The 576716-nt window shown below is 35.2% G+C and overlaps 17 protein-coding genes and 7 long non-coding RNA genes across 40 annotated transcripts; 12 read left to right on the top strand and 12 right to left on the bottom strand.

Moving 5' to 3' along the window:
* The first annotated feature begins 9247 nt into the window (after positions 1-9247).
* LOC119082673 (cystathionine gamma-lyase-like) lies at positions 9248-13876 on the top strand. 2 transcript variants are annotated; one of them, XM_037192251.1, is made up of 6 exons: positions 9248-9345; positions 12292-12532; positions 12616-12721; positions 12782-12966; positions 13031-13626; positions 13710-13876. In XM_037192251.1, exons 2-6 carry the CDS (start codon positions 12353-12355, stop codon positions 13849-13851), a joined length of 1209 nt encoding a protein of 402 aa, XP_037048146.1. In that variant the 5' UTR covers positions 9248-9345; positions 12292-12352; the 3' UTR covers positions 13852-13876. The 2 variants fall into 2 exon arrangements, with proteins under 2 accessions (XP_037048146.1, XP_037048144.1); XM_037192249.1 differs by lacking the exon at positions 9248-9345 and adding an exon at positions 11388-12236.
* A 42145-nt stretch (positions 13877-56021) lies between these two features.
* On the bottom strand, positions 56022-57859 carry LOC119082672. The gene is made up of 2 exons (XM_037192248.1): positions 57626-57859; positions 56022-57547 (listed from the first exon to the last, which is right to left on the bottom strand). Exon 2 carries the CDS (start codon positions 57522-57524, stop codon positions 56178-56180), a length of 1347 nt encoding a protein of 448 aa, XP_037048143.1. The 5' UTR covers positions 57525-57547; positions 57626-57859; the 3' UTR covers positions 56022-56177.
* Positions 57860-61049: 3190 nt separating this feature from the next.
* LOC119082671 lies at positions 61050-61752 on the bottom strand. Its single transcript, XM_037192247.1, has 3 exons — positions 61443-61752; positions 61242-61372; positions 61050-61177 (listed from the first exon to the last, which is right to left on the bottom strand). The coding sequence occupies exons 1-3, from the start codon at positions 61735-61737 to the stop codon at positions 61055-61057; spliced, it is 549 nt and encodes a 182-aa protein (XP_037048142.1). The 5' UTR covers positions 61738-61752; the 3' UTR covers positions 61050-61054.
* A 41490-nt stretch (positions 61753-103242) lies between these two features.
* Positions 103243-116988, top strand: LOC119082664. The gene is made up of 3 exons (XR_005088677.1): positions 103243-103357; positions 108807-108811; positions 116975-116988. It is a non-coding gene; the product is annotated as an uncharacterized LOC119082664 (long non-coding RNA).
* On the bottom strand, positions 111002-124673 carry LOC119082666. The gene is made up of 3 exons (XR_005088679.1): positions 124662-124673; positions 122652-122654; positions 111002-111035 (listed from the first exon to the last, which is right to left on the bottom strand). It is a non-coding gene; the product is annotated as an uncharacterized LOC119082666 (long non-coding RNA).
* Positions 124674-155211: 30538 nt separating this feature from the next.
* Positions 155212-159097, top strand: LOC119082651 (glutactin-like). The gene is made up of 10 exons (XM_037192233.1): positions 155212-155273; positions 156630-156779; positions 156849-157004; positions 157066-157587; positions 157648-157819; positions 157887-157988; positions 158047-158156; positions 158211-158326; positions 158621-158853; positions 158913-159097. Exons 3-10 carry the CDS (start codon positions 156936-156938, stop codon positions 159044-159046), a joined length of 1458 nt encoding a protein of 485 aa, XP_037048128.1. The 5' UTR covers positions 155212-155273; positions 156630-156779; positions 156849-156935; the 3' UTR covers positions 159047-159097.
* An 11868-nt stretch (positions 159098-170965) lies between these two features.
* LOC119082642 (chromatin modification-related protein eaf-1-like) lies at positions 170966-440954 on the top strand. Of its 12 annotated transcripts, none has more exons than XM_037192214.1 (10): positions 170966-171751; positions 221783-221815; positions 268822-269969; positions 406675-406845; positions 409222-409293; positions 412107-412292; positions 423252-423467; positions 434276-434452; positions 437709-437750; positions 438379-440954. In XM_037192214.1, the coding sequence occupies exons 3-10, from the start codon at positions 269781-269783 to the stop codon at positions 439684-439686; spliced, it is 2361 nt and encodes a 786-aa protein (XP_037048109.1). In that variant the 5' UTR covers positions 170966-171751; positions 221783-221815; positions 268822-269780; the 3' UTR covers positions 439687-440954. The 12 variants fall into 12 exon arrangements, with proteins under 12 accessions (XP_037048109.1, XP_037048108.1, XP_037048110.1 ...); XM_037192212.1 differs by lacking the exons at positions 170966-171751; positions 221783-221815 and adding exons at positions 223005-224557; positions 246250-246281; XM_037192213.1 differs by lacking the exon at positions 221783-221815.
* LOC119082660 (phospholipase A1 member A-like) lies at positions 182445-184149 on the bottom strand. The gene is made up of 7 exons (XM_037192245.1): positions 184066-184149; positions 183951-184011; positions 183655-183892; positions 183442-183599; positions 183193-183389; positions 182654-182786; positions 182445-182593 (listed from the first exon to the last, which is right to left on the bottom strand). Exons 1-7 carry the CDS (start codon positions 184091-184093, stop codon positions 182533-182535), a joined length of 876 nt encoding a protein of 291 aa, XP_037048140.1. The 5' UTR covers positions 184094-184149; the 3' UTR covers positions 182445-182532.
* LOC119082537 (endothelial lipase-like) lies at positions 188478-192435 on the bottom strand. Its single transcript, XM_037192048.1, has 10 exons — positions 192194-192435; positions 191985-192142; positions 191723-191928; positions 191524-191658; positions 190502-191041; positions 189797-189857; positions 189503-189740; positions 189290-189447; positions 188679-189239; positions 188478-188615 (listed from the first exon to the last, which is right to left on the bottom strand). Exons 1-9 carry the CDS (start codon positions 192329-192331, stop codon positions 189026-189028), a joined length of 1848 nt encoding a protein of 615 aa, XP_037047943.1. The 5' UTR covers positions 192332-192435; the 3' UTR covers positions 188478-188615; positions 188679-189025.
* Positions 330098-333155, top strand: LOC119082641. Its single transcript, XM_037192210.1, has 2 exons — positions 330098-330111; positions 330177-333155. Exon 2 carries the CDS (start codon positions 330399-330401, stop codon positions 333090-333092), a length of 2694 nt encoding a protein of 897 aa, XP_037048105.1. The 5' UTR covers positions 330098-330111; positions 330177-330398; the 3' UTR covers positions 333093-333155.
* On the top strand, positions 341144-350825 carry LOC119082667. The gene is made up of 3 exons (XR_005088680.1): positions 341144-341482; positions 346915-346919; positions 350814-350825. It is a non-coding gene; the product is annotated as an uncharacterized LOC119082667 (long non-coding RNA).
* Positions 440955-458237: 17283 nt separating the features above from the next.
* On the top strand, positions 458238-459367 carry LOC119082669. The gene is made up of 2 exons (XR_005088682.1): positions 458238-458348; positions 458439-459367. It is a non-coding gene; the product is annotated as an uncharacterized LOC119082669 (long non-coding RNA).
* Positions 459368-465840: 6473 nt separating this feature from the next.
* LOC119082665 lies at positions 465841-466040 on the bottom strand. Its single transcript, XR_005088678.1, has 2 exons — positions 466011-466040; positions 465841-465932 (listed from the first exon to the last, which is right to left on the bottom strand). It is a non-coding gene; the product is annotated as an uncharacterized LOC119082665 (long non-coding RNA).
* Positions 466041-473031: 6991 nt separating this feature from the next.
* On the top strand, positions 473032-474790 carry LOC119082652 (leucine-rich repeat-containing protein 15-like). The gene has a single exon (XM_037192234.1). The coding sequence runs from the start codon at positions 473253-473255 to the stop codon at positions 474690-474692; it is 1440 nt and encodes a 479-aa protein (XP_037048129.1). The 5' UTR covers positions 473032-473252; the 3' UTR covers positions 474693-474790.
* A 7362-nt stretch (positions 474791-482152) lies between these two features.
* LOC119082653 (toll-like receptor 7) lies at positions 482153-483835 on the top strand. The gene has a single exon (XM_037192235.1). The coding sequence runs from the start codon at positions 482331-482333 to the stop codon at positions 483765-483767; it is 1437 nt and encodes a 478-aa protein (XP_037048130.1). The 5' UTR covers positions 482153-482330; the 3' UTR covers positions 483768-483835.
* A 10016-nt stretch (positions 483836-493851) lies between these two features.
* LOC119082648 (6-phosphofructo-2-kinase/fructose-2,6-bisphosphatase) lies at positions 493852-514107 on the bottom strand. 3 transcript variants are annotated; one of them, XM_037192229.1, is made up of 10 exons: positions 497790-498230; positions 496604-496639; positions 496175-496300; positions 495945-496105; positions 495752-495886; positions 495421-495678; positions 495124-495342; positions 494599-494833; positions 494397-494524; positions 493852-494328 (listed from the first exon to the last, which is right to left on the bottom strand). In XM_037192229.1, exons 1-10 carry the CDS (start codon positions 497842-497844, stop codon positions 494278-494280), a joined length of 1404 nt encoding a protein of 467 aa, XP_037048124.1. In that variant the 5' UTR covers positions 497845-498230; the 3' UTR covers positions 493852-494277. The 3 variants fall into 3 exon arrangements, with proteins under 3 accessions (XP_037048124.1, XP_037048123.1, XP_037048125.1); XM_037192228.1 differs by lacking the exons at positions 496604-496639; positions 497790-498230 and adding an exon at positions 513401-514107; XM_037192230.1 differs by lacking the exon at positions 496604-496639 and having other exon boundaries at positions 497790-498232.
* A 3818-nt stretch (positions 514108-517925) lies between these two features.
* Positions 517926-530019, top strand: LOC119082659 (myeloid leukemia factor). Of its 2 annotated transcripts, XM_037192242.1 has the most exons (6): positions 517927-518094; positions 518909-519143; positions 519204-519420; positions 519492-519669; positions 526787-526960; positions 529510-529924. In XM_037192242.1, the coding sequence occupies exons 1-6, from the start codon at positions 518039-518041 to the stop codon at positions 529616-529618; spliced, it is 969 nt and encodes a 322-aa protein (XP_037048137.1). In that variant the 5' UTR covers positions 517927-518038; the 3' UTR covers positions 529619-529924. The 2 variants fall into 2 exon arrangements, with proteins under 2 accessions (XP_037048138.1, XP_037048137.1); XM_037192243.1 differs by lacking the exon at positions 526787-526960 and having other exon boundaries at positions 517926-518094; positions 529510-530019.
* Positions 519671-520444, bottom strand: LOC119082661. The gene is made up of 3 exons (XM_037192246.1): positions 520234-520444; positions 520036-520158; positions 519671-519924 (listed from the first exon to the last, which is right to left on the bottom strand). The coding sequence occupies exons 1-3, from the start codon at positions 520308-520310 to the stop codon at positions 519789-519791; spliced, it is 336 nt and encodes a 111-aa protein (XP_037048141.1). The 5' UTR covers positions 520311-520444; the 3' UTR covers positions 519671-519788.
* A 4900-nt stretch (positions 530020-534919) lies between the features above and the next one.
* On the bottom strand, positions 534920-536728 carry LOC119082662. The gene is made up of 3 exons (XR_005088675.1): positions 536591-536728; positions 536019-536086; positions 534920-535954 (listed from the first exon to the last, which is right to left on the bottom strand). It is a non-coding gene; the product is annotated as an uncharacterized LOC119082662 (long non-coding RNA).
* Positions 536729-541154: 4426 nt separating this feature from the next.
* On the top strand, positions 541155-545075 carry LOC119082646 (SET and MYND domain-containing protein 4-like). The gene is made up of 2 exons (XM_037192226.1): positions 541155-541842; positions 542440-545075. Exons 1-2 carry the CDS (start codon positions 541266-541268, stop codon positions 543414-543416), a joined length of 1554 nt encoding a protein of 517 aa, XP_037048121.1. The 5' UTR covers positions 541155-541265; the 3' UTR covers positions 543417-545075.
* Positions 545076-556718: 11643 nt separating this feature from the next.
* On the bottom strand, positions 556719-558128 carry LOC119082658 (mitochondrial amidoxime-reducing component 1-like). The gene is made up of 6 exons (XM_037192241.1): positions 558074-558128; positions 557749-558011; positions 557432-557674; positions 557246-557369; positions 556985-557190; positions 556719-556935 (listed from the first exon to the last, which is right to left on the bottom strand). The coding sequence occupies exons 1-6, from the start codon at positions 558086-558088 to the stop codon at positions 556737-556739; spliced, it is 1050 nt and encodes a 349-aa protein (XP_037048136.1). The 5' UTR covers positions 558089-558128; the 3' UTR covers positions 556719-556736.
* Positions 558129-558964: 836 nt separating this feature from the next.
* LOC119082663 lies at positions 558965-566918 on the bottom strand. The gene is made up of 3 exons (XR_005088676.1): positions 566834-566918; positions 566348-566560; positions 558965-558975 (listed from the first exon to the last, which is right to left on the bottom strand). It is a non-coding gene; the product is annotated as an uncharacterized LOC119082663 (long non-coding RNA).
* LOC119082645 lies at positions 560726-566472 on the bottom strand. The gene is made up of 5 exons (XM_037192225.1): positions 566059-566472; positions 562309-562488; positions 561707-562242; positions 561100-561490; positions 560726-561039 (listed from the first exon to the last, which is right to left on the bottom strand). Exons 1-5 carry the CDS (start codon positions 566315-566317, stop codon positions 560744-560746), a joined length of 1662 nt encoding a protein of 553 aa, XP_037048120.1. The 5' UTR covers positions 566318-566472; the 3' UTR covers positions 560726-560743.
* LOC119082656 (E3 ubiquitin-protein ligase RNF14-like) lies at positions 566918-569440 on the top strand. Of its 2 annotated transcripts, XM_037192240.1 has the most exons (6): positions 566919-567347; positions 567405-567616; positions 567780-568084; positions 568138-568704; positions 569264-569366; positions 569419-569440. In XM_037192240.1, exons 1-6 carry the CDS (start codon positions 567343-567345, stop codon positions 569421-569423), a joined length of 1197 nt encoding a protein of 398 aa, XP_037048135.1. In that variant the 5' UTR covers positions 566919-567342; the 3' UTR covers positions 569424-569440. The 2 variants fall into 2 exon arrangements, with proteins under 2 accessions (XP_037048134.1, XP_037048135.1); XM_037192239.1 differs by lacking the exons at positions 569264-569366; positions 569419-569440 and adding an exon at positions 568986-569226 and having other exon boundaries at positions 566918-567347.
* The last annotated feature ends 7276 nt before the right edge of the window (positions 569441-576716 follow it).

The following is a 576716-nucleotide window of genomic DNA, read 5'->3' as shown; positions in this document are numbered from 1 at the left end:
GTAAGCGTCACCTACACCGATATCAGTTCTTTTGTAAGTGGATAACAGGACTTGCGTCACACCTCCACTGTAAGTGGTTTTGGGCGATACCAAGAATCCCCGACCAAACACAGATGAACAAAAAAAAGACTCCTCTCATTTCTCTCCACAACTCCACAATAAAGTAAATTACGCTGAATGAAAATCTGGACAATAAATTAATGTCAAAAGAAATTACAGTTAAAATAACCAGCACGATATTATTTCATGTTATTTCCGTAAGTTACTTAAGTTGTTTGTACGCTGCACAGCTGGATATATTCGCTGCAGGAAGTTAAATCTTGAGGATTAAATTTACGTGGAAAACATTAATCGCTGTGCCGGTTCTCGTGCTAATATCGTATATAATATTTTAAATGTGATGCTGATGCTGTTGCAAAATGATAGCCATTTTTTCACAAGTTTGCTGCAATTTTCCGTTAGGTTTATTTAATTATGGCAGAATTAAATAGTTTTGACTTGGTAAGCGTACGATAGAGCGTATATACTCGACAATATCGTCTAATGCCACAAATTAATGCGTTGAATTGTGATAAATGACAAACTGTTGAATTCTGAACGAGCGGAAATGGATCACGTACTTGTGTATAAAATAATGATTATGAAAGAGGAGTAGGAAAAACGATCAGTGTGCCATAATATAACATTAAAATGTTGATGGCATTTTCGTTATTTTGCTTTCGGTTTTTTTTTTGTGCTGCTACTGCTGCCTCTTCTTCTTTTCATGTTGTATTAACCATCCCTTCACATCGCTCAATTCCAGGTATAATATAATCTAATGGTTTTTAAATATTGTTTGATAAATGGCATCCTATTAAAGTGAATATTTTTATATGATACCGGCCCCCCCTTACGCTTCGTATACATATTTCGTATACGTGAGCTTTTAGGCAACGAACATGTTTTTTTTTGTTCATTGACGACGGAGATTAGGGATTTAAGTTAAATAAATGAGATTCGGCAATTTACCTTCTTTGCATGAAAATTGACAAAGAAAATGGATGGAAACTAAAATTGACTCAGTCATTTATGAACGGATCCGGCAGTAAGTGCACTGCAATGTACGTGTGAATTTTGAGGAAGAAGTTGCCGCGATATCTTTCAAATGAAAGTGCCACAATAGTATTGTAACCAAGTTTTGAAATTAATTTTGTAATTTTTCAGCACTAGCTTAAATTTTCCTTACGAGCGGAGCGAGTGGTAATAGAATTCATATAAATTTCATACAGTCATGACTGCAAAGGCAGTGAAATTTCAGCATGAGTTCGCTTCAGCTGTTTTTCAGCTGATGCACACATATAATAAAAAAACTTTTTATACTTGTTTTACGGAGCTGCTACATGCACGAGCGGGATAGTGGTAAAACCGTATGAATATTGTAATTGAAATACGACTCTTTTCAGCACTCATTTTAGTGTTGTAAAGTGACTTATTTCAGCACCCGTTTGATGTGATATTACAACACTCGAAGCAGTGTTGATATGGAATTTGTATGAGTTGTTACAGCATTCGTTTGAGAAAATGCAAAGCAATGTGATCGATCAAATTTGAAGAGTGATTGTTTACAATGAAAATTATGATTTTTTGTGCTCTTGTCTACGAATGCTGTAACAACTCATACAAATTTCATATCAACACTGCTTCGAGTGTTGTAATATCACATCAAACGGGTGCTGAAATAAGTCACTTTACAACACTAAAATGAGTGCTGAAAAGAGTCGTATTTCAATTCTCGGTGGCACAAACACATCTTTTGAAAGTTTGAATATTTCAATCTAGAATCGATGTGAAAATGTGTCGCAGTTATATTTTCGGTGGGATAAACGAATTTTTCATGTTTGCGGTGTGATTTACCTTGTTTTCTGCCCTCAATAGGTAATGATGATGATTGGAGAAATGCGTCTCGAGCGAGAATATTTTTTTATATTTTTCGTTTAAAGATTAAGGATCAAGCTATCGAATGCGTCATCTTTCGTGAAAATCCGGTACCATTTCGATTTTTGGCGCCCTCTCAAAGTTTGTCAAAAACACTCAATGTTCGAATACTTTTGAATGGTAGGGTAGAGGTGTTCAAACAGAATACAAATAACCAACCTTTCACAGACCGTGTGCCTATCGTTTGTCTTCAAATACAACAGACGCATGTATATGCAGGTGGCACGAAACGTGTGTAAATGCTAGAAACAAGTATAATATCTGTGCACAATAGCCCATATTACTGGCATAAAATACACACGGTTTGGCTACATATACAAGCTTCAGTAATGTAACAACGGTTCGAAATTAGATCTGAAATTAAAATGTCCACGGTAGCTCAATTGGTTAGAGCAACACCCCGGCAAGGTGGAGATTCTGGGTTCGGGTCCCAGTCGTGGCACCAAAATTTTATTTCAGATTTAATTTCATTGATTCAACTTCTCTCATAATTTCCCTTCAAAGTACGTTTGGAATGCCATCTATGTTATAGAAAAGTCATTCAGAGCATCATACTTCGATCTGTTTAATTTTGTTACATTGTTGCTAGTAGATCTGTGTGAATAGGTAAATTTATAAAGGAAATTTGTCAAATTAGCGAAACATAAGAAAAATGTTTTTTTTTTACATTTAGCTTCGTTTCGAAAGGCTTACGACATTTCTTTTCTTTTTAACAATCATCCATTTTTCTTATAATTCACTAATGGGAAATGTCTACATTAAATTAGTCATATGTAATTAACGAATCTGTAACTTCCACATAAAGTATTTTCAACAGATTGATACAAAATCTTTTACTTCATTTGTTAAATATATATTTTGCTATATACGAGAACACTAGCTAGAGCTATTTTGTTTATTTTTTTGACGTCACTGCCGATAACAGAAGATTTTCTTAGTGTGATCCATAGAATTAAATAGTTGTTTGTCCCATCAATTTTCTTAAAAAAGCTAGCGAATAAACTGCATACTTCGTACGAGCTTGAAAACCGAAAAAAACCTTCAGATACAACTAAATTATGTATTCATATCACCACTACAGGTAATCTTTGATAAATGTTATTTAGTTTCAGCCGGTAAATCCAACGAATTCGCTATACACCGTTGTTATAAAAGGTACCATCCAACAACCAACCATCAATTGCTTCACAAAAATAAACTTTTTCTGCCTATCCGTCTACTTGGCGACAGTCATCGTAAAAGCTTTATTTTTCATTTCTTTTTTAATTTAATGATTCGACATCACGCTCAAATTATTCATTGAAAATAATATATTTTTTTTGTGTGTTCGTTATATTCCGGAACAAAACCTTCTCGTATATCCATACAATACATGCTAATAATCATACCCTTAAAAATGTATGTTAACATTAACATTTATTATGAAAAGTTGTAATATCACAAAGTTATTTTAATAATTGCGGGTAATTTGCTTTCGTTACCGTATTTAAATGTTACGCCGCAATATGCCAACTGGAATAACACTCGCATTTTACGACATTTTCATGAGATATTATTCAATCGAAGGGCATAAAACAGTTTTTGGTTTAGCTCCGCTACCATTACACCAAATAATAGAAAAGTTGTAAAGTTTCAGTCGTAAAACGATGGAAATTATTTTTAAATCGTTCGAATGTAATCGTGTCATGTTCACATTTATGCTGTTCAGGCTTCCATTTACATTGTTACATTGGATAACAACAGTATTCCCATAAAATGTCCTAATCAATTTATTGAACCTTGTGCAATATATGTGCAGTTGATGGCACTTCAGCGAAATTTAATCAATTTGTACAAATTGAAGTATTAGATTTCGTAATATCAGTACGAAATGCTTTAATAGAGCTCCAGGCCTATTTTAAAGGAATAAAATTCCATCAAATTCCTTAGGGCTCTTCCCTTCATTATTGATGATGATTCATTGCTGTTGATTTACGACTTGTGACTTATGTTACACATTGCGGTTGATTCACGACTTGTGACTTACGTCATTGCTGTTGATTCACGACTTGTGACTTACGTTAATCTAGCGAACTCATGATGTTTCTTAAGATTTGAATTAATCGTATTACGTAACCCAAATACGATGAGTTTGTGTGCATAACTTACATTTAGGCGTAATATCAATTTTATGCATGTCCCCTCCGGAAAATTAATATTACATGTATGTGTGCCCCCTCGGAAATCGTTTATTACCTATGGACACATTTTGTGTCTGTTCGGAAAAGTTTATTACCTCACTAGAGAGGTAATAGTACATTACTGCTATAAGGCTGTATATAAGAGACGTGTACGTATACGAGCGCTTGCGCGAGTCAAACTAAGAGTCAAACCACATCGAAATATTCTGTCGTGAAGTGACAGTTTTGACATTGACATTTTTGACGTTGTCATTTTTGACATCTCAATTTCAGGATGACTTTTCAAAAAATTGTCATCTGACATGCAGAAGGTCATCTGCATTGCAAATCGATATTTTGAAGTTACAGTTTTAACATTGACATTTCTGACGTTATCATTTTTGACATCTGAAAAATTTCGTCATAACCTCAATTTAAAACGTGAACTAAACACAAAACTTGTCTTAAAACAATTAATTTTGAATAATATTACAGTATTATCGTAAATATTACAATAAGGATACGATAACACTGTAATATTATTGAAAATTAATTGTTTAAAGACAAGTTTTGTGTACAGTTCACATTTTCAATTGAGGTTACGACAAAAAATTTCAGATGTCAATAATGATAACGTCAAAAATGTCAATGTCAAAACTGTCACTTCAAAATTATCGATTTGCAATGCAGATGACCTTCTGCATGTCAGATGACAATTTTTTGAAAAGTCATCCTGAAATTGGTCGTCTATTCATTAAATACAATACTATTAAGCGCAGTAGTGTCCCTTCTGAAAGACTTTTCAGTTTTTCGAAATTCGTTTATGCTGAAAACAAACGAGGCATTCAAAACATGTTTTGGTCCTTGTTTTCATGACGAAATTGTCGCAACTGTCAAATAAAATTAGAAATTTCTCTATCGAAAATTACGATTGCTGCATTTGTCAATGAAAACTAGGACCAAAGCACGTTTTCAATGTCTCGTTTGTTTTCAGCATTAGTGAGTCGATATCTGTCAAATGAGGAATGGGAGCTTTGCAGCTATGTAATCATAAAATCTAATAAATTTTCCTCAATCAAAGTTCATCAAAAACAATATTTAAAATTTTTTACATTTCGTCATGTTCAGCATGATTAAAAGTGTTAAAAAATTTATAAATTAAAAAATCGTTTTATTCACTAGATTTTTTAGCGAAACATTAGCGATCGCGAAACATTAGCGATCGCATTATCGCGCTAACTTTTTTTCTGTTAGCGAATAAGTTTAGGGACGCTAATATTTTTCGAAATTAGCGTTAGCGTTAGCGTCGCTAATAAAAATCGTTGAACGATCGCAACCTTGGTAATACTATTTTTTGAAAGGTAAATAAGAAACAGGCCTTAGTTTTCGACATTCGATACAGTTGGGATTCGTTTTATTTACTCATATCAAACCCATCGCTCGGTGTCTGAAAATACTAATCCATTTGGAAATTTACTTTTTAGTCAAGGTGTGATTTACGATCATGATTCATCTAATACACATGCAATTATATTTTAGCTTTCAAAAATGAATGTGTCTATGATTAGAAAAATGAAATGACTAAATTAACTTTGGAAAGAGTCTACTGTTGAACACAAAAGTTCAACTGATTTTTGACAGTGTGTTTAAAATAAACAAACAATAAATCACTTTTGATCCTCAATCAAAAGTGACAGCTTGTCAATTTAATTTATTTAACAATTTAATTATTCTTGGAATTATCCTTTAAAGTAAACAAACCATAAATCATCCTAAATCAAAAATGACAGCTTGATATTTGAACGATCGACGAAAATCGTTTTTCATTTATTTTAGAAACAAATATTTATTTCAATTGAACACCCGTCATTTAATCTTCAATTGAACACCCGTCATTTAACCTCATTTAACCTTTAACGTGGTCCTTTTGAATCCTTATAAATACAGTGTTACACAGAGGGCTCGTGATCAGTAAAGTGCTATACATCAGAGCTGTCTCACCCGACCCGCAACTCAAAGAAATATAAAATTAAAATAACTTAGAAATAATTTCTGAAATTATTTTATAATAAAGTGTTTGAAATAATAGTAGATTACAGCAGAGCCTATGTAAATGAGTAATACATGTGTGCGATGTTTGCGGCGTGTGAGCCGAAGGCGAAACAATTTTGCATAAAACAGCATTTCGGAACCTTTCCACTTCTAACCATTTTGAACTAAAATTTTATTTTCATTTAGTAGGCATCGGTTGTGCACGCCATTTCGGCTATAGATCTCTTCGTTTGGCGAAACTGATGACGGAAACGTGAGGAATGGTGGGGAAAAGTGTGCAAACTAATCGAAACCAACTTCACAATTTTACATAGTAATGAATAAGTGAGTGCGTCCAATTCTTTGAAATGAATGTAAATGAACTAAATACGGGGAATTCCCTTAGAAGTAAAGTTGGTTGTCATTAGTTTGCACACAAAACCGAACCGTCGATCGTCACGCCAGCGGTCATTTTAGTGATCTCTATTTAATTGACTTCTTTGTTGTTGTCATTCTCAGTTTCAGTGCAAAATTTTTGATTTTGTTGTTTTAAACTATAAATTCAGTGTGATTTTAGTGTTTTCTTAAGGTTATCGATGGCAGGTGTACCAAAAAATAGTTCTGCCTGTGTAGATTCTAATTTATGTCGTGGTTTGTGTGAAGTGAAAACAAAATCATCGAAAAATTTCCGACCAGCGCATATAAATGATCGCTCATAGCATGTAAATCATCGAAAAACCTAACATGTAAGTTTCATTTACATTCTCATCGCAGTCAATGTAAATACAACGTACAGGATGCCTACACATTAAAATAAACAAAACTAAAGACATTAAAAGCAGGGCCTATTTTTAAATTTTAAATTTCTTTAAGCTTCATTAAAATTCGTTTCCGTTTCAAATTTGTTGGAAAAACATAGCTAACGCCGACCCGTACGAAACACCTATTCGTGTCAAAAGCCTTTAAAATCACTTACATTATCCACTCTTTGCCTTGTTATCATATACAAAACATAGCTAACGCCGACCCGTCCGTACGAAACACCTATTCGTATCAAAAGCCTTTAATGTGAAACTCTTCATTTCTCTTACTTCATTTTCTTCTCTGCTGAAAAACTATTCTCCCTTTAAAATCACTTACATTATCCACTCTTTGCCTTGTTATCATATACAACTAAATTGCCGGAGGCAATATAGACAGCCCCGTACGAAGTCAACTTTCATAAATTCCTATTTAAACAGCTATATACCGCTATATTTACCTATATTTCACTGTAAATAAACATTTCACAGAGGAATATGCTATTATATAGCTCTATATGCCTGTATATAGCTCAATATAGCTGTATATAGGTATATATAGATGTCCATATATGGAATCCCTGAAACCCCTCACACTTAACAAATTATTTCCATGTTAACAGAAACTCTCTAAGTATCATTTTTCCCAAGATATTTCTATTTTACTAAAATCCAATATGGCCGCCGGCAGCCATTTTGTTAGGAGACCGGAAATAGTACCGACGCTTTACATTCGTTAATACCTTTCAAACAAAAAAAAAATTCATGAAATTCGGTCAAAATTTACTCGAGATATGGTCAAAATACACCACGTTCACTGTACTTCCGAGTAGCCAGATAAGAGCTCACTCCAAGAGACCTAGCTCACGCTCCGGAGAACATAATTTCATAAATTTTTTTTTCCCTGATTGGTACGGTCAATACCTATCTAATAAAGCTAAAACAGACGAAATATGTTCAAATGTGGCCGACCTACAAGCAAAAACTGCTTGCCGCCCTGTGCCTGTTCCACACCAAGGGGTCTAACTCACGAGTCGGTCATCCGATTTCCATAAACTTTTTTTTTGTCGATCGGTATTGTAAATACCTTTTATTTGACGTATCACTTACAAGTTTAACGTTTAAATGTCCTGAGATATCTTCGAAAAACCGTAAAGCACTTATTGGGCCACAGCTCGGGAGGGGTTGATCCAAAATCACTCATCTTCGAACTTAGCCTGTCTTTTGACATTACCAAACGGGGAAAAAAAGAATTTTCAAAATCGGATGCGTTTTACTCAAGTTATCGTGCAGACAGACAGACGGACAGACGGACGGAAAGACGGACGGACAGACGGACAGACAGACGGACATTTTTTTTCGCGGATTTGGCATCTCTATACAACCACAATAGGTTTCCCCTTACTCAGGGAGTCCAATTCGACGTGTTACAAACGTATGCGTAAACCTATAAGACCCCAGTACTTCGTACGGGTCTAATAAAAAGTTTAGCAAAAAATTATCCACGCAGGGATGAGCTTTGCTCGGCCTGGAAACACTAGACTTAATTTTTTTGAATGTACTTCGTTTACAATGTATCGATTTTAATTATTTATAGGTTTATCAGAATCAATGTTTTTCAAATTCAAGCTTTTCAAGTAGTTAGAGCTGTACTCTAAAAATATAGGCTTACACGTTCATCTTTCTTATATGATTAAGAATAGCAACGGTGTTTTCCGCAATGATAGAGATACTATTCGCAAGCGACGTGGAACACAATTTTTCCTTACAGTTCACATGTGAAGTTGCGTAACGTAAAATCGTATAACTTATTATAGCTTATAATTTCTACTTTTTACGTCAAAGTATAATGAGGAATTATGAAAAATTCGATGCAGAACATTATTCTTACCAAAAAATTGTTCTACGGAACGCCTCCAAAATGAACAGTTTTTATATTTTCCCCTTCGGGTCGGGCTGTAACACCCCACTTATCGAATAAACAACTTGGAACCTCGGAAGTAATATACTATTATTTTGTAATTAATTCTTGAAAATTCATTAAAATTCATCGAAACTCATTAAATTCATTAAAATTCATTAAAATTCATTAAAATTCATCAAATTCATCAAAATTCTTTAAAATTCATTAGAAAATCTGAAAAATAGGCCCTGAAAAAGACATTAATTATTTTTCAAAGGTACCCGACTCACCTTTAAGGTTGAACTTAGTATAAACTGAAAATATGAACGAATGAATGATTAGACTAGTGAAATAGTAAGGTATACAGTGTTTACACTCAGTATACTATACACCAAATTGTGTTCATCAGCAACTAGAATGCATCATGCATTCTTGGAACACAACTGATAATCGAAAAGTTCGAAGAAATGTTTATCGTGTACGCGCTTTGTTTTGTCTCTAATTTAATTCAACTAGAACAATAATTTCAACATTATTATGCTTCTGTGATGTGATCGATAAAACATGATATTGTCTCGCTCTAAATTTAAGAGACTCGTAATAACACTCGTGTACGTAATGTCTTTCAAATTTTGAGCGAGGCAGTAAGTTCTATATAATTTCTATGGAACACCTACAATTGCTAAAAGTTTCTTATGTGCAGAATGAGCACCAGCTGAATATCACCAGCTGGTGTACAAACACAAAAATTTTGTATTTTTCGCAATTCCGGTCCATAATCATCACCTTTCCATGCATCCATTTAATGTCGTTTTGAAGGTATTTATTTCACTGTATTTCTGGACACAGTGCGATATTAACTTTTTTTCGCACGCAGTGCGATATCAACTTTTTTTCGCACGCTAAAGAACCTATTACTTTCAACGAAGGCTAAATTTTTATCAATAAAAATCTTGCATTGACCAGAAATCGAACCCCCGACACCAAAAGGTTTTTGAACACAGACCAGCGACTATAGCCATTCGGCTATAGAGTCACACAATTATACCGAACGTATTGTTGAAGCGTATATACTAAGCATTGACTACTCGATTTCATTCAACGCGTCTCTTTACATCACATTGCAATGTGTATTATAATGCAGCCTTCTTGATCGTTCAAATGAATTTCTGTATACACAAGAATTTTGGAACAAAATGTAGGACATGTTTTGCATTGGAAAGGTGATTATGGCCCGAAATTGCGAAAAACGTTGTATCTACCACGGTAGGTATGCCGGTATTTTTTCGCACACGACGTCTTGTCGACCTCGGCTTCGCCTCGGGTCGACAATCGACATCTAGTGCGAAAAAATACCTTCATACCTACCTTGGTAGATAAATAACTAGTATACAATTCAAAGACAACCTATACAGTGCATTTCTACGTTAACGTCATCTACGCGCACATAACACGTATGAATGAAGTAAACACATTGTTAAGAATGTGTTTTGATTGTTTATCATACAATAAGTGTGTGTTAGCCGATCCAGCTGGTGATATTCAGCTGGTGCTCATTCTGCATATGAAAAATATTTACAGGCTGTATGGTCAACTTACGCAGGTTTTTCGATATTACGTGGATTTCAAGTTTTTTATTTAAAAAAATTTAAAAAACAACAATGCCGTTTGGGGGAATAATACGTCTTCATCAGCAAACTAGACTATGATAAATCAATAATAACGAGGGGGAAACTACTTGACAAAATCGTGTCCCACGCATTTCCATTTCCTTCCATTTACCTTAAAGTCAAATGCATTTGCCCGAAGGAAATGGCATTTGACTTTCTGATTTGGTTTGCATTTACCCTTCATTGAACCGTATTTACTCTTCATTGGACCATATTTACCCTTCATTGGACTGCATTTATACCCTTCATTGGACTGCATTTACTCCTTCATTGGACCGTATTTTCATGTCATTCACTGAGCGAAATTTCTTACATACCATGCGTATATCATTCGTGCCCCCTGTTAAAAAGTGTGGTAAGGTTATACAGCGGGCTCGAATATAACACGTGCGAGACGTATTTCGCTTTGACAGAGATTTAAAAATATGAATTTTATTGAATTCACCTACGATTTACACCATATTAACCAGTTTATAGTAGTTATTATACATTTTAGTAGTCATTGGTAACAAATACTTTAAATTAAAAATTGACTTCTTTGGGAATTGAACCGGTGACCTCTCGATCATGAGCCAACGATCTTTCTAATGCTGCAGTGCAGTAGTGTTGGTTGACATTTCTTATTGTTGAAGCGTATTTTGAAAGCCATAAACGTGTGTGGCGTATAAGTTACACAGAGCACGTTATAACGTAACGCACAATAGGTTTGTTCCAAGGCCATATGAATTGTCAAATTTCATCCATATAACCATAACCTCAATAATACCTCTGTGTAAATCGCGTAGGTTGGTCGATTTGTATGAAATATCACGTAAGCGACGTTGCTATGGATGAAATTGTCGTTGTTCGGGTTGTCAAAGTTCGTGTTTACAGTTACTTGGAACAAACCTATAATAGTGATATGTCGTTTTTTAACATAACTGAATTTAAGTTCATAAAGCACGCGTAATTAGCTTCGACTTGATGGCAATATAGTTGTGGACTTGGATTATCAAAATACTGGATAATCAATTATTGGTACATTCAACTTAAACAACTGTCTGATATGATTACGAAATGAAATTACTTAATAAAAAATGAAAGTATTTTGACGAGAATTTTTCTCATTTACTATAACTACTACGTGTTAAGAAATATAAATGTGATACAAATTCAATGTCTAAGACCAACATCCACTATATACGTTTAATATACGTGATGTGCGTTTAACTTCCGTCCCACTCGTAAGTTATTCATATTCCACGTATATCACCACAATACGTAACGCATGAATATTCAAATCTGACAATCGAAATACGTAACTACGCTTTCAACGTGTTCCACGTATAGAAAATATTGCCCATGTATCACATACGTTAATGAAGTATATTCCACCTTCCCGACGAATTTTACACATACATGGTGTATTGACTGAATTTTCTTTTTCTGGGTGTTGGTATTTCCATTTGACCATGAATTGGATCCAATGGAAATAGAGGCTGTCCCACCATTTCTTCTAGTTGTTTCCCCCTCGAATAATAAGCATCGCACTACCTTGGGTGTGAATAAAAATTATTATAAAAGACATGCCTTCATTATAGTTAAGACAGTTATAATTGTTGTAACGAGTGAGACAATAAAATTAATAAAAACACGAGCTCAGGAGAAATAAGTAAATTGTCTACGTAGCCAGGAGAGCAAAAATAAGGGCGAAACGAATGTATTATATCTGAATGGTATCTTTTTTGTATCTTCAATTGTCTCTACTTTCTTAGACTGTTTTTCTGACGTTTTTTGGAAGCCAAAGTTACACGTAAAAATTAATTTGCTCTAAATATGGCACAAGATGCTGACTCATCAGGAGATGAAATGAATAGTTACCAAGACCTGAGCTTCGAAACGAAAGCAATACATGCAGGACAAGAGTTTGAGAAATGGAGTCATTCCGAAGTGGTTCCTCCGATTGTAACGACCATGACTTTTGCACAAGAAGATCCGACAATAATCTCATTGTTGGTGCGGATAATTTTCTCAAAACAGAACAGAAATCTTTGTTCGTTTTTATGATCATCTTTCGCAGTTGATACGTTGAATTTCAGAGCACAGCCCACACGTATGGTCGTTTCGGCAATCCTACTCGGAGTACGTTAGAAAAATGCATAGCCGCACTGGATAACACCAATTATGCCCTAACATTCACATCCGGTAAATTAAGAACTTAAAAAGGATTGAACGGTCCACATATTACAACCTCCTTTCCATTAGGTTGTGCTGCAATTCACGCACTTTTGCATCTTTTAAAATCGGGCGATCACATTGTATCAAGCAATGAGCAATTCGGACCTGATGCAGTCCTTGAAGATTTCTGTAAAGCTACCGGTGTTGAAGTGGACTTTGTCGATTCAACCGTTTTAAAGCAAATTGAAGATGCTATCAAACCGAATACAAAAGTAATGATCACGAAGACAATACGTTGTCCCCATTTTCCTTTCAAATTGGATTCACATATTCCAGATGATTTGGATTATGACACCATCGAATCCTCGATTAAGATATTCGGATGTTGCTAGCATTGCAAAAATTGCTCATTCACATCCCAACATAATTTTGGCAGTCGACAATACGTTTTTAACGCCGTACTTTTTGCGTGCGTTGGATTTGGGTGCTGATATTGTAATGTATTCGCTCACTAAATATCTGAATGGTCATAATGATGTGATGGGTGGTGCTTTAACGTTTCTATCCGAAGAATTGTATAAGAAGGTGAAGTATTACCAGGCCGCATTTGGAATAGCTCTTTCGCCATTTGATTGCTATTTGACCAATCGTGGACTCAAAACATTGGCACTTCGAATGCAAAAGCATAGCGATAATGGTATTGCAATCGCTCGTTATTTGCAATCACATCCGATGGTATCGAAGGTTATGCATCCAGTGTTGCCATCTCATCCTGACCATGAATTGGCGATGACTCAATGCTCAGGCTACAGCAGTATTGTTTCTTTTGAAATCAAGGGGACATTGAAGGAGGCAAAAAAATTCGTGCAAAGTCTTCAAATCATCCAATCGTGTGGAAGTCTTGGTAGTTATGCTTCATTTGCGATGCTACCGTAAGTTATAACTTTTTCCAAGCAATCCGTTCAAGTTTAGGGATTTGTGCTTTTAGTTTGTGAAAAATGTTTTTCTATTTCAGCATTGCCCAACTGTTCTCCGGAAAAGAAGCATGGTATAAATTGGGAGTTCACGAGAATTTAATCCGATTTTCTGCCGGCCTTGAGAATGCTGATGATCTTATCAAAGATATGGAACAATCTTTTGACAAAACTTATCAATAATCTCACAAAAATAAATTTTTTGGAATACTCTAATGGACCACATTTTATTTTTCGTCAGTTTTGTGGGCTATTTACGAATTAAATAACTCCCACATGTATAACCCAGACGCAATACATACGAATTCTTGCTGAACTGGCTGTAATCATGGGCGCGCGTTAGTCCTATTACTAGAAAAAATTAAAAAAAAAAAAATTGTCGTAGACTGCGGAACCATATATACAGCAAATATTGAAGTTCTACAATTCAAATTCAAATCCAAATAACTCCAAATTAGCTTTAAATTAAATTAAAAACGATTAGGCGTCCGTACGAGTTCAACGAGCTATTGTTCTATTGTTCGTATGACTAACTATTCATATTTCTAATGTTCGTATGTCTATCTGTTCGTATGTCTATTGTTCGTATGTCTATTGTTCGTATGTCTATTGTTCGCATGTCTCTTGTTCGTATGTCTATTGTTCGCATGTCTCTTGTTCGTATGTCTATTGTACTATTTTTTTTTCTAATGCCAATGTATTTCGAATATAAAGGTTGGTGTGGATTATATATAATGTTAATAATATTTCGGTTATTGGCGATCACGAACGTACCAATATACATTTGAGAAATATTCTTCTTGTGTACATCCCGTCTGAGTTTTACGAAAATCAGCTAATTCTATGCTTCGACATTCCAAGAGATGGTTTGATGTTTGTTCTTCCGAACGACAAAAAACACAGATCGGCGAGTTTACAATCCCAAATCTGTTTAAATGTTTGTACAACAAGTCGTGTCCAGTTATTTTACGGAAGTTTGCAACATAGATTTGACGAATGTTGGATAGAATGGTTGATTCTGTTAGATTGCTCCATGACTTGTCCGTCGATAATTCATTGTGATGATACTTTAGGTCTAATTTGAATTTTATTTCGATTCGATGTTTAGCTTGACCGTATTTTTTCTTTGAACTGTTTTTCTTCTTCTTTGAAGTAAATCGTCGAAATTTCATCGGAATTTCTATTTCATGATCTTGGTAGATTAGTTTGACTCTTCGAACAAAGCTCATTTTTGATGGTAATCGATTTTCTGCTTCATGTAAATGATTCCATAGACTATTCGGACTCTTTGGATTCGTTCATACATTTTCAATGCTCCTTCTTCGCAGAGAAATTTAATAGGCTTAATGTTCGTAAATAATTGCATAGCTTCGATCGGAGTAAATTTTGTTCCACCAGATATGATTCTTAAGGCCTTGTTTTGGACTATATCTAGTTTTTTCTTTGTTGATTTGCTTGCACAAATCAATAATTCGTGTCCAAATGTTAAAACGGGGAGTATGTATGACTTATAAGTTGTTGTTAACGTGTCTTTCGAGGGGCCCCATTTTGTTCCTGCAAGCCGTTTTAGAATTTTCAATCTGTTTTCTGCTTGTTCTACCCTTTCATTCACGTGTTGGTTAAATGTTAATCTTTGATCTAATACGACGCCCAAATATTTTTGATTTTTGGTTTCTTTTACTTCTGTGTTGTTGAAATAAATATTTGGCATTGGGATATTATTCCTCATCGAGAATACTTGAAAGAAAGTTTTGTTTAAGTTGACAATCATCTCGTTTGTTTGTACCCAATCGTGTAGAACAGCTAGAGCGCAGTTCATTATTGACTCCATGATTATCATGTCATCACCGGAGACGAATATGGCCAGGTCGTCGGCAAACATGACTATTTCTACACCTGGTATTTGGCGAAGGTTTGAGCATAAATCGTTGACCATACAATTAAACAGTGTTGTACTTGATACTGCTCCCTGTGGTAATCCTCTTCGAACTTGTTTGAACGATGATGTTTATGTTTATTTATGTTTATTTATTTAACGATCAGGAACGTACAGGCTATCGCCCAATTATACAATGATCGAGAGAGCATAATTAAAAAAAAATAAATTAACATCAGAAAAAAGTTCAAATAAATACAAAGGAGAAAATACAAAGAAAAAATTTCAAAAATACAGGATAAAAATCCCATCACTAGAGGCATCAGTCACTCTCTAGAACTGATACGCACTCTTTACAGCCGCCTTGAATTGATTAAACGGCAAATTGAAAATATCCAGACTCTTGAAATAGACATTGTGATGGTTCTGCATACGGTGGAGTGGAGAGTTAAGTTGAATATTCGACGCGGGTGTTGGTAGGTAGAATAGGTAATGAGCATTCTGACGGGTGAATCGTTGCGGTTGAGATACACACAGCCGTGACGATAGATTAGTTTCGATTTTACCATGAACGATCTTATACAAAACCATTTCATCCAACTCCAGTCTCCGAGTTTCAAGTGATTTCATTTTTAACCGTTTGAGTCTTGTCGGATAGTCTTGTTTAGGCCAGTTGAACTTATAATATAGCATTCGTGTAAATTTCCGTTGGACTCTTTCTATTTGCTCACAGTATTTATGATAATATGGATTCCAGACAGTGCTGCAGTACTCCAGCCTACTGCGTACATAAGCATAGTAGAGCTTGATGAGACTCTCTGGTCGCTTAAATTGTTGCGTAGACCGGAACAAAAACCCAGTTAGTTGATAGCATTTCTTTGTGGTCTCATATATATGATCGTTGAAACTGTGCTTGCTGTTGAGTCTGACACCCAGATCCATTTTGGATGATTTCTTTTCAATCTTGTTGTCATCGACGTAGTAGTGATAATCAATTGGTTGAGGTTTGCAGGTTACCGACAGCACGGAACATTTTTTCGGGTTAAGGCTCAACTCATTTTCGACACACCACAATGAGAAGGACGATATGTCAGATTGTAAGCAAACACCGTCAGCTGCATTTTCGATCTTACGGAATAATTTGTTATCATCGGCAAATAACGAACAGGTGGAAGTGAAGACATCTGGTAAGTCATTGATGAATAACAGAAACAGTAGTGGACCAAGAATTGAGCCTTGTGGAACTCCTGATGATGGCGTGAATCCATTGGATTTACCTCCTCCGATCAAAACGAATTGCGTTCTTCCTGATAGATAGGACCGGAACCAGCGCAGGACATTTGATTTGATACCAAAATTCTGAATTTTTAGCAGCAGCAACGTGTGTGGGACTTGATCGAATGCTTTGGAGAAGTCCGTGAAGATTACATCCAGCTGACCACCATTAAGTATAGAGTCGGTGATTTGTACGGCGAATTCCAGTAAATTTGTTAGGGTTGACTTGCCAGTGACGAAACCGTGTTGAACAGGAGTAATATATCCTTTTACATGGTAGTAGACTCTGTTGAAAACAATTCTTTCGAAGACTTTGGATGCAGCTGCAAGTATACTTATCGGTCGATAATTACATACATCAGATTTCTTACCTGACTTATACACCGGTGTAACGCTGCTGACTTTCCAAGTGGATGGGAACACACCTTCATGAAGCGATTTGTTAAAAAGGATAGCCAGCGGAACACTGACTGTTGCAGACAGTCTTTTGTAAAAAATCGACGGGACGTTGTCAGGGCTCGAAACCTTATACTGGTCCAACTTGTCCAGAATGACTTTCACTTCATCGATGGTAACGTCGCAAATGTGAAGGTCCGGAGCTAACTGACTCACAACAAAGTCACGATAGTTATTATGCTTAAAGACACTTGCGAAATATTTCGCGAACAGATTACACACAGAATCGGGATCCGCAGCAGATTCTGAGTTATAATGGACTTGACTAGGCACGAAATTGGTTTTCCTCAGAGACTTAGTGTAGGAAAAGAAAGCTTTGGTATTCACGGTCACCTTCTGTTCTATATCGTCAATATAAGCCTCTTCACACAGCCTCTTACGAGACTTAAACTCCTTTCTCAAGAGAGAAAACATCGAGTAATCAACTGGGTCTCTCGTGCGTAGGAACTTGACTCTCGCTCTAACCTTCAACTTCAACAACTTTACCAGATCACCCGTGAACCAACAAGGGTAGGTCTTCACCGCGCTCTTAACTAAGGGAACCGAGTCAATCAGACCTGACACTAAACTATAAAATCTCTGAACGGACTGATCGACGTTAAGCCCATCAAACTCTCTATTCCACTCGATACGACTCATCCGTTCACTCATCACATCGAAATCGGCTCGAAAAAAATTTCTCGATACGAATTAGACTTATCACTCTTCTTCTTCTTCTTTCCCAACTTCTTTCCCAATGATGTACGATCATTGCATCGAACAGAGACGAAACGTTGACAAAGGAAATCATGAATCGCATAGATTACATATGATGGCGTGTTCATAAGTGAGAGTTTCTCCATTACGATATTTCGCGAGACTAAGTCATAAGCTGCCTTAAAATCAACAAATGTAACGAGGGTTGTCAATTTATCATTGAAGTTATCTTGAATGCGTTGGGTTAGAAATGCAACTTGATCCATTGACGATTTGTTGCATTGAAAAGCTCCTTGTGCGGAGTCTAATACTCTTTCGGATCGTAGGTGTTTTTTTAGTCTCGCCATTATCATGTGTTCGTATAATTTACACAGAATGGATGTTAGTGCAATTGGTCGATAGCTCTGTATTTCATTTGCAGGTTTCTCATTTTTTAAAATTGGAACTATAATCGCTTTACGCCAGATCGCAGGAATTCCATGGCATAGTATAAAGTTAAAGAATGCTAACAATATGACAGCTGCCTTTATGTCTAGGTGGACAATAAATTCTGCTAAGATACCGTCAATTCCAGGTGCTTTTTCCAATTTGATTGATTCTAGTGCATCTTCGAGTTCATCAAATGTAAATTTTTCGATGTATTCAGGTTTTTTAGCTCTTTTCATCTTTGACGAACCAGATGAGACTTTGACATAATGTTTCAGAAAAGCTTTTGCTTTCGTTGAATTCGACGTCAGTAGTTTGCCATTGTGATTTATTGCTTCATTTGAACGTTCATTGATATTGTCATTAAATGTAGATATTTTTTGATGAGTATAAGTTGCATTTTTTCGATAATCAAGAGTGGACATGCATTTATCAAATTTGTTTTTCTTGCTCTTGATAAGTTCTTTTTCTAGGTCCCTCTGACATTCCTGTAGTTTGTGATATTGTTCAACTGTCCAATTCATTTCTAGTATCTTACTTTCTTTGTATCGTTTTCGTAATAATTTCTCTATGGTATTATTCCAATACGGTTTATAATCAGAAACTTTTCCGCGTGGAATAGATTCTTCTGCGCAAGAAATTATCATTGACCGAATATTCCTTTCCGATATATCACTGTTCGTATTGATTAAATGTCGATGAAATTTTTGATTGGATAATGTTGTGTAGAGTTCCCAATTAGCTTTCTGTAGGTTCCATGACATAAATGATTCATTTGCAATTTTACACGGCTGTTGTTTCGTTATTTCTATTTCGATCACTTTATGTCCATGAGCGCCTAGTAATGTTATAGATTTCTGTTTTACATGATCATTTATGCTGGAATGAGCAAGCACCAGGTCAGGATTGGTCTTTGCACCAGTTGGGGATAGGAAAGTGAAATCATTTGCGATTGTACTTCCAACGTACTGTAATGGTGAGGTGTCTATGAAATCTTCGAGATGTTCTCCGATAGACGTTGTCTTATTATAATTCCATCGCGTAGACGGACTATTGAAGTCACCGAAGAATATTGAGTCTTCTTCGATTGGCACTATGTCATAAATACCTTTATTGTTCGGTGGATTGTAAACTGCGCAAAAAGGGAATTTGATGTTGTTTTTCCAAACTGATATCGATACAACTTCTAATGTATCTGCGTTTGTCATTCGTTTCACTATCCTAAATGCACAGGTCAGTTTCGTTTTTACTCCAACTATCATCCCACTAGATATTTTACGATCGCGTTTTTTCGTTTTGATTTGGTAGTTTTTGAAATGCATGGATAGTTCTTCTTCTTTCTCGCATATACTGGCTGCATCAATCACGACGAATAAATCAGGATTGTATAATGATACTTGGTGTTCGATTTCTAACAGTTTCGTTGACGTTAGACCGCCAGCATTCCAGAAAAGTACGTTAAATTTTGAATTTTGTTGTGTGTTTTGGTTGGCAATTAACCGGCATTTGTTATGCACCATCTTTCCAACTGGATTGATGGAACCGGTCGTACATATTTTGTTGAAATTATTGATTTTAATAAAGATTTTTGCGGAGCAAAAATTTTTTCGACTTTTCTAATCAACGCCTTCTCTATTGTACTATTGTTTGTATGTTCGAAAACTTTTATTTTCGGCATCTTTGTAGATGAATTTACTTTCGTAAGACTATCTGACTGCCTCAAGGGAACAAGTTTTTGAGAAGAAAAATAGTTTCGCCTATGCATAGGCTATGGGAAGAAACTGCAAAACCATAGCAAAACAATCTACCAATGTCAAAATATGTTCCACTCCTTTTCACGCACATATCACTTTACTTTCCGTTCATTAGTAACATTACTTCGTCTTTCAAAAACATTTATTTGATTTCCGACTATCTTCCCAGTGATCACATAAGAATGTGTGCCATTGTTTAATTCAATATTGTACTTGTGGTTATAATACTCAGCTAAACGTAACAGAGTAAAGAAAACATATTAATTTTCCTTTCTATATAAGATAATCAAATTAGGCACTACACATCTATCTATATATAGATCTCTATCGTATATTTGAAGTGCGTAGTGTAAGTGTACATATATTCGAATATATTCGAATTGAGTGGTAGAAAGCATGAGGTATTAGAAATATTCAAGTAAAATATTCACAACTTTGAGAATTACGATGAGATTTCAGATTTAGCAATTAAAGGCCGTTCCTCCTAATGAACCAAGCGACCATCATGTATAGCATCTTTTACGTTCACGGATTGATTCACTAGAATGTAATGTTCGTTCTGGCAATTCTGTTTTTGAACACTTGTGCCCTTGTGTGTCATTATAAGTAAACAAGGCATCAGAACAGTCGGAGCGTTTGCTGCGACTTAGCCCCGTACGACCCGTAATCCTATTTCGTCCGTAACCATAATACGTCCGTAGCCGTAATACGCCCGGAACCCTCTAATGCGTCTGTTACCAAAATGCAAGTCAAGTTGGGCATTGTCAAATTTACTGAAACTGTTCATTTTTAAAATTGCGCATAGCGCAATTACGAAAGCCCTTACGAAGTACCTCTCAAATAAAACCAACAATTTACGACATTATTTTAGAAACCCAAAATTTTTTGCCAACTTTCCATTGGGTATTCAATTACCTCTCAAATGAAACAAAAACTAGCAAAATCGGTTGAGATTTACTCGATTTATGTGCAAAAAAGACTTAGGGCCGAGTAACGACCTTTGAGCCCTCCCAACAAGCCCACGTTGCATCTTACCCAAAAACAATGTTCAGCAATTTTGTTCTACTCGTCAATACCTTTCATTTGATATATCACAAGCAGCTATTGCGTGCGTATTTCGGTAGATATCGTCGAAAGACTGAAAAACACCTATAGGGCCCTAGCTATGGAAGGGCCGACCCTACCATGCCCATTTTAGAACTTGACCTTACTTTTGTCGATACCAATCGGGGAAAAAAAGAATTTTGAAAAAAGGTTGTGAATTGCTCAAGCTAGAGGGGTCACAGACGGACGGACGGACGGACATTTTTTTTATTGCGGATTCGTCATCTATTAACATAACCAAATGCTTTGCCCTTACTGTCTGCTTCCAATTCGACGTGTTACAAACGGCATATTAATCTTATAGGCCCCCAGTACTTCGTACGGGGCTAAAAATTGGACAATTGGACTTGTCACTCACGGCAGGTCTTTGAACAATAATTTTAAATTCCATTCTTTATGGGATACGATTACCATAATTTTTTCATGAGTTTAGTTTCTCTACGAAGTAAGTTGCCGTCATCAAGGCACTTCTGTCTTTTATCGTTTGATATAAAATCATTTTCAGGGCCACCCTAAGACCTCGGGCACAAAGGGCGCCAATTACAGTTGAGTAGAGATAGAAAATTTCTTATTTGGGAAATATCTTTTTGTGACGGTTAGTGCACTCTCCTCAATTATCAATCTTTCAAAAATCTTAGAAAACAGAAAACGTCAAATTAAATGATTGTACCCAGTAAACCACGAGCGAAGCGAGGAATTTTTTTTGTATCTAATTACAAAGTGTTCTTGCACCTTCGATACTGTCTTATCTGTTACAGTCGGCTACGTCAGCAATGAATTGTTCTGGATAATCAGGTCTAATTTCCATACCGAAATGTATGTTAAAGTATATGAAGTAAAAGATTTCGTTGATAATTCTAGATCTATTAAAGGCTCGATGTGCTCTTGAAGTCTGAAAATTCTCTACATCCCTCAACCCACTTTATTGTTCTCCACCCAACGTTCGGATTTGCTGTTATCATTTATCACAAGCAATTATTGTGTTACTGTCTACATTTAAAACTAATAATTTTACGATCAATTCCAATCAAATACGGTTGAAGGAGGATTTGTATAAAAAAAAAAATTTCACTCGAAAATGGAAAAAATAAATAAATCCCAAATGAATGCACCTTTGCGGAGCAATAAAAAACTGAAGTTTTCTCGCCCTTCCTATGTACTCATTCGTTTAAATTTTTCATTTTCATCGCTTTTATGGATGTTATTTGAACCGAGAGAAATTGAATTTTAAAAATGCATATATACGACGGTGTAGTTTGAATTGAGAAAGATAGGCAGCGTCTACAATTGAACAAGTGCTTCTCGTTTATAGGTATATGGAAATGCTACAGGCAAATACATTCTAAAACCAATTGTTTTATACCGAGTGTTTTAAAGCTTTACGACACAGAGTTTTTTTTTTACTGTTAAGCCACAGCAATTTCTTCTTACTGGGTGTAAGAATTATTCGGTTTATTGTTTACAATTGTTTTTTTGCTATAATCACAAAGGTTAGAACAACAAATGCTCGGTGTGCACAAACAGAAAAATATGGAGAGAACGAATTGTATCACGATGACAATGTCATGTTACGCTTGAAGCTTTCGGGACTACACCACGACAAAGAATGGTTGAACTGAATATTTTAGTGATACAGCTAACGAAACTACGTTAGGTACTTCTTCGCTTTTTTTTTATTAATTCCACTTCTAGCACACACATTAACTCATCTTTGTAATTTCTTAATGGTTCACCACATTTATCTACGTCTAGTACTTTTAGGCCAATGCATTGCAAGTGAATTTTTGTGGGTTAAAGGAAGAACTTGGGGAAAAATCACTAGTCAGAACTTTTACCAGAAATTCCATCTGCCACGAATTTATTTGTATTTCAGGGAGCTGCGGCAAATTAATGGACATGATAGGGAATTTGGCTTAATCTCTCGAAAAACCACACAGAATCTAAATTTCCTATTATATGTAATCAATTCAGTGCCTATTTTAAGGGAATAAAATTCGCTAATATTCCTAAATTTAATCTCGTAAAGCTCGTAAATCTTGAGAAATATAATTTAAAATGAATTCGCTGGATCACCGCTGATCAGAAAAACATCCACAGGTTTAAAAGTAGATTTAAGTCCCTTAAAATAGATCCTAGTTCATTTCCCGCAGCTTCCTGAAATCAATTTGGAATCCAACTTCAAATGGAGAAAAGTGAAATTCGACATATTTTCTGTTTTGGTGTTACAGTCGATAACGAATTAAAAATGTGTGATTTCAGTATATTTAGCTTATCCACCTCTTTTGACAGCTTTTAACGTATTTCACCAAATGTTCGTTTTTAGACCCGTACGAAGTACTGGGGTCTTATAGGTTTACGCATACGTTTGTAACACGTCGAATTGGACTCCCTGAGTAAGGGGAAACCTATTGTGGTTGTCTAGAGATGCCAAATCCACGAAAAAAAAAATGTCCGTCTGTCTGTCCGTCTGTATGTCTGTCTGTCTGTCTGCACGATAACTTGAGTAAAACGCATCCGATTTTGAAAATTCTTTTTTTTTCCCGTTTGGTAATGTCAAAAGACAGGCTAAGTTCGAAGATGAGTGAGCTGTGGCCCAATAAGTGCTTTACGGTTTTTCGAAGATATCTCCGGACATTTAAACGTTAAACTTGTAAGTGATACGTCAAATAAAAGGTATTTACAATACCGATCGACAAAAAAAAAAGTTTATGGAAATCGGATGTCCGACTCGTGAGTTAGACCCCTTGGTGTGGAACAGGCACAGGGCGGCAAGCAGTTTTTGCTTGTAGGTCGGCCACATTTGAACATATTTCGTCTGTTTTAGCCTTATTAGATAGGTATTGACCGTACCAATCAGGGAATTTTTTTTTAATGAAATTATGTTCTCCGGAGCGTGAGCTAGGTCTCTTGGAGTGAGCTCTTATCTGGCTACTCGGCCGTACAGTGAACGTGGTGTATTTTGACAATATCTCGAGTAAATTTTGACCGAATTTCATGAATTTTTTTTGTTTGAAAGGTATTAACGAATGTAAAGCGTCGGTACTATTTCCGGTCTCCTAACAAAATGGCTGCCGGCGGCCATATTGGATTTTAGTAAAACGATATAAAGTGGGAAAATTTGTACTTAGATAGTTTCTGTTAACATGGAAATAATTTATTATGTGATGTGTGTGGGGTTTCAGGGATTCCATATATGGACATCTATATATATCTATATTCACCTATATTGAGCTATATACAGGCATATAGAGCTATATAATAGCATATTCCTCTGTGAAATGTTTATTTATATGTAAATATAGCGGTATATAGCTGTTTAAATAGGAATTTATTAAAGTTGACTTCGTACGGGGCTGTCTATATTGCCTCCGGCAATTTATTTGTGTATGATAACAAGGCAAAGAGTGGATAATGTAAGTAAAAGAAATGAAGAGTTTCACATTAAAGGCTTTTGATACGAATAGGTGTTTCGTACGGTTCGGCGTTAGCTATGTTTAAAATACATTTGCGGTATTCGATTTGGTTTTTTTTTTGCTGGGACTGGGTTTTTTCTGCTAGGAGAGAAAACGTACTAAAACGTTAAAAGCTGTCAATAGAGGTGACAGAAGGATAAGTTAAATATACTGAAATCACACATTCTTAATTAGTTATCGACTGTATTGTGGCTTCTAAATAAAATTGAATTTCGTTGAACAAATCAAAATCTAGATTTTTATTTTCTGAATTTTTGTTGCACGCGCTCGTAACAAGAACGAAATACTAAATTTTCATTTGCTGAACAAATTTCGTGTGGAATCATTTACAAACTATAACAACTCCCACATCACAAAAAAATGTCGAATTTCACTTTTCTCTAGTAGTATCAGATCAGCAAAAAGTTTCTTATGCAATTTTGTTGGCTGTGGACGACATAATACTTTGATATGATGTGAAGTTAAGTAATTTTGTGAAAGTCGGTTTAGAGTTCTTTAACTTTGGACCTGAAAAAAATCTTTTAGAAGCGGATCATCTACTATCTGTCGAACAGTTTCGATAAAAGTCTGAGATTAACTTTGACTTTGACTAGCGTTCTTTTGCAAAGCGAAACCCATGTTAAAACTGTAGAAGTAATAGATTTTGTCTCAAACTACAAGCGAAATTTTAACGAAGTAAGAAATAGATCTTCCATATCTTCCATTAAAGTTATCGTTTTACACACGACAAGCATATTTTTCGCTGGCATAATTATCAAAAGCGATATGTTCAACAGATTTTGGATTAACAATAGGGATTGTTCATGAATTACGCAACGTTTTTTCAGTGCTGTCATCAAAATTGAATCTTAAACATCTCAAGAAAAACTCTGTTTGCCAAGTTAAAACTATATCCCATACATATATTGAGGGTTTTTGAGGACTAGAACAAATTCCTAACTTCACAGAGCGAGCATTTCTTGAGATATTTAAGATTTAATTTTGATGAGAGCACTGAATAAAACGTTACGTAAAAATAACTCTGTAGCCACAGTTGTGCGACTGACATTTAACAACTATTTCCACTACTATGTGGAATATGTTAGATTATGTTAGTAAATCCAGCCGGGTTATGAAATTTACCGGTAAACATTACATCCGGTTGGACTCACTAATAATGACGATGCAAACGAAACTTCAACAAAGTCCTTCAAATTCATTGTTCAGAAATAACTTCGAATAATTTTGTTTACACTAAAACGTAATCGACAATGGCAAAAACTTCAACAACTCCAACTCATTAGATTAATTGTTTCAAACCAATTTCTTTCGGGGGGCCACACAACTCTCTCTCTCTATATGTCGTGCTCCAGTTATTACGTCTATACGTAACGACCATACACCAACTAATTCCATTTGAAAAGCATTACTAAAACAATAATTGAAAAGTTTCTAATGAGTTTCCCGTTGGAAATGTGGATGAACGAAAAAATTATTAAATTAAATTGGAAAATTGTATACACTTGCCAGCAAATATGGATGCATTTAGCAGATGCATTAAAAATTCCCTATTATCTTTTACAATAAAATCAACCGAACCACTCATTAAGTGTTCATCATTTCACCCTTTTCTGTAAGTATCTTTGTGTGCATATAAAATGCTTCCTTCCATTTCAAACCAATCGTGGGGTAACTTTTAACCATATAATAACAAGCGAAGCAAGGATTCATTGTATATATATACGTAAACGTATACAAAACACTCAAAGGTAGCACCTCCATTATGATGCGAACAACAATAAACAAAATTGGCAAAATTATTCTGGAAATTTCATTTAGAAATTAAAACAATTCCATTTTGCTAAAAGTGTTAAAGTTCTCGACAAAACAAATGTGTGCATTGTGTTATGTCCTTTCATCAGTGGTGTTGTTTTCTCTTTATTTACTTGTAGGTGGTGTATCCTACAATCGGAACGGGATATTATTCGTTTAAATGTACTATGTGTGTGTGTGTGGGGGGGAGGTGGGGAGCCGCACCAGCTATATGACAAAAGGGTTCGGTGGAAAAAAGCTTCATTATATGTGCATAGTTTAAAAATAACAAAACTTTCGAAATGGTTTTTTGTGCTAATGTATAGTAGTTTATGAGTGCTACCACCCGAACAATTTATTGTCGTCCATTTACCACACTCGAAAAAAAAAATTGTGTTTTCCTTCGGTTATATTGGAGTCAAGTTTGGTGTATGTTTGGACAAAAGTTTGCGAGGTTTTTGCAATTTCAATAAATTATGGCTTGTTATCTTACACTACATTGCTGTTTTCATTGAAAATTTTTGGGTTGCTAAACATTTATTTATTGAACAGTTTAAGGTAAGATGCAGACCATATTCGAATTGAATGTTTTCAGGAATTTTCCGATTTGACTCTTTTTCGTATTTGATACAAATCTGAGAAAATCAATTCAATAAGGTAGCTATAGATTCGATAAGTCAAGTCGTTTTTTATAGTTTATGCACCCGCAATACTCTGTGCACCTCACTTAGAGTTATAGACCGAGATACGTATCAACACCTCATAACGCCAAGGTATGAAACTAATGTTCATATTTACCGCTGCTTAAGGAAGGCGGAGGAGCAGGAAAACAGTAAAAGTAGCTGCTGTTGTACAATTATTATGTGGACTCGCGCGGACTCAACGGGAAGTGCTTCAAAACAGCGACGGGCGCTTGTAGTCACGTTCCCGAAACAGTGTTTTTGTTTTCCTGGTTGTCACTGGTTTTTCCAGAATATCTCTTGAAATTTTCACTCAAAAATGATGTGTGACATGTCAAAACTGCATATTTTCCTACTTTTCCTGTTTTCCCGCACCTCCCATCACTTTTGCTGTTGAGCGCATTAATCTAGCTTTTAGCATTCGGTCATTGTGCAACCGTTGCACAAACGTTTTGCAACCGTAGTTGCGACGATGTCATAGTAGCTGCTATTGTTTTAATGATTAAAATCGGAGCATTATATCGTTATTTGGAACTGTTTATTTTGCCAAGTGTTAGGGTTGCATTACGAGTCACTGGAAATACGTTTTAACGTGAGGCAACCAAAAATTTCGTTTATATGAAAGAAATATTTGGACGATTACAAGTTTATTGCTGTTATTTTCAACGACCGGTTGCCTATATCATGTTAAATCACAATACAGAAGTGTTCATGTAAACTCCAACAAGATGGGGTGCCTTCGGCTCGGATACCGCAATAATTCGCATTTATACGCCGTTTACGTAAGCACTGATGTAATCTACTATTACCGCTGATATCAATGAAGTAATAACTCATTTCCGGTGATGCAGTGAGAAAATGATGTTTACTTATCGCGCCTGACAAGCGTAATTCAGCACTTTTCCTATCGGATCTACAACTGCATCTTATCAATACTTTCAAAAGATTGATTGCAAATCTTGTACTTCATTTTTTCTAACATGATTTTTGCTATATTAGACAGCATTAGTTGCAGCCACTGTCGGCCTGGCTGTAGTAGAAAGCATCTTTATATGATAGTTAGTCCGGCAGTTTGATTTAGTTCTGCTTTATTTCGGAAGTTGTTATCCATCACAGATGATAGCCGTTCTTCACAGGTTAACATACTGAACTCTGGCCAGACGGATTTTAAAATAAAAACTTCGAACAGTGATTGGGTCGCATTAGCGTTTTTCAGCCAACACATAATTTATCATGATTTCTGGCTAAATCGCACACCTCTACTCGGATTAGAGATAAAGTTCGACGTCCGAGTCGTAACCAAAATAAATTACAAATTATTCAAATGAACTTTTAGTGCGGCGCGTTGAGGTTGCATTAGTAAAACAAATAAATGAAAACTTTTTAAAATTCGTTCTTTTCACCGTTATTTTGTTTTCATTTTGTTCTTTCTGTTCCGTTTCTAGTGAGAAGAGAGGTAATAAAATACCAAAAAGATTTCAACTGTAGTCTGAAATCACCATAAAATTTATATGAGATATTGAATAGCATTTTCACATAAATCAAAGGATTTGCATGCCAAAGGATGTGAGAAAGAACAAAATAAAAGTTTTTGATTTGGATGTAAGATGAAGAAAATTTCCACATTCAAAAATGGTTGGAATAAAGTTTTCTTTTTTATGCAGAGTCGAGCGAAAAAAAAGGAACTCAAACTCCACCAGAAAGAAGAAAAAAAAGTATTTTTTTCCCCCACACAGTCAATTAACATAATCGCTAATTTAATAGTGGAATGCAGAATAAACATGAAATGCGGTACGGTACAGTCATAAAATTCAAAATGTTATTGCACCAATACCAATCTACATGCACAATACACACAATACAATAAATAAATTGGCAGGTAGACCGGAAGGAATTTTCTGTACCAAGCGAAACGTACAAAAAGAAACTTCTAATACTTTTGCTAACGCCTTGAATCAAAAATACTTTCGAAAATAATGTTTCACCTAGAGAACAGATACGAACAAAAAAAGAAGTACGAAGGAAGAAAAGTGAACATCCGCATGAGGGAACATAGAGAAAAATAAAATCGATAAAAATCCAATAATCGTATTTCTTTTTGGAACGAGTCTCTTGAGAAATTGATCGGTATAAGGTTTTGTGGTTGTTCGAACATACATCCGATGGGTACATATTCCTCTACATTATACAGATTAAAAAGATGGAGTAGGTATGATTATAGAACTATTTACGTTTGGGACTTTGCAGAAAGATACCTAGACCCAATTAAGGATTTTTTTTTTTATTATTATATGCATGGTATAGCATTCTATGGAATTAAAGCTTCGCTCTCTTTGAATGCTTTTTTTTCGCTTTATAGAAGCATTTTAATAGAACTATTTGAATCTCCCTGTGTGTTTGTGTGTGTGTGTAGGAACTTAGTGCTTCCTATTTTACTAAAATATTTTGTATAAAATATTGCGGCTTGGGTATAAAGTCTTTAAGGATTTATTTGGCTAACGTTACAATAATGTACAATGTTTCGGATACTTTTTTTATATCTCACTATGGAACAAGTTTCTATAAAAAAGTAGATGATTTGAAGGCAGCAGGGGAGATCTGTGCGATGCATTTTTACTTGTACGTATCGAGCATATATATGTGGTACTTTATCTGAAAACCATTTTAACTGAGAGATGATTTTCAATTGCTGAATTATAAATATCCCAAACCCTGTCAAAGAACAAGTTCTACAATTAGGCTTTCACTCGCGAACAGCAAATGTATCGCGGTAAAATCTACTACTTCTGCTGCGCTAAATATTTTCCAAAGATTGGTGAAATCTTTTACTTCATTAGTTTTAGTATTCACTGTGACATATAAACGAACACCTGCCATAGCTCAGCGCTTATTGTTCACATATGTAGTTGTCGATTTCAAATGATTAGGCGGCTGTTAAGAAGTGAAAATTCACCATTGTATGTAGTATTCGTTTTAGTACCAATTTTAAGGGAATTCAATTCGAGAAATATCCTCGAACTATCGAACATTCCTGAATTTTATTTGCTTGTAAATTTTGTTCGTTCGCTCAGAGACCTTACTAACAGCCATTTACGCGCATTCTTGACCACCGGCCGAACCACGCCTCGAAGTATGCAAATACTCTCCGAAGAAATTTAGGTGCTTAAATAGTATGTTACATTGGGTGCTGCGGAGACAGGTCATTACATGAGCTATCAATTTGTGATACGAGCGGAGCTCACAAGTGTGTGTTTAAGCACCAAGGTTTGAAAACTGTAATTTTGACAAGGGTATTTTGACAACTACCCAAGTCAAAATAACAGTTTTCAAACCGAGGTGCTTACAACACACACTTGTGAGTTCGCGAGTTCACAAATTGATTCCGAATGTAATGACCTACCTCCGCAGCACCCAATGTATATAGTTTTAATGCATGCCCCTCCGGAAAATAACATTACATGTTATTAATGCGCCCCGAGGAACAACTACGAAAAAAAAAATTAGGCAAATACTTTTCCTTCTCACAAAAAAAGTGAAAAAACAAACAATCTGTCAGCTGTCAATTCATCCCTCCAGACCATCTAGTCTTTTTATCAACTTAAAAGGTCTATTGGCGAAATTGGCTCACACACACCCACACCTCTTTAATAATATTGATCCCAAAAACATCAGTTGTTACTACTGTAGCAGTAGTATGTTCTACTGTAACGTCACTGTTGTCTTGGTGACATTTTGAATTGTTTCTGAAAGATGCTACATATGGAAATTCGTATTTTTGTTGCTTTTGTTGATATTAAAATAAATTTTGCTGTGAAGTGAAGTGAAGAACTAATAACGTAAGCAATAAAATGGGTAGTGTTCGAAAAAATAAGTGAATAGCCCAATTGAATGTGGCTTGGCCACAAGTGTTCGTTGACAACATTGAAATTATTTCTAAAGCAATGGTGGCCAGTCCATACAGGTCGGAGCACATACGAATTTGCATGGCGCCACCTCAAACGAACTCATTTCTAGTGGAAATTTGCACTAGAAATGAGTTCGTTTGAGGTGGCGCCATGCAAATTCGTATGTGCTCCGGCTAGAACAAATTTGAACGTTTGGCCATACCTATCTATTTACTTTCATTGATGGCCGACACATTCATTTCTGCGTCTCTTGAATATTTTTTTGAAAGTTACAAAGGTTTTGCTTACGTTATTGTGCATTCAATTCAAATTACGACTGTAGCAAAATTTATTAGGATCATAACGAAGATCATAAGACTGCTCCTAGTTAGTGTTTTTAATCCTTCTTATTTGCTAAATTCGTAAATATAAGTAAACTTGTTTAGTATGAATGTATGTTAACCTCCCGTGCGCTTGGAATCGTTACCAGGTTCGGAGAATGTTATCCCAAAATTTAGGAACCAACCTTGAAACACCTCACTTATATCGAAAATAACCAAAATCCACCGAAAAATCAGATGGAAGTTAGGAAGTGCCAGAGGAATCATCTCTCATCCCAAAAGTTAGAAACCAACGTTGGAACACATCACTTATGTCGAAAATAACCCAAATCCATCGAAAAATCCGATGGAAGTTAGGAAGTGCCAAAAAAATCATCTCTCATCCCAAAAGTTAGGAACCAACGTTGGAACACATCACTTATGTCGAAAATAACCCAATTCCATCGAAAAATCCGATGGAAGTTAGGAAGTGCCAGAGGAATCATCTCTCATCCCAAAAGTTAGGAACCAATGTTGGAACACCTCACTTATGTCGAAAATAGCCCAAATCCATCGAAAAATCCGATGGAAGTTAGGAAGTGCCAGAGGAATCATCTCTCATCCCAAAAGTTAGGAACCAATGTTGGAACACCTCACTTATGTCGAAAATAGCCCAAATCCATCGAAAAATCCGATGGAAGTTAGGAAGTGCCAGAGGAATCATCTCTCATCCCAAAAGTTAGGAACCAATGTTGGAACACCTCACTTATGTCGAAAATAGCCCAAATCCATCGAAAAATCCGATGGAAGTTAGGAAGTGCCAGAGGAATCATCTCTCATCCCAAAAGTTAGGAACCAATGTTGGAACACCTCACTTATGTCGAAAATAGCCCAAATCCATCGAAAAATCCGATGGAAGTTAGGAAGTGCCAGAGGAATCATCTCTCATCCCAAAAGTTAGGAACCAACGTTGGAACACATCACTTATGTCGAAAATAACCCAATTCCATCGAAAAATCCGATGGAAGTTAGGAAGTGCCAGAGGAATCATCTCTCATCCCAAAAGTTAGGAACCAATGTTGGAACACCTCACTTATGTCGAAAATAGCCCAAATCCATCGAAAAATCCGATGGAAGTTAGGAAGTGCCAGAGGAATCATCTCTCATCCCAAAATTTAGGAACCAACCTTGGAACACCTCACTCATATCGAAAATAACCCAAATTCATCAAAACACTTTTTCCGACATTGGACAGTGTCTTACAATGCCGACAAATACGAACACATAGCCATACGAACAATAGACATTCGAACAGTCACATTTCACATTTGTGCGGGAAAACGTGTCAAAAAAGGCTGTGCCTAACACTATTATTGCAAAAGGCTGTCCAGTTTTAAGTTAAGTATTCCAAAAATTGAATTAAGTCCTTAGCCAGGGGCATTATTTGATAAGCTTTTGCAATTTCGCTATGGAATTGCGTAAACTTGAACTCGCAAATTTCAAACGAATTCCTCTTATCCGCGTTATTATCTGGTTAAAACAGAATAAAATTCATTGGACAAAACACACATCTATGACATCACATCTATAAATGGTACATGTACAATGCATTGCGTTGTTAAAATTAATCCACCTTTCTCATCTACGCAATCATTGCCATCATGATTCACAACTACTTTTTTATAACAATTTTCTGGCTGTTATGCGGAAAAATTATGAAATGAAAAAAAAAATCCGGAAAATTGATGAAATTTCGTAGTGTGAGTTATAAAAGTTTGATGTGGTGGCTGCACATCAAAGTGAAAATGTTTTGATAAAAAATTTAATCCGCAAATCGATGGCATTTTTGGATTATAATATTTTTTCCACCGCCGTATATATACATGAACATGTGACGGTGCAAATGGAATTGATGTGTTCATGTTAGCTGAAGAATGACTTTGGATTTAATTAAATTAAATGGGAAAATAAATTTTCATCGATGAACGGATGGATAAATGTATTGTGACCGTTTCAAGTGTGATGATAGTTTTATTTGTGCAAATTAGTTAAATGGATTGCATTCAATGTATGATATGTATGATAGGGCATAACTACAACGTAGATAAAATGTTGAATGTGGTGAGTCAATCAAAATTGAACACAATTCACGGACCTACGAATTTGAATGTACATTCACGGAATTCAAAGTCTCATAAGATACCAACAGACTCGGTAAGTATAACGAAAATACTATCCCAACAAAAATCTCTTCGAGAAAAGTGTGACGCAGTCTTTGAAATACAATTTCTAAAATGAATGATATCGCTAGAGTTGACGCTTTCAGCTTCGTTACGCAAAAATTAAATTTTACACCCAATTAGTTCAAACAAGCTGGCTTAGGTTTTCTCATCATCTGCCAAATAATTTTTACCAAAAAAAAATTTGACTGGAAACAACCAAAATTTTACCAAAAAAATCTGCGTCGCAAAGTGGCAGATGTTCAGGAACAGACCTGCAAGAAAATTTATCTGCCACATGCGACGCAGATTTTTTTGGTAAAATTTTGGTTGTTTCCAGTCAAATTTTTTTTGTAAAAATTATTCGGCAGATGATGAGAAAAACTAAGCCAGCTTGTTTGAACTAAAATTGGGTGTAAAATTTAATTTTTGCGTAACGAAGCTGAAAGCGTCAACTCTAGCGATATCATTCATTTTAGAAATTGTATTTCAAAGACTGCGTCACACTTTTCTCGAAGAGATTTTTGTTGGGATATCAGTCGTTTTAGAAGTGTAGTCAACACTGCTTTTTATAACAGTTTACAGTTTTAATTCAAAATTTTGACGAAATTCGAAAATTTGACGAAATTCGAAAATTTGACGAATTTTGAAAATTTGACGAATTTCGAAAATTTGACGAAATTTGAAAATTTGACGAAATTCAGAAAATTTGACGAACAAAGTAATTCTCTATCTGTCACCATTTAAGAAATATCTCCAAAACCCCAATTGACCCACCCATTTCCAACTTTCGACATTTTTCACATATGCCCCTCTGTTCTACTCGCAAAACTCTGAGACTTTGCTGAAGAAAGTAACTCTCTATCTCTCATAACCAAAAAAAATATTAGTCCTTTCATCCTACGCTCGAGTAGCTCAAAATTTGGTCACTTTAATCACTCTAGCTCAAGCGTGTTACGAATACCTTTCATTTGATGGGTCGCACGCCTCTGTAGGTTTCAATACAGCTAAGCTACAGCCGAAAACGCGTTCCCGACCCTCGAAAACCACACTCAGAAACCACTTCGGGCCAATAAAACAAAATTCTGGTTTTTCCTGGGGTAAGGGCGTATCACAATTTCATTTTTATGCCCACCATGAGGTTCCTGCAAAATTTCATGGAGATTGGCTGACTAGTTTCCGAGATCGACCGTCGATAGATAGATAGAAACATACAGAGTAAGTTGAAAGATTTTGATTGTTTGGAAAAAGTCAATTTGGTGAATTTTCTATGAAAAGTGCCAATTTCAAAACGATGTATCTCCGGTAATTTTAAAGCTACATAGTCGAGTGATAGCTCATTTTGCTCTTATTTGAAGTGAGAATAAGATGGAATAGGATTTGTGGTGATACAGGCCAAAGGAAAGAAACTTAAATTCTCGCCTATATATAGTTGCCGCGTCTCAAAAAATTTTCTTCGTTCTTTTTTTGGAAGTTAGACTGCGTCAAGTCCTCCGCTATCGCTCCGGACATGATTCACACATTGTGCGAATAGTTTCTTAATCACTATTCGCACACTATACGAGGATGAGCAGAGGATGGTTGTAAAGAATTATGTGTGAAAGGTGTTCGGCTTGATCCTATTAATTAAATTCATCCTTTGACGACATCAACTTTTTCAGTGCCACCAGTTGGTACATTTAAATCATCAATAACTCGAAAAATATATATTAAGGCCCGTCATAGGGAAATTATAGGACAGTTTCCCGAAAATGTATGGAAAACTTTATCACAAAAATTCACCGAAAAAATTCAAAGACCTCTTATGCTTTCCATTGTATTCGGGCACAGTCTCTTTAGGTCGCCAAGGCATACTTGAACACTAAACACTTTTTACTTGATGCAAAAACAAAAAGTTTTTTTTGTTTTGTCGCGACAAAAACACAGAAAATACTTCGATACAACTGTGACACTTCGCTATTATAAGGACTAGAATGAATGTTTGCTGTGTTCACTTCGTCGGTAAAATATTTTCATTCAAAAAAGTGCCGGACATTTCAACGATGACAGGCCTTACGTCAACTATGCGTTTTACCACCATATTAGGGGTCTATTGGAGAGTTCACACATTTCAATTCACAAAAATGCGTTGCTCTCGAGTTTATCGAAGATTTAAAGCTGCTTAACCACTGAAAAAATGGGCTTTATGGACACTTCCTAAGCGTTGTGCGAATAGTCACTTTATAATACTTTGCCTATTTACAGAAGGTTCGAATAGCCGAAGTATTGTAAAGTATTTGCTATTTGCGAATAGCACTTAACTTAATTATAATTGAAACGCCGCGATTTCGTCAATGCCAAGTTCGAGGTCAAAGAATTCTCGATGAATTTTTCAATACGCGACCCCACACGCCCACCATTGTTCGATATATGTCTGAGGAACATATACACAGACGGGCTTCATACCGAATAACATCTCACTTTGGCACTAATTCAGTTCTAATGAGTATTTCATCAAGAGCTGATTGTAAGACTCAACACTCGCCGCAATCATACATTCGTACAATATCTCTGAAAATAACCGAAAAATGAATATAATTCAAGCAGAGATTTTATGTTGTATATTCTCGTCATGTTCGCAATTAAATTTCTGTTTCCCTGCACATTAATTTCGAAGCGCCTAACTCCGACTTGTACAAAGTAAAGTGTTATGTTCGTTGGTTGGTTCTCGAAAATTTTGCAACAGAGAGTCCTTCGTGGATTATATAATAAGCACCCGTTACTACACACAGTATATCGGTGTGCATCATCATTTCATTAATTTTGAATTGTTGAAAGAGAAAATCGTTTTTCACATTCAACTCACGTAAGTCACGTACCTCAATTTCTTCTCTTCCAATTTTTTTTTTCTCGTCCAGCAGACTCTGCAGTCTGCAAGTTATAAGTTTCGGGTTTAGAATTTCATGGTGAACAATTAAAATTAAAAAGTTCATCATTATTTGTAGTTCCCGTTGAGGTGCATCTTTTATACGATGCGGAATCGGTGTGGCACGATATGGTGGCGCGGCGGTGAAGCTTGAGGTTTTTTTTAGTGTGAATACATTCATTCTCATTGCACTTGCTCGTGTAAAAATTTACGAACGAGGTATGAATGAAACGTTTTGCAAAGCTAATGGAAAATCATGAGATTGAAAATGTTCGACGACGATTTGTTGAAGATGTCGCAATAGCACATTGTCAAGTCATGACCCATGAGTCGTGTTCGCCGTGCGTAGATTCCTAAATTATGCTAGAGGACCTTTTCTAACGAATTCGATTCCAGAACTCGCCTCCGGCTCGTACTATTTTTGTTTATGAAAATATTTAGTGTTAGGAATCTGACAATGATCAAGAAGGCTTTTAGAATGAATTGAATCTAAGGAGACTGTTGTAAGACGATAGAAGAAGAAGAAAAGATTAATAAAAAGATGGTTGAACAAGAAGTTCAGGGGACAACATCCCTAAGTGAATTGTTTCCATTTTGTGTAGTGAATAGTTGTGACATTTAGGCTGATATTTTGACTACTGTTGGCTGACAAAGTGCTTCAAAGTGCTGACAGATTCCGCAAAATTAACTGATCCCGATGTGTTGCCAAAGGACAGTGACATTCAGATTTGTCAAAACATCATCGAAACGGACGGCTTTCATCTGTTATCGACAACAACAGCAATAATAAACGACAAGCTCTGACTAATGAGGTCTTTTATAGCAAAAGGCATGTTACAAACAAATGAAGTAAAAGATTTCTGAAATCAATCTATGAAAATCTTCGATCAAATGAAGTAAAAGATCAGATAGTAAAACTGTTAATATGCTTGCCGTCTGTGACAGGTTATACAGAACCATTTTTTCACATTAGCCAGTAATTCGCAGTAATATTGAACATTTAATGCCATTTAATTGTCAATTTAATTGACGGAAACAATTTAGGATTCGTACTGGAGCCAAATTTTAATTTTATTTCGATTAGAAGTGAATCGTAATGATTTTGTTGTCGCATTGAGAGTGAAGAACGTGAATCTTAGCAATAAATGTACGTACATACCAGTCAGGGCGGCATGTGACTTACTTTTCTCACTAATTCTGATTTTTTTTTTGTTTTTTTACCTTTCTAACTATTTCTAACTATTTCGGAAAAAGTATTGAAAATCGGAACCATTTCTTGTTCCAACTAAATATTTATTACACAAAGACATCACAAAATTTAAGGTAAGGTAACTGACTGAAAGTTGACCTAGTGGAAAAGTGATCTTAAGTTTTCCGTGTAAATTTGTATGAAGAAAAAATTATCGGTCAACTCAACATTCCAGGGCCTATTTTTTAGAAAACGATTTCTAAAATTTTCTAGAAATTCTAAAATTTTCTGAAAATTTCTAAAAATTCTAAAGTTTTCTTGAATTTTCATGGACTTCTAATTAGTCTTAAATTACTCCCAAAAATATTATATTCAGCTCAGCTGAACTTTTTTTGAGGCGGGACAAGTACAAATGTGTACTTACAACTAAAATGCATTAACATTCAGCTGAGCAAAGCATCATTCTCTTCTATCTTCTACATAGTATAGCACAACAGACAATAATACTGTTCAAAAGTACATACAATAGTACTGTTCAACTACCACGAAAAATATACCGCTATACTGTACAAATTCGGGACAAGTATGTACAATTGTTAGCGTAGCAGTACAATGTACATCTTAGATGCACTTAGTGAGGTCAGTATGTAAAATGTACATTTATGCGGAACATAATATTCAGCTGTCTTGTAAAATAGTTGTTTTCCGTAGGGTCAAAAGTGGCTTATTACACAACTAGGTAAAACAAGAAATTTGCTTTAGGTTTCAAAAGCATGTAACATCCATTACATAGCTCGGGATAAAAGTTTTATCTTGTTATATAAATAACAATTTTTTTGTTTTAACGTTCAAAATTTATTTAAATAGTCAGAAGCAGTCTTGATATGATTTTACCACTATCACGCTCGTGCGTGAAGCCGTTAGCTTCAACCGTGTAAACAAGTATTAACAGTTTCGATTGTATCAGCTAAAAAACAGCTGAAGCAAATTTCTGCTGAAATTTCTCTGATTCTCACTGTATTTTTAATAATTTTCTTTTTTCGCAACAAGTGACGAAAAGTAGGACCATCCGTTGCCTCTTTTGCGAAAAACGTTTTATACAACCGAGGGATAAATGCTTTTTTTAGGCACACGATGTGTATTGTCACACTCGCCTGCGGATAATCTACACATCTAGTTCCTAGAAAAGGATTTATCCCTCGGTTGTATAAATAACTATTTCGCATCTGTTTTACATCGGAACATCATCACTAGGATCGAATAATAAAGTTAATTAAAGAAAGTATCGGGTGATCTTTGAATAGATTGTAACGTAACGCGCATTATCCCCCAGTCCAATAACATCCACAGCGTCCATTAACTTCCCATCTAATAGCGTCCAGTCCAATAATATCCACTGTCCATTTTCATCCAGTCCAATAATATCCAGCCATCTCAGGGATATTTTCCTTATACAAAATGCGTGGATGTTATTGGACTCGATGAAAGTGGACAGTGGATATTGTTGGACTGGATGAAATTGAACTGGATGATGTTAGACTGGATGATATTGAAATGGAAAATATTAGATTGGAAGTTAACGGACACGCAGTGGATGCTCTTGGACTGGGGGATTATTCATGGCACCCTAGCCTTGATAGGTAGCATGCAATCTCTGTTAGGTTGGAAGTTTTTGCCTTCTCCAATTTTATTTATTTCAGTTTTTAGGCATTTCAATGGCTGGAAACGACATGAAAGTTAAATTCAAGACTATGACCGTCGTTACCATTGCGTAGCACCCTTTCTATTCTGTTCGAGAATATGAAAGTGATTTTTAAGAATATTTCATTTAAGTACATAAGAAAAAGTCGTCCAAATTACAATAAATATAACGAGCAAAATATAATCCACGCTATTATCCATTTATTTTCAGACGTTTTCTCGAAGTTTTCTTCAATATTCTAGAAATTTCTAGATATTTCTAAAACTTTCTACAGTGAACGACATCTCAAATGTCTCACTGTCAAATTTTTCTGAGAATTTTATTGTGTCATTGCAAATTCACAATGACATTCTCTGAAAAAAATGACAGTGAGACATTTGAGATGTCGTTCACTGTAGAATTTTCTAAAATTTTCTAAAAATTCTAAAACTTTCTAGAATTTTCTAAAATTTTCTAAAAATTCTAAAATTTTCTACAATATTCTTAAAATTCTAGAAATTCTTTAAAATATTCTAAAAAATAGGCCCTGCAACATTCAATAAACCGTGATATGTCATATGACTTTTGTATAGATAGGACAACTCACGATTCAATGTGTTTGAGATTTGTCAAATTAGGTCAACTTTCAGTCAGTTACCTTATATGAAAATTTTCCGATTTTCCTACGTATTAGGGCAACTCAAATTTTCTGTTTTTTAGTCGTAGAGTAGTTTACGGTAGCCCACTTATCCCATGTGAAAATAAAATTCGCTGAGATTTTTTTTTAGTCGAACAGAAAGTAGCCTAAGGTAGCTGTATTCTGGGACTGGTAAGACGACCAGTATCCTACAGATGCTTCTGCAAAGGTTTTATTGTGAACGCAATCTAGATGTCCCCATCCCCATACGACATTCAAACAAAAATATATTAAGAAGCAGAAATTTAAAACATTTTAAGTTTTTGTGTTGACAAGGTTCAAAAATAGGGTGACTATACATGAATGGAGAAAATCATCTCCTGGAAAACCTCCAGCTGATGCGATTTTTTGACATAAATTCAATTGTATTTAACAAAAAACACATTCAAAATAGAGGAACAGTGAAAATCAGCTTTTGAGAGGGATTTTTTTATCCTTAAAAATGCTCAAAGGTTCGCCCTATTTTTGGACCTTGACAATACAAAACTTAGTTTCTGCTTCCAATGCTTCTATTACTTTATAATGAATTGAAATACCTCTCAAATGAGCTATGTTCTGCTGTGCCAGCTACGGCTCTACTCGTACGTTTTCGGAATAAAATTAAAGCAAAATAAAATGATCGAGTCTAGTTTTTGACAATTGAATTTCAACTGTCAAAAACCAGATTTTATTTTGCTTTTACCCGCACAAGCTTCGACCTCGGCTTCGACTAAAAAAGTGTATCTACGGATAACTAAACTAAATGTGGAAAACCGATGTACGTATAACAATTGAAAAACCAAATCTATCGAGGAATCATGTTCAAAAAAGGAACGTGAGGTAAAATTATATTTAAATTTTAAATCACGTTTTTGAGTAAAATACCTTACTTGGCATTGCCAAGTTGGCAATGGAATAAATGGTGTAAATGGCAATTCTTGTGTGTTTACACAAGCAGTGCCATTTCCAGCATTTGTTCCATTGGTAAGTAACGTACTATTTGAATCAAGCGAAGGTAAACAATTTTAAAGAACTAGTCACTCTTATTTTTAGCAATCTTTCAGTTTGATGAGGTAAGCGAGAAATAACTTCGATATTTTATTTTTCCCATAAACAATTCTAAATTTTTGATCACCTTCCTTTACTGTCCTTTATGGTACATTCAGATATTATCGATTTAATAAAAGTGTCTGTTTAAACATGTGCCGTTGAGTTTTAAGTATTATGGAGTTATTTTGATAACTCATCGTCTCGTAGATATATTTGCTCTAAAAAAACGTTTGTAAAAATAAAGTTGCATTTTGTGAGTCATGTCAGTTTAAGGGACAAATACAAGTAATCAGATAACAATAAGTTCTTAGTCAAATCGTCAAAACTAAGTTTATTATTATTTTCTGATCTCCCAATCACACTTTGTGATAAAGAAAAAAGGCTTTGTCTCAATAAAGTAACCAATAAATCATAATCGAATTTCGTGCTTCTTTTTCAAGATTTTTAAACCTCCCGCCTGCTGCTAACAAGCGCTAAAGTGTACTTTACTCTTTCTTAGTAGAAAGCAAAAGTGTGTGCTTGAAATTCACGTTTTAGAGCTGGTTTTCGTTCACTATTCGGTCACTTTTTATAAATCAATCGATAGTGAGAATACCAACTATTTTCGGAAAATTTGATCACTTTTTCACTATTTTCTGAAGAAAAATCACATGCCGCCCTGTACCAGGTATGGTCGATTCTTCAAAATCTGTCGATTTATATTGAACGCACTCATTATTTTTGTCAAAAGAATGAGAAAATGGGTGCATTAGAATCCGTTTTTAAAATCGTTATTTCCTCCGAGATGACATTAGAGCATCAATCATTTTACTGAAGAAATTGGAGTCCATCGGTATTTCACATAAGATGGTCCAATGGTTCTCAACATATCTTCGAAATCGGTCTCAGTTTGTTGTAATTGGTCAATCTAAGTCTACAAGAATCGCTCCGACATCAGGGGTTCCGCAAGGTTCCATACTTGGACCACTCCTTTTTATTATTTTCATAAATGATTTGCTAACATCTCTCTCTTCATGCTCAGGATTCGCAGACGATCTGAAACTATACAAGTCTATAAGCAGCGTCTACGATTGCCAGTTGCTCCAAGATGATATATCGAAGGTGATTGACTGGTGTAGCAAAAACAATATGCATCTGAACGCGGACAAATGCGCAGTGATGTCAACTACTCACAGCCCGAACAAGATAATCTTTTATTACGTAATTGATGACCATATCCTGAAAAGAGTTGAAACGAAGAAGGATCTGGGAGTAATCTTTGATGACAAGCTTTCATTTATAGAACACATTAACGATATGACGAGAAAGTCGTATAGGCTGCTTGGGTTCATCTTTCGCTGCGGAAAGTATTTCGTGCATCAATCAAGCATGCGCCTGCTGTTTTGCTCGCTAGTCAGAAACCGTCTTGAATACTGTTCGACAGTCTGGAATCCTCATTACTTAAATGCCAACGACCAGATTGAAAGGGTACAGGGGAAATTTAGTAGGCTAATGTATTTTAAATTTCAGATTGCTAATCCGCGGGCTGAGTATCCTATACGATTGAAGTATCTGAAGATGCACTCACTTGAATCGAGGCGTTTGGAGAACGATGAGATTATGCTCTACAAGATCGTCCACAATCATGTTGACACATCGCTAAGACTCTCGTATCGTGAACCAGTGAGAACGACAAGACAAAACGCGATCTTTTACCTGCCGAAAATGACTACGAATTATCAAAGAAACTCGCCACTCAACAGAATACAATTAAATCACTATCTTTATTTTGGCAGTCTAAATGTTGTTGGGTCCACCATAAATAACTATAAAGAGTTGGTGAGAAACTATTTCGACTGGTGAGCACCTGGATGATTTGGTTTACTCGAATGGACACGGACTTGACTAGATGGTTTTTTCTGTTTGATTTTCTGATTTTATGTTTGATTTTCTATTCTAAACTTATTGTGATTTTCCCTTTGTTATCATTATTTTCATTTGTATGGACTGACTTGTCATTGGGCCTCGGCCTGTTAGTTGGTCGGTAAACGATAAAAAATAAAATAAAAAATAAAAATAAAAATCACTGGATGGTTTACATTCATTGAATCTTAGAGGTTTGCTTTTGTTATAGGATTTGTTGGCAGCACGCCTTCTTCATCCGGTTACGCATCTGAATGTTCATTTGTTAGGATATTTCTAGGTTCTTTGAAGCCGTTCTTGAACAATAAATTACAATCAAGATTGAATCTGGTGGTTTATCTTACGAAGTGACTATTCGCAGTCATCTGCGAATAGTCAATATTGATGCTATTCGCAGTTACTTATTTGAAAAATTGTAAATAACTAAAAATATCTTCTAAAATAAAAGTAGAGTGAGTTCGGAAGATTGTTGGTTTGTTACTTATATTAAACCAAAAAAAATTCGTTCAGTCAAAAAATTAGAATTGTTCGATAATTTGTAAAGTATTATTTATTGCAAAATGCAACAAAAGAAACTGATTATCCATTGAATAAGCTTTGGAGACTGTTGGTCACATGTACAAACTTTAAAACTAGGGATTGATCATCCCTTTTACCAACTGTATCATTACGGATTGTTGATCCATTTGACAAACTGTGACATTACAAAGTGCTGCTCCCTATAACAAACGGTAACATTACAGATTGTCGTTCTCTTTTACAAACTGTAACATTAGAGACTGTCGCTCCACTTTATAAACTGTAACACAGAGTGTTGATCCCTTTTACAAACTGTGACATGACAAAGCGTTGCTCCGTATAATAAACGGTAGCATTACAGAGTATATATCCCTTTAACCAACTGTAAAATTACAGACTGTTACTACCTTTTACAAACTGATACTACCTTTTACAAACTGTGACATTACAGACTGTCGCTCCCTTTTACAAACTGTAACATTACAGAGTGCAGATACCTTTTACAAACTTTGACATAACAGAGTGTTGCTCCTATTTACAAACTGTAACATTGCAGACTGTTGATCCCTTTTACAAACTGTGACAGTACAGACTGTCACTCTTCTTTATGAACTGTATTATTACAGAGTGTTGATCCCTTTAACATACTGTAACTTTACACACTGTTGATCCCTTTTACAAACTGTGACATTGCAGACTATTTCTCCCTTTTACAAATTGTGACATTACAGATTTTTGCTGCCTATTACAAACTGCGATTTTACAGACTTTTGCGCCCCTTTACAAAACTTTAATCACAAATTCTAGCCAGTTGACTGCGAATAGTATTAATATTGACTATTGGCAGTCAACTGCGAATAGTATCAATATTGACTATAGATCATTGTCAATGTCGTTTGAGCTGTCAAATAAGTTGTCGTTTTCACAAAGCTAACCTCAAATCGAACAAAAAAAGTATTGGATGGTGAGACGCCGCACAAATTTTCATACATTTCAAGGGGAGGCTCTGTGAACGAAACATCTTTTGAGGTTAGCTTTGTGAAATTGACAACTCATTTGACACTTTTTGAGAGAAGAAACCGCTATTTGACACTGATCTATTGGCAGTTGACTGCGAATAGCATGTGCCTTTATCTTACGAACGCACTGTATTAACTTTGACCTGGATCTCAGATCCCATGCGCAACTGCACCAGCTCTACTACGGACGATAGCGACTGCGACTGTTATCGATAGCGACTGCAGTAACAAGCGACAATTCGATCTAATGTAACAAAAAGCATGTTCAAAATAATGAAGTAAAGGATTTGACATGAATCTCTTGAAAATGATAGATCATAATGAAGTAATAGATCCGATAGTAAAATAAAAAGTAAAAATAAAATAACAAATTTAGAGTAGCCGATTTTCTCCATACTCGGCGAAACGTAATGTCTGTTAAAGCTCTGGTACATTACATTTGTTAAAATGCCATTATAGCTCACCGGTAGACCAGTAGTTGCTGGTCCTTTGGATCCCTTATAGATTTTGAATGAAACAAATTTCGCTTCTAAAATTTGAATATCAGGTTTCTCGTGCTCGCTCGCCATCTCTAACTGACCTAGGTTTACCTTCCAATGCTACTACATACTCCCACTGACAAACATATGAATTTTCAAATTTTTACCATCCTTCCATTATTACCAGGAATGACAATTTAAAATGTACAAGTCAGTCAGCTCTGCATGCACCGTTATATACGTCCCAAATTTATAATTATGTGTGAACATCGCAGTCTCTCTATATCATCTAAAATGTAATTATCGACGAATCGAAATACTTATCTTGTTAAAACGGTTGTAAATTCACCTTAAAATGCGCTCAATCAATATACTCGAACTCATTCATTACATTTCATTGATCTCATTCGAATTGCTTAATTGAAAACACTAATACGATTAATTAAAATACAAAGAGAATAATCTGTTCGTTGAACGTAATCTATTGATGTAGTCAGGCTGCGGAAAGGCGAATATATAAGATAGGTTTAGAGATCGGATATTTGTTTGGGAAATTTCACCCGTTCAAAAACACGCCATTTCAGCCTTTTCATAAAGTTATATCGAGATTGGGCGTTGCTTGTTTGGAACGACAATGACAGCATTATGATAGTTATATGGTTTACTTCTTATGTTCAATGATGTAGCATAGGTCCAAGTTTGGTAACACCATCCTCTATTCTAATATGAATTGTAATATGATGACGGTTGTGTTATACATATTGCCACAACAATCCTACTAATAATAATAACATTATCTTATAATACTTTCAACTCGGATACGCGTGTAACGACCCAACTTTTATGCATTCACACGATTCACATATAAAGACTCAGACAGAAAGAGAGTGTGGGACCAACCGAAAAAAGAAGAACTTCTTATATCGACAAAATCATTTTTATTTTTGTTTATTCCGAGCATTCATTTCAAATATTTTATTTTGTTGAGTAACAAGATTTCGAATAATCCAATTTGGTTGAAATTGGATAACAGAACAATCATTTTGTTGAAAATAAAGAAAAACGCACTTTGCGTGAAACGTGGAATACTTACAAGTAAAATCAAAAAGGAAAAAACCAAATTGTGTTTATTAGCCCAGTAGTGACTCAATGTATGCTATGGAATACGGGATGATGTCTTCAAATTTCCGGCGTTTAAATTTTATGTTTTTTTGGTTTTGGTTTCGGCTTAGCCGCAAAGTATCACAAGCTAAACGACCGGCAAAAGCTGTTTAGTTCTTCTTTAGATTTATCATGATGGAATGGCCTGTTTACCATGATAATCTCGTGATGTTTAGATCTCGTGATGTTTAGTTTCTTAGAAACTATCTAGGGCGAATTCTGTTACGTAGAAAACCTAACCTAGAAAATGAGAACAAAAACAAAATTTTATATTCGAAAATGTTTGGTTCATTCAACGGTTTAATAGGCAAGTATCAACTCACTCTAATCGTTTCGAAGTTTACATTTTTTCGAATAAAACCTTAAAATTGGTGTCGGTTTCACGGTGGCTAAAAAAAGAGGTTTTCGAATTTTATATCATCGAGTCGGTCTCAAAAAAATTTGTAAAAAATTTCTCAGTTGTTTTGAGTCAAAAAAATATTTTGTGTAGAGGGTTAAGGCACTCGATTACATTTTTTAAAAATTCCTGGCTACCCTAAGTCATTTACATTTTAAACGATCTGTGTATTAAGTATGGTTTCCACTCAACAAAAAGTAGTCCGTGAGAGAGCCGTGAGAGGTGTCAAGCTGTCAAGTAAACCAAGCGAAAATTGAAAAAATCAATTTTGTCTTTCGCACGGAGTACTTTTTTGGTAAGTGGAAACCTTTTGGTTTGATTGAGGGTTTGACAGTTCTTTTCTTAATTAAGCTGTCAATGTTACGTATATGATTTCATGATATATTTGAGTTGTGTTCCATGCTAGACTCATTTCTAACTATTCAGCATTGTTTTTGGGAGTCGAAGGTACACTCATATCGTAAGATAGATAAGTAAAGGGTCCAAAATTTCCAAAAAAATGCCAAAAATTTCCAAAAATTGCGAATGTCCAAAAACCGAATTTTTCCACAATTTCGAACTGTTTTGGCAACTCCGGACCTCAGCCTTATGTTTTAGCCGGCTCTCAATGATTTATGATTGATTATTGACTCTCTCATCTTTCAAATTAATCATGCTCGTCTTCATTTGAAACCTGATAGTGTCAAGAAATAATCGAGAGTCAGTTAAAACGCAAGGTGGTAGCATTTAGGGGTTTAAAAATCTAGTTTCTGTTCGTCTTCAAGTTGCTGTGAGGGATTCTTTTGAAAAACAGCCTACCGAAATCGGACGCATTTTCCAGTGGACTTTTTTCTATGTGCCTAGAAAGGACTTCGACCCTAGAACCCAAAACCACTTTCAAAAAAATTCTTCGAAGCTTTTGTGACTGGTGAAAGGTGATCAAAAACCGAAAACTTGCACTTTTCTTACCAAAATTTCTCCGGGTACACGAGCCGTACATGGTCGTGTGGGGTGTCATTTGAAAGGTAATCACATGTACTATTGAGCCGAATAGAGACTCATTGGTTTTAAAATTCATCGACGCTGAAATATGTGCAGTTGAAGTTTTCAACCGAAGACTTACACTGTTCTTACCAATATTTCTCCAGTTACACGAGCCGTACATGGTGGTGTGGGGTATCATTTGAAAGGTAATTTTATGTGATTTTGGGCCAAATAGGGTCTTATGTGGTTTGGATGCATCTACGATGAAATATGAGAAGTTGAAATGTTTAAGTGCCCATATTTCATCGCATATGCATCCAAACCCCATAAGACCCTATTTGGCCCAAAAGCACATAAAATTACCTTTCAAATGATACCCCACACCACCATGTACGGCTCGTGTAACTAGAGAAATATTGGTAAGAAAAGTGCAAGTTTTCTGTTGAAAACTTCAACTGCACATATTTCAGTGCGGATTAATTTTAAAACTAATTAGTCTCTATTCGGCTCAATAGTACATGTGATTACCTTTCTAATGACACCCCACACGACCCTGTACGGCTCGTGTACCTGGAGAAATGTTGGTAAGAAAAGGGCAAATTTTCGGCTTTCGATCACCTTTCACCAGCCATAAAAGCTTCGAAGAATTTTTTTGAGAGTGGTTTTCGCTTCTATGGTCGAAGTCCTTTCTAGGTACCTATAAAAAGTTCTACTAGAAAACACGCCCGATTTCGGTAGGCTGTTTTTCAAAAGAATCCCTCTGTACTTTCAGACGCAACCTCTCTTAAATTTCGTTAAATGTTTCGTTCATTCATTCATTCATATGAATCTTCTTTAACGTGGATGGCATTTCATATCGTGTATGGAATTTCAAACGTCCTTAAAGATGAGTTGCAGATATTATAGCGTAAGAAATCTAATACAGGTTGTGTATGCATGCAGGTTTCGCGTTGAGGCCCTTAACAATCTGTGTAAGCTCTTAAATATAAAAATCTAGAATCTAGATTGTGTCAACATGTAGGTATGGGGGTCAAACGAACAGAACTAATTTATATCAATGCTTGAAATCAAAACTTAAATTCAATTGATTTCAGTCAACGTAGTGCTCGTCTACATAGATAAATATATGACGCTACTTCATTATGCATTTATACCTTTCTTTGGCTTGGGTTACCGCCCTCCACCTTGCAGATGCGTAATGTAATATTTTTGTGAATAATTCTATGACAGTTCCTCATAAAATTGTCGGGGTTCCATATTTTTGTGAATTACATTCAATTATTTCATAGAAAATCTTCTACTTCACTGTTTTAACATACATTTTGGTACATATTTACATACATATTACATTAAGGATAACTCACCAGACCTTTATTTCGGTTGTCGATAACAGTGATGATGTTGTGGAGACAGTTATTGACTTCTACTACTTCAACGTATGATTAACATTTACTAAAAGTTGAGGAACCCTCAACTAGGAGTTAATAAACTTTACTAAAGACATCAAACGAAAATAAAAACCCGATTCGATCTCACATCTAAACGCGAATAATAATTGAAAGTTAAATGGTCACGTCCTTAAACCTCTTGAAACATTGCTGTACTAAAATAAGTAACGTATCATGAAAAATATCCGTCACTTTTTTACTATCCCCCATTATCTGCGAGCATAAAAAAGTGCATTTTATTGGCATATCGAACGAAAAAAAAAATCGATTCCGAAAAGCGAGAGAACGAACTTTTTGATATAAAATGTTTAAACTTTGTCACGTTCAGGAAAAATTGATTCCATTTTCTTCAATATATTATAAAATATATTCTCTAAAAGCCAGAAAATGTCGAAAATATATAATGCAATCGATTTGTCAATAATACTCTCGTATCTTACCCAACAATACCCGGGTTGTACCTAAAAAAAAAACAGAAGCCAGCAATAGTAAAACATCACCACGCCACGAAAAAGAAATGAAAATGCAACGTTGGCATCCACACAGCATCGACTTGCAATTTTTATTGATTTAGTATTCCATGTGCGTTTTAACGAAAAATTTATTTTTGGTACAACATTGGGAAATTATCCTCAATATCTGCAATATTATTTGTTGTATCTAGACGAACAGCTCCGAGGAAAATATTTTGCTTCACAGTGGCGAGAAATCGACATTCGACAGTTTCTATGGATTATGAAAGCTATGTGTGGATTATGTGTTACACACAGGTAAATCCGCAAGCAGCACTAAATTTGTTGAATTTTATAAGCTTTTGTTTGACGCAATCAGCTTCTTTGTTTTGGGAAATAATTCCCTTGACTGAAAGTCATGGGTCTTACGGATGATAAACACCCTAAAATGTTTGTCACACAATGATCACTACTATGATTGAAAATGCATGGGTGTATGACCAAAAACCTTAAATACAGAAAATGTTTGTCACACTTTGATGATTCGTTGATAACACGATAACTTGAGTAATTTTCAACGGATTTTCAAAAACTTTTTTTTAATCGACGGGGAATTAAATTGCTGAGGCTAAGTTTGAAGATGGGTCGTAACGGGCTGGTGATCTTAGAGATATTCCAAAAACAATTTTTGTCGCGTTCCTTAATAACACGATAGCTTGACGTAATCCTCAACGGATTTCAAAAACTTTTTTTATGCGACGGGGAATTCCATTCCCGATGATAAGTTCAAAGTTGGGCTATGACGGTCGGGGGATCTCAGAGATATTCCCAAAAGAATTTTTGTATCGTCCCGTGATATTATCGTGTTATTAGTTGAGTAATTCTTAATGGTCCACAAAAGACAATTATCCCACTAAGAAAGACATTTTTGGGTTAAGCTCGTTAATGGAATATACTGGAAAAATATTCTAGGATTCACTCTAAAATTTTGTGTGTGTAATATCTTTATATCGATGATAAGAAAAAAATTAAAGTTTGGACGAGTGTGAACTTTGCGGCCAGAGCGAAGCGAGGGCCGTAATCACACAAGTTCCATTTTTATTCAATATGTAAGCAAGAAATTCGCCTCTTTCCAGGGTCTGTATCTCGTGCTGCCTTTTTGATGGTATCTTTTCATCAGAATCCTTTTTTCAAAACACACGACCACGAATGTATTAGCTTTCAACAGAAAGTAGATTTGGTTGTAGTCACTTGACCAGTTCTGAAAAAAGTGACCAGTGTATCGAAATTTTCATAAACTGCTCAGTTTTCTCAGGGTTGGTCAAACTGCTACAACCAAATCTATTTTATGTTGAAAGCTAACACATTCGTGGTCGTTATTGCGGTTGTACATACTTGAAAAATGATAATTTTGGTGGAAATATATCACCAAAAGACAGTATTTAAAAATCACCCAAATGTATACTTTTCAGCAAATCATCGATGCCTCTTAAGTACTGAAAATACGTATGAGCCAGTATATCAAGTGCTGGAATTTCTCATATACGTGTTTTGTATCGAAAGTAGGGTACGCATACCCTGGTATACTTTTATATACTTTTAGAGTGATTTTTTTTTGCTCGGATTACAAAAATTTTCTTGAGAAAAGTAGTCAGTCAGTCAAGGGATCTGACCCATCCAAAAGATGGGGCCTAGTAATTTAGAATCCTCGTACACACTCACTTTCTATTTCATAATTTCACAAATCTACAAAAGAGACTTTGTATGTTTCTTCCAAGCTTCAGGACTTGAAGAAGTCAAAGAAGTGCATTTAGTGACGACAACTTTCAGTTTTTAAATACATTTAACCAAAAATAGAATCCACAAATACAATCCACAAATACAATCCACAAATACAATCCACAAATACAATCCACAAATACAATCCACAAATACAATCCACAAATACAATCCACAAATACAATCCACAAATACAATCCACAAATACAATCCACAAATACAATCCACAAATAAAATCCATCTAATTTTCAATCGAAACAGTAATGGCGCGGCACCATCTGGTACGTCTCGTCTGTTACACGAGTCAATGCATGTCATGTACAAAAAATGTCATCCTTTACAATATTTATATGAATATTTATATGTGGCAGTGGATTTTGTGGGTGACAATATGTGGCATCTAAGTAAAGGGAAGCAGAGTTTATAAGCTGATTTCGTTTACTGTAATTTTCCATGAGCCGTGCTTAGACAAATTGTATATAGACTGGAAATTACGAACAAAATTACGTAAAAATGTGTCCCCAGTGAGTATTAGTGGGCAAATTAGCGCGAAGATTTCGAAATTTTTTGCTACACAAATCTTCTGAATTAAAAAAAGAAATTCAAATGTTGGAACTATTACCTTGGTAATGTACATGCAAACTTTCAGAGACCGGAGTGTACTCCAAGAAGAGTGATTTATTCCAATGGATTAATAAATACGCAAAAGGTTTCCGTGAAAAAATATTTTCGAATTCACACAATCTTGACACAATTCATAAATAAAAACACTTAAAAGATGAGACCTTTTCTCTTAATGATAAATTGTCCCGAATATTAAATAAAAACCAAACTTTACATTTGCGTCGCGATACTGAATTTTCTAAATACTAAACAGAAAACTACCAAAAATGTCATCACCTACATGTGTTGGTGTAAAATTCTAAGTAAAATCGTCCGAAATATGTATCTTATACAAACTGATGTTGTGGACACATTTCACCGTACGAAATACCTGTCTAGGATTAATTCGTGTAAGGAGCCGTGTTTGTGTACTGTACATCTTTTGCAGCAGGTGACTAACATTGAAAATTAATATCGAAAGGATGTGTCAAGGAGGACGAAAATGATAGCATTTTGTCACTAGTGCAATGACATGAAAATATCAATTCACGCCGTAAGTGCGGTCGAAATTCAAAATGGAAAGTGCGGATGTCTTTCTAACGTAGCGTTATTTACATACCAAGGAAGCGTTGAAAAGCACTTTTCGGTTCACTTTTTCATCGAATCGTTCACTTAAAATTCAAATTTTAGGCACACTTACGGCGTGAATTGATGAGTAAGACTACACTACCATTCATTCATTGAAGTATTGTGTAAATAAAGCAAAAATTTTTGTGCGGCGTCGACTTATGTCAGATCAGAGGCAAAAGTGATTCGAGTGACAGCTGCCAAATAGAGTACCATTTTGTATGAAAAATGTTTCCAGAATTTTTTAGAATTCACGCCATTAGTGCGCTTCAGAATTTGAATTTTGGGTGAATCAGTGGATGAACCAATGAAAAATAAATTTCAACGCACTCTGATATGAGAATATCGCGAATCTCCCATATACGACGCTGCATTTTGACTACTATTGCTTTTTTAGATCGTCATTGATCATACCTATCAGCAACGCACTTCAAGCAACAGCGCGTCGAGTGACAGCTGCCAAATAGAGTACTATTTGGTATGAAAAATGTTTAGTTGTAGAAATTGTTTTAATTGAGGTTTGTGTTATGTTGTGTCAAAATGGTAAGAGAAGAAACCCAACGCGTTTTTTTAATTTTTTACCAAAGTGAAAGAGTCCTCTCATCGTTCCACATTCGTAAAACTTCGCATCTGCTCTGATTAAATTTTACAAAAGGGCAATCAAACAGAATAATAGATAGCTCATACGAGTGCGAAGTTTGCGGCCAGAGCGGAGCGAGGGCCGTAATTCACACGAGTCACATTTAATTTACGATTTATGGTTGATTGAAAATCTTGCTGCAAATTTATAAGAAAACGAGCCATCAGAACAGTCGGAGCGTTTGCTGCGACTTAGCCCCGTACGACCCGTAATCCTATTTCGTCCGTAACCATAATACGTCCGTAGCCGTAATACGCCCGGAACCCTAATACCAAGTTGGGCATGGTCAAATTTACTGAAAGTGTTCTTTTTTAAAATTGCGCATAGCGCAATTACGAAAGCCCGTACGAAGTACCTCTCAAATAAAACCAACAATTTACGACATTATTTTAGAAACCCAACTTTCTATTGGGTATTCAATTATCTCTCAAATGAAACAAAAACTAGCAAAATCGGATGAGATTTACTCGATTTATGTGCAAAAAACACTTAGGGCCGAGTAGCGGCCTTAGTCCAAGGGCCCAAATTTGAAACTTTTTTCGCCATCATTCTATTCGGCATTCAATTATCTCTCAAATGGAACAAAATCTAGCAAAATCGGATGAGATTTACTCGATTTATGTGCAAGAAACACTTAGGGCCGAGTAGCGGCCTTAGTCCAAGGGCCCAAATTTGAAACTTTTTTCGCCACGTTATTTTCTGTATTCAATTCCCTTCCATAAAAAACTAAATCTCGCAAAATCGGATGAGATTTACTCGATTTACGTGTAAAAAGCACTTAGGGCCGAGTAGCGGCCTTAGTCCAAGGGCCCAAATTTGAAACTTTTTTCGCCACGTTATTTTCGGTATTCAATTATCTCTCAAATGAAACAAAATCTAGCAAAATCGGATGAGATTTACTCGATTTATGTGCGAAAAACACTTAGGGCCGAGTAGTGGCCTTAGTCCAAGGGCCCAAATTTGAAACTTTTTTTGCCATCATTCTATTCGGCATTCAATTATCTCTCAAATGGAACAAAATCTAGCAAAATTGGATGAGATTTACTCGATTTATGTGCAAAAAACACTTAGGGCCGAGTAGCGGCCTTAGTCCAAGGGCCCAAATTTGAAACTTTTTTCGCCACGTTATTTTCGGCATTCAATTATCTCTCAAATGGAACTAAATCTAGCAAAATCGGATGAGATTTACTCGATTTATGTGCAAAAAACACTTAGGGCCGAGTAGCGGCCTTAGTCCAACGGCCCAAATTTGAAACTTTTTTCGCCACGTTCTTTTCGGTATTCAATTACCTTCCATAAAAAGCTAAATATAGCAAAATCGGATGAGATTTACTCGATTTATGTGCAAAAAACACTTAGGGCCGAGTAACGACCTTTGAGCCCTCCCAACAAGCCCGCGTTGCATCTTACCCTAAAACATCCGTCCGTCCGTCCGTCCGTGACCCCTCTAGCTTGAGCAAATCACAACCTTTTTTCAAAATTCTTTTTTTCCCCGATTGGTATCGACAAAAGTAAGGTCAAGTTCGAAAATGGGCATGGTCGGGTCGGCCCTTCCAGAGCTAGGGCCCTATAGGTGTTTTTCAGTCTTTCGACGATATCTACCGAAATACGCACGCAATAGCTGCTTGTGATATATCAAATGAAAGGTATTGACGAGTAGAACAAAGTTGCTGAACATTGTTTTTGTGTAGGATGCAACGCGAGCTTGTTGGGAGGGCTCAAAGGTCGTTACTCGGCCCTAAGTGTTTTTTCCACATAAATCGAGTAAATCTCATCCGATTTTGCCAGATTTAGTTTTTTATGGAAGGTAATTGAATACCGAAAAGAACGTGGCGAAAAAAGTTTCAAATTTGGGCCCTTGGACTAAGGCCGCTACTCGGCCCTAAGTGTTTTTTGCACATAAATCGAGTAAATCTCATCCGATTTTGCTAGATTTTGTTTTATTTGAGAGATAATTGAATACCGAATAGAATGATGGCAAAAAATGTTTCAAATTTGGGCCCTTGGACTAAGGCCGCTACTCGGCCCTAAGTGTTTTTTGCACATAAATCGAGTAAATCTCATCCGATTTTGCTAGATTTTGTTTCATTTGAGAGATAGTTGAATGCCGAATAGAATGATGGCAAAAAAAGTTTCAAATTTGGGCCCTTGGACTAAGGCCGCTACTCGGCCCTAAGTGTTTTTTGCACATAAATCGAGTAAATCTCATCCGATTTTGCTAGATTTAGTTTTTTATGGAAGGTAATTGAATACCGAAAAGAACGTGGCGAAAATTTTTTCAAATTTGCGCCCTTGGACTAAGGCCGCTACTCGGCCCTAAGTGCTTTTTGCACATAAATCGAGTAAATCTCAACCGATTTTGCTAGATTTTGTTTTATTTGAGAGGTAATTGAATACCCAATGGAAAGTTGGCAAAAAAATTTGGGTTTCTAAAATAATATCGTAAATTGTTGGTTTTATTTGAGAGGTACTTCGTACGGGCTTTCGTAATTGCGCTATGCGCAATTTTAAAAATGAACACTTTCAGTAAATTTGACCATGCCCAACTTGACTTGCATTTTGGTAACAGACGCATTAGAGGGTGGTAGACGTATTAGGGTTCCGGGCGTATTACGGCTACGGACGTATTATGGTTACGGACGAAATAGGATTACGGATCGTACGGGGCTAAGTCGCAGCAAACGCTCCGACTGTTCTGATGCCTTGTTTTTATTGCGGATTCGTCATCTATGAACACAACCAAATGCTTTGCCCTTACTGTCTGCTTCCAATTCGACGTGTTACAAACGGCATATTAATCTTATAAGCCCCCAGTACTTCGTACGGGGCTAAAAATAACTCAAAGATCATTCGGTCTTACGTTCAAAGGTTTATTTGAAGAACTTTTTCTGTCAAATCTCGTTGTCATGTATTGAGTAATCGATTTATTAATGGTCTAAATTTGACAATTCTTTAGGAATACAGCATTTATGTAAAAACAAATTGGGATCAAATGTAGGTATTTGTATCAGTGATGCTTCGGAAGTTCAACAATGAAATAGATCAAAAATATATTTAAAAAGTTGTCAGTCATCATTATTGGTTGCTTTCCACAACAACCATTCTGCGTTCAAATCGAGGATGTTTTGATGAACATCAAGTTGGCCATTGGTCCTTACCGTAATTTTTACTCGATTTTTAACAAGATTCAAAATCGAATTGTAACGATTCACATCGACGTTTACTTCGTTTACAACAATAAAATCGATAACCGTCAGCTGTTTGGATGTTCTCAATATTTCAATTACATCCCATAGATGTTCAACTCGAATTTTGTCAATTTCTTTCAGAGCAGGCATATTGTTAATCAAATAATATGCTGTTTCCTTATCACAAAAACGGACGAACAATGAGCGGAGCTTAGTCAAACTGGACATAGCTTTGACGGCATCGGAAAAAGAAATTTTCAAATGCTCAATTGGTACTTCTCGATCAGCGAGCAGGTTAATAAGATTATAAATTGGATGAAAGCCTTGCACAGTCAGACTCTTTAAATTTGCCAATTTAGTCAAATGCAAAACATTGTCTTCAATACCGACGTCTCCTGGGGTCGTTGAATAGACTAAGTGCTGGAGGTTCGGTTGTAGATTTTCGATGTTTTGAAGAATGCGACTAGACAGCGATTGACAACCAGAAATACGAATATTTTGAATTTGTGGATTTGCCGTTAGAAAATCGATAAACAAGGACTCGTCCAGGACTCGTATTAAATGGAATTGAATGGCCGTTAATTTCGGAAATTGGTAATCGACACAATCGAAATTTACGGAATCGTTTGCAATTAACTTCAAACATTTCAGTTCTTTGAATGCAGCTAATCTAACATTTTTGGTATATATTATGAGTAGTCTCTGCAGAACTTGGAATTGAGAACTTCTTGATATATTGAAGACCACATCAGTTCCTTCTGAAATTTGCAACTCGACCAAATTATCTCCACAGTAATCAGAAATCAATTTGAGCAGATCGATTTTTCGAAACTTAGAAGGTTCTATGAAGTTGTATTCTTTTCGGTTATCATCATCTCTTTCGAAATCAAAGTTGTTGCAAATCAAGTCGATTGACTTGATCAAATGACCGAATATCCGTAAGCAACTTGATATACTGTGTGGATGAACAGAAGACTTGCGATTATCGTTTGAAATATTGATACGTCTGAAGCGCAATGGATAACAGTGCATCGCATTTTGTCGGAATCTTTGACACACTGCGGCCACGTTCACGAAATCTGTTAATGTATCCAAATGTCCGAAAATTTCCTGCAAGCAATCGTCGTTGAGCCCAGTTTGGATATTTACTGGTGAGTGTAGAGACGATGATGATTTTGCCAAGTGGTTACTCGCTTCGACCATAACACATCGTTCTGCGTCCATTGTTGTGTAGAAATTAATTGTCTCTGTAGAACGGCGAAAATTCTTGTCACTGACAAAATGCATACATGGAACGGATGTAATGGAAATACTAGGGAACTTACGATTTTCTAACAATAAAAATCCAAACGCAAGCGCGAGCACAAACAGGAAAGGTAAGTTTGATAAGTCAACTGATAAATAGTTGAATTTTGACTCGACTAACAAATATCGTTTACGAATTTCACGTTCTAATTTCTTAGTATTTTCCGTTTACTATAAAAGAAAAAACTTTGTTGGACTCAGATGTTTCGAAAATTTTATTCTGACCTACAAACTGTCCACGCGTCTATAATTATGGTCGACGTGTTTTATTGATGAGTAAGACTACACCATTCATTTATTGAAGAAGTGTGTGAATAAGGCAACATTTTTTGTGCGGCGTCGACTTATGTCAGATCAGAGGCAAAAGTGCTTCGAGTGACAGCTGCCAAATAGAGTACTATTTTGTATCGCCCAAAACCACTTACAGTGGAGGTGTGACACAAGTCCTCTTATCCGCTTACAAAAGAACTGATATCGGTGTAGGTGACGCTTACAGATTCGACACGCAAAAAGATATGCGTCACAAATGGCAGCTGATGAGGAAAGTAAGCGAAAGTTTTATCAAGAGAAATTTTACCCGAAAAATTAGTTTCAGTACTCTATTAACCTGCATACAGTGCATTTCTACGTAAAAGTCATCTTTGCGCGCACATAACACGTATGAATGAAGTAAACACATTGATTGTTAAGAATGTGTTTTGATTGTTTATCATACCATATGTGTGTGTTAGTAGATCCAGTTGCTCATTCTGCACATAGGAAACTTTTCACAATTGTACTTTTAAGTTTGAAAATAAAAAGTTAAAAGTTTCTTGTTGACTAGTGTAATAATAGTTGGCGTATAATTTTCCCAAAAACAGACTTTAGATTTGAGTAAAATCCTGTCTGATTTTTAATGAAATTCTATGTCCAGACATTAGGCTTTGAAATACAGATCCATTTTTATTTGAAGATTTCAATTTGGTAAAATTTACGATGTCGTGGAATTTGTTGTTTAGACCCGTACGAAGTACTGGGGTCTTATAGATTTACACATACGTTTGTAACCTATTGTGGTTGTCTATAGATGCCAAATCAGCGAAACAAGCCATCAGAACAGTCGGAGCGTTTGCTGCGACTACGCCCCGTACAACCCGTAATCCTATTTCGTCCGTAGCTATAATACGTCCCGTAGCCCTATTACGCCCGTAACCCTAATACGTCTACAACCCTCTTATGCGTCCGCTATCAAAATACTTCTGTAACCCTATTGCGTACTTGCAAATTTACTGAATTTCACGCCGTAAGTGCGCTCTAAATTCAAACATAATCATTACGCAGAAACTTGAATATTCAGAATTGTACTTGATCAGTCTGAATGGTACGACTTCGGACCCGAGGTGCAAAACAATGAACTAGAAAGCGATCTTGATCAGTCTCAATCTGGCTGGTATGACTTTGGACCGGACGAACTAGATTTGCCGGAACCATTAAAGAAAAACAATGACTTTTTGATTCCCATTGAGCAAAGCGATATTGTCAATTTCGAACTAGATGCGGGACCCTCTGACCATAAACAGAGCATGCAAGTCTCAACTTCATATTCATCAGACAGGCGTATCTAAGAAATAAGTTAGCTTAAGGAAGCTATGTCTATAGTAAAAAGGAGCAATCATATGTACCTCAACGGCATATGTACGTTGTTTCATTGAAGCATTTACTTTTCCTCTGATTATTTTGAGATTTCCGTCGAATGCAACCTCTTTCACATTTTTCGATTTGAAAGAATTTTCTCCTCTTTTAAAAAGATTGTGATTATATAGTTAAAATACAATATTATCGATGAAAGGGATATTAACTAGTCCATTATTCCCAATATCATTTGATCAATACATTCCAAATTGAATGAAATTGAATGTAAACAATGGATCACGTCAACAAAAGAATTTGGAATTTATTTTTTTTTACATTGGCAGTCATGAAATTTTCCTGAACGTTAAATCGCACCCGATCCGTTGCAAAATTTCAAATATTGAGCGGACTGACGGCGTGAATTCACAAGTTCACTGACAATTCATAGTTAAGAAAGCGTTGATTTTTCCGTTCATTTTTCATTAAATTTTTTTCTGAAGCGCACTTAGAGCGACAATGAGAAACTAATTTAGTCCATAGGTATATAAATATCCCTATAGGACATGGGCTTGGACATAAACAAGGGGAATAAAATACGGGAAGAAATAAAAGCGATAAATCTAAAATAAGAATTGATCACTTGAAAATAAAAATGATTGCAGGAAAATAAGAATGTGATCACAACCAGTTTTTCAAATATAACACTACGAAATAAGATTCTATCAACCTAAAATAAGAAGTGATCACAAGTAGTACCTACCACCCGCTAAATCAAATGTGATCACTAAAAATAAAGAATTTGATCACTAAAAATAAAGAATTTGATCACTAAAAGTAAAGAATTTGATCACTAAAAGTCCGAACGAATACACATAAAAAGCGTTTTAACACGCCGAGCGATCCGGCCCATTGCCCCGGAGCGAAGCGGAGGGCCGCAATGCGAGCCGGGCGCCGGAACGGTGTTGGTAACTTAGGAGTTAATTTTTTTTCTCTCGCATCGTCTAATAATTAGTCTGTGTAATTCATTGCACATAAAAAGCGTTTTAACACGCCGAGCGATCCGGCCCATTGCCCCGGAGCGAAGCGGAGGGCCGCAATGCGAGCCGGGCGCCGGAACGGTGTTGGTAACTTAGGAGTTAATTTTTTTTCTCTCGCATCGTCTAATAATTAGTCTGTGTAATTCATTGCACATAAAAAGCGTTTTAACACGCCGAGCGATCCGGCCCATTGCCCCGTAGCGAAGCGGAGGGCCGCAATGCGAGCCGGGCGCCGGAACGGTGTTGGTAACTTAGGTGTTAATTTTTTTTTCTCTTGCATCGTCTAATAATCAAACAGAATAATAGATAGCATATCCTTATTTCTTGCAATCAAATTTTTTATTTTGCACGATCATTTCTTTATTTTTTGTAATCAAATTCGTATAATTGTAGATCATTTCTTATTTCGAGACGATCATATGTTAGTGGTAAAATTGCATATATTTAGTGATCAAATTCTTATTTTTTGGTGATCAAATTCTATTTTTATTGCTATCATAAAAAAATTGTGATCATTTCTCTTTTTCTAGTGATCATTTCCTATTTTCTTGTGATCATTTCTTATTAAATAGCTATCACTTTAATTACATGCCATAAAATACTCCTCCCTCATTGCTGGGGAGAAAATTTGTATTTTTTTACCTTATTGATAGAAGCCATCTATTTCACAACTTTATAATCCCTGTTTTAAAACCTCCTATGTTTGATGGACATGACTTTGTCAAGAGTCATTTAAATCGAAAAAAAACGCCAAAATAAAAATGGTAAACTGGTGGATGTTGTGTAATATGAAAATCGTATTCAAACGCCATAAATCTGTGCATCGTAATTTAGGTAGTAAGTTGTAAATGCTTCAACAACTATGGCGATACTACGTTGATGTAAACCACCTCTGACCACATATGCTTGACCCAAGTTCGATGACTGAAAGAGATAAAACCGATGAACATTGTTCTGGAGCACCCATAACACCACCACCATATATTACCTGATCCATTTGTATTCTAACGAACGTTATTTGCTTTCCCACGCCCGAGGTGGGATAGTTCAATGTGACAGAAACATGTTGCTGGGTGGGCCAGGTTTGATTTTTCGCGCTATGACCCACTAAGTTGTCGCCTAGTGAATTTCGATTTTAGATTCTCATTCGCATCGCAATTGTAATTCTAATCACTATGATGTTACTTACCAGCGATTCGAGCGCCCAGCGTATATAGCATTGTGTTATTAACATTTGTTTTTGATAGTCGTTTCAGATTCAAATGGGGATTCAATCGAACGAAATCAGGAATGCTAGCCGTTGATGGCGATGCAATTTCCGCATCTGAACTATTTGATTGAGCCAATAAAACCAAAAGTGTAGCAGCTAAAGCAACACCGAACAAATTATTAAAATTTGCCATTGTGCGACGATGTATGATGATATCACTCAATTTGTTGAATTTCAGATCAACGAACACTCGACGACTGTTGCACTTTCTCATATGATCCGAGATTATATTTTATAATGTATAGTCAGTGTCCATGTACATATACATGGATCATTATCAGTGCTAAGAACTAGTCTGAACTGATAAGTTGAAACGATGACGAGGCGAGAAATTTCGTATTTTGTTAATCGTTGGCACATTCAAAGTGTACAATTTACAATATAGCTTCCTTCAAACTAAAGGCAGTAAGTTTACAATTTCGTTTCTCATTTGGTGCCAGCCCACACGAGGAAGCATTTCTCCTACTGCCTAGTAAATCAATTAATAGTACATTACTTAACAATGGGACAAATGATGGAAATGGTACTTCTTGTGTGAAATTTTCGGTCGAGGCGCAGCGAAGTAAGGTATTTTATTCAAAAACTTGAGGCAAAGTTTTGGCTCCGTGAAGTAAAGTTAACTTTACCTCACGTTTCTTAGTAAAATCCATATAAGCTCAAGTAAACAATGAGTTTGTATGAGTGGACCAGCTGGTGAAACAGCTGATACAGCTTAGAATGAAATTCTGTTAATATTCAGTTGTATTCTACGGTTTTGAGTGAGACGGCAAGCAAACAAAATAGCAACATGAGTGATACCTCACACACCCTTCTGTCTTATTGTGAAGTGAAGGATTTTCGAGGAAAATAAATTTGCGAATGAACTGCTTCAAAAAACACAGAAAACCGACCGGAACCCGACTACTCATTGTAAATTCAGGAAAACAAATATTAACTTGAGCAAATATTCAGTCAATACGAATAGAGAAGCGGTGGTCTTGCGGATTTTGTTTCAATTTATTTAAAAAAAAAAAATTGTTTTCGTGAAACTGTATTTGTCGTTCGGAAACGTAATCCAAACGTAAAATTACAGTTTTGATGTTGTTAACAGAAAAGAGATGTAACAATCATTCTTAGACGACTGTGGCTTGCTCAAATGTATGTTCTTTCAGTCGTAACGTTTACGACTTATCAACAAAATATTTTCTTTTCCGTTCGGTAAATAACATAGTGTCAAACACCAAAGATAAATAAGTAAATTAATTTTAGTTATTGTTATCGAACGCAAACATTTCTCTCATTCTCTTTGTCCCTGTTGCATTAAATTAGTGTTGACTGTCTCCAGTCATATACGGTAATGTTGTATGGTCGTTCTTTTCAAATGGGTTTTCCGTTATCTACTGAGAATATACTATGTGCACCACCTTAAGAATTGTCAACAAAATGTTGTCCTATGCATTTAAAATTGTAAATTCGACTCTAAGCAGAACGTACTGATTCTACTTGATAACGTTCACAAAACGAATAGATGATCAGAATGAGTTGTGATGATTCATTGGTTACAAAATTTGAGAACCCGATGTTATGGGAATGTTAAATTAATCTCAAGGCCACAAATAAGAAATGTTTTCAATGTCGAAAGACTTGCCATATTTAATGGCTACTAAAAACTTTGAATTGAAAGCGAATTTATCGCAAGAGTAGAAAATAAGCAGAAACGAGCCGTCAGAACAGTCGGAGCGTTTGCTGCGACTGAGCCCCGTAGGAACCCGTACATCTATTGCGCACGTGACCCTAGTGCGTCTGTCACCCTAGTTGAAGTCAAATTATTATGAAATGTGTACATCTTACAAATTGCGCATAGCGCAATTACGAAGCCCCGTACGACGTTCCTTTCAAATGTAACACAAATTTCAAGTTGACCTAAAATTTTAATTTTTTGAGAGGCCTAAGGCCTAGTTACGGCCTTAGTCCAACGACCCAAATTTAATATTTTTTCAACATCATTATATTCGGCCTTCGATTACCTTCCAAATGAAACAAAAATTAGGAAAATCGGACGAAATTTACTCGAGATATATGCAAAATACACTTAGGGCCGTGTAGCGGGCTTAGTCCAAGGACCCAAATTTTTTTTTCCAACAACATTCTATTTGGTGTTCGATTACCTTTAAAATGAAACAAAATTTAGGAAAATCGGATCAAATTTACTCGAGTTATATGCAAAACACACTTAGGGCCGTGGATAGGCCTTAGTCCAAGGACCCAAATTTTAAATTTTTTTTCAACAACATTCTATTCGATGTTCAATTACCTTTTAAATGAAACAAAAATTAGGAAAAACGGATGAAATTTACTCGAGTTATATGCAAATTACACTTAGGGCCGAGTAGCGGCCTTAGTCCAAGGACCCAAATTTAATTTTTTTTCTCAACAACATTCTATTCCTCGTTCGATTACTTTTCAAATGAAACAAAAATTAGGAAAAACGGATCAAATTTACTCGAGTTATATGCAAAATACACTTAGGGCCGAGGAGCGGCCTCAGTCCAAGGACCTAATTTTCAAACATTTTTCTCACCACATTCTATTCGGTATTCAATTACCTTTCATATTAGACAAAAACTAGCAAAATTGGATGAGATTTACTCGATTTATATGCAAAATACACTTAGGGCCGAGGAGCGGCCTCAGTCCAAGGACCCAAATTTAAAACGTTCTTCGCCACATTATATTCGGGCTTCGATTACCTTTCAAATGAAACAAAAATCACGAAAAAAGGATGAAATTTACTCGAGTTATATGCAAAATACACTTAGGGCCGAGTAGCCTTTCACTTCTAAGGCCCTAACTCACGGTCTACTCACCCGATTTTAAAAAACTTTTTTTTCCTGGATCGGTATCAACATTACCTATCTTTTGCCGTTTCATTTACATTTCCAACGTTTTTTTTGCCGTAAATATCCCCAAAAGACCTTAAAGCACTTAGGCGGCCCTAACTCACGAAGGGCCGACCTAAATATGCCCATCTTCAAACTTAACCTCACTATTTTGACTATCTTTCAGGGAAAAAAAATTTTTGAAATCGGATTTGATTTACTCAAGATATCGACGTGACGGACAGACGGACAGACGGACAGACAAAATTTTTATTGAGGATTCGTCATCTATGAACATAGGCAAACACTTTGCCCTTACCGTCTGCTTCGAATTCCATCAATTACACACGGCATCGTAATCCTATAAGCCCCTTTGTACTTCGTACGGGGCTAAAAACTTTATTAAAAAACACGAAAAATGGAATAAATTTGCCCCACAATTTACACTTTGCTCTATTTCACGCACTTCAATATTTTAAATAATAACAATACAGCTGATTTCGTTGTTATACAACTCATCAGTGCACCTTTATCATCGATAATCATGTGCATATCAGCTGCCGTACTGTTTAAGACTGAACACAGATCTAAACATGTACGATCACTCTTCGCAAAAAAGTACCGTAGAAACAGAACAAAGCGCGTCCATGTAGGCAAACTCATTCTAGACTTTTCGAAATTATTTTCAATATTTTTGATCGCAAACCAATGCCGATTTTGGCAAAAAATCTTTCAATTGAACTAAGATGGAATAGTTCGATGTTAAATTGACCTAAATTTACAAAATTTGAGAATTTGAGAAATTTGAGAATTTGTGGCCTTGAGATTAATTTAACATTCCCATAACATCGGGTTCTCAAATTTTGTAAATTTAGGTCAATTTAACATCGAACTATTCCATCTTAGTTCAATTGAAAGATTGGTTACAAAATATGTTTCATCTGTTAACAACAACGACAACAAAAAATAAGCGATCGGCACAACATTCCATCGTCTTATAGTAAAATCTATGTAAAACCGAATGAAGTACTAGATTTGGTGGTTAAATGTTGAGTGTTAAAAATGATTCGATCAGTTGATCAGTTGAAGATTCAGTTATTATAATGATGATACTCCAACAGCCTGTGATCAAGGTTCTGAACGAACAGGTTAAGGGACATCTGAGTCTATCACAAAGGCGGGAGCAGACAAGTTTTACTGTAATTCCATCTAGGTTTGTGAAAGTTTATGTGACAATTTCAACTTCGGTATCGTTTAGTGTTGTCATCAAAACAATCTTAAATAACTCGAGAAATACGCTCTCGACTCTGCAAAATTAAAACTGTGTTCTACACCCCCAATTAAGGTGAGTATATTGGGTTGTGGTAGAACATAGACTTATCTTCGCAGAGTGCGCGGGTCCCGAATACTTAAGAAGATTTAGCATTGATGACAGCACTGAAATAACGTTACGTAATTCATGAATGATCCCTTAACAAAACGAAATCAAGTTGACTTTGCATAGTGTGAAATTCGTACAATCCTGTAAAACATGCGCTTAACCAATTTTACTGCCAACCGCTTTCGTGGATGTGTTAACCTGTTCTTTCCAAGGTTTTGAAAGACAGGTTCTGTGATAGGTTGAAGTAAATACGAAAAGCTAATTACTAAATCAAATTACGACAACGAAATGCATTCCATCCCCCATCAATGTGCAAAATTATATCCAATTACAAAAACATCGTCAGCCTTTGACATTTTCTCTTGCAACGGCAAAGATTTTACGGAGCAAATGTGCACCAATCATTTTTGTTTTGTTCTAGCATCTTGTCCTGCGGCATTATTGCAAATTGGTTTTTCTTTATTCCAATGTTATTTTAACTGTGGTGCTGTGTATACGTTATCCCATATTTGCAAGCATACATACAGGAGCTCACTGCTATACATAATAATATTTAACGAACTACCCATAGCTTTTTTGAATGAATATTCTGCTCCAACCGCATCATACCCGACATACTCGTACATTGAAAAATACCACATAACAACCAAAATCAAAGGCTAAGCCACATGCACGAGTTATACCATAAAATTCAATTCCCATTTTCTATTTCAAAATTTTTTTTTTCTCTTTCTGTGCACTCGCTGTACATATATTATCATGCTATGCCTAATGCCTATGGCGAATTTCTATTTTGTCATGAATTAAATGAAAATTGTAAATTGTAGATATTAATTGGAATATATAATCCATTAAAAACTCATGTAAATAAATGGAGGTAGCTAACTGATATGGTGTACAGTACATATAGGAGGAGGTATATATATGATGATGGCGTACAACGGCATTGGTATGTTTATCTAAAAATATAGTTAATTTGAGGAAATTCTATTTTGGTGTTCATTTTATTCCCTTCAAATACAGAAACTAAATGAAAGACTTCCGTTTGAGGTCTTTTTTCCATTCGACATTATATATGTACGAGTGGAAAAAATCATAGTAAATGACTGGAATTTGGGTGAGCGCGGCTGGTACAATAAATTTTATTCTTTGAACTAGATTGTCCTCATGTGCTTACGTGCTTTTAATAAAATAAAGTTAAAGGATGCTGGAGAGCATTGGCGACACTTGAAACTTTTCAATTGGGAACGAGGGCACGTTTTCATTACAATGCAATGTTATTAATGAGGCGCCAGTGAGCAGTGAAATGGTGAGTTATAAATATGATTTTTATCATGTAATTTCGGAATATTCCACACGCTTTGGAGATAGAATTAATGTCGTAATATAGGCAACCACAATTTTACGAGACTTTGTTAATTGTCTCAGCCTCTTATGTTTTAGCTGGACAAAATCTTTCGGTTTGAGAAAATGCGGTGTATTAAGAGAGGCGTTACCATACCATATCACGCATTATTTTTGTTGTTAATAAGTCTAAAAATATTTCCAACGCATTTAATCCCAACGCAAATTAGTGCAGAAAAAGCCAATTTCTGGATAAACGAGCCATCAGAACAGTCGGAGCGTTTGCTGCGACTGAGCCCCGTACGAACCCGTATATCTATTGCGTACGTGACCCTAGTGCGTCTGTCACCCTACTTTGACCGTAGACCTATTGCACCCGTAAACGTAGTTGAAGTCAAATTATTATGAAATGTGTACATCTTAGAAATCGCGCATAGCGCAATTACGAAGCCCCGTACGACGTTCCTTTCAAATGTAACACAAATTTCAAGTTGACCTAAAATTTTAATTTATTGAGAGGCCTAAGGCCAAGTTACGGCCTTAGTCCAACGACCCAAATTTATTTTTCCAACAGTATTCTATTCGGCCTTCGATTACCTTCCAAATGAAACTAAAATTAGGAAAATCGGATGAAATTTACTCGAGTTATATGCAAAATACACTTAGGGCCGAGGAGCTGCCTCAGTCCAAGAACCCAAATTTCAAACATTTTTCTCATCACATTCTATTCGGTGTTCAATTACCTTTCATATAAGACAAAAACTAGCAAAATTGGATGATATTTACTCGATCTATACGCAAAATACACTTAGGGCCGAGGAGCGGCCTCAGTCCAAGGACCCAAATTTAAAACGTTTTTCGCCACATTATATCCGGGCTTCGATTACCTTTCAAATGAAACAAAAATTACGAAAAACGGATGAAATTTACTCGAGTTATATGCAAAATACACTTAGGGCCGAGTAGCCTTTCACTTATAGGGCCCTAACTCACGGTCCATTCACCCAGACGGACAGACAAAATTTTTATTGCGGATTCGTTATCTATGAACATAGGCAAACACTTTGCCCTTACCGTCTGCTTCGAATTCCATCAATTACACACGGCATCGTAATCCTATAAGCCCCTTCGTACTTCGTACGGGACTAAAAATAGAAAATTTCGTTCAACAAAATTAGTTGTTACAAGAACCACGAAATACAAAAAGACAGCCTGTTGCGCATTTGTCTTATGTTTTCTCGTAACACAAATTGCACAACAAAAATACAGTGTGATAAGGTATGTTAACATAGGCGTAGGAGTTTCTCATAGGAAAACTATCGACATTCAGAAAGCTTAGTATAGTTTCCGAGCAATGCCTCGAAGTATGCAAAGTAGGAAAGTTAGGCGCGTTACTAATAGTAGGGCTCACTAGCTGAACAAAATAAATTTTAATAAAATTAGGAAAAACTGCAGGAAAAACGGGAAATTTTGGAAATTTTTTTTGCACTAAAAAAACTTTGAACCTTTAGCTTTCGGTTGAGCCCAATATCACCTGTGTAGCTTCGATAGCCGCTACACAGAAATTCATCAAAGTTACCTCTGCATCTAAAACTTCAACCGGATGTAGATTAGGGCGTATCGAATTTTTAGAATTTTAAGTGCCGCGATAGCCTGTGTGCGGAAATGTGCGGAAAACGTAGATCATTGAAAACTAATTCCAGGCATATGGTTGATGGATCCGAAGGTGCCCGGGAAGAAGTCCCACCGGACGACTTTAGCTTTCAAATGGTCATAACTCGGAAAGTTGAGAGTATTTCTGAAAACAATGTTCTAGCAGGATATAGAGCGTTAAAAACTCTACAAAACTGCCAAAGAAACCGATGGTCCAAAAGGTGTGTCTGTCGAGGTTTTCTAACATCGAAAGTTCGACATTTTCGTTTTTGACTTTTATTTCCTGAGAGACAAATTATTAAGTTTAGCTTTTGGCATGAGGTTGTAGAGGAGGTCGAGTACTACCAGTACACTAGGCATTGTCCCGGTCGGCGATCCATCCGAAACCACTTTTTCAACATTAATGAATGAACTTTTTAAGTGTACCCACGTCGCCCACGAAGCCAGTGCAGACACTGTAGGCTAGTAGTAATTTTGCGCCGTATGGGCGCGAAATTACACTATTAAAATAGGAATCTCGCGCCACGCGAAATTCCTACTTTATTAGTGTAATTTCGCGCCCATAAGGAATTTCTTGCTGGTAGGAATCTCGCAACGTCTCAGTTGCGATGCAGGCATCCTAACATTTTGTAAAAGGAAAATCCACACTTTCTAAGGATACCGGTATCCCTGATACAAAGCTCTAGGGTGTTAGAATAAAATTCGCATCTCCAAAATTTATGTGCCTGATACTCAACTGAATCTACCGCCAATTTATCGCCAGGTACTCGTAAAAATTCTCTAAATCAAGTTAGCCATTGAAAAATGTATGGGCGCGAAATTCCACTATAATATGTGTAATCTCGCGCGGCGCGAAATTACTCGTTACCACACTGTAACCGGTGTTGCTGAGTCGAGGTAACCTTGGCCAGTAAGTGCACATAATATTCCATAACAGTAGCTGAACTCTTTTACAAAATATTTGGGATCTCGATGTAGCACATTATATTGACACGGTATACCACGAAGTTCAACCTTTTGTAAAAATATCGAAAAATGTGTATTTGCAACGAAATCGACTTCTTACTACTGTTCGTGGGTCAAATAACTAATTAAAACGATTATTTGTTGTTTTTCTCACAAATTTCACTTTCTCAGATTTTGTAGTACAAAATGTGCTACACCGAATTCTTAAATATTTTGTGAAAGAGTTCAGCTACTGTTATGGAATATTATGTGCACTTACTGGCCAAGGTTACCTCGACTCAGCAACACCGGTTACAGTGTCTGCACTGGCTTCGTGGGCGACGTGGGTACACTTAAAAAGTTCATTCATTAATGTTGAAAAAGTGGTTTCGGATGGATCGCCGACCGGGACAATGCCTAGTGTACTGGTAGTACTCGACCTCCTCTACATCCTCATGCCAAAAGCTAAACTTAATAATTTGTCTCTCAGGAAATAAAAGTCAAAAACGAAAATGTCGAACTTTCGATGTTAGAAAACCTCGACAGACACACCTTTTGGACCATCGGTTTCTTTGGCAGTTTTGTAGAGTTTTTAACGCTCTACATCCTGCTAGAACATTGTTTTCAGAAATACTCTTAACTTTCCGAGTTATGACCATTTGAAAGTTAAAGTCGTCCGGGGGGACTTCTTCCCGGGCACCTTCGGATCCATCAACCATATGCCTGGACTTAGTTTTCAATGATCTACGTTTTCCGCACACAGGCTATCGCGACCCTTAAAATTCTCAAAATTCGATACGCCCTAATGTATATGGCGCTAGAGGTCACTTTTTCAAAGTCTCCTGATCATTTTGGAATCTCCAAATGCATATTTATCAATGGTAAAAAATTCACGCTTTTATACCAAAATGCACCAAAATAGTGAGCCCTACTATAATATTTCGCCTAATTGTAAGCTAGATATATGCACACAAATTTTCGCATTTGGTATATGTCATACGGGGTCAATCAGAGGGGGAGACTGCTCCGGAAACTCAAGGATTCAGAAAAATTATTTTACATATCACGTAAAGTGAAAATCATTGGCTCAATTTGACACTCAGTTCTATACAAAGTCATGGTACGGCGTTTTTCGAAGTAGTTCCCGCCTCGAGTCAGTCACCAAACGCATCACGACTACCCAAGAAGCTTGGGAGAACTTTGAGACGTTATTAATGCAATTAACTGCTAGAAAAATTATTTGAGGAATTTCTCTGACAAGTGAGTCAAGCCCGAACCATGATACTTAGTTGAAGCTACCCACTGAAAACAAAAGTTTTTCGTCGTTATGTAGTGTCAAAAATGGAATATAATAGGTTTTAACACTTTAGCTTAAGAGTGACCACGAGTTCACAGGTCGTTCTGCACAACAAAGTTCTACTAAGAAAATATTTGTTCTGTCTATGAGCCCGCATATAATCATATCATTAGTTTAAGACAGTGTGTAACAGTCATCACGACCACCTACATGAATGACGAGCACTGTGTCGTGTTCTTTTATTTAAGAAAATTTTCTGTAAAACAAATGAAGTACAAGATTTTCCATCTGATACTGGAAAATACTTGAGTCAAATAAATGAATATTTTTAATGATAACATCGCATTGTATGTCTTATAGCATTAACGAACTGGGCATTATATATAAATCAAGTCTTCAGTTAGTCAAGCATCAATAATTAAAAGCACATTCTCACGAATAAGAATAGCTTTCAGTTCATTCGAATTTTATTTTCTAAAAATGACAGTAAAGTGGGATTAAGCAAAGTGATTTTTCAATTAAATTCGCTCCGATCAGATATGAAACGGAAAATCTGCATTTTTCTTTTAATTTTATTTTTCATCCCAGTAAAAATGTAATTTCATTCCCAACATTCGTAGTGAAAAGATTTTCGTCCAAACCGACACAAAAAATGCAAAGTCACGATCTAATTTTATTCCCTCGAAATTTGTGGGACAAAATATTTTCCTGGGAAAGAATATGAAGGACGACAAAAAAAAATTATTCATTGATATTGATTTCGGGTTGAGGTTAAGTATCACCCCGCCACATACAATATATGTATTTCCTTTTATTTTTGTCTTTTTTTTATTATTCTAGTGGAAAGTTCAAAACTTCTTGTATGCACACCATTTCCACCGGAACAGAAATTCATCTTGACAAACAACAAATTTTTTTTCATCATATTTTTATATAGGATCATAAAAATTCAATGGGACGGTCCTTATCCGAGAGCAAGAGTATGCAATTTTCAAGATGGATTCACATTTTATTCCCTTGACTGAAAGTCAGGGTCTTACACCAGAAAATACCGAAATATGTGGGTGACAAAAAAGTTCACTATGATTGAAAATGTATGAAATGGTATGAAAAACGTTAAATGTGGGTGACAAAAAATCGTTGAAGGCACGATAACTTGAGTAATTCTCAAGCTATTTGGATGAATCTTTTTTTTAAATATGTGGAATTAAAATCTCGAGGCTAAGTTCGAAGATGGGCAATGTGGGACGAAGGATCTGGAAGCTATCCAGGAAAAACAGGATTTTACACTGTTGATTATAGCCTCTATCGAAAAAGATTACTTTGATGAAATTTGATTTGGTTGCGTAGTGTGTGTAAATCGTATAAGTATGTTTTCGATAATGTGCATGAAACAAGTAAAAAGAAAAATTTCGTCAGTACATGCCCAGCCTCTAACCGGTAAACATCTCTTGTTAGTGAACTGCTAACAAATCTGATGTTGACTATCAAATTTGATAGTTGACTAACAACTTGATAGTTGAGTAACAATTTGATAGTTGACTATCAAATTTGATAGTTGACTATCAAATTTGATAGTTGACTAACAACTTGATAGTTGACTATCAAATTTGATAGTTGACTAACAACTTGATAGTTGACTATCAAATTTGATAGTTGACTAACAACTTGATAGTTGACTATCAAATTTGATAGTTGACTAACAACTTGATAGTTGACTAACAACTTGATAGTTGACTATCAAATTTGATAGTTGACTAACAACTTGATAGTTGACTATCAAATTTGATAGTTGACTAACAACTTGATAGTTGACTATCAAATTTGATAGTTGACTAACAACTTGATAGTTGACTATCAAATTTGATAGTTGACTATCAAAATTGATAGTTGACTATCAAATTTGATAGTTGACTATCAAAATTGATAGTTGATTGTTGACTATCAAATTTGATAGTTGACTAACAACTTGATAGTTGAGTAACAATTTGATAGTTGACTATCAAATTTGATAGTTGACTAACAACTTGATAGTTGACTATCAAATTTGATAGTTGACTAACAACTTGATAGTTGACTATCAAATTTGATAGTTGACTAACAACTTGATAGTTGACTATCAAATTTGATAGTTGACTAACAACTTGATAGTTGACTAACAACTTGATAGTTGACTATCAAATTTTGATAGTTGACTATCAAATTTTGATAGTTGACTATCAAATTTGATAGTTGACTATCAAATTTGATAGTTGACTATCAAAATTGATAGTTGACTATCAAAATTGATAGTTGACTATCAAATTTGATAGTTGACTATCAAAATTGATAGTTGACTATCAAAATTGATAGTTGACTATCAAAATTGATAGTTGACTATCAAAATTGATAGTTGACTATCAAATTTGATAGTTGACTAACAAATTTAATGCGTCTACTATACCAAAGAAAGATGTTTTTTACTCAATGTCTTACGGCAGAAAAATGCCTGCTATCAAATGAGCACACTATGATTGAAAAGTGTAGGAAATTTTTATGTTAAATGTAACCATCTTTCTTTGTAGGCAATGTAACTTAAGTCATTCTCAACTAATTTCTAAAAATTATTTTTTTTAAATTCATTATTCCAACAATCAAACAAAATATTTTACAACTCATTCAATTTTACCGATAAAAAATAATAAATTACCGATAGAAATGTGGTACATGTCGCTGGCACCTCTTCAGTAAATCAGTAAAAAAAGGCTTTCCTTCACACTTTGTCGATTTTGGAAATATAAAGCAATGGCGGTTCGTTCCTAGGGACTCCATCCTTCAACGAAATGTAATGAGAAGGCGTTCTGTTCGCTCCTAGGGAATTCATCCTTCTACGAAATGTAATGCAAAGGCGTTCTGTTCGTTCCTAGGGACTCCATCCTTCAACGAAATGTAATGAGAAGGCGTTTTGTTCGTTCCTAGGGAATTCATCCTTCTACGAAATGTAACTTAGAGACGTTTCGTCAATTCTTCACTTTTGTCGCTTTCTGAATCGACGAAAAAAATCGACAAAAGTGAAGAAACGACAAAAAAAAAATAAATTAATTTATCGGTCGTTTATTACCATCCAAATTTTATTCACGATTGAAGGTTTTGTAAATTTAGTAAGTACCGGGGGACTTCCTTTTTTGTACAAAACTGTAAGAGAAGAACATCTATCGCGTTTTTTATTTTTTACCAAAGTGAAAGAGTCCTCTCATCGTTCCACATTCGTAAAACTTCGCATCTACTCTGATTAAATTTGACAAAATGGCAATCAAACAGAATAATAGATAGCTCATACGAGTGGGAAGTTTGCGGCCAGAGCGGAGCGAGGGCCGTAATTCACACGAGTCTCATTTTTTTTACGATTTGTGGTTGATTGAAAATCTTGCTGCAAATTTATAAGAAAAATGAGAACTCAAAGATCATTCGGTCTTACGTTCGAAGGTTTATTTGAAGAACTTTTTCTGTCAAATTTTGTTGTCATGTATAGAGTAATCGATACATTAAATGTAGGTATTTGTATCAGTGATGTTTCGGAAGTTCAACAATGAAATTGATCAAAAATATATTGAAAAAATGGTCAGTCAAGGGACCTGACCCGCCCAAAAGGTGGGACCTAGTATTTATAAGAGATAATAAATTTTTATTAAGGTTTTGTGTGTTTTCTCTTTTTTCGTGTGTAATATGGTGCACAAATTTACGTAAATGTTGGTGCAGGGAAAAAGGATATTTTTATGGAGATGGGACATACATTTTGAGGGTTTTTTCGTGTGAGTAAAATTGTATTTTTATATTTTTAGTTTAGAGACTAACACCGAGCAAAAAAAAAAAAAAACTCCGATGCTGTTTTATGCAACATTTATATTTTATCGCAAATTGAATTACGTGGTGATAGAAAAAAAATAAAAATAAAATTTGGATCGGTTGTCATTCCGATCATAGGTTAAAATTTGATGAATTTCGTAAATAATAACATAATTTACAGGGATGGGCTGCAGTTGTTGCTTCAGTTGGCTGATCTATATTGGGGCGCAAAATTGTGGTACAATTTGAAGTACTTCTGAGTACTTCACCTGGTCCCCACAAAGTAAATAATTCATTTGGTCTATGTAAATTTGAATATTTAAGTTTGAATCGCCGGGATTTGTCGAATCTTCACTAATAACTGGGAGTTGTTGAACCTTCACTAGTCACCGAGATTCGTAAAACCTTCAATAATAATCACCGGATTTGCATCAGTCACACCATCTGAGGGTTTGAAACTAGGACCTTTTAAATTTTACAAGTCTAAGAACACTTAAAACAGGCGGATGTCATTTACGAATGCTCCCTTTGATTTTTCTGAGAAAATGCTAAGAAGAGTTCCCAAGCACATTTTCGTAGTAATTGATTAACCAAAATTCATAACGAGTCACCTTCGAACATAAGATCATGGGCGCGCGTTAGCATAGCGCCCGTGACGCAAGTCCTATTACTAGAAAAAATTTAAAAAAAAAATTTTGTCGTAGACTGCAGAACCATATATACAGCAAATATTGAAGTTCTACAATTCAAATACAAATGACTCCAAATTACCATTAAAAAAAACTAGGCGTCCGTACGAGTTCAACGAGCTATCACACGTGCTTGCAGCTTAAAATTTAGCCACGTAAAAAATCTTCCAAGAAGCCTCATTTCCATACATTTTGGTCAATTTCAGTACTTTAAACGAAATGAAAAAATCCTACGTTACTTTGTTAGTCCGTCCGTCCGTCCGTGTTTCCTATCTTCTAAAGTCTTCTTTAGATTTTCTTGAAATTTTGGGAGTAGATTCTAGTCGTCATTCTAAGACATTCCAGAAAAAAAAAATTTGGGGGAACCGGCCTCGTTTCGGAGCTAGGGCTCCTCGAAGTTCCCATATAGGCCCCATATAAGAACACCTTTAAGTGTGTGTGTGTGTGGATGGGAACAAATTTGTTCGCTTTTGGTATTTGGTAAGCTCTGCTCGCCTCAATTTTTTTTCCTAAATTTAGTATTTTTAAAATTTTTCAAACTTTTTCAATTTTTTTTAATTTTTAAATTTTTTAAATTTTTCAAATTTTTCAAATTTTTCAAAATTTTTCAAAATTTTTAAATTTTTCAAATTTTTTAAATTTTTTAAATTTTTCAAATTTTTCAAATTTTTCAACTTTTTCAATTTTTTCAATCTTCTAATTCTTCCAAAAGAACTGATATCAGTCAAAAACACTCAAAAGAGTAGAAGTGACGCAAGTCCCTGTGCATACTTCCAAAACAACTGATATCGCTGGAGGTGACGCATTCTGCGCTTGTACGCAAAAACTGTAACAGCAAAAATTTGACCAAAGAAATTCTAGAAACAAAATTTTACCAAAAAAATTTTGCGTCACAAGTGGCAGATGTTGAGGAAAGTACTTTAAAGAAATTTTTTAAAATAGGCAAGAATATGTCCTAATACGTCCGAACCATCGGCCACTTTGGTCAAATTTTTGCTGTTACAGTTTTTGCGTACAAGCGCAGAATGCGTCACCTCCAGCGATATCAGTTGTTTTGGAAGTATGCACAGGGACTTGCGTCACTTTTACTCTTTTGAGTGTTTTTGACTGATTTTACTTTCGTTTTATTTTCATTATCACCTCGCATTAATAAAGCAGCGCCATCTGTTATTATTATTATTAATCGTATGGAACCCCATCTGTTATCATTTCTCTTAATTCATATTAATGTCTGCACTACTGCAGTAACACTAGACTACGACCAGTCCCACTATACTGAGTTGGGATAGTAATGACGATAAAAATTAGAAAACTAAAATCATTTCTCTGTCGCGAAACTTCTAATAAAAATCTCGCTTGGATAAGGCCCTCACATAAAATGCAACTAAAATCCTTGTGGCGTAGAACTTCACCCACTAGTAGCTTAAAATTCATATCTCCAACAATATTTGTATCGTGTTCACAGCGTAACCGAATTTATTTAATAAAAATCTCATGAGTAATAAATACGTGTCGTAATAAGGTATTCACCATAAAAATGTAAAACCTCATACAACCGTGTAGCAGTAATATTTTCATACCGTCTCACCGACACCCATTAATAACAGCTAAAAGTCAAGCCGCATCTTTTTCATGTGGAAAATATATACGTTGTACTTGAGCTCGGTCATAAAAACAAGGGAAAAATAATTTTTCCACCTTTTATAGGCTGAATGGGTCGAATAATAAATATTTGATAAAGTCTCTTTTAGTCGCTTTGTGTATATAAAAAAACATATGGCAAAAGATATATTTGTTTTATAGCATACCAAATTCGTCAGTTACTCGCATATCCACTTTCTCGTAAATTTATTATTCATTTTGGAGCTTAAACTTGGTATAAAATCTTATATGGTTACAACGAAGCACAACACTGTCGCTGGTAGAAAATGAATGACCCAATAGTTTACGATCGTGATAGCTGATCATTTGTTTAACTTGGAAGATTATTTGGATAAATGAGAGAGCACCTAGGGAAAATCGACGTTAATTGGAACCAACTTCATTGGATTTGCACTTGCATTACTGTTTGTATATGTGAATTCGTTTTGCTTACGAATATTTGCTTGAACGAACCAACCACCCAACAATGCAGTTTAATAACAAAAAAATGTCGACCGCATAAATTCACGGTTCTATAACAGATTTCCTGGAAATGTTTGCTTCAATCGCTTCAATTCTACCAATTAGCATTCGGTAAGCATAGAAAATACAATTTTAATGACATTAGTCTGAAAAGTCATCTGTTAGATAAGTGGCTGCGTCTATTCTCAGGAACTGAAATTCTTGAAGTTTCTTACTCATTTCGAAAATTGTATGTGTTACGACAATGCAAATGGCATTTATCTTATTTGCATCGTTCGGGTCGGTCTATAATGTGTCCACTTATCAAAATAAAAAATTTGGAACCATCAACGCACTGCAAGCAAAATTGCTTCTATTGACACCTGCCAAATAGAGTACTATTTTGTATGAAATTTTATCCCCACTCTTTTTACGGTGTAAAATTTTGTATGGAGCACTATCAAGTTTCAGTACCCTATTTAGAGTACCACTTTTGCTTGAAGTGCGTTGGAACCATGGAAATAAGGTACTGTTAATGAAACGTGAGGAAAAAACTAATGATGAGCTCTGGCTGTTGTGGTTGTAAATAGAACGATAGGTCATGTTAAAAACTTATGAAGTAAAAGATTTTCTTTTAAAATATATTTTGAACAAGCAACAGAAGTAATAAACCTGATAATTGTATTGGTGACATGCTTGTCGTGTGTAGTTTGCAATCGTACACAAACCACATACAGTAGACGTGTATGTGTATAAAATGACTTGCGTCGCAGTTCCGCTGTAAGTGGTTTTTAGGCGATATCAGCTCTTTTGTAAGTCATCCTTTCTGTCAGAAATAGTTGCAAGGGCAATTGGAGGAGTGATTTCACTGTCGAATAAGTCACTCAATAAAATAATCAAAGTATTCCATTAAATTAAAATTGGTCGAGTTGCCTTAGAACTGGCCTTAAATACGATGGAATTGTACGGAAACAGTTCAGAATACACAGTATCGTTCAATGGGCAAGATGCCCAAAGTAATGTGTTTTTCTCAAAAGTAGATGGTAGTGTAGTGTCTTGGCGCTTGCGAGCTGGGGATAATGTCCTACCAAGACGAATGTAGTGCAGACATCGGTAATTGGAAATCTAATCTAATCTAATTTTCATTACCCACCTCTTAGGCCGAAAGACACAGCTAGACAATTATAACATTCATAGCTCTCAAATGAGGGTCGACTAGACTTCAAAAGTCCGTATCTTTGTCTTTGAAACGAATTTCTATCTGCCATATTTTTGGAGATAAAAGCGGCTCATATCTGAATAGATCCGAAGTTATTTATTGACTTGTGCGCCTGTGTTCTTTTTGACTGTAACGGTCAGTCTGCGGATAATACATTGTCATAAAAACAAGCAAATTTTAATTGCAGTTTGTTCAAAAATGAAATGCACAGTTTTTAGTATTTCGAGACAGTTGAAAATTTCAATCTGTCAGATAGTAAAGGATGCGTTTAATTAACCGGCGCATTAACAGATTTGAAATTTGAATGGTTTTTTCCACAGCTACAGATTTAAGTTTCTTACATTTTTTGCAAATAGCATTTTAATAGTAGGAAACTTAGATTTCGTCAGAAGAATTTGCGAACGGAAAAATGTAAATTTATTTTTAGTCTGAGTATTGTTCTACATCTATAATTTGTCTTAGATCGTGTCTTTATTCAAAGAAATCGATGGTGTTGTACAGCGGCTAACTGTTCAACTTCAATTAGCAGCAAAAAATCATCACGGAAAAAAATTCAATTATTCGAAGCAAATTTAATGTTGAAAATTTGGTTCGAATATTTAAATATTTGTCACAAATATTTCAAATATTTATGAGAAATAAATTCAATATTATTTGTGACAAATATTTTAAATTATTTGTCACAATTTTTTTTAAATATTTATGACAAATAATTTTGAATTTATTTCTAATAAATAATTTAAATATTTGTCACAATAAATTTGGAATTTATTTGTCACAAATATTTAAAATATTTTTAACAAATAATTTAAAATTATTTTATATTTTATATAAGGTAAAAGTATATAAGAAATTCAATTGTCAAAAACCAGACTCGATCATTTTATTTTGCTTTCATTTTATTTGTCACAAATAAATTGCGAATTTATTTGTTACAAATATTTACATATTTGTGCCAAATATTTATATATTTGTAGAAAATAATTGTTGACAATTTTTTTTTCCTGATGCTTATTCGTGTTTCCAATATCGTCACTTCAAGTGCCGATAAAACTTCTTGTAAAAAATTTGCTAAATGTGCCGGGTAATTAAACGCATCCTTTACTATCTGACAGATTGCAATTTTGAAATGTCTCGAAATACTAAAAACTGTGCATTTCATTTTTGAACAAACTGTAATTAAATTTTGTCAAAGTACCTGCTAGAGTAACAGTCAAATAGAGTAATAGTTACACTAACGACATGACCTTGAAACAGCGTAAAAATGCTAAGTGGTACACAGGTAAAAATATGGATTTGTAAAACAAATCTGGGTGAGTGAGCAAATTCTCCTGCTGGTACGCATTATATTCTACGTGTTACGGCAATGTAAATGGCGCTTTTCTCATATGAAATATGCATTTACATTGCCTAATCACGTAAAGCACTGTACGTACGTCAGTCCAAATGAGTTGGAATACGAGTGTAAAATAAAAATGTGGACCCACGGACGTAATGTGCTATTACATGCTACAGTCCCGTAAGCACAGTCACAAACAGTGATGTAAAATGCACTTTCCCGAGCGCTGGCATGTAAAGTTGTTTTACTCGCTACACCCTGCGGAAAGTCGTTTTCGGTCACGGATGCTTGCAGGAACACTTATTTTCTTAGGGCTTAACGAGTAAAATACCGTACATGCTGTACTATTACTTGTGCTATTACTTAAATCTATGAAACGCTGAGACAAAGATGTATGAAAAGTGTTAAATTTAATTATTCCGTCATTGTCGGAAGGTTTACTGTGTAATATCTGAATATGTCGACGATTTGAACGAAAGAACGGAGAAAATGTTTTTTTTTTGCTGTTCGATTACCATCAGATCAGCCCCAATCGCCTGTTACACTTTTGGAAATGGATAAATCATCTTTTTTTGTGTAGCCATTTTCGAACAATAAAATGTTGTAAAATGACAATGCGCCTTTTTGTTCTTGAAGAGCTATAAACAATGTGTTAGAATGCCATTTTTTTTATTAAGTTTAAGTATTTTGTTTTGTATTTTCATATTTTTTTTTTTGTTTAACGAAAAAGAAAAACAAAAAGTTGCGAAAATATAATTTCAAAGTTTCCGCACGTTCAGCACAAATTTTCTAATTTGACATATTTATTGAATTCCGCGCGTTAGGTTGAGAATGTAAGAAAGCTGGGGATATGTATAACAACACACATACTGAAGATGGAATAAAGTATGTAAAAAAAAAATCGAAACTTAACTTAAACACATTTGTTTGTTAAAACGTGACTTGCTGCAAGATGGTGTTTAGAACAAGTAGAAAGAACTCAAAAGTTTTTAAATTCAATAAAGTTTTCGCTAAACTTATTGTACCGTCAATGGTAGGGAGTTTGGTCTTAAGTCCTTTTCTTGCTATTGTATTTCGTCTGTACGTTACGACATACTTACTCCATTCGGAGTGACAAAAAGGTTTTCTTTGTTGATGGCGTGGAAATATTTCCCTCTAAGTGATAACTCCCATTTAATTAACTCGATTCTACCTTTACTTACTGCTTTCACACTCAATACATTTACATGTGCTCTTGGAAAGAACTCGCCTCATTATCAATGCAAATATTGATCTCCAAAACAAAACGACTATCCATCCGGTTGATTTAAAAATTTGTGCTCAATTTGTAGGTACTAGAGCGATGATTCTCATGAATATATAAAACGAATATGCTATCGGCACCGGGTGTCATTAGCCACAGTATTAATAAAGAGACTGTTGGCAACGGGTGCCATTAGCCAGATAATAATAAAGAGACTATCGACACCTGGAAAAATTAAAATTTGAAGAAAAAATCTGGATATTTCGAAAATTAAACTTGTTTTGTACACAATACTGCCGTAATTTGTATGAGAAACAAGTATTTCTTATGCAAATTATTTGTACAAAAAGTTTCTTTCTCAAATTATTTATTTGTATTTTCGATCAAGTCGTTTCTTATGAAATTAAAAATTGATAAAAAATAAATAGTAAAGTACCGTTAAGTGTTTCTTATGCAAATTACGGCAAAATACTAGGGAATCCATCTTTTTACGAAATGTAACGTAAAGGTAGTTTGTTTGATCTTAGGGAATTCGTCCTATTGAGGTATGTAACGTAAAGGCGGATTGTTCGATACCTTTACGTTACATTTCGTAAAGTTTTATTTTCAAAAAATCTAAATTTTTAATTCAAATTTTAATTTTTCCGGGCAGTGCCGCCTTTTACCTTTTGGGCGCCACGGGCACTTTAAAAAATAAATAAATTTTTGTTCTTGACGTTTTTTTTCGGGCGCCAGTTTTTTCAGTTTTTTTTGGGCGCCAATCTTTTTTTCCGGGCGCCACGGGCATTTGCCCAATTTGTCCATATGGAAAAGGAGGCACTGTTTCCGGGTGTCTTTTTGTAATACTGTGGCTAATGACACCGGCGGGTGCGATTAGCATTAGTATAATATAGAGACTATTGGCACTTGGTGCCAACTGCTGCAGTATAATAAAGAGACTATTGGCAGTGCCATTAGCCACAGTATTATAAAGATACTATTGACACCCGGTGCCAATAGTCTCTTCCTATATAAAAGTTCGTAACTTCAGTGCGGGCACCTTAAAAATTATGAAAAGTACATACAGAACGGAACGGAACCACCTATATCGTACACTCAACTGCCCATATAACAAGCTTCACGTTACATTCAACCTATTCACATTAATAGTATATTACTTCCGAGGTTCCAAGTTGTACATTTGATAAATGGAGTGTCACAGCCCGACTGCCCGACCCGAAGGGTTTAAACCAATAAATTTGAAAGATTTTTCTTTTTCTTTTATTAAAGTCTTGACAAAATTCTAAACAAATGAAGGAGCAGATTTTATGATTGTATCTAGTTATAAACTCAGTGTTTATAAATGAGGTCAATCTCAAAACTGAGATTTTCACTTTTTATTGTTAATGATGATGATGATGTTAGATGATAGAGAAACGATAAGGGAGAGGTTAAAAAAAATTATTAGTGATTGGTTGAATATTAGATGCAAGAGGAACAATTCAGGGCCTATTATTTGGGAATTGATTTTGGGAATGTTGGGAATATTTGGGAATATTTGGGAATTTTTGGGAATTAATTCCCAAATAATTGGTCCTTTTGAATATATTCTGCCAAAATGTTAGGTTACTTTTTTCGTATTGTTATCAACCCGGCTTTATGAATCGTGTCTAAATACCACTGACATTTAATGTCATCCATCAGAAGTTTATTTTAGCTATTCACTAGTGACTTAGGAATATCTAGCGGCATTACAGCAGGTATTTTCTATCGTCTATACTTCTCCAATCTTCTACTTCCAAAATATTCCCAAAATTCCCAAATATTCCCAAAATTCCCAAATATTCCCAAAAATTCCCAAAAATTCCCAAATATTCCCAAATATTCCCAAAATTCACAAATATTACCAAATATTCCCAAAAATTCCCAAAATTCCCAAATATTCCCAAAATTCCCAAATATTCCCAAAATTCCCAAATATTCTCAAAAATTCCCAAATATTCCCAAAAATTCCCAAAAATTCCCAAATATTCCCAAATATTCCCAAAATTCACAAATATTACCAAATATTCCCAAAAATTCCCAAAATTCCCAAATATTCCCAAAATTCCCAAATATTCCCAAAATTCCCAAATATTCTCAAAAATTCCCAAATATTCCCAAATATTCCCAAAAATTCCCAAATATTCCCAAATATTCCCAAAATTCACAAATATTACCAAATATTCCCAAAAATTCCCAAAATTCCCAAATATTCCCAAAATTCCCAAAATTCCCAAATATTCCCAAAAATTCCCAATATTCCCAAATATTCCCAAAATTCCCAAAATTTCCAAATATTCCCAAAAATTCCCAAATATTCCCAAAATTCACAAATATTACCAAATATTCCCAAAAATTCCCAAAATTCCCAAATATTCCCAAAATTCCCAAAATTCCCAAATATTCCCAAATATTCCCAATTATTTCTAAATATTCCCAAAATTCTCAAATACTTCCAAAATCGGCAGACTTGAAGAAGAGAAGACAATAGAAAATCATTGCCATTCTACCGCTCCAGGGTGGATTAAGGAATAAATTCTACTGGATCATCTCTTTTCTAGAATCACGGCCGACTAAGAATCCAGATTAATTTATCAGAAATCAATTTTAAGACTTAGATGACAAGGTTTTTGAAGCCAAAGTAAAAATTTGGAACCTCGGACGTAAATGTGCTTGACGTGATTAGTCAATGTCAATGAATATTACTTATGAGCGATGTGTCATTCTAGATTCCATTGCAGTAACACATTTTTTGGGGTTCCTCCATCGGCTTAAAACAGGTCATTTTGTGTATTAAAATTTTTATAATGATAATATCCACTGATCGTTCAAATATTCAAAGCGTAGTTGCTGAGTGAAAAGACGTTCTTCAATTCAGTTCAATATTTGAGAATTTTTGGAAATATTTGAGAATATTTGTGAATTTGGGAATTTTGGGAATTAATTGCCAAATGATAGGCCCTGGAACAATTACAAATATTTTTCTATATAATTTAAAAATTAATATTTCTGTCGAAGTTATAAAGGAAAGAATCTAGAATCTCTAGAATCTTACACAACTTATGATCCAATTCGCTCAAATTATGGACATCATACTGTGTCAAATGGCGATCATTATAATGTAATGACAGTGTTCTTTGAATTAATAGCTGAACGACTAATCTAATGGACTATCCCTCATTTAAACAAATCAAAGCTTATTCACGAATTATACCTGACAAATATTTGCGGCATGAATTTCAACCTAATCAAACTTTTGAGAACATTCAATGAAGAGGAAATAAAATGCTACCTGACGTTGCTTTTCCTTAAAAGCAACCTCTTCCTCACAACCATATTTGCAAAAGTACGATTTCACATTCAACATGTCCGATAAACTTTGCCTCTGCAAAAAAAAAGTTTCGGTTTTTCCTTATGGAATTGAATAATTAAGAAAGCTATTCCTGAATCAAATGTAAATTCAATCCACTGGAATAGCAGACACGTTATCTCTGGTTTTTAATAAAACGAAAAAGTTCAAATCCTTTTCTAATTAACTTCCAACCTCGTAGATGTATAATTAAACGTCAAAGATGACAAAATAATAAATCCTTTCATTCGGAAATTATGTATCTCCTGCACGATTTTATTCAGAAGTTTAATGATTTAGTTAATTCGATTTTCCTTCCGATATACTTTCCTCTTCTTCTTCTTCTTTTTTTTTCTCATCAGTCCAGGGGTGGTATTGATGGGATATGATAATGAGAAAAACATCAAGAAAAACAACTCTCCATCAAATTATAAGTTTGCATCTCGGTGTTATACCGTACAGATAATTCTAAACGACAAAGAAAACAGCAACGACATCAAAAATACATCATGTCATGTTAAACACCCTCACCCCAAAGTGGTGTGAAATCCGAAAACTGCACCCATCACATCAACTCATTTATTTCGACAGGCAACGGCAAGCACACATAACCATTGACAAAAACACCGCGTGCTGATTGAGAATTCAAGTCAAGAAACCAATAAGGATTTGCAGAAATAGGATCAAAAAAGGATGTGTTAATTTACGAATCGGAATTTACTTTCCAATATAAATGCAAAAGCGCAAAATTATTTATCAACACACCATCCAACTCCACAATGTTCACACTTCTCGTCTCTCAGTCCAAATAATTCGTTTTTTTCTTCTTCTTCTTCGTCTTCTTCTTTTAATATTAGTTGTTTGGTTGTAGTTGATGGCTTCTGGTGATGGGCTTAATACGAAATACGGACGGGCCAGTTCGAGAAAACTTAGTGATGACATTCTCGTTTTTTTTTTCCTTCTCCGCCTTTTCTCTGAATGTTCCCGGGCAAAATGTAATGACAAAAAATGCTAATTTAATCCCTTTTTGACTATTGTATAGAATACGAGCCTATTGACGAGAGAATTTATTACGAGGCACGTGCTGTTATTCGTTGATGGAAAAATTTCGCAGAAAAAAAAGCAGAAATTTGTACTAATGTTTTCAACTTTTCCTTATTTTCTTTTCTTGCCGCCGTTTCTCGCCTTGTATATTAATCAGTCGACACCGGGGTGTTGAATTAATTAGTTTTCCATTACAGTGGATGCCTATACCATTAAATAATTATCACGATTATTAATTGAATATTATTCCAGCTGAATGGAATGCGGAAAAAGTGTCCAATGATGTAAAGTAGATGTAAAGTTTACACACTGAACACTTATATGACTGGTTCTCTCCTGGTTTCTCCTTATGCTATTACGTTAACCATCGAGAGAATTCAGACAGGAACAAGAAAAATCGTCAGAATTCCCGGCAGTTCTATCGACCTTGGAGACGTTACTTATTTTTAGGAACGGCGTGGGGGTAATCTGGCACCGAGGGAGTAAGTACTTTCTCATATAATCCTATATAATCACCAAATAATCCCTTATTCTCCTTGTCATAAAATCAGTGATTTACCCCTCGTCTGGCACACCATACAAATTGATGGTGTGCTAGATTCACCTCTAAGGTGCGAATCTGGCACAGTCATGACTTTTTGTTACATGTAGTAAAAGGACACATACCGTTGGGAATTCTACCATAAATCAAAGACTTTATTTTGGGACCTCTGTCCCGTGCAACGTACTTTTGTTGAATGACCCTGTTCGTCAGAGTAATACCGTATTTATAGGACCAAACCAGGCTACGTTGATATGATTCAATTCAAATGGCGACCTGATCGAATTGCTAGAGTTGTTTCACTTGGGTGTCTCGTATAATTCCTAACACATACTATGATCGCGTGTGCCAGATTCCCCGATGCCACAAGAAAAATCTTCAGAATTTCCTGCAGTTCTATAGTTCTAGGATTGGGAAGACGGTGGACCTTGAAGACATTACTTATTTTTAGGAACTGACCTCTGGTGACATCAAACTTGTTAAAAGTCCAAATAATAGCCGAAAAAATGGCTAAAAGCGTATGAAATGTCTAGTGTCTAGAACAAGGAAGTGCTAGAAACGTCGGGATTCGACATTATTTTGGATGGCTTACTCCACAAACAGTCACAAAAATTATTTCATCCTGGAACGGAATTAATAAGTAAAGTGATAGTAATAGTTGTGTCACACGAGAATGCTTTCGTAAAAGTAAATTAAAATTTTCATAGGGAAAATCGTCAATAACATCTTAAATATGGAACTTCCCATAATCCTTGAACTGAAATCATGAAGTATTGACGAATTATATGTGCAATAAACACTGGAATTAGTATCCCAAATAAAAGCCCTGTATCTTTTCATGATCAAGAACAAACTTGAAAAATCTTTAAATGTACACACATGAATTTCTCAGGTCATATCTCAGGCTTCTGAACATGGATCATGCTCGGCCGGCTGATATCAAAAGTACTTGAATGTAGTTTTCGAATGACATCCCTTTTATGAAAAGTAAATTGAAAATGGCTAGGAACATGGCTTCAAAGTTGATGAATTTTCCGGGACACGTTTTGGGAGAACCCTAATAGCGACTCCATTCCGACTTCTGAAAAAAAAAGTTCTTCCATGAAATAACGGTCATGATCCATACTCACCAGAATAGAAGAAATTTTAAGAAAAAATATTGTATTTTCGAAGATATTCGACTTTAAAGGTTTTCATATGATCCGGCCGGAAAAACGATTTTCCATTTTCCGGAAAAAAGATTTTGTTTCACAACTTTTCATGGCAAACACCATATGGCGACCTGGACTAGGTATGAAAGACGTTCAAAATTATCGATAATATCAATCGAAAGAAATTATCGATAATCGATTAATAATATCATTATCGATAATTATCAAAATATCGATATTTTGATATTTATCTGAAAATTCATGATAATATACCGATATATCGGAATATATCGATAAATATCGGAATTTCGGACCGAAATATCGATATATCGAATTATCGGTATCTTGATAATTATCGATTATCGATATTTTTTTTTGATAATTTTCGATAAAAAAAGTCGATAATTATCGATTATCGATAATCGATATTTTAGTAGGCTGGGTGAAAAGTGAGAGGCTGTGCGGTTTTTTGCTCCTTCTAATTTTAGTTTTTTCTGCTGGTTTTCGCGTTAATTATTGTTCTTTGGGTTAGGATTGCGTGTTGGGTGCTTCTGAGTGCGTGAACTGTGTTTTTTCTGTGTTTGTGCGGGAGAGAGGTTGCTGATTTTGCGTTTTTTCCTTCGCTTGCGGCCGGTCGCCATTTTGATTGAAAAGTTTACGTGAAAAATGGACGTCAAGTGCAAACGATAAGAATGCGCTATAGGAGCATCGCAGCCCAAGCATCAGTGGAGCGACCGTTGGAGGTCCATTGACGATATGAGACCGTTGGAGGTCCCCGTGGTGATCAAAAAATGGTCTGGATTATTGAATTATGTGCAACTGTTTCCCGTGGCGTGGACCCTGGATTTTCCAGCGTTTGCATTTTGGTTGTCCTTTTGTGACTTAAGAGCAGCTAAGTGGCAGCTAATTGGAGGTTTCGTCTTTCGTCATTTGCTGGCTCACCGTCAATGTCTGTAGCTTGTGGTGCAATTTTGTGAATGTATTTTTGGTACGAAGGGCTGCTGTATTATGGCAGTTTTTGGTGTGTGGTAGGTCAATTTAAGTGACGTTCCAGCACAGGAAAGTGGCAGGATGGAAAGTGTCACGTTGAAGTTGCGCTGGACTGAATGAATGGTATGGTTTGTATGAATGGTGTTGCGTGAAAGCCGGAAGCAGGTAAACTGTAAGGACAGGTACTTGAATGTATTGAAGTTTTTTGAATGAAAAGATTTAGTAGAGTAAAGTAGAATGAGCTGCGTACGTTTGAATGAGGGCAGATGCTGAGTGCTTGTTGGAATATGCAAAGGTTGAATGGAAATGCAGGAAGAACCAAACCGCGCAGATTGGAACAGACGAGCAGACAGCGACAAGGAAGGAACGCGAGGATGGCGGGTAGCTAAGTGTGTAGTAAGTGCACTGGCCAGAGAGGTGATTCGACTGACTATATTGACTAAATGAAAGATAACGTTTGTAGCTAGTCCGACTGTTAGACCGAGCGGCGGCAGTTGTTGTTAGTTACCTCTGTAACATACAGAGGTATATAAGTTCTAGCAACTTGAGTGGCGGCCCAGCGCTGCAGACCTCAGACTGGCCTGGGGAATTCTCGCGAGACAACCAGGACAGTCTCTGGACAGCTTGAATGGCCGAAACGTAACAGGAAAACCCGACGTGCTTTTCCCTTACTGTTCTAAGAGGGCCTGACTGGGACCGGGGCTGGTCCCCAGCTCAAGATGTGAAGTCTGAGTCTGAGTCTGATTATCGATAATCGATATTTATCGATAATCATTATCATTATCGCCCATGCCTAACCTGGACTATTCGTGAAAGTTCGCAAGATTCTTGAAAATTTTCAACATTATTGAAAATTCTCGAATCAAGAAAAAATTCTTGAAATTTCCCTAAATTCTAGAAAATATGTGCTGTTTGCACGTAAAAGGCGAATCATATGTCCAAAGCTTCGACAATCGGTCTCTGAAATATGTTTCGCATAGATTTGTGCGAAAATGACGAATGACGGTCTGTCATTGACGGACGAGTAAAATAAAAATCAGCATGAGAGTGGGTGTTGACTGTTGACAGTGACACAGTACGATATAAAAAATGAATCTAAGTCACAAATTGCTCGCAACTTAACAAGCTAAAGACCAAAGACGAGAATCCGAAAATTATCTGAAACAAAATTATTGCCGATAAGCACAAAAATGCTACATTACTGTAATTTACTGCCGCACAGATGTTTCGGTACTCGAAGAAATAAAATTTGATATTCAAATGACATGCAATTGCGCCAAAAAAAAAAGGAATCATCAGATCCCACAACCAATTACGTACAAGATTCATAATAACTAACGTGGCATAACCTGACAAAATGACACATTATTTATCTGAAAGTGGCCCATTTATGTTCACAGAATCGCTGAATCCTGAATCCTATTACGAGATTCGTTCAATTACAATTACACCCCCCTCGAAAAAGTATTCAATTTTGAGTCGTTTAATGTTACATTTTCACTCATAAATATCTATTTTCTCGTTTTCCATTTTATAATACCAACTCATAAGCTTTTATGCGTGAAAAATATGAATCGTTCCGAAAGCATAATATGTGAACATTATGCCTAGGCATTACATATTTAAAAGGCACATTTTATGAACATGTGAGCAGCAGATGATGAGGGGCGGCAGTCTTTATAAATATTGACATTTTAGGTGTTTAAGAATGTGTATTACTTTACGTTTATTCCTCCTACGTTAATGTTTATGAATGGGTTAGCAAACAACCCGGCTTTGTTTAAAGTCATCCGAGACAACATAAAGGCATTCAATTAACTTTAAATAGAAGTAAAATTCATTTCATTGAAATCTTAATTATACGCAGAAGGGATTCTTTTCATTCGCAAATTGATTGAGCTAAATGAGCTGCAAAATGACTGAGTACAATTAAGATTAAGATTTTTCTATCGGACTGGTCACAATACATTTTCCAATAATTCCGATTGATTTTTTTATGGGAATTACAGAGGTCGTCCATAAAATTTAGACATGGATGTGCTTCAGCTGGTCCATAAACAAATTGTCTAATATGACTGAAAGGTAACGAGTAATTTCGCGCCCCGCGAGATTACACATATTATAGTGGAATTTCGCGCCCATACATTTTTCAATGGCTAACTTGACTTAGAAAATTTTTACGAGTACCTGGCGATAAATTGGCGGTAGAGTCAGTTGAGTATCAGGCACATAAATTTTGGAGATGCGAATTTTATTCTAACACCCTAGAGCTTTGTAACAAGGATACCGGTATTCCGACATAGAATGTGTGGATTTTCCTTTTACAAAACGTTAGGATACCGGTATCTCAACTGAGATACACGTATTTTGTATCAAGGATACCGGTATACCGACATAGAAAGTGTGGATTTCCTTTTACAAAACGTTAGGATACCGGTGTCCCAACTGAGATACACGTATTTTGTATCAAGGATACCGGTATCCCGACATAGAATGTGTGGATTTTCCTTTTACAAAACGTTAGGATACCGGTATCCCAACTGAGATACACATATTATGTATCAAGGATACCGGTATCCCGACATAGAATGTGTGGATTTTCCTTTTACAAAACGTTAGGATACCGGTATCCCAACTGAGATACACGTATGTTGTATCAAGGATACCGGTATCCCGACATAGAAAGTGTGGATTTTCCTTTTACAAAACGTTAGGATACCGGTATCCCAACTGAGATACACGTATTTTGTATCAAGGATACCGGTATACCGACATAGAAAGTGTGGATTTCCTTTTACAAAACGTTAGGATACCGGTATCCCAACTGAGATACACATATTATGTATCAAGGATACCGGTATTCCGACATAGAATGTGTGGATTTTCCTTTTACAAAACGTTAGGATACCGGTATCCCAACTGAGATACACGTATTTTGTATCAAGGATACCGGTATCCCAACTGAGATACACATATTTTGCATCAAGGATACCGGTATCCTTACTCAGAAAAAGTGGATTTTCCTTTTACAAAATGTTAGGATGCCTGCATCGCAACTGAGACGTTGCGAGATTCCTACCAGCAAGAAATTCCTTATGGGCGCGAAATTACACTAATAAAGTAGGAATTTCGCGTGGCGCGAGATTCCTACTTAAATAATGTAATTTCGCGCCCATACGGCGCGAAATTACTACTAGCCGACTGAAACATAACTGGCGTGTTAGTGCTAGAACCATATAAGCAATTTCGTTTACGTGAGTGGACCAGCTAAAGAACAGCTTTAGCAAATTTATGTTTTATATTCGCTGCCCTCCCCTGTAGACAAATAACAAACGCAAAAAGTGTTGACAAAAATGCACTCACGATTTTACCATTCATCAATTAGCAAAAGTTCACAATACTCCCAACAGTCAACTATTCGATCAACACGAACAGTTGGAAGGTGTTGAATGGATTGTTCAGATAGAGTGTGTTTAATCGACACCATTCGTATCGTCCAGTTCAATTGAACATTGAAAACAAGTAAAAATAGGGAACGTTAAATGGGGTACTGTTGATGACTAAATAATAGGGTGAGGTAGCTGTTGAAGGCTGTTGAGCTATTAGTAAACTCGAGCATATCCGTAGGACGATAGTCTTATGCTTGAAGTTGATGATGAAGAGCTATAAGTCTCCGCTGCACAATTCGAAGATCTGTAATCCTATTCGTAGACATCACTTGGAAAACGTTGGTGAAATAACAAACAAACCTCGAAGTGTGGATATAACTACACAATGTGCAATATTCATTACACTAACAACCTTTACCCGATCACAAACTGTATATTCAATCATTGGCATAATTTTTTTTTAAATGAATCAATGCCACAATTTACCACCTAACAATCACCCATCATTCGTTGACATGGTGAACGTACGCCATTTTTTTTAACAGTTTTGAAATCGAAACGTTTAAAGCAATCATCCATTTGGTGACCGGTCGGCTAGTCAATCTGGCTCTTTTATAATTATTTTCTCATAATTGAATTATTAAAAACTCTTTTGCAAATAGAACATTTTTTAATTAATTACTTGTCGCATCACGGATTTTATTTCTGCCGACAATATGTCTCTCCCATTTACAAAATATTTATTTTAATTTTCAATTTTCCTCCATTTACGCTCCTTGATAAAACAGGCGTCACAGATAGTTAATTTTTAATTAAAATGCGATGTAGTTTCCCTGCATTGTCATTTTTAGTCGAGCATTTAGTTGTGAAATAATTATGAGAGATAATTTAGGTTGAAAGTGTACACTCGTAAATCTACTTTTTATTTTGTTCTCCTCTCGCAAACGATACAAGACGACAGTCGACAAAAATATTTTGCAAGGTTTTTCGTTTTTTTTTTTAATTCGAATAATGGACTTCTCTTATTACTTCCAAAACGTTGACAATGACAATATAGATCATACAATTTAAGATCCTTTTGGAAAAGAAGTAAAGGGCAACAACAGTGAATCATCTAGAAATTTAGAGATAGAAACTGATGATTAGCCATTTACTGTCGCCAATGTCATCAGTCATTGAGAGAGACGACATAATAGAACATTCATACCTGGCTAATGTAATTTTATATAGGAAAATGTGCATTAAATCTGATGAAGTAATAGATTCTGCAGGTGTCATGTTACGAAATCAAGCTTCGGAAGCTCTGCGAAACCATTAGTTTTTAGTTAGGTGTTAGTAGTGTCAATGTAATGCGATGTTCATAGTAAGTGCAAACAGTGCAAGGTCCAAAAACTATGTTTTGCACGCAAACGACTTGCTTCTAAAAGAATCTACATAATTACTTAGGTGATATGAGTCTATTGGGATCAAAAGTAGGTCTATTCCATCTGTCAAAGTGACGTTTTAAACGTCAAACACAAAATAATTTTGGTCGTCATTTTGCTGTTTTTTTAATGGTTTTTGACTAACAATTAAATTAAGAAAAATCAAAGATTTCGCGACCACTTAACATATTATTTTATGTCTGACGTTTAAAACGTCACTTTGACAGAAGGAATAGACCTACTTTTGATATCAATAGACCCATATGTTAACTGCGAATGGCAATCACGGGACTAGGAATGAAATGGTTAAAATTAGAGTTTTTGTGCAAATTTTTCAATTTTTTTATCCCGAGTTTTGTAATGGATTTTACATGCTGAGGGCGTCAAAAGCAGTGCTCCAAACGTGAAAAGTATGGATGTAGCACGTAATAAATATTATGCTTCTGTGTCCAAATGTTAGTTTTGAAGAACTGGTGATTGTCATCCTAAATCGATCGTGATTCAGCTTCTCAAAATCAACATTTTGACATGCATATCATTTTTTATGTCTAAATGCAAAGATAAACCCAAACTACCTCTCCGAGCTAATGCATAATGTTAGTCTTACCACACAGAGACATATAAGATCCATTACAAAACTTGAGATAATAAATAAAACGTCACGTTTTTGTGTGATTACAGTTGTTTACATGTCAAGTGATAAAAATTAAAAAGTCCAGTTTTCGTGTAAAGTTTGTTGATCCGAGGAAGCTGAGATCAGCAATCACACGAAAACGTCACTCTTCAATTTTTTATCTCGCTCCGCTCGTATGGAAAAAATCAACATTACAACATTTGTATCACAACATACGGCGAAAACCGTACTTTTCATCTTTCGACGTCATCAGCATGTAAATAACTATTAAATTCGTATAACTCTGGGCTTCGTTTTGCGATACCTACCATTCCGTGGAGCAATTCTGAATTACCCTCAATGGTTTTAGTTGTACTCACGCTGGAAAATAATTTCTTTTTCGCTTTTTGGTATTGATTAATATTTTAAGAGTGAAGCACCTTGCTTCCATACACAATTCCACGGAATAGTGAGCATCAGGTGGTGAGAAAATTATGCAAATTTAATCAAATATGTACAACCAATAAGCTCAGTTAAATTTTATTTTATTACCCTTCCAAACATTCAGTATGCGTAGCTTATTTCTTTCCTTCGACGAACATTTTTTTTTTCTTTTTGGAATAATACCACGCAACATTCATAAACATTCTTGTTTGAATATTTTTTTCTTCTCTCGTCTTTTTTTATGGCTTTTCCATATATAGAAGAAACGTAAATACATATTTACGGACAAATATTTCTCATGTATGATGGTGTTCCCACAACGCTTTCTCGAATTATATTTTGTGTAAGCAAATTTTATTTACGATAAATGTTAGGCTCTGCATAAAATGTTGAGTGTGCGAACCACCACCACCCCTCGTACATACACACAAAAACACACACATTGGAAAATGGTTGAAAATTTGCCGGTACCTTTCGCAATGTTCGCCCGGAGGCAAGATATTATTGTTTTAAGATACATAAGTTACGGTTAAAGAGAAAAAGGAAACAGCATCGAAAACAAAGTTATATGAAGTGCTCTTATTGGGTATACCTAATAAATTAGACACGTCTTTAGCCAATTTACAATTTTGACATATTTATTGAATTTCGGAAGTACCCCGAAAAAAATAAAATAAAAAAAAAATAAAATGAAAATATCTTGCGATGAAACAAAACAGAAAGACCGTAACGACGAAGGAAAAAAAAACATGTAAAACTAAGACAAATTTATTTAAGACATTCGTGACTTGTTGCAAACGAGGGAGCTTATGAAGGGTTTCTTTTTTTTCTACCCTGAATATGATAGTGCCTCTTGTTCTAGTTTGTTTCATTTTATTTTCTTTTATTTTTTCGGAAATCGAGGTGTAAGTATGTTATGTGTGTGCTTCAAAGAAGAAACGAGCCATCAGAACAGTCGGAGCGTTTGCTGCGACTGAGCCCCGTACAAACCCGTATATCTATTGCGTACGTGACCCTAGTGCGTCTGTCACCCTACTTTGACCGTAAGCCTATTGCGCCGGTTAATGTAGTTAAAGTAAAATTATTATGGAATGTGTACATCTTACAAATTGCGCATAGCGCAATTACGAAGCCCCGTACGACGTTCCTTTCAAATAAAACAAAAATTTCAAATCGCCCTAAAATTTTATTTTTTGAAGGGCCTAGTATCGGTCTCAGTCCGAGGACCCAAATTTAAAAAAATTTTCAACTACATTCTATTCGGCCTTTGATTACCTTCCAAATGAAACAAAAATTACGAAAAACGGATGAAATTTGCTCGAGTTATATGTAAAATACACATAGGGCCCTAGTATCGGCCTCAGTCCGAGGACCCAAATTAAAAATTTTTTTCAACTACATTCTATTCGGCCTTTGATTACCTCCCAAATGAAACAAAAATTACGAAAAACGGATGAAATTTGCTCGAGTTATATGTAAAATACACATAGGGCCCTAGTAGTGGCCTTAGTCCAAGGACCCAAATTTAAAATTTTTTTCAACTACATTCTATTCGGTTTTTGATTACCTTCCAAATGAAACAAAAATTACGAAAAACGGATGAAATTTGCTCGAGTTATATGTAAAATACACATAGGGCCCTAGTATCGGCCTCAGTCCGAGGACCCAAATTTAAATTTTTTTTCAACTACATTCTATTCGGCCTTTGATTACCTTCCAAATGAAACAAAAATTACGAAAAACGGATGAAATTTGCTCGAGTTATATGTAAAATACACATAGGGCCCTAGTATCGGCCTCAGTCCGAGGACCCAAATTTAAATTTTTTTTTCAACTACATTCTATTCGGCCTTTGATTACCTTCCAAATGAAACAAAAATTACGAAAAACGGATGAAATTTGCTCGAGTTATATGTAAAATACACATAGGGCCCTAGTATCGGCCTCAGTCCGAGGACCCAAATTTAAAATTTTTTTCAACTACATTCTATTCGGCCTTTGATTACCTTCCAAATGAAACAAAAATTACGAAAAACGGATGAAATTTGCTCGAGTTATATGTAAAATACACATAGGGCCCTAGTATCGGCCTCAGTCCGAGGACCCAAATTTAAAATTTTTTTCAACTACATTCTATTCGGCCTTTGATTACCTTCCAAATGAAACAAAAATTACGAAAAACGGATGAAATTTGCTCGAGTTATATGTAAAATACACATAGGGCCCTAGTATCGGCCTCAGTCCGAGGACCCAAATTTAAAATTTTTTTCAACTACATTCTATTCGGCCTTTGATTACCTTCCAAATGAAACAAAAATTACGAAAAACGGATGAAATTTGCTCGAGTTATATGTAAAATACACATAGTGCCCTAGTATCGGCCTTAGTCCAAGGACCCAAATTTAATTTTTTTTCAACAACATTCTATTCGGCCTTTGATTACCTTCCAAATGAAACAAAAATTACCAAAAACGGATGAAATTTACTCGAGTTATATGTGAAATACACATAGTGCCCTAGTAGCGGCCTTAGGCCAAGGACCCAAATTTTTTTTTTCAACAACATTCTATTCGGCATTCGATTACCTTCCAAATCAAACAAAAATTACGAAAAACGAATGAAATTTACTCGAGTTCTATGTAAAATATACATAGGGCCCTAGTAGCATTTCACTTCTAAGGCCCTAAATCGAAGGGCCGACCCGAATATGCCCATCTTCGAACTTAGCCTCACTATTTCGACTATCTTTCAGGGAAAAAAAAAATTTGAAATCGGATTTGATTTACTCAAGATATCGACGGACAGACGGAAAATTTTTATTGCAGATTCGTCATCTATGAACATAGGCAAACACTTTGCCCTTACCGTCTGCTTCGAATTCCATCAACTACACACGGCATCGTAATCCTATAAGCCCCTTTGTACTTCGTACGGGGCTAAAAAAATCGAAATTTTATTTGCTTTCGTCTTAAACTATGTGCCTTTCTTCTTATTGTAGAATATTGGTAATGGTAGGGTGTTATACACAAGTAAGATAATGTTCCGCATTTTATTGTTGTTTAGCAAATTTGGGAATATGTCAGTTTTTTATGGACATATACTATACTGTTCGAGTAACGTAATATGAAAGGAAACGAAAGGTTTTCCTCCATAACTGAATTTTCGCATGCCCAATTCATTTATCTCCGTAAAATGTTTCTAAACGGAAAATAATTCTGTTTGCTCAGTTGAGTGATCCATTTACATAATGTAAATGTTGGTATATGTGCGTGACGTATGGACTAGCTGAAGTTCTTAAACGTAACCGTTAAAATTGAAATTTAAACAAAACGAAAACCATTCGAAATTGACATCGATAGGTTTGAATGGAGTCTTTACGTCGGCTTATGTAAGGTGTTGCAATGAAGAGGTTACGCATCACACTGGGGCAATGCTCGAAACAGGGCCTATTTTTGGAAATTTATTTGGAAATTTTTACCAAAATTTCCAAAAAATTTCTAAAAAATTTCCAAAAATTGCATAAGTTCAAAAGTCGAATATTTTTATAATTTTGAACGGTTTTGGCATTTGCTGAGTTTAGTCTTGCATTTTAGCCGGTTCTCAAAGTTTTTATTTGATTCTTGCTCAAATTAATCATGCTCGATGTCATTATATTTCGAAGAGTGTGTCAAGAACCAAACAAAAACACTAAAAACCGGCTAAAACGCAAGGTTGAGCTCAGAAAATACCAAAACCGTTCAAAATTATGAAAATATTCGACTTTTGAACTTTCGCAATTTTTGGAAATTTTTTGGAAATTTTGGTAAAAATTTCCAAAAATAGGCCCTGGCTCGTAAACAGATTAACTTCGTAAGTGAGCAACATATTGAGACACACACACAAATATTTGAGACTTTTCCCCACTGAAGCGCTTGACCTTCCTCGATTTTTGACAGTGTTACAAGCTGAAATATTCAGTTCGTGTCGTACACGAAGAATCACTTGCCCTGAATAATATGGAAAACTGAAAGAATTAATTTTAAGTGGGACGATGTCGAAATTCTTGAGTTTGAATACAACCAGGAAAAGCGTGTTGGGTTTTGGAGACGATCCATATCAGGAAGAATTTGCCTTGCATTAACAAACAGAAACGTAGGGTGTAACTCTATGAACAGAAAAATTCAGCCTTTCTAATCGCACTTCCAGCAAGTCACACTAAGATTTTCTTCGGTATTTATTCGATTTTCTTCATTGAATAAAACGTTGTATGCAACACGAATCGTATGCTGATATTATCGCATTGCCAATCCGAGGCGAACCCTCCATACGATTCTTGTTACATAAATAACTATTTTGTTGTAGCTCCTTAGAATTGTAACACATACTGGAGCTACGCGGTGTACTTAGTTTAAGAAACTAGGTTTAAAAATAAATTAAATTGAAATTGAAATTCGCAGTTCCGGGCATCCATTTAGTGTCGTTTTGAAGGTATTTATTTCACTGTATTTACCAGACACAGTGAAATACGAACTTTTTCTCACACGCAGTGAAATAAGAACTTTCTATTGTTTTCCCTAGGGTAGAAAGTGGCCTTTTACACACCTAGGGAAAACAAGAAAATAGGTTTAGGCTTCAAAATCATGTAAAATCCACTACATAGCTCGGGATAAAAGTGAAAAATCTCGTTTTCGAGTGAATTTTGTTGGTTAAAAAATGTACTGAAAGAATTTAAACGGAAGAAAACCGAATCATCTGCCGCTTGTGACGCAAATTTCTTTTTGGAAAATTCTTTTGCAATTTTTTTGGGTCAATTTTTAGTTGATAAAACTTTTGCGAACTATGCGTCACCCTCAGCGATATCAGTTATTTTGTAATAATGATAAAGTACTTGCGTCACTTTTACCCTTTAAAGGTTTTTTGACTGATTTCTGTATACACGTGAAATTGCGAAAAACGTTGTATCTACCACCGGTAATACCGGTCCGGTATGCCGATATTTTTTCGCACACAACGTCTTGTCGATCTCGGCTTGGTAGATAAATAACTATTTTGTCATTATTAAGATACTCCGACAACTCTAATATTTCATAGACCAGAAAATTAAAGAAGCAATTTTGAATAATGGCTAGTCATCTGCTATCGACGAAGAAGACAAAAATAAACGATTCGATCCTCAACAGGGAACTCTTATATGGCAAATGTAACGATATGTAATACGAAACAAATGAAGTACACAATTCTGTATCAAAAGTTAGATGGTGTGAACAAAAGAATTAATAGATTATACAACGCCACATTTGAGGTTACTAAAAGGCCGGTACTTGTTAGAACCGTCAAAATAAAAATTATTTTCGTAGATTTTCGTACCGCATTTTAAGTTCTCATTCGTTTCGCATTATTCCGTCGTTCCACTCGTTCCATATGCATTTCTATGTGTTAAATATGTGGACCAAACAAATAGTTACAAATATGTTGAACTTAAAAAGTTATAATGCGGTGCGTTTAGGAATCGTCACAGAGGTAGACTACGGGAATCGTAGGAACGATTTTTTTTCGCCTGCCCAGGTTTCCAGGAATAAATTTTTAAAGCTAACAAAATGATCTGAAGGCCGAGTAATGGATAAATTTGGTTATTTAAATTAGTTGTTATTTTGACATCCAAAACAATCAAAAGAAGTATCAGCTCGACAATTATGCTTGATTTAAAGTCTCGTTTAATTGTTAACTGTTTAATTTTTACAGCAGGCGAATACGCCATCTGTTATCGACTGGTATCGACATTCTTTTACAGTAAAATGTAAGTTAAAGTTAATGAAGTAAAAGATTCGGATTCAATCTATCTAACGTATTTCCGTCAAAAAAAATTAAAAGATTCGATAATAATGCGTGCTTGAATGGTTAAAAAACGCCGTCTGTGTCACTGACACAGTGTGTCAGGTTGATATTTAAATTGGTTAGTCTTACCTCCCTAATTGAGGTCCCGCATAAATCAGCGATGTCACTGCCGGTGAGTCGACTTTTGAGCTACAAAATTTGAAAAATGCAATCATTTGTTAACAAATTGATATTTTTGATCAATTTTTATATGAAAATTTGTGTTCTTGTGAAATGACAAAATTCCGACTTGCTGACAACATCAATCAGTATCAGTACTGAGAAATATTGCTCAAATCCACGCCCTGTATACGAATCACACATATTCTCCACAAAATAATTTTTTTTTAAACTTTTTAATACGATTATGACGATTAATAAATTGGTTGGTTCCATGCCGTGGCAACAACAATGATAATGGGTAATAATTACATGGTACAATGTATACGTAGCGTACGTATGCATACATTGATGTATGTAAAACAAATCAAATACACCAATTCCCTGAGTGAAAATCAACTGTTCTGAAAATTGGTAGCTAAATTTAGCTCGGGGTTTTTTTTTTCCTGTTTTGTTTCAAAAGAATTTACCGCAAAACAAACTATTATTATTTTGTTGCATGCATGTTAAACACGATTTGCAAGAAGGTTTCAATGTTGATCGTTTCCCTTTTTCATTTATACAAAACATTTTATCCAACTTATATCAAAGTAAAACCCACTTATGTTACAAATACACACATAAACACACACAATCTGAACCACATTTCAAACCGACCGAACCATATGGTTATACCTACACCAAGTATAAATAATAAGCCTTTTTAGATGGCATATTCTGTAATGCAGTGGGGAAGGCGCCAAGGCTCCGCGTCGCCCAACTGGTAGTGCTCGTGTATATTGGATGGAATATAACGAAATGATTATTGTATGTGTTGCATATAATATGTAGACTTAAATGTGGCGCCGGAAAAATAAATCGAAACGAATGAGGCAAAATTCGGTGGAAATTTGTAACTTTTCTCTGTTTTATATAATAGTCTGGTCTGCTGACGGCCATTTGCTCAAATTTACACAGCATTGGTAACATCTCAATAAATTCAAAATGTAATTTCAAGACTGCGATAATGACGAAGTTTTGGGGGGAGTCGAAAGATGAGACAGGCTATCGTTGTTGTTCAAGAACCGGGGAAAGTAGATGGACGTGTCAACGTTACACGACCCCTATATGAACATTTTGTGTCCTCGATAGTGTAAACTCGTCATATCTGTACCTTCCAAAATTTCGCTTCGACTTTCGACTAGTGAATAGATATTTACATCACAAGGAACGAAAATTCATCATATTCGCAACTTTCACGTTCAACAGATGACACTACGATCTATCTGAAAAAATTTGAATGTCAGACTTACGTCATATGCTCGATTTATTTCATTACAATTTTATACGAAAGACGAAAAACAAAACAAGAGAGAGAGAGAGAGAGAGAGTTAGCTCCACGTTAGTATCCATTCAAAAGAAAAATGTCGTTTTCCAGCCTTGGTAGTTAACTATGGTTCTATGAACATAAATTGCGACACAGTAATTCTGTGTGGTTTCGTATCGTGACGTGTGGAAAGGTCATTTCTCTTCTTTCACTCTTAGACACAGAAAATACACTGATCAACACTGATTTGCTTGGACCTGCATTCTTTCACTGACAATGTAAAATATCCATTTTTTCCGCGATTCCACTTATTCGTCCACCCCCTCGTAAAAAAAGAGTTACTCGATTTAATGAATCCCTTCGATGTTCCGCTTGCCAACGGTATCGCACACAATTTCTCTGCATTCAATTTCCATTCAACAAAAGCATTGACATCCCCTTATAGTCGCAATATAAATCAAATCGAATTTTTCGAACTAGACAGGCCAGACTAATATTTCTGGTTGTGAAATTGCTTTAGCTATCTCTGTGTCACATCGAGAAAAAAAAGAGTATACTTTTGTGTAATGCGTGTGTATACGGCGCGCGGCAAACCACTTAGTCAACTGGCAGCATTGTATCATTTCATTTTATTGAGTCATCTTTCGGTGAATTTATACCAAATGTGTCACAAAAATAGTATTTCCTAATTGGATCATTCTAATTAGAGAAAAATAAAAGATGAAATCACAGCTGCTTATAAGTTTTTCACGTTATATCCTTCCATTCAGCCAGTCGTGTGTATGTCCTTTCACAATGTATATACTCGTATAGTATACGCACTGAAGCAATGGTGAATCTTAAATTTTGTTCATGCAATTTCAACTATAAGCTGGGAATTACGAATGGAGAGAAAAAAAAATGTTCTACAGTTTATGATACCATTACAAAACATGGCAACAACTCGGAAATTATTTTAGTTTATGATTTTGCTCATAACATAAGATAAGAATCCAAGCGAGTGCAAATAAGACATCAACCCCTTTTTCAAGGCAATCAACATTTGAAGGAATTGGGGATTATATTTCTTAATTATAATTATTGTTATTGTAGTACATTTTTCAGTGGTGGCAACATCTGGCAGATGAAGATATTTTAATTATTATTAATCCAAAAAGCTTAATCGAAACGAGACAAAAAAAAGACATTGCAGGATATCCGGGAACAAGGCACAAGTTGGGCTTTCGGTCGCTCGGACTAGCATAGACCAAACATTGAGTCAGTTATGTTGCTTCAAATTCAAATTTTTCTTTTAAAAAAATACAAGGACTTGGCAGTGCTGCATTTGTTCTCCAATGTTGCTCCACTCGAATGTCAACCTTCATTTCTCGTGACGAGCTTTCAGAATGACTAGGTGGACCCAAAATGTTTAGTGAAAATTTTTTGTGTTTTTTGGGCTTCCCTATTCCTTTGCAATAAGAAACTAGATTCAGAAAAAAGGCAAAATACAGCTAGGCAGTAGCGATAACTACTGATACCGGCTATATGGTTCATGACTACTTTGAAATACCTAAAATACCATTACAGTGGCTATCACCGAAATGCCAGCCCATATTAGGATTTTTAAATCAGCACACATTCCACCTATTCCACACACATTCCACTAATTTTTGACAGTTGTCAAAAAGTAGCAGATTAATTCCTGGATGGTACAGTCTTGATATTGAATGGTTTTTGTCGCAGTAAATTGGTCGTTATAGTTTTGTTTCGATCAACTGTAAACCCGAACTTTGACAACACGAACGACAACGATTTCATCCACAGATATAGACATAACCTAAACGGCAACCAATTTCTTTGTAAATTTGTCGTTCAAATTTGTGTCAAACTGAAAGTTGAGGTTAAGTTGCCTTCTGTGGATGAAATTTGACATTTCAAAATGACATTGGAACAAACCTATATGTTTGCGACGAAAATTTCGACAGTAAAAAAATTTCGTTCAGCTGTCAAAATCTGTGGGTCTAGAAGTATCAGATCCTACATAAAACGAAAATGCGATAATTTCTTGTAATTGTATATACGGAAATATTGTGATATTGTGATAGGTTAAAATTGGTAGAATTATCATAATATACTCTTGTGGCATCAATCGGTCTGTTGTACATATGTCAATATAAATTAGAGGCTACAACAACTTTAATTATAATACTTTTGTCTGTCTAGAACGATTATCTCGATCTTATCTCTCTAGGGAGTTTTTACTTACAGTTTGTTCATGTCATTTTTATACAGTTTTAGATATGTCAGAGTTTTAAATGTACCCAGTCAATTAAGTTCTTCCCAAATTATGAATTTTTGGCGCTAAATTTAAAATTTCTATTGCGAATTCAAATATTGCGCTATTTGGGAAGAACTTAATTGACTGGGTACATTTAAAACTCTGACATATCGACAATCTTTAGAAACTGTGTAAAAATGAAATGAACAAACTGTATCTCGATATATCAGTTCTTGACAGATAAAATGTGGTATGCACCTATTGCCAAGATTGTTATTTTGACGTGTGTGCATTATTGCCCTATTGTCATACACGTCAAAATAACAATCTTGGCAACAGGTCAACGCACTGATAGTGCATTACAATAGGTACATAATATATATTAAGGGCAGCTGTCATTTGTTAACATCAACGACAGATGATAGATTCGATATGCGGTGAGCTCATGTTTAATGTGTCCTTTATATAGTATAATAAATGGTCAACTGTTTAAGTAATAGATTTTGTTGTGAATCGTAAAAATTCTCAAATGAAAAGAAGTAATAGATTTTGTACCACGTATCAGCACTTTTTCCAAGGTAAATATAGTGGGGAGGTAATGCCATATACAACCGAATCAGATGTGCAGTGGCACGAAAGTTTGCTATAAACGCCATCTCTCTCTGTCTTTAAAATAACAAAATTGCTTAGAAACCTGTGCCATCTGTTTTGTGATAGGCACAACATTTTGTGAAACACAAATAAATCTTAGTCAACCATTTTAAAAGAAGATGTCAGTGGCAACGAACTATTGTGCTAGGCTGCGCGTCTGAATGGCATTACCTGGCATTACATCCGCCCATATATTTACCTTGACTTTTTCTACAACTAAGGCCATGGATGCCTTTTTGATCGACTTATGTGGTGTGTAAATGTGGCATCCCAATCGTAGACCACCGTGTACTCGATTACGCAAATTTTGTTAAGGAAAGTTTACCGAGCGAGTTCCGGCAAACGAGTGATTGGACGTTGTTGTGGACATCGAAAAAATAGTTTTCTGAAGAAGAGACAAAAAATTCCACCTCACCCTTTACTTCCCCACCCTTTCAAAGTTTAAGTGCAAAGGTGTCTTTGTCGAATTATTGACAGGGCTGTGCGAAACGGAAAGATACGCGTGATAGCTCATTTTAAAGGTAAAAGTTCAATTTTTTTTTGTCGTAGTTAGATTTTCCGAATGAAATACGGAATATATTGGTATCAAGCAGAAAACCGATGTGTTTAGCCGGTAAAATGGTTATATAGCCACGCATTTGATTCTTTAATCGTTGACGCTTTATGTCGATCTTTTACTTCCTCAGTTTATAATGATTGAACGGTTTTCTTCACCAATATTAGGTCCCATTCTGAAAGTTCCTTCTGTCTGGCATTTCATTTTTATTCTTCGTTAAGGCTTCCGAATAATTGGCAATAACTAACTCATCTGAAACTTTGTGTAACATCATGTTGACAAGTTCAGATAGTTTTGTTTCGTATTATTACATCAGTTCACACCCAGAACCATGGAGAAAAATGCGTTAAATTTTTTGCACCAATAAAGAGTTTCTCAGAAAAGAACAGAAAAGAAAGCTTAGACGACCAAGCATATTGCTCATACTAAATTCTCAACAAATGCAATGCATGAGTGAAAGATGTCATCTATAAATTTTATCAAGTCGCTTAATCGTCTATTAAAAAGTTTTCTCCTGCGCTCTCATTTTGTCGTTTCGTATCCCAAACATAAAGTTTTGTACACATTTTATTGCTTTGATCCGTCGAATGACTTAGTCCTTTCAGCATAACATAGTCTCCATCACACATCTCACATCTTTGCCATTCATTATACTTGCATTAGGCGTCATCATTTACCAAGTACATAATTCCGGAAACGTATAACATTTCCTTTATTTCTTTCTGAGTTCAGAATGTTGTTGCTGAAATTTTATTGCTAAAAACCACGTAAGAGGGTTTTTTCTGTATTTTTTTTTCTTCCTTCTTGTCCTTGTTACATGTTCTTCTGTTACTCATAGTATTTAGTTATATACGTTTGTTGTGTTACTCGTAGGATAATATGTGACACATAGCAATATCCCGACAGTATACTGCATCGTAAAATGATGTCCCATGGGATTCAAACGCGAACTTTCTTAAATTTATGTTTATGCGATAAACAGCACACAGAGGCCATATACTTTTGCTCGTCTTCGGTATGGCTGTATTATGGTAAGTTGTATTTTTGCGTTATGTATTATTGATGGTATTCGTTACGATTGTGGCGGGGACGAACGGTTCGGTTTTCTTCTTTTTTTTTCTTACTTTCTTTCCTAATTTTTATTTTATTTGAAAAACCCAAGAAAACACTTTGGATGGTACATTATTCAAATTTAATAGCATCCCATAAAATTGGGAGACAAATTGGTTGATCATTTGAAAATGGGTATTAATAATGCTTGTGTGGGTTGTAAATTGTAATGTTAATGCATCTGAGCATTGCGTTTTAAGTTTAATAATAAAATGAATAAAAAACAACGACAAGGGGGTTTTGAGCGGAATTTCATTAATCATAAAATTGGAGTGTGTCTGAGTATGTCCCTCTCTGTATCGCATCTGACATAAATTTTTTATGTTTGGGATTTTATTTGTAAGCCAACAATTCAGAAACAATTAAATTAAATAGTCTCGATATCTCGATTCGTTATTAAATCTAGCCACCACCACATCCTCATTAAATATTTAAAAATGATTGATTGATTGATTTCCTTCGGTTTTATCTACTCTGAAGAGTAATTTGATTGTTACTTTCTACAAAAGTCTAGAACTCATTCCTGCGTACCCAAACTTATTCATTAGACAATAGAAAAATTCTCACGAGAATATTAAGCAAAAATTTTTGCTGTACAAAGTCAGAAATATGATAACCTGTATACACCTGTCATTTACTCCGGGCTTTTCGTACATACCAATTTTGCATAGCCTGAGACGAAAAGCTCAGGGGCGCAAATTGCAACAACCGAATTTCCGTACACAGAAAACCAAAACAAGACTCCTTTTCACATTTATTAAACTTCAAGGAAACATCCTTCGAAGAAACATCCTTTGGAACGACAAATAGAGCTATAGAGCTCTTCCCTTTCCCACACATCACGTAAAGTGGCGAAAAAGAAAAGCTGTTTCGACCTCGAGACAGGGGCGCCGACTTCTAAGGACAAGCGAGGCTCGGGCACCACTACTCGAATGATGAGCACCACTACATCTTTCCAGTTTTACTTAAAAGAGCACCACTACTCCCAGATTCGCTTGTTGTATGAGCACCACTACTCCCAAACACAAGTCGGCGTCTCTGCCTCGAGAACTAGCGGCGGTCACAGGTCAGAGTGGACTGACCATCTTCAGTTGCTTCCGCTAGCCTCTTACACAAGACAGCAGCAAAACTTGCCATGAACAACTGTAGCATAGTTTGCATTGAGACATTGCCATCTGCTGATGGAAAATTTGGAAAATTGTGGATAGCTGCTAAGAAATCACCCAAAAAAATGCAGCAAAAAAAGAAAGAAAAGAATTGAGCCTGAGCTCCATAAGCAAAAGTAAAAAATAATAAAAAGCAATAAGAAACGTTCACGTGCCGTACTCACGATTTCCACGCAATTCATTCAATCACCAACCGTCCGTTCCACTCATTCACATTACCAGCCAGCGAAACAACGAAACTGCTCTTAAACTCCTTCGTCTGGATTTTTTGACAAATGTCTGGAACTCATTCCGGCATGTCTGGGCCTTTGCTAGGCGATATCTTTGAGCAGACATATTGAGCATATTTTGTATACCCAAAGGGGCATAGTTAAAAATATGGAATTCTCAATAGGCGATAAAATATTTTTAGCAAATGTTTGCTTTACAAAGAAGCACAGCTATTTGGTATTGCCTGTCATTTACTGCCGTTTTTCCCACTCTTAATATCTCCTTAATTATTACTTTTAAAAAGAATTCCCATGAACGTCTGTTCAGCAAGTTTGAGCAAGTTTTTGATGTACAAAGGTACACAGTCGAAAGTATGGATTTTTGGTACTTTTCCTGTCAGTTATTTAGGTTTTGTCTACTGTTTTCCACACTTAAATACAGCCACTTTAGTATCCTAGCCTTTCATGCGGCTATTCTCTGTTTTATTGGATTCTCTCATTTCATAAGTTATTTCAAATCGTTAATCAGACAAATCAAAGTGGCGGTATTTATGTGCGTGAAACAGTACTCTAAAACTCTTTCACTATCTCGTTTTACCAACGTCTCAAATCACAGCTCTGCTCCTAGAATGGAAATACGACCTATTTTGCCATGATTTTTCGTTAAGAAATGTCAGTTTTTCCCGAACTATATATCGTGCGGGAAAAAACTTCATTTCTTTACGATTTATAGTGCGGGAAAAGAATTACATGAATTTTGCTACAGTCAAAGGCAGTCAATTTTCAGCATAAATTTGCTTCAGCTGTTTTTCAGCTGATCCACACCACACATACAACAAAAATTGGTTTTCCTTGTTCATACGGTTGAAGCTGCTACACGCACACGCATGATAGTGGTAAAACCGTATAAAGACGTATAAACGGTTGTGATTGTTTGTATGGATCAGCTGAAAAACAGCTGAAGCTAATTTATGCTGAAAATTGACTGCCTTTGACTGTATGACTATACGATTGATTTTTAATATGGTGAATGTGAAGTGTGTATGTTTTCAAGTAAATTGATGTGTTTTGTCTATTTCAGTTGTCCGATGCACAAAACGTTGTTCATACCTCGACAGGAAATGGATTTTTTCAGCACACGTCCTAATTTTCCTTACTCGCTTCGCTCGTGCTGAAAAAATCGTCATTTCCAGTCTTGGTACGAAAAATACTATTACAAGGCACCTTTTGAAGAAAGTCGATTTGAGTTGTTGCACTGTACCTGAAGTGTAGGGTTTTGCAAAAACTTTTTTTTTAATTTTTATGGCCTGGTGGTATGTTCTATCGAGAATTGAACCCTGATTAGTAATCAGTGATTACAAAACTGCTAAAAATTAATTATTCTTCTAAAGTTTTTATCGACATTTTGATCGAGTTTTTGCTGCTAGGTTTTAATTTGCCCCAAGGCGCCCAGAAACTAAAGACTGCACTGCACGCTCATGTTATGTGATATTCCCAATATATATTTAAATGGACAAGAAAACACAACCATGGAAAGTCGAGTCTCACAAATCCTACGAAAAACGTTAACCTGTCATCAATCTTAAAAATCGGGGAAACGTAGAAAAATGTAAGAAAATAATTTTTCGAAATTAGTCTCAGCAATAAAGTGCAACATCGTATGTGCTGACAATATTTTAAAGGTACCCGCCCTTACCGTAGTGGAGAAATCAGTGAGTTTTTCAATCAATTTTAAACATATGCTTTGGATAAGAAAAAGCTTTCTGAACAATGTTGGATAAAGTTTTACAAATTTAATGCAAAGTGCCATTTCGTACAGCAAATATTGAAATGTTTTGTCTGAAGAAAAACTGGTCGCATAAACCACAACCACCAATCACACCAGCCAGTGTAAGAGAAAGAAAAATATCAAATCAAATTAATTCAAGGGAAAATCCAATATTCCCTCATGAATTCAATATTTTCTCAACAAAGTTGATTATTTTGAAAATAATACTGCAAAGCTTTGACTGCACTTTTTTCCAGCACGTAAAAGGATAATAAAAGCGCATTAAATTGTTATAAACATTTTTATGTGTTTCGTCTGTGTCTGATTTTTTATTTTTTCTATTTTTTTTTTGTTCCACCACCGCACCGTTTCGTTTATTCGTTCTATGCGCTTTACTCTTAGTATTGGAAAAAAATAGTATTGCGGATACGAAAGACATAAACTTAATGACACCGCATACACATAAACAAAATAACCAAACAAATTACACTTTCTCCTTAATGCCACAAGAGATTTTGTTTATGGGGATGCGGGATGAGAATACCATATAAAAATGCTTGTGCCGTGTGTTTTCGGAATGGTGGAGATGTGTCACAAGACATGCAACCAGTCAATAAACAAGAAAATAAAAATTTTCTCTTTACGATGTCCATAATTCTGTTACAAATATAATAAAGTCTTTGGGATCTCTGGAAAATGATAAGACAAGAGGGGTGTACCAGCGCATTACTTATACGAAACGGGAGTTTTGAACCCGGAGCAAGGGATATTGTCTTAGTGTAATATAAATTAAATAGTAAACATCTTATGCTGTACCGGGTAATCAATTGAATTAGCTTAGAAAATTACGTTATTTGTGTTATGTGCTGTGAAAGCGGCATGTTGCTTAAGTTGCAATATAATTTTGAAGGGAAAAGGAACATAAAAATCCTATAAAATTGTGTATAGCATTTAATTTGATGAATTGAAGAACATTGTTAATGGGTAGCTGGGTTCACCTTCGTTTGTTTTTGATAGAAAATCTTTTACTTCATAAGTTAAGCAAGACCTTTGACAGTTGTTTCGATTTATGAGAAAGTTAAACACGTCTTTTGACGGTTTGCATTAATATGCAATTCAAAAATACAATTTCTCATCAGACCATGGCAACAGTAGTACTTCATACTATAACAACACTATACCAATTTGCTCATGAGCAAGTCTAGCGAAAGATAGTTGAAATAGAATTTTAACTCAACACAACTCAACTTGCTAACTCGTGTCAGCTACCACAAAGCGAACAAGTAAGTTGGGGTAACGTTTTAACGTATTATACATACTATCGAACAAGGGAACACAGCTCATCGCTTATTTCTGTCATTGTTGTCGATAACATAGAGTTTTTACTCATATTTTCCGTGAAACCTCTTTTTTCTACTATTTGTAACAATGACTATGGTGTTTCTGTGAATATAAACCATAATTTTTTCTAGATACAACCGAGATTACATCACTGTCTACTTTTACTGAGACAAGCTCTGCATAGAGTGTATGTTTCTAATGTTTCCGATGGACAATCGGAAAAGTTTTGAGAAGATTCCGAGTGCAGGGAAATGATAACAGATGCTGTTGCTCGGGTGAGGCAGCAGCAACGCCATCTGGTATCATTTCTCTTCTTCGACGATACATGAGATGGAAGTTTTGGACACTCCTGTTGGATAAAATTGATTTGCATACGGATCAGCGGATTGTGCACCAAAAAAGCCGCCCTGACTGCAACATCATGTTTTTCCAATTGACTTATTTTTGAACATAAGTTCCAACCACAAGTGATAGTACTGAGACAAATCGAGTAGACCTCTTACTACAGGCGCTTGTGTCATAAAAAACAGGTTCGCTCGCGTAAAATGTATGGAAAAAGTCGATTTTCGAAGTAACGAAATGCATACACAGATTTTCGTTTGCAATCGAATGGGCTAACTGAAAAACTCAAACCAAGCAAAGTGAGCGGATTGACACAACCACCTGGACTATCTACAATTAATACCGCTTCGTTCGTGGCTAATTAACCAAAATCATGTTTGTGGGCGTGAGGTTATTTCGGTGCGTATAAAAAGTCGACTCAACTTCACAATCTGTCTAATAAAGTAAATTAGTTCCGTTCACAGTTACACCACATACAGCTAATATAAATACCAAACTGTGAAATATATCTAACTCGAGACATCTGTACGCTATACCGTGCATGTTGTACAGCATTTACATTGTTCCATCATAATATATTATCGGCATGAGCATAAATTTTTCACATTTTTTCTTCTTCTGCCAAATGACGTATGTAAGCCAAACTTTGTCCTGAACTTTTTCATTTTCAATTCTAGCATCATTTAGAGTAACAAATAACTCAACTTTTCAATATTTACAAAAAGAATCATGTTTTTTCTTACAATGTTCACTCGTTTAACTTCGTTAGAGCTTAAATTTTTTTTCTTTCTTCCTTTTTCTCTTACATCATTTTAGTTCATTTACCAACTTACAAAATATAAAAAAAAAAACGAAAACAAAAAAAAAAGCTTTCCATTATTCCATTTTGTTATAAATGAACGAAAGCGGTGAATATCTAGAGGTGTGTATACGATGATACTCCAGAATAATGTGTATAAGCGGGCGATGAAGCAGTATGAGGTGAGCTTCATTTTCTATTATTATGCTTGGTTGAAAATGGAGTGGATTACAAAATAAAAATTTATGTTTGTTTTTCACCTGTATGAAACATGAAAATTGTATAATAGATTTGATAGAAAGAAGGAATGGTGGTTTGTTTGTTGAATTAGCTTTGCCATGTTGTTGATGTTGCAGGAGAGCAAAAAAAAAACTCACGAGTTTTTATACGTGCTAGCACCGTGTGGTTTTGCTAACACGAGAAAACAAGTCATAATTTTTATTAGTTTTTGAGCAATTAATTTTCCTTGGTGTTATTGATGTTTGCACTCTTATTTTCATGTATTTCGTTTTACCAATTTTATGCACTGTGAATCAACGAACTTTCTCCAGTAAGAAGTCAATTAGATTCAACGATTATTTGCTTTAATAATTTTAGTAATACGTTGAAAATGTGCATTATGAATGAAAAATGGTAGGAGAAACACCTTGGCTTACGAAGGCGTTGGCTATACTGGACAAACAAGCGGAGTAGTATTTTTCACAAATGTAAAGGATTTTGCCAACACAAGTTTTCGGTTGTGGTAATCGATCCTTTTTGTTGATATTAACATGAATCGAAAAAAAATCGCTCGCTACGCTCGTGCACACATGTTATTCCACACAAAACTTTTATGAGATTTTCTTAATCTTCTGGATGATATACAATTGAAGAACTAGCCTTTTCTTGAATGGCCAGATTCATAAGGCTCCAAAAAAATGCAATAGAAAAATTCGTCTGTTTCAATGCCTAAACTGCCCAGCTTGACTATACCAAACAAACAAAATAGTTAACCTTTTAGAAACGGCAAGCGTATCGCGGTATAGTCATTAAATATTTTTACTCATGTTGTTCAAATACTGGCCACCCTTTGTAATAAGATCTTGTACTTCATATGTTTGCTGTTAAAAACAGATGATTAGCCGTATCTGAAAGGTTAGATCAAATAGTGGTGAATCTTTCTTACATTTAATTGAAGTTTCATTGCATTTGCACTTGGAGCGCAATCCACTTAAAAATTTCAAGAAAAAGTCAATCGAGCCAAATTTCGGAGTTTTTAATATCATTTTTTCCTACTCAAGATAACCGAAAATCAGTGGCACGAGCCTTCCAGAGCTATCTATTTTCGATAAAAAATAAGCGACGATTTCTGTGTAGTGTTCTTATAGCAAAAAGTATGTCTAAACAAATGAAGTAAAAGATTTTTACATGCTTATGCATGGTAAAGTGCACTTCACAGCACTGCTTGTGACAGGGAAAATGCACTTACCGTCCACAAACATGTAAAATGTTTTACGTCACTGCTTGTAAATGCTTGTTTAGGCACGTGTGATTACTCCACTCGCCTTCGGCTCGTTCCGCATCACACTTCGTCTACGTATTCGTTCCATGCATTTGTTTGGATTAGTAAGGATTTCGTAACAAATTTAAAGGCCTACTAATGAATTTAGGTCCCTTATTAAATCGACTGCTCCTGCCTGGTTAACTTTACACTGCCGCGATTAACACAATGATTGAAATAACTTAAAGCAACATATTGAATGTATGAAGATTCGCTTGCCGCTTGTACAGTGCTGTTGACAAAAGCTACTTTAACAATATGAATAAGATAAAGTTCCAATTAATAATGCACTCCATGTGGCGCCCAGACTAATATCGCAGCCAGTTTAAATTCATCATTCAAGATCGCAAAATCAACCGATCAACCTCAAGAAACAAGCATCCGTATATTCAATCTATCATAGAGGACATGAATATTAAATGAATGCATTTAGCACATTGAAGACGCTTTGTCGCTAAATGTTATTACGATGTCATTAAATATTTCTGGCATCGTATCAAGCTAAAACCAATTCATCGATTCATTTATAATTACTCGATTGAGACAAAGCTCAGGAATATTGGTTTAAATGGAATACATTTACCAAAACACTTAAGATTACAATGTGATTGGATTTTGTATTGTGATGGTCTATGGTACCGAATGTTAAGTATATTAGGGATAAAGGGCTTAAAGATATAGGCTGACTTAGAATTTGTCGAAAGACATAAAAAACCATTCACGAATTAAGTGAAAAATTACGAGTTACCGATTGTGTTGCAACAATTTCGAGAATGTATGAAGCAGAAGCATATCTTTGCGTCACAGCGCTCGCAACTCCCACTCCTTCCCATGTAGAGAGTGCGTAATTTGTGAATGGCCCCAAGTGATACGGAATATCTTTAGAATTTTGAAGTTGCAGTTTCGCGAATGGGAACGGTCAGCAGGCCCGGACTGGCCATATGGTGAATTCGGGGAATTCCCGATGGGCCTTTTGGATTTTTGTATGAGAATTTTTAATTTGTGGGCCTTTTTAAATTGAGTTGCATGGAGCCCCCGATGGGCTTTTTCGAGCCAGTCCGGTACTGACGGTTAGCATGACAAAAAATGTTAAATGTCGATGTGCAAGTAGGTACATTTGGGGGTGGAATCCGGCCCGCCATTCACAAAAGCAAAAACAAAAAAAAATTACTTTTCACAAATAATCACAATATTCCGGTCAAATTAGTAACACCCCAAAATTCATAAATAACTAAAAACGAAAATGAGAGATAACAAATAGCCTTTCATTTTGACACCGCGGCTATTGTCATTTCATAATGTTTGCATTTCTCACGCCAAAATGAACACATTATAATTCATTACCAATAAATCACTGGTGCTTGCCGCCCCATAACGACTATCGCATTCATAAAACAGCCGGTTATAGCATAATAGCGATGGATTATGATGGTTATTTTATCAAAGTTTCGATCATTTCGGCCGGTCATTTTAAACTAAGCCTGGTGGACCAAATTAAATGGCAAATATTGTTACGTTATGAATATATGGCTCGTAAGCAGTTGAAAAAAAAATGGTTGTTTTCATATGTTCATACTGCGGAGTCCTTATTGCTTTTAATAAAGTGTAAAAAATAAAATGTTTGCAAGGGAAGGGGTACGAAATTAAAAAGCAAACATTTACGTATACAGCTACTCAATGCAAAATTAGAATATTAATGCAAAACAGGTTAGGGAGAGGGAGGACATTATTTCAATCGGTTTTATTAAATAAAAGCTTTGAATGTGTAAACAAGACTTAGAACCAGTTCAAGTCGTATATCATCAATAATTATGCCGAAAAATAAGTAGTGTGTAGCTGTCTTTTTTACGTTGTTGAAGGTTCGTAAACGTGGACTATCGCAGCATAAACAACAAGAGAAAAACAAATTTGATTGCAATATTTCGCTCTCCTAATTCAAAGCTTCTTCAGGCTGTAATTTCTTCTTTACCTTAGAAAATATCTGGTAAATAGTTCTGTGGCGTACTAAATTGACTCATGCATAGCGAAGAACATCATGCAAAATACTTTCAAAGCCACTGATGAATTCTCACTTTTCAGTCACCTGTTAACGGCAACGAGGAGAAAAGCAAGCAATTGAGTTTTAGCTTCTGTTGTAGAAGAAGAGTTTCAATCAAACACTAATCGAACTTTTAACCAAATAAGTTACACATTTTATGGTCGTCGTTTGCAAGAGATAGAGGTTAAAGTATTTGCAGCCTTACTTTTATACAGTGAAAACCAGGGCCTACTTTTTGGAAACTAATTTCTTGAATTTCTTGAAATTTCTCGAATTTTCTCGAATTTCTGAAAATTTACATATATCATGTAAAATCCATTGCATAACACGGAATAGAAGTTGAAAAGTCTCGTTTTTAGTATGTTCATAACATCGGCTTCGCATCGGATCAACAAAATTCACATGAAAACTCTACTTTTGTAGTGCCCCTTACTATATTAAGTAAGAGAGAAGTAAGTTCTCTCTCTTTAGTATAAGAACCATGAATATGTTACTTAAGTGAATAAAGAATCATTCCATATTATATCGTCAAGCAGTGCGTTTCACTTAATACAACACTCCCGTTAAGACTATATATACCAACTATATATATACATGGCGACAGTGACAGTGATATAAAAAAAAAAAAACGATAAGTGGTCGGGTTAGTGAAACCGTTGTACTGCAAAGTAAATAATTATTAATAAAGTGAATCATTAAATGAATAAATTATGGGCACATCTGACTCAAAGCCGCAAACCGCCACAACGGATGGTACTAACAGTAATACTGATGTTAATAGTGTCAATATAATTCAAGAATTTTCCGAACACAAAACCAGCACTGGCATTTGTTTATTAATAATAGTGGTACTATTGGCAATTCACTTTATCTATAAATTTTACACGTTACATAAAAAGTGTATCGTAAAGCGTGAGAGACAAGTACGCCAAATTTGAATATTGAATATAAAAACAGAAAAATAAACCACGAACAATATTTGACGGGATTTGAAAAATAAATGAACAAATAACATTACTGGAATTGATGGACATCCAAGAGCACAGGCACGAAAATTCGTACAAATTTGGTCCGTGGGGTCCGTGGAAAACAGGAGAACATTGCTAAGTCAACAGCGAAGGCACAGAAAATCATAGATCGCACAGGCGCGTAAGGTCGTACAAAATTTGGCCCTGGGTAAACAGATACACATAGCAACAGGTATGAGTTATGGAAATTAAAATTTGATTTTTTTTTTTATAAGAAAATGTTTTAAATTTTGAAGTTTTTATATGTAACGACACGCGATTGAAAATTATATTTTATGCTTACGTTTTAAAATCGATGTTATATGAGAACGATTGTTTATTTTGCGACAGGATGTTGAAATATTAAATACGACGAAAAGTTGTTCTAATTAAAAAGAAAGAAAAAATATTTTTTTTCTGATGTCAGCGAATTTAACACGCGCAGTTTTGAAATTCTTTACACGCGCAGTTTTGGAATTATTATTTTTTTCGCTTACAATCGGTATTTGGTATTATTTTATAAAAGAAATACGATACTAAGTTTGGGACAGGATGTATAAATTTTGAAAATAATTGCAACATTGTGATTGATAAAGCAAACAAAGCGTATTTAATGGTACGAAATGGAAACGTTTGAATCAAAGCCTTTATTTGATTTAACGGAATTTTTAATTGTTTATTTTTCAATTTTATTTTTCTTGATGGTCTTGTCATTGGTTTTAATTTGGTTTTATTGTCAAGCCCGAACGAATAGATTCATTTGATGTGTTTATATTGTTGGAAATCTGGTGATACGAATAAGTATTTTTTATTTGGCAAAGTATGACTACATGGACACAATTAAGTACTAAATTAGACGAACACAGAATAGAATTTGAAAGAATTTATAAATGCCTGAGTGTTTCAATTAAAAGGAAAATTCAACGTGAAACTTTCGATAAACATTTACAAGACATTATTGAAGTATATAACGCTGCGACAAAGTTGATAAGAACGCACGATCTGCAAGAAGACCATTTGACTTATTGTACGGAATTTCACACAAAAATTAGAGATCGTCTTCTCAAATTGTTTGGAACTTTGAAAGTACACATTGTAGTACCCCCCGGAGTAAAAGAAATTGACCCAAAAGTACTTGATAAAGGTGATTCAGACTCAGATTCAGAAATGGTACAATCAGCTGAAGAGTTTCTTGCCTTGGCAGGAAAAACTATCTCTAGGAATTATGCAGGTGACCCATTAGCCCTTACAGCTTTCATAAACTCTATCAAACTTCTCGAGAAGATGGCAGGTACGACGCACGTTACCCTTTTGATAACATATTTAATGACTAAATTGGAAGATAAGGCTATGGAATCAGTCCCTGAAGATCCACAAACTATTCAAGAAATAATTGATGGACTTAAAGTAGGCATTAAACCTGAGACGTCTAAAGTAGTAAAGAGTAGGTTACAGGCTTTGAAGTTTGACAGATTCAAGGTTCAAGACTTTGCCCTTGAAGCGACGAAATTGAGTGAAGCACTCCAAAGAGCTTTAGTGTTGGAAGGTGTTGGTAAGGTCAAAGCACGAGAAATGTGTGTAGATGAAACTATTGACATGTGTCGGGCGAATGCTCGAAGTGATCTGATTAAAGCCGTATTATCAGCGTCTCAATACAATGATCCTGATGAAGTAGTTGCTAAACTGATTTTAGAATCGTCTACCGAAAAGCAGGAGAAGCAAGTGTTAGCATACAAGGCACAGTTTAGAGGTAAACGGGGAAAAGGTAGAGGCCGTGGTGGTTACGGTAATTACGGTAATAATTATGGAAACTATAATAAATGGAATGGTGGAAATAATAATTACCATCAAAACGGCAATGGTCGAGGTAATAATGGTAGAGGAAGATCCTGGAATCGTGGTCGTGGTCGTGGTCGCGGAAGTTATCAGAATTATCAAAATTATCCGAATCACTCAGTTAGAATAGTCGAGGCTTTGGGAAACGAGGAAGCCCCTCAGCGATACCAGCAGCTGGGGGAAACAACAGCAATGATGCCGTATCAGTCTCAATAGTCCAAAGGAAGGTTCTATCTATGAACCCAAACTACTCAGATTTTATAGTTTTGAGTAGTTCGATTTCAAATAAACAATGCACATTCCTAATTGACACGCAGGCGGACATAACTCTCTTAAAAATTTGCGCAGTCCGCCCAAGAGCGCTATTAGATGTAGAAAATTTGATTGACATAACAGGAATAACGGAAGATCCCATAACGACTTTGGGTTGTACGAATGCGACGTTGGGTAATGACGATTTTAGAGTAAATTTTCCAGTACATGTAGTACCAAATGAATTCAATATTCCGTCAGATGGGATCCTAGGTAAAGACTTCATGAAACATTTTAGATGCAATATAAATTACGGAGATATGACGTTTAGATTTACATTAAACGAACAAATGATTACGGTACCAATAAGGGAAGGTCCCGAAGTAAATACGATAGTTTTACCCGCGAGAAGTGAGGTAATTAGACAATTCAATTTGAAAAAAGAAGTGTTAGAACCCCAGTGGGTCGATTCTTGGGAAATTAGTGCAGGAGTCTTCACAGCTCGCACAATAATTAGCTCAGCTCAGCCGTTGATCCGAATTCTCAATACTACGGATAAAGTACAAATAATGAAAAATGACCGTCTACCAATTCAGAAGTTGTCAGATTATAAGGTTTACACAACGAAAAAGGAAATCTCTTCTAAAGAAAGGACAGAAACTTTACTGAAAATTTTAGAAAACAAAGTTCCTAGTTACGCTAAAGAACAGCTTTTCCCGTTGATAGAAGAATATGCGGACGTTTTCGCATTAGAAACTGACAAGATGACCACAAACAATTTTTATGAGCAAAAATTAAGGTTAAAAGATGACACACCGGTTTATATAAAAAATTACCGTACACCGCACAGCCAGATTAATGAAATAGAAGCTCAGGTGAATGAATTTTTAAAAAATGACTTAATAGAACCAAGCGCATCCGAGTATAATAGCCCTTTGATTTTAGTCCCGAAACCCCCTTTGAATGGTCGTGAACGATGGAGACTATGTCTGGATTATCGCCAAGTTAATAAAAAATTAGTGGCAGACAAGTTTCCACTGCCTAGAATGGATCAGATATTAGATAGTTTGGGAAACGCAAAATGTTTTTCGGTCATTGATTTGTTCCAGGGATTCCACCAGGTGCCATTAGAAAAGAATTCCAGAGACATAACGTCTTTTAGTACTAGTACTGGGTCATACAGATGGAAAGTTTTGCCTTTCGGGTTAAACGTTTCACCGAATTCATTTACTCGCATGATGACAATTGCCTTTTCAGGTATCCCCCCAGAACAGGCATTTCTCTATATTGATGATGTAGTCGTGATAGGGAAAAGCGAGAAGCATCATTTACAAAATCTCAAAGCAGTATTCCAAGTGTTGCGAGACAGAAATTTGAAAATACATCCTCATAAATGCAAGTTTTTCGAGCCCGAAGTAACCTTTTTAGGACATTTGTGTACTCCTGATGGCATATTGCCAGACCCTAGGAAACACGAGAAAGTTAAAAATTATCCAGTTCCCACAGACAAAAACGCTGCACACAGATTTGTATCATTCGCAAATTATTATCGACGTTTCATCCCACATTTTGCGACTATAGCAAAACCATTGAACAATTTGACTAAAAAAGACGTGACCTTTGAATGGACTGAACAATGCCAAGAAAGTTTCGATACATTAAAGGAAATTTTGACAAAACCACCAGTTTTAGCTTACCCAGACTTTTCTAAGACTTTCATAGTCACAGTCGACGCCTCAATAACAGGTTGTGGGGCTGTACTGAGTCAGCTACATGACGACAATGATCTACCAATTTATTATGCATCAAAGTCATGGTCTAAAGCAGACGCAGTGAAGTCGACTCCAATTCAAGAATGTTTGGCCATTCACTTTGCCTTGACCCAATTTAGACCTTATGTGTACGGAGTACCGTTCCGAGTCCGTACAGATCATAAATCACTTATTTATCTATTTACGCACAAGACTTTGTCTCCTAAACTTATTCGTATTAGGCTGGACCTCGAAGGCTACGATTTCACAATAGAACACATTAGTGGAGCTAAGAATGTAGTGGCCGACGCCCTATCGCGATTAAATATTAAAGATTTACTAGATTTATATGGAAAAACAAAGACAGTATATGTTATGACAAGATCCAAAACAAGAAATTTGAAAAAGGAAAATGAAATGACGACCAATGAAAATTTAAATAAAACACAAGAAATAAGTTACGTACCGGTAATTGAACAATTAAATGCGCATATAAATAAAAAGATACCTCGAATAATGTGTACGCGTACAGAAGGAAGTAAAGACGAGGTAATAGAGCTCAATATATACGAAAATTATAAGAAACTGATCAGTATGAAAGTTCCGGTAGAAATACGCAATGATTTATCAATTCTCGAGAAAGTAATTAATAGTTTACAAGAAATTGCGATAAAGAAAAATTTTAACGAAATTCAGTGGTCGCTAAACGATATTATGTTCAAATTTGTATCAATTAACGTTTTTAAAGAAATTTGCAAAAATAAATTGAATAAACTACGAATAGTGTTAATTAAAAGCCCGATTTTGATCAATGATAAGACAAAACAAAATGAACTCTTAATGTACTTTCATGACAATCCGATTTTTGGAGGACATGTAGGTCACAAGAAACTCTACGCAAACTTAAGGAGTTATTATGCCTGGAAAGGCATGAGGCGAGATGTTGCCTCTTTTGTCAAAAGTTGTACGAAGTGCAAACTAACGAAAGTCAGTGTGAAGAACAAAGAAGCCCTCGTATTAACAAATACTCCCCAGGCCCCCTTTGATGTAGTAGTGATAGATACCATAGGCCCATTGCCTACTTCCCTTAATGGAAATCGCTATGCGATTACGTTAATTTGCGATTTAAGCAAATACTTGGTAATCATTCCTATTCCGGACAAACAGGCTCTTACGGTAGCCAGAGCTATTTTCAATAATTTCGTGTTAATCTTCGGCCTGATGAAACAGGTCATCACCGATCTGGGAACGGAATATGTGAATTCAGTGTTAGAAAGACTATGGGTCCTTTTCCATGTGACCCACAGCAAATCCACTGCTTATCACCATCAGACAGTGGGTACAGCAGAGAGGAGTCACAGAACGTTTAACGAGTATGTCAGAACTTACATTTCCGGTCAGCTCGATAACTGGGAAGAATATTCAAAATATTTCTCGTTCTGTTATAATATCTCCCATCACGCGTCTTATGATTTCAAATACTCCCCCTATGAATTGATATTTTGTAAGAGCCCAGTGCTCCCATTCGATTGGATGGATGGTCGAATTGACCCAATCTATAATATCGATGACTTTAGCAGGGAAGCGAAGTGCAGACTACAAAGAGCACACGTAGACGCCAGAAATCTTATTGACAAGATGAAACTAAGGAACAAAATGAACTATGACCGTTCTGCCAAACCGATAGAATTAGAGTTAAATAATAAAGTAAAGTTGTTTAAGGAGCCATATGATAAACATTCGGAACGCTACGACGGTCCATTCATAGTTAAGGATATCCAAGGATCAAATGTTACGATCACAGATGGCGACAAGTTTTTGAAAACGGTGCATAAAGATAGAGTCCGAAAATATGAATGAATCGTCACAAAAATAAAAGAATGATTTTAATATTTTTATGATTTTATTGTGAAGTTTTATTTTTAAATTAAGGTTAAAGATTAAGGGTTAATTTACAATTTAATCTTTATTTCAATCTGCAATTCAGTTTGAAATTATGTTATCATAAATTTCTTTAAAAAAAAAAAAAGGGACGGTGAGAGTCGCAATCTCACAAAGTGAAATCAAATCCCAAAAATTAATAAATTATAAGCAATGGTTAGTTTTAAGACTAAGAAAAGTTTAACTTTCAAAAGGAAATAAATAATGTACGAAATAAATAATAATACGATTGGCATACACCAATCTAGCCGAAGAGGGATGGTGTAGTGCCCCTTACTATATTAAGTAAGAGAGAAGTAAGTTCTCTCTCTTTAGTATAAGAACCATGAATATGTTACTTAAGTGAATAAAGAATCATTCCATATTATATCGTCAAGCAGTGCGTTTCACTTAATACAACACTCCCGTTAAGACTATATATACCAACTATATATATACACTTTTCAACTTGTTATCCCTTGTTATGTAACTATTACATGCGTCAAAAACTGTACTTTTCATGTTTCAAGCACTACTTTCGACGCCGTCAGCATGTAATAGTACATTACTGCTATAAGGATGCATATAAGAGACGTGTACATATACGAGGGCTTGCGCGAGTATTATTACGAGTCTCTTATATACAGCCTTATATCAGTGAGGTATTTTATCACAGTAGGCAAACATCTCAAAGTCTTGTGATGTAATTTTGCTTTCAAAAACATTATCACTCTAGGGTGAATTTGTTAATACTTATGTACGTCGTGTATACACAATACACACCACATGTAATAATATGTATTACACATTTGGCACGAAGAAGTCGAGGCTTGCCGAGACTGATAGTGACAAGTGTGTACTCTATTTTATTATATAAGCGGAAACGAGACAACAACATAGACCTGAAGTGTAATTTTTGAATTATTCTTCTAGTTAAGTAATTTTGACACCCGAACACCGCGCGTATGTGATAAAACATGCTGAGGGCTTCGAAAGAAGTGCTTGAAACATGAAAAGTACGATTTTCGACGCATGTAGCATGTAAAATACAATTACTTCAATAGAAAGACATATTTTGCTCCATGAGACTAGACCCTTACTGTTATTTTGAGTTGCTATTGGCATGCTGATCGAAATCGGAAAAATCTGACCGGCCTACGAGTCTAATCGCTCATTTCTTAAAGCACTGTATTTTACACCTTCAATGATCAATTCTTAAACTTTTTTTTTCAAATTACTCGAGATATAAGTGCAGAAGGAATAGCTCTCCAAAGGAAATAACCCAAAGCATAACACGTCCATTCGTTCACATTGTTACTAAATCCGAACGTAACGAGAATAATATTGATTTTGATAATGCATTCTGGATTAGTTCGTAAAAAAAGTAAAATTTTGTAAATAATATGTTGCTGATATGTCCAAGCACCATACCATGTTGTCCTCCATAACATGCTTACATTTTCGAAATTTACATTGTACTTTCAATCCAATTTTCTTTCGGGTGTTGTGTAACTAGAGAGTCGTATAGTACTCGACACACAACACTCAACGAACTTCTTCGTTTTCTTCTTCCATGTTTTTTTTTGCATTTTCTCCTTGTCTGGATGATAAGAAGAATATTGAATACAATTTTGAAAATGCTTAAAAGGACGAAAAATAGTGCATGTCTTTACTTCCATGAACTTCCGGTGAAGACGATATTTGAATTTTTTTTTTCCTATTCTTTTCTTTTCTCTGTTGTGTATGCTTTCGATGCTGTGCAATGCTTAGTGTATAGTGTCAGAACTGATAAGACAATATTTATTGAGAGTATAAATGTTGGTCGGGACTTAGGGTGGAATATAATATATTATGTTTTGTGAAGGTATATCGGTAGAAAGTCATTGGTTCTTTCAGATGATGATCATTACTACAGAACAGCGGAAGATACTCAATAAATTTTATAGACTCCATAAATAGACACTTTATTGTGGATCTGAATGAATATAACATCGTGGATGGGTGTGTGTGTATAGAATTGTAATAATGTTTTATTATTGACAGAGTGCGGATAATTTTTCTCTTTCACTTCGTTCACATTCCATTCAATTTTTAATGGGAAAAAGGGGATCAACCGAAAACAATCTTTGTTGTGAGTGCCTGTGTCCACTTTCCATAATTCATTCCCATAATGCACTTTAATAATCGTATCGTAAACAATATGACCCACGCCATATTATGTATTTTCAACAATAGCCTCCGTAATAAATCTCGTTTTCATTCATCAAATAACAATAACACCCATAATAAACCATTAAATTCATGTAAATGTTGCCTGTGTGTGTGTCTCCCCGCGTGTTTATTAAAATACTGTTTTGGTGCATATTTTACCATGTTATCAAATTAAATTTGTGTTGTGTCGTTTTATGAAGATTTTAAAGTAAACAAGTGAGTCAGGGTGACCGTTTTGAACACAATACACACACAATGTATATATTTCTGAAGGTTTTTCCATTTAGATGACTTCTTTTTGTGAATAGAAGACGATAGCAACCAGTGACGATGAATAGAGTTTCGAGAAATGTAAATTTGATTTAGTAAGGTTGAATCGAGGGGGTAATCAATCACTGGCAAAAAGTCTGTCCTAACAATTCTAATTCTACTAATCAATCCGAAAATGGCCTAAAATTATATTTAATTCCAAAAATTCCGTGGTTTCAGAAGTGATAATATCAAAATAAAAATGCAAATAAAACAACAAGAAATTAACTGTAGCTACACATAGCGACGCAAAGGACACCTAATCCAAATTTTCCTTTTGTTCTTCTGTCAAATTTGACAGTACAACAAAAGAAGAATTTAAATTAAGTCGCTTTTGCGTCACAATGTGTCACAATTTGTGATCCGCTGAGCATTTGCATTACCTTCAGTATGTTTATATACTTTGCAACCAAGGTCCAAAAACGATATTATCGTTCAAAAAACGATACTAGGCCCCAGTATTTTCCGTTTGTTTAGTTTTCAGTTTCAATTTTAGTGAAAATGTTTGTGAAGTTTGCTGTTGTGAGTTTTTGTGCGAAAGTGAATGAATGGGTGAATGGATCTGTACGTGAGCCGATGGGTTGAGGTTTGAATTTGTTATTTCATTAAAATGTTTGCCCTCCCTACCGTAGAGCGCACACAATAACAAAACTCTCGACACTGTCGTTCCTGACGAGTCCCCCAGTGTTCTGTTTCCACATAAAATTCACGGGAATTTTATGGAAGTGAACTAGTGAGTTTTGAGATTAGCTGGACGAAACGGTGTCTCTAGGTACTTTAGGGATAACGCGACTTAGACAATTTGATTTTGATCGGTTTAACGTAATTTTGACTTAACGACGACAGATATGTTGAATTCAGAGGCAAAAGGCTACCAGCCAATTGCATAAATTCTGCTCCGGTCACTCTACTAGTTCTACTACTATACTGGTGGGATATTCTCCCCAGCTCGAAAGCGCCAGTAGGACTACTATTGAGAAACAAACACATCATTTAGGGCATGTTGCCCGTTCAAGCTCTGTATTTGTTCTAATTTTATTCGGTGCAACTACATCGTATTTATGCCTATTTCTAGGGTATCTCGATCTGTTTTAATTCAATTGCACCCTTTGATTATTTTTATTTGTAGAGTGAAAACACTCTACGTTCAGGATTCAACAGATATGGCCTTTTTGCGTTTTTTTCTGATTTGTCGAAATACGTCAGACGAATGGTTCGCGATTAGTATAATAGCTTCGCGCTGTGGGATAGTGCTAATGTTAGAAATAGTCCGTTGCGCAATTGTAACGTTAAAAAGCACTTCGCATATGTCAAAGTCACGGATGTTTGCAAAATTTATGCAATCAACCTTAATATGGTGAATCTGTTCATGATGTGTCTGAAATATGCGTTTCGAGTCGTGTGAATTACGGCCCTCGCTCCGCTCTGCCCGCAAACTTCCCACTCGTATAAGTCGTCTATTATTCAGTTTTAGTCTTATTGTTAAACAAAAGTAAAAGATGCGAATTTGGAACGATTAGAGGACTCTTTCACTTTGGTACAATATAAAATAGGACGGTAGACGTTCTTCCGGTGTTGAGGAATTTCGCTCCGTGTCATTCACAATAACCCACAAAGTGACATTTTCCTTATACAAAATATAAGGCGCGGCGCGAAATTCCTAGCAGTCGTTCTTCCCTTACACTTATGTACCCCCCAGTACTTTCTACATTCACAAAACCTTTAATCATGAATAAAATAGCACGACTCGTGCGAATTACGGCCCTCGCTTCGCTCTGGCCGCAAACTTCACACTCGTGGGAGTTTTAAAGTTTTCTGTTTGATTGTTTTTTTAGTGTCATTCCATACATTTTATTAGCTGACTATCATCGTGATAGCTGACTATCACCGTGATAGCTGACTATCACCGTGATAGCTGACTATCACCGTGATAGCTGACTATCACCGTGATAGCTGACTATCACCGTGATAGCTGACTATCACCGTGATAGCTGACTATCACCGTGATAGCTGACTATCACCGTGATAGCTGACTATCACCGTGATAGCTGACTATCACCGTGATAGCTGACTATCACCGTGATAGCTGACTATCACCGTGATAGCTGACTATCACCGTGATAGCTGACTATCACCGTGATAGCTGACTATCACCGTGATAGCTGACTATCACCGTGATAGCTGACTATCACCGTGATAGCTGACTATCACCGTGATAGCTGACTATCACCGTGATAGCTGACTATCACCGTGATAGCTGACTATCACCGTGATAGCTGACTATCACCGTGATAGCTGACTATCACCGTGATAGCTGACTATCACCGTGATAGCTGACTATCACCGTGATAGCTGACTATCACCGTGATAGCTGACTATCACCGTGATAGCTGACTATCACCGTGATAGCTGACTATCACCGTGATAGCTGACTATCACCGTGATAGCTGACTATCACCGTGATGGGTGACTATCACCATGATAGCCAACTAACATGCGCGATAATTAATATAACCGACAAAATCAAATTTCATCAAATTAATCTTTTTCGATTGATTGAATTTTCCAACAGTGGAAAATACTGTTTTTCTGGAATAACTTCTAGATCCTTAATCCCACATATCCCATCTTCGAACTTAACCTCAGGAATTCAATTCTGCGTCGATTAAAAAAATAAAATTGGTAATTGGTTGATAATTACTCAAGTTATCGTGTATACAAGCAAAATATTGGGACAAACAATTCCGTTTTTCATAACATTTCATACAACCTTTGGTATACAAACATTCTAGGGTATTTTCCGGCATAAGACCCTGACTTACAGTCAAGGGAATTGTCGTTCGAAAAACGATATTATCGTTCAAAAAGCGATTATTTATAATTGTTCAAAAAAAATGATAATATCGTCAATATTTTCCCATTTATTTTTCACATAAATCGGGTAAAATTCATCCGATTTTACGAATTTTTGTTTTATTCTAAAATTCAAGAAATTTGAAGGTTTTGTGAGGTTTATTTTATGGACTTTTCGTATTGTTGAGATAGTTCCTAAAATCAACGAAAGAAAATAGATATAGACCGGCATTCCCATACAATATTACTGAAGCTAACATTCAACGAACCTTTATGTTCAAATTCACCTTGATTTTAGGATGAAAATTATGTCAATCCACAAAAAATTGGTACAGTCCACGACATCTCAATTGTCTCACATCTTATGATTTCCACGTTTTCAATGAATTCCACACATTCCACACAGCTCTACTTATTTAACTACTTTGCGTGTCCAAGCACTAAGTAGCGTCAATCAAAATTCTGAAAAGACAGGCTCGCTCACATCTAACTTAATCACGAAGACAGTAAACCAATTTAGAAGAGATTTTTTGTCTACTAAAATGTTTGTATTGAAGCACTGACTGCACTCATCATATTTTAATGCCAGCTGCCTTTATGAGTGTCCTAACCTATTCTTTCGGAACTTATTCGTCAACTAAAATTTGCAGGTCAAACGTGGACATTGTTGAGTTTAAATTAGACAAAATGCTAATCATAAGAGGTTGTGTAACCAACACACATCCACCAAAATGCCGATCGGCTGTACCTCGACCGTTTTGAGATCCGCATTTTGGGTCATCAGAAACGCAAAACAATTTGTATACAGAAATTCTTAAGTTTTGTCCTATTTGGAGTGGTTTTTCTCCAGTTTATCTTGGCATCGAGAATCTCAGAGACTTCGTGAATTTATGGGTTCTTATACACAGCACAAAGACTTTTATATTCTAAGTGAATAGTGCTTGTGGGAGAGGCGACATAACTACACGGTCAATATCGTCAGGAACGATATTATCGTTTTCAAGAATATCGTTTTTTAGACGATACTATCGTCCAAAAAAACGATATTATCGTCCCAAAAATTTTCATCCAGCACGATAATATCGTCTAAAATTATAAATTCTAAAATATTTTCAGGACGATATTATCGTTTTTTTAGATGATACTATCGTCTAAAAAACGATATTATCGTTCAAAAAACGATAATATCGTTTTTTGACGATAATATCGTCCTGGATGAAAATATCCGCTGGACGATATTATCGTTATTTTCTATTTCTGAACGATTTTATCGTTATTGTGGACGATATTATCGTCCTGGGCGATAATTTTTGGGACGATAATATCGTTTTTAATTAATTTTTTTTTTTAATTTGAGACGATAATATCGTCCAGGATGATAATATCGTTTTTAATTTATTTAAAATAAAAATTCTAGACTATATTATCGTCCTGGGCGATATTATCGTTCTGGATGGTTTTTGAAGACGAAACACAAAATTAAACAAAAATGTGTGGGGAAAATGTGGAATATCTTAGCTCAACTCAAGAATTTTCTTGAGATTGAGTTGAGTTGAGAATTCAATCTCAACTCAACTTGTGATTGTGGTAATTTTGAGTATACCAACCATAGGGAAGTAATCCTTTTACGAAATTTGATTGTACATAAAAGCGTTTTAACACGCCGAGCGATCCGGCCCATTGCCCCAGAACGGAGCGGAGGGCCGCAATGCGAGCCGGGCGCCGGAACAGTGTCGGTAACTTAGGAGTTATTTTTTTTTATCACATCGTCTCATAATTAGTCTGTGAAGTTTTTTTATATAAAATTTAAATTTACAGAACCAAATTATAGACGGCAAATATATATTAAAAATTGGTTCATTTGGTTCTGTAAATTTAAATTTTATATAGAAAAATTACACAGACTAATTATGAGACGATGCGAGAAAAAAAAATTAACTCCTAAGTTCCGACAGCGTGTTAAAACGCTTTTTATGTACAATCTAAGTTGGTATTCATTTCGTAAATAGATGAATTATTTAGGGACGAACTAAACGCCTTTACGTTTCATTTCGTAAAAGTGTGAATTTCCTAGGAAGGAACGAACGAAACGTCTTTACGTTACATTTTGTAAAAGGATGAATTCCCTGGGATCAAAGAGTTCGACTCGTGTGACTGTAACATGTAACACTGCAGTTTTTAAATACTGATGTGTATGGACCAATGTATGTAGTGAGCACAACCGATTTTACGATTATTTACTTTCTATCAATAAATACTTTGTAAACTCTTCCTTTCACTTAATGTATCGAAATTATGCTTTCCCTGAAGGTTCTGCTAATTTTGAGGTAATCTTGAGATCTTAATCTCAATTCAACTTGAGATTGTGGTAATCTTGAGTTGAGATTAAGATCTCAAGAAAATCTTGAGTTGAGTTGAGATCTCAACTCAACTTAATCTCAAGATTGTCTTGAGTTTAGCTAAGATATTCCACATTGAGGAAAGACGTTGACTTGATAAATACCTGCAATAAAAAATATGATTTTTAATGGAGGAAGTTACCGACTTTGTGTGAGTAAATTGCCCTTCTTTTTATTTTTTGGTAGGTGATTTCCTCTGACAATTGTTTTTCGATATTTTGGAAGAGAATTCGGTTCTTGCTGCACCTCTGAGTAAAATTGAGTCCTGGACAATATTACCACCCAAAACTACCCAGGACGATATTATCGTTTTGGACGATATTATCGTACAGAAAACGAAAATATCCATTAGATTTTCTAGAACGGTAATATCGTTCAGAAAACGATACTATCGTTTTTTGAACGATAATATCGTCCAGAAAACGATACTATCGTCCAGACAATATTTTAGAATTTTCCAATTTAGACGATATTATCGTCCTGGATGAAAAATTTTTGGACGATAATATCGTTTTTTTGGACGATAGTATCGTCTAAAAAACGATAATATCGTTTTTTAGACGATAGTATCGTCCAAAAAATGATAATATCGTTCCTGACGATATTGACGGTGTGGAAATGTCCCGCCACCTGCTTGTGGCACAATTCAACTAACTTAGTGTTCATATCGTTTCAATCTAATTCTTGACCAGAATTATAGGGGATCTCAATCTCTGAAGAATTTCATCATTTCGAATGTAATCCTTAATCTGAACCTTAAGATTTGACGGACTTTTCAGCTCATCATACGCACATGTGTCGAACAATAAAGGTACAGCATATCATATCCGATCATATCGTCAAACATATTATGAAACATGTGAAACATCCATGAATCTAAAATATGTCATCTGTTATCGACAGTCACGACGAAAATAAGTGATTAGTTCTGTCTAATGTGGTCTTTATGTGGAAATATGTGTAGCATAACAAATGAAGTAATAGATTTGGTACATCAATCTGATAACATTGAATGTTTGGATTAAATAAAATGATTAGTAAGAAACAATAATGACAAATTAAAACAATCTGAAATTATACATACCCTAACCCAACCCCACCCACTTCTTAGCCTGTGAACAAAACAACGTATTTTGTATTTTCGTTCGGTTCGTTCTCATACAAAATTTTTTTTAATAAACAATAAACTCCCACGGAAACTATAACCGAATCTCATTATAATAAAACGAATTGCATTTGTGCCATTCCACTAGCGCGAAAGCCAGCAGCAGAGAAGAAAAAGAAAGAACGTTACCGTGTAATAACCCATACAAGATATCGTAAAGCTTCGACAAAAAACATATTTTCTTCGAACGAAAATTACACTTTTTTTACACCTTTTCCTTGATTTGCATTATTAAAGGCAATTTTTTTCCGACTAAATCCCGGGAAATAATATCGTGTGCCGGATAAAAAGTCAGACAACAATTTGGGACTTAGTGCGCTCACAAACACCAATAATGAAAGTATTAGAAAATATAAGAACATCCATAAAGCCAACATATATTCCCCCATCGCTTGTACTGTATGAATATATTAGAGGTAAATTTTTGGGAATCTTTCCACCATTTGAACATACACACACACCGTACGTACGTACATATACCGACGAGAGGGATACACGGAGCTCAAGTCGAAGGAATGGGGTTATTTCCTTAAAACGAATGTAAATGTTTTTGTATTATTAAAGAAAATGTTCACTTTAAAATGTGCAAATAATTGCCATGGATGATACAGACGAGAAAATTTGTTCGTTTTCTTCTTCTTCTTTTTTTTTAATATTTGCGCGCTATTTAGTTTTTGTTTTTGTTTCTTTGTTAATTAAATTTTCCAGATACAAGTATTTTGTCTGTGTTTGCATTGAAATGAGATGTGTCTCCGCTATATAAGATTTTAATTTATTATATTATTCGTTTAACTGGCGGTGCTGTCTTCGACGAAAATGTTCCGTATATCCAAGATGGTTCGTATAAGTTTCTAAATTTCCCGAAAAGGCAACAAAAAAAAAAAACCAACCGAAAACTGAGAAGCACACACAGAAGTTTTGCACAACCCTTGTGTGAAAAACTGGGAAATTTATATTAACGGTGAAGGAGAAAAGTAAAAATAATCAAAGAAAGATCAGCAGAAAATTTTCACAGCATTTATGTTATAGTTAAGTTGTCTGATATGCAAGCGATATTATATGCTTGCATATAAATGAGCCAGGGAGACTAAAAATGCTGTCATAAATACTGGGATTAAAATCCTTATTTTCCCAAATAACAAAGAATTATTCTATGTGATCGTAATCGTTACATTCTGCAGAATTTTAATTTAAATTTTATTTAACCGTGTAGCATCGCTCTCTCACATTGTATCATCGTACGTATGGATATTGCCGTCTGATATTTTCAAAATGCTAAATGTGCCATCCCACACTGTGTGTGTGTGTTTATGTAACGACTGTAATAATTATTCGAATTAATTTTTGGTTACTTGCAGTCCTGGTTTCAAACCATCTTGGAAAAACGCTTCTTTGCCACTCGTTCGTATACTGTACATTGTACAGCACTCAGACAAATTAATCCATTTAACTATTTCCAACAGCCAGAAAGTCAGAATCGTTGTTAGGACACATTACGTAATTGTTTTCTCGGTTATGATTAGTAAGACCACTAGGCGATTTTAGAACTAGAAATTTTCGTGTCATGTCGGTGTTGTTTCAGTTGGACATGTCGCTTAAAATCTAGTACTTCTTCAATTTTAACATACATACTATCGCAACAAAAATCTCTTCGAGAAAAGTGTGACGCAGTCTTTGAAGTACAATTTCTAAAATAAATGATATCGCTAGAGTTGACGCTTTCAGCTTCGTTACGCAAAAATTAAATTTTACACCCAATTTTAGTTCAAACAAGCTGGCTTAGGTTTTCTCATCATCTGCCAAATAATTTTTACAAAAAAAATTTGACTGGAAACAACCAAAATTTTACCAAAAAAATCTGCGTCGCATGTGGCAGATAAATTTTCTTGCTGGTCTGTTCCTGAACATCTGCCACTTTGCGACGCAAATTTTTTTGGTAAAATTTTGGTTGTTTCCAGTCAATTTTTTTTTGGTAAAAATTATTTGGCAGATGATGAGAAAAACTAAGCCAGCTTGTTTGAACTAATTGGGTGTAAAATTTAATTTTTGCGTAACGAAACTGAAAGCGTCAACTCTAGCGATATCATTCATTTTAGAAATTGTATTTCAAAGACTGCGTCACACTTTTCTCGAAGAGATTTTTGTTGCGATATCAGTCGTTTTAGAAGTGTATTCAACACTGCTTTTTATAACAGTTTACAGTTTTAATTCAAAAATTTTACGAAATTCGAAAATTTGACGAAATTTGACGAAATTCGAAAATTTGACGAAATTTGAAAATTTGACGAAATTTGACGAAATTCGAAAATTTGACGAAAATCGAAAATTTGACGAAATTCCAAAATCTGACGAAATTCAGCAAATTTGACGAAAATCGAAAATTTGACGAAAGTAATTCTCTATCTGCCACCATTCAAGAAATATCTCCAAAACCCCAATTGACACACCCATTTCCAACTTTCGACATTTTTCACATATGCCCCTCTGTTCTACTCGTAAAACTCTGAGACTTTGCCGAAGAAAGTAACTCTCTATCTGTCACCATTCAAGAAATACCTCTAAAAACATAATTGACCCACCCATTTCCAACTTTCGACATTTTTCACATATGCCCCTCTGTTCTACTCGTAAAACTCTGAGACTTTGCCGAAGAAAGTAATTCTCTATCTCTCATAACCCAAAAAAATATTAGTCCTTTCATCCTACGCTCGAGTAGCTCAAAATTTGGTCACTCTAATCACTCTAGCTCCAACGAATCTGCCCCGATTTTAAATTATTTTTTTGTTCGAATCGTGTTACGAATACCTTTCATTTGATGGGTCGCACGCCTCTGTAGGTTTCAATACAGCTAAGCTACAGCCGAAAACGCGTTCCCGACCCTCGAAAACCACACTCAGAAACCACTTCGAGGCCAATAAAACAAAATTCTGGTTTTTCCTGGGGTAATGGCGTATCACATTTTCATTTTTATGCCCACCCTGAGGTTCCTGCAAAATTTCATGGAGATTGGCTGACTAGTTTCCGAGATCGACCGTCGATAGATAGACAGATAGACAGACAGATAGAAACATACAGAGTAAGTTGAAAGATTTTGATTGTTTGGAAAACGTTAATTTGGTGCATTTTCTATCAAAATGACCAACTTCAAAACGATGTATATCCGGCAATTTTAAAGTTACATAGTCGGGTGATAGCTCGTTTTGCTCGTATTTGAAGCGAGAATATGATAAAATATGTTTTGTGGTGATATAAACCAAAGGGTAGAAACTGAAATATTCGGCTATATATAGTTGCGGCGTCTCAAAAAATTTCTTCGTTCTTTTTTTTGGAAGTTAGACTCCGCTATCGCTCCGGACATGATAAAAGCTAACACAATGTGTTAAACACATGCCAGAGCATTTTTATCGTTCGCGACCGTCAACAAATGACTAGCTCTTTATTGACTCACAGAATTCACCTGCGACTAAACTGTCAAGCTATAGGCATAGCAAGCTCTATCGTTATATCGAAGTCGTTCGGAATAATCGTCTTTTCGCTCGCTCATATCTCATATAAATCACAAATTTTATTTCCATGAATACGTTAAATAAAAGGGTCCTCTTCTTATACTCAATTATTTACGTTCACTGGTACTGAAAATATGTATTTCCTTCATCAACCTGCTATATATTTATATACACATGTACAACAATTTCAGTTTTCGAAAGTATACGGTAACACATGAAAGCCTACACCAAGCGAAAGCATTGGTGAAAACGAAAATTGATTGATGACATAACTGAAATAGGGATACCCCGTTTTAATTAAACTATTTATCAATATGTCCTTCCGATCCTTTTCGAAGGGAATAGAAAAGTAATAAGAAAATTATCAAGATAGAGGTTACATCAAATTGTAATTAAAAAATTCCTCAAATGAATTTTTGGTGTTATGGGTGGTGTGCCTAAATAAAACACACACAAAAATGGATATACCTACAATTAGGGACAAATAGTATCGATATAGTATAGTGTTGACCACTTGTTGTTTTACTGTGGCGGTTGATAAAGTCCAGTATTTAGCACACACGTTTGGAATTAAACATTAAGTGGTAAATTTGGATAAGGTACTTCTGTGAGTGGATTTTTAGCAACGTGCTGCGACTATTTGATCTGTGTATCAAAGCTTCGTAAAACATAATTCTGAAGGAAAATTGGAGAGTCATTTCGTATGTTACAAAAAACTTAGTGAACGATTTAGCCAACACAATCACGGGCAAATTAACTACAATTATTAACGTGGTAATAGTTATTTTCCTAACGAATGCTAAAATGCTTTTTTAGCGAATGAGAGGAGGCGAGTGCTGGAAACGAATTCGCTAAAACAGCATTTTAGCACTAGGCCCACCTTATGGGTGGGTCAGGTCCTTTGACTGACTGACTGATATTTTCTCAATAGATTTTTGTAATTGTTACAAAAATATCATAAATTGATCTTGATCAAAGTAGCTCTTTGTCTTGTTTTGCCATAAATTGTTCTCTCCTTTTATTGAAAACAAAATTTCAGAATAAACAAAGGGAGCTTAGGTTCTGAACCTTGCTTATTTCTACATTTTCAAACAAAAGATGCTTCGATATTACTGTGTCTGCTAAAAGACGCTGTAATGAGGACGTATTTCTTGCTAAACTCCTGAATAAATTTAAACTCGCTTCGCTCTTGCCGCAAAGTTCACACTCGTTGAAATTTTCTAGATTATAAGACTTTTTTAGCAAATGTGTCTAAGGGAATATTTTCTTTCGACAAAGTTGTCAATCGAATCATCATAGCTGAATGTTTCAAATGAAACTGCAAATATTTTCGATGTTCTACTGAAAATTGGTCCTATTTGCTTATGAATAAGGCGTGCAACTCGTGTGATTGCGGCTCTCGCTTCGCTCTGGCCGCAAAGTTCACACTCGTTAATTTTTTTTTAGCATAGACAGAAAGTTTTTTCGGAATAAATCTCAGATTATTCTCCAGTATTTCGATTAACGAACTTAGCCCGAGTAATTTCAGTACAAACGTTTTTGGAAAGCTGTTGAAAATTACTCCGTATGATAAGTAGACAGATGATGATCTGCTTACCCTCACCAGGCCTCTCACACCTCCTTATTTCCTTGATTTTCCTTATTTTTATGAAAACCTCCTTATTCCTCCTTATTTTGTTAAAAAATCCTTATTTTCCTTATTTTTCGTCAATTTTACTGACAAAAAATCAAAAATTAATACAAAAAAATTCGCTGCGCGGCAAAAAATGATTTTAAAATTACTTTTATTATTTAACACAAACAACTCTAATAGAAAAGTGAAGTGGTGGTGCATTGTCATTTCAATATGATTGATTTACTAGACTTACCATGTTTTTTTGTGGTTTCCTTCTCGAGTATCACTTATAAGACAAAGGTTTTTAAAATGGAATGGAATGACTCATTTATGCGCCTTTCAATTTTAAAAGACGCTGTTTCACATTTTTTTTTAAATTTCTTATTTTCGGACTTATAGAGGCCAAGCCGAAGTAAATGGCATTCACTCAAAACGGGGGTTGCAAAAATGTTTTTTCGATATAATTGAAGCAAGAGACACAAGAGACACAAATGTTGGTTATGATCACCGGTTAGTACTGATTAACCTTAGGAACTTACATTCGAAAATAAGGTCGATTTTCAATCGAAATTGGAGGTTTGCAATAAAAGAGTTCTGCGAAACTTACCCATAACAAAAAAAAGTGGACAATCGCATCATATGGAAATAAAACCCCATGTCTGTTTGTTCTATTACAAGCTTAGTAGCATATAGGCATGGGCGATAATGATAATGATTATCGATAATTAGCGATTATCGATAATCGATAATTATCGACTTTTTTTATCGAAAATTATCAAAAAAATATCGATAATTATTGATATTTTGATAATTATCAAGATATCGATAATTCGATATATCGATATTTCGGTCCGAAAATTCGATATTTTGATAATTATCGATAATTATCAAATTATCGATAACGATATGATAAATCGTTTATCGATAATTTCTTTCGATTGATATTATCGATAATTTTGAACGTCTCCCATCCCTAGTAGCATAGTGCCTACTGAATTTTCCATTACAATAAGTGACTCAAGTAAGCTTTCAGCAGGATTTCTTAGATAAAAATCCGCTGAACGTTTTCTGTAAAGATCCCATCAGAAGGTGTCGGACAAAATATATATTTAAAAAAAAATTGTGCACCCCCGTGAAACAGTTCGAACCTAAAGCCTCTGCTAATCAAATTGGTATGTGCAAATATTGATTGCAATCTTCAGTCTATAGACTGCTAAACTTTCGAACTTGGTTCGATATTATCAATTTTCGTTGCCCGAAGTCGAGTAAACTCGGTACACTTCAAAAGACATGAAAAACCGATTTTGTACTTTTCGAACAGTTCATGACAGATTCGTTAAATTTGTAAAGTAGCGAAAATTTTAAGTTGGAAAATTTGTATTTTTCTCCTTATTTTTCCTTAATTTCAATTAACAATTTCCTTATTTCTCCTTATTTTTGAGCTAAAACCTCCTTAATTCCTTGATAAGGAGTCCGGAATTAGTCGAATAATATATTTTTTTTAAATCTGTTGAGGATTACTCAAGCTATCGTGCTATCAAGCGACGCGACAAAATTTTTTTTGGAAATATCTCTAAGATCAATCGTTCGTCCTCAAAATTAACCTCAGGAATTGAATTCCCCTTCGAATAAAAATAAGTTTTTGGAAATCCGTTAGGAATTACTCGAATATTCGTGTTATCAAGCGATAAGACAAAAATTCTTTCAAGAATATATTTAAGATCATCTGTCCGTTATAGCCCATCTTCAAAATTAACCTCAAAACTTTAATTCCCCTTCGAATAATTTTTTTTTGGAAATCCGTCGAAAACTACTCGAGTTATCGTGGAATGAAGCGACAAGACAAAAATTCTTTTGAGAATATCTCTAAGATCTTCCGTTTGTTATAGTCTATCTTCGAACATAACCTAACTTAACATAAAGGTATTAATTCCTCGTCGATAAAAAAAATGGAAATCCGTCGAAAACTACTCAAGACAAAAATTATTTCTGGAAGATCATCGGTCCTTCATAGCCCATCTTCGAACTAAATATTTAATTCCTCGTCGATAAAAAAAAAGTTTTTGGAAATCCGTTTAGAATTACTGAAGTTATCGTGGTAACAAGGAATGAACAAAGTGTGACAAACATTTTCTGTATTTAAGGTTTTTGGTCATACATTCCATGCATTTTCAATCATAGTAGTGAACATTGTGTGACAAACATTTTAGAGTGTTTATCATTCGAAGGACCCATGACTTTCAGTCAAGGGAATAAGTTAGGAACAACGTCTTTCCTAAACGACATTCAGCACTAGTTAGGAAAAGTCTTTTGTGAACCTTTGTTGTTTTCGTTCACACTTTATTTCATAAGCCTTATTATTTATTTATTTATTTATTTATTTATTAAATAGGGCGTATGACTAGTTACTCAGTCATACTGCACTTAGGCCGCCTGTGGGCCCATTGTGCTCACCCTTTTGGAAAAATAAATTTATAAAAAGTTGGTGCCGACGTGCACTGCATATGTATTTAGAGCGGAAACTTTCCATACTACAGGTTAAGAATATCCCTTCAGTGCACTATTTTGATGTTACCGTATGTTAATGGTGATGTTACCCAAGCAATTATACCTACAAATGTACAAATGCTCGGCATTGGCACCTGTAGTGGGTGTGTAGTAGTAATTACACAAACAAACGATTACGTGGAACGCTTACAAGCGAATATTCCTTCTGGAACTCCAATTGCCATTAACAAAGCTCGACTTGTTCTCTTTTACATAGCTCGACTAGAAATTCGTCGTGTAACAAATCCCGACAAGGCCTGATATGTTCAATTTCTACTTAGCTCGACTAGAGCCGTGAATTTTGTCGTGAGACAGGGCCCGACAGGGACGTTTGTTACACAAAATCCGACTAGGGTTTCGTTGCATAGCTCGACTAGAACTATTTTTTGTCGTGAGACAAAGCCCGACTTGGGCACGATGTAATTAATCGCTATAGCTCGATTAGAACTATTTCGCCGTGAGACAAAGCCCGACTGGGGCATCGTTTAATTCATTTCATAGCTCGATTAGAACTATTTATTTTCGTGAGACAGCTCACAGTGAGTTTAGGTTATAAACCCGTGAGAACAAAAGTCGAAATGAAAACCGCATGACCACAAACAAAAGAACAATGAACTTCTTTGTACGCACCACTTTTATACAAAAGCAAACGAACATGATACATGAATACTTGTATAAAATCACAGTAAAAAAATAGACAAGCACAGGAAAACAAATCTAAATGGACTAATTATATTGTTGAATTACAATTATTGAATTACAAATTCACAAAATCAAAATTTTGTAGCGCAATGCAAGACGAAAACGCATTTTAGAGAGCGACGTAAAAACACGTCCGTTCTCCATGCCGTCTCTACTCGCCTTATTAAGAAGCACAGTTTTTCAAACTGGTTTTGCCTCATCTGCAATTCTGTTTCGGACGGCTAACATCTGTTATCGATAACGACTTCAAGAATAATCGCCAAACTCTGACTGATACGGTCTAATATAGGAAAAAGTATGTTCAAAACAAATGAAGTAAAAGATTCTATATCAGTCAGATGAAAATGCTCATATCAAATGAAGTAACAGATTAAATACTGCTGATTATTATTATTAATCGTATGGTTACATGTTATGTCATCTAGTATCTAACATTTTCTATTCTTATTACAATGTCTTATGTCTAAGTTATGTATTCTGTTTGTTCTGTTGATATTTACGATGAGCACTTCATCGGGAGGTTACGTCGTAACAGGTCCGATAAGCCAAAGTGATGATGTTGTCCATTTTTGTGCGATCCAATGGCCATCATCGTTCACACCATGTTCGTTGTCCCGCCATATTTTTCAAATGTGATGTATGTCCAGTACAGCGCCATCTATGGGGGAGTAGTGGGGATTGTGCCAACGTTTTTTCCCATCCATTTATTGCTTGACATTTTCGTCTTGTCGCCGTTGGCATGCATTATATGCGATGCATTGTATGCGTGTTTGTATACAGGAATGTCATATGCTTGTGACGTCACATTATGAACAATTTTTTCCTGATACGTTTTCGTCGCTCCACAGCGACTACCCAATTTCAAGAAGCTTGGGTGGACTTAGGGACGTTGTACAATGTACTATTTCGTTAGAGAAAAATTCCTACTATGCCAACACCGGGGATCGAACCCGGGTCATTTTGGTGGCAGTCCAGTGCGTTCACCACTGAGCCACCCGTCCCAATACTGCTGATAAATCGTGATGTTTGCCAAAGCATAATCTTGCTTGATTGTTCGTTTTTGAAGAATATCCATGACTACCAATGACGAATTTAATTGACTCAGTTACAAACATCCAAAGTGGGTTTTTTTTAGATTAAAAAAGAAAAAAAATATTAAAATATGCCGATATCGGAAAGGTTAGACCTTTCACATGAAAAAACAAACAGTACCTAGAGACCTAATGAAATTTTCTTGTCGAATACGATTTGTGCTAACAAAACACATTCATGTTACGCTCCTTACATACATTATTTATCATTTCGTACAGAAGGCGAGTCAAAATTGTTCCAAAAATATTTTGTCAAAATGATTTAGATCGGAGACATAATAAAATTTGTATTTTTCATATAGGCAGAAGCCGTCGAGAGGGAAAAAAAACCTCCGTCGACTTTCTTAAACTTCTATACACCAGTCCCACACACACGGAAAATAGCATCGAAATGGAGGTAGATATGCGAAAGCTTAAAATTGCCAGCACACACAGCGACACAGAACTCATATTATTCAAACAAACACATTCTGGTTAAAGTATAAAGGCAAACTCCTGAGTTTAGGAGAGAGAGGAAAAAAAAGGGTACAAGAAGACGTAAGCGATGGCTTAAAATGGCAACAGCCTTTTACAAATTCAATTTTGTATTCATTTTTGTCAGAAAATTCAGCAATAAATATTCTCGAACGGTGCCACACGGAAGTATGTTTAAAATGTTTTCGTATTTTCTTGCGAAATTTTTCTTCAATTTTTTTTTTTCGTCGTTCCTTTCTTCGTACATAAATGGTTAGTGTGTTCAAGTTGTTTGGGCGATGCCATAATTCCATTCCTTTATATGTTGCGATACTACTGGGGTAAAATATAAATAAGGCACATGCTTGACATTTTGCTTCCTTGCTAATTTACATATTATTGAGCGCTGGTGAAATATCTTGTATTATATGATATGATTGCAGTCTTATGATGGTTGTGGATATGTGTACGGAAAAAAAAGGGTTGAATAGTTTTTATTGATGTTGGATGTATGTGCGTCAAGAGTAATAAAATTCAAGCAAATAACCAGGGGTTGTTTGCAACACGAGCAAAAATCATTTTATTACATCAATGCAGAATGTTTGCGACATAACCAGATTCGGTACGAAACATTGCAACAAAACCAAATCGATTCATTGTGTCGATTTTACCTTGATCCTCGTTTAATTTCATTTTTAAACAAATGGATTAGGCTATTTCAGGCTATTCTTTTGATGAACGGTGACACCTCATTTGTGATACTACAGAAATTTTAAATTTCCAAAGAACCTGCAGCCAACCTGGATAGTCATATCATCATGCATGTGCATATCTAACGAATCATAAACTAAAATAAAAAGTTTTTCTTTCTACTTTTGAAACTCAGATGTAAATGCCCACCCTAACTATACGAGACTGAGTTGATGATTGGTGTCTGTCAGTACTATTGTTTGTCTTACAGATGAAACAATAGACAATGCACTTACATTATATAATTTGCAATTAAAACTGAAATAAAACTGAAAATTTTACTGTAACGACAAGTGTATTGCCACAATATTATCATTGAATCTGTTACTTCATTCAGTTAAAGTGTCACATTGTATTGAAAATCTTTTCCTTCAGATTTCGTTTTGCTTGATGATCTGTTATAAAGCCAACTAGCTGAAGCGGTCGCTTCATTTTGTTGTCGTCGTCCTCTTTATAAATAACAGATGAATAGCCAGGAGCCAAGAGGTCATCCGCAATTTTTTTTGCTGAACCGTTCTTGTGCCATGTTATGCAATTCAACACTCGGAACACGCTGAACTGCATATAACTGGTTTTTTTTAGACAAATTGAGAAAATATCTTTGAACCAACACTCAACATAATTCTTGGAAATCCGTTCAAAGTTTCCCTTTTCCTTTCATCCCACTGCATTGCAATAAAGACGAAACGAAATAATAATAAAATGGCAATATTATCCATTTTTGTCGAAATAAAAGTGATTTATCACTGAACGAATAGACTATTTTATCGTTATTTTATTTCGAAAAAAAGGGGGCTGAATAATTCATAGCAATAATTGTCTATAACATGATATGCATGTATATAATGCCCAATTCCGCATATGAAAACATATCTCTTTTACTTTATTGATGGAAAATAAAAAAGTGAATTAAATTGGAATTACACCATTTAGTAAATGAATTGAATGAATTTGCTTTGGAATGGGTCAAACAGCGGCTTTCGATTGTATTCGCTCTGATTCGACTCGAATTTATATGCGTTTCCGTCTCAGGAATACATGAGAATAAAGTGGGTAGATCCTTGAGCATGTATTTTGGTCAACTTGTGACAACATGACTCATTTCTGCCATTTTCCATATATTTTGGTCAACTTGTGACTGACCGATTTCTGCCATTTCCCATATATTTTGGTCAACTTGTGACTGACCGATTTCTGCCATTTCCCATATATTTTGGTCAACTTGTGACTACACGACTCATTTCTGCCATTTCCCATATATTTTGGTCAACTTGTGACTGACCGATTTCTGCCATTTCCCATATATTTTGGTCAACTTGTGACTACACGACTCATTTCTGCCATTTCCCATATATTTTGGTCTACTTGTAACTCCACAACTCATTTCTGCCATTTCCCATATATTTTGGTCAACTTGTGACTGACCGATTTCTGCCATTTCCCAAATATTTTGGACTACTTGTGACTACACGACTCATTTCTGCCATTTCCCATGTATTTTGGTCTACTTGTGACTCCACAACTCATTTCTGTCATTTCCCATATATTTTGTTCAACTTGTGACTCCACAACTCATTTCTGCCATTTCCCATGTATTTTGGTCTACTTGTGACTCCACAACTCATTTCTGCCATTTCCCATGTATTTTGGTCTACTTGTGACTCCACAACTCATTTCTGCCATTTCCCATATATTTTGGTCAACATGTGACTCCACAACTAATTTCTGCCATTTCCCATGTATTTTGGTCTACTTGTGACTCCACAACTCATTTCTGCCATTTCCCAAATGTTTTGGTCTACTTGTGACTCCACAACTCATTTCTGCCATTTCCCATGTATTTTGGTCTACTTGTGACTCCACAACTCATTTCTGCCATTTCCCATGTATTTTGGTCTACTTGTGACTCCACAACTCATTTCTGCCATTTCCCATGTATTTTGGTCTACTTGTGACTCCACAACTCATTTCTGCCATTTCCCATATATTTTGGTCAACTTGTGACTCCACAACTCATTTCTGCCATCTCTAATGTATTTTGGTCTACTTGTGACTCCACAACTCATTTCTGCCATTTCCCATATATTTTGGTCAACTTGTGACTCCACAACTCATTTCTGCCATTTCCCATGTATTTTGGTCTACTTGTGACTCCACAACTCATTTCTGCCATTTCCCATGTATTTTGGTCTACTTGTGACTCCACAACTCATTTCTGCCATTTCCCATATATTTTGGTCAACTTGTGACTGACCGATTTCTGCCATTTCCCAAATATTTTGGACTACTTGTGACTACACGACTCATTTCTGCCATTTCCCATGTATTTTGGTCTACTTGTGACTCCACAACTCATTTCTGTCATTTCCCATATATTTTGGTCAACTTGTGACTCCACAACTTATTTCTGCCATTTCCCAAATGTTTTGGTCTACTTGTGACTCCACAACTCATTTCTGTCATTTCCCATATATTTTGTTCAACTTGTGACTCCACAACTCATTTCTGCCATTTCCCATATATTTTGGTCAACTTGTGACTGACCGATTTCTGCCATTTCCCAAATATTTTGGACTACTTGTGACTACACGACTCATTTCTGCCATTTCCCATGTATTTTGGTCTACTTGTGACTCCACAACTCATTTCTGTCATTTCCCATATATTTTGGTCAACTTGTGACTCCACAACTCATTTCTGCCATTTCCCAAATGTTTTGGTCTACTTGTGACTCCACAACTCATTTCTGCCATTTCCCATGTATTTTGGTCTACTTGTGACTCCACAACTCATTTCTGCCATTTCCCATGTATTTTGGTCTACTTGTGACTCCACAACTCATTTCTGCCATTTCCCATGTATTTTGGTCTACTTGTGACTCCACAACTCATTTCTGCCATTTACCATATATTTTGGTCAACTTGTGACTCCACAACTCATTTCTGCCATCTCTAATGTATTTTGGTCTACTTGTGACTCCACAACTCATTTCTGCCATTTCCCATATATTTTGGTCAACTTGTGACTCCACAACTCATTTCTGCCATTTCCCATGTATTTTGGTCTACTTGTGACTCCACAACTCATTTCTGCCATTTCCCATGTATTTTGGTCTACTTGTGACTCCACAACTCATTTCTGCCATTTCCCATATATTTTGGTCAACTTGTGACTGACCGATTTCTGCCATTTCCCAAATATTTTGGACTACTTGTGACTACACGACTCATTTCTGCCATTTCCCATGTATTTTGGTCTACTTGTGACTCCACAACTCATTTCTGTCATTTCCCATATATTTTGGTCAACTTGTGACTCCACAACTTATTTCTGCCATTTCCCAAATGTTTTGGTCTACTTGTGACTCCACAACTCATTTCTGTCATTTCCCATATATTTTGTTCAACTTGTGACTCCACAACTCATTTCTGCCATTTCCCAAATGTTTTGGTCTACTTGTGACTCCACAACTCATTTCTGCCATTTCCCATGTATTTTGGTCTACTTGTGACTCCACAACTCATTTCTGCCATTTCCCATGTATTTTGGTCAACTTGTGACTCCACAACTCATTTCTGCCATCTCTAATGTATTTTGGTCTACTTGTGACTCCACAACTCATTTCTGCCATTTCCCATATATTTTGGTCAACTTGTGACTCCACAACTCATTTCTGCCATTTCCCATGTATTTTGGTCTACTTGTGACTCCACAACTCATTTCTGCCATCTCTAATGTATTTTGGTCTACTTGTGACTCCACAACTCATTTCTGCCATTTCCCATATATTTTGGTCTACTTGTAACTCCACAACTCATTTCTGTCATTTCTCACACATTTTGGTCAACTTGTGACTACTTGACTCATTTCTGCCATTTCCCATATATTTTGGTCAACTTGTAACTTCACAACTCATTTCTGCCATTTCCCATATATTTTGGTCAACTTGTGACTCCACAACTCATTTCTGCCATTTCCCATATATTTTGGTCAACTTGCGACTCCACAACTCATTTCTGCCATCTCTAATGCAATCAGTCTCAGGAGTACATGAGGATAAAGTGGGTAGATCCTTGAGCATGTATTTTGGTCAACTTGTGACAACATGACTCATTTCTGCCATTTTCCATACATTTTTGTCAACTTGTGACTCCACAACTCATTTCTGTCATTTCTCACACATTTTGGTCAACTTGTGACTACTTGACTCATTTCTGCCATTTCCCATATATTTTGGTCAACTTGTGACTTCACAACTCATTTCTGCCATTTCTAATGTATTTTGGTCTACTTGTGACTCCACAACTCATTTCTGTCATTTCCCATATATTTTGGTCAACTTGTAACTCCACAACTCATTTCTGTCATTTCTCACACATTTTGGTCAACTTGTGACTACTTGACTCATTTCCGCCATTTCCCATATATTTTGGTCAACTTGTGACTCCACAACTCATTTCTGCCATCTCTAATGTATTTTGGTCTACTTGTGAATCCACAACTCATTTCTGCCATTTCTCACACATTTTGGTCAACTTGTGACTACTTGACTGATATCTGCCATTTCCCATATATTTTGGTCAAAATGCATGACTCAATTCTGCAATTTTCCTTGATGTATCTTTCGTCGTCAATGTCCTTAAATCGTGTTTTCATTTCAGTCTCGTTACTGTATTTACCATATATCTTAAATAGAAGAGGAGTCTTGAACTCCTCTATATTCAATATTATTTTTATTCAAAGTTATTAGCTTTGTATCATAGTGTATCATAATGGCTGTGTTTGTTCCAATATCCAACAAATAATAAAGCGAAAAAATCTGATCAATTCAATTGATAGAGAGAGAGACGAAAAGAATGAGAAAAGTTAACTGAATTACAAAAATTCCAATTCAATTCCATGAACCCTTTTTATTGACTTTCCCATTCAAAGTAATGTGAATTCATTTCTTCATCCAACATATACCTATTTATATACAACTTATAATAAATTAATATTGTTTTCCTTCCAACCCAGCCACTCATTAGAAATAAAAATAAAAGAAAGCAAACGAAAAACCGTCGATACGACAATGCAACGCCTATACACTCGTATAAGTAAATGTCGACGATTCCACTGTTAAGACTTGTTGATATTACTTTTCTCAAGAGAAGACAGGAAAAATGAAACGGTTATCGCTCCATGGCCACTAGAGTGGAATGAAGTGTAATTTATTTCGTCCATTTATCTTCAGCGTCTCGGTAGTGTAGAGCTTTTTTCGATGTTCTATTCCGTAATATTTTGGAGCTGTTTGTTCAATATAATTGCTCTATTATTGAAAAACATGCTAAGAAAGTGTAAAGGTTTTCGTTTCTTCGCATTGGAGTCTGGTATTTTACCATTATTTTTTAGACAATAACTCGGTTTATAGCCGTTGCATTGCTATTTTGAGTAAAGGCTTTTAGTTGGTAAGCTTTACTGTTAGGAAAATTTACTTAAGTGTTCATTGCTCGTGGAGTTATTAAAGATTGAAAACGACCGATCACCGTTTTCTTTCTAAAATGAACGATCATCACAGGCTCATATGGCATAATGTACATTCAACAAATGAAGTAAAAGATTTGGTATCAAATACTTTGCGACAGTTTTAACAAAAGAAGTAACAGATTTTATGATATTATAGCGGTAGGTTCACTTTTACATCTTTGTTTCATTTTATCGAAAAAAATTTGGGGTTTCACTGACATAACCAGCACACCAATCTCTATTGTTTGAAGAACACACTGAGCTTCCAAAAGATTTCTAGCAGACTTTGTGCAATTACCAAATTACCGTGTTTATAAAACATAATCGTAAGCAGTGCTCGTTCATAGCCGTTTCCCTTTGTATTTTATTTGATCACAATCCCAGAGATTAAGTTTCTATGATTTAATTACCAAACGAAAAACTAAAAACTTTCGTTATCTTACTTGGCTGACAATTTATTTGTCTTTGTTCCTAAAACAACAGCCATTTTCTTAATTGGTATCAGAGACAATTGTAGTTATTAGTAAATAATTTATAGCATCCCAAGTCCATGCTAAAATTCCACTTATCAACAAAGAAAATATAATACAATTGCTGTAGTTAGAATTAATTTGTCGTAACTTAAAGTATAAATAAGAATGTAAAAGGGAGAATTATTATAGTTTTCTTTTTGGAGAAAGCATTTCTCGCTCGATTGTTTTTGTTTGTCTTTGTATTATCATCCGAGTGTATGAATGGAAATCACTGAAACTGAAAATGAAGAAAAAGGAAATTTATGAGGAAAAATATTTATTTTTTCGATTACGCCCTAGTTGATTCATTCACTATGGCCTCGTCTTTGTTTCCACTTTGCAGTTTGGGTTCGTTTTTAATACTTTCATTTACTTAGAACGTTCAGAAACGACAATCGCGATATTACCATTAAATTTGTTACTTGTTTTGATTGGTATAGTTGAAAGTTTGATGTAATAGTATATTACTTCCGAGGCTCCAAGTTGTGTATTTGATAAGTGGGGTGTTACAGCCCGACCCGAAGGGGAAAATCTTTTACTTCAGTACTTGTCGCTGTTTCGATCTGTGAGAAATTTCAAGTCAACTCATTTCTATCAGAGGTAATTCATGTCATGTGTTGGTCACGGTTCGATTACTTGTCCATCATGGTCATACGTTAGAGAAGGGCCGTGACGCAAGTCCGTTCACACTGAAAAATTTGACGAAAAAAAATTTTGTGACTGAGGCTAAGATTTGGCCGAGATATGAAATTTCAAAACTGGAAAATTTGTATGAAGAAATTGATTTCCATACATTTTGAAATAGATGAATCTTACCAACCTTTGTTACTTTGTCACTTTGTTACAACGAAACTTTTGAATTTACCGGTGGATTTGGCTGAAATTTTCAGGGTATGTCAAGGACGTAATTCTAAGAAACTTATTTGAAGGAATTTTCATAAAAGCTTATAGTTTCGTAGCTATGAGCGTTTTAAGCTATTGAACTAAAGGACCCATTACTCAGAAAATATGTCAGATAGAAAGTTCATTTAAAAGACAAAGTTGTAGAGTTTTAGATTCTAGTCGATACGTGTTTCATGGTATGGAGCTATGAGTGTTTTAAGTGCGTTAAATTTTTGAATTTCGACCAATTTTCAATTTTTGTCGATTTTTATCAACTTATTGATTTTCGTCAAATTTTCAATTTTCGTTAAATTTTTAAATTTCGTCAAATTATCGAATTTTGTAAAAAAAATTATTTTCGTCAAATTTTCGATTTTCGTCAAATTTTCTATTTTCGTCAAACTTTCTATTTTCGTCAAATTTTTGAATTTTTGATTTTTGATTTTCGTCAAATGAAAGCTGGAAGGTTGAGGTGAAAGAGAAAGTTATATAGTTTTGTAATTGTAGTTTCGTTCAAACTGCACAATATGATTATATATGATCTGCGACCAAATTCTAAAAAATCAAAACTTACAAAAGAACTGATGTCGCCCAAAACCACTTACTTGTTGACGCATTTTTTTTAGTTATAATTTTCTTCTCAAAATTTTTCGGGTAAAATTTTTGCTGATAAAACTTTCGCTTACTTTCCTCATCAGCTGCCATTTGTGACGCGTATCTTTTTGCAAGTCGAATCTGTAAGCGTCACAGACACCGATATCAGTTCTTTTGTAAGTGGATAACAGGACTTGCGTCACACCTCCACTGTAAGTGGTTTTGTGATTTTGGTTGTAAGGTTGACCTTGTGATTTTTAGTTGCTAAGTTGATCGCTTTTGTATTGTTAGAGTCGGCTAGGAAACAGTTGACTAATAAAACTATTATTCATTCAAGTACGTCTTTCTGAGTTTTTGCATTAATATTAGGTTCAAAAATACATCTTTCGCCTGTACTTGGTTTTTCTCTCACTGACCTTGAGACCGAACTCAGCACCGCTATCTTCAATTTTCGTGAAATTCTCTTTAACGATGTCAATGTTCCGTCCAATTAAGTCTAGGTCATCAGCATATCCTAACAACTGACTCAACTTTCTGAAGATTGTACCGCTGGTTTCCACGTCGATCTCTCTCTTATCACCTTATCAAGAACATGTTGAAGAATATAGCTGCCTGTCCATCGCCTTGTCTAAGTCCTTCCAAGGCTTCAAAGGTATCAGATAGATTGTTCCGAATTCTGACCTTGGCTCTCACATGTGACAGAGTCATTCTAGCCAAATGAATAAGTTTTTTGGGGTAACCAAGTTCCACCATCGCATTCCATAGTTTCCTCCGAAAAACCCTGTCATATTCCGTTTCAAAATCAACAAACAAATGATGTAGATCAACATTGATCTCTCTGCATTTCTCCATGATCTGCCTGATGCTAAACAACTGGTCTGTTGTTGAGCGATCGTTGCGGAATCCACCCTGTACAGGTAAACCAATAATCGATTAAACTATGCTCACCGTAACTGATAAAGCGTGTCTACAGCGTTGTTTCTAACTAATTAATTTTGTAGAGTGAATTGTAGACAGAAACTTTTGATTTTTTTTTTGATGGGACAAACAACCACTAATGAATTAAATTTTATGTCCCGTATACGCCACCGCAAATATGAGTCCACTTACCAAAGTTTCTCCTCATTTTTCTCATAAAACAACCATAAAGTTAACAAAAAAATCTAATAATACCCTGAACCCATCGCTCTTCACTTTAATTTTCAGCCACCTCATAAAAAAGGCAGCAAAGCAAAGTACCATTTTAATTTTAACTACTGCCGGTATGGTCTCATAAAATTTTGTAATAACTAATCCGACCAATCCATCAAAAGATTTAAGCCAAGACCCAGATACACTTTATAATATAAATGAGAAAAGGCAGACCCATAAACGGGAAAAGAAACAATGTAAATAATACAAAAATTAAACTCATAAAATGCCTGTCATAATTTCATCTTTTCGCCTATATTCCATTTTCCTCAAGAATATCATGCGGCCAAATTAAAACACAAAATAAAATCAACAGTGCTCTATATCACAATTATAAAGAGCAGAGCTATTCGCCTTTTCCGTATACATAATCGGAAGAAGGGAAAAATTCTTTTTTCTCGTCGAAAATATCTTCACAGTATAAATGTAGGTAAAATATCCGAGAAAGAAGTCGAAGAAAGGAAGAAAAAAAAGCGAAAATAATATTACCCTTAAATTGGAAGAGTAAATTTCATTTCACCCCCAACACACGAATTTATTGTCTTGATTAGATTTTTAAACACGTTTGGTAAGACGGTTGCGTTCTACTATCTCTCGTATTGGAGTATAATACCACATCTATGTGTCTTTAAGCACACCAAGAACGCCACCTTGCTACACTCCTTAAACATTTTTCGCTTTCTCCGCACATCTTGTATCGGATATACCATCAGACGAAAACTCGAAAGGAAGTATTGTATAAATGATTCGGTGCGGCATGTGTACTGTGTGTGTATGTTTTCTTATATCTACATATTAAAACCCGCTACATAAACGCGGTGTTACAGAATTTGTATCCGCTTTTGTGTGTTTTAGGTCCGATGTAGGTGAATTTCGTAGCAATGTCAAGGACTAGATTCTAACAAAATGCTTTGATTGCGTACAAAGACATTTAACAACACTAAACGTTGGCATGAATTGAAGCGACTACAACGGGTTTGAAGGATATTTCGAAAACGAAGAACAGGAGAGAATCTGTTACTTCTTCTGCTTCAAATTTTTTCGATAGAATTATACAAAATCTTTTACTTCATTAGTTGTAACACATTTTGTGCTTTATAAAACCTCATAGGTCTGAAACGAATATTTTTGGTCTGCACTGTCGATAGCAGATGATATTATATACGATACGTGTATAGTGTATACCGTGCAAAAGCGTTGTAAATAGACTACCTCCTTAGAGTACTGTAACTTTCATAGCCCACGTCATGCAGCCAAACACATCGATTCAAAACCTCTTTCAATTTTGGTACAACCAAATTTTCGTAATTTGCACTCCTTAGAGTACTGTCACTTTCATAGCCCACGTCATGCAGCCAAACACATCGATTCAAAACCTCTTTCAATTTTGGTACAACCAAATTTTCGTAATTTGCACTCCTTAGAGTACTGTCACTTTCATAGCCCACGTCATGCAGCCAAACACATCGATTCAAATCCTCTTTCAATTTTGGTACAACCAAATTTTCGTAATTTGCAAAGATCTTGTTATATAAACTCGTAACCCTTGACATTGCCAATTTTACTTTTGCCATGTTTCGTATTAAGAAAGCATTCGGCATTCAAGCATACGAAAAAAAAGATATATAAAGAGAAGAAATGCGAAGTAATTTGGAATAGATAGCACATCTCGCACCCTAATGGGTTTAATATAAAAGAATATTTGGAGGGTAAGTACCTACAACACACCTCTCTCGCTCTCTCTCTCTATAAAGATCTATATAAAATGTGTGTATTAACATCCGTGTGTATATATATGCGGGGGTCTAAATCTCAAAATCAGAAATAATGCCCATTTTGTGTTAAAAAGCTTTTTTAGCTTATACACTCATCGAATTATCTCTGTTCGTGTTCTTGTGGAAATATTCACGTTAATTAATAAATTAATTGGTAAATGTAATTAAATTCTCTCTATATATATAACAAGGCCATGAATATTAAAAGATTTGTGAAATTCTGTATTTTTTCTGTTCTTCTGTTCTTTACGTTCTCTTCTCTGCATCCCCATTTTTCTGGTTCTCTTCTTTAAGCACATTTAATAGCGGTAACATTGGTGAATTTTAATTAATTCATTTGAAATTTATTTGTTTTCCACTTTTTATTGCTTTAAGTTAATACTGTTTCGGGTCGGATGAGATTGTACCATTTCGAATAGCTTCTAAGTAATAGCATAAGACAAAACATTTTTGCTCTGTACGTCATACAATTAAGTCGGTTAATCGACAACAGACAACAATAATACGTAAACATACTGTGACTTTGACATTCAGACAGCTATAAACGTGTCTTTTGTCAATAAAAATTAAGTTATCTGGGCTATATAATAAGGTCACGATACAGTTTCGATAAAAATACGATTTCCAACCTTGTAAGTTAAGTGACTCTGCGCTATGGTCATTACGTTGTTTTTATTTGAGAAAAAAACGGTAGTTTGAGTTACCCCATAGGGACCTATGGTTGCCAATGTTTGATCTCAAATATTTAAGTGTCCATTCCACTCAACAAAAAGTACTCCGTGAGAGAGCCATGAGAGAGCGAGCTGTCAAATAAACAAAGAAAAAATTGAAAAAATTTAATTTTGTCTCTCACACTGAGTACTTTTTGGTAAGAGGCTTATGCTGAAAACAAACGAGACATTGAAAACGTGTTTTGGTCCTAGTTTTCATTGACAGATGCAGCAATCGCAATTTTCGATAGAGAAATTTCGAACTTTATTTGACAGTTGCGACAATTTCGTCATGAAAACAAGGACCAAAACACGTTTTGAATGCCTCGTTTGTTTTCAGCATTAAGGCATTACAGTTAAGTATAGTTTCCACTTAAAAAGAGCACTCCGTTTAGCCTCCGTCTACATGACAGTTGTAAAATAAAACAAAAGAACTGTCACGCAAACGGAGTGGAAATTGAATTTTTTTCAATTTTTTACTCCGTTTGCGTGACAGTTCCTTTGTTCTATTTTACAACTGTCGTGTAAACGGAGGCTAAACGGAGTGCTCTTTTTAAGTGGAAACTATACCTTAAGAGTCATGCATGTTTAGCTAAAATTCTAGCCTACATTTGAGCATATAGGTAGACTACCTAGAGGAATTATGACCGAAATTCATTGAAAAATTATATCACACACACCACTAACACGAAAACGTCAACTTTACACGAAAACGTCAACTTTGCTTTGCTTTTGACATTATGAGTCCCTTTACTTTTGACATTAGGAGTCCCTATTTACTGTCTGCACACGGAGCTGTCACAAACACATTCAAATATATGTTTTTTCATTTTAATTTGTCAGTTTGTTCCATTGAGAGGGCCCTTAGGTATATCATATATTATGTATCTATACATGTTTGTTCATACATACCCGAAACACATTTGAGTGTTTCGTATTTCATTTTCGCTGATATTGTTTCACCGGAATCCTTTATATACGTCCTAACGACCACGTCCTGAGAGAAGTCACCAGTTTACCAAATCTTTCAAAAACTGCTCAGTTTTCTCAGAGCTGGTCAAACCATTACAACCAAATCTATTTTTTTTTTCGTGAAAGCTAACTAATTTGAGGTCGTACATTTTTCAAAAAGGATTCTGGTGAAATGATATCATCAAAGGCAATCTAAAATAGAATATTTAAAAAAACGCCTAAATGTATGCTTTTCAGCAGAGTATCCATGCTCCAACCAAATTGGTGATAACCTCACTGTCTTATACGTGTTTGTACAGGTTTTACCGCTACCAGACGCGAATATTACTATTAAAATCTTTCATTCACATATAGGACAAAGAGGTTGTATGACTGGACCAGCTGGAAAACAGCTAAGCAAGTTACGTCACAAATTTGATTGGGGTTGACTGTAGAAATAATAGTTGATAAAATGCGACGCAAAAAAAATGGAAAATGCAGTCACGAAACAATTTGCCATTTTCTGTGGGTGTGAAATAATTTTCTGATAACAACCAAACGTAAACAACAATTGCTATTTGCAAGTTCAACGATTTCTAGAGCGAACATTTATGCATTTTGGATCCATTTTCTGTTAGCATTTTCATATACATATCTGACATGCAAGGCTGACTGCTTTCTTATCGGTAGAAATATTTATTCACACTTTTTAATCATCGCAAATATCATGTGCTTCTTTATACTGCTATATGCGCGGTATGGTGAAGATTCCGGTTTCTGGTTCGAGCCGGGCAGCAAATTTTCTTTGGAATTAAACGTCCAATTGAATATTACTTCAACATCTAAAGACTTAATTACAGCACTGCAATGTCAAGGCAGAATCATACTCTACTGACACGCACACCAGATACTGTGTCTTTTCGACATATAGTACTAAAAAGAATTGGGATGCGCACAGTCATAAATATTTAACTGTAGATCAAATTAAGGGCCACGCCACCTATAAATGACGACCTTAACAAGTAAAGGACGAAAAACTAAGAAATTCCGAAGTATTGATTATGTCCTAGTAACAAATCAAAATGTGACGGGAATTACTCAACAAAAAACGGGAATAATTTGATTTCTTCACCAGCGAGCTATACTGACTCCGCGGCTAGCATATGCATTTCCATAAGTATTATATCTGGCCTCGTTTTACTGCTCAGCCAGTTATGCGATAAATTTCGTGTTGAGTCAAAACGTAATTGCTTTCATAATAAAAATGATATTGGTAACGGTAGCAACACTTCTTCGCCTGGCTTTTACCATAAATTTAGTGGAATCAAAGTCGATAGTTGAACTTGTAAGTCACTTTAAATTGCAATTTTAACTGTTATTATTGGTTTATTTCACGGCGCCTAGTGCAGTCAACGGTTCGCATAAAGCATAGTAGATAACACAATACGAGGAATAAAAATGAATCCAAGCGTGTTACTTCTCCGGTTTCATTATACGGTGTTTAGGAGAGAGATTTCTGACTAGTTCCATACGAAGTGAGAGAAATGAGATTCAAATTTAAACTGGGCTTACTCTCAATGTTTTTTGTTCATTCATGAATGCTTTGACAGATGATTCCAAGACAAGTTTCATTTTTTCGCTCTCCTTAAAAGAGCGGCAAAAGAGAGAAAAAAGACCACTTATTCAACTGGTTATCGGAGACTTGTCAAAATTCGTATGTACTTTAATACGATTTAGGAACTTTCATTCAGAAAGTGTTGTCATTATCCTCAAGGCCAGTTAAATTTAACTGATCTTTGCTCTGCGTTAACAGTCTATACAGTGTTCAAAGAGAGTTCTCATTTTGACATATCACCCATCGAGATCAGTTGAATTAACTGGTTTTTTCCCCTTTTTACATACAAACTTTGACGTATCACCCATCGAGATCAGTTAATTTAACTGGTTTTTTCCCCTGTTTTTACGCTCTTTGAACACTGTATACAGTGCTAAAAGAGAATAAAAATAGGGGGAAAATCTAGTTAATTTACCTAATCTCGATATGTCAATGTTTGTATGAAAACAGTGGAAAAACCAGTTAATTTAACTGATCTCGATCTCTTTAAACCAGTTAATTTAACTGATCTGATCTCTTTTAACACTGCGTAGGCTCATTTTCAAAAGATTAGTTCCACTTAATCTTACCAGGTACCGTGTTCCATCGTTCGTCCTAGAAACGACTGATTCTGCTACTTCTAGTGTTCACATAGTGAACCTATTTCCGCCTATTTTTGTCTCGTCTTTATCGATAACATTTGGATTCGAATACCCGTTAACTTTTTCGACAACAAATTCCATAATACATATCTGTCACATCTGTCTCAGCCGTTAAGGTATACGTGTATCCTGCTAACTACCTATAAAATTAGGCAAATAAATTTATGTCATTGTCATGAACACGAGTCTACTTCGAAACCCAAACAGTTGTTCAAACTGACTGTTTCTGTAAATTATATAAGGCGTCAAACCACAATTGGCTTTATTAAGTACAATGAACGTTGAGAGGATAGTAACGCTAGTGGTGACACTACTTTGTTCGTTATTTATAAATTCAATCGACTCTAAGTGTGTAAGTCAATTTGATAACTTGGACGGACATAGAGTGTCCCTGCTGATTTTCTGCCTGCACAAGAGTTTCTGACACGAGCAATCAAATTTGTAGGTCCCACTAAAATATGACAAGTTCGTAATACTGCCGCGGTATGGTATTCTCAGAGGTTCAGTGTCGAGGACTACCTGGACCAACCGACCGATATATCAATTCTTGGGCGTACGTTACGCTGAATCACCTAGTGGTAATCTGCGCTTCAAGGTATCAACAAGAGAAAAACAGAAAACTGTGACGTAAATATCAACTCAAACTGAAAAATAATTTTTAAAGGCTCCAGTGCCAGTGAAGCCATGGAACAACATTCAAGACGCAAGAGAGTTCGGGCGTAAATGCCCTATTCTAACAGATTTAGCAAAAATGACAGAAGAGGAGCGTCGCGCTACTGATCTTGAAGACTGCTTGAATATGGCGATCTATTCCCCGAATGTAAGGCTTAAAGTTTTCGTAAAATTTTGGTCGATTCCTTCAAAATTACACTTACCATTAGTTGTCAGGAAAGTTACCAGTAATGGTCTACGTCCATGGAGGCAGCTTTTACCTGACCAATGCCAATGAATTTCCCCCGAACTATTTACTCGAGCGTGACGTTGTTTTGGTTGTAGTTCAGTATCGACTTGATGCATTGGGTTTCTTAGCAACAAATTCGGAAGACATTCCGGGAAATGCCGCCCTGATGGACGTACAGCAGGCTCTGACTTTTGTTAAGGAAAACATTGACCGTTTCGGTGGTAATCCGAACAGTGTCACTCTATTTGGCCAATCTGCTGGGGCTGCAATGGTCTCTGCTTTAGTTATAAGTCCAGCTGTGCCGCAAAATCTGTTTCATCGCGTTATTATTCAGTCGGGTTCAGTTTTTTCCAAGTGGAGCGTATCGACCGATCCCATTAAGGATGCTAGAGATATTGCCGAAGCGGCCGGACTGGACTCAAAGGAGTCGATAAGTCATTTGAACGAAGCTTTTATCAAAATGGATGTTTTCAGTCTCCTGCAAGCAGTTGATCGATATCAGGTATAACTTGGCTTGTCGTTTTAAAAACTGAACTTGCTTCCTATGTTCTACGAAATGCAGAGTAATCTACAAGCTGGACCACTTCATCTTGGGGCTCGATCACTTTCCATCGGTGGTCCGAATAACTTACTTCCTGATTTACCACAGAAAATTGTCTCCGCACCTCAGTACAAGAAGAACTATCCAATGATAATTGGAACAACAAAAGACGATGGATCATACGTAGCAACAGGTTCAATCAAATCGATTTTGTTTCCAATATATTGACGACCCTCTAACAATCTTCATGTTTCCCAAAGTTCTCTACGATTTCTTGATAGCTTCAATGCAAGCTAGCGGTTCGACGAATCCCAATGTACCGATTATGACTGTAATATTGCAACTGTTATGTACTTTTCTTGGTGAGTCGTTCGAAAATTGTCAGTCTGCTATGCCTTTTTGTAAACCATGTAAATCTAGACGCTGGTGACAAATGTGATGCCATTCGAAACATAATATCTGGCACTTTTTGGACCGAAGAAGAACTAGCAAGTCATGACATTGCAACGATTGCACCCGGATTGATTGATGTAATGCTTTCGGATGGTCTTTCATTTTTCATTTTTATTCATTTTTAAATAAAGTTGTTAGGGACGTTCCTCTTCAAAGGTCCAGCACTGCAGGCAGCTTTGAGCAATGCTGGTTTTGACAGAAAGAATACTTTCTTCTACACATTTGACTATCAAGGGGAAAAAACCAGGTAGTTATGTTTAAATGAGAATTTTATTTTCATTCCACTTATAATTCACTAGATGTGTGCATGTGAAAAAAGGTTAGTCACACCTTACAGAAGTTTCATATCTCGGAATTTCTTTAAACTATTAGAAAAGAATCAACATCGTCTCTTTGGGACAGTGTCCACTTGAAAAGTTTTGTTAGTAAGGTCGTTTCTCAGCATTTTGGTCCAGCAAGATATTAAAAGCAAATTTCGAATCGAAAGTTCCATTTCTCATGGTTCGAAATCATCAATAAAAACATTGAAATCGCTTTGCAGATTCGGCTATGAACAAGACACTTCCCATTATCCATTCAAAGGCGGTGTTACACATTCCGATGATCTCATATACCTTTTCCCATATCCATCGCAAGTGACTCCTTTGAATCAAGCTGATACTCAAATGGCAAAAAAACTCATCGACATGTGGACATCTTTCGCCACCAATAGTTCGCCGCCATCCCTTGAAAACGGTTCAGGTGGAAAATTCTCGTGGCCACCAATGATAACAGGTTTTTGAGTTGACCAACGGAAAATAGCCAACGAGTTGTCACGACTTTTCGAATTTCAGGCACGTTTGGGCCATACGTACGTATTGATAAGGAGTTCACAATTGGAACTGATTATACAACAGAGTTTGTGAGCAACGTTACGGGTAAAAGCAACACTGATTACCGGCAACTGATGGCGATGTTATCGGCTTGATTTTGAGTTAAACACGGAATTGTTGAAGACGAAATACAAAAACGGGCAAATGACCATTTTTAGTTTTAATTAGTTTCTAGTTGCAAAAGCCGCAGCAATCGTTCGTGACACAGACAAATGGGATATTGTAGCGCACTTCACACGTCGTGATCTCGGTCGTACTAAGCTTTTGTATTATTTTTTTGGAATAGTTATTTGTCACTCGGGAGCACTGCTCCGAGTAGGGATAAAAGACCCTACATCCGTCACCAATGAGAGCATAAGAAAATTGACTTTTCACAAATTTGCGTATGTTCGACAAGTGTATCGCCACTTTTTTTAATTTTTACATATTGCCAGACATACAATGTTGACAAATTCAAGGTTCGTATGTACGCAGATTGGTAAGAAAACAAACTTAAAAAACCCGTTTACATAGCCAGGGTCGTAGTGCAACAAAATGCACACGAAAAATCTACTTTTCATCTTTTTATCCCTAGTCATGTAAAATACTGTTACTAACGTTATGCATAACATTGATGTCCATCCTGAGAAAATCGACTAGCCATGTACAAAGCCTGCTAATATATGCAACCTGCAATACATTTTTTTCGCTAAAATAAGTGAAACATAGAGAAACTACGTTTTGAAACTCCCTGACAATGCTTCCACCTCCTTATTATTTCATATACTTAACCTTTATCAACCAGGATATATTTGCGGTTTTTTTAGAGTTTTTAAATACATCGATGCACCCAGCCAATTAATTGTTTCCAATTTATGATTTTTTGGCGCAAAATTTGAATACGCCTTATCTAGTTCAAATTTTGCGCCAAAATATCATAAGTTGGGAATCACTTAAGTATAATTTCCAATCAACAAAGTGGAGAGAACAAGCTGTCAATTAAACAAAACAAAAATTTAAAAAAAATAAATTTTGTCTCGCACACGAAGCACGGTTTTGGTAATTGTAAATCAAGCCTTAATTGGTGGGATTCTTCTGAAAAACAGAAGACCGAAATCGGACGCATTTTCTATTGGAATTTTTTATATGTGCCCAGTAAGTAATTCGACCCCATAAGCCAAAACCACTTTTTTAAAAAAATCTTCGAAGCTTGTGTGGCTGGTAACAGGTCATCAAAAACCGAAAACTTGCACTTTTCTTACAAAAATTTCTCCAGTTACACGAGCCGTACAGGGTCGTGTGGGGTGTCATTAGAAAGGTAATTACATGTACTTCCGGGTCTTATTGGGTTTAAAAATCATCCACACTGAGATATGTACAGTTGAAGTACTGAAAACTCACACTTTTCTTACAGAAATTTCGTGTGGGGTGTCATATGAAAGGTAATTGCATATACTTTCAGGGCAAATAGGGTCTTATTGGGGTTTCGAAGCATCTACGACGAATTATGAGAAGTTGAAATGTTTAAGTGCTTATATTGAATCGTAGATGCTACGAAACTTCAGAAAGCTCTACTTTCCCCGAAAGTGCATGCAATTATCTTTCTAACGACACGCCACACGACCATGTACGTTTCGTGTACCTCGAGAAATTTCTGTAAGAAAAGTGTAAGTTTTCAGTCGTTTTTCGGTCACATAAAAAATTTTGTTTGACGTTTTAAACGTCACTTTGACAGATGCAGTAGATCGACTTTTGATCCCAACCGTCACAAATCTAAAGTGTTTTCTTAAAAGGTAATAAACATATTGCGTAACTTCTTACTTCTTTGACTAAACCAAAAAAATATGGAAAATCGCTGAAACAAGTGTGTGGACTTCTAACAAAGCTAAAAATTTAGCGTGTGTGTGTTTGCCACTACTTCGGTGATTAATTTGACTAATTTTCAAATGTGCTTGCTTGTCCAGCAGCTGCAGTCCTTCTAAACCTAGTAAATTGGTTCAAATTTCAAAATCGTTTATCTTCTAATTCCTCTAAAAACGGACTAAATTTACTTCCTTCTTCGAGAGTTAATGTTGCAATCAGTATATAGAACACTTTAATTTCACACAAAATGTGTCCCTATGCCGTATACATCGTACATACATTGTGCATCGGAGTTATATCAAATATATATCATCACGAGACTATTATACGGATATATGATGTAAATATAAATGAACCGTTTTACACAACGCAATTGCTGTGCAGTATAACACCGAGTCTAGAAATTAGTACAAAATTAAATTAAATTGAACTTCTATGTCGCTCACATGATTTATTTGAAAATATAATTTCGTTATGATATTATTGCTCTAATTTTGCATATAAATTATTGTGTACCAATTCGTACATTATAAAATAATTGTCAGTGGCGTGGTGCGTTACGGACAATATGCTTTCTTGGATGGTTGGATGTGTTCAACAATTTTTTTTTTGTTTTTTCATTTTTCTTTGCCCCGAAAGAAAATGTACTCAAAAGAAGGGAAAAAAATGTGCGAGATATTTCGAGCATGCAGAGTACAGGGAAAAAAAAGTTTTTTTTTGAATTTACGATGTACATCTGATGCAAATTCGTTACATATATAAAACAACATAAAATGTAAATGGAAGAATTTCCAACTAAAACTATTTCATCCACTACACTGCCGAAGACGGTACAAAGACAACTTATAGCCTGACTGTCGTATTATAGCATGAGTGTATTCAGACTGCAGCACTTTATATAATTAAACACTTCCGCAAATCTGGCATATAAATGGATTACAGCTGCTACGAATTTCATTTTTGGGGATATGTTTTATTGGATGGAAACAAAACAGAATTTCGTTATTGGGGTTTTATGGCTTTTCACATTTACATATGACATATTTTGAAGTGAAATTTTTATTATTTGCCGTTTGGAAACGCTTTTAGTGTTTGCAACGTGTTTTGAAATATCATGGAGAAAAACAACCCGTTGACCAGATTGGAATGAAAAAAAAAATCTTCAGATGTCTGTTGACTGTAACTATAACTCAGTAAAGCGATTAAGCAAAATTATAATTCTCATCTCAATAAAGTCGAAATTTTGTTGGAGAAAATTCTCACAGCAGTCGTCACTCTTCCTTGACTTGACTTGACTTGAGTATGTTGAAGAATCAAAGTAGCACGATCAATTGAATAATAGCTTAGTAGAACATTCAGAAAATTCTAAATTTACATTCAATAATAAACGGTCCTTTCTCAACTCAACATCAAATTAGTTTCCAACCTCAAACAGGTTATGGGCCCAGTAGCGTTTATTAAATAGCTGTTGTTGACAAGGCATAGAAACTAATTACATAAATCGTGCGTAACTTTGCATAGCAGTATAGCAAGACATTGTGGCATAGCAAGACGTAGCGGCATATCAAGACGTAGCGGCATAGTAAGACATGGCTTGGTAGCGTAGTCCTGCACAGCAGCATAGTCTGGCATAGAAACGTAGTCTGGCATAGCAGCGTATTCGAGCATGACAACATAGCAAAGTATTGTATTGATTATGGCAAATGAAAATGGACGAAAGAGCTGGATTAGGATTAATCCTTCGAAGTTCAAGGAGGAGTATGCAGCATCGATCGTGTACGTTTGAGGAGGAGTGTTGAAGAATCAAAGTAGCACGATCAAAGTAGTACATTCAGTGGAACATTCAGAAAATTCTAAATTTACATTCAATAATAAACGGTGCTTTCTCAACTCAACATCAAATTAGTTTCCAACCTCCAACAGAGTAACCAAAACGTGCTCCTGTGAGTGATCCCATGAGAACATCGGACGTGAGGATTTTGGTTTGATTGTGAGTCAGACACTAATCCTCCCTTTTCGTTCTCCTAAAGCACACTTTAAAACGTCTTCACTCTCCCTGCTCAACTTCCACCTTTCGACCCTTATGTGTGTTCTGAATGATATCAGTGTAGGGCACACCACTCTGGTCTACTATTTTCTTATATACCACAGAGCACTGTGGTAACTAACTCAACCACCGTCGCACGATCTATGTGGTCGGACTTGCTACTTTATCAGTTTTTATCAATTTTCCACTTAACTTTGCCTTTTCTCATTCTGTTACACTCTGTACCTTTTTAGATCCTCATAGTCATCTTGTTTCAAGTATCCTTCCTTCACCATCTATTTTACATTCATGTCCAAGGTTGACTTCGTTTCTTGCATTGTTTTGAGAACAGAGGCCAGTTTAAAAAACCTAAGGTGTAGTCACCTAGTCGATTTGACGATCGGTTGTCCGCAAGGTCGCGTTTTATCAGAAAATCTTCAGTTAGGCTGATTTCCACTTACCAAAAATGTACTCCGTGTGAGAAATAAATTTGAATGTCTTCAATTTTTTCTTCGTTTACTTGACAACTCGTTCTCTCACGGCTCTCAGACACAGTACTTTTTGATGAGTGGAAACATTTGTAGATTTTCCATCGCCCAAAACCACTTACAGTGGTGGTGTGACGCAGGTCCTGTTATCCACTTACAAAAGAACTGATATCGGTGTATGTGACGCTTACAGATTCGACACGCAAAAAGATACGCGTCACAAATGGCAGCTGATGAGGAAAGTAAGCGAAAGTTTTATCAACAAAAATTTTACCCGAAAAATTTTAGGAAGAAAATTGTAACAAAACAATTGCGTCAACAAGTGGCAGATGATTCGGCTTTCTTCCGTTTGAATGAAATTCTTTAACACATTGAAATTAATTGCGGCTTGCCAACTTTCGGCACCGTGGACTTTACTTAGATAGTCGAGGAATGCCTCCAAATAAATTTCTAAAAATCCAAAACTGAATTCTAGATTTTTAGAAATTTATTTGGAGGCATTCCACGACTATTTAAGTGAAGTCCAGAGGGCCGAAAGTTGACAAGCCGCAATTATTTTGAATGTGGGAAAGAAACATATTTCACAATTTTCCTTCCTCAACATCTGCCACTTGTGACGCATTTTTTTTGTTATAATTTTCTTCTTAAAATTTTTCGGGTAAAATTTTTGTCGATAAAACTTTCGCTTACTTTGCTCATCAGCTGCCATTTGTGACGCATTTCTTTCGTCGAATCTGTACATATATCAGTTCTTTTGTAAGTGGATAACAGGACTTGCGTCACACCTCCACTGTAAATGGTTTTGGGCGATATCAGCTCTTTTGTAAGTTGTAATTTTTTAGAATTGGGTCGAAGATAATAGACAATCATACTGTGCAGTTTGAACGAAAATATTCTTCTTATAAAACTGTATAACTTTCTATTTGATCTTCTAGCCTTCCAGCTTTCATTTGACGAAAATCGAAAATTTGACGAAAATCGAAAGTTTGACGAAAATCGAAAATTTGACGAAAATCGAAAATTTGACGAAAATCGAAAATTTGACGAAAATCAAAAAGTTAATGAAATTCGAAAATTTGACGACAATCGAAAATTTGACAAAATTCAAAAAATTGACGAAATTCAAAAATTTGACGCATTTAAAATGCTCATAGCTCTCGTCATAGCTTCCAAATAAGCGGTTTTTAGGGAAAACATTAAACACGCATCGACTAGAATCTAAAACTCTATAACTTTGTCTTTTACGCGAGGTTTCCATCTGCTGTGTTTTCCGAGTTATGACTGACATAGCTCGAACTTAAAACTCTTTGTCTTTTAAACGAACTTTCTATCTGCCATATTTTCTGAGTTATGTGTCCTATAGTTCAATAGCTTAAAACGCTCATAGCTCCGAAATTATAAGCTTTAATGAAAATTCCTTCAAATTGGTTACTTATAATTACGTCCTTGACATACCCTGAAAGTTGTAGCCAAATCCACTGGTAAATTCAAAACTTTCGTTGTGACAAAGTAACAAAGGTTGGTAAAATTCACCTATTTCAAAATGTATGGAAATCCATTTCTTTATACAAATTTTCAAGTTTTGAAATTTATTATCTCGGCCAAATATTAACCTTGAGGCGTGTGATAGATCGTTGAACTCGTATGGACGCCTACATTACGAATAAAATAAGTGGGGGTAAAATAAAAAGTTGTGTATTCCTCAGCCCTACGGAACAAAATTTTTTATCAAATTTTTCAGTGTGAACGGACTTGCGTCACGGCCCTTCACTAACGTAGGGCCATGATACTTTGAAGCCCAGTTTCAGAGTTTGAGTTTTCTGCAATTTATTTTTTTTTACTTGCTTGTAAAAACTTAACTTAATTGGTTACAGACTGTAACTTACAGTATATGATGGATAGATAAATACATTTTCATCTATTTCACTTTGACGAACTGAAATGCAATGAGAGCGCTAACGTTTAACAGTTTCGTAACAAGGAACTGCTAAAATATATTCAATAAATTCCTCTCAACATAAAGAAATATTTAATTATCCTTCAATCTAAACATGAATAGCAACATGACATGACATCAAATTATACCACAGGAACTTTTTATATAGTGCCGCCACGGTAATAGTAGATATATAAAACAGGATCGGTTTATTTTCAATTTTTTTTTTCCTTTTTCCTATATAAAATTACTGCAGTGAAATAATGGGACAAGGGGCGCCATAAATTCTACATTTAAATATGGGTACGATGGAATAAAATGAAACGAAAAACTTTTGCAAATCTATGATAGACTTTGTTTGCAAGCGATAGCACGCACGATTGCACCTGACTCGAAGTAATTAGTTCATTAACGTAAGATACTCTAAATTGATTCATGTTTGACAAAATTCTAACATTTTATAAATTCAAAATTTCATCCATCTGCCCATTGTCCGGAATTGTGCCCATTGGGTCACCGATAACTTTTTCCAATCTTTTGCCGACAGAATAGAAAAATTGTTTCTACTGCCAATGAAACGAACTTATAATTTTGAATTTTAATGTGTTTATACAAATTATGCTTTTTTGTAACCGCTGAATCTGCTGCGAATCCTGTCTTTACCAATGTTTGTTTGATATATGAATCTGCAAATATGTCTAATTTCACAACCTTATTAAAGTAGTCGCCAAAAGTAGTCGCCAAAAAAATGTCGATGGCAACACTGGATTTGGCGATAACTTGTAAAAATTATACTTCGTTGTTCTCATTTACCGCCTAAAACTTTACCGCCAAAATCCAAAAGTTACCGCCAAAAACCAAAAGTTACCGCCAAAAATCAAAAGTTACCGCCAAAATCCAAAAGTTACCGCCAAAAACCAAAAGTTACCGCCAAAAACCAAAAGTTACCGCCAAAAACCAAAAGTTACCGCCAAAAACCAAAAGTTACAGCCAGAAACCAATTTCGTCGCCCCTATATAGAGAAGATATTTCCAAAAGAATCTTCCCTATATAGAGACGATAGAATTTAGTTTTTGGCGGTAACTTCCAAAACGTTACCGCCAAAAAAGTTATTGCCAATTCCAGTGTTGCCATCGACATTTTTTTGGCGACTACTTTTGGCGACTACTTTAATAAGGTAATTTCACATTTTCACTGCAACTACAAGTGTGTGGTCTGCCAATCTCGCTTCCTGATCGCAGTGCCATGCCAATTCGTAATTGATTGTTTTTCAAGAAAGTACCGACATTAGGAGAGGGGATTGCGTTTAGCGAATGACCTGATTCCACTGTTTGAGAAGCCAAAAATCTTTATTTTTCTTGAGGAGAGTTGATAATTATTTTCAAGTTAATCCAATCCAAATTGTGTTGACATTCTGGTACTTTAGGTATTTGATTGGGATTCAGCTTGCCATTCTGTAACTGCATCCTCAAGATGTTGAATCAAAAACTCGTCTGATGAATTATTCATTGTTTGTGAAATGAGATTCTTTGATCCATATCACCGATAGAGGGTATTGATACCACGCTTTATTGGCTAATCAGACTTTTTCATCTGTTATCCACAACAACAACGAAAACAATAACCGATGAACACTTGTTAGTGACTGTTTATTGAGCAAACGTTTTTTTTTTTAACAAAACCATTGAAGTAGAGGAGAGAATACTTTGAACAAAAGAAGTAGTAGATTCACTTGCTAAAACATGATTTATTCTTGGCGCTAAAACATTTTATTCGTAGTTGAGAACATGTATTGTATTTACTTGTACTTATACTCAAATTCGAATTTGAAACCTAAACTACAGTGAGAACTGCTCGCCAAATTGGCTGAAAGTTTAGTTACTAAAGTGGGCACACTGATGGCTGATGTAAACTGAATCTGTATCTATATTATACTTTGAAGTAACTCGATGAAAATTCTCCGGGAACTGTGAGTTTTCCAGGGTCGATTTGGCGACCTGAGAGCATCGGGCATTAAGTCTATGTCCACAAAATCTTACCATAAAGACGAAAAATTGTGTGCCTTAACATAATGTACATAATGTAAGTTTTAATGGGCAATTTCGATTTGACTTTAAATTAGTTTTTCTCTACTTACTATTCGGACGTTCCGAAATTATGATTGAAAATCCGACATCCGTTTGAGACTTCACTGAACATATACTGAATATCTAAGCATTCAGTAAGGTGGTGTCCCCGAAAATTTAGATCGAATAAACAATTCGCGTGTAGATTAATATTTTACAGTTTTAAGGGAAATAGATCAGTGTCGAATAGCGGTTTCTTCTCTCAAAAAGTGTCAAATGAGTTGTCAATTTCACAAAGCTAACCTCAAAAGATGTTTCGTTCACAGAGCCGCCCCTTGAAATGTATGAAAATTTGTGTGGCATCTCACCATCCAATACTTTTTTTTGTTCGATTTGAGGTTAGCTTTGTGAAAATGACAACTTATTTGACAGCTCAAACGACATTGACAATGATCTATTCTACCACATAAAGTTCAATTTTAAAATCGCACAAATGCTGACTCAAAACTATGTGTCTTTCACGGTAAACATTCTCCAGTTCGTGCTTTAAAATGTAATAAAAGAGCGTTTTTCAATATTTATGTTAAATTACTCACATTCACATCATGCATGTAAAGTGTTTTCTTGGAAAAATTAGAAAAATCTGCGCTGCAATTGGTCGATGCAAAAATAAATAAAATTGATAATTAAATTACGCCATTTATTTATTCAGTGGAAAATGAAAATTTAGAATTCAGTTGTAGGGTTTGTTCGACGAATAATGTGTTACCGATGAATGTACGAGTTTGGGACGTGAGTGTTATCCTCAGAATCATCTTTTGATAATAGAGAACTTTAGCAAATCACACAATAACGACGAAACCAATAATTTCCAACAATAACGAAAACGATATTGACACGGAAAAATTTTATCATTGTTATGTAATTACACCCGCTACTCGTAAAATTCACCAGCACTGCAAATGAGGTATCAATGGAAAGCTTACAACTAGCATATTAGGTTCACATTAAGCGTCATCAGTACATAGCAGCCCAGACCTGTCAAAAGTTCACACAGATTTTGAAAATTTTTGTTGTACATTTTTTACAACATCTATCAATGAATCTAATGAAACTAGACATTCCCCGAAAGTAGTTGAACTCAGCTTTCCAATGAGCCCACTCTCACCCGGAACGATCGCCAAAAAATTAGGTTAAAAAACACCCTTTTTCCACCTCCGGATATCTTCAGCCAGGAACCAAGTGTAGCTCGAGACTGTGTGATGCCTGTTTTGAGGTCTACTGGCAAAGACCTTTCAAACCATGTGTAATAATAGCACTTTTTCACTGATATTATTTCACCTAGGTAGATAAATTAGCTGAATATCTGCTTTTAAGATAGTTGTCCGTTGCACAAATTATATTTTTCTACTTCAATTTAATTTCTGTTAAAGTACTTCATAAGTATTTTGAATTCTGCCACCACATAACACACCATGATTTGTGAACATATTTACCCATCCCGCCTCATTCACAATGATAAAATTTTTCCGTGTCAATATCGTTTTCGTTATTGTTGGAAATTATTGGTTTTGTCGTTATTGTGTGATTTGCTAAAGTTCTCTAATATGTGAGATCAGCAATCAACTTTTAGAAATTCAGTTACGAGTTGGAAGTAAATCTCTAACTCCTAGCATAAACACTCAAATTTGATATGTCTTTTTTACGCCCACAAAATTGCACACACAACGAAAACATACTACTTGTTTGTACGACAGAAACGAAAGCCTACTATCATTACAGTAGACCCCAAATTCTTTCTATGATTGTGCTTGGAAACGAGAGTACTCTGCCTTAACCCTTTATGAACGACGATAGTATATTTTGGGCAAGTTCGCCATTCGTAATTATATAAGAACTGTCTGAAGCTAATATAACCCTTTGGTGCGACGATCAAATTACGAGACCACATTTTCGAATGAAATCGAGTGCAGCTACATATTCGATGTGTCATATAAGATTTCAATACAGAATTGGTCGAACTGATGAATTTCGGTAGCCCCCATGTACGGATATCATCTTCAGTGTGGTTTATAAAAATAGAAACTTTGATTGAAAATATGTTTTATAAATTGTTCAATAATTAACGGCACAATTACGCTTCTTATTTACTGGCAATTCTTGCCAGTGCAATTCGTCAACCAAAATCTCACATATAACCTTAGACTAATCATACATAGACTGGTTTTTTGCAATGAAAGTATACTTTCTTTGGTATTTCGTACGATAAAAGTGTAAACTACACCAGTTTGTATGAGATACACATTTCGTACAATTTTACGAAGAATTTTTATTTTTCTCTAACACCAACGCACTTCAAGCAAAACTGAAATTTCAAAATTCCGCGAGTATAGCTGCAGAAAGTATTCTTTTTTACATAAAAATATTTTTACAATTGTGTGACACACTGTCAAGTTTCAGTACCCTATTTAGAGTATAACTAATGCTTGAAGTGCGCTGCTAACACATGTGACGTAATAAATTTTTATCGTTCTAGCAGGTACATTTAAATTTTTTGCGCTATTTTGCCCGTCAATTTAGTAGGTAAAAACTCACTCTATCAAATATTGCGATGAAATACCACAAATTTTACGTTCGTAATTTTCTGTCTAGGTATGATTAGTCTAAGTGATTTCCATCGGGGAACTTTGACGATCAGTCATGAACTCAAAAAATATTTTTTAGACTTGATCTTTTTTATAAAATAATCTGTGAAGCCTGGAGATTAGATTACCATGTTGACTCAACTTTTTATGTACACTGAGCCCACCGTAAAAAATCGATATATGTGACGTGGACCGAAAACGACGAAATTTTCAAAAATCGATCTGGCGGCAGCACAAAATCAAAGTTTGAAAAAAAAATTTCTTCCATAAAATGATCAGATGGACCAGCTGAGTGGATTTCCGGCTGAGCCTTAACAGAACTAATACATTTTGTAAAACCGCTACACCCTACTAAGCAGTTTCCACGACTTAAATAAATCTTTTACTTCATCAGTTTTAACATTCACTTTGCTATATAAGACCACATTGTCGACTGTCGACAACAGATGACACTATCAAACGCTCTACAAGTGTTATTTCTGTATCTGTGGACGGTAAATTTTAGACAATTTCGCGAGTTGCAGCAAGTATACAAAGTGAGGGCGACAAGCCAAAGTGCCTGAGATATATATCGCCCACAAGAGATACGCATACAACTTTCCATTTAAAGGGACCGAATTACGATAACAAATAATCTATCACAAACGTACCATTTTCGTCCAAGAAAAGTGAAAAAAAAGACTGTCAGAGTCATCACTGACGACAAAAGAAGCTTAACAAAAGAAATTTCATCAGTTTAAATCTTAACTCGAATCTACTACAATCAATTCATAAAATCAACTCCAATTCGAATATCTCGACGTGCAAATAAGAATCGTTCATGTGTGGGTGCTGAATGATATCACACAACCAACCCAAGCAAAACTCTCGTATGTTAGTCAACAATGACATAATTCCTACAAGTGTATTCCACTTTACACACAAACGCCGCATTTGCGCATACAAATATTCCATTTCTACACATGTCCACGCACATTGGTGTTAGTGGATTGAACTAACAAAATTCCAGCCATCTGTCATCCGATCAAATATAAGTTTTGTTTCTACACTACTCTACTTACACTCTTTGTGATCCCATCTTTGTTGCTTGTGGTGTGAAACGTATTTCCCTAAAAAAAAAATTGTCGAAAAAAAACGCCGTCATTTAAATGCCGGGTCTATTGTGTTAAAATGTCAAATAATTGAAATTTGGTGTATTTGACCCGAACCGTGGCTTCATTCGTTGGTATTGGAACCGTCTTCTATATCCTTTCACATCTATATGCAATAGAATAACACGAACAAAACATCCAAACAACCAAAATAAATGTGTTTCTGCGCGATGTATGTGAAAATTCTTTAATAAAATCGCGATTGCTTTGCGTCTTCAATACTTTTTGCCTGCCCTGCTGTTTGCTCCGCTTTAAGTGTCATGTTTTCCGATTAGTTCCCATAAAATCAAAATATTATTTCCAATTTGTTTATGAAATTTCCGGGACATTTTTGGCTGTGTTCATTCAGGAACCCCCAAACGAAATAAATAAATTTAAAAAAAAAACCCCGAACCAACCAAAGTGTTAAGAAGTGTCAGTCGAAAGTGTTCTGTGTTCAATCAATTCCAATTTTGGTCATTGAAAAAATATTTTTACAACAATAAAATTGTGCGTAAAGAAAAGAATTGATTGAAGTGTATAACATCGATCATAAACAAATGTGTGAATAGTTCATTGTCTCAAATCCAATTGTGTAACACTGGACTCCCCGTGATTTTAACAATATTGTGTGTGTTATTGTCGTTTGCGAGATCGAATTTATGTGGTAAGTTTCCTAACCCAACTTTATTTCCTTCGATTCGGTTCTGTCTTGACACCCACGCAATTTTATATTTATATGTACAACTCGCCGCTTGAGTAAATTAAATGAACAAAATTAAAAGAAATAAAATTCTCTGTATTTACTCAATGAGTTTCATATCATTTTAATGTAAATCATGTGCGTTGTGTGCGATTGTGTATGTATATGAAGAGTATCACTTTTCACGAAACAGTCATTAAATCCGTATAATTTTACTGATGATGGTATGGGTAAGCTTAAGTCATTTGTTTAGTTGTTCATGTATGTTTATTAAAATGAACTAATCCGAAAATGTGATGATGATTTGTTTGTAAATAACTAATGACGTCATTACATTACATTTCTTAATATCAACACACTTCCTTTAATAATAAATTTGATACGAAGATGGGTTGTCATTAAAAATTGAAATAAATGGACTGCCTCTATATACATGTAGGTAGCCGTACACAATATCATATGGTACACATCGTCAATTGATTTTTGTTCACTTCGAAAATTGATTAATTATTATGACGAGACTCTAAAAATTCGCTTCAGTCTGCTATACATTACATATCCTCTATATAAGTACTGAGGATGATGCAGTAGGTTTGGTTTTAGATTTAAAATTTTGATTTATTATCGCTGACTTTAAGATGTGTGTCAGCATGGCCTTACTTCCAAGATAAACTTAAAAAAATAATAATTTAGTGAGAATCGACCACACTCATTATCCATTTGGGTTAGAGTGACTATTTACATTGTACCAGGCAACGCAGCCCGTCGTTCTTGAGAAAATTGCAGAAGGTATTTCCTTTCCATTCCTTTATCGGTTCATTTCTGTCCGAAAGTGCCTTCTTGAATCTTGAACCTCCTTGAATGTTTAATTTGCCACGGTTGGTTTGAAACGAAATTAAATAGGGAACGCCGACCACCAGTAATTTGTTTTCATATTATTAATCTGTGATGGACAAGAACATGACACACGTCGTCCACGGCCGGTAGAGTAACGGTTAATTCTGACTTATATTGGGATCGGTAGCGGGACTACTTCTAAGACTTAAAAAAAATCAGATTGGAACATCTGGTTGGGCAGCTGTAGCCTCAAGTAGTCGAAAAATCACGATTTTCAATGGGCGATATCTTCGAAAGCAAGAACCGTGGAAGTTTCGGATTCGGATTGTTGATATGGACAGAGGGTTACAAGCCCTATCCACCACTAGTAACTGATTTTTTAGATGTTGTCTTTAATGGCCAATTTTGACAATCTTTTTTTTGCTACCGTCGCATTCTCATACGCATTTTCCAGTGGAATTACTTACTCGTGCCTAGAAAGGTATTCGATCCTAGAGGTCAAAACCACAGAAGTTTCCTTCCAGGGACCTTTTCTGATGATCCGACTAACAAAAATTCAGAATATTGATTGGTGGACTGATTTCATAAGGATTTTAGTTTACCAATTTAAAAGGGAACTGATCGTGAAACAGGTATTAATCACTGTACATTTATTTTTGAGGAAACAATGCGTTTGTCTTTCAAGTTTTTCTACCTTTATATCTGAAGGATTAGATTATTCACGACCTATTACAGCTACAACATCCATAAAACTGTAATGTGGCGGATATTGAATGAAGTGTAACACCAGGGATTAATCGGAAAACGGTTGAAGCAGCAATTTTGCAGATTAATCCGAAGGCTTTGTCATTCTATTCGTATTTTTCGCTAGTCGCGTCGTATATCTTTGGTAGAGATGTAACGCAAAATCAGTAACACTGAAGGAAGGTATCCTTTGTGATGTTTATTGGTTTACAAATGGAAGGTATGTCATTATGATCATTTACCTGTTACAGGCGGTAAGCATATGACCAGTATTATAATCGGGTCTATTACTTCCGTCGCACAAAGTATTTTTAATCGGTTGATTTTAAATCTTGTACTTCAATTTTTTAACATGCATTTTATACCATATAAAGGACCATATTATCCAGAGCTTGCCATTATTGTTGTCGTCGTTATCAATAACAGATGATACTACATGACAGGTTAGTAGGGTGAGAGTTAGAGGGAGAGTTAGAGTTGTTATTTCAAGCATCGCATAGTTCTGCAAAATCTATGACTCAATTTGGCTAACCATGGATTTTGCCATTAATAACAGAACATTGCTCAAGTGCTTGTCGCTTATTTTTGTCCATCGTCGTGGAAACAAATGAATAGCCGTTTCTGCAGGTGGTGCGTGTTTAATTGCCTCGCCACCGAAATTACACATTCTATAAATTCAGTTTGCACATAAGATTGAAAAGACCGGCGCCTAATCTAACAAAATTACCTTCAAAATTACATCGAATCAACATACAAATGCGACACTGTCTAGCAGGTCCCAATTTTAAGAAAGTAATTTCCTGAATTTTCTTGCTTTGATTTTCACGAAATTTTTTGACAAATTTCTCGAATTTCTCGAAAAGCTTTTTTAAGAAAATGGAAAATATTTCTAGAAAATAGAGAAAATTCGAACAAATTCAAGATTACATTTTCTCAAAATTAGGCCCTGCTGTCTGGTCTGGTCTACAAGCTGAAAAAGAAATCGTTCCGAATTTATACGGCGGGGTAATTTAATGGACGTGAATTTGGGTTAGATTTAAAAAATCGAAAATCAGTCAAGTGTACAGTTATAATTCGCAGTAATATTTTAAAACCCTAAAATTGCAACTAAAAACAATTATTTAACATACACATTGCACGTTTTATAGTCCATAGTGCCTGCCGTACAAACCTATTATTTTGTATAAACACAAAGGGATCGTTATATGGGTCGTATAAATATTTTACCATATTTTTTTCATCGTCGATGAAATCGCAAAAAAAAAGTTTTTTTGGCAGGTGCACTAAATCCTGTACATTTCCACTTTACACACAATACAAACATACATCCATAGTCCATAGTTTTATGTATTTTATTAAAATATTTTACCTTTGGAACATGTTAGAGGATAAAATCATGATAGATTAATCTACAGCGCGTATTTTGAAATTATTCAAGCAACTGTTTGATATTCCATTTAAAACGCCGTGTGCACATATTTGTAAATTGGAATAGGGGTTTTACTATCTATCTCTCTTTCGCTCGAAATAAACAAATATATAATTAGAGCTTCGGGTTATTGGGGCTTAGAACTGTTTTCGATATGGTGATGAAAATCGTGCTGTTTGACAGTGAATGTTTTATTCCCGATTTTAATTCAAAATCGGAACAGTTCTACGTCGACCAGACGACTTCGATATGCTCATGGGGTAAGATTGTTCTGAACTCCACCTAACGAAAGTCAATGTTAAAAATATGATTTCGGTAGCTGCTCGTTAAATGTTCTCACCGGCGCTGACCTCACTAACAGCCTTTTACAGCCTCAGCAACAGGCTTCCTAACCGAGTCTCGAAACATACAAATACTTTCGGAGGATAGTCAAGAAGTTTAACTGATATCTCTCCTAAATGTAGGCTAGACCTTTGCACACAATATTGAACTGAATTTCATTTTACCACGCAGCCCACACAACCTGAAAAAACAAACAAATTTCCACAAGTCCTAAACTGAGACCTGAACCCAGTAAAAAACTAATATTTATTATTAGAGACCAACATCCGATTCCAATAGATTCTTGATGAGGCCACATCTTGTCTCATCGCTAAATCATCGCGAAAGCGATAAATGAGTTTTGTATGTTGTACAAACAGGACTTTCCAACTTCAGCTCCAGGAGCTACTTTCGAACTTTGGTTCAGGCATTGGAACAGGTTTTTATGTTTTTCCAGAACTTTTTATCTTAAAATTTGCAATGAAAGCTTCAATTACTGATCAAAATCAGTATTGAGGTAATGGCTGAAATTTGACGTTTTAAAACGAAGTTTTTTTAGGTTTACGCAAAACAGTATGCTCTGTTTGTATGTAAGATCTCAATAAGTACAACTCAGTTATAACTTTTGTTCTCTTCAGATGATTACTCCCCGAAATTTAAAACTCTGGGAAGTTGCCACTTTCTGTAAGTTATTGCCTTCTTTCTCGAAAGCTATACCTCACCGAAAGTTACAATTCTTCAGATTTGCAGCTTTGAAAGATGCAACTCCCCAAAGGTTACAACTACTCGAAAATGATAAGTGGACTTGATTTTGTGTAATTGGGAGTGATCTAATAAATCTACAAGTAGTTCAATTCCCACGACCGCCCCAAAGACTTTCCCAATAATTCACTTGTTTTCACTTGTCCCTCTGAAGCAATTAACATTAATCATTTTCTGCGTGACATTGTCCAAATCTCAGATTTTGTCGCTTGCATTCCACAAGAAAAAGGACCGAATTAACTGAATACATGAAAAAATACTTCTAATCTTTCAGTTCCATATCGTTTCATTCTTTTAATATTAATTTGGAAAAGTATTTTCCTTCCCACTGGCCTAAAATATTATCAAGTCTTTACCAAAAATAAACTTGTGGCAGAGAAGAAGAAATAATACAATTTTGCTTGCCTCTCTCCGAATGAATTGAAAGTATTAACGTTGTTCCATGGCCCTTTTACTTTAAGTAAACGAAAAACTTATTATCTTTCTACATGTTGGCTATATACAAAGACGACAGTGCGGTGATTAATAAGGCCACTCTATAATACTAAAATCCGACCGAAGAATAAGGAAAAAAAAAACATTTTCGGTGTGTAATGAAATGCAGTTCAGGTTGACCGCCGATCCGTAAAATAAAAATGTCCAGGAAAAAAGAAAGAAAACAAGAGAAAACAAGTTTGGTTAAAATTTTGGCGACGACTTGATCACTTTTCGTGTGTGTACACTGTACATATATATCTGGTCGGTGTGTTGTTCGAACATATATTTCGGTTTAGATAAATATGTTGATGGAATTAGTATTATTATGTTGTGGATGTGGATACTTTGCAAATCTCCAATGAGAACTGACTACACACACGTCTTAGGGGTCGTTCATAAATTACGGAACGCAAAAATCAGGGTTTACGAAATCCCTACTCATTGTTTGGCTAATTTTATGATAATCTACAAAAACATGATAGGACCGCCACTCGATCCTTATTCATGTACTTTCTGGGCAAACATGATCTTACTGTGTTTATAATTCATCCAGACTGAGATATAAGCAGTCTAAGAAATGGGTAAGAATATGTCTTTTTTGGTAAACTTCTAGCGGTTGCTCTACATCAGAAACACAACGAAATCATTAAAAAAACTGTCTTCCCTGATCGCTACTGCTGCACTGAATTATTCGAGTAGAGACAGCTTCAAAGGTGACACTACCCATGCATATTTGGTGCCAGGGGAAACAGTTTTATTATGTTTTCGTTGCATTTCCGATGCAGAGTAACCCCTAGATCGTCACCAAAATAGGCAAATTTTTACCAATTTTTTTAACTGCTCCTATGTTAGTGTGGATGAATTTTAAACCCAGCAAGACCATAGTTGCCTCGAAAGTACATTCAATCAGTTTTCTAATGACATTCTACACGAACTTTTACGTTTTATTCCGCCTGGAGAAATTTCGATAAGAAGAATGCAGCCTTTCGGTTGTCGATCCCACCCACTAGCCACACAAACGTTTTTTGAAATTGGTTTTGGTCTTTAAGATAAAAAAAGTCGCCTAGAAAATGCGTCCGATTTCGGTAAAATATGTTTCACAAGAATTTTTCATTCCATCCTCATTCCACCCCCCTGCGTTACGTAATTTATGAACGACCTCTTAAGTTTTAATTGAGGTACAATGCCATCAGCTACATTGTTGAATAGAAATGTTTTTACATTAACATTTAACATAACCGATGAATGACATAATTACTTGTTACTGGTCTATGTAAAAGTTGGAAGAAGGCTACCAGTGACACTTATTCACGTAGTACTTATACTGTAACATCTTTCAAGCATTTTAATTTTTCTGTAAATTTAATTTCATCCTTTCCCATTATCTGTATTCGAGTTGAATGTACTAAAGCGAACTGGCGAAATAGATAACGATGTCGTAAGAAAAGAATTGCAAAATTGCATTGCATGATGTTTCCATCTTCAAGTTCAATGAAAGTCTTTTTTTTATTAAAAATTGAACTCGACGAAGCACAACTGCATAAGATGCCGACTCATCAATATGTATTATCAGAATGTATAACATCAAATATGTTATCGTTCATTAAAATTTTGCCGAAATGCAAAGGAAATGGATTGATTAAATTCTAATTTATTCGACGATGAAATCAGACAAAAAAGAATTTATATTTTACGATCGCAACCGACACATCTAAATCCCAATTATTACATCGGTTTCAAAAGCACGCAGATTCTTAGTCGTCGTTTTTTTTTATTATTAATTTTGATGAAACATCTGCTTTATTTGAATATTGTGTACATAACATACTTGCCCGAGAAGCGCTCTGTGTGCCTTATATTTCGTTTCGGCTGGTGTGTTATGTATCAAAATAAAAAAATGTTTGAAATTTTTTTCCAATTCAAAGTCTTGTATAAATGCGATTTATATAAAAAAAAATCGCAGAAAATTAATGCAACCTTGAATTTTTGCGTAGAAGTCAAATTGTATAACATGGAAAAAGATAGTCCAAATGATATTTAAATAGATTCAATTTATTTCTGGAAGACTTTTATTTTCAATTATTTAATGTCTTTTCATTTGCTGTGTTGAAAATTAAATTCGCGCATTTATTATGTGGGCATACTCCACTTGATGGTGATTTGTTGCTGTGAATTTGTGTTATATGTACTTAATATAGAGTACAGTAGTGTAGCAATAGTGATGGTAGTAGTGTGGCATGCGATTTATGACACAGTATGATGTCTCTGTAGAGTAGAACAAGAATTTAATTGGGATCTCGTTCGAATTAAAGACGACTTAGGCACAAACGAATGATGACAGAGTGAACGTAGTAAAGTTTAAACTTAATCAAAAGGATTGAATCTAATCCGCATAATTACTTAGCAATGTTTGCAATTAGCAACAAAAAATATATCTTTGAAAGAACCTCGTCATCTCTACTTTAAAATTGATTTAAAGATTGATATAGCGTAAATGGATCCACTGAGAATCATGAATTAGTGATAGTTTGATAGTTTTGGTTCGATGCGTCACACAATTCTAGGAAATACAGATCACCTCACAGGTGAAATCTTATGTCAAGCCATACTAATGTTAAAGCTCCCATCAAATTATTGTTTAAAGGTTCAAATGAAGTAGGAAAGCCGGTTCTCTAATTAAGTGTAGTCTAACTATAATTTCCGGCTGGTACTCGGGCACCCTCGCAAGTTCTGATATTATGACTGTACGGCAAGGTTAGGGTTTCTTTTAAAAAACAGCCTAAAAAAATCTAACCGATATTTTAGTGGAATAATTTTTATATGCGTAGACAGGAATTGAACCCTAGCATCCAAAACAACTTTCGAATTTTTTTCCCATAAATGTGTCATCAGTGGGAGATAATTGAAATCTCAAAAGTGCAACTTTCTTATATGTTTTTCTCCTTGTTTGGTTTTGAAAGAGCCAATTCTCACTCAATGAGCTTTTATGTTTTTCTCCCACAGGTGACCAGGGACATGATCGTCCATGGTATCATTGGATAATTGAGGTCATGTAGTTAAAGGCCAATATGGGTTATGTAGATTGTCGACGTCACCTGCAGTGAGAGACATCACATTGAAAAAAGACCGATTTAACACAGAAAATGAGTGAACTTAGGAGAGTGTTGAAGTTCTGCTAAAACAACTTTCGATGTGAAAAAAAATGTCTGCCTATACAGTACTCTGTCTCAGCTTTCTGATAATGCCTCACATCGAAAGTTGTTTTAGCAGAGCCTCAGCATCCTCGAAAGTTCACCTATTTCATTCTAAAATCGTCATTTATTCAAAGTGATGTCAGCTGTGGTAGAGAAAGGCAGGTCACACAAAAATGATTCCACTAAAAAATCGGTTCTTTGCGTTTGCAACAATAAAGAGACTCGCCGGCCATGACATGCAAACAAACCCTCAAAAAAGTTCTGTTTCAAGTCTCTTCACAGTCGTACAGGGCCCGACTGGCTACCAAAATCGCTTGAATTGTAACAGATCTTACCGCGTCTTTGTGAAGGATTTACAAACACTTTGTGTTAAAAAATTAATTAAAAAGTTGGAACTTTTTCAGATTTTTTTAATTTTTCATAAACGACAAACGTATTCCCGTTGAATCTACTACTTTTGATTGAATTAACACATAATATTTGAAGCCAAATCTGTTACTTCATTTTAGTTGTAAGTTGCAACAGAAGTTTTGCTATAAAAGAGAATATTTACCAGCACTTATCGCTTAAGTATTTTTTATGGTTGTTGGTAGCAAATGAATAGGCGATTCTCTGAACAGGGAGGGATTATAAGACATGTTGAATTTTTTGATTTACATACACATATATCTTCATGTAACATCGATATCGGCATATCTCTCTATCATTGTTCAGGGGCGGATCCAGCTTTTGTTCTGACTCGGGCGGTTAGAAGACAACAAATTTTTGCCAGGACGATTTTCGTTTTTAAAAAATTTTTCCATATAAAAATCATCTTCTGACCCCCGGCGGCCGCCTCAACCGCACATAGGTGGATCCGCGCCTGCATTGTTATCAGTTAGGTCTTCAGCTGACAGTGAAAACCGACACCACCATTCGTGGTTTACTGTTTTTTTGTGTGTGAATTTTGCATGTATTTTTATATGGAGAAATCAGAAACTTAAGTAAAACAAAGAAACAGAAAAGTAATTAATGCACACACTGAACTGCTTCCGGTCCAAAAATTTAACTTAATCACTTCCTATTTATCGAAATATCACAATTTTTCAACCCAAATTTGATTAGAATTTTAAAAAAACTGTCGCGATTTGGCATTAGTCAAACCAAAATTCATTGAACTTGAACGATGGGTGAATGAGTGAAAAGATGAAAGTGGCAAACTTAATACGTTATGCGGAATGTGTGTGGAAAATGGCGAAAATCACATAGGGGCCATTCATAAATGACGTCCACTTTTTTCAGTGCTGCCAGCATATTTATTTCATTAATAACTCGATGAATATGCGTTTTCGTGAGTAGAATATGTGTTCTACACCCTAATTATACCCCATAATTGGAATAGATCATATTTTAGGAATTTATAAAGTAAAAAATATTTTCAAATTTAGGTTTTATCGACAAGCGACGAGACAAGAATATATTTAAACAAATTTATGCAAAAAAAATTGAGGAAAAAAACGTTTTTGGCGTACTTTACTGCTAATTTCGGTAAAATTCAGAGAATTTTTTTCGGAATTTTATCGGAATTATTCGGATTTTTGTCGGAATTATTCGGTCACCAATCCTGGCTGAGTCTCCGCAGAGACTATCTACCGCATATTCTTTTTGCTTCGTTCATTAAGAAGATTACTATCAACATACCTACAGCACCGTAATGTTCCTATTTTTGATTGCTAAAGTGATTTCACGGTAACTGTACCCATAATTCCATCAAAATAAACTCTCAAAAAGCATTCCATTTTCAAAGGCTTAATGTTATCAAATACTCAACACACACGCGCTGCAACTTATCGTACATCTGTAAACAAGAATTTCTTTTCAAGTAAAAAAAAAAGATTTTTTTTCCTGCAATAATAGCAGTACATTGTTGTGTATGTAACAACGCCCGTCGTTAATGCTGAAAATGTCCCATTTTGCGGCCTATAGAACACAACCACTGTAACCTGTTGAATTGACATATTTCTTTTGAAATATAATGCAAAAAAAACTCATTCTTCTCTGTCGCGGTTGACGTTCCATGTATACAATATATCTTCCAAGCTGTGTGTCATTGGAATGGAAGATTTTTTTTCATACTCATCATCATCCTTATTCCCGTATACAATGTTGTGCGATTTGTTCACTTTTTTTGCGCTCTGCAACATGTACGTACACATTCAGCAAAAGCAAACTCTATGAAAATTCTATTTTTATAGATGAAATGCGAAAATGAAAAGTAAAAAAAAAAAAAAGAAACATGTAAACCAACCAGCCAACCATTTCAATCGTACTTATGCAATAGAGTTGTAACGTCGAAAACTTTCTTTTCCCTCTCTCTACCCATGGTTCTGCTGGAGTTTTATTTTTAATAAATTTTCAATTCATTAACAATAAGTTGCATGACCTTTTTATGTATCTGTTGGCGACGAGATTATTCAACTTTTATTGTCTTAGAAAATAGTTGTGCAATTGTAAAATCTACACAAACGGTTATGGCTCTTAAGTAAGGCAGACAAGTCTGCATAAATATAGCATAGTATGGCTACAAGCATCAAGCTGTGTTAACATCGCTATCCGTACAACCATTCCATGCTTTTTCCTTTTTACATGCATCGCAGAGAAACATATATACGGGTTTCCAACTCGTCTAGGTATTATTGTGCTCATGGAAAACTTTACGTTTTTAATGAATGGTTTTTCACTTTAAGTTTTCTGAATAATGACACTTTGAACAAGTCCCATTGAGAATCTGAATTATTTATATTTGACTCATGGTTCTTACTATGTCGCTTTAGTCTTTACGGAGATCTTTTTCGTATTTTCCAACGAACCAGTAATTTAATTTTCTAATTAATTGAATTATAAACACCTTTCCTGAGTCAAATTTATTGCATGTGATGTGACATAGTGCACGGCAGCTAGATTTTTGAACAATTTTATTTACAAAAAAATGTGAATTCCAGCTAGCCTAGTGAATAAGGTGGCCTGCCATTTGTGGATAGGTTGTACCTACCAGGCGGTGTACTGTGTGGAATTGATTATTAGTATTTATAAGTCTTTTGAATGTAATGCCATTTAACTTACTTGGTGGGACAATCGATTCCCATACGACTTTTAATTTCTGGATTAAGCTCATTTTGTGCAGTGAATATTACTTGCCCTATTTTTTCTACGCTTTCTATCCAATAATATGCCGCTCGTGAATGACTGCATCCAACTACAATAGGAAAAATGAAATTGTAAGAACAGGACAACAGGTCACGTGCATATCATCGGTTAGACTTTGAAACCTACACCGTATCATTACACTATGTAAGACGAAAAGTGTTTGTTGAGACAGTTGTTTTCAGAGCTGGGATTGCCCTAAATCTTGATTGATTGGTTTTTTGACGTTTTGGTAACGTTCTTAAAATTATAAAGTTTAACTTCCGTCCCACACGAGAGTACTTTCAATAAAAGAAAAACTGTCACAACCCAACAAACATTTTTCGTCTACGGCAATGTACTAACACGGCATATGTATCAAACTCTGGTCTAATGGAGGATTAGTTTAAGAAGGGATGTGTTTCGTATCTCAATGATAACGTCCAGTTGATGAGATGATTGTCAATTAAGAACAGTACCACTTATAAATGAACATCCCGGTTGATCGTCTCCACCATTCGGCCAAAAATCCACTGTTCCTGTGTTAACATTAGCACCCAATTCGCCAGCGTCGGTATGAATAATATCCACGAAAACAGCATCAGTTCCACTGATTGGTTGACCAAATACTCCACGACCGTAAAATCCGGGACCGGCAGGGTCTAATCCACTAATTCTGTTCAAAGATATAAGTGTTAGATGGCATCGCTTCTCTTTACGTTACGTACCTCGATAAGATCAGCGAACCGTTTGATAACCCTTTTATTCGTTTCCCCACAATTCCCGATAAGTGTGCGCCTAGCGAATGACCTAATACATGCCAGTTAGTTATAGCATAGCCCCGATCTGTCGCTTTAAGGATGAATTTAGCCAGTTCTTCGCTCAACTGAAATAAATCAATTTAGTCGATGCATGGTTCGATGGTTAATGGACTCCACTACCTTCGCCATATTCAAAACAGCTCTTGGATACGAAGAGCCAGCCAGTTCTCTCCAATCAAATATCAAAATGTTATAGGCGTTGGTGTTTTGGTAGGCATTTACTAATAATCTGGTACGATCGTTGTCGGTATTGACCATAAATCCATGCGAGTAAAGTACAGTACGACGCGTTCGAATAAAATTAGAATTTTCCAATATTCTTTCGGCTTCTAATAGGCCATACGTATCGACTCCCGAACTGAAAATTATCATTTTTTAAGGGAATCATCGAGTTGAATGTTCTTATTTCTACACACTTATAGTGAAAGATGATTTTCGAATTGTAAACTTCTTGAGCTGCAGCAGTACAGAAACCACCTATGAGCGAAATTTTATTTTAGGGATTCAGCGATTTCATTTGATATGTTTTACCTATGATAAATACGATGAACGATAACATTTTTCGAACCTGAATTTTGATCACTCACAATTCACAATCGACTGTCTTTGATAAATGCAATCATGGTGTCATTTATAGCAGAGCGATGTTCCCATTTCTCGAGAATGAATGTCTGAATGAATATGGGCAAATATTTATTATCATCAAACAGACACGAAGTCGTGGTGATCTACTTTGAGAAGTACAACTAATGAATCAGGTCGACCACCTGGAACACAATAATGTCACAATAAGATTGACCTGAAAGAACAAGGTCAAAGATAAATTGTATCCGAACCAGATCTCGTTCACAAGTAGAAATGGTCAGTTGTGCTTTGAGCGTCGTGGCAAAAAGGGGAACTGTGGTCATTATTGTGGAGATTGATAAAAGTTAGGAGTTGCATACACATCAGGTGGAATGAAATAGGTAAATTTTTCTAAATAATTCTACAGATGGTGAATAAAAAATTGCTGCAGATATGAGTTCGAAAACCTCTGAGTACTTTTCCCTCCTGATTATAAGTCCCGAAAAAAAAATTCTAGGACATCTGGATCAGGAGATAGACCCAAGTTAAGGCCCGTCATTGGGAAATGACAGGGTAGTTTCCCGAAAATGTATGGAAAATTTTATCACAAAAATTCACCGAAAAAAATCAAAGAAACTCACCTATTATGCTTTCCATTGTATTCGGACATAGTCACTTTAGGTCGCCAAGGCATATTTGAACACTAAAACACTTTTTACTCGATGCAAAAACAAAAGGTTTTTTTTTTGTTTTGTCGCGACAAAAACACAGAAAATATTTCGACACAACTGTGACACTCTGCTATTATAAGTACTAGAAACTAGAATGAATGTTTGCTGTGTTCACTTCGGCGGTAAAATATTTTCATTCAAAAAAGTGTCGGACATATTATAAAAATCATGAAACAGTTGACAAAAGGTAGCGTATACATTTAATAATGCTCATCGACCATTTTTTAAAGCTTTACGAGAGCTCAGCGAACATTCTTTCAACGATGGGAGAGTATTTATTAAAAATTTAGCCTCTCGTAAGACTGCGCTGAGCGTAAATAAATGTTCGTTCCTCTTTAGTAAACTAAGAAGACTACGCGAAGTCTAATTATGCCACCTCTTTGAATAAAAATATCGGCTGAGGTCGAATAATTCTCCGCTGAGCTCTAATAGTTCTTCGCTGAGCTTTAACAAACCTCCGCTGAGCTCTAATAATTCTCCGCTAGGCTACAAAAAGTGTCCGTTAGTTCTAAGCAAGTTGCAGGAAGGCTTAATGGAGTGAATCGGACACTCAGCGGAGATCTGCCGAAGCTAAGGGGAGCTATCAAATCATAGCATCATTAGGTATCCGCTGATGCTTATTCAGTGTTCGCTTAGCTTCATTGCCGTACTATAACGTGCTAAAGTCTGACGGACTCTTACTGAAGCCTAGCGGAGAATTATTAGAACTCAGCCGATATTTTTATTCACAGAGTTGGCATAATTAGACTCAGCGAAGTCTTGTTAGCTAACTAAAGAAGTGGAAGAAGTTACAATTTTAATAAATGTCTACCATCGTTGAAGTGTCGGACCAGGGCCTATTTTTCAAAAATGTTTGAGAAATTTGAGAAATTTTAGAAATATTTTAGAAATTTTAGAAATTTTAGAAATTTGAGAAATATTTGAGAAATTTAAGAAATTTTTTAGAAATTTTGGAAATTTCATACGCGTCATGTTAAAGAAAATATTTACGTAATTTCAAAGGTACTTTCTAAAAAATATTTACATGCCAGGACGCGGTAAAGTACACTTTACTTCATTGTGAAAATGTGCTTACAGGACGCTTACATGCAACATGACTTAATTTAAAAAAGGTATTTTACTCCCTTGCACCCCTGGGAAATGATTCATTACCTGACGACATTTGTCAGTAATAGTATATTACTTCCGAGGTTCCAAGTTGTGTATTTGATAAGTGGGTGTTACAGCCCGACCCGAAGGGGAGGGCTGTATTCACTTGTCAAGTAACAACTTGGAACCTCGTAAGTACAATGCTTTACGTGATTAGGCAATGTAAATGAAAATGAAACATGCCGTAACACGTAAAATAGCATACGTGCATCTTTCCGAATGGCTATTTTGACTAGCGTGGTTCAAATTATATGAGTCAATAGTATATAGGATAGTTAGAAGTGATGGCTTTGTATTTGGGATAAACATCGTCAGTTAGATTCGGATATGTGAATTATTTTTAGAATCTCTAGTTTTATTCCTTACAATATTTCGAGAAAATAAATTTTTGAAGTATCCACTTACGAAATTATATTGTATGTAAGTTCGGTTAAAAATGCCACAAGTCTGGGTGTTAAGCTCCATTTTAAGAAGTGATTCATACTTTTAAGCAATTTACCTATCAAATTAATTCAAGTATAAATCTAATCGCCCGCATAATACAGAGTTCTGTAGAGTACAAATATTTCTCCGACAGAAAATTTTGTCAAATATCTGCATAGTACAGGTTACTCTGGATACTGAGGTAACAATTTTGTGATAAAGCAAACTCTCAAGTGTGTTTTTGAGTAACTTGTTCCTGTAACTGTCTTTTTTGACAAATGTAGAGTCTTTATATCCGAGATGAAGTCGATGTATACATTTACACTTGTCGAAAAACAGTTACCGACGCAAGTTGCTCAAAAAGCCACAAATGAGTTTGCGAGTATCACAAAGTAGTTTCCGGGTTAATGAAGTACGTAGCAGCTTCCAATGTATTCTGGTTTACTACCTGCCCCATGCGAAAGTTGATTTCCACATAGGGAAAGGAAAAAAATTAACCCAATAGTCAACATTTTCAAATGGAAGTAATTTTTATCTAGAATAGTGATACCCTACTGAACTTTTTCATCCTAGAGTACATAAAATCTTGTTGCTAAGACATTGGTGTTCTCATCTCTTGCGCAAAACTATTCCGGTGAAGTTTCAACTGAAAATCGGTCGATTCAAATTTGTTCGATTCTACAAAATGAAAATAAAAAATCTTTTACAAATCGACCATAATCACAAAACTTTCAATTTTTAAGCACTAGTTAGGGGCTCCCCATAAATAGAGTATGCACTATTAGAATGGTCCCTAACGAGTGCTTAAAAATGGCAAGTGGTGGAAATGAGGAAAAAGGAAATGTGGGTCTGAAAATCAGCTTTTTTACATTGCGCACTACTCCGAGGTCAAGATTTAAAAATCAATAATGAAGAACAGCCTCTTTTTTCAGGTCAATTCCAAAAAAAGTTTTTATTACTCGTTTTTATCAGTGTTTTTATAGGTCTTTACAAAAAAAATAGTGAATTTCAGGTCAGGATGACAAAGTAATAAAGTATGCAAATTTAACTAATTTGACAATAAAAAATCATTGAAATTGACGCTTTACATTCAGAATTTCTCAAATTTCTCAAATTTCTCAAATTTTAGAAATTTGAGAAATATTTTAGAAATTTAAAAAATTTGAGAAATTTTAGAAATGGCATTTTTGAAAAATAGGCCCTGTGTCGGACCCTTTTTTGAATGAAAATATTTTACCGCCGAAGTGAACACAGCAACCATTCATTCTAGTACTTATAATAGCGGAGTGTCACAGTTGTGTCGAAATATTTTCTGTGTTTTTGTCGCGACAAAACAAAAAAAAACTTTTTGTTTTTGCATCGCGTAAAAAGTGTTTAGTGTTCAAACTATGTCCGAATACAATGGAAAGCATACGAGGTGAGTTTCTTTGAATTTTTTCGGTGAATTTTTGTGATAAAATTTTCCATACATTTTCGAGAAACTGTCCTGTCATTTCCCAATGATGGGCCTTAAATAAGAATTCCATTAGTTTGAAAGAGACAACAATATTTGTCTCGCTCACACCAGTTGAATTCCCATTTAACTTAAAATAGGTCTAGCTCCTGATTCAGACGTCCTAGAAATTTATTTTTGGGATTTATAATCAGGAGGGAAAAATACACATAGGTTTTCGAACTCGTAACTGCAACGTACGGGGTGTCGATATAATCAAAAGTTCTGTTGGTTGACACGATCACCTGACATTTTATAGAAATATACCGAAAATAGGAAAAATTTCGGAAATCTTGCTATTTGACACATTATAATCCTAAAAAATCCTGAAAAATTCTGAAATTATTTTTTGAAGTTTTTTTTCTCGCAATTTTTCCAAGTTTTTTTCGGAATTTTTTTAGTCCGGAACATATTTGAGATTTTTTTAGACTTTTGGCACAAAATTTGAAAATCCCTCAGCGATTTCCCGACAAAATATCATCGACTGGGAAGAACTTTAATTGACTGGGAGCATCGATGACTTAAAACTCTGATAAATCTAAAGTTGCGCTTTTTATAGATGAACACACTGTAAGTAACTTTGTTGTCAAATTTATTGTTATAGGTGCTAAATTTCATGTCAAGTTTTCATTTACAAGAAAAATGTGAATTCAAATAGCAACTAGCCGAGTGAATAAGGCGGTGTATCATTTGTGGATAGGTTGTACCTACCAGGCGGTGTACTGTGTGGAATGGATTAGTGGTCTTTATAAATAGTCTTTTGAATATTATTCCATTTAACTTACTTGGTAGGACAATCGATTCCCATACGACTTTTAATTCTTGGGTTAAGCTCATTTTGTGCGGTGAATATTACTTTTCCTCTGTTTTCTACGCTTTCTATCCAATAATATGCCGCTCTCGAATGACTGCATACAACTGCAATAGGAAAAATTAAATTTTAAGAACAGGACAACAGATCACGTGCATATCATTTCCTCATCGGTTAGACTTTGAAACCTCATTTTTCGTCTGAAGTCAGGTCTGAAGTACTAATGGACTAATACAGAATACGTATCAAACTGTGGTCTAATGGAGGATGGTGTCTCTCTTCGGTCTCCCCGTCATAATAAAACCTTCCAGTTGATGATTCTCAATTAATACCCGTACCATCTATAAATGAGCATCCCGGTTGATTTTTTCCACCATTCGGCCAGAAATCCACTGTTCCTGTGTTAACATTAGCACCCAATACGCCAGCGTCAGTATGAATAATATCCACAAAGGCAGCATCACTTTTACTTATTGGTTGACCTATTACTTCTTCACCGTAAAATCCGGGACCGGCAGGGTCTAAGCCACTAATTCTGTTTAAAGATAAGTGTTAGATGGCATCGCTTCTCTTTACGTTACGTACCTCGATAAGATCAGCGAACTGTTTGATAACCCTTTTATTCGTTTCCCCACAATCCCCGATAAATGGGCGCCTAGCGAATGGCCTAATACATGCCAGTTAGTTATAGCATACCCCTGATCTGTCGCTGTAAGGATTAATTTAGCCAGTTCTTCGCTCAACTGAAATAAATTAATTTAGTCGATGCATGATTCGATGGTTGATGGACTCCTCTACCTTCGCCATATTCAAAACAGCTGTTGGATATGAAGAGGCAGCTAGTTCTCTCCAATCAACTAACAAAATGTTGTAGGCGTTGGTGTTTTTATACGCATCTACTAATAATGTGTTGCGCTCGTCGTCAGTCGTGGCCATAAATCCATGTGAGTAAAGTACAGTTCGACGCGTTCGAACAAAATTTGAATTTTCCAATATTCTTTCGGCTTCTAATAGGCCATATGTATCGTTTCCCGAACTGAAAATCATCAATTTTTTTATGAAAATCGTAGAGTCTATTGCATTTCTACACACTTATAGTGAAAGATGATTTTCGAATTGTAAACTTCTTGAGCTGCAGCAGTGCAGGAACCACCTATGAACGAAATTTTATTTTAGGGGTTGAGAGATTTCAATTGATATGCCTTACCAATGATAAATACGATGAATGATAACATTTTTCAAATCTGAATTTTGATCACTCACAATCGACTATCTCGGATAAATGGAATCGTGTTGTCATTTATAGCTGATCGATGTTCCCATTTTTTCAAGATGAATGAATATGAGCAAATATTTACTATCAAATACGAAGTCGTGGTGATCTATTTTTAGAAGAGTTATTAATGAAACGGAAGGTTCCAATAAGGTTGACCTGAAAGTATAAGGTCAAAAGTAAATTGAATCCAAACCAGGTCCAATTTTTTCCTGGCAAAATAACGAACTGTGGCCTTTACAATTTAGGAGATGCACATACACATCAGGTGTCATGAAAGGTGTAATGAATGATATATTTTTTGTAACCAAAATGTCTGTTGGTTGATACGACCATGTGACATTGGATAGATTTTCAAATTTGTTAACACAAAAATATACCGAAAAGAGGCATTCGGAAATCTCGCTAGCGAAACAGGGTTCATTTTTCGGAGTTTTTCGGAATCTTTCGGAGTTTTTCGGAATCTTTCGGAGTTTTTCGAAATCTTTCGGAGTTTTTCGGAACCTTTCGGAGTTTTTCGGAACCTTTTGGAGTTTTTCGGAACCTTTCGGAGTTTTTCTGAACCTTTTGGAGTTTTTCGGAACCTTTCGGAGTTTTTCGGAACCTTTCGGAGTTTTTCGGAACCTTTCGGAGTTTTTCGGAACCTTTCGGAGTTTTTCTGAACCTTTTGGAGTTTTTCGGAACCTTTTGGAGTTTTTCGGAACCTTTCAGAGTTTTTCGGAACCTTTCGGAGTTTTTCGGAACCTTTTGGAGTTTTTCGGAACCTTTCGGAGTTTTTCGGAACCTTTCGGAGTTTTTCGGAACCTTTCGGAGTTTTTCGGAACCTTTCGGAGTTTTTCGGAACCTTTCGGAGTTTTTCGGAACCTTTTGGAGTTTTTCGGAACCTTTCGGAGTTTTTCTGAACCTTTCGGAGTTTTTCGCAACCTTTCGGAGTTTTTCGGAACCTTTCGGAGTTTTTCGGAACCTTTCGGAGTTTTTCGAAACCTTTTGGAGTTTTTCGGAACCTTTTGGAGTTTTTCGGAACCTTTTGGAGTTTTTCGGAACCTTTCGGAGTTTTTCGGAACCTTTTGGAGTTTTTCGGAACCTTTTGGAGTTTTTCGGAACCTTTCGGAGTTTTTCGGAACCTTTCGGAGTTTTTCGGAACCTTTCGGAGTTTTTCGGAACCTTTCGGAGTTTTTCGGAACCTTTCGGAGTTTTTCGGAACCTTTCGGAATTTTCATGGTACAAACTCTTGACTCAACCTTTTTAGCAATATACCAAAGCATTATCTTAATACGGATCACGATATCGTTTAATATTTCCATGTTTATTATAAACACGTTTGAGGTAACTTTTGTGTCTTTATTGTTGTAAGTGGTGGGATGCTCCATTAAAGATCATAACATTTATTTTCAAGAAAAACATAAACTCAATTAGTAACAACTAGCTAAGTGAATACGGTGACTTATCGTTCGTAGATAGAACATACTTCCCCGGCAGTGTACTATATGGGATCGATTGTTTGACTGTTATATAATTCTGTTATTTTTTTTGCACCATTTCACTTACTCTGTTGGACAATCAATTCCCATACGAATTTCGGTTCTAGGTGCACGCTCGAATTTTGCTGTAAAACCGTCTTTGCCTCTCTTTTCAACGCTTTCTATCCAATAATATACCGCTCTCGAATGACTACATCCCACTGAAACATAGAACAGAAACTGATTTCGTCGGTCTATTGATTAAATCAAGTCAAATGAATGCACATATTTCGGTGAATAATGAACATCCTGGCTGCAATCTGCGTCCATAATTCGGCCAAAAATCCACAGTTCCCGTGTTCACATCAGCACCCAACACACCAGCATCTGTGTGAATAATATCAACAAAAACAGCATCATTCTTACTAATTCGCTGAGTGCCGAGAGAAAGTCCGTAAAACCCAGGACCAGCAGGGTCTAAGCCACTAATTCTGTTCAGAGATAAGTGCTAGATGACATCGATTTTTATACGTTCTGTGCTACGTACCTCGGTAAGATGACCGAACCGTTTGATAACATTTTTATTCGTTTACCCACAATCCCCGATAAGTGCGCGCCTAACGAATGACCCAGTAGATGCCAGTTAGTTATAACATATCCCTGAACAGTCCCTTTTAAGATGAATTTAGCAAGCTCTTCGCCCAACTAAGACGAAACGACTTATAGGTTAATGAGATGTGTTTATCCTAAGTTCACCTTTGGCATATTCCAAACTGCTGATGGATACATGGACGAAGCTAGTTTTCTCCAATCAAATAACAAAATGTTGAAATCATTAGTCTTCTTGTACGCATTTACAAATAACTTAATATGATCTCCGTCCGTCGAGTCCATATATCCATGTGAGTAAAGTACAGTCCGGCGTTCTCTATCAAAGTTTGAATTTTTAAATATTTTTCCGGCTTCTAATAGTTCATATGTATCGATGCCAGAGCTGAGAATTGAGAATTTTTGCATCAATCGTTGAATTTTGACTTTCTTACCTTTACGCACTCGTGGTGAAATATAATTTTGGCATTATACAATTCAGAAGATGCTGCCGTGGCACCTATACGATCAAACTTTTATTAAAATTGCCACGATTTGATCATTGTTTTACCCAGGAATATCACGATGAATGATAACATTTTCGTTCAAATCGGAATTTGGCGAAACAATCGAAACACTTTCGAATGCCTTGGATAAATGATTCCATTCGATTGAATACACAGTCGAATTAATGCGATTGTATAGAGGCGTGACTGGATGTTAAAGTAAATATTTATTTCGTTGATCAAATAACAGTGACACTGAATCATATTGTGCCAATTAAGGATTACTGGTGACTCAAAAGTCGATAAGAATACGTTCAGATCAACCTTAGTAAAACCAGGTCAAAATCAAACGCGCTCATTCTGACCTGTTTTTAGGATTGTTTGCTTTTAATTTGTAGTGCCCCTTACTATATTAAGTAAGAGAGAAGTAAGTTCTCTCTCTTTAGTATAAGAACCATGAATATGTTACTTAAGTGAATAAAGAATCATTCCATATAATATTGTCAAGCAGTGCGTTTCACTTAATACAACACTCCCGTTAAGACTATATATACCAATTATATATATACATGGCGACAGTGACAGTGATATAAAAAAAAAAAAAAACGATAAGTGGTCGGGTTAGTGAAACCGTTGTACTGCAAAGTAAATAATTATTAATAAAGTGAATCATTAAATGAATAAATTATGGGCACATCTGACTCAAAGCCGCAAACCGCCACAACGGATGGTACTAACAGTAATACTGATGTTAATAGTGTCAATATAATTCAAGAATTTTCCGAACACAAAACCAGCACTGGCATTTGTTTATTAATAATAGTGGTACTATTGGCAATTCACTTTATCTATAAATTTTACACGTTACATAAAAAGTGTATCGTAAAGCGTGAGAGACAAGTACGCCAAATTTGAATATTGAATATAAAAACAGAAAAATAAACCACGAACAATATTTGACGGGATTTGAAAAATAAATGAACAAATAACATTACTGGAATTGATGGACATCCAAGAGCACAGGCACGAAAATTCGTACAAATTCGGTCCGTGGGGTCCGTGGAAAACAGGAGAACATTGCTAAGTCAACAGCGAAGGCACAGAAAATCATAGATCGCACAGGCGCGTAAGGTCGTACAAAATTTGGCCCTGGGTAAACAGATACACATAGCAACAGGTATGAGTTATGGAAATTAAAATTTGATTTTTTTTTTTATAAGAAAATGTTTTAAATTTTGAAGTTTTTATATGTAACGACACGCGATTGAAAATTATATTTTATGCTTACGTTTTAAAATCGATGTTATATGAGAACGATTGTTTATTTTGCGACAGGATGTTGAAATATTAAATACGACGAAAAGTTGTTCTAATTAAAAAGAAAGAAAAAAATATTTTTTTCTGATGTCAGCGAATTTAACACGCGCAGTTTTGAAATTCTTTACACGCGCAGTTTTGGAATTATTTTTTTTTTCGCTTACAATCGGTATTTGGTATTATTTTATGAAAGAAATACGATACTAAGTTTGGGACAGGATGTATAAATTTTGAAAATAATTGCAACATTGTGATTGATAAAGCAAACAAAGCGTATTTAATGGTACGAAATGGAAACGTTTGAATCAAAGCCTTTATTTGATTTAACGGAATTTTTAATTGTTTATTTTTCAATTTTATTTTTCTTGATGGTCTTGTCATTGGTTTTAATTTGGTTTTATTGTCAAGCCCGAACGAATAGATTCATTTGATGTGTTTATATTGTTGGAAATCTGGTGAAGTTGATACGAATAAGTATTTTTTATTTGGCAAAGTATGACTACATGGACACAATTAAGTACTAAATTAGACGAACACAGAATAGAATTTGAAAGAATTTATAAATGCCTGAGTGTTTCAATTAAAAGGAAAATTCAACGTGAAACTTTCGATAAACATTTACAAGACATTATTGAAGTATATAACGCTGCGACAAAGTTGATAAGAACGCACGATCTGCAAGAAGACCATTTGACTTATTGTACGGAATTTCACACAAAAATTAGAGATCGTCTTCTCAAATTGTTTGGAACTTTGAAAGTACACATTGTAGTACCCCCCGGAGTAAAAGAAATTGACCCAAAAGTACTTGATAAAGGTGATTCAGACTCAGATTCAGAAATGGTACAATCAGCTGAAGAGTTTCTTGCCTTGGCAGGAAAAACTATCTCTAGGAATTATGCAGGTGACCCATTAGCCCTTACAGCTTTCATAAACTCTATCAAACTTCTCGAGAAGATGGCAGGTACGACGCACGTTACCCTTTTGATAACATATTTAATGACTAAATTGGAAGATAAGGCTATGGAATCAGTCCCTGAAGATCCACAAACTATTCAAGAAATAATTGATGGACTTAAAGTAGGCATTAAACCTGAGACGTCTAAAGTAGTAAAGAGTAGGTTACAGGCTTTGAAGTTTGACAGATTCAAGGTTCAAGACTTTGCCCTTGAAGCGACGAAATTGAGTGAAGCACTCCAAAGAGCTTTAGTGTTGGAAGGTGTTGGTAAGGTCAAAGCACGAGAAATGTGTGTAGATGAAACTATTGACATGTGTCGGGCGAATGCTCGAAGTGATCTGATTAAAGCCGTATTATCAGCGTCTCAATACAATGATCCTGATGAAGTAGTTGCTAAACTGATTTTAGAATCGTCTACCGAAAAGCAGGAAAAGCAAGTGTTAGCATACAAGGCACAGTTTAGAGGTAAACGGGGAAAAGGTAGAAGCCGTGGTGGTTACGGTAATTACGGTAATAATTATGGAAACTATAATAAATGGAATGGTGGAAATAATAATTACCATCAAAACGGCAATGGTCGAGGTAATAATGGTAGAGGAAGATCCTGGAATCGTGGCCGTGGTCGTGGTCGCGGAAGTTATCAGAATTATCAAAATTATCCGAATCACTCAGTTAGAATAGTCGAGGCTTTGGGAAACGAGGAAGCCCCTCAGCGATACCAGCAGCTGGGGGAAACAACAGCAATGATGCCGTATCAGTCTCAATAGTCCAAAGGAAGGTTCTATCTATGAACCCAAACTACTCAGATTTTATAGTTTTGAGTAGTTCGATTTCAAATAAACAATGCACATTCCTAATTGACACGCAGGCGGACATAACTCTCTTAAAAATTTGCGCAGTCCGCCCAAGAGCGCTATTAGATGTAGAAAATTTGATTGACATAACAGGAATAACGGAAGATCCCATAACGACTTTGGGTTGTACGAATGCGACGTTGGGTAATGACGATTTTAGAGTAAATTTTCCAGTACATGTAGTACCAAATGAATTCAATATTCCGTCAGATGGGATCCTAGGTAAAGACTTCATGAAACATTTTAGATGCAATATAAATTACGGAGATATGACGTTTAGATTTACATTAAACGAACAAATGATTACGGTACCAATAAGGGAAGGTCCCGAAGTAAATACGATAGTTTTACCCGCGAGAAGTGAGGTAATTAGACAATTCAATTTGAAAAAAGAAGTGTTAGAACCCCAGTGGGTCGATTCTTGGGAAATTAGTGCAGGAGTCTTCACAGCTCGCACAATAATTAGCTCAGCTCAGCCGTTGATCCGAATTCTCAATACTACGGATAAAGTACAAATAATGAAAAATGACCGTCTACCAATTCAGAAGTTGTCAGATTATAAGGTTTACACAACGAAAAAGGAAATCTCTTCTAAAGAAAGGACAGAAACTTTACTGAAAATTTTAGAAAACAAAGTTCCTAGTTACGCTAAAGAACAGCTTTTCCCGTTGATAGAAGAATATGCGGACGTTTTCGCATTAGAAACTGACAAGATGACCACAAACAATTTTTATGAGCAAAAATTAAGGTTAAAAGATGACACACCGGTTTATATAAAAAATTACCGTACACCGCACAGCCAGATTAATGAAATAGAAGCTCAGGTGAATGAATTTTTAAAAAATGACTTAATAGAACCAAGCGCATCCGAGTATAATAGCCCTTTGATTTTAGTCCCGAAACCCCCTTTGAATGGTCGTGAACGATGGAGACTATGTCTGGATTATCGCCAAGTTAATAAAAAATTAGTGGCAGACAAGTTTCCACTGCCTAGAATGGATCAGATATTAGATAGTTTGGGAAACGCAAAATGTTTTTCGGTCATTGATTTGTTCCAGGGATTCCACCAGGTGCCATTAGAAAAGAATTCCAGAGACATAACGTCTTTTAGTACTAGTACTGGGTCATACAGATGGAAAGTTTTGCCTTTCGGGTTAAACGTTTCACCGAATTCATTTACTCGCATGATGACAATTGCCTTTTCAGGTATCCCCCCAGAACAGGCATTTCTCTATATTGATGATGTAGTCGTGATAGGGAAAAGCGAGAAGCATCATTTACAAAATCTCAAAGCAGTATTCCAAGTGTTGCGAGACAGAAATTTGAAAATACATCCTCATAAATGCAAGTTTTTCGAGCCCGAAGTAACCTTTTTAGGACATTTGTGTACTCCTGATGGCATATTGCCAGACCCTAGGAAACACGAGAAAGTTAAAAATTATCCAGTTCCCACAGACAAAAACGCTGCACACAGATTTGTATCATTCGCAAATTATTATCGACGTTTCATCCCACATTTTGCGACTATAGCAAAACCATTGAACAATTTGACTAAAAAAGACGTGACCTTTGAATGGACTGAACAATGCCAAGAAAGTTTCGATACATTAAAGGAAATTTTGACAAAACCACCAGTTTTAGCTTACCCAGACTTTTCTAAGACTTTCATAGTCACAGTCGACGCCTCAATAACAGGTTGTGGGGCTGTACTGAGTCAGCTACATGACGACAATGATCTACCAATTTATTATGCATCAAAGTCATGGTCTAAAGCAGACGCAGTGAAGTCGACTCCAATTCAAGAATGTTTGGCCATTCACTTTGCCTTGACCCAATTTAGACCTTATGTGTACGGAGTACCGTTCCGAGTCCGTACAGATCATAAATCACTTATTTATCTATTTACGCACAAGACTTTGTCTCCTAAACTTATTCGTATTAGGCTGGACCTCGAAGGCTACGATTTCACAATAGAACACATTAGTGGAGCTAAGAATGTAGTGGCCGACGCCCTATCGCGATTAAATATTAAAGATTTACTAGATTTATATGGAAAAACAAAGACAGTATATGTTATGACAAGATCCAAAACAAGAAATTTGAAAAAGGAAAATGAAATGACGACCAATGAAAATTTAAATAAAACACAAGAAATAAGTTACGTACCGGTAATTGAACAATTAAATGCGCATATAAATAAAAAGATACCTCGAATAATGTGTACGCGTACAGAAGGAAGTAAAGACGAGGTAATAGAGCTCAATATATACGAAAATTATAAGAAACTGATCAGTATGAAAGTTCCGGTAGAAATACGCAATGATTTATCAATTCTCGAGAAAGTAATTAATAGTTTACAAGAAATTGCGATAAAGAAAAATTTTAACGAAATTCAGTGGTCGCTAAACGATATTATGTTCAAATTTGTATCAATTAACGTTTTTAAAGAAATTTGCAAAAATAAATTGAATAAACTACGAATAGTGTTAATTAAAAGCCCGATTTTGATCAATGATAAGACAAAACAAAATGAACTCTTAATGTACTTTCATGACAATCCGATTTTTGGAGGACATGTAGGTCACAAGAAACTCTACGCAAACTTAAGGAGTTATTATGCCTGGAAAGGCATGAGGCGAGATGTTGCCTCTTTTGTCAAAAGTTGTACGAAGTGCAAACTAACGAAAGTCAGTGTGAAGAACAAAGAAGCCCTCGTATTAACAAATACTCCCCAGGCCCCCTTTGATGTAGTAGTGATAGATACCATAGGCCCATTGCCTACTTCCCTTAATGGAAATCGCTATGCGATTACGTTAATTTGCGATTTAAGCAAATACTTGGTAATCATTCCTATTCCGGACAAACAGGCTCTTACGGTAGCCAGAGCTATTTTCAATAATTTCGTGTTAATCTTCGGCCTGATGAAACAGGTCATCACCGATCTGGGAACGGAATATGTGAATTCAGTGTTAGAAAGACTATGGGTCCTTTTCCATGTGACCCACAGCAAATCCACTGCTTATCACCATCAGACAGTGGGTACAGCAGAGAGGAGTCACAGAACGTTTAACGAGTATGTCAGAACTTACATTTCCGGTCAGCTCGATAACTGGGAAGAATATTCAAAATATTTCTCGTTCTGTTATAATATCACCCATCACGCGTCTTATGATTTCAAATACTCCCCTATGAATTGATATTTTGTAAGAGCCCAGTGCTCCCATTCGATTGGATGGATGGTCGAATTGACCCAATCTATAATATCGATGACTTTAGCAGGGAAGCGAAGTGCAGACTACAAAGAGCACACGTAGACGCCAGAAATCTTATTGACAAGATGAAACTAAGGAACAAAATGAACTATGACCGTTCTGCCAAACCGATAGAATTAGAGTTAAATAATAAAGTAAAGTTGTTTAAGGAGCCATATGATAAACATTCGGAACGCTACGACGGTCCATTCATAGTTAAGGATATCCAAGGATCAAATGTTACGATCACAGATGGCGACAAGTTTTTGAAAACTGTGCATAAAGATAGAGTCCGAAAATATGAATGAATCGTCACAAAAATAAAAGAATGATTTTAATATTTTTATGATTTTATTGTGAAGTTTTATTTTTAAATTAAGGTTAAAGATTAAGGGTTAATTTACAATTTAATCTTTATTTCAATCTGCAATTCAGTTTGAAATTATGTTATCATAAATTTCTTTAAAAAAAAAAGGGACGGTGAGAGTCGCAATCTCACAAAGTGAAATCAAATCCCAAAAATTAATAAATTATAAGCAATGGTTAGTTTTAAGACTAAGAAAAGTTTAACTTTCAAAAGGAAATAAATAATGTACGAAATAAATAATAATACGATTGGCATACACCAATCTAGCCGAAGAGGGATGGTGTAGTGCCCCTTACTATATTAAGTAAGAGAGAAGTAAGTTCTCTCTCTTTAGTATAAGAACCATGAATATGTTACTTAAGTGAATAAAGAATCATTCCATATAATATTGTCAAGCAGTGCGTTTCACTTAATACAACACTCCCGTTAAGACTATATATACCAATTATATATATACAAATTGCATGAAATATAAAACAATTGAGATTTTCCTCACTTGTGCTCCGGCTCTTACTGATGTTAGAGAAAGCCTCTGAGCAGATAAATTTTTTTGCTGGCCACTTTGCGACGCAGATTTTTTTGGTAAAATTTTGGTTGTTTCCAGTCAAATTTTTTTTTTGTAAAAATTATTTGGCAGATGATGAGAAAAACTAAGCCAGCTTGTTTGAACTAAAATTGGGTGTAAAATTTAATTTTTGCGTAACGAAGCTGAAAGCGTCAACTCTAGCGATATCATTCATTTTAGAAATTGTACTTCAAAGACTGCGTCACACTTTTCTCGAAGAGATTTTTGTTGGGATATCAGTCGTTTTAGAAGTTTTAGAACACTGCTTTTTATAACAGAAATTCGGAAATTTGGCAAAATTTGAAAATTTGACGAAATTCGAAAATTTGACGAAAATCAAAAATTTGACGAAATTCGAAAATTTGACGAAAATCGAAAATTTGACGAAATTCGAAAATTTAACGAAAATCGAAAATTTGACGAAAATCGAAAATTTGAAAATTTGACAAAAATTGAAAATTTTACGAAATTCGAAAATTTGACGAAATTTAACGAAATTCGAAAATTTGACGAAAATCGAAAATTTGACAAAAATCGAAAATTTGACGAAATTTGACGAAAATCGAAAATTTGACGAAATTCGAAAATTTGGCGAAATTCGAAAATTTGACGAAGAAAGTAATTCTCTATCTGCCACCATTCAAGAAATATCTCCAAAACCCCAATTGACCCACCCATTTCCAACTTTCGACATTTTTCACATATGCCCCTCTGTTCTACTCGTAAAACTCTGAGACTTTGCCGAAGAAAGTAACTCTCTATCTTTCATAACCCAAAAAAATATTAGTCCTTTCATCCTACGCTCGAGTAGCTCAAAATTTGGTCACTCTAATCACTCTAGCTCAAACGAATCTGCCCCGATTTTTTAAATTATTTTTTGTTCGAATCGTGTTACGAATACCTTTCATTTGATGGGTCGCACGCCTCTGTAGGTTTCAATACAGCTAAGCTACAGCCGAAAACGCGTTCCCGACCCTCGAAAACCACACTCAGAAACCACTTCGAGGCCAATAAAACAAAATTCTGGTTTTTCCTGGGGTAATGGCGTATCACATTTTCATTTTTATGCCCACCCTGAGGTTCCTGCAAAATTTCATGGAGATTAGCTGACTAGTTTCCGAGATCGACCGTCAATAGATAGATAGATAGATAGATAGATAGATAGATAGATAGATAGATAGATAGATAGATAGATAGATAGATAGACAGAAACATACAGAGTAAGTTGAAAGATTTTGATTGTTTGGAAAAAGTCAATTTGGTGTATTTTCTATGAAAAGTGCCAATTTCAAAACGATGTATCTCCGGTAATTTTAAAGCTACATAGTCGAGTGATAGCTCGTTTTGCTCGTATTTAAAGCGCAAATAAGATAGAATAGGATTTGTGGTGATACAGGCCAAAGGAAAGAAACTTAAATTCTCGCCTATATATAGTTGCCGCGTCTCAAAAAATTTTCTTCGTTCTTTTTAGACCCGTACGAAGTACTGGGGTCTTATAGGTTTACGCATACGTTTGTAACACGTCGAATTGGACTCCCTGAGTAAGGGGAAACCTATTGTGGTTGTCTAGAGATGCCAAATCCGCGAAAAAAAAAATGTCCGTCTGTCCGTCTGTCTGTCTGCACGATAACTTGAGTAAAACGCATCCGATTTTGAAAATTCTTTTTTTTCCCGTTTGGTAATGTCAAAAGACAGGCTAAGTTCGAAGATGAGTGATTTTGGATCGACCCCTCCCGAGCTGTGGCCCAATAAGTGCTTTACGGTTTTTCGAAGATATCTCCGGACATTTAAACGTTAAACTTGTAAGTGATACGACAAATAAAAGGTATTTACAATACCGATCGACAAAAAAAAAGTTTATGGAAATCGGATGACCGACTCGTGAGTTAGACCCCTTGGTGTGGAACAGGCACAGGGCGGCAAGCAGTTTTTGCTTGTAGGTCGGCCACATTTGAACATATTTCGACTGTTTTAGCTTTATTAGATAGGTATTGACCGTACCAATCAGGGAAAAAAAATTTATGAAATTATGTTCTCCGGAGCGTGAGCTAGGTCTCTTGGAGTGAGCTCTTATCTGGCTACTCGGAAGTACAGTGAACGTGGTGTATTTTGACAATATCTCGAGTAAATTTTGACCGAATTTCATGATTTTTTTTTTGTTTGAAAGGTATTAACGAATGTAAAGCGTCGGTACTATTTCCGGTCTCCTAACAAAATGGCTGCCGGCGGCCATATTGGATTTTATTAAAAGTGATATATCTTGGGAAAAATGGTACTTAGAGAGTTTCTGTTAACATGGAAATAATTTGTTATGTGTGTGGGGTTTCAGAGATTCCATATACGGACATCTATATATACCTATATACAGCTATATTGAGCTATATACAGGCATATAGAGCTATATAATAGCATATATTTATCTGTGAAATGTTTATTTATAGTGAAATATAGTTAAATATAGCGGTATATAGCTGTTTAAATAGGAATTTATGAAATTTGTCTTCGTACGGGGCTGTCTATATTGCCTCCGGCAATTTAGTTGTATATGATAACAAGGCAAAGAGTGGATAATGTAAGTGATTTTAAAGGGAGAATAGTTTTTCAGCAGAGAAGAAAATGAAGTAAGAGAAATGAAGAGTTTCACATTAAAGGCTTTTGATACGAATAGGTGTTTCGTACGGGTCGGCGTTAGCTATGTTTTTGGAAGTTAGACTGCGTCAAGTCCTCCGCTAACGCTCCGGACATGATTAACCATAACTCTGCCATAGAAGCCGTACGGCTGGTGATAATTTTGCATAAAAGAACGTACGTGAAGGCGGGTTTAGTGATGAAATGGTTTGAAATAAATGTCATTATGCTTATGATTCACTAAACTTTTACATACGAAAAGATACCTCCTTGGTCATCTCTTTGTTACTGTCGCAATGGCCTGATGACATGACACTATTAAGTACAAAGCATCAATTTGGTGCTTATAAATCATTGCATCAGATCGAAACAGTGGAAGAAACTCTTTGTTGTCATCAAAGTTCATTTCCATTATCAAGCTTAAATGTAAAACTACTCTTTTGAGGTTGAGTGTCACTGGCGTACGTCGTAGCCTGATAAGATTTTGCAGCTTACTATAAACAAACAATTATGCAGAGAGGGATTCTTTTGAATTTCGACTGACCGAAATCGGTGCTATTTTTTCCGGGACTTTTTTATATATGCCTAGTTAGGCCTTGGTGCCTAGGCCCCAAAACCAGTCTCAGATATTTTTGATCTTCTATACCTGGCTGGTTGTAAGTGGCCAAAAGTCGAAAAATGGGGTTTCGTAGTCCGGATTTCATTTCCGTAAGGTGGAGAGGACACGGGCGTGTATGGGTTCGTTGGAAAGCTGAGGTCAAGTACTCCTGGGGCAAATATTACCTTCATAAAATTTGATGATAATCGGCCGAAAATATGACTTCCGGAAAATTTCTCAGAATCGATGTAACCTCTATGAACTTTGATGAGTGGAGTGTCGACCAGTCCCATAATGGGCAATCTGATAAATTTTGAGTGGAATTGATGTATAATTGTTGTATTTTTGATGTACAAGTGTTGTACAAGAGAGGTGTTAGGTTGTATTGGAGTGGTGTCAGTGTTGTCTTACTGATGTAAAATCGAGGGAAAACTGATTTGTGGGTGGTAAAGTTGATGCATAAATTTTAAAATATCCGACCATCGTTTTTACATCACTTATACCACTATTCTCCACCTTAATACCACACTTTTCCACTTTGTTACCACAGTTGTTGGTGTATTAGTGTGTTTTAGTGTTGGGTTGGTGTTGTCTAACTGATGTAAAGTAGATGGATTATTGTTGTAAGAATGGTGTGGTTGTTGCATAAAATGTTGCGTTTTAGTCCATCATTATACATTCCCCATACCACATTTTTCCACCTCAATACCACACTTTTCCACTAAAATATCACACTTTTCCACATTAATCTCATTACAAGGTGTTGTATCAATGTTGTGTCCATGTGGTGTAAGTGATGTAAAAGCGTGGATTATTGTTGAGTTCGTGGTGTATTTGTTGTTAAAGTTAAATCGAAAGAGAAGAAGAAAAGAGAACTGACGACATTGAGGACAAGTAGATTCAGATCAGACAAACACTTTTTTACACCACGAACTCAACAATAATCCACGCTTTTACATCACTTACACCACATGGACACAACATTGATACAACACCTTGTAATGAGATTAATGTGGAAAAGTGTGATATTTTAGTGGAAAAGTGTGGTATTGAGGTGGAAAAATGTGGTATGGGGAATGTATAATGATGGACTAAAACGCAACATTTTATGCAACAACCACACCATTCTTACAACAATAATCCATCTACTTTACATCAGTTAGACAACACCAACCCAACACTAAAACACACTAATACACCAACAAGTGTGGTAACAAAGTGGAAAAGTGTGGTATTAAGGTGGAGAATAGTGGTATAAGTGATGTAAAAACGATGGTCGAATTTTTTAAAATTTATGCAACAACCTTACCACCCACACATTAGTTTTCACTCGATTTTACATCAGTAAGACAACACTAACACCACTCCAATACAACCCAACACCTCTCTTGTACAACACTTTTAATCAAAAATACAACAATTATACATCAATTCCACTCAAAATTTATCAGATTGCCCATTATGGGACTGGTCGACACTCGATGAGTGCTGTGACCTCACTAATGCAATTATTTGATTAAATTATTACTTATTATGAATGTGGAAACTACTACATATGGGTGTCGCTGTAAAGCTGCGGTCCTCCACATTCATAATAAGTAATAATTTAATCAAATAATTGAATTAGTGAGGTCGCAGCACTCATCAAAGTTCACCGAGGTTACATCAATTTTGAGAAATTTTCCGGAAGTCATATTTTCGGCCGATTATCATCAAATTTTATGAAGGTAATATTTGCCCCAGGAGTACTTGACCTCAGCTTTCCAACGAACCCATACACGCCCGTGTCCTCGCCACCTTACGGAAATGAAGTCCGGACTACGAAACCCCATTTTTCGACTTTTAGCCACTTACAACCAGCCAGGTATAGAAGATCAAAAATATCTGAGACTGGTTTTGGGGCCTAGGCACCAAGGCCTAACTAGGCATATATAAAAAAGTCCCGGAAAAAATAGCGCCGATTTCGGTCAGTCGAAATTCAAAAGAATCCCTCAGACCAAATTTGCTTAAACTGAGACGAAAAGCTCAAGGGCGCAGATTGCAAGAACCGAATTCCTTTTCACATTCTCCGACTTTTAAAGAACGACTAATCGGAACGACAAACAGAGCTATAACTCTCCCCTTGCCCGCACATAACGTATAGTTGAAAAAAGAAATGTCTTAATTGTATAATGTCGACGCCATTCTGCTGCGATTCTCGTTTATCATACCGATATTTTGATTAAACAAAAATTCGAAAAAGAATTACCGTACACCTTACACAACACTCGGCAGGCATATCATGATCACAACTATCGAATCTGCTACTTCCTTTCGTTGACGTTTTGACACAGATTGAATTGAAACAAAATCTTTTACTTCATTGGCTTTAACATACATTTTGCCGTATACAAGCACCTAAGCCACAACGTTTTTGCTTACAGTTTTCGCCGCTGTAGTTAACAGATGATATAGACGCATGCGAAAATTTTGCTTTTTCAGGCTTCAATATTGAATTGATCGTAAACTGTCCTAGGCACATGTAAAGGCTTCATTTCCATGTGCTCATTTATTCAAAATCCAATTTAATTGCTTTCGAAACGACGAGCCAATACAGACATTAAGTACACGCGGTATCAGTTTTATAAACATAAATAGACACCATGAAATTGAGACACTCATTAATCAATACACACAGTCCCCACAATAAAGTTAATGAAAGCTAAAACTGGTATAAAATCGACACAACTCATAAATTTTCAAATATAAAAAACGAGGCCTCCAAACATTAGCACAATACCAGATAAATATCTTCACGAAATAAAGAAATAAATCAAGAAATTCCAATACAGCACCCCTGGATGTATATTGCCACCACTAGACATATTTTTAATATATTTCTTATAACCAATGCCTAAACAGCCACCCACAAAAATATTATATGAATTTCTCATCACCCAGCAATAAATAGCTGCGGAAAATTTATTGTTTACACGTCTTTTCTATTTTGCCTATAATATACCTATTACCGAACGCGTGTGTTTACACCATCACCCAATTATGTATTACGTATGTGTGTGAGTTTGTGTATACATATATATCTTCTCATACACCAAAAAAAAATCACCCAGAACTCATCACTCCCCTTCATCAAAAGCAGCCTATAAAAATAGTCACGTCATACCTCGCAATAAGTCATATTATACGAGTCAGAAAACCATCCCCGACTCCCAATTCCACAGCAGAAAAAAAAAATTAAGTTAGCCATCATATTAGACGAGTGTTTTTTGTTCTTCTTTTCTTTTCCTAATATTACTTAAATGATGTGCTAAAAAGTAAACGACCCTTATGGCTTTATGCTATTGCCTCACACCACTTTCTTTTGCACCCATTCCACGAGAATCCCATTTTATACATAACGAATATGTGTAATATCTAATATCCGAGGTGGGGTTTGTTGTGGATAACGAATGCTTTAATTGCTGTAGCCGTGAGTTGGCCTGAATAAAATTAATTATGTTGTTCTATACATAATATGAGCACTACATTATGTTATTATATGGCGATGAATGGAGAGAAAAAAGTTTATAGTGTTGGGGCATTGTAATGTGGAAATGAAGTATTGAGGTAGAGGTTTGATAAGTGGATCATGCATGAATACTTCATATATGCCCGTTTAAATATATAGAGGAAAAGGCGTTAACTGAGGGTTTCGAGTATAGTTATTATACAATAATGAGAATTCGTTAGTTTCATTTAGAACGGATTGTTTACAGTTTCTGAATGCTGAAAATTCAGTTTAGCGAATTTTGTTATTTTAGTTTTTTGGACCGTGACTTGAGTGGTTCTTTTAGCTTGCTGATGAATTGTGATTATACTTTAGCTTATTGTCATGAATCTCGGTATTGCCCTCAAGTCAAAAGGTTCTTTAAAAATATAGCGCAGATATTCTCACGTTGGTCTTTCCACATTTTCGAGCAAACTTTACAACAAGACTTATTTTAAGCTGGTATTCAGCTTCATTAAACTTTGGAAACTGAAAGTTTACCGTGCTTTGGTGGCAAGACACAACATCCTCATCGATTTTGCCCTGGGTGTTAATAACGCTCACAGGGATCATTCTGGGTGTTATTAACGTGCAGTACGTTAAAAACACTGTCTTTATTTCGCGGTAATAACATCCAGAGAGCGGTAATAACATCCAGAGAGCGCTAAAAACGTCCATAGAGCGCTAAAAACGTCCAGAGAGCGCTAATGCAAACCTCCAGGGTGTCTTTAACGCCCAGAAAATCGTTTATAAAGCCCAGAAGAGGCGGTATTCCCTTTACATAAATTGTCAAAACAGTTCTTTTGTTCTTTTTACAGGCGTCCGTGAAGAAACTTACTCAATTTTCTCATCATGGGCGATCATGGACGTTTTTATCACTTCAAAGTGGTTATGAACGCCCTGAGGGTGTTATTAGCGCGGAAACTCTAAAGTATTATCGCACTGGGCGAAATCGATATGTTAAGTCTCGTCATCTCGCGCGCTTCACTCAATAAATCTGTTACTTCTGTTGTGAGGGATTTTTTTGAAAAACAGCCTACCGAAATCGGACGCATTGTCCAGTGGATTTTTTTATATGTGCCTAGAAAGATATTCGACCCTAGGAGCCAAAACCACTTTCAAAAAAATTCTTCGAAGCTTGTGTGGCTGGTGAAAGGTGATCAAAAACCGAAAACTTGCACTTTTCTTACAAAAATTTCTCCAGTTACACGAGCCGTACAGGGTTGTGTGGGGTGTCATTAGAAAGGTAATCACACGTACTATTGAGCCGAATAGGGACTTATTGTGTTTAAAATTCATCGACACTGAAATATGTGCAGTTAAAGTTTTCAACCGAAGACTTTCAGTGTTCTTTGTGAAATTTCTCGATGTACACAAAATGTACATGGTCGTGTGGCATATCATTTGAAAGGTAATTTTATGTGCTTTTGGGCCAAATAGGGTTTTAAGTGGTTTGGATGCATTTACGATGAAATAGAATTTGAAATGTTTAGGTGTACATATTTCATCATAGATGCATCCAAACTTCATAAGACCCTATTTGGCCTAAAAGCACATAAAATTACCTTTCAAATGATACCCCACACGACCATGCACGTTTTGTGTACCTCGAGAAATTTCAGTAAGAACAGTGTAAGTCTTCGGTTGAAAACTTTAACAGCACATATTTCAGTGTGGATGAATTTTAAACCCAATAAGTCCCTATTCGGCTCAATAGTACGTGTGATTACCTTTCTACTGACACTCCACACGACCCTGTACGGCTCGCGTAACTGGAGAATTTTTTGTAAGAAAAGTGCAAGGTTTCGATTTTTGATCACCTTTCACCAGCCACACAAACTTCGAAGAATTTTTTTGAAAGTGGCTTTGGCTTCTAGGGTCGAATACTTTTCTAGCCACATAAAAAAAGTCCACTGGAAAATGCGTCCGATTTCGGTATTCTGTTTTTCAAAAAAATCCCTCTGTCTAAAATATCAACGCGTGTATGATGCAAAATCTTTTACTTCATTTGTTTGAACATACATTTTACTATATAAAACAATACAAACCAGAGCGCACCACCCATTTTTTAACGTTTTCGACAACAGATGATCCGTTTCTGAAAAGTGTTTTTTTAATGATATATCTCTACGTCATGGAAATCCAACGCCAACAACAGTGAGCCAAGATCAGTACTTAAAATGTGGTATTTTGCTGATTAGATAAGTAAGTCTTCTACGTCCCACAATGTCTTGTAACTCGTTAGTGTTGACCTAAATTTTGCATTATATGAGAATACTGTTCAAAGCTCATAGCCTAGTCATCGTTGTTTCTAATGCACTTAGTGTACAATTTCGCGATGTTTATATCCCTTCGCTGCATTAACACCAAATAAACCTTTCTATTGTAAAGTAAATTGGAGTTCGCTTGCATTTGAAAAAATAAAAAATTGTTACAAAAGGTTGCCTGCATTGAATGTATATACCAATTTGAAAAAAACTTGCACCCGGAAAAAAGAATTGCAAATTAGGTGCACACCAAAAAAATAAAGAGTTGCAAATGAAGTGGTTTGCCCTGGATGCATCATTAACTTTTTTTTTCTAAACTAGGCCCCATCTTTTGGATGGGTCAGATCCCTTGACTGACTGACTACTTTTCTCAAGAAGATTTTTGTAGTCCGAGCAAAAAAAAATCACTCTAAAAGTATATAAAAGTATACCAGGGTATGCATACCCTACTTTCGATACAAAACACGTATATGAGAAATTCCAGCACTTGATCATATACTGGCTCATACGTATTTTCAGTACTTAAGAGGCATCGATGATTTGCTGAAAAGTATACATTTGGGTGATTTTTAAATACTGTCTTTTGGTGATATATTTCCACCAAAATTATCATTTTTCAAGTATGTACAACCGCAATAACGACCACGAATGTGTTAGCTTTCAACATAAAATAGATTTGGTTGTAGCAGTTTGACCAACCCTGAGAAAACTGAGCAGTTTATGAAAATTTCGATACACTGGTCACTTTTTTCAGAACTGGTCAAGTGACTACAACCAAATCTACTTTCTGTTGAAAGCTAATACATTCGTGGTCGTGTGTTTTGAAAAAAGGATTCTGATGAAAAGATACCATCAAAAAGGCAGCACGAGATACAGACCCTGGAAAGAGGCGAATTTCTTGCTTACATATTGAATAAAAATGAAACTCGTGTGATTACGGCCCTCGCTTCGCTCTGGCCGCAAAGTTCACACTCGTCCAAACTTTAATTTTTTTCTTATCATCAATTTTGGAATAAATCCTAGAATATTACTCCAGTATATTCCATTAACGAGCTTAACCCAAAAATGTCTTTCTTAGTGGGATAATTGTCTTTTGTGGACCATTAAGAATTACTCAACTAATAACACGATAATATCACGGGACGATACAAAAATTCTTTTAGGAATATCTCTGAGATCCCTCGACCGTCATAGCCCAACTTTGAACTTATCCTCGGGAATGGAATTCCCCGTTGAATAAAAAAAAGTTTTTGAAATCCGTTGAGGATTACGTCAAGCTATCGTGTTATCTCGGAACGAGACAAAAATTCTTTTGGGAATATCTCTAAGATCACCCATCTTCAAACTTAGACTCAGCAATTTAATTCCCCGTCGATAAAAAAAAAGTTTTTGGAAATTCGTCGAAAACTACTCGAGTTATCGTGGAATCAAGCGACCAGACAAAAATTCTCCTGAGAATATCTCTAAGATCACCCGTCCGTTATAACCCATCTTCGAACTTAACCTGAGGAATTTAATTCCCCGTCAAATAAAAAAAAGTTTTTGGAAATCCGTTGAAAATTACTCAAGTTATCGTGTTATCAACGAATCATCAAAGTGTGACAAACATTTTCTGTATTTAAGGTTTTTGGTCATACACTCATGCATTTTCAATCATAGTAGTGATCATTGTGTGACAAACATTTTAGGGTGTTTATCATCCGTAAGACCCATGACTTTCAGTCAAGGGAATAACATTGACTATGACTGACACTCATAACCTACATCATAAGTTGTTCACTAAAATGTGTTCGTCTTTTACTCCGTTTGATATTTTTTTACTCTTAAAAATTTTGTGTGAAATTCTACCAGAACCAGAAATCTTACAAACCAGATTACGAGTGACGTCACCACATCTAATTCAACAAAAAATGAGACATTTCAATAAAATTTCTTGAATCTATCAATGTATTTCATATCCAAAAATAGTTCAGTAAGAAGCTGCTGAATGATGAACCGAACCAAAAAAAAAATATTGTAAAATTCTGGAACAGACTCGTTTTTTAATATTCTTTAAAAATATGCACCCTCTCATGATACACATAAACCTGCAATGTACTGAATACATTGTCTGTAAAATGTAAAATATGCATTCAGCTGACTGGTTTGCGAACCCTACATTCAAACATTAAAATTTAAGTGCAATAAATCCAACATCAAAACGATATTGTACACTCGAAAGTCGTCTTGTATAATGCTATGTATACCTCTATAACATCATAATACCCATAAGTCAATGTTGAAAAAAGGAAGAAAACATTTTTTTTCCCATCTTTCTTTCCCGGAAAAGAGTGGTGCTGTTTCAACTTTCTATAAAGATTTAGATGATTCAGAGACGAGATATCAAAACAGGGATCATAAATAAATTTAATAATTTACGAAAAATTATTTCGAACTTAAAATATATTTTATGGTCTGGAGCAACAACAATGACAGCAAAATATTTGTATATTTAAAGTTAGAAGTTAACGTATACACAGCATTTTTGTTCGGAATATATATTTATACGAATCACTCTGAATTTCAGAAGCTTAGCTCTTCCAGGGAAAACATGATTAAAATATAAAATTTTAAAGATCCCATTCGTGTTTTTGAAGTGGAAACGAGGAAATGATGTAGGACGGCGAAATTATTGCGAACTTTAATGGAAAGCAGAATACGCTTTTTATTTCATTTTATTTTTCTATGCCCAATTAGTCTGCGAGAAGCAATAAAAAATTCTTAATTTGGTAAAAATAAAATTTAATGTTGCCATTTCATGGGTAATTTTGCTGCTTTATGTATGAAATGGATGGTGTAATATGAAGGTGTTTATGGGTTCATGTATATTATTGCTTTTAGTCATGGAGACCTAAATGTAAAATGGGAATTAAATTGTGCTGTCCATTTAGGGGTAGACACCGATTTTTCATTCGGTTATCTCCAGACCAATAACGTGTCAACTATGTTACCGGTTTGATATGTGTTAATAAGTTAAAGAAAGCTCGTTAATTGGATTGCCACGGAATATGGCACAAATGCGACAATATTTATCTGGTTTACCATCTGCTTAGCGTTGAAAATGTTCAGCTAAATATTTTTAGACTAAATCTAAAACATATTACCAGTATTGCATCTATTACTTCCTTTGATGTAACGTTTATAACCGAATTCGTTCAACAACTTTTTATTGATTAGTTTTTAGATACCTTTTAGCTATAGAAGGACGATACATGTTGAAATACAGAACAAACATATGTCTTTAATAAGTCCATGCTTATGTGAGCACTTTTCAACTTTTCAACTTTTTCGATATTAAAAAGCAAACAGAACTACAACTGTCTTTCCATAAAAACAATTTTCACAGGCTTGTGAAATTACTAAACTTACGATAAACTCATCAAGGTAGTTCTGAATTGTAACATACTCTCAATCGCTACGCAAATTTAAAGAGAGTTCTAAGCTTAGTCGAACATTAACCGTAACCCTTCCATAGTAGCCGTAGGGCTGGTGATAATTTTGCATCAAAGAACGTACGTGAAGGCGGGTTTAGTGATGAAGCGGTTTGAAATAAATGTCATTTTGCTTATGATTCACTAAACTTTTACATACGAAAAGGTGTGACTACCTCCTTGGTCATCGCTTTGCCACCGTCGCCATCGCCTGATGACATGACACTATTAAGTGCAAAGCATCAATTTAGTTCTTACAAATCATTTCATCGAAACAGTGGCAGAAACCCTTTGTTGTTCATTTCCATTATCACGCTTAAATGTAAAACTACTCTTTTGAGGTTGACTGTCACTGTCGTAGCCTGATAAGATTTTGCAGCTTACTTTAAACAAACATTTATGCAGACCAAATTTGCTTAACCTGAGACGAAAATCTCAGGGGAGCAGATTTCAAGAACCTAATTCCTTATCACATTCTCCGACTTTCAAAGAACGACTAATCGGAACGACAAACAGAGCTATAACTCATCCCTTGCCCGCACATAACGTATAGTTGTAAAAAGAAGAAGAAAAAGTTTCGACCTCGAGGACTAGCGGCAGTGCTAGGTCAGAATGGACTGACCATCTTCAGTTGCTTCCGCTAGCCTCTTTCATGCATTGATGGTATGCAGAAGATCGAAATAGAGAGAGTCAGTTTTTTGCTATTGTTACGGGGTCTGCAATGTCCTTTTCCACAACAAATTTCCGAAATTCCAAAGAACGATCAAGACTAATTCCCGAACGTCCGAATTAACATATTCAATTCATAAATTGTGATGAATAGAAGGCGAGATAGAAGGTTAAAGTTTAACTACCCCCCAAGAAAAGAGAGAAAAACGAAACTATCCTACTAAAAGATGCAGCTCCACATCTACGACGAACAATAAAAACAGAATTTTATATGTGGGGTGTATTCTAACATACCGGGCATATAGTGCCGTTCACATATATTGACAAATTATATTAAAAGACCAGTATTATCTGCTGGAAGCAGTAAGGTAACCCTCTTGTAATACAAATTGTAAGAAAATGTAAAGTACAAAAGGGTTTTTCTCGTCGAGGAAAAAAAAATGTTTTTATTGTAAAATAAAAGAGGAAGAAATCGATGTCTAGAAAGAACATTTTTTTCTGAAAAAATAAAATAAAATAAGGGAAAGTGGGCTTTTTTCATTATAAGTCCATACGACCTTAGAGAAAAAGAAATGCCTTAAAAGAGATGCCTTCTGCTCTATCCAATTTCGACTGGCACTTAGCAACATGATTACTTTCGTATAGTTAAAAGGTCAGTTTTGACTGTGTTTATAGGAAGTTTTAATTGAATGCATATGTGGGATGACGAACGAGTTCGGTCGCAGTTCTCTTTAAAAGAAGCCCTAATCCTATTCCGATAGTAAGACTGGTATTGAATCAGTTCAAAGAAACTTTTACAAGATGTAACTACCATATGACCGTACCTTAATTCTTCACCTTTATAAAGAATCGACACAATACGGTTTGTGCATTGAACACACATTCTTCGTGGATTATATTTTATTCTTTGCTGTGAGCTAGCTCAACTCGAAAGAAACAATGTCAAATGTACCATGTTACACGGTGTTGTATGGTAACGGTAATGTCTGTTGCTATGGGAAAATGTTTTCCCACACCCCATCGATATCAAGGTAATGTGGAACAAAAAAATAATGAAAGGAAACAGAAGAAAAAAAAACGAATTCAAAAATAAAAAGTATAAGATGCGGGCTTTCAAATATTTTTTTTTGTTATTTTGATAAAATTGCTGAGTTGTCGGTATCTAAATATCCCTTGTCTTTACACACATATATACACTTATACCGTTTACAATATTATGGGTATACACATCCGAATCTTGATTATTTTGTTTTTGAATAAATTTTTTTGTCTTTTGATTTGGATTGATAAGATCAAAATACTTCAATACAATTTCAGTATATTCACACACGTTAATTTGTATGCAAATTATATATACAATAACGGTTTAATGTATTTATATTGCCGGTAGGAGGAGGGCGAAATGGAAGAAAAAGAATTATATTCCGTGTATAGCCTCAGGAGATAAATGAAGAACAGGCATGTTGAGTTTGATTAAATTTTCAGAAATAATTGAAAATCGTTTTTCCTTATTTACTGTTTACGTAAATTTAAACGAATATAGTTGAATGGAAGATGGGTAATGACGACGTTGCCGGCTAGTATTTGAAAAATGTGAGCGTCAGCTATTACAACCGTTTTACGTTATTTGGAATAATGAATTCAAAAGGAAATTTATTTAATTTGCTGAATTTGTTTGCACATTTTTCACCTTTCAAGTCGACGGGTTTTAGGTAATTTTTGAAACAGAAATCAAATCAAGTTCTTTGAGGATCTTTGGTCGAAGGATGATGGTTTTATCAAAAATCTATTCTGAAAAATGTTTGCTTCGCAAAAAAAAACTAATGTTTTCAAAATGACTGTATTGGCCTGACAAGTTCAAAATTAGAACATTTGACCTGGAACATAGGTAGACTTACGTAGCAAAAACACTGAAATCATAATAGGGAGATTGCGGTTTTTTGATTAACTCTCTATATGGACCTTGTATAGAGAAATTACTTATTATTTCCACATTATACGTCAAGTTCAAACTTTTATAAGTGAAAATCGCAATTTCGGAATCGCCTAATTAACCGCATGTTACGTAACATACACATTTATAAAATTATTTAGGGGACTAACGTACTTCACATTTCGTATTTTACTTTGGCTTCACTTTGCGTACAAAGTCGAGTTTGGTACTGCACGACAGCCGTTTCAACAAATATTTCTTTTATTCTACAAATTTCAAAGTTTACAATTTTTTACGCTCTTGTCCATCATGTCCGTCAACTGACTCGTTATAAATGTGACCTTCAGGTTCTTTCATTATTTACAATTAATAACGAAAAATAACCGGACATGACTTGCTACACAAACATTTGGAACGAATCGGTGTTGTCCAATCACCAACCTGCATCTCTTGTCACAGTAAGGAGCAAACGTCCGATCATATCCTACAATGTCCCCAACTCAAAGACGTCAACAAGGAATTTCAAGAAAATGCAACAGACGAAGAAGAATTATTTCCTCTCTTGTGTTTTTGATATTCAATCTAGAGGTGAGTGGGCATACCTAATTTTTATGCCCGCCCTGCCCAAAGCCCAATAATTTAAAAAAGCATGCCCACGGCGCAGCCCATGCCCAAGAATCTTTAAAAGCATGCCCACTGCCCAGCCCATGCGCAAGGCCCACATAGGAAATTTTCGCTAAAAATGTGAAAATTGTCAATCTGAGGCGAAACCGATGTTGACAGCACAGTTGGAAACACGATTATATGTGCGATAGCCGTTTTAAAATTCCTTGAATGAATATTACATCGTACGGAAAGTCTAGACTGCACTTAAGACTTAAGTTTGTGGGATCACACATTTTTGAAAAGTGCCCATGCTGCGCCCTATGCCCACGAAATTGTAAAGTGCCCATGTCCCGTGGGCATGCCCATGGGCGTGGGCAGCCCACTTTTATGGGCAGCCCATTCACCTCTAATTCAATCGTTAAATCTGTTGCCCCTCTTGTTTGTCATATCTCATAACTTTTGTGATGCAAAATCTTTTACTTCAATAGTTGCAACAGAAGTTTTGCTATATAAGAGCACACTAGGCTGTGCTAATCGTTTATTTTTCTCGTTGTGTCGGCAGCAGATTACCGGACAGTCGGAATTTATGAGCTTCTTTCGTTGTATTTGTATTTAAGTATTTAATTTCATCTCAAATCTCTTCTTATTAATGAAACTAAAAGTTGAGCACTGCAAAACTTTACAAGGCCTCAGGCCAACAACGTATGCGACACAATCGAATTCTTTAAAAATGTATCTTTATTCTCAGTGATAAGTGACTGCTTTCATACGACTTAAAACTAAATTTACAATCTCGCTCGACGCGACATTATTTACGACCGAGTTCGGTTAACGTTTTATCAGGACACACTCGATCTGCTGACTCGTAAATCAATCGTACATAATCGGCAAACCGAAAGAATTGACCACATCGCGACCCTTAATTACTATTTGACTGATATAGGTCGTAATGCCGTCACTTAGACATTACTTTACAATTTCGAAAGAAGTTGAATTTCAACTTGGGAAATTTTACATTAGGTGTAGTGATAATCGACAGATATAATGTAAGAAGACAACACACACCGTCAACGGACTTTTCGCCTAACTGACTGAATGGCATTACCAACGAACAACTACAAGTAAAACAAAGAGACATTATCTCTACTAAATCCAAGACTCAACCTAATAACACATTCAATCGGATGTCATTATTATGGACAACAACCTGATGGAACGAATTATTTGTGTTGCGGTTGAGTTTCGAACACACAACCGGCAATTCGATAAATTAAATGTGAAGTCTCGACTCTGCGCTATTGAGTTATTAAATATGTATGTGAGCTGGGCAGAACTGGCTTCTAGACCAAAATACATTTTTTAATTTGGCATTGGATACTTGTGACATTACTTTCAGTTAATTCCGTTTCTCTACGGAGATATATGATTTGATTTAAATTATTTAGAGAGCCTTTTAGCAACTGCAGTCTGGACCACTGGCTTGACGTGACTTCCAAACCACGTTTCGAAGGATACAAATACTTTTTGAAGAAAGTTTGGTTCTAAATTGATATCTCGCCTAAATGTAGGCTAACATATACATACAAATTCTTCATATTTGTGTTACGTCATACGAGTCATTCAGTGTGTACATCGTTGTTCAATTATGAAGCTTGAGTCAACTTTAGGACGGTACCAACGCGACATAATCGCTAGAAAAATTCCATGTGGAATTGTCGGACACGGGAATCGAACCAGAGCCTAATATTTGTGAATTAATTCTCTAAATTCCCAAAATTCCCAAAAATTCTCAAAAATTCCCAAAAATTCCCTAAAATTCCCTAAATTCCCAAAAATTCGCTAAAATTCCCTAAAATTCCCAAAAATTCCCAAAAAAAACAACAAATATTTCAGAACATATTGAATATAATATATTCAGTAAATTGAGCTTAAGCGGCATATCGCCAAAACTGGAGGTGATGGTGATAGGGGAACAAGTGGTCTCCGATTTTAAGGAGTGATAGATTCGTCTTCAATTCTAGAGAGTCGTATCTTTCATTTTTTTCGAACATTTTTTTAAATTTTCGGTTAAAGTGTTCAAAGGTGAAAGCATGTCAGAGGGTACCGAAAACCGTTTTGCGGCTATAACTCAAAAATAATTATTTTAAGAGCAGTCTACACTCCAACCTTCTATGAAAAACATTTTCGATGATAACTTCTTATTAGAATATTTTTTGAAAAAAGTGGTTTCATCGTTTGGTGCCACAACATATAAAGTTTCGATAACCACCAGAATAAACCGCGAGCCATTTTTAATAAAAGTTTAGTTTTGTAATAAAAACGTTTTCTATTTTTTTATAGAAATTAATTTAAAAAAATCTCTGCCATGATGAACTCACGTACGGAAACTCTACAGAATCGAAATGTGATATTAGGTATTTGTCAGCTGATAGGAATATTTTGTTTGTTCCTGATCTTTTACGAGCATTTAATTATAAAAATGCAAAAAAAAGAAATTTTTTGGGAATTTTAGTGAATTTTTTGGAATTAATTACCAACATTCCCAAAAATTCCCTAAATTCCCAAAAATTCCCTAAATTCCCAAAAATTCCCTAAATTCCCAAAAATTCTCAAAAACGATTCCCAAATATTAGGCTCTGAATCGAACCCAGGTCATTTTGGTGGGAGGCTAGTACGTAGCTACTGAAACTGTATGGAAGACGTATTAAGCCTTAAATCTTTACATAATTTCAATAATATCTGGTTACCTACAATGTAACAACAACAATTTCTCACGGTGGAGAATTGAAGCGTAGACAAATTCAGCTCAAACTAATTTGGATAATTATTTCAAAATCAATTTTTCCCCATATGTGCTGTGCTGTACTTTTTATGTCTTGAATATTTATAGCTGTACATTCATCCATTATTCATTTATCATTCAGTTGACTTGAACGTCTGTCACGTATTTTATTATGTATACCGTGTTATGTGCAATTTTCTAAATGATAATAATAAAAAAAAATTGTAAACAAATAACAGAAACTTCGCGACAGATGAAGAAAAGCCTTGGATCCAATAAGGCGACGTACCCGGCTCAGATAAATATTCATGAAATTTGTTCAATGATTTTATTCGAGAGAATATTCCTCGAATTTATTGTACCTCAATGCATCTTTGCCAGGTCGCGGGATATTTCTTCCATCAACGATTAGATTTTGATAGTACCAACGAAAGTCAATCTAAAATCATCATCGTTCACTTTGTATGCGCAACCTCTTTGTTAGCACTGCAAGTCAACTTATTATACCTAATTACACGAGCATGTTTACAATATTTATATTCATAAAGCTGTGTTACTGCTTCATATTAAATGGAATATCGCACGAATTATGTGAATCGTGTTTTGCATAACAAATTTTTTTTTTTTTGTATTCTTTCATAAAAGATACATCCATGCCTGTTTTGGATGTTGTGCATCAACAACTTGCATTATTTGTATTTTATTTCGTGTGCATATACCTGAGTCTACTTGCAAATTACTCCGTGCATTGTTTGTTCATTAAATAATATAAATGTTTGAATTTAGTTAGACAGGTGCTAATTCTTTTTCGGGGGTTTCTTGCTTTCCATTATATATTTGAAATCGTTTTGTTGTTCAAATTTTACTTTATTAAATGAACATTTTCCGTGCATGCTATTATTATTATTATTATTATTATGATCTTGTTGATGTACTTTCATTCGTACTCAGCAATTCGTGATAATTGGGGACTTCAATTGTATGTGTTTCAAGATTGTTCAAATGTTTCGTCTTCTAATTATGTAATTGTATGGCATCAAATTAGCTCATATTCACGGTGAAGTGAAGTGAAACTTTTAGTAGAGCCTCGAGAAATACTGTCAATCAAAATGGGCTTCGAATTTCTTATCGAATTCTGAGCGTCGATGTTTTTAGATGGACGTTTTTAACAGGTGTAAGGAAACGCATTTTTCTTTAGAAATCTTGCATAGCAACACTGACAAAAAACATAGCTAACGCCGACCCGTACGAAACACCTATTCGTATCAAAAGCCTTTAATGTGAAACTCTTCATTTCTCTTACTTCATTTTCTTCTCTGCTGAAAAACTATTCTTCCTTTTAAATCACTTACATTATCCACTCTTTGCCTTGTTATCATATACAACTAAATTGCCGGAGGCAATATAGACAGCCCCGTACGAAGACAAATTTCATAAATTCCTATTTAAACAGCTATATACCGCTATATTTACCTATATTTCACTGTAAATAAACATTTCACAGATAAATATATGCTATTATATAGCTCTATATGCCTGTATATAGCTCAATATAGCTGTATATAGGTATATATAGATGTCCGTATATGGAATCCCTGAAACCCCACACACATAACAAATTATTTCCATGTTAACAGAAACTCTCTAAGCATCATTTTTCCCAAGATATATCACTTTTATTGAAATCCAATATGGCCACCGGCAGCCATTTTGTTAGGAGACCGGAAATTTTACCGACGCTTTACATTCGTTAATACCTTTCAAACAAAAAAAAATCATGAAATTCGGTCAAAATTTACTCGAGATATTGACAAAATACTCCACGTTCACTGTACGGCCGAGTAGCCACATAAGAGCTCACTCCAAGAGACCTAGCTCACGCTCCGGTGAACATAATTTCAAAAACTTTTTTTTCCCTGATTGGTACGGTCAATGCCTATCTAATAAAGCTAAAACAGACGAAATATGTTGAAATGTGGCCGACCTACAAGCAAAAACTGCTTGCCGCCCTGTGCCTGGTTCACACCAAGGGGTCTAACTCACGAGTCGGTCATCCGATTTCCATAAACTGTTTTTTTGTCGATCGGTATTGTAAATACCTTTTATTTGACGTATCATTTACAAGTTTAACGTTTAAATGTCCGGAGATATCTTCGAAAAACCGTAAAGCACTTATTGGGCCACAGCTCGGGAGGGGTCGATCCAAAATCACTCATCTTCGAACTTAGCCTGTCTTTTGACATTACCAAACGGGAAAAAAAAGAATTTTCAAAATCGGATGCGTTTTACTCAAGTTATCGTGCAGACAGACAGACGGACAGACGGACTTTTTTTTTGCGGATTTGGCATCTCTAGACAACCACAATAGGTTTCCCCTTACTCAGGGAGTCCAATTCGACGTGTTACAAACGTATGCGTAAACCTACAAGACCCCAGTACTTCGTACGGGTCTAAAAATCGAGAAACTCATCTGCTGCAGGTAACTTTGTCTCCAGGTAATCAACAATAGCTTCCACAGCTGTAGCGCCCCATACAGCTGCGGCTGATAATGTAGATTACGTGGAGACAAAGTTACCTGCAGCAGGTGAGTTTTTCGAAACTTTTTGAGGTATTCTTTTGAAAAACGGCCTGCCGAAGTCGGACACATTTTAAAATGGACTTTTTGATCAATTAGGGGAAAGAGTTTTTTGATGTTTTTGTTGCTTTTCCCTCTTCCCTCTTTTTGTCAGTGAAGAACATTTTGTAATCCAAAAACTGGGGACCAATTTTATGGTAATTTGTCGGGAAGAACACTTGCAAGACAATTTCTGGCCTATGTATTCTACACGACCATTAACGTTTCGTGTACCTGGAGAAATTTTTATAAGGAAACTAGCCCTACAAGCAGCTAGAAATTTGCTCAAACAGCTAAGTGGGGTTCGCTCAAGGTATCTAGGCATAAGTCCACAAGAAAATCCGATTTCTCTATCCTGTTTTTCGAAAGAAACCCTCTATGTCTTTCATGTCTTGCAAGGGTTTTCGTTTACGTAGATTTTATTAGCAGGCAATTTAACCTGTAAATAGACTTTGTAAAAGAGAAAATGCTATTGGCAGGCGCCTGCCAATAGCCTCCGTAAAAGGGAAAACACTATTCGCAGACAAGTTCGCCCGCCAATAGCATTTTGTATGAGGAAGATGCAATAGCATATTTAGTAATAATTTGGCTATTGGCAGGCGCCTGCGAATAGTCACTACGTTTCATTTATTGTCACTACATAGCTTTTACTTCCTCAAAATCTATTACTTCATTAGTTTTAACATAAATTAAAGTATGCAGTATCAAACTAGTCAAGACTCTTAATTATTTTTGTCGTCATTGTTGCACAATTGAAACGAATCGAACCACATACAACCATCCTCCATTTTCCAAAAGAAAATTTAATTTTAAATAGTTGGTTCTAAAATCGTTTTTTATTTTCAGGTAAGCCAAGTTTCATATCTACAACAATATTACGTAAGTGTTTTGCCCAACATTTGACAATTATTTCGCTACAAGTTGGGTGTCCTTTCCTTTTGCAGGACACATACAATGTATTGAAAATATATTTCTGTCCTACTTTTTATGACCAATTTTTCGCAAAACCGTCAGATGAATCTAGGAAATTTTCGATCTTGAATAGTGATTGTTGTATCTGTCAATGAAAAATTGCAGAAAATCATGTGTCTGTTCAGCATTACATTCCAAACGGTTTTATATTTTCTCCTGTACTATACCGCGATTAATAATAAAATGAAAATTTTAACTAAGTTCCGTTGCTTGTAACACTGATTAAAATTCAATTTTTCGATCATTATTATACAGCAAACACTGACGCGCACAAAAATAATCGAATTCCAATCGTTGATTGATTTTTCGATGTATTAATCAGAAATGCAAAATAAAACTTTGCCAAATCACTTAATAACTTTAATTTGATTACGGTTATTTGGTAGGGGGCCACACCATATATACACCTCTGCTGACTGGCTGTATCCAATTTAAATAACAACCGATGGGATATCACATATACCCCCAAAGAATTAATTAATCAAACAACTAAGTAATTTTCCCCCGAAGTAATAGAATTATGATTAATAGTTGTGTGTGCCGTTTGCTCTGCTGTGTACATTTCTCTATTCAGTTATTTGTCCGCTAATTATAACGTGGGGAACACACACAAAATAACTTATTGACTCTTAACATTATGAACAAGGATTAATTTGGGAAATAGTCAGAAAGTATTGTCTGAAATTGTCGATGACTTTTTGTGCTTTGAATCCGAGTTATTGCATTCTGGTTTGATTTGCAAAAATTTCCAATTAACCGAGTCTTCAAATAAAATCATTATCCAAAAGTTTCATCGATAAGTTTCTATGAACTTTCAGAAATTACAACTTCTTCATTGTTTCTTGTTAAAAATGATTTCTTTGTGAAATAGTTGAAGTATTCCATGAAAACTCTCGTCATCTTTAACCTTTTAAACAGACGGCAAGTATATCATGATTATGGTTACTGAATCTATAACTTATTTGGATAATATTGCCGTTTTGTATTTGATATACAATCTTTTACTTCATTTGTTATATGTCATCCGTTTGTGTATATAAAGGAACAATATTCAGAGCTATTGCTTATTTTAATTCTATTTATCATCTAATATAACACAGTAAAGGCGGAGAAGCCCATACGTTTAATTTCTGTACTTAACGGCATCTTAAGTACTGTACTCAATTTTCCCCTTGTCTCAATCTGCTAGAAAACTTGAATCACACAATTTCCCCTCACTTTTAGTTTCCGTATTATTATGCTCTTGCATCTGTTTGCATAATTCTCTTTCACATCATCTCACACGAACGGTTTTTTCTTTATTATTATATATGTACGAGAACCATCCAACCCAATACCAACCCAATATAGAATTCACTCTCAAAATTTCGTTTACTTATGGCATACGTTCAACATTGCTTTTTTTGTATGTGTGTATATATACACAACCGTCCATAAACCTACTCTGCAAGTTTTCCTGTCGTGTCTATACACATAGTGGTTATGCTAGTAAGCATGCTCCGCAAAATATAAAATAAATATTCAAACATAAGGCAAAGCAAGACAAGGCAAAGCAAAGGCAAAAATTCAGTATAATTTGTCAGTCTACGAGCGACTACGTGTACGAGAGGTCGCGCTATTTCGCATCCCCGCAAAAAATTTGCCGCTTCTTGCTTATTAATGTAAATCCGGTGAAATAAAAAAAATAAAAAATTAATAAAAAATTAAAACAAAAAATCTATTCAAATTATTCAATATTAAAAAAAGATTAATAACGATTCTTGCCAAGAGATTAAATTGAATTGAAAGTTTAAAAAAAAAAATTAAAAATTTAATGGAATGATCAAAATGTCGTTTGAATAAAATAAAATAAGAAAAAGAGTAAAATCCCGCGTTTGTGCTATCACCATAACTACAAAATATTGAGTTGATATTGCAGATTGAAAATTAAAAAGAAAATAATTAAAAAGTAAAAAAATTTAAAAAAAACTTAAAAAATTAACTTTTCAAATATTTTACATTAAATAAGTCACCATTGTCTATTGTCTAAACTAAATAAGCTATTGAAGAAGAACACAAGAAGACAGTCAGAAAGAAGAAGAAGAAAATCACAGAAATTAAATCACGTTCTAATCCTCTCTATCTCATCATTAACCATAATATTAAAATATTTATATTGTGAATTAGGTCTAAAAACACTTAAGTATAACACGACTCTGTGTGTGTCATTTTAGTGATATTTCACCTTCGTTTTTTCAAACTAATTATCCCTAACTTGCAGTGTAGTAATGTTGAATGGTGTTTAATTAAATGAGTAAGAAGAACAATAATTTTTCTCGCATCACAGAAAATTATTAAATTAAAAAGTAAAACTTGTGAAATAAATCATTAAAGCAAAAAAAAAAGAAGTAAAACCAACCAAAAAAAAATCAAGCAACGAAAAGTTTGTTATAAAAAACAGAGTAAAAGAGCCAGCCACTTCATACTTTTTTTGAAACAAAACAAATCACTCAAGGATTACTCTCTTATTCTTCGTCAAACAACAGAAAATAAGTCGAGGAAAAAAAATTTGTAAAAAATAACAGAAAAAAAAAAACTTTTTTTTTACAAGTTTTGAAGAACCGAGTCCAAACAAAAACAACACTGCAAATTTTCTCGCGGTAAACTAATGTAAGTGAATTCGTTTTTTTTTTAAATTACTTTTCTCGTTCGTTTTTTTATTATTATTTATTTTGTTGGTCTTGTTGTATTTGTCGTGTCTTTTTGCATCTTGTCAAAATAAATGTTTATTTCAAGATTAGAGGTTACACCTAGTCCACTACAACAGAGCACACATATTATCACTATCTCTCATTATATATATATATATATCATCCCATAGGTAATATATTTATGGCTGTGACAATTTTTTCGTTTTATAAAAAAAAAGTTTCTCGAACAAACGATAACAGAAAAGTGTTTGCCTAACAACGCTTGTCATTTAATATCATTTCTTGGGCGCTTCCAAACAACAAAAAAAAACGTTATTCGATGTACGAATTCATTTAACGACTCATTCAATTCATTGTTCAATTTTTAACAGAGAGCCAAACGATTATACGTTTTCGCTGCTCGAGGTTACAATTTTAATATTCTTAATTTTTAGCTCCGTTTGATACGACCTTGATACAGAGAACTCGAACGATTCGTTTAAATGGCAGCCTTTGTAGTTCTTAGTTAAGAATCGTTATTGTATGTTGTACGAACCAAAAAAAAATTTGAAATCGAAATGCTCTAAGACATTGTGCGTTGTGATTGAATTACGATCATAGCGACATTCGACGCGAACAGTTGACTAGCTACTTATGACTCGTGGCTTGTTTCACGCTTGATTCGAATGAAATTGAATGGGACAACATTATAGAAGGTATGCCATAGACGATTGTACAATATCGAAATTAGTTCTACTCATTGATGTAAGCAGTAGACGAATCTAGTAGTAGCAATGGACACCTGCACCTAATCCACCAGTTGTTGGGCTTTCAGAAACAATCTAGATGTGACGTGTTGTAAACACATTTCTCAGAGAAGATACTATGGTTACTCGTCTTGAGACTGCCGGTCATTTGCACCCAGATCATACTGTATGGTGCAATTTTTGTATGAAGTGATCACAATCCAACAATCAATCATATCGAACCAACAAAATGCCCCTTACAAATTGTAAGTTACAATATATTGTGATGAAACTGAAGACCTATAAGAAACGCACACAGCTTCATACAGGAGACGTCAGTGAAATTCAGACATGTTTCAGCAACTGTTAACGCGTCTTTATACTGTTTTACACTTACCACACTCGTACGTATTTCACATAAAGGAAAAACAGCTGATGCTGTCATTCAATTTATGTCTTTCAATTTCGTCATAAAACAACGCACTTCAAGCAAAAGTTCTATTAATGACAGCTGTCAAATAGAGTACTTCTTAGTATGAAAAAAATGTCCGAATTTTTTTTACAGTGTCAAAATTTGTTCGATACACTGTCCAGTTTCAGTATCCTATTTAGAGTACCAATTGTGCTTGAAGTGCTTTGCATAAAAACATTCCAAGTTGCTTGAACGACTCTGTCACATTTGTAACTTGAATTAATTTTCGATAGAAGTTTAATTACACAGAATCCGCTTATGAGTTTTCACCAACGTAATTTCAAGAAATCAAACATTTACTGCTGCAGATTTCATGTTACAGTAAAAGAGAGTCAGCTCCAAAGAGTTTGAACCGATTCTTAATGGTGAAGATTGGTAAGCTAGATTTTAAGTATGGCTGGAAGTGCTGCGTCTTTAAAATGCCATTACCAACAGAGAGCAAAATAATAAACAGTCTAATGGGGAAATGATTTGAGTGATTTCCGTTATCCCACCCACTTTAATCGAGTTTATATACTTTCTGACGTATGAGCTTTTATCAAATTTATAGTTTCCAGTGAAACCAATAACTATTTTCTACGACTGTCATTTAATAACAATCTACCATTCGTACGGAGTAACTCTACATTGAAGATATAAAATGCGATGTAATAATATTCCATTCTCAAGTACTTAATGTGATATCACGAACGGTTAGACTTTTTGTATGACGGAAAAAAATGAATGAAAACGAAATTTTTCTTCAATTTCTGCGTTGAAGATAAGAAATTCGTTTAGTTTAAGATTACACCGACTGAAAGAGTCGTCGTATATACACACTTTGAATGTGTATACGTAACGTTTAGTTCGGTTGAAAAATTCGGCTGAAACTTTTTTTTATTGTTTTCTGTCGAAAGACTGACTGATAATAACTCAGCAAAGACCCAACGAAATCATTTTACTCGACCATTTTTGCGGTTATCGATTTATTTGTACACATTTTTTTGGATCGAAATAAAACCGAAACGGCTGCGTTGAGATTATACGGAATGAAAATTACATAAAAAAAACCTCGAGTAAAAATCTAATTTAAAATTCATAACATTTGACCGGTGTTTTTTATAAGCCATATACTCGCACACACAGATGTACGCACAGCCACACATACACACACTTTAAATAAACATTATCCACCTATACGCATTTCTTGTAAGTGGGTAACACAATTTTTTTTTGTCTTCAATCTTTGAAAGAGTTGGACTTTTTTTTTCGTATTTTAATTTCACGCTTTCTGACTCATTTATCGTTCTTTTTTTTCACTCACTCGCTGTCGGACTAAGTGACTGAATAATGTGCAATGTCTGCATAAATTGAATGTGGTTTCAGTGCATGGTTACCAGCTCTTTCAGAGTTTTTTTGTTATTTAATTCAGCAAATCTTTCGTTTTTCTTTGCACACCTACTCAAAGTGGTTTTCTATTTTTCGTCTCAACACACGTTTTTGAATTAATTAATTGATCTGACGCTGCGACCGAGTTTTATGTTATTTTAATTTTTTATTTGGTTGAGCCTAGCGGAATCGTTTTGGGTAAGTTTTCTCTAATTCCATTACTACTGTCCAACGAATTAAAATTGGCACAAAAAATCTGCACAACGAATCGTATATTTTACCGGCGGCTATGCCACACCACCCAATGTAAATTCTCATTCAATCAACATATTTTCAACGAAAATACTATAAAGAAGAGTAAAATTACTATAAATTGGAAGCACACGCATCCGTGAATACGGTGAATGTTAAGGTTGTGAGATTGCATTTTTCGTAAATTATATTTTCGTTGAATAACAACAAGAAACTCATTACTTCTTGTTCTCTACACAATCTCAATGTGTACAATGTACACCAATGCATTCTTTTCGTCACTCGGCTTCGGTAATGCTCTTCGTTATTTCATTCAACAACAAAAAAAAACATTTCTTTTTATCAAAAGTTATTTTGAAACTTGTCGAAAAACTACATCTCCTCAACGTCTTTGGTACAGTTATATTTCCTGCAATGAGATATCTTAACTCGTGGACTCGACTTTCATTCCCGAGCACCGAAGAAAAAAAATTGATTTTATATGCAAATGTGTATTGAAGTGAAGTTTTCAGCTTTCATATATATTTTATCTCTAATGGCACTTTAGTCTTTCATTTTCAAAATATGTACTTACGTTGACTCGTCAAATAATGATTTTCAATTGAATTTGAAGGTAAAATTGTTCTATGTAAGCGATTTTATTCTATGAATAAATTCAGCGAATTTAAATTGATCTTAATTTATTCAAGAACGTTACCTTTTCATATAAATATAACAGCGAAAAAAAAGCTGGTACGAACGACTCACTTTGGGATCTAGTGCAAGTCGTTAAAAAAAAACTGTGTACGAAAAATGTCACGAAAGTTCAAGTATAATTGCTGGTTTCAATGAATTTCTGTTTCAATTTTTTTTTTCTCTAGATAGATAATTACCAACTATTAATGTCTTATTGTTGACCGACGAACGCTTTCAAAAGTTTTCTACTCAACCTAACCACAATGTGATTCATGAGATATTATTATTCCTATTCACCAATGAAAATTTGATTTTTTTAGTGAAAGTTCTTCAAGGTATGGATAACGAATGACTCGCTCACCACAACAACAAAAAACATCAAAAGTGGTTTGAACTGAGTGGCATTCAACCTATCTATCATAAAATTTAAATAATTATTGAATCTACTACTTCTTTTGACGTTTCAACTGATTAAAACAAAATCTTTTACTTCATTTGCTGTGACATGCACTTTGCTATAAAACGCAGTCTTACAGATCACCGGTTATTGCATCATTGTTGTCGTTAACAAATGGTGGATCTGATTTCCACACACTAGAGTAATATCTAGTCTAGTAGATGAAATAGTGGCATCTTGAGAACCGGTGACAGAATCAAGGGACTTGTGCTTTTTAATCAGTTGCAGTGGTAGTAAAAAGTTTTCCAAGGATTTTCAGATGACTTTTTACTGATTCTGGATGGATTTTTTTTAGACCGAAATTGTTTCTGCCACTGTTTCGAACTGTGAGATATGTGATAAAGCATCTTACGGTTCAAAAATAATCCATATCTCATCAGGCCATGTCGACAGTGGCAGAGAGATGATCAACCTCTTAATTTTTTTTGTCCAATTTTCAAGTGTTTTCGTCTTTTTATTTGATTTTCTTTCGGCTAACACAGGATTTTCTATGAATGTTCTTTCTTCAGTACCGGACTTGCTCGAAAAAGCCCATCGGGGGCTACGTGTAACTCAATTTAAAAAGGCCCACAAATTAAAAATTCTCATACAAAAATCCAAAAGGCCCATCGGGAATCCCCCGAATCCACCGTATGGCCAGTCCGGGCCTGTCTTTCTTCGTTTTTCTTCTTCTTCAAAGTGGAATTAGTACTTCGTAGGTTAATTTCCAACACATTCCAATTTAAAACTGCTTCCTTTTCTTCAAGAACCGATAACTCAGAGGCGTTCTCGGGTCAAAGTAACAGGATAACCACCTCCGAATTAAAGTTTTTTTAATTTGACACGAAAAAAGCCTAGATGTCAGCAGCAGTCTTGTGTGAAACTGTTAATTAATATAGGTTTTTAGGTACTGGATCCAATTTATCAAATCCTGTTTTTTGACACCTTCCAAATATTAAAACCAAAACTAGCCCGGTGTCGAGTTTTTAGTAAAGACTGTTGTGATAAGAGCAGGAGAACCGAAGACCACTTAACTATAACTTATCTTGCGGGGATTGTCAATGCATTTTTTCATATTAATGTTGACACGTCTTGCAAGGGAAGTTATAATCAGCTAGTCCGATTCTTCCCGATAATTGGCGAAAGGAAAATTTTTAACACGAGACTTCCACTGGATTTTGTCAAAAAAAAAAGTTCCTTGACAACAATATATTAATCGAATTGTCCAATGTCATTTTTCGAGACTTTTTTTAAAAAAATGATTCGATAAAAATAATCGAAAATAAATTGCAAAAATATAAAAAATCCAATTGCACAAGGAACCATAACAAAAAGTCACAATATACTTAGCCTAAAAACAAATTTATCGAATCGAAAAACCCCGAACCAATGTGACACATGTGATCAATTCAAATTTAAAAATTGTCACACATCTCCATAAAAATATGTCCTAGTCAATGTGCTCATTCTGTTATCTCTATTAGATGGATCTTTCGCATGTTGTTTTATACATATTTTCGCCCTGAATTCGATGTGTGCGTTTTTTTTTTGCTCTCTGTTAAATTATATCGTAAATAAAAATCGGGGAAAAAATTTTTTTTTAGAGAAAATGTATATTTGTAAATAACAAAACACGAAAACCCGATTTCAGCATTTAATATAAAAATATAATACAGCACTTTTCACATGTTTTTATGGCTAAATTTATATATTATATTTATAGACGATGTAATACTTCGTCGATACCTTTTTCACACACAGTACATAATCCTCAATCCCGATACATAATCCTTTTTTTTTCCTATGCCGCTTTCTATATAAAATATAAAATATGAAGTTTTCCATCACATCACATTTAATACTTACACTCTCTACTCTCGGTGAATATACGTAACGTGCATACACAACATATATGTTGGAAAAACAAAATCACTGCTTCTCGGCTGTGTAAAATGTATGCTATTTGCTGTTTATTTGGGTGATGGTTATCCATGCGAACGCATGTCAACGTCAATCACAAGTTCATATTTTAATGCCTTTTGCTATTTATTTTATGTTTATGGTGGTTTTATAAAATATAAATCTGCTATTATTACACTTTATTTACATATATATAGGAAACGCGGTGACAATACATAAAATCTGTACAGAGAGAAAGATTGTATTAGAAGTCGTATTTTATTAAGATGTCAATGAGTTTATTAAAAATGTATAATGAAAGGAACTTTTATTGAAATATCGTTACGACAACTTAAAATCAATTTCAATTTTTAATAGTTCACCAGATCACTTCACCATCATGCCAATAATTTATTTATGAGAATACCTTATGACCGGGTCATGCTACTCTGTTATAATTCTAAAATTAGAGTCTCTCGTAAATTGCATCCTACAAATAATTTCCGATTCCAAACTCTCTTTTAATTATTAATTTCCTCTAGAAAATTCTCGACGTAATTCAATTATCAGTCCTTTAAATTTGCATTTTTTTAACGAATGTATGACTGTTCAAACAACCAGAAATGCTGATAATCAACGACGGGGCCTAGGACGTAGCCAAAAAGTAATTCGTACAAAATAGTAAAATGTGTGCACTGTGTTGAAGCACTTGTCGAAGCGGAGCGAGTATAAATAATCAGGACGAGTTCTACAAAATTAAACCTGTGCCACGATGTGCACACTTTCAATTGACAACTGCAATAGACAACGCCGGAATTGAGACTCAATTAACAATAAACGAAAATGGCTAGTAGTAGCCACGCGAAATTCCTACTTTATTGGTGTAATTTCGCGCCCATAAGGAATTTCTTGCTGGTAGGAATCTCGCAACGTCTCAGTTGCGATGCAGGCATCCTAACATTTTGTAAAAGGAAAATCCACTTTTTCTGAGTAAGGATACCGGTATCTTTGATGCAAAATACGTGTATCTCAGTTGGGATACTGGTATCCTAACGTTTTGTAAAAGGAAAATCCACACTTTCTATGTCGGTATACCGGTATCCTTGATACAACATACGTGTATCTCAGTTGGGATACCGATATCCTAACGTTTTGTAAAAGGAAAATCCACACTTTCTATGTCGGTATACCGGTATCCTTGATACAACATACGTGTATCTCAGTTGGGATACCGATATCCTAACGTTTTGTAAAAGGAAAATCCACACTTTCTATGTCGGGATACCGGTATCCTTGATACAACATACGTGTATCTCAGTTGGGATACTGGTATCCTAACGTTTTGTAAAAGGAAAATCCACACTTTCTAAGGATACCGGTATCCCTGATACAAAGCTCTAGGGTGTTAGAATAAAATTCGCATCTCCAAAATTTATGTGCCTGATACTCAACTGAATCTACCGCCAATTTATCGCCAGGTAATCGTAAAAATTCTCTAAATCAAGATAGCCATTGAAAAATGTATGGGCGCGAAATTCCACTATAATATGTGTAATCTCGCGCGGCGCGAAATTACTCGTTACCACGAAAATGTCATTCATTTCGATACAAGGGTGGAAAAGCTTATCAAATAATTGGTGTCACCATAGATTTTGACACTAGTTGAAACTGTTGGGGAAAATCTCACTTGTCGACATTGCCACCCAACTGGCCTTACTGGGCGATCATGTGAAGCCTGATGCGCCCGAGGGGTGACGCACTTCCATTTAATCCATTTAATCCATTAAATCCATTTAAACTAGAAGTGAGTCACCCCTCGGATGCGCCATTTCAAATTGGCGCCTCTTTAGACCGTGCCTTTGTTCTACAAACCCAATGCGTTTTTTGATGGAGTTTGTTCCTAATTTATGCCTAAGGTGGATTCTGCGCATACGATTCTCGGCCTCGCAACATTTAAAATTAAAGAAGGATTGAGAAAGTTAATAAATGAAGTCCCTGCACTCTGCACAGTGTCATGTAATTGACATAGGTAATTTTGTAACCTATAGGAGAATCCATAGCAATTGAAGTGGAAGAGGAATCATAATGATAGAACAAACAAACACTCGGTTAAATTCTCCAGTAATTAAGTGTAAACATAAGTTGTTTGGATTCGTAACGATGTATCAACGTATCAGTAAATTACAATCTCTGTGTCTATCTCGCTATATCAATCTGTGAAAATCGGCTTACACAAGTATATAATTGACACTCACACCGCCCAATAATGACTTAGCGCACCTAATCCAGTTATTATCTCTGTATAAATTAATAAATCGTCTCTTCCGTAGGCAATTTTATATGCATGACATTGTCACATCTTTTTTTATCATTCATTGTTAATTCGCATCATGCACACTCCCGAACCACACTAAATTCACGAGTAGAAAATTTGCATTTTCAACAAAAGTGTAATTAGATTTTTGAAGGGCTCTTTTTCCTCAATGGAAACAAACGTAAATATTCAGCTAGTCGTTAGACGATGTGGATGTATATGGTATTATGGTTGGTATATATTTGCCCCGCGTATATATATATATTGTACAACGAACAGCCGTACGAACTGAGATGGAGCACAAAATATGTCAACAAATTATGTTCTTCAGATTAATTTTGATTTTATCGGTAATTTGATGTGGAAACCAAATTTATTCTGTTTATTAAACAAAATTTCTTGAACATCATCGGGGGGAAAGGGGAATGGAACGCGTCGACGCGTGCCTTTGAGAACGTTCCGCAAAAAAAAACCATGAATCGTAAGATGATTAATTGAGATAAAGTCTTAACAGTTTCATTCATTAGAGATGTTGTCAGGAGTGATGTGTATTTGTCCATCGAAAATAATTGCCACTGTCGAATCAAAATTGTATCATTCGGACAATAAATCAATCTTAGCATCAATGTCTTATTGATCTCGTTTTTAGTGAACAGAAAATACTGAAAAATATCACGATTCTAACTCGTAACACAAAAAAACAATCCTCATTCCACTCGATGAATCAAAACCATTGTTCCGAATTACAAATAAGCTTTGTTCGTAAACATACGTTGTCAGCATTTTGAAAGTCAAATAAAAATGTATACAACAAACTCAAAATTTATAGTTAACAAAAAAACAAGCAGAAAAGAATCAAGTCAAGCCAATGAAAAGGAAAAGAAGTTTAGCAAATAAGTTTAAGCATAGAACATGGGATGAACAATATATGCGAGATGTATGTTATAATGGTGTACGACATCAAACATACAGCAATGAAGACTTGTGGAGACATCAGCTAACATAAATAATAATAAAGAAAACAAAACTACTGATTATGTGAAAGTTGGTGGATGATTACGGACATACGTTGTCATACAGGGAAGGTTATTTTTTGTGTGCCTGTGTATATGAATACAGCAATCCCATCATCCATAGGTAGTCGTTATTAGGGAAATTATACTCGAGGAATTATTTTTCTGGGATGACCATTGAAATGTGTTCTTTTACCAATATTTTAATGCAATTCAGGTCTTATTATTCGGAACTTTTTCGTGGATTCTTAAAAAAAAAATTTTTAGAATTTTTATTAAGAGCGCTCACCCCTTGGCAAATTTCTAGCCTACATTTTTGCGCAAAAATATTCGTTTTTTGATGACTTCTTTGAACTAAAATATTTTTCCTAAAAATTGAAACCGTTAAAGCACGCAAAAATGTATTACTTTTAAAGGAAAAATTGGTTTGTTGCTAATAACTTATCCCACTTGGAGAAACCTTTGCAGATTGTGTAAAATTTAATCTGCACAATTTTCTCCAAACCATTTTTTCCTTTAAAACTAACACTTTTTTGCGTGCTTTAATGGCTTTGCTTTTTCAAAAAAAAAAAAAATTGATTTAGAGAAATCATCAAAAAACAAATATTTTTGCGCACAAATGTAGGCTAGAAAATTGCTAAGGTGTGAGCGCTCTTAAGAGCAATTGACTCTTTTCAAATTTGTAGCCTACATTTAGGCGGGAAAATATTCGTTTTTTGATGATTTCTCTTAATCAAAATCGTTTTTTGAGAAAGTAAAACCATTAAATAACGCAAAAATGTGTTACTTTTAAAGGAACAATTGGTTTGTGGCTGATAAGTTATCCCACTTGGAGAAACCTTTGCAGATTGTGTAAATTTATGTAATCTGCACAGGATTCTCCAAGCGGGTGAAGGTATGACTCACAGACCAATTTTTCCTTTAAAAGTAACACTTTTTGCGTGCTTTTGCGTAGATTACCAATTTTAAGAATTTTTAGGAAATAAATTCTTAAATTTAACAACTTTGGGAATTTTTAAGAACTTTTAGAAATTTCAAGACTACTCATAATTTTGGGGTTAAATTCTGTTATCTGTTATCTTTCATCTGTTAGCGACACCGACTATAATAATGAGCAGTTAACTCTGGCTATTCTTCTCTTACGTTGCCAAATTATTGCTTAAACAAATGAAGTAGAAGATTTGTGTAAAAAATCAATTGAAACTTTAGAGTTTGAATAAAAGAAGTGACAGGCGAAAACGATAGTCATTTTAAAAATCATTTAGATTCTTCCTAGGGATCAAAGTATCTGAGGCTTACCCACATTCCTCCTAAGGCTGAGCAGAAGAGAACTGATTTTGACAAAATTCAAGAAGAAACAGAAGTTTTTCAACCTTATTTGAGCTAAGTGTTGACGAATTTCGATTTTTCTGAACCTCTCCTACCTCTCCAGACATTCAATGTGCGACACTAACTGATATTTTCGCAATGGCTAAACAAGAAACCGTCCGAAAAACCGCATTTACCTTACCACCCAATTTTCTTGAAAATGGAATCAACAAATGTTTATTTACGAAAATTACGATTATACTGTTGTCGATGCGGTCTGCTTTATCATTACAGTGGATCGTAAATGTAAATATGAATTTAAATAATAACTTCATTAATGTAAATATCATTTCAAATTGAAAATGACCTATAATTTATGTATGAAACGTGTGTGTGATTATGTTTTCACTTTACTTTGTGAGAATATTATATTCGAATGAGATATTTTTGTGCGCATATCATGTACGTATACATTGTTGAGCACCGAAAATATATATTCGTGGGTTATGATTATTTAAGTTCGGATAAACAAATCGGTTTAAACAACAAGAGGAGTAAAAAAAAAACCGTTCTGTTTACATTGAACAAATTGTTTCGGTCGTGTTTGTTGTCTTTAATAAGTGATTATCTGGTGGATTAATTATAATTCGTTAAACACATCCCTGATGGAATAAAATTTTATTATTTTTTTCTCGATAATCTGCTCGCCAACGAAATTAACTCATTGTGAATAATACAATGTCATTTAATTCGGCTACAATATAAATCCATCGCAGCGAAATTACATAGTCTTTCAAAGTATTCAAACTACATTTTTATTACAAGTTTGTTCCGATTATATGTCCAAATTCAATTAATCAATTTTTATGGCTATTGCTCTAGATAGGTTTTTTTAACGATTCTCTCGTACACTTTCCAATGAACTTACATAGTAGCATGGTGTGTTTAATTAAAAAAAGGAGACGAAGAAGTTTTACTGCAGGCCATCTTATAAAACGTCTTTTTTATAATAGACAATAAAAAGTCGAATACTTTCAATGATTACACGTCCACACCAATCGAGAATTGAAATTGATTTAAAAGTGCCATTCTGCACTGGCTTCCCAGATCACTTATGTGAATATTAAAAAAAAAAACTATTTTTATCTTCAGAAATTATCGATTTTGAATATTTCGTAACTCGATGAATTATTGTTCATGGATTTAAAACAGACTTTGTGTGTGTGTACGTACATCTATTTGGAAATCGATTACTGAGAATTACTTGCATCATATAGAACTGGTATAATGGACGTTTATTATCTGCTTATCCCAATTTGCCATAATAAATTCCAGACATTTTTCGTTCTTTGAAAATGTTCGTTGTGTGTACATTTAAGAATCGTTTAACATTATATAGTCGATTGCAATACAATTACAATATTGAGAAAATGATTGTTGGTTCATTTAGTAAGCATAAATGAGCTTTACATTCGTTTGTTTTCTCTTGGGTCGTAAATGATTTAGTTTACTACTAGATACAACAGAAAAATAGGCTAACGAGCTCACACTCAATGCATATAAAATCATAGGGACGAAAAGTTGAATATTTAAGTTATTATTAACCTCGGCTTCGCCTCGGATCAATAGCTTTTCTTGTAGTCGGTCACTTCTTTTACTCAAACTCCAGAGTTTCAAAATTGATTTTTTATACAAAATCTTCTACTTCATTTGTTCAAGCAATCATTTTGCAATATAAGAGAAGAAAAGCGATAGGTAATTGCTCATTGTTGTAGTCGGTGTCGATAACAGATGACAATGCTATTACAGCAAGCACAAAATGACCTTATTACTATTAGGTCCGATACTTCTCCTGCTTAAAGTATCTACTAGTGTGCCATACACAATCTTTTACTTCCTAGGTTGCCAGGACCGGCTGCGAAGAGCGGTGTATGAAGAGAATTTTTGAGAGACCCTTCACTCTTTCAAAATTTAAAACAAGCCAGCGTACATCGCTTGGAAGTCCAGTATGGCCAGTCCGTGCCTGTTAGTTGTGACATACGTTTCGCTATTTAAGCGAACACTAGCCAGAGCTCATCGTTGATTTTTTCTTCGTTGTCACTGATAAATTAGCTTAATATGAATAGGATACCAGAGTCAAATATTCGAATGTGCTTTTCAATCATTCGAATGCTAACGAGACATTGAATAAAATGTCAATTAAACAAGGACATATTTGAATGCGATACCAGTTTTATTTTTAGAAAAATTCCAAATTGAAAAATCAATTTCGCAATCGTGCTAATTGTTCTTTCAACATTAGCATTTCTCATTGCATTGGACAAAATGGAAATGATCAAATTAATGATAAATTTGGGAAATAACCAAGCACAATGTACACAACAGACGTGTATAGTATGTCTTCCAATATATTGTGTGTATGTGCTTTGCTAATACAAATAATCAACACATTTTGTCAATTCAATAAAATTTAACATGCGCAAAATATGTGTAATTAATTTTGGCATACAGACACCGTGGCACCTTCCATAAATATGTAATGTCGCGTCGTATGATAAAATACCATCTAATGCTATAAATTCGTATATATATATAAATCGTGATACCCAGCTATGATATGACCTAATACAACCAGCTGGTTCTTATTTTTAACCAGAGTCGACATTACGACGGCGTATATATAATAATAAAGTTATACGGAATAAAATCATCAGTCAACCGAAAACAAAGACTCATTATTATGTAGTTTAACCTTTTTTCCATATAGTCGACCTTTTTTGGGATATATATAATTCGTATTCACTCGGCACATGTACAAAATTCTTTCTTTCTTTTTTTAATGTACATAGGTCTGATATACATAAGTAATTAAGGCGAACAAAAAAAAATTCTTTATTTTTGAATGGAGAGAAAATGGGCTAAAACAAAGTATACGGAAAAATCCATATACAAATCAAAAATCACACCACATGCACAAAATCACTAGAAAAATCTAGGTCATTCATTCATGTATAACTATATGAATTTAGAATAAAAATATTAATTCGACAAAGACGAAGTAAAAGTGACGTAATTTATGGTTTATTACAAACGGAGAACATACACACTTCTCGGGTTTGGTGTTTATTCTTGGTGCGCGTGGTGTTGTTTATAGAAAGAAGAAATTGTTCAGTATTGGATCAATAGACGGCTTATAGTTTGCGCGGGGGGCAAAAACTATAAAGTTCTGTGAAAGAAAACTGTTCGGTTAAAAGCAACGAAAGTAACATTCCATTGTGTTGCTGTATTAGATTTTAATGTACCAGGGTAGGATAGTCTGTTTCCAAAACCATGAGACAAAGGACTACTGAACCTTTGGTTCTTTTCCTTACCATCAGAAAATATACTTTAGACAAATAACCGCCAAGCGTTTGTTCAAGTCAGGACGATAGGTCTGTTGGAATTTCACGGATTCCAATCCGGACTTCTAATAGAACTAAAATGTTCACACTTTGAACGTTTATTAGAGAGTGACTTGTTCTATGAACAAAGCATCGTATTTATACCTAATTCTAAGTCTACTACGTTGATATCCATTTCATTAGGCTACTATTCTAGTGTTCGAGTTATATTAATTATATAACTCCAACACTCCCACTCAATTCATATAACTTACAATGATTTATTCAATATAGCGAAAAAAAAGGCTGCTAGGCGCAACCAGCAAAAAAACGATCTTTTCAAAAAACAAGTTTACAATAAATAAAAATCATCAATTCTATTCGTTCCTAATGTTCCCAAAATGCAGCTAGCGTTCCTTCGTTGAATGGCAATAGAAACCTTCTGTAATAGGTAATCCATAGAACGCGATTCACCGGAAGCCCGTCGCATCAATGATCCTAATTTCTTTATAAATATTCTAGTTTCTGGACCCATGCTACCTAGTGATTCAAATGCAATAGGAGTGAAAAAGTAATTTTCTTTTAATATAACTCGTACATGAATCCAATACTCCCACTTAACTTTCATGTTGTCGGCTCCCACTGAATTCGTAATGTGGACCATTGTCTTTATTTCACCATCGACTCGACCATTGACTATCGACTCGACCATAGACCATTGTACCGCATCGACCATTGTATCGCTTGTGAGATTGAACTGCTCACCCAGTCTTGGCTGACCACTCAGCTCCTTGTGAGATTGGACTGCTCACCCAGTTGTGACTAGCTCCGCAGACGAAATCCACGTCATACTTGGAATTTACCGCCACTGAGGGATATACTGCCCACTCAGTCATTCGCTGTTGCTACCAATGAATTCTCTGTTGCTACCCATCAGCAACCCATCATTGACCTCATGCAACCATGTGAGATTTGACTGCTCACCCAGTTTGCCAGTGACCATCTCCTCAGACGAAACGATGCCATATTAACCGCCATACTTGGAGTTTACTGCCACCACACTGCGACTGCCTCCTCAGACGAAACGACATACTAACCGCCATACTTGGAATTTTACTCCGCCACCGGTCTTGTAGCATAGCTACATTCGCTTGCACTTAACAGTGCCACAACTTTCCACAGATCACATACCAACCACAATTCAATCGTACAGCGAGTGTTATTGACACCCCTTCCAGTGCAAACTGGCGCTGCAGATTAATTGCCACAGTTCAATGTGTCTGGGCCCATAACCTGTTGGAATTTCACGGATTCCAACCCGGACTTCTAATAAAACTAAGATGTTCACACTTTGAACGTTTATTAGAGAGTGACTTGTTCTATGAACAAAGCATCGTATTTATACCTAATTCTAAGTCTACTACGTTGATATCCATTTCATTAGGCTACTATTCTAGTGTTCGACTTGAACGAGTTATATTAATTGTATAACTCCAACAAGGTCTAGGTGCCTTCGAGAATTAACTTTGGCATTCGTACGCATAGAAAACGTATAGAAACGTTTATAACGTATGGTAACGTATAGAAACGCATGGTAACGCGTGGAAACACAGCCTAACGGATAGATACGCATACATTTTCGATTTTGTTGCGCGAATCAGACCCAATTTTTTTGTCGAAGTTCTGAAACGAATTTTTGTAACGTGAGGGGTAGAATATTTCATGAAGGACAGTGAATGACAATGGAGAACTTACTCACCTTCATGTCAGATATGTTACATTTATGGTAGGTGAGCATTTAGCGAAATGAGAATTATCTGATTACACCCAAGCTGGTTTTCAAATAATCTGTGAATTATCCTACTCATTGAGTAGTTAGTGCACAATGACCAATAATTGGAATCAATATTTTTAAAAACAAAAAATTATGTGGCCTATACAGTCACAACGTTCTACGACTTTAAAATAAAATGCGCGCGAGAAGAATCCTAAAAAGAAAAACGAACGATAACAATCACAGCATTCAAAAATTCAAACACATTCGGTGATTGATTAAAAATGAAAATGAAGCAAAAAATCGAAAAATTAAAAATAGATTTGAGTGGTGCGCTGAAAGTATGCAATTACCGTATCCCGACTCAATATCTGTGGATATTTTGTAGACGGTATATTGCTGATAATAATAACAGCTGAATGAACCATTAAACACCTTGAGACCGATTGGAATTCGATCGTTTATTTAATTTATCAGAGGATGTGAAACATGTTTAGAAGGAACGTCGATTTTGTGAGGTTTTTTTTTTCAATTTTCAATTTAAATTGACCACAGTTGATCAGAACTTTCAAAGACTTTCAACTAAATATTTGTAATAAAAAGACCGCATTTATTTCCTGACAAAATATAGAGAATATTTGTGGTAAAGTATTTGTCCAACGAACGTCTACAGTGGCTCTCATTCCATTCACGCTATTTTTGGTTTAAATGACAAGATAGCAATGGGAATGATGGAGGTTATTTAGGGAAAAAAAACTCTTGAGTTTTCATAAATCTACATTCATTACAACATTCCGTCGTCACCATACCGTCTTCACACATCCAATGAACTCAAATAAATAAAATGATAAAATTAATAAGATTTATCCGTAGCGAAGCCAGCCTTAAAATAACTTTAGAATGTTTCGAACGGCAGAAGCATTTAAAGTAAATAAATTCCAATTTATTTAACCATTTCTCGTACTACACTCACTCTGTCTATTACCGAAACATGTTATCCAAATTGTGTTTCGAATTAACCTTCTCACATCCAATGCCATTTCACAGAACATTTTCGTCACAAACATGAACCGAATCTAATAGTCGACCCTCAATTTACCATATTCAATCTCAATGTTTAATCCGATTTCGAAATGCAAATACACCGAAATGGAAATATTTTTGCACTCTCGAAGCGAATATATATATTTCGGAGGCATAGTTTTAACCGCATGAAATACATATACAATTCGACAGACGATACAGTCCTATATATGACCGATAAAGAGACCAAAAAAGACAAAAACCAAAAAAAATTGTAAAACAAAAAAAAAGCTTAAAATAGCAAAACCCAAATTTATACCAAATGGAAGCAAATTTTCCGTACTGTTGGTACACGGCCAAACCATCATCATAATAATATTCACCCAAATAGCATTTTGTATAGCGATTACGTGCTATTACAGAATGGTGTGTAATTTTGGCGGGACACTACGAGTCAATACATATGGAAAGCATAATGACATAAAATGCTTATTCAAATAAACATTAATGAAACAGAACATTTTTGGGTTATTGGACCTGACCACACGTTCAGGATTGTATGGATGGATTATAACAATTTGCAATGAAAGCAATTGGAAAGCTCGGCGAATATGCACCGAATGAATTCTTATGCAAATAAACAAGAACCGTGTACGGTAGACACTGGGACTGGTAGAGAATGACGAACATTAATTCCAGAAAACAATTCGTCCACATCATAGAATGTGTCCATGGTTTGCATTAAATGCAACTATTAGACCAGACGACACAAATCACATCAAAATAATGTGTACACCTTTTGCTGCATCCGTGTACACATCCAATAATAATGCATCGACCGAACCCCATACCACATGGTAATGTCGATTCCAAGCCGGTGAAATTATTATTATTTCACGTGGACAAATACGACAATGTGGAAAACATTCGGGACAACATGGAAAATAAAATAATGTTTTAACGCAAACGGTAGCACCGAATTTCGGAGCGTTTTGGCTAAAATAGTATCGGGATTATTCGGGAGTATTGTTGTTCTGTCACCATGGTCCAAATTTGATTCACCTATTTTAAACAGTCGTTCAACATACTATGAGTGCTGGTTTGTTAATTCAAACATGTTAAGCGATTATTTGACCAGTTTGATGATGTTGAACGTTTCATTCATAATATCCACATTGCAAAAAAAAATATGCGAGTCCAAGGATGAATCAGGCCAATGAAAGTCTAGAACAGGTATGGTCGATCGGCGAATTCGTCCTAAACGCACTCACATTTTATGTCAAAATAATATGAAAATGAGTGCGTTTAAGTACGAAAATCAAATTTGTATGTCCTCCGGGCGGACAATAGACCATACCTGTTTTACACTTTCATTGAATCAGGCTGCATTTGAAAAGATGCGATTTTTTTATAATTCGCTAAAAATTCTCATGCAAAAAGCTTTGATCAGCCTTGTTTTAATTACACTTTTAGGGACAGGTCTAGCTGTAATGACCCTGTATTTATATTAATCTTGCTAAATGGAGAATGAACGAAGCCTAACTCATTACAAACTTTCTTATTTAATCTGGAAAGCATTACGCTTTCAATGGTCGCCACAACGACAATGTTGTGAACATGAAAGGAGCCCGTTCTATCGGAACGATGGTAAGATGTTTGAACATTGCACAAGGACGTTCATTGCAGGGCTATTCTGTCTATGCTATTCAAAATGTAACTGGAGCAAACCGCACATAAAGCAGAAATGTTGAAAGTATCTGATCATAAATGGTATAGTTCATTCCCATCTAAACTCGTCAATCCTTTCATACCCAACAATCAACAACATTTAATAGGATTATCTTTCTAAGAATTTGTTGAAAACTTTTGACAAATGGTGAATAAGTGCCGTTTGCGATAACATCTCTTCTAAACAAACCGTTTTGCTGTTGTGTGTTCTCGTCTTGCAGCTCTAATAATCTCCTATCTCGAAGAAAACATGTATCTAAACAGCTTGCCTTGAATAGAAAACCAAAAATGATGAACTATATGGATGGTACATTGGCAAAATGTGTATTGTATTAAGCACACACTTACATGTTACCCATTTTGATCCTTTCTTCGACTATAAATTCCTATTTGGAAAATATGAACCCTCGAACAAACCAACCTCATCACACATCTAGCAAGCTTTATGGTATAGCACCATACAGCCAGCTACTCATCGTTCTTGTTATGTTTTTGTCTGTAAAACACATTTAAGTTATTTCAACTTTATTTATATAAAACCAAAGTGTGTATTATAGTTTGTAAACGAATCTAGATGAATAAGCTTTTGTTTTACCATATTTTGCTAATGTAAAGTAATGAAAATGTGGTTTTTCCACAGTTTGACGTGAAATTTATGTAAGTGTGTATAAACGTGTGCACAAAATGGGGTTGTTTATAATGGGAAGTTGTTTGTAAACATAAACAAATGGTCCTTTTGAGTGCATTTGTATGGATTTGACGTTCCTTTTTTAAGGAAAAAAACTTAATGTGAACTTAACTTTGTTAAGTAAATGAACATAATGCAACGATTTTACGCACAGAAGGAAAACGTGAATCTGAACTTTAATGCAATAATTCTAGGAACGAAAGTCTCAGAACATCTTAGCCCACTATTTCTTCTTGTAAACTTTCACACTTCTTTCGATAGAAAAATCGCCCAATATTTTATACTAAATCTTGTACTTTAATTGATTGATGATTTGTTTGCTTGTATTCGACAAAAAATCCTTGCATCGAGCTTTCGACTTGATCATTTTCCTTTGGTTTAAATTAAATCAGTTAGTTCGATGTCGTGTCGATTATTTATTTTGTTTTGCGTGTACTTCAATTACTTCCATTACTTCCATTGTTCAAACATGAATTTTGCTTCTTACTATTTACTATAAGGTTACTATTTCAAGCTCATCGCTTATTTTTGTGTATTTCTCTCGCCTCAAATTTTCTACTGAATCTTTTACTTCAATTGTTAAAACATGAATCTTGCTTTATAAATCTGCATTATTTCAAGCTCGTTGATTATTTTTGTTGTTTGTATTGTCGGTAACAGATGATTTTATTTCCGAATGTACGTGCTAGATAGTGGAACAGGGTGCAACAATTTTATTTTAAAAGGTGATGGACCATCGCTTTTTTTGCATGAAATCACTAGAGGAGATCTCCACAAGTAGTTTTGTCATAAATTTAAACACGATTTCTCATGTTACAATACCCTCTCAGCTCACACGTACACCTCCAATTTTCAAAAATCTTTTTTCGACTCTAGTAATTTAAAAGACTATTACAAGGCACTTTTTGAAGAAAGTTGATTTTAAAGGTTGTACTGTACCTAGAGTGTAGTGTTTGGCAAAAAGTTTTTTTTTAATTTTTTAGGCCTGAGGGTATGTTCCATCTAGAATTGACCCCTGATGACGAAACTGCTGAAAGAAATATTTTAAAGTTCGAACTTTCTGTGCGGACACATGAAAGACGAGTTTTCAATACTGGCTGGCATTTTAGGGTCGTTTCTTTTAGACATGTAAATAGGAAGCTACTAAATTGGCTAGGTACCAGGGCCTACTTTTTAGAAAATTTTAGAGAAAATCAAGAAACTTTGAGAAATTCAAGAAACTTCGAGAAATTCAAGAAACGTCGAGAAATATTTCTTGAATTTCTCAAAGTTTCTTGATTTTCTCCAATTCGAGAAATTTCAAGAAATTCCAGAAAATTCAAGAAATTCGAGAAACTTCGAGAAATCCAAGAAATTTCAAGAAACTAATTTCTCGAGTTTCTTGAAGTTTCTCGAATTTCTCGAATTTGAGAAATTTTAAGAAATTCCAGAAAATTCGAGAAATTTCGAGAAATTCAAGAAATTAGTTTCCAAAAAGTAGGCCCTGCTAGTAATGAACTGACGAGTTAAGTGTCCAGAATATTCCAAAATTGGTGGCTCATTGTTTTTGTAACGAAAAAAGTTCTAAGAAAAAAAGCCTGTCTAGGTACGGATTCATAGAAACATCAGTTTGAAAGCAAAACAAAATGCTGACGGCCAACTGTACAGTTCAAAGCCGAACTCTGCACAAATTACAAAAGTGAAACAGAAATCGTTAATTTAAATTTGAAATTTGGTTTAATTAAACGATTTTTGATGAAATAAATGAACAGGTGGTGGTGTAGAAGGTGAAATAAGACGAAGAAATAAAAAAATAAAATAAATTTTCTAATGAGAAATGTTTACACACAGAAAAATTTCAAATAAAATTTTATGAAACACCGAAAATTATTAATAATTGCAGCAAAACTGGTTTGGCAGCGTTACAACACCAACAAAGAATGAGAGAGAAAAAGTGACGGAAAAAAAGCCGTATATCTGCACACATAACATTTTTTTTTTTAAATTTCGCCTTTGATTAAACAAATAATTATATTCGAAATTAAGCGAAAATCTCACATGTTTGATTTTTCAGCATGTGGTCTATCCACACACAGTCTTTCACTTTGTGGATAATTCCATCTATGAATGATGGAATAATTTACTTTTACTCGTGTGTAGCGCATATAAGGTGTTTCGCTCGGAGTGTTTTATTTGTAGATATTATGCCGGTGTGTATTATATATGGACACTAATGTCTGAGTTCATCGCTCTTTAAGCTAAAATAAAATTGAGTTTAACTTCTACAAAACCGTACACGAATTTAGAATATTGTCACACTTATATTTTACAAGATTTTAAAATGAAAATAGGTTTTTACTACAAGCAGCCAGTTTTTTTTATTTTGGGAATTATTGTGTTTATATAACGGGGAAGTCAAATGCACAACGGAAATATATCTTCATTTTATTTTATATTCATACCGGTATATTGCGAAGCCCTACGTTTTTACTTATTTCGTTTCGATCGAAAGTGAAAGACCATCGCATCGAATTATATTTTATTTTGTTATGGCAATCAAATTGTCAAGAAATTCAAAACCGAAACCAATTTAATTTTTGTTTTCTTTTCCTTTCAGGTAAGCAATTACTGATCTCTTTGGTAAAGCTAGTAAGTAAAATGACATTTTATCGTTGACTACAAAAACGGTCGGTTCAACTAAAACATCAACAAATTGTACGATTGACTAGGGGTCATTCATAAAGCATGTCTCGCTTCAAGTCGGGGAAGTTCTATCGTCCTTCATGGACTGCCACAGATTTTGTTAATGTTTAATTTCTGGGTGGGATGGAGGATGTAGTCTAAAGAACGTCGGTTTTATCGTGATATACTTCATGAATGATCCCTGAAGGTTGGTCCTCGGCATATTTTTGTGAATCTTTTTGAAAAAATTCTGAAAATTCTGACAAAATTTCCGAAATTTCCGACAAAATTCCCGAAAATTCCGACAAAATTCCCGAAAATTCCGACAAAATTCCCGAAAATTCCGACAAAATTCCCGAACATTCCGACAAAATTCCCGAAAATTCCGACAAAATTCCCGAAAATTCCGACAAAATTCCCGAACATTCCGACAAAATTCCGATTTTTTTTAGGATTCGGAACTTTTTCAGAGTTACAGTCGGAGAAATATAGATTTCGGTTTTTTTTAGAGACATATCAGTTCTCTTATTCGCTCGATTGCCATTTGAAATAACATGCGAAATGAGAGACTACAGAAAAACGAAGATGTCTCTTAAAATCCCGAAATCTATTTTTCTCCGACCGTATCAGAGATATGCTCTGGTTTCACCATTTAAATAACAACCAAAGAAAACGTTGTTTTGATCTTGTGCAAGACACAAAACATTTTCCAGCTGTTGGCTCATTGACTCATAAATTTTTTCTGTTAGAAAATTGGTCTACATAGGCACCATGTTACATTGGATTTTTTTTGACTAGCCTGAGTTTTATGAATTTCTTCTCAGAGCTTCAAAGATTTATTTGTATTTTCCAGAATATTGTCGACTCCACCACGACGTCTATGTGTTCGAAATTAAATTTTCATTGACATTACTACAGATAATATCAATAATATCTGGTGCTAAATGCAAATGCTGCATTATACTAAAGTCAAACAGAGGAATTTCTACAAAATTTTCTACAAAATATTCCGTACAGTACGAGGATATGGTATTATACCAACAACACAGGGATTCACTTATACATTTTGCCATATTTATTGTTCTATCAAACCAAAATAACCCATCATCCCCGGATAAAGATATTTATTTCCCAAGAGATTAAAAACCCATTATGTATTTTACAATGCTACAACTATATACGTATAGTAAACGGATCGACACTGGGACGGAAGATAGTATTTCGAGATGCTAGCTCTGAAATACCTTCAAACGCAAAACTTTTCCATTCCTGTGGCTCCGCATTTATACATCAAAATCGAATGTTTATTCCCAAAATAGCAATGTTCCGTCAATGGTATTATACGGTACACGTTTATGTGTGGAGCCAGGCAGCCATATTTTCGCTGTTGTTGTTTCGGTTAGAAAATGCCATAATTATACACCGCCTTGTTTATTTGAAACAAAATCTCAAAATTATTTTATCATTATCCATTCAGCTGTTTATATTCATTGAACCCAATCATAATTTTACATGGAAAGCTCTGTGCTATGTTTAAGGATGGTATACGTTTCTAATCAGGTGGGTTATATGCTAATTGAAATCAGAATCATCCTTTAATCCATATTTTATGGGAATTTTGTGGGTATGGATAACAGACGATATTCAAATTTTAACCTTTTACAATAATGTCAAGCGAATCGCGGTGTAATGGGTAAATCTTTCCTTCCTACAGCTTCATGCAAAATCTTTTACTTCATTTGTTTATGCATACATTTTGTTATATATTTGGACGAAGCCATTGGTCGTCGTTTATTTTTGTCATCGTTGTCGATAGCAGATGACTTGCCCATTTCTTAAAAAAATCTCATCTATTTGTAACATCTGTCGGACCTTTTAGCGAATTTTGAACTTTAACTTAGTTAAGTTCAGCTACGTACGTTTTTCTCAAATCTGCAAACAACCAACTGACGATTTGCGTCTGACTTGAATGGATTTGTAATATACTCTGCGGTTCACCGTTTTCCGCAATATTCGCATAAATTACGATTTACATTTTTGCCATAACATTGAACCAATTTTGCGTTTCTTGTACCTAGCTCCAAGCATAACGTCGACGATATAACGGAAAATTGTGGAGAAAATTATTTTCTATTGTTTTACTTTGTAGGATTGTGGTGGAATTTGCATATATGCAACATATCCTTCCGATTTTTTGTATTTTTTTTTTTATTTTAACAAAAAGTAAACTTACATGAAGCTCAACTATATTTCGTTCTCATTCAGTGCATATTGCAATTTTTATGAGCATCGTCTGCAGATGCAACGATTTAATATTTTGTGTATTCTTCGCTACTTTGTGGTATACTAATTTTAGGTGTTTTGAATCTTGAAATTTTGAAGGAACGAATCATGTCCGGAGCGATAGCGGAGGACTTGACGCAGTCTAACTTCCAAAAAAAGAACGAAGAAATTTGTTTGAGACGCGGCAACTATATATAGGCGAGAACTTAAGTTTCTTTCCTTTGGCCTGTATCACCACAAATCCTATTCTATCTTATTCGCACTTCAAATACGAGCAAAACGAGCTATCACTCGACTATGTAACTTTAAAATTGCCGGAGATACATCGTTTTGAAATTGGTCATTTTGATAGAAAATGCACCAAATTAACGGTTTCCAAACAATCAAAATCTTTCAACTTACTCTGTATGTTTCTATCTATCTGTCTATCTGTCTATCTATCGACGGTCGATCTCGGAAACTAGTCAGCCAATCTCCATGAAATTTTGCAGGAACCTCAGGGTGGGCATAAAAATGAAAATGTGATACGCCATTACCCCAGGAAAAACCAGAATTTTGTTTTATTGGCCTCGAAGTGGTTTCTGAGTGTGGTTTTCGAGGGTCGGGAACGCGTTTTCGGCTGTAGCTTAGCTGTATAGAAACCTACAGAGGCATGCGACCCATCAAATGAAAGGTATTCGTAACACAATTCGAACAAAAAAATATTTAAAAAAATCGGGGCAGATTCGTTTGAGCTAGAGTGATTAGAGTGACCAAATTTTGAGCTACTCGAGCGTAGGATGAAAGGACTAATATTTTTTTGGGTTATGAGAGATAGAGAATTACTTTCTTCGGCAAAGTCTCAGAGTTTTACGAGTAGAACAGAGGGGCATATGTGAAAAATGTCGAAAGTTGGAAATGGGTGGGTCAATTGGGGTTTTGGAGATATTTCTTGAATGGTGGCAGATAGAGAATTACTTTCGTTAAATTTTCGATTTTCGCAAATTTTCTGAATTTCGTCAGATTTTGGAATTTCGTCAAATTTCGTTAAATTTTCGAATTTCATCAAATTTTCAAATTTCGTCAAATTTTCGAATTTCGTCAAATTTTCAAATTTCGTCAAATTTTCAAATTTCGTCAAATTTTCGAATTTCGTCAAATTTTCAAATTTCGTCAAATTTTCAAATTTCGTCAAATTTTCGAATTTCGTCAAATTTCGTCAAATTTTCGAATTTCGTCAAATTTTCGAATTTCGTCAAATTTTCGAATTTCGTCAAATTTCGTCAAAATTTAGACTGGAAACAACCAAAATTTTACCAAAAAAAATCTGCGTCGCATGTGGCAGATAAATTTTCTTGCTGGTCTGTTCCTGAACATCTGCCACTTTGCGACGCATATTTTTTTGGTAAAATTTTGGTTGTATACAGTCTAAATTTTTTTTTGTAAAAATTATTTGGCAGATGATGAGAAAACCTAAGCCAGCTTGTTTGAACTAATTGGGTGTCAAATTTAATTTTTGCGTAACGAAGCTGAAAGCGTCAACTCTAGCGATATCATTCATTTTAGAAATTGTATTTCAAAGACTGCGTCACACTTTTCTCGAAGAGATTTTTGTTGGGATAAGAAAAATTCTGAATCCTGAATCTTTCAACAAACATTTAAAATCACAACAAATTTATTGCTCATAAAAATAACTTTTTGATTAAGAAAAATTATTTTATACTCTGTTTCCATTCCGTGTCCGTCCAACGTATACTACAAACCATTTTGCCTTACTCAACGAAATAATTAAATTTTTTCAACCAGTTTTTCCGACCTACCCAGTCGTACAAATGTAGAAAAAAAAATCTGCTTCCCCCCTTCATCTCACATTACATTCAGTTCTAACAAAAAAAAGAAACCCAAAACCAATAATTGATTATTCCTGTGAACAACGTCGAAAAAAAAATCCTCCCAGCACGCAAATATCTCCCAATAGATGTGTGGGTGCACGCACTTAATACACTCTCAAAGACAATGTATGTTTTCATTCAAGTGGATATTACAATCTAAATCTGAATCTACTTTGACTCCCCATAAATAAACCGAAGGATGTATCATTTATCAAAATATATCTAACCAAATTAATATCGAAATTTGCAAAATCATTTTATAGACAATAAAACAAAAGCGAGAATATATTTATTTATAGAGAATGGGGGAGAGAGGGGTTGAATTTTCGGTTGTTTAGTCGGTATGAAAATATCGTCATTTATAACATAATACACTAAAAAGTACATTCATCTAACCGAGTAATATTCTAAAGTTGAAAATTTTAGAGCCCGTACACATTCGCAAGACTTGTGATATTCGCTTATGTAGAAAATTTAATGTTCTTGTTTCGTGATATTTTATTTTATGGAGTCTGCGAGACGTCGTTATAACCTATATTGCTGTAATTTCTTCCATACGATGTGCATGCCGTACTATATGGATGGTATATTGTTATATTGTGCCTTTCTGTGTTAGATGGATGGGTGTTTTGCTGTGTACTTGTACTTGTACTAATAATGCTTACGGCTCATGAACCTATTTCCACTTTACATACTGAGTACGTCGTTTGCTGTAAGAAGCTATAAAATTGAATATTATTCGAGGAGTGGATATGTACAGTACCGATGGAAATCACAGTCTAGTTTTTCCACTTAATGTTCTTTATCTTTATTGATTGTAGGGCATAAGCAAAATATGCCGAAAGGACTATAAAAAAGACTGGTATGCCGGGTACACAGTGCATGTTTCTGATAAGTTTCATTAGAGCTGAATTGTTTGTAGAATTTACATGTCTAGTTGCTGTAATATATTGTTCGATAGATGTTCATTCTACGTCTTTGATTTTCAGAAAAAGTTAAATTACATCGACTTGCTGTAAGTTCAAGAATTTATTCAATAAATCGCACTGAAAATTGACTTCCCATCAAATTGTTTCCTTGCTGAAGCACAGGGACATTCCAAGTAAATAATTTCCTAGTGCTAATAGTAAGAAATTGTAATATCCCTCAACGATCCGTTCATGAAATTTTCTATCAGTTAACGTAACTTACAACAGCAATATCCGTCGTCAGCATTTTCATGTCCTTCCATCACCGAATAAACTGCAATTGCATCAAAAAAGATTATGGAGTGCAGCAACATGCAGCCAAGTGCTTCTTTTACGACTTGGATTGTTCGCCCGAAAGTATTTTCACTTGAAAATTTGCTACTTTCGAAAATATCTTCAGACAAAATCTTCTTTCTCTTCAAATCCATGCCTCGGATAATTATTTTTCATCTCATGTTTAAAACACTTGATACAATTTCATCATGTTCAGCTTACACAGCATCGTAAAACCCGACAATTTTCAAGATCAAACACCACTTCTAAACAAACTTTAGTTCATTTAAGTTTAACAACGTTATATGCACCATACCGACACAAACACACACACACAAATTATCGGCTGGATAATTATCCAAAGAAAACGAAACAAGAACTTTTCTCATAACCCATATAATTAAGCTCATGTAACATACATTTTACTACCTATATGTGTACACTCTCGGAATGCTGTTCGTTTTCCCTCTATCATTCATGGATTTAGTTTAATACTCAATATTTGTGTACAATTTCAACGGTCACAAAGTACAGAGCAAAGCATCTCGTAGACCTTCCACATGAATATAATAATAATGAACCGGAGGGGATGGAAACAGGACCAATTTCATGCGCCTACGATTCGTCGTTTCGTTAGCTATAGTGTACCAACATCATTCAAAACTTTTAACTATCCATTAAAGTCTGACCGGAGAGTATGGAAATTCATTCAACAATCGGCAGTGACATTCCCCGATTACCTTCCATGAGACAAATGTGCATGGAGCATAATGATTCGCTTAGCTAAACATTGCTGGTGCAAAAAAGGTGTGTAGGCAAAAAGGGTTTCGAATTAAGAACGAAAATAGTTTAATGACTGAATGGATGATGTACTTTAAAATAAACTCCGTTTTTATTGAGTTAAAGGCAAACAAAATGCACACACAATCAAAGTACATTGAACATAAACTCAATTTACTCACATCATCACGATCAACATTCATCATCGTTGGCAGTGTAATGCTATTACACATTATATATAGATGGATCTATATCTCTACCTATCCGACGAAATCATCCTATTTGTTCGAAATCGAGGATTTTATAAAGTGGAATGCCTTCAGCAATTTAGAGTTTGAAAATAGCAGAGTGAAATGAGGAAAAAAAAAATTATCGATTAGGGAAGTGCCATTGAAATTAAACAAAAAAGGGGTGTTTATATAAGCTCACTTGACGGTGTATATGAGTATGTTATACCGAACGTTATACCATCCGTATATCGTACACCAGAAGAAGTCTCTTTCGTTGAATGTACAGAATGTTATGTATAGATTCGAAAATCAAATATGTGATATCATTCATTTGATTCATTATGCATTGAAAATGAAAAGTTAAAGTCGAGAATGGAGTTGAAAAGGATATTATGTTATGTATAGCGTTTTATTATGGTTTTAAATCTGGTTGAACTCGAGAGTTAAGTATTTGTACACGTTGAGGTTTTGAGTATCGGGTTACGGGCATGGGGGAAAGTTAAGGTAATTCTCTGTTGATTTTATCGTATTGTTTCACGTATTGTTTCCGAAAATGTCATCCGGTATTGAGCATAAGCTTTTTTGTTTTAATTTAAAAGGGATTAATCAATCAAGATGAAATTAATCAAAAGAAAAAAAATTTAAAAAAAAAGGGTTGACAATAGCATCGGGAATACATATTCCAATGGTGACATAGCTCTACGATGCAACAGTTAACCAACCCTAACTTCTACGATTCGAAAGATTAGCTAATTGAATTGTTACTCAACTATTCATACGGTTGGCGTCCTGAGTGTACACGATGTCATCCTGCACCAAAGACACCACCCACACCACCCACACCAATTACACATATATTGTTTGGTGATAACATTGTTATGTGAAATGAGAACATCTTCACCTTTAAGATGCTCAAACTAAAACCTCAAATTGAGCACAGCTTCATGGATGTTAAGTTCTCTTATAACAGCAACATATTTCATTCATAACATCAAAATAAATCAGCATTTCTTCAGCACAGTGTAAAGTACGTTTAAAATGATTTTCGACATAACATTGGAACATCAGAATGTGTGTGTGTGTATGTTTGTGACTTGAAAAGCGTACAGTCGAAAGACGTGAAGTGGCATCGTTGAGTGTTGTAGGCGAATCAACCGATTCTTATATCTAATTTTAGAAATTTGCTTCCGACGATTTTCTTCATTTTTATATCGAAAGAAATGGTGTTTTTAATGTAACAGTTGTGTGTATTAACGGAATGGGACGCGTCGGTTTTTTTTTTAGATATTAGAAATTTATAAATATCTGCAACTAAATTGAAATTTTTTTTTTGTTTTTGATGTAAAATCTCATAAGTTTTTTCGACAAAATTTTTAATAGGTCTGTTGTTTTGGCACAGTTTTAGAAATTATCGTTTCCGTCACATCTTCTGGTGTTGTCTTCAAACGATTTAAAAAAAAAGAATGAGAAAAAAAACTGATTTTTAATGTTCCATGATGACATCGTGAACTTTCTTCGTCTTCTTCTTGTTCAGTCTACAATCAGTATAGTCGCGCTTGCAATACAAAATTATACATTTTGATGGAAAGTGGTATCTTCCGACGCCCACTAACGCGAAAATAACATGTAAAAAAGTTGTATGAGAGAAGAAGAAGAACCAGCAGCAGCAAAAACCCCGCAGTTAATTTAAAAATATTTTCTAAGCGAAACACACGAAAACAAAACAAAACAAAAAAAGTTTTTAAAGTTTTACTGATTTAAATGGTTAAACGAAAATTGGATTCGCTTCTTTTTGTTTCACTGATGTTTCTCAATGGTGCGTAGAGCGGAACATGATTTAAATAGAGAGACGAAAACAAAATCTAAAAAATTTTCAACGTTCATCGGTTGATTTAAATTAACCACTAATTACCTACAACTATACCCGGCTCATACAGCTCATTTAATAGATACGTTTAAATAGATTTATTTCCAAGCGTCTCGTATCTGGTTACTGGTGTGTTTTCTGTTTAACAGTTTTCGTTGGTGTGCTCCATTAAAAATTTAAAAAAAAAAACTTTTTCTTTACATCTCTGTTGAAAATTTGGTTATAAGGTCAAATATGAAATTGATTGAAATTTATTATGTTTCTTCGATTCAATTAAATTCAATTTGTACGATATGACGAATAGAACGTAATGATTTCAGAAATTCTTTCAGATGGAAAACAAATTATGTAAATTGGAAACGTATTATTTTAAACGTTCAATTAGCTCCACATTTCAGCATTCCATTAAAATTGCACAACTGGCTAGACTAGTATAATAATGGGAAATAATGTGGATGCATTGGATAGTCGAATGAGTGAAGGGCGTAGCCACATGAAGAGTGGTTCGATTCCAATATGGCATAAGGTTTCGTTCAACAACAGACCGATTCTCTTGAATTAAAGATTTGTAACTTGACAATTGTCACCTTAATGCTAAGAGTGGTCCTGGTCCATACGGTTCGTAACTTTTAAGGTGACAACTGTCAAGTTAGGAATTCTTAATATCACGAGAATCGACGCCCGGGGCCTATTATTCGAAATATTTTCTTAAATTTAAGAATTTTGAGAATTTTTAAGAATTAAATCTGAAAAATTCTAAAATTTCTTTAAAATTACCAAAATTTTTTAAATTTCCCAAAATTCTTTAAAGATTCTGAAAATCCTTAAATATAAAAAAGAAATTCCGAATAATTAGCGACACTTACATGTTTACAATGCCAAAATGTTAACCTGCCCCTACGGTGATAGTCATACATATGTACATGCACACATCTAGCGAATTAAAACCGAAATAAAAGAAAGGTCAAAAAAGACCGATTAGAAAACCCACGCCACGTAATAAAATTGTTGGTCGTCGACGGAACTGCAAGATCAATTAAATATTGGTGTTCGGTAATAAAAGTGAACAAACGAAGTGAAACAAAAGGGACACAAAAGCGAATAAATACAAAACCCATGGAGAACAGAAAATAAATTTTAAAAAAATCTGATTTTTTTCCAATTTCTCAAAACCAATTTGTGTGTGCCGGTTGTCGGTTTCTCTGTGTGTGGAATACAAGGATTGTTGTTGTTGTTGTTATTTTTTCTCTGTTCGTCTGCCAATTTCTACGAATTTTCTATGAATGTTGTTCTATATCCCGAAAATAACAACCCTTATTTCGCGTGGTTCAGACACCCATGGGAATTTTCATTTTCAAGTAAAAACGGTTTTTTTTCCTCTCTCTCTTTTTTTTTGTTGTTTAACTCGTTCTGTATTTGAGAGTGAAGCAGCAGAAAGTATTTCCTGAGGGCAACCTGTTTATTGTAAATTGTATTTTCCAACAAAGTTTCCCCGCAGTTTTCCTACACAATTGTATATAATTTATACATTACGTTGATATTACTACATTCGGAAGAGACACAGATATTGAGATTGAACTAAAATCGGGTTTTATCTATTGCGTGTGGTATACATCATATTGTATAAGCGAAATGAAATTCACCAACAACAACAACAGCAACTACACAATAAAACATTATAACAAAACGATTTCCATGTAGCGACACAGCAATATATCAGCAATGAAAAATTGAATGTCTCTGCAAAATTGTGTATAAAATAGAAAATTGTCGGATAAGAAATTGTAAAATGCAAAGGCAATCCAATTTTAGAAACAAGGAAATTTTCACTGATATGACGTGATATTGTTACCTTTGACAAAAAAAAGTTAAATAAATTTACTCGATTGGGAAGTTTATCACTTCAATCTTTTTTCCACCCGAACTTTTGCTTGTTTTTCCACATCAGTAGCATGAGTACTCATGGTGAAGTATGAGGAATGAATCTATACGGAACCGTCGTGTGAAATACCTTCAGAAAAGGTGATACGATTTAGTTTGTTTGTTGTAGATTATTGCCTTATTTGGGATCATTTAGAGTCACTTTTGAAACCGAAAGTCACCGAATCAACGCAAATTCGTAGCCAAACAATTCGTAGATTATTCCACCGTGACATGATTGTGTTGTCTTACATTTTTTCTGTCACACGGTGTCAAAAGTAATTTCAGGACAGTAGAATACTCACTCACTGTCACCGTTGCTGATTTCATTGGGTGGCGGGACATTTCCACACCGTCAATGTCGTCAGGAACGATATTATCGTTTTTTTTTTGGACGATACTATCGTCTAAAAAACGATACTATCGTCTAAAAAACGACACTATCGTCTAAAAAACGATAATATCATTTTTAGACGATAGTATCGTCCAAAAAAACGATAATATCGTTTTTTGGAAGATAGTATCGTCTCAAAAACGATATTATCGTTTTTTTGGACGATACTATCGTCTAAAAAAACGATATTATCGCCCAAAAAATTTTCATCCAGGACGATAATATCGTCTAAATTGAAAAATTCTAAAATATTGTCTGGACGATAGTATCGTTTTATTGTCGATATTATCGTTCAAAAAACGATATTATCGTTTTCTGGACGATATTACCGTTCTAGAAAATCTATGAATATTTTCGTTTTCTGTACGATAATATCGTCCAAAACGATAATATCGTCCTGGGCGATATTATCGTTTTCATAAACGATAATATCGTCCAGGACGATACTATCGTTTAAAAAAACCTGGCGATATTATCGTTTAGTTTTGGGTGGTAATATTGTCCAGGACTCAATTTTACTCAGAGGTGCAGCAAGAACCGAAATCTCTTCCAAAATATCGAAAAACAATTGTCAGAGGAAATCACCTACACATCAGTGTTTAAAAAAGGCGTTTAGTTCGTCCCTAAATAATTCATCTTTTTACGAAATGAATACCAACTTTGATTGTACATAAAAAGCGTTTTAACACGCCGAGCGATCCGGCCCATTGCCCCGGAGCGAAGCGGAGGGCCGCAATGCGAGCCGGGCGCCGGAACGGTGTCGGAACTTAGGAGTTAATTTATAAAATTTAAATTTACGGAACCAAATGAACCAATTTTTAATATATATTTGCCGTCTATAAAAAGGTGTTTATCTACAAGATTTTGTGTTTCGTCTTCAACAACCATCCAGAACGATAATATCGCCCAGGACGATATTATCGTCTAGAATTTTTATTTTAAATAAATTAAAAACGATATTATCGTCCTGGACGATATTATCGTCTCAAATTTAAAAAAATTAATAAATTAAAAACGATATTATCGTCCCAAAAATTATCGACCAGGACGATAATATCGTCCAAAATAACGATAAATTTGTTCAGAAAAAGAAAATAACGATAATATCGTCCAGCGGATATTTTCATCCAGGGCGATATTATCGTCAAAAAAACGATATTATCGTCAAAAAAACGATATTATTGTCAAAAAACGATATTATCGTCAAAAAAACGATATTATCGTTTTTTGAACGATAATATCGTTTTTTAGACGATAGTATCATCAAAAAAACGATAGTATCGTCCAAAAAAACGATATTATCGTTTTTTTAAACGATAATATCGTCAAGAAAACGATAATATCGTCGTGAAAATATTTTAAAATTTATAATTTTAGACGATATTATCGTCCTGGATGAAATTTTTTTGGACGATAATATCGTTCCTGACGATATTGACCGTGTAGTTATGTCGCCTCACCTTTCATTGTATTGCGCATTGTAACACTGTTCCACATGATGTTAAATGTAGACCATCGTAAATGGCTTACAATTTCGTTAAGTAACGTTAACTTTAGAGAGTCGATATTCCGAAATTAAACACAAAAATCACAACATTGCATTGCTATCGGTTATAGATAAGGCATGGGCTGTACTGCGATTTCAAGTGAATTAAATAGATTTATCAGTAAATCTAAAATTGATAAACGCATTCTACTTTTGAATAGATTACATTTTGTTACGATTACGAATGAGTTAGAGGTTTCAGATACGTAATTTCATTAGTCAAGAACCGAGCTCAATTGGGTCGCCAGGTAAATAATTTTCTTAAAGAGATAAAACATGAACATTTTTCCGTCTTACTGACAAATCTGCCGGCTGGCAAAAACCGTTTACGATCGTGCAAGTGAAGAACACTGTGACCCATAAATAATCCTGTCTCTGTGTGTGTAGCACAAACAGAAATTTTGATTTAATTTCTCTCTAATAAACCTAATTTCGTTAGACATACTTAAACACGAAATATCTCACTTAATATTCGAAAATGTTCAATGCACGAACACGACACACTTTATTGTTATATATAAATTTTGCACATATTTCGTCGTGCAAGGTTATTCACAAAACCATGCCAAAGATGAACCGTTTGCTCCATAGCACATAGACGATAATTGACTTTGTTTTTGTTAAACATAATAGACACAGATTTTCGCCAAATGCAATTTTCCGTTCCTGCATGTGTGGTGCGGTGTAGAAAATATATATCAGCCGGAGAATACGAAACGAACGAGTGAATGAATGAAAAAAAAAAATTGGAAAAGAACTAAACTCTAAATACGACTTAAAGTCACGAAAGTGGTATTATGTGTTACATCAGCGTTTCGGTGTGAAGTTTAAGTTAAAATTTCCGAAACAAAAGCACAGAGAAAAAAAAAGTAATCGTTTGAACCGTTAAAATAGTTTAATATTACACGACACTGTGCAGAGACTGTGTGTTGATATACATTATGGAGTAACCATTTGAAATAAAAAGGCAACGACGACGACGAATGAAAAAAATCACAATTTTATTACAACTCTTTTTTTTCCACCCGTCCTCTAACCATACACACAGCATTCCCGGCTAATGCTCGTATTGTGTTTAGCTGGTAGAATTATTGCAAAAAGTCACATGTATGGAGCATTTGCAATAAAAGAATTGTGTTTTGTTCATATGAACCATAACGTAACAAAATTATAGATTAAAACTAAACCAAATCGCTGTTCGCAATAAGGGCGCACAACATACAATCGTTACGAGTGTGTGTTCAAACAAACAACACAAACAGTCCATATTTTATTTCAAATAGCCTGGGTGGCCTGGGATGTCTATACATATATATGGCTAAGTGTAATACTATATTGTGGTACCACTCTACATCCTCGACACTGCATAAGGATAACGTATTTTCCATTATATTCATGTATTCAGTGGGACATATCATTTTATATAAAATATATACGCTAGCCAAAAGGGCCAAAGGCGACATAATAGTGACTTGCCTGTCATTTACTCACAGCTGGATGATAATCCAATGGGTAGTTATTATTCTGTGTATGGTGTGTGTGTGTATGTGCTGTATGGCATGATGGAGTACATTGTTTTCTTCATGTGACTTCACGTAATTATGTGAGTTTGCAAAAACGAAAATTTTCGTACGACACAATTCGCTTCAATGGCAATATATATCCAAACATTGTGCGTTGATTGATAGAATACACTATGGCAATGGCTTATTTCAATGTCAATTTCTATCATGTTGACACGGGAGATCTGTAATTAGATACAGAACTAATGGATTATTCTTACGAAATTGTTTGTTTAGCATCTCAATTTCATTTTTGGGCTTGTTGGCGGGGCTCTGTTCTTTCAGCGTACGATCGTAATTTTTATGGTTTTGTTTCCATTTGCAATGATTAAATGCATTGGATAAATAAGCAGATTTTTTCACACAAAGAAAAACATGAGCAGTTCTAGTTCATCAACAGTTACTGTTGAAGGGTCGAATTTAGACGCGTTATTTTAAGGAATAATTGAAATGTAGATACATCCATCGAGTGTAACTCACAAAATCTTTTTTAGACACTTTGAACCACTAGGTTTAGTATTCACCTAAATCTAGTACTTCGAGATTAATACTTCTTGAGCAAATATTTGCTGGTCTAAAAGAACATTCTGCAGAATCAGTTAAAACTTTCCGATAATTTTGTTGGCTCGTTGGCTGCATACAGTGAACATACACTTATTTGATCCTACAATGTTTTTATTAAAAAATATTTACCCAAAGCTTCAAACGTTTTGGCTGTTAACATTTCGTTAATTCCACTTCAGTCATACACACATTAGCTGTGTACGCATTTTTGAAATGTATGCATCGAAGCGGAAAAATTACCGTCAACTTTATGCCCACAAGTTGTTACATCACGAATGAAATGACATAATTGCGGCATTTTTTTTTTCTAGCTAATTGAGAAGTTAAGTGTCTCACTAAATTGAAAATTGTAGTCAATGGGTGTTTTCATAATTGCAATCATTTCAATTAGACATTCGGTCATGTTACTTATTTGAGTAATTTTGATTTTTTTTTGATTTTATGATTCAAAGCACCGAGCTCGCCGAATATATGCAGTTGAGTGTCCTGAATAGATTGTGAGGCATGTATAATGTCAAGTGGCAGCTTTCAAATTTAATAATTTAATTACTGTGCTTTACATTTCAATAGGGTCGAAAATGGCTTATTATATAACTAGGGAAAACCCGAGAATTTGCTTGATCCGATGGGAAGCCGAAACACGAAAACTGGACTTTTAAACTTTTTGTTCCTTGTCAAGTAGACAACTATTAATTAGAAGCATCCAGTGGCATAAAATCGAATTAGCTTCGGCTTTGTTACTTCATGTCTCTTACCCTCATTGCTTACAAGCGTAAATTCCCCGATTTCTCCAAATTTACGTCGTCCTGCCAAACATTACCGGAGACTTTTTTTTGGCAAAAAAATATGCAAATTTTAAAGAACTACCGCTCACAAATCCACTATATACAACCACTTAAAGCCGTGAAGTGTGCTTTGACATTTTATCCGCATAGTAATTTATTTTACTGTCGTTGACCCAATTTAGCAGAATTAAAAGTACACCCAAAGCAAACCAAAGAAAACATTAGTTTGTGCATGATATTCCGCAAAATCTACAAAACATTTTGATTTTGGCACAGCAAAAGAACAAGAAGTAAATTGAAAGCGCTTTCTATACGTTCGTATCAGCTTCATTGAGTTCGTTTCTTTAGTCATTTTTTTTGCCTGAATAATAAATCGCATACAAACGCCGTGTACAACCGTGTACATGAAAGGAGTACTACTTTTCCAATGTTACCTTTGAAAATATTGCTCTTGGTTTCAGTTTTGAAGTCTTTATTTTATCAGACGAGACAGAAAAATATTGCAATTTAAATTTGAATCGTCTTCTTTGAAATATAATCAAAAACCCACCACACGACAGACATAAATAACTGCCCACGTTTTATATAAAAAAGAACTGAAATTCTATACATTATGTCTGTGCGACCTACCTGATGTTTTCTTATACTCGTTTAACCTATAAAGAAATAGCAGAGCATTTACACACAGAAAAAGTAATTGAGGTTTTTTATCGTGCTTCATTTGTAACTAGGTGGATATTTGCGAACGTCTAATATTTTCTTTTGTTGAATACTTGAACAGTTATGGTTACAATAGTCAAGGCGGAACAAACGTTTATATGCGGTTAAAATGATGCAGTCGATTTTATCGATTGATGTATAAATGCTTGGAATGGAACATTTGCATTATTTTTTGTGATACTTCAGTACAACGACCCAATGAACAATGTGCTCAATCTTCCATTTGTAACTTTTGTTATGAAGGGAGGTGGAATTAAAATTAGCAGAAATATACCGGTCTTATTGAATATTTCTAGTACGACAGTACTCAACAGCTTTCTAATCTTAAACGTCATCAAATCTATTACTTCATTCATGTAAAATCTTTTACTTTATTAGTTTTATCAAAATATTTGCTATATAAAAGACTTACTAGTCACAGTGTGTCGCTTACTTTTATTTGTCGTTATCAGTAACAGATGACATATATATTGAAATCGTGCGCCTTCGGAAGTGATGTGAGGCCGGACTATATTCTATGTTTAAATGTTTTTAAATCTCGAACAAAATAGTCGAGTTTATGTTATCCCAACGTAAACCGTCACGATATCTATATAAAATGTCTATTTTTCTATTTATAATTTTCAAGAAAATAAACGAAAACTCGAAACAGATTAAAAACGCAAAGGCAATATTTGATCGATGCCGCGCGCACAATATAAACTAAGGTGGGTTCTTCTATTATTTTTTCGGTTTTTCGTTTTTGTTTTTGTCTGTGTATATAACGACCGGCGAATGTGTATTTATTTCGGTGTTTCTTATCCATTTTGGAAAAGGGCATTCCATTTTAGCCTTATTTCATTTCACATTATATTATGTTTCCGATACGTCCTGAACCAACAAAACATTAATTCTTGGCAGCAAACGTTTAATGTGTATTGAAAATTGGTATTTAGCTGGGTATATATATTGGCTTGAATGGCATCAGATAATGATGATTATAATTCGACTTTATTAGCTTTTTATGTGTAATAATCGTTAAATGTGATTAATGATTGAATAGCACAAACGAATTCGAGCCTTTATAACAGTAACGCAGTTTCTGTTTTCTTTCTCGTGAAATTTGGTAATTTGTTATTGTTTGTAGTTGGCAAGTAAATTTAATTTAATGCAAAATCATTTAGAAATCAGATAATTCCAACCGAACGTTGCCTTTTTAAATTAACCAATTCCTCGCCAATATTATAATGGAAAATTCTCCATCGAATAACTTAATGCAATTCATGGTAATGTTTTCTTTAATTAATTAAGTAAACGTTGCCACACTTTGGTCTGCATAATACAAGCCAGATAAGTTATTATTGAAAATTGAAATCGTACTAAAGTCCCAGGTCTTATTGCCAGAAAAACAATTTATTTTGGACTGTGTCCAATAATCATTACACTCCTTTGTAACCTAAATAACACTATCCGAATCTTGTACTTCTTTTGTTTACATAATCTTTTACTTCACCAGTTTTAAGTTACATTTTTTGCTAACTGTCTCAAAACTTCCCCATGGGCGCCACTGGCGCTTTGCAAATAATTTCTGTTATCAACACAAAGAAATTGATTGGATTGTTAGGTGTTTACAGTTTCATTGAGTGTCAATGATATTAATGATACCTATGCGTCATGTACGATAAAGTCATTTAAATGATCCAGTGCTTACATCATTTCTAAATTATATTCGGCTTGAAAAGAGACTAGCGTTCCACTCATGAATAGTCTTCTTCTTGACCCTTTTCAGTTAATTTCTCTCTTATTTTTCTTCTCTACTACCGAAACTAATGACCTTTTATCCATATACACCGCTAATTTTCTACGAAAGAATAAATCCTTTATCCGGCTAGATGTAACGAATTGAACAAATTGTAAACCAACACCAGCTATTCCACAGCAGAAAACGTGTAGTATGCCAAAGTCGTTTCTCCAGTTCCAACTATAAAATAAATCAGCAATGTACGAATCTGAAACAACCGTGAATGAATCAGTAATGACCGGAACTAAACGTGTAGTAACCGAGAATGAATGAGCGAGTACGTTTCGATAGGTTAATGTTATGTGAAACGTGTGTGTGAGTGTGGTAATTGTGTCAGGATCTCATTTATTTAATGTTAGATATTTTCGGTGTGACATCTTCTGTTTTGGTTAATTAATTTTATTTTTGGTTGTGATAGGTGACTTTAACTTTTAAATTTTAACCTTTTTCATAATGATCATAATATGAGTTTTGCAGCCACAAATCTCTGACTTCCTTAGTTCGAAGTATCGTCTAACGTTTGATAAAAAATCTTTTACTTCATTTGTTGTAACATACAATTTGTTATATAAAACCAAGTTATTAGAATCTCATCGCTTGTTTTGTTGTCTTTAACAGATGCCTAAACGTTTGTATGAGTTCTTGCAAACTGTGATGTTAGTATCGACCGATGAACACATTCATAAAAAAACGTGTTTGTAAATGAACTTCGTCAACGTTTACAGTTTGATCTAATTTTTCGAAAATCTCCATGGCTAATGTAATTAACTGAATCATTTCACATCGCAGAACTAGATTCGATATTTATTTGATTGATTGAGAAACACATCGGCGATTCAAATAAATTTACAGTCAACACCGACATGGAAATTTTACAAAATTGAATGCAATATGCAAACTGATCGTAATGTCATTTTGTTGCTCAACCTTTTAAAAAAAAAAAAAAAATTTAGTTTGTAAGTATTTTGTAAGTAAAATGATAGTACGTTCGAATACATTTCGAAATTGTTCTGGTCTGTAAAACCATTGAATAATTTCATTTGATGTTTCGAAAGCTGCTCCAAAAGTTTACCAATTTATCAATTCAAAATAGCTTCCATGTATAGACACTACAGGCACCTAAACGTATATTGCGATGGTCCTAAATTATAACTTCCATACACTTTTAATTTCCTCGTTTACCTTTATGGTTCGAAGAATAACCTAAAATCAAGCAATAAATTAGTCAATTACGATTAATGGTTAAACAAACTTGGCCATCCATGATAAATTATGTGCATGTCATACATTATATGCTTAAAACTCTCAACAGACTTGCACGATTTATTCGATGATTTAACAACATTCACCCGTTTTGAGTGCCGATAAGTACTCGATTTTAAAGTAGAAAACGCTTTTATGAAAGCTAACACAAACTAATTGCCGTCGGTGCGCTTACTTCAGTTTTTATTAAATGTATTTGATGTCGTGAATTTAAACTCTGACTACGTTTGGCACATTTAAATATAAATCGAAGGTGGTGTGTGTATGATGTGTATTCAAATAACCGAGATGTATTTAATGATGCATTCGAGGTTTAGTGGTAACTCTTTGATTTTTTTTTAAATGTGAAGTTGAAGTTTGTTTTTGAGCAAATTGAATTTAAAACCCGAATTAAATAAACTGCAGGAGCTGCTCGCATAGTGTTATTGACTTTATCGTGCAAGAGAGTTCATTGGCTTCTCTAAAGGATTTTACTTTTAATCGAAATGTTGAATCTCGTTTCATCGGTCCGTAATATTAATTTCTTCCATTCACTTTACCAAATGTGAAATGGAAATCACAAATTTTTTGTTCGTTCGTTTGTTACTAACCCAATTTCTACACAACCAATTCGAATAAAAGTGTTAATAACACGACTCTCTGTTGAACGAAAACCGCTTGCCATCAAGTCAGTGACTCTGACTTGCTGTACAATATCATTTTCAAACTTAATAAAATAATATTTGCGTTCACATTCAACTTATATAGACGATATCGACATGAGAGTTACACAGTCAGTCTCATTTCTATGAGTTATAACAAAAATTTTATTTCAATTAAATATTATAAAATAAATATTTATCTTGTCGATATATCTTTAGCGTTCGTTTTTACCATTGAAATATTATAATGCAAAATCGGTGATATAATTCAACAGATAACATTACCAATTTAATGGAGAAAGATAAAATTGAGAGCGTGAAAGTCAAGAAACTTTTTAATAATCCCGTGGGTGGTCCGGATTTATTTGGGATAGAATTAATGTGTTAGCCGGTTTACAAAACAATGAGCCAATTAAATTACGCTTCAACAAGTTGCTGAGTCTGAGATGTGGATATTTAGTTCTAGTTTTATAGCAAGCCTTTTATGGCTCGCTGCGGAAGGCAATCGTATTTAAGAGTATTTTCTTCCGTTTATGTGTTTGTTTCGATTAATATTTTTTCACTGTTTACTGTTTGGCCTTCCTAACGACAGATTGATGCAAAATCTATTACTTCATTAATTTTAACATTTTGATTTTGATAAATAAAATCGAATTATTTCGTTGTTTATCTTGACTGACATAATTTTCGTTAAATATTTTATGGGTGTGGAACAGCGCCAATATTCGCGAAAATATTTTCACGAATTTTCTCAAATTTTCGTGAATTTTCGCAAAAAGTTTTTTGTAAAAATTTGAGAAAATCGTGAAAATTTGAGAAAATCGCGAAAATTTGAAAAAATTCTTGAAAATATTTTCACGAATATAGGCACTGGTGTGGAAACACCAACACCAATCCCACCGTCCGACGTGTTCATAGCAACGTGCAAGCTAGTAAACATTCTTAGGAAACGTTCAAAATAATTCCCGGTCGCGTGAATTCCGAGAAAATTTTAATTGAAATTTCTATTAAATTACCCACTTGATGGATTTATTACCTAATCCAATATGTAACATTTAATCCAAACAAGCTTTCACCACAAAATACTTTAAGGATATTACTATCCGAGATTCAACTGCACATTGTACTCCGGTTACAACCATTTTCCAATTCGCGTTAAAATACTTTACACAGCAAGAGCAAGTGAAAAAAATCCATTTAAAAAAGGGAGAAAGAGGAGAGAGCAAAAAAAAAACTTTCTTAGTAATTCGCAACTTCTTAAACTATATGCAATTACTCGTGAGAATCAAAATGTTAAATTACTGGAAAAGTTTTTCATACAAAAACTTTCTAATCGGCAACTCTTGAGTTTTAACCTTCCCCATCTTTTAACTAATTCAAAACAGAGGAGTGTAGTGTATGGTATATATTTCTCTGTTTTTATTTTCTTTATCTTGTTTCCAGACACCATTTAAATTCAAAGTTTCATGTTTTCAGTTATAAATTACGAATTAAATTCGTACGTGTGTAATATTGCTGGTGGAAAATTTTATTCTGCACATTTGCCCGCTCCGCATATATGGCTTTTTATATTTTTCGGTGGAAAAACGAACACGAAATTTAATTTAAAATAATTAAACTGCTGTGTGTCTCTGTCAACTAAAGTGCATTATTTTCACTCTTCCATTAATCTTTGCTTTTTCATTTTTGATCTTTTTGTCTTTGTTATGATCTCGCATCATTCACGTGTGTGGTTATCTACAATAATCTCTTGGCTTTGCTCGTTTATTAATTCATTTTTATCAACGTCACTATAACAAAACGTATCACTCTGAGCTGAAATGAGGTGGTGATGATGAAAGCTGAAAAGATAGCGAAAATTACACCTTAAACATCAACGCAGTGTCAGTGGTGTTCCAAGTGCCAATAACCTGACTAAACTTACTTCCATTATAAGAATGAGTATCAACGGACGTTATGTACATTTTCAAACTTATACTGACCTTACCACATCAGGGCCTATTGCTGTTGAAATTTACAGAAATTTAGCAAAATTCACAAAAATTTACCGAAATTTACCGAAAAATTACCAAAATTTACCGAAAAATTACCAAAATTTATCGAAAATTTAGCGATACTTGCTAAAACTTACTAAAATTTACCGAAATTTACCGAAAAATTACCAAAATTTATCGAAAATTTAGCGATACTTGCTAAAACTTACTAAAATTTACCGAAAAATTACCGAAATTTACCGAAAAATTACCAAAATTTATCGCAAATTTAGCGATACTTGCTAAAACTTACTAAAATTTACCGAAATTTACCGAAAAATTACCGAAATTTACCGAAAAATTACCGAAATTTACCGAAAAATTACCGAAATTTACCGAAAAATTACCGAAATTTACCGAAAAATTACCAAAATTGATCGAAAATTTAGCGATACTTGCTAAAACTTACTAAAATTTACCGAAAATTGAGCGATACTTGCTGAAATTTACCGAAAATTTACCGACTTTTACCAAAATTTACCGAAAGAATAATAGAATAATAGAAAGTACATAACATCCGTAGCCCGGAAGGTCATTTGATGCCGACTTCAATATTTATAAATTTTATAAATTTACCAATAGTATACCCTACCACACACATTTATAATTCACACTTTTTCAAATTCCAAGAATCCTTCTCGTGAGATCGCTTTCATAAAAATGTATTAATTGCTTTGCTACCTGCATCTTTCCGCGAAATTAAACTAACGTCGTCGTCGCTCACGTTATGCCTTTAATTAGAATTTGATACTCTGCGTAATATCTGTATTTTGTAAGCAATGACATCAACAAGTAGCTGATGTGATATTTGCTCAGCAACAATTCGCTTTTATTTTGTTACTAAACAGTTGTGAAGAGCAGGTGTGTTCACCGAAATATAGACAAAACAAATGCTTGGAGTGTGTGCGTGTTAGATAGATGCTTTTTTATAATAAAGAAAAAAATTATGTTAAATTGATAAATAGACTTTATACCAACTGTAAATGTACTGTATGTAAATAACAAAAGATTTTCTTTTATTTTCCAGAATCGTTCTACCCCCCCACAGAATACTCGACCCTCAGATTTGGCTTAGCAATTGCTGCTTTTTTCATGCATAGATTCAAACATATGCTGAGTTTGCTTGAGCTTTTATTATAAAACAAACAAAAAAGAAGAAACACACAAGACGAAGAGAAATTTCAAACCGTTCAAGAGCCATCAAAACCGAAGTTAAAATCCTAAAACAATTTAAATTTATTAAAAAAAAACCAACACTCGCAAATCAAGAATAAATCTAGTCTGTTTGCCATACAAAGTATAATAAAAATAAAGAAAATAAATTTAGCAAAGAGAGAAGAAGAACATAAGAATCAAATCGAATTATCATTTAACTATACAGTGGTTTCCGTCATCATATTTAAAATTTAAAACAAAATAAATAAAGAGAAAAAAAAAACACCTAAACTAAACAAAGGAACGTCTGTTTTTTCGTTCATTTTCTTGTAATAAAACTAAAAACAAAAAAAATTATTATAATCTTAGTGCTGTTTTAGTAATATCTGTCAAAACATCACACGTTTTACATCGATAAATTTTGTGATAATAAATAAAATATAAAAAATTCAATAAAAAAAATATTTTTAATCAAATAGTGAAAAAGAGAGAGAATTGTTCAAATTTTTTATATATTTTAACCCACAAATGACATGCAAACCGTGTAAAAGATAAAAATAAAAAAAAAGAAAATTCTGAGAATAGTATTTTTGTAGATTGTTTTTTAAAAAATAAATGTGTTGAAACGCATAGCGTTAGTAATCCAATATACTAGACAAGACGATAATATATTAGATGAGTGTTTAAGAAACAGATTTAATTCAAAGAATTTTTTCTTAAAACAAAAACCCTCTAACGGTCACTCAACTAAAAACTAAAGGAAAACTAAATTTTTAAAAACTAAAATTTAAATTTAAATAAAAAAAACATTTAAAACAACACACAAAAATAATGGCATCAATGGTAAACATGAATAGCTTATTGAGTGGTAAAGATTCGCGTTGGTTGCAGTTGGAGGTGTGTCGTGAATTCCAAAGGAATAAATGCTCCCGACCGGATACCGAATGTAAATTTGCCCATCCACCAGCTAATGTAGAAGTTCAAAATGGACGTGTAACTGCCTGCTACGACAGCATTAAGGTAGATTTTGAATGCTTTTCATTTAAATTAAATTAAATTTTAGTTTATTATTAGAACCGATAGTCTACTATTAGAATGAATAGCCACGAAATGAGGGTAGATTATCGCCAATTATTTTTTGCTTTGTATATTTATACGGTCTAAGGTATCTGTTTGTTAGATTATTAAAACTTGATATTACGAAAGGGCTTGGCTCGGAATGTGTAATTAAGCATATGGCGATATAATAGCTAAATCTATTACTTCCTTTGACTACAGAGCTGGGTGTATCTGAAACAAAATCTACTACTTCATTAGTTGTAACATACATTTTTCTATATAAAATCTAGCAAACTAACCAGAGCTCGTCGCTTATTTTTGCCACAGCAGTTAATAACAGATGGTTATGTTCCTTAAAAAATATTAGCAATACTTCCTATCACCCGTAAACCTACGATCTGTGGATGTAAATATTTGAAATCATTTAAACAATCAACCTTTCCATACGTTCCGCTTCAAATGCTTCTAATATTTGTGCTAGTTACACTAAGCTTAAACTCAAAAAAAAAATCTGAAAATTTTCCGAATTCAATTTTTCATAAAGTCGCGCGTCGTCGCAAACCCAAAAAAAGTTGCCCGAAAAAACCCATCTCCATATTTAGCTCTTTGTTAAAGCAACCGATCAAAAGTATGTTAAGATCTAATCTCGTTTGTTTGTCTGGGCCTTTTGAGTGAGGCAAAAAAGGAATAATAAAAAAAAAACGAAGAAACACCAACATTGTGTCAATGTCAACCTTGCTTTATCACTGTTACATAAACACCATAAAAAACAATAAACGTGTAACCCTTAAACCTTTTTCCCTTCATCTTTGACAAAGAACGCAAAAACGCTTGAAAGCAACAACCCATATTCTCTCTCTCCTATCCCATAAAGGTATATTATGATTATGTGGGACGGTGTATACATATCTATAAGAGCGTTTTTTGTGGAACGAACGCGTCTATACACCGTCGCAGCGTTGAAAATACACGGAAATACTCGGTGTGACATAGCATATAACCCAACAGAAGGAACTTTTTACGTTTGCTAACTGAAACATCTAAAGAATGTTTTCCACCGATAAAATCCTTAGCTTCCCATTTATACACCACGCGCTCTCGTGTCATATCATATGATTTTCAGGAAATGGTATACATATATCTCAAAGAAAGAAAAGACAATTTTTTCCGACGAGTTTTTTTTTTGTGTACACACAGATATGCTTTGAAAATATCACGTCAACCCCTTACACACCATGTTATTTTTTCGTCTTGTCGTTCGCTTTGCTATTTTTATAATATTTTTATATTTTATTAAATTCACACCTTTATCGTAATACATTCGTGACATTTGAAAAATATCATAATATTATGTTCTTACGTGTTTTTATCTCTGTTCTTCCTTTTCTCCTCTTCACTTCAACATTTTCCCTGTTTTTTTCCTTCGTTGTTGTTAAACCGAGAGTATGAAAACGTCTTGGAAATTTATATAGTTGCACATTCATCGGCATTATTATATAAAGTCGTTTTTGTCTAATGTTACATTAAGGGCTAGAAGAAAGATATGGAATGCGATCTTTGACGCGCTCTCTGTGTGTGCGGGGGGGGATATTTCGTTGTAATTCAACGTACATTGTACGCGAAGTCTTTCTGTGTCTTTTTTTGTTCTTTATTTATACGTCCCCAGTCGCATGAATTATTACATTTTTTTCTGCTGCGAACGAAAATCACATTATATAACATCGTGAATTGCACCAGTGAAAGCAATTTCTGCATTACACTGATGAAATATGGTTCGGTTTGAAGCTAGGGAGATACAAAACAAAAAATTGTGGCATAAAAGTCCTGGACATCTTTGCGGAGATGGAAAAGAAACGTTACAGATGTATATATGATCCGTATCATTGTTTTTGAAGTATGAATAGGCTTATGCCATGTTGTGAGTGGTTTCAACTGTTATGTATTCATGGAAAAAAATTTCTCGCGAAGTTATGAACATTTGCGAATATTGTTTGAAAGTCGCAAACATTCATGACAATATCATACAAATGTAGGTCAAGCCTTAGTGAGTCGGAATAAGGATTTTATGGAATCGTTGAAACTTTCTTAGGATTCCTAAGTTGGGGAGGGGTTGAAGATGAATTGACCTCATAGACACTATTAGACAGACCTCTTAGAAACGGCTGCTGAACTACTATCGACTACGCCATCAAAATAAATCACGAGGATTCGTCTTTTAATCAACTCTATGTAGAAGAAGCCGAAACGGCTGGCCTACTGGCCTATCAAGGGGAAGTAAAGTCAGATTCACTGACGGTTCGAAAACTCCAAATGGAACAGGAGCTGGAGTGTATGCCCCCGAAACGGGGCTAGGCAATTCCTTCCACCTGGGAGAGATCGCCAGCGTACCTCAGGCGGAGCTTTATGCGGCACTCATGGGAGCACAGGAAACTCTGCCTATAGGGACGCAAGGCGAAGAGGTCCTTATATGTCTTGACAATATAGGAATGATCAAGGCACTCGTATCGCCCGTAGTCACCTCCAAGCTGGTGAAGGAATGTAAGGAATACCTGAACCTTCTTGGTCTGAGCAATCGGATCAATTTGGTCTGGGTACCAGGACATTCCGGCGTGGAGGAAAATGAGGAAGCAGATAAGCTGGCCAAAGAAGGCTCGGCGACTCAGGCAAACGGGCCAGAACCGTACCTTCCGATTCCCCAGTCAGAGTGTAAAAGAGCACTGGAAGACTGGGTTAAGCGTAAACACGCAGAACGCTGGGAAGCGTATAACGGAGGCGTTCACACGAAATGCTTCTCCCCTAAGCCTAACAAAAAATGGGCCAAAGATTTGCTCAAAATGGACCGAAATCGCATTAGAAGAGTAGTAGGAGCGATTACGGGACATTGCGGGCTGAATCGGCACATGAATAAGTTGAGGCTTTCGGAGACTCCGAGATGTTCCTGCGACCTAGAAGAAGAAACGGGCGCACACTTGATATGTGACTGCCCCAAATTTCTTCAACTAAGACGCAGGATGCTCGGAGACTACGAGGTGGTTCCTTCGGAAATTGCTGCAATAGGACCTGACATCTTAGACAGGTTCCTATCGGCAACAGGAAGGCTACCATGATTTACATGATGACCGGGAATGGAAACAAAGGATCAACAGATCTGTGTTTCGAGATCTTAAATGATCGTCCCAAACTGATAAATCTAATATACAGTGGTACTTATATGAAGGGTTTCTCTCGTGGTAGTCCCGAATTTGGGTCCTACAGGAAGAGAAAAGTGAAATTCGACGGTGTTTTGGGAGTTGTTGTGGTTTATAAATTTGTTTAACAAATGAACATCTAGATTTCTTATTTTAGAATTTCATTCTTGTTGCGCGTGCCTTACCAAAATTCAAAAAAAATCAAAATCTAGATTTTCAATTGTTCAACGAATTTCTTGTGTAACAACTTGAAAATTAGAAAACATGTCGAATTTCACATTTTTTTCCCTGTAATCAGGTTATGGGCTTACCCCCGTCCAAAATCGTGATTTTTCAACATTCTGAATAGCAAAATGTATGCTAAAAAACTTATAAAGCACAACAGTCAGCGTCAAACACAAGGCGATACTGAAAATAGATGTATTGTTTATGTCGTAAAATACTTGCCATTTGTGAACGTTTAATCGTCACGGATTCTTATCGTCTTTCTATGGCACATTACGCGTTACAATAACATTCAAATATCTTCTTTTTAAATTGATCTGCGCGCTGCAAATAACACACTCAATGATTGCAAGCTATCGTTAGAATAAATTTCGTTTGCAAAATAAATGACACGAGAACATAAAAGAATATTTGAAAAAAAGAAAAAAAAAACTGAAGACAGAAAATCGAATGTCAAGCGCATTTTCTGTGTTTTATAATACTTGAACCCATTTTACATACATCGCTTTGGTGCATTTAAATTCATAACATAAAATAATGACATAAAAGCGATATTATACAAATAAGAGTCGGAGCAGTTCTAACATAAAAACATAAATAAAACTGAAATTGTTGAAAGAAAAATTGGATTTCAAAAAAGAAGGAAAAAAAAATCTCCAGTCAAGTATTGTAAAACTGGAGTGGATATGAATAAAATTCACTTAAATGCATTCTGCAGTTACAGCATTTTTATAGTTTTCCACGAAAGATATAGCGCACAGGATATTGGAAAGCAATGTATTTGTGAGAAGATAAATTCTATTTAACGATAGTAAAGGACTATGAGACTAAAGGGCATGCAGAAGAAATAAAACAAAAAAGAATTGAATGTAATGTGCCCACATATTCCTAGAAACTTTGGCCAACTACATCCAATGAGATACATTAGCCCATGAGTTTTAAGTAAATAAGACACACGATGACTATGAAAGAGAGAGAAATCCACAATTACCGCAAGACATAAACAAAAATATTAAACAAAACTGCACAGAATGTGGCTACGATTCAGGATTTACAACGACCACTGAAACAGAAATATCGAAACGCTTCAAATATTTTCAAACAATTCCAATCAAATGGTTAAACAACCGACACTCAACCCGTTACATTCGTTAAATCTGCTATGTTATAATACCGAGATCGATGTTATAAAGAGAACCTTCGCCATTAATATCGAATAACATTTCATGGTGTTTGCGATTTTCATTACAATAAACAAAACAGATTGATTACAATTTTGGTTTAAAACCAGTCCTTAGGTGTGTATGTACAGTATTTATACGCGTCGACTCATTTTCGGAATAGCTTCTAAAACACCCAGCATCATATTTAGCGTCAAAGCATCGAGCTATAATTTTTCGATAACCATAAATGTAGACATAACGAAGCTGTTTGCACAATATGGTGGCACATAAATCAATATTTCATTTATCTAATGTCTAATTAATGAAATTGAAAATTGAGTTTTGTCAATAAACTGAAATGGACTGAACGCCGGGACTTTGCCCATACATAATAATTGGTATACGATTTGTTGCAGCTGTTAATGTTTGGAAATGTTTACTCTTTCGGCCATTGATCGCTGTTTTGCACGAATGTTTCAACGGTCTCTTCTAATCGTGCACATTTATGGCGTTACGATTATTTTGCCAATTACGAACATGTTTACGCTCCTCCAGCAAGTTTCTTCGTTTGTTCAAACTAATTATCTGGTGCTGGTGTTGAAACAGAAAATCTTTTACTTCATTTGTTGACCCACAATTTTCTACATAAAAGAGGGTTCAGCAGAGTACATCGCTGATTTAAACATGGTTGTCGATAACAGATGATACCCGGTTTCTAAATGTAAGTGGGTGGTCGTTTGACATTAATGTGATGATTTTTGTCACATACTCTGATCATATTCTGATGCCTATAGGACTCTGTGGACGCCAAACCAGAATAATTAATTGCCGAAATGTTCCAATTTCCAAATTAATTTCATAATTTGTACAAACACTCGTTCCAGTAATGTTAAATAAATTGGACATTATCTATTAATGCATCAATAACATTTCCATCCATTCTGGATAGACCGCCGAATCAAATCATTCAAAATAATTTGCACAATTTATTATTTAGAAAATATCCAACGGGTTATGTGAACATTATTCGCACCATCTATCTCACGCTCTATCTCCCTCCGTACCATCTCATCCACACACATAACTCATGCTTCAAAACCTATTAAACACACTAATCCTTCTCTGCAAAACTATTAAAATGTTCGTTTCCAATATCTTGTTTCAAATTCAAAATTATTAATCCAATAGTGTTTGCTAAATGATGGTAGGGCTTTGTGCACATAATGTATATTAAATATAGACGGTGTGTGTTATGTGCATTGCACTCATTCCGGTACATATGATGTAAAGTTCATTTATTTTTTACATATAACTCTATCGCTATAACGTACCCTAACATTGAGATGCATTTAGTTTTGTTGCATACTAATAATAATATGGGAATCCGAAATGTTATTTTAGAGAACGGTGTGTTTCGGGGTTAATGATAATGTACACCATTTCGAGCATGGAATATGAATAATTTTCCGAGATAATTTTCTCTCACACACTTTGTTCCATGAATTTCATTTAAATGGTTAATTAATCGAAACGTATATTTCGATCAGAAAATGACTAGCACATTACTGAAAATTATTAGTTTGCCTTTTTTTCCATATATTGAAGGCAATGGGTTAATTGGACTTTGATTTTAATCACGATTTGCTCATTAACTGGAAATGAATAAATGAACAAAAAAAATGTTTAGTCTAAACTGAACATGTATAACATGGTGAGACATGGGTCATTCAATATCTGACACTTTGTTGTTACTTTTACAGCCTGTAAAACAACAAACAATTTGATTATCAACTTTATGATATGACTAATAAGCCATCATAAACGCTAAACATAAAATACAGCTAAACGGACTGTGAGTGAAATTAGCAATAAATTAGAAACTACTTTGCTATCTCATATAAAAACCCATTCGATTTACCAATAAATGTAAAAGGTGCGATTACCTCTATACACATTTCAACCACTGATCTCTGGCATTATGTACTGTAACTCAAACGAATTTTACCAGCCCAGAGAATTTGAAAATCACTTCACTTAACACATTGTGTCTCGGTTTTATTCAATTCCATTTTCAACCTGTAATCACATCAGCCTGCCTTTCGAAATATCCATTATCAGGCTACACACAGGCAATATCTCAGATTTAAACAAATTCTTTATTGTACACATGTAGGCCCCGGAGGCAATCTGTGAAAGTAGGCGTAACGAAGACTAACACCGACTTAACATGAATATCTTATAATACGGTAGGAATAGGCATATGAACGAGCTGATTAATAGATCTCCATTTTTGGTTTTAGTTTGAAAATCTGTTGTTCCAATAATGTTATTGCTATCGTTGTGATACAAAAAAAAACTCTGCAACTAAAGCTGATTGGTCTGCTATTCTGCAAATACATTTTAAAACAATTGCTTCAATCAGCGAAAAACGAAAAATTGCCCTAGGTTACCAATATAATAATCACGAAATCTGTTACTTCTTTTGTTAAGGGTATTAGCTAGTTCTGAATGTAAAATCTGTTACTTCACTAAGTTTTTATATCAGTTCTGCTTTATAAGACCGGATTAGCTAGAGCTCATCGATTATTTTCTTGGTGTTTGTCGACAGCAGATGATGTATTGTAAGTGAAATTTTCTTTCCAGAAATCAGATTGAAATGATGCGTCCGAAGTGCAATAGTGCAATAGTCACAATTTCATAGAATCAATTCGTTAAAAATAATCTTTTACATAACAGGGGATTAAATGTTGAAAAGTGGAGTTTTCGTGTGTATTTTTTTGATCCGAGGCGAGGCCGAGTCACTTTTCATCCCTAGGGTTGTAAAAGGTAATTCAGCTGAATTTTTGAAATTGTTGGTACAAGTTCTCACTTCTGATAGACCCCTCACTCTCACCTTGATGTTTATTTTCAAAATCTGATTATCAAAAATGTATTTCGACTTTTCATTTATGTATGGAGGGAGATAATATAACGTGTGTGTGTGCCGTTCAGCTTAAATACGGAACGAAAACTTTTTCGTTTTGTACATAAACAATTATGTCTTGGTATAATTGAAGCCTTTCATTAAATTATTATTTGATTTGATTCCGTCTAGACTGTGTGAGGGCGACGATAAAGAGCTCTTGAATAATAAATAGAATTTGAATAGTATGGAATGATAAAATTACACGCCGAAAAAATGTTTGAGTTAAGAAATATGCCAAGAAATGAATGCGTTCTTTCTCCGAAAAAGTTCGCTTTATGTGCTTTCGTTATTTTGCTGTACACGATTCACTATTTAAAGTTTTGAGCAACAATTATGGTTTTATGCAGTGGTCGTTGTTGTAAGGCTTTCGAAGTTATTCTAAGAAATTCATTTTTCATTGAATTCTTTTTCAAGTTTAGTTCAAGAACAGTCGACAATAAAATTGTTGAAGTAAATAGAAATACTTCAGACGATGGTATACAATATACGACAAATTCTCGTGACATATAGGCACTAGTTGGCATACACTACACATTCCTACTTTGAATGTTACATGCTCGAGTTAAGTTAGATCGAATCTATTACTTCTTTTCGTTGATGTTTTTGCGACAGATTGAAACAGAATCTTTTACTTCATCAGTTTTAACATACATTTTTACTATAAAAGACCGAAATCGTTGGAACTCATTGTTTATTTTTGTCGAAAACAGATGATGTATCATCTATCAGCTATCATGTTTTCAGTTGTCGTGTTCGTCTTCACTGCCTTGAAAATCTTCTATTCGTTCACATAAAATATTTAACGTTCAAATTGTGACATAAAATCTCCTAATCCTCTCTACTCAGCTTTGTTCGGTCAGAGGGTTTAGATCACCAAGTTAAAAACGTTTCAAATAAACTTTGTTCCATCATACACCCAAATGTTATATCTCTTTTCTGACATTTTCTATTTGATTGATATGCCAACCGTTTAAAACATTTGTGCTTTAAAGGTGCAAAGCAGTCTTGTTTTCCCTATTCTGAAACGCACGAACAACTTTTTCTACCTACGCACACATGATGGATACACACAAATGAATGCCTTCGCAAGATATCATCAACTACACTAAATCAAATCAAAATAAAATTTAAATTGGTAAGGAGAAAAAAACCGAGCGTCTAAATAACAATTATTTCACATTCACAGACTGTGTGTGTGATAAATGTGTACATTTTGTTCTCGCTAACGCTAACAATGTCCATTCATATAATTAACTATAAACTAGTAACAATGTCAATGCGTTCAACAACTCGAAACGATGATATCACTTTTTTTTCCGATTTTGTAATATTTTAATAATAAATTAGAGAAAAATCGTGAATTACTGGTGTATGTATCGTTAAAGAGCTGTGGCGTGAACGCTGCATAGCACTCACAATTTATTAAATTTTTCCTGTTGCTTTAAATGGTAAGATTGATATAATGATGAATAATGTGGCTTGTGGGTGATTGATTATTGAACTTCGGTTTATTGTAGTAAAAAACTGTTTTGTTTTTGTGACGAGTTGGCTAACGTAATTTTGCGTAATATTTGTGATTCTGCGACCTAAACAGCCGCACTTAAGTGAACTGAAGGTTTCATGTGACAGACGAGACTACAGTCATGGGAGAACCATCAATCAGCTTAATTTGAACTCGATTGATACTTTGATCTTTTCAGTTATGCTACACAAATGTTTGAGTAATTGCTCTACCGAATGATTTAATTTTATTCAATTCTAAATTGATGTAATAAAATTTAGTGTACGATGATGATAACAAAATTTTTTTTTATGACAATGGAATCTAATTGGATGCTAGCAATGAAATTTAAAAATTTACAAACTGTTGCAACAGGGCCGGTTTATTAAATTAAAATTGTATGCAAATTGGATTTGTAAAATAATACCAACCGTCGTTGCTAAGGGAGATGTATGTGTAACGGGTGCAAAATTTAGTTTATTTCTCTATCTATTGCGTCACGTACTGTAAGATTTTGATGACATGCTCTGTCTAACCTATGCTAAAAGGTTTTTTTGTGTGAATTAGATTCCAGAACTTACCTTCAAACTTCTCATTGGCTAAAAGACTGTTGAAACTGCTGTTAAACTATGCACAAACTGCAAACTGCATATTAAATCTATTAGTTCTTTTGTTCAATGTTAAGCATAGTGTTTGATACATTAAATCTTTTACTTCATTTGTTGCAACAAATATTTTGATGTAAAAGAGAGCACTGACCAGCCCTCATCGCTCCGAATTTTTTATTCTCATTTTTAGGAATTTTAATTCCGAATTTTTCAGAATTTTTTCGATCTTTTCGGAGGTTTAATTAGAGAGTAAGCATGGGCGATAATGATAATTATCGACTTTTTTTATCGAAAATTATCAAAAAAAATATCGATAATCGATAATTATTGATATTTTGATAATTATCAAGATATCGATAATTCGATATATCGATATTTCGGTCCGAAAACCCGATATTTATCGATATATTCCGATATATCGGTATATTATCATGAATTTTCAGATAAATATCAAAATATCGATATTTTGATAATTATTGAATTTCGATATTTTGATAATTATCGATAAATATTAAAATATCGATAACGATATGATTTATCGATTATCGATAATTTCTTTCGATTGATAATATCGATAATTTTGAACGTCTCCCATCCCTATTAGAGAGATTGGAATTTTCAGAATCTAAAAAAACTGAAAAGCCACTACGTCGACTCCCCCGCACTAAAAAATGTATTTAATCTATTATTTTAGAGCAAGAGGTCCAAGGTACAAATCTCGTTGGGCGCATAAAACAAAAATTTTATTTCCAAATTCTCATTAATATCTTTATGCACTCTTCATGCATAAAAAAGTATTTAATCTGTTTTGAAGCATGTGCACTCTGTGAATGGCGCCAGGGCCTACTTTTTAGAAACTTTTAGAGAAAATCGAGAAATTCAAGAAACTTTGAGAAATTCAAGAAACTTCGAGAAATTCAAGAAATTTCGAGAAATATTTCTTGAATTTCTCAAAGTTTCTTGAATTTCTCGAATTCGAGAAATTTCAAGAAATTCCAGAAATTTCAAGAAATTCGTGAAACGTCGAGAAATTCAAGAAATTTCAAGAAATTTCAAGAAACTAATTTCTCGAGTTTCTTGAAGTTTCTCGAATTTCTCGAATTCGAGAAATTTTAAGAAATTCGAGAAAATTCGAGAAATTTCAAGAAATTCAAGAAATTAGTTTCCAAAAAGTAGGCCATTCAATGGCCCCTAGTTTTCTTACAGCCAACACCAAATCCAACTCGACAGCTTTTTCGATCTGATCAAATTTTCAATTTTTCTTCGAAGAGTCTGGCTGTGGAAATCGGAGGTGACTAGGGATGGCTAGGGATGGGAGGCGTTCAAAATTATCGATAATATCAATCGAAAGAAATTATCGATAATCGATTAATCATATCGTTATCGATAATTTAATAATTATCGATAATTATCAAAATATCGAAATTCGATAATTATCAAAATATCGATATTTTGATATTTATCTGAAAATTCATGATAATGTACCGATATATCGGAATATATCGATAAATATCGGATTTTCGGACCGAAATATCGATATATCGAATTATCGATATCTTGATAATTATCAAAATATCAATAATTATCGATAATCGATATTTTTTTGATAATTTTCGATAAAAAAAGTCGATAATTACCGATTATTGATAATTGATAATTATCGATAATCATTTTCATTATCGCCCATGCCTAGAGGTGACAGTGATAATTACAAAAAATTATCAAAGCTGTGCCTAGTCATAATTTCAACATTCGACCCTAATAACGAAACTTATAAAAAACAACAAACTATTGAAACATAAAAACGCAACATTTTTCCTGATTAAAGCTTGTAAAGGTTAACACTCTACTCCAGTACCACAATACGTATGGAAAGTATAATATTACACACAAAACCATAAAAACCGCACTAATGTGAAATTATGATGGCACTTTTGCGGAATTTATATAGCGGAAAATCAGATTTTTTTTCCCTCGAAAATGTGAATGAACGCGAGCACGATCTTGTAATATTCATTTCATTTTATTTATTTTTATTTATTTTTTTTTTGTTTCTGTTCCTGGGTTCAGGTAAATAATCTAAGTATTATTGCTGTTGGGCCAAGTTGAGAATATTTATTATTGTTATTATCACCGGGGTAGAGACATATAGGAATTGTTTTTCGTTTCTGTTTCTTCATTTTTTTTTTCGTTTACCAGTATGTGGTTCAGCCTTCCCTTACATAATTGCATCGTAAGAAATTATGGCCGGAGTGGAGTTGAATGATAAACGGAAAGGTTAAACGGATGCTATCCGGGCAAAAGTAATCTGTTCGGTTGAAATTTTAATAAAGCTTACCGTATAAGTTGGGCGATCCATCGTCGTTCAGTCGTTTATTGTAATAATACATTGAGATGCGAGATTAGGAAAAATGGTGGCAATTTACTTTTTGAATCAGAACGAATTATACGTGAGACACAGTTACGGTTGCAATTTGCGAACGCAATTCCCGTTGAGTGGAAGTATCGTGTCTACGTTCCATTACCATCAAATCAGTGCGTGACCCACCGGTGAGGAGTGTATCTCAGTGCGAATCCTATATGAAGGATGGGAACGGAAAAAGTACGACAAAACTTTCATAGACACATAAATTTAGTTAGTGAAAAAAACAACAGTACAAGTCTGTCGCCGCATCCAATTTATGTTCTTTAATTGGATTCTTAACCGAAATTGCTATTATGTCTCAATGTCTCTCTGCATACAAAATATTTGTTTAAAATGTCTATTTCGCCATTATATGTATTTTGTAGTATTTTGTAATGTCGTTATTGTATATTCTCCTCCGAACACAAATAATAACATTTTCCCTTATCTTTATTCCATTTGCACCCCATTTTGTGCGAATGTTTGACTGTGTATCAACTATACACGAAATGTGGGTACATATAAATAGATACACACCATGCCGAAACAAAAGCATAATTTAATATAATATTATATTGTTGTCTATATTTTCTCGTTATGTTGTTTAAGAATTAACTTTACATACTGTTTTTGTTTGAAGAAAACATACACGGGACCGTGTGTATACACATATACTATACGCCCCATCCATATCCATATATATATATATATCCATACGTTTACGTAAGCATCATAATAAGGATATGGGTTGTGTAAGCGAAATTAAAGAGAAAATTTAATATCTTCGCCAAATTTAAATTTTAAAGGAGATGAAATGAATGGTTGGAATGACTAAATTCATTTGATATGGAACGTCTGTTTAGGAAAGCGACTTTAAAACCGTCATATTATTTATGCATGTTGCCCAGTGAATAAGTCTTTTTTTCTTCTTCTTACCAGTGTCTTTATGAATTTAACTTTAAGAATGTCTTGTGAGCGTCTGAAGAAAGGTAGATCGCATGGGATATAAAAGGTAGAATAAATGATATTAAAAGTGAAATGAATTAGTGGTGAAGAGTTGTTTAGACGACAGAGAATCTCTCCCTTTTAATAAAAATTGCAATGCAGTAGAGTTCGTTCAAGCAGACAACCTTTTCGTAATAGGACTTTTCACAAAGGAATCATCGCTCTCTATTTCCATTTATTTCTATCAATCTTTCACCCAAGGTTCGGAAATTCACGCAAAACTCTCTCAATCGGCTTGTTCGAAATGTTTTTTAGTCAGTGTCAGTCAAAGCTCGGAACAAGACAGGTCAACCTGAAATTCCCTTACAAAAAGCCTGAACCTTTTCGACCTGAACCTGATGTCATGAATTTAGACCTGACCTGAATTAACCTGAAACAAGATTTTGGATTTCAGGTCCGACCTTTCAGGCAACCTGAAATATCTGCAAAAAAATTCAGATTCACTCTTGAATAGGGTCTTATTGGGTTTAAAATTCAACCACTCTGAGATATGTACAGTTGACGTTTTCAACCGAAAAAAGACTGAAAACTTACACTTTTCATACAGAAATTTCTCGAGGTACACGAAACGTACATGGTCGTGTGGGGTGTCATATGAAAGGTAATTTCATGTACTTTCAGGAGAAGTAGAGCTTACGGAAGTTTGGTAGCATCTCCGCTGCAATATAAGCACTTAAATATTTCAACTTCACATAATTCATCGTAGATGCTACCAAACTTCCGTAAGCTCTACTTCTCCTGAAAGTATATGCAATTACCTTTCATATGGCACCCCACACGACCATGAACGTTTCGTGTACCTCGAGAAATTTCTGTAAGAAAAGTGTGAGTTTTCAGTCTTTTTTCGGTTGAAAACGTCAACTGCACATATCTCAGTGCGGATGAATTTTAAACCCAATAAGACCCTATTTGCCCCGGAAGTTCATGCAATTACCTTTCTAATGACACCCCACACGACCCTGTACGGCTCGTGTAACTGGAGAAATTTTTGTAAGAAAAGTGCAAGTTTTCGGTTTTTGATCACCGCACACTAGCCGCACAAGCTTCGAAGAATTTTTTTGAAAGTGGTTTTGACTTCTGGGGTCGAATACCTTATTGGGCATATATAAAAAAGTCCAAAGGGAAATGCGTCTGATTTCAAGATTCCCTTTTTCAAATTTTTTTCGAATAATTACCTGACGCTGACCTGAACCCGAATTGTCTTGTCAGACTCAATTTGACTGCGGTCGACCATGGTCAACCAATTCCGTGCTGTCATTGGTATTCCAATGCTACAACAGGAAACGTATCTACTATCAAAATGTAAACAGATCACCTTCCGGGTCAGAGAGAAGGTCATATGTTTAGAGACTCATGACGCATCCTTACATACGTTCGCTACTGTACCATTGACATATGCATAGGAAACTACAAACCTTCGGACTATAACAGATTCCTCTAGAAGATAATTGAGTTAGTTTTGTGCGACCAAAATCTTGCTCCGAGCGTTGCATTCATCTTGTGTCAGACACGATTATTATTTTTTAAATGTTGATGTGATATCATTGGTGTTACAAACGGATTGCATAAACCTTTATTTTACACAAAATTTCTTCTTCTAATAAAAGAGAGTCTGCAAGTTGTTGTTGGCTAATATCCGTAAACGTTTTAAACGAATTTATGTGGAAATTAAATAAACATTTAAAATGCGGCTGCCAAACTATGTATGGTATAAAATTCGACTGTACACGAATCGTCGTAATTCATTTTATTTTATTCTTTCCTCATTGTCTTAACAAGTAAATTTTACGACTTCAAACGGAATAAAAAAAAAATTTGAAGGTAGAAAGACAAGAGAAACGTATTTTCCTTCAATAGGAATTTTAATTTTATAAATTTCTTTTTCTTTGTTCTATGCATACACACCGGCGCAGAAAAATCATCTTACTTCGTTCGTTATTCACAAAAGGCCACAACTTATGAAATGAATTTATTTTTATCGTGTGTTTTGTGCATACAAGTAAAAACAAAGTTGAAAAATACAAAAAAAAGGGAATGAAAGACGGAAAAATATACATGCACGCGACCCAACCGTATAGAAGAAGAGATTTTTATATTAAAACGAATAAAGAAATCAGAATAAAGAAAATATTAAAACCGAAAAGTGTATGAGGAACTTTTCAGCCATGCAATTTTAATGCACGTTTTCCCCCGCAACATGGGTAAGGAAAATATATCAAACAAAAAATCATTTCTTGTTAGAGGAAGAATTTATGATGAGTTTTAATATTTTCCAATGAAAAATTGTGATGTCGAGAGGAGATGTTTTTTGCGTTTTTTTTTTCGTCTTCGTATTTTTCGAATAAAAAAAGTTAAAAAATGAGAATAATGGTTTTGTGTACGAAGTTCAATTAAAACTTCGCCGAATCATTTATCTGTGAGTGCACATACTTACACCCATCGTCACATCATAATTCAAAATGTGTTTTAAAAATTCAATTCAATTTTGAATGGATGTCTCAACAACTCCCCGTTCATTTTCAAAAATCAGTCAATAAAGAACGACATCAAGAGAAAAAAAACGCGAACCGAAAATCGATTTACAGCGAAATAATAAAATAAATTTAAGCAAACAGTAATGTGAACCCTTCCATAAATGTTCATAAATTAAAGAGAAATGAAATATATTTTTTGGGTATAACCCCGGCACATCCATACTGTAGAAATCAAACCTATGAAAGCAAACCCTCTCAAGTATCCCCATCATCAGTGTTATTTATGTACACTTCAACGTATACCTTAGCCATTAACCAACCCGTCTAAATACTAAATACACAATATCCAAAAACGAAAACCATCGTAAACATAACAAACATTTATTAACAAATTAACATAAAACAAACGAAATTATAAACGGAATGGGAACATGGAAATATACCAGAGTTGTGGGTATGCGTGTGTATGATACACACACCGCAATTTATTAAAACCATCCGAATTTATTCATCAAAATCTTTAAGGAGTTTATTGAATCGATAATTTCTAATTGAATTATTTTTGGGTCTCCGTATCGGAAGCATAATTTTATCTCTCGTCCTCACAACCATATAATTCCTTGCGATATATATTCGCAGCCATATAGGGATGTGTGTGTCACATGGACCATGTTTCAGCAATAAATTCGGTGAACAGATTTGTGTCACAAAGCAACAAAGTATATTCTAAGTTCATTATACCTGATTTAGGGTAAATGTTATGATAATATGATTGAACCCCCCCCCCCCGAATATGATGGGCAAATAATGAAGTGAATGGAAGGGATATTTAAACAATCAAATGGAATGAATGGAATTTGTGAAGATTGGTTGGTATGCATGGCAGAATCAGTGTAGCTTATATTTGCTTCGTTTATAATGAGGCAGCAAGTTTCGACTGTAACTGCTACAATGTTGAGTGAGTCGACTGAATTCCGTTTTTTGACAATTCTCATGATTTCATCATCTCATCCCATCACCATCGTTGTACGAGCTCTTTAACAGAGTTGTGATCTCAGCATTAACGTACCTGTAAATCACTCCCACAACACACGAACAGTGTCCTATCGGGTTCGGTAGTCAACCACCGACACAACGCACACACATCTGCTGCCCCTCCGGTCCAACACTTCGCACAACGAGATATTTTCAATTTTTTTTATTATGCGCCACGAAAACGCTACAGAAATTTTTGATTTGTGAGAGAATTACGGGCTCCTATGGGAGAGAATGTGAGAGAATTGCATACAAATTCTCTCACATTCCCTACCATTGCAGCCAACTGTCATTAACATGTTCCTTCTATCTCGCCACAGACGTACCAACTTATCATTTCTCTGTTGTGGGTAGTAGAGGTGCGAGTAGTGGAAGAAATCAATTCAATAGGGAAGTTTTAGGCGCTCGATGACAGGGCTTATTAATTGTAAATCTATTTCACGAATTTACTGAAAATTTACCGAATTTACTGAAAATTTACGGAATTTACTGAAAATTTACCGAATTTAACGAAAATTTACCGAATTTAACGAAAATTTACCGAATTGAACGAAAATTTACCGAAATGAACGAAAATTTACCGAATTGAACGAAAATTTACCGAATTGAACGAAAATTTACCGAATTTAACGAAAATTTACCGAATTGAACGAAAATTTACCGAATTGAACGAAAATTTACCGAATTTAACGAAAATTTACCGAATTTAACGAAAATTTACCGAATTTAACTTACCGAATTTAACGAAAATTTACCGAATTTAACGAAAATTTACCGAATTTAACGAAAATTTACCGAATTTAACGAAAATTTACCGAATTTAACGAAAATTTACCGAATTGAACGAAAATTTACCGAATTTAACGAAAATTTACTGAATTGAACGAAAATTTACCGAATTGAACGAAACTTTACCGAATTGAACGAAAATTTACCGAATTTAACGAAAATTTACCGAATTTACTGAAAATTTACCGAATTTAACGAAAATTTACCGAATTTAACGAAAATTTACCGAATTTAACGAAAATTTACCGAATTTAACGAAAATTTACCTAATTTACTGATAAACCTAATTTAATGCAAATTTTCCGATAAGTTTGCAAACTTACCGAAAATGTACAAAATTTATGTTTCGATGAATTCAATTAATAATCGGTAAATACCGGTAAATTTTGGTAAATAAAGTTACCAATAATAGTACCTGCTACACATTGAAAGGGATCAAACTATGGCGACGTTGGCCGATTTCCTTAGTTCTTTTGTTTCTACTTTAAATGATTCTACTAGCCAACGTAATTCCATCTAGCCGCACGAGACTTGATTGATAAATCACATTTTTTTCATTAAAAAAATCATTATTTTTGCGACAGTACGACAGTACAGTAGCTGTCGAAATTCTCTAGAACATGCATATGAATATGAAGAGTTAATATTCACTGTGACTTCATTCGCATCCTATAAAACAATGTGGAAAATAGTTTTTTCTCTCCATTATATGCAGCACTTTACTTTATAATAATATTCGTACTATTTGCGCGCACAAATAACATCAACCTGACAGCCCGTTAAATTAGATTTTCCAAAAGATTTTCTATATCGTGCTCACGGGCGGTAGCGCGGAATCGTCCAATATAAAACATATAAAAGTTCATCCATAATCGCAGCGGCAAAAAAAAAGATCGCATCGTCTACGGAACATCGTTTCACGGACTCGTTATTGTTTTAAATGGAAAGTTTTTTTTTCGTTCTCTCCACCCGACATCAGCATCTGAACAGAGGGTAAAATGGGTATACACAGAAAAAAAGGCATCCAGAAATTTATTGTTTTTGAAGAAAATTTAATTGGTAAAACACTTTTCTCACCAATAATTTTCCGTGCACATTCAAATTAAGAAATTTTTCTGTAGCTCATAAATTTCGCTGTGAACTGTATGTGTGTGTGTGTGTGTGTGAACATATATTAAATATTTTATGTAGATTACACGTTCGAGTGTAAGGGTGTGTACCTTTTTGAATGACACTCATTTCCTTAAAATTTAGTTAACACACCGGTGTGTTCAAAAAGGTAAAACGACCTCATCGATTTGTGGGCTTATGATGGAAAATATTTTATCGATTTCAACCTTATAAAATTTACAAGTAGCAAACGTGATTCTTGGTATAGTCTAGCAAAGGACGTGGAATTTCGTAATTTGATTAAAGAAATTTTCAATTTTGTGGTGTGACGCGTGTGCACAAATTCGACGGTGATTCTGCTTCATAGACAAAAGACCAATTTCTTTGTTGGCTGCTTATTGTAATTATGAAAATTATTTGAAAATTGACAAAGTTACCAAACTGATGAGTGCAGATATTTCATTAGACGACCATACCAGACTAAGACTAAGACAAAAGAGCTTTGATCTAAATATTCATTCAGCACTCGCGGGCGAATAGTCTATAAGATGCTATTCGCACGCAAGGACCACTAGTCTATCAAGATGCTATTCGCACGCGTGTATGACTAGCAACGTCCAAAAAATATCTTGACGTACAAAAGTTGCTATTTTGATCTGACCTTTACTGAATCTCCATCCATCCTCCAAAAAAGGATTTCTCGCAAATAGACGAATAGACCTTACCGGACTAATGTGAAACTAAACATTGAGTTCAAACCGGTGAACATTGAAAGGTGGTATGGCCAGGCTTTCATGTACAAAACGGTGAATGAATTTTTAATGAGCGGATGTTAAAAATATAAATTCGCTTCTAACCCACCAATACCTAATTCAAATTCCAACCAAAAAAGACTGCATTTCCATTTCACATAGGCATCGAATTTATTCGATGTTGTTGTTGTTGCTGCTGCTGCTGCTGCTGCTGTTGCAAAATAATACCGTAGCGTCCACATTTTAATATATCCATCATAAACCATGGAAAATTCCCTCACTTCTGGGTGGTGTACCTGTCATCACACTCGAAATATTTGGCTGGCCGAACTGTGTGTGTTTGTACAGTGGCATCTCCTCTTCGCCAAAAACATCCTTATAGATTCACTTGATATTCAAAGTGAGTGTCACACATGTTCCCTGACTGTTTCGTGTCATATTCTATCCATTTAATATAACATTTTGATTAGTTTATAACCCAGTGTGTGTTGTGTTATGAATTTTAGCCCTTTCTATTAACCAAGGTTATATACACATCCATGTATTGGAAGACAGGTATCACCCTTCGGAGAGAGAGAAGCAACGTTTTAATTTTCACGAATTGCTTCGGATGTGTTTCCTCATCGTAAATACTAATGCAATTAACGTATATTTATACGTACTTTGACTATTATTAACGAATTAAAACACGTATGCTTATAATTTAATAAATTTGGGTTCCTCAAGTGATACTTATTAGGAACAAAAGGGGATTCATTAGAGAATATTGTCTCATTTAAATTGAATAGATCATTGTCTGCTCGAGAGCAATTAGGTCACATTGACTTGATTTATTCACATCAAGCTACAGATTCTGTAGTCGAGTCTGTTCCTTTCTATATTCCGTTTTGCTCTGTGCAGCACAACAACGATACACCTGGTGTCTTGGAAATTTTTATTTTAGTTTCGGTAAAATAACGTAAATTTTACCATCAGCAACACCTTATGGTAACTTAGTTTTCCCCATCGAATCACCCATAAAAGTTTTTTTTTTCTTTGTTTTTCTCTTAAATGTTTGACTTTAAAATTTATGTCGAAGCTTTGCCACATTACAAAATGTAAATAAACTGGGAAAATGCATGGAAAAGTTTAAATGAAAAACCATTTTCTTCCACCAATATAAAAAACGCCCCAAGGTTTATTGGACAAATGAAAATGAAAGCTTAAAAAGCACATTACAAGAAGAACTTAATTTTTATAGCCAGCAGCCATAAGAAACAATTTTTTCTTTATTATTGCACTGTTGAGCGTCCACGAACGAAATATTAAATGGCTCATTGTATCGTCGTTTTTATATATGTTGTACGTTCCGAATTGTCGTCAGAATTCCGATTAAAACACAAAGTATGAAACGTTATGAGCACTTATAAACACGACCCCCTCGATTTCTCAATGCTCAATGTAACCGAAAACCATTTTACCGTGTAGACACAGACATGCATTAATAAATATCAAAATCAAACCGAAAGAATGAAATGTTTCGTTTTGATTTTTTTGTTCGGTTTCTGTATATCATAACAAACTCTCGAGCCTATAAAATACGATCATTCCGAAGTAATAATTTATGTTTTCCGATTCATAGCTTGACATTATTTTATTATTTTTAGAAAATAATCAAATGTAAATGTCTACATTTTAATGGGAATTAAATGTCGTGCTGACAAGATTAATATGAAATCAAAAATTTTCTGGATGTATATTTTCGGTATATATATATATGGTACCGTCGTCGTCGGTGTATTCACTACACGATTAATACCGAGAAAAGAGAGAAAAGCGAGTATTTTAATGGCTTTTGATGTTACAAAAACATTAAAATTACATACATTATGATGGGTTTTCTGTTGAGGGTGGATTAAAAAGAGACAGAGAATATTTTGTTGAATGAGGTAGGTTTGGCAATATAATTAGGGTATTTGGGGGGGGGGGGCGAAAAATGGTTTACATTTAATTAGGCTAATTGGGGAAGTTATACAGCTCTGCGACTTTCAACGGAAATCGCTTTCAATCAACCTTACACATTGAACGTTAGCACTGTCATTAGGTTGAAGAAGCTGCAGGTGAAAACGTTTGAAGGTGGAAAACATAGACAACAGATATGTAGACAGCTACCAACCAGGGCCAATTTTTGGTAAATTTATTTTGCAAAATTTTGCCAAAGTTTACCAAATTTTAGAGTGAGGCAACCGGTATGTTGCGTATTTTTATCAAAGTCTACCAAAATTTCTTCTGTTTTCCACAAGACATACACATTTAGCCATACATAAAGACGATCGATAGTTATCGAATCTATTACTTCAAGTTCTAAATATTTTCTATTGAAAGTCTTTTACTTCATTTGTTTTAAATACATGAATGCTGAAGCTAATTATGTATTTTCCTGGTCCACCATATTCGGTTAGTTCTAATGAAACGATGTGACTTAAGGATCAGGGCGAATTTTATTCAAAAACTCAATGCCATCTAAGTACCATAGGGAACGGCAACGGACCAAGAAACCTCAATTATAGGCAAAATCTATGAGAATGTTTAAAATTTCGTTCACGTAAACTTCTCCAAATCCACTGTCACATGTAAATCCCAAACGAAAAATATTAATAATAAACATTTATACTCTCTCTCTCGCTCCTCTCATATTATTAGAATTGTTTGTTCTAAACGTCAGACTGTAATCCTCGCATTTGAAAACAGAAAAACGAATAACAACAACCTTCCGACACAAAACTTTTCTCCATGAAAAGTGCAAATTTTGCAAGAATTAAAATACTACCTTTAATTAAAACTTTTTTGATGGGAAAACATTTTGCCGCACTATTTACCCCCCACCCAGTTACCCTTACCAAGTATATTTCCTATATATAATACGACGCGCTGCTATTTTAACAGTAAGGTATACCCGAAAAAAAAAAGAAGAAGAATTTTAACCACCCCCGAAAAATGCCTGTCATTTTGAGTAAAATTTATTCATTTTTTTCGGCATGCTTTGCATGTGATAATTTTCGCTATATTCATTTTCGACTGACATTTTATTTTCCATTTTTATGTGCAGAGACTTTTCGTTTTAGTAAATATACCATCCTGTCAAAATTAAACAGTAGATATTGAGGTCGATGTAGTGTTGTGATTTTTATTGCCTTAAATGTTGTTGATTCGTGCGCTGCTTACGTACATCAGTATAAGCAGGCACGGAAGCTTCGTAAAGAACAACATTTCTTTTCGTTTTTTTTTTGTTGAAAGAAATACATGTTGAATAGGTTGGTTCACTAGTTCAGTTCAAAGTATGACTGAAAGACAATTTTTATTGGAGGTCGTTCACAAAGAAAACTCTCCGTTTTTTTAACGATTCTTTGACTTTTTTATCCCTTCGTCACTTGCTATTCAAACAAACTCGTGCTAGGACCGCTTCAACTGCTACCCCTACTACATCAAGTCAATAGACAGAGTGAATTTCAATTTACCCCAGTTCAAATTTACGTTTTTATTGAAAATTGATTTTCCCTCTGACACATTTAAGAATTCAATGTTTATACCCCCAGCAGCAAAGGCAATACATCCATTTTATTTTATGCAAAATGTTGACTTTAAAACTTTCTGTGCACCAAGAGGAGAACATTTTTTCTTCTAATTAATCAAATTAGGTTTTAAAATTGTGATGACATCTGCTGTCGCTTGATTAATTTTCATTGATAAGTTGGCGTGTAGAGGCAATCTTTTTTTTTGGGACAATTTAGGGGACACACGCAGAGGAAGTAAGAAATTAAATTATCAAAAATTGGGTGTCATAAGAGAAACCCAATTTTCGTCAGCCAAATATTGATGTACTGTCTACAAACCGTTTTTAGGGTTTTTTTGGGTGTTTAACTTGGTTGTTTGATTGCAGTTAATTTAGAAAAAATATTTTGATAGGAAGATAAACGGAGGAATTTCTCGGTTGTTGGGGTGGAAAGTTATTAGAACATTGATATGACAGTTGATCACTTAATTAACTGTAAGAGTTGAAGTGGATCGCTTACTATAATAATTTAAAGAAAACATTTTCTGATAGAAGACCTATGTCTCTTTAAGAATCTATTGTCGTGAAAGAAACGAAACAGTCACCCATAAAGTTTTGTCTTAAGTAATTGCATTATTTATGAGTTTTAATTAAAATAATCCGAAACGAGACAGAATCACCTTCAGAAACTTTACGTACAGAAAATATATGCATTTTGAATAGTGAAACTTATATCTCCGCACAGTCTGAATGAATGTATCGGTACAAAGCACCGAGCATTTCTACTTTAAATACAAACATTAAACGGAAAATCTGTATCTCTTTAGCCATATTCCATGTATCTATTATTCAAAATTAAACTCATGGCATTACCTATATTATACAAAAATAAACAAAGTGCTTTTTCCCAGAGGGTGGATTTCAAAAATAGTTTCGTTTATTTTGCTGTTATTTTTTGCTTTTTTCGTTTTTATCTCTCCTCTCATTTTATAAATATTTTTCCCCATTTCTCAAAATTTATTTTTCTCGTTGAATAAATTGTTTGCTTAAATTAACAAGTTTTTGTGTTTCCTTTTTTCGTTCCAGGTAAGATGAGCGCATCACAAAGTGTTTATATCCCCCGTACCCGTTATCTTATCTGTAAGTCAAGAAATATTTCGGCGAAGAAAGAACCAGAAAAGATTTCGCACAAAGGAACATTCGAGTTTTATCATTTTATAGAGATATTCATTTGGTTCTGTGTTCTTCGACAAATCTACGAACGGGAACAATTAAAAGGTAAAACATTTTTCGTGCTAATTAAAACTTTTCAACGGAACCGTTCCACCTGAACGTTTTTCTATTCAATGCTCGTTCTATAGTTTATTGTATTTTAAATTCGCCGAACCAAACAAGCACTCAGCGAAAAATCCCTAACAGATTAAACGCTTCCATTTAAATGAAATTTAAATTTTATATCACTGCATGAAAATAAAAATTATAAAAAAAATCGCCAAAATAATGGATAATCCCCAATTAACTTGGAAAGCCCATATTTTTTTTGGCTCTGTGGTGAGTGTGTTGTAGGGTTTGACATCGTAATTTTGTTCGCAAAAAAAAAAAGATCTGACAGACTTTCGCACAGATTATTGTTGCCAAGTAGGTAAGCTTCTTCTTTATCCGTTGAATTTTGATTGGAAATAATACCCAAACTCAAAAAGTACAATGTGCCAGAAAATCGGGGAGTTCACTTAGACTGAACAAGAATGACTTAAGTCATTGGGTTTGTTTACATACCAATCAGTAATGTAAATTATTTTGTGCCACCGAGAATTGAAATACGACTCTTTTCAGCACTCATTTTAGTGTTGTAAAGTGACTTATTTCAGCACCCGTTTGATGGGATATTACAACACTCAAAGCAGTGTTGATATTGAATTTGTATGAGTTGTTACAGCATTCGTTTGAGAAAATGCAAAGCAATGTGATCGATCAAATTTGAAGAGTGATTGTTTACAATGAAAACTATGATTTTTTGTGCTCTTGTCTATTTCAATTCTCGGTTGGCACAAAGCATGATGTGTTACTCCGCTCGTAAGGAAAACTTGGGTCTAGTGCTGAAAAAATCAACATTACAATACTTGTAACACAACATACTATTTCAAATACTTTTCTTTTCTGTAGGGTCGAAAGTGTCTTATTACAACCCTAGGAATGTAATAGTATTTTACATGCTAATTGCGTCGAAAACCGTACTTTTCATGTTTCAAGCACTTCTTTCGAAGCCCTTAGCATGTAAAATCCATTACATAACTCGGGATAAAAATGAAAGGTCTAGTTTTTGAGTGTTTATTGACCTCGGCTTCGTCTCGGATCAACAAAATTCACACTAAAATTTATTTTTCATCTTTTTATTCCTAGTCATGTAAAATAATGTTACATGACAAAGGATAAAAAGATAAAATATAGAGTTTTCGTGAGAATTTTGTTGATCCGAGACGTAGCCGACACTAACAACAAATACACGAAAACGGGATGTTTCATTTTTATCCCGAGTTACATGCTGAGGTCATTGAAAGTAGTGCTTGAAACACGAAAAGTGTGGCTTTCGACGCATATAGCATGTAAAGTAAATTAACTTTAAGCTCAAAAGCAAGTAATAATCCATTATATAACTCGGGATAAAAATGAAAAGTCTTATTTTCGTGTGTTTATTGACCTCGGCTTCGCCTCGGATCAACAAAATTCACACGAAAACTCTATTTTTCATCTTTTTATCCCTAGTGAAGTAAAATACTGTTAACATGACAAAGAATAAAAAGATAAAAAGTAGAGTTTTCGTGTGAATTTTGGTGTTCCGAGGCGTAGCCGAGGCGAACAATAAATATATGAAAATGAGATGTTTCATTTTTATCCCGAGTTACATGCTGAGGGCATTGAAACACAAGTGCGGCTTTCGACGCATGTAGCATGTAAAGTAAATTAACTTTAAGCTCAAAAGCAAGTAAAATCGATTACATAACTCGGGATAAAAATGAAAGTCTCGTTTCGTGTGTTTCTTGGACCTCGATTTTGATCAACAAAATACACATGAAAAATCTACTTTCCATCTTTTTATCCCTTGTTATGAAAATACTATCAAGAACTTATTTGGCAAAGTTCTTTCCTATGATTCATTTGTTTTTCAAAAGTTACCAGTCTCCACTACAACATTAAAATTACCGATTACGGTTGGTGCAGTGCTTAACCTATTTTTTCAATTAAATCTTCTCACAAAAATTAACTCCGTGCATTGTTACAGTGAAAAAACTAGCTAAAGCGGAATGGCTCTACTAGCCGTGTATTAGTAACATTGGATTTATCGTTCTCATTAGTTTCGAACGCCGCACAACAAAACCCCTTGCAACCAAAATTAATTATAATTTTAATGAAAAATAATTTTAAAATATATCGAAAGGATCGTTGAATTTAATGAAAGTTATTTTTTGCATGATTTAATCGAAATTGATCAGTCATAAAATAAACCAAACGTTTTTTTTTATCGCATTATGTTCTCTGCGTGTAACAACATAACATCATTCAAAAAAAAAAAAAAATGACGTCCCAGTATTTGTGATACATTTCCGAGTTTAGGGTGTTTTTGGATCGGCAAACGATGGGTTACTCTCTCTATAACTCTCTCCCCCCATCACTCTCTGGTTTATAACAGACATAATGACGTCGCGGATTTAATGAACTGCACTAATTCGTTCCCAAATCCATTGTGGCGGCGGTGAGATTTAATATTATTAAAGAAGATTATTATTTTTTGATGAGTTTTTCGGATAATTTACTATTTTCAATGGGATCGTTTTGACTGGCGAAGAACGAATTTATTGTTTTTAATTTTCAATCAATTTTTATTATCAAATTTTATCGATTCTGGCATGTTATTTTGCGGAAATATTATCCGTAGAGTGTAATGAGTGTATATCGTATAGACAAGGATTAATATTCAACACAAAAAAAAAGTTAAGCCGGAATAGCTGGGAGATCAATGACTTGTGTAATTTTAATAAAAATTGGCATGGGCGAATGTGTATTGTGTATTTACAGAGTCAGAGAATGAGAAGCCATTTGTGTTTCTCTATAAATTTATTTTTAGTGGCTCTTATGGTAAGCGCAGTGTCATTGGCACCACTCCATCCCCGGCACATTTCATAATAACTAACGCTATCTACTGCGAATAACTATCAAATAAGGCGACAATTTCATTAAAACGCTAAGTACTCAATGTGTTGTTGACACTCGTTCATTTTCTTTATCATGATTGAAGATAAGTGCGGTGAATGTGAACTTTTTTTTTCTCTCTCTTGTTACATATAATGCTTGCACTTACGATACAACACTATACCTCCCCCATCCTTTACATCAGACATAAAATTCACATTAATATTTATTTCCGTCATAACATTCGCAACATGCTATCCATTTAAACGATAAACGTACGTGTCAATTCTCTATCAATAAAATCTTATAGTTCCAATACGCATCCAATAGAAAACGAAACTAAAAACCAACCGAAAATGTATTCCGAAAGGTGCCTCTGGATAATAGTCTCATTAAATATTTATTAAAATAAAATTTTATTTCCTCTTTTCTTTTTTCGTTCCTTTTGCTCGAACACCCGCTCATCCCCCGATAACATAATCCAGGGTCAAAATAAATACAAAAACCAAATGACTTTAATAGTTTATTCGAGGAGATGGTTTTGTTCTTCGGGGTTTTTGTTATTACTTCCCTACTGGTGATGGCTCACCCATCATAGAATTATTTTTTTTTGTTGCTGATGCCTCTCTCTCCTCGTCTTCGTTCAATCGATGAACAAAAAAAAAATCCTTAGTATAACGCTGAACCGACAGATCACGTCCTGAATTTTTATATTATTCCCTTTATCACTGGTCCCTGTCTATATCTCTCTTCATCCACAATTTTCTTTGTATTTTTTCATAAACTTTTACTATTATCATCCTTCTTTTCTTCTAAAAACATGTCTCATAGACATAGCATCCGAGAGCCATGTATTGGAATTCTAATGGCATTTTTATATTGACTTTGTGCGCAGTTCAATAAAATATTCCTTATGCAAGAATTTATGTGGTCTGCATAACAAAAAAGGACACGGATGAATGTTGAGGAGGAAGCAGCAACAACAACAACAAAAAAAACTGTCTTTCTTCGTACGGGATAGTACTCTCCGTCGTTCGTTTACTATGGCTGGATATTTTCTATCGTAAGGAATTGTGTTCTTTATGGAATGGAAACTTAATTTAAAAAGGAAATTTACGAATTATTTACAAATAACTTGTGTATCGAAAAGACAGAAAAGTTGGTGAAAAAGAGGAATTTATGGCGAAATGAAATTGGGAAGACCTAAGTGAATTTATAAATTTATTGGTTGGGATATGTTCGAAAGAATTTCTTTTATTTCGCAAATTTTTACATTCTGCACTTTTTCTATCCTCTATATGGTCACGTCTTTCAATCGACTCGTTTTACCTGTAGGATCCTCTAATTTACAATTCATTAACTTTTCGCAAACGATTAGAGTGTCCACATTTAATCATTTAATCTGGTACCTAGCATGGTATCACATAGTTTTTGTGAAGCAAAATCTACTACTTCCAATAGATACAACATAAGTTTTGCCATATAAGTGCAAAAGAGCTAGAGCTAATCGTTCATTGTTCCGATCCAATCAACTAGGCACCACCTCTCGGGTGGGTGAGGTCACTTGACTGAGTCGCTTCCAGTCTTAGTTTTCTGGGAACTTTTTCTAAAATTTCAATTTTTGCACGTCTTTTGCATTAGGTGTGCATGCATCATGCATGATCAAGTAAGCCCCATGTACCTTCATACCCTCTAAACCCTGTATGTCTTTCTTAAAAATAGGGGTAAAAAGGCGTACATCATGTCCGGAGCGATAGCGGAGGACTTGACGCAGTATAACTTCCAAAAAAAGAACGAAGAAATTTGAGACGCGGCAACTATATATAGGCGAGAATTTAAGTTTCTTTCCTTTGGCCTGTTTCACCTCAAATCCTATTCTATCTTATTCGCGCTTCAAATACGAGCAAAACGAGCTATCACTCGACTATGTAACCAAATTAACGTTTTCCAAACAATCAAAATCTTTCAACTTACTCTGTATGTTTCTATCTATCGACGGTCGATCTCGAAAACTAGTGAGCCAATCTCCATGAAATTTTGCAGTAACCTCAGGGTGGGCATAAAAATGAAAATGTGATACGCCATTACCCCAGAAAAAACCAGAATTTTGTTTTATTGGCCTCGAAGTGGTTTCTGAGTGTGGTTTTCGAGGGTCGGTAACGCGTTTTCGGCTGTAGCTTAGCTGTATTGAAACCTACAGAGGCGTGCGACCCATCAAATGAAAGGTATTCGTAACACGATTCGAACAAAAAAATAATTAAAAAAATCGGGGCAGATTCGTTTGAGCTAGAGTGATTAGAGTGACCAAATTTTGAGCTACTCGAGCGTAGGATGAAAGGAAGATTTTTTTGGGTTATAAGAGATAGAGAGTTACTTTCTTCGGCAAAGTCTCAGAGTTTTACGAGTAGAACAGAGGGGCATATGTGAAAAATGTCGAAAGTTGGAAATGGGTGGGTCAATTGGGGTTTTGGAGATATTTCTTGAATGGTGGCAGATAGAGAATTACTTTCGTTAAATTTTCGATTTTCGCAAATTTTCTGAATTTCGTCAGATTTTGGAATTTCGTCAAATTTTCGATTTTCGTCAAATTTTCAAATTTCGTCAAATTTTCGAATTTTTTCAAATTTCGTCAAATTTTCGAATTTCGTCAAATTTCGTCAGATTTTTGAATTTGGTCAAATTTCGTCAAATTTTCGAATTTCGTCAAATTTTCGATTTTCGTAAAACTTTTGAATTAAAACTGTAAACTGTTATAAAAAGCAGTGTTGACTACACTTCTAAAACGACTGATATCCCAACAAAAATCTCTTCGAGAAAAGTGTGACGCAGTCTTTGAAGTACAATTTCTAAAATGAATGATATCGCTAGAGTTGACGCTTTCAGCTTCGTTACGCAAAAATTAAATTTTTCACCCAATTAGTTCAAACAAGCTGGCTTAGGTTTTCTCATCATCTGCCAAATAATTTTTACAAAAAAAAATTTGACTGGAAACAACCAAAATTTTACCAAAAAAATCTGCGTTGCATGTGGCAGATAAATTTTCTTGCTGGTCTGTTCCTGAACATCTGCCACTTTGCGACGCAGATTTTTTTGGTAAAATTTTGGTTGTTTCCAGTCAAATTTTTTTTGGTAAAAATTATTTGGCAGATGATGAGAAAACCTAAGCCAGCTTGTTTGAACTAATTGGGTGTAAAATTTAATTTTTGCGTAACGAAGCTGAAAGCGTTGTATTTCAAAGACTGCGTCACACTTTTCTCGAAGAGATTTTGGTTTGGATCGTACCATAATGAGTTTAACCAGATTGATCCAAATTGAAACAGGAGAACTTCGATTACCGTAACTCTTTTCCAACGTAACATAAATTGCCATAAAAGCTAAGAGTTTATGTACTCGTAAAAAGAACTAAGATAAATTACCCCAAAAAGTACTTTCTAACATTGCGCCAGTGAACTGAAAAAAAAAAGCTCACGCGAAACGTAAAATATATGAGCGATTTCATCATCATTTTTTTCTTCTTGCGGAGAAATGACCAAACTTTACGGAAACTTTAAAGTTATTGCTTGCACGAAATATATTTCGGTTACTTTTTACCATCATCTCACTATGGAAATCGATCAATCACAATTAAAAGAGCTACTACACTCCTGGTTTGGTTCTATATGTATTCGCGATAAAGGGCGAAGACGAACAGAAAAAAACCAACATCAAATGTAATAAAAGCGAACCGAGTGTGATATGTGTAGTGCAATATAAAAACGAAATAAGGAATCATAAACTTCCATTATTGTGTTCGGTGATAATCCTTCATGTTTATTATTGCCTCGGAAAAGCCTTTTAATAGATTTCCCTCCGCTAGCAACAGCAACAACAACAACGATAATAACAAAAATATAGGAAATGTGTGGTGTATACATATGTGAGAGCATATTGTTCTTATTATACAACACATATTGTTAAAATAAAGTAAAACTTATTCATTTTATGCGTTATTCTGGCGGAAATATGCTCACTAGTACGGTTTATATACGGTGCACTCTTACAAGGAAAATTGCCTTCAAAGAATAACATTTTATTACAAAATGTTACCTACACGGTTCTTCGTTTGCAAAATGGTTAGAGTTACATATGACGTCGCGTAATGCTTTTTTTTCTGGATTAGCTTTAATAAAATGAATGCAACTTGAGAGTGAACTCACGTCTAATTGGAAAATAACACAGTAATAGCGACAGTAACAATGAAATTCCTGCAATCAGGCTACATCAATGAAACTTTATTATTCTGTAATAATGAAGCTTTGTTCCAACCGGTACAGTTTCGATGAACTTTGAATTTACGAAGACGGAAAGTTGTTTCGTTGGACCGTTTGCAAGGGACACCGTACTAACTAACTACACCATTTCCTTTTTTATTTACTGAGAAGAAGAAAAAAGCACACCGAAAACAATGCTGAACGAGCAACCCAAGGAATACACAGTCTGTCAGACTTGGCTATCATAAACCACACTTATGCCCGGGAAAATATTGTATCAAAAGCAAATATATATTGGTGAAGAAAATGGCAGGCGAAGGCGAATCGTATAATCTCGAAAAGACGGTAGAAGTAGAGAAGAAGGGCAAAAAAAAATTGTATAGACGAGGGAAATGGTATACGCGCGATACGACGTAACATAACATTTCATTACCTTAATCCTAAAATAACCGAGATAAAATGTTTTGTGTGTTTGATACACACGTTTGTGTTTTTCCGATGTATTTTATAGAGCTTTGCCATAACCGAATAATATTGGATTGAGCTAGGTGCGGTAAATTGTAGGTGTGATATCGGTACAAAACACTTTAAACGCATCAACACACTTCCCTCTACACATAAATTTTCATCGACTCTCTCTCTATGCTCCCCGACTTTTTTTTTATTTCGATAATCGTTATATATTATACGCTCATGCCGTACATTCATGTTGTGTCATAGCACGGCGTTGACAATACACCTGTACGATGGATATTATAAGGGAGTGAAAAAAGAAACAAAATTATTATAGACAAGTAATGCCGCAATACAGTCACAAGTGACTTCATACCATCAAGTGTGTGCTGCTTCTTTTTTTTCTTCTCTCGTTCGGGTGGGTAACGTTTTTAGTATGTTAAAATCAAGAATCGATCTGAACCCATTGGATATTGTTATCTGTTTAGCGAGATCAATATGAAAATTGATGTAGCATAACGTAATAACATAAGCTATCTATTTACGTGTAAATATACCGAACCATATCGAAATCGAATTTTATATAAATATAAAAGCATTTTCATAGCCAAGTGAGAACAGGCTTTATATTGCTGCTGTATGTTCACTTTTTTTTCGGAATAAACGAGAAAAGCTTATTGGAAAATCGAATATCATACCGGGAGAATGATGTATTATGATGAAAGTTTCAATTCTCATGGTGCACATTATGATCTCATCTAGAATATGTGGTGGATGATGAGAAGAAAAAAAAACGGTGTGTGTTTGTATCGATGGGGTGGGCAATTTGCGAACGTTAATTTATTATGAAATTTATTTTTTTTTATCGATATTTATTGGATTTATACGAAAAATGTGTCATTATTTTACATAAAAGATGTTAAATGATGATGAAAATAACGTTTTGTTGGTGCTCAGCGCAGATTATTAACTTAGATGCGGGGGCATGTATTTCGTGTGCACGATAATTTCTGCCTTTTTCATGATAAAATAGAAGAGCTATCACTCGTTTAGCTTCATATAGGAAGAGTCCTTTGTTTTCCTATAACTTACAGCATGGCGCAACATATTTGCGTGACCTCCTTCATCAGAGACGCCGACTTGTGTTTGGGAGTAGTGGTGCCCATACAACAAGCGAATCTGGGAGTAGTGGTGCTCTTTCAAGTAAAACTGGAATGATGTAGTGGTGCTCATCATTCGAGTAGTGGTGCCCGAGCCTCGCTTGTCCTTAGAAGTCGGCGCCCCTGCTCCTTCTCCCACTATAATGGAACGTATAGATTTATGAATAACTTCTACAGACCATGGTCTGCAGACGCAAAATAGAATCAGACTTTGAGTTATCTTACTACAATAATTGTTGCTGTGTTACAAAGAGCATTAAGAGCGCTCACCCCTTGTGTTTCTTTTAAGGGAAAAATTGGTTTGTGGTCGATAACTTAACCCACTTGGAGAAACCTTTGCAAAACACATAAATTTACACATTTGCAAAGGTTTCTCCGAGTGGAATAAGTTATCATCCACAAACCAATTTTTCTCTAGAAAAAAGCACCATTTTTGCGTTATTTAATGGTTTTACTTTTACAAAAAAAAAAAAATTTTGGTTCGGAGAAATCATCAGAAAACGAATATTTTTGCGCACAAATGTAGGCTACAAAATTGCCAAGGGGTGAGCGCTCTTAAGAGGCATCTATGCTTAGCGAAAATTGTAGCCTACATTTGTGCGTTTCGTCCGTTATTTTGCTGATATCTTTTCATCGGAATGCTTTCTGAAAGATGTGAGACAACACTAACGGTCACGAATGTGTTGGCTTTCAAAAAAACAACATTTGTTTGCGACAGTTGGCAGTCCTTCAAAAAGGATTCTGATGACAACATATCCCAACTAAGGAAGCGAAACCCGTTAATGTAGACTACAATTTTAGCCAATATTAATTGATTGGATTGTGTGACTCAATTGAATGAAACATTAGGTGACAGGCATGAGCGCCGCCGAAAATAAGCCGCCGATCAAGCCGCCGCCGGCCATTTTTGAGCAGGCCGCGCCGCAGCCGAGCCGGTGCCAAAAACACGGCTCAAGCAGGCTTGAAACGGCTGAAAAATGAAACAAAGATTTCGAAAGGTGAATGGGTGAAATAATTTTGAAAACCGAGATTCCTGTTGATCCTAAGCAGCTCAAGCACTTTTTGAAATTTTTTTTCAAAATTAAGAAAATTTTGAAAATTTTCTTGAATTTTCCAGAATGGTATATTACGTCCTCGCTTCTAAGTTTGTTGTTTTGGCAAGTATGACCTTTGCGGAACGAGCCGAAGGCGCACAATCAGTTAATTCACAAATTTGAGGAAATTTTATCGATCTTTGCGAATTCTCTCGATTTTTTTTCTTTTCAATTTTTACTTGATTTTCGTGAGCTTTCGATTTCTTCTCGAAAACCATTTTCTTAATGAGTTAAATGAGTGTACCGGAGCATGATTTTCCATTTAGTTCAAGTTTTGAGGCAATAAAACTTGACGTGTTAGTGAACCTTAGACTTAGAGACTTGCTTGTAACAAGACCAGTTCCACTTGCATTTTGAACAACCTAATCTACCTACATTTTCGCTTTCCGTACAATTTCATTTTCATGCTTACTAGTTCATTTTCCATGAATTTATCTAAACGTTTTTATTTTGAAAAAAAGTTAAAAGGAACCTCCAGCCGAGCCGTTTTAAGCCGGCTCAAGCCGACTTTTTCGCCGCCGCCGAGAAATTTTTTTCGGCTAGCCGCAGCCGAGGTTTCTCCCTCGGCGCTCATGCCTGTTAGGTGAATTGTGGCAATATTTGGGACAGTTCTATTTCAGAGTCATCGATGCTCAGGGGTCCATAAATTATGTAACGCTTTTTCAGTGCTGTCATCAAAATTAAATCTTAAAAAGCTCGAAAATTATGCTAACTATGAAATTAGAACTATGTTCTACTCCCCTAAATGGGGCGATAGAACATCGTTTTAACTTCAATGGGCGCGTAATTTTAAATTTAATTTTGATGACAGCACTGAAAAAGCGTTACGTAATTTATTAATGATCCCTGAGCGTCGATGCCTCTTAAGTAAAACAGTCCCAAATATTTCCACGAATTCATCTAACGTTTAATTCAATTGATCCAGTCATACAATTCAATCAATTAATATTTCTGAATGTAAATGATTTGTTCGACTGATTATTGGCCAGTCGAATTCTAATTACTTCGTTCTTCGTTGTGTGCAGTCATTTTTCAAAAGTTCACTTTACTTTCCACAATTTGTCAAATCGAAAAAATTTGTCCAAACAATAAATGTCATGTCAGCAGCGACTTCATCACACAATAAAGGCAATATAATGAAAAGAAAAGAAAGGAGAGGAAGAAGACGAGAATAAAAAAAAAATTGCCAACAACAAATGGAACGGACGAAAAAGGGATTTTGCTCTGCTTGCCAGCAGAGAGCTGAAGATCAGTTCCCAATATATATAAGGAAAAATATAAATTCTTCGAACCCCGAAAGGCACTCAAAATACTCCGGCAGCACACAAAAAAGTAAAGTTTTACAATATAAATGATAAAACGAATGAAATAAAAGGGAGAAAGTATGAAAACTTATTGTCAAAAGAAAATAAATATCTACCCAAGAGAAGTTATAAGAAACGGAAGAATTTTTGACAAAACGATAATTACATGAATGAGGCGCGTTATGTTTCTGGGATTCTTTTCATATTTTATACACGCGGGTGGCTTTTTCTTGCTTAGTATTTTCCTATTGTCGTCGTGTCTTATTATAAATGATGTCATGAATACAAATTCGTAATAATATAATAATAACTGGAAATTGAGTAGGAATTTTATGACTTGGAAAATTGTGAATGGCTAAAGAACGATGAGTTCGGGGAATTTTTTTTTTCATTCTTCCTTCTATTTTGTGTCCTTGAGTTGAGGGATTTATACAATTTTTTTTTTTGTTCGTCTTCTTTGCTTCGGTGAAGTGGCTGTGTGTGTTTGTATATCTACAAACGCATTGTAACGAAAATGAGATATAGAAAAGTTTTTCAGTTAGCAGTTAAGGGAACAAATTTAATTAATTAATAAACTTCTAACATTCTAAAACTGTGCGCGAAATATTTCAATTGACGCTGTAAGCGGTGTACATCTTTTAACCCGGCATATAAATTCAAGATATCAACTTATCGTATTTGACTAACGAATCAGATTTAAGATCTAATGGAAAATTAAATTTATTTCGGTAAAGTTTGGCTTTCCGAACAGAGATATTTAAGCGCACAGAATCGTCTGCACCCGCAAAGAACTGCAAATTATTCGCAAATATTTTTAGTGTCGTGATGTTTGGGATTGATGTTATTTCATGCATACGATGTGTCGTATGATGTTTTTCAGATTGTTTGAGAACGAGCTCTTTGATAAAAGGTACATCTAAGGTGCAGTCGAAAACATAGCTAACGCCGACCCGTACGAAACACCTGCTCGTATCAAAAGCCTTTACTGTGAAACTCTTCATTTCTTTTACTTCATTCTCTACTGAAAAGCTATTCGCCCTTTAAAATCACTTACGTTATCTTTCTTACAAATAAATTGCCGGAGGCAATATTGACAGCCCCGTACGAAGTCAACTTTCATAAATTCCTATTTAAACAGCTATATACCGCTATATTTACCTATATTTCACTGTAAATAAACATTTCACAGATGAATATGCTATTATATAGCTCTATATGCCTGTATATAGCTCAATATACTTAACACATTATTTCCATGTTAACAGAAACTCTCTAAGCATCATTTTTCCCACTTTATATCACTTTTATTAAAATCCAATATGGCCACCGGCAGCCATTTTGTTAGGAGACCGGAAATTTTACCGACGCTTTACATTCGTTAATACCTTTCAAACAAAAAAAAATTCATGAAATTCGGTCAAAATTTACTCGAGATATTGACAAAATACTCCACGTTCACTGTACGGCAGAGTAGCCAGATAAGAGCTCACTCCAAGAGACCTAGCTCACGCTCCGGAGAACATAATTTCAAAAACTTTTTTTTCCCTGATTGGTACGGTCAATACCTATCTAATAAAGCTAAAACAGTCGAAATATGTTGAAATGTGGCCGACCTACAAGCAAAAACTGCTTGCCGCCCTGTGCCTGTTTCACACCAAGGGATCTAACTCACGAGTCGGTCATCCGATTTCCATGAACTTTTTTTTTGTCGATCGGTATTGTAAATACCTTTTATTTGACGTATCACTTACAAGTTTAACGTTTAAATGTCCGGAGATATCTTCGAAAAACCGTAAAGCACTTATTGGGCCACAGCTCGGGAGGGGTCGACCCAAAATCACTCATCTTCGAACTTGGCCTGTCTTTTGACATTACGAAACGGGAAAAAAAAGAATTTTCAAAATCGGATGCGTTTTACTCAAGTTATCGTGCAGACGGACAGACGGACATTTTTTTTCACTGATTTGGCATCTCTAGACAACCACAATAGGTTTCCCCTTACATAGGGAGTCCAATTCGACGTGTTACGGACGTATGCGTAAACGCATAAGACCCCAGTACTTCGTACGGGTCTAATAAAAGTGAATACCAACCACGTTGGCATCATGGGGTCTGTTGTGGTTATCCACATATTTTGTTGTGCTCCAGAAAAGAACATTTTTTCATTTACTTTATTGCTACGTCAAGGCCATGGTTCAGCGGTTACGTACTAGTCTCTTTAAGAAAAAGATCCGGGTACGAGTCCTTTGTCAGACAATTCCATATGGAATCTTTCTAGCGATTTATAACGTCCTAAAGTTCACTTAAGCTTCATAAGTTGGATAGTTGCAGGGTGTTTAGTGGCTGCAACGATGTACACACTGAATGTGACGTAACCCAAATATGTCCTACATTTAGGCGAGATATCAACAACTTTCCTCGGAGAGTATTTTGCATACTTCGAGGTTTCGGAAGTCACGTTACACTGACAAAAAAGTTTCGAAAAACTCACCTGCTGCAGGTAACTTTTTCTCCAGGTAATCTACATTATCTGCCGCAGCTGTATTTTTTGTATGGGGCGCCTGTAGACAAAATTACCTGCAGCAGGTGAGTTTTGCTAATCTTTTTGGTCAGTGTAGGCCGGTGGTTCAGACTGCACTCGCTATTGGCCGTAAAAGGCTGTTAGTGAGGTCTTTAAACAAATCAAATCAAATTATGAGTGGTAAGGATATAACCCCCGCAACCTCAAAATCAGAAAACATGTGAGTTTGAGGTGAGTGTGTCTGATTGCTTCGACACTAGATAATTCTATAACCATCACATAATACAATTCATTTTCACCGTGTTCAACAATTGTTTATCGTTGAAAACAACAAACTCTTATTAAGCATAATCATGTCAAAGAGCTATTAATAACGACAAAATCAAATGACTCCAGGCTAAATGACCGTTTTTCGTTCGATAACTTTTTAATTCCACACCTAAATAAACAGAAAAAAATAAACAAAAACCGAACAAATGTCCATGATATGTTCCGAGGAGGATAAATAAATTTAAAAAAAAAAATCAAAATTTTTCTCGTTCGAACTTAGTTTGAAAGTACACACCAACAACGAATTCATTTTTGCTACAACACATATGGCGTACCGAGAGAGAATGGAAGCAAAAACATATTTCCATCTAATCAAACAAAAATATGTTTAACGAAAATTTCCATAAAATTAAAAAGTTTTTTATGCTTAATTTGCCAGTTAAAATAACTTTTATTGATAACAATCACCGTAACGGAAAACAAAAGCTTTGAATATGTTCAATTAAAAAGTGAGACATGGCATTACGTATACGCTGTATGTATATACATACATTCATTCACTGCATACTCGTTATAATAATGGTTTTGAAATATTTCTGCTAACCGAAAATGTTCTATCCGTATCCATACGTACGTATAATATACATCTGCAGGATGGAACGATTTTGAGAGTTTGAAATCCATTTTAAAATGAGGAACAAAAAGTTTTTAACAGTCTAATTGAATCACTTGCTAATACACACAAATAACACCGAACAAAAGCTTCCGAATGTGCCATAGAAACTTAATTATCAATTCTATAAATCTTATTTCCTCCAATTTATAGTCATGCGAAAACATTTTTCATTAGGCCATTTGTGGAAGTTATTTTCGCTAGATATGTGCTCCTGTGCCATGTTAACCTTTTCGTTTTATTTTTGCACTGTGTAGGCATAGAGTACGAAAATATTACAGAATAATGTTTTATAAAATATGCTGAAACAAAAGGGGATATACGTACGTATGTCTGACGCGAGGTTAATCCATATATATATATATAGTACGACGAATCTGTATACGCGGCGTATTTCATATATATAATCTAGATATGTTGTATATATGCTTCAGCAGACATTTAAAATAAAATATGTATAGACGTGTATGATTCAGACCAACCATGATTCGAGAAGCTTTTTCATATTATTGAAATGAAAGTACAACATATCCTCGTCGCCATTTACTATAAAACATTCAGTATACGTACGTAAATGCACATATAATATGCTGTGTGCATATATATATGGAAGAGGTAGCTTGTGAAGCATTCCCGCGGTTTATCAGCACATACATTTTTAGGTGGAAAGTATTATACACAGCAGCTAACAATTCATTTCTGTGCAAATACACTCGCTTTCTCCGTGTACGTACAATACGTACAACTATATACTAACCAGGCATGAGCGCCGCCGAAAATAAGCCGCCGATCAAGCCTCCGCCGGCCATTTTTGAGCAAGCCGCGCCGCAGCCGAGCCGGTGCCAAAAACACGGCTCAAGCCGGCTTGAAACGGCTGGAAAATGAAATAAAGATTTCGAAAGGTGAATGAGTGAAATAATTTTGAAAACCGAGATTCCTGTTGATCCTAAGCAGCTCAAGTACATTTTGAATTTTTTTTTCAAAATTAAGAAAATTTTGAAAATTTTCTTGAATTTTCATGAATTTTCCAGAATGGTATATTACGTCCTCGCTTCTAAGTTTGTTGTTTTGGCAAGTATGACCTTTGCGGAACGAGCCGAAGGCGCACATCAGTTAATTCACAAATTTGAGAAAACTTTATCGATCTTTGCGAATTTTCTCGATTTTTTTTGCCTTTTCAATTTTTACTTGATTTTCGTGAGCTTTCGATTTCTTCTCGAAAACCATTTTCTTAATGAGTTAAATGAGTGTACCGGAGCATGATTTTCCATTTAGTTCAAGTTTTGAGGCAATAAAACTTGACGTGTTAGTGAACCTTAGACTTAGAGACTTGCTTGTAACAAGACCAGTTCCACTTGCACTTTGAACAACCTAATCTACCTACATTTTCGCTTTCCGTACAATTTCATTTTCATGCTTACTAGTTCATTTTCCATGAATTTATCTAAACGTTTTTATTTTGAAAAAAAGTTAAAAGGAACCTCCAGCCGAGCCGTTTTAAGCCGGCTCAAGCCGACTTTTTCGCCGCCGCCGAGAAATTTTTTTCGGCTAGCCGCCGCCGAGGTTTCTCCGTCGGCGCTCATGCCTGATACTAACTGAATCGCACTAATAAAATTCTGAAATAAATTTAATTGTAGCATAGTTCTGGTTCTATTATGTTTCAGTTATTAGACATTGCGAGAGGATGAAATAGTTTTAAAGTGCACCAGGCAATATCGATGCATAAGGAAATACCACTCGAGGAAAATAACAGTCGAATTTCGAATGAATTTTCTGAATAACAGAAACACTTTCGTAGAACTTAATTTCTCTATTTTCAATTACATCGAGGATTTTACTTTATCAATGTCATCGACAACGTAATGACGTCATTTGGTTGAACATGGGAAAGATATGATTTCAATCAATGAAATCTACGTATTATTCGGAGCGGTTGCGTAAATTATTTATTATATCAACGGTTTCCATGTCTGACCTAAAATGGGAATAAATTTCTTTTCGTTTAAAAAATGTAAACTCAGGAAAACACAACATAAAATCCACCTATTTTGCCTGTACAATTAAGATCGTAAATGAAGATTTGATTGCGTTAATTCGGAAAAGTTGCGAAAATACTGTTCGACGAACAACTCCCTAATTGCATTTGCACACAAATATCCACCACACACACAATACCATCCAAAGAAAACTATAAAATGTAATATTTTGCTATATTCGTATGTTATGCCATGCATGACTATATTTATTATCCTCGACACACCACACTGTGTAACCTATATAGAAATTCGAATATGGGAGAATAATATTCAGCAAAAAAACATTGCAATTTTACGTTAGTTATAGGGGAGGTTTTAATCGTTCGTTTGGCGCCGCCATTATTACATTTTCAAAACGTGTAACAAGAAAAGGTTGTTAACTTGGAACATTTTAACCCCCGTGTCAGAGAATATTTCCGAGAATTTTCATGGAAATCGAATTCGAATGGGCAATTTTCTTTTCTCTCTCTCTCGTTTTTTCTGTGCCCATTTCAACGTTCCTTATGCTTGTTTATAATTCATGGATAATGCCATTTTTAGAACAGTAATTATGTGAAATTAATATGAATATTAATTCGATGGTTTAAATTTTATCGTTTTTTTTTGTGTGAGAGTGTGTGCTGTAGAAGACAAGTTGGTTGTTCGGAAAAAGGCGGTGGAAAATTTGTTATAATTTTGTCAATTGAAAATTATAGAGCAGAGAAAGTATTGAGGAAGAGGTTGTTATAGCATCTGTCTGCATTGCACGTAGACAATAAATTGAGCTATTGAGAGTAGTTTATACAGTACATTAACATTAGGGTGGGTCGTATTTTCATTTTGTTTTTATTTTAAAAGGCCTGGCCCCAGGCTGTACTTAGAATTGACTTTTTCATTCTAACAAAAAATTGCCAAATTTGGGTTTCAAAAACAGAGCTCCTGTGACTTTTTTCAGTTCGTTTTCAACAAACTTTTCTGCAATGGATTCTCTATGAGATTACCTGTTCAGGCATACTTCACACGACGTATTATGTCATGATTTGTCGATTTTATTTGCAAATAAATTTGAAATTTTTTGTCGAAAAGTCTTAGTCGGGGACATTGACAGAGTTACTCTGCCCGAGTGAAGGCGAAGGTCAACAACGTTCTTATGGTATTTCATAGCTGGACTCCTCAGCTATTAACTACAGTTAGCAGTAATGCCTTCTGTTCCCAAATGCCCGAGATATCAGTCAACAATATGTGCAATTTCATGCTAGTACCCCGAAAATCAAAATCAGCCTAGAGGCAAGGGAAAAATTAATTTTTGAATTTTTTTTTTTTGCTGTTTCGGATTCCTTGGTCAATTTTGAGTACAGCCTAGGACCAAGCCTTTTAAAATAAAAACAAAATGAAAATACGACCCACCCTAATTAACATACACAAAAGAATACTAGCAAGTTCTAGGTTGGCTATAGGTTAAAAGATCTTTAGTTTCTAAATGATGCTCACTTAATATGGGGATTAGATGTTTCGCCTTTTGTTTTTGCTTTTCCTTCTTATTAACCTTGAAGTATATAAAATGGTACTATCTTATTACACGGTACATTCATTGAATCTATTACATCTTTTGTTTAAAGTTTCATTTTTTGAGTTTTATGCAATATGCAATATTTTTATCTGTTGAACGTGGTTCCACTGAAGCAGCCTTCATGATTGATCCCAATTTTTGAACTAATTTCATAGTTTCTGGCCCCATACAACCTAAAGTTTCGAAAGCTACCGGAGTGAACAAATAATTTTCTTTCAAATGTTTGTAATGATTATGTTTAAATCTTTCCGTCCGCAATTGACCGTTTTTTCTTGCTAGATTCCTTAATGTATGAAGGCGCTAATGTATCCCTAATTGTTACGTCCCATAGAATAGCTTTTCCATGACTCCAAGGAATTAAGATCATACCATCCGGCCTTTTACCATCATCTCTACATATTCCTGGTGGTTGTATAATATTTGGAAATCCTGCATGTGAGAAAACTTTGTTAACTTCATCATGTTCAGCTATTTAGGCTTTTGTTATCATCTTGCATGATAGACCATGTAAACCATTCTTTTTGACCATTTCGTCACAACCACATGTTCCTCGCATAAATTAGAACCCAAACGAAGACCAACAGCAATTCTAGCAGAGTTGTTATCCAATAGCAAACCCAATTGGCTCGATGGAACTACTTGCAGCCACTTTGAAGATTCTTTAGTTGATGACGCAAGAAGTCTTGCACGAGCAACGGGTTCACTAGATGCAAACATCTCGTCAAACTTACTGTTCATCCTTGGCACATCCCAATTCTTTTGTTTCTTTTTCTTTTCATCATTCTCTGGAACGGAATCTCGAGGAATTTCCTCAATTTATGCAGAATCTTTTACTTCATTTGGTTTAATACACAGTTTCGTATTACTTTTGATTACTTTTGGCATTGCTGTCTGTAACAGATGATTAGCAGTTTTGAAAAAAACTGCAGCACCTGTATTTGCCCAGCTGAAGTACTTGCAAAATTTGGAACCGAAAACTGCATCGAAAACTACAGTCAGAGACTTTAATATTTAGCATGGACCGTCAAAGATCCACGCATACAAATGTGATTTTACGTCTTTAAGAGTGTTATCGCCAAATCTTCAGGTGATTGGGAAACAAGCGGTCTCCGATTGTAATGAGTGATAGCTCGTTGGATTCGTCTTTCAATTCTAGGAAACACGTGTCTTTCACTTTTTCTTAAAAAAAATTGTTTTCTGTGAAAAGCGCTCAAAAGTGAAGACATGCCAGAGGGTACCGAAAACAGTTTTTCGGCAATAACTCAAGAAAAGTTATTTTAAATGGTTGTGATGTTGTACGATTGTCGGCCTTGAAAAGACCTACAGGTAGAGTATACGCACCGCTTGGTGCTAGTTGAACTAGAGTTATGACTAGAAATATAGTGAATGTTCGGAGGGTCCGCCTTCTCTGCAGCTTCGATGTGCAACCGTTTGCTCCCACTTGATCGTATCGGTTTTCCAAACTCCTGTCGCGTAGCAAATATTGGTCCAATTGAAAAACTAATTACTGTTCCGGACTCCTGAGGTCATTTCCTATACGCTAACACTTTATTTGACTAAAATCCTCCGAGAAAAATTTAATAATTTTTCACAAGAATTACTAACACTGGATATGTTGTAACGACCTATATTCGAGTCAAAGTGAAGCGTATACGGTAAGGGAATAGTAGACGATACAAAATTACTCACGTAGAACCGTTCCAGACGCTGTTCTGGCAGTTGGGCCCTCAGACAGAAGGAAAAAATCTACATTTTGGCACCAACTTTTTTTTCAAGACTTCTGTAGGCTTGCAGCCCAAACTGGGTTCATTTATATGTGCAACGATAGTGGGTGAGGCCAGATACAACACCCCATACTCAGCTCCGTGGTACATCGAAGCTGCAGAGAAGGCGGACTCTCCGAACATTCACTATATTTCTAGTCATAACTCTAGTGGATCAACTAGCACCAAGCGGTGCGTATACTCCACCTGTAGGTCTTTTCAAGTCCGACAATCGTACAAAAAAAACTGTTTTCGGTACCCTCTGACATGTCTTCACTTTTGAGCGCTTTTCAAAGAAAACAATTTTTTTTAAAGAAAAAGTGAAAGACACGGCTTTCCTAGAATTGAAAGACGAATCCAACGAGCTATCACTCATTAAAATCGGAGACCGCTTGTTTCCAAAGTTAAAAAAATCACCTGAAGATTTGGCGATATCACTCTTAAACAGTTTTACTACTACCACGCCCGTGTAACTATTTCACATACCTAAACACTGTCAGCACTTTTTTTTGTATGACAAACAGCTGATACAAAAAGCGTCACTTCATTTTAAAGTCGCCTACTGTACTTTTGTAACCACTTCAAAGAGATCGTGTCCTTTTTAAAATCGAGAGATCTGACCCCCCATATAATTGGAAGTCATTTATGAATGGCTCCGAAATAGCAGACAGAACCAGAATACTAATGTGCGGACGAAATTCCCTAATATGTTAACCTTCAAATTTGAGATAATATTGAAATCCGGAGATCCTTCATATTCAACAAGACCCAATTCAATTGATTGGTTTTCATATATATTTTCTTTTAAATTACCAAACCAAACCGCCCGATTTCCACATAAATAAAAAAAAAGGAAAATATGAAGAAAAATCAAATAAATCTTACAAAATCACAAATTGGAAATATAACCCAATATCATCATTCATATTACAAATCCTGTTTTATTTTGTTAACCTTTCGGTAAAGGCAAAATTTGCTACGTATTTTCTTTCTCGTTTCTCGTTTTGCTGTGTCGACTGGTATGTGTACACGCTTACAACAACAACAACAACAAAGATGATGATTTTTCGTCTTTTCTTCGGTTGTACGGAAATTGCACAAAATAATATGAATTATTTAAGCGGTTTCATATAAACATCCAGATGAATTTGATAATAAAAACTATATCTCGGGAACAGAATTCATAAATTTTGTATTCAAATTACTTTGATATCTCTTTTCCCTAAGTTGGAATATAAGAACGAAGTAAAAAAAAAACGAAATCGAAATATGGAAAAATTGTAAACTCCCCAGTTTTGAAAATAACACCCGGTGACGATATGTAGAAAAGTACAACGGGAAACTTTCATAAAGAAACGTGTCTGCTGCTGCTGTGTACACATATAAATATATAAAGAGTCGAGGTACAGTTACTTCAATTTTCCACATAGCTATTTTCCCTGATGTTTAAGATACACAAATATGTTTTCCGAATAAGGTATCGATTTCACATTGAAGCATATTGCATAAAAATATATTTGCGTTGATTTTCAAACATATCGCACGTATATATACGGATACAAAGTCGTCGGTTTTTCATGGGAATGAAAGCGGTACAAGCAGATCCATACATACCGTATAAACGTAGATATGGGAGGCATATAATATTTTCAACTTTTTCAAATATTCCAACTGATGAATATTTGATGGTTGAACTGGGTAATGTATGAGAAGTAGTATAATGTAACATGCCAATGTACTACCATAGAATTGCTACTGAATTTTGTGTGTACCAGAAACACGTTTATTTCTTTTCCTTAATTTTTTTTTTCTCTTCTACTTCTTTGAAAGCTATTTGTGGATTATTTATTTCTGTCTCGCACACCCATCTACATAATATATGCATGTAATATTACATTTTCTTTCCGTATGATCTGTGTGAGAAGTTGAAGTAATGCTTTTCCATAGCATGCCCAATGTGATAAATATAAAATGATTTGATGAATGGAATTCAAAAATGCTGTACGAGAGTTCTGTTTTTTTATTCTCGTTGCCGCTGACTGCTGTATCTAATACTCTTTTTTTTGTTACTATCATCATCGTATATTTTCGACGAAAATGTTGTTATAAATAAATTTTGATGAGAGTTTATTTCAAGAATTTGAGTGATTGAATTGCATATACGTTTATTTCCGAACAAGGAAAGAGGGCAAAGATTCAATTAAACGACAGTGGTAACGGAATTCCATTACCACACTTCTTCGTTGAACTCTTTAATTAACAAATGATTTTCTGCAAGCTTTTATCTTATAGCGTGATTTATAACAGAACCGTTGAATCTATTACATCTTTTGTTTAAAGTAGTCTTTATTCCAAAATCTATTACTTCATTGGTTTGAACATATATTTTGATATATTAGAATAAAGTCAGAGTTCAGGGCTTATGTTTGTCGTCGTACTCTCTAACAGATGATACACACAGATGGAATTCAAAATCGATCACAAAGCTGTACAAAACTTCCACGTTCACCGTTGACTACAGTGAAACGATCCGGTTGGCTCATGTAATTCGTTCGACGATTCTCAACAGAGGCGCCGACTTCTTTTTTCGTATAGTGTTGCCCAAAAAAGTCGCTTTTTTGTATGATCGAAAATTGATGTTTTATTAATTGATGCTTTTGTAAAATTTAATTATCGATAAACAGCCGTGTCCTGGGCACTTTTGAACATTGGGCGAAACTTCTTTATAAGAACCATAAGCTTTGTAAAGAATAAAAGATAATTGCGAGCGTAGCGAGCGATTTTTTTCTTAATTGTGCTGCCAGTGTAAATTCGGATGAAGATAAAGTTCGTTTCAATACGGTCCCTCAAAAACTTTGCTAACGCTCTTGTTTCATAAACATTCACACTTGAATACATATACTCACACACACATTCAAATTTGTCATGTAATGACTCACTTACTTTCCTAATGTTGTAACATACTCTTACAAAACTAGAACCAGCGATAAAAAGATGTTAGTCGAGTTATCGTGTGGAACCGAAGGATTTCTTTTATGTAGAAATTATGTAGAATTCCGAGAAAGTAGTGAAGCTAACGTTGGAATTGTTCTTAAAGTGAAATGCCACGCAGCGAGAATTTTTGACTTACATGCTCGTTTTCTTCTACAGTTTAAATCATTTTTGATGTAAAAATGATATTTATTGTGTCGTCGAGTCATAGTGTTGCTCAGCCTCGACTAATTTGGTCATAGTGTTGCCCGAGCCTCGCGGCAAGACCGTAGTCGGCGCCTCTGATTCTCAAGTCAGCTGAGAGTTTTAAATTGCAAAAACATTGGAAGTCGAAATGAACAACAATAAATTCCCAATTCATGGTGGCGACAATTGACTTACGATTAGTATTTCTGGTCCACCTCATCGTAAACCAATTAACGCCGTGTTATAATTTGCATCCTATCGTCACAGTGGTTTTTAGCAAACCACGGACAATTTTACTCGTGAAGCCCCGCGGAAGTAAAAATTACCGCAAATGTTATCAAGAAATGAATCACATGCGTGTGGTATCCTACGAGCACATACCGACACCTTTTTCAATAATCAGAGATGTTGATCCGTTCGAATCTAAGAGAATTAGTTTCTCTAAAATTTCGGAAAAACTACGTCGACCACATGTTCTGTAAATGACGCGTTGTTTCGCGTGTAACTCGATTGACGCGACAAATTCGTTTCGAAAAGGTTTGTGCTTGTGGGATACTCTGAACAAGGAGAAATGCCTTTCAAATTACTCTACGCGATGTTATCATATACGCTATAGATTCGTTGATATCTGAAAATTGAAAATGAAAGCTACCACGGTGCCACTGAATTATACAAAATGATTTGCATGACTTCGATCCAATAAATTGTAATTGTGAAAGACATGCGACATTCACAAAAATACATAGAAAAAAAGCAATAGCAAAAAAGCAAATACGAAAATAACTCCAATCCTTAAGCCCCTATTCCGTTTGAATAATTATAGTGAGTCAGTTCAGCACCAGCACACCGTCAATTTAAATTTTCACGAAAAAAACCCCCACGTTTAATAATAATCAACTCGACTCTGTTCGCTAATAATTTAAAATTTTAAAGTAATTAATTTCGAAAAGACGACAAAGAATTTAGCACATGTCCCGTGTACACCATCAAACAGTTTAAATTAATTGTTTTTCCATTAACTTCCATAAAACTGCACTAAATTTTACTGTTTTCGTATTTATGTAGAAAATTCTGCTTGTTTTTTTTCGTAAGTTCTCCATGTTTTTAATATAGTCTCGTTATGGGTATGAGTGGAATATGGTTGACTATTACATAAAGTACCATGCATGTAATCAACAGTGGTATATGCACTATAACCGGGTCTATAAAAGGAACAAAAAATAACCGGAGAGAGACTATAGGTATAACCGGAGCTCTATGAAATAAAAACAAATTTTCTGCATTTTATTTATCCTTATTATGTCTATTATAAATATCGCTAGCATTTTCCATGGCTCGCGTGCCGTGCTACAGTTATACCATAACATATTCTCAAACCAGCAACAATGTTTTATTCGCTCAAAATTTGTTTTTTTTTTTTATCTGACTGGCGCATGGTTTTCTTCTTCCGCATTTATACATATACTTTACAGCCCAAGCGTCACACCATCCCCATGCTAAAAAGATATCTTACCAATTTACGATAAATATATAACTAACCCCGTCGACTGTATTTTTTTGCACCCGCCATATCATTTTGTTTGTATTGTATGGAAGAAATAGATATAATTGTGTAGATATTAACGGGCATTATGGCTATGTACACAACCTTCTATTTCCGCCCATAAAAATCTATTTTATAGGTTACATAGTCAATGTGGCGCCAACGACTTTTTTCTGTTTTTGCTAGTTCCATTCGATTCTATTTTTTCGCTTCTATATTCACCCGTCGATGCGAGTTTACCTTTTGATAGGTGAAAAGGTAAAAAATCGAAATGGAAAAATGACGTTGAGAAATCGATGCTCCAGTTCTTTTTGCGAAGAGTTGGAAGCGGATAGAGAGAGAGAGAGAGAGAGAGAGAGAGCGCGAGAGTCATCGTATCACTTTAATGCTTCTGATTTGATCGTTTAAATTATTTGACTGATATTTTCGCGATGATATTCATGTCATTCGGCGTAGAGATAAATTGTATTTTCGTATGATTTCATTATGAAAGTTATTTGATATTTGAATGAAGGGAATCTGTGCGATTTTCTGCTGAACGGAGTACGGAAAGCAGAAAATTCTTGACAAAACTTAATAGTTTTGGACGTGAATGTTTGAAATATTCCGATATGGAACGAAGCTGAACATATTTCAGCGTTATTTCGATGTATTTTCGCCAAGTCATTTCTGCGAATAATGACAAGCGAAATCTTACCTGTCACATACGGCTATTCATCTGTTATCGATAACAACGACAAAAATAATGGCAAGCTTTATGTAATATGGGTCTTTACATAGTAAAATGCATGTTAAAAAAATTGAAGTACAAGATTTGAAATCAACAAATTGAAAATACTTCGATCGATGGAAGTAATAGACCCGATAATATCGATGATCATATGGTTCTGTAACAGTTTTACAGATGCGAACGTGAAATGATGCGACTTGAGTATGAACTCCGGTCAAATTACATGTTTCTATATTGTCATTCGGCTGTCCGATTCTTCACCCAATCTATACGAAATTTGCATGGATGTCGCAAAACACCACATCCCAAAAATGTTTTTGATAAGAAGACAGACTGGAAACATTACTGGAAAGTACGGAACACATCATCATCTCTGAACTCTGTTAATGGGTCTCCTTATTGTCGTATTGTATTTACAAACCAATCACAAACAAACAACGACATTTTACATTCAACCAAAAACTTTATATCTATCTCCCGAGTATCATCTTGAAGCAGAAAGTTCTTCAAGAAGTCTCTCATAAATTTTACAAAACTTTACCAGTGCTATTGGGTTTCGGTTTGTAATGTTCGTTGTGCCATCCATATTCTCTCATCCACGCTATTAATATTATTATTATTATTTTACACACTGTTGGTTAAAATGTATAACGGGGTGGAATGGGCTATCCTATACTTATATTACAAATGGATGGATTCAAAATGAGAATTGGCTGTTATGCATGCTACTGACTGAATGGAAATGATTTCACTCGAAAATATAAGCACATATAGCCATGTTTTATAAATGTTTGCATATACATATCAGAGGCATCTCCTATGCCATGGATTGAAAACGACAGCCTTGCTTTGTTTGTTTGGTATACAAGAAAAAAGAAGGGAAGATGAAAATTGCCTGCCACAAACAAATGGCATAAGATATCAATGAGAGCTTTTCCCTTTTTTTCTGAGGAAAAAAAAAAGATTTTTGTCTTCCTTTCATTTCGTCTAGGAAGAAAATTTTACAACGATTTGATGTTGGAAGTGCATATTTATTCTGTTTTGTCAAGCGTTAGGAAAACATGGATGGAAATGCACATTCAACGGAAACAGAAAAGAAAAACAAATCACATTTCTCGTTAGCGTCAAGCAATATGTGATTGAGTCTTTGAAACGATATATGTCGGAGAAAAACTAATTTCTGTTTCTCTTTCCATCAAAATATAAATTTCCAATCTTCAGCCATAATTGAAACTTTGAAACGAATAACATTTTATGATACGAAATTGACGAAAGACTCATCTCAAATCCATACATACTAATCCAACGACATCGTAAAGTTAAGAATTCGAAGAATTTTATGAACATGCATCCGACTCGGAAAGAATTATTCTGCAAGGGGTGTGGGTTGATGACAGGAAGATTGATTTTAGAACCACTAAAACTACAGACCAAGACCAACTTCATGGATGGTTTAACACCCCGATTCCGGGTTCGTTAATGCTTACATGATAAATTTGATGTTACGAAAAAAAAGCAGGGATTTTAATGTGACATCTTTTAGCAATCATGCTGCCCGAACCCATCTAAAAAGTTATTGCTGAACGAAACCACTGTTTAAATAAGCTATTATTCCCTATAAACGCTTACAACCGCCACGGAATATCGTCTAATAAATAATCAAAGAAAATAAACATTTTTTTCTGAAAGCCATTCAATGTTGAGACAGAAAGAATTTCAAAAGTATCACCCAGTTCAACTCCTTTATAGCTATAATTTTGTGTATATTGTGAACGTTGTGATATAGATAGATAGATAGATATATATATCGCCCCCTATGTATATCGATAAACTGAAGTGGTACAAAGAATTTCTGGAATGTTTTCTATTAGAATATTGATACCATGTGCACTGTGAAATGTACACACACAGAAAAAAAAGGGGTGGTAATCGTCTTGGTCGATAAATTTCTTCGAAAAGAATTTTTTTTTTCTCGCCGGGAAGAAGTTCTTTATTACTTTTTGTCGTCTTTCTCATTTCATTTATTGAGTCTACGAAATTTGTTTGCTTTTCTCGGTCTTCGTCTTGTTCGCTTTATTCTTCTTGTATTTAATAAAATATTTAATCCGCACGCGAATTAGGTAAGCTTTTCCGATTTAGTTCATCAAGCATTTTCGGCTTTAAATTTCATAAAATAAAATTTGAGAAAATTGTAACCATCCATCGGTTCGGTAGCACCTTGAACATAAAAATAAATCAAGTAGGAAAAGGGAAAACATCCCAATTAATTCTAACCAACCGCAAAATTACTTCCTTAAATCACAAAAGGGTAGGAAATAGGTCGACTCTTCCCTGTTCTGGTTTTTTTTTTTACTTTCGCTTCTCTTCTCTTCGTTCTAAAAAAGACATCAATTTGAGTGTTAAAAATTTATCAGTTCAATCCACAGGTAATAAAACCAAATAAACTTTCAACGAATAATATAAACATAACCGAAATGGACGGCCAAGTGGATGTGTACACAGAAAAGCTATAGGCGCACCCTAACCAACATAAATATAAAACGCATAATTCTAAATTAAAAATGATGAGCTTCATTACACCATAAATTTTCTCGGTCTTTTTGTGTCCTTCGTTTTTTTTTTTGTTTCTGATGGGGAATGCAAAACGTATTTTCGTTGGAATATAAGAAGGAAATGTTGTGCGCTGATGTTTAATATGGAAATATATTTTTCTGCTATTATGTTCAAGATACTCGAACAGGAGGACGGAGAAGAGTATCATGAAATGGTATAGTTCATTGCATTCTCTAATAAAAAATGCTTCTAAAATTACTTTATAATTTTTAAAATGGTCGGGAGAAAAAAAAATAATTTTAAACTAAACTATTAATGTGAAACCATTTACATAATTTTCCACTTTGAAACATCTCGTGCCAGAATTTATGTGCAAATTAAATAAAAAATATTTCTATTTTATGTTGAATAAACCGTCGTATTTTTTCTACTACTTCTTCCACTTCTTCTTGGTCTTATTCTCCACCAGTTGGAGGATAATATCAGTTTATAAATGTAATAACATTGCTAGCACACAAAAAAAACTACAAACTGCACACGCTTGAAGAAAACGATTTTTGTCAGACATATAGCTTTTAAAGTGCATCGAATGTTAAATAACATTCTGCAACTCTCCACTAAACGAACGAAGAGATTCGAATCAGCTTTTCCAATGATCAAAGAATACAGACATCGTCATTTCCCGTTTTTGTGACAAAGGCATTAGCCATTTTATCCGATTCCAAACGATATTACGTCTGACAATCGCAAGGAAATTGCATTAATGGTTTTGCAATAAGAAAGGAAATTTGAATCACGAAAACATACATGTCGAACCGTTCGCAATATTTTATTGTTCTTATTGTTCTACCACGTTGAAATGTTACGTATCAGTGGGCTATATAGTTCAGTTAATGGTATTTGAAAGGATTTTCCGGTCGCGGTGTGACGCAGTTATCCTGCTGGGCGGACTTAATGGAAAAGTGCGTCATTATTTGTTTCGAATATCACAATCAGGGATTGTTATGCGAACTTCAACTCTGAGAGCTTCCCTAACATTCTAAGAAAGTCCGAGGGATTCTTTTGAAAAACAGCCTACCGAAATCGGGCGTGTTTTCCAGTAGAACTTTTTATAGGTACCTAGAAAGGACTTCAACCATAGAAGCGAAAACCACTCTCAAAAAAATTCTTCGAAGCTTTTATGGCTGGTGAAAGGTGATCGAAAGCCGAAAATTTGCACTTTTCTTACCAACATTTCTCCAGGTACAAGAGCCGTACAGGGTCGTGTGGGGTGTCATTAGAAAGGTAATCACATGTACTATTGAGCCGAATAGAGACTAATTGGTTTTAAAATTAATCCGCACTGAAATATGTGCAGTTGAAGTTTTCAACAGAAAACTTGCACTTTTCTTACCAATATTTCTCTAGTTACACGAGCCGTACATGGTGGTGTGGGGTATCATTTGAAAGGTAATTTTATGTGCTTTTGGGCCAAATAGGGTCTTATGGGGTTTGGATGCATATGCGATGAAATATGGGCACTTAAACATTTCAACTTCTCATATTTCATCGTAGTTGCATCCAAACCACATAAGACCCTATTTGGCCCAAAAGCACATAAAATTACCTTTCAAATGATACCCCACACCACCATGTACGGCTCGTGTAACTGGAGAAATATTGGTAAGAACAGTGTAAGTCTTCGGTTGAAAACTTCAACTGCACATATTTCAGTGTCGATGAATTTTAAAACCAATGAGTCTCTATTCGGCTCAATAGTACATGTGATTACCTTTCAAATGATACCCCACACGACCATGTACGGCTCGTGTACCCGGAGAAATTTTGGTAAGAACAGTTTTCGGTTTTTGATCACCTTTCACCAGTCACAAAAGCTTCGAAGAATTTTTTTGAAAGTGGTTTTGGGTTCTAGGGTCGAAGTCCTTTCTAGGCACATAGACAAAAGTCCACTGGAAAATGCGTCCGATTTCGGTAGGCTGTTTTTCAAAAGAATTCCTCCCCTAAAATTCTTAAATTTAATTTAATTAAAAACCCTTAAAAATTCCTAAAAAATGTCTAAAATATTCCAAAAATTCTTAAAAATTCCCGAAAAATTCCGAATAAGAAGCCTTGATCTTAATAGGCGTGTGAACCGGCGATTGAATCAATAAAGTTGATACTTAGGGTGGTCTAAATTCGAATCTAACCTGTACAGGGCTGTAACAAAAATCTGGAAATTGCGTACAAATTAATTAATAAATTTTTCTTCTCTTTCCAGGTAAGGAACCAGTCCATGTTTCTAAAATAATTGCGTAAGTGAATTGTATTTCCATGAAATGAATTTAAATATCAATTTATCAATATAATGGATAACGAACTTATCCACGTCGAACGTCTCTGCTGTCTGCTACCCTTGTCTTTCAATTGATTAACCACATTTGTTGTTCTGCTCAATATTCAATCAAAATGAGTTAAGAAAGAATAGACACGGAAAAAAAAGACTTCAACTTCATACATTATGCATACAAACAACGCCATACCTTCATGTCTATCTTCGCATAATATATAAAAAATGTATTCAAACAAAATCAGCCGAAAATATCGTCTTACTTTTGAATATTTCCACAGCCGACAAACCGAAAATAACTTCGGAACACCCATCCATATTTATCAAAAAAAGAAGAAGAAAGAATCCGAAGAGAGAATCCACCACATGAAAAATGAAAAAATCATTTGCAATCATTCATTTTCATCTATGGTTTTATGCTTCGGTCGATTCACTGCTCGTCATATACATTGTTTAGATACAATTTCCATGTGCTAACATACACATCATGCCTGTTCTGTGAAAACATTTTTCTCTCTTCCTTTTTTTCGTGTGTGGATTTAAAAGATTTCTGCTGCTTCTTTTCCCAATATTTTCGATATTTATACCGACAACACACACACAAATTGTGGGTACATTTAATAACACTTAGCAACAGTGATCCAGCAAAAAAAAAAAACGAACGACACGAAAAAGAAGCGGAATGTGTTTGGAAAATCGAAATGAAAATGTATAACGAGGTGTTTTTCTACACTGATCTTGAACTCAAATACTTTAAATAATCGTAAAGGGAAACACACATATAATGTAAAAGCTAAGACGCTGGGGAGTCACAGTTATGGTTGGTTTACACCGAACAGTCGCTTTTTTTGTGTACATATTAAAAGAAGTTCTTACTTACACATCTTATACTCCCGTCTATTGAATTCATTCAGAAAACATTATACCGAAGCGTCAACGTAAAGTGAATGTAAGGTTTCGGTTCGTTAGCACAACAAAATACAAAATAAAAAGTAAAACCGTGAGGAATACGCACCAGGTGTATTAAAACGTATACCAAGAATGTGTATTGAAGAAGACGTTAAATAAAACTAATTCTGAATAGCAAGTCAGGTTTTGAAAACAAAAATCGAGTGTAAGTGAATCAAGAAATATATGAAGCTTTTGAGTCAACATTCAAGTTGAATGTGATGTAGAAAATCCATCCACCGAATCTTAACCGGAATCAGACGTTTGAAATTTTTGTTTGTAGATATGTTTGACTTTGTCATTGTGTGCATAGTTTTTACGTGAATGGCCTGTGTAGCCGTAAGTATTTTCAAATGATTCATTGAAACAATCTAGTACTTCATTATGTTTAACAAAACCTTAGTTATTGATTACCAAAGTCTTACCAAAGCCGGAGTTCATTGTGTTGTTTTGATATGTCAGTGTCGACTACAGATAGCTATGGCTTCCCAATTCTCACAGACAGTTCAAGTTCATTTTTGTAGGAATTCATTTTTGTAGGAATTCATTTTCCGAAATTCGACATAGCAACGCAACTACACGAATTTTTCATCAACAATAAAAGTAAACCGTACGCCCTAATAATACCAAAGCCATCGACCATTTAAATCGATTATATGCAGCTTATTTTCCATTTCCAATTTAAATAACATTCAATCTTTGAAAACCACGTTGTCTGTTCGATACACATTCGATATTATTACACATATATCATGTGTTCGGTTCATATTATGATTGTACGGTATAACTTTGAATTCAACTCGAGAACCGATATTATTACATAATTGCATTGAAAATGAAAATTTTGTAATCCGATTAAAAGTTAGACGATTCCATAGGTATCAAATATACGCATGTCACCGAAGCCTTAGAAAATACGAGCTAAGAGAATTATTAATTTCATGTAGACTCTGACGTTGCTGAGGGTATTAAATGAATTCTTTTTGTTTGTATTTTGCTGTACAAGCGCGTAGACAAGAATCCAATTTGGTACGAAGAATGGTTGGAATTTTCTTCGGTGTTGTGTTGCTGGTCGGATGGTTGGAATTGGACACTTGAGACAGATGTTGTGGTCTCAAGTCCTTGTGTTGCTCACTTTCCTCGACCAAAATGAATCAAAACAACTTTTCGTGTTTGCTGTGTTTATTGTTTGCCTTGCATTCGACTCGCCTGAGTCATCTTCATGGCTATAAATAGGAACAATAAACTGTACACTGCGGTCGTTATAAACTTTGCTTACATTCTAACTTACGCTATCAATAAATTTTGATCACAGTCATCAAATTCAAACTTTTGTTGATTTTTCGGTTTGTTTTTGTTTTTATGTTATCACAGATTGCTGAATGACTTGCGTGAACGTAAAAATTGAAACGTCAAATTACACTAAACATATGTTCGCCCGATTCGGTGGTTCGTTCACTTAGTGCGGTGTCTTCGGAGGCTGTCTGATTTGGCGCCGAAGGTTTGACTTTTTTGTCTCTCATTTTGTGTTTGATGAGATTGTAGAAAACAGGGGAGACATGCTTGGCGTCCTTCTTGAAGTTCACTGTGTGACCTTCGTTCAGTATGATGTGGTTCGCCTCATGAATTTTCAGTAGGCCACGAGTTCTGACTTTTTTGAGGATTTTTGCGTTGCTGAAGTCAAATTCGTGTTTTGTGTTCACTACGTGTGCTACCAGGGCCGTCTTAGTTGGTTTCTTTGCTTTGTTTTCAACGTCCTTGGCGTGTTGTGAGCACCGTTCACAGAGCCGGCGCGATGTCTCACCTATGTATGATTTCCCGCATATTTTACACCGGATAGAATAGACCACATTGGAGTTTTGACCGATTTCCAATTTGTCCTTCATGTTCGAGAAGACTTGTGAAACTTTGTTTGTTGGACGGAACGAAACCTTCAGATCCGGTGCATGTCGTTTCAGTTGGCTTTTTAGTACATCGGACAGACCATCAATGTATGTGACACCTGCAAAGCCAAGAGCACTTTTGGGGTATTTTGGCTTTGGTGTGTAGGTCATTTCTTTCAGGCTCACGTCATTGGGTGCAATCATTGTCGAGCTCGCCGCTGGTCCACTTTTCCTTACAATTTTTGTGGCATCAAGGAACGGATAGCTGTCTTTTTTGTCGTGCACACGCGAACTCGAGTACTTGTACTGTCGTTGTACTTCATTTACCAGTTTGTCAATCACGTCAGTCGGAAAGCTGTTTTTTTCCAGAATTCCTTTGGCAACTTTTAGGTTAGCATTGTGGAAGGACCGGTGACTGACCGAGAACACTCTTCGTAGGAAACCTTTAGCTACGTTCCTTACCATTTGTTTCGGATGCTTCGAGTGGAAATTTAGAATCCGGTTGGACGCAATGGCCTTATGATACCAGTTCGTTTTCAGGGTCGGTGCTTGGTTGTAGACCGTGAGATCCAGAAAATTAATGGATTTTGTGTGTTCGTCCTCCAACTCAACGGTGAACTGGACGTCTTCATTGTAGGAGTTCAATTGGTTTTTGAGGATTTCAACTTTGTCTCTTGGGACCGATGTGAGGTGGTCGTCGACGTAGGTGGACCAGAAATCCGGGCTGAGTTTGAGATCTGTCAGTGCTCTGTCTACAAACTCTTCGATTACTCTTTCGACCAGTATGGGTGCGAGCGACGACCCCATGAACATGCCCTTGTTTTGCCGGTAGAGTTTTCCGTTATATACGAAATGGTTCGCGTGGTTGAGGCACATCCAACAATTGCATGAACTTTTCTTTGGGAATCGGTGTATGCTCTTCGATGAGCTTGAAGTCACGTTCTATTAGCTCCAAAGCAAGTTTCGTTGGAATGTTTCCGAAGCAATTAACTACATCGAAAGAAACCAGAATATTGCCTTCCGTGATTTTGATGTTCTTCATTAGCTTGACAAACTGTTGTGAGTTTTTCACCGAATATTTCGGTTTGAAGGATTTGCGCAGGATGGTGGCCAAAAACCTCGATAATTTGTACGCTGCCGAGTTGATGGTGGAGACGATTAAACGTATGGGATTTCCTGGTTTGTGATATTTAATTTGAGCGAATAATCTTGGTTGGATTGCGTTGAAAGACTTCAGGCTCGTTTTAAGCTTCGCTTGCATGATGTTTGCTTTGTACAAGTTATCCAGACAACGGTTAACCAAATTGGTGACTTTTTTGGTTGGATCAACTTCCAATGGAGTAAACGAATCCAAATCGCTCAGTAGTTCAGTAATCTTCCGATGGTAATCCTCTTTGTTGGAGATGATGGTGACGTTACCTTTGTCACTGTTTGATATCATTACGCCAGGATTTTGTTGTAGGAACTCTCGGGTCTTGCGAATTGCTTTTTGAAGGAATTTGTCAATGCGGTTGAGCCTTTTGTTTTGCTTGGAAAATTTGGCCAGCGAATATAAAGCATCACCCCTCGCTGCACGTTGAGCATTCAGTGGAACTTCTCTCTTGATGGCCAGTTCGATATCTGAGGCTAGATCAATGATAGGATCCTCTTCCGGTGTGATTGAAAATTTCTGGCCCAAACTCAACACTAGCTTCATCTCCTCTGGAATTGTGTGGCTCGTCAGATTTTTGATGAAACTTTCATCGAATCGAATGTTTTTGGTGTGTTCTTGGGTTTGCTGTAGCTTCACGAATTTCTCGTACACCATTTTGTTGGACCTTTTCAACTCAATTTCGTACGAGTCTTTGGACAGGCTTAGCGTTTCTTCGGTGGTACTTTGACTCAACGTAGCTAAAGGTTTCCTACGAAGAGTGTTCTCGGTCAGTCACCGGTCCTTCCACAATGCTAACCTAAAAGTTGCCAAAGGAATTCTGGAAAAAAACAGCTTTCCGACTGACGTGATTGACAAACTGGTAAATGAAGTACAACGACAGTACAAGTACTCGAGTTCGCGTGTGCACGACAAAAAAGACAGCTATCCGTTCCTTGATGCCACAAAAATTGTAAGGAAAAGTGGACCAGCGGCGAGCTCGACAATGATTGCACCCAATGACGTGAGCCTGAAAGAAATGACCTACACACCAAAGCCAAAATACCCCAAAAGTGCTCTTGGCTTTGCAGGTGTCACATACATTGATGGTCTGTCCGATGTACTAAAAAGCCAACTGAAACGACATGCACCGGATCTGAAGGTTTCGTTCCGTCCAACAAACAAAGTTTCACAAGTCTTCTCGAACATGAAGGACAAATTGGAAATCGGTCAAAACTCCAATGTGGTCTATTCTATCCGGTGTAAAATATGCGGGAAATCATACATAGGTGAGACATCGCGCCGGCTCTGTGAACGGTGCTCACAACACGCCAAGGACGTTGAAAACAAAGCAAAGAAACCAACTAAGACGGCCCTGGTAGCACACGTAGTGAACACAAAACACGAATTTGACTTCAGCAACGCAAAAATCCTCAAAAAAGTCAGAACTCGTGGCCTACTGAAAATTCATGAGGCGAACCACATCATACTGAACGAAGGTCACACAGTGAACTTCAAGAAGGACGCCAAGCATGTCTCCCCTGTTTTCTACAATCTCATCAAACACAAAATGAGAGACAAAAAAGTCAAACCTTCGGCGCCAAATCAGACAGCCTCCGAAGACACCGCACTAAGTGAACGAACCACCGAATCGGGCGAACATATGTTTAGTGTAATTTGACGTTTCAATTTTTACGTTCACGCAAGTCATTCAGCAATCTGTGATAACATAAAAACAAAAACAAACCGAAAAATCAACAAAAGTTTGAATTTGATGACTGTGATCAAAATTTATTGATAGCGTAAGTTAGAATGTAAGCAAAGTTTATAACGACCGCAGTGTACAGTTTATTGTTCCTATTTATAGCCATGAAGATGACTCAGGCGAGTCGAATGCAAGGCAAACAATAAACACAGCAAACACGAAAAGTTGTTTTGATTCATTTTGGTCGAGGAAAGTGAGCAACACAAGGACTTGAGACCACAACATCTGTCTCAAGTGTCCAATTCCAACCATCCGACCAGCAACACAACACCGAAGAAAATTCCAACCATTCTTCGTACCAAATTTCACTGGTGCATTCACACAATGAGCACCGCCGGAGTTGACACCACAAACTCCAGCAATGAAACCTTTTACTCCTTTGGGAACAACACCATCCAAAGGCAGCATCGCAAAACAAGCGAGAAACTAGCAAAACAGAAAGCACGACTAGTTTTCCTACTGAAATGCAGACGACACAACATAGTTCCGCGATTCATATTAGACCAAGTCAATCGTTTGTTCAAGAAATATTCGAATGCACCGCAAAGTGCCCGCAACCAAGTTGACACAGCGAGGATCAACCTGATGCAAACAATGCTTAACGTAGAAATCACGATGTGTCACCGAGATTTGGATTATCTAAAGAATAAGCTCGAGTCTTTGAGTCAAAGTACCACCGAAGAAACGCTAAGCCTGTCCAAAGACTCGTACGAAATTGAGTTGAAAAGGTCCAACAAAATGGTGTACGAGAAATTCGTGAAGCTACAGCAAACCCAAGAACACACCAAAAACATTCGATTCGATGAAAGTTTCATCAAAAATCTGACGAGCCACACAATTCCAGAGGAGATGAAGCTAGTGTTGAGTTTGGGCCAGAAATTTTCAATCACACCGGAAGAGGATCCTATCATTGATCTAGCCTCAGATATCGAACTGGCCATCAAGAGAGAAGTTCCACTGAATGCTCAACGTGCAGCGAGGGGTGATGCTTTATATTCGCTGGCCAAATTTTCCAAGCAAAACAAAAGGCTCAACCGCATTGACAAATTCCTTCAAAAAGCAATTCGCAAGACCCGAGAGTTCCTACAACAAAATCCTGGCGTAATGATATCAAACAGTGACAAAGGTAACGTCACCATCATCTCCAACAAAGAGGATTACCATCGGAAGATTACTGAACTACTGAGCGATTTGGATTCGTTTACTCCATTGGAAGTTGATCCAACCAAAAAAGTCACCAATTTGGTTAACCGTTGTCTGGATAACTTGTACAAAGCAAACATCATGCAAGCGAAGCTTAAAACGAGCCTGAAGTCTTTCAACGCAATCCAACCAAGATTATTCGCTCAAATTAAATATCACAAACCAGGAAATCCCATACGTTTAATCGTCTCCACCATCAACTCGGCAGCGTACAAATTATCGAGGTTTTTGGCCACCATCCTGCGCAAATCCTTCAAACCGAAATATTCGGTGAAAAACTCACAACAGTTTGTCAAGCTAATGAAGAACATCAAAATCACGGAAGGCAATATTCTGGTTTCTTTCGATGTAGTTAATTGCTTCGGAAACATTCCAACGAAACTTGCTTTGGAGCTAATAGAACGTGACTTCAAGCTCATCGAAGAGCATACACCGATTCCCAAAGAAAAGTTCATGCAATTGTTGGATGTGTGCCTCAACCACGCGAACCATTTCGTATATAACGGAAAACACTACCGGCAAAACAAGGGCATGTTCATGGGGTCGTCGCTCGCACCCATACTGGTCGAAAGAGTAATCGAAGAGTTTGTAGACAGAGCACTGACAGATCTCAAACTCAGCCCGGATTTCTGGTCCACCTACGTCGACGACCACCTCACATCGGTCCCAAGAGACAAAGTTGAAATCCTCAAAAACCAATTGAACTCCTACAATGAAGACGTCCAGTTCACCGTTGAGTTGGAGGACGAACACACAAAATCCATTAATTTTCTGGATCTCACGGTCTACAACCAAGCACCGACCCTGAAAACGAACTGGTATCATAAGGCCATTGCGTCCAACCGGATTCTAAATTTCCACTCGAAGCATCCGAAACAAATGGTAAGGAACGTAGCTAAAGGTTTCCTACGAAGAGTGTTCTCGGTCAGTCACCGGTCCTTCCACAATGCTAACCTAAAAGTTGCCAAAGGAATTCTGGAAAAAAACAGCTTTCCGACTGACGTGATTGACAAACTGGTAAATGAAGTACAACGACAGTACAAGTACTCGAGTTCGCGTGTGCACGACAAAAAAGACAGCTATCCGTTCCTTGATGCCACAAAAATTGTAAGGAAAAGTGGACCAGCGGCGAGCTCGACAATGATTGCACCCAATGACGTGAGCCTGAAAGAAATGACCTACACACCAAAGCCAAAATACCCCAAAAGTGCTCTTGGCTTTGCAGGTGTCACATACATTGATGGTCTGTCCGATGTACTAAAAAGCCAACTGAAACGACATGCACCGGATCTGAAGGTTTCGTTCCGTCCAACAAACAAAGTTTCACAAGTCTTCTCGAACATGAAGGACAAATTGGAAATCGGTCAAAACTCCAATGTGGTCTATTCTATCCGGTGTAAAATATGCGGGAAATCATACATAGGTGAGACATCGCGCCGGCTCTGTGAACGGTGCTCACAACACGCCAAGGACGTTGAAAACAAAGCAAAGAAACCAACTAAGACGGCCCTGGTAGCACACGTAGTGAACACAAAACACGAATTTGACTTCAGCAACGCAAAAATCCTCAAAAAAGTCAGAACTCGTGGCCTACTGAAAATTCATGAGGCGAACCACATCATACTGAACGAAGGTCACACAGTGAACTTCAAGAAGGACGCCAAGCATGTCTCCCCTGTTTTCTACAATCTCATCAAACACAAAATGAGAGACAAAAAAGTCAAACCTTCGGCGCCAAATCAGACAGCCTCCGAAGACACCGCACTAAGTGAACGAACCACCGAATCGGGCGAACATATGTTTAGTGTAATTTGACGTTTCAATTTTTACGTTCACGCAAGTCATTCAGCAATCTGTGATAACATAAAAACAAAAACAAACCGAAAAATCAACAAAAGTTTGAATTTGATGACTGTGATCAAAATTTATTGATAGCGTAAGTTAGAATGTAAGCAAAGTTTATAACGACCGCAGTGTACAGTTTATTGTTCCTATTTATAGCCATGAAGATGACTCAGGCGAGTCGAATGCAAGGCAAACAATAAACACAGCAAACACGAAAAGTTGTTTTGATTCATTTTGGTCGAGGAAAGTGAGCAACACAAGGACTTGAGACCACAACATCTGTCTCAAGTGTCCAAGAATCCAATGTTGAGGTTGGATGAGGTTTAATGAAATTATTTGCAGTTCTCATTATATTTTGAATGCTGAAACGATTATATTTTCTGTTGAGCTTCTATAAATGGTAAAGGATGTCACGATGTAAATCTTGTCCTTCGTTTGTTTAAACTACCAGCGTGCAGTGTTTTACTGTATTAGGTCTGCATTAGCCTCTTAATTTTCCATAGAGATTTTATCCAGTAGATGAGAAGTTTCTCTGTTATTCCCTTGACTGAAAGTCAGGGTCTTATGAAAGAAAATACCCTTAAATGTCCGTAACGCTAAGTTCACTTTGATATTTTGAAAATGTTTTACATTGGGAAAAAACGTTAAATACAGAAAACATCCGTACACTTGTGGACTCGATAACTTGAGTAATTCTTTACCAATTTTCAAAATTTTGGTTTTAATCGACGGAGAATGAAAATCATGAGGTTAGGTTCGTAGATGGGCAATGTTGGAGTAATGAGATGGGAGTAATTCTCCAGAGAATTTTATTCCTTGTTACCGCTATAACTTCCCTAATTCTTATCAGATTTACAAATTTTTTGTCTTAATCGACGAAGATTGAAACTCTTGAGGCTGAGTTTGCAGATGGATTATATTCGAACAACGAGATGGGAGAAATTCTACACAGACGCTTTTTCTTCTTACCGCGAGGTAACTTGAGTAATTTTTACCCGATTTTCAAATTTTTTGTTTTAATTCTCAGAGGCTTCAAAAATCAATTTCGTCCAGTAGCGTAATTCATGTGGTTAAACTCGAACATTGGAATTTAATCGGACTAGTAATCTGGGATATACGAAAATTTTTGCGTGAAATCGTATTCTTAAAAGATTTTTTTTCGTTCCTAAAATGTTTGAACGAGTGTGAACTTTGCGGCCAGAGCGAAGCGAGGACCGTAATTCACACAAGTTTCATTTTTTCAATCTTTTGATCTATTACTTCATTTGATCAAAGATTTTCAAATATTGATTTCAGAAATCTTTTACTTCATTTGTTTTGAACATGCTTTTTGCTATATAAGACCTCATCAGTCAGAGCTTGTCGTTTATTCTTGCTGTCGTTGTCGATAACAGATGACAGCCGTCTGTAACAGAAATTATAGAAAAAAATTGCCAGACAAGGGACCTGACCCACCCAGGAGGTGGGGCCTAGCCATTTAGTAGGCAATGTTTTGACAATCGATTAGAAGAAGGGAACTATAAGAAAAATGAGATTTGTAATTTTTACTGCTATTGGCACAAGTCGATCTATTTTCGATTGATAGTCCCAAATTGGTTTTACTCACATCGCAAATTTCTTAAGTAATAAGTAAAAAAGTGACTTCAATTTTATCTTATAATTCGCTAGTGTGACACGTCCCCTTTCTGTATTTCTACTATTCATATGTGAGTCACATAATGTGACCAGACAACTTGCGTCTAGATTTACGATAATATTGCCAATCGACTCCCAGGAAAAACTAAAGAAAATGGAAATTCATGGGACACATCATTGTCTAGTTGGTTCCCCCTCGTCATAAAGCTCAGCACATTTTGTTCATAAATATTTTGAAAAGGGCAAATCAATTACAAAAACATATAATTCCAATGACATGTTCCATACATGCGCTATATAAACGCCACCACATTATGTGCCGAATTTAGATTTAAATTTCTTTACCACATAAAATGGTAAATTTTGAAAACGGTGAGCTTGATTGATGGAAACTCACGGAAATTGACAGATTTATTACTAATTCTGGTGTCGGAACGACAAGGTATCGCAAGAAAAAGTCATTTTCCGATTATTATGTTTGTTCACCACACAGCTCATCTGGAAATTCTCCAATTTTAAATGGCAGAAACGACAACAATACAACCAAATCTGTACCTCTACACTTTACAAATTCAAATTTATACGTCGGGTATAAATAACATTATGTTGTCAGTCCGCAGATAAATTCTCTTCTCATTTACAATTAATGATCCACTCATTATTCAAATAACCTTTATTTACCATTCATTCCCTCCATTATTGCTTGCCGTATCAAAAGAAACTTCATTAAAATTAAACAATTTTGTCAACCGAGTCATTTAATTATTTTGAAAAAGAATAAATATAGACACTTCCCGATCTCCCCCTTTCATTGTCTTTCGTCTACCTACATTACCATTTCTCCCGTTTTGTCTGTTTTTTCTATTTTCGCAAAATGATTTTTTTTTGTGCATATACTCTTTTTGTTGTAACATAGGCTTATTTTACGCTACAATATGATCCTTCCTTGCGGATGCTAATGTACTATATAAGACTTAATTGCATGTAAAACAAAGCTTGAAAATTCTTCGGTCATAAAACTAAGTTTTTCAACAAGCTGGTAAAATGAGACAATGCTAGTGTACTGTCTTGCTGGCTGTGCTGTACACATCGTTGAAATAAAGAAGAAAAAACTTTTTTTTTCTCCCCGTAAAATCATCGCATTTCCATAATGCCCTACATAATACCATCATAAGTTTACATCAGCCCCATCAATACCCTCAAAGAGTTTTCCATTCTCTTTGTTTTTATATTTTATTCGTCATCGTATCGCTGGAAACTTATACGCCTGTATACACAGCACACACATATAGCAATCTGAGTCAAATCTATCCTCAAACCACAATGATGTTCGGCAGAATTCCAACAAAAGACCACATCACAAGGGGTTGTTTTATTTTATTAAAAAAAAACACAACGAGAACAACTCCGCGAGTAAACAGACTTCATAGTAATATTGTCGCTGTAACGTTGTATTATCATACCGAGGGGTAACTCACAACTGCCTACAAAAGTCTTATCAAATGTTAATTTAAACTGACAGTATTGCATCGAAAGTGGGTTAACACGTTGCCGGTTATTGTGACTTGTCAACTTTAGGCACACCGGAAAGTGCTAAGAGAGTCAATTAGATCGACTTCTAACACTCCGAGTTAGGAGTTCGAAATTACGAATAGCTTAGAGTCAGGCCATCTGTTATCGACCCAGCGATTGATGAATGTAAACGATAAGCTCTGACTGGTGTTTTGTAGCACATTCTGCGAAATGAAGTAAAAGATTTTGTGTCAAAGTTAAGGCGATAATTTTAACAGAAGAAGTAGCAGATTCAATGTTGTACTGCTGGTCGTTTGTAAATGGTTAAAACATTATCAATTAACACGTAGGGGATAATTCTCGAGCAGGCACTTCAGGCACACCGGAAAGTGCTAAAGGAGTCGAGGAATACATCCAAATAAATTTCTAAAAATTTGACTTTTGATTTAAAAAAATTTATTTGGAGGTTATTCCTCGACTCCTTTAGCACTTTCCGGTGTGCCTGAAGTGCCTGCTCGAGAATTATCCCCTACGTGTTAATTGATAATGTTTTAACCATTTACAAACGACCAGCGGTATAACATTGAATCTGCTACTTCTTCTGTTAAAATTGTCGCCTTATCTTTGACACAAAATCTTTTACTTCATTTCGCAGAATGTGCTACAAAACACCAGTCAGAGCTTATCGTTTACATTCGTCGACCGCCGGCTCGATAACAGATGGCCTGACTCTAAGCTATTCGTAATTTCGAACTCCCAACTCGGAGTGTTAGAAGTCGATCTAATTGTACAGTTATAGGTCATACTCTAGTACGTGACCCCTTGTTATAGGCATAAAATTGGTGGTCTTCCCTTCGTATTACATGATGCGAATCTGAATTATAGCGCACGAAATTTTCGGTGCTGGAAAATTTGTGTGAAATTTCGTTTCGTTCTTTTTCTCGCTCCGTTGTACCATTTTTCTATTTGAATTACAGCATAACAACTAAGAATATAATGAACGACTTGGCATAAAAAAGCTGCCTACACTTCCCCATCGCATTATGTGTTGAACAGTCTTTGCAATGGATGTATTGTATAGATACTAATACATGCATATATATCTATCTCACTAGCGCCTTCTATATATATATATAAATAGACAGCAACCGTCAGCGGTAGTACTTTAATTTTCACACAGCAGCCAAGCACTTCCAGTCAACAACATTCATAGGAACAAATAAAAAAGAGCGCGGAAATGAACTAATTTAAAGGCTTTTTGTGTTTTGTGTTATAATATTTTCTCATTTTCGTCGTTTCCACGTTGTGTACTTTTTTGCTTTCGATTTTTTTTTCCACATTTCGCGGTGTCGGTTATGATATGCCGTTTTATACAACAACGAAAAATGGTGTGCGTTTTGTTCGAATTTGAGACGACTTCTGGCTGATGGTATGTGCGGTTATATTCACGAAATTGTTCAAACTTTGCGGCTATGTATTACATTAAATAGATTAAAGTAACATTATTGCTATATAGCTGTTGTGTATGCGAGGATGTTCGAGCAGATTTTAAAATTAGTTGGAAAATGAACAGCTTTTCCTCTTTTAATTTAATTTTTTTTTTGCGTTTAGAATGCGAGGATAAAAGAAAGAATTTATAGAAATATGGTGGTGGATAATGGGGTTGTGGTTAATGGGAATCTGTTGAGTCCACTAGAATTAATTAGGCCGTTTGGCTTTGTTGTAATTAAGAAATTCCATCGTTTTTCGTTCTGTGCCTTTTTTCATGTCATGTCACTGTCCAACGCAAGTGGACTCGTACAAGGTATGAGCGGTGCACGTATCATTGCATAACTATTTCATAAATATCCAGTCCATGGAAGGAGACGAGACAGCTTGATATAAGCTTTTGTTCACATTTTTATGGTTCTAAACAGAATAGAACAGTTTTAGGACACAAGTTAATCAAAAGTCTCACGTCTCCTCTCTCTGAATTAAGAGTGATATCGCCAAAACTTGAACCAATTTTGGGGAAAATCAATACTTAGGTTCGGCGATCCGGGCGAGCTATAGCGCGTTGGATTCGTCTTTCAATTCTAGACAATACGTATCTTTTCCTTTTTGCTATTAATTGTGTACTTTTGGTGTAAATTGGTAAAATGCAGGCACATGTCATAGGGTAGGGAAAACACTTTTTTAGTATTAACTCGAGGTAGACGATTTTTTAAAAGTTGAAATGTTGTGCGAATGTGCGCCTCTAAAAGACCTATCATTAGAGTATAGGCACGAGTCGGTGCCACTGTACGTTCGGGAGTAAACAATGAAAGTATGGTCGATTTTCGCACAGTACTGCTGGCCTGCAACAGAACATTTCCGTGAAACCGACTATGGGGTGTTGTAGCTGGACACACTCACTATCATCCCACGTAAACTAAACCTCAGAAAAATTGTGTTGCATTCCAGGAAGTTGCACGAAGTAAAGAGTTGCCCAAACTTAACCAATTTTTTCATAGTTTCGAGTTCAACGAACGGCGTTAAAGTCTGATTGTGATCAAAAATTATCCTTAAGTTATGCTATTTGCATTTAGTGATCATATCATGAGGCCAGGAACGAACAATGCCATTATTCTTTGTCTATACATACCAGAGTGGTTTTTTTTCGTATGTCTGAAAATTTCAATTTCAAACCGCCTCAAAATATGGTATTAATTAGCTGATTCCAAAAATATGTTTTTTCTAATTTTTGGAATCATTTTAGTGATCCGGAAAAATCGTCAAAGTTTGTATGGAAATATATGGGAAAATTTTTTTTACATACAAACTTTGACGATTTTTCCGGATCACTAAAATGATTCCAAAAATTAGAAAAAACATATTTTTGGAATCAGCTAATTAATACCATATTTTGAGGCGGTTTAAAATTGAAATTTTTAGACATACGGAAAAAAACCACTCTGGTATGTATAGACAAAGATTAATGGCATTGTTCGTTCCTGGCCTCATGATATGATCACTAAATGCAAATAGCATAACTTAAGGATAATTTTTGATCACAATCAGACTTTAACGCCGTTCGTTGAACTCGAAACTATGAAAAAATTGGTTAAGTTTGGGCAACTCTTTACTTCGTGCAACTTCCTGGAATGCAACACAATTTTTCTGAGGTTTAGTTTACGTGGGATGATAGTGAGTGTGTCCAGCTACAACACCCCATAGTCGGTTTCACGGAAATGTTCTGTTGCAGGCCAGCAGTACTGTGCGAAAATCGACCATACTTTCATTGTTTACTCCCGAACGTACAGTGGCACCGACTCGTGCCTATACTCTAATGATAGGTCTTTTAGAGGCGCACATTCGCACAACATTTCAACTTTTAAAAAATCGTCTACCTCGAGTTAATACTAAAAAAGTGTTTTCCCTACCCTATGACATGTGCCTGCATTTTACCAATTTACACCAAAAGTACACAATTAATAGCAAAAAGGAAAAGATACGTATTGTCTAGAATTGAAAGACGAATCCAACGCGCTATAGCTCGCCCGGATCGCCGAACCCTTGTTTTCAAATTGGTTCAAGTTTTGGCGATATCACTCTTAACTGAATGAATCATGCATCTGTAAAACAACCTCTCTCGAACAAAACAAAAAAAGTTAAATTAAAATGGAAATTCACCTGCACTGCACAGATCCTTTCATTTCGGTATATATTCGGTGGAAAGGCAAAAAGAAACCTGACCGGTTTTTTTTTGGTCACACCAGGGTATACGGTAGCATGAATAAGACTTCATTACAAATTAGTTCCAGATTTTTTCACATTTTGTCATTTTAAAGCAACGAAGAAAAATCATTGAACCAAAAAAACATCCATTTAGATGCACATTCACGCCATCTACGTATTATAAAAATGTAAATTTTCGTCTCTTGCTTGAAACAGACAACTCTTCTAAAAACGAACGACAACAACAACAAAAAAGCGCACACACGAAAATAACACTAACAAACTATGGAAAAATATTTGCTTCATTCTCCTTGATATATTTGAAAAACAAATTTTCGCTCGCGCGAATCTTCACTATGTCTCTTCAATGGTTTTCCATGTCCTCGTTTTTTATGTTCGTTACTGATATGTTCTCATACATATATAGATAGATAGATACACTAGACGTGCATGCTGCGTGTTCATAGTGGCTTTTTTTCTTCTCAGTGTCTGGATTGCTGATTCGTGCAGTGCATACAAAATGGTACATCTAACGTCAGTAGTGTCTCCCTCGAAAAGTTTCATTTTATTACGTGATTTTCCGAAAAAAACATCTTTTTGTCTTTTATGTGTGCACACAGCTTTATAAAAGAAAATTCTTGTTTGAACACATCATGTGTACCCAGGACGTTACCGTTGCAACAAGACCGATGGCAAATGACAAAAATGAAAATATTTATAAATCACTGATAGTGCAAAGAAGCACACACACAAAAAAAATCGTTTTTACATTATTGCGATAAGCCAAAATGATTGAACGTCAGAACACTCGTCGTGCATAAAAGTTAATTTTATGCAAAAAAAATCAACTGACGTCTGGAATAAAAGGAGATCCACTTTAAATGCAAACGGGAATGTGAATCCTTTTATAACGTTCTTGAAAATATTTTCTTATTCCGTAGCACCACGAGTCGCACTACAACTTTTCCAAACGACAAAAGATTGTGGTAGCAATAAAATAGTTTAATCTGTTACTTTATTTGTTCAATGTATAGTTTCATGTTTGTTGCAAAATCTATTACTTCATTAGTTTAATCATGCGTTTTGATATAAGTCGACTCATACGAGCTCATCGTTTATCTTTGCTGTCGCTGATGTTAGCAGATGATTACACTACATCGCTTATGACTTAGCAGTAAGCCTTGTCCAGACCATGTGCATATCAGTTCGTACGCTTTTAGACTGAATCAAATCAAGCGATACCGCCAATACAACACCAAAATAAGTCGTAATTGCAGGATAATAGGCTGCAATAGGAACACATTTTGCTGGAAACTTTGAGTTTTTGGTTATTGCAATATAGAGAACTCTATGACCGGTAAATTGCACTCACACAAACGATCGTCATGGACGATATTAACGTTTGTATATTTCAGCATTCGAAAGGCTAACCACACCTTCTGTGTATTAAAGCTCACCAACTTATTTCAACAGCTCGAATGGAAAGAATGTGAGAATTGACTCTCTTCTCGAAATCCGTCTGTTTTTAGGATGGTAGCTACGCAAGATGTATTGAATTATCGAAATTATCACGGAAACTCTTTCATTGCATATATCTGTCATGCACAAATGTTAGCAATAGAGTAAGGAATTCGTTTCACATTATTCGTTCGTCAAGCGAGTCTCCACCGTTTCTTATAAAAGTTGGCAAGCGTGTTTTTTTGCGAGTTGGTACTCGTGCATTGGACATCTATGAAAGCCCGTGCTTCCACACATAGAAAAAAGATTACGTCTGACACGTATAAAGTGTGGTAAGGAAGTTATACGCCAGACACGTATGCGTGCTAACGTACGACAAGTATTGTTATACATACGTCTTGTATAAAATACGAGTGGCATGTTTCTTACCTTAGTCATCGTATATTATACAGTGACTATGTATGGAAATACATGTCGTGTGTAAGTACGCATACGTGACTGGTGTATAATTACCTTACCACACTTTCTAATGAACACATAGCGAGCTAACCATAATCTATTCACTTTCTGAATTTCTAAGAAATTCTTGGAACAACCACCACCAGCGTTCCAATTTCATCTGTAACTGAATCCCAAAAATGACCGAGTCAATCAAACCTAATGTACTGACAATTTTCGTTTTGTTTTTTTTTACAAAAATTGCATTAACAGTCATAAAATGAACATTAACTAAAAATGTACAAAGTATTAACATCCCTAGGTCATCGATCATCCATGGCAAATAAAACAAGCACACCAAACTAATTGAAATTTTATACAGCCCCGAGGCATTTCCTGCAAATCATAAAAAAAATTTGCTACCCCATCATATGGCATATGCAGAATATGTACACACACCGAAAAAATGCATACAATTATGTCGTAGTTACAATTGTACCATCATGACAATGTAATGCAATGACTGAAAATGTGTTGTATATGGATCGTGGAAAATCATATGCTAGATGGAAATAGTTGAAATTGAAAAAAAAAAGATTGAATAAAACAAATGAAAATACCTACGAAAAACAAACCGCTCCGCATTTATATATAACAGAAATTGTGTACAATTTTCCAAACATTTTTTTTTTTTCATCTCCACTGTAATAATGCCAGAGTAATGTCCTGAATGCAAACATACTAAATGTTTTACGAAGATAAATTGCGGGAATAGAAGAGCACAACGATTGTATACGTATAGATTGGGATATTGCTGCTTTTGCCATATGCTCAGGAATTCAGTTTTAAAAGTTATAGAAAAATGTTGGTAATAATAATCGTGCACTTGGACTAAAGCCTGAATGGAGAATATGTATCCGAGCAAAGTTTTCAATTTTCAACCAATTTCCTATATAATAGAACTGTAAATTGGTTTGCATTGCTGCGCTTGGTCCCCATCGGCTTTCCTCCTCTCCCCATCAATATATATATATTTACGTAGACATAATATGTATAAAACAAACAAACGATGAATACATCTCCATATATAACTACATCGTTCGGTTTATATCCTTTTCCAATGATCTCTGGGAAACTTCATCAATATAGTTTGATATATCTTTATTTTCACCGGTATGTGCCATGTGGATTGTACTTATACCTCCTTTCCATACGTAAAATTTATATCCATTGACGATGTTACTATAATTAGAAAACAACACGGCAATATTCCTATGTAAATGCAGAACTTATAATATTGTTGTGTTGTGGAGGAGAGATATATATTTTCCTTAAATTGAGAATGAAATCAACTAGGTGTCGAGGGGTTTTTGATGATATAAACGTAAGGTTCAAGTATACCACAACTAGTTTATAAAGTGTTTCTTAGACAACTATTTGGGGTATATAATTGTGAAAGTTTTTAGTGGAATGCTTACGGGTTCAGTAATTTTATATAAGCATTTCATTCTCCGCAAAGTGCTTTAAACAATGGCATGGAATTGAAGTCTAAGAAAAGTATTTAAGAGCTCCTTTATTATTTTTTAGTTGAATTTGGAACGGTGTTTATTATTCTCAAAATAAATACCGTTAACGGTTTTGTTAACTCTTAAAACAATGAACGTCGTCTTGTGCCAAAGTTTTCGTTCGAAATTATCAGAATTAGTTTTCGTGTCTTCGACCGTCTTTCTGATCAGCATCTGTGCAACGGTATTCAGCCTTTCGGTAACGGTAGACGTGTATCACGATGCAATTAATAAATCTGTTACTCCATTTGTTCAATGTATCATTTAGAGGGATTCTTTTGAAAAACAGCCTACCGAAATCGGACGCATTTTCTATTGGAATTTTTTATATGTGCCTAGAAAGGACTTCGACCCTAGAAGCCAAAACCACTTTCAAAAAAATTCTTCGAAGTTTGTGTGGCTGGTCAAAGGTGAGCAAAAACCGAAAAATTGCAATTTTCTTACAAAAATTGCACCAGTTACACGAGCCGTACAGGGTCATGTGGGGTGTCATTAGAAAGGTAATCACTTGTACTATTGAGGCGAATAGGGTCTTATTGTGTTTAGAATTCATCCACACTGAAATATGTGCAGTTGAAGTTTTCAACCGAAAACTTGCACTTTTCTTACTGAAATTTCTCGAGGTACACAAAATGTACATGGTCGTGTGGGGTATCATTTGAAAGGTAATTTTATGTGCTTTTGAGCCAAATAGAGACTAATGTGGTTTGGATGTATCTATGATGAAATATGGACACTTAAACATTTAAACTTCTTTTTCATCGCATATGTATCCAAACCACATTAGTCTCTATTTGGCTCAAAAGCACATAAAATTACCTTTCAAATGATACCCCACACGACCATGTACATTTTGTGTACCTCGAGAAATTTCAGTAAGAACAGTGTACGTCTTCGGTTAAAAACTTTATCTGCACATATTTGAGTGTGGATGAATTCTAAACCCAATAAGACCCTATTCGGCTCAATAGTACATGTGATTACCTTTCTAATGACACCCCACACGACCCTGTACGGCTCGTGTAACTGGAGCAATTTTTGTAAGAAAATTGCAACTTTTCGGTTTTTGCTCACCTTTGACCAGCCACACAAACTTCGGAGAATTTTCTTGAAAGTGGTTTTGGCCACTAGGGTCGAAGTCCTTTCTAGGCACATATAAAAAATTCCAATAGAAAATGCGTCCGATTTCGGTAGGCTGTTTTTCAAAAGAATCCCTCTTAATGTTTGTAACAAAATCTATTACTTCAATCGTTTTGACATACATTTCGCTATATAAGACCACATTACCGGGAGGTCATCACTCAATTTGTGGTTGCTGTCGACAACAGATGATTAAAGAAAATTCTTTAAATTTCTCTGTCGACTACTTCTATTGCGTTGCGTATAAGCTTTCTTGCAGAATAGCTCTGACTTCGTCGAGTAAAGGGCTCCTATTTCTGTGGTATTTTTCCTTACTTTTTTTTCCACTGTTATTATGCCTCTGGGCTGCATAGAGACACGAACTCATGTAACCACATCCAATAAATGTGAAATAATCTCAACTCGAGCCAACTTGATTTTCATTAATCAAATTATCTTTGAATCATTCAAGTGTGTGCCTATCCACCAAACCAACACTTCACGAGTGATGATGTGAACAACGTAATGGCATTTGTAACAACAAGACGGCAGAATGAAGAGGAATAAGGGAAAAAAAATGTAGAAAGCGCTCAAAACCTCTTCAATAAATTATTCCCAAAGAGTGCAAAAACCACTTGGTCATACAATTACTTAGAAAAATAAAATTACATGAAACATCACATTCCTTGCTTCCGTTCGTACACAAAGCTTGTTCATAACATTAAATGCCATGGAAGATGAAACTGTGTTTGTTGCCATCCATTCAGTGGGAGTACCTTCCACACAAAGAGTTGTAATGTCTACATCTATTATATACACAAGGTACTTGTAATATTCCCGATCATCACTTATCCAAACAGATTTTGTCTTCCTCCCTGCTATACACTTTTGTGTACACATCATATTACATTTTGTACAACCGACTATTACACGTACTGATGTAAACGTCGAAAGAAAATCCTTATTCATGTTTTTATTCCGATGGAAAATACGGATGAATAAGAAACGAGTTTAGTCGATTTTCCTTTCTTTTCTGTTAGAGAATGGGCCACCTCATGAATTTTCTACTATGAAATTTTTCTTCTTCCTTTTTCGGGTGTATTATATCATCTTATATCTGTATCGAAACCGGCATGGTATATATGTACACAGACAAAAATTGGTAAATTTTATTACATTTCCTAAGAGTGCAATAAATTCACTTGTCCGTTCGGAAAGACTAAAAAAAAGGTACATATAACTACCATGGTCTTGTGTATAGCGAAATTTCAGTTTTTCTTATTGCTCAACAGTAAAACTATACTTGAGATAAGAATTTCCTTATTCGCTTCTTATACAGCAAACGAATTTGTTCAATGAATTTCTTCGTATTTTTCTTCGAATAAAATATGGGTAAAAATGGACATAAGCAAAAAAAAACAAACGTACAGCACACAACACAACCGTAAAACTGAGAAATTGAATTTATTAATAATTTACCATACGTTTTTGGCGCATATATAGAGAGCAGTGAGTGAATATTTATAAGAAATACCGTCCGGTTTGTGTATACATACGTTTATTTCAGGGTGTTATTGTCAATGAATTACTTAGTCAATTTTTCATTTCCTTCCGCCGAACCGTCCGTTCATTTTTATTTGATGGTCATTCTGTTTATTCATTGGTTTTCCCAATTTATTTTGACTACCGTCAACAAAACAGATGAATAGTATCGTGTACAAAGCGATATGTGTTTTGTGTTTGTCACAATCTATTTGATGTGTCCCATAACGTTAAACGTCTTCATCGCAACTTGCTCAACTTGCGCAACTCAAATGAACACTGACATAAATTGAAAAATTTTGTTCGCAAAAAATATAGGGCTACTAGATTATTCAGGTCCCTAGTCAAATCAGCGCTCCTGCCTGGTTAACTTTACTCTGTCGTGGATCTATTACTTCCATCGATCAAATTATTTTTAAACTGTTGATTCCAAATCTGGTCCTTCAATTTTTTTAACATGCATTTTACTATATAAATGACAATATTACAAAGATCTTGCCATTATTTTTGTCGTCGTTATCGATAACAGATGAATAGCCGACAGGTTCTTTGCTTTCAATTTCATGAGCACCAATGGCATAATGTGCCTCTAGGAAATATCTTTTGTCCGTCTTAATGATGTAAGTTTCATTTATAATTACCCACCCATTGACAAAGTTTTGAATCATTTTACCCATTTGAATGAACGAACTAATATTGACAAATGCATTTGAATTGAAAAAGCTGAAAAGTAAGTTTCAAACGAGTATTCCACCCGTGTGTGGACTCTGTAACTGTTGTCAAGTCAATGCCCGAGTCTCTTGAACTAATAACAAAAGTGGTCATAGTATAGGTTTGAAATTTCATCGAACAATTTGCAATAGAAGCTCGTCGAACTAAATCCACAATTAAAATGCACTTATAAGCGATCATCCTACCGACATCATTCAACAAAATTTATTCTCAGAATTTGTAATCTCTGTTTGAAATGGTAACATAATTTTATGTTTCAAAAACACATTACAGCATTCCAACAGGTTGGTACAGCGTTCCGTTGAAATAATTTGTGTTCTATCAACATCAACAGTGAACAGACAGTAAACGAATGTTCCCAGTGTTAAATGATGGAAAATCGATAACTTTGATCACCCACTAAATGTCCTTGAAGAACAGCAGAAAGAAATATAATGTCTAATCCAAGGACACAAAAATGTCTTCGAATTCGTTCCAAAAAATTTTTTTATGAAGAAACACTAGCTCGTGTTAGTCGTATATTTTCTATGGAACAACGAGCACTTAAACAGAAAATATGACGCAAAGGCATACGAAAATAAACTTATTATATTCTCAAGTTTTCCTTTTATTTCTCTTTACGTAACGATACTTTTCTTCTTTTTATTTATTTATTTATTTTTTGTCGTCGCTCTTCTTCTTCTACTGTAGTCTCATTCGGATTTCTTCCGTCAAGTTTTTCCGTCGTCGTTTTCGGTTAAGAGATTTTCTGGCGCCATGCGAACAATTTTATTGCGTTACATACGGAACCAAATTTATGTAGTAGAGATATCTTTCGTCTATCAATACCGCACTCCAAACATATTATTATTGCAATGTCGAACGTAATAAAAGGAAGTCAGTTTCGAGTTCGATTTATTGTATTATATGACTAATAAAGATAGAAATTTATTTGATCGTTTTTGATTATCTGTAATATGTGGTGTTATGTCGCATAAATATATTTTGTTGTTGTTGAAGGATTTCCAGGAACTGAATGTACGCATATTTACGAAAATGAATTTTATGACGACCTTTTTTCATGACAACGTTTGAATAATATTAAAGTGACGACAGATAAAAAGAAAAATTTATTCTTCAATTGATTGGGATTCGCATCATACTAAACAAATAGGCGAAAACAATGTTTATGGATTGCCGATAAGCTGGGCATATAAAGTCCTTACTGATGAAGAATAAAACATTTTTATTGGTCGAACGAAATTCAGCGAGGAAAGTAATTTCAATCTTCTAACTGCTGTGTAACATTGGTCTCAGAATGGGTTTTGGGGAACATATCATTTTACGATTAAAAAAAAGCTAAAATTTTATCGTTTTTGCTTTCTTTCCTTTGGATTATAATTTACACTTACACAAGGAAGGCTCCACTCGTACCGAAATCGGTCCTAAAACTTTCTCATTTGTCTGATGTTCTATTTGAACGAATTACATCGCTTTTTTGAATCGTGAAAATCGTCCAAACTAAGGAGAATATTTTTTATCACTCAATCTGGCTAGTCGTTATCCGATTGTTCGTTTAAATCCTGCTGGTCGGCTCGCAACCTTTTACTCCATCACGTGGACTTAATTTCCAGCCAATCGATTATTACTGCCCCCTGCTCAAATAAACATTTGTCTCGTCGTTAGCAAATGTGGAAGCCTTTTACCGTTGCATGCAATGCACGAAAACCACATGCATTCAATTTAGGACGGAGGGTTAGAAACACAACAACAACAAAAAAACGTTATGAACCTCTAAAGGTGAAAATATCACATAAAAAGCGTCTGCGAAATAAAACGTATCAACTATAAAGACTTGTATCGCCCGGTATGTATACCTATCACAAAATGCAAACATTAAAGACGAAAAATAGATGAGGTTGTAAACATATTGCAAAACGTAATGTGCTGCTGCATTGTGCATACATGTACGGTTATATAGCGCGGGGCAACTCGTTCGGAATACATGGCTCGTTTTACTACCAGTGCCATACATTCTGCCACTGGTAATAGCGGTGATATACCAAAATATAGCTCAGCAATTTCTTTTAATTGCCGTGTTATTTGTCTGGACGCATTGCACATATCAAGTTTATGGTATTCGGTTATGTATAGAATTACACACATAGAGTCTCGGTTCGGTTAGGTCGCCAAGGCATATTTGAACACTAAAACACTTTTTAGTCGATGCAAAAACAAAACGTTTTTTTTTGTTTTGTCGCGACAAAAACACAGAAAATATTTCGACACAACTGTGACACTCCGCTACTATAAGTACTAGAATCAATGTTTGCTGTGTTCACTTCGGCAGTAAAATATTTTCATTCAAAAAAGTGTCGGACATTTAAAAACAATCATCAAACGGTTGACAAAGGGTAGCGTATACATTTAATAATGTTCATCGACCATTTTTTAAAGCTTTACGAGAGCTCAGCGGACATTCTCTCAACGATGGGAGAGCATCTATTAAAAATTTAGCCTCTCGTAAGACTGCGCTGAGCGTAAATAAATGTTCGTTCCTCTTTAGTAAGCTAAGAAGACTTCGCGAAGTCTAATTATGCCATTATGCCACCTCATTGAATAAAAATATCGGGCTGAGGTCGAATAATTCTCCGCTGAGCTCTAATAATTCTTCGCTGAGCTTTAACAAACCTCCGCTGAGCTCCGGACACTCAGCGGAGATCTACCACAGCTAAATGGAGTTTTATTAAATCATAGCGAACACTTACTAGGTATCCGCTGATGCTTATTGAGTGTTCGCTTAGCTTCATTGCCTTACTACAACGTGCTAAGGCCTGACGGACTCTTACTGAAGCCTAGCGGAAAATTATTAGAACTCATTAGAGGTTTGTTAAAGCTCAGCGGAGAATTATTAGAGCTCAGCGGAGGTTTGTTAAAGCTCAGCGGAGAATTATTCGACCTCAGCCGATATTTTTGTTCGAAGATATGGCATAATTAGACTCAGCGAAGTCTTGTTAGCTTACTAAAGAAGTGGGAGAGGTTACAATTTTAATAAATGTCTACCATCGTTGAAGTGTCGGCGACTTTTTTAAATGAAAATATTTTACCGCCGAAGTGAACACAGCAAACATTCATTCTAGTCCTTATAATGGCGGAGTGTCACAGTTGTGTCGAAATATTTTCTGTGTTTTTGTCGCGACAAAACAAAAAAAAAACTTTTTGTTTTTGCATCGAGTAAAAAGTGTTTTAGTGTTCAAATATGCCTTGGCGACCTAAAGAGACTATGCCCGAATACAATGGAAAGCATAAGAGGTTTCTTTGAATTTTTTCGGTGAATTTTTGTGATAAAATTTTCCATAAATTTTCGAGAAACTGTCCTGTCATTTCCCAATGACGGACCTTTTAAAGTATGGTTTTACTTATAATAGTAACTCAATGATTAGTTGGTTAAATAGATTAGTTGGTTAAAAATATATTCTAATGTTTGATGCAAAATCTTTTACTTCTTTTGTTGTAACTTGCCTTTTAAAAACCAATTTCAATATTTTGTTCAAGTTCAATTTTCACATTAATTTCTTGTCGAATCGATCGTCCATTTCAACAGCTAATGTGATGTAAGCCTCAAGACAAACGACAAAACCCTCTAATAAATCATATATAAATCCCGGCCCCCCAAGAAAACAAACCCAACAAAACAATAATTTTGAATAATTAGATTTTATTTTCTTTTTCACAATTCAATGAAGTAATAATATTTATGGGATCTACTGATTCTGATTTTATGTTATTCAATAAAACAGTGATTGCACAATATTTTGTCTGTATAAGAAACCCGAAAATGTATAAATTCCACATCTCTGTGCTGTGTGTATAACCACCCTAAAAATAAATTTTCTTCAGCCGGGAAAAAGAGGCATCCACAAAAAAAAAACAATAACAAAATCGAAACAACAACAAATATTGTAGCGAAGAAAAAAAGAGAAAAAGAAAATATTTTTCCCCATTAGATTATCAGTTTTATATCATTAGTTCGCCTCATTTATTTTGCGTTCATTTCTCTCCTCTTTTTTTTCTGCTTTGGCCCGTTTTCAATAATATTTTATTTATTTTCGACTTTTTTTTTAATATTTGATGTGATACACATCTTTTTTTTTGCCCGAATAGAGGAAGCTAAAATGAAAACTATATTGTGCGTATACTTCAGGCTATGCTATACATATACACATACGGAATATTATATCCATTCGGATATAATGTAAGGTACAAAATAAGCTTTTGAGGGGTGAATTGAATCGAATGATTTCGATGAGTCATAGTATTCAATATTTTTTACTTAGCCAACACACTTTTCGGTCTCTAAGGAAATTTGCGAAAAACCCTTACTCATTCGCCTATTTATATATATACGGCAATTGAACTAAGTGCGGTTGTCGATTATATCTGAGGTGGAAAAATGTTTGTTTTTGTCGAAAAATTGACTCATTGGTTTCGGTAGAGGGGAGGGACAGAGGGTGAAATGGATCCGTTTTGTGTGATATAATTTAAATTATGAATTTTGTGAAAAATAACCAAATTAGCGAGATTGTTCCATGGTATGGATGCAGAAGGAAGGGATAAATTTTCCCTTTATCTGGTTTGCCTGTTTGTCATTTCTATAGGCTTACGAATTTACTGTTGATTCTCCGAAAATGTGTAATTTCAATTCATGAAATGCTGCTGGCGCAGTTGACCAAGTGATTAATTCGCAAATTCATCTAAATTGGCCGGATAAATTACTGCAAACTGTAAATGCATTTCACTTCTAAACAGATAAACCCGATTGCGAAAATCGTTAAATTATACCGGTCTGGCATTTAAATTCAATAATTTCAATTATCGACCAAACTGCATTGACATACGTTTGATGCTTCTCTCGTGCATTTGGGTAATAACTTTTATCTAATAATACTTCTGTGCGAGAGTTCGAACGGAAATGTTATAGAATGCACGTAAACTAAATGTTTGAGCAATCCTGTTATGTATATCGGGGAAAAGGTTCGTAAATTTCAACACGTTTCATCGCAGCAAACCAATATCTCATAGATGTGATTAATTGATGTTCATTATAAATAAGCCACACTAAATCGATGGTTCATTAAACACATGCCATCGTAATTGATGGATTCCAACGTACAGTGACTAGAACGGGCTGTTACCTTTTTCCGAGTGCTTTTAACTGGAGATCTCGCTGATTTAAAATTATTTTGTAAAATTGGATTTTCTATAAATTTTCATGCTCTAGTTCCGATAATAGTTTTTTGGGTAGTTACCATCCTAAACGGAATGCGTATCTCGTGTTAAAAACAAACTAAATCTATTACTTCCCTTGTTTGAGGTATTGTCACATATTCGATACAAAATCTTGTACTTCACTTGTTGTAACATGCGTTTTGGTATATAATTCAACAGACCTCTTTGATTATTTTTTTTGCTGCTGTCGATAGCAGGCAGATGATTAGCTTTTTTTAGATAGTGTCATTTGTGTCCTACGTCTGCCGAAATTGGCATGGAATTGCCATATAACTTACCAAGAGGAAATACTTCGAAAATTGGTAATTTGTGTCACAAAATTTCGGCTAGTTAAGAACCCCTGGATACTACTACATTACAGACAAATTTAAGACAGTTAAGATTCATCTCATCAACGACTAGTATGGTGAGCAATTTGCCATGACTGGATGTAATCGAAAGCATATTTTAAATGTAAAAGTTTGCCAACTAATTATTCACCCCACAAATTAACCTTTTTCCATTTTATTCACTCGAACCTTTGCCATATTATCTCAGCAAAACACTATTTCACATTTATATTTAATATACTTAAAATATCAACATAATTATAAAGCCATCACAGGTCATAAATTATGGTTGTGTGTGCAGCAGCTCCATAATATACATTTCGTTTTGTGTGATATTTCGGTGTATATTAGTCGAAACCGTAAGGGTGTGTTCCGTTCCAATTTACTCTGCCACCATTTAGATTGTGTGTGCGTTTTCTCCACTACGGTACCCATTTAGATATTTCCATTCCGTAGGATGTCTAAATGCCAAATAATAATATGTTGAAGTTTTAGTAGTGGCAGGATCTTTATCACACATATGTTTGTCATATTTAATTCGCATCTAACTGGAGGCGAATATTCGACGTATGCTCAAAATGTATTTATAATTTACTGTACCGTTTGGTAAGAGTTTCACCATCCATAGAGTCAGTTGGATGACTATATTATTGTGCTTGGTCGTTGTATATTCGTCCTATATTAAACACATACATTGTCCGTTGTTGAAGAAGATTTTCGTATTTAATTTGGAGAATGAATTCAAATTCCATGCAAAGTAAAGAATTAATTTTAAGTGATGTCCATCAACGAGTTATTCAGATCTGATAAGTTTTAAATCAAATTAATCCTTAAATGAATTTGAATATTTTATTCTTGTTGTGCTAATTCACACAATTTCTCTTTTGTTTCAGGTGAGTCATTCATTCGCATGAAGTCAACGAAATCTAACTTGGAAAAGATGTTCGAGAAATAGTGAAAACAAGGAAAACAGTAAACCGATTGATGAATGCAAAGGTTTTTGTTTCATAACATAAAATATTTGACCTAATGCTGGTTGACAATTTTAAAATTATAAACGTCAGCGGCTAAAATCTTTAAATCTACTACTTTCTTTGTTCAGATTTGGTGCGAAATCTAGTACTTCAATAGTTTTACCATACAGCTATATATAAGAAAACTCAACTGCGGCGTAGAAAAACAATATTTTCCCCACTGAAATGCGTTGAGAAAATGGCGTTTTGTTGACGATGTCAGTGATGATAGTTCAGGTGAGAAAATTTATGTTTTCTCACTGTTCTCTTCTGCGAAGAAAGAGAGTGGAGTGAGAATAGAACATCTCGTACCTAGGACTAAAAGTCTTTTTTAGCGTGTGATAAGTGTGAGACAGAGCCGAAGGCGAGGTCTGGAATCGAATACGCTAAAAAAGACTTTTAGTCCGTGGTACGAATAGTAATTTTCATATTGGACGGAGAAAAAGTGCGACAAAGTCGCACTTTTCGGGTCCTAGGTATGAAATAGAAATTTTCGCAATTCCGGTCCATAATCATCACCTTTCCATGCATCCATTTAATGTCGTTTTGAAGGTATTTATTTCACTGTATTCCCGGACACAGTGCAAGATGAACTTTTTTTTTCGCACGCTAAAGAACCTATTACCTTCAACGAAGGCTAAATTTTTATAAATAAAAATCTTGCATTGACCAGAAATCGAACCCTCGACACCAAAAGGTTTTTGAACACAAAGCAGCGACTATAGCCATTCGGCTATAGAGTAGGCATGGGCGATAATGATAATGATTATCGATATTTATCGATTATCGATAATCGATAATTATCGACTTTTTTTATCGAAAATTCTCAAAAAAATATCGATAATCGATAATTATTGATATTTTGATAATTATCAAGATATCGATAATTCGATGTATCGATATTTCGGTCCGAAAATCCGATATTTACCGATATATTCCGATATATCGGTATATTGTCATGAATTTTCAGATAAATATCAAAATATCGATATTTTGACAATTATCGAATTTCGATATTTTGATAATTATCGATAATTATTAAATTATCGATAACGATATGATTAATCAATTATCGATAATTTCTTTCGATTGATATTATCGATAATTTTGAACGTCTCCCATCCCTACTATAGAGTCACACAATTATACCGAACGTATTGTTGAAGCGTACATACTAAGCATTGACTACTCGATTTCATTCAACGCGTCTCTTTACATCACATTGCAATGTGTATTATAATGCAGCCTTCTTGATCGTTCAAATGAATTTCTGTATACACAAGAATTTTGGAACAAAATGTAGGACATGTTTTGCATTGGAAAGGTGATTATGGCCCGAAATTGCGAAAAACGTTGTATCTACCACGGTAGGTATGCCGGTATTTTTTCGCACACGACGTCTTGTCGACCTCGGCTTCGCCTCGGGTCGACAATCGACATCTAGTGCGAAAAAATACCTTCATACCTACCTTGGTAGATAAATAACTATTTCGGTCCTGAACAGTCACTTTGTTCTTGTTTTCAACAAATTAATGTGATCGTTTCGTAGATAAAACCAGTGATTCACGCCCGTATAAAAAAGGTTGTAGTCACCTCGGGGAGAAAATAGAAAATTCCAATTCGTGTGAAATTGCAGCACTCGCTTCGCTCTAACCGCAAACATTGCTCTTGTTCTAACGCCACCTTAAAAATTCAATTTCGTCAAGACATGGTAAAAGCATCACACATTTTCTTCGGTCAATTCAAATATTTGTTGACATGTCATCGCAACCATTTCTTTTCCATTTTTGCATAATAAACCGCCTTATTGGCCTGCTTCTTGTCACACGCAAACGTTATACCATCTAAGTAATGAATTATTTAGCGAGTTTTGAAATATAAAAAAAATTCTTACGCAAAATAATGTACACAACACAATCAAGGGCAAGTCGGTTGTAACGACATTCATGTGTACTATTATAATATATACGTTACGTTCGTTCCGTGGCTATATTGCAATACAAATAACGGTCTACCGAGGGGTAGATCTACAACAATAGGATACTCATACAGTTAAGAATGGAATCGTATAAAGAAAGCATTAAACACCCAAAGGAAGACTTGAACAAAAAAGTGAGCCAGTCCCATTAAAGAATAACTTGATTTACTGAAAAGAGGAGGTAATTGATGGGATAATGAAAGGTTTATTTATTAAATATATAAAGAGACATGCAAAGGGTCCTGTTTAAGAATTCTATTTATGGGAAGTTGTGACGGGTTTTGATTGGCTGCGAATATATTCTATAATTTGATTGGAATATGATTTCGGATTTTTATTTTCATACATTCCTATTCGTTTATCCACTTCCACAATGATAGAACGAAGAAAAATAAAAAATAAAAAAAATTGGAAAAAGTTCAGAAGTCTTCATAATGCTATTTTTCACTCGTAGATTTTCCGTACTTTTTTTTCGTCTTTCTTCGTTCAAATATTTTTCATTCTCTTAATAGATGACACCGGAATTATAAAGGTTCTCTGAAATTTAATTACCTTTCACAATGATAAATGCATTTAACTTGATGATGGTACAGCAGAGAAAATGTGATGACGACTATAACGAACAAACAAAGCTTAACATTCTGTTGCGACACTGAGTGTTATATAGAACTCTCGGGTGAGAGATGATATCTTGTATAATATAAACAGTGTAAATCGGGGCGGTTAGAATGGGCCCGACCAAGCTTTAAGTAATATTGCAAGTAATAGATCATCTCTATATAGTCATTGTAGAATTTCATATCAAATTTATATTAAAGGTCGTTACACACACACGTACGTATTGTATAATAGGAGAAATGGCTATAAAATTGTGCAAAGTACAAGCTAAGGTAATATAACTCGACAGAGATTTAGATCCCTTTTGAGACACAACCCATACCTATTTTATGTATAACCAGACACGTTATGTTTTAAGTGTGAAAGTCACGATGGCAAAATGTCGTTGTTACAAAATGAATGCGCTTTGCATGGAAAATAGGAATGCAAGTCGGTGAGAATGATTAATTGAAGACAAGAACTTTCTCAACAAAACCATCTTGTTTGGGGGTTTGAGCCATTTTAAAATGCAATTTTCGGTTCAGAATATTTATCAAACATAACTGACATCGGGAAAGAAAGGAGCAAAAAAAAAATTGCCAGCGAAATTTTATGTTCTTTTGCTGTGTCGTATCAAAAGATTGGGTTTTTTTTTCACGTCTCTCTCTTTTCCATTTTGTTGGAATAAAGTTATCCTTCGAATTTATTTAATGGCTTTGGAGATGTAACGAAAATATTCGAATTAAAAACTCTATCTAAACTATTGAAACCTGTATCTGATCTGCTTGGTACACACCGAAATCTTTCCGAAAAAAGATTTTTTTTTTATATATTCAACAAAACGAGTTCTCATTGTATTTCTTTTGCATCATCCGTCCACGACTTATGTTATATTACATTGTTGCTGAAAATAGCTTGCATCGTAATACATTAAATTTATCGTTTATATATTTACGAAAGGAGAGAGAGAGAAAAAAACGAGTAAAATAAATATTATTTCATCGAAAGGAAAAAAAAAATAAAACTGAGTAGTATGGTGATACTGGACCTTGGGGTGGTATACAGATTTAAAATGTTGTGAACCGATGAGGAAAAAAAACGGTTATTGGATAAGGCTTTGCGATCAAATTGATGAATAAATAGAATTTGTAACCAGAGCCTGAGTGGAAACCATGGGTTAAGATTCGATTTAGAAGTTTATTTAGTGACCCAATTTAAAATTAACAAAAGTACCAGTAACAGTGGGAATATTTTTAATTAATTTATTCTCATTCATTGATACTAAAATGCTGGTGTCATTTGTGTTAGGTCCATCGTGCTGTACATACTGCATTAATGGGCCATAGTTAATAATACATTTCGGCTGATCTTCAGTCTTAAGATTGTAAAAGCCATGATCTAAGATCTAAGAATTATAGAATTAGAGATTCCTTGAAAACTACTTTCGTTATTCAAACCGAGATTCAAACTGCCGAATCTATTAAGTCCTTTGTTTGAGAAAGTTTCGCTTAAGATGCAAAATCTTGTACTTCCTTAGATTTAACATCTATCACACTACATAAGAGTAGGCTAGCCTCAGTTCTTCGATTACTTTAGTCGGTGTTGTCGATAACAAATAGCTAGCCGTTTCTAAAAGGCTCGTTACAATTGTCTTTTTGATCTCCCTTTTCCGATTCTTATCATATGACATCTTACAACTCAAAACTAATTTCTTGCTCCTGACGTGTCCCTTCAATTGATCTACTTTTACCGTCTAAATTGGGATTTGGATATAGAATTAGAGATTCCATGAAAATTACTTTCGTTTTTCAAACTGCCGAATCTATTACGTCCTTTGTTTGAGAAAGTTTCGCTTAATGTAAGATGCAAAATCTTGTACTTCCTTAGATGTAACATGTATTACACTACATAAGAGTGTAAGAGCTAGCCTCAGTTCTTCGATTACTTTAGTCAGTGTTGTCGATAACAAATAGCTAGCCGTTTCTAAAAGGCTTGTTACAACTGAGCTTTTGATCTTTTGACGTCTAAATTTGGATCTCGATGTAGAGAAAAATTTCGTTTTTCTAACGAATATTTCTGCAACGTTTTGTAAACGGCAACCATGTCGCTTGATAACGACCGGATCTATGACTTCTTTTGTTTAAGAAAATTTCGCTTATAATGTTACGTTACATGCAAATCTGCTACTTCCTTTGTTCAAAGTATCGCTAGATGTTAAATGCAAAATCTTGTACTTCTTTAGATTTAACTTACATTTCACTATATAAGGGAACACTAGCCTCAGTTCTTTGTTTATTTTAGTCTATGTTCTCGATAACAGATGACAAAAAGGCTTATCTAATTTTTTTCCTTCTGGTGGGCCTTACAGCCGAAACATGAAACTGTTATCGCTCTGTAACTTTTGCGACGCCAAATTTTTTATATTCTCAATACTTTCTTGTTTATTTTGCATGATTTATGAAAATAAATAATTACTTGAGACGCTCCATTTCCTCTGTCGATGTTACGAGTGGGACGACAAACACCCTACTACATTTTCGCTCGACAACGACGTAAATTATATTTATTTTTCCATTGCATAAATGCAATATAATAAGACCAATGAAAGTTACTCTCCTTATCTAATTCAACTGTAAGATCCAAAAACTCCATACCAGTCTTCGCGCGCGCACACACAAAACGAAATAAAGAATGCAAGAACGAGTGGTTAGTAGAGAGCAGCGAGCTAAAAAAAAAACCTCTAGATTTGTTATTTACGATAAGTTGATGGCATTTAAAATTTATGTATCTTTTACATTTTCAGCGAGTGGTTATTTTAGCTCGGAACTCTCTGTGTCTATATACTATGGTTTGTTGGATGCTCTTTCGCGGGTCATAAATTCTTTTCTTTTTTCGCTTTCGTTTGAAATAATAATTATTATTTTTTAAATAATAATCATAATTTATTGAATCATTATGCTTGGATGAAAGAAGAATATTTTTCTTTCTTCGTTTAATATAGTTGAGTGACTCATTTATAGAATGTGTGCTACGCACAAAAAATATATTTTATTTATAAAAGTCGTTAAAACAACTGACAAATATCTATGCTGAAATTGATAGTAAATAAATTGAAAATGCGTATTCCGTAGGAGTTATATCGGTTATGAATTTGTATGGAGCTAAGACTCGTCATAAATTTTGTTTATTTAATCATTTTAATTGAATCAACCGATCAACAACTCTTTATTGATGAATTGATGGATTGACTGGGATGGCTCTCGATGTCATCGGGCGATGAAGTGGAAGGTTCCGAAATTGAAAGTCTTTAGGCTCAGGCTGATCGAATGTGATAGTTCAGTAAAATCAGAAAACATAGCTAACGCCGACCCGTACGAAACACCTATTCGTATCAAAAGCCTTTAATGTGAAACTCTTCATTTCTCTTACTTCATTTTCTTCTCTGCTGAAAAACTATTCTCCCTTTAAAATCACTTACATTATCCACTCTTTGCCTTGTTATCATATACAATTAAATTGCCGGAGGCAATATAGACAGCCCCGTACGAAGTCAAATTTCATAAATTCCTATTTAAACAGCTATATACCGCTATATTTACCTATATTTCACTGTAAATAAACATTTCACAGAGGAATATGCTATTATATATGCCTGTATATAGCTCAATATAGCTGTATATAGGTATATATAGATGTCCATATATGGAATCCCTGAAACCCCTCATACTTAACACATTATTTCCATGTTAACAGAAACTCTCTAAGCATCATTTTTCCCACTTTATATCACTTTTAAAAAAATCCAATATGGCCGCCGGCAGCCATTTTGTTAGGAAACCGAAAATAGTACCGACGCTTTACATTCGTTAATACCTTTCAAACAAAAAAAAAATCATGAAATTCGGTCAAAATTTACTCGAGATATTGACAAAATACTCCACGTTCACTGTACTTCCGAGTAGCCAGATAAGAGCTCACTCCAAGAGACCTAGCTCACGCTCCGGAGAACATAATTTCATAAAAAAAAATTTCCCTGATTGGTACGGTCAATACCTATCTAATAAAGCTAAAACAGACGAAATATGTTCAAATGTGGCCGACCTACAAGCAAAAACTGCTTGCCGCCCTGTGCCTGTTCCACACCAAGGGGTCTAACTCACGAGTCGGTCATCCGATTTCCATAAACTTTTTTTTTGTCGATCGGTATTGTAAATACCTTTTATTTGACGTATCACTTACAAGTTTAACGTTTAAATGTCCGGAGATATCTTCGAAAAACCGTAAAGCACTTATTGGGCCACAGCTCGGGAGGGGTCGATCCAAAATCACTCATATTCGAACTTAGCCTGTCTTTTGACATTACCAAACGGGAAAAAAAAGAATTTTCAAAATCGGATGCGTTTTACTCAAGTTATCGTGCAGACAGACAGACGGACAGACGGACGGACAGACGGACAGACAGACAGACGGACATTTTTTTTTCGCGGATTTGGCATCTCTAGACAACCACAATAGGTTTCCCCTTACTCAGGGAGTCCAATTCGACGTGTTACAAACGTATGCGTAAACCTATAAGACCCCAGTACTTCGTACGGGTCTAAAAATTATCTGAAAAATAATCTGAAAAACTAACTTCCGTCGGTCCACCCGTAGAGGCGCCACAATTTATTTCAGTACTTCATTCTTTGCGCTCTATTTTCTTGTGAAATAACTTCACTCTGGTAAAATATCCATAAAATGTCATAGCAATGAAGTTGGTTCATAGAGCGCTGACACCAGTTGTTTTATGATGAAATGTACTAGTACTAGGACAATTCAGCTCTAGTTTCCAAACAGAATTTCCCGATACCCCCTTTACCTATAATCGAAGTTGTAATTAAGTGCAAATCTCTGAAAATATATAATCTAAACTGCGGGCTCTGTTCTTAAACTTATAATCGCTTGTTCATTATCAATATGTAAGTGGCTATAAGTCTCGCTATGGAAGTACATATTTTCTTGCAATATATTTTTCGAATTGGTAGGATCATACTTAAACACCGAACAGACAAATGCAACCGCAATACTTCAAAACTAATTTCCAAAGAAACAACTCTCAAGTACTAATGTTCCATTAAAATCGCTTTTCTAAGCAAAAAGAAAATACACCGACAAGTAGAGAAAATCTTTCAAAGTTTCCACCAATTTCCTACAATTTTTTACTCGAATTTTCCAACTTATTTCCAATATTAATAATTGGATGTACGAGCATAGAAATCATTATTTATATCTTTCCGGCGGTATAACATAAATTTTACTTTTCCATTTTACCGCCCCGATTGCACCATTTTTCGGTTTCGATTTATTTATTTTCTTCGTTTTTTTTTCTCTTCTTCTTCTCGTTTCTGCTCCAACATCAGTTAGTTCAAAAATACATGACGAACAGAAAAATCTATAATACAAATGAATGTTTTCCGACTACAGACATCTCCATACCCAACATTTTTAAAAGGAGAAGTTTTATGTTCTGAATACTAAAAAACTTTGTGTTGATTGCGCGTTCGCGTCTTCGTTTATTTCGTTTGGGGTTTTTCTTCGTTTAACTTTTTTTTTCTCTCTCCCTATACTTTTATATATATTTCCCTTAACAAATAGTGTGTTTATGTTGACGTTTCTCCCGTTTCTTACTTGATGAAAACCCGAGGTACGGACGAGAGAATGGTTACAATATAATTGCAAAAAATTGGATGCTTCCAACGAATATTAAGAAACTTTTTGGGAAACATTTTTAAAATAATAATAAAAAAAGATAAATCTGAGAATGAATCACGAAATCGCTTTTAGTTAGTGGTTTTGATGTAGATGAACAGAGAGAAGAAGAAAAAAAAAGTTTTTTAATGGGGCGGTTAAACTTAATTGGAAAATGTACGAAATGTGTAGATTTTGATGATAAATTATTGATGGAAGTTTATTGAATTTTAAATTCAGTTACTCTGATGCTGATCAACACAATATGAAATTTTGTCGGTCTGGGATGAAAATACGTTCAATGAACGAATTAAATCATCGAACAAAAAGTTGCGAGTTGCAATACGCAGATAGTGAACAACGAATTAAAGTTAGGTGGTGACTAAATTAATGGTGGCGACACCGTAGACTAAATAGAAATAGACTGGCCGTTCATACAAAAAAAATTTGTTCGAGTGCTAAAGCAAAAGTAAATACGAACCGTCTAATGGTGTGAGTACCACTTGGAATACCATAAATTTAGAGTACTCGAAAGCCGGCACCAACGTTGATTCGTATGGATTATTTTTCAAAATTTGGTTGACGTTCGATCGACGTACGAATGTGTTGGTGTATCTCGTGTATGTTATGCGAATTGTATGTCTACGAATTGCCAGTCTATACCTATCTACACCACATCTTTAGACCCGTACGAAGTACTGGGGTCTTATAGGTTGACGCATACGTTTGTAACACGTCGAATTGGACTCCCTGAGTAAGGGGAAACCTATTGTGGTTGTCTAGAGATGCCAAACCCGCGAAAAAATAAATGTCCGTCTGTCCGTCTGTCTGTCTGCACGATAACTTGAGTAAAACGCATCCGATTTTGAAAATTCTTTTTTTTCCCGTTTGGTAATGTCAAAAGACAGGCTAAGTTCGAAGATGAGTGATTTTGGATCGACCCGAGCTGTGGCCCAATAAGTGCTTTACGGTTTTTCGAAGATATCTCCGGACATTTAAACGTTAAACTTGTAAGTGATACGTCAAATAAAAGGTATTTACAATACCGATCGACCCTTTATGGAAATCGGATGACCGACTCGTGAGTTAGACCCCTTGGTGTGGAACAGGCACAGGGCGGCAAGCAGTTTTTGCTTGTAGGTCGGCCACATTTCAACATATTTCGTCTGTTTTAGCTTTATTAGATAGGTATTGACCGTACCAAGCAGGGAAAAAAAATTTATGAAATTATGTTCTCCGGAGCGTGAGCTAGGTCTCTTGGAGTGAGCTCTTATCTGGCTACTCGGAAGTACAGTGAACGTGGTGTATTTTGACAATATCTCGAGTAAATTTTGACCGAATTTCATGAATTTTTTTTTGTTTGAAAGGTATTAACGAATGTAAAGCGTCGGTACTATTTCCGGTCTCCTAACAAAATGGCTGCCGGCGGCCATATTGGATTTTATTAAAAGTGATATAAAGTGGGAAAAATGGTACTTAGAGAGTTTCTGTTAACATGGAAATAATTTGTTACGTGTGTGGGGTGTTTCAGGCATTCCATATATGGACATCTATATATATCTATATTCACCTATATTGAGCTATATACAGGCATATAGAGCTATATAATAGCATATATTTATCTGTGAAATGTTTATTTACAGTGTAATATAGGTAAATATAGCGGTAAATAGCTGTTTAAATAGGAATTTATGAAATTTGACTTCGTACGGGGCTGTCTATATTGCCCCCGGCAATTTAATTGTATATGATAACAAGGCAAATAGTGGATAATGTAAGTGATTTAAAAGGGAGAATAGTTTTTCAGCAGAGAAGAAAATGAAGTAAGAGAAATGAAGAGTTTAAAGGCTTTTGATACGAATAGGTGTTTCGTACGGGTCGGCGTTAGCTATGTTTAATGTCCTTTTGTCGTTAAGGACTTGCGTCACGACAGTTATTCTGACGTGAAACTGCAAATGTAAATTGTGTTATACAAATGTCGTGGGTTTGTTTAGCCGAAAACTTACATTTTAATTGCTGAGATAAGACGTGTGATAATCAAGTGGTAATTAAAATCGACTTAATTGTAGTTTTATTCAATGTTGTTAGGTTTAATTAAATGTAGTTAGGTTCAATAGGAATAGACATGACAGTCTGGAAATATTGTTTCTTCGTTTAACGGCATTCAATGTGTTGATGAGTCCTTAACAGTACTAAGTACATTGTCATTGACGACTATCAATCCATCCGAATTGGACAAAATTTAATTTTAATTTTGTCAACATCGTCTGAAGCTATTTGTCTTTAATGGAGGTCGTTCATCGACGGTTCTATTTTCTATCTAATAACACGTATAGCAGTACCAATTTAGAGAGCCTAATGATCGAATGGTTCAGACATTTTACAACAACGAGTTCATTTTACTAACGAAGCGCGCTAACCACCCAACCCAACCAGTTCGGCTGACATATCTGAATGAGGGACTGACTAGGTGATAAGGATTTAACAAGCCATTTCAATGGCATTTAAACACAAATATTTTATCCATCACAGTTAAAGTAGACACGGTAGACACTGAACGAATTGTCGCGTCGTTATGTTAACAAATCGATTTGTATGCTTACTTGTTGTTTGTGCAACTGTAGAAACATACACACCGTCAACCGATGAGTATTTACTTAAAGCTCTGGTTCCTTTACTTCATCCATTAAATGGTTTACTCTTTGATGGACCAGCGTCTATTTCGAACGCACAAACTGCTGCAAACCAAAATAAATTACCAACTTTTGAGCAACTCAAGTATTATAACTACTATTGCCAGGCCACACATTTTGGATACGACCTCAAGAATTTGACGTGTGAATATTGCTTAAAGTTTCGTTATGATGTGGACGACACCAGAGGTAAAGCATTATTCAGAAATCGTTTCAGCAGATGCATCAGGTAGTTCAAATCTGTTTCAGTTCTCGAGAACAACGATCATAACACGCTAGCGCTTATTACGCTTTCGAAGAAGCGTAAAGAGATTGTAGTTACATTCCGTGGCACATTAAATATTTGGAATGCAGTTCTTGACGTACTATTAATACCTGTTAGACCTTCTGAAGCAATGAATCAAACCAGGGTTCATCAAGGATTTTATATTGCCACAATGTCCCTTTACGAAGACGTAAGTTCGGTAATGGCTTGGTTTTTGTCATAGCCATATTCAATCAAAGATTTGTTCAGGTGATTCGTACCGTTGCCACATTTTTGAATGACAATGTCGGAGTCAAAGTGGTTATAACAGGCCATAGTTTGGGAGCGGCTATGGCACGTCTGACGTACTTCTTCATCGAAGAAACTAAACAATTCCCTGGAGTCACTTATGAGCTGTATACTTATGGTGAACCGAGGGTGGGCAATAAATACTTTGCAGAATTTATGAATAGTCAACCGATTACCACTGCAAGAGTAGTTGGCAGGTAGGATCAGATTCAAACGGCAAACAAGTTTCGTGCTTTGAAATGTACATAAAATTCAGAGCAGACATTGTACCTCACGTTCCACCGACGAGTATTGTGGGCAGCAAACTCCTTGGCGACTATTACGTTCATCCGCAAACCGAATTTTGGATCAATGGTGAAAAGAGCCAACATTTTTGCAGCCAGACTGTATATGAGGATCCAAAATGTTCGATGTCTCTGGGACCAATGTACAATGTCATTGATCACTTCAATTACTTTGACACGAAACTGATAAGTTATCTCGGTCAACCGTTGCAACTTACAGCTCTGCCGTTCTCTCTCTTCAATCCCGTCGATGATTTACCACCGTTGCCGAAACGAATTGAAAATATTATCAAAAGTGGGGCCGTTGGAATTAATGATTTAATCGATCCTCCTTTTGGTTGAAACAGTTAAGTACACGATTCAATTGGCCGAGTAACTAGTTTCCTGCACGCACTTTTATTTGTTCCCATATTCGATAAACCCATACCACGTTTTCCGGATCCTTTCGAGGTGCGATGTCATTTGTGTAAGATCCCCTATTTCTAACGATTTGTGAAAGATTAATTACGTTACGGAGCGCTAATTTGCCCACCAATTTATTAGGGAAAAACTCACCCAATCAAATATTACGTATTTCATGTTGGGACCACAAATTTTACGTAATTCTATTCGTAATTTCCTCTCTAGGTATAATTACTCTAAGATGCTACGCCTATGCTTGGGAACTAAATTCGAAATTGTTGCCTTTACGTGTAGCGTCAATTTTTTAAATTCTTGTCTTAATGTTTCAGTCTTGATCCATTTAACAATACCGATTTTAGTAGATATTGGTCAAAATTGAGTGAAATAACGGTAAAATGTTCAAAAGTTTCTGTAAAAGCAAAAGTTCCATTGGTAAACCCAGAAATTGTGTTGGTGCAATATATTTTCCTGTTACGCTGCGATTGCAGTCGTTCTGGGCAGGGCATATTACTTGGAATTTTATTTACTAAAATTACTGAGAAATTCTGAAATTTATCAAAAATTTACTGAATTTAACATTTAAGTTGGGTTTCGGTAAATTTAGGTAAACTTCAGCAATTTTCAAATATTTCAGTAAAAAAAATTCCCAATGGTCAAAACAGTAGGTTTTATAATAAGATAACTAACCGCAGGATGCCAACCAACCAACCTAAGGATGCTCAATTACTCTGCAAATTTATAACACTCATCGCCTACATAAACAATTTCAAGGGTAAAATCCATCAAGATTTCTATCTTCGATTTGATAATAATATTTTGAAATGCCTTTAACATTGTGTGCTTAACTCCAAAACAGCTACACATATGACCTTTACACAGACTATATCATACCCGATTAACCTTAGATCTACTCGAAATTCGATTGCCTGCTTTCCATGCATTTGACGAAGAGTCATGTGAACACGGTTTTTTAGTATTTCGTCATACCTCCATCCATAAAGCACATAAGGCTTATGAAATACAACAAAGTTTTTTTTTTATTTTATCTTTTTGTTTTATATTCAAAATCAATAATACAAAGTGTTAACGTATTTTTGTTTTTATGTAAATACAACGACATATTTGCATTTTTCGTTAAATATTTATACTGAAACGAGTTATTTTTTTCGTTCGTTTTATTTGTGATTTTTTTTTATATATTTGGGAATTGAAAATCATCACACAGATTATGGGTTACATAATTTTTTTTAAATGCATTTATAAAGCACAATATTTTTATCATCTGGTTTATATTTTGAGACAACTTCTTTTGTTGTTGTATAGTTAATATATAAAATGGTAAAACGAGAAATATAATACAGAGAGACGATATAAAAATACGGGTGAGATGCAAACACATATAATACACCGGGGTTTGTGAAAGGGATTTAATTTAGATTGAATTGATGATGAGAATAAATTTATTGAAATTTTTTTTATGGAGAGTATAGCACTGCGTTGCGGAATGTTATATTGTATGTTCATACAGGGATGGTGTTTTTACCGAAAATTAATTTCAAAAAATGAATTTTGACAATAACATCACATTTTATAAAAAAAAATTGTCCTTAATGCTGGCAATGAATGCATACCAATTAATGTCCAATGGTCGTGTTTGACTGTTTTGTCAATGAATGTAAACTACCAGGTATGGTCTAATGTAACATGCGGAGGACATCAATGAAAGTGTAAAACAGGTATGGTCTATTGTCCGCCCGGAGGACATAAAAATTTGATTTTCGTACTTAAACGCACTCATTTTCATATTATTTTGACATAAAATGTGAGTGCGTTTAAGACGAATTCGCCGATCGACCATACCTGTTCTAGACTTTCATTGGAGGACATCACTATTTTGTAAAGCGAACTCAAACGCACTCATTTTCATGTTATTTTGACATAATCAATGCGTTCATGAACAATCGACTAATTTTGTAGAATCGACCATACCTGGTTATTTTAATGAACGTAAATAGCCAGGTAAGGTATTGCCGATTCTTCAGAATCGATAGATTTATCTTGCAACCATTCGTTATTTATGTCAAAATTATAGGAAAAACGGCTGCGTTTAAGTCGGTTTTCAAAATCTTTGTATCCTACGCGGTAACATTAGACCATTCCTGGTAGTTTACATTGATTGGGTTATTTACGTTCATAACTTTAAAAAAAGATTCCTTCGATGCACTCAGCATGTAAAATCCACTACATAACTCGGCATAAAAGTTAAAAGTCACGTTTGTTTAGTGACCTCGGGTTCTCCTCGGATCAAGGACACTCACATGAAAACACGACTTTTCCAATTTCATTTCGTATAATTCAAAACAATTAGAATTGTTAAAATTGAACTTAACTAGAATCATGTTCCGAATGCTTTCAACTTAAAGAGTACAGTCGTCAGTACATGATGGCTTGATTAAGCTAAACATTTGCTCGACCGTCAGGACTTATTTCAGTCAATTTCAATATCGAAAAATTCCGAAAAAAGATTCGAAGAACATTACCTGCTTCAAAAATGTCTCCATATTTTTACCCTTAAGGCCCGTCATTGGGAAATGACAGGACAGTTTCCCGAAAATGTATGCAAAAATTTATCACAAAAATTCACCGAAAAGATTCAAAGAAGCTCACCTCTGATACTTTCGATTGTATTCGGGCATAGTCTCTTTAGGTCGCCAAGGCATCTTTGAACACTAAACAATTTTTACTCGATGCAAAAACAAAAAGTTTTTTTTTGTTTTGTCGCGACAAAAACACAGAAAATATTTCGACACAACTGTGACACTCCGCTACTAAAGTACTAGAATGAATGTTTGCTGTGTTCACTTCGGCGGTAAAATATCTTCATTCAAAAAAGTGTCGGACATATTATAAAAATCATGAAACAGTTGACAAAGGGTAGCGTATACATTTAATAATGTTCATCGACCATTTTTAAAGCTTTACGAGAGCTCAGCGGACATTCTTTCAACGACGGGAGAGCATTTATTAAAAATTTAGCCTCTCGTAAGACTGCACTGAGCGTACATAAATGTTCGTTTCTCTTTAGTAAGCTAAGAAGACTTCGCGAAGTCTATTTATGCCACCTCTTTGAATAAAAATATCGGCTGAGGTCGAATAATTCTCCGCTGAGCTCTAATAATTCTTCGCTGAGCTTTAACAAACCTCCGCTGAGCTCTAATAATTCTCCGCTAGGCTTGCCAAAGCTAAGTGGAGTCTTATTAAATCATAGCAACAATTATTAGGTATCCGCTGATGCTTATTGAGTGTTCGCTTAGCTTCATTGCCTTACTACAACGTGCTAGCCTAGCGGAGAATTATTAGAACTCATTAGAGGTTTGTCAAAGCTCAGCGGAGAATTATTAGAGCTCAGCGGAGGTTTGTTATAGCTCAGCGGACAATTATTCGACCTCAGCCGATATTTTTATTTAAAGAGTTGGCATAATTAGACTCAGCGAAGTCTTATTAGCTTACTAAAGAAGTGGGAGAGGTTACAATTTTAATAAATGTCTACCATCGTTGAAGGGTCGGACACTTTTTTGAATACAGCAAACATTGATTCTAGTACTTATAGTAGCGGAGTGTCACAATTGTTACGAAATATTTTCTGTGTCTTTGTCGCGACAAAACAAAAAAAAACTTTTTGTTTTTTCATCGAGTAAAAAGTGTTTAGTGTTCAAATATGCCTTGGCGACCTAAAGAGACTATGCCAGAATAAAATGGAAAGCATAAGAGGTGAGTTTCTTTGAATTTTTTCGGTGAATTTTTGTGATAAATTTTTGCATACATTTTCGGGAAACTGTCCTGTCATTTCCCAATGACGGGCCTTAAATTAAAAAAATTATTTTTCTATTTAGAAAAAGTGCATAAAAGAGTACAGAAATGATGAAATAGTTGCGGACTAGCTATAGTCGGTGAAAATTAGTAGCAATGCCAATGCCAGAAAAGAGTACTGTTAGCAGAACTTTCCAATATTTTTTTTTGTACCAAGGAAATGCCTCCAGCACAGGTTTATTTATAATTTAGACGCGGTATCTGAATATAGTTTAAACACAATTGACGCGTCAAAATGTCAATACGTCACAAACACTGATAGTGATAGCACTGAAAGAATTGGCTGATTGAAGTTATTCCTTTGAACCCGCAAATAGAGTTAATCGAATTTCGAGAATTTCTTTGAATTGTTTTGTTGCTCTAACAAACGTCAGAGTCAATAATTTTATCGAATTTTATCTTCTTTCACTGGCATATTTCAGTTTCACTCATCGCGTATACCCAGCGTGGGTATTCAATGTACTGTACGCTTATGTGTGTGGTGTGGTATATTCGTTACGTACATTAAAGCTTGTTAAATAAAGTAACATGAAAGTTTTTACCATTTCTAGATTTATGGGGATTAAATACGGAAATAAGGCAAAACACACGGCAAATAATGCTGGGTAAATGTTCGTTACTTTTCATAACATCATAAAAGATCGCATTTTCATTAAAACAAACCAGAAGAATAGACAAAAACTAATTTTAACAGACGGTTTTCGGGAGTAACGAAGCCATACAACATTCTGTATTATGTACGTACATTGATATCTATAATGTGAGAGGAGACGAAACTAAGCTTAGTCGCTGTAATAGGTTTTTCATCCGCAATGTTTGTTCGCACCGAACATTCATCTATTCCCTATATATATCTGTACGTACGTGTTAACACACACGCTCACTACACATATCCAAAGATTATTATACTTTTATGCTTTTCTATAAGAACTTTAGCATTAACAACGAATGTTAGGCATATCTTCTGCCGGTAATTACTTTGAATAATTACTGTAATTTTGTCTTAAATAAATGCTTTTGAAGGCGCTTAATTTTGCATTAACCATCTTAAGCACGTTGTGAATGTGTCATTCACGATGACTGCTTTAGTGGATATATATGGCACTTTGGAAATGTGTGGATTTTGAATGTTTTGTAGGAGTTTGTTGTAGGTGGTATTTATACTACACACACATTAAATTCGACTGCATGCAAATTCAGGTATTGGGATAAATGTTTAAATAAACTGGGAATGTGTGTTCACTATAAAGGTGTTGTATTATACCTATTCCATTCGACATAGATTTCCATTTAATATGAAACACGCAATATGCAAATAATTTCCCAAATATCTTCCCGATGTATAACTCGAATATATATCACGATACCTACACTTCCATTTGACGGGAAACTATTTTGTATGGAATGTTTCGTTTGTTATTTACGTACGTCGCAAATGAAAAGTACTTAATACACGTACAGTACACACACAGAGATCTATAGTCGTATCAAATATTAAGTAAATTTATCTATCATTAGGAAAATGCTTACACGCTTACACTAAGACAATCGGTTGCGGAGAAAATGATGTTGCACCCAGAACACTTCACCGTTAAAGACCAACCAATTTTCAAAGTCTATTTAGTTCACAGACATTGAATGTGTACACGACTCGTTACACGCACGCACTATGTTAATTGTCTAATTGACCTTTTACCTCAACGTACAGAAAGGGGTCCCGTGTAAGAACGATAAAATGTTTCTGACCCGAAAGGGCGAATAGACAAATTTGAATAGCACGCGTTACACATCTACGATCCGGAATCATAAAGTAGGGGATCGACTTGTGTTGCAACAAATGCATGGCACGCAGACAGTGCAAAGGGTCCCGAATCAGAATTTTTATTGTAAAATGGGATTTGTCCACGTGCCACCTTTCACCGAATTTATTTTGTTTTTTTCGGTTGTGGATACGTGCGCCTATTGTTACTTTGTGTGTTTTGATTCACTTCGGTGCATATAGGTAGCTGGGACACGTTGACACATTAATTGCGGTTACATTTTGTTAGTTTCAATGGGATGAAGGTGAAGACGGTTTTTTTTGACAATAAAATAAAATCGGATAGGGGTGCAAGGAATACAACGTCGAACTGCACCAACTTTTCGTTGACTTCAAAGCAGCATACGACAGTGTGATCAGAAAGAAACTGTGGAGAGTGATGGCCGAGTTTGGCATCCCCGAAAAACTGATCGCCCTGACGAAAATGACGTTAGAAGGAGCTAACAGCCGTGTAAGGATTCGAAACAAACTGTCAGAATCGATTGACATTGAGGAAGGACTACGCCTAGGAGATCCTCTCGCAACGCTGCTTTTCAATCTGATTCTTGAAGCAGCAGTGAGGGCCACCCAGACGGACACCAGCAGCACCATTTTCACCAAATCCAGTCAAATACTTGGTTTCGCAGATGACCTGGATATAATCGGCAGAAATATGGAAGTTGTTAAAGAAAACTTTGTGGCCTTGGAGAGGAAAGGTTCCAACCTCGGGTTAAAGGTGAATGACACAAAAACGGAATACATGATCATCACCCATTCGAACCGACCGCGCGAGCAGAATGTACAAATCAACGCTCACACTTTCAAGGTGGTGAACGAATTCGTGTACCTGGGATCTCAGCTAAATACCGACAACAGCATCATGGACGAAATCAAACGACGGATAACTTTAGGAAACAGAAGCTATTATAGTCTGTTGAACATCCTCAGGTCCAAGTCAGTTAGCAGAGTTTCTAAGTGCACATTGTACAGATCGGTAATAAGACCGGTTGTAACATACGGCTCGGAGTCGTGGTGCATGACACAAAGAGAAGAACAGACGTTACTCACGTTTGAAAGGAAAGTCCTGCGTACAATATTCGGACCGATTCTGGATCCGAATCAAAACATATGGCGCAGACGATTCAACTTTGAGCTAAAACAGCTTTATGGAGAGCCAGACATAGTCAGGATCATCAAACTGAATAGACTTCGGTGGCTCGGTCATGTGGAACGGATGGAGGAAAATCGTATTCCGAAGAAAATATTGAAAACCAAACCTGAAGGGAAGAGGAATGCAGGTCGACCAAAGGCCAGATGGTTCGATGCAGTCCTCTCAAATCTTCAAACAATCGGTGTCACTCGTTGGGAATCGTTAGCCGCGAATAGGTCCGGTTGGAGAAGCATGTTGGAGAAGGCCAAGACCCTTAATGGGTTGTAGTGCCGGTAAAGTAAGTAAGTAGGGGTGTAAGGCAAGTGGATGTACCGGGGTTTTGTATATTGGTGATTTGGGCACATTATAGAATTTGATAAAGATTAATTTCAGAAGAGATCATTGACCTAGCCCAATGATCAATTTGTGATTTTGTGACAGGACTAGGACAATCAACAGCGGGTATTATTCAGACTTTCAATTCTTCAATTCTAAAAACTTTTAAAAATTCTTAAAATTATTAAATTTTATATTTTTAAAAATTTGAAGAATTTTCAAGGATTTATTCTCAAAGATTCTTAAAAATTCCTAAAAATTCTTAAAGATTCTTAAATTCCTTAAAATTCTTAAAGTTTCTTAAAATCCTTAAAAACACCCGATAAAATTCCGAATAACAAGCTCTGCAATGGTATGCAATTATGATAAACTTCACTCAGTGAACAATTTACAATTTCGTCTCCGTATACCTCAAAAACTCCTCCGACGAAAAAATAAATAAATAAATATTTTTAACGATCACCTGAAATTTGAGACCCAATTTGTATAATGGTTTTACCCATTGTTATTTCTTACATTCACACAATTTAAAATGAAAACCATAATGCACGGAGTTTACATTTTGTATCATGATTAATTTCAAAGCGGCATAAATTTAATTGTGGTACAACACGACCGGATATAATCCTCAAGATGTTTCATGGAATTACATAAATATTTTATTGTAGCTGCTACGGCCATACATTTTGCACATTTATTCCTATATCTAAATTACATGAATAACCGATCCTACACACTCACACAATGCCCATGCATATTTTCAAACCAAATAACCCTTTTAAGCGCGCAATTATAAATGAATAAATTTATTCAAGTTGCGACCCTTGTCCGAAAAATATTTTTTTTTTTTCATTTTTGTCTTCTTATAAACGCTCTTCCTCTATCCTATTATGCATGTATTTTCGCCCGGTATTATGTTGAATATACGTGAAAGTCTCTATCCGGGCAAATCGTACATTACAACAAAGAGTAATACCTTTTCGCATCTCTGTGAAATATAAATTTTAATATTTTTCCACACACATATGGTCATTTTTGCCCCCTGTTGAACAGCATTAATATCAGTCTTGTGAACCGAAAACATTATTGAGAGTAAAAGGGTATACGGTATCTTATATGTCTACCCTACATGTCTTAGATTGTACGTGTATGTTATTATGCTGTTATTCAGACGTAACATTCCATAATACCTGAACGGACATAGGCCCTACTATAAGCACATTTGAGTTGTCCCTCATTTCTGTTCCACTGTTTAATAATGGTCTGTAGTATGAAACCTCTTATTTTATGTCTACGCACACACAAAACAACATATCTAACTATGTACACATCAGTATGCCGGTATAAAATATTCACCTTTTGGGTCAATTTTCCGAAGAACACCTGGGGTACGACAAAAAAATACGAACAAAGTCTTTTTTGCATATTTTAATATTTATTAGAGTTTAAGCAAAGGGAAATATAACAAACATAAAAGTCTTAGTTTTTCTACATTGTTTTTATCGATTCATGAGATTCTTTAAACGATTACGCAAGAATCTTTGCAGTCCACACAAATGAATGGAATTTTTGTTTCGGACGTAATTTGTACCCTCTTTTGAATCAATATTGAAAATTGAACTGTGAGACATGGTCACAATGTCCACGCATGAATGATAAATAAAACTTAACTTTTTTGTAAACGACAAGCATATCACAAATCTGGTGAAGCATTAGAAAATGTTTTCTACAAAATCTGTTACTTCATTTGATTTTGTACAGACATTTTGCTATATGAAAGAACCTCGGTCAGTTCTGACTGCTTATTTTTGTTGTCGTTACCGACAACATATGACTGACCTTCAAGATGGCTTGTAAACTCCTTGGCTTCTTCGAATTCATTTTGGACCCTAATAAATCTAATTCTATGGCATCTTGGTGGTTCGAAATACTTCCAGTGACTTGAAATGTAAATTGAGTTTTCTGTTCTAATCTCTGTCACTACTTTGTCTGCAATCGGTGGCTTTGATGTCACATTTGCAAATAATTTCCACAACACACATTCAATAAATCAAACTGAAGTGCAGCATAAGATAAGATTAGATAACGATAACCAAGCCTAACTAGTATGACGGTTGGAGATGGTATGATATATTTCCAGGAAAATATTTTCATTTGAAAAACGTTGAAGTGTAAATCTCAACAGATATAGAATTTGTCCGACCTAGTAAATACAGTTTATCTATCACAAAATTGGATTTTCGGTTCAATTGATGTTTTCTGTCTGTTTATGTCATGTTTACAGCATGTAAGACTTAGTTCAGTAATCTTTTTCTTGTCATAGTCACTACAATGGCGATGAACCTGTGAAAAACGTCAAACATATCACAGTAAATCTATTACTTCTTTTCTTGTATTTGATATTAAATCTACTACTTCATTGGTTTTAACATTTTTGCTAAATAAGATACCACCGACCAGAGTTCATCATTTATCGTTTTTATCGATAACAGATCATTAACCGTTTCTAAAAGCTGTAGCATTAGCATATGTATTGATGGGTAAGATCTTGCTTACGAGAAAAAAAAATCCAACGAACTGTATGACGTTGGCCAATCAATACTTCTGTAATAGCGTCTGGATATTGGTGGATTTCCGAAATGCGAAATAACCATAGCATTATAGATGGGATGAATTCGTATCAATTTCTAACTCTATTGTATTACTCGATCACCTCCAGGGGCTATTTAGTTGAATTTTCAGCGAATTTTGGCGAATTTGGAGAATTTGACGAATTTTGGCGAATTTTGACGAATTTTGACGAATTTTGGCGATTTTTTGTGAATTTATACATGATTTTAAGAAATTTCAAAGAATCGTAGAGCTTAGTTACATATTTTTGACCAAGACATTCTAGAAATCTATTTTTAACCGGGAAGCCATAATGGCTTTTTTTTTGGAAAAACGATGAAAAATGTCCTAATTTTGTGAATTTGTGAATTTGGTAGATTCTTGCATATTTTTGTTATGCTATATCACAAAACTAGCAAAATATTTCAAAAAACATAAATTTGGAAGAAAATTTTCAAAATTTGAATTTTTTAATTTGGGAGAATTTCGGCGAATTTCGACGAATTTTGGCGAATTTCGGCAAATTAATTCAACTAAATAGCCCCTGATCACCTCCGATATCTGTGATAATATCCTCTGTTTTTCCTAATAATTTCTTTCATGCGAAATTTGGAATCCCAAATCCAAATGTCAATTCACATCGTAACTCGTAGTGACAATCCTCTTAATATTATATTTTTAGCTAACATCTTACTCTGTACGGAGATGTTCGCTTTGTACTACACATTGTGAATTGTGTGGCACACATTTATAGTCTTTCCTATGACATGTTTACACACAAAATACCACTTGAATAGTTAACCGTGTACACATGTGAAGGTTATGCCACAGGAATCCACGGGATCAAGAATTTTAATTCCGTGCGTTTTTCGCCATCTGTGCTATAACGATTCGGTGTATTATGTATATATGTATGTTGTGCGGTTGAATTTATTTAGCATTTTGTAACACCGAATGTGCATCGTACATATTGTTCCAACACACCGGATTGTGTGTTTTTGTATTGCTGAGCGGAAAAATACGAGGTATAGAGATCACATAAAATGTAATGACTGTAGCCATAAATTATGGTGTGTTTTTCGCTAAAAATAAAATTTATTTATTTTTAATGATACATGCGAATTTACAATTTTGGCGTTAATTTTGTGTTGCGTATAATTCAACCGGAGAAGAGGAAATTTAATGTTTCATAATTACATGGTTATGACATATTAACCAATTTTTTGTTTTTTGTTTTGTTTATTTCGGTATTCGGTTACAATATGCTCGATTAAATTAAATTTGCGTTTAGAAACGGCAGAGATGAATGGGCCTGAGTTGTGTGTATTGTAGGGTATGTGAGTGAATGATAACTTCGATTATAAAATGATGCATATGAACGGTGTCGCTGTTGATAGATCAACTATATTTCAGGACATATTGTTCCGAAATTCCACTTTTAAATGTAGCTAACGCCGACCCGTACGAAACACCTATTCGTATCAAAAGCCTTTACTGTGAAACTCTTCATTTCTTTTACTTCATTCTCTACTGAAAAGCTATTCGCCCTTTAAAATCACTTACATTATCTTTCTTTGCCTTGTTAGCATATACAAATAAATTGCCGGAGGCAATATAGACAGCCCCGTACGAAGTCAACTTTCATAAATTCCTATTTAAACAGCTATATACCGCTATATTTACCTATATTTTCCTATAAATAAACATTTCACAGATAAATATGCTATTATATAGCTCTATATGCCTGTTAATAGCTCAATATAGGTGAATATAGATATATATAGATGTCCATATATGGAATGCCTGATACACCCCACACACATAACAAATTATTTCCATGTTAACAGAAACACTCTAAGTACCATTTTTCCCAAGATATATCACTTTTATTAAAATCCAATATGGCCACCTGCAGCCATTTTGTTAGGAGACTGGAAATTTTACCGACGCTTTACATTCGTTAATACCTTTCAAACAAAAAAAAATTCATGAAATTCGGTCAAAATTTACTCGAGATATTGACAAAATACTCCACGTTCACTGTACGGCCGAGTAGCCAGATAAGAGCTCACTCCAAGAGACCTAGCTCACGCTCCGGAGAACATAATTTCAAAAACTTTTTTTCCCTGATTGGTACGGTCAATACCTATCTATTAAAGCGAAAGTAGTCAAAATCGGTTCAAATTTAGTCGACCTACAAGCAAAAACGGCTTGCCGCCCTGGGCCTGGTTCACACCAAGGGGTCTAACTCACGAGTCGGTCATCCGATTTCCATAAACTTTTTTTTTGTCGATCGGTATTGTAAATACCTTTTATTTGACGTATCAGTTACAAGTGTAACGTTTGAATGTCCGGAGAAATCTTCGGAAAACCGTAAAGCACTTATTGGGCCACAGCTCGGGAAGGGTCGATCCAAAATCACTCATCTTCGAACTTAGCCTGTCTTTTGACATTACCAAACGGGAGAAAAAGAATTTTCAAAATCGGATGCGTTTTACTCAAGTTATCGTGCAGACGGACAGACGGACAGACGGACATTTTTTTTCCACTGATTTGGCATCTCTAGACAACCACAATAGGTTTCCTCTTACTCAGAGAGTCCAATTCGACGTGTTACGGACGTATGCGTAAACGCATAAGACCCCAGTACTTCGTACGGGTCTAAAAATTTTGAAATTTGTTTAGAATTTCAGGACTTTAAGGTCTTAAAACTCCTGAAAATTCCTAAACATTCCCAAAAATCCTTAAAGTTCTGGAAAAGTCATTAAAATTTTTAAAAATTCCTTCAAATTCTGATGAATTACCAAAGCAATTCCGATTGTCGACCCCTGCCTCAAACAACCCTCCATTTTGCACATCTCCCGATTCTTTTCAAAGTATGTTTCCAATGTTGATCTCGCTGTATTACTCTACCAAGTGAAAACAAAAGTCCGTCCACCGTTTACTCAATCAATTTAACACACACCCGTATCGATCCAATCAATTAAATTTGATGGCAACCTCTAAAATAGCCATTCCTATGACCCATTCACGTTAAACACTTATGACCTAACAATTTTACGACCTCTTAATAAACGGAAAACTCTTCACAGTCTACACCTTTATCCGTTGATATTTCGATTCATGGCATATGTTGTTGATAAAATATATAAACCATCCACCGCATGTATTGTATACACATGTATCGCATTATAGAATACGTGGTATGTGTGTGCATATTTCTCGCCCTTTCCCGTTCTGATATAGTACAATTTTGTGGTGGCTTTATGGGTTTACATATTTACCTCCACCCTCAAACGATGTAGATAAAACCGACCAAAACTATATGTGTGTGTCTACAATAAACATAAGTCTTGTTATAATATATTATGCATAGAAAGTGGTTTCTCTTAGTTCAAAAACCACCAAAAACTACATCCATCCGTACACATCACAGAACTTAACCAATACCCAAACGAAAATAACATACACAATATTTCTTGGACGGTTCACGTGAATTGTGTATCCGTTCGCAATTTTCAAAGTTAAGTAACAATACCAGTTTCTCCATATCCTTCTTCCAAATGCATGCATAGATTAGTTTAACTCCTAGACGAAAATGTTCTACAATTTCGTCGTATAGCTGGAACAACACAAAACAGTGTTTCACATTTCACATGGAGAATCTCCGACAATTGTAGGACTCTTCAAATGTGAATACATTACGGGAATTTGTATTATATCGTAAGAACGAATATGTGTGCGGTCGGGAGGGCGAGGCGAATCGTGTATGGGAAAAGAAAATTTATACATCAACGTGAAAGTGGTGTGAGAGGGCTCGGGCTCTCCGAGCCACATAACAATAAGTCCCAAAGCTACAACAATAATAATACACTTGCAGAAATGTGCTTTGTTGACCTTAGAAATGGAATTGGAAATTGGAAATTGGAAATGGAATGGAAATGGAACAACTACAACAGAAAATGTAATATGTAACGCAGCAAGAAACATCTCGTCTTTTGTTTAAGCACGTACGAACCACTGAGTTCTAGTAGTTTCGATTCGGCCTAAAACAATTCTGTCATAGAACATATCTAGAGAGAAACGATAGCTCTAAACAAAGATCGGCTGAATCTAGTACTTCACAGAATAAAAACCTATCCGGAGACTGTAGAGAGAAAGGATAGCTTTAAACAAACATCGGCTGAATCTAGTACTTCACATAATAAAAACCTATCCGGAGACTATAGATAGAAACGATAGCTCAAAACAAACATCGGCTGAATCTAGTACTTCACAGAATAAAAACCTATCCGTAGACTCGTCACTGTACTGAGTTTGAACTTTCAATATAAACAAAAAGCAAACCTTTACCATTCCTTCCTTGGAGGATACGCTTATCCATAATGTTGACCAAGTAAATTTTACTTCGCAACTTCGTTTAAAATATGTGAACTCCGATATTCACGTGGAGCACAATGGAACGTATGGTGTTTGGTGTGAAAATATGCGGTGTGTGCTCCTATGGATCCTTTTTGATTGTATCTGGAAAGTCGGTTTAAGAAATGTATTTTATGCTTTCAAGGAAATATTTCCAAGGGAAATGTTTTAGAAACAGTTTTGCTTGTTATTTATCCACTGTATGTTTCAGTTGCGTTAACAATTTGAGCTATGTTCTACCTGTGGGTATTCCATTCAATTTGTTTGAATTTGTTCTTTAATTCGTGAATGGCTAATAAATGAAACAAAGTTTTCGCCAGAAAATTTCGACTCACTCTCTCTCTCTGTCCGGATTGTCTGTCTCAGTCTCTTCGAATGTATATTACCTTTTTCTGAATAATATCAAAATGGTTTACAAATTTATTGTGCTCGCATATTTGAATAATGTTCTATTAACGGTGTATTTATTCTTGTTAATTAAACAAAATGTTTTTTGATGAGAGAGATTTGTTATACCTTGTGGGTTAAAGTTTGCATGGATTTATTATACAATGCGGTTTTCGAAGGTTTTCATTCTGCCAACGGCGCAGAGAAAATTTATTATGACGTGAAGAGTTAATATGGTCTGGAGATTTGAAGGTGTAAAAGGTAAATGAAATTTTGAATAAAATATTTTTGGTGAAAAAGTTTCGGTTAATATTTATCATGGATATTCATTCTCGGATGGATACAAAAAGTGTCTGTGCAGCATGTTCACAGACTGTGAGCTTTTCAGTCATCGAAAAGACAAATAGATTGGCATGCTGTGCGTCTGACACACAATGGATTTGAATACAATGTTGTCTTATTGCCAACAGCTTTTCACTTCAATTGATTGTGAAAGTTGTTTTTCGATCGCTTTTTTCAATATATTGAGGTGTATTGAATTTATGTTTAAAGTGGTGCACCAATACTCGATATAGTCTTGTTGTGTGTGCGAAACAACTTTTCCATTTAATGAAGTGAGACGATCAATACAAAAACTATTACGATCGGTGTAAGTCCAAAGCATTCAGTTGTATATTTAAAAGTAGTTTTGTCTATTCTGCTACCTCAGGAGAGTACGATAATTAACCGTTTCGAGCAGGGCCTATTTTACAGATATTTTTTTTGGAAATCAAGAAATATTCAAAAAAAATTAAGGAAATTTTAGACATTCTTTCGACATTCTTTCTAAATTCTTTCGACATTCTTTCGACATTCTTTCGATATTCTTTCGACATTCTTTCGACATTCTTTCGACATTCTTTCGACATTCTTTCGACATTCTTTCGACATTCTTTCGACATTCTTTTGACATTCTTTTGACATTCTTTCGACATTATTTTGACATTCTTTTGACATTCTTTTGACATTCTTTTGACATTCTTTTGACATTCTTTCGACATTCTTTCTAAATTCTTTCGACATTCTTTCGACATTCTTTCGATATTCTTTCGACATTCTTTCGACATTCTTTCGACATTCTTTCGACATTCTTTCGACATTCTTTTGACATTCTTTCGACATTATTTTGACATTCTTTTGACATTCTTTCGACATTCATTCATTTTACAATTTGTGGAAACTTTAGAAAATTTCTGCAAACTGTAGAAAATAGGCCCTGGTTCCAAATGTCAATACTAATTAATCTAACCACTCGTGTCATTAGCGTAATGCGTGTGACAATTGTGGCAGGTAAAGCCTATAAGGCCGGCACAATACGGAACAAAAGTGTTGGAAACGAAAAAGGAAATTAAACTCAAAACGATGTGCACAGCACACACTCTACCAAAGATAAGAATCTCGTTGCATGTTCATAAAACAGTTGTAATGTGATGAATTCATTACATTGATAGCGATCCTGTCGAGGAAAAGAATTGTTTTGAATTGTCTGGCATTCGAAAAAGTTTAAATTGGAATATATCAGCACATTTATTGCTAAAATGGAAATTAATTGAAAATTCACCGCAATATTTAATTAAACATACAAGTATGTACCAGCATGCACTGCATTTTAGATGGATAGGATGTACATACATATATCATATCAACATATATATACGAGCACATATATATATACAAACAAACATAGAATATTGTGTGATATATATCCAAGGCAATCCCATTTTAATTAAATATTTTTCTCCAAACTGTCGTCTGTCTTCTTTATTTATCTTTTATTTCGTATTATACACACAAGGTTGACGTAGCGTGTTAAGGCAGATATATTTCGTATTCGGTACTATATGTATGCATGCAAGAAGTAAAAATCCACCCCATGGAGGATTTCTATGCGGAGGTAAAAATTTGTTGGCATTAGACAAATTTTGCGGATATTGCCGAGAGAAAGTTTCCAAATTCACGGTTAGGGCATATCGTTTACTTATTTATTTTATCAGTGTTCGGACTGCTTACACCGAATTCTTACCCTGGTGATCTTATTCGACGACACATGTATATTAAACACCGTACACCGAGTTCTATTTACCAGGATTATTGAAGCTCATAAAAAATTGCTAAATAATTTTTTTATGTTGCCTTCTTCTGAGTTGTACATTCTCATCACATACCGTCTTTTCTAGACATTTCGGAATAAAGAAAAGTTGCTGTGCTAACGTACACACATATTGTATAGGTGTAAGTTTAATGGAAAAATGCTTAGAGTGGTTTTTGGTATAATGAGATGACGGTGAATATATGGTACGTTGATGCAATGTGAACGCGCAGATTAAAAAAGTTTTTTTTTTTCCAAACTTTCGGTTCAGGTTTTTGTATTACAATTACGTCAACGTAAAATTTGAAAGCGTAAAAATTATAAGATTTGGCTGAGAATTAGCTTTGCTAAGTACGGTAAACTGTGGAAAAGTTTTGATGTTATACCTTCGAAATAAACCTGACATGTTAATTTAAGGGAAAAGAAAAGTTGGAAATTGTTACGGTGATATGTTGAAACGTTACACTGGATAATGAACTTTCATTTTTGCATTGAATAGCTCCAAACCGTTTAGCTAAACTGGTTTTGCATAACACGCAAACCGTTTCTTAATTGACCAAGAAATAACAATCTCTAAATCTACTACTTCTTTTGGCTAATGCTCTGTTCAAAATCTAATACTTCATCAACCCGTCCGTTTTACTAAGAAAAGAGTATCACAGTCAGAGGTCATCACGTTGACCAAGAAGGGAGAACAATCTCTAAATCTACTACTTCTTTTGCCTAATGCTCTGTTCAAAATCTAATACTTCATCAACCCGTCCGTTTTACTAAGAAAAGGGTATCACAATCACCACGTTGACCAAGAAGGGAGAACAATCAATAAATCTGCTACTTATTTTGACTAGTACTACATATAAATTCTAGTACTTCATCAGCACGTTTTGATATAAAAGAGTCAGAGTTCATTGCATTAACAGATTGAAATGGAAAGAGAATCATACCTTTTCGGCACCCCCTATATTTACGTATTTACCTCAGAGCCTCAGACTAAGCAGTTTTGCTGAACAAATGGAAACGCCGTTCACCGTTTCACCATCACCACATCTAGTAAAAAAAATGTTAATATTGCGACACATGATATTTTGAGTAGACAACAAAAATCTACAATTTTTGTCACATATCAAGACATTAAGGCAGGCAGCTCATATTTACGGGATAATATTTTGTTGGCTTTAGAGACTTTTATTTTCATCCTTTTATTCTTGACAGACTTTCATATTTTCTCCGATAAAGATTTGTGTTTGTCGAAACCATTGTTGTTGTTTCGTCGGCGAATTTGAGAAGTGAACAAATCATAGACTTTGTCAGCTGTACAGAATTTCAATTTTTTTTTTCTTACAAAAATTTTAAATGAAGAGAATTTGCGACACATCTGACGAAATTGGGTAGATTGATATGATTTTTGAAATAGCCTTCGGTCATATCTAAAGGATTTTGCACATCAAGTGCGACATGTCATGATATATGCTGAAATATTCCAGACGAGAGGTAAATGTTTTTAAAATTATTCGGAAGGCCTTTGTAGATACGACGCTAGTCTACGTCATTCTTCATCAAATCAACGAACATATCATCAAAATTCATTCGTTTCATCCATCACGTATTTATCGTTTGTCTTTGCAATTAGTTGAAATTTGAATATTTATTTTTGGAAGCCACTCCTCTAAAACAAAATCAAAGTCGAAGATTATGTGTTGAATAATCTAATCGAAATTGTGCAACGTCAACTACATTAGCTCCTACAACCGAAAATTAATGTTTTTAATCAAGGAATTTCGTGTAACGATGTAACTAATAGAGTGACTTATCAACCTTAACCTAACTTCATCATTTAATTCAGGCTCGATTTACACTTCTGATCATATTTATTCATCAATTAATTAGACTGCTACTGGTAAATGTAACCTTTACACCTATCATTCGTCATTGTCATCATTAGTATCTTATAAATCTACATGCGAATAGAGCAAAACCTTCACAATTCATACGTCTATTGAACGAGGATGAGCTAAACCGCATAATGTTTCATGATTCTGTGTAGAACATGGCATCGCTTATAGATATGGATGTACGTACAAGTACCATTTCTATGTGTGTTTTCACAGAACGAATAAATCCATTCGAAAATCATGTTAGATGTTCCGTGGAAGATAATACCATATTCCCAATATCATGATTAAAACCTCAGGTCATTATATTGAAAGATCAATGACGTTATTGTAATATTGTTAAATTAAACAATGGACAGTTAGGCAAACATCATGCATTGCCAGAGAATATTTTCGAGAAAATTGCAATCGTACAGCTCATGTGTATAGTCTACATATAAGATAACATATACCTATGATGTGCTGTATCGCCGTACGACTGTTGTAATATATAGAATCATGTCGCAGATAGTGGCTCCATGCTCTCAAATTGTGTAGTAACACATTAGATGTACTTTATATCTCTCGAATGAATTCAATATTATCCATCATATCGACGATAACCATGCAGGACGTTCATATATATATACACAGTTCAGTGTACAACAGATTTTGAGTATGTTAAACTAGTGTAAATTTGAAAAGCATATTATGCTCCGCTTCGTTCGTCGCTCAAAGTATTTCAAAGGGATTTACCTTCAAAATAATATAAATGTCTCTGACATATGAAAATGATTTGTGCGGTTTGTGTTTCAATGCAATGCCTCGCTTGTATGTTTGAATTGTTCGGCTAGTGGATAGCTATGGAGGGGCTGTGCACAAAACACGTCCAAACTTCCGTGGAAACTTTTTTGGCTTTTGTATGTTTGTATCTTTACCTTCGAATAGCTTGGCAACCCCATCCAGCAAAACATTCACTAGCTTCCAGTCCAATGAAAATACTGGGTCGGTAGTTTGCCACAATAAACTGTCGGTCACATTTTCTCAGAAGAACCCCATCCTCTAAGCTTGTCTTTAATGAAAAGCACCTTGACGTCAATTCGATTCATTTTTTTCGATAAGTTCTTAGAGCGCACTAAGTCAATTCAATTTATACATTTTGTTGTTGCACCAACAATTACATTTAAATTATCTCAAGCTCAATGTGAAGTGGATTTGTCAGTTCGAATATGGAGTTTGGAAGGGATTCAGAAGACGACAATTGTAGTATCGGAAGCTTAAACGTTTGTTCTTCAGTGTTAGCTTAATTAAAACAAATCGAAGTGGTTTGGAAAAAAACTCGTAACGAGCTCCAAACCGTTTACTAAATTAGTTGTGATGTCGTAACGTGCAAACGATTTATTTAAATTGATTAGAATTACACAAGTTTAGTGGAGAGTAATCACCAAATCTGCTACTTCTTTGGGCTTTGAATTTCATAAAAAATCTACTACTTCATTAGCACGTTTTGCTATAAAAAGAAACCTTTAGTCACCATTATTCCATCCCGTAAGTTGGCTCTTCAGGTTTTGTGTAATGAAATCTAACTGCTCTGCAAAAAACTGCTCTGCTCTACGAGTGGCCTGATCAATTTAATTATGATAGAATCGCTTGAAACACTGCAACTCGATCGGCGGTTTCTCAAGAGTATCCTTATCACTGCCTTGTTACCTTTTCAGTAGATTGAGAAGATTTTGGATTCTTTAGTGGCTTCGTGATATTTTCATGATTTAATTTAAGAGAGTAATCACCAAATCTGCTACTTCTTTGGGCTTTGAATTTCATAAAAAATCTACTACTTCATTAGCACGTTTTGCTATAAAAAGAAACCTTTAGGCAGAGTTCATCGCTTACTTTCCTCGTCGCCGTTGTCAATAACAAATTCGCATTTAGAGTGGAAAAAGAACTATTATTCTATCATATAAGTTGGCTCTTCAGGTTTTGTGTAATGAAATCTAACTGCTCTGCAAAAAACTGCTTTGCTCTACGAGTGGCCTGATCAATTTAATTATGATAGAATCGCTTGAAACACTGCAACTCGATCGGCGGTTTCTCAAGAATATCCTTATCACTGCCACTGCTACTTTTTCAGTAGATTGAGAAGATTTTGGATTCTTTAGTGGCTCCGTGATATTTTCATGATTTAATTTAATTCTTGTAAACGTATCGACAAATTCGTCTTTGTATTCAGCATCGATTCGAGCAATTTTTAAGTTTCTTCCTCCATAAATGATGTTGCAAAATGTTCAGATACCAAAAATCTGTATCGGAAGAATATGTAATAAAAGTCCAACTGAAAAATGTTGACACAATGACCCTTTATGCCTACAACAAACGCTTTCAAAACAAACATCATCCAAATCTTTTTCTTCTTTCTTTGGATAAAAATGACTGGCCATTTAAAACTTCCCATAAAAAGTGGTTCTCATACTTGTCCGAGATCTACCGTTCTGTTGAGAATAACGAAAAAATTAAATATTTTGGTCCATTGAAATAATACATCTTCGTACGTAACCAGTTAGACAAGTCAGAAATTAAATAGCCAACCCTTTATCATTACGTTGAAATTGAATATTATGTTTTTATTGCACGTAATATTTTGTTAAACATTTGTATAGACATGGCAGTGAAACGATGCATGGAGAGAAAGACGAAGAAAAAAAAAAGACCGTACGAATCAAATGTAAGCCAAATGTATAAAAAGATTCCCTGAATTTGAAAAGGGAAAAAAATGTTTTTATTCAATTTCACGTTTTCTACCGTCATTGATGTGTAGTTTTCCTCTTTTTTTTGTATTTCTCGTTTTTTTTTCCTTTATATAAATTTTCCTCACCTTTGGGATATTAGCTTTTGTAAAAGAAAGCGTAAACTTCTTGTTTTTTATTATTATTCTGGAAATTGTTTTGGTGATTGTGTAATAGTATACGGGTAGTTTCTTGGGTGTAACAGGACTACATCATTTGTTACCAAAAAAAAAGAATAAAAAAAAGTGGAGAGAGAACTCTGCGTCGGAAAAAAAGTGCCTTTAGATTATTTGTAAATATACCAGAGAAGAAGAAGGAAAAAAAAACTTGTCTTTGTGTGTAGGGTTGGTTTGTAAGCATTTAGCAAAAGTGAATGATTTTTCTTGTCTTGCTTTTATTTTTGCTGCCATTCCATTCGTCGTGTTGTTGGTGCTTTTGATACCGGATTATGTATGGTTTCGGTATACACACACTTTTTTTCTTCTTCTTCTTCTTCACGTTTTTGTCGTGGGAAAGTCTATCGAGTCTATGCGAGATTTTTATATTGTAAATGCTATGAGATGGTCTTGAGTACATTAATCTTCTCTTGAAGGAATCATTTCTTATTCAACGTTTTCAACCCTCATTTCTTCGGGTTTTTTTTTGTTATAATGCGAGTCTGGCTGGGAGTGTGTATACGTATATATACAGAGAGATTGTGTTTTTTTTTCATTCTATGTTCCATTTTTCATATGAAGCAACAGAGAAAATGTGTTAATATCAATTAGCTTATGTATTCTTTATGGGGGGATGGATTCTAATGGACTGTCTTATTTATTGCTGAAATTATGTGCTCTAACGCGTGAATCTTTAGGTTTTCCTTTTTTTAACAAGATTTTAATGAAAAAAAATCTATTCAATTGAACTAAACCAATTTTTTCTCTTTATTTTTCAGGTAAGTTCCTGTTTCAACGAACTGAACTATTTCAGTGGATATAAATCAGACATGACATCAAGTGCCTAACATTTCAAATTCTTCTGAACAAATCGCCGTTACGAAATCTGCCACAGGTTTGATTATCGAATCATTTTCGGATTTTGCAGGATAAAATTTTTCAAAATCTATTACTTCACTAATTCAACAAAACGATTGGGTATATTATTTTCATTCTTAAAAAAAATATTACAGAATACCAATTTATACTCAGCGCTTATTTTTGTAATCGTTGTTGATAACATATGATTGATCATTAGGCATGGGCGATAATGATAATGATTATCGATAATTATCGATTATTGATAATCGATAATTATCGATTTTTTTTTATCGAAAATTATCAAAAAAATATCGATAATCGATAATTATTGATATTTTGATAATTATCAAGATATCGATAATTCGATATATCGATATTTCGGTCCGAAAATCCGATATTTATCGATATATCGGTATATTATCATGAATTTTCAGATAAATATCAAAATATCGATATTTTGATAATTATCGAATTTCGATATTTTGATAATTATTGAATTTCGATATTTTGATAATTATCGATAAATATTAAAATATCGATAACGATATGATTTATCGATTATCGATAATTTCTTTCGATTGATATTATCGATAATTTTGAACGTCTCCCATCCCTATTGATCATGCAGAAAATGAATGGCCTTCATATGAAACAAGTGTTCACATTGCTTATCATGTAAAGCACAGTATGTACGGGAGTCTTAATTTTTATTTTCAATAGTGGAAATTCGGGTCGGGCTTTAACATCCCAACTCTTTAAAATAAAAATTTGGACCCACGGACGTAATGTACTGTTAATGTCCCGAAAATGTAATAGTTTGCAATGATTTGTTGATCATCGACGAAGACTATCGAAACATTCTGAATATTTCGTCCCGAAAATAGATTAAAAGGTACACAACGCCATCGTGTAGCTATTCTTAAAAGTACTGCAGAATGTACTAAATTTAGCAGAAATCACAACCTAAACTGAAAAATCTTTTTTCTTTTCGAATAAATTGAGTGTCATTTGGAAAAAGACACGAAAGTAGTGAGTCTAGGAAATTTGTAAACAATTTTTTGTCAGGACTAGGGATGGGAGACGTTCAAAATTATCGATAATATCAATCGAAAGAAATTATCGATAATCGATGAATCATATCGTTATCGATAATTTAATAATTATCGATAATTATCACAATATCGAAATTCGATAATTATCAAAATATTGATATTTTGATATTTATCTGAAAATTCATGATAATATACCGATATATCGGAATATATCGGTAAATATCGGATTTTCGGACCGAAATATCGATGTATCGAATTATCGATATCTTGATAATTATCAAAATATCAATAATTATCGATTATCGATATTTTTTTGATAATTTTCGATAAAAAAAGTCGATAATTATCGATTATCGATAATTGATAATTATCGATAATCATTTTCATTATCGCCCATGCCTAGTCAGGACTTTATTTCCATTAAGAGTACACAGTAGTCTTAAATTATTGCTCTAAATTATCTCAAAAGTTCATTACAAAATTAACTTTAAATTTTGTGAATTTTTAGTGAAATTTGATGAAATTTAGAGATTCTATCCTCGATATTAGGCCCTGAACTAGCACATCCTCGAAACCCGATTATTTTCCACACAAACCGTATGATGTCTATCTACTAGGTCACATACACGATCCGATGCACCCTCAATTACCTTGATAAACTTATGCTACAATTTATGCTGGAAAATGTTAAAAGTTTTTCGAGACATTATACAAAATGAACAAAAGAAGAAGAAAAAATGAAATTGGTAGAAAGAATAACAGCAGGAGAAAAAACTTTCTTTTTTATTCTTCTACAAAATTGGTCAGGCATGATGATATGGTTTCTTCTCTCAATTCTATTTTGTTGGAGTTTTTTTTTGAAGAAGCAAGCATATTCGTCCAGTCAGGAATAGCTTTTATATGCACACTTTTCTATTGCTCCACTGGGATCAATGAAATTTTCCAGGTAGGGAAAATATACTATGCTACACATGGGAAATATTGAAATTTATATTTATATGTGCAAACTGTTATACTATTTATATCCGAAAACATATTGAAGTTTTGACCATCGGCTAAATGCCCTTATGTTTTAATGGCCAACGGGGTATATGTGCTGGAAAACATTTTGCTATGTTGAAACGATGATGGTAATGGGAAACAGTATAGTGCAAATGGGTTGGAATATGAACGTAGACAATGTTCTCTGTGCACATATGTATACACACACTCGGCATATATATTTCGTATAATATGGATTCGAAACGTAAAATACTTCGATAAATGGGTTATATTTGTTTATACTATCCCCCCCATACATATGAATAGTGATCCGAACAAGGGTACCATGTTTCAGTGCGATGTTTTACATTCGGCAAATTTTTTGTTTTTATTTTTATTTTATGCCGTGGCAAATGTAAACCTCTCGTAAGTGAATGTTTATTTTGCATGAGTTCAATTATAATGCAATATTGTACGTGTCGGTCAGAGAACTTTGTTTAAATAAGTTCTAATTCAAGCTTTTGAGAATCAGCTGTGGAACGAACGATTAGAACGGAACATTACACAAAAGATTTCATTTCATTCGATGATGTCGATTTGATTACGGGCAGGTTTTTTTTCATTTGCTTTGGAAATGTGGCATCACTGAAACGTGACACTCTCTTGTTCCAGGGATTTTTCTTCCGTTTTCACAATACATAAATGGAAATGGAAGGAACGTCAGTCGACAGAAATCTGATCAAAGAATTTTGTAACATTTTACAGTTAATTCAGTGAATTTAGCAGATCTATTACTTCATTTGATCGAAGAATTTTCAACAGAATTTTGAAATGAAATCTACTACGTCAATAGTTGTGCCATGCATTCTGTTATATAAGAGCACATAATTCAGAGCTAATTCCCTATTTTTGTTGTGACGAGTAATTCCATAGTAATTTCTGTAAGAAAAGTGTGAGTTTTCAGTCTTTTTTCGATTGAAAACTTCAACTGTACATATCTCAGTGTGGATGAATTTTAAACCCAATAAGACCCTCTTTGCCCCGGAAGTACATGCAATTACCTTTCTAATGACACCCCACACGACCATGTACGGCTCGTGTAACTGGAGAAATTTTTGTAAGAAAAGTGCAAGTTTTCGGTTTTCGATCACCTCGCACTAGCCACACAAGCTTCGAAGAATTTTTTTGAAAGTGGTCTTGGCTTCTGGGGTCGAATACCTTACTGGGCACATATAAAAAATTCCAATTAAAAATGCGTCCGATTTCGGTCTTCTGTTTTTCAGAAGAATCCCTCTCTACTTGTTCAAAACCCAATAATAAATTCATTCGCTGACCGACCTAATCTATTTCACCTTAACAAAAATGTACATTTCCCACAAACAAAAAATCAATTACCGTCGCTCGCCAAGGAATCACGAACTCCTTTTATTATGTCATTATTCACCAGTCCCATAAAGCTAAGTGTGAGGTTAGGACACAGTAGCAATGAAACAGAATTTCATAGTTGCAATTATTGTAGTTTTATTGGATGAATTGTAATAAAAACGTTTGGTTCGGCGGTCTGTGTACTCAAGTTTCAATAATTTTCGAATAAACTTAATTACTCGGTGCTTCAACCGTGGAAAGAGAAAAAACATAAACGAAATTGATGGATACGAGGCTTAAAATATTGCTGCTACGATTGCCTTGTGTGTATAAAAAGAAAAAAAAAATCGTAAAAAATTCACCCTCCACTTCAAACGAAAACATTGCCAACGAAATAGATTACGAATAAAGTTCGATTCGATATTCAGAATCCCTAACAACCGAATGTCTGAAATAAAACGATAATCAAGATGAAACTATGCACTCACTCGCATATAATAAAGAAAGTAAATGAAGTGGATGTATAATGTAATGTTGTTCGCTGAACACTTGAATTCGAGGCAAAAACAACAACACCTCATAACAATAAAACATGCACATTTAACCCCCGTTATGCAACCCCTAATGTAAAATTGATCTGTTATTGGAAAAGTTTTCCTCCTCTTTTTTTAAAAAAGAAGAAGAAGAAGAAAGAAATCCATTCGACATGTACGATGTGGTGTATATCAATATAGTACATCGATATAGAACACTTGTATACATAATAGTGAATCGACTTCATTTCTCAATTCGTTTTCCTTTTATTCCACAAAATTGTTAAAGAAATCCACAGAAAAAAAAATTATTCGGAAATAAATCACTCTGCCATACAGGAGAGCTTATGCGTTTTGCTATAACCTTCTTTTTTCGAGTATTTTTTTCTTCTTCTTTCATTCTGTGCCTCCCGTCTTTTTGATTTTATTTTATTGAATAATATGTGCTTTCTCATACGTCTCGTTTTTCTCCTTAAGAATGAAATTCGACGGAGAATTATGTCATGTGTTGTTCGAACAGAGTGAATTTATACATGGAAATACGAATCGTGGGACGTATAGATATTTTATTGCAAATCCCGCTGGGCATGGAAATGAATTATTCACCGACGATTGCCAAAATCGAAATAGTTCGCATCTCCCGGACGTATCCAATTTCCAATTTTCCAAAATTTATGTGAAATACATTCGATTCAATGAAAATGCTATGACGTCGTTTATTTGCATGCTACAAATGCTAACCAAAATGTTAGACAGATAGACGGTGTGTATATCTCGCAACATTGAAGACGGTTTGGCAGCAATAAAAGAATTGAAATTTTATTTCGGAATTTTGATAATTACATGGCACATCATCAGTGTTGATGGGTGAGGCGACATAACTACACGGTCAATATCGTCAGGAACGATATTATCGTTTTTTAGACGATAGTATCGTCTAAAAAACGATAGTATCGTTTTTTGGACGATAGTATCGTTTTTTAGACGATAGTATCGTCCAAAAAACGATAGTATCGTTTTTTAGACGATACTATCGTCTAAAAAACGATAATATCGTCTAAAAAAATTTCATCCAGGACGATAATATCGTCTAAAATTATAAATTTTAAAATATTTTCAGGACGATATTATCGTTTTCTTGACGATATTATCGTTTAAAAAAACGATAATATCGTTTTTAAACGATAATATCGTTTTTTTGGACGATACTATCGTTTTTTGGACGATACTATCGTTTTTTTGCTGATACTATCGTTTTTTTGACGATAATATCGTCCTGGATGAAAATATCCGCTGGACGATATTATCGTTATTTTCTTTTTCTGAACAAATTTATCGTTATTTTGGACGATATTATCGTCCTGGTCGATAATTTTTGGGACGATAATATCGTCCAGAAAACGATACTATCGTCCAGACAATATTTTAGAATTTTCCAATTTAGACGATATTATCGTCCTGGATGAAAATTTTTTGGACGATAATATCGTTTTTTTGGACGATAGTATCGTCTAAAAAACGATAATATCGTTTTTTAGACGATACTATCGTCCAAAAAACGATATTATCGTTTTTTTGGATGATACTATCGTCTAAAAACGATATTATCGTTTTTTAGACGATAGTATCGTTTTTTAGATGATAGTATCGTCCAAAAAAACGATAATATCGTTCCTGACGATATTGACGGTGTCGAAATGTCCCGCCACCGTGTTGATGGTGTCATCTTTCAAAGTTTAGACAAATTTACAAATTATTTTAGATTGTTCAGGGTAACGATGATGTTCTGAATACTTCTCGTGCTTCATTAAACTGTTTATGAACTCATATGTACGAATCGTACTTGCGTTATTGCTGCAAAGAATTCTATTTATTGCACGTTGGGTTTGTTGTTGTATTTTAGACAAAGTTGCTTAATATGAATTTGCCTTTAGCTTTTTATGTTCATTTGAAAATAATGAACATTGAATGTCTAGGCGGCTTAGCTGTAAAACTCCCTTCATTTTGGCTTAATCAAATACAGCATTCACTCAATTGGTGCCGTACATTTCTTATATAATTAGGGTAATCGAGGAAAGCTTTTCACCAATAAACATAATAGCTACAACGTCAGCTCCTTTTTGCTTTTCGCAAAATTTACGGTTCATAATACGAAACAATCGTTTATGTTTACGAGATTTTATTTCCATTTTGCTGTGTTCCTATTATTATTTACAACACTCTAAGCACAGGAGACCATTCAATCCATTCCTTCGAACATGTATACATAAAACAAAACCATCTCGAAATGATCACGAAGTAAAATCAACTCAGAAAACGAATGTTGGAAAGAAAGGAGGAAAAAAAAAATTATGAAAGCCGGTAATTGTTGGTGTTAGCCGAAGCACGTACTTTTGTCAATTTCCACATCTAAAACCCAAGAAAACTGAAGTAAATAACTATTAAGGCGATGGTAGAACATCCCCAAAAAAAGCAATTCTATTTGACTCGCATATGGAGAAAGACATGGAACGGAGTCACGGCTTTATGTGGTGATTAGATCTGACAAGGTCATCAGTGGATACGAAGGGTTTTTTTTCCGCTTCTTCTTCTTTACTTCTTTTTACCAGAGACTTTAATACACCACATAGGATAGGATAGCAATGGAGATTTTTATACCCTACACAGAAAATTATACCACACGTTTCGGCTTCTACCAACTGTATTATAAACCGAAATGTGTGGATTTTGGTACACTCTTCGGTGCTGGGAGTGAGAGGTGAAACACATTTTTTCTATTCGATTGAATGTGTAATATGGTCAGAATGATGATGCTTCGAATTATACGGTGGGTGTGATGTCGGTTGAACTTACATCGTTTTCTGTATATGACAAACCATACTCCAAACAATCACCACCACACACATACTCATATGCGTTCACTCACACCGCTTCTAACGTTTAATAAATTTTATAGGGAAACATCTTGAAAATCTTTTCCGCATTTTGGATCTTAATGCAATATCAGAAAGTCTATACACATTGTGGACATGTTCTGGCTCTCCCCCAATTTCAGCATATATACAATAAATGCCTCATGTTATTACACATAGTTCAAAAGGTTTTAGGTTGTGATGATGTTGTCAAACTAATATTAGTGGAAGTTTATGCGAAAAAGTAATATAAAACTAGTCAACAGCTGTGCCAGAATAACTTCTTCTATCTCAATGTCTCTCCACTTGTTCGTGTGATTCTTCTTCCCATCGGTTTTTTTTCCCTTTTCGTTCAATTTATTGCTGATTTTCGTTGTAAGAAATTATGTTGTCGCAGTGTTTTTGTATGAAATATCGAATGAAAACGGATGACGGAAATATCTGATTTCTAAGCGGAAGTTGTTATTAGCAAATGTCAGATCTCATTAAAGAAATTAGAGGCTCGTGGTTTTGGAATATTATATCGACAGATTGCTAATTCGTTGTTGCGAATGTGTGTGTGTACAGTATGTTCGTTATTGTTGCGAATAGAAAACGAAATGTAGGAAGAGTTAGGGATTATAATTGGGGCACTGCACATCAGAGCAATTTACGGATATTTTGGCTTGAAATCATATATGTTTTAATGTTGACTGCTCCTAAGCTGTATTTAAAATGTATGAGTTCAGTCATATCCGTTTTAGATAAGAGTTTACAGTCACAAATCGAAATCTTCAATCTACTATTTCTGTTGCTAAGGCCATTTTCTACACTTTAATGCAAAATCTATTACTTCATTTGTTTGAACATTTTGAAATTCGATTGAATCTGGACCGTCGAATTTTTGATGTTTCATCGGTTAGTGAAAATTAAAATTTTTGTGCAAGAAATTCCATGTACATCAAGGCTTGATCAAGCAGCGGCGTGAGCTGGTTTCAATTTAAGACTCAATCGAATCGAAAAGCCATGTAGAAGAGATTGTTTTTAGCCCCGTACGAAGTACGAAGAGGCTTATAGGATTACGATGCCGTGTGTAATTGATGGAATTCGAAGCAGACGGTAAGGGCAAAGTGTTTGCCTATGTTCATAGATGACGAATCCGCAATAAAAATTTGGGCCGTCTGTCCGTCTGTCTGTCACGTCGATTTCTTGAGTAAATCAAATCCAATTTCCGTGAGTTAGGGCCTTAGAAGTGAAAAGCTACTAGGGCCCTATGTGTATTTTACATAGAACTCAAGTAAATTTAATCCGTTTTTCGTAATTTTTGTTTGATTTGGAAGGTAATCGAACGCCGAATAGAAAGTTGTTGAAAAAAAATTAAATTTGGGTCCTTGGACTAAGGCCGCTACTAGGGCCCTATGTGTATTTTACATACAACTCGAGTACATTTCATCCGTTTTTCGTAATTTTTGTTTCATTTGAAAGATAATCGAACACCGAATAGAATGTTGTTGAATTTGGGTCCTCGGACTAAGGCCGCTACTAGGGCCCTATGTGTATTTTACATATAACTCGAGCAAATTTCATCCGTTTTTCGTATTTTTTGTTTCATTTGGAAGGTAATCAAAGGCCGAATAGAATGTAGTTGAAAAAAAATTAAATTTGGATCCTCGGACTGAGGCCGATACTAGGCCCTATGTGTATTTATACTCAAAAAATTAAAATTTTCATATAACGGCTTACAACAGCATTAGCCCCATTTTTGTGGTAGAATGGGTAAAATTGGGTGCTGCATTTTAAGAAAGATATCGCCAAATCTTCAGGTGATTGGGAAACAAGCGGTCTCCGATTTTAATGAGTGATAGCTCGTTGGATTCGTTTTTCAACTCTAGGATGCTGTACCAGCTGTAGAGCCCTCAGAAAGAAGGAAAAAATTTGCATTTTTGCACCCACTTTTTTTCTAAGACTTCTGTAAGCTTGCAGCACAAAAGTACTGGGTTCATTTATATGTGGGACGATATTAGTTGAGGCCAGCTACATCACCCCATACTCAGTTTCGTGGAACATCGAAGCTGCAGAGAGGCGAACTCTCCGAACATTCACTACATTTTTAGTCGTAACTCTCGTGGATGTACTCGCACCAAGCGGTGCGTATACTCTACCTGTAGCTCTTTCCAAGGCCGACAATCGTACAACATTACAACCATTTAAAATAATTTTTTCTTGAGTTATTGTCGAAAAACTGTTTCCGGTACCCTCTGACATGTCTTCACTTTTGAGCGCTTTTCACAGAAAACAATTTTTTTTAGAAAAAGTGAAAGATACGTGTTTTCTAGAATTGAAAGACGAATCCAATGAGCTATCACTCATTAAAATCGGAGACCGCTTGTTTTTGATTATGGCTGTGTCATTATTGTTTTTTTTTGCGCATTTAAACAAAATAAAAAAGATTTTAAATTTAAAAAAAATGTTAGAACAATCGAAGTAAAAGATCAAAATTTTGATCAACCGTAATCAGTACTAATCGCTTATTTTTGTCGGCGTTATCGGTAACAGATGACTAACTGTTTCGAAAAAGTTGCCACAAAATTGTACTTGTAACTCGTACTGAACGTGGCTCGATTGCAAACCACTTTAATCCAAATTTTGATGGTGCCATTTAAAAATTTCAAATATCCATCACTCTTATCGTATACGAAAATACATCTAAATGGCACAAAAAAATCTTTGACTTTACACAGCCATTACGATTACAAATTCTCATAAAAAAGATTATACAACCACATGGCTTCCCACCTTATGCCATATAATTTCCTGGATTTTTTTTTTCGCTCTCTCGTCGAACCAAAATATCTTTTTCTAATCAAATATCCGAGAATTTTTTATCTATCCATTAAAATCCCTGTCATTGCTTACTTATGCGAATTATAATGTATACACAGTGGTATCCATATATACCTGAGATAGCACTGATTCGCGTTCTTTTGCGCTGCGTACGTGAGGGTAAAATACGCATATCAAAAAAAACCGTTCAATGTATTGATTTTGATATTCAGTTTTTTTTGTTGTTGTTGTCTTGTTCATTTTGTGAACCGAAAATAGATTTTCCAAGCTACATTACACACACCGGAACCACCCCATAATCCGCATAGCACCAAATAAAAACTCTTGTAGTTTGGTTAAACTTGTTATGTATGATAGTGTGTATCCCGAACAACTGACTACACTCGTGCCACTGTTCAAAAAAAAAAGATAATAAAAAAACACAATGTCTCGACCCATCCTACTATGTCAAACTATAAAAAGAATTGATTTATCAAGCAAAAAAAATAAAGTTTTTTTTTATTGGATGTATGAATTTTTATTGTTGGCAGTTCTTGTCTGTGTTTGTTTGTTTTAAGTATTTTTTTGTTCGACTTTTTTTTCGTGATTTTTTTTTCTATTTTCATATTTCTCGGAAAATTTTCTTTTCAATTTTGTGCTTACAATTTATTGGATTTGGATCTGAAATCGGATATATGTTATGAAAAGGCGGCACATATTTTTGACCTTGTAGAGAAACGGCTAGTCATCTGCTATCAACAGCGACGACAAGATGAATCCTTTGTCCTTTGCAACATAATTAAATGTCATTTTGTCTTTAGACTGTCGGAGCTCGGAATGAATGTGCTCTGGCTAGTGTTTTTCTATCATTTTCTACAAGCTGAAAATGTTCAATTATAACAGTGCTTAACACAACACGTGCCCATTTTTTTCTCCCCGACAAATAAAGCTCATTCTTCAAGGCTTCAATATTTCATCGTACTGTCACTTAGACGAATACGAACATCATCTTTGCGTAATCGAAAAAAGAATGAACTGATAGCCTTGACAATTCTCTGTTTTCCTTCTTTTGCTCAGTTTTTTTCTTTAGTAAATCGACGTGAATCCAACGGATAGACTGAAACACAAGGGCAAAATGTTTATCAAATTGAGTGAAAATAAGGATAAATTGAATTTGACTTGGTTTGTTTAAGCAACACAAGATCATGGCAAAAATATATGTGGGGACATCTCGAATATATATGAAAAATTCTTGAATAATTTACGATATGATATATAATCGGCAAATGGTGGGGGGGGGAGAATGTGTGGTAAATATATTTTTGATGTGGGTTTGACAATCTTCACAAGTTTGGACTTATAACTTTAATGCATTAATGTTGAAGTTATCGCAACTGTTATGGATAAAGAATTTGATACTTTTGATAAATCGACGTTTTCCGCTGAGGCAAACTTTTCGAACGCTAATTATGTCGTGAGCAGAACCACTGTCAATACAGGGGGCATAATTTTGAGTAAATTATTTTCCCCCAATTTTCCACCATTTTCTGCAACTAGAATATTTACTAAAATAATTTGGTTCAGTTTGGACGTGCTCATCTGTGTCAATATTCAATTACCATTATTTTTCACTCCAATCAGAATTAAGCCGGTCGACCACTATTGTATGTGTATGCATGTGGGCATAATGTTAAAATAATAAATTTATAACCAGGAAACCTTTCCTAACCTGCAAATTCGCCTTTTACTTGTTACTAATAAATGATGTGCACATGGCTGGTGTGGCCGTACAAACACTAAACCCGATACCAAAGGGTATATTATGCAGAGACGATAAAACAATTTCCTAAGGTCATTCTTAATTAAAAATGCAACACTCCATAAATGTAAATATTTACTGGATATACTCTCGGGCGTAGTGACCATAATATTTATTTATGAATGCTGTTATTGCTGGGCAGGACGATGTAAGTTTATGTTATGGTTATAATTTATTGTATAGCGTGTGCATTTAAAACGTGTATAGGTTTGTTACCGTTACAAGGTGGTTGAGTTAGGGTTTGCATTCAATTGGTATGGTACCGATTTCACACTAAACTTGTTAGTTCAATTATAAATTGAACTATGCCTATTGAATTATGGCTGGTAACCTTTAACAAACTGCGTAATCTATTACTTCCAAGGTTTAAGATTTTTTCTTGTGTTTGGTACAAAATCTATTACTTCATAGCTTTCCATTTAGAACTAGCCTTTTACAGACTAGAAGCATATCACGAATATAATTATCAGGTCTGTTACTTCTATTGATCTAAACATTTTCAAGATTTTTAAACAAAATCTGTTACTTCATTTGTTAACGGAAATTTTGCTCTACAAAACCTCGGCAATCGTTTTTATTTGTCGTCTCTACCGATAACAGATGACAGTGTGGTCCATAGAATGTCTTTGATTTGATAATGGAATAATTAGATGACCCCTATCAAACTGCCATTTAGAACTAGCCTCTTACAGACTAGAAGCATATCACGAATATAATTATCGGGTCTGTTACTTCTATTGATCTAAACATTTTCAACAGTTTTAAACAAAATCTGTTACTTCATTTGTTAACGGAAATTTTGCTCTACAAAACCTCGGCAATCGTTTTTATTTGTCGTCTCTACCGATAACTGATGACAGTGTGGTCCATAGAATCCTTTTGAAAATGGAATAATTACTTCACAATGATGACCCCCATCAAACTGTTCGTACATCACCGCTTTCATAGCATGTTTTTTTATGATTGCTTGTATGCCAACAGTTGACGCGAATTCTAATCTACTGCTATTGATTGTCTCGTCTCATTTACTCGGCAAGCCAATTACATTTTGTGCAAAGTCAGAAAACTATCCGATCCGCAATAACGTTTTTCTTGTTTGTTATCTGAGTCTGATATTGATTTTAGCTGAACGATTTCATTAAAATCGTTTCGATACACGCAAGATGTTATTGACTTATAACCAAATAAGTTAATCTGTTCCATAATGTTTTCCATTGTATCGTATCTGTAGCCATTTCACTGACTCCATTCAGCTTCCACTGTGTTGTCATTTTAACCGCATAAAATGCCAAAAATAACCGAATTTATCGACCCATTAAAATATAACCCAAAATTTATCTCAATTGTTTTTCATTGTCTCGCAGTCTTCTCTCTCGTCTGTAACATGTCATGCTTAATGTTCTCGTGTATATGGATATATAAAGGCAAACAACTGAATATTCAAAAGAAAACTTCCCAATCTCGAAAATACAATTTCGCTGAAACGTTTTCTTTACACAGAAAATTGTGTGTCTGTCTATAGTCATAGAGATACTGTATTTACCCACACAAAGTGGTGACCCGCCCAGTTGACTATTACCATTCCTAATATAGATTTATCGTGTTTTATAAACCCTCGCACAATGTGGACGTATTGAAAGTTGGGCGAAAATTTTCGATGTAATCACAAAGCAAACAGTTGCTTATACGTGCTTTTATTTATACAATTTTTTTTTCTTTCGTCCTCTCCTACATTCGTTCGTTCGTTCATTCTTTCAAAGCTCTATATTTACACATTCTTATCCACCACCACCACACACCATCATTGCCATCATCTTGGAGTTTCTTTTCGGGAAAAACTTCTCTGCTATCAATATAAGCTCCATAGCATAGCAGTTGATACACCGAACAACATTTGGAAAGGGATAATTTTGTGTTATTGACAACGGTATAAACACTACTATTTTGTGATATAGTATGATAGCGACGACGACAACTTGGATATAAATTCATATGGGAAAAAAGGAAGAGTAAAAATGGGAAATAAATGAAAATCTTCCGAACATTAGAACGTATGAGTCAGACTCACCGATAGTCGTATGTGTAATAGGTATGGATTGGAATGAGGCATTCATGTATACCACTGATCGTCAGTGATGTAGTATAACTGTTTTTGTTGTTGACTGTCTGAACATTACAGGAAAACATGAAGGCAATCATCACAGCCACAGTTAGCCAAGTGTTGAAGTTAGAGGTGGGTCTAACCTTTATTCATTAAGGTCTTACATCTATAACTAATACGGTTCTTGCTGTTGGACATGTTGTTTGGACGATTTGCTGGTAAATTACAAACATTTTGAGATTGTCAGCAGGAAATATGTTTTATTCGGCGATGATTGGCAATTTTGGGATGGATGAATTAGCCATTTTGTTACTGAAGCACTTTGTGTGTTATTAGTCACTTAGATAGGCTCCCTTAACAATAACTGTCATTTCGTCACCTTGGACCCATCCAAAAGGGACAAAGGACATCAACTTGAGGCTCACTAAGTGTGACCCGCATAACCAAGTTAATGGAAAATACCGAAAATCGTACGGACCGGACATCCTTCATAGATTTGCTTTAACATCTGGAAAGTGATAATTTTGACAAGAAAACAGCGCTTTCGCAACGCATTGCATAACTTGTCACACCCTAGAGTGTGTGCAAACGCACAAGACATCCATAATTCACTATTCCGTTTGCCTTGATCCAATTATCGTGATACGTGTCACATCGTTTCGTCGATAATACCATTGACAAAAAAGGCTAAACGGGATAAAGCTCCTCTCAATTCCCTTACTCTTTTACAACCTATAACGTCGTTAAATAAATTTTATAGTCAGCCTAATAACAATCATTCGTGCAACCATTTATATACTATTCTCCTTGTTGTAATGAAAGTGCTAACTGTCTAAGAACAAATTATATGGCTTTAGGTAAATGGTCGCCAAGTGACCTATTACGTGGTTTAGTTACGTTGCTATTTTCATATATGATTATGCTTTTGGTAGTTAACTTTTGTGTGTATAGAAACTCTGTGTTACAAGTTAAGATTTCACTTTTTATGGTTGTTTGTGGCACTTTTATTTCAGTGATTTGTCTGCAGGAAATGGAATTAAAGATTTATTCAAATCCGATTCCAGAAGCATAAAACGAAACTTATTTACTGTTATCTTTAGCAGTTTATTTTACCCTTACTATGTCACAGAAAGAATTTATAATCAATCAACGTCCACTGTTGAACGAGTCATTGCACGTCTTTTTTCCGTAAAACTTTTTTTTTCTTTCACAATTTTTGTAATGAAAAATCTCCTCATCCTCAGCGCTACAGTATCGGAACTTTATAAACAGACGAGATTCTATAGCGCTACGTATAGATTGTACGTACCTACAGAACGATTTCATTCTATGCGTTTGCAAATTTATTTTCTCTGTGAAAATTGTCATTAAAAATTTAAAATGGGTTTTAAATGTTATATACCTTTAGCCATGGGAAAGCTGTTCGAAATGAATATTTAATAGGAAATTTTACTCCACTTTGAAAACCTATTCTTAATGGTCAAACGTTGGTGAATATTTGGTTGGTGGGTTTATATCCGAGCTGAGCTGAATTTATAATGGACCCGTTACGTATACAGTGTGTTTGTTTACGGTCAATTTGAGAATATCTTTCTCAATAATTACGTAGTTGAGTGAATCTTTATGATGTATTTGGTTAGAAAGTGCCTGCGTTTCAATTTCATTCTCCGGGATCTTGCATTTATTCGTTCATGTGTCGACTAATTTAGTCATGAAAGTTTGTGGTTCATTGTCACATCAATGTCGCAATGTTACATCAATGTCGCAATGTTACATCAATGTCGCAATGTTACATCAATGTCGCAATGTTACATCAATGTCGCAATTTTAATTTGATATATAAACCGGCAAGTGTACCGCGGTGTAATAATGGTGTCTCTTCTTTAGTTGAAAGTTTTAACTGGCGTTCTATATAAAATCTTGTACTTCATTCTGTTAAACATGTAATTTTGTCTCTTCACCACAAAATATTGACAAAATACTCCATGTTCACTGTACGGCCGAGTAGCCAGATAAGAGCTCACTCCAAGAGACCTAGCTCACGCTCCGGAGAACATAATTTCAAAAACTTTTTCCCTGATTGGTACGGTCAATACCTATCTAATAATGCTAAAACAGACGAAATATGTTCAAATGTGGCCGACCTACAAGCAAAAACTGCTTGCCGCCCTGTGCCTGTTCCACACCAAGGGGTCTAACTCACGAGTCGGTCATCCGATTTCCATAAACTTTTTTTTTGTCGATCGGTATTGTAAAAACCTTTTATTTGACGTATCAGTTACAAGTGTAACGTTTGAATGTCCGGAGATATCTTCGAAAAACCGTAAAGCACTTATTGGGCCACAGCTCGGGAGGGGTCGATCCAAAATCACTCATCTTCGAACTTAGCCTGTCTTTTGACATTACCAAACGGGAAAAAAAAGAATTTTCAAAATCGGATGCGTTTTACTCAAGTTATCGTGCAGACGGACAGACGGACATTTTTTTTCACTGATTTGGCATCTCTAGACAACCACAATAGGTTTCCCCTTACTCAGGGAGTCCAATTCGACGTGTTACGGATGTATCCGTAAACGCATAAGACCCCAGTACTTCGTACGGGTCTAATGACAAGACTAATTTGGTATAAAATCTATTATATCCGTCGTTTCAACTGTCGTTTAATACAAAATCTATTACTTCATTGGTTTTCAAACACTTCGCTAGATAAGACCACATTAACCTGAGCTCATGGCGTATTCCTGTCGTTTCCGTCAGTAACAAATGTTTAGTGATCTGACAAGAGTTTTATCCGAACTATACCTCTTTCGCTCTTGATTAACTTTTAAAAGATAGAACGTAATTACTCTTCGTTTGTTTAATTTGTTGATGCTCATCAATATCTGTATAATTCTCAATTGTTTCTCGTTGATTAGAAAGTAACAATTTGACTTAAATTCAGATAAATCGACGGAACACTTACCCGTTAGAAAAAAGCCACAATCATTCGATTAAAGAAAACTACTAGCTCGAAAAAGCATAGTAATGTACAGAACGTTTCCATTCATCATGATCTCCAAATTTCTCAGTTGCTTTGGAAAAGCCACTAAAAAGAAATTGATTTAACTTTCATAGTCTATTTATCAGATGATGTCTCCTTGCTAAACTTAACTTCTTCGATAGAATTTATAACTAAATCTACTCTATTCAAACATTCTAAAACATCACGTTCTCTTATTTATACAAAACTCAGATCTTATTACAAAAATTTCTCCGTTTTTTTTTTTCTGTATTCACAACTCAGGTTTTTCCTTTCGAACTTTTGCAAATGTACCATCACAATTTCCCAAATACTTAAGATACAGAAAAAAAAAGCTTGATACGATAAGAGTTTTAAAACTCATACGTGACATTTATATTTATCCCAACGAAAATCTTTTTCTTCCTGGGGACGGATTAAATATTTATATTCGTATATACATTCGCATGAAACGGATACACAATGGGTAGTGGAGACATGGGTGCACGGGACCAAATACATTATATACCTCAAATAAGTTGCTGGAACAATTTTCGATGCGATTGAATGGACATTTTCATTTTATACGAATTTTTTGTCCCTTCTTGCCATCATCCTTTCTTCGGTCATATGTGAGCCCTGTGTGTTTTCATGTTGAGCTTTTTTGTGTGTATATTCCTTTTTGTAAACTGTACGTCAGCCATAAAACATGAATCGATTAGATTTATCGGTTTTTATGTATGCTTGCTACATGCAACGATATTCGTTTCTCATGTGTTGTTAACATGTAATTTATGTTTTTAGGTGAACAAGGATGCAAGTCGTTGATGAATTTTAAAATTGTATAAGTTATGGAGAATGGTTATGGTGTGAAGTATGTTGCTATTGAGATACATGGCTGATAAGGTCGTCCTGAAAGGTTAAAAATGAAAAAAAAAATCATTTTACTTATAATTCACTAAGCATATACATGTGGTTTTGCAATAAGTCAAAAATAAAAATCATTTTGCTTGTACTTCACTAAACATATACAAGTGGTTTTGTATTAGTTAAGTCAGAAATACAATAAAATATTTCTAGGTTTACCAATGTCACCTTGAAAAGTATGTGTTGACTTACAAAAAAAATTGCTTGGTTACAATAATTGACACAACGAATTCGCCTCATTTTTTTCGCCAAATTTCTCTTTCTCTATATAATCCATTATCTCTCTGGGAATAAAATAAGCAAAAAGAAACTTCAGGAAAAAGAAAAACTAAAAAAAGCCATCCTGATAGCTCAGCAAGTCACAATCCACTTAATATCTATCATTGAAGAAGAACTCATTCTTCCTCTTCCCTTCGATATGTTTCGATTTGCAACGCGAATCGGATTGAAAGAAAATTCGTATTTGCTTTATTTGTAAATAAAAGGTGAAAGAAGTACATTGTTATTGGAATGGAAGAGTGGGTGTGTATATCACAACATATATTCCACCGATTTGAAACCAACCGCCCCCTTTTTTCTTTGTATCGATATATATATATATATATATGGATGGATATACCATTATACCATACGCCGTAACGTTTTTCCTAATGAAGCTTTATATTCGAGATAATTGCATTAGCTCATTGAGAAGTATTGCTGACGTGAATGCAGGGTTTTGTATTATTGTGGAAAATTGCTTTATAAATAGATGGAAATACATTGAATGTTCGTATATTTAATGTGCAATTAAGTCTTAGTTGGCGGTGTGTTTAATATAAAGGTAAATAATATATAAAACAAACAGACGGTTTAGAGGTTCTCGCTGTTAGGTTGAATCGGTTTTAGTTTGTCAGATTAATAAGCAAAGTGTGTAATCGAATGGTGTGGGGTGTTTGCTTGATACAAAGAGAGGGATGAGTCATTAAACTGTACGGCGTTCAGAAGGAGAAAACAGTCTCCCCTCATGAATCACTTGCTGTCGATAATAATTAAACCGAAATAAGATACCGATTACGATTTACTGCCGTTTATTCATTCATTAAAATTTATTGAATAACCCCCACCACAACGGTATACCTTTAATAATAAGTTTTTCTCTTTTGTTTTGCAGGGTCGATGCAATCGTGAAAAGCCTCCATGCAAATATTTTCATCCACCACAGCACTTAAAAGATCAATTATTGATCAATGGAAGAAATCATCTTGCCTTGAAGAATGCGTTAATGCAACAAATGGGTATTGCACCTGGACAGCCAGTTCTGCCCGGTCAAGTACCAACAGTGGTAAGTTAAAATTGTTGCATCGCTGTCAATGGTTTTGAATTTACATTTTATTTTTTACTTTTGGTTTAGATTTAGTTTCCCTTTACATACAATTGTTGATCTTATTGTAATCAAATTTATATGGGACACTCGCATTACTCGTTTTTATTAAAAAAAAAAAGACGAAAAAGAAACATTTTTATTGTGTTCCTATTGCTGCTTGTTATTCTGTTTATTTCGTTTTTGCACCGACCTACCGAATGATTTAATCAACTTTAAAATCGGAGCTGAACGTTTCAATTTTAATTAGCTGTCAGTTTATAAGCAGAGTCGTTGATCATCTATCAATTAATTGAAAAAATATTTTTTTAAAAAGGTCGGTTAGATGAACAGAACAGATGTGTGTTGTGACGATTAACTTGTGTAAAGAAGAGCGCAAGGTCTATTTTATGGGTCTAAAGGGATGAAGTTCGATTCCTAAACGTTGTCAAGCACTCACACCAACTGTACGATTGAGTTGCCACATAAGTGTGGGTTCAAAACGCAGTGGCAGACAGCAGGGCTTAGTATTCAGAATTTATTCTTAAAAATTATCAGATTTGATTATCAGAACTCCATCCGATTGAACAGTTGTGAATCAAGAAAAGTTGTGCGTAGAGCACATGCTAGAAAATACATTGTTGGGATCCACCGGTATTCTACTATTAAACGCCTGTAATATAGCACAGATGACGCTGGGTTTGTCTTACAGATTACCACTAGCACAGTAAGATCATTTCAGTAATGATATTTGCACATAAAGTGGAATCATAATCAGCGAAACTCTTAAAATTACTATAATAGGGCTCCTAAAACTTCATGTGGTGTTAGGACTAGGGATGGGAGGCGTTCAAAATTATCGATAATTGATTAATCATATCGTTATCGATAATTTAATAATTATCGATAATTATCAAAATATCGATATTTTGATATTTATCTGAAAATTCATGATAATATACCGATATATCGGAATATATCGATAAATATCGGATTTTCGGACCGAAATATCGATATATCGAATTATCGATATCTTGATAATTATCAAAATATCAATAATTATCGATTATCGATATTTTTTTGATAATTTTCGATAAAAATAGTCGATAATTATCGATTATCGATAATCGATAATTATCGATAATTATTATCATTAATATCATTAATTGCCTAGTTAGGACAGATTTTAGGCCTTCTAGTCGTTAAATCTGTGACTTCTTTTGTTTGAATCATCGCTGAGTTTCTAGTGCGAAATCTTTTACTTCAATAGTTTTGAAACGAATTTTGGCATATCACAGATCAATATAAAGAGATCACGGCTTATTTTGTCGTGGTTGTCGATAACAGATGACTAGACGTTTATAAACGATTTGTGAACGAAATAACGTTTAGAAAAACACGAGAAATGGTAGTATGACTGCAAACGAATATCTTAACTGTTACTGGAAGCACCTGTGCACCAAAACGTGATTACAGCTGATAGTAAAATATGTGATGCTATTATAATGTCTTATTTGCAAGCGGGTTAAACTGAACTTCACACGTTGTTCTGATTCGAATTGTACGCAAAAATTCTGCTTAGAAATACTGACGACTAATTAAAGTCATAATTATTCGCGAGCTTTTAAAAATTTTATAATTTGGTTTTCACCATTCTTGTTTTGCTGTTTTTTTATAATTTCTCTTTTTGCAAATAATTTTTGTTTTTATTTAGATTACTGATAGCAACATACATTTAGATGCAGTTTCGTTAATATATTCGTCCCGTTTTTATTTGACGTATATGTTTACTAAAATGTACATTTGAATCGTTGGTTTAATATCGAAAATAATTGTATTGAAAACTGTTGCGTCATATTGATTGTGGCTTAGTCGGTAACAAATTCACTGGTGAATCAGAAAATAATACACTAACGAAATATGTTGCAACTATTCATTCATTTATGCAACATTTTGTTGACAAATTTCTACCGTTTTTCATCATCGAACATTAACACGATCATGTCTTCAATGTCTTCGGGGGAAAAAAATACGAAAATTCGTTACAGCTGTTGTCAGTCATTTTTGTGTAGAAGTTTACTTCAGCTGTACAATCCAGCTGGTACGTTTTCCTATGCGAGCTTTGCTTAGACGATTTTACCACAACGATGCGTGTTCATTATGACTATTATACCTTTATAAGCACGTTACTAAGAATGTGTAGGAATACTTATCAGCTGTTGTATACGTATAAACTTCGACACAAAATTGAATGCCTTTCACTGTAATTTATACTTTTTTTTATAATTTTATTATTACTACTCTTTAATATAACCACTGGCTTGACTTGGTGTTGTGTTTTTTTTGTTTTTTATTGAGGATATCCAGAACGGAAGCACGACAGTATCACCTCTGGGATTCTCTCTGACTTTTGGATCACAGCCAGTAATGGTAAATTTATATTTTTCTATCGAAAATTTATTAAAACAGAACAAAAAACCAACAAATTTAAATCAAAAAAATCTAAACTTTTTTGATCGCTTCAGTTTTTTTTATCATTCCTGATTTAAATCCTTCCGACCAATAATTTTGTGCGCTTTTTTAAGATGAGATTTTTTTTTCGGCGCACTGTAAGACAATGAGCGCGTTTGATCGTACAATACGATCGCAGACCATGATCTACAAAATTTATTTTCACAAAAAATTTCAATTAAAACAAAAATGAAAATCTTTCGTTTTCTTTCGGCTACTCAATATTGTGGTAACTAAATCTCATTTTAATTTTGTGTCTTGTTAGACTTATTTGCATGCTTTGAGTTATTTTTTCTTGTAACTAATGTCGTTCATGTTTTGATATGCATGCTTTCAGGTAATAATTATTGTAAGTTCCTCCGTCTTATTATTTTGGCAACGGAAACAAATTAACTGAACGATTTTTTGGCGGTTCAACTAATCGACCAAAGGAAGCTTCGTTTCAATTTCATTTGTGCTAAAACCTCGAGTGAAACGATTTATTTAAAAAAAAAGCATATCCGCTCCAAATTTTTGCAGGATATACACTGGAGCAGTCGTTAGGTCCATTGTGCTAAAAAAAAAACAATGAAAAAACTGAAAACACACACATTAAAAGAAATGTTAAAATTCTCATGCTCTACATTTCGAAACAGACGGACGAGAAGTAAAAGGACCCATTACACCGAATTGAAATACGACAAGCACATCACCAGAATTATTATCAAATCTGTTACTTCTTTTGTTTAAAGTATCATTATGCGTTTGACGCAAAATCTTGTACTTCGATTGTTTTACCATTCGTTTTTGTAAATAAGGCCACATTAGCCTGAGGTCATCACTTGTTTTTGTAGTTTTATGTCGATAACAGGTGACATAGCCAAATTCAAAATTTTTGTGATAGAGCGAATATATGGCATGGAATATCATTCTTTCGGCTACATGCATATAATAATCTATGTCATCGAGTTGCTCATTCTACCACAGCCGGGAGGCGCTGCTTATCCTTTCTGTGGTTCTCCGTTGTAGGCTCTGATAATGAAGTAAACTTTTGATTGGAGGGATTCTTTTGAAAAACAGCCTACCGAAATCGGACGCATTTTCCAGTGGACTTTTTTATATGTGCCTAGAAAGGACTTCGACCCTAGAAGCCAAAACCACTCTCAAAAAAATTCTTCGAAGCTTTTATGGCTGGTGAAAGATGATCGAAAGCCGAAAATTTGCACTTTTCTTACAAAAATTTCTCCAGCTACACGAGCCGTACAGGGTCGTGTGGGGTGTCATTAGAACGGTAATTGCATGTGCTAATGGGAAAAATAGGGTCTTGTTGGGTTTAAAATTCATCCACACTGAGATATGTGCTGTTGAAGTTTTCAACCGAGAAAAGACTGACAACTTGCACTTTTCTTGCAGAAATTTCTCGAGGTACATGAAACGTACATAGTCGTGTGGGGTGTCATTTGAAAGGTAATTGCATGTACTTTTAGGAAAAATAGAGCTTACAGAAGTTTGGTAGCATCTTCGATGCAATATAAGCACTTAAACATTTCAACTTCACATAACTCATCGAAGATGCTACCAAACTTCTGTAAGCTCTATTTTTCCTAAAAGTACATGCAATTACCTTTCAAATGACACCCCCACACGACTATGTACGTTTCATGTATCTCGAGAAATTTCTGTAAGAAAAGTGCAAGTTGTCAGTCTTTTTTCGGTTGAAAACTTCAACTGCACATATCTCAGTGTGGATGAATTTTAAACCCAACAAGACCCTATTTTTCCCATTAGCACATGCAATTACCTTTCTAATGACACCCCACACGACCCTGTACGGCTCGTGTAACTGGAGAAATTTTTGTAAGAAAAGTGCATGTTTTCAGTTTTCGATCACCTCCCACTAGCCACACAAGATTCGAAGAATTTTTTTGAAAGTGGTTTAAGGTTCTAGGGACCAATACCAATTCAGGCACATATAAAAAAGTCCAATGGAAAATGCGTCCGATTTCAAGATTCTGTTTTTCAAAAGAATCCCTCTTGAGACAACTTTGACATTATTATGCTAATGAGTGGACTGTACAAAACGTTATTTTCATGAACTACATGCGTCCAAACCGCAACAGTTCTTTTCGCCGTCGAGTTTATTTGCGATGGAACGAAGTATTTTTCGAAATAATTAATTTTTTCAAATTAAATTAAGTTCACAATGTGAAAATGTTCAATTCAAATGCATATATGAGTCATGAGTCCCAGCGGAGCGGTACATACAAATGGAAAATTTTCATTAACACATTTAGAGTAAATCAAAATTGAAATCAGAAATGTTAATTTGATTATCCAAACAGACGGGCAACGCTGTATACTACTACACCACACACAATATAATATTAAATTCATACAGACATGCCACACGCACTAAATGTATCCGTCTGCATTATCACATCACCATTACATTTGATACACACCCTCACCTAACGTTACATTCACAACAATTGCTTTAAAATTTGGTTATATTCACAACTTCCATCCATTTGTATGCATTAACTTCATGTGTATATTGTGTATACGGTACGTTCATACCGTACCATATTGTATAATATATCCGTTCTTCATGTTATACTTTATATATATTAAGCGCATTTGTTCGCCATATCTATATATCCAACTAGCCATTACAAAATCAATACATATAATTGAATAACACACAGCCTTTAAACCTTATAACTTAATTGATATGCGTTTATAACTCTCCGTAGGCCACAAATCCCTACTTGACTGGTATGCCAACAAACACGTACAGTCCCTATTTTGCACCCGGACATTTAGTGCCTGCATTGTTAGGTCCAGATCCATCATCGGTTGCATCACCACTTAGTCATGCCGTTGTACCACAGGGCGTTCAAGTGGCACAACAAAAAATTCCCCGTTCCGATAGATTAGAGGTAAGTGGTGCTCGCATTTATAAACACAATTTTCTTTCGAATTTATTTTTCCAACCAAAAAACAAATTTTTTTCTTTAAATATTTTTAAGGCTTATGAAATGTACAAATTCAAAAACAAAAAATTTAATCGAAGAAAATAGTTTGAAAACAAAATTATTTTTAAAAGAATTTAAAACAAAAAATCTTAACCAAAAAAGCTTGAATTTCTAATCAACCACAAGTTCATTAAATTAATCAGAGTTTATATATATATTACCATGTCTTGCTGCAGTTTAAAATTAACAGTGCAACATAATTATATCTGCATCGAATTATGTTTAATAATTTTATTCATACAAAATTTACTTGGTTTTAATCAACAAATGAAGTTCGACGCAGCAGAAAAAAAAACCGTTTCCCTTCCATTACGTAAATTATGTAATTATTTTGTTGTGTTCAAAATATTTATTCAAAAGTTTAAGGTAACTCGAACAGCACGAACTTCGTTGCCTGATTAAAAAAATGTAAAAAAAAATATTTCAAGCTTTTATTTTATAGCTTGCACGATTGTTATACTTTTTTAAAGTTTTTTTTTTATTTAAAATAATAATTTATATAGTCGGAGACGTTACGTCGGCGTTGGGTCGAAAAAAAAACATTAAGTTGTTGGTTTTTCTAACGAAGGCAGTGTTTTAATTATTCCAAACGACAAAAGGTTAAAATGATTGACCACAGCGAATACAATGGTGTTAGGTTAGAGTTTCGAGATTTAAGAATTTCTTAGTTACTTAATGTATGCGACACGACATCAGCGCTTAAGTTCAATGTATGCGAAATCTATAACCGAAATTGGATAAGCTGCAATTCAGTTAGGATGAGTAGTTCGTTCTACGTTCCACAAGCTTTAAAAAAATGATTACAATTTGTACTGACGTCATACAATTGCACTTCAACGTTTTATTTTCAAATTAAATCAGAATGTATGGAGCTTAGCCCTACATGGTTTAAGATACGCATCTATCCTAGCAAATGTAGACCTTCCGCATTGTTTAAAACCTTTCTGATACACTAGTGGTATCATTGATTGAATTAGTAGAACCTACGTAAGACGTTTGTTAATCATTCTTGGAATTCTTTATAAATACCTGGGTGCTGTTTCGATGGACCGATAATAGAAAATTTGAGTGCCAAAATCAGTGACAATTTTTTTTTTAATTCCGAGGATTTTGTCTGTTAAGTTTTTAGAATTTTCCGGATTTTTTCTCAGTTTTCAATTTAATTTTTTTTAAGAGTTTCCACTTTTCAGTGTATATTTCTACGCTTATCAGCCTCTCGTGTTTTCCATGATCTTGAAGATTAAACCACGGTTGGCAACTAAGAAATTATTGCATTTAATTAATGTGACAATGTTGCTGTCCAGATCTTATTATTGGGGATTTTTTTCAAGAATTCTCACCACATTTAAGAATTTTTAGGAATTTTCAAGAGTAAAATTGGAAAAAGTACTTTAAATTCTTGAAAATAATAAATTTAAGAACTTTTGAGAAAGAATTCTTAAAAATTCATAAATTTCTCAAATTTAGGATTTTTCATAATTTTCTAGAATTAAAAAAAAAATGATATTCCGAGAAGAAGCCCTGCGCTGTGAACGTTCAAAAATGTTAAATCTACTACTTCGTTTGTATAAAGTATCGCTCCGAGTCTAGTGCAAAATCGTTTACTTCAATTATTTTGGCAAACACTTTCCTTTCCTTTTTGTCGCTGTTGATAACATATGGGAAAATGTCATGGTTTTCTTTTTGATGGGGGTTTAAACTCAAAAGAAATTATTCCTTGTCAAATATAGACTGGAAAATTTGAACGTTGTGAACCGTAATATTTCTGACGATTGACACTTTTTTTGTTGTTCTTTGTTCATTTTATTATTTATTCATTAATTTTATTTATTTCATTTTTTTTTCTGTATATTTATTTAGCTGCTGTGCTATTTTATGTATGTTACAGATTATTATAATTAATTCTCAATTATGAGTAAACATTAATTAAAAACAGAGAGAATATTTAAAATTTATCATTGATCAACATTAAAAATAAATACAAAAAATTGGTTATAAAAATATCATTTTCTCGTTATTTAAAAACAAAAAATTATTAATAAAAAAAAGGAGAATTACACACAAATGTATAAATTGAGTCAATATTTAAATTTACTTAAACAGAAATAAAAAAAATTGCCATGTACGAGGAATCATACAAAAAAAAATCTCTGCATATCCTCACACACAACATTCCATTTTATTTTATTTCATTTCATTTGTGAGTTAGCATTTTATAATTCAGTATTTGAAATTTAAAAAAAACTTTTTTTTTTTTAAATAAATGCAAACGAAAACAAAAAAAGAAGATTATTATTGGAATAGCAAACAAATCGATGATGCGATTTAAATATTTGCCAGTTTTTAAATACATTACCGATGTTTGCTAATAAATCATTCGGTCAACGAAATTTTTCAAATTCGACTTTAGTCTAATGTGCGAATCTAATTGTATATGTTTCAAATTGACTCATTGTTTGTACGTATATTCCTCTTTAATTCATGTCTAATGCCGAATGAATATTAACATTGTAGATGTATGCTAGAGTATACGGTTAACCCATAATACAATCAACACCGAATGGTGGACTCACCACCACACAACGGTATGCGAATAATAGCTAATGCAACATTTACATAAAATATGTCCTGTTCTGTTACAGTCGAAGGGTGTGCAGGTCCGTTGGACTCTAAAAATAGTAATGGAATTCACATATTGTGAAAATCTTTAGAAGAACTCAAAGTTAGGTTAAAGGATCCTTAGGAGCTATACCATTCAGGAACCACTTGCGACAATGTAACACAGTTCTGACTTGATAGCTGCATTTATACACTTTAAAAATGGACAGTTATATTTATCGTTGTATTTGAAATCTCTTACTTCGTTTGTTCAAAGTGTTGCTCAGCAGTTGGTGCAAAATCTTTTACTTCATTTTCTTAACTCATTTTGCTAGATATAAAATGGAACTATCAAAAGCCGATTGCTTATTTTTATCGTTCCTTTATCGATAGCAGATGTCTAGGCTACATATAAGGCATCATTAAAACTTTGGCGGTTATTTGTATCTCTCTTTTTCAAATTTCTCCTTTTTATAATAGTTCTAATCCGCGGATTAAAAATTATTCATTTCAATTCGCAAATGGTTTTGCATTGCTTTAATTGCATTGCAAATTGCGTTTTTTTTTCCATTGAAACAAAAATATGAAAACATGTCCGCATTTATATGACTTCTTTCCCCGCAGCGAGGTTTTGTTTATTTATTTTCAGAAAATAAACAGAAAATGGAATTTTATCCTAAAGTCAATATAATGGCATAGCAACAGTTTGAGGATATTAAAAATCATTTTTATTATTGAAATCTGCTTAGCACCACAATAGTTTAAAATGAGTTTTGGTGCAATGAAATTGCAGGATATGGTTTCGTAAAAACGGATAGTTCTCTGGCAAAAAAGGAGTGGTGAGCTAACTCTTTGTGAGTGCTATACGCTTGTACCTTCAGCACAATGAGTCAGTGTGATTACTTGTCTAAAAACATTTAATCATGTCTCTCAGATAGACTTCAATCTTTCATAGACGGCAAGCATCATGCAACATCTATTCCTTCTATTGTTCGATATTCTTTTCAACAAATTGTTGCAAAATCTTTTACTTCGTTAGTTTTCACTCTCTTTGTACCATATTTTGCTGGAGCTCAATGCCTATTTATGGAGTAACAACTGTAACATCTTCTCAACTTACACTTGAACAATAACATCATTTGATATGAAAACAGTCGGACAGGAACAACTTTCAAAACTAGAGAATTATCCCGATAGATAACAATGATGTACGACAGCAGCCATCGTTGATATTATAACAAAATGTACAAATTCTGGTTTAACGAGAACTTGAAAAGCCTTTGTTGCAGAGTGAACTGAAACAGCATTACATGCAGCTCTTCTACAGTTTCCATAGTTCCAATAAATTTATATTTTGTAATACCTGTACGTACAGTACAGTATGTGTGTGTACTAATATCCCCAATGGGCATTTGTTTAAAAATTATTGCCATTCAAGAGATTTAACAGTTCGCATTAATTCGTTCATTTTATGATTATTGTCAAAATTTTTCGTTATTTCCATTGAAATAATTATGCGGCTTTCGGTGAAACAAAATACTGTAATATTTTTCGGGTTTTCGGGGCTGTGTGGTTATTTTTCCATGTTGCTTGTATTGTTTTGCTTTTTATTTTAAATGAGATGAGTGGGAGGATGGGGGTTGATTTCGGGGAATTGGAAAACATAAATTTGATCAAATAAAATGGTAAAATTTGTTATTTTGATTTTTCAACATTTTATTATAATTCATAGACTCTTGTACTCACTGTACAGTACACACACATTTATTATCTGGTTTTGCCATTTAAATCAAAGTGTACACGGTGTACACCGAATGTATAAATGTACGTTTCTGCGAAATGATGCTAATTAAAGTTTATAATGATTGATTGATTCGGTTTCGAGCATGAATGCAAATCAGTTCGTATTCATTTCGCAATTAAATTAATTGAGACTCGTTGGTGTTGAATGTACACATGTGAACTCTCAGATTCTGGCAATTCATTCGAGGAAACTTAAGCAAATAATTCATTTCTTTTCTATTCAATATGACTCTCTTCATATTCCTTCTGGGAGGATTCTTAGAACTTTATTATCGACTCCATTGTATCAACGTTTCAATTTAATTATCGAATCTGTTACTCCTTTCCAACATATTGATACAAAATCTTTTACTTCATTTGTCTTAGCAAAATTTATTTGCTATTTAAGACGACATTATTGACATCTTATCGTTACTTTTGTCGTGTCATTGTAGATTACAGATGAGATGATGTTGAATCTAGTCCATCTTACATGTGACATCTACGGTCAAATGAGTATGTCAGCGATAACAATTAGACAGTTTTATAATGGAAATGAGCGTCATTCTAGATATAAATAGATCCCATTTATCCTACAATTTTACCTTTTAAACTGTTACCAATGGCTTAGCTGAATTGCTAAGATGCTTCAATGTGAGTGTATCCTTTTCTTTATCAATATCTATACAGCTTAGACACAGCCGTCGTCGGTAGGAATTTGCTAACTAAGTCACTAAATGATTTCTTATATGTTAAGCGATTCAAGCAAAAACAAAATCTAGTACTTCACACAAGGAAGCCTTTAATTGATACTATTTCTCCAACGCGCTGATAATCACAAATTCCTGCAGCGAAATATACAAATATTTTAAATGTAACGAATTTCCTGAAAAATATGAAAACCTATTTGTGGTTGCACAAATAAAATACTTTTTTATGTAAGCGTGCAATACACACTCTTCATTCAATGAAAGCTTTAATTTAAAAAAAAATAAAAGAAAACATTGGTTGTTGAACTTCCTTTAATCGGATATTAAAATCAATTAAAATCCAATTATTGCATGCTAAGCCCCGAAAAGGCTACACTTGTGCTATAGGGTACGAACAATAAATGAAACGGAAGAGGTAGGGTGCTGATAAACTTTCAAATGAATTAAAATAAAATAATTTTTTTTTCGGTTGTGTGCGTTTGTTCCCCCGAATTATCCATGAAATGGGGAACCAAATATTTTGTGAATTTATTGGCCAGAAGCGATGAATTGTTCACCGAAAGGGAGAGAACAATTGACTCGCCTTCATAATTTTTATTTTTTGTGCAACATATTGACGCCAACTTATACATAACTGCAGCACCAGTTGATGAAATATTATGCAAAATATTACAGTAAATATATTTCCGAATTTGAATAATTTCGACCAATTATATTTGCTGGAAAAATATTTTCTGTATCCATTTCGAGTTCATAAAGCATATTCACTGCAATTCTCCGTCAACAAATACAAAAATGTATTTTAAAAAAATCCGGGGATATGTGTGGACCGAAATGCGAACGAAAAAAAAAAATTGTTCCACTAAATTTATGATCATTTTTATTGACGCTAAAACTGTTGTGTGTATAAATATAAAATGTGAAAATAAATATTCGACCGCAATAATTTATTGTGTGGATTTTCACGCTTTGAATTTGCCGGAAAATTTAGCGTTGCAAACATTTATACCATTGTCATTTGATCCTTTTTTTCAAGCTCATTTTTCTTTCCATTTTTTTTTTATATTTTTCATCGTAGCCTTTTTAGCCACTTTTTGTATTTTATTAAAACCTAATTGGCAAATTAAATTTATCGATCAAGATAATGAGTGAAAAGTACAATGAAAACTCATTTCTGGTACGCGGTGAAACAATGGAATGGCGAAAAAAGAGAATCAGATTTCCGCTTTTATTGGTTAATAATTTGAATCAATTCTCATCGGAACAATGAACAACTATCGAAACAATCGGACGAGAATAACACGAAAAAAAAATATTTTAATTCGTTTTCCAATATTGTTTTTAATTAGCACACATTCAAAACAATTTGATTTAATTTCCGGCAAAACATCGATTGAATTTTTATATATTTCGCTTTCGATTTTATTGGAAATAATTTTTAAAATGACAAATTTTCCAATTTGTTTAATCATTAAGTGGATTCACATTTTGGCTGTTTGTTTTAATTATTTATTTGATGAGCAAAAAAAACTTTTAACCATTTAGACACGGCAAGAGTGTCTCGGTATAATCATTGAGTCTTTTAATTCTATTTTTCAAAAAATTGCATACTTTTTGATACAAAATCTTGTACTTCATTTCCACTCATTTTTCTATCTAAAGACCACATTAACATCATCGCTCATTTCTTTCGTCGCAATCGATAACATATGGTCTAAAGGGATCAATGAATTTTATTTTGACGATTTCGTCTTATACATATACCTATACTTATACAATTCACTTGTAGAGTAGGTCTTGTTCGGCTAGGATATTCATAACGTTCACAAAACTTGTTGTATGCTTTTTTCTTCGCTCGAGATTACACTTTTTTATGACCTTTATCTGATTGACGAAATTTTACGTTTTTTTTTCGAGAATTCCTAACAATTTTCAGAATATCGTAGGATTTTTAGGAGTTTTTCAGAATTTTCAAAAGGATTTTTAAAATTCTTCAAATTCTCTAAAATTCATAAATTTAAGAATTTTCAGAATTGTTTAAGAATTAAAGAATTGAAATTCCGAATATAATGCCCCGCATACATAACGTCGATATACCCAAAAAAAAATGAATGGAATGGGGAAACATGGTTTTTAAACATACCTTCGCCGCTCATGTACTGAACTTTAGGTCAAAGCCGTTTTTAGTCTCGGGATAGGGTCGAACATTAACATTTTCTTGGCGCTGTTCGGACCTTGAAAACCTCGAACTCCTCATGCAATTCCAAGTATATCTCTTCAAAAAATATTTCCATTTTATTCCGCATTGATTAATCTAATTAAAAGTCTCTGTCAGCCGTTTCTAATTCGGACTCGACCAAATGAAACACTCAGCTTTCCATATAATTGGTGCATCATGTGCGAGAGATATCGAGCGAAATTAATGTGAATTACCATGCACGTATGCTGCAAGTCCGGTGGTATTAAATGAAATGATTGTTTTAAAATACCTTTTCAAATTTATTATTCGGCGAAAAAGCTTTTCGAAATTAGATTCTTTTTAGCCCCCCGAAATTGAATAATTTTTCATAAAATTTTTTCCCATTCATTTCTGATTTAATATTAACAAAAAAAAAACTTTTTTTTTTCAATACAATAAATATACATCCCAGTCTATATGTAGTGAGCGAAATATAATTTTTGCTCGCTTTTTTTTCATTCATCTACTTTGATGCGATGCGCCCATATTATATGTTCTACTTTTTAAATTGAAAATAGGGAAAAAAAAGTCATCCCGACCTGATAATAGTAACTGGAAATCTATGAAAAACGGATACGGAAAAATACACATAAACTACACACATTTATGGGTACCATGGAACATGCATGAAAAAGTTTTTCTTTTAATCAAATTTTTCGAGGGAGTACTTTCGGTATATTTATATCGCTCTGGTATAAATGTACATGTTATATCAGGAAGAAAATCAAATAATAAAAAAAAAACTTTTTTTTGTTATGTAAACATAAACATGATTTAAATTTTTTTTTTTTCCATGAAAAAGAGTATTTTTTTGTGTAAGCATTTTCATGTCTTTTGATGGACTAAACTTTTGCGATGAGCTATTTCATTTATGACTATGTGGATGAGGAACAGCCAAAGGATGGAAAATGTATATTGTGTCATGAAAAGATTAAAAGATTAAGTGAAATCACAGATTAAATTATGAGAGCTATGTATTTAAAAGGATATATCCCTCTCAGTTAAAGTTTATTTGTTTTTAATTTCTTCGTTTTTTTTTCTCGTTGTCAGTTTTTTTTTACTTCCTTTCTTTCTCCATTCACTCTTTGTATACGGAGAGTTGATGATCTCATGGCCACGTTTTATTTTTGTATTATAAATCGTAGCCTTTTTCCGTTTTGTTAGTTTTATTGTGGGATTTAAGGAGTTCATTCTTCAAATTATCTTTATAATATAGCGGGAATGGTTATCTGGTTTATTAAACGAATTGGAATTTAAAACTTCTGGTAAAGTGTCTCGAGTTTTTCTTCCTTTTCCTTTATTTTCAATAAAATAAACGGGGAAATTTATATAGAAAGGTTACTTGTTGTGGTTCAGAGGATACACATAGGTAAGATTCATTTGAATGATAAAAAATTCATTTGTTGAATTTTTAATCACAAAACGACTGTGTGTCGACACACATTTATATTCACCTCAAAGTTGACTATTTATTTAAATATATCACATGTTTCGATGCTGTTACTACTTTCGTTTGAAATGTTTTCCTTTTTTACCAAGCTTGCAAGTTGCAACTTAGCATATATTTCCTTTTTAGCTTAAACAGAGGCAATTTTAATTTGTATTTACGCTGACCATTTTATTTACAAAGTTTACCAAACCGTAAAACGTCACGAAATGTTTTGCTACGTGAATTATGTAAGTCCTTCAACAGTTATAACACCCGATGATAATCAAGCCAAACCATATTCAACAGTTATAACGCCTCACTTACAAAAAATGGCAAATGTATCTCCTTATTAACGTCTATTACTTCTTTTGTTTATTGAATCACCTGTGTGAAATCTGTTACTTCAATTGTTTTGGAATGCATTTTTCTTTATAATAGACATCAGTCAAACTCGTCTCTTATTGTCGCTTTTACGACATTATCATTTTAAACCCTTGACCCTTTCTGCCATATTTAAACCAAAACCCCTTATTGTATATGAGTCTTTGCTTTAAAAGGACTGTCAAGAACATATTAAGCTCTTTTTATACTCCACTGAACTATGCAGCTTTTGCAATTGCATCCAAATGAAGCTTAAAGCTTTCGAAAGCTCTTCAAAGCACACAAGCGATGCGATATGATATTTTAGCTGAACACAGCAGTTTTTTGCTTTAGCCCTTCATATAAACGTTGCTTATAGCACAAGCACTTAAGAAAAAGTTGGAATAGAGGGTGTCGTTCTTGACCAGAGCGTAGTGAGTGCCACAAGTACCTCGAGAAAATGAAATTTCCTACTTTTTCTCGAAAGTCAACAAAACGTTTTTCTCAACAAAGACTTTCGACTGAGGGGTGAAAATGACTATTTTCTCGTATGTGTTGTGCAAAGAATTTGATCATACCACTCATTAAGCATGAGTATACAGAAGCTAAAATAGTTATTCGTCCACCTAGAAAAAAGGTTGTAAATTTGATTTTAAAGAAGTTGTTTGTGGCCAAAGTGTAGGTTCACATGTCACTCTAGAAAAAGAAATTTCCGACTTTTTCCCGAAGGTCGACACAACTTTTTTCACAACAAAGACTTTCGAAATTTGAACTCATCAAATTTCAATTCGTCGATCACGATGAATTTTCGGCTAATTTAATTGTCGGTTGTTCATGTTTTATTTAGTGACAGTTGGGATCAAACGTCGGTCTATTCCATCTATCAAAGTGACGTTTAAAACGTCAAACCAAAATTTTTAGCCAAATAGTCACAAAATCGTCTATTCCATTGATATAATTGAGGAAAAATAACTAACTTCGTAACTATTTGACATAAAAATGTTGGTTTGACGTTTAAAACGTCACTTTGACAGATGGAATAGACCGACTTTTGATCCCAACTGTCACATTTAAAGAATTTTCAGCTGAAATTCCGCATATTAAGTTAAAACTCATCGGTTCCGTATTAGTTGCCCAAATCTGTAAATCGTCAATGATTCCCGTTTTTTTGTCGATAAATAGTTTTAAAAAAAATGAATTGATGGCAACGAATCGAATATGCATCGATATTTCATGAGAATCAATCCAATTATTATCCACCCTTGTTTACTGCAAAGGATTAGCAACGGATATAACACACCGCTATAATAAATTGTTCAATAACATTTTATTGATGTTTTTCTTGTGCGGTTTTTATGATTTTTCATTTTTTTTTTATGTTATCATTTTCTATTAAATGCCTGATATTTTATTGCATTTTGCTCTATATATTTATTGTGTGTTTTTGTTCGAACAATTAGCGAGAGTGTAGTCTCGGCTAGTGATTTTCAGTGACTTCGATTATACTCCATGCAATTTTGTTTTATTTTAAAATCGAATAAAATCACTAACCGACCTATTCATTCCCTATTTTCATTTTTTTTTTTTGGTTTAAATGAATCGTTTTGTGTTATTTTGTTTATTGAATGCTTCATTAATGCTCTAAACAATTAAAAAGAAAAAAAAACATTTTACACAATAAATAAACAAAAACCAAAAAAAAAAATGAATCAAAAAACATCCAATCAGCAGATGTGTTCATATAGGTATGTCGCGAATTCATACGCGGTGCCTGCAAGCGAGCTGAATCCGAATGCCGTTTTGCTCATCCACAAGAGAGCGTATCATCACACGAGGATGGGTCAGTGACCGTGTGCATGGACGCAGTCAAGGGCCGATGCGCTCGCGATCCTTGCCGCTACTTCCATCCTCCCTTGCACCTTCAGGCTCAAATAAAAGCAGCCCAGACACGCGCAACCGCGGTATGGCTATTTAATCCAATCCAAAAACAAAAAAAACTAAAAAAAACCGTTTTCTTTTTGTTTTGTTGCTTAACAAAGAAAAAAAAAAAATTAATTATCCTTGATTGTCAGGAACAAATTAACACAAAATGAAAAACACATCCAAAATGTCCTTCCCACATTCATTACCTTCAATCAAGAGAAAAAATGAAACAGCAAGCCTATTGAGAATTTTAGTTGTTGATTTTGCATTCAAAGAACTCTACGTACCGCTAACACTTAGCAGACAAAAAATTGGAATTGAAAAATTGACGCATAATCAAGGGGTCGAGAAAATGGAAAAGGCTCGGAACAGGTCAAAATCAGGTCGGGAAAATTAACATCGATAAGGAATGCTGGAACAGTGTCAGAAACTTTTCGTTGCACATAGCGGTGCTACAGTACACCGAAAGAATGGGTGTACACTTCATTACGTATCAGGGACTATTCTCGGTCAATCATTGTCCCATATGTTTTTGAATTTGCCCATATTTTCCTGGATTTTTTCATATTTTTCGTGAAAATTTAGAAAAATTGATGAAAATGTGGGAAATTTTCGGAAAATGTTTTTATCGAAAATGGTCAATAAAGCCTGACCTCGATGTACTTCTGATACTTATGAGTGTCAACGTGTACTATGTATAAAATTAACTTGTAGTACGTATTATCTACGTGCAGCATGTATGATACGCATGCCTCATGGAAACACTTATATACGTATCAGAGACCTAGGTCACTTTCATACTTGACTGAAGAATATTTCGACTTTAGTTACTTGTCATCGATACGTACAAATGAAAGCTATCGACGCTGACTACAATTCAATTTATCTTCAATCTACTGTCTGATTTTGATCTGTTCCGAACCTCAAATTAAAAGTTCATTCACAAGGAAACTTGAGAAATCTTTCACTGCATCTGCATTATTGGCCAATAAATAGGAAACTTTTAATTGAAATTCTGCCTCTCGGTTAAGGTGAAAAAAAACAATTGATGTAAACGAAATGAGTCCTTTGATCGAAATATTTTACCATTCCATTGGACAAATTGATTTGAAAATTTTTATGTTCAACATACTAAAATGGGAAAATTCTAAACAAACCCTTAAATTAGCGCACTCTCAACGGGCTGTTCAGCTTCCATCTTTGTCTTTTTTTATTATTGTTTTGGTTTACCTTCACACAAATTTGTTTTTTTTCTGTTTTTGTTTTGGTTGATTTAATTTTGCATGATTTAGCTCCCCTATTTATGGAAATAGAGAAACGAAATGTGTTTGGTTTTTTTTATATATTAATGGGGTTTATTTAAAGGCGTGATGGTTGACCACTTACAGGCCAATTCAACAGCAAAACACACAAAATGCCTTTTCATTTAACCTCATTAATTTTCCTTTTTGTTCATTGGCCACCCCCGACCAGTTTTGTTTTCGTGCTATTGTTTTTCTTAGCCATTTCCTGTGTGTAACCTTATCCAAATAAATAGAAAACATTTTCAAGTAATTTTTTATTTTCAGTTTTCTTTTCTTTCGTTCTCTTATCATTTATCGCATTTTATTAGATAGAAAGAAATTTTTTTTAGCGAAAAGTATAAAGAAATTTTGAGAGACGAGAGAGAGAGGAGAATGAATCCAAATAATGAGTTTGATGGATCATTCTCCATTTTTTCAAATGTAGATTTAGTAAATATTTAACAAAATAAAAGATTTTCTTTTTCAACTTTTTACTCTTTGTTTTCTCATTCGTTCGTTGGCAGGAACATTAAAATAAACTTTACATCTACGTTCGTTCGTTGAGTGGAACTAAAATATTAAATTTATTCCTACCTATGGTCATCACATGATTTCAGTGCAAATAAAACGAACGTAGAAGTAAAGTGACACGCCAGAGCGAACATATTTTCGAAAATGTAATTTTTTTTAGAACAGAAAATCCGTAGAAACTAAATATTTAGATGAATTAATTTCTTACTTTTTAAACTTATGATTTAAATTTACTAAAATTTTAATTAGAATTTCTTTACAGTACTTTACCATATAAATATCCTTCTTATACTTCCGATGAAAACTATCAGTAGTATCTACATTTGAATATTTTCACCAGTAGTCCCAACTAATTTTTTTTTAAATAAAAGCTTTTTCGTTTTATGTAAACCATATAGAGTATATTGAACCTATCCAATTTACCAAAACATTATGGAATCATCAAACAATTTTTTTGCAGTAGCCATATCGTGTAGTCAACATAATTATATTTTCATAACCATTTAGCTTTCCTGATGCAATGCAACCCCCCCAAAAAAAATGTTTTTGTTGTGTATTTCCGTATTATACGTATATATATATACCCCCTACAAACCCCCTTTGCCTACCATATGTAATGTGATTTTGTGTTTGGTTTGGTTTGGTATTTTCGTTTCGTTTCAATTTTTATTTTGACCCCCGTATCCACTATCTTTTTTGCTGCTAGCTGCGAATGTTATTGTAAATATGAAAACAACCTTCATCTGCCTCTATAAATATATCTGTTCGTTCAACGTATTTTGCTGCTGTTGTCATTCTGTTTATTGATTTTATTTATTCGATTTTTTTTTTTTGGTTACAAATTTTATTTCTCAACACGGCAACAAACACACTATACACTTTAACAGTAAACCAAATTAATCAAAGCTTGTTGTTGACTGAAAGCAATTTACGATTTCCTTGGTACAATTTTTGAAGAAGACATAAACCAGTTGTGTGCCAAATTGGCAACCGGGCAGACATTTCGAACGGAAAAAAAAGTCATAGCATAGTTGACTCAAAATCAGTGAAAACTATACTGTTCATTAAAACGTCCCATCAGGTCATGGTGTTATGTTACTCACCAATGTCGATACGCTATGTAGTAATCTTGAAAATTAGATACCATTGTCGATGGTATCTGTTACCTTCGAGTGTTAGATGCAACGACAGTCGGTCAATATTTTTTTTTAATTGTCACTATCAGATGACCCAATAAGTTGTTCTCAGTAATGCTTATCGACAAAATTAATTTCTTCAACTGAATACAGGGACGCCGACTTGTGTTTGGGAGTAGTGGTGCTCATACAACAAGCGAATCTGGGAGTAGTGGTGCTCTTTCAAGTAAAACTGGAAAGATGTAGTGGTGCTCATCATTCGAGTAGTGGTGCCCGAGTCTCGCTTGTCCTTAGAAGTCGGCGCCCCTGACTGAATAGAAACGAATCTGTTAATTCTGTTCTGATTCTGGTAATTTCTTTCAATTGCCAAGCGTAGGAACGTTTCAATGCGATCTATTAATCTGAAAGTATAACCGACAACTTTATTCAAAATCTATTACTTCATTAATCGACTGACAAGTGTAACAACGTTACAATACGATCAGTAAATTATTTGCGTTTCACGTTCACAGTATAACCAACAACTTGATTCAAAATCTATTACTTCACTAGTTGAATTTTGAATTTTCCAATATATAAGAAAACACTAGGCAGAGTTCATCGATTACTTTTAGTTGTCTTCGTCAAGAACAGATGGACAGAGGATTCCACCATTCGATAACTAATTCGGTGCTGCGTTGAACAGAATCGATTTCTCCTTATGGAACAGTAATCTCAAGGATGAGCTCAGAATATTTTTTAAGGAATTTTGAAAGGAATAAGGGTGATAAAGTCAGTTAAAAAATTTAGCGAAAAATAACGAGATTATATGATGAAACGGTTCATGTCTTCAACAAAACCTATACCCAATAAACACTCGAAATGGCATATGGAAAAAAGGCGCAAACACTTTTCGTTAGAATGATCGACGAATTTGAATCTTTTTAAAAGCTTTTTGCTCAAATTTTACGGTTGGACATCGGATTGTATGAAAATATATCGAATTGTATGGCGTAAATTTGCCCACTTTTCCCTTCCGATTCCGACTATCAGCTATTTGTTTAGCATCACTGCATCACAAAGACTACATCCGTTCTCGGATACGCGGCACTCTATTCAATCCTATTCGAACGCCATGAGCATTCAAAATAGAAATTTCAAAAAAAAAAGTTTAAATTTTCGAACCAAACAAAATTTGCATTCAAATTTTATTTTCTCTTTCTCCTATCGCAAATTACTTATACAATCAAACAACGATTTTTCATTTCATTTAATTTTCATAAATACCTTCGAAAATCCGAATGATTGATTATACCGAAAACTTTCCAGAGCCGATAAAAAAAAATCAATCAATTTCCCATTCAAAAACATGAATAATATTCGACTATGAACATTACTCGGTGTAGTGAATTGACAGAATATCACACACAACAATACCCGGTGACTACCATCATGGCATGAACTAACTTTTTTTTTGAGGGAAAATAAATAATCAAAAAAAAAAAAAATTTGTCAACTTGGTTTTGAGCTATGGAAAAATTCGCTCATCTGTTCGTGCAACAAGCAAAAAAGTAGAAATTCCTCCATTGTTTGTTCTATATAAACAGCATCACTGAATGAATGGGAAAATTGCTTTGAACATTTCATCGCTAGATATGTAATTGGTTTGAAACATAAATCTCAGCTCCCACATGCCCACTTTGCCGGGCTAACAAACAAAACCAAAAAAAAAACTTTAAAAAATAAATTCAAATTCTAATCAAACGAAAATGAAAATTTTGAACGAAGGTATCAAATAGCACAAGCATTACCATTCAGCCATACCACATCTTAACAACACAATGATACACATAAAAAAAAGAACGGAAAAGAAAATCCCATTCCAGACCAGACACCAAAAATAACCATCATCATCAACCGTAGCATACAAAGAACAACACGAATTATACGAAATAAAATAAAACCTCACTTATCCTCAACACAATTTCACTAATCACATCCCTTCCAATTTTATTCAAAAGTATTTCAAGAGAGGAAAAAAAAAATCCTTTTCGACAATAAATACAAATTATCCCCCGAAACATCAGATTAGATTAAAAAAATGAACTTACTCGTTGAATAAGGGAAGCTTTGTTTGCTCTGTGTGACTATATATGTGCGGTAGAGAGATATTCAGCAGAACAATACAATTTGCGAAAGGGAAGGAAAAAAAACTCATTTTTAACTTAATGCAATGAGTAAGTACAATAAAGAAAAAAAAACCTCATAGACAATTTTCACACGTAAAAAGCGTATTGTGGGTAAAGTTTTCTCTGTTTTAAAATTAAAGGACGTCTCGTATTGGGTAAAGATACATTTCCTTCGTCGTGTTAGCAGTGTAGTTTACTCGAGCATACAAATGTTTTACTCAACAATTATACAAAATAACAATCGCTTCCTGTATACCAGCTCACTGATTTCTTTCTTCTTTTTTTTCTCTTCTCTATAAATTGCCCTCCACCAGCCCATCAGTCCGTTACATCTCCACTTCCCCGTTCGAAAAATAAATTTAATTTAAGCTAGACACCCCTTGCATAAAAATAAAAGTTCTTTTTTTTTAAGTAGAAATTCATTCGTTTCACTCTGTTATTCATTTTATAGTAGAAAGCTCTTTGGGATCGTGTCGCTTTTTTCTCCTTTGGGCCATAAATTTTCCATGCTAACAACAAATTATGCGTCTTTTAATACAACATGTCGTTGCCGCTATTTACGAAATACATAGTCTCGACTGAACTATAATGTGAAAGATATACATTTTTCAACAGGGTGACGAGATTGACTTTTCCATGAATTTAGTACTTTGTGTACCACATGGCGATGTGGCTGAACTAACAGAATTTGTGAATGGAAAGAGCAATTTTTATTTTATTTTCTGTAATTTTGACGTCCTCTCGAAATAACGAGTAAATCTGTTACTTCTGGTGTTTAAAACTTAGTGTTTCAAACAAAATCTTTTACTTCATTTGTTTTAACATTCGTCTTGGTATATAGCAACACGTTACCGGAGGCTGTCATTTATTTCTGTTATTGATGTCGATAACAGATGATTAGGCGTTTCGGAAACCAGTTTTTTTGTGTTCTTAAAGTCATTTCATTTCGACCTGAAATGCGTACAAAAAATTCCAGTGTCGTGGTTGACCCTGTGAAAGTTCAATTTTCTATCCAACATCTATAGATAAAGATATATCTTAAAAGTATTTACATTATTATGGTTGCTGTGAGTATAAATTTTGGTTAAATAAGTATTTTGCAAATGGGAAAGTATCAGCTAATAGAGATATGTACAACAAAAACAGAAACATCACCAACGCCCATTATTTGCGAACGACCAAAAAGAAGGAAAAAAAACCGAATGTGAAAATGTGAACGAAGTGTGAAAACTAAATGCCAGTGGAGTTGTCGAATCCGGGGATTTGCCATTATTCTCGGTTTACGATTAATTTTTCTGAAACGTGTGTGTTCAATGTATGAACATTTCCCCTGCTGATGAGTTTTCCTTTTTCTCTGTCTCGTTTCGCTTTATCTCCAGGTAATTAGGGCCGATTTTTTTGGGTTGCATTGCGTCAAGGAAGGGTAGATGTGGAGCTATTTTGAATATTGAAATTTGGAAAGTCAAGGTTTTCGTGAAAATTTTATATTCATTGGAAATTCTTGAGTTTCTCATCTATTTCAGCTATACTATTGATATGACTCTAAGGCTTTAATATAAAATTGAGACGAGAATCTTTAGCGAATTATAAGAAAACAGAAAAATTCGAATTAAATGTTAAATTATCCGCAACAAATTATAATTATGGAACAATCATGAATTGGTGGGTAGTTCAACATCCATAATTTTATTGAAACAGCGTAACAATTACAATTATGTGAAAAATATCGATACATCGAATGTGTGCTAATTATAACGCGAAGATTATTTTCTTAATGTCGAATCGACGTTGTCGGCAACATACTTAGATATCTAAATCGATTTCAAAATTAGCAAAATTATGAAAACAAAATTTCGCATTGAAATTCGAAACTAAGCCGAAAATATTTGGAACAAGAATAATAAAATAATTTTGATTTATGACTAGAAAGAAGAAAAATCTTCAAACCGAAAAACTGTGTGTGCGTGTAATGGACCATCTCGTATGTTCTTCAATAATTTTTCGTTCGTTTCACTCTCCTCTCACACTTTTGGAACGTGGCCAACAATTAAAATAAGAAATTTTTCCTGCTTCAATAAATGAATGAAAGTGAAAATGGTTTACGTAAATTATAATTTGATGACCAGAACTGCTAGCCTATATATTTGTTTGAAGTGCACAATTTGTAAATAAATTGTTGATTCAATTGATAAATAAATTCGGTTCAACAAGACAAATGTTTCATCGGAAATTTATGCATTTTACAGACTGAACAAACAAATAGAAAATCAATTTTGAAATTTGAATTTTATTAATAAAAAGAGAAGAAGAGAAAAATGCGTACGAATCATTAAGCATCCCAACCAGAATTAGATAATTAAAACCGAAATGTGTTCATAAATTCATTTGACCATGCCAGCCGTTTTTCATTTCGAAATGTTTCAAATTGTATTCTGAATCGAAAATAAACCACATGATGAATTAATTTTTTGGCAACTGTTATAATATCTGAACATCCATTTTCATAATTTCCTTCAAACAAAATAAATTGTTAATAATGCGAGAAAACTGTTTGACATTTTCAGCAATTAATTTAGCACTTCTTTCGCTTCTTTGTATTATGCGTTGTTCGTTGCGTGGTTTATTAAACCGATCGCCGACTATGTTAGATAAAACAGATCGTTGAAAGTTAAATAGTATGTCAAACTGTACGTTTCAAACAGACAAACATACAAATCGACGCGAGGAAAGGAAAAGAAAAAAATCTTTTGATTGCGCACACTGCAAAAACTGATTTGTATCTGATCGTAATGTCACTTACATTACATCAACTAAATGCAGTGCTAGATAGGAGATAACGTTTATTAAAAATGTCGAAAGTGTAACGAAATAATCATTGAATCTGGTCCTTCCGTTGCTTACATTATTTTTTTACGTTTGATACGAAATCTTTTACTTCATTTGTTGTAAGAACAATATTGCTACAAAAGAGGGCAATAGCCAGAGCTCAATGCATATTTCTAACGTCGTTGTCGATATCAGATGACGACTCTAAATTATTCGAGTGTGGACTACATTTTGTAATAACCAAGTTTCTACCATTTAAAAAATGTCTTTTTAACATGGTTATGGCAAAATGCTGCTGAAATCTAACCATCTTTAAGTGCCCATTCCACTCAAAAAAAGTACTCCGTGAGAGAGCCGTGAGAGAGCAATCTGTCAAATAAACAAAGAAAAATTGAAAAAATTCAATTTTGTCTCTCACACGGAGTACTTTTTTTGGTAAGAGGAAACTAAGCATTACGTATTGAGTGTAAACGAAGAGATATTTCGGCTCAGTTGAACGTAATTAGTCTTGAGGGCAATGCCAAAATGATCGAAGAAACACAATTTGTACTTCGAAAATGTGAACTTTGAATTTCGATTAATTTTCCATTCATAACTCATCTTCGCTCTCCGTGAACAGTCTACAGTTTGCTTACGGAGTGTGAAAACCAGTTAAATTTCAAACATTGATAGTTAGCCCAGTTTACATTTGTGTGTAATTTCTCTCATATTGACGTGAGATTCCGAGATCAGTTGTAATAAACTAATCAGAAATCGCTCTTCTTAAACACTTTACAAGTAGTCTGGCTTAGACATGACATTGTGATAATACGAAAATAATTTTTTGTTGAACGACTTTTGTGTTTTCCTATTATGATTGGAAGGATTTCCAAGATAGTCAGAGTGAAAAACTTAGCAGATTTCACATTGTAGAGAAACCTAAATGCCAAATGAGAGAAGAAATGTTAAATTAAATTTTTTAATAAAAGATACTTCGAGTCTTTATTCATTTATTGCTATTCTACCTCACAAAAGGTCGTAGACAAAATATGATTTTTGGAAGTGTGACAATGTTCTGGAATTATCAATCCTACAAGCGTGTGAAACATGTGTGGGCTTTAAGTTTATCTGGTCATTACCGAGTGAAATGATATTTCTATTAGCAATAAAATGTTGTTCCACTTTGAACAGAAATAAATCCAAACGAGAAAGTCATCATAAAAATACAAAAAATTCTTTGTCATAATTTTATTGAAAAGAAAAAACTTAATTTTTTTGAGTGTAAGGCAATTAAACAAACATGAATGGAGGAGGCAGTGGCGGAACACAAATCAACTTCAATAATAATAGCGCAGCAGCTGCTTTTCACGTATTATTTATATTTCTAATATCCGAACATTATTTGACGACGGTGACAATTTTCATTGCTCTACATTTTTCGAATTTTTTATCTTTTTTTTATTTTGTTGTTGTTCACACATAAAATGCTGCGCGCTAAAGTTTATTTATGATTCGTAATAAATATAACTCGGTATTAAAGACCACCATTGATGAATGATTTGTTTATTTTAGCCGAAATGAAAAATAATAAAAAAAATTCACAAAAATGTGAAACATATCGAAGTTAGAGAAAGAAAGAAAACCAAAAAAATTAGAAAATTCTATCGAAACATATAAATAATCCTTAGCGCACGAATGTAATATTTTTATCTCACAGGAAGTTGGCAGACGGGAAAAAAACGATGTTCATCATCATTATAAAGATGCGCCTGCAGAGTTTAAATTAATAATTTCTTTTTTGCCTATCCAGAAACTTCTTCTTTTTCCGCATTTAGTTCATTTATCTGCCTAGGAGGAAGATGGCGAGTCAACTGATATTATATGCGAAATTTTCATTTAGCTTTTTTCTGCACCGACAGTTGCTTTTTTTTTTCCTCTTCTACTTCATAATTACATCTTTGCAAAATTTGCTTCTTAAATCAAGAGAGAAGAAAAAACGATAAAAATCGGAATAAGAATTTCTTTCATGTTTTCTTTGAACGTTGGTTGAGCAAATTAACCTACTTCTTTTTATCAATTCCATTAGTTTTCCATTAGCAAAACCATGATTTTTGTAAACAGCAAACGTATCACGATCTAATTATTCAATCTTTTACTTCTTTTGTTAAAAAGCCAGTCTGGAATTAGATTTCCAATCTTGTACTTCGATTGTTTTAACATTCATTCCGATGTATAAAAAAGCAATGTCTCTGGACAATACCTCAACGTTTCTGACGATAACAGATAGCTGGCCATTTCTAAAAGACTTTTCAGAACTACAAATTTTTGGCAGTTACTAACCGCTCACATTGAGCAGCTCACTATGGCAAATGTTTCGATAGTATCAAATGTCTATATGGTTACAGATGCTCGCCATGCAGGACTCATTGATTCGAAATATTTATTACTTTCACATGAGAAACAAATAAATTTTGTGACTTGAATCTCAGTGTAGACTGTACGTTTCAAGTGTGATACATTGGTTTTTATTGCTCCCAACACATTTGATATTTAACTCAGCAATTTCGTTATTGATCTTCGGTAGAAATTTTATTGCTTTTTGACTTTTCAGTATTAGAAGAATAAATCAACTTCTTTCTATTCTCATCCCAAAGAGGACTACTTACAAATAAATTTTAATTTAATTTCTAAAAATAAAAATTATTTTTTATTATTAAATTCTAATTTGGTTGTTGTTTTTCTTTTTATTTCTATTTTCCTGTTGTGCGCGCGCCTCTATTGCTTCGATGGACCAATTCTACAATAAAAAATTATTTTGTATCAATACAACAAATACACAAATTTTAAACCGCTTTTGGCTTGTGCTCTAACCAACCAAATTAAACGCACAAAAATCCATTTAAAAAACAAAAACAAAACTTAGTCCGCACCTGTATCAACTGCTGCTGCTGCCACTGGTTCTGTTTTATCATCGGCTTCTATTCCAACCATTCAACAACCTGGATCCGCTTCGGCTGCTATACCTGCTGCCGCTTTAGCAGGAAATCTTCCATTGGAATTAGGAAAGAAACGGGCCGCCGAAAATGACATGTATCAACTGGTACTGCGTTGCTATTTTATTTCATTTTATTTGCCTTGTGACTTTATGTTTTACGTAGACGAAATTAATGCATGATGGGTGGATGGAACCTTAAATCTAGTAGAATGCAATGGATTGTGTTGTGTAGGAGGATGCGTAATGACGATTCGTTTAAAATAATTTTTTCATCTCTGTGGAGAAATCTAAAAAAAGGCCATGAAGTATCGCCAAAATAATATCTAAAAATCTTTCCTATTGGTCTCCTATATTGAGAAATATTTCGCTAAATTTCACCAAATTTCACTAAAAATTCAGAGACTTTTTTAATGAAATTTGGTGAAAGTTAGTTAAATAATTCTCAAATTCTCAATTCTAAGACTTCCTGACGCATTACGTAAAAGGAACATTTGACTCTGTTCATGGAAAATATTTTCAGGCGATATTTCCCCTAAAAGGATCAAGATAAGAAGCACACGTCGTTACGCACTCTCTACATAGAAATACAAAACTTTACCACTTTACTAACATAAGTACACCACACGGCTTCAAGCGTCATACTTTTGTAGAAATAATTTTCATTTTCACAAACCAAATTGATTTGAGTGAGATTACCTTAAACACGTGCAAGTCACTGTCACGGCCTTTACATAATTAGGATTATGGTTTTCCAACGAAATTTCAGTAAATTCGAATGAATTGAAACCAATTTGAATACTAAGACAGTCAGTACCACTCGTGTCTAAGAAAAACTCTTTTCTCTAATGGGAAAACCTTGTTACGAATCTCTCGAAATTCAATTTGGATTCTCAGTGCATGTGTTGGGCTTAATTTTACTTTCCACAAAAATTACAGCCCTTTTTCTATCCTATTTTATTTCACCTTTCACCTTCTGCAAAATCGTTTACACACAGACTTTCCAACAAAATTCAGAGTGAAGTTGCTAGCATGCGCGCGTGGGTCGTTCTTAAAGTATAGAAGCTCATGTTCTTACTTAAAACAAGCTTTGTTTTACACTTGAAAGCTTTCAAACTGTTTTAATTTTCGTATTTTTGATTTTATTTGCATTATCGGGATATGAAACAAATTTAAGAAAAGAAACAACAGCCAAGCGTATGCAGGGCTTTCAATAATGCTTTTTCTAATTATTTCTATTTGCAATAGAAACATTGCTATTATTATGGAAAACAAAACGGTTGCTTTTGTGTATTATATATTTCGAGTCTTCCGTTGTTGATTCAATTTGCATGATAACACACACAGTGTTTTAGAGATACAACAAATAATCGCAGTTTTGGTCCTGCGTCAATAAGCTTTTATCAACAAAAACAACAATCAAATTTCTGTGGCTTTTTTACTATTTTCTGTTGCCAATGGCTTCTTTTAATTTTATTTTTAATCGATTGAAAATGGAAAAACAATCAACCAGATTCCGAATACAAGAAACTCTACAGTCCCGCAAAAACGGCAAACTTTTTCTTTTGTCAAATTCCACTTGCCCGATTTGTCGCAACAATTTTCTGTGGATTAAAATTTTTACAAATTTTTAGGTAACATAGGCAACAGAGCGCGTCTGAGATCACAGAAGCATTCTTGCAACTTAAACTCAAAACCATTATATGATTGAGATTCTAATTAATTTTAATCCCCCTTTAGTTATTGTCACTAGTGTTGTATTTAATTAAAACAAAGACTTTTGTAATCAATATTTGGATGTCAGTTGTTCGTTGGTCGATTGAAGGAATTCGGGAAACATTTTGTTTAATTTCTTATTCAAGCTGACAGACGGAAGTACGACTTTGGTTTCCTACTGTCAATACTTGGGATATCAATGTAGCTAAAAAGTGACGTCACTTCTCAGGGACATTGATCCCAATGAAAGTCTAGAACAGGTATGGTCGATTGGCGAATTCGTCCTAAACGCACTCACATTTTATGTCAAAATAATATGAAAATGAGTGCGTTTAAGTACGAAAATCAAATTTTTATGTCCTCCGGGCGGACAATAGACCATACCTGTTTTACACTTTCATTGATTGATCCCACAAGTATTGAAATTTGGAAAATACTTAGCGGAATGAAACGCATCCACTAGCCTTTGGGTAAAATCAATGAAAGTAAATCAAAATTGGTCGACTTATCTTTAACGCATTCATTATTTATGTCAAAATAATATGAAAATGAGTGGAATAAAGTCCGTTTTCAAAAATTTTATGTCATTCGCAGTGATATTAGACCCAATGAAAGAGTATAAGAGTATTGTCGTATGGTATGGAGTAGAGAGTATGGTCTATCTGAGCAATGTAAGTGTAAAACAGGTATGGTCTATTGTCCGCCCGGAGGACATAAAAATTATATTTTCGTACTTAAACGCACTCATTTTCATATTATTTTGACATGAAATGTGAGTGCGTATAAGACTAATTCGCCGATCGACCATACCTGTTCTAGACTTTCATTGTATCTGAGCAATGAAAGTCTAGAACAGGTATGGTCGATCGGCGAATTCGTCTTAAACGCACTCACATTTTATGTCAAAATAATATGAAAGTTTAAGTACGAAAATCAAATTTTTATGTCCTCCGGGCGGACAATAGACCATACCCGTTTTACACTTTCATTGTATCTGAGTACATTAAAATTTGATTTCCCAATGAAACGCACTCATTTTCATATTATTTTGACATAAATTGTGAGTGCGTTTAAAATGCATTTTTCGATCGGCTATACCTGTTGTGTTCTTTCATCGCTTGAGTGATTTACATTCATTAGGTAAAATAGCCATTCACGTTAAAGTGTGCAGAAACAACTTACATTGAATGGTTTTATTCTGTGAAGTTCGGCGGAGAAACATTTTGAATTGATGTATCAAATAATTTGACTCTTCAGTTGCAATTAACGAATGGAGGAGTTATTTGATTTCCAATTTTTAAATGTAAGCTCTAAAGTCATTAAATATCTGAAAGTCTGTGGAAAGTAAATCGCATAACCGAAATAATTGATCGAACAACTGAACTCAAAGCTTGAACCATAACTTTATATTAATATTTAAGATTCATGATACGGAGAAATATTTCATTTTTTTTGGAAAAACTAATTTTTTTATGTTTTTTCTTTCTCTCGTTTTTTTTTTGTTTTGTTTTTTGTTTTTCATAATTTAATTATTTCAAACAAAAAAAAAAAATTGAAATTTCTAGTAATATTAAAAGTTAATAAGCAAACACGTTAAAAACATTAAATACTTTCACTAATCCAAATATCATTCCGTATATAATTCCAGATGGATATGAAATCAGTTGGTTCAATCTACTATGACAACTTTGTAAGTATACGTTTCGATTTCCCGTCAAAATATTATATTCGGCTTAATTACTAATTATTTTGGCATATACTACATTCACCGGATCGTATATCGTTGTCGGCGTTTGTTGTTGTTGTTGTTGAAATTTATTCCGAAATTCAAAGGATTATGCCAATCAAAGTCTTTTATATTTTAAAATCTATTCAACTATTACATCATACATACCCGACCGCCTACACACTATGCTAGCGCACAACGTTGACGTACATTTTCATTTTGATATTCAATTTCTCTGAATTTCCAATCAGGAAAATAGGAGATTGAAATGTGGCTCGAATGCCACTTTTTCCGAATTATTGATCGTTTGGAAATGAAATAAGACTTGCCACACACTGTGCAAATAGTCATTTTAAAATAACTTTGGATATTCGCACACAGTGCAAACAGTCTCTTTTTAATAACTTATTTGCACACGAAGCGAACAGCTCACTGTGGGCGAATAGCCAAAGCTATTGTAAAATGACTATTCGCACAAAAAGCAGTCTCGACTGGCGTACCTCTTAAGAAAGTTGACTTCTCTTTCCAATTTAGTTTTAAGACGACGGTTTAGTTCGGTTGTTAATTTTCTCGATTCAATTTTTTTTTCCAGGCATTTGCCGGTATGGGTGTACCATTCAAACGACCAGCTGCTGAGAAATCAGGCATTCCAGTATATCAACCAGGCGCCACCACTTATCAACAGTTAATGCAACTGCAACAACCATTTGTACCAGTGTCATGTGAGTACCCTAGTCCCAGTCCTTCAGCAAGTTCAACTACAAATCCACAATCATCCACAGCAAATCCAATTTCTAATAATAATATTAATGCTATCGTAAACAATAGTAATAATAGTAACACCAACAATAGTAACAGTAATGCTGTTGTAACATCATCGCCACAGCATTCGTTTAACAATCATTTAGCTAGTTCTGAACAAACTGACAAACCTGAACAAAATACAAGTAGCACACCGACACCTGAATTGTCAGCAACAGCAACATCCGTTATTAGTCCGCCATTGATCACAATCCCAACCAATCACCAGCAACCTCCATCTTCCTTACCGAGCACAAATCCATATGCGGTTGTACCGTACGGTACAGCCACATATTCAACGCCAAGTATACCATATTCGGCCTATTCAAATGCTAGTATTTACAGTCACCCATTAACCGCATCCTCATCCACACAATCTCTTTATGCAGACCCAGCAACCATAGCTAAGGAAGTAGCACAGAAAAACTATGCGAATGCTTTAAAAATGGCTGCAGCATCGAATGCATACTCGGGCAAACCATTAACCGCTTTAAGTTATACGGGCGTTGCCTTAAATAAAGCTTTAATTCAAACGCCACCCCAAACTCATCTTCCACCACCAACACCCCATCAGCACCAAACCCAGTACCATTTTCAAGCCCAAGCACAAACTCAATCCCAACATCCAGCTGCTGCGGCTGCAGCAGCCGCAGCTGCACACAATCAAATGGTGGCAGCAAATCAAGCTCATGTGGCTCGACAAATGTCAGCTGCTGTGTCCCAGTCTCAATATGCTGCCGCAGCTGCACTGACTCATCGTCCGCCACCAATGTTCGTTCAAGCACCACATCAATACTTGCGACCACATGTTCAAACGGCCGCCTCCGCCCTACAACCGAATCCGTTGCAATCGGCTGCCGTTGCAGCCGCTGCCCAGCAACAACTATTGTCGCAAAACTTTTTCTATCCCGGTCTGCAAGGTTATCCACTCGGATTCGGTGCTGCACAAGCTGCAGCTATGCAAGCCCATCACTTGCAACCGTCTGTTCAGCAAACTATGCCCGGCATGCCAACAATGCCCACAGCACAACCAGTACAGTCTGTTAATCCTGGTGCGGCCGTTGTTTTGAATCCGTACAAAAAGATGAAAACGTCGTAGATGAATTTCGTCGATTTGAACAGTCATTTTCGATCAATTTACGGTACATAATTTTACTTAAAAAAACGCGCACTATCTCTTTAAAAAGAAACAATTAAGAAATATGAAAAAAGGAATGAAAAATAGAGACCGAATATGGAGTCTCTAAATGAGATGGAAAATAGTGCCTCAGAAAATTAAAATATAAATTTTACAAAAATATGAAACTTAATCGGTCAAACGGTGCAATTTTAATCTGACGATTGTATTGAAAAATCGCACAAAAATTTTTGATTTAACATTTTTAAATAAATTTTAATTTTTAATTTTTAGTTGAGTCATTTTTGAAAAATTTGTTTGTTTGTTTTAGTTAAACTAAAGTTGCATTAAGAATAAATAATTGTTCTTTATGTGACACGAATGATTGTAAAAGAAAAACCTCTTTTTTATGAGCTGTGATATTTTCCTAACAAAAAAATTCACGGAATTCAAAACAACGCCACAACAAGAAACTAATATTAAAAAAAAAAAAATGGTTGTCTGTAAACGTATAATTAAAACTTAAATAAAGGGAAGTAGGAGAAAAAGTATAGTTTTGAGCTGAAGGAAAGGGATTACAAGTCACTGTGATAGATTCACTTTGCCCATAAAATAAACGAAAAAAACAAACAAAAACTTATTATAACCAATGTTGTCGTTCCTCAATAAAAAATCGTTTGTTTATTTTTCGTTTGTTTTCGTCGTTACGTTAAATTAATTTAATTCTTAAGTTCTTGGTCAATGTTAATTTTAATTTGTAAACGATTACGAGTATATTTTATAATTTTTTTTTTCGTCTCAATGATCATCTGCCATAAGAGATTTCAACGTCATTATTACTGTAATTATACCAGCCATCATTGCGATCCTAAATAAATATGTATATTCCATCACCACCACCATCCCATTATATATTCCTATATACATGCTAACCACTTACCAGTGTTACTGTTCTGTTCAATTCAGATAACTGTTTGCACAATTTATATTACCTCTTTTTCGAAACTAATTTTACTGACATTCTCTATTATATAACTCTACTTTCCTTCATTACTTGCTAGGTGTATTTTATATATATATTGCATTAGGTACATGAGTAACATGAAAGTTAAAAAAGAAGAAGAAGTTAAAACACACACGACACTCGGTACACTTGATTTGACAAAACTAGAAACAAAAATGAAATTAAAATGGAATTTGATTAGATTTATTGTAGCTTTTAAAATCTAATTATTAAATTAAAAAAAAATTATTGAAATGATTGTTCTTGAGTTAAACGTTTGGTTTTTTATTATTATTTATATTTATTAGTAAAAATCAGAATTTTTTTGGTTTTTTTTAAGTAAACTTTTTTGTTCTTGATGGTATCAGGGTGTGAAAAACTTTTGTTTTTGTATTCAATATTTTTTAATGTTTCATCGAATTAATATTTTGTTTTTTTTTGTCTGTAATATCAACTTAAGCTTTGATCATTAGTTTTTCAATGTAATAAAATTGATTTTTCTGTTTTATGAAATTTTAAAAAGTCGAGTTTTGATTATTATTTTGTGGTAACAGAGAGATTGACTCTCTCGTGTTTTTTTGCTATGAACATGTTTTTCTTGGTGTGTTTTCATTTTGGACCAAATGAAAATGTAATTTTGTTTTTGCAATTTTAGAAATTATTTTACCAAAATTTGGACAAAAGAATTTATTTTTTTATATATTTTTTGCCAAGTATTGAGTTTAAAAAAGCTTTTCGACTTTTTCGGATCCTACCGGTTCGGTATCTATATAATTTTGTGCTCTTAATAAAGAAAATCTAGTCAATCCAAGTGAATATGGTCTGCGATTTATTGGTTGTTTTGTATTCAATGGAAAATCTCTCTTCCACTCTTCCATTTTGAATTTGCATTTAAACTTGCCGAAATTTGTTGCATGGATAAAATTCTTCACAGAAAACGTCAGAACGTTTGAAGGATACATTGTAGGCTCATCGGAGGAATCGAACGCTTTTTTGAGAATGAACATTTATTGCTTCATTTTTGAATGGAAGAGGGATTTACAACAAAGTGCTGCGGTCGATTTAATTTTTTTTACAATTCAGTAGTCGATCTATTTTAACTTTGATTATCGTAACAAGAAATAAAGGACGTGTGACTACACAAAGCTTTTTGAATTTGAAAGTACGTTAGCGAATTATAACAAAAATGAAATTGGATTTGAAATTTTATTTCTACACGAAAATTACCGTGAAAAACAACTATTTTAACGACCCATTCGTTAAATTGTTAAAGCACTGATGTCACGTATAGTATATTACGAAACAACATCCAACAATTCTCAGATTAAAATATTCATTTTATGGATTCACTTTAACTATTTGAAGTCTTCCAAAAAAACAAAACTTAATAAATGGTAATATATCCCATTGGTTCTGTCTTTTTATTTTTCATTTTGTTGTTCTCCTAATTTTATTTATTTTTTTGATTTCTTTTCGTATTTTATTGGTTATTCAATATTGTAACCAAAAAAAAACCGTGTTAGAACGTTCCTTCAATGGTAAATGTTGTGGATTTTTGCTATTTAACTGAACGATGAATATTTAACATCGTTAAAAATAAAGATTAAAAAAAAGAAGAAAAAACTAAAAATAAATTTAGGGATTTGCGATAATGTTGTTGGTTAGACGAGCAACATTTTGAACAGATAGAGAGAGAGATAGAAATAAAATGCGTTTCATGAGTAGGTAAACGTTATGTAAATAAAACAATTTATGTCATAGAGATGAATATAAAAAGAAATAATTTAAAAGGAGAAAAAACAAATAAATTAAAATAAATCGATTAAATAGTAACAACAGAAAAACTTAATGCTTCAAAAACTATATAATGCATGAAGTAGTAGTGTTATTTATATATTATATACATAAAAATCCAAGTCATTTTGGTCGAAGAAAAAACATATTTTAACTCAGATGTATTCTATACTTTGTTTTTGGAAATTTTAATAATTTTTTTTTGCGCAAGGAATTTCAACCTGTACATGATTTTTGATTATTTTTTTTTTGATTTTCTTTGTTATGCTTACTACATCATCCCCCTAATTTCATAACTAGCATCCTCTCATCCTCCTCATTCAGACTTTAATTTGTTTTTCTTCTTAAATAGATCGTTGTAGTTCTGTGAAATGAATTTTGAATTTTCTTAATTTAATTAAGAAAAAATTTCACAAAATTATGTCGATTTTTCTTTTACGTTTGTAGTTGTTTGAATTGTATAAAACAATAAACAATTTACCTAGAACATAAGATGCATTTATAAATAAAAGAAATGAACTTAAAATATTCTAAAAACAAAAATAAAATAAATTGAAAAAAAAAATTTAAAAAAAATATTTAAAAATATATTGAAAAGTGTCCGCTCTGTTCAAACATAATTATGGCATTTAGTTTTAAAACATTTTTTTTTTCTTTTTCATTTAATATTCTTTAATAATTGTATTTTTTGTAGATAAATCGCTATATATATTTACTTGTATATTTGACAACAACAAAAATTGAATTATTTTTACGCGAGTCGCCGCTTTGTTCGCATAATGTTTGTTTGGATTTTTTTATTTAATTTCAAAAAAAAACAAAAAAATGTTTCGAACCGTCAGTGTTTACTTCAACGCTAAACAAAAAAACAAAATTTTTAAAACCAAAAACTTTTCAAACCAACTGCTTTGTTTCAAACTTTTTTTTTTACATTTTTTTAATTCCCATTTTAGCAGTAATGTTACACACTCTGCTAATACAAACACAACAAAACCTTACGACAACACACATTTATCTATCCCCAAAAACTTTTATGTGTTTAGAAAGCTAATTAGTCATTTTATATTACCTTGTGGTGACATTATGTTCGATGAACGAAAAAAAAAGAAATTTAGTTTTGTTAATAGTTGGCTATGGTTTAATTTTGCAAACTAACCTCTAAGGGAACAACCACCTTTGTTTATTTAAAAAAAAAATGTTATTTCAATGAACGAAATCTATTTTGTTTGAAGCACACACAAAACACTGACAAACACAAGAAAGAAAGAAAATACAACACACAACACTTTTAACACAAATGCATTGTTTTCGTGTCTGATCTAAAGCTTTGATTGAATCAAATTCAAATAAAGCTAAATGTTCCTTACGAATTAAAACAATGATTCGCACGTTGGTCGACAAATGAACTGTGACATTGCGGAAACTCAATTTTCAAATATTTTTCGCGCCATAAATTAATTGAATTGAACCACCACAGTCATTTGTTTCCGCCGGAACACAAAATCATTGTTTTAATCGGCATTTTTACGATATGTTTATTATTTACCTGGTGATGTGAAACTTACTTTCAGGGCTTACGGCATGCTAAAATACAAAAAAAATTAAAAAAAAATTTAATTCAAAATAATCAGCATTTTTATAAATATATGAACCAGAATTGAACATCTTCTTTTTATCCGATTGCGTTTGTGTTTAAAAACAGCAAAAAGGTTTTTTTTAATGATATAAATGTGTACTCACTAGTCGATTTTGTATCTAGATATTTGTTGGGTGATTCGAAATTTAATATTATTTTTTTTAAATCTTATTTAAAGACCAATGTTCGTAACTCGGCTTAGGGTGCAAAGTTTAATTATGCAACGGGAACTTTTTTTTTCTTTGTTTAAGAAGCTTAGGCATTTAGCAAGTTAATACTATGTATAGGTACGGTTAGAATTTTAAAAAACAAAATCGCAAATTTATGCACTGCTTTTAATATTAATTTTTAGTTTCAAAAATATTTTTTTTTAATTTTTTATTTTTCATAAAACAAAAAAATTTTACTGACTCATGTGCTTTATTGTTTGCAATATTTTCATTGAATTTTCAATTTCAATTGGAAGAAAATAATGTGCTTCACAAAAGCTTTTATATATATCGATGAATCCCCGCCCCCATGTTCTTTTACTGAGCATACATCTCTGTTTCTGTTGCTTTTTCGTTACTTCTAGAATAATTTTTTTACTTAAAAAAATAAAAACAAAAATCAAAAATAGATGAATTTAAGGCTCGATGTGATTATTAGTTCGTATTGAAAAAAACGGAAATTTTTTGTTTTTAATTTCTTTTCTTTTTTGGAAAAACAAATTTATTGGATAAAACGCAGGGACATTTTTATATTTGTGCAAAAAAGAGGAAACCTAGGCAAATCACTTGTAGGTAACTCCAAAGATTGCCGAATTATACGGTTCGGCTTTAAATTGTATAGTCAAAGGAAAGGGTGCAACAGATGAAATTTAAGCAACGAAAATGTACAAAATTTATGAATTTTGTTTCTAGTGACGAAATTGTGGTACTAAAATGTGAGGATAGAACTAATTAGTAGCTCAAAATTGTCATATGCTTGGAAGGTGTCGTGATAAGAAATCATTTCAATCGAAAAAAGAAAATTAATTTTTGATCCCATCTTGAAAACGAGTTCGTGTCATACTTCATCGAATAACCTTTATATGGATGAACGATTGGAATTATGCGAATACTTCTCCTCTTGCCAAAAAAATGTAGGGCTCCTGGAGCCCACTAACTTTGTATCGGGTAAAAACAGGTCGAAAGATCGGTTACACTTACTAAATGATGCAGGAATAATTTCCTCACTTTTTGTATTATAATAAAGGCGTCGGAATTAGTGGCACTTCTATATGCCGCATATGGCAATTTTGTAATCAAATTATAAATCGCGAATCTTTTACAGTCGATTCACACGAAAACTGTAGAATTAAGTTAAAAATCCATATGCCGAATAGTACAATAATGCGAGTACGTAACCCCCGGTTTAAAAAGCTGCCAATTGCCTGAAAGAACGTGGTCATCATTAGGTGGAACAATAGAACAGTTTAAAAAAAAACGAAGCGACGGACGCAACCAAATGCATTCATGATGCGTAAAATACACTCCATCATGCTCAACGGTAATAATTTCTTGTGCGACAAAGCGGTGCCTTTTTTTATGAATTTGAAATTGAAAAAAATGAGAGAAAATTATGAGAATAAATCAACTGATTTGATGGCGAAAAAAAATATGAAACTTTTTTCTGCGTGCCCCATAAGTGCCTACACCGAAATGAAATACTCCAATTTGTAATTGAAAAGTCGAAACTTCTGAATAAATAATTTCCAAATGAATAAAAGAACCATCAGCACGATTTGCTTAGCCATGGAATTTATGACACACAATTTTCTGGAGAATTTAATTCGAAAGAAATGCTAGGATATTGGATGACACTTTCGGCAGCTTGTTAAATGGGCAAGGAAAAAAATGCTATTTTTAAGAGAAAGGAAAAGAGAAATTTTGTTTTCGTCTTTTTATTACTTTCTTTGCCAAGTCATCATAAACTGTCCATGATCGGGAGGACACTTTATGATGCACAAAAAAAAGGAATAAAAAAAATTAATTAAAAAAAATACTTAAGTCATTTATGTTCATGTTTTTATGTGATTTTTAAGGTTAGATACTAAAAATCATTAATTTAAAATCAAAAAAAGTAACAACAAAATTTTTTGACGTAAATGTTTTCTAATCTTTAGTTTATCATTTTACTAAAAAAAAATTTTTGCAGAAGAATAAGAAGAAAAGATAAAATTTTAAAGTAAAAAATTAAAAAAAAAATAAAACTAACGAATGGTTTGATATAAAAAAGGAAAACATTTAAAAAAAATATGAAATTATAAAATAACAAAAACCAACCTATTATTATGTAAACTATTGATGAAGATAACGTTTTAGAAAAGAAGCAGTATTTGTAATAATGCTTGGAAAATATGCATGATTGATTGTTTTATTATTATCATTATTATAATTATATTATACAATGTACTTTGACGCTTTTATCTTTCATTCTATTTTAATTTTAATGATCGAACGTTCGGAAGCGATGCGAAATATTTTCGTTCTCAATTTAAATAAATTTGATTTAAAAGTTTGTGTCCGGTCGCCATATAATGGAAGAAATGGTAGCACTCATTACACCGTCAACATTGCTTCTTCGGTATAATTAAAAGTACTCCGCCTAAAATCTGCAAGTAACTCGTCTACTTAACTATGTGCCAGCAAAACGTATTTGCTAAGCACATCAACACGTTAAATCTAGTACTTCATTTGTTAAACCATTCGCTTTGCCTCATTAGAGACCACTGGAAATAGATCACTAAAATGACCGCTGGCGTGTGCAAACTAATGACAACCAACTTTGCTTCTATGGGAATTCCCCGTATTTAGTCATTTGCATTCATTTCAAAGAATTGGACGCACTCACTTATGCATTGCTATGTGAAATTGTGAAGTTGGTTTCGATTAGTTTGCACACTTTTTCCCCACCATTCCTCACGTTTCCGTCATCAGTTTCACCAAACGAAGAGATCTATAGTTGATCATTTTTTCCTCTCATCATTGTCGATAAGAGATGATTAATAGACGTTTTTAAAATCGTTATTGCCGGAAACATCACAAATTAAAATTTAAGAAACTTTGGAAAGGGCAATCAAATTTCAGGCTGACTTTTGACTTTGCTTCAACTGATTTTCAGCTGATTCACTCATACAAACAAAACTAGTTAGGAATGTTTATACGAATTAGACAGCACACTCATTAGTCTGGTAGTGGTAAGGCCGTATAAACATGTACATCCAATTTTGTTTGCATGAGTGAATCAGCTGGAAATCAGAGTCAATCAGCTGTAGCGAATTTCGGCTGAAATTTTATTGACATTTACTGTGCATCGTGGATGATTAAAAGCATAACAAACGAATTGAAGAAAATCTCGCATCGTTTCCAACGTCAATTCCCCTGTTACACAAAAAAAAAGTTTTTGAAAAATATGTGAATCGATCCCCCCCTTTTTTCTATTATATATATGAAAATTATGATCCCATTTTTCATGTAAAACCTTGTATTACTTTTGGTATACTCGTGAATATATATACTTTCGTGTTATACTACATTCTTCAAAAAAGCTGGTGGTTATCATTGCTGTTTCATGTGTACATACTTACAGTTCCTCTAATTAATTAAATGTTTACGAAATTCTTTACTTTTTCTCAAATTTTGTGTTTTTTTTTTCGTTTTGTTTGTATTCAAATCATTCTTACCAAATTGTAATACACACAAAATGTTATCCCCGCGAAAATGTTTAGACGAGAAAATTATTTATTTTCCCGAGAAAAAAATAGAAAATGATAAAAACACATTTGTTTTGCAACGCTTCCATCTCCCACATTTTACATTTGTTCTAAATTAGAAATTCCTGCTTTAATTGTACTCATTATGATTATATATTATAAGAAAGGATGTTTTAGGGGCTCTTTGGGCTCTACTTATTTAAAGGATTTACTCGTTTATATTGTCTACATGTTTCATCGCAGTGGAGTTTTTTCCAACGAAAAATTTTGTTTTGAGTAGATGATGATGCTTTGTAATAGGTTCTCGTGGTTGTTTTTTTAATTTGTTAAATAATTCTATGTGTACTGCTTGCATCTAAGAAACTTATTTCGTTAAGTACTTCGACCACATAATATACACAAAGACACACTTTGCTGTAGCGCTTTTCTTTTAGCCTAGCCTCTACTTTACTGTATATAAAATACAAAACAGTGATGATGTGATGTAAAGATAGTGGCTATGACTGATGATAATGGAAAGAAGTATATTGATTCAAAGCAGATCCAGTTCGGTACAATGTTGTCGTTGTTAAACTATGTTTGGGATGTGAGTTTTCTTTCGATGGAATCCATCACACTGAATACTTAGTGATAAGCACCAGCTTTTTTTTTCGTAAATTTTTTGATTTTGAACATTTCTGAATCATCTTTTCAACGAGATTAGTAAACGTTGAATTCCACTGTCTTCCTGGTAAATTGTGAAGTTTGATAATTCGTTCCACACTTTTCATCATAAATCCGTCCAGTAAAAAGTAAATTTTGAGATTGTCTTGCGTACGTATCGACATTATAGGGGTCTAGTGGCCTAATATATTGCTAGCAGCATTGAATTGGAGTGTCGCATCTAAAATCGTTTTGATCGAAAGTTATAAGAAAGCATATATCTTCAGATCATCTTATGGATTACTAAGTAGAGTTTTGGATTGCGTGTGCAAATATACAAATAGTTGGAAATTCAGATAAGAAAACAAAGAAAGAAAGAAAGAAAAAAAAAACTTTGGATCACATTGAGAATTAAACATGCAGAAAATGAGTTTGTTTTTCATTTGATTTTTTTACGCATTTTATACAAGAAAAGAGAAGACGACTTTAATATAGCTCTGTATTTTGCTGATTTTTTTTTCTTTTCTTAAATTTTGATTTTGTTTTTCTTAATTTTTATTTTTTATTCTTTTGGTTATACAAAAAAGTGTGATTTCTTTCTATGATCTTAGACATTGCTTTGAGTTGTTTTTTTTTTGTTTTTCTTTTTTATTTTTTGTATCATAATTTACAGCTTCGTTTTATTTAATTTAAAGATTTTTTTTTCTTTTTCTATTTTCTGTTGAAGCTTCGGCTGATGTGAGCGCAGGAGGTAAGATGCACTGCCTAAATGCCTAACTCAAAATGAGTTTGTTTTACATTTTCTTTTTTGTTGAACAGCAATTTTTACGAAAACTTTCAATTTAACTTTTACCATTTACACTTTACCAAGACCGAGTTCTGTTTTGTTTATGTCTGGGATATAATATTCAATTAACGATTTCTATAGAGTTACAGATAAGACAAGTATGCTGTCGACAACGTCAATAAGTAACAAATTTGAAGCTTCAACAAGAGACTTTAGGGCACTAGTGCGACAAATCCCATAGTTGTAATGTTGCATATCAAAAGGGAACACGACAGTGATTATGTAAAATTTGTTCGATGGCACAAATATCCAGTGCTATTTTTCTACATTTCACAAAGGTACGATAATTAACCTTTTTTATGTGATGAGAATCTGGTAATAATGTACCTGATAAAAATCAATAAATCTACTCCTTCAAATGTTATTCAATAACCAATTACTTCATTTGTTTTGACATAAATTTACTTACATAAAAGAACGGTAAATGAACAATTTTAGATTCTTTTTATCGCTGCGGTCGATAACAGATGACAAGCAATATCTAAAAGGCAGCAGTCATTGATTTCAGTTCTGTTAAGTTAAGGTAAAATTTTGGTCTTATTAGTGGTCCACAAAAATATGTAAAAACACTTGAGTAGGATGGGTTCCTAAAAATATCAAAAGAAAGGCTTAAGCTGCCTATTCCTTTTGAAGAACCTGGATTCTATAAACATACTCACTGCTTACGTAATATATGAGCGCTCCCTAGCGGGGTGTGTTCAAAGAAAAAGTAACAGAAAATCCCTAAAAGACGACAGTAAAATGAATAAGTAGACAGAACTCGCAATAATTTGGATTTATGTCTTGGTATACATTTCCAAAAATTTTTTCTGTCTTTGAGATTGCTAAATTGAAAGTTTTCGAAAATGCATTTTAAGAGTGTTTCTCTTAGATGGACACCTTTAATCGAACAAATTTTTATATTTTTTTTATTAACACTTTACCCCATACCCATATTACAGCTTGTTTGTGTATTTTCAGATTATACCGAAGTTATTATTAAAAAAAATCATTCTGGAGGTTTGCAATGCACCGCTTTATTGTTATTGGAATTTGATAAATATTTTTTTATATATAGACACACACACACACACAGTCCCAATTAATACGAACATTATTACGACGCAAAGTTTATTTGTAGAAATATATAAAGATTGAAACAACAAACAAACATTTGATTTCAACATAACAACCGCTTTGATTCTACTGCTTCTTTTAGATCTAAAAACCTTTGCCGTTTTGTTTTCTGTAAACATAGACACAAATTGACATGTGACGCTTTGACCAATTAATTTAGGAAAAAGAAAAATATTTGCGTTATTATGTAACAACCTTCAAATCACTAAAAAAAATCTTTGTTCTCTGTCGTTGTCGATTTCAAGCTGAATTTTACAATTTCTTTCGTGCTAATTTACTCAGTATATTAGTGTGAAAGCTTTGAAAATCATACCTTTTGTCTCTTTTGAAAGTGAGAGGAGCTTAAAGCTCACAACAAATTTTTCTGTTAACAATCCACGGAGTCGTATAAATTTATACGTCAGAGAGACTTTTTTTCTCCTTTGTTACGATCTGTCAGTTTTTCTATTTTGCGATTTAGTATGGAAATGAAAACTACAGTGAACGACATCTCAAATGTCTCACTGTCAAATTTTTCTGAGAATTTTATTGTGTCATTGCAAATTCACAATGACATTCTCTGAAAAAAATGACAGTGAGACATTTGAGATGTTGTTCACTGTAAAATTGAGATATCTTTGCTGTTTTAAGTGGTTTTTCATATTTTTTTGGACCAAAATGTTTTAAAATGGGTTTGGAATCGATTGGCATTAACAGATTGTGTGAAAATATTTGTTTCTATTTTATTATTTTGTTAACGTCAATCGATTCCAAACACACTTTAAAACATTTTGGTCCAAAAAATATGGAAAACCACATAAAACAGCAAAGATATCTCAATTTTAGTTTTCATTTCCATACTAAATCGCAAAATAGAAAAACTGACAGATCGTAACAAAGGAGAAAAAAGCTCTCTCTCTGACGTATAAATTTATACGACTAATGGCGTGGATTTGGTTCATAAACATACCTTTGGTCTTTTTCATATACCAACAGATTCCATTAAACGTACCCAACGTACCTTGGCTACGTTCACAACCGTATTCGGTTTACAAACGAAAGCAAACTTCTTGTGATTCACAATAAATTTCTCATAATTGAAACATTCAACATTTTCGACAGCCTTTTTTTCTAAAAATTGTGAAAATTCCAAAAATTCTGAGAATTTTGAAAACGTCGGGAAAAAAATCTAAATTTCGGAAAAATTCCCAACAAATTCTGAAATTTTTTCATGATTTTCTGGGAATTTTGCTGAAATTACTGAATTTTCCAAATTTTTAAATGTTAAACTCCTAAAAACGGTCCTGTGCTTACATGTCAAACCACCGTACACAATACTACATAAACATGAAACAACAGTGTGTGTAGGCAAATTAGACTTAAAAGCAATTCAAAAAAAGAACTTTTCAATCAGCTTTAAGTGATAACCTAATTGTGTTTGATTATACTCATCCATTAACATTGAATTTTATGAGAAATAGTAGCATGTTGAACATTGTAAAATGATTTAAAAAAAAAACAATAATAATACAAGAGCGTGTTGCCGTATGCTGTGTGTGTTGCCGCCGCTGCTACCCTATCTACCGCTGTTGCCGCTGTAGAAAAAGAAAAGAAAAACAAAACTTGTGTGCCTTCTTACGACCAAGCAAAACTAACTTGTAACAGTAAATTGCAAAATATTTTGTCCGACACTAACTCCTTTAATACCCTCTCCAAAAATAAAATGGATAAGAAGAATAATGGTAATGTTGGTTATGTGTTTTGTTTTTAAAAATTATTTTTTATTCGTTTAAATTTTTTTAGTGAAGAACTCTTAGTGTTTACTTCATTGTAATACCTTTTATAAACAGAAAAATGACGAATAATTTTTTGTATTTGCTTTCAGCTTTAAAGTGCCGCCTTAAAGAGTGTGTTTTATCATATTAATGTAGAACAGTGTGTCTTTAATCCATCCCCTTGGCTTATTTCTTTTCCACTAATTCATTCTATGTTTAAATAGAAATCGTAAAATTTATTTAACGATCTGAGACGAACAAGAAGTTCTTTTGGCTAAATAATTTAAATTTTGCCTTCTTCGTTTTTGCTTTAATTTGACTTCAAACTTTTTTTTAAAAACAAACTTTACTTGTTTTGCATGCAACGAAAAATCAGTAGTTGATATAACATCTGAACATGTTGAGACTGGTTAGGAAAAGTAAAAGGAAAACTTGTTAATTACACACACACAAAAAAATCTTGCATAAATACTCTAAGGCATCGTCAAGGCTTCTACGCATAGTGAAACATCGTCGTGTAGATTCACCAGTTTCCGAAATTAAAATCTCTCTCTGTCTCTTTCTCGAAATGTAATCAAAAATGCATAAAAGAAAACTGTAGTGCCCATTCAAAACTTCTCATATCCGTCCTTTAAAAAAAAAATTGCTTTTCATTTTGCCTTCAATCCTCATCCACTATCGGATCAAATCATTCGGAGGAACTTACAGCAAAACGAAAAATTAAAGTTTCATCAAAATTTTCATATTTTCAGATTGGCCCCAAGTTATACCATGTCTGTTGTATTATAAAGTAATCCAATCCAATCCATGTTGTGCGCCAAACAGCTACGTTTAGCATCCTCATCACCTTTCGCACAAATTAACTATTAACTGAGCGGTAAGTTATGCATCACACATGAAAACAAATAAAAAAAAAAAAATCCGAAAAGCTCAGCCATTATTGTCTTCGAATTAGTGCACTCTTTCCAGTGTTTCAGTTTCGATTTAGCAAAATAGAAACATTTCTCAGAGGGGGCAAAAGCACTTTGGACAGTATGAATATTGCAATTTTGTCCCGTAAATCAGTTCAGCATGTGCGTGTGCACCCCTCGGCAATTCTTCAGCTCTTTGTCTTTTTTAAATGTATCATTGGGCCGAATAGTAAAAGTTTTTTTTTTGTTATGTGTGATCGCTTAATTTGGTATCCGTATTTGCCATACACTGCTCTAACTGCTCATTATACTTTCCTCCCTTTATACGACGTGAACAATATATTTTCAATGGATTTACGTGCTTGTAATTCACGCTTATGGTCCCATTCACAGTCATATTTGTACTGCATTTATTTAGAGAAAAACACCTGCCATTGTACCTGTCGAACTAAATGAATTATCTTCTTCATTCTGAATAGTTTCTCTTCTCGTCTGTCTCAAACTCTACCTCAGGCTCCGGATATTATATCAACTACTGATCAGTGAAAAATTGTGCAAAACTTGCGATTACTTCCAAGATCAGTTGGTAGTTTTAAAATCTGAGGGATCGTTCAAAAACATATGTGCGAAATAGATAAAAGATATGGTTGAAAATGTGATAGTAAGAGATGCAAATAGTTGTCACGCGTGACATATTTTATGAGTGAGGCCTGACCGCTTGTGATGATCCACATTTTGTGTGTAAATTTCGTTTGGGTAAGTTTGGCTCTTAAGTATTCTCGTATTGATCTGAAATATTTCAATCGATAGTGCTTCGTGTCAGGGCTTACTTTAGAGAATTTTAATTCTGAAAATTGCGAAAATTCTGAAAAAAATCCGAAAAAGTTCTGAGAAATTCCGAAAAATTATTTCAGAATTTTTCGGAACTTTTTCGGAATTTTTTCAGAATTTTCGGAATTTTCAGAATTAAAATTCTCTAAAGTAAGCCCTGCTTCGTGTTCCTGTTCATACTGATTGAATCAGTCTGATTCGTTCAGTTGAAATTTGTTGCTGTTCTTATGAGAGGAATGTTCCCTTGTCACTCCTACATATGATCGATACGTCGCCCCAGAGATCATTCATAAATTTCGTAACGCTTTTTCAGTGCTGTCATCAAAACTGAATCCTAAATAAGTCGAGAAATACGCGACCTACGGAGACAAAACTATGTTCAACCTCCTAAATGGTGGGAAAGAACATGGTTTTAACTTCACACAGCGCGTATTTCTCGAGTTATTTAGGATTTAGTTGTGATGACAGCACTGAAAAAGCGTTACGTATTTTATGAATGATCCCTTGAACAACTTGAAAGAAATAACAAGCAAAACGGTTAGTGATATTTTAGGCACTCTAGAATACTTAGGCTCTAATTTTTCCTAGCCAAATTGACGCTAAAAAATCTGGAATGAACATGACAGGGGATCAAACTACTAACTGATCTTGAACCGATCGTTATTTTGTTCGATTTTTTGTTGTTTCGCGCTTTTAATTTCAATTTTAATTTACATAACAACTCAGCATGTTAATCTGAAATTTTGCTTTTATTTTTACATGCTTTCAAAAACTTAACACAAAACATCAAATGGACACGAAATGTTAACATTTTCGGTTAACAAACAAACTCTCTTCGTTTTACTTCGTTTGTTAATTTTCTATCTCTACGAACGTTTTGTTTATCAAAAAATTTCTTTATAATTTGCACTTTTCAACACAAATAACTCTGCTACTCATCGATCGAACATCCAAAAATTGTTTCGTTTCTTTACGTACACATTGTTTTACGGTTCGTCACACTGAAAAAAAAAATTTAAAAAAAATTGTGAAACGTTATATTGCCTGATCGCCGCCACTGCATGCACTATGTTACAAAAAAATATATTGTACATTGGGGGTGCTTATTCTCATTATACTGTGCAGCATCTAATAATGTACCCCCTAACGCTCCCTACGTTATCTACACTGATGCCAATGGACAGGTACAAAAAAATGCTTTTAATTAGAATTTTGGTTGTAGTTTTGCTAGCTTCAACAGCGTAAACTTTTGTTTTATGTTAAATTTTAAGATTTTCGTACTGGGAAAGTGGTGGCCAACCGATTGCAAGTTTTTATGAAACTTTTTCACCATTTACTGCAGAAGCAAAGTTTTCTTACGTATTTAAGTAAATGGTTGGAGATAAAAACTTGGTGTCGGTCGGGCCAACGTTTCCGAGTCTAACAAACGTTAATGATGCTTCGAAGCGTGTTTTCATGTTATCGGTTGAGAATTCGAATTTTGTTTTTGGTAAATTGAATAATTTTAATGGGAAAACTAAGTCACCGAATCATTCGCCAAGAGTATAACGTTACGACGTTGAATTGTCGAACGTCGTTATGCTTTGTTTTCAGCTCACCACTGAGTGGCATACGTGCTAGTCTATTGATGAATTTAAATCTATTTTTCAATTATGATTCGCTAGATTAATACGTGTAGTATTTGTTTATAGGACATTGTGCCAGTACCACTGTCACCGTAGCCTGATGGAATTTTTAAATTGCGTCGAAAGACGTACTGAATCTTCTCTCAGTTCGGAACAGAATATTAACTAAATTGGCAGAGACTATAATTCGTTAATTAAATCATCTAGAGGGATTCTTTTGAATTTCGACTGACCGAAGTCGGCGCTATTTTTTCCGGGACTTTTTTATATATGCCTAGTTAGGCCTTGGTGCCTAGGCCCCAAAACCAGTCTCAGACATTTTTGATCTTCCATACCTGGCTGGTTGTAAGTGGCCAAAAGTCGAACAATGAGGTTTCGTAGTTCGGATTTCATTTCAGTAAGGTGGCGAGGACACGGGCGTGTATGGGTTCGTTGGAAAGCTGAGGTCAAGTACTCCTGGGGCAAATATTAACTTCATAAAATTTGCTGATAATCGGCCGAAAATATGACTTCTGGATAATTTCTTAGAATCGATGGAACCTCGGTGAACTTTGACGAGGGCTGTGACCTCACTAATGCAATTATTTGATTAAATTATTACTTATTATGAATGTGGAGGACCTCAGCTTTACACCGATATCCATATTTAGTAGTTTGGTACGTGACTACGTAACAGATGAAAACTGTGTGTTTCACTCCGCCAAACTAGTAATTATGCGTATCGCTGTAAAGCTGAGGTCCTACACATTCATAATAAGTAATAATTTAATCAAATAATTGCATTAGTGAGGTCACAGCTCTCATCAAAGTTCACGGAGGTTCCATCGATTCTGAGAAATTTTCCAGAAGTCATATTTTCGGCCGATTATCAGCAAATTTTATGAAGTTAATATTTGCCCCAGGAGTACTTGACCTCAGCTTTCCAACGAACCCATACACGCCCGTGTCCTTGCCACCTTACTGAAATGAAATCCGAACTACGAAACCTCATTTTTCGACTTTTGGCCACTTACAACCAGCCAGGTATGGAAGATCAAAAATATCTGAGACTGGTTTTGGGGCCTAGGCACCAAGGCCTAACTAGGCATATATAAAAAAGTCCCGGAAAAAATAGCGCCGATTTCGGTCAGTCGAAATTCAAAAGAATCCCTCCTAGCGAGACGACTTAGTTTTCTTTATTGATTAATTCATGTGACATCAGAACTACAAATATGTCAGAGAGAAAGAAGACACTCTGTTACTAAATCGACGGATATCAAAAAACACGCGACCATTAACCAAACATCGAAAATGAAAGAAGAAAAATTTCCAATCGACGTTTATTGTTTCCCACTAATTTTGGCGATACAAACAAACGACTCACCCCAAATCAGATATTAATAAAAATCAGTAATAATTAAAAACAGACTTAACACCGCAGCGGGAACGTATTTATTGTACATTGCTCTCATTTTAATGGCCGAAAAAGTTTGCTTAATAAAGCTTTTCTAATGAAATTATATCAGTGAGAATAATTACACGACTACCGGCTTTTATGGAATACGAGAAAACGAGAATTGCATTTTGTACAGAGCAAAAACATTATTTAAAATGAAATTAATTTATTCTTTTAATAATTCTTGTTTTTCCTTTTTTTTTTGCTGTTGTTGTTCCATTCTCTTCCGTACATTCCATGGTGTTTCTATTTATAAAATAAATAAAAAAAGCGAAACATATTTTACAATAATTAGAGGGGATAAAGAGGCTTAATTGCTGCAACGGCAATTTATGTACATAGTCAAATAAAGCTTTTCTGCTGCAGCTTAAAACGAATTCGAAAAAAAAAACCTTCTGCGTAGCAAACTGTAGCTGCCGTTTTATTTATATCGCTTAGAATTTCCATTTAATTATAATAATTTTCCTTAAGGATAAACAACGGGCAGTTTCTTGCAAATTGGATTTTTCTTCTTTTGTTTTTTTTTCTCTAGAAATATTTACAGTAAAAACTTATAAACTTAAACTTTCATTCACAATTCTCTGAATGTGTTCGTGTTAATATCTATCCTCGCTAAATTCAATTTTATTTCCGTGATTAATTACAATGCATCGATTTTATTCGAATATAATTGTCATTGTCTCCAACCGTCCCATGAAAGTCTTAAGCTTCGGAAAACGTTTTTTTATTATTGTCATCAATGAACTCCGAGGAATAAACTAGACTTGATATAATATCATAAAGAGAGGGACTGAATCACTGCACATAAATTTATGGATATGACTGTGTCTTATGGACATAAAATGTAATGTTACATGGTGGCGCCACCATTTGACTTTAAATTCAGAACTTCTTGATAATGTCAGTTCTCTACAGTGCTTATTATTCGGAATTAAGGCTCGGAACGGGTTCGGGTTGACCTGATCAGTTCAGGTTATGACCCGAACCGGTTTTAGACCCGAGCCTGAACTAAGACTTCGGGTTCAAACCGAACTTGACCCGAACCTGAATTTTCGATTTCTGGTTCAAACCGAACCCGACCCGAACCAGAAGTTATTCAACCCGAACTTGACCCGAATTTGAATTTCCATTTCGGGTTTGACCCGAATCTGATCTGAACCCGAATTTTTCAAATAGATCAGGTCCGGTTCAGGTGACCCGAAAATTTTACACTAAAAAATGCCAAAAATTTCCGGTTAACCCGAACCGGACCTGATTTATTTGAAGATCTCGGGTTCAGAACAGGTTCGGGTCAAACCCGAAATGGAAATTCGGGTTCGGGTCAACTTCGGGTTCGGGTCAACTTCGGGTTGAATAACTTCGGGTTCGGGTCGGGTTCGGTTTGAACCAAAATCGAAAATTCAGGTTCGGGTCAAGTTCGGGTTGAACCCGAATTCTTAGTTCAGGTTCGGGTCAAGATCAAGTTCGGGTTCCGGTCTGACCGAACCCGACCCGTTCCGAGCCCTATTCGGAATATCAAATCGTAAATTCATGAAATTCTAATAAATTCTGAAAAGTTCTTAAATTTTAGTATTTCAGGAATTAATTCTCAAAAGTTCTTATGTTCCCAAAAAGTCTTAAAAAGTCTGAAATTTATTAATTTTAAAAAACCTTTTCAAAAACAAATTCCGAATAATAAGGGCTCTAAAGAAATGGCGAGAGCAGCGTTTAGAGCAATTGACCCTTTACAAATTTGCAGCCTATATTCAGGCGGAAAAATATTCGTTTCTTGATGACACAATCTTCAAAGGTTTATCCATATGGGATAAGTTATCACCCACAAACCAATTTTTTCTTTAAAAGTAACACATTTTTGCGTGCTTTAATGGTTTTACTTTATCAAAAGAAGATTTTGGTTCAGAGAAAATCATCGAAAAACGAATATTTTTCCGCCTGAATGAAGACTACAAATTTGCAAAGGGTTGCTCTTAATTTCAATCTCCGAATTTTATGTCCATCTTTTTATGGGACTATCACATACGGGCATATTCGTAATATAACATTCCATATATTGAAACAGCAAAGATAAACAAAAGACTTTTATCCCAGCACCATTTCAGTGCGAATGATTCCGTGAATTGACAAAATGACATCTGTCCAGTCTAGTTTATTGCTAGAAGTGCCTTGGTTTTATTTAAACTTCTCGAACGGACTATTGGCATAAAATTGAGTTTTGTTGGTCGTTTCATTCGTTTCTGCCGTTTAACTGGATATTAACGCTTTTTTGTCGAAATTAGTTGCACGACTCATTTTCAATGGCTTTCTTGTTTGGCAAATTAATTTTTCTTTTGTTTTAATAAAACTAATTGAACGAAAATAATCTCGAATAAACGAATAATATCTTGATAAACATGAGAAAGAGTAAACACTTTAACGACGAAAATTAATAGTCAAAAAAAAGGTTGAATTCTTCAGAACCTACTTGTTAACAATAATCACTCAACAATCTGTAGGATAACATGACACACAATTAAACACAAAATAATTTATTTTTTTCTAAAAATTCGACGATCGGAAAATTAATTTTTTTCTTGTTAATTTAAAAATTCCGAATTAACTTTCCCGTTTTGCTTTGAATTAATTTTATTTTCATCTTAAAATCAATAATCTGGACTCTTTCAATTTTATGTTTTTTTTTGTTCCGTTGTTTTACGTTTTTTCAATGATAAATCCATTTCTTTGAATTTTGAGATTAGCTTTTAAGCAAAAACACACCGTGCCAGACATTCGGAATCAAAAATCCAACTAATGAAGACCATTTTCTCTTTTCTCTCCCTTTTATAGTTACTGGACACCCTCCCGGTGTGCCAAGATTTTAATAGATCAATGTGCAATCGTCCAACTTGCCGTTTTGTTCATCTAATGGAAGGTTTGTATACTTTTATCAATATTACATGCACCGACTTACAAAGACTTGAGCACACAAAGAAAAAACTTGTTTCGTAAAAGTTCTTGTAGAAGGGAAAAAATTTCTGTTTAATAATAAATTGGAGCAAATTTTACCCAGCACGTTAATTAGTCCACGTGGGAACGGTACAATATCGGATTATAACATTGAGTTTTCCATAAAAAATTAATTTTTATTTCGAATTTTACTTTTACCATCGCAGTCTTTGCAATGGAAAATAGATTTCGACATTTTACTTCAAAGTTTATGTAAAGCTCTCTTTCATTGGAATCGAATTACTGTCATTAAATGCAGTTTCATTAAAATTAATGGAACGATGGGAATTAGCTTCAGAAAATCAAAAGACATTTTTTTCTATGTACCCGATCTGACAACCGTAAAAGGTGCAGATTGAAAGCTTTTAGTAACTAAACAAGGTAGAATAGCTCTAACAGAAGAATGGATGAGACAGCTATCATCTGTAGGTGTAAACAACACATCGTTTTCGCTAATGTGACTTTTTTTTAGCAAAATGAATAGTTGATTCTGCTGAAGCAAAAGACTGTCTGAAAATCTTATGAAAATACTGAGAACAAAAGAAGTAATAGATTTGGTCTTGCTAATAATATGCTTTTCTGATTGTGTGAAAACGTTCAAAAACGTGAGAGCTACAGTAGTTGATGGATGGGGTGGTATTTCACGACATCTTTTAAACATAATTGAATAATTGATTGTTGTTCTGGTTTCCCATGCTTTGCAACGAATAGTACAGTCGATTCCAGCCTTTATTCCTACATTTTTAAAACTACAGTGTGTATGTACACCACTAACTTTAACTTTAAATCGTTTTAGGAGACAAAGTAGAAGTATTTGATCAACGCGTATCCGTATGCCGAGATCATGCGAAAGGTGCCTGTAGACGACAACAATGTAAATATTATCATATACCAGTTGTTATACCTCCAGCCAATGTTATGGCAACTATACATAAGTCAACTGATAGGGTTGATTTGATACATAAGAGCAGCAGCAGCAACACCAGTAACAACAACAATAACAACAATCATCCTAACAACAACAACAATAATAATTCCACTACAACAGCATAGTGAACATTGCCTAAATATTGTTACAATTAATGCCCAAGTCTGTTACAATAGCTGTGGACTGCTAAAGAATTGTTTTAGATAAAAAAATGTGTCTAGACGCTGTCTGGAGGTATGATCTGAATACGTGTGAGTGGAAAGAGTTTTCTTTTTATCACAATTTTCGTCGGATAAAACGATATTAAAAGAGTAAAACAGAAAATAATCAAAAGAAATAAAATTTGGATAAGTATTTAAGGGAAGGATTAAAGGAGAAGTGAAAAGGATAATTTTACAAAAAAGAATAATTTTTATTTAAAAATGAAAATAATAAAAAATGAAATGCGAAAAAAGAGATCTACCACTGTCGATGCAAAATGTCTTCATCTAATAGGTAAATGTAAATGGTTAAGATAAAAAGAAAAAAACAAATGAAAACTAAGGTAAATTTATAGTAATGTGGAGCTATTATTTTAAAAGCAAAAGAAAAAAAAAATAATTGAGAACAACAACAACACAAAATCAACTATTAATGGTAATGCAAACAACTAAGAAAAAGTATTTGTAAATAAATCTAAAAACAAAAAAACAAAAAATAAATTATAAAAAAAGTGAAATTTACATCGATGTCCTTTTTAAAAAAGGATTTTTTTTTAAAAAAAGAATAAAAACAAACAGATTTTAATGAACCCCCCCAATTCGTTATTTTTTACTAAATTTATTTATTTTTTAATTTTAGATTTTTTTATATTCGTTTTTTGACATGCAAATGTGTTTTTTGTATTCGATTTTTAATTTGTGACACGAAAAAAATGTGAATCTTTTCTTTATCCACTAAAAATATTTTATTTTTTATATAAAAACGGTAGGATGTTAATACTAAAAAAAATATTATAAATAGACACCAATACATAACACATTTATGAAGATAACAATTTTTCGTTTTTTAATTTTTTAGATTTAAATTTATCGTTTTTCAACATTTTTCTTATCTTATAAATTATCTCAGTGTTGAACAATAAATTGTTATAAAATTGTAATTTATTATTAAATATTAACGAGAAAGAGTAAATAAAAAATAAAAAAACAAAAATGGAGAAGAAGTGTAAATGATAACGAATGAAAAATATGAAAAAATAAAATTTTAAAAAAGTCGAGTTAATCGAGAAACGATTGCACTTGCAACACGTACAGTCATTTAAAAAAAAAATCAATCACAAGTTGATATTTTATCCATAGACAACAATTTGACTGTTTTGTTACACCAAAATGTAAATGTTAAATGAAAAGAAAATATCTAATTTTCATTACAAAATTGAATCTTTTTTCCAATCCAAAATTTCCTTTTGTTACAACACGTTTTGGAGACGTTTGAATAATAAAAAAAAGACTTGAAAAAATATGGTTTCTCATTTTTTTGCAAAATAAAAACTAACTAAGGTTGACTAGTCCATACATTTTGTGAAGTATAATTGTTAAGATTTAAGAGAACCAAATGGCGTAAAAGGTAATTCAATAAGAGTTTATGCAAATCGAACGTATAAAATTCCGATAGTTTCTTTAATCGAATGGAGACACAAGAACTAACAATCTTTAGTTACTTCAACACTGCGATCATTTCTTGTAGATCAGCACTATTCCCAAAACATTTTCATGACATTTACTATACCTTAGAGTCTGATCACTGTTGCCGATGAGTAATTCCGTGAACGTAAGAAATAAACGCTTTTGTCACGTTCCTGTCCTACCGCCTGTTTTAGTCCACCACTCCAGCTCACCAGATATGACTTGAATGGTCACGAAATCGAAAAAAACTAGTGTACTGACTGCGTATTGAAATTTATAAGTTCAGTTGAATCATTTGTCGATCAATTTTGGAACTGATCAGATCATTCTAGAGATCTCGTTAAATCGAATGAAATTTGAAACGAAAGGTTTCGTAATGGTTGTATGTGTCCAATTTCAGACTGAGTTCTTTTAAATCTCTTACTGAAGCACCGATACTGAAATGTTGATTGACTGCTTATCCACAATACTCTTCTGCAAGAAACGATAAGCATCCACGGCATCCACGGCATCCACGGCATTCTCGGCATCCACGACACTTCTAGTCGAAGCAAATTTTTGGAAAATATTAAGATGTTTTGAGATCCTTTCGATCCGTTGGATCAACCACAAAAATTCAATTGTCTTTTTTAAACATTCAATGCCACAAGACGATTGTTAAATTTTTTTCATGTAAACCCTTCCTGAACGGATTACTCGAACGACGAATATGTTCGCCATTAAAATCGAACGTTACACAGAATTCGTTTTTGTAGTGAAATAAGAACAATGATTTGGAAAAAGGAAAGCCATTTTTTTCTTGGCTTGTATAACAGAAGAGATATATTAAACCAAAATTATCAAAATTTTACAAAGTATTAGCACGGGAATGATATTAAGGGAAAAAAAACGATATGAAAAATGGAAGAAAGAAAAATGAAGAAAATATTCATATGAATTCTAAATAAATAAAAACCACACAATTATGATATATTATTCTACCTGGAGTATTTAAATGATAAAAAAATTGAAAAAAAAGTTACAAAAAATAACTTGAAAGAATTGAAAAAAAAGGAAATATTTTTATACTAAAATATAATTTCGTTTTTTGTACTATACATGATGATAACTATTGAAAAAAAAGAAAAAAAAATTGAATTAAGAAAACCATTATGGAAAAGAATGAATCTTTAAACAAAAAACAAAAAATTATTCATTTAGAAATAAATTACCTAACTTACCTAAGTAACAGAACACAAAGCAAAAAATAATTTATTTAATTAAAATCTAAAAAAAAATTAATCGGAAACATAAAAAAACCTATTTCCACATTTATGAAATGTGCAAGCGATTCGTTTCTAATTAAACTAAACAAAACAAAAAACCTAAAAAAAATTATTGATTTATCTTGGTAAGTTATTTAAATACTAAAAAGGGAATGAAAAAAAGAATTAAAAATTTCAAATAAAATCTCACAGAAGAGAAGTTAGATAAACATTGAAATACATTGAAATGAAATAGAAAGAAAGAGAAAAATGTTGCGAGATGCAAAAAAAAACAAACAAAATTATAAGATCGATTTTTCGTCACACTCTAGAAAAACAAAACATCTCACCTGATCCTTATATATAAATATTCTACCCCCCCCCCCCCAATATATTTCTTAGATAGTTAGGACATGATAAAAATAAAACTAAAAGAAGAAGAAGAAAAAGAAAATTAAATGAAAAAAAAAATGTTTACAAGTTTTAAGGTAAATGGTCAAAAGAAAACCAACTAAAAAAAATATAAAAACATTTTACAATAATATTTTATTTTCTATAATATTTAAAAAAAAGACAAAAAAAAAAGAAAATGAAAATTTTAAATAATAAATAAAAAATGAAAGAGATAGGAACGACACAACAACAAAACTAATGTCGGTGAGACACATTTCGAAATATATTAAAAAAAGTCCAGAAGATCATCATTCATAACCCAGAACAATTCATTAATTTTATTTGATTTTTATCTGTAATTGTTGGATTGAGCGTCGGAATGTTACCAGCCATACAATTTTTTTTTTCATACTAAGGGTATGGTCTTGTAAGTTCTTTTCTACTAGTGGGACGTCATCAAACCTATTAATTCTATTATTTCGTTTGTGGTTCAGCCCAAAGTGAGGATTCTTAAAAGAATGTTTAGGACGAATTTTATTTTTTAAATCCCTTACTTCATCTAAATTTTATACGCGAATTGGTCGTTCAGTGTACGTTCATACGAAATTCCACATCAATTGAAAGAACAAGAAATCTTAAACAAAATCTCGAACATTGCGCACAAATTACGAATCAAACTACTTCTACTCACCTCTTCGCCACATAAGTGAATCTTCAAACATCGATTAAATCTGTTACTTCATTTGTTTCAGCCAAAATCGAAAAATCTGTTTGTCCTATCGCTTCAACATACCTTTGCTATATAACAGAGAACTACCCTCAGGTCATGTCATTTTTGTCGATTTCGATAGCAGATGTGAATACAAGCCTGATCGACATATCTTCTCGTTATTTCAGTATGCTTCTAGCACCCATAGTTCCAAAAGGCATACAATGGAAAATAGTGTGTCAGCTACCGGGAATGTGGAAATTGTTAGCATAACATTTCGTACTTTGTCAACGACACGCCTAGAAATTAGCGTCAATTTTCTTTCCTCCACAAAACTGAAGTCAAACGACTAAAATTTAAATTTAATTTCGAATCAGAATAAACTGTGATATAACTGGCAGCAGATGCGTCAACTCTTCCGTGATTTTATTTAAAAAGAAACAAAAAAAAATGAAAATGCTGCCACCTCTTTATTTAGTTACTTTTTCATCACATTAACGTAGTCATATTATTTTTTAACAATTTTCCTTGTCTTTTTTCGTAAAATATTTTTTTTTTAAATTATTTGTATTGGTTTGTAAGATGATACATTACATCACTCTACGTTAACAAAATTGATATTTTTTGACTCATCAAATTTATTATTAATAATTCAAACAACAAATTTAGGAATAATTCGCTCGCATGTCTAGTCAGATTTTTATCAAAAAAAAAACTTTCGGCGATAAAATAAAAACAAAAAATTTAAAAACTCATAACTAGTGATAAATGAAAAACATTTTGACAACAAAAAATAGTTTTTATAGGAAAACAAAATTTTTTATTATTTTTAAATTCCTTTTGATCATAAAAGTTCGTGTTTATTTGATAGTTTTATTATTTGTACTAAAATTGAGAATCGAAAGCGTAATGCTGTAAATGATCCTTAAACCAAGCAAGCCATTGAAATTTTAGTAAATATTTTTAATATTCAAACTTTGAATTAATGCAGAAAAAAACAACTTAAGTTACCAATGTTCTTGTTGAATTTATTTGTTGCAAATTCTCCTACACCACACAAATAATTCAGATTTGGCATGGGACTCCATACTTCCCTATAATTTTTTCGACTTTCTTTCAAATGTTTTGTTGAATTTAACACACAAAAAATGTTAAAACCACCTTCAGAAGACTAGAGTGAATTAATTCAATAAAACAGTGAGTCTCGCGACTGTGTATTAAAATGACCAGAAAATCATTTATAACTTTTACTTGATAAAATACACATTTTCATAAAATCGTTCGTTTATCAAAGTTCCTGAACTTTCAATGGTCCTCCTTATCAAATATGTTACAAAAGGGAGAAATATACAAAGTTTCATTTACGTGAGATAGTTGACATCGGATCTCTTCAACTTTCTTCTCTAGTTATGTAAAAACCTATTTCTTCTTGGTACATCCGTAGGTAGAATTTGCAAATAGTTATCACAGTGATCAACAAACCGTATTTGTCCGGAAAAATGGAAGAAAGCGGAACGTAAAATTTTATGGAAAATACTGAACAAAGTCGGGGATAATCTCTTGAACACTAGTTTTTCTTTGATTTTTTTTTAGAAACTTTTTATTGGTTAAGGGTAAAAACGCCTGACGTGTAACGTAAGCACGGAAATTTCTCAGAGAAGAAACATTATTTTGGCTTCGGATTTAGTATACAAAGTTTGTAACTACTAAGAACTATTGTCAGTTTTTATAAAAATTAACTTTTTCCGACATTTCGAGATCTTTCCGTTCCAATGTTACAAAAAGTAGCATGTCTTGTGAAATGGGCATTCAGAGCGGTTCAGGGTTTGTAAATGAAAATATTTTGAGAAAGTCTTCACGATAAGATTATTATGAGACTGTAAGAATATTAATCAAAAAACAAGTAGAAAGGGAGACATTGTCAGCGAAGCAACAACTTCTATTGAAATAATAGTTTCGTAAACTTTTTCGTTTCGAATCGGCTAGAAACGCGACTTTCATTCGATAAAATCGTTTATTTAAATTAAAATTAAATAAATTTTGGGTAAAATAAGGGAGATTTACAAATTCGAATGGCATCACCGAAAAATCATCTCACATGACCGCAAGTTGTCGATTTTTATTTTATTCTTTCTTCAAAATTTAGCCAAAAAATCATATCATTTCCACATAAAAATATTTTTAAAATATTTGAGTATCAGAGTCGTTTGAAGAGAATCAAAAATAAAGAAAGTGAAAAATGAGAGAAATTTATAAAAAAAAAGTAAAAATAGAGTTGTAATAAACACAGCAACATTTTCGTTGATATTTTCATTGATTTTTCAATCACAATTTTAAACATTCAATAGCATCGAATCATCGAGAGAGAAGAAAGAAAATTTGTAAACCATAAAATGAAACTGATAGATTCATGAGAAAGAATGAAATGAAAAAAAAAATAAATAATTAAAAACAAAGAAAAAAAATGATAAAAAAACAACAACAAAAAATGAGAAAATCTTGTAAAAAATATATACAATTAATTTCTATGTTAATTTGTTAAGAAATTGTAATTATATTGTACCCCAAAATATATTTCCCAAAAATGAAAAAGTAATAAAAAAAAAATTATTAAAAAAAAGTAATAAAAAATTGACACACAACATTGTAATCATTAATTGTAGGATTAATAAGGAATAAAATAAACTATTAAAAAAAGTCTAGTTTTTAGATCAATCGAAACCATCTCTAGGGTGTATTTTATCGAGGATTGTGAAAGTAGTTTCGGTAGAAATATCTCTCCACCATACACAAAATAAAAGAAACAAAAAAAAAGAGTTTTGAACAAAAATTTAATTGAAGTCCTAGACCAAGTATTGTGAAGTCCTCAAATGATTTAAATAAAAAAAAAACACTTACACAAATCACACACGAGAAAAAACGCATCCCAAATTATATTTCAAGAAAATTAATTTCTTATTTTAAATATTGAAAATGAAAAGAACATCAAAAATCATTATACATTTAACAACTACCCAATCTAATTATTATTATGAATAATAAACTATTATTTAAATAAAAAAAGAAGAAAAAAAATAAATAAAAATTAACATAAAAAACAAATAAAATATTTAAAAAAAAACCACTAGACAGAAATCGATGTGCATCATTTCAATGTTAACTATTTCAACAAAAAATATTTTTAATTCTTTTACTTTACCTGAAACAAAAATGAATAAATAAACGAAAAACCTCAAACTTTTAAAACACGAAACGTAAAGTTCAACCAGTAAGACAACATGAAAACGAAATGAAAAGCCATATAAAAGCAAAACTTGTTAAAAAGTAAAACGAACGAAAATAAATCACACAGAAACAAATAAAATCAAATAATTTTGTTTTTAAAGAATTGAGTTTTTTATTTTATCCGATTGATTTGATGTGCATTGTTTTCCATGTCGCATAATATATAAGTAATTTTGTGATATTTCAGTAATGTTTAAAACAATAAGGTTTGCATTGTCAAGTTATATTTGAAGACCAGATTGAAATATATGAATTAAAAAAAAAATCAGCAAAAAATTATTTGAAAAAAAAAATTTAGAGAGTTTTTGATCTTATTGTAAGAACCGATGGGATCCCCTTTTCGTTTTGTCTTAATGCTGCAAAATTAGTAGCGAACACACGCACGAGATTTCGACTTGCACAACCACAAAAATAAGATAAAAGTGGCGACTTTGACAGTAACGCTACCTTCAGTTTTCCCATAGGGGGATTGAACCTCACCTAGTCAAAATAAGTCCTAGAAATCGGTTTTGGTAGCTGTTCTGCAATGAAATTTTCAAAATGACTTCTCATTTCATGGGTGACGTTTCAAACTTTCCTACTGGGGGCAAGCGCCTTTCTACTCGGTCAGTGCCGCCTTTTCCATATGGGCCAAATGGGCAAATGCCCGTGGCGCCCGAAGTGGAGCAGAAGTAAATGGCGCCCGAGGTCCTTAAAAAAAATGTAGCTTTACTAAATTGGCGCTTATTTTTCCAATTGCCCGATGGCGCCCAAAAGCTAAAAGCGGCACTATACTCGGTGCCACTGTACGCTAGCTTAGACACGAAAGATGGGTCATACTTTTATCTTAGACAAAGTCATCCAAATTAGCATCACTTTTGATACTGACATTTAAGAGTCAATTCGCCAAAACTTCGAACAGTCGGGATTCAAGCTGACGGCGATCCAAACGAGCTATGGCTCAAATGAATCCTCGTTCAATTGTGAAAACATCGTGGAACAACTTTTTTCCCAAATTTGATGGGTTCAGATTCATTGTGAAAAATCAACCCCATTTCTATCTGGGACCTAGATGTGACCTTCGGAGCTATAGCGGGGGAAAATGTGCCAATCACATCTAGCGAAAAACACAAATTTGACAAAATGTGATTGGCACATTTTCCCCGTTATAGCTCCGAAAGTCACATCTAGGTCACATCTGGACACATCCAAGAAATGTGTCAAATGTGCCATATCTGTGCTTCCAATCCCATCGGCAATCTGCACGTTGGTATCTTTTCGCAATTGGCCAACTTAGAATATTTGTCCTTACGGGGAACGAACATCTCAAGCATCGAACTGGGCACATTTTCGTATCAGCACAAGTTGATTTCGCTGGATTTGTCCGACAACCAGTTAACCGAGTTCGATTTCGATCTGTTTTTTCCCATCGTGCATGATCTACGGTCACTTTATCTAAGTCAAAATCGGTTGCAACATTTGAATGGATTCCGAAATGCAATATTTCCTAGCTTAGTGTTACTGGACATCAAAAACAATCCATTCAACTGCTCGTATTTAAAATACTTTTTCGGACTCGTCAACTTGATGGATTCTGATAGCCCATTTATTTTAGATAAAACGACGTGCATCCAGAGTGCCGCTGCTGCAGTGCTGCCTCGGCTTAGAAATAGAAGTCATTAACTCACCCAAATTAGCATCAGTTTCCGTACAAACGTTTGAGTTAGCTGATTAAAATGTCCATACCACACCCAAAAAAAAGTTCAACATTTCAATCGCCCAAAAACACGATAAGACCAATGGTTTACTTATCCGTACACTATGTACATTTAAAACGTACAGTAAATGTCAGACAGACAATGTCGTTTAAATGTTTATTTAAGAATAAATGCAAGTTAATTGATAATTCGTAATATGATACAATCATATCACATCATCTGCTTTTATGGTTTTTGACGGGAAAACAAGCAAAAATAAAAAAAAAATAAAAAAGTTTACACTGGATTTGAACCCGGAACCTCTTACTTGCCAGGCTCAGACGTACTAGCTGAACTAACGGGCTGCTGCGAAGAGTGAATGTAATTTCGAACAGCTTATAATATTCGGTTGAAAAGTAAAGTTAACCATTGATTGGGCCAGTAACATGGCTGTGTTTTTTAGGTTTCAGTTTCTAATTATCAAAATGTTCGTCGATTTTTTTAAATTTTATTAAAGTTTTATTCTGCAACTGAATTTTTACCAACTAATCAAACATATAATTACCGATCGAGGTCGGTCAAATCTACAAAAAGGAACGGATATGTTGATAACTGACACTATGAATCGTTTTGGCAGTCTTCCGCCAGCAAAGCTTTTACTTAAGATGGCATACTACTTATTGAGAGCCGTCGGCGTCCTTTGTATAAAATTCAAAATGAAAGCTCCAGGAATGAGAAAAAGGGCGGTTCTTCAATAGGGTGTAGCGGTTTTTACAAAATGTGTTAGTTCTTTTAAGGCTCAGCCGGAAATCCACTCAGCTGGTCCATCTGATCATTTTATGGAAGAAAAAAAATTTTCAAACTTTGATTTTGTGCTGCCGCCAGATCGATTTTCGAAAATTTCGTCGTTTTCGGTCCACGTCACATATATCGATTTTTTACGGTGGGCTCAGTGTACATAAAAAGTTGAGTCAACATGGTAATCTAATCTCCAGGCTTCACAGATTATTTTATAAAAAAGATCAAGTCTAAAAAATATTTTTTGAGTTCATGACTAATTGTCAAAGTTCCCCGATGGTGATTTTGAGACTTTAATCTCACCTCGAAATTTGATGAAAATGTGCAAAAATGTAAATTAAACTTTAAATATGCTAAATGGGCCGCGGTGAGTCAAATACAACATCTGATTTGATTTGGGACACCTAAATTTGATATTTATCTGACAAAAAGTTGTGTTTTCGGTACATGGAATATTGGTGGCGAAAGTCGAATTACCTCAAATCAATAATTTTTTAGCTAATAATGTATTCCCAGGTTCTGACAATGCGAAACCTTCAATTTTAAGCGTTTTCTAAGCTAATTTACGTACTGTTGACAAGTTCTAGAGCCAGTGGCTACGTCTCTTTACATTTTCAAATTTTGATGTATTTAATGTTGTAAATTAGCTTAGAAAACGCTTAAATTTGAAGGTTTCGCATTGTCAGAACCTGGGAATACATTATAAGCTAAAAAATTATTGATTTGAGGTAATTCGACTTTCGCCACCAATATTCCATGTACCGAAAACACAACTTTTTGTCAGATAAATATCAAATTTAGGTGTCCCAAATCAAATCAGATGTTGTATTCGACTCACCGCGGTCCATTTAGCATATTTAAAGTTTAATTTACATTTTTGCACATTTTCATCAAATTTCGAGGCGAGATTAAAGTCTCAAAATCACCATCGGGGAACTTTGACAATCAGTCATGAACTCAAAAAATATTTTTTAGACTTGATCTTTTTTATAAAATAATCTGTGAAGCCTGGAGATTAGATTACCATGTTGACTCAACTTTTTATGTACACTGAGCCCACCGTAAAAAATCGATATATGTGACGTGGACCGAAAACGACGAAATTTTCGAAAATCGATCTGGCGGCAGCACAAAATCAAAGTTTGAAAATTTTTTTTCTTCCATAAAATGATCAGATGGACCAGCTGAGTGGATTTCCGGCTGAGCCTTAAAAGAACTAACACATTTTGTAAAAACCGCTACACCCTATTCTTCAATCATTTCGGGTTTTCTTTACTATTTTTAATTAATTAGAAGTGTTTGAATCAAATTCCACTTGGGAATATTTGGAATATCGATTTGAATAATAAAATAATGGTCCCAAAGCAGGCACGCCGACTTCTTATGGGTGAATTGGGCAGATGCCCCATACGACTTCATGCCGCCCCATACATTGCCCCATACGGTTTTTTTATTTCTTTTGTTTACCAAAATTTTGCCCCATACGACCAAAATAGAACTTTGCGCGCCTGTCCCAAAGCATCTATATGTGTGAGTAATGTGAAATTCTACATCTTTTGTGCTCAGTGTAGAGCTGTTTTAAAACGTTATTATGATTCGTTTCATAAATTATTTTAAACTTTTTTTTTGCAATTTGGTGATGAAAGGTCCAAACTTTCATATTTTGCAGTACAAGACATGTCTTAATGTGAATTCCGTTCAATAATGATTACACAAATTGAGGTTTATTTCATATAAAGGACGCTGTTTACATGAAGCTTCCTACAGATGGCTTGTTCAGTAAGTAGTATGCCCTCTTAACAAATCTAAGCATTGACTAAGCACATCAAAATTAACTTCTTTGAGGATATACAGTGTCGTAGGCGTCTCACGTGTCAAATATAGAAATCACAACTGTCACCTGATACGTACGGATTGATCGCACAGTTGTGTACGGATCAAGTGTACATCGATGTACGGATAAAACTCCCAAAAACACGATAAGACCAATGGTTTACTCATCCGTAAATTGTACATTTTGAACGTACTTTCTACGAGTTACTCGTTAAAATTGGGCGATTTTAATGTACATCCAAAATCTCATTTTTTTGGGTGCATGCACTTCAAGCATGAATATTACTCGAAATAGATTACTCAAACTACTCTACACACAACATAGTACTCTATTTGGCAGCTGCGACTCTAATTGGCACTAATGCTTGAAGTGCGTTGGTCCATATCATATTTGACTACAATTACTTATTGGAACGGCGTATCATTAATGTACATATTTACGTTTGACAATTTTTATGGAAGACATAGCAGAGATTACAGATTCAATTCAATTTCTATTTCTGTTACGTATCACTTGAAAATATTGAAACTGTTGTAGCAAACAGCGAGTATAAACAAAGAACGAACGAGAAGAGCATCTCACCGCTTCTGATTCTATTGAAACATTGATCGGTTGGTCACTAGACGGTGGATAGTGTTCAACAGATTCTTTCGATTTTTCATTTCATTGAATTGACTTTGTTATTGCGATCAGTGTCAAATTATGGCTAAATTAGTTTCTATTTTCTTCTTCTGCATTTTGTGTTCGGTGGGATTTGCTTCAATTAAGTACGAGCATATTAGTAGCTGGGATCGTAATTATTACGAGCGTTGTATTTCTTGCCGAACTATTACCTTCACGTGTGGTGTAAATAATAGCGATGACGCAGCGATAAATCAAAATTGGACTAGCGAATACTACGAACATATTTCTTTCGTTAACTGTAAATTTACTGATATCCTCAGCAGCATTATTGCAATGTTTAACAGTATCCGCTCACTCAACATAACCGATGTCGAATTATACACACTGCAACCAAAAGTGTTGTCGAATCTCACTAAACTGGAAAAATTGATGGCGAGCAACAATCGACTCACCGAACTTCCACCGAAGCTTTTCGTGAATACAACGCAGATTGCCAACGTAGACTTCTCCAAAAACGCTATAAAACGCATCGACCCACTAACTTTTGAGAATGTAACCAGTCTTCAAACACTTAATTTGTCGAACAATCAACTCGATCGCATAGAACCAATTTGCCTCGATCACCCGAAATTACGGGAGTTGGATCTATCAAACAACCATTTATCGTTTGTAGAAAAGAATGTTTTTGATAAATTGGCGAATTTGTTGAAGTTGAATTTGTCGAACAATAATTTGTCGCCTTTAGAGGACGGGCTGTTCGATAAGATGACGGCATTGACGCACCTAGACCTAGCTTCCAATCGCATCGGCAATCTGCACGTTGGTATCTTTTCGCAATTGGCCAACTTAGAATATTTGTCCTTACGGGGAACAAACATCTCAAGCATCGAACTGGGCACATTTTCGTACCAACACAAGTTGATTTCATTGGATTTGTCCGACAACCAAATAACAGAGTTCGATTTCGATCTGTTCTTTCCCATCGTGCATGATCTACGGTCACTTTATCTAAGTCAAAATCGGTTGCAACATTTGAATGGATTCCGAAATGCAATATTTCCTAGCTTAGTGTTACTGGACATCCAAAACAATTCATTCAACTGCTCGTATTTAAAATACTTTTTCGGACTCGTCAACTGGGATAAAATTCGTCTTGCCGTCGACCCTTCATCGACCCAACCACGTAAATCAAACATTCGGGGAATTAACTGTGAAGCCTCTTCGACGTCAGAAGCATACATCAATGAGTATTCAACCGTTCAAAAGACCGAGATGCAAAACAGCTTGAATGATAATCTTATCCGTTTAATCGTCAAGTCAAGTGATGAAGCCTTCGGCGTGAAAGTGATTCTATTTCTAGTTCTTACGGTCATTGCGACCTGTGGAGCGATGTATTTGCTGGTGAATCGAAACCGACTCTTCAATTCGAACCGTTATCACCGTGGGGTCGGCGAACAAGATGCATCATCAGATCCAATGGTGAAATATTCAAGTGATGGTGTGTTACTGATGGAATGACTTCCTTCTTCATTTTTACGTTGTGCTTGGACATGGACATGTAACAAAAATTGTAACCTAATTATCGAAAGTAGACAAACAGTTCATGTCAGTTGATTCACTTCATTCTGTTGTTTTTTTGTTGAACTCTCACACGCCATATTGCAAAACCACGCAGAAGCAGTCACGGTAAAACATTCAAAAAATGGATAATGGATCTCAATCCTGTCATAGTATTCTATTTAACTGTTGACCTATAACTACAACCATGACCTCAACTCTCCCAAGAAGCCGTTTGATATTACATGTCTCTCAACTTATGGTGCCAGTTATTCTTATGACGCCTAAGGTCATAGAATAAAAGCGAATTGATATTCTTATTGGTGCAAGCACAGCACTGCTAGCATGAACACTGATTTGACAAGTGTCAAATTTGGAGGCTTTAGTGATAAGAGCTACCGCTTACGATTGTTTGTATTGTATGTTTTAACTCACACATCGAAGTCATCTATCCATCTATACAAAAGAAACGCAGTGTTACTGTGATTGCATCAGACTTCGAATATTTTGTATGTTCATGGTAGTAGCAGGGCTGTGGTGCAAGTCGTTGCGATGACCAGATTGTGAAGCGGCGAAAGCAAAATGCCGAAAAGCTATAGATGAAATGATCAATCAATGTACAAACCAGGTATGGTCTGTTCGTACAAACCGGAGGACATGGCGATTTCATATAAAAAAACTCACCTCTCATGAGAGGTGAGTTTGTTTATATGAAATCGTTATGTCCTCCGTTCCATACAAAATTTGACATTCGACCATACCTCACACCCCCCCTGAACAAAAATAAAGTTTTACCGAAATGCACCCAAAAATTGATCGCTGTTCTGAATAGAGGGACCCTAGGGGAGTTCAAAACGATGGTCCGTTAAGCTGGACCAGATGCTTCCCCACACCCATACAACTAAGGAAAAAATTGTATGGGCTGGGGAAGCATCTGGTCCAGCTTAACGGACCATCGTTTTGAACTCCCCAAGGGTCCCTCTATTCAGAACAGCGATCAATTTTTGGGTGCATTTCGGTAAAACTTTATTTTTGTTCAGGGCGGGTGTGACCTTATGTTGACGTTCATTGGAAATGATGGAACGTACGTAAATCAGTCAAAAACACTCAAAAGAGTAAAAGTGACGCAAGTCCCTGTGCATACTTCCAAAACAACTGATATCGTTGGAGGTGATGCATTCTCCGCTTGTACGCAAAAACTGTAACAGCAAAAATTTGACCAAAGAAATTCTAGAAACAAAATTTTACCAAAAAAAATTTTGCGTCACAAAGTGGCAGATGGTTCGGACGTATTAGGAAATATTCTTGCCTATTTTAAAAAATTTCTTAAAAGTACTTTCCTCAACATCTGCCACTTGTGACGCAAAATTTTTTTTGGTAAAATTTTGTTTCTAGAATTTCTTTGGTCAAATTTTTGCTGTTACAGTTTTTGCGTACAAGCGGAGAATGCGTCACCTCCAGCGATATCAGTTGTTTTGGAAGTATGCACAGGGACTTGCGTCACTTTTACTCTTTTGAGTGTTTTTGACTGATATCAGTTCTTTTGAAAGAATTAGTAGATTGAAAAATGTGAAAAATTTGAAAAATTTGATAAATTTAAAAAATTTGATAAAATTTGGAAATTTTGAAAATTTTTGAAATTTTTGAAAAGTTTTGACAATTTTTGAAATTTTTGCAAAATTTTTAAAATTTTTAAAATTTTGAAAAATTTTTCAAATTTTGAAAAATTTTCAAAATTAAAAAAAAAAAATTTTAGCTATATACTAACTATATATAGGTCAATGTAACTATATATGTCAATATAGTCATATACTAACCATATATAGGTCAATATTGCTATATAGTAACTATAGGTATATAGGTCAATATAGCTATATATAGGTTAATATAGGTCAATATAGGTACATATAGGTCAATATAGGTATATATATGTCAATATAGTCATATAATAACTATATATAGGTCAATGTAGCTATATAATAACTATATATAGGTCAATATAGTCATATACTAACTATATATAGGTCAACATAGCTATATATAGGTAAATATAGGTAAATATAGCTATATATTGGTCAATATAGCTACATATAGGTCAATATAGGTATATATATGTCAATATAGTCATATAATAACAATATATAGGTCAATGTAGCTATATAATAACTATATATATGTCAATATAGTCATATACTAACTATATATAGGTCAACATAGCTATATATAGGTAAATATAGGTAAATATAGCTATATATAGGTCAATATAGCTACATATAGGTTAATATAGGTATATATAGAGGTGTGCACCGCCGATTTTACGCCGGCGCGCCGCCGATTTTTTGCTAAATTTTCGGCGCGCCGCCGCCGAAAAATAATAGCTCACGCCGCCGCCGCCGCCGATTGTATTTTCGTCGCGCCGAAATTTTATACGTTTAGTGCTTTCAGAAATTTTAATGGGCGACAATAAATATAAACTTAAATTGAAAAATCTATACAAAAGTGTGTGCCTGAGTACATGTACAAGGTTTTAGCAAATGTTTATCGCTCTTAATTTATAAGTCAGGTTTCTATATGCTGCTATGTTTCTATATGCGTAGAAAGGAGTTTTTTGTTAAAAATTTTTTGTTGAAACTTTGGGTTTTTCTTCTTACTTGCACTGTACGACGGTGATTTTGTTTCTGATGCTACGATAGGGTTATCTTCGAAGTAGCTTTCTATATCGTATCCTATTTCTATCAGTAGATGGCAAGTGTTTTATGCATATTTTTAAATACTTCTTCTTCTTCTTTTTCAGCCTGTTTCTATCCACTGCTATCCATTGCCATTTGCTGCCAGTTTGTACCTGCAATATTCTTAATTCCGTTTGTCCATCTCTCTGGTGGTCTACCTATAGCTCGTCTTTTATATGGTCGCCATATAAATACTAGTCCAAAGAAAAAGTTTGCTGCTGTCTTGGGAAGGGTATCGATGGATACTACTGAGGATGGTCAGATCACGCTGGCCCGAGACCGCCATCGATACCCGAGGTCGAAACAGCATTTGTCTTTTCTGTATCCTCACTTAACGTGAACTCTTGGGTTCGTTACTCTATTTTCTGTGCATATAAGAGGAAGAAGAAGGAGAACAAAATTCAGTGAATCAGTCAAAACTACTGTAATTGTAAAGTGGCAAACTTAAGACCTTATGTGGAATTTGGGTGGAAAATGGCGCAAATCACGTGTTTTAGGAATTTATAAAGTGGAAAATCTTTCCGGTTTCAAGTTTTTTCGTCAAAAAGACGAGACACGGGTATCTTTATTTTCAATTTTTAGCTGCTTTATTTAAAAAATTTGGGAAAAAAATCATTTTGGCGTAGTCTATGCACTTATTACTTATAAATTTAAGTTTATCTAAATCTCTTATTTGCGAAAACCTTCTACTACGATCTCACTCCTTCATCGAAGATGGACTAAAGGCAACGGGAACGGTTATTGCATAAATCGAAAGATAATAGTAGTGAGTTTGCGTAAATGACATAAATTATAAGTTGGAAATAAGAAGCCTGCAGAACATCTGGTATGAAGATGTGACTTAAAATTTCCAAATTATAATTTGACTTATAGCTTACATGTCATTTACGCAAACTCATTAATCATTCTTGGATTCATTAAATTAGATGTTTTCAAAATAATAGGTGATTGTACATTGTACACAATATAAAAGGTGAGATACGCCTCAGTTGATTCCCCTTGTATAAGTGGTTGATACTTCAGATTACAAGATAGTAAGATTTCAGTGTTCGGAAAAATAATTGCGCACGCTTTTTCAAATGTTTTTGCATTATTTTCGAAAGTTTAGATTTTTTGTAAATTTATCGGCGCGCCGATCGGCGCACCGCCGCCGACTATAAATTTCTTCCGGCGCGCCGCCGCCGATCCCTTACCAGTCGGCGCACCGCCGCCGACTATTTTAAGATCGGCGCACACCTCTAGGTATATATATGTCAATATAGCCATATAATAACAATATATAGGTCAATGTAGCTATATAATAACTATATATAGGTCAATATAGTCATATACTAACTATATATAGGTCAACATAGATATATATAGTTTAATATAGCTATATATATGTCAATATAGTTATATATAGGTTAATATAGTTATATATAGGTCAATATAGCTATATATATGTCAATATAGTTATATATAGGTTAATATAGCTATATATAGGTCAATATAGCTATATATAGGTTAATATAGCTATATATAGGTTAATATAGATATATATAGGTGTCAATATAACTGTATATACGTCATGTTGCCCAACATACACCAAAAGTGATCAAATTTTTCCCGCTGCCCAACATACACCAAAAGTGACCAAATTTTTCCCGCTGCCCAACATTCACCGAAAGTGACCAAATTTTTCCCGCTGCCCAACATTCACCGAAAGTGACCAAATTTTTCCCGCTGCCCAACATGCACGAAAAGTGACCAAATTTTTCCCGTTGCCCAACATACACCAAAAGTGATCAAATTTTTCCCGCTGCCCAACATACACCAAAAGTGACCAAATTTTTCCCGCTGCCCAACATTCACCGAAAGTGACCAAATTTTTCCCGCTGCCCAACATTCACCGAAAGTGACCAAATTTTTCCCGCTGCCCAACATGCACGAAAAGTGACCAAATTTTTCCCGTTGCCCAACATACACCAAAAGTGATCAAATTTTTCCCGCTGCCCAACATACACCAAAAGTGACCAAATTTTTCCCGCTGCCCAACATTCACCGAAAGTGACCAAATTTTTCCCGCTGCCCAACATTCACCGAAAGTGACCAAATTTTTCCCGCTGCCCAACATGCACGAAAAGTGACCAAATTTTTCCCGTTGCCCAACATATACCAAAAGTGATCAAATTTTTCCCGCTGCCCAACATACACCAAAAGTGACCAAATTTTTCCCGCTGCCCAACATTCACCGAAAGTGACCAAATTTTTCCCGCTGCCCAACATTCACCGAAAGTGACCAAATTTTTCCCGCTGCCCAACATGCACGAAAAGTGACCAAATTTTTCCCGCTGCCCAACATTCACCGAAAGTGACCAAATTTTTCCCGCTGCCCAACATGCACGAAAAGTGACCAAATTTTTCCCGTTGCCCAACATACACCAAAAGTGATCAAATTTTTCCCGCTGCCCAACATACACCAAAAGTGACCAAATTTTTCCCGCTGCCCAACATTCACCGAAAGTGACCAAATTTTTCCCGCTGCCCAACATTCACCGAAAGTGACCAAATTTTTCCCGCTGCCCAACATGCACGAAAAGTGACCAAATTTTTCCCGTTGCCCAACATATACCAAAAGTGATCAAATTTTTCCCGCTGCCCAACATACACCAAAAGTGACCAAATTTTTCCCGCTGCCCAACATTCACCGAAAGTGACCAAATTTTTCCCGCTGCCCAACATTCACCGAAAGTGACCAAATTTTTCCCGCTGCCCAACATGCACGAAAAGTGACCAAATTTTTCCCGCTGCCCAACATTCACCGAAAGTGACCAAATTTTTCCCGCTGCCCAACATTCACCGAAAGTGACCAAATTTTTCCCGCTGCCCAACATGCACGAAAAGTGACCAAATTTTTCCCGTTGCCCAACATACACCAAAAGTGATCAAATTTTTCCCGCTGCCCAACATACACCAAAAGTGACCAAATTTTTCCCGCTGCCCAACATTCACCGAAAGTGACCAAATTTTTCCCGCTGCCCAACATTCACCGAAAGTGACCAAATTTTTCCCGCTGCCCAACATGCACGAAAAGTGACCAAATTTTTCCCGTTGCCCAACATATACCAAAAGTGATCAAATTTTTCCCGCTGCCCAACATACACCAAAAGTGACCAAATTTTTCCCGCTGCCCAACATTCACCGAAAGTGACCAAATTTTTCCCGCTGCCCAACATTCACCGAAAGTGACCAAATTTTTCCCGCTGCCCAACATGCACGAAAAGTGACCAAATTTTTCCCGCTGCCCAACCATACCACACAATTTCCAACAAGAAACACATCCCAAAACCACACACATGGCCATCAATTTCATGTGCCAAAATATACAAAACACACACACACATATACAAATTGGCTTTTATATGGCATTTGTATGGAGACTTCCGGAAGCCCTAGCTCCCAAGATATGAGCTTTTTCCAACTTTTGAAAATTCCATTCTTATTTTTGGGCCATTATTAGCCTATAACCAAAATTTCAGGAAAATCTATAGAAACGTTTAGGAGTTCCTGGATCCCGGAATCCTGGAACTAACTAAGTAACTAACTAAGTAACTAACTAACTAACGTAGGCGATTTCAGTCATCTGAAAAAACGAAATTTTGCTTATTTTCATACAAACATCAATATTTCGAAGTTCAATATCTCGGCCAATTTTGAAGCTGCAGTAACGTGTGATAGCTCGTTGAACTCGTATGGATTCCTAGATTCCAGATATCCTAGTCGGAATGTGGGGGTCGTTGGAGTTAAGGGGGAGAAGTCAAAAAGTTGCTGTAAATATGCTCCGCCGTCCCCAAAATTTTTTTTAAAAAACATTTTTGGTAGTGGACTTGCGTCACGCCCGCTAACTAACGTGCGGGCATGATTCCATTCCCATAAATGAAAGGAAATACGAAAATACAAATCATGCACTCCATCAACGTTTGAATAAACCCGTTGATGGCCGAGCCTATTATTCGGGAATTCCCGAAATTCCCAAAAAATTGAAAATTCTCAAGCCGTTTTAACTAACTAAAAGTTTTCGTAATGAAATAGTTGATTATGACGAGGGCCGTGTATCATAATACACATCGTGAGCCTATTAAAGTACTTTGCACCGAGATTCGTACCAAGGCCGTATACTTTGGGGAGGTCACGCAGATCGCCATTTTATTAGATACGCGGGAACACACCTTTTCCATACAAACAAAATCACCAAAATTGAATTTGTATGGCGTGTTGAATTTTTTGTATGAAACGTGGTGTGTAAACCGCGTATCTGCATCTGCGTGACCTCTTCAAAGTATACAGCCTTGGTTTCAAACAACGTTTTGTGCAACAGAGCAACGCAACAGAAACTCACCTCTCAATGAGTTTCATTGAACGGTGAGTTTGTTTGTATGAAATCGCTATTTCATACGGCTTGTATGGACAGACCTGGTTTGTACATTCATTGTAAAATTCTACACACAACATAGTATTTGGCAGCTGTCACTCGAGGCACCAATGCTTGAAGTGCGTTGGTCCATATCATATTTGACTACAATTACTTATTGGAACGGCGTATCATTAATGTACATATTTAAGTTTGACAATTTTTATGGAAGACATAGCAGAGATTACAGATTCAATTCAATTTCTGTTACGTATCACTTGAAATTGTTGTGGCAAACAACGAGTATAAACAAAGAACGAACGAGAAGAGCATCTCACTACCACGGATTGAAATACAAAGTTAAATTTCTATTGAAATATTAACCAATGGGTCACTAGACGGCGGAGAGTGCTTAACAGATTTTGTCGATTTCTCATTTTGTTGAATTGACTTTGCTAGTGCTGTCAGCGTCAAATTATGGCTAAATTAGTTTCGATTTTCTTCTTCTGCATTTTGTGTTCGGTGGGATTTGCTACAATTAAGTACGAGCATATTAGTAGCTGGGATCTTAATTACGATGGTCGTAATGTTTACCTTTATCTTACCTTCAAGTGTAGTGTAAATTATAGCGACGACAAAACGATGTATCAAAATTGGTTTATCTTATTTTACGGACATATTAGTTTCGTTAATTGTAAATTTACTGATATCCTCAGCAGCTTTATTTCAATGTTTTACAAAACCAAGTCACTCAACATAACCGATGTCGAATTATACACACTGCAACCAAAAGTGTTGTCGAATTTCACTATACTGGAAAAATTGATGGCGAGCAACAATCGACTGACCGAACTTCCACCGAAACTTTTCGTCAATGCAACGCAGATTGCCAACGTAGACTTCTCCAAAAACGCTATAAAACGCATCGACCCACTAACTTTTGAGAATGTAACCAGTCTTCAAACGCTTAATTTGTCGAACAATCAACTCGATCGCATAGAACCAATTTGCCTCGATCACCCGAAATTACAGGAGTTGGATCTATCATACAACCATTTATCGTTTGTAGAAAAGAATGTTTTTGATAAATTGGCGAATTTGTTGAAGTTGAATTTGTCGAACAATAATTTGTCGTCTTTAGGGGACGGACAGTTCGATAAGATGACGGCATTGACGCACCTAGACCTAGCTTCCAATCCCATCGGCAATCTGCACGTTGGTATCTTTTCGCAATTGGCCAACGTAGAATATTTGTCCTTACGGGGAACGAACATCTCAAGCATCGAACTGGGCACATTTTCGTATCAGCAAAAGTTGATTTCGCTGGATGTGTCCGACAACCAGTTAACCGAGTTCGATTTCGATCTGTTCTTTCCCATCGTGCATGATCTACGGTCACTTTATCTAAGTCAAAATCGGTTGCAACATTTGAATGGATTCCGAAATGCAATATTTCCTAGCTTAGTGCTACTGGACATCAAAAACAATCCATTCAACTGCTCGTATTTAAAGTACTTTTTCGGACTCGTCAACTGGGATAAAATTCGTCTTGCCGTCGACCCTTTATCGACCCAATCACGTAAATCGAACATTCGGGGAATTAACTGTGAAGCCTCGTCGTCGTCAGAAGCATACATCGATGAGTATTCAACCGTTCAAAAGACCGAGATGCAAAACGACTTGAATGGTAACCTCATCCATTTAATCGTCAAATCGAATGATGACCTATTCGTCGTGAAAGTCATTCTATTTCTGGTTCTTATGGTCATTGCAATCTGTGGAGCGATGTATTTGCTGGTGAATCGAAACCGACTCTTCAATTCGAACCGTTATCACCGTGGGGTCGGTGAACAAGATGCATCATCGGATCCAAGGGTAAAATATTCAAGTGATGGTGTGTTACTGATGGAATGACTTGCTTCTTAATTTTATCCGTTATGTTTGGTCGTAAAAATTGTAACTAAATTATAGAAGGTAGACAGACAGCCTTTTGATTTAATTGATTATGTTGTTCAATGACATAATAAAGTCATTATTATGTCAATGATGTTGTTGTTCTTTTGTTGCACTATCACACGGCATAATAAAACCAGGCAGAAGCAGTCCAGGAAAAACGTGGGCAGATTAGTTACTGTTTCCGATCAAGTCCTTTCATCTTTGCATGTGAATAGAATCTCCTAACCATGACCAAGTAAGTCATGTGCGGTATGTCTACAAATCAACGTATCAGTAAATATCTCGTTTAAAAAACTGCGCTCAAATCAATCATGAAACAAAAAGCAATCACCTGAAGATTCTTGTTTTGTCTTTTCACTTGACACACTGGGCAAGACTTACCAGAGCTTGGTATGAATATTAGAAGGAAAAAAATTGCAATTTAGTGGATCCGTAGATTCTAACAAACGTATTTCTTTAGTGGTCAATTGTGAAGGAGCTCTCTACACATTGTTTATAAAATTAGGAAGCCCAAAATTGGACAGTTTAAATTACGTTATGCTAGAAGTGTATATGAATACAGTAATGAAATTTGCAAGCAAACAGTGTCCCATTTTTAGTCTCTTTGTAAAAATGGGTATGCGTTGCTGGAGAGCTGCTTCGGCCCATAACTTCATATGGAACTAGTGGAGTAACCCACTTTGCTCTGGATTACTTAAAACGACAAAATTTCAATAGTTTTGCCCATCAAAAATAAACTCGCGCGTTCGTCATCACTTTCTCTCATTATTCGGTATGCCAAGTTTCAAGTCTATCGGACTTCTATAAAGAGACAAACAAAGCAACAAACATTAAGCTTTGTATGATACAGTCAAAGGCAGTCAATTTTCAGCATAAATTTGCTTCAGTTGTTTTTCAGCTGATCCACACATACAATCAAAACTGGTTTTACTTGTTCATACGGTTGAAGCTGCTACACGCACGCGAACGATAGTGGTAAAACCGTATAAAGACGTATAAACGGTTGTGATTGTTTGTATGGATCAGCTGAAAAACAGTTGAAGCTAATTTATGCTGAAAATTGACTGCCTTTGACTGTAGACATATGAACGCAGTGTTAATAGACAATCTGAGCAAATGACGTACAACTAAACTTCCAGAATTTCTTGCATGAAGATGTCACTTATAATGTATGCGTCGTTTGCGCAAACTGTCTATTTTGTCGCGCATGTGTCGTACTTAAATTCTTGATTGGTTTGCGGGAGTGATATCGTCAAAACTTGAACCAATTTTTGGTGAGAATAAACACAATGGTTCGGCGATCTGGGCAAGCTAAAGCTCGTTTGAATCGTCTTTCAATCCAAGAAATGTTTTTTTCCGTAGAGATTTTAACTGTTTTTAGTGAAGGTGTGAGGCCATATTGTGAACACAAACATTTTTGTGAAAAATTCGATTTTCCATAGGTTGTGACCTCTTCTGAAGTGTAAAGTACATCTTGAGTGACAGTTTATTGACTGCAAATGAACTGTTCGCATCTCTGATTTACAGTAAGCCCATTTTCGTCTCAAGAATTTGAGTTTCTGTTTATTTTATTAAGTCAAATAAATGAGGTTTTCCACCTACTACGAAGTAGGAGGATAGCTTTATTTTCAAGGCCATTGATCTCACGGTTCTCGGCAATTTTGTGCTGAACATGTAATTTTCATTTAATTCATTTTCATCGCCGTATCCTGTTTGACGAACAAAAACAAGTTGAAAACACTGAAAAATATGAGTCTACTGGCCGGTGATTTTACTTCGACTAAGTTTTTGGCTTGCAACACAATTTAATTTGCCTGAGGTGTATTATACATGGAGCGAAAGAGGGTAAGTCCAGCTACGAAATTCTATAGTCACTTCCGCGGAAACGCAAGCCAGCAGGACTGTCCAAATATTGACCATATTTTGAGTCATAAGTCAAGAACTGGTGGCGGCTTTTACTGATGACTATACTCTTTATGAAGGTCTGTCAAGGTCTATATTCCCATAAAATTTCAACTTTTAAAAACATGTCTATCTCGAGCTATTACAAAAAAAACTGTTTTCACTACCCTTTGACATGCTGTCACTTTTTACGTGTTTACTCCGAAAATGGGAAACTAACCGAAAAAGTAAAAGATAAATATTTCCTAGAATTGAAAGACAATTCAAACGAGTAATAGCTTGTTGCAAAATTCTTGACGGTTCGAACGCAACTTACCTTTCATCCTTTCAACAAAAAATGTACAAAATCTCGCTGTTAATTTTGACACCAATTATGGAAATATTCACGTGTTCAATCTCCTCTAGAGCCAGGGCCTGTTATTGGGAATATTCATTTACTGTGAGAATTGGCGAGATTCAGCGAAATTTACCGAAAATATTTTTTGACACATTTTGGTACAGTCGACGTCGGTGAAATTTAGACTTGAATCAGTTTCAGATGGTTTTTCAGCTGGTCCAGTCTCATACGGACAAAAGTACTTATGCGTATTTATACGGATGAAATGGTTGCATGCACAGCTTGTGGTAGTGGTAAAACTGTATACAGAGGTATGACCAGTTTTATTTGAATTACCATCTGAAAAACGGCTGAAGCAAATTCATGTCTAAATTTCACTGCCGTCGCCTGTAATTATCAATAACTTTCTTTGTCGTCGACTGTAAACTTTTTGTTAAACTTTGTCGACTTTTTGTTAAATTTCGGTAATTTTATGCAATTCCAGAAAATCAAATTCTTAATAGGCTCTGTGCAGCACTCCTATCGCTCAAAAATAAATTCCAAATCCAAGATGACTGAGCTACCCATTACGCTCAATAAATTTTTTCTACTCACTTTTTACACGTCTCTAAGGTGATCAATTCATTTTTTATGGGACGAGTAAGATTTTACGAACCTGCGCTTTCTTCGGCTATCTTTTACGTTTGGAGCTTAGATTTCATTTTAGACATATCTGGTTGTTTTCACATTGCAGTTTGGCAATGGGCTATTCGCACATACGTAGCATTTTGCCTATAACAATCCGGGCAAGTGAAAAAGGCCTAGCAGGGAGTCAGTAAATACACAGAACACAGCATCTGCTGAATAAATCACACTTTATTAATAACAGAAACATAGCTAACGCCGACCCGTACGAAACACCTATTCGTATCAAAAGCCTTTAATGTGAAACTCTTCATTTCTCTTACTTCATTTTCTTCTCTGCTGAAAAACTATTCTTCCTTTTAAATCACTTACATTATCCACTCTTTGCCTTGTTATCATATACAACTAAATTGCCGGAGGCAATATAGACAGCCCCGTACGAAGTCAAATTTCATAAATTCCTATTTAAACAGCTATATACCGCTATATTTACCTATATTTCACTGTAAATAAACATTTCACAGAGGAATATGCTATTATATAGCTCTATATGCCTGTATATAGCTCAATATAGCTGTATATAGGTATATATAGATGTCCATATATGGAATCCCTGAAACCCCTCACACTTAACACATTATTTCCATGTTAACAGAAACTCTCTAAGTACCATTTTTCCCAAGATATATCACTTTTAATAAAATCCAATATGGCCGCCGGCAGCCATTTTGTTAGGAGACCGGAAATAGTACCGACGCTTTACATTCGTTAATACCTTTCAAACAAAAAAAAATTCATGAAATTCGGTCAAAATTTACTCGAGATATTGACAAAATACTCCACGTTCACTGTACGGCCGAGTAGCCAGATAAGAGCTCACTCCAAGAGACCTAGCTCACGCTCCGGAGAACATAATTTCATAAACTTTTTTTTCCCTGATTGGTACGGTCAATACCTATCTAATAAAGCGAACGAAATATGTTCAAATTTGGCCGACCTACAAGTAAAAACTGCTTGCCGCCCTGTGCCTGTTTCACACCAAGGGGTCTAACTCACAAGTCGGTCATCCGATTTCCATAAACTTTTTTTTTGTCGATCGGTATTGTAAATACCTTTTATTTGACGTATTACAAGTTTAACGTTTAAATGTCCGGAGATATCTTCGAAAAAGCACTTATTGGGCCCCAGCTCAGGAGGGGTCGATCCAAAATCACTCATCTTCGAACTTAGCCTGTCTTTTGACATTACCAAACGGGAAAAAAAAAATTCAAAATCGGATGCGTTTTACTCAAGTTATCGTGCAGACAGACAGACGGACGGACGGACAGACGGACATTTTTTTTCTTTCTGATTTGGCATCTCTGGACAACCACAATAGGTTTCCCCTTACTCAGGGAGTCCAATTCGACGTGTTACAAACGTATGCGTAAACCTAAAAGACCCCAGTACTTCGTACGGGTCTAAAAACAAAACGCCTTTTCACAGTTTATTTACCAACTCAAAACAAAATTCACCTTTTCACACTTTATTCGCCAACAACGTCAGGGTGGAAAGGGGGGCTAAAAGGCAGAGACTGACTCAACGCACCTCGAGCATAACTCGACGTAAACTACCACAAAGCTGGTGACTCTCACCTTCACCTCCTAACTTAGACGTCTATTTGAAAAAAGTTAAAATAAACCAAAGAAAAAGCGAGAACAAACAGAGTAGGAACACTCTTCCCTTGCCCAAGGCTCACGTTAAGTGAATTAACAGGAACCTCGAGAACTAGCGGTGGTCCAAGAGTCAGAATGGACTGACTATCATCAGTTGTTTCCGCTAGCCTCTTACACAAGACAGCAGTAAACTTCGACGTTGAACTAGTGTTCGGAAGTTTACAATTGAAAAATTGGCCATCAAAAGATGGAAATCAGAAATTGAGGATAGCGTAGAAGACCAAAACCGATCATAATGCAAGACAAGAAATTCACACAACTTCGCACACTCATCACACAACAACATCAACACAGCAAGAGTACTCACGTTTCAGGAAACACACGTTTTAGGCAATTCACGTTTCAGGCGATTCACGCTTCAGGTAATTAACGTTCCAGGTAATTCACGTTCAACCAGGCTCCAGACACAATCAGAGAAAAATAAAACTCATGCAAGTTGACAGAGACACTACAATTGCAAAGCACACTGGAGCAAACAACGCAACAAAACCTAGACGGTATACACCAGGAACCAGCAGGGACGAAAAACATCGCTAATTAACTGAAACAGAAACGTTTATTGCGAGCAATCGGACAAAGACCGAATCTAACTACTACAACAAACAACGGAAAAAACAAATCGGATACCCTCCGTACTCCGATCAACCGACTGGCCAGTATCACAATCTTACAAAATCACTCAACACGCCTAGCACGAGAAAGCATAGACTGTAGCGTCGCAGTTGACGAATCTCGGAAGACACCTGCTGCAATCTCATTGACCAATGACGGGTTCCGTTCTGCCAGTAGAACTAAACCAGATTTGAAAACGGGCAAATCCGCGGTACGTTGCGAATTCTCTTTGTTGCTGTTTTTACGTTTTGCATGTCCCGCTTTCGATGAGCTTTCGAAACCGTTTACTACTTCAGGCAGATTAACAGACCTTTCCTTCAAGACACCACTGACTGACTGTTGTCGTTTCGGGACAACATTAACTGGAGACGAACGATTCACGGAATACGAAGAGACACAGTCGTCCACAATAGCTGAATAAGCCGCGTCAGTCAGCAGCAGCACAGATTCGTCATCTTTAATTTCATCGAGGAATGATCGAAATAAACTTTGAACGTGTTGTTGCGTCTGGTACTCATCTGTTGCAATGTTCACCAATGCATTTGCACGTCTCGCTGAAAAACGGTTCATCGTTTCGTCCACTTTACCGAGGAACTTGGATATCTTGGCACTCGTAGCGGATGTCGTCGGAGTGTAATTTTTCGATGCACGACTACAAGCGGCCAGAGCTTCTGCCACTTTTGCCGACAAGATTTTCCTTCGATTGGTTACTTCAGATGCCACATAGAACTGTGGCAGCGGATTGACTGATCGTTTCAGCAAAACATCAACGTCTCTCTGCAAATCTACGCGGGGGTAATCGATATCTACTGGCACGATCGTTAACCGGTTCATTGCGACGGCGACGGTGTCAACTTTGCACTGTTGTTGTTTAATTTCAAGCTTCATACCGATGGACTTGACCAATTCGTCCAACACACGAGGCGAAAACACAATTTCGTCTGAGGACGCCGGTGATTCTTTTGATGTTTTTCTTGCTAAGCGATAGGAAGTATCTTGACTTCTTTTGGCTAATTGAGATGTTGTTTTTAGATTGGCGGGCGTGGGTGATAGACTTCCAATGTTTCGTGAAAGCTTTTTTTTCCATTCTAGGTTTACTTTTTTGAAATAAGATGGGGGAGCTTTTATTTGTTGGTTTTGAGACCGTTCTAACAGCCTTTTACAGCCAATAACAAGTTCAGTCTGGACCACCGGCTTTACGTGACTTCCGAACCAAGCCTCGAAGTATGTAATTACTCTCTGAGGAAAGTTAGGTGCGCAATTGATATCTCGCCTTAATGTAGGCTAGACATATGTACACAAATTCATCGTATTTGGGTTACGTCATACGATTCATTCAGTGTGTACATCGTTGCAGCCACCAAACACACCGCAACTACCCAAATTATGAAGCTTGAGTGAACTTAGGACGTTACCAATGCGATATAATCGCTAGAAAAATTCCATGCGGAATTTGTCTGTCACGGGAATCGAACCCGGATCATTTTGGTGGAAGGCTAGTACGTAACCACTGAGCCATCCCATCACTAGTCGAGGCTCTGGCCCTAGAGGGAGTTTTTCTGCGCCTGCTCTTGCAAGCTCGTCGGCCAGTTCGTTACCTTCAATATTACTGTGTCCTGGTACCCATAATATGGTTACTGTGTTGGTTGAGGCGAGTCTTTGGATGGTATCGTAGCAATTCAACACCAGAGCCGATTGGAATTTAAAGGCACTGATAGCGTCAATTGAGCTTTGGCTGTCCGAACAGATGCAGATTTTTTGATCGTGGGTGTTTCTGTTCAGGAGTTTCCTGCCACAGCTAAGGATGCCATAGATTTCGGATTGGAATATTGTGGCCGTTCTCCCCAGTGGGAATGAGTGAGATTCTTCCGTTTCTCGGCAGTATATGCCTGCACCAGCGAGGTTGGTTTTTCTGCAATCTCAGGCAGGTGGCTCTGGCTGCTGATTCTATGTAGATGTGCAATGGTTCGATATTGAGCATTGCCTCTAAGGCTGCTGTTGGGGTGGTTTTCATCGCACCTGTGATGCTAATCAGAGCAAGTCTTTGGATTTTAGCTAATTGTTTTTGGACTGATTTTATGTGGCAACGCGGCCACCAAATGAACGAGGCAAATGCTATTCTTGGACGTACTATCGCGGTATAAATCCAGTGTGAGACTTTAGGTTTGAGACCCCAGTTTTTACCGATAGCGCTACGGCACATCCACAGGATTGACAGACCTTTTTGAAGGCAGAGTTTAGCGTGAGGAATGAAGCTGAGCTTATTGTCTAAGGTTAGACCTAGAATTTTTGCCGAGGTGGATAATTCGATTGCTTTACCGAAGATTACTGGTGCTTTAAAGCCTGATACTTTCCTTTTTTGTGTGAAAAGAACTAGTTTCGTTTTCTCCGTATTTACCGTTTGTTCTTGCTGTCTGCACCAATTTTCTATTAATTTGAAAGCGTTTTGCATAAGATCGCAGAGGGTGTTTACAAATGCGCCAATTAGGATGACGCTTAGGTCATCGGCAAAACTTTGTGAGAAGTAGCCTGAGTCGTTGAGGATTTTCAGAAGGCTGTCTTTCAGGCGTCCCACTTGTCCGAAATGTCCGAAATTTTACACATTTGTCCGAAATTGTCCGAAATGTCCTAAATATTCTTCAAGACCTGACCAGAATTAAATATATAAACTTATAAAAGTCTCATTTTCAAAAAAAATTGTCTGCGGCGCGCTTTACAGGATTTTTAATTGAACTTTCAGTATATCAATACTTTGTCCCTAAATTTTTGAATTAAATTATGACTGTAAGTCATATGGGTCTTTATGGCAGAAAATACCAGAAGGCAGGTTCGTATTTTCAGGGCAGGCCGAAAATATAGCCAAAAATGGGTTTAGATGGTACGGAAGGCCAAAATATTAGACCCGTATTTTTTCTTAGAATTTTAAAAAAATAATTAGCGGGTGAGAAAGGTGTATTCATTCAAATGAGCAAAAGCGTTGGTTAGAAGAGAGGAGAATAATGGTGTATATCTTTTTTACTCTTCTAACCAACGTCTTTGTACATTTGAATGAATCCACGTTTCTCACCCGCTAATTATTTTTTTAAAATTCTAAGAAAAAATACGGGTCTATTATTTTGGCCTTCCGTACCATCTAAACCCATTTTTGGCTATATTTTCGGCCTGCCCTGAAAATACGAGCCTGCCTGTGTATAGGTACCGCGATCACTATAATTGAAAATTATGTGGAAATATGACGTTAAATATGAAACGTTAAATGTGTAATATTTTTTTAACTTGAGTAAATCTAAATCGATTTTCAAAAACGTTTTGTTCGAAGGAGAACTGAATTCCTCAGGTCAAGTTTTGAAATGGGCGTTATCAGCTCAATGGTCTGGGAGTAGTTCTCGAAAAACCGATATGCTCATTGTTTCTTTTCCTATGGAACACGATAACTAACTCAGCTAATTTTCTAGACCTGGTTTTCATTCAAAAAAGCATTTCCTCAAAAAAAAATCCTGTTTTTCAGATTATGGTACTCGGGCATAATGTTACAATTCTTCCTTCGAGTGAAAATCAATAAATCAATATTAAGGTAATAATATAACGAGTGAGCGCAGCGAATGAATATGTAAGAAAATAGCTTTAGCTCTAAAAGACAGCCACGTTAAGAGTTTCCTGCGTCACATCTTGGCTGACTCCAATATCTTTTTTAAGCATTTTAGAGTATAGTCGACATTAAAAAATTTCGAATAGAAGGGAGAATATGATCGAATTTTTGAAGTAATAGTAGGAAAAGTAGACAAAAATTCCAACAGGTTTAATGGAAACTAATTACAAGATTCGCCCATCGAAATTTTAACCTTGCTTGTGATCATTATTTCTTCCATCCTTCGATGAATTACATGCAAATGATGTAGGTCGACGAAGGAAGTGTATTGACTAAAAACCACATATTTGAGGAAATTATTCTATGCGAGGAAAATGTATCTCTCAGCATTTGTCCAAAATTTGAGGAACGGAAAGAAGCCTGACCCGTATTCAACCTGGTTTTATTTAAACATACAGTCTCGCAAGGTTGACATGTTGACATGTTGACATGACAAATACGACATGTTTCTGATTCGGGAGTTGAGGTTTGTAATTGAATTCACAAGAATTTCGTTTGACAAATGAAGATCTGGATTTCTGTTTTCTGAATTTTTATACTAAAATACCAAATCTAGATTTTCGTTTGTTTGACGAAATTCATATGGGATCTATTACAAACCCTTACCTCAGAAACATGTCAGATATTATTCTTCCGCGACATGCATTAGTTAACCTACATCTTTAACACTATCTTTTCGTGAAGGTTTCAAGCCCTCTATTCAGGTTTATGATCTGTACAGCTACAGGTCATGTCAATGTATACTTTTTTTAAAAAAATCTCATCTCTCTCATCTCATATAAAGCCTTAGAATTTGTTGGTGGAATGGACTTAAATGACTTACAGACTTTTTCTAATGCGTAACTTTTGTGAAAATTAGAAAAAAAATGTCCGAAATTTTTGCAGAAAATGTCCGAAATTTTTATGAATTGTCCGAAATGTCCGAATTTCGGACAAGGCAAAATTTAGTGGGACGCCTGTCTTTCACTAAGATGTAGAGTAGGGGTGGTAGGACTCCGCCTTGTGGACAGCCTTTGGTGACTGTGATGGCTATGGTTACACCATTGAGACTTGCTGATACGATTCTACTGCTAAGCATGGCGTAAATCCAGCTAGTGATTGCTTGATCGAAATTGTGATCCACACACGCGTTGGTAATTCCGAGGAATGTCATGTTACCGACAGCGACTCTTACACTTCGTTGCCAATAAAACACCCGAAACGACCATTCAGAAGTAAAATTTTTTATTTAAAAATATTCTTTCTCTCTCTCTCTCTCACTCTCACTTTCTCTTTAATATAGACGACTTGTATGTGTACACAATTCAATTGATTATAAATTCGATTCTTCTAAATTGGAAAAATTTGGAAAAAACGAAAGAAATTTTGAATGACAACGTCGAAGAAGTGTGGTGTGGTTCACCCAAAGACGAAGCAAAAATAAAAAGTTTTTTTCGTTTCAATTAGTCTCACCAAATTGAACCAAATTGTAAGTACAAAATCAAAAATTTTGAATTTCTCCCTCTCTCTCTCTCTTCGCAGTTGTCTGTATATGCGCAAATTGTAATCTTAAAATTTTTACAAAATTAGATAATTTCAATTGGACCGTTAAAATTGTGGGAAGGTTAAGTCTGAGCATACAAGTCATATTCATGCACCATTCGATGTCGATTGGTTGGGGCTAGTAACCTGACCGGGTATCTGATGGAACAATAAGAAAAAAATGTCAGAAATTTCGATCAAAATCTCTCCGTTCACACAAAACGTACCTCTGGTTTCGCACGATGCGTATCCACAGCATCAATCGGTAATTTAATATGCTCGACTTTGCAACCGTAAGCAACTGGATTCAGTTTGATTATCGTGTGAAGTGGAACTTCAAGATAAGGAAGCTCTTCTGGAAATTCGCAAAAAAGAAAAGAAAATCAATTGACGGATCACTGTCTCGTCGGTTGCTAACGCATAAATTACCTGCCGGTTTGTCTAAGAAATATGCAAGAAGGCATCTAAGCACAGCCTGATGTGAAACAACCAGTACGTTGCCTTGGCGTTCCAGTTCCATAATGACGGGCTCTAAGCGGGCGACTAAGTCTTCATAGCTTTCGCCTCTGGGGTAGCGGTAGTAGAATTTGTTCTGATCACGAGATGCGAACTCTTCGGGGAATTTCCGTTGAATGTTCTCGTACGTCATTTCTTCGCAGATACCCTGATTGGAGGAAACAAAAGTAGATTTAGTTACCACAAGCAAACCAGCACGTCATGGTGTGAGTGGCGGTAACAGATCTTCGCATTTACGAATTATAGGCTCTAGGGGAGATTAGAAAACATTTTTGAAAAATCAGGACTTTAAACGAGTCTAGAAGGAGTACGAGCACAACTTCACGTAATCTCGATTCAAGTCCACTGTGACGGCACTTCCATCATCCAGAGCACCTAGCTGAATTTTGTCATCGATTTCGATACAGACGCTGGGGAACAAGAATTCAAATTACTTACGGCATCGATTTCATTCAAAGCCTTCCATCGTTCCTGTGGAGCTGGTACATCAGCAACGGTTTGTATTGCGCGTTTTAGACGAGACGTCCAAACGCGAAGTCCATCCATTTTCTGTTGATCGATATATTTGGCCAGCGCTTTGGCATATGACTGACCCCGGGCACTAAGGTCCGCATCACCGCCAATTAGACCGCGAAGATTGTGGTCACTTTCACCGTGCTAAGGAAAAAACACAGACGGAAAAGTTGGAGTTACCAATCGGGGCTGTTCGATTAAATCTCATTCGAATCGGCTTACTCTTGTCAGGTAAATGGTTCTTGGTGTAATGTGAATGTTCATCAGATAATAGACGATGCGCGATTGTATGTGACCTTCGTGCTTGTGTACCACGACTTTTTCGCCGGTGTTGTAGATTTTCATGTACGACAAATCTTTCTCCTTCTCCTCGTCCAACAATTCGTACTTTTCCTGGTAGTGTTCGATGCGAAGTAAAAAGTCCGACAATGCCTGATCGATATCCATATTTTCGTAGTCCGGACTGCTGACTTTCACTTCCTGAAATGGTAATGCAACCGTCAATGACACAAAATCCGGAATGGGTGATGCGGAGTCGCGTCACACAACTCACCATAATATTTTGCTCGATAATGGTCGGATCATCACATATCGATTCGACGAAAAACAATTTGTAGCCCCATTTGCCCACCACAATGTCATGGATCAGTTTGCGCCGGTCCCGTGTCGAATTTGTTGCGTCAAACACCTTTGGTGAAAATGAACGTTGGATTCGCCTCTTCGTGAATGTGAGAAATGCAACTTACCGCAACTTCTCCACTAACCGATAACCATTGACATGCCTCGTCTAGAGCACGCAGAGCACACTCGGTACGAATAGCCATCGCAGCCTGATTCTCTGAGCGAAAGAATTCATGATTCTTATATGCAGTTGTTGCACTTCGTCTGTATTCACCTAGATTGTACACTGAAAAATCCAAGGAAAATTTCAATGACGACAAGTCCACGCTGTGTGCATGCAATCGAATTGATTTACCTCTGGTGTCTATGCCAACCCAATTTAAGTAGCGTGACAGTTTCTTTGCAATGTACGTTTTGCCTCTGGCCGGCAGGCCCACCATAGCAATAACATGCGGTTTGTTGACATAATTTACACGTTCACCTGCAAACGGAATGATGGAATTAAATAAATTCTTTTCAAATCTGCAACGTCAGTAAAATTCGTGTCAGTCTGTTACGCAGTTAGGAAATCTGATATGTCCTACTAAATGCGCACGACAGTTATAATACAAGAGGTAAGACGAGTGACACGTGAGTCTGGACAAAAGAATTTAATTTTTTTTTAGCAATTGATACCTTCTAGCAACGACAAACGTATCACGACATGAAAGTTAAATTTCTTACGAAATCTACTACTTCAGTGGTTCAACCATACATTTTGATAAATAAAAGGACGAGGACTCACCATTTATTACTGTAACGACGTCGTCATCGATAACACCTATACAAAGACAGTTAATCGCCGCTTTCAGTGGTAAAACTGACGGCAGAATATTGATAGCTCCAAAGTCGATTGGAAGTTCAAGAAATATGATGAGGCATATGTTACAGTACTACTTAGGGACTTTAATTGCTAGAGCTCAGTCAATTTGACGATCCAACACTCGAATTCTCAGATAGAATGCGTTTTTTCATTGAAACTCGATCCAATTCAAATGCTGACGGTACGTAAAGTAAAGTCAACGAAGCAGAAGTTACATGCGAAATGCTTTACGATTACACTCGGTAATGAGTGCCATAAAATGTTGTAGCGATAAGAAACGAGAGTAAAAACAACGGCAGACGCAGTGATACAAATTAATGAAGGACAGAACAACATGAAGGCGTTCGAAGCAAATATCATTTTGTCTGAACCCGTGGCTTTGGCGCTAGAGCTCTCAACTCATAATCGAGAGGTCCCGTGTTCAAATCCGCGGCTGAACAAGATGAACCCTTCGTGCGTTTTTTTGGACTATGGACTCAGTGTGGAAATAATGATCAAAAAGCAGTCGATTTACTAGCAAAACAATGCTCAGACGGCTCAGACCTACGGATTCGAACCTTACATAATACGACTAAATTCAAATGTCACACACGAGACGAGTAGCTTAAGTATCACGCTGAACAGGAAAATTCCATTTACCAGTTTACCGTTGTTCATTTACGTATTGTTTAATCGATATGTTCGATGAAATCGGTAAAGGGAGCTGTACGCGTACTTTATCGTAGAAACAAGTGTTTTCACGATAGAATTTGTCGAATGAGGAAATATTACGGTGAGTGACGAGAGCACGTATCAATTGAATGGGTTAGAAAATAATCTCATTGATTGATGACGTTTTAGTTGGTCGATTAACCTTGAAGGTCACATCAAAATCAATTAGCGGCTTATGGAGATATCTATATCGAGAAAGTTGTGTGTGTGATGATGATGAATTGAATGTTCTAATTAGAATTGGAAAAATGCAAATCCGATGTGCCGTTGTAAAAGGTTAAAGGTGAGTGTGTGTATAGCGGTTCTCTAACTTTTTATTTAGAAACGACTAATCATCCGTTCACGACACTAGGTCATGATCGCACAACTCGTAAATATAATCAAACTTAACCATTACCGTCGCCAAAGGTTTCCTTCGACAAAAATTTCCATCCCAATGATTTAAGATCCATGTTGTCGACGTACAGTAACAACTGTTATTATCACAGACACTGTGCAAAAATAGATTTCCAACCGAGAAAAAAAAACTATAAATTCGCCAAATCGTTGTTGCACAGACAATATGTGGAATTTCGATAAATGTTCGGAATTTAAAACAAAAATTTCACGCGCAGAGGTTATGTTTCCCGGCACACAAAACTTTCAATTGATAATTGGAAACAAAGTGGCTGTTATCAGTGGAATTTTCAATTCACACTTGGTTGAACCGAACTCCGTTTGATATGCACTGTCCCTTAACAACTTCCAGAACAAACTGATCGAGTTGTGTCAATTTACTCAAATTGTTTTGTCTGACACAAAAAAACCAATCTACAAAACTATATACTTCGCGACAGGCATCTTATGAAATTATCATCTGAAACATTTCGTTTTTCCGTACACGAATAACCAGAGATGATAAAAATGTTGGTCGCTTGACATTATAAGCGAAAGCGGAGAGTAACACTCCGAACAGACGAGAGTCCCTCTCTCTCTTTTCTTTATCATAATCAATGTCGTATGCTTGTATAGGTAATGTACACAGCAAAGCAATATTCGTTCATTTACAAAGAGGGAAATGTATAGGTCACTAGGCAGAGAAGCAGTCACCGTAATTTCTATGCATGGCGGAAGAATGTTTTTGTTTTGAACATAATAAAAATGTGTGCGTCTACTCTCCCGCCAGTGAGTGGCACGATTTTTTATGCGGGAAGTGTTCAAAATTTAGATTTTTATTTTTTGTTTGTTGAGGACCGAATCGAATAAAGTTGAGTGAATTTGTGACTCTTCGTGATTAGTTACACGCATTTCCTCGAGTAAGAACCACAAAACTTGAGTCGAGTCATAGTAGGACTGACCAAATCTAATGTTGATTGAGCTTTTGTCGTGATAAAAAAAATGATGATGCAATTTTAGGATTTAGGAATTCAAGTGATAAGTCCTTGTCCTTGTGTCCTTGATGAAATGAGCTAGTGGTTTTTACCATCCACATTATATATAAAAATGTGTAAACTGTTAACAGTCACACTCACTCACTCACACACACACCTATTCAGTATTTTCTTCGTGGAAAAGTTCAGGCCACCCGTTTATCACGTTCATACCACACTCATACCTCCGACTTTTTTGTCTTCATTCCATAATCTTGACGTGATATCAATGCTACAAAAGTATTTATAAATAATTTTTTATTTTAATCTAAGACGACCTTTCTTCTATTTATAATCTACCATGGTAGAGTCGACATTTGTAGTACATTTTTTGCGTATATGTTTCACATTTTGCTCAGTTATCTTCAATTAATGCTTTCATTGATCTTTGATCCTCCAAAAATTTATTTCTTTTTGTTTAAGCAAATATGATAGGTTGGGGTTAATTGTGCACATGACATCATTGGATTGACTTTTTGGTTATTAAGTCTGAAACCATGAAAGAGAAATGTGGAAAAAATAATAATTTTTTGTTTAAAAAATAGGAAAAAGAAAGAAAAATCGATAAATCGCTATAATAGGAAATCGGTTTTAACCCCGTTCAAGGTACTGCTGGCTAATTGGTTTAACGTGACGTTTCTAACACTAAGTTTTTTATTCGGTGAAAGGGTAAAGCGAATTTGAAGGTTTCACGAACGTATCATCTATGGAAGTGTAACGCGGAAGTAGCAAATTCCGCAATTCCGGTCCATAATCATCACCTTTCCATGCATCCATTTAATGTCGTTTTGAAGGTATTTATTTCTGGACACAGTGCGATATCACGCTAAAGAACCTATTACCTTCAACGAAGGCTAAATTTTTATAAATAAAAATCTTGCATTGACCAGAAATCGAACCCCCGACACCAAAAGGTGTTTGAACACAAAGCAGCGACTATAGCTGCTTCGCCTCGGGTCGACAATCGACATCTAGTGCGAAAAAATACCTTCATACCTACCTTGGTAGATAAATAACTATTTTCTCACCTCAGCTGCAACTTCAGATTCACAACTTTTTTTTCCTAGGTTAACAAATAACTAATTTTAAGTAGGTGGGCACTCGACTGTATAATGATTTTTTGCATGGAACTTTGCACCTGTCGCTATTAATTCGACGACTCAAGTTTTTTTTTGATTCACATTCAAATTAAAAAAATCTGAAATACAATTGCTAAAAGTTTCTTGTGTGCAGAATAAGCACCAGCTGAATATCACCAGCTGGTGAACAAACAAAAACACTTTGTATTGTAAACAATTCAAAGACAACCTACACACAGTGCATTTCTACGTTCACGTCATCTATGCGCGCACATAACACGAATGAATGAAATAAACACATTGTGAAGAATGTGTTGATTTTGTTTATCATACAACAAGTGTGTGTTAGTAGATCAGCTGGTGTTCATTCTGCACATAGGAAACTTTTAACAATTGTTAGCGACATGATCATGGGATAGTATTAAGGGTCAACATCCCAATTGAATGACTGCCAATACCTTTACAGTGCGTCTACTGCTATAGAGTCGCCTCAATACTATCGAATTAAGTTCCAAACAAAACATTTTTATATTTTATTTCGATTCCGAACGTTATTTGAAGTATTTCTGCATTATATCATGCATCGAAATTTTGCATAAATAATTTTTAATTCAGTAAAGTATCGTGAAAAATTAAGAAAATAAGCGAAGTCAGAAACCTTCTTCAACATGCGTGCATAGCGCGCCATCTTTTTATTCAGTCGAAATTGCGAAAATTTACATGTGAAAGAATCGGGATATTTAGCAAAGATATAAACAAAATGTCCTTCTTCATTTGGCAAATGACCCTTCTCCATCGGGTTGTACATGTTATGAACACAAAATCAGCTTTATAAAAAAACTAAAAACATTTTTGTTATACTCTAGAATGATTTTTTGCTCATAATAACGCTCTAAATCGAAATAAAATCGTTGTATAGAACTCAATTGATTCCAATCAATCTGTAATCTTATAAAAAGAGGATTTTGCAACATTACCGGTTATTAACAGGACATGGGAGAGTTATTCATTTTGTCCCTATTCTAGAATATGTGGTTCCATGGTACGACGAAAGACAAGACATAATCTTAAGATACAAAGATTGCCCGATTTCAAACATTCCCCTTTTGATTAGCAAGACGTTGGACTACAGTTTCGATCTGAGAAAAAAATCGAATAAGTCTTTCGACGTTTTGTATTAACACGCAGTTCAAAAATACCACTTCTCATCAGGTCATGGCGACAGTGACACTTGATACCGTGCCTCGAGACTACTATACCAATTTGCTCACGAACAAGTCTAGCGAATTATAGTTTAAATGAAAGTTAAACTCTTCACCTCTTCACAGTGTCCACTTTCCTACTTTGCCCTACTTTTTTCGAAATTTGTCCTACTTGTCCTGTCCTACGTAGGGAGGGCACTTCAAGGACTTTAATTAAGTATAACAATCAAGCGGATTTTGAGCTCTAAAAGTAAATTAAAATAATTTTCGACCTAACTTCATATGATTGTTGGCTTAGATTATCAGAAATGGAAGATATTCTTGGACATTTTAAATATCCAGTTATTTCGCGACTGGCAAAAGCGTGTTTTTGTTTGAGCCACGCAAATGCTGTATTCAGCACAAACCTTCTGCAAAATAAAGAGTCGATACGAGGAACAACAGCCAGTCAAGCATGCTATTGATGCATATATAAGGGTGTTATAAATATTCCCATAACTGATCGTCTGCTGTCACTTTGTCGCAAACTATCAGGTTTATTTAGTTAGATCTTCAAAAATTCTAAGCTGAAAAGAGCTGATCGTGAACATAAGGACAAAAAAGCGAAGGAAGACAATATAAGGGAAATCGATGGATCGATTGGTCAGGAATTGGCAACGTTAAATGTGGCGGAAAAATTGTTGATCGACAGTAACAAATGTTTGAGCAAAGCTGTAAATTCACAGCAGAGTAAAATAAACCAGGCAGGAGCGGTTCATTTTTAAAACGTCAAATAAGCAATCAAATTAGGGATCTAATACACTGTATAAAAATGAACTAAAATGAACACTCACATAAAAATAAGACAACTAGATTATTCAGGTCCCTAGTCAAATCAAGTGCTCCTGCCTGGCTTACTTTACTCTGCCCTGTGTAAATTCGAACGGAACCGTGGAAATAAGTGAATGGGTTGTGATTTTCGCCATTTTAAGAAGAAGAAGAATGACGTTTCAGGTCTATGACGCTCAGTAAATACACAATTTGTGAAACTATCAGGCATGTAGTATTGTAGTATACGTTGAATAAATTGGTTTATTGAGTCTATATCTCAATTTCAATAGATCATTGAAGTGAAAAATCAAAAAGAAAATGTTGAAACTGGCGCTGGCGATCAGTTTCGACGGACAAACCATGAACTTTCATCACAACCCATTGATTAAGGCACATGCAGTTCTAACAGCTGCAATTCAGCGAACGAAAACGAAAATCGAAGAATTGAAAAAACAGAAAATAGAACAATTGTTATTTATGCAATCGAGGTGCAAAGTACTTTATTAAAGGGCCTATCTAGTTGATATTTTAGAAGGTCTCAGTTTCAACAAGCCGTTTGTCATAATACACATCGTGAGCATAATAAAGTACTTTGCATTGAATGAAATACAACATTTTATGCCACAGAGGCATCTAAAGTTTGTAGTGGCATAAATAACTACTTTGAACCATAGTTGGAATGTCTGTTATTTTCTTTAATAAATCTCAAAAAAATGTCCTACATGTCCTACGGTAGGACACGAAAATCTTAGTGGGACCACTGCATACGTATGTGGATAAATAATTGCATTCGAACAGAATAGTGTGTACTACTGACCACTACTTCAGCCAACGAGGCTATTTTTTCTAAGCTTTCTTTCCAGCTGTTTGTCATTATCTGAACCTATTTTGATCTTTGACTTCAAGACTGCCCAAATTACTTTGCTCTCTATTTATTCCTGATAACACCACCGAAAAATGAGGCGTCATGAAAACTCATATCTGTCTTCCGTTGCAGCGCGGTGTAGGTATACTCATCAATATTAATAAAAATCGCCGACTTGACACATTACATCGGATATTGGATAGGTACTCACATCGAATGTTTTTTTTTATTGCTCACATATGAATTATTAACGACTCAGCTATTTAATAATAATCGAGATTATTATATTGTAATAACAGAGCACTTACGCATTTTAATGAAATGAAGTTGATAAGAGAAATATGTAAATAAATTTTATAGAACAACGTCGTCGGTTGAAGCATGATTGATGATAATAGAGTAAAATAATAATCAAACATCAAATTCAACATATTAATAGTGATAGAACAAAAGTTATTTTAATTATCTTTGATTGCATCGATGCCGTTCTTCAGTTTTAGAACAATGTTATTGTTACGTTTTACGTATTAGTCAAACGCGAAACGAGGATGTAAATTATAGAGCTAGGAGTCATGAATTCATGTAACCGCAGAGTGTGCGGATCAATTTGTATACGTTCGTAATATATACACAGAGTAGTGCTTATCGGACAGTTTTGAAGTTCCAAATGTATAGGAAACGTCAGTTTTTTTGACGTTGAATGCAGAGACAGTCAAAATCCGTTGAGTCCAAATTTTATTATTTATTAGATGACAGCCCACCATTTAAGCATTTAGATGTAGTGTTACCGTATATAACTGGCAGAACTGTACTGCTTCTAGCATAGATTGATATGACATGACGGGGAACCGTTTCGAATGGGAAATTGATTGAAACAAAGAAGTTGTGATAGCTGTCAAAACACTTACCCAAAAGAATTTCTTTGGCATTTGACACTTTTCGCAATAGAGTGTTATGATGAAAGAGAAGAAGATATTTTGACAAGTACCCCAAGGCAAGTTAATATAAACTGGTCTTCTGTCCTCTTGCTCTCAACGAACCACGTTGAAAGAGAAGCAAATACTTTGACAAGTACCCCAAGGCAAATTATAATAACTAGTCATCGGTGTTCTCGCTCTGATCATAACAGTCTATTTTAACTTGGGGGAAGTGTCAAATAAAGGAGAAATTCTATTGTGTAAGTGTTTTGACAGCTCCCGCAATTTCTTACTTTTCTTCAGAACATTGTCATGTAAACCTTACTAGACAAACGTCAAATTTGAAGCCTTTAGTGATAAGATTAACTGCTTCAGACTGTTCGTATTGTATGGTTTTACTTATACAACGGAAACAAGTCATCCATCTTTACACACTATATGTATAGCCTACTGTCATCAGCCTCAGAATATTTACTATGGTAATGCTTGTAGTAGTGCTACGGACCGTAGCCTACGGTTATCGTTTTTGCATTTAGCGTCGAAAAATATGAGGTTCCCTAATATGTCGAGAAGAAACTCATTATTATTGCATGACGTGAATGTTTGTGATTGCTCGGAACGAATTGTTATGACAAAAAACAGATTTAATGTTTTCGTATTTTTAAACGACAACGTTAATGATAGCAAAATCTGAAAATTATTTTATTTACTCATACCACGGAGTGCGTTTTAAATTTTGAAGAAATAATCACGCGGTCGTTTAGCTGTCGCAACCACACTGGACCACTGGATCCACTTAAACAAAATATTTTCTTGTTCATTCGTTTTGATTTGATGGGCATTTAAAGCTCGAAGCAGAATGTTATCGAACAAAAGAAACAATGGCGGTGCGAGTTCGGGCTCAGTTCTGTCTTAATGGTTTGATTCACAATAAGTCTCCATACCGTAAGTCAGGTCCTCGTTCTTTATACTACGTCTACGATATTACTTTTGAGAGAATTACTTTCAGCAGGGCCACATATTTACCGAATTAACTTAAATTTACCAAAATTAACCGAAATTTACCGAATTTATCGAAACATAAATTTTGGTAAATTCGGTAAACAGATTAACCAGTAGGTATGGAAACCTGGTAAAAAGATTGTATGTTTCTGAGTAAGGGTACTCTGTCGGAAGATACAAGCATTTTACACGGCAAAAACTGATTGCCTTACTCTACACATGTAAGTTATGAATCCGGGAATCAGGATCATGAGTGATTCCCGTTTAAGGTTAAATGCGAAATACTTTGGTGCGAGCGAGACAAATAAATCGGTCGCTACTGTTGAAAGTAGCAAAAACGCAAAAAAAAAGTCCTGGGACCCAGAGATATCATTCAAAGAATTTACAAAAAAACGAGCCATCAGAACAGTCGGAGCGTTTGCTGCGACTGAGCCCCGTACAAACCCGTATATCTATTGCGTACGTGACCCTAGTGCGTCTGTCACCCTACTTTGACCGTAAGCCTATTGCGCCGGTTAATGTAGTTAAAGTAAAATTATTATGTAATTTGTACATCTTAGAAATTGCGCATAGCGCAATTACGAAGCCCCGTACGACGTTCCTTTCAAATAAAACAAAAATTTCAAATCGCCCTAAAATTTTATTTTTTTGAAGGGCCTAGTATCGGCCTCAGTCCGAGGACCCAAATTTAAAATTTTTTCAACTACATTCTATTCGGCCTTTGATTACCTTCCAAATGAAACAAAAATTACGAAAAACGGATGAAATTTGCTCGAGTTATATGTAAAATACACATAGGGCCCTAGTAGCGGCCTTAGTCCAAGGACCCAAATTTAATTTTTTTTTCAACTACATTCTATTCGGCCTTTGATTACCTCCCAAATGAAACAAAAATTACGAAAAACGGATAAAATTTGCTCGAGTTATATGTAAAATACACATAGGGCCCTAGTAGCGGCCTTAGGCCAAGGACCCAAATTTAATTTTTTTTTCAACTACATTCTATTCGGCATTCGATTACCTTCCAAATCAAACAAAAATTACGAAAAACGAATGAAATTTACTCGAGTTCAATGTAAAATACACATAGGGCCCTAGTAGCATTTCACTTCTAAGGCCCTAACTTACGGTCCACTCACCCGATTTTAAAAAACTTTTTTTTCCTTGATTGGTATTGACAATACCTATCATTTGCCGTGTCATTTACATTTCCATCGTATATTTTGCCATAAATATCACCAAAAGACCTTAAATCACTTAGGTGGCCCTAACTCACGAAGGGCCGACCCGAATATGCCCATCTTCGAACTTCGTTTGTAGAGGACTATGCGAGGGACGATTTCGGTTTTTCTGTTTTACATGGTCGTGTAGGGTGTCATTTGACAGGTAATTTAATGTGCTTTTGGGCCAAATAGGGTCTTATGTGGTTTGGATGCATCTACGATGAAATAGAAGTTGAAAGGTTTAAGTGTACATATTTCACCGCATATGCATCCAAACCCGATAAGTCCCATTTGGCCCAAAAGCACATTAAATTACCTTTCAAATGATACCCCACACGACCATGTACGTTTTATGTACCTCGAGAAATTTCAGTAAGAACAGTGTAAGTCCTTCGGTTAAACACTTGAACTGCACACATTTCAGTGTCGATGAATTTTAAACCCAATAAGTCCCTATTCGGCTCAATAGTACGTGTGATTACCGTTCTAATGACACCCCATACGACCCTGAACGGCTCGTGTAACTGGAGAAATTTTTGTAAGAAAAGTGCAAGTTTTCAGTTTTTGATCACCTTTCACCAGCCAGACAAACTTCAAAGAATTTTTTTGAAAGTGGTTTTGGCTTCTAGGGTCGAATACATTTCTAGGCACATATCAAAAAGTCCACTGGAAAATGCGTCCGATTTCGGTAGGTTGTTTTTCAAAAGGATCCCTCAAAGAAGCCAACGTATCTGAGGCTGAATCTATATCGTGGTGTGTTGAGGTGATTAAACAAATGATTGATTTTTCTGCTTCGTGTAAATATCAGTCTGAAAAATATTCCCAAATATTTTCCATACTCAAAGACAATCCAATCTTAGTCGTCGCATCTAAAATCGAATTGACAACAAATACATCGAACATTTTTGTTTCCCAAATGTGTGCTAAGTTTATAAATAATAGAAGTTCAATAACTCATTGAAACAATAAGCAACGAACTGACGAATTGCTCCATTTTAGTGTCAATAACAAAACAAATGTCTGTCGTGGCCTAACATTTCACTTACTTACTTAGTGTGTAATTTTCTGTTGTTCATATATTGTTGGGTATATCGATTTTAAAGCTAATCGTTTTATTTAATTCTACAATTGAAAGTGCGTAGTTTTGTCGATCATACTTTCATAGAGAGAAAAAATGTGACAAAAATCTTGTTCATCGTTGAAAATACATTTTTATAAATAGAAATTGCTGTCAATACTTGTCCTAGAGAATGTTTTCTTTTAACAAACACTTTTCGACAAGTAGATGAACTATGACAATAACAAAATACGGATAAACTTTCCGATCAGTTTTTATTTTCACACATTTTTTTTCTTCATTCGATTGAAGCGAACTGAAGACGTTATAAGTAACCTTGAAAGTAATGTCGATTACATACGAGAGAGAGAAAAAAAAAATTTCATAAAAATTATCAAATGTGTGGCATTGGAGCTTGAATTGATAAGGAGATAATTTTTAGGGTGAACCGCCTGCAGAAATTAATTAATTAAAAATTGAGGTAGGACATATAAGAGGACTTTCAAATTTTAAAGGTTTATTCGGTCAAATGAGGCAAATTGATAAATGATTTAAGAGTGATATCGCCAAATCTTCAGGTGATTTTTTTAACTTTGGGACCAAGCGGTCTCCGATTTTAATGAGTGATAGCTCGTTGGATTCGTCTTTCAATTCTAGGAAACACGTGTCTTTCACTTTTTCTAAAATAAATTTGTCTTCTGTGAAAAGCGTTCAAAAGTGAAGACATGTCAGAGGGTACCGAAAACAGTTTTTCGACAATAACTCAAGAAAAAATCAATTTAAATTGTTGTAACGTTGTACGAATGTCGGCCTTGGAAAGACCTACAGGTAGAGTATACGCACCGCTTGGTGCGAGTAGATCCACGAGAGTTACGACTAAAAATGTAGTGAATGTTCGGAGAGTCCGCCTTCTATGCAGCTTCGATGTTCCACGAAACTGAGTATGGGGTGTTGTAGCTGGCCTCACCCACTATCGTTCCACATATAAATGAACCCAGTACTTTTGTGATGCAAGCCCACAGACGTGTTGGAAAAAAGTTGGTGCGCCAAAATGCAGATTTTTTCCTTCTTTCCGGTGGCACTACAGCTGGAACAGCATCTGGATCGGTACTATGGCAGTCATTTTTTATCGTCAACTATTCTTTTACGTTATCAATACAAAAACGCGTCGCTATGCCACGAATATATCAGATCCAGTGTTAGTAATATCAAGAGAAAAATCATTAAAGTTTTCTCGCAGAATTTTAGTCAAATGAAGTGTTAGCGTATAGCAAATGACCTCAGGACTCCGGAACAGTAATTAGTTTTTCAATCGGACCAATATTTGCTACGTGATAGGAGTTTCGAAAACCGTTCGCTCCCACTTGATCATATCATGTCTTCACTTTTGAACGCTTTTCACAGAAAACAATTTTTTTTTAGAAAAAGTGAAAGACACGTGTTTCCTAGAATTGAAAGACGAATCCAACGAGCTATCACTCATTAAAATCGGAGACCGCTTGTTCCCCAATCACCTGAAGATTTGGCGATATCACTCTTAAGGGAAACCAAAACGAACCAATCACATGATTTTACGAGAGCGGAGCAAGACACGAAGCTGTGACGTCGCGAATCATTTTTAAGAGCTGAAATACTCTTAATACCTAAATTGTAGACTTAAACTTTGTTGAATTGTAGAGTCTTCCTGATTCGAACTACTGACCAAAAATCTACCAGCAAAACTATAATTTCGAAAGAAAAAACTTTTAATAAATGGCATCCCTAAATTAATTTCGTTTTAATAATTTGGCGCGACCGTGTGACACATATTATACGTACTTAGTAAAGTCTAATTGCAGTAGATGACCACGTGCGTGTTTATATCATTTTTCTTCTATATTTTGCGCAATCAGGTACGGGATTTAAACGTTTTGATAAGTACTGTGGCTGGAGGTATAAATAATTATTTATACGTCCAGCCATAGTACATTATAATGTAAAGAAGTAAAATGGAAATTGTTGAAAATACCAGAACATTATTGATCCAAGGCAAAGCAAAGGCGGAAATTTTTTCTAAGAAAGGCATTTTACGTATCAACCCAAATTAAAAATAAAATTTCTCTGTTGTTGTTGGGCTAAATTGAGTTGTTAAATATAAAAACGGGACGTGGCGTATTAGCGAATCGTAAGAAAAATGAAATTTTATTCTTTTAGCTTCGTTTAGTGTTTAGTGTAATTACTAATGACCTTAGCCAAATCAACGAAATTTCATTTTTCTTATAATTCGTTAATTGGCCATGCTCAGTTTCTGCATTAAACTATTCAATTATCTTCAACTCGAGTTGTGAGCAAAGCAAGAAAGCGGACAATTTATTTTTAGTAATTTAGCAATTACATGGTGTTGTGATGTGGGGAACGGTTAGCAATATAGGAAGTACAGAAGCTAGAAAAATAACACCAAAAATTTTTGTTTATGAATCAAGGATCCCCGAAAACATTTTCAAAGATAAGAAAGCCGTGGGACAACAGAAATACTCTCAAAATTGCGGTTCCAACATCACTAATTGCCAAATTAGATGGATTTGCCCTACAACTACCTAGCGCCAAATATCGATAAATTCTGTAATTGGAAGTAAATGATATCAAAAATGACTTTATCTGTTGTTGAAGTCCAGTCTTTCAAAACAAAGTTTGTTGTTGTATCTTGCCAATTACATTTGACAAGTTTTGGATAATCCATTGACCTCGGAGACGATAAAGTCTACGGAATTTCTAACTTTCGACACCTACTACTCTGCACGTTAAATGGTTTTCTTTGAATAGAACAAAATGTAATTTTTAAGCGATCGCTGAACACAATTTAACAAGACAAGACAGCGTGTTTTTAATTGACGAGCAGCGACAACGTTATATCAAATTTAAATTAAAAAATTTGTTCGTTCGTGTTGTGCGATTTCCCTGAAATATTGTCGCTTAATTAAATTAATTAATTTTTTTCAATTGACTTGATTGAATGACATGCACATTCATCTCTATAAAAATAGCGTTTAAGAAATCGTTACAACAATACACATCGACGAGAAGCCACACAAAATATAGATCTTGTTTTTGTCTCGAAATGTACTGTTGATGTGATGTTATGAATGAAGAAAGCAATTACCAATTTGTCGCATCCATTGAGCTCGTATTTACCCACGCAGGCATTAATAATGTGATACAACAGAATTGTAACACAAAAACGAATTTAAATTGTTTGAGGACGCGCATGTGTTATAATACGGTATGGGATGAAATGACACCATAACGAAAGTCCGCTTCAAATTTAATTTTGTTTTTTGAATTTTTGAATGAATGAACGATCGCACATGTTTCAACGCAAATAATTTAGATTTGGATTAAAATATCATGTGAATGGTGCAGATAAAACGCCGCGCTCATCACGTCGAACATTTATGAAGCTTAGGAGTTGACCTACAATTTTAACGTTATAGGACTGGAGTAGCGATCGCTCCAATGTTTTAGTTGCCGAAGACTTTGTAAAAGAGAGAGAACCGAGAACTATTTCAAGCTTCATAGTTTGCTTAGTGCAGGGATTGTTCCCATACTTTTCTTAATTTCTTAAAAAAATATTTTTGAAATTTTTTAGAAAAATACAGAAAACGTGGAAAAATTCTAGAAAATATGAGAAAATGTTTCCCAAAAATAGCCCCTTGTTGGGTGGCTCCAACGATGTACACACTGAATGACTCGTATGACGTAATCCAAATACGATAAATTTGTGTTCTTATGTCTAGCCTACATTTAGGCGCACCTTTGTTTCCCTAAAGAGTATTTGCATACTTTTAGGCGTGGTGCAGATTACATTTGTTATTGGCCGCAAAAGCTTTTAGTGAGGTGTCTAAACAAATCAAACGCCTGTCCATTGAGACTCAGAAATTTAGTTTATTCCGTGCGATAAAGTCAAAGCCCCGAAAATTTGCAAACGTGTTACTTCTCATTCCCTGGTTAATGTTGTCGACAACACGTATCGGTTTCTGAGCATTGACTTTGGAAGCATAGGCAAATGACATCCGTCTTATTAATTTCACCTTTGCGATGGTGCACGACAAAATTGTGAACTGAAGACTAAAGACAACGCAACCTTTTTTTGAATACCAGCTTCAGTCACCACCACGGAAGTCAATTTTCTGCATATTCTGACAAAGTCATTAAGGGGCTGTTCACAAATGACGTTACGTCATTAGGAAGAGGGGTGTTAAAGAATACATGAGGTTGTTACAAATTTGGTAGATCGCTGACGAAAAAACCATAAAATGACTTGACGTCATTTGTGAACGCCCTCTGACTATCTATTCACTAAGCTCGTCTTCAGCACGTTCGACAAAAATCTTCTTGGATCACTCATCGACATTGTGTCAGTAATTTTATGGATGTCTTTTTGGCGCGAAATGAAAACAACAATCGAATAACTAGGCAGCAATTACCGTTTCGCTTAAACGAGACAATATTTTCGGAGATATTTTTAGATTGTTAGAGATGTGTTTATAGTGTCGTTTTTATCTACAAATGTTATGTGATGTCTCTGATATGTTTTCATGTATATAAAACAGCGGCAAAAATCTAATTTTAAATTTTTTTGTGTGTGCGAAATTCCGACACGATGAATAATAAATAAATAAAATTTTCGAGTTCGTGCACAAAAATGATCATTTCCTATGTATCCTAATCTCAACAGCGTGGAAAATTTTCAGATTTTTATGCTGCGTTACACCGAGAAATGCTCAACTTTTGCATTTAATTCGGAAATGAAGCAGTTTTCTAGTTGTACCTATGTATGTGTGTGTGGAAATCGCGTCCGCCCAGGGCCAGAAAGTTCGACGACATTGATTTTTTTTAATATAAAACGCTGACGAGTTTGCCGTATTAAATTTACGTAGAAAAATGTTTCGTTTGTTTACATTGTTGAACTCAATTTGAAAAACAACAATCAAGAAGAAAGTTAATTATTCAACCAGGTGCAAAATGTGATATAGTTTGCAAAGAGGAAGTGCAAAATATTTACGTTGATGGCGTTACTTATGAAGCTTAACTGTGGCAGTACAATGGAAAATAGCGAGGGAAAATTTTGAATCGGAAATGCAACAAATCAAAGTTTACGAATTTGTGAAGCTCACAAACCCAACAGTACGCCTATTGTTTTGCTACATCGTTCACCATCTGATCACATTTGCTTCCGACTCTGAACGCCTCTGTTTCCGAGACAGGAGCACGTATCTTACTCTCTTACAACGGTACAACACCTAACGCAACGCCTGTGTTATAACCTCCTGATCTATCGAACTATCTCGCGATTGCATTAAATGCCAATTAAATCAACAAAAACAACAACAGAAAAGCCATTCAAACAGATCATTAAACCAAATGTGACTCAGACGAGAACGCAGACACAATTTCAGATAATCTGCGTCAGACAAAATGATTGCTTCTACCATGCAATGTAAACAATTTTTCGGATGACGAAGCTAAACCAGTTAGGAAAACAATGTTCCATTATCAGTGCTTTTTGCTCTTGGTTCCCACCCACTTATTTTGTCAGCACCAGAAGTACTGATGAGGCAGATTTTATATGAGAAAATAATAATTCGCCTCAACAATGGTTTGTGAATCATTACTGTCCTAGTTTCGCTGATTGTGATACCAGCGAAAACATTTCGCTCAAACTTCACCAACTTTCCCATATTTTCCTAAAAACAAGTTTCAGGAAAATTTAGGAGAATTTCGGAAAAATGTTTTCCGAAAAATAGTACCTGGCTACAAGTGGAGACAATACCACGCACTAACCGTCTCAATAATCACAGATTCTTTCTCTCGACGTTACACCTGTAAACAGGTTGTAAATTAACATCGATTACACCGTCGTCGCATCAACTCAGACTCAATTTCATCCGAATGATGAAACACTAAACAACAAGTGGAAATAATTGCACGATGCAATGCACAAAAATCCACCAGACAAATTAAATTTCTTGGTGATGCTTTGAAAAACGCATGTGCATCAAACCGTGCACCTCATACATTATGTACTGCATGCAAACACAATGCAACAGAAAGAAAATTCAAGTTCAAATTTATGTATAAAACGAGAAAAAGTCAACATTACACGACTTAAATGGAATGTGTTGGATCGATAAAAGTAAATATTGTAATGGGAAAGGAGTATTTTCTTTTTGTCTGTGCAAGGGTGGATATTCGGTAGCATCAGTAAAACCGTTGTACCTATCATTTGCATGTATGAGTGGAAGATATATTGTTATGGAAAATTAAATGCTGATGTTATTCATCTGTTTAGGAATTTTAGGAATATACTTCCGACATTCATTTGGGAAAACTCCCGTTATTTAGGAATATACAACTCGATACGTAACACATTGAGTGTCGGATTGAAACTGAAAATATCCCACTCACCTCGTATCGGAAAAGGTTTCGTCTGAACTGTCTCGGTGATAGCTGGACCCATTAAACGTTGCGTAGCCGTTGGTGACATTGAATTCGGATATAAATTATTTTCAGTAAAAATGTGGTTGATTTGTTCTACAGATGCGGTCGTACTGCGCATCCGTATCGGCTCCGATGTATTTCTATTTGTACACAGTACATCCATCGAGACGACGACGAATTTATTAGAATATTACGAAATTGAAGAAAGAAAAAAACAAATTCAAACAAAACAACAAAAGTTATGTTAATTGTGGCTGATGTGCGAGAGTTAGAGATTCAATCTTCTAACGTACACGACGACATATGTAACACCGTTACCACTAAAACCACGTATTGTCTACAACTGATTTCAATAAAATCACTTTTCGAAATAGTGCTTCAAAAGCTCGCGGTATTATTACAAATAATGCTCTAATCACAATCACAAGAAACAATTTTTCTATCGTTATCTGCACGAGTGTAAGAAAAAAAAAGTTTTTAAAAAAAATTGTTTTTATCTACTGTGATGAACGTACAGAATGCTTTTCTCGTGTCTCGTTCAGTTCATTTAGACTCGCTGAAGACTGAACGAATACTGAACACATCATAAAAAAATGTTCACATTAAAACTTCGTAATATACACACATTCGCTTCACATGCGTACTATGATCCAAGAGTCTGTAATCGTTTGTGTGACGATTTTATATTTTTGACATAAAGGTAACACATATATCTGTACAGACGTGAGTCTACTACTACATAAGCAGCAAATATATTCTATTCGATTTTTATACATCATCGTCGTCATGCCATATGTCATACAAACATAGCTCTGAAAATAAACGGTCAGCTGATAGCGGTGCATCTGATGGAAGAAGTCTTTACTGAGAGTGTTGATTTGTTAAATAAACTCTCGCTCTCTAAATAAATTTTTATCGGATTTATTTCGATGGAAAGTTTTTTTTTTGATAATAATTTTACAAAATTTTTAGTTTGTACTTTTCCGTTATTTTAAAAACTACTAGACTGTTACAGGTTACAGCATACTGTCTCAACAATGTAAGATCGCATAAGATATCAAGAAAATTGAATCTATGACATATGTGGTCCCCCGATGAGAAACCACTTTGTAGGTAACATCGGACAATGACCATTGGTTTTATTCATAGAGTTACACTCGAGAGGTGCCAAGGTGGCGCTGTCATTATTTGAACATGTCTGGTTTCCCATATATTTTTGTGGTTTCCTTTGATCGACAGCGCCACCGCCACCTCTCTCTCGAGTGTAACTTTATGATTTTATTCGAAACTATTAGTGCACTTTACATCAATGTTCGTGAGAAAGCAAATTTTCACGCAGTTACGTAACATATACTATAAGTGGCGCATTCAACGACTTAGAAGAGAACTTTTTGGACAGTAAAATGTTTATATGGAAAAAATCCACTGAACCGTTCCAACTTTGCTGCCAGCTGCCCTAACCTTTCGTGTACTTATCGAATCTGCTTCATCTTTGGATCTGAGCCTTTTTATTCGGTTGTCCAAAAATCTTCTACTTCAATAGTACCAACATATCATTTCTCTACTTGTAAGTCTTACAATTTAAGATCGATTGTCGTCGCTACCGATAAACAGAGCACACGGCATTAATTGCTCGAGTTTCCACTTGTCATTAGATTTGGAACAAGCAATCTCCAATATTATACTTCAAAGTGATTGGTCAATCGTTGTTGAAATATAATAACAAATATCTTCAGTCACCCTCTTGATTCATTCTATAAATATTTCCTTTCAATTCAACGAGCCACTAATTAAATCGTTCAAAAGCAGATTAAATTCACCACACTGACTTCGTATACATTCGTCCAGTATCGCTTATTGCTAAATGGGAATGGAAAAATACCAAAAAAAATAAAGTGGAAAATTTTCGACCGTGACATCGGCGAATTCTATGTACCAATCGACAAAATGTAACGTGGTAACGGCAATAACACTCTCTAAAATCGCAATGGTGTATACCGATGTACTTTTTTTGAGAGAATTTTGTTTTTATCAAGTTGATTTTACATATCAGCACCGTATGGTGTAGCGTTTAAATTAAATTATTTATGCTATACCATACCATACCATCTCGATGCGATGGTTTTCCTTCGCCAATATTCGCAATTTCAATAAGGCTTTCTTAATTTAATTTGAATTAATTTAATTTTTTCTGCAAAATAAATTAATTTACATTATCTAAAAAATGTAAAGAAAACATTTTCAATAGGTGCTGTCCAGCCGAAATTATAATTCAAATAGATAAAGTACGCAGAAAGTGATCCGAACTGAACGAATTGTAGCGTCTGTAACGTGGTTCACAATAGAATTACCCACGCTTTACTGTATATTCGTCATTTATCCCAAATTGTCTCTTTTGATTTTCTCATGACTATTAGGCTTTTGCAAAAATAAAAATGCTGCAAGTCGCTAAGAATTCATGTGGACGAAGGCTTGTCATGCCTAATTTTGAGTTATATACCAATCGAAAAGTCAAAAGTACAATTGAGTCTCAAGATTGTTACATTGTTGACCGATGTTATTTAGACTTATCGTTATCAGTCATTTTTGAATTAACGGATGAATGATAAAATACCGACACAAAGAGTCGAAAGGTGAGATTGCTGATGTCAACGGCTAGTTCATGATCCAACAACATAATTTTGTACATTTTGTTTATACCTAATGGAGATTAAAACTTTCAATTTCGTCAACGCACCCCAAGCATGAGTGGTACTCTAAATAGAATAGAAAGTGGACAGTGTGAGGGATCCTTTTGAAAAACAACCGACCGAAATCGGACACATTTACCAGTGGATTTTCTTATATCTGCCCAGAAAGGTATCCGACCCTGGAAGCCGAAACGTCTTTCAAAAAAAAATCTTCGCAGCTTGTGTGGCTAGTGGGAGGTGATCAAAAACCGAAAACATTTACTTTTTTTACAGAAATTTCTCCAGTTACACGAGCCGTAAAGGGTCGTGTGGGGTGTAATTAGAAAGGTAATTGCAGTACTTCCAGGGCAAAAGGGTCTTTTAGGTTTAAAATTCATCCACACTGAGATATGTACAGTTGAAGTTTTCAACCGGAAAAAGACTGGAAACTTACACTTTTCCTGCAGAAATTTCTCGAGGTGCATGAAACGTATGAGGTGTCATCAGAAAGGTATGTTGTTTCAGCGCAAATAGAGCCTTATCGGGGTTTGGAAGCATCTACGATGAAATATGAGAAGTTCAAATGTTTAAATGCTCACATTCCATCGTAGATACTTCCGAACTCCCATAAGACCTTACTTGCCCCGCGGTTGACACACAACGTTTCATACCACAAATCCGTTTTTGGTGAATTTGTTTCCATGGAAAAGGTGTGCCAAGTAGACACATTTCATATACAAAGCCTAATGTAATGTCTATTTTCACACTCCACACTTACACTACACTACACATTCAATCTAGCACTCTACACAACATAAAGGCGTTCGAAGTAAATATCATTTTGTCTGAACCAGTGGCTTTGGTGCTAGAGCTCTCGACTCATAATCGAGAGGTCCCGTGTTCAAATCCGCGGCTGGGCAAGATGATTTTTCCTTCATTCGCATTCTATGTAACACTTACTCATAGATATTCTAATAGTCCGTTGCCAATTCGTAACGTTAAAGATATCAAAAGGTATGGTCCAATGTCAGAATTTGAATGGACCCGAGGAAATTTCACCAAATCTATCTAGTTCAACAAACGCATTTAACGTAATCTCACAGTGATTTGATCATAAAATTGTATTAGTAAGGTCACAGCCCTCGTCAAAGTTCACCGAGGTTCCATCGATTCGAAGAAATTCTCCAGAGGTCATGTTTTCGGCCATCTATCATAAAAATTTTTGAAAATCTATTTGCCCCTGTAGTACTCGACCTCAGCTTTCCAACAAACCAATACACGCCAGTGTCCTCGCCACCTTACGGAAATGAAATGCGGACTACGAAACCCCATTTTCTGACTTTTGACTGCTTACCACCAGCCAGGTATGGAAGATCAAAAATATCTGAAACTGCTTTGGGGCCTAGGCACCAAGGCCTGACTAGGCATATATAAAAAAGTCCCGGAAAAAATAGCGCCAATTTCGATCAATCGAAATTCAAAAGAATCAATCTAAACAAAGAGGAGTATATGCGTAAACTGAGAAACCACCTCTACCTCCAACCTCTATTCACGCCCTAAGTGCAGTCGAAATTAAAATCTTTCTCACACAAGTCTTTGTAACGCAACGTCATTTTCATACAAGGAAGCGTTGAAATGTATTTTTCGGTTCACTTTTTCATCGACTCGTCCACTTGAAATTCAAATTTTGGGCAGACTAACGGCGTGAATTGTGGGAAAGATTTTATGAGACACCCTAATGTATATGGATGCATTAATGTACTAGATGATCTGAACAAAAGTAACAAACAAACGTCATTTCTCTTTCCCGCCAGATGTCACTTCGACACTATTTTCAATCAGAAGTTCGCCATCATAAAAAATATAAAAAGAAAAAAATAGTCCACAAGTCTCGAATCAACATTATTATCAAAGTGCTTTGGAAATAATTGACAAAATGTCGTTGTTCGGTTCATTAATGGGTGATTTCGGCGAAGACGATCCAATATTCGGGTAAGAACTTCACGGATTTATGAATATTACATCGAATTATGTCCACTGTTGAATGCTCGACGTGTCTAGAGTTTTCTAAATTTTCATGACATTGAAGATGCTTGATCGAACATCAAAATTTTGTTTTCGATTTATTTGCGCAGCATAAAACATTTCGCTCTCGAAACGTAATGATTTATACGAAATTGGCGGGCTAATCGACGGCCAGCACTTTCTCTTTGTTGAATAAATAATTTCACTTGAATTGATATGGTGTTGCAGTCCTCGCACTTTGTTTACTTAAGACAATATCTCCGCACAGCTGAACAGACAGATTTTATTTCGGATTTTTGTATTTTAAGACGCCACATGCTTTATCGAAACTATTGCTAATATCAACAACGTTTCTCTTGCCCCTTTTTGGTTTGGTGGCTTCGTGTTCCGCTCAAAAGTCCACAAACTATTTTTTTTGGGTCGAGCCTTAGAGGTGTGCGGGCCGATGTTTTTTTGAAGCCCGTCCGGCCCGAAGCCCGGTCCGAAATTCATTTTTAAAGCCCGGCCCGAACTGGCCCGACGTATTTATAGCCCGTCCGGCCCAAGCCCGATCGGGCCGGATAAAAACTCGGACGGGCCGACATTTTCGGGCGGGCCGAAAGCAAATTTCATATAAAAAAGTGCGCGAAACTTTGAAAATCGGGCCAAAAATTTGATTTTTTAGGTCCGGTCCAAGCTCGGCCCGACAGATTTGAAGCCCGCCCGGCCCAGGACATTTTCGGGCGGCCCGCACATCTCTAGTCGAGCCTTGGTCAAATTTCCACTTTTGTACATTTTTCAGACATCATATGCGTTCGATGCGCCAAATGAATTCCATGATGAATTCAATGTTTTCCGATCCATTCGGGATGTTTGATATGCATCAGCAGCATCAATCCGCATTGACTGGTGGCCATCATCAAAGACATGCTCCTGCTCCGTTAATGCCATTCGGTTTCTCCAGTATGCCCAACATTAATCGCTTCATGAATCTACAAATTCCGGATGGGGCCACATCGTTCAGTTCCAGTCAAGTGGTACGCCAATCGAAGAGTGGTCTGGTGTTCTTGACATTATTAGTTCCCAATTCGTTGTAGGTCTCAATGACTCACGGTTCGGATGGCAGACCGCAGGTGTACAAGGCCACGAGCAGCACGAAAACTGGACCGGGTGGTATCAAAGAAACACAGAAAACAGTTCAAGATTCACGTACGGGCGTTAAGAAAATGGCTATTGGACATCACATTGGTGATAGAGCTCACATTATCGAGCGTGAACAAAACGTTCACACCGGAAATGAAGAAGAGCGACAGGGTAAGAAAGAACTCTGATCATTGACGCTTCCGGCACAGTAACGTTAAACAACGATCAATGTTTCCCATCAGACTTCATCAATCTGGATGAAGAAGAGGCACCGGATTTCGATCGCGAATTCACTAACCGCAGCCGTACATTAATGGGAATTCAGAATTCCGGTCACAGACACAGATCTCATGCAGGCAACGGACAACTGGCAATCGGACCTGCACCACCAGCAGCAATAATGCCGCCATCAAATACAAGGTGAGTTTCAATATTCCAATTTATTTACGTCCATCCATGATGCGTTGGTTGGTTGAACAAAAAAAAGATTTTGAACTGGAATATTTGACCGTCGATTCGACATCGACACAGCCGATCGTTTAAAATTGCCTTTCGGTCATCAGTTCGTTGAGGCGCTTCTGTTGTTTCGGCGTTAACGTAAACATTCTATTCAGCGTGTAGTCGATCTCCTTCCGGGTGTGTAACGGTGGCCACAATGTTGTAATGGCAAAGTATCTGTTGAATAGAGAGATCTGTTGCGTTCATTCGGTTGCATCGTTTAATATTCGAATCGCAGGTGGAGAATCAAACCATTCTGACTTCCATCTCCCGTCACGTTAGTATTACCGATTGAAACGCATCGCGTCATACGCACTCGGTTGCATAGCTTCTTGCATTTTCAATTCGTACAAAAATTGTTTGCTGTACTTTCGACTCGCAGCTTGATAGGCAAGTTTACACAGGACATCGCTGCCAAAGAGAACAGCGTCAATTCAATCATTAGAATGCTACACAATCATACCATGCCAAAGTACAATGTCTTACTAAGGAATTTTCAAATTTGTATAGCTCGGATGAACACTCAGATCGGCATTATCGCGATTTTCTTGTCGGGACGGCATTTGTTCACTGAAATAAATTTTGCGCTTCCGAACTTTGACTCAATCGATTTAATGAAACGAACGCGGTGCTATGACATTGTCAGTGTGACAGTTCGTTTCCATGGAAAACTATAAACGATTTTGATTCGACGCTGTGTGACGGTCGTCAAAAACTAACCGTCCAAAAAGCAGTTCAGAGAGGACTACATTCAGGCGAACAAAAAATCCGGATGAGTGGAAATTCAGAATTGGTATGGGTTCTGAACTAGAATTGGGCCTGAGAGTGTTTTTGACAGACTTGTGTCTTCTGGATTATGAAGGCCCTGATTGGGTTCGAGTTCACCTGTTTCAATTAAGGTTGACCCGAACCGGAATTCAACCCGAGCCTGAACTGAAATTTCAGGTTCAACCCGAACTTCACCGGAACCTGAGCCTGACTTGGTTCGACCAGAATCTGAACCTTTACTTTCGAGTTTGACTCGAACCTGACCTGAACCCGAAATATTCAGGATGGATCCGATCGGGCTCAGGTAAAACGGAAATCGGACGCATTTTCTATTGGAATTTTTTATATGTGCCTAGAAAGGACTTCGACCCTAGAAGCCAAAACCACTTTCAAAAAATTCTTCGAAGTTTGTCTGGCTGGTGAAAGGTGATCAAAAACCGAAAACTTGCACTTTTCTTACAAAAATTTCTCCAGTTACACGAGCCGTACAGAGTCGTGTGGGGTGTCAGTAGAAAGGTAATCACACGTACTATTGAGCCAAATAGGGACTTATTGTGTTTAAAATTCATTGACACTGACGTATGTGCAGTTGAAGTTTTCAACCGAAAACTTGCACTGTTCTTACTGAAATTTCTCGAGGTACACAAAACGTACATGGTCGTGTATGGTGTCATTTGACAGGTTTTTTAATGTGCTTTTGGGCCAAATAGGGTCTTATGAAGTTTGGATGCATCTTCTTCTTCTTCTTCTTCTTCTTCTTTAGCCTGTTTGTATCCACTGCTGGATGTAGGCCTCCCCTAAATTTTTACATGTTGTACGATCCATTGCCACTTGTTGCCAGTTCGTGTGTCCATATGTACCTTTGATGTATTTCTTTATTCCGTTTGTCCATCTCTCTGTTGGTCTTCCGACAGGTCTTGTTGTGGGGGGTCTCCAGTCCATGATGGCTTTGGTCCAACGGTCATCTGTCCTTCTTGCAATATGTCCTGCCCAACTCCACTTTAGAGACGCAATTCTTTCCATGACATCAACGACTTTTGTTTGTTGGCGAATCCATTGGTTTGTCATTTTGTCTCTGAGTGTAATTCCAAGCATACTTCGTTCCATGGCTCTTTGTGCCACTCTCAACTTATTTTCAGATGCTTTGGTTAATGTTAACGTTTCTGCTCCATATGTCAACACTGGAAGGACACACCTATCGAAAACTTTCCGTTTTAGACTATTATTCATTTTGCTTTTGAAAATCAGGCTGAGTTTCCCGAAAGCTGCCCATCCAAGACCAATTCTACGCTTGATTTCTGCAGTTTAGTTGTCTAGACCTAATTTCAGTTTGTGACCAAGGTATACATAGCTGTCGACTCTTTCAATAACTGTATCTCCAATTTTTATTTGTCTGTCGTCGTCAATGTTTGTCATGATTTTCGTTTTAGATAAGTTCATCTTGAGACCAACTTTGTTAGCCTCTTCATTTAACTCTTCTAACATGACTTGTGCTTGGTATAGATTTAGTGCGACTAGGACAATGTCATCTGCGAAACGGAGATGACTAAGGAATTCTCCTTTTATGTCAATTCCCTTTTTGCTCCAGTCTAATTTCTTGAAAACACTCTCCAGGACTGATGTGAACAGTTTCGGAGAGATGGTGTCACCCTGTCTTACACCTCGACCTAGCCTGAATTTCGTCGTGTTCTCATGAAGTTTAATACATGACGTCGCATTTTCGTACACATATTGGAGCACCTTGGAGTACCTTGAGTCCACTCTACATTCGTCCAATGAGTCCCATATCGACCATGTTTCAACTGAATCAAAAGCTTTTTCGAAGTCGATGAATATCAAGACTATGCTAATCTTGTATTCGTTGCATTTTTCAATCAACGTTCTCATCACTTGTAAATGATCGTTCGTGCTGAAACCTGATCTAAATCCACCTTGTTCGACTGGTTGGTAGAAGTCGAACTTTTTCGTGTTCCTTTTTGTGATGATTTTCATGAATAGCTTGTACAGTGTTGATAAAAGACTTATGGGCCGGTAATTTTCTAGCTTTGTACATAACACCCCTTTTTTGTGCAGTAATGTGATCTCTGCATTTTCCCATGCTTCCGGGATTTTTTCCCATTGGAGGCACTGATTGAACAAAGCCGTTATTGCACTTAATAGGGAGTCTCCACCTAGTTTAATGGCTTCGATGGGAACACCATCTTCACCAGGTGACTTTTTGTTTTTCATTTCGTTGACTGCAGCCTTTACTTCTTCAACAAGTATGTCAGGCAGATCTTCTGATCCTACGTTCCTAACGACTGGTCTGTCTTCTTCTGTCGTAGAATTCGGGTTGGGACATTTCGATGAAAACAAATCTTCGTAATATTCTTTGGCGATATCTAATATCGTATTTCGGTCCGATTGAATCGTTCCTGTTTTGTCTCGTAATTTGAAGATTTTTTTCTTCACATTCATCAGTTTGGATCGTAAGACTTTCATGTTGCAATTCGCTTGAATCGTATTTTGAGCCAGTTGGACGTTATATTTCCTTAGATCTGATCTCATTGCCTTGTTGATAGTTTTTGTTAAGTTTCGGTATTCTACTGAATCTCTCTTTCCGTTTTTTATCAACTCTACTCGGCTAGCTATTAAATCCAGCGTTTCTTTACTCAGTTTCGATTCATTTAAATGAATAGATTTGCATTTGATCTCCATATAACCCTTGATTGATTCGACGATTTTGTTGTTCAATTCGTCTAATGTCTCGTATTGGTTGTCTATGTCGACCAATTCAGCACTCATCTGTGTTGCAAACTCTTCACTTTGTTCGTACAGTCGTTGAACGTCAATCCTTTCGCGTTTTTTCACTAGTTTCGATCTTTGGAATCGGGTATTTAATGTGACTCTTGCACGAACCATCCGGTGATCACTACCAGTTGTAAATTTGTTCAGGACCGTGACGTTCTTAACGGTTGATTTGCGATTTGTGATGATGTAGTCAATTTCATTTTTCGTTACACCATCTGGACTGGCCCAAGTCCACTTCCGTTGACTTTTTCCGGTGAAAAATGAATTCATTGCGAATAATTCGTGATGTAGTAGGAAATTGAGTAATGTTCGTTTCTTTGGTCGTAACTAAACTTTCCAATAGAAATTTCAGACTCTTCTTCTCGTTTCCCCAGCTTCGCATTGAAATCACCGACTAGGTATTGGAAGTATGACCGATTTTCGTCCATGGCTTTTTCAATGTCTTCGTAAAACATCTCCACTTCTTGGTCGTCATGTGTGGATGTGGGCGCGTATGCCTGAATCACTTTTATGCTGTATTTGCTGTTAATTTTCAGGCATACGTATATCACTCTATCAGATATACTTTTTGTGTGAATTATGCGATTTGACCATCGTTTATGAATGAACAGTCCGACACCGTGCATCAGCATTTGACTGTCACTTCCTCGATAGAAGAATGTGTGTCCTGATTGTAATTTAACACATTCTTCTCCAGGTTTCCTCACTTCACTCACACCGACCACATCCCATTTAATCTTCTCTAGTTCCGTCTCCATCTCGAGCATTTTTTCTCGTGATGACAATGTTCTGGCATTGGATGCATCTATGATGAAAAATGTACACCTAAAAATTTCAACTTCTATTTCATGGTAGATGCATCCGAACCACATAAAACCCTGTTTGGCCCAAAAGCACTTAAATTACCTGTCAAATGACACCCTACACGACCATGAACGTTTTGTCTTCCTCGAGAAATTTCAGTACAAACAGTGTCTTCGGGACCAATACCTTTCTAGGCACATATAAAAAAGTCCACTGGAAAATGCGTCCGATTTCGGTAGGCTGTTTTTCAAAAGAATCCCTCTTAATAGTAACAACCGAAATTGAGTGAATGATGTCAATTTTACATCAATTTATAATCGACGACGATCTTGTCAATAATGTGTTAGGACAAGACAGAACTGATGACTCGATGTAATCATCAATTGATTGGCGATTGGCGATATGTCAAATGTTCCAGTTGAAAATGTGTAAAAATATAATTGAATTGCTTGAGCTTTCTATACAGACGCCGCAATAAGTATACATTCCGTATGCGGCGCATTAGCGAATTTAGTTATGCAAACGCCGCTTTCCACAAAATTGAAATGATTTAAAACAAAACCAAAATTCTTCCACTATTTTTCAGATATTTTTATTGAAAAAAATTAAAACAAAAACGCAAAAAACTAGTGAAAATCTATGAATTAAAAAATTGAAAAAGAAAACTTTGTGTCGTCGTGTCAAAAACCGAAAACCACTTCCGTTTTAGGTACGGCAATATTTTCGATTTTAAAACAATTTAATTTTCTATTTGCCTGATATCGTTCTTATGTTTCACACACATATTGTTCGCTCGTTCTCATTATAATATCCGTTTCACGTTCTAGAAATTTGTTTTGGAATAGATTTGATATCCTAGTTTTCTGTATTTTTCATTCTGCATAATTATCTTTGATTGATTTGATTCATTTACATCAACAACCAACACTGAATGAATTTACGGTTATCGAAACAATTGTGTATTACACCGCAAGTATGGACATTATGTTCATTAAATTATGCTGTAGATGTTGTAATAAACTGTCTCGCATGTACATCTCTGCACATTGTTAAACATTCAAGTTATTTTTGCTTTTATTCTCTTCACTGGACGTTTTCAATTTTATATCAAATGTGACCGAGAATCATTTTCTATCAGTTTGAATGATAGTTGTTGTGCTGCATGTTATGTTGTACACTTCCAACACAGGGAATCAGTTAATCAGAAGTAAAATTGTCTATTATCGACAGCAACAATAAAAGTAAGCGATGACAGTCTTGGTGTCTCATGTGTATGTTGAAACAAATGAAGTAAAAGATTTTACTTACTTCTCACCGGGACATGATCTTTAAAACTCATTTCTTCGGGGTCTCGTGAGTAAAAAACTTACGAACTTTGTACTTTGCCTTCTGTGGTTGCGTACCTCGCCTTCGGCTCGAGCTGCAAACGCCACACTTGGAAAAATAAAAAGTTGCAAGCAACGACGCAATACACTATCGCACCAATCTGTTGAAAATACTCGGATCAAAAGAAGTAACAGTAATGATCGCCCCGTAAGGCTCGGAACGGGTCGGGTTCGGTCAGACCGGAACCCGAACTTGATTTAACCCGAACCTGAAAAATTATTTCGGGTTCAACCCGAACTTGACCCGAACTTGAATTTTCGATTTCGGGTTTAACCCGCACCCGACCTGAACCCGAAATTGTTCAACCCGAATGTGACCTGAACCTGAATTTTCAATTTCGAGTTCGACCCGATCCTGAACTGAACCCGAAATTTTAAATTTAATCAGGTCGGGTTCGGGTAACCCGAAATTTTTGACTTTTTTTAGTGTAATAAATGCTCAAAATTTCGGGCTACCCGAACCCGACCTGATTAAATTTAAAATTTCGGGTTCAGTTAAGGTTCGGGTCGAACTCGAAATTGAAAATTCAGGTTCAGGTCAAATTCGGGTTGAACAATTTCGGGCTCAGGTCAGGTTCGGGTTAAACCCGAAATCGAAAATTCATGTTCGAGTCAAGTTCGGGTTGAACCCGAAATAATTTTTCAGGTTCGGGTCATGAATCCGGTTCAGGTCAACCTGAACTAAAACAGGTCAACCCGAACCCGTTCCGAGCCTTATGATCGCGAATCGCGACGATTTCTCGGTCAAATCAGCGGGAAGTAACTTTTTAAAAACAGTCGAAATTGGACGCCTATTAATATGTGCCGAGATATTGGATCGTAGAAGCCAAAACCACTTTCAAAAAAATTCCTCGACGCTTGAGCGACTAGTGGGAGGTGATCGAAATGGATGCACATTTTTAATGGAAATTTCTTCAAAGACACGAAAGGTACATGGGACATGGCGGTGTGGGGTGTCACTGGATAGGTAATTTTATGAACTTTCGGGGAACTTCTAACAGTTCCTTTGCTTCCGGAATGCAACAAAAACATCAAAAAATTGTCTTCCCTGATCACTACTGGTCTCAGATTTCCAACGACACCAAACATGCCTCACCAGTAGTCATACAAGCATGTAGGAAACGTTTTGGCTTCTAGGGTCCAATGTCCAATACCTTACTAGGTACATTTAAAATAGTCCACTGGAAAAGGTGTCCTCATCCTCCGATCTCATTGTTTTGTTAGCATTATTTTCCCCCCGTTTTTTTCTTCTTTATTTATTCAACAAAAACCAACAAATCATTACAATATAGCTCCACACAAACGACGCCATCATCGACGAAACCGTTACAAAATCTAACATCTTCAACAAATCGTCGACGATCGGGTCATAGTTCAATGGCAACACCACGTAGACCGTTGCGTTCGGTTACCTCGTCGCCGTTAACATTAAATTCGACAAATCTCTATACGCCAGCTACAACAAGGTTTGTTTCGTTTCATACCATCCGGATCATGTTCATGTTGAATTTATCCATCTGACGAGGTGCTCAATTTCATTGGGTGGTTCTGACGAAATAACTCACACACATTCACCCACAACACACACACACACACACCCATCATTACTTAACCCATCCCATTTTTATTACAGTTTCATTTTGCATTTTTATTTGTTTTTTATTTTATTTTCCTTTTTAGACATCGAAGAACTTTGCTTTCCAGAGTCTAGCAGTTTTTTACTTTTTGTTTGTCTCTGTTAATTATGGATTGGGTAAAAGAAAAGCTAACTAAAGTTTTTGTTTCGCTATGATCATCTGTTGTCGACAGTGACAGATGATAAAAATAAACGCCGAGCTTACCTTTTAGGCATTAGAAAAGTGCTTGCCTGTTAACACCAAGGCTCTGACAGAACAGGTCAATAACCTTCACTTAAGACACCTTTGTATCTCTATAGTAATCATGCAGACGGCAGAATTAAAATCAGTTTGTGGTTCCTCCACGAACTTATAGAACAGAACTTGCGATATTTTAATTCCAGCCGTCTTCCCAGGGCCGTAGCCAGACTTCAAAATCTGAGTGCGCTAGGGGGGGCGCAAGGTCCAAAAAAATTATTTTGTATGGGAAAAATAAAATGAAAAAATTACTTCGCTAGGAGGGGCGCCGCCCCCTGCGCCCCATCTAGATACGGCCCTGCGTCTTCCTGTGTTTCAACCTAGTTTTTCAGACCTTCTTGGGTAAAAATAACGAAAGATTTTTTGTAGAGAGTCATGTGTTGTCACAAGGGAAAGACTTGACCTAGTTGACTCTGATTAACACAAATATTTCAATGCTGTAATTGGCTGATAACACAGGCTACAAAGTGCTTCCAGGCGTTGTTGGAATTGCTTCTTTAATTAACATTTTTCTGAAATTTCCCACAGTTTTTTCTTTAAACTTAAGTGAAGTGTTTTGCTTGCAAAAACACTCCGAAAGCGTTTCTCAAAGCACAAAATTTGACATTTTTGACATCATTTTTTTCGACAAGCGAATCGGATCTGATTTTAGGTTCTGAAAGAACAGGTTAGGCCACCTCTGAGTTTATCACTCATGGCACCCAATTTCTCTAGTGGAGCCTCATGCACTCATCCACTCATACAAACAGAAGTGCTTATACTTAGAACCTAGATCTGATAACCTTACTTTCGTTCTTATGGTCCTAAATCATCGTTACAGCTGAAGACGAGGGATTCTTTTGAATTTTGACTGACCGAAATCGGCGCTATTTTTTCCACGACTTTATATGCCTAGTTAGGCCTTGGTGCCTAGGCCCCAAAACCAGTCTCAGATATTTTTGATCTTCCTTACCTGGTTGGTTGTAAGTGGCCAAAAGTCGAAAAATGAGGTTTCGTAGTCCGGATTTCATTTCCGAAAGGTGACGAGGACACGGGCGTGTGTGGGTTCGTTGGAAAGCTGAGGTCAAGTACTCCTGGGGCAAATATTAACTTCATAAAATTTGCTGATTATCGGCCGAAAATATGACATCCGGAAAATTTATCAGAATCTAGGGAACCTCGGTGAACTTTGATGAGAGCTGTGACCTCACTAATGCAATTATTTGATTAAATTATTATTTATTATGAATGTGGAAGACCTCAGCTTTACACCGATATCCATATTTAGTAGTTTGGTACGTGACTACGTAACAGATAAAAATGTGTGTTTCACTCCGCCAAACTACTAAATATGCGTATCGCTGTACAGCTGAGGTCCTCCACATTCATAATAAGTAATAATTTAATCAAATAATTGCATTAGTGAGGTCACAGAACTCATCAAAGTTCACCGAGGTTACTTTGATTTCGATAAATTTTCCGGAAGTCATATTTTCGTCCGATAATCAGCAAATTTTATTAAATTAATATTTGCCCCAGGAGTACTTGACCTCAGCTTTCCAACGAACCCACACACGCCCGTGTCCTCGTCACCTTACGGAAATGAAATCCGGACTACGAAACCCCATTTTTCGACTTTTGGCCACTTACAACCAACCAGGTAAGGAAGATCAAAAATATCTGAGACTGGTTTTGGGGCCTAGGCACCAGGGCCTAACTAGGCATATGTAAAAAAGTCCCGGAAAAAATAGTGCCGATTTCGGCCAGTCGAAATTCAAAAGAATCCCTCACAATTTCTCGTTCAAAATTTTTTAAACGAAATTTGTTCAACAAACGGTCGATTTCAATATTTGTTTTTAGCATCGCCATCGCCTTCATTCTTAATCGTTTTTTGCTTTGATTTACCTTTTCCCAGTGTCAATGTTTAGCCGAAGACTCTTTTGCAACTAAAGTCACTCATTCCGCATCGCTAAAATTGTTGTCATCATTGTGTTGTGTTCGCCAGTTGTCACTATTGTTCGTCTCGTAAAATAATAAATAAAAACTAGAAATGCATGCCGTTTCCGTTTACGTTCATTGCTTCATTAAACAAAACCAAATTGCTGACACCAAAATAATTGGCATCGCTAAATCGAATTGTTTTCTTTTAATAAACGTTTCAGCATCCATCCACATCCATACAATGCTTCAAGTAGTCGCCGAAACAATCGTCCTATGAAAGGCTCCCAGCAACATCATCACCACCATCAACATACAACCGGTCAAAAATAATGAAATTAAACAATTCAAATGGAGAGGAAAATCAAAATCAGAATGGCAATGAGAACGGCAATGAGAACATCGGAATTTCGTGTTTAGTTCCGAATTAACATGGATTGAATGTTACAGTAGGAAATGAAACAATTTTGCAATTCGATAGTTTTAAGTGTACAACCAACTGTATTTGAAAGAAACTGTTTCCTATTCAACAAAAACGATGAATATTTTATTAAAAGCCTAAGCGTCTTGAATAAGTTAGTCCGTACAATTCGTGGTTATTGGTCGTTCCTCGAACTCTATTCTAGAAATTGATTTTGGCAATTAACTTTTCCTTTTTTTGCAAACCATCGTCACCTACAACTATAAAATGTTTAAAAACAATTTTACTTTGAATAAAGTTTTAATGAAGTTTTTTTTTTGTGAAGATTATGACTGGCTTTTGACTGTGTTAAATGCGTCGATTACATTCAATACCAAACTGGAATTCTATTCACCCAATTATTTTGCCTATTTTGTCTAATGTCCCGACTGAGAAAGCTCACTATTTGCCACCCTTTTACTTATTTCTAAATTTCAAAGCTTTGTTTCATTCCACACGTGTAACCAGGACATATTATTTGTGAAATTTTGCCAAATTAAATTAGGTTTTCTGAAAATTTCGCAAAATTCCGGAAATTTCACAAAATTTAGGAAAATATCGCAGAATTCCGGAAAATATCGCCAAATTTCGAAAAATTTCGCAAAATTCCGGAAATTTCGCAAAATTCCGGAAATTTCGCAAAATTCCGGAAATTTCGCAAAATTCCGGAAATTTCGCAAAATTCCGGAAATTTCGTAAAATTCCGGAAATTTCGCCAAATTCCGGAAATTTCACAAATTTTGCAAAATTTCACTAAATTTAGTAAAATTTCGCAAAATTCCGGAAATTTCGCAAATTTTAGAAAGCTTCAGATAATTTAGTAAAATTTCGCAGAATTCCGGAAAATTTCGCAGAATTCCGGAAAATTTCGCAAAATTCCGGAAATTTCACTATATTTAGGAAAATTTCGCTGAATTCCGGAAAATATCACAGTTTTCTGAAATTTCACAAATTCTTGAAAACTTAACAAAATTTAGGAAAATTTTATAAAATTCATGAAAATTTTGTTAAATTTCGGAAAATTTAACATCTCTGATTTAAATGCTCCTACTGGAGATATTCATGCCGTCCGTGAGAGATTAAGTAAATATTGACTGCAAGAGTATCGAGTGAATAAAGTCGGAAAAAGTGATTCATTGATTCAGTGATTAACTAAAAGGGGTTAAAAACATGAATTCCGATAAGGTTAGAATGTTCCGTTCTTTTCGGTAACTTTATTCCGCTTGACAGAGAATTCGGAGAATTTTGTACCATTCCATTATTCATCATTTGTTCAAGTTTTTTTTTTCGAAACTAATTAAATTCGAGTGGGTAAGGTGTTCCGGGTCTTTACATTTACATACCAACCAACAAATTTTTCAAAGAAAAGCTAACTTTTTCTTATTCCAATTTTTTTTTTTTTTTGTAAGTGTTGGCAAACTCCGTGGAAAGCAATTTAGGTTGTGTTGAAAATGTTTAAACCTTCCAAAGTGGAATTACAGACACCACACATCGTCTCCTCTCATTGTAACTTTATTTCGATCTCGGACGCTTCACTCTTATTTCATTGAAATCACGTATTACATGAACACAGTATGGGTGAATAGATATATTGGGGCTATGATCTTGGAATCTTTTTGAACGAATAAAAACCAACTTTGAAGGAGGAATTTTGTTTTTTTATTCATAGTATTAGAGTGGGAAAAAATGTAAATTTTAAATATTGTAATTATTGATAAATTCGTTCAGAAACAAAGTATTTACAATAAAAAAAAATTGCCAGTGGTTGCCGTGCCAGCACTACTAGTTAATAGTTAAAATACTTCCTGTTCAGACAACAAATTTAGTTAACAAAATTTTTCCACTTTAATTTTCTTAATCTAAACGCTTTTTGAATGACATGCTTCGTAGAATTAAACAAAATAAATTAGAGATTTTCGGGCGATAATTTAAAGAAGAAAAAAAATCGATAAAGAGTGTAAATGTACAACAATTAAATTAATTAAAAATTAATTTTAGTGAAATAAAAAAGAATTAAATTTAATGATAAACGAAAACTATTTCTTTTTAATCAATCAATTTTACCGCTAGTATGAGTCCCTGGTTATTGGTACGGGCTCCCACTCAAGTATTTTATTTGTCACTTCATAATCAACCCTAAATCTAAAACAAGGCATCAGAACAGTCGGAGCGTTTGCTGCGACTTAGCCCCGTTACGTAATTTTATTTCGTCCGTAACCATAATACGTCCGTAGCCGTAATACGCCCGGAACCCTAATACGTCTACAACCCTCTAATGCGTCTGTTACCAAAATGCAAGTCAAGTTGGGCATGGTCAAATTTACTGAAAGTGTTCATTTTTAAAATTGCGCATAGCGCAATTACGAAAGCCCGTACGAAGTACCTCTCAAATAAAACCAACAATTTACGACATTATTTTAGAAACCCAAAATTTTTTGCCAACTTTCCATTGGGTATTCAATTACCTCTCAAATGAAACAAAAACTAGCAAAATCGGTTGAGATTTACTCGATTTATGTGCAAAAAGCACTTAGGGCCGAGTAGCGGCCTGAGTGCAAGGGCCCAAATTTAAAACTTTTTTTGCCATCATTCTATTCGGCATTCAATTATCTCTCAAATGAAACAAAAACTAGCAAAATCGGATGATATTTACTCGATTTATGTGCAAAAAACACTTAGGGCCGAGTAACGACCTTTGAGCCCTCCCAACAAGCCCACGTTGCATCTTACCCAAAAACAATGTTCAGCAACTTTGTTCTACTCGTCAATACCTTTCATTTGATATATCACAAGTAGCTATTGCGTGCGTATTTCGGTAGATATCGTCGAAAGACTGAAAAACACCTATAGGGCCCTAGCTCTGGAAGGGCCGACCCTACCATGCCCATTTTCGAACTTGACCTTACTTTTGTCGATACCAATCGGGGAAAAAAAGAATTTTGAAAAAAGGTTGTGATTTGCTCAAGCTAGAGGGGTCACGGACGGACGGACGGACGGACGGACATTTTTTTTATTGCGGATTCGTCATCTATGAACATAACCAAATGCTTTGCCCTTACTGTTTGCTTCCAATTCGACGTGTTACAAACGGCAAATTAATCTTATAAGCCCCCAGTACTTCGTACGGGGCTAAAAAGAGATTTTAGAGTCGGATCCCAACGGAATTTTTGATTGGAAACGTTTCTATGAACCACTGTACACTGAACTTAATCCAAAAGAACAAAAATAGTAGATTACGGCATTTGGTTAAACTTTTTATATTGCCAAGTGTGATGTTTGCAGCTCGAGCCGAAAGCAAAGGATGCAACCACAGAAGGCACAATACAAAGTTCCAAACAATTACGTTACGTTATTTTACTCATTAAGGCCCTGGGAAATAAGGTTTTATGACTCATCTCTCAGGGCTTAGTGAGTAAACAGGATTTAATGACGTGCGAACCGGATCGATACGAAAAATAGTTCAACTTACGATTATCTGATATCCGTGAAGATCATGCCGTTTTACTCGTCAGTGGCTCAATTTATGGTTGACAAGTGCTAATTCCTTCGTGGTTTTTGTTTCATACATTCGTTCCACATGAGGTGGCGACTCACTTCATATCGTTTCATATCCCAACAATTAGTTCATTGACCATTCCATACCAACGAGTGAGTTATTCCACACTAACGAGTGAGGGCAAACACTCTGTTTTTAGCCCCGTACGAAGTACAAAGGGGCTTATAGGATTACGATGCCGTGTGTAATTGATGGAATTCGAAGCAGACGGTAAGGGCAAAGTGTTTGCCTATGTTCATAGATAACGAATCCGCAATAAAAATTTTGTCTGTCCGTCTGTCCGTCTGTCACGTCGATATCTTGAGTAAATCAAATCCGATTTCCCTGAAAGATAGTCAAAATAGTGAGGCTAAGTTCGAAGATGGGCATATTTGGGTCGGCCCTTCGTGAGTTAGGGCCGCCTAAGTGCTTTAAGGTCTTTTGGGGATATTTACGGCAAAAAAAACGATGGAAATGCAAATGAAACGGCAAAAGATAGGTATTGTCGATACCGATCCAGGAAAAAAAAGTTTATTAAAATCGGGTGAATGGACCGTGAGTTAGGGCCCTAGAAGTGAAAGGCTACTCGGCCCTAAGTGTATTTTGCATATAACTCGAGTAAATTTCATCCTTTTTTCGTAATTTTTGTTTCATTTGAAAGGTAATCGAAGCCCGAATATAATGTGGCGAAAAACGTTTTAAATTTGGGTCCTTGGACTGAGGCCGCTCCTCGGCCCTAAGTGTATTTTGCGTATAGATCGAGTAAATATCATCCAATTTTGCTAGTTTTTGTCTTATATGAAAGGTAATTGAACACCAAATAGAATGTGGTGAGAAAAATGTTTGAAATTTGGGTCCTTGGGCTGAGGCCGCTCCTCGGCCCTAAGTGTATTTTGCAAATAACTCGAGTAAATTTGATCCGATTTTCCTAAATTTTGTTTCATTTGAAAGGTAATCGAACACCGAATAGAATGTTGTTGAAAAAAAAATTAAATTTGGGTCCTTGGGCTGAGGCCGCTCCTCGGCCCTAAGTGTGTTTTGCATATAACTCGAGTAAATTGATCCGATTTTCCTAATTTATTTTTCATTTGAAAGGTAATCGAACACCGAATAGAATGTTGTTGAAAAAATTTAAAATTTGGGTCCTGGGACTAAGGCCGCTACTCGGCCCTAAGTGTATACTGCATATAACTCGAGTAAATTTCATCCGATTTTCCTAATTTTTTTTTCATTTAAAAGGTAATCGAACACCGAATAGAATGTTGTTGAAAAAAAAATTAAATTTGGGTCCTCGGACTAAGGCCGCTACTCAGCCCTAAGTGTATTTTGCGTATAACTCGAGTAAATTTCATCCGATTTTCCTAAGTTTTGTTTCATTTGGAAGGTAATCGAAGGCCGAATAGAATACTGTTGGAAAAAAAAATTTGGGTCGTTGGACTAAGGCCGTAACTTGGCCTTAGGCCTCTCAATAAATTAAAATTTTAGGTCAACTTGAAATTTGTGTTACATTTGAAAGGAACGTCGTACGGGGCTTCTTAATTGCGCTATGCGCAATTTCTAAGATGTACACATTTCATAATAATTTGACTTCAACTACGTTTACGGGTGCAATAGGTCTACGGTCAAAGTAGGGTGACAGACGCACTAGGGTCACGTACGCAATAGATATACGGGTTCGTACGGGGCTCAGTCGCAGCAAACGCTCCGACTGTTCTAATGGCTCGTTTATGTTTCTACTGTTGACAAATGCGTTGAAAGCTAATGAAAGTGTTGCCTCTAGTTTCAATGGTAAAAGCATTGTGGAACGGTTGAAACTACTGTTTTGCTGGACAGTTTTGAAAATATTTTTGAACAAAAATTGGACACGGAAAAATCAAATATTTGCCGAAGAAACTGGTGATTGAAAGCGCGCGAAATTAGTTTTAAAATTGTTGTTCGCGATAAATTTCAACCTGGACCCGGCCGAACAAATCATTTACTTATTTTGTACATTTCAAGGTACGAGCAATATTATATTACAATTAATGAGGTAAAAGATTTATGAATCAATTTCTAAGAATTACAAGGGGTCACCTACCATTTGCCCATTTCCTCAAGTTTTCCACTGAACATTTATACACACACTTTCCTCGAGTAGGTAACCCTTCGTTGATTTAAATGAACTTATTTTATGACTGTATCACATCAATCTCAACCAAATGTCTTCCCCAACAGATCTTACATCCGGCCGACCTAATAATACGATTGAAATTCAATGTTATTCGTTCTGAAACCGTACCGCACAACCAGTCTAACAATGCTATCGATTTGCGGTTTCGTCAAATAACGTTTCAATGAAATTACATTGAACACTTGACGTTCCCCCTCGAAACAGTGCCATTCCGCAAAAGCTGTACTATCCGCCCAAAAAATGGTCGATATGACTGGGTCATTTGTTCCGAAACCAAACGGTGCTGAGCCACTGCTTGCATTTTTAACCAGACACGTCGAATTACTGAATGTCCAATTGTTTGGAATGCATAACAGTCGGTAGAATGCTGTTGGTGGATTGAATATGCTCACCGTTCCCTGTGATATCGTAGAGAATGCATTTACATCGGGAAATGTAACTCGAGGTTTCAGTGCATCTATGTCAGCTTGAGATGCAGCAGGAGTGTTCTTAGCCTTATGATACCTGGATTTGTAATGAAGGGAATACAGTTTCGTTTGTGTGTATGTGCTAAGTAAATTGAAATTACATCCATCGGTAATACGTTTTGTTAGCCATTGGAGCATACATTTTGTAGCGTTGAGACCTTCCATTCAACTGCGATAAAAAGAAAATTTAAATTGGAACCCAACTTCTTCTTTTTTGAATTCTTTTTTTAATAACTGCAGTGGGAACCCGTGATTACAGAGAAGTAAATTGAACTGTTGGGCCGATTTCCTCGGAGGGAAGAGGGCATACGATACTCCAAATAAAATTTCGTTTTATATACGAAGGTAGGGGGTCAAAAAAATGAATATGGAAATGGTACCCAACTTTCTGAGTAAGTTCATGTACTGAACTTACTGAAAAACTGTCATAAAACGTTACTTCTGGAACATTTCCTTTTAAGAAAAGACTATCAATCCAACATTTCTCATCGTGAAAAATAGACGCTTGCTACCAAACATGGTAAATAACTGTATGACCAACGTCAACAGACTATGTATATAATATGACAATTCCAAAGTCAAGTGGAAGACTCTTCTTCAGTCTTCATGAACCTACTAAATTGTCGAGTCATGTGATTGAAAAAGTACGAGCAAAAAGTTAATGAAATCTTACCGCCGTGAGAATGTGTTGTGGAGATGTAATTGCTGGTGGATAGGTGCAATGCAGATCGTTGGCTGATGGATCATTCCATAATAACTGTCCAACGGACTTTGAAATTTTGATGTAAATAATAAGAAGCAACCAGAGGTACGCCATTGTGCTAGAAGTGAAACAATTTTCAAATTATACAAAGCGAATCATCTACAGGTAACGCTTCAAATCCAAACTAACGAAGTAAAAGATTTTACATCAATCACTGTTCTCTAAACAAAGGAAGTGGCAGAATTTCGTCACATTTACATTTTCTTCGCATTGATGTTCCTCGTGAGATGAGAACATAATCCGTTAACGACTTAATGAATGGAATTTTTTACGCAGACATCGTTTGCACAATTTCACAACTAATATCTGACTGAACAACATCATGTCGTATTTTGCGGACTATCCCACGAATGATAATAATCGCACGAATAGACACACAAAAAATAACATGCGAAACTGATATACGAACAGAACAGAACTTTAGGAAACTTTACATTCGACAAAAAATGGAAAAATAAAAAAATTGCGACGCAGGTCTCCGTCTCGTACTCGCAGTTCGTTCTGATTAATCACAGAAGAACTATATTAGACGAAGCAATAAAACCGGCATTTGTTACCATCTCTTTCTATGCTATTCCTCAACGTTTCCATTTTTTTCCCTCAAGAATTTGATGAGACTGTCGTCATCAGTTATGGTAATTCCGATTACATTATCGTAATGATTCTCGTTTTTTTTTTCTGAAATCTATATGCCTGTTGCTTAATCATTCTGCACAAGGTAAACGACTTGACAGAATTAATTACCTATTTAGCAGGTTAATCGCTTCTCTTCTCTTTTGTTTTCGTTTTCTTTTTCATTTCATTCTATTCTCAAAGAATATCTCACAACAATGGGAATGGTCAAAGGTATTAATTAAAGATAGCAAGACAAAGCATTTACATTGACATTATTATGGACGGGCCTGTCATTATTGCAAAGTTATGTCCAATAGAAGCAGAACCTTAAATTTTATCGCGTTATCTGTAATATTGTCTGGCTACAATATTGTTTAGATTTAAATCGCCAATTGTTCTCGCCTGCTGTAAAGCCCTTTACAGGCTAAATCTCAGAAGTTATTGTTATAGTTGTACAAAGGATTTAAAGATGAATACAGAATTGAAGAATTTCGCGTTAACAGTCGTCTAGTTACCATACTGTATGAGATCCCATTTGAACACTTTAACAAGCGAGAAAACAGATTTGCTTAATCCCATGGTTTAAATACTGCTCTCATTTTAAAACTACAAAACTCAGATTGAAGTGCGTTGCAATGCTGATGAAGTAAAAGATTTTTTTTAATCCGCTGAAAATACTTAGGTAGAAAGAAGTAATAGATTCATAGAATTGTGTTGAATGTTGTGCGCTTTATGATTAATTTATCGACTGTAACATTATACGAACAAAAGATCTACGAATTTGCCACTTATTGCGTGGATTAAGCTTAAATAGCAGTGAATCACTGAATCGCTCATGAAACTATAACATGAGTCAACGTTGATGGTCACTGTAACAACTAGGGCGTATCGAATTTTCCAAATTTTAAGGACCGCGATAGCCTGTGTGCGGAAAACGTAGATCATCGAAAACTGTGTCCGGGCATATGGTTGATGGATCCAATGGAGCCATGGAAGAAGTCCCCCCGGGCGGCTTTAAGTTTCCGATGGTCATAATTCGGAAAGTTGAGAGTATTTTTGAAAACAATGTTCTAGCGGGATGTAGAGCTTTGAAAACTCTACAAATCTACCGAAGAAACCTATGGTCCAAAAGGTGCCATTGCCAAGATTGCCTAACATCGAAAATGTGACCTTTTGGTTTTTGACTTATATTTCCTGAGAGACAAATGATTTTTTTTAGCCTGTGGTATGAGGTGGTAGAGGAGGTCGAGCACTTCCAGTACACTAGGCATGTCCCGATCCATTATACACTTGAAATCACTTTTATAACATTTGTGAATGGAATTTCTAAGGGTGGCCATGTCGCCCACGAAGCAAGTGCAGACACTGCAACCGGTGCTGTTGAGTCGAGGACCCCTTGGCCAGTAAGTATGCATAATACTCCACGACAGTAGCTGAACTTTTTCACAAAATATCTGTGATTTCGATGTGGCACACTTTGTTCTACAAAATCTGAATAAATTGAATTTATGAGAAAAACGAGAAATAATCGATTTAATTAGTTATTTCACCCACGAATGTAAGAAGTCGATTTCGTTGCAAATACACAGATTATACATATTTTTCGATATATTTACAAAAAATTGAAGTTCGTAGTATAGTTTTTCAATTCATGTGCAGTGTGCACATCCATGTGCACATCGAAATAACAAATATTTTGTGAAAGAGTTCAGCTACTGTCATGGAATATTATGCATACTTACTGGCCAAGGTGTCCTCGACTCACCAGTACCGGTTGCAGTGTCTGCACTTGCTTCGTGGGCGACGTGGCCACTCTTAAAAATTCCATTCACAAATGTTATAAAATTGATTTCAAGAGTATATCCGATCGGGACATGCCTAGTGTACTGGTAGTGCTCGACGTCCTCCACCATCTCATACCACAGGCTAAACAAAATCATTTGTCTCTCAGGAAATATAAGTCAAAAACCAAATGGTCACATTTTCGATGTTAGGCAATCTTGGCAGTGACACCTTTTGGACCATCGGTTTCTTCGGTAGTTTTGTAGAGTTTTCAAAGCTCTACATTCCGCTAGAACATTGTTTTCAAAAATACTATCAACTTTCCGAATTATGACCTTCGGAAACTTAAAGTCGCCCGGGGGGACTTCTTCCATGGCTCCATTGGATCCATCAACCACATGCCCGGACACAGTTTTCGATGATATACGTTTTCCGCACACAGGCTATCGCGGTCCTTAAAATTTGCAAAATTCGATACGCCCTAGTAACAACTCGTATATCTACTCTACAACAACAAATTTTACCTTCTTCCATTTCTAGATGAACGTTAAATGTCGCAATCACACAGCATCATTCCAATGATATTTTTGGTTGATGAAAAACTAATCAAAATGTATTTTTAGCACTTTAAGTAGCAATGTGCGGCGACAGTCATGGCACGACAGTCGAGATCAATTTTGGAAATTTTCTCTCGATTTTTTCTCTTTGCATGAAAACTTTTTTGAGTACTTGGTTTAGACGATGTATTTAAGCTATTTTCACTTGTAGCCCTCACTTCGTTCAGGCAAGTACTTTACTAGTGAGGTAATGTGGCCTTTCCCTCACTAGTGAAGACCCTTTCCCTCGCTCGTAAAGTAAAACGCCATACTTTACACGTGAAATAATTTGATATCTCGTATCACGATGAGTAAAAGTACCTCGGGTTGAAGCCCTCGGATACTTTTACTCATCTGGATACAAGATATCAAATTACTTCGCTGGTATAGTAATGTACTATTTTGACAAAGTTAAAGGAGCATTAGCCTTCGCTAGTAATTAAGGAAAGGATTCATTCCTAAAATTAAAATTTCTTGATAAAGATGCTCTATCAAATCGAATGTAAATTATTTTACTACCTGTCCCATGCGAAAATGGTTGTATACTTCGCGTTCGGCCAACGCACTGCTCCTAGCATGAACACTACTTTGACAAACGTCGAATTTGGAGGCTTTTGTGATGAGAGCTACCGCTTAAGATTGATTGTATTGTGTGTTTGAACTCACACAACTAAAACAATTCACCTATCTTCACGAAAGAAACGCAGTGCCTACTGCGACTTCATCAGCCTCCAAATATTTCTTATGTTCATGCTAGAAGCAGTGCGTTGGTTCGGCTCATCATACAAACTACACACTCTTCAAAACAACGATTTTCCGCACAAGTATGTAATAGTATGTTACGTTTAGGCAAGTGTGAGGTTTGCGTAAGGAGCCGAAGGCGAGTGGAGTAATCACACGTGTCTAAACAAGCATTTACAAGCAGTGACGTAACACATTTTACATGTTTGTGGACGGTAAGTTCATTTTCCCTGTCGAAAACAGTGATGTAAAGTGCACTTTACCATGCATAAGCATGTAATCTACTATTACAGCCTGCCCCATGCGAAAATTGAACATTACATATCGATTCGTCCACTGATTACAGTGGAAATATTTTCCTGAATTTCTATGTGAAATTCAAATTTCGTATGTTTGGCAGTAAAACAGAATACATTGGATGCTAGTACGTAAGTCATTAAATCGGAAACAATTTTGTTATACTTGCAAACTCTTGCCATCTCCCTCGTGTATTTTGAGCAACTTGCCTCATGTAATGAATTACTTTCGCAGTATCCAATGTAACTTAATATTTTAGAATTGACCGACATAACATTCACAAGAATATTGAGTTGTGAATTTAACTTTTAAGAAGTTTTTTTTTGCACCAAAGAGGATGTCGCTTGAATAAGGAAAAACAATCGACGCACCAATCCTGCCACACAGAAATAATTAGGTTCGGACATAATTTTATTTTAACAGTCGTATTGGAACTGCGCTTGAATAAATTTAATTCGTTACTCTAACGTTTGCAAATTTTAGTATTTTTTGTAAAGAGATCTGATTGTGTAACAGTAGTCATTTGGCTTGAAAGTGACATTGACCCTAACATTATGAATAAATCAAACGCAAAGGCGGAATCGCTTCGAATAGAAGGAAATGAATTGTTCAATCGAAAGTGTTACCACGATGCGATGGTAAAATACAACCAAAGCCTATGTCTAGCTGCACCGCGTAGTGAAATGTTAGGTCTTGCTTATGCAAACAGATCCGCAGTTTATTTCGAAATGAAACTCTTTGACAATTGTATGAGGAACATTACCTTGGCCAAGCAAAACCAGTGTCCAGAAGTGACTATTGAAATTTTGATCAAACGCGAAGCGAAATGTTTGACCGCTCTGAGGCAATCAAATCGTTCAGAGAGTGGTAACGCAGACATACCGAAATTTTTCAATCTGTCCTATCCGTCACATAAGAAACTTCCATTCATGGCTGACTGTTTGGAACTGAGGCACAATGACAAGTATGGACGACATATTGTAACCAATAAATGCCTGAAAGTTGGTGACATTGTGGCTATGGAGGAGCCATTTTGCAAAATCGTCCGGAAGGCGTTCATACATCAGATATGTTCATGGTGTTTTAAGAGCAATTCGATGGATCTAATACCATGCCGTGGTTGTACAACAGGTAATGCGTTAAATGAAAATTATTGATGAATTCATTTGTTCAAACGACGGTTACTTATTGACCATTCTAAATTACCCTTGTTATGGAGGTGTTCCAACGAAGTAATAGATTTTCAGTTTCGGTCACACTCATATGTAGAAGGTTTTTCTTATAGAAATACAACGGGAAGGAGTATTGACATACAATCATTAAATCTGCTACTTCGTTTGTTCAAAATATGTGATACAGTTCGATAAAAAATCTTTTACTTCATAAGTTTGAGTATAAATTTCCCGACATTTCCCTGTAAAAGATCATCCAAAAGAGATCCATATTTAACAGGACTATTTTTAAGAATTTAATTCTTAAAAATTCCATAAAAAACTTTAAAAAAATCTTAAAAAATTTCTTAAAAAATTTGAATTCTTTAGAAATCTTCCAAGAATTTTACGGAATTTTTAAGCATTAAATTCCTAAAAATAGGCGCTGATATTTGCATAATGATAAAAAGAACAGGAAGTGTGGTAGGGGCCAAAAAATCACCAGAAATGGCTGACAGGATTTTAGTATGACCTCCAAATTCTAATCAAAATCTGAAAAAAACATTTTTATTTTCAGCAATGTTCTGTTCGGATGAATGTGAGTCACAAGCTAATCGAACATTTCACAAATACGAATGCCATATGAGCGAGATAACATCAGCACTCAGCACAAACCTGCAAATGGCGTTACGATCATTTTTCACCACATTATCATTATTCGGCGAATCGTTGGATGATCTTCAAAACTATTTGTTGGAAAATGCGAATCCATGCACAATCTTTGATGTTAAGGATCCTCACGATCAACGGGCCAAATTTATGGCAATCAATTCTTTGTCGGCTAATGCAGAGGTTACGGTCGAAAAGAACATTTTGGAAAAGATTTTTCAAACATCGCCGGAACTGAATGAAATGTGGTCGAAGTACGATGATCTTATTGCCAATTTCCTGAAACGGCAAATTCAAATTGCCACTCTCAATTACCATGAAATCTACTTTTGGCCTTTGAAAAATGGACGTACTCAGGATCATTTGTCAGACGATTCTTTAACATATCAACGAGGTACGGTTGCAGCTGGCAATGGAAGCTATCCCCTTGCCTCTCTATTAAACCACGATTGTGCTCCAAATATCATAAAAGCATTCATTGACGACAAAGTCGTTTTAGTGGTACAGCGGCCAATTAAGAAGGGCGATCAACTATTCGACAATTATGGATACCACTTTGCGAACGTGTCGAAAAGCTATAGACGTATGGACCTGCTGAAGCAATATAGATTCGAATGTGATTGCGAAGCCTGTAAAAATGATTGGCCCCTTTTGTCACAACTGAAGGTCAGCGACAGAATGTGTTTGAATAAAGCAAAAAAATGTTGCAGAGAACTAGGCCTAATGAACTGCAATCGAAAGAAAGCAATCGTTAAGTACAAGGAACTATGTGAAATGTTAGACAAAAGTGGAAAAAACTTTCCTTCGCTGGAAACGTGTAGTATTATGCAAAGTGCTGCAGCTTACCTGGAGATGAGTTTGAAACCTTCGTTACAATTTCCGTAGAAGAACATGTTTGGTCCATATACTCAATGAAAAAAATATGCCACGCGGTCATCTGTTATCGATAAGAACAACAAAAATAAGCGCACTCATCTCTCGATAGTGTTCTCTTATAAAGTAAAATGAATGTTGAAAATAATGAAGTAAAAGATTTTGAATCAAACACTAAAGTTTGAAATCGCAATTGTTCACTGAAATTTCGTAAATTTATGAACTTGGCAAAACATTTGCAAAAAAGGTTCCATTAAAGGATTCAAAAAACAAGATGAAACGAAAATCGTGATTGATTCAAACGATGCCCTTTAAAATGTTTAAAAATGTTCTTCTACCGCACATATAGTACGGTTGCATGTTTCATTCCGTTCGCCTTGCAACTTTTGAATTTTTTTTGGTATAGGATGTTGTTTGTGGTGAAAAAGTATAAAACTATTTTTTTTCCGGAAAATGGAAAATCCACTTTCCGGCCGGAAAACCCATTTATATGAAAAAATTAAACTTTTTTCAATTTTTTTTTTTTCTGAAGAGGGTCATCCTATGTCGACATTTTGTGGAACAACTTTTTTTTTGTGAATCCAGATGGCGTTGGTATCTGTACTTTCCCAAAAAGTGGCCCGGAAATTTCCTCAACTTTGTGGACTGATAACTTGACCAATTTTTAGTCCATTTTGATGAGTAAAAGTGATTTAGAAAGGTATAAGTAACTCTTTCAAAATCTGCCCGTTCAGGAATTGACTTCTGACGATCTCAATTATGACGATTTTTCATGAAATAGAGCAAAAAGTGGGATGGAAGTTCGTTGAATCTCTAGGTTCTAGAACTTGGAAGATGTAGGTATCGATTTATGGGGTGAAGAGTGCCCAATACATAGGAACTGACCTCTGACGATCTCAATAATTGCATTTGATGATAGGAAAACAAAAAAAAGTCTAGTAGAACTCGTTAAATCTCTGAGTTCTAGAACCAGGAAGAGATACTTATCAATTACCGGTATGAGAAATGATGCCTACGTAATTGCTATTTAAAAATGTCGAGTTTTTATTTTTAAATTGTCACAATAATACCAAGGAAAAATGTTACAAATTTAACGAAAACTTAAATTTGGAGGTAGGTGGGAATCCTGGCGCATATCTTGGAAACCACAAATCGGTTCAAGCTCCGACTTATACCTTTCTAAATCAATTTTACTCATCGAAATGGACTAATAATTGGTCAAGTTATCAGTCCCCAAAGACTCATCCAAAAAAGGTTGTTCCACAAAATGTCGGCATAGGATGACCCTCTTCAGATTTTTTTTTAAAGACTCATTCCTTCAGGAGATATTTGACTTTTAATTTTTTCATATAAATGGGTTTTCCGGCCGCAAAATCGATTTTCCAATTTCCGGAAAAAATTTAGTTTTATACTTTTTCACCACAAACAACATCCTATACCAAAAAAATTCAAAAGTTGCAACACAAGCACTGGATAATAATCCTCTGATATTCATCAAGCGATCATCGTGACACTATATTGTCGTGTTCACTACCTTAACTTATGTGATTTGTTGGGATTTCAATTTGTCTCAAACTTTATTAGATTTGTGATATTACGTGTTACGGCATGTTTCATTTTCATTTACATTGCCTAATCACGTAAAGCATTGTACCCTTCGGGTCGGGCTGTAACACCCCACTTATCAAATACACAACTTGAAACCTCGGAAGTAATATACTATTACCAATCGCAATATATATTACTATTACACACTTGTCACGAAGAAGTCGAGGCTTGCCGAGACTGATAGTGACAAGTGTGTACTCTATTTTATCACATAAGCGAAAACGAGACAACAACATAGACCTGAAGTGTAATTTTTGAATTAAACTTCTAGTGAAGTAATTTTGACATCCGAACATCGCGCGTATGTGATAATAGTATATTACTTCCGAGGTTCCAAGTTGTTTATTTGATAAGTGGGGTGTTACAGCCTGACCCGAAGGGGAGGGCTGTGTTCCTCACTTGTCAAATAAACAACTTGGAACCTCGTAAGTACAATGCTTTACGTGATTAGGCAATGTAAATGAAAATGAAACATGCCGTGACTCGTAAAGTTCATTACACTTACAAACGAATCATTATCATGCGAGTCTTCTAACGCAGGAGTGGTTTAATTTACTTTGTCGTGGTTTTCTCTAATTGCGTTAAATTAGTAAAATTAATTGATTTATTTTAAAAAGCTATCAATGGGTTTATATAATCGTTAATAGGCTTATGAAACTCGAATATCATTGACAACATTTATTAATTACAAAATTACATAAGTTACAGTTAGAGTCAAACAAATTTGTACAGTTGGTCCTGTCAAACAAATACAATACACGGTTTAATATACGGTTTAACACGACACCGCGTACATGTGCGACTATACACCCTTTTACGTGTTACGGCATGTTTCATTTTCATTTACATTGCCTAATCACGTAAAGCATTGTACTTACGAGGTTCCAAGTTGTGTATTTGACAAGTGGGGAATACAGCCCTCCCCTTCGAGTCGGACTGTAACACCCCACTTATAAAATACACAACTTGGAACCTCGGAAGTAATATATATTACATAGTCTTTACCGGAAGTCACATAACGTTTGTGTCAATATTATGAATTTTGACTTACTGAAAATCGTGGTGATTACCGTTTGCACTTCCATTACATATATGCAGTGTGTAGACCAGCCGGTAAAACAGCTGAATTAAATATTTCGATTTAAATTTGGTTGACTTGAATTGTAAGAGCTAATTTATGGAACCATTTAAATAAAGCATGACGTGAATTCTAACACATGTCGCTACAATTCCAATGAAGCGTAAATTGAAGCGAGTAAATTGTAAACATTTCGCAGTTTAATTTTCATCGGACAACCTGTACATACCTTCAAATGGCTCTGATAAAACCGATCAATTTTGTGGGATTTACGCTGAAAATATTATTTTACATGGGAATATCAACCCGACACAGTTCTTCGGTCATTTATAGAATCTACGGCTTTATGTTTTTCATAATCTTTTTTGTTGTCTATGATGTTCTTCTGATCGTTGAAGTCTTTTCCAGTAAAAACTTCAACGAAATGGTTTACTCTGGAGCCTGTGCCATCGGTAACGAAAGGAGCACCTTGTTCTCAATTCCGTAAATAAAAGTTAAATTCTTTCCCGTTAGGTATGATGGTAGTAGGAGGACGTCATTTGACCTTGTATGTATTTTCGGAAAATGTTCATTTTCTAACCAACGAAATTTTGGAACATTTTACCGACGATGACACATTATTCCACAATATCAAGAGCAAGTTGAAGAGATTCTCGATGTTTGCGACTGTGTTCTTTGGCACCATCATGACTACCGTCATCGGATTGTTCTTTTTGCCACTAATCTCTACGACCAGATTACTGCCCTATAAAGTCTGGTTTCCCTTCGATTACAACAGAAATATAATTCTGCTCGTATCGACCAGGATTTATGTTATAATTTGCATGGGCCTGTTTGCATTTTCGGCACTTTCGACTCTGTTTATTTGGTACTTGATGTTGAACGTATCATTAAGATACCAGACATACGGAAGTCATTTAAAGGGTCTCAGTATTCAAAGTGACGAAAATAAAGGGGCGGACTGTAAACAATTGATTCAGATCATAAAATTGCATCTTCGGATACTCAAGTAAGTTTTTGTTTAATGAAGAGCAAAGAAATAAATGCCAGAAGGTGTTTATTGGGTACGAAAAGACATTAACATATCTGATGATGGATGAACTGAACATTTTAATAATACCTCGTATAAAAATGCGTGAATTGCAAAAAGGAGAACCTTTGTCTTCACATTTGAAATGACTTGAACATACAGTGCGAGAAATTAAAAAAGTCACATTTTCGACGATAACAATCCAATTGACGTTATTCATTCCACGTCAACACACATACATTATCATGGCCCTACGTTAGTGAAGGGCCATGACGCAAGTCCGTTCACACTGAAAAATTTGACAAAAAATTTTTTCCGCAGGACTGAGGAACATATATACACGAACTTTTTGACTTTTCCCCCTTTGCTCCTACTACCCCCAAAGTATTTTATTCGTAATCTGGGCGTCCATACGAGTTCAACGATCTATCACACGCCTCATAAGGTTAAAATTTGGCCGAGATATTAAATTTCAAAACTTGGAAATTTGCAGAAATTTGTATGAAGAAATTCATTTTCTTCCTGTAGTACCAAAACCGTCACATTCACTCACCAAATTTAGTACCGAAAGAGCAACATTCTCCCCTACTATTTTCTCTCAATTTTCATTCCCGCTTATGTCATTTTCGATCCTATCTTTATTCTTTCCCAAATGTGTCAAGTTGTATGTACGCGAATGTAATGTTTTTAGTGTTTTGTGACAATGCATTCATAAGGATTGCTTTCAGCATTCATACGGACTGCTTTCGGCATTCATTCGGATGTCTTTCGGCATTCCTACAGATTGCTTATTTTTCGACATTTGTGAGAATACATGCACACGGAACGGACTTCTTTAGGCATTCATACGGATTACTTTCGGCATTAATATGGAATGCTTTTGCACCGGTATGTTGTTCAGTTTTGTTGATATGGTTTGTTCGGAATGTGACTTTGGTACTCCAGGAAGAAAAATAGTATACAAACCACGGATCAAAAAGGTGTGTTTTAGACCCAGGTGGTGAAAACGTCCTTAGTCTCCGCTCCGCTTCGCGTCGCTCCATCCCTGGGTCTAAAACACACCTTTTTGATCCTTGGTATGTAACATACTATTTCATACATTTTGAAATTGATGAATTTTACCAACCTTTGTCACTTTGTCACTCTGTCACTTTGTCACTCTGTTAACTGAAACTTTTGAATTTACCGGCGGATTTGGCTGAAATTTTCAGGGAATGTTAAGGACGTAATTCTAAGAAACTAATTTGAAGGAAATTTTATAAAAGCTTATAATTTCGGAGCTATGAGCGTGTTAACCTATTGAGCTATGGGACCTATAACTCGGAAAATACAGCAGATGGAAACTTCGTAAAAAAGACAAAGTTATAGAGTTTTAGATTCTAGTCGATGCGTGTTTCATGGTTTCCCTAAAAAGTCGCTTATCTTGGAGATATGGGCGTTTTAAGTGCGAGCTATGTCAGCCATAACTCGGAAAATACTGCAGATAGAAAGTTCGTTTAAAAGACAAATTGATAGAGTTTCACATTCTATTCGACACGTGTTTCATGGTTTACCTAAAAAGACGTCTATTTGGAAGCTATGAGCGTTTTAAGTGCGAGCTATGTCAGCCATAACTCGGAAAATACAGCAGATGGAAACTTCGTGTAAAAGACAAAGTTATAGAGTTTTAGATTCTAGTCGATGCGTGTTTCATGGTTTCCCTAAAAAGTCGCTTATCTTGGAGATATGGGCGTTTTAAGTGCGAGCTATGTCAGCCATAACTCGGAAAATACTGCAGATAGAAAGTTCGTTTAAAAGACAAATTGATAGAGTTTCACATTCTATTCGACACGTGTTTCATGGTTTACCTAAAAAGACGTCTATTTGGAAGCTATGAGCGTTTTAAGTGCGAGCTATGTCAGCCATAACTCGGAAAATACAGCAGATGGAAACTTCGTGTAAAAGACAAAGTTATAGAGTTTTAGATTCTAGTCGATGCGTGTTTCATGGTTTCCCTAAAAAGTCGCTTATCTTGGAGATATGGGCGTTTTAAGTGCGAGCTATGTCAGCCATAACTCGGAAAATACTGCAGATAGAAAGTTCGTTTAAAAGACAAATTGATAGAGTTTCACATTCTATTCGACACGTGTTTCATGGTTTACCTAAAAAGACGTCTATTTGGAAGCTATGAGCGTTTTAAGTGCGAGCTATGTCAGCCATAACTCGGAAAATACTGCAGATAGAAAGTTCGTTTAAAAGACAAATTGATAGAGTTTCACATTCTATTCGACACGTGTTTCATGGTTTACCTAAAAAGACGTCTATTTGGAAGCTATGAGCGTTTTAAGTGCGAGCTATGTCAGCCATAACTCGGAAAATACTGCAGATAGAAAGTTCGTTTAAAAGACAAATTGATAGAGTTTCACATTCTATTCGACACGTGTTTCATGGTTTACCTAAAAAGACGTCTATTTGGAAGCTATGAGCGTTTTAAGTGCGAGCTATGTCAGCCATAACTCGGAAAATACAGCAGATGGAAACTTCGTGTAAAAGACAAAGTTATAGAGTTTTAGATTCTAGTCGATGCGTGTTTCATGGTTTCCCTAAAAAGTCGCTTATCTTGGAGATATGGGCGTTTTAAGTGCGAGCTATGTCAGCCATAACTCGGAAAATACTGCAGATAGAAAGTTCGTTTAAAAGACAAATTGATAGAGTTTCACATTCTATTCGACACGTGTTTCATGGTTTACCTAAAAAGACGTCTATTTGGAAGCTATGAGCGTTTTAAGTGCGAGCTATGTCAGCCATAACTCGGAAAATACTGCAGATAGAAAGTTCGTTTAAAAGACAAATTGATAGAGTTTCACATTCTATTCGACACGTGTTTCATGGTTTACCTAAAAAGACGTCTATTTGGAAGCTATGAGCGTTTTAAGTGCGAGCTATGTCAGCCATAACTCGGAAAATACTGCAGATAGAAAGTTCGTTTAAAAGACAAATTGATAGAGTTTCACATTCTATTCGACACGTGTTTCATGGTTTACCTAAAAAGACGTCTATTTGGAAGCTATGAGCGTTTTAAGTGCGAGCTATGTCAGCCATAACTCGGAAAATACTGCAGATAGAAAGTTCGTTTAAAAGACAAATTGATAGAGTTTCACATTCTATTCGACACGTGTTTCATGGTTTACCTAAAAAGACGTCTATTTGGAAGCTATGAGCGTTTTAAGTGCGAGCTATGTCAGCCATAACTCGGAAAATACAGCAGATGGAAACTTCGTGTAAAAGACAAAGTTATAGAGTTTTAGATTCTAGTCGATGCGTGTTTCATGGTTTCCCTAAAAAGTCGCTTATCTTGGAGATATGGGCGTTTTAAGTGCGAGCTATGTCAGCCATAACTCGGAAAATACTGCAGATAGAAAGTTCGTTTAAAAGACAAATTGATAGAGTTTCACATTCTATTCGACACGTGTTTCATGGTTTACCTAAAAAGACGTCTATTTGGAAGCTATGAGCGTTTTAAGTGCGAGCTATGTCAGCCATAACTCGGAAAATACTGCAGATAGAAAGTTCGTTTAAAAGACAAATTGATAGAGTTTCACATTCTATTCGACACGTGTTTCATGGTTTACCTAAAAAGACGTCTATTTGGAAGCTATGAGCGTTTTAAGTGCGAGCTATGTCAGCCATAACTCGGAAAATACTGCAGATAGAAAGTTCGTTTAAAAGACAAATTGATAGAGTTTCACATTCTATTCGACACGTGTTTCATGGTTTACCTAAAAAGACGTCTATTTGGAAGCTATGAGCGTTTTAAGTGCGAGCTATGTCAGCCATAACTCGGAAAATACTGCAGATAGAAAGTTCGTTTAAAAGACAAATTGATAGAGTTTCACATTCTATTCGACACGTGTTTCATGGTTTACCTAAAAAGACGTCTATTTGGAAGCTATGAGCGTTTTAAGTGCGAGCTATGTCAGCCATAACTCGGAAAATACTGCAGATAGAAAGTTCGTTTAAAAGACAAATTGATAGAGTTTCACATTCTATTCGACACGTGTTTCATGGTTTACCTAAAAAGACGTCTATTTGGAAGCTATGAGCGTTTTAAGTGCGAGCTATGTCAGCCATAACTCGGAAAATACAGCAGATGGAAACTTCGTGTAAAAGACAAAGTTATAGAGTTTTAGATTCTAGTCGATGCGTGTTTCATGGTTTCCCTAAAAAGTCGCTTATCTTGGAGATATGGGCGTTTTAAGTGCGAGCTATGTCAGCCATAACTCGGAAAATACTGCAGATAGAAAGTTCGTTTAAAAGACAAATTGATAGAGTTTCACATTCTATTCGACACGTGTTTCATGGTTTACCTAAAAAGACGTCTATTTGGAAGCTATGAGCGTTTTAAGTGCGAGCTATGTCAGCCATAACTCGGAAAATACAGCAGATGGAAACTTCGTGTAAAAGACAAAGTTATAGAGTTTTAGATTCTAGTCGATGCGTGCTTCATGGTTTCCCTAAAAAGTCGCTTATCTTGGAGATATGGGCGTTTTAAGTGCGAGCTATGTCAGCCATAACTCGGAAAATACTGCAGATAGAAAGTTCGTTTAAAAGACAAATTGATAGAGTTTTACATTCTAGTCGACACGTGTTTCATGGTTTTCTTAAAAAGTCGCTTATTTGGGAGCTATGAGCGTTTTAAGTGCCTCAAATTTTCGATTTTGGTCAAATTTTCGATATTCGTGAATTTTTCGATTTTAGACTTTTCGAATTTCATCAAATTTTTGAATTCCGTAAAATTTTCGATTTTCGTCAAATGAAAGCTGGAAGCCAGATATGCGTCACAAATGGCAGCTGATGAGCAAAGTACGCGAAAGTTTTATCAACAAAAATCTTACCAGAAAAATTTTAGGAACAAAATTATAATAAAAAAGTTTGCGTCACAAGTGGCAGATGTTGAGGAAGGAAAATTTTTATAATTGTGAAATATATTGCTTTAATGAATGGAATTCAAACGGAAGAAAGCCGAATCATCTGCCACTTTTTGACGCAAACTTTTTTATTATAATTTTCTTCCTAAAATTTTTCTGGTAAGATTTTTGTTGATAAAACGTTCGCGTACTTTGCTCATCAGCTGCCATTTGTGACGCATATCTTTTTGCGTGCAGAATCTGTAAGCGTCATTTACACCGATATCAGTTCTTTTGTAAGTGGATAACAGGACTTGCGTCACACCTCCACTGCAAGTGGTTTTGGGCGATACGAAAATGCCTTAACATTGGCAATGCATGTGAAATGCAAAGCGAAATTGAATTGTATCAACTTGTGACTTCTTACACTTCTCCGTCTGTAATTTTAATAAATTCACCCAGAAAATCTGTTTGAAGGACGAGCGGAACATTCCATAGATACCATTGTCTTTTCGTGTCCATGTCCAATGGGAAATAAAACAAAAAAAAATCTTGATCTTGAATTTCATCCAGGGTAGTGCAAGTGGTACGACAAACCTTTCACAATTTGTTTTTCTTCCAATTAACTACAAGCGGAGTCGGTATTTGCTGTGTGCTCTACGTTTTGGTTTTTGTAAGTTAAAGAATTTGTGTTTATACTAGCCCATAGTTTGGACCGATGGGCTCATTAAATTTAACATAAACATTTCAGGCATCCAAGGGCAATTTTACCGAGTTCCTAATTTACGCAGTTCTGTTGGGCTATTTGATTTTCGAAATATTTGCAATTATGTACTTTGGTAATGAAATTACGCAAACGAGCAGTGAACTATCCTACTGTTTGTATGAATCGAATTGGAGTGATCAATCCACAACATACAAAAAATTAATGTTCATCTTTATGCTAGCGCTAAGCCGACCGGAAACTGTAGTCATTGGAAAGATATTTCGACTCAGTTTGGATATGTTTGTATCGGTGAGTTATAAAACACTTCATTTTGTCACGATGAAACGTTAAATTTTTCGGTACTAGTGGTAAGCACTAGTGTCCTATAGAGGCGAGGCCGAGTATGAAAAGCTTACGAGGTGTACCGAAAAATTCAGCTTTTGAAAACTGAAGTGAGACGAAACCACTAGGACCAAAAAAATGTTTTTTTTTACCCAGGTGCAGAGATGGGCCCGTAATATTACCGTGTAATATTACCCGGTAATATTACGTAATATTACCCGAAGCTCGGTAATATTGGTAATTTAAAGCCTCGGTAATATTACGTAAGTTACGTAATATTACCAAAAATCAGTTAACATATTGTAAATTTTAATCATTTTCAACAAAAATTACTCGTTTTTAGCAAATTCAAGTGTATTTTATCGTATAATTTTGTTTTAGTTAGGCCTAGTTCAGCCTAGTTAAACAACTTGTTCAAAAACAGTCGAGTAGTATACACATTTGAATGAGCTTCAACCGAAATTGATAATTAAAAGAGCGTGGATTTTTACGATTTCTCTCAGAGTTGTCATTGAATGACGCCGTCGGCAACTCGGTCTTCTGTCACTTCATAAGAACACGGGCTTAGATCGAAAACTGAAATTTGTTAGCAAATGAAATTTCATTTCAAATTTCGTATCCTAAAAGACCGAGTTTCCGGCACTGCCATCGTTGAATATTGTGGTAGCGACATACAATCTAGCGTGATAACGTAACACAAGTGCTTCCAAGTCTTTCGACTCGTGTACCCCTTCTTCAACTAGCCGAATACGAGTTTGGTTATCTGAATAGTCGAAACAAACATTTGGAAACATCTACGCAAGAAGTAAGATTCCACATTCTTGTTCAGTCAAACTATACTTTACTCAACAAAGCTCAAAGTGAAGCATGTAATAGTAGTTTACATTCCATGCTGAGAAAGTAATTCTTTTATGTGATAAAGGTGTTTTCCAGCAACAAGCTCCGGTTACTGTCTTTTTGACAAATGTAGAGTCAATCAAACAAGTTGCTCAAAAACACACGAGTGAGTTTCCGAGTATCACAAAGTTGTTTCATAAGCAATCAATTATGTAGCAGTATCGAAGGTACTGGTTTACCGTGTGACACATGCGAAAGTTGAGTTTCACGTAAAATTCACGAAAAATGAACAGAAAATAGTCCACCGTATAAAGGATAATTTTCGCAAAGGACATATTGCTGAATAATATTCAACTTTCGCATGAGTCTGATAGTAAAATATCGAATTTTGTATTGGTAAATTACGTAATATTACCGAAACATCGGTAATATTGGTAATTTAAGATTTCGGTAATATTACCCAATGTTACGTAATATTACCGACAATAAATAAATTACCGGTAATTTCCCATCTATGCCCAGGTGGTGAATACATCCGAGGATGTAGCTGTAGTGGAGTGGATTAAAAAATTACACCTTTTTGGTGCGAGTGACATGTACTGTTTTATATTCTGGCAGGCTTAAAAGTTACGTTCCGAATAAACGTTGACACAACTGGGGCATACAAGTGTGAAAAACTGTTTCCTTATCAGTTGACAGTCATGACAGAATGTGACGTTTTTTGAACGCCAGAATTTAAAATGTTCTTTTCATTAGTTTTCCGGTCAATCTAAGAAAAAATATCTTGGACTTTTGTCTTAGTCCAACCGCTTATAGCAGTTTCATGTACAACACATTTTGATTTTACATTTTCGTTTATATTTTAGATAATGAGAATTTCTTACAATTCATTCAACATCTTACGGACCTTTGCAGAATAACCATAACGATCTAAAGGATGATGCAATCGCGGTATAAATAATTGAACCTATGTATGGCCCTAAATGAATACACCCTTAATAAACTGAATGAACAAAAAAAAATACGTTCTCGTTGTAGGATGCAATTTTTCGAGCAGTAAAAAAATTGAAAGCAGCAAAATTTTGAACTTTCATTTTTGACCAAAAAATTGGTTTCTTTTGATAAAGAATAACATTTGAACTATGCTTTCTTGAGCATTGTGTTAGTTTTCCAGATTTCCAGGAACCAAACTCAAACAACAGAGGTACAAAACATTCAGAACTTTATTGAAAAACATCTTCATTCGCTGAATGTTACAAGTAGACTGACTTGTTCACTATGATCAAATCATCAATTGAATTACTTTTCGGTGAACTAGATTTCACCAAATCTAACACACCCCTTCAATTGATTCACACCCCTTCAACTACACACCGAAATGTCCATTGACGAACAATCCAAAATCGATCCAAGATCGCCTTAGACGTAAATTAAATTCACCAATTTCGTTCACATTTTCTATATTCCAATCCACATTCCACGCCGTAGTCAAGGCTGTATACTTTGGGGAGGTCACGCAGATACAGATACGCGGGTTACACACCACAGTTAATGATAAAATGGCCGATTTCATACAAAAATTCACCTACTCTGATGATTCTCGTCGTCTTGATGATGTGGTGAATTTTTTGTATATGTAAAGTCATCAGAAGTGGTGTGTTCCCGCGTATCTAATTAAATGGCGGTCTGCGTGACCTCCCCAAAGTATACAGCCTTGGCCGTAGTCACTGCCATTTTTTTGTTTCACTGCCCGTTCTCGTTTTTCTCACGAATATTAGCTGGACTGTAGCATTGGCTACTCCCAACACCACTAATACCGCTGTACTCGTCTTTTTATTCCTTTATAACAGTTCCGTTATTTTAGTTTCACATTTCCGATTCTGTTCTTCCAATTCCGTAGTTCAATTCCGTAGTTCCATTCCGTATTTTCCAATTCCGTAGTTCAATTCCGTAGTTCAATTCCGTAGTTTCCAATTCCGTAGGTTCCAATTCCGTAGTTCCCAATTCCGTAGTTTCCGATTCTGTAGTTGCAATTCCGCATTTTCGATTCCGTGACTTCCATTAGTATTTTTTTTATTCCGTAGTTTCCTTCCATTCTGTTGTTTCCTTCAACTTCGTAATGTTGCTTCCATTTCTGATTCTTTCCGAATTCATTCATTCCTACGTGTCCTGGGCCCATAACCTGTTAGTTTTCCAGATTTCCAGGAACCAAACTTAAACCACAGAGGTACAAAACATTCAGAACTTTATTGAAAAACGTTTTCATTCGCTGAATGTTACAAGTAGACTGACTTGTTCACTATGATTAAATCATCAATTGAATTACTTTTCGGTGAACTAGATTTCACCAAATCCAACACATTGCTGGGAACACCCGGTTGATGATCAGATTTCTTTGTCTCTTTTGAATATTCTTAAATTGTGTGGAGCGACAAAAGACCGAAAAAAACTTTGATCATCAACCGGTCTCATTTTATTCCAGATTCCGACTCGCATAGAGCAGTGAAACTAATCCTGTTAATTCTAACTTCTAACGGCTTTTCTTAAAACCTTTTTTTAATAATAGCGAACAACGCTGCCGAGGAACTCAGGCATAACTGAACTTAAAAATGTGCAGTCATGAACACACCCAAAAGTGCTGTCGTGTTAAACTCTTATTTGTTTCGTCCACTTTGTTCCACACATCCTTGTGACTTTTTCAATCTTGTGAACCACATACAAATCTGTGGAGCAAAGTGGAATAATTACGGCACTTTTAGGTGTTCATGACTGTAAACGTGTTTTAGATTACTCAGAGATTAGTCTGACACACACAAACAACAACTTCTGTTAGTGTCATCTTCGTTTATTCCGAGTACACAAAAACATCATCACCAACTGCAACGTTTCCATTTGAATAGAGCCCACAATAAATTCCAAAAACGGGTGCTGTTCCATCCACACTAATTTTGTTCGGGTCCTTCTGTGCGCGCAATGTGCGCAAACATTTCAACGGCTCATCGTCAACGTTAGCTGTTTCAGGATCGACTCGGATGACGGCACACCTGAATAAAAATTCATGATTGATTGTCGATAGAAAGACGCATGGTAGACCTGGGACAGGGCTTAACATTTCTGATAATAACATCCTCGCCAATCTTTATCCATTCCCATTTATCCTCAACGAATGGTTCGGTTCCGGAAACGACAATATTCGGTCGGAACTGAAGAGATGTAACTGGTCGGTCCAATTTTTTATTCAACTCGTTCAACGATGACTGCGTCATTAGCATGTAACTAGTTATGTCGGCAAATAAGCCCTGGAATTTAGTTCTCGTTTCAGATTTGATTCAGTGAAAATGTCATTAACTTAACAGTGTCGTCATTACTCAACGTTGTGTAAACTTTGGTGAATTTTTCCCATGGTCCTTGGTGCAGATTGCGTTTTTGGTAGGTTGTGAAACCCAATCGTAATCCAGACTTTTTACCAGTCAAAAACCTGCATAAAAGAGACTGAATCAAGACTGAAACTTTTGTTCGATTTTGTAAAAAAAAACCGACATTGATATCCACTCTGCAGGCCCGTCACCACAGTCTATACATTTCATTGGGTCATCAAACCACATTGAACAGTCGGCGATAGGACTTTTATAGTTTTGGGGTTCAAACACTATTGACTGCATCCCATTTGCTTGAAGTCGTACATTCAGTTGGTCTTCGGCATACAAATTAACTAGAACCAGCTTCGAGTAATTTTTTGCTGTTACGAATTTTCCGTTTTCTTCATTGTACACGAGGAACATTCTGCAAAAATTGGCCGAATCCCGTTTGGAATTAGATGAACAACTCTCCAAAACTAACAAGCTGCAACAATCTACCTATCTCTTAGAGTGAATTGACCGCTTCCCATAATTGCGATACCAAACTCGGTAAATTTACACTCAAGAACATTCTTTCCCCGCCCCGACTTTAACGGATAGAAAAACAATTCCTTCACTTTACCGACTTTCAACCATTTTTCAGTATGCAATTCGGATGTGGACCTGCTATTGTCGCCCAGTTTCTTGTTACTTTTCATCCACCATATCGAAATGTAAGTAATGGCCGCAGTTAGGGCACAACCGAACCCGATTTTCCACAGCTAAATAATTTAGAAAATTTCATTGAAAGAATTCATTGTCGAAGGTTTATGAGATCACTCACTGGATAACTTGACATTTGTGTATCTCTAGAAAGAAAACCAAAGAACAACTAATGGAGATAACGACGTTGTATCAACAACATTTCATTTTATCAGCAAAATATTATTAATACCGTTTCCGTCAGGCCCGCATCAAGTGTGGAGAGTGTACAGACAGATTCTATCTAGGATATAAATTTGAGACGTAAGGACAGACTTACAATAAAATCTTTTACTTCATTCGAATTAACCAAGGTTCTGAAAGAACAGGTAAAGTTACCCACGAAGGCTGGTGACATTTATTAAACAAACGAGCCATCAGATCAGTCGGAGCGTTTGCTGCGACTGAGCCCCGTACAAACCCGTATATCTATTGCGTACGTGACCCTAGTGCGTCTGTCACCCTACTTTGACCGTAAGCCTATTGCGCCGGTTAATGTAGTTAAAGTAAAATTATTATGTAATATGTACATCTTACAAATTGCGCATAGCGCAATTACGAAGCCCCGTACGACATTCCTTTCAAATGAAACAAAAATTTCAAATCGCCCTAAAATTTTATTTTTTTGAAGGGCCTAGTATCGGCCTCAGTCCGAGGACCCAAATTTAAAATTTTTTTCAACTACATTCTATTCGGCCTTCGATTACCTCCCAAATGAAACAAAAATTACGAAAAACGGATGAAATTTGCTCGAGTTATATGTAAAATACACATAGGGCCCTAGTAGTGGCCTTAGTCCAAGGACCCAAATTTAATTTTTTTTCAACAACATTCTATTCGGCCTTTGATTACCTTCCAAATGAAACAAAAATTACGAAAAACGGATGAAATTTACTTGAGTTCTATGTAAAATACACATAGGGCCCCAGTAGCATTTCACTTCTAAGGCCCTAACTCACGGTACACTCACCCGATTTTAAAAACCTTTTTTTTCCTGGATTGGTATTGACAATACCTATCATTTGCCGTGTCATTTACATTTCCATCATTTATTTTGCCATAAATATCACCAGAAGACCTTAAATCACTTAGGTGGCCCTAACTCACGAAGGGCCGACCCGAATATGCCCATCTTCGAACTTAGCCTCACTATTTCGACTATCTTTCAGGGATTTTTTTTTTTTGAAATCGGATTTGATTTACTCAAGATATCGACGTGACAGACGGACAGACGGACAGACAAAATTTTTATTGCAGATTCGTCATCTATGAACATAGGCAAACACTTTGCCCTTACCGTCTGCTTCGAATTCCATCAATTACACACGGCATCGTAATCCTATAAGCCCGTTTGTACTTCGTACGGGGCTAAAAAGGTGCTGCTTGCATAACATAAGTTGCATAAATTACACAGCATATTGATCACTCCAATGAACATCGCCGTTACAAACAAAAAGTCGAATTCAATTAATCTTTATAAGCCACTCAAAGGTGGCTACGTCATGAGCCATAAACATTATTATTAATTATATGGAAACGCAATCAGTGCAGATTGTGTGTGAAATCCAAGGTTCTGAAAGAACAGGTTAAAACAACTCTGTGTTAATCACGTAGGCGGTGACACGCAAATTGTGTCAACGGTTGCGAAGTTTATATGAAAAATGCAATTTATCAAAATCAAAATTTTCAATTTTCCAATATTTTCTTTAAGTTGATTTCTCACACTATCTGTAGTGAGTGCGTTTATAATTTGGTGTCACCCGCCTCCGTGGTTGTCTTGACCTGTTCTTTTAGAACCTTGGTGAAATCAACTTGAAGAAAATATTTTTAAAGAAAATTCGGAATTTTGTTTTTGTTAAGTTGCCCTATTCATATAAACTTCGTAGCCGTTGACGCAATTTGTGTGTCACCGCCTTCGTGATCAACTCAGAGTTGTCTCAACATGTTCTTTCAGTACCTTGGAATTAACGCACATTTTACCAATGAAAGTCTAGAATAGGTATGGTCGATCGGCGAATTCGTCTTAAACACACTCACATTTTATGTCAAAATAATATGAAAATGAGTGCGTTTAAGTACGAAAATCAAATTTTTATGTCCTTCAGGCGGACAATAGACCATACCTATTTTACACTTTCATTGCATTTTACTATAGGAGAATGGAGTTTAGAAACTAAGGGCAAAATCTATTACAATTTAGTACTTTTCTTCATCAAAAGTCTGCTGTCACTGAATTATTTTTTCATGAACAAACTTCACTGCTGTGACATTTCTTGGGAATGAATCAATGTGAAGTTGTTACACAAAAAAATAGTACAGTGAGAATGAAGTACTATAAAAAAATGTGGCGCCTCTACAGGCCAACCGACTAGGCGAATAAAGAGGAGACATAAAAATTTGATTCCTGCAATCGAACGCACTCATTTTCATATTATTTTACATAAATTGTGAGCACGTTTAAGATGAATCGGCCGATCGATCATACCTTTCTGTACTTTCATTGTAGATCTTATCATCGTTGTCGATAATACATGAGATAGCGGTCTGTGAAAGATTTTTTGACTGCGCAACCTTTTATTTTTTTTAAGTTATTACACAGAGTCAGTTTAAGTCCTGGCATAGACTGACAGAATTTTCCCGATCGGACGTTTGAAGTTCTTTCGAAGTAAGCTGCCGTCATTCCACACAAACAATGGAAGACCATCAAGTGAAACCATGATTAGAGCAAACACAGTTTAAAGAGCTCAGCCATCTATTTTTTACTATTTTCCATCCTCTCAACAAAGCCCCGCAGTTGTCGCAAATCAATATTTTCATTATCCAGCATTTGTTTCACTCCCTGAAAAAATGATTCGTACTGTTGCAGAAGTCGGTCCTTGTCGCTTAAATCTTTCTTGAGTTTTCGAATTTGATCGCTTTGTCCTTGTCCATCATCATCATCATCATCATCATCATCAGTGAAATAATCGCTTCTATGGAATTTCCATTCAATCGCTGTATTCGACACAAATTCCGTAGATTCAATGTCTACCAATTTCTCTGGTTCACCTGGTAATTCAATTACAACATTTACATCGCCATTGGAGGGATCAAAAGCAAAAGAATTACCTGGCTGTGCCATTTCGTTGCCATTGAAGAAAGCGTCAATTATTTGAATAAAAGGCACCAACGGTTTAACACAGTAAAATCGTTTGAGCACGCAACTGTAGTGACTGTAACCGTCGTAGTGGAGAAGTATCGGCTCATTGTTTGCATCGTGTGCATCACCAATGAATTTGAAGTGATTGAGAAACGATTCGATTTCGTAACTTTGCCGGAATTGTTCGTAACCCATAACGGATGACTCGGGAATATCGATCAGTGAACCGTAGCTGTAAATCGGTCGCTTGAGGGCCAACGACAATGCGATTAGGTGAAATTCATCTCCCCATGATTGTAAGGTAAGAGAGACTGTGACCAACTCTTCAACTGTTAGTGCGTTGTAGCTGAATTTGCTGGTCTGCAAGATACGTGCCGGTTCGTCAATTATAACGTAAATTCAAACCAATTCATTTACCGTAAGTGTGCCAAGACAATCAAACCATTTTTACGTATCTCATGTATCAAAACAGCACACTCTGTATTGAATTGAGCGGCGCACTTATGGTCTGAATTGGTGCTTACTTTCACTAATTTTTCCTTACCCCCCATCAAGTTTAAACTTCGTTCGCCTTACCTGTCTTTTCAACATTTCCGAAAACTGTTCAGAATACTGGATCAAAGTATCTGCAGTCAATAGTCTGAGTGATTCCATCATCCCATAGTCACCGACCAGAGAATGCGATACCGAACTCCACATACAATTTCCATCGCCCCTGATCTCAATGTTGACCAAGTATTCGTTTATGGAGAAGACGTTGAACGTGGAATTTGGGTTTTTTCTGTGATGACCCTTCTGATATGTCACTCTGGAACCGAAGGACAAACAGTGTTGGCCGAATAATCTTATGTGATTTTGAATGGGCGGTGCGGTAATGATCCTATAGTCGTGGCCGAGTAGCTCGATAATGGCCAGAATTAACGCTGACCTATGTTCCAATGTGGTGGCTTTATGAGAGACGGCTGTTCCATCTGGCAAAACCTTATTCAATTGATCTGCTAGACGGCCAAAATCAAAGTCTGCAGCGGTGAGCATTGGTAGCAACTTCGACTTCTCTTCCTGGTAAGATTTGTCCAAGGTTTCCTGGATTTTTTTCTCGAATTCCATTTCGTCTGAAATGAGAATTAAGGAAGTGAACATTGTAAGCTCATCATTCAGCTGTTAATACTGCATATAACCATTAAGATCAATTCTGCTCTGACGTAGAACCTGCTCCATTTCTTCGTCCCTTTCTGTTTCTTCTTGTGAGGTCGGATAATAATTGTCCCGGTCGTACTCGACCAATTGACTTGTTTTAGCGGTTTCATTTTTGGTCTTTTCACCTTTCCGGTTTGTCAGCTTAGCTCGTTCACATCCATCTGTAAGTTGTAAATTAACATTTACATTTTGTAGTGCTAGAGACAATAGACACATGAAAATTGATTAGAACTCTAAATCAACCAGGGCCTATTTTTGGGAAATTGAATTTTCCAAATTTGCTAGAATTTGTCAAAATTTGCCTAACATCGAATTTTAGCAAATTTCGGCAAATTCTAGCAAATTTTGGCCAATTTGGAAATCAACTAGAAACCGGCACCAGAACAAAGTTCCAAAGTTCTCATATATAAATTCAGTTTTTAGCCCCGTACGAAGTACAAGGGGCTAATAGGATTACGATGCCTTGTGTAATTGATGGAATTCGAAGCAGACGGTAAGGGCAAAGTGTTTGCCTATGTTCATAGATGACGAATCCGCAATAAAAATTTTGTCTGTCCGTCTGTCCTTCTGTCCGTCTGTCCGTCCGTCTGTCACGTCGATATCTTGAGTAAATCAAATCCGATTTCAAAAAAAAAAATTTCCCTGAAAGATAGTCGAAATAGTGAGGCTAAGTTCGAAGATGGGCGATTTTGGGTCGACCCCTCCCGAGCTGGGGCCCCATAAGTGATTTAACGTTTTCCGAAGATATCTCTGGCCATTTAAAGGCTACACTTGTAAGTGATACGTCAAATGAAAGGTATTTACAATACCAATCGACAAAAAAAAAGTTTATGGAAATCGGATGATCGACTCGTTAGTTAGACCGCTTGGTGTGAACTAGGTACAGGGCGGCAAGCCGTTTTTGCTTGACCGTTGGCCAAATTTGAACGGATTTAGATGGATTTTGCTTTATTAGATAGGTATTGATCGTACCAATCAGGGAAAAAAAAGTTCATGGAATTCGGTTTACCGGAGCGTGAGCTCGGCTCTTGGAGTGAGCTTATATGTCGCTACTCGGCCGTACAGTGAACGTGGAGTATTTTGTCAATATATCGAGTAAACTTTGACCGAATTTCATGAATTTTTTTTTTGTTTGAAAGGTATTATCGAATGTAAAGCAGCTGTACTACTTTCCACCTCCTAACAAAATGGCCGTCGGCCGCCATTTTGGATTTTTGTAAAAACAATAGAAATCGGTGAAAATGATACTTACAAAGTTACTGATCAGTGGGAAGTGATTGGTTATGTGTGTGGGGTGTTTCAAGCATCCCAAATATGGATATCTATTTATTCCCTTGACTGAAAGTCAAGGGTCTTACGCCAGAAAATACTCTAAAATGTTAGTAACCATACAGTGTATGGAAAATTATCAAAACCTTAATTGTTTGTAAGCATTTTTTTTGTCACGACGATAACTTGAGTAATTCTTAACCGATTTTGATGATTTTTTTTTAATCGACGAGGAATGAAATTCCTGAGGTTAAGTTCGAAGATGAGCCATGTCGGGATAAGGTTCTGGAAACTATTCCAGAAAAACATGATTTTATTGATAATTTTAATTGTTGATAATTGTAATTGATAATACAGTGCTGATAATTGATATTTTGATAATTTAATGTGTTGTGGTGATATTATTATATAAAATGTAACTGTAATAACTGATAATTGGTAATGGATGGTAATAATCGAACGTTATTAGTTTTGGGTTGAGCGTTAAAAATAATTACATTTACCAATATTTCCATCTAATTGGTACCAATTTGATGATAATAACGGTTGCGAGAATTAAAATATTTGTAAAAGGAAAAATTCCAATGGTTGTCGATCAAAAAATATTGGTCGAATATAATTTCCCATTGGTAATAATAATATTGTTCCCTTGGCTGAAAGTCAAGGGTCTTACGCCACAAAATACCATAAAATGTTTGTAACTTAACAATGTATGAAATGTGAAGGAAAACGTAATTGTTTGTAACCTATTTTTTTTTGTAATCACGATAACTTGATTAATTCATAACCGATTTTTATGGTTTTTTTTAATCGACGAGGAAAGGGATTCCTGAGGTTAATTTCAAAGATGGGCCATGTCGGGATAAGGTTCTGGAAACTATTCCAGAAAAACAGGATTTTACTCTGTTGATAATTGATAATACATGTTAATTGAAAATTAATATTGATAATTTAATGTGTTGTGACATTTTATGAAATGCTATGAGAAACGTAATTGTTTGTAATCTATTTGTCACGACTTGAGATGACTTGAGTCATTCTTAACCGATTTTAATAAAATTTGTTTTAATCGACGAGGAATGGAATTCAAAGATGGTCCATGTCGGGCCTAAGGATCTGAAAGCTATTCCAGAAAAATTCATTTTACGCTGCTTATAATTGATAATTGATAATTCCCTTCACTGAAATGTTTGTAACCACACAAAGATAGTTGGAAGATAGGTCATGTGGGCCTAAGTATCTGGAAACTATTCCCGAAAAACAGGATTTTACTCTGTTGACAATTGATAATTTAATGTCTTATTCCCTTGACTGGCAGAAAATAGTGAAAAATTTTGGTTCCTAAAATTATACATCTGACATTTGGAAGGTTAAGTTCGACGATAAGCTATGTGTGATCAACGCTTCGGAAGTTACCCCAAAAAATAGAAATGCAATGTAATAAATGAACAATATCATTGATATTCGATTATTGGTATTTGATAATTAACAAGCAGACAACTCTGACGAGTGTGAAGTTTGCGGCCCGAGCGAAGCGAGGGTCGTAATTCACACGAGTTGCGGTATCGTATTGCAATATTAGACAGCTCGGACGAGCGAGCAGTTTGCGGCAAAGTATCAAGCAGAGTAATAGAAAAAAATAGAGCAGTTAATTTTGGCGGTGTCAAATGTCATTTTGATTTGGTAAGATTTTTACACTCGTAAAATTGCGATGAGAGCCAACGTATATTTGAAAAATAGGCACGAACGTTCTTTCAATGTAAATGTGATCACTGAAAAAGGCTTTAAAACACAATAGAATTTCATTGTGTCTTTATCGGATGCGCTTCTTTGTCACGTTGTAGACGATTAATCTGATATGAGATGAAAAAATCAGTTAAAATAAATTAAGATATTTATAATAGTGTAATATAATTGGTTAATTATTTTGGAAAAATTATCAGTCAAGGGACCCGACCCGCCCAACAGGTGGGACCTAGTAAATATATATAGCTATATTGAGCTATATAACGGTGTAGATAGTTCTTTTGAGCTATATACTAGTATATTTATTAGTAAAATGTTTATTTATAGGTAAATATAGGTTAATATAAATTGTTGCAAAAATTATTAAGTTTGGGTTACAGTTGAAAGGAACGTCGTACGGGGCTTCGTAATTGCGCTATGCGCAATTTTTAAGACGTGCACATTTCGTAAGAATTTTAGGTTAGTAGGTTTAGGGTAAGAGTAGGGCGACCGACGAACTAAGGTCGCGTACGCAATAGATGTACGGGTTCGTACGGGGCTCAGTCGCAGCGAACGCTCCGACTGTTCTGACGGCTCGTTTTTTTGTTGGTATAAGCAAGTAATAAAATCTGTTCCTTTGCTTTGTTCTTGGAGTGCGTTGTCTAAATTTAACGTAGCTGCGTTCGTTACGTTATAGTTTTAATTGTCTGCCTTAAAATGTTACTTAATTTAATTACCATCAACTGTAGGTTTGAACATCCAGTTCTGCAAGGTTGCCTCGATCATTTCAAAGATGCATTTTCGAATACTTTCTGTAACGCCGAATTTTTTTATTTTGGTAAGGCGTTTAATTACTTCCCGGTAAATATCCTCAGGACTTGGTAAAAATGGTTTTCCTCGAATTTCATTCTGAATAAACCTTTGAATCGTAACTCTATCGCTTTCCGTCAAAAATTGACGCTGTCGTGCTATCTGGGTATTCGCTTGATCGCCCATATTCGTGTCCACTAAAAACAGCCCAGTCACTTCAAATAATTTAGTAGAAACGTTTGGCTATTATGCACACAAGACATAAACGAGTACTGGCGATAACTTTTATTCTTTAGTGATAACGCATTAAATCATTGAGCTCTTTATCAGTATTTGTCACTCGCAAGAGTTTAATATGCATACATCTTTCACCACACCGCACAGACGACTTACAAAACGCAGGAATAGAAATTTATCTGAAAGATTAGACTGCGTGACTAGACAATGAATATTATCATGTTGACTTTTACTACAGTAGTTTCGCACAGTTTTTTGTAAATTTATATCTGCTCCTCTGATTGAACTGAAAAGCGTAAAGCTACTTGCTTCGCTTGTTTACAAATTAAGTAAAATGTCTTAATATTGATGAGGTCTACTCTCTACATCCAAAAAGTTGTACGCTCGAAGGAAGCGATCGAAGGAAATTACAAAAATATATGGAATATCCTACTCATGTTGAAAGGACCATCAACATCATTGTACCCTCTCGGGTATAACTCTTTGGGTTATAGTACATGCGCAAATAAGCACTGCACTTAAGTTGGTATCATCATGTTTGCACATTTCTCAGTAAGAGAAATTGTTATGCATCACCAGATATAAATATCAACTTTATCTTCTACACCATTGGGAACAATGTTCAGTGAACAAGCTAACATATTTATCTTATCACTGCTGAGGAAAGGAAGTCGATAATCGCAATGAGCAAATTTGTTCTTACTTCAAATATTGAATTCAGAGCGTGCAATTGTAAAATTTTGGTTGCAAGATCTTTGTGAACATTCTTCGATTCACTACTCGACACCCCGTACGTTGCAGTTACGAGTTCGAAAACCTATGGGTATTTTTCCCTCCTGATTATAAATCCCGAAAAAATAAATTTCTAGGACGTCTGGATCAGGAGCTAGACCTATTTTAAGTTAAATGTGAATTCAACTGGTGTGAGCTTACAGTACGATCACGACGCGGTAACGCAAACCACCTGATAGAATATGAAGTAATTCGTTACAAGTCTTCGTATTGAATTGTTGAAGTGAATTTGCTTTCATTTCAGCAATCCGCAGCCGGGAAAATCTGGTGCTACAAATTTTCCACAATTAGTTACCAAGAATGGGTCAGCGGAAGAATTGAGGCGATCTGCTTCCGATTCTGATGACGATGAAACAGAGTTTGAAAACTTTTTTATGGATTTAGATTCGGATGAAGATATGTTTCTGGCGAAACAGTTGAGTTTACTGTCGATGAACTTCGAAGATTATAGTTCCGGTAAGAATAAGAGTCACACGTATGGGTCAGAATGAGTTGATGTTTTCATCGAATCTACCTGAATGTTGAGGAACGAAAAGAGATGCATGGTGGTCTCATGCATGCCGACCTCTCCGATATAGTCTAATGACGGTCAGAATCACGTTTCACTAACCTCTTACAGGAAGCGATGTTAGCGGTGATGAGGAGAATATTGATGTTGCAGAACAATCTGTGTGTGAAATATGTACAGAGGAAAGTGATGACATGATCTCGTATGGTTGCACTCATTACTATTGCCGCAACTGTGTCAAAACAAATTTGGAAACTGCTATCAACGACGGACACATAGACAAATTTAATTGTCCACAGCCGAGTTGCGAAATCAACGCTTCAGAAAACTTTGTCGAAACTGTCGTTTCGAATACGGTCTTTGACCGGTACGAAACGCTCATGATTAAAAAGGCTGTCGGCGATATGGATGACATTGTAAGTGTTAATTTAGTTGGTATATTTGTTGATCAATTGATTGTTCGGTCAAGGTTTACTGTCCACGCGAAGGGTGCGATGCCATTATTGAGACCGACGGCAGTGGCAGGGCTGAATGTTGGAAGTGTTTTCACTTTCTTTGCACCCTTTGCTCAAAGCTGTACCACGGTACCACCGACTGTGAACTTACCGAAGAGGAGCGTACCGACAATTTACGGAGAATCAGAGATGAGGAAGTGGCTGAACAATATCTACTGCAGGAAACTCAAAACGAACTGATGATCGAAGAGATTGAACGGGCCAATGAAGAATGGTTGATGAGAACCAGAAGAGAACAAGAAGAAATTAGAAGAATAGAACAAATTGAACAGGAAGAAGAGGAAAGGAGACTGGAAGAGGAAAGGAGACTGGAAGAGGAAAGACAGAGGAAAGAAGAAGCCAGACAAATGGAAGATCAAAGAAGAAGAGAAGAAGAATTCCAGAGATTAGTACAAGAAAATGAAGAAAGAGAGAGAAAACAACGACAAAAACAGGAAGAGAGGAGACAGGCTGAGCGGGCAAGCGAAGATACCGTATTGAAAACTACAAAGAAATGTCCCAATTGCAAATCACCTATTGAGGTTAGTATGAATGTTTAACTTGACTTACCAATAGGCGAATCGAACATTCTGGTATTAAAATAACAAAACCACAGTCAATCAGAATCACTCGGTATTGAAAGACGTTTTGCCTTCTCTATTCTGCACCGAAATTGAAATTGCTAGAATATTTGACTATGCTAAGATTCATTTGAATTGTGACATTTTGTAAAAGTTCGCGCTAGTATAATCATAGGTTATGTTCTACAGCTATTGGTCGACAATGGCTTCAAGTTAGAAATTAATTGAATCAATTTTTTTAGAAAAAAGAAGGCTGCAACGCCATGCTCTGCACAAAGTGTCGATATCGATTTTGCTGGGGATGTCTTGGTCCCGAGCATGGACACAATTGGGTTTGCAACGGCATTCGTTGACAGAAAACATTGTAGATTGTATATACGGTAGTGCTGTAACCGAGTATCTTTCTTTGACAACATAACTCCTATGTATCTACTGCGATACAACTTAACAGACTATATTCGTTCGTCTATTGGTCTCTACTTTCAAAAAAATAAAAAAAATAAAAAATTTCCCAAAACAGAAAAACAATGGCTGCATTCACATGACTTGCATCAAATGCACATACGAATTTTGTTGGGGATGCATGCTCATCTGGCATCACGATCACATTTGCCCCATGAACAAATGATGATGTCAGTACCACATTATGGATCGACCAAGACATTTAATCAGATGAATAAAATAGTGTTATCACGTTTGGCCCTGTTTTGGACTAACTACACATTTTCCCCTTCTCTTTCTTGCTCAAGGGCTGTGATTTGGAAAATCATGTCCGGAGCGATAGCGGAGGACTTGACGCAGTCTAACTTCCAAAAGAACGAAGAAATTTTTTTGAGACGCGGACTCTATATATCGGCGAGAATTTAAGTTTCTTTCCTTTGGCCTGTATCGTCACAAATCCTATTCTATATTCGCGCTTCAAATACGAGCAAAACGAGCTATCACTCGACTATGTAACTTTAAAATTGCCAGAGATACATCGTTTTGAAGTTGGTCATTTTGATAGAAATTGGTGCATTAACGTTTTCCAAAGAATCAAAATCTTTCAACTTACTCTGTATGTTTCTATCTGTCTATCTGTCTATCTATCGACGGTCGATCTCGGAAACTAGTCAACCAATCTCCATGAAATTTTGCAGGAACCTCAGGGTGGGCATAAAAATGAAAATGTGATACGCCATTACCCCAGGAAAAACCACAATTTTGTTTTATTGGCCTCGAAGTGGTTTCTGAGTGTGGTTTTCGAGGGTCGGGAACGCGTTTTCGGCTGTAGCTTAGCTGTATTGAAACCTACAGAGGCGTGCGACCCATCAAATGAAAGGTATTCGTAACACGATTCGAACAAAAAAATAATTAAAAAAATCGGAGCAGATTCGTTTGAGCTAGAGTGATTAGAGTGACCAAATTTTGAGCTACTCGAGCGTAGGATGAAAGGACTAATATTTTTTTGGGTTATGAGAGATAGAGAATTACTTTCTTCGGCAAAGTCTCAGAGTTTTACGAGTAGAACAGAGGGGCATATGTGAAAAATGTCGAAAGTTGGAAATGGGTGGGTCAATTGGAGTTTTGTAGATATTTCTTGAATGGTGGCAGGTAGAGAATTACTTTATTCGTCAAATTTTCGAATTTTGTCAAATTTTCGAATTTCGTCAAATTTTCGAATTTCGTCAAATTTTCGATTTTCGTCAAATTTTCGATTTTCGTCAAATTTTCGAATTTCGTCAAATTTCGTCCAATTTTCGAATTTCGTCAAATTTTCGAATTTAGTCAAATTTTCGAATTTCGTTAAATTTTCGATTTTCGTCAAATTTTCGATTTTCGTCCAATTTTCGAATTTCGTCAAATTTTTGAATTTCTGTTATAAACTGTTATAAAAAGCAGTGTTCTAAAACTTCTAAAACGACTGATATCCCAACAAAAATCTCTTCGAGAAAAGTGTGACGCAGTCTTTAAAGTACAATTTCTAAAATGAATGATATCGCTAGAGTTGACGCTTTCAGCTTCGTTACGCAAAAATTAAATTTTACACCCAATTTTAGTTCAAACAAGCTGGCTTAGTTTTTCTCATCATCTGCCAAATAATTTTTACCAAAAAAAATTTGACTGGAAACAACCAAAATTTTACCAAAAAAATCTGCGTCGCAAAGTGCCAAATGTTCAGGAACAGACCAGCAAGAAAATTTATCTGCCACATGCGGTCACACTTTTCTCGAAGAGATTTTTGTTGGGATATAGATGAGTACATTTTGACGGTATTTGAAGTGTTGTCTTGTCTTGTTGATCAGCTACATAATTAGCACCTGCAGATTAAATTGTTTGACAAGTTTAGCATCGAATCTGGTTATTTCTCGTCTTACTTTGCTAATGAAGTAATGGATTTTGTGTCAATCTTAGTAAGTATTTAGGTCATACTGCAAGAACTCGAGCTCAACTAATGCCCACTAAATAGCTACTTCGAATATTCGACGAAATACCTCCGCCATCGACTATCATTTACCAGTTAGTATACATCTGCTACCTAAATTTTAAATTTGGCCTACATACAAAATGAACACACATACACCAAAAAAAAAACATTGAAAGCGTTAAAGTGGAGTTCCGGCTCGTATACAAATTTAAATATCGATTTACCATTATAACTTAAAATTCATTTCCATTTTTCACCACTTGATATAGGTACCGAAAATCTCCCGGTTATATCAAATTTATTCAGCCAAAATGTTTGCACGAATTACATGCCCTTATCAATTTGTTCGTACGTTTGTTACTTATACCCCCCACAATATCCGGTTTAATGCACATTCATGGTGAGACCGTGTTTGATAATGTTCTGAAATCGGTCAAGTGAAAAAGATTTTTTTTTTGGCTTATGAGACGATCGAAATTATGTCGCAAACATTTTTTTATCTCTTTAACTTGTCTGTGCCTTCTTGTCCTTCTCAGACATCTATAGATTTACAGTTAGAGGCAACGAAATTTCAGCATGAATTTGATTCAGCTGTTTTTCAGCTGATCTACACAAACAATCATATACGTGCATATAGCAGCTTCAAATGTATAAACACTTTTGATTGGATGTGTCACGCATCATGTGTGGATCAGTTGAAGCAAATTCATGCAGAAATTTCACACTGCCTCTGACTGTACAAAGAACGATTTGGTTCACTGCAGAGCTTAATTTTAACGGTGATAACAACAAAACTTCGAATACAAACAGTTCTTTGGTGCGGGTCTCACTCACAGTCACTGTCGACAGTGTGACTGGCTGGGTTAAATTGTTTTTTTGGTGATTAATTAATTTTTGTTGCCACTGAAACAACGTGTCACGTCCACTGGGTGTCCGTAGGCACATATTTGAATAATTAAAAATGAAATCTCTTAATATATGAGGCAAGCTCTGACGTCATTATTAGTTTATTGCTGTATTCGTTTGGCTGCCTGCTTTAGATACTGTTTTTGTGAAAACATTTCCCTATATTTTCTTGAATTGTCCTAAAAAACATTTTCTGGGAAAGTTCGCAAAAGGTCGGAAAAATGTAGGATAATTCGGGAAAATCTAAGAAAGACTTCCAAATATAGTCCCTGGAAATACCACGTCTATCTATGACATGTAAAAAATAAGGTTCATTCACAACTGACGAGTGTCTACCGACTGACAGTGCCGCATCTTCATAGAGACCAATTGGACCATGGTCCCGAGCGCTCGAAAAATGTGGCGGTGGAATATAATCGAGAGAAAAGGAGAAATAAAATTTCTACGACAAAAGAAAACTGCCGGCAGAGAAGCAAAGGTTCCTTCTGACCTGGGTATAAAAACTTATTGTTCTACATCCCTATACATTGTTGTTCTAACTAACAAGAAAGTTTGTAAGAAAGAGCAGAGGGTTATTTATATGAATAGTCTCCATTACATTCTGTATTGCTACATTAGAACAAATTGTGAAACTGTACATTTATATGACTGCTAAGACATGATTACGACGCGACAGTATTTTAGTATTCAATTTTGTAATAGTTGAAACTATATCCTTCACTGCTACAAGCTATAGTATACGAAAATGAATTTATGTTAACGATTTTGTCAGCTGATGGACGAAGAGAAAATGAATGGAATGAAAAACTTTTTTACATTTTCCTGTATAATAAAACGAAGAGTCACATAACTTTTATATTTATGTGTTGCGAGGAGGCAGTACGACATTTTTTTTCTTCGGTTTTTTTATCCTTTTCATTGATTTTGGTTTATATTGAAAATTTTCACAGTTCTGCGGGACATCCACTCTGTCGACATTTTATGTTATGGTATACTCTTCAAAATTTTGTTTGATATTTTCGGTTATACCGTGAACCCCGCATACACTATAAGTTAAAAGAAACGAGCCATCAGAACAGTCGGAGCGTTTGCTGCGACTGAGCCCCGTACAAACCCGTATATCTATTGCGTACGTGACCCTAGTGCGTCTGTCACCCTACTTTGACCGTAAGCCTATGCGCCGGTTAAAGTAGTTAAAGTAAAATTATTATGGAATGTGTACATCTTAGAAATTGCGCATAGCGCAATTACGAGGCCCCGTACGACGTTCCTTTCAAATAAAACAAAAATTTCAAATAGCCCTAAAATTTTAATTTATTGAGTATAAATACACATAGGGCCTAGTATCGGCCTCAGTCCGAGGATCCAAATTTAATTTTTTTTCAACAACATTCTATTCGGCCTTTGATTACCTTCCAAATGAAACAAAAATTACGAAAAACGGATGAAATTTACTCGAGTTCAATGTAAAATACACATAGCGCCCTAGTAGCGGCCTTAGTCCAAGGACCCAAATTTAATTTTTTTTTTCAACAACATTCCATTCGGTGTTCGATTATCTTTCAAATGAAACAAAAATTACGAAAAACGGATGAAATTTACTCGAGTTGTATGTAAAATACGCATAGGGCCCTAGTAGGGGCCATAGTCCGAGGACCCAAATTTTTTTTTTTTCAACAACATTCTATTCGGCCTTTGATTACCTTCCAAATGACACAAAAATTACGAAAAACGAATGAAATTTACTCGAGTAAAATGTAAAATACACATAGGGCCCTAGTAGTGGCCTTAGTCCAAGGACCCAAATTTAATTTTTTTTCAACAACATTCTATTCGGCCTTTGATTACCTTCCAAATGAAACAAAAATTACGAAAAACGGATGAAATTTGCTCGAGTTATATGTAAAATACGCATAGGGCCCTAGTAGCGGCCTTAGTCCGAGGACCCAAATTTTTTTTTTTTCAACAATATTCTATTCGGCCTTTGATTACCTTTCAAATGACACAAAAATTTCGAAAAACGAATGAAATTTACTCGAGTTCAATGTAAAATACACATAGGGCCCTAGTAGTGGCCTTAGTCCAAGGACCCAAATTTAATTTTTTTTCAACAACATTCTATTCGGCCTTTGATTACCTTCCAAATGACACAAAAATTACGAAAAACGGATGAAATTTGCTCGAGTTATATGTAAAATACACATAGGGCCCTAGTAGCGGCCTTAGTGCAAGGACCCAAATTTAATTTTTTTTCAACAACATTCTATTCGACCTTTGATTACCTTCCAAATGAAACAAAAATTACGAAAAACGGATGAAATTTGCTCGAGTTATATGTAAAATACGCATAGGGCCCTAGTAGCGGCCTTAGTCCGAGGACCCAATTTTTTTTTTTTTCAACAATATTCTATTCGGCCTTTGATTACCTTCCAAATGACACAAAAATTACGAAAAACGAATGAAATTTACTCGAGTTCAATGTAAAATACACATAGGGCCCTAGTAGTGGCCTTAGTCCAAGGACCCAAATTTAATTTTTTTTCAACAACATTCTATTCGGCCTTTGATTACCTTCCAAATGAAACAAAAATTACGAAAAACGGATGAAATTTGCTCGAGTTATATGTAAAATACGCATAGGGCCCTAGTAGCGGCCTTAGTCCGAGGACCCAAATTTATTTTTTTTTCAACAATATTCTATTCGGCCTTTGATTACCTTTCAAATGACACAAAAATTACGAAAAACGAATGAAATTTACTCGAGTTCAATGTAAAATACACATAGGGCCCTAGTAGTGGCCTTAGTCCAAGGACCCAAATTTAATTTTTTTTCAACAACTTTCTATTCGGCGGTCGATTACCTTCCAAATGACACAAAAATTACGAAAAACGAATGAAATTTGCTCGAGTTATATGTAAAATACACATAGGGCCCTAGTAGTGGCCTTAGTCCAAGGACCCAAATTTAATTTTTTTTCAACAACATTCTATTCGACCTTTGATTACCTTCCAAATGAAACAAAAATTACGAAAAACGGATGAAATTTGCTCGAGTTATATGTAAAATACGCATAGGGCCCTAGTAGCGGCCTTAGTCCGAGGACCCAAATTTATTTTTTTTTTCAACAATATTCTATTCGGCCTTTGATTACCTTTCAAATGACACAAAAATTACGAAAAACGAATGAAATTTACTCGAGTTCTATGTAAAATACACACAGGGCCCTCGTATCTTTTCACTTCTAAGGCCCTAACTCACGATCCACTCACCCGATTTTAAAAAACTTTGTTTTCCTGGATTGGTATTGACAATACCTATCATATGCCGTGTCATTTACATTTCCATCGTTTATTTTGCCATAAATATCACCAAAAGACCTTAAATCACTTAGGTGGCCCTAACTCACGAAGGGCCGACCCGAATATGCCCATCTTCGAACTTAGCCTCACTATTTTGACTATCTTTCAGGGAAAAAAAAATTTGAAATCGGATTTGATTTACTCAAGATATCGACGTGACAGACAGACGGACAGACGGCCCAAATTCTTATTGCGGATTCGTCATCTATGAACATAGGCAAACACTTTGCCCTTACCGTCTGCTTCGAATTCCATCAATTACACACGGCATCGTAATCCTATAAGCCCCTTCGTACTTCGTACGGGGCTAAAAAGTACCTTACACCAGCGATAGGTGTGAAACGTGAATATCGAAACGTGTTCCATATTTTACTCAATTAAAGCCGTTAAATTTTCATGTCATCACTTTAATGCCTGCGCAATGCGAAATTTGAACATTACATATCAATTTCTCACCTGCGATTTCATGAGGAATATTTTCAGTTAATTTTTGGTAAATTCAATTTTCGCATAGGACAGACAGTAATAGCAGGTTACATTACATGCTGCGAAATTACTTCATTACATGAGGTAACAATTTTGTGATAAACAAAACCTCCCAACTTTCGGTAGCAGTCCTTTTGATAAGTGAATAGGTCGTATATCCGAGCCGAAGGTGTACACTTCTCGAAAAACAACTACAGAAGCTTGTTGTTCCAAAAGACACTTGGGAGGTTGTTTTTATCATAAAATTGTTACCTCATGTAATGAATTACTTTCGCAGCATCCAATGTAACCAACTAAGTGGCAAAACTATTTACATAAATCGATCCAGTTGCATAGTGCATAACCCAATTATAGTGCCGTCAACAGAATCTCCAATCCCGGAATGAATTTAGTTTGAAACCAATTAGCTATATTTCTGGTATCTAAATTGAAGTCGAATTTATTCATAGTGGTTGATGATTTTGTGTTCGTCGGTGGTGGTTGTCAGTTATTACGGGAGGAAATGCGACAAATGGTGGTCCAACAATGCTGACAGCAGAGGTCAATTATCATGACGTCAACAAAAAGTGTTTTATGGATGACATTTATAGTCAGACCATGAACTCTGATTCGTAATAATTTTCTTATTTGTTAAATAAAACTACGTCCTCTAAGTGCCAGCTAGATTCGAATCGCTAGCAATTTTCGTTTTCTTTTCTTCTTTCTTTCATTTCTATTTGAAAAATCCAAAATCAGATTTTATGGTGAAGGTGTATTGGCAGATAAAAAAAATCCTTGCACTCATAAGCGACGAACACCATATAAACGTAGAGTT

The sequence above is a fragment of the Bradysia coprophila genome, unplaced genomic scaffold (assembly GCF_014529535.1).
Source record: "Bradysia coprophila strain Holo2 unplaced genomic scaffold, BU_Bcop_v1 contig_476, whole genome shotgun sequence".
Classification (NCBI taxonomy): Eukaryota; Metazoa; Arthropoda; class Insecta; order Diptera; family Sciaridae; genus Bradysia; species Bradysia coprophila.
This window is presented reverse-complemented; position numbering and strand designations above follow the sequence as displayed.

Bases quoted from the DNA above. Each gene is read 5' to 3' on its own strand.
- LOC119082673 (XM_037192251.1), top strand. From the start codon at position 12,353: ATGGCACAAGATGCTGACTCATCAGGAGATGAAATGAATAGTTACCAA. The intron at 12,722-12,781 runs GTAAATTAAGAA...CCTTTCCATTAG, and splicing joins TGCCCTAACATTCACATCCG to GTTGTGCTGCAATTCACGCA. The intron at 12,967-13,030 runs GTAATGATCACG...CACATATTCCAG, and splicing joins CTATCAAACCGAATACAAAA to ATGATTTGGATTATGACACC.
- LOC119082672 (XM_037192248.1), bottom strand. From the start codon at position 57,524: ATGGACGCAGAACGATGTGTTATGGTCGAAGCGAGTAACCACTTGGCA.
- LOC119082671 (XM_037192247.1), bottom strand. From the start codon at position 61,737: ATGAGAAAGTGCAACAGTCGTCGAGTGTTCGTTGATCTGAAATTCAAC. The intron at 61,373-61,442 runs GTAAGTAACATC...GAAATTCACTAG, and splicing joins GCTGGGCGCTCGAATCGCTG to GCGACAACTTAGTGGGTCAT. The intron at 61,178-61,241 runs GTAATATATGGT...TATCTCTTTCAG, and splicing joins TTAGAATACAAATGGATCAG to TCATCGAACTTGGGTCAAGC.
- LOC119082651 (XM_037192233.1), top strand. From the start codon at position 156,936: ATGACAGAAGAGGAGCGTCGCGCTACTGATCTTGAAGACTGCTTGAAT. The intron at 157,989-158,046 runs GTGAGTCGTTCG...ATGTAAATCTAG, and splicing joins ACTGTTATGTACTTTTCTTG to ACGCTGGTGACAAATGTGAT. The intron at 158,854-158,912 runs GTTTTTGAGTTG...TTCGAATTTCAG, and splicing joins GTGGCCACCAATGATAACAG to GCACGTTTGGGCCATACGTA.
- LOC119082660 (XM_037192245.1), bottom strand. From the start codon at position 184,093: ATGTTATCGTTCATCGTATTTATCATAG. The intron at 183,390-183,441 runs GTACGTAACGTA...ATCTTTGAACAG, and splicing joins GGTTCGCTGATCTTATCGAG to AATTAGTGGATTAGACCCTG. The intron at 182,594-182,653 runs GTAAGTTAAATG...AATTCCACACAG, and splicing joins GGAATCGATTGTCCCACCAA to TACACCGCCTGGTAGGTACA.
- LOC119082537 (XM_037192048.1), bottom strand. From the start codon at position 192,331: ATGGACTCGACGGACGGAGATCATATTAAGTTATTTGTAAATGCGTAC. The intron at 192,143-192,193 runs GTGAACTTAGGA...GTTTCGTCTTAG, and splicing joins CAGTTTGGAATATGCCAAAG to TTGGGCGAAGAGCTTGCTAA. The intron at 189,448-189,502 runs GTAGAGGAGTCC...AATTTATTTCAG, and splicing joins CTGTTTTGAATATGGCGAAG to TTGAGCGAAGAACTGGCTAA.
- LOC119082642 (XM_037192213.1), top strand. From the start codon at position 269,781: ATGGCATCAATGGTAAACATGAATAGCTTATTGAGTGGTAAAGATTCG. The intron at 269,970-406,674 runs GTAGATTTTGAA...TTTGTTTTGCAG, and splicing joins CCTGCTACGACAGCATTAAG to GGTCGATGCAATCGTGAAAA. The intron at 412,293-423,251 runs GTAAGTGGTGCT...GTGTTCATATAG, and splicing joins CCCGTTCCGATAGATTAGAG to GTATGTCGCGAATTCATACG.
- LOC119082641 (XM_037192210.1), top strand. From the start codon at position 330,399: ATGAGCACCGCCGGAGTTGACACCACAAACTCCAGCAATGAAACCTTT.
- LOC119082652 (XM_037192234.1), top strand. From the start codon at position 473,253: ATGGCTAAATTAGTTTCTATTTTCTTCTTCTGCATTTTGTGTTCGGTG.
- LOC119082653 (XM_037192235.1), top strand. From the start codon at position 482,331: ATGGCTAAATTAGTTTCGATTTTCTTCTTCTGCATTTTGTGTTCGGTG.
- LOC119082648 (XM_037192228.1), bottom strand. From the start codon at position 513,596: ATGGATGTACTGTGTACAAATAGAAATACATCGGAGCCGATACGGATG. The intron at 494,525-494,598 runs GTAATTTATGCG...GCGAATTTCCAG, and splicing joins TTTCTTAGACAAACCGGCAG to AAGAGCTTCCTTATCTTGAA. The intron at 494,329-494,396 runs GTACGTTTTGTG...TTGTTCCATCAG, and splicing joins CGCATCGTGCGAAACCAGAG to ATACCCGGTCAGGTTACTAG.
- LOC119082659 (XM_037192242.1), top strand. From the start codon at position 518,039: ATGTCGTTGTTCGGTTCATTAATGGGTGATTTCGGCGAAGACGATCCA. The intron at 518,095-518,908 runs GTAAGAACTTCA...TACATTTTTCAG, and splicing joins GAAGACGATCCAATATTCGG to ACATCATATGCGTTCGATGC. The intron at 519,670-526,786 runs GTGAGTTTCAAT...ATTACAATATAG, and splicing joins ATGCCGCCATCAAATACAAG to CTCCACACAAACGACGCCAT.
- LOC119082661 (XM_037192246.1), bottom strand. From the start codon at position 520,310: ATGCCGTCCCGACAAGAAAATCGCGATAATGCCGATCTGAGTGTTCAT. The intron at 520,159-520,233 runs GTAAGACATTGT...TCTCTTTGGCAG, and splicing joins ACAAATTTGAAAATTCCTTA to CGATGTCCTGTGTAAACTTG. The intron at 519,925-520,035 runs GTAATACTAACG...TCTATTCAACAG, and splicing joins GACGCGATGCGTTTCAATCG to ATACTTTGCCATTACAACAT.
- LOC119082646 (XM_037192226.1), top strand. From the start codon at position 541,266: ATGAATAAATCAAACGCAAAGGCGGAATCGCTTCGAATAGAAGGAAAT. The intron at 541,843-542,439 runs GTAATGCGTTAA...TTTTATTTTCAG, and splicing joins ATGCCGTGGTTGTACAACAG to CAATGTTCTGTTCGGATGAA.
- LOC119082658 (XM_037192241.1), bottom strand. The intron at 557,675-557,748 runs GTAGATTGTTGC...CAATTTTTGCAG, and splicing joins CAATTCACTCTAAGAGATAG to AATGTTCCTCGTGTACAATG. The intron at 556,936-556,984 runs GTCTACCATGCG...ATTTTTATTCAG, and splicing joins AATGTTAAGCCCTGTCCCAG to GTGTGCCGTCATCCGAGTCG.
- LOC119082645 (XM_037192225.1), bottom strand. From the start codon at position 566,317: ATGGGCGATCAAGCGAATACCCAGATAGCACGACAGCGTCAATTTTTG. The intron at 562,489-566,058 runs GTAATTAAATTA...TACAACTTACAG, and splicing joins GTTCAAACCTACAGTTGATG to ATGGATGTGAACGAGCTAAG. The intron at 561,491-561,706 runs GTAAGGCGAACG...CGTATCTTGCAG, and splicing joins CGGAAATGTTGAAAAGACAG to ACCAGCAAATTCAGCTACAA.
- LOC119082656 (XM_037192239.1), top strand. The intron at 567,617-567,779 runs GTAAGAATAAGA...AACCTCTTACAG, and splicing joins CTTCGAAGATTATAGTTCCG to GAAGCGATGTTAGCGGTGAT. The intron at 568,085-568,137 runs GTAAGTGTTAAT...TGTTCGGTCAAG, and splicing joins TCGGCGATATGGATGACATT to GTTTACTGTCCACGCGAAGG.